The sequence below is a fragment of the Onychomys torridus genome, chromosome 23, assembly GCF_903995425.1.
Source record: "Onychomys torridus chromosome 23, mOncTor1.1, whole genome shotgun sequence".
NCBI classification, from domain to species: Eukaryota; Metazoa; Chordata; class Mammalia; order Rodentia; family Cricetidae; genus Onychomys; species Onychomys torridus.
Window position 1 is genome coordinate 39120651 of NC_050465.1, and position 576716 is coordinate 39697366.

A 576716-nucleotide genomic window follows, 5' to 3' on the forward strand; every position below is an offset into this window, starting at 1 on the left:
ACCAAGAGTAGACAATACCCAACAATCTTCAGAACATTTTATGAAGGAAAGATGGAGACTCAGGCTTGGATGATCTCCCCAAACAAGAACTGTGTTATTTTAAACAGGTGAGTTTCGCTTGTGTTTAAATCCAAGTGAAAAGGAAACAGAGAAGTAACTGAGAGGAGGTAACATTAGTTTCACATAAAGACACCCCTGGAAAGGGAGTCTTGTAATGAGAAGGAGGCAGGGAGGGAGAAGGGGAGAATGGCTGGAGATGTACCCATGTGAGTTTGATAGTGTATAGTTACCAGGAAAAATGAATTTCGTTTTTCTGTGGTGAAGCATGCCACCCTGTGTGCTTAAGCAGTAAGAAAGGTAGGGGATGAAGAAGTTAAGGGAAAGGAAGGTTTGAAACAGGTAGCTGACAGGAAAGGAGAGAGAATGGGAGAGATGAGAGGGCCCGTCTCACCCACGGTGGGGGAAGTGTCTCAATTAGTGAAGGCCGCCATCCCTAAGGGCTCTGAGCCTCTTTCTGAAGAGCTCATCACACAGACTTTGAATTCAGAGAGACAAACGCATGTTGCAATGGCTGGTACCAGAGCAGGACGATGGGGAAGAGCATGAGTCTGATGAGGGAGGACCAGGGGAGTCTCAGAACCCAAAGTCAGTAGAGGGAGAAAGGAGCCTCGGTAAGGATGACGATGTGGGAGAAAATACTTCTCAAAGGACAAAGAATAAGCGTCAAGCGCTGACCGTGACTGCAGAAGTGTAGCACATCCCTATTTGGTCCTGGAAGGAGGCATCCGAGGGAAAGACTTTGGCTTTGGAAAGTCAAATGTGAATAGTAAAAAGCAGAGCCGGAGGCACACTGAGCAAGTCTTCAGGAAATGAAACATGCGGTCTCAGAGGATGCAAGAAGGCGGCAGTTGGTAAGAACTGGTACTAGAAAATGGGTGTGCAGCTAAGCAAAACAGGGGCACATGAGTGCAAAGCCAAAAAGCAGTAACCAGGAGGCAAAACAGTTTAGAAAGACGTATTGCCTGCAAAGGGCATGCATGGAAACACTAGAACCATCTTGAAAGCAACACGTCCCTGAACAAAGGAGACTTGGGGATCTTATTTATGATCTGCATATTTATAGAGGTAGGCACTTCGGGGGTGCACACATTCCTAAGCTCATTCGGCTCAGTGGCATAAAAATGATGAATAGCATGCTTCTGGGCATTCTCAGTTCCATTTTAAAAAATCATTTATCTTTAGTATATATTAATTGTACAAAATAATGAGTTTCGTTACAACATTTTTATATATGTATACCTTGAAGGGAGCAGGCAAAAACACCTGAGCCTAAGTCTTGCCATTTTGACTTCAGACTCCATCTTACCTGCAGGGTGAAATATAGTTCAGGTTCCCAAGCCCCGGGGGAGCTGAGAACTTTCCAATGGCTGATCAACCCCCTTCCCTAAACCACAGAAATAGTTAGAAATAGTCATTATGCATCTTTAGTTTGCTAGAAACATTATTGCTGTTCCTAACAACAGAAGGAAGAAATGAATCTGATTGGTTGGACTGAAAGGCTTGCATTGTATGTCGGTTGACAATGATGGAACACACAAGAAAGCCCCTAACGCTTGATTTCTCATTGCTGAAAATTAGAACTGTAAGTTGGCAACAAAGTTTGTGCATTTTGATTATATACCAGCTTCTGCCGCTGCTCGGGCCTGTCAGGAGACACAAGGCTCCCGAGTCCTTGTCCTGCAGCCCTGACTGATCAGCGCCCCACTTGTGTGGTGAATTATTAAAATCTTTGGAACCCCTAAACATTGTCTCTCTCTTTCCTCATGGTAACAAGTGAGGTGTAACAACATGTACTTTAATTGTATTTTACCCACAATTCCTCGACTTTCTTCTTCCTGCCAAATGTTCCTTCTAATTTTATGGAATTTTTTTTCTTTTAAATCTAGATTTCACATGACAGAAAATGGTGGCAGACCAGCCCCCACTTTTATGAACTAGGGTACTCTTGAGTAGGGAGAAGTGGGAAATAGTAGACAGAAGGGGGGAACCTAGATGAGGAGAGGAAAGGCAGAAACACAGGGTAGCCTGGGTCCTCATCCATCGGCCCAGAACTGTATTCCAAAGGGCTTTTTATAGCAATGCCAAGGGGCGGGCCAAAGACCTCCCCCTTGCTAGACACAGCCAAGTGTAGACCCTTCCAAGCACCTGGTACTCAGGCCTGTGGTCCAATCATCCTCTTATGCAGCCCTGCTGAGTACAGCCACTAGGAGACCTCAGTGGGCTCCAACAGAAAACACGACATTTGTGTTTCTGAGTCGTGTTCACTTTACTTGACGTGGTGATCTCCAGTAGCATCTTTTTGCTTTGTTTTGTTTTGTTTTTTGCAAATGACCCAAGTTCATTCTTCTTTGTGGCTAAATAATACCCCATGTATCACATTTTCTTCATCCACTCATCTATTGTACCTCGGTTGATTTTCACAGCTTGGCTAGTGTGAACAGTGCCTTGGTAAGCACCAATGTACAAGTACCTGTATGTATGCTGAGTATGGTTCCCTTGGCTATGCACCCAGTAGTCATATGGATGGATCATGTGGCTCCCATTCTGCCTTCAAGGTCTTCTCTCTCTCTCCTCTCTCTCCTTTCTTTTTAACCTAATGCTAATTTTCACAGCAACTATAATTTAAATTTCTACCAACACTACACAACGATTCTACATCCTTGCCAGCATTTTTTTTTCTTTTGAGTTGGGTCTCACTGTGTAGTCCTAGCTGGTCTGGAATTTGTTTTGTACACCAGGCTGTCGGCCTAGTCACAGAGCTCCACCTGCCTCTAATTCCCAAGTGCTGGGATTAAAAGCATGTACCACCACACTCAGCCAGTCAAACATTTCAATGAGCCAAGTTTACTGTCATAACCTTGCAAGTGACCCACGGTGGCTCAGTCACCCTGCCTATGTCTTGGATGTTTCTCTGGAGTCATAGTCAAAACAAAAATAGAAAATAAAAACCTGACAACTCCCAAGTGTGTTCACATGTGAGTTCGGCTCTAACGCTACCTGCCTCACTTAGCTGCGAACGTATAAAGCGGCAGATCCCAAATCTGGAGAGTGGAAGCAGGGATTTCAGGAAGAGACAAGTGTCACCAAGGCCTGGAGGAAGGAGGAGGGTCTGAGAATGAGTTGGAAGCCCAACAGCTGTTGCTCTGTGCTCCGGAGGCCCAGGGAGTTCTGGCAAGTCAGTCGCGTGTAGCAATTTGAGTCACCCCTATAGAAATATTAAAAACATTTAGAAGGTAAGAATAGAAGAAGAGAAAAAAAAAATGACTGTGAGGCCTTTTCCAGACAACGAGCAGGAGAAAGGAAGGTGTGGCCGACAGCTGACAAGGCCTTCTCCAAGAAGTTCCCAGCAACAGAGGGTTCTTGCTAGAAGCCCAAGCTCAACCAGACAACTTCATGAAGGCTCACAGCCCGCCTGAGTAGACCAGGGGGCATCTAGGGATTAACAGCAGCCAGGCTAGACAGAGGAGAGCTGGGGATCGCCAGCCATTGGCCGTCCGCAATTCCCCATCAACAAGCATCCTTCCGCGCTATGCTTTCTTCCCATAGTTGTTACAGCAGATGTCACACTACGGTGACTCTCGGCATGGCTTCTGCAGCCCTCCATTCGGATTTCCTCCCCGGGCAACTTCTCATTTGCAGAGCCCTGTTTCTAAATCTGTCTTCAGCAAGACACCCTGCCAAAATTCTGGAAAGAAAACCATTTTATGAAATTCGACAAAGGCAGTGTTTTGTATGCCTGCCAGTTGACCTGCACTCTGTCAAGCAGAAGGAACGTGGCACACGGGCGGGGCTGGGTTCCCACAGTAATTTTCTTCATTGTCTGGGATGCCACAGAGTACAGACACCAAAGAAGTAAAGTAATTCCTTCTCCTGGCCTTTCAGCTAAGACCAGCTCAAAATTCTGACAGGCATCAGCGTATTTCTTAAAGTGAATTTTAGAACAGGGGGGTTGTTGCGCTGCTCGGTCTGTCAAGCAATGGGGAGGCATTATTTCACTCCTGCATCCACTCCATTAGCTACTTGGAGCCTCACTCAGGTAGAGTTATCTGCATACTTTCGATTTACTAATCTATAAATGTGGAAGTGCATTTTAGGTAAAGTCAGCTCACAGCTAACTCACTAGGGAAGACTAAATGGAGAACAGAAATGGACTTCATATTTCAGCTCCTCTAGCATTGTTTTTGGTTGGATTGGTATGGTCCTGTGCTCTCTTCATACTTCAGGATGGTGTTTTTGTTTGTTTGTTTTGTTGTTTTGTTTTGTTGGTAAGATGATTTTTATTGACTATGAACCAAATGCTTGCTTGAAGATTGTATACCCCAATTTGTGCTGATTCTAGAATCGTTTTTATAAGAGGACTCTTTTAGCCTTTGGACTATATTGTCTTAATCCTAGCACTTGGGAGGCAGATGCTGGAGAATCAGGAGTTCAATCAACCCTAACTATGTGGAGATTTGGCCAGAGGTGGGGAGGGAGGGGGATGCTTAGGCCAGATGAGATCGTGTCTCAAATAAAACAAACAAACAAACAAGAGACTGTGAGATGGTTCACCAGGTAAAGGAGCTTGCCACCAAGCCTGATGACCTGAGTTCAATCCCCAGGTCCCACGTGGTGAAAAGAGAGAACTTAATCCCCAATGTTGTCCTCTGACCTCCACACACACAAGCTGTGGCACATGCACACACAGTATCATCAGGAAAGGTAAAAACAAATCGTATCATCTAAATTCGAACCACTGAGTTCTGGGGTGCACAACGTCCTTTGCTACTTTATTTCGTACCTCTTGTTTTGAAACTGTGGACGTGTGGGAGGAAACAGTGAACGTGGTGTTTATCTTCCTTTGAGGGCATAGAACTGTACACTGAAATGGGGCATGGTCCACGCAGAGGCAGGGAGGCCGACCTCCTGGAGAAGTGGGGGAGGAGCAATGGTGACTGAAGGCGGTCCGGATGGCAGTCGGTAGGAAAAGGAGGAGACAAGCCAGGGATTGCTCTGGGGGAGGAACCCAGGGGACTGGCTGATGTGCTAGGTACAAGGTCCAATGTCAGTTAGGGTTTGTTGGTGATTCGTCTCTTGGTCTAACCATTTGGGAGATGGAGAGGGCATGGTGTGGAAAGAGAAAGGAATGAATCATTTGATGTTAAATATGTTGGAGTTTAAAATGCTAATTTTGATGACCAAGAAAGATGTCCTGGCAGGGAAAGAAGCCATTCAACTCTGAGTGTTACCAGCCAGAGTGTTGATTGGACGTTCATCCACAGATGGTCACTAAAGCCATGGAGACTGATGATGCCATCAAGTAAGAGGGAGGAAGGGGTGGAGGAGGGGAAAGGAGAGAGAGAGAAAGCAGGGGGAGAGAAATTGTGTTTATATTTTTGGCTCCCTGAATATCAAGTTCAGTGGGATTTACAATCTTGACATCTCCCACACAGCGTGTTTTGTTGTTACTGTTTCATTTTGTTGCTGAGATGATCTTATCACGGAGGGGAAGAAGGACAAGAGGGAGTCTGAGGACAGACTCTGGGCTCTTGTTTTCTCTTTCAGGAGACTTTAAAAATCTCATATTTTTCAACTCTTTCCCGAAGTTATGCAAGTACAAAGTCAAAGCTAGAACTGATAGATTAGATAGAAAAGAACCCTACGAAATGAGGTCGGCAATTCATGCGTGTGGTATTTGTTCAGGAAAACATTGAAATATATGTGGACCAGTTCCTAGGAAAACAAACAGAGACATTGCTTTTTTTTTTTTACCACACTTGACCTTCTACTAATCACAACCAGACGAACGCGAGTGCCTGCGTTATTTTCTTTCAACACTAGAGGGAGATATATGCACTCGCAAATCGGGAAGAGAACTTTTGGACAGACCTTCACTTTCAACATGGAACTTTTAATGTGGATTATTTAAAATTCTGATCACTTTGCAGTCACCAGGAAACACAGACATGTCTTAAGACTGGAGCAAATGACACACGTTTAGAAAGTAAACTGATTTCTTTGTCAGACCAGGATTTTTATGAATAGGTTGCTTCGTATTTGGGTGATTATATGCTGTATTTTCAGGCCTGACCTTAAGTCATTTTCCTCTCAAGCAATATGAAGCAGAGAGAACATAAACTAGCCAGTTTTTGTTTGGATACATCAGTTGTTCCTCCCAGGGAACTCAGGGGATTTTTCACTTTGTAATTTAAATAGTTAAAAGCTTCTAGAGACTGGTGTCTGCGGATGCCAAATCACCATACTTCACCGCATTCTTGCCTGTCAGGTGGCTTAAAGGTCATTGGCACAAAGATCATTCTGGGCTTTTATTTGCCCAATAAAATGCTTTTCAACTCTGCCTGGTAATCACATAGATATGTAATGTTTTTGTGATTGCTTGGGGCAACTAAAAAACTTTCTCTTTATTTGTTTTGGTAATCTTTCCAAAGAACGTTCTGCAGATGTTCTATTTTTTGTTCCTGATCAAAGGTTGAGTGTGATCCCAGCCAGGCATTCTCAGCCTGCCAAGTGCTTTGTTTGACCTTGTAAGTAATTTTATAAATTAATTCTATAAATCTTCCATCCCATAAGTTCCAACACTAAGATGTTTCTGGTAAGTGAAGATGGTGGTATCCTTTCTACCTCCAAGGCAGGAGAACAGAGTCCATTTTCTGGAATCAGGGCTGGTATTCATCCAGCCTTAGTCTCTATTGGTTGGTGAATGTTAGCAAGTGACTTTGAACCTCTCCATGACTATTTTGGTGTCTCTGATGTGGGATGGCATTCCTTCAGAATTGTGGGGATTGATTCACACAATGTATAAAATGCACCCTGCTCTGGGGCTGAGCAGGCTTTCCAGGTCCCCTGTTCTCCTATGCTTTCCATCTGAAATGCTATCTCAGAGGCCTCTATAGAGCATATGTTTTGTATGTTATGTGCTCTGAAGTTATGTCAAGTGCTGGTGTTAAATACAGAATGTGGCCTGGGTCCCATTTGTAAGACATGGTCAGAATTGTATTGCCCTGGGCTCCATTCCATTCACGAAGATGATGGGCTCACCAAGACCCCAGACGGTGCACAGTCAACCTCTCCTCAATATGGGCTGGGGAGGAGGGAAACAGGGGCGAGGCGACTGAAATTCAGGTGAAGAGAGGGGCTGTTTCTGACAGGAACTTACTTGTACAGATGTCCTGTCTCCAGAACGTCCCGTTTTCCACTCCCTGCTAGCTCAATTCACCTCTAACACTCCTAACATCTCCCAGGTCAATCGTCTGGGAATGCATGTTTTAAATTCCTACTTAGTCACTTCATTTATATGTCTCACCAGCCATAAAGGAAATCATGTCCTATCTTGCAGTATTTCGCTTAACACATTTTACTGCGTCCAGTATGAAGTAGCCACTGAATACACACTTTCCATACCAGTTTTCCCTGTTATGGGGTGTTTGACAATAAAACCTGTTGGAGTAAGCATAGATACAGTTGGAATATTCTTTTTGTTGGTAGCTTCTAAAAATTACCTGTTTCCTTCAAATTATAGATTCTTGAGAAGAAAGGGCCGAAAGGCATGAAATGGCAGGCTTCTGTGTGCTGGTACCCATGCCAGGGGTGGGAAAAGAGCCAGAAGAGGACACACCAGAAAAGCAGATGCAGAAAAGAATATGGAAGCAGACTCCTTCTGGTCTGCTTGTATTGAATGACGGATGACTTTCCTAGCTGCACCATACATGCTTAAGTATCAGCCTCTAAATCCATACATAGACCCCTTTGCTTATCCCAGGTCTCCAAAGGGGTGGTCTTTACCCAAACCCTTCCTTAGCATGCTACCTTTGAACCCCTCTAGGACTGACTCCCATCTCCATAGTCTATACAAACTGCCTCCGTGTCATTAGTGACCTGGAGCCACGCTTTAGATTTTCTTAACTGCTCTTCAGAATGTGTTTCTGCTGTTCCTGGTCTCGGGTGACTATTTTACCTTGTTCCCTCAACTCTCTGACACTTCCTTTCCTGTTGCTTCTTCCGTCCCTGGACATTCCCTGACACTCCCCAAAGTCCTTGCCGCCAGCCTCTCTCCCTCCCTCGTCTTCCCACAGAAGGCTCACCTACCACTGAAGCTCCTTTTACCACCCCCAGCCCCCTCCCCACCCCACCCCACCCCGTGCTATGACCCCAGATGCTGTGCTCTCTCAGCTTTGAACACCAGTCTCTGGTGCCCAAGTGTCTTCACGATCACCCCCTCTCATTGCCTCACTCTTCAAAACTGTAGGTCCAAAATGGTCGTTTTCCTCGTTGCCTTTGGTATTTTACTTACGGCCCCCACCAGTTTGCTAAGAGCAGTATCTTGAGATCACCTTTGTTTTCTCTGTCTTAGAATCCCAACCCAGCACTAGTTTCTCTTAAAATTCTTTGACGGCAATGTCACACAGACCACCCCTTCCTGCTAAATTCTGCTGGGTGATGAGCACCTAGGTAATTGTATGAGTCCTCAATGTCTTTCCCTGTCCCTGGTCTACACAATATCTGACTTTAAAAGCAGAAAATTCCAATATAATCAATCCAGAAGACTATCCTTCAGCTCCTTCCTCCTTACAAACCCAGCCATTTCTCTCACAAGCCTTTTCTCAAAGCAAACTCTGCACTGATCATCATGGACTCTCTAGCCAGACGGAGAGCTCCGCCTGTGGACAGATGACGTCTCCACTATACATTTTTTTTTTTTTTTTTTTTTTTTGGTATAGCTTGGTACTATACTTACTTCAGGGATGCTCCATCAATTGAGCTTCCCGTTCAAACAGCCAACCATAATGGTTTGGTGTTGTTGTTTTTTTTAATAAGAATTTTCACAGGAGAATCTTCTCGTTTACTAACTGTTATAGTTTGCATGAATGCTAATCTCTTTTCCATATGTATTTGGATATATACGTAAGTATATTTATAATTTCAACTTTTACTTATTCTCTAGGTCCAAGTTAAAAGATTATCTCTTCAGGTCTTTCCTGACCATTCTAGGCATTTGTGCCTGCCGGATTTACCAGATGTACTTTCACATATCTAATTGAATGAATAAACTATCCCAGTTCTATATTTTGAAGAATAATGACTTCAATAGCCTTCTCAGACCCAAAGGACATACATATAAATTAATAGAAGGCAGTCTGTTTCTAGATTGAGTCATTAGCATTATTAGTATAAGTAATAGATAAAAGTGAACTCTCAGTGGCGTTTTATTTCCAGTGGAGTTAAGAAATAGCTTATGTTTATGAAATACTTACTACCTTGTCCTTATAAAATGAACATCTTTTTATAACTTCTGATTTTCTACTGTAATTGTGGATAAGTGCCAATATGCATCGGTCAGAATTATAAATTGGAGACTACAGTGAATCTTTGTAAATGTCAGCTAAGGACCTCAGCTAATTATCATAAATCTGTGGTTTTGCTCATTATATTTATAAATGTTACCACACTGATACTGGTATCATTATTGGAAAGTAAGGTAGAAAATATTAAGACAGTCTATGGGAACTCTGCATTTACCATTGTAATTATTCTGTAAACCTAAAGTCAGCAGGAACAAACAATAATTAAAGAATATCAATTAAGAGTAATAACATGCAGGGGCTTTGGATGATAATGTGTCCATGCAGGTTCATGAATTGTCATAAATATGTCTCTCCGGCGCGCTGGGGAGAGGGTAGCAGGGGGAGGAGGGATGTCTACCATGCAGGAGGCTGGCCATTCGTGTTTAAGGAGAGCAATGGAAGGCACACATGAGAAGTCTTTATCTTCTGCTCGGTTTTCCTGTGAACTTAAAACTGCTCCAAATAGTAAAGTCGTGAATATCTCAAAGCCATTTAAAAACTCTATACTGTCACATGTCTAGGGAAGAAAATAAAAATCACCCTCAAGGCCCACTGCATTACCACTGCCAAATTTTTAGTTTCCTTCCAGCCTGATGCTCATCTGTCCACCTGTCTGTCAATGGACATCATGGTCATTGGCAGAGCATAGCTTGTTTATATGTAATGTAAATACATTTGGGTTCTTGATCTTCCATTCTCAAAATGTTTAGATTGAGTTCTATGGAAAGTTTTCTGACTTCTCCTGTGGCAGTTTCATTGTGCTGAAGTATTATTATTTTTATTGTGCTAACATTTCTTTCTTGAGTACATTACATCATTAGCCAAGAGTGGTTTTAAATATAAAGCAGAGATTCATGATAGATATAATATTTTTATATCTGAAGCATCATTTTCACACCATATGACATTTTCTTGGCTTCCTGGTTGTGTTCACTTATACCAAATTCTTCATAATGGAGGCAGGTTAGAAAAAACACCATGCAAAGCTGGGCCTCATATCTCAGGAATTTGATCCAGCTATTTAGGAGGTTGAGGTAGGTAGATTTCAAGTTTAAGGCTTGCTTGGTTATAGAATGAGTTCAAAGCCAACCTGGGCAACTTAGTGAGACCCTGTCTCAAACTAAAAAAGTGAAAAATCGTTTGGGAAATTAGATCACTGGTAGAGTACTTGCTTCTATAAGAAACCCTGGATTCAATCCTTACTGCCAGAAGGGGAATAAGGAAGATGGAGGGGAGAAAGGAGGGGAGGAGGAAGAAGGTACCACCTTGGAGGATGTCTGCACAGCATCAAAGAGAGCTTCTAAATTAGTACATGCAGATTTAAACTGAGCCAGGTGATGGGCCGAAGTCTCCATGATTCTGGCCTGCATTGCTACTGAGAAGTCATACATCTTTCTCACCATCTCTCATCTATGTGAAACGAGAGGGTTTGATATGAGTTTGTATACATCATCTTTTTTCATAGGGATCAGTTTTCTTGGGTTATATCCGTCATGCAATATGAAAGCTATTGTGAATGGGATGTGTCAAGGATCTCTTTCTCTGTATGTTTGTTGGTGGTGTATAGAAAAGCTATTGGTTTGTGTAAGTTGATTCTGCATCCTGCCATAGTGCTCAAATACTTTTGTTCATTGTTTCTAGAATTCTGATAGAATTTTGGGGATCTTTAATGAACAATATCGAGTCATCTGCAAACAGGGATTTTTTTTTTCACTTCTTCTCCTGTCTGTCTATATTTCTTTAATTTCCTTGTCTTGCCTTATAGCTCCAGCTAGCACTTCCAGGACGGCGTTGAGAAGGAATGGGGATAGCAGACAGCCCTCACTCATTCCTGACTTCGGTCGGATTGCTTCAGGCTTTTTTTCCATTAAGGATATTGTTGGCTGTGGGTTTCTTATACATACCTTTCTGTTATACTGAGGTGTGTTCCCTCTAACTCTCTATTCCCTAGGACTTTTATCATGAAGGCATGTAGGAATTTGTCAAAACCTTTTTTTTTTTTCATCTATTGAGATGGTCATGTGATTTTGAAAGCATTTGACTGGTATTTCCTTAAAGCCTTATCTGTTCCTACTATTTAAGGTAGTGTGACTGCTTATGTTTCACAGGTCACCAAGGTTCTATTTGCTTTTTATTTCTCTTGTGAGTCATAGTCTCACTGGCTTAGAACTGAAATCCTCTCACCTCAAGCTCTTCAGTGTAGGCAGTTCAAATGTGCAGCACTATGCCTGGATCTGTGTGTGTGTGAGTGTGTGTGTGTGTGTGTGTGTGTGTGTGTGTGTGTGTGTGTGTGTGTGCCGTCTGTGTTCTCATCTTTGCTGTTGTTTTATTTCATCCTTCGGTTTCCATAGTTCCTGTGAGCCAACTTTCTCATCTCTCTTCTGCAGCGCTAAGCTTGCCTTGTAGTGTTTCATTCTCTGTGGTTTATTCTTCAGTCATGGAACTTCTGTTTTATTCTTCCCAAAGCAGTCAGTCCATTTCTCTGTTAAGGTTCTCCGTTCCTTGCCCTGTGCATTTCTTCCAGTTGGCTGGCCCTTCATTGCATTCTTTATAATGAAACTGTGATTATAACTCTACAGCTTTCCCAGGGCCTGAGTCATCCTTGCAAATTATTGTTTTACCCGTGCAGAGAGACCATGGGAATCCCCAAATTTATAGGCAGTTAGTCAGAAGCACACATGACTGTCAGAGGGCGATTTTGTGAGGCGGACCAGTTTGTAGAGCCTATGCTAACCCTGGGTAGTTAGTGTCGGATCTGTGGAAAGAAATGTAAACATAAACTCACATGGTGTACCCCCAGTGGGTGACTGGTGAACCAAGCCTCAGGAGGTCTTGTGAAGGCCAGGAGCCCCAGGATAGCTGCTTCCCTAACTTTAGGAAGACTCATCCATTTTTCTTATTGCCCTATCATGTGAAAAGTTAAAATTTGGGGGTGATTTTATTGAGACAATCTTCACTTAAAGAGGTAACTGTGTTGTCTTCACTTATACAGTCTTCATTTAAGTAGACTCAATATTTTGAAAATGCATATATCTGTAACTGCTGGTGATCTATTCTTTTCTCCATGCCCTGAATTAATTGAACTGTTATGATATAAGACTCTTGGGTCAAGGTATCTAAATTTCCTTCTTGTGGGATTAATCACAGTCAGATTATTTGTCTTCAAATATAATTTTTTCAGTAATAAAATTTGTATTTCTGTTTCCAGTGTACCAACAGGTTCAGGATCCAAGCAGGGAAGAACTATTTGATTTATTGACCTCCCAATGTGCCACCGCATAAAATTTCCAAAGTGACTCAAAATTGACAGATGAGTCAAATAAAACTTAAATGTGTTTGTTAGTCATTTTTTTCTTTACTGCAACTTAATACTTAAGTCTGGGTAATTTATAAAGAAAATGTATTTGTTTCTTACAAATCTGAATGCAAGAGATCTGGTGAAGGCCTTCCTGATGCATCAAAATGTAGCACAGGGCTTCACAAGGTGAGCCTCAGATAACCACAGATGCCATCACAGGACCCTAATCATCATCAGTCCTAATTATCAATCATAGGTTCTATGTCAAAATGCCAACAACATGTGAATTTTAGGATTAAGTTTCCAACCAATTAACTTTTGGAGTACACATTCAACCTTAACACCAGGTTCTCCAGTGATGTGCAAACATTTCAACTGTCCCCTCCCCTTCCATCAGTTTAATATCTCCTTGAAAATCTCTGATCGCTGACCATACCCAGTCTGAGCCACCTAATTTATATTCTGGGACTACAGACAGCATGACCAGTGTCAGATGAGCCCTGGAGCAGACAGTTCACTGCTCCCCCAGATCTCCTCTTCTTCCTGTACTGTCCATGCAACATCCTCATTTCTTAGAGGATTTTAGTGGTAGCTCTGCCCCAGTGAACAGAAATTAGAGTTGGTGAGGTTCCAGCCTATGTGGTTTCCTATTTTTCAATCCTAGTTCACTAGGAACTCCTTCTAGAAAGCATCACATCATGAATTGCTCTGGAGCGGACACTGTATTAGTCACTCCTCTTTAGCTGTGATCAAACACCGTGACCAAGGCAACTTACAGAAGGAAGAGTTTGTTTGGACCTCCAGTTGCAAACGGATGAGAGACCCTCATGGCAGGGAAGGGGTAGACAGGGCAGTTGGTATAGCAAGCTGAGAGCTCACAGCTTGAACCACAAGCGGGCCCTCACTAGGAATGTGGCAAGTCCTTAAATTGTCAAAGCCCACCTCCAGTGACATACCTCTTCCAACAAGGCCACACCTCCTAAGCCTCCCAAACAGTGCCACCAGCTGGGAGCCAAGTATTCAAATTCTAGAGCCTGTGGGGGACATCCTTGTTCAAACCACCACAGGCGCCTTTCAGGAAACTTTCATAGGAAAGTACCTGAAGCTACAGGCTGTTACTGAACACCATCCCCTCTGTAAAGGGAATTGCCAACTACAAAGTAAAGGAGAGAATTTCTATCACCATCACCCACCCACCCCAGACACACACATACACACACACACACACACACACACACACACACACACACACACACATACACACACACCCCAGACACACACACATACACACACACACACACACACACACCCCAGACACACACACACACACCCCAGACACACACATACACACACACACACCCCAGACACACACATACACACACACCCACCCCAGACACACACACACACACACACACACACACACACCCCAGACACACACACACACACACACACACACACACACACACACACACCCCAGACACACACACACCCCAGACACACACACACACACCCCAGACACACACACACATACACACACACACCCCAGACACACACGCATACACACACACACACCCCAGACACACACACATACACACACATACACACACACACACACACACCATTCCTCTGCTAGCACCACTGTATCCCCTACTTCCACAAGAACAAAATGCCTTTCTATGAAGCAACAACAAACATTTTATTTTTGTCATGAAATCCTGTGATTGTCTTTGGGATTTTCAGTGATAATGTTACACCAAATGTACTTACATAAGGCATGGTGCCTAGCCAAAGATATCGAGAAGGCCTGTGCAAAAGCATTTCTTGTTGGGTCAGCTTTTATTAAATCATCCCCAGGAGCTGATATTTGGGAGAATAAAATATTATTGGTAAAGAAAAGCATGTAAAACTTCCAAAAGCAAAAGTATGTGTAACCAAAGAAAGGATAACATTTCAAGGCCTGTCCAGCAAAGCAGCTGTGAGATGATTTGCTGAAAAATTCCTCTAGAACATAATGGGAGCTGCTGCTACAAAGAAAATATTTTCCCTTCAAGTGCATGGTATTAAAGTTCAATATGCTATGTACTCAAAACACCTCCCTGTTAAGGTCTAAGATCTTTCATAACAACCTCCTCCTTAGAGACTTGACTCTTGTTCCATCTTCTCAAGAGTCCCAGCACCACTGGGGGAAGGGCGGGGTTCATGAAGTGAGCCTCAACTCCAGGGACTCACTCCTTTCATGCAGCATCCAGCATCAATAACCTGGGATCCAAGCTCATTCCTCAGGCACACAAGTGACTCACAATAGAGGATGCAAATCTGATAGCATTTCGCTTTCAACCAGAGAAATTATCTTACAGTCAGGGGAGGGGGTTTACAGGACACTTGGACTGCTTGGAACACCTGGCCCTAGAGGGCCAGCATGCCAGCAGGTGGCATTCGGGATCGGTAGGGATCAGTGAGAACACTGAAGCAGGCAGCACACAGCATGGGGCACTAGTCTACATCTATGGTAGATGGTACAATTGGTACCAAATCGACCAAAAAACGCTTAACTGTCCCCCATACTGTCCCATGTAGCTTGCTCCTTGGCTCTCCTAACCCCCAAGAACACTTCTTAGGAGGAGTAGAATCCTCCTGGACATTATACAATGTTCTATTTACAGACACAATGCCCGTTGGTTCACACTACAAGTCCTTCTGTACAAAGAACACCATTGCACTTTCTGGGGACAATTATTCCAGAAACTTCGGTCCACATGGGAAGTAGAAGAGCCATGAAGAAGGCACAGTGTCACAACAGAAGTCATAACAAGTAGTGTTCCCCATCACTTGGAATATGCCAACGACCTTCGGGCACTATAGCAGGAGAGCCCTCTTGAGCAGCCAGCTTTGTATCTGGCTATTGATTCCTGGTGAGGAAGCTGCACTCCACTTAGGTTAGAAAGTTTGTTTTCACATGTGCATCCATCTGACCAAAACTCCAAGCTAAATAATCCTGCTTTTCTTAAGCCGGGAAATTCTCTAACCACAGTGGACGGAGCGGGCTATTCAATAGCTATGAAATAAATACTTGTCAAGTGTGCTGACTTTGTAGGACCCTCTCTAGGACAGGGAAGCTGGAGGCTGAGGCTCAGGAGGCTGCTTTGCAGGGCAAGTCTGAGCCCCTGTGTGGGTGACTCAGCTCTGCTGTGCTTGGGGAAGATAAATTGTCACATGCTTTACCCTGAGTGAAATAGGTTACTTGCGGTGGGGGTGTAAAGGGAAACTTGTTTTTAGATTCCGGTGAGTATGAAAGGGCTCTATCTGAGAAGATACACATTGGGTCTGCAATGGGAACTTTTCCTTCCTCATGATAAAAGATTATCTTCAAAGTTATGAACTCCTACTCCCCAGACCCTTTGAGCCGGGCAGATAAGAAGTGGAATTCCATTGACCCTGCTGCTTTGCTCAGCACAGCCTCAGCATGCCACCCCAGCCGCCCCAGCTGCCCCAGCCCCAAGTCCCAGCTAGGGAGCAGCTCTGAAGTCTGTTACAGCAAGAAGTGGTCAGAGGCTTTGAGGACAACTGGGCACACAGCTGGCTTACCTCATAAAGCGAGCTAAACATCTTGCATTCTGCAGGTAGGCATGGCCTAGAGAGGGCAAGGTTCCCAGGCTCCCTGTCCTCTCTCTTCACTAACATACCCTTCTTGGCTTTGTTCAGGGCTCAGACCTGACAGAGTCAGACTTGGCCATTTCCCCCTTTGCCAGGAAATGGTAAAGGGCTCAAGCCAATAAACACACTGCTGAGGGGCTTTGCAAATAGAGCCTTTCTTCCCTAAAAGGAAACTTCACTTGACCGAGTTACTTGATTAACTTGTCCCCCCAGCCCTCCCTCTGGACTTCCTGTTGGAAAGGTGATAAATTCTGCTGTCCAAGCCCTCTTGGATATAGTAAAGGCACAACTAAATGCACCCTAGCCAGGCCCAGCTGGAGAAGCTTGCCTTTTTTCTGAAAGTACTAAAATCCACGGACTTTCGATTTATTTATAAGTGGGCAAAGTGAGCACTCACAGTTGAATTTGCCCTTCTACAGAATGAGTGTCTACCAGTGGCAATAATTTCAAAGTAATACCCTCATTATCATATACAGTTTAAAACCTTAAAATAGCACACAGCAAAGACTCAGTGGAGTTGTCAAGTGCTGTTATTGAGATGACAGGCAAGGCTCCTCATTCTGGAGTAAATTAGAAGGCCCATGACAGTCAGATTGCTTCTTCTACCATGTAAGAGCACAGCAAGAAGGGCCCATCTATGGCAAGGAGCCTCAGCCACAGGAATCAGCTGGCATCTTGATGTTGTACGTCCTAGCCTCCTGAGCTGGAGGCAGTCAATTTCTGCAAGGTATTTTTGGATTGCAGTTCAAACAGACTAAAACAGTCCATAGCCAGGGAATATAGTCAGTTTCTAAAATCTGACAAGGGGAAAAAAAAAATGAGATTCTTCCCTGAGCCTCTAGAAAGAACACAGGCCTTTGGAAAAATGAGTTTAGGCTTCTGACCAGCAGAACGGTATGAGAATAAATGTGTAGCGTTGCGAGACCCACATCTGTGGCCATCCTTTGCAGCTGCAGAGGAAAACATTCCACCTAGATAGCCAGGGGTGATGCTACCTTGGATATTTCTGCTCTAAGGAACAGAAGCCACAACTCCAAATGGCTTAAATATGCTCTATTGTCTCATGCATGAAAAGAGAGTGAGCATCGGAGTCAGCATGCTCCAGGTTAGCCACCTTGACAGACTGACTGTGAGGTCCAGAGCTCACACCTGTCTCAGCCTCAAGGCCACATTGCTCTGCTCCTGGTTGGGTTGGTTTATTTCAGTTCCAAGCATTTGATGCTTACACAGTATTGCCCAAAGCGTGGAAGAGACAGCTAGCTGCATCATGTATTCCTTTCACAGCAGAGGGACTATGTCCTCAGAAGCACAGCGCCATCCTTACACCAGCTGCTAGAGAAGGAAGGACTCAAGCTTGGCTCACTGGCCCCATGGAAGGGCTTGGCGACCCCTTTCCAGGTTTCTGTAAGAAAGGACAGGGAGAGACGACTGTGTGTGTGGCTTAGCAGTGAGAACAGTGTCTGCTCTCTCTCAAGGATCCTTGGAGCATCAGCTTTCTGACTGACAGAGCTGTATCTCCAATGCCCATTAACAACATGATCAATTATTATTAAAATACCTTAAATTTATGGCCTTCTATTGGTGAAATTATTAAGGCAACTCCACGTAGTTAAAAGGGATGTTTATTTTGTGGGGTAACTCACAAGTGAAGGGATAGGTAACAGGGTCTGGGAAAGGTATGGCGCAGTCGGGTGGTGTTCTTTGGCGAACTCTGCTCGGTCTACCTCCAGTGTCCAGGGTCCAGGAACCAAGAGAGCGGGCACATCCAGATCTCGGGTCTTCTGGGTCCTCTCTCAGCCCCACCTTGTAGGTGTGACCATTACCGAAGCCTCAATGGGGGTTGGAACTTCCAGATCAAAGCTGGAATGGCTACCCACTACAGCCTTCAGCTGTATAAGGCAACAGGAATGAATGTTTGTATCTTAGCAATATGTCTAATCAATATATTACTAATTAATAATAGATTAATGGCATAATTACAATATATTCTAATTTTGCCATGCTATGTATTATATGTGTGCTAACAAATGCTATTCTATATGTTATATAATAATAACACATATAAGTGTGTTAACATTACTCTTTACACTAATTGAGATATTGGGAATTAATAACGTGTTGGACACTCATACACACACTGTGTGTGCATGATGGACCTAAGAAGGACAAGACACATGAAATGTGAGGGACGATCACTTCCATGACAGAGGTGTGGAATCAGAGTCAACTGGGGATGAACAACAGACAGAGGGCAGTTGTCTGCAATGTTCCTCTTCTTGGTCTTGGCCATGTCACCAACTGTGTCATCTTGAGTCTCGACTGTCAGCTTCACACTTCTCCAGCAGGCATGGATGGCATTGCCCGCACCACGCGCCTGATCCACTTTCCGGTGTTCATTCTGTAACTGGACGGTGAATAAGTGTGATAAAACAGACACCTATGGACCAGTGACAAAAATGCACCACAAGCCAAGAATTACGATCCGTCCCACCTTCTCTGTTGCTAAAACATGAGATGAGTGCCCTTGCTTCATACGCTTCCACGATTTCTAAATTTCAGTGAGTAACACTACATTTTTCAAATATAAACATGAGAAATTTATCTAGAACCCCATAGATTAGAGAAAAATCAATAGATATAAATATGAGTCCAAAGAGACCAAAAGCTATGGTTTAATTAACACTGAGATTCAAACAATGGGTAGTTTTATTATCTAGGCTTGACTTCATGCTTTCAGTCCTAATAATTCAGATCCCTCTCTGAGAATCTGATCAAACTGGGTCCTATAACCACTTCAAAGCACTGTGTTTTATATTATTATTGCTAACATCAATTTCATTTAAATAAAATTAGATTTGCTTTGTATCAGGTCTTAGGCTTCCTATTTTCTATCCGTGGCCAGATTTAATGTTCACACTAAATATACGGCCGTTTCCAATGTCATTACAGTTTGACAGATGAGGAAATTGGAGCACTAAGGGCGATGATGCCTTGTCTAAAGTCACTTTCCCCAGTAAATGATTGGGTAGCACAGACTGAGAGGTATCTGGGCCTTAGAACCACGTGTGAGGGTGTTTAGCCTCATAGTTTCCCAAGGGGGCGTCTGGAGATGGCTAGAGATAGATGCAGAGATGCCCAGGGAGGGAAGAGTCCAGTGGTTGGAGCTGCTTAGGTTCCTATCCTGTCTTCCACCCCTTGAGCTTTGTGACTTGGACCCTGGAGTTCCATTCTTGTGGCCACGAACCTGGAAGGACAGAGATGCTGTACAGTAATTAGATTGCCACCTGTAGGCACTTGGAGCAATGTCTGGTGTGTGGCTACCCCGTGGTGCCAGCTGTTGTAATTCTAGCATGAATTTTCATGACCTTATTCTCTCTGCCCCTCTCTTTTCTCACTCCACCACATCCTCCTCATTGGACAGTCAATAGGTTGCTCTGGATTATTTGGGAAATGAAACAAGATACAAACAAATATAGAATGGACAATAATCTTTATAGTATTACTTGAAACATTTTCGTGTTATGGATAGCTAGTCAAATGCACAGAGCTGATGTCCCTTTGTAGTTGAAGGAACATATGTCTAGGAACGTGGGAAGTATGTGGTCTTCACTGTTAGCTGTCTCCAGTAAGCGTCAGCTCTATCAGTCCCAGGCTCTGCTCTGACAGGTAGAGATGACAATGGTGTCATTGCCCCCTCAGTTTTCTATCCTGGCATTCTTCAGGTGGCTCTGTTCTGACATCACATGGCACACATGTGTACTTAGTGGGTACGCACTCTGTGCTAAGCTCAGTTGGAGGCATACAAAGTTGAACATACGAAGTCCCCCATAGGAGTGAATACAGTCCTATACCAGTAGATGTATATTGTGCAGAGTCAGTGTGGGTGGGGGTGGGGGTGGTGTGACCACGTGCATACATGTGCAAGTACTCACGCATGCACTTGTGAAGATGTACACACAGAGAGAGACAGCTATCTCAACTGCAAATGATAGCTTTCAAACTTTGAAAAACCCACCAACCTCAAATGGAAAATAACCAGTGTTAATCTTAAACATGCTGGAACAGATCCACCACCACCCCCCTTTTTTTTGGACTGGGACATATACATATTTCCACTAGATTTTTTAACTGCATTTGTCTGTACCATAAAAGTTTGGTTTGTGTTTATTTTAGCTCGTTGAAAATTTCACATACCTCACTCTAGCTTTTCAGCCCAGAATATTCCTCCTAAACAGTATTTGGCAGAAATTTTCTCACTTTCATGTTTGATTATTAAGTTAGATAGAAAATAAAGATATTACTGTTCTTTCATGCCATTTTCCATAAATAGAAATTTTGATGATTGTCAAAGACAAGATGGGGCACCAGTCTCCTCGGAGAACAGAATGTGGGTCTCTGATTCAATTACAGATGGAACTGAATTTGATAGTTCAAAACTATCTGCCAATAATAGCTTTGTAGCCACAGGTCACATGACTACTAAGTGCTAAGATTTGACGTCACATGAGAAAGAGGCCTACCGTGGGTCATATTCTACATCTGCTACCCAGTTCTTCACACGTTCATCCAATGACCAGGATGTGTCTGTCCACAGCAGAAAAGCCTACACACTGTTGAAGACTATGCTTCAGTGACAGCAAACACCAGACAGTCTAGTTCCAAAGGCCTTAGTCTTTGCCTCTAAATAAAGAAAAAGAATCCAGGAAAAAAAAAAAATCTAAAACTCGTTTTTCAATCTGTCATTGGGGTTTAGTATTACTTAGACTGAGCCAAAATTATTTTAAAATCTTATTTCTCAATATGAAATAAAAAGAGAAAGAGATAAGGCACACAGCTGACCGAAGGGTAAACAGCAAAAACAAAGTTCTCTTTTTCTATAAAACTTAAAATAAAAATGGGAACTCAGCTGATGGGCCTTAAAATATCATAATTTTTTTTCTAAAAGGAAAAAACAATTTACACATTCTTTAACCTTGACATTCTCCTTTCAAAACATTATCTTAAGGAAATAATTGTGAACATATGAAAATAATCACTTTTTTTTTTTTTGAGCTGAGAATAGAACGCAGGGCCTTGCGCTTGCCAGGCAAGCGCTATACCACTGAGCTAAATCCCCAACCCAAAACCAATCACCGTTGAGGATAATAGCTACCTTGTCTCCAACAAAGAATCTTTTAAAAATGAAATGTCCAAAAGTGAGAGAACTAGTTAAATAAAAGATGAGCTACCCACAAAATGCCAGGTAATTGTATTATTGAAAATAATGTTATGTTAGGACATTTTGGGACAAGAATAACTGTGGTGATACTATATTTGTAAAATGTGATTTTATTTGTATATTAATAAAGTTGCCTTGGGGTCAGAGCAAGCCATAGCAGAGGCTGGGCGGTGGTGGTGGTGCACGCCTTTAATCCCAGCACTTGGGAGGCAGAGCCAGGCGGATCTCTGTGTGTTCAAGGATGCAGCCAGCATGGCGACACACGCCTTTAATCTCAACACCAACCATAGAAGACCTGGAGGTCTGTACAGACAGGCAGTGATGAGGAGGTCATGTGGCTGGGTTTACAACCAATGAGAAAGCAGAACAGAAAGTCTATATAAAAGACAGGACATACAGAAGTAGGTCTCTTACAGAGAGGAAGGACAGCAGAAGCAGTGAAGGGTAAGGCTCTCAGCTATTGCTCTGACCTCTTGGTTTTTAACTCTGCTACTGGCTCTGTGTTTCTTATTTAACAAGACGGTTACATCTACAAATAACCTTGTGATGTGATAACTAAAACTGCATGGATCCCTTATAGAGGTTTAAATAGAGTTTATCTTTTTTGCACTTTCTATGGTCAGTGCATTTTCTGCTTTAAGTAAAACGATAAAATGTAATAGAATGCTTTCAAAAAGAGATTTGTAAAACATTATGTTTCTTAATAAAAATTCGTAAGTGCTGTTAAATAGATATGAAAATTCACCTTATAACCTGTTAATAATATAATATTTCTGTTAAAAGTACAATCTATTAGTTTTTATCCATGTGATTAAAACAACAAATGCAATATTTATTGAAAGCTCTGAGAGCTCAGGCTTCCACCTCTTCTCTTTAGATGGTTTTATGGTACATGAGTAGGGGTCACATGGTGGGAGACAGATAAAATTTTAAGCTTGCTCCATGGGAAGCAGGTGGGGACAAGGGAGGTGATGGGTGAGCGAGTCACTAAGAGCAATACAGCAGAAGCAGCACTGACACTCACGGCGGCCCTCAGCACATCCCTTCCCTGCTCCACACTGGCTGTTACTGTGAACTCAATATTTTGTCTCTCTCAAAATTCACGGGCTGAAGCCTCCAGTGATGGTATTTGGAGTTGGGGCCTTTGCAGGTAATAAAGATGGAACACCCATGGATATTATTGGTGCCATTAGAAGATGAGTCAGGATGAGAAAGATATCTGGTTCTCTGCACCATGTAAGGTTACAATATGAAGACACCGGTCTGAAAATCAGGAACTCATTTGGCTTTGATCTTGGACATTCAGCATCCAGAACTGAGGAAAGTAATTTTTTTGGTGTTTAAACTACTCACCTTGTAGCATTTTGTAAATAAATTTGCCACTTTATTAGCCAGAGTCCACCAAGGGTTGGGCATCAGGAATAGAATGCCATGATGCTTTTCTTCTCCTTAAAAAGGATGCATAGTTTTTAAAGGTTGGGTGAAAATCTCTGCCTAAATTTGTAAACATTGCTGAAGCCCGGAGATGAATTATCTCAACACAAGGGATGGCCGGGCAGACTCTTTGCAAGGAGCACAGGAACAGTCCCCCTCCGTGTGGTAAATAATCCATGGCTAGAGCAATGACCACCCAAAGAAATAATGAAGGGAAATTTACTTAAAAGGGAAAACATCAGAACCAGGTCACTCTGGAGAACAGATAGTCATAAAGAACTACTTGCACGATCTCTCCACAAAATTCCTTGGCCTTAAACAAAGCAGAAAAAAAGATTTGTCTGCCTCCTTAAAAAATGCAAAAGTTCATGTTTCAGAGTTTAAAAATATATAATTTAGGAAAGGGTAACTACAGACAATACTTTCTGCTAAGAACAAAAACCAAAGTGAAGAAATATTTATGGACGTTCCCATAATTCATGTGAAGGCTTTGTAACATCAACATCCAACAGGAAATGAAAGGCCTTTGGGAGACTGGAGGACAACAGTAACCTCTCTCCTACCCACACCTCTGTGAACTGCAAAGAAAGTCCTTATTTTTAGTAAGATGGCTATCACAATTGCAAACAGCACTTCTGGACGTGTGTCCACAGCCCTGTGCCAGCATCTTTGTGGTGATGTGCAGCCAAACCCACCAGAACATTCTGTATTTCAGAAGTGGCTTTGTCTCAGAATACATTCACGTGGAGAGCAGGGGAGGACTACAGTGCCTAAGGACCACTCCAGTTCAGAACAAGGGAAATCGGGGAGAAGTCTCAAAGAGTCTTCTGCAGGGAAATCTTCTTTAGCTCCAAGTGAATTCCTCTGCAATTAGTGGTTTCTCTTGAAACGACAGCAGTTGCCAGAACTCTGGCCAGAGATCCGCTGCTTGTCTGCTTCATGGGAATATCTTCAGCCTCAGAGAAAAATGCTGTGGGGAATTTTATAGCATACAAAAAATTTTTTTTCAGAGATCTATGTACCTCTTTTTCAAAGACACATGAAGCAATACACAATGAGAAAACAAAATGGTCTTTGATCAGAATTCCCCAGATCTTGGAATATATAAAGAGTGTACTAATTCCACAAAAGTATTGTTTCTTAACAAGGAAATATAGCTCAGTTTCCCAAGCTACCCTCCAAGAAGCAACTTCAACAGAGAAAAACAGTCCAAGATAAATGGCTATGGAACACTAGACGGTAAATGATTCTAATTTCCCAGCTTTACTAAAAATGGTATAATACAGTGTCACAAAATACCATCTCAGACTTCCAATACCATTACAGATCTTTAAAGATAATCTCTTATTTTAATTTTACAATTTTTATGCTACCACTGAGACAATCCCCCCCCCCTTTAGTAAAATGCCTGATTATAAAAGAAATGCATGTTCACCATAGATAATTGTAAAGTCTGGAAATAATATAACCTAGATTCCACCGTGCAGAATCCAGGTTCTCGGTCTGAAGTGATGCACTGGGCTCTTCTGTGTTCTGGTCTGGATATGAAATGCCCCCATGGGCTCGTCTACTGCAGGCTTGGTCTCATGGTGGAACAGGGTTCTCCAGGCATGATGGCTATGGCCCTCTTTAACACCAGCAGTGGGATTATTGCTCGAAACCTGGACATAGCTGGGCCAATTAGGTCCCAGCAGAGAGTAGTAGAGGGGTTTCTGAGACCCTGCTCCTCCCACCAGCATACAGGCAATAACAGTTACTGGGAGATGGGGCTCAAGTGGCCACACTCCTCCCTGAGGAGATATCGGTGGTTAGTGGTCACTGGGAGACATTTTCTTCAGTGGGATAGCCTCCTGTATATTTCTCTGGCTCCTAGAAAGAACTCCACACCCATTGCACCTGAAAGAAACCCCAGTTGAAATCACTGCTTCACCAACCTAGACTTGGACACTATTGTTTCTTTGGTCTGGGTTGGTACTCTCTCTGGAGTAAAAAGATATTTGTCTCTCTAGGAGAAGGTCACATGATAGTCCCTAAATGTGGGGCTTTAGGAAATGCATCAAGCCACCAGAGTTCTGTCTTCAGTAAATTAGTCCACTGTCAGATTCAGGACTCAAGGGTGCTATGGGATGGTCTTTCTGTACACGAGGTGAATATGTGTTGCTATGATTGGTTAATAAAGAAGCTGCTCTGGCCTATGGTGAGCCAGGTTACAGCTAGGCGGGAAATCCAAGAGGGAGACAAGAAGAAGAAAGACAGAGGTGGGAGAGGCCAGCCCGCTGCCCAAGGGGCAACATGCCAGCAGACCGGTAACACCACAGCCATGTGGCAAAACATAGATTAATAGAAATGGGTTAATTATGATGACAGAAAGAAACTTAAGCCATTGGCCATACAGTTTGTAATTAATATAAGCTTCTGAGTGGTTATTTTATAAGCAGCTGCAGGACCACAGGGCTGGATGGGACCAGAGAAGCTTCTGGCTACATTCATTATTGGGAGGTAGTGGTGTCAGGAAGTGGGGCCTCCCTGGAGGAAGTAGGTCACTAGGAGGTGTGCATTTGAGTGCCACATCCAGTCCCCAGACTCATCCTGTTCCCTCTTTCTGCTTTTGGACACCACGAGGGGAGCCAATGTTCTGCCACATTCTTGTTGCCGTGACATTCCTTCCATCTTGCCTCAGACCTCAAGCAACACCGCCAGCTGCCCCCGCCCCATTTAAACCGTCTGCCAAGGATTTGTCACAGAAACAGAAAATCAGATCAGAGTCAGCTTTCTGCTGCTGTAGAAAATCTGTGCGACGATCCACTTACAAATTGGGAAGGTACATCTGGGCTTCTAATTCAGAGGTTCAGTGTATGGCCACCGGTCCCCGTGCCTTGGGTCTATGGTGACATGTTGCAAGAAGGCATGTTTACCTCATGACTGCAAGAAGTGGTAGGAAGTGAGGAAGGGGCCAGACCCCAGCGCCCCCTTGCAGGAAGTGTCCCCTGTGACCTAACATCATTCCACTAAGGGTTCTGCCACCTCCTGAGGGTGAATACAGGCTGGTAAGCAAGCCTCCAACAGAGGCCTGTGGAACATTTCCTTTTCATACCTTGCTGCATGTGCTTCTAGATGTAGTTGAGACTATAGTGTCCATATGGGGCTTAACCCAAGGTTAAAGAGATCGTGCGCAGTGTTCATTCTGAAGACGGTAGTACTTTAATGCAAGAATATGTCAGAATCTTCTGAAGGGTTTCTCTATTTTGTGTATTTCCACATTTTTAAGATGCTTTATTTTCGCAAGTAATGAGCAGCTTTCCCTGATAAAACACAAGCAGCATCGTACCTGAAATGTACTAGTTTATGTTGTGGGATATTTTGATGGCCCTCTGACACTATGGAGATCAGCAATGAAGTTTGCTTTGAATCAGAGGGCAGAACTAGTTACTGGCTGACCAAAATTAGCCATAGAGGTTTTGAAGGACCAAGAACCTGCAGAGAGAAAGAGGAAGAAGTAGTGAGAGGTTTAGAAAGATTCCTGGCCCTTTTGGATGGAGGAAGGAGAGAGAGGAGGTCACTGGTTGCTTTACCGATTCTCTGATCATTCAGGTTCTTACCCCGGTATTTGAAGCCTGAGTTTTTATTGATAAAGAATAATTAAATAAACGCTTCAACTAGCATGTAACTCAGGGCAGGAGTTCACAGGGCAGCTGCTCACTGCTGGCTTTGAAGCCTCCAGAATCCCCGCCGCCACTTTGGCTGGCTTTCCCTCCCTCCGGTCAGGACCTCAGAGAGTCTGGGGTTTTCCTGTTGCAGCCTCTCTACAGCAGACTCCAGCTGCTGCCCAACCCCAGCCCCAAATGCCACAGGCATCTGGGTCCCAAACGCTGCCCGAGTTAGCCACCCACCACCAGAGTTTGCTGCCCAGTGCCAGCTAGCTCTGTCACTCAGGTGGTCCCATGCCCTCAGTTCCCGGCACCAGCTTCTTCCGCACATCCCTGAGTCCACTTTTCAGACGGCTTGCTCCTCCCCCCATGGGTTGCGGGCTTCTCCTGGACCTCTTCCTCAGATGGCTGCCACATCAGGCCAGCCTTCTTGACACTGCTCTGGCTTTTACTGCGGCTGCCACTGCCACACACTCTCAGCCCCCAGCTACAGGTGAGCAGCTGCAGCTGTCCTTGGCCAGGCTGTGTACCACCTGTGTTCTCTGACCAGCCACTCGGTGCAATGACAGCCAGCCTCACCCTCCGCTGTGTCATCAGCAGTTCTGGGGAGACACCTGGGGATTCTTAAAGGGGGAAATTAGGTTTTTTAAAACAATAGTTTTTACCCACAATAAGAATGGGGAACAATATTACCATGCAGGGAGTTAGGTCTCGGTATGGTTCCACAACAGATGGTTTGAAAATGGAAAAATTAAACTGAGGGATGATCAGTTTATCTGGGATTGGCATAATGTCGCTTATAATCATTGTCAGTTTGATAATTCATGTTTTATCCTTTAAAAAGTTATTTGGTATTGGTGCCAAATAAGAAAAATTGACTGATAAGATACAATCCTTAGAAAGACCTACTAATGAAATTAAGAAAAATATTCACACAGAGATAGAGGAGTTTAGAGCAGAACCTACATCACCTTTGTGTTATGAAACTGAAGAGGAGCAGCCCAAGATGATCAGAAAACAAACCTTAATTTATCTAGTTACCATTCAAGAATGACTGCCAGATGATCAGCATCCCATGGCTATTCAGAAGTTAATTGGAATTCTGTAGAAATGTTAGATTTGAAGAGATTTAAGGAAGCAGTAGTTTCATATGGTATGAATTCTCCTTTTGTGAAACAGATGTTAAATTCATGGGCAAGTCAGAACAGGATTATTCCACAAGACTGGAAAGATTTAGCTACAGAAATATTGGAAGCTGGCCCTCAATTACAATGGAAAACAGTGGAGAGAGGAAGCTAGGGTAACCAAACAATGAAGCAGGGTTAGAGGTGTTGAAATACCCCAAAAATTAACTCTTGCAGAAGGTCAATATGCTGATTTGCAAAGACAGATTTCATTGGATGATCACACATTGGCCCTATGCTGTATAGCAGCTTTGAATGCTTGGGACAGGGTTGAAGAATCAGGAAAGAGGACTGAGTCATTTACTAAGATTGTACAAGGCCCAAAAGAAACCTTCACTGACTTTTTACAAAGATTGACTTCAGCTGTAAATAGAATTATATCTGATCCTGACATTAGACAAATATTAATTGAATCTTTGGCTTTTGAAAATGCTAATTCAGAATGCAAAGGGGTGATTAGGCCTTTAAAGGCAAGCACCCATAGATCCAAAATATGGCTGATATTACATCTCACACTTATGATGATTCTTGGATAAGAGAAGTGATTTCTAAAAATTTTAAGAAAAATCAAAAGGTTAGACATTTTCATTGCAGTAAACCAGGTCATCTAAAAAGGGATTGTAAGCAAGGAACTCCTAGAAACAATGTTTAGTCTACAGATGATCCAAACAGAAGGCCTCATCCTTCTGGAATATGCAGAAAGTATAGCAAAGACCAGAACAAAACTAATGAATGCAGATCAATAAGAGACAGGCAAGGTAACCCTTTGCCATTGGGAAACACTTTAAGGAGCCTCTCACAGGCCTCCATGTCAAATTTGGTATAATTATTCCCTGTCAGCATTGGGAAAAACTTATCCATAGAACAATTAAAAGACTTAATGCCTATTGTGAAAAACCATACTGCTCTGGATGACAGAACAGCTTCAGCAGAAAATGTGAAATTTTCAGGAGAGACCATAAAACAAGTATTTTGGCAAACTTCTAAAAATGATCAAAGATCAAAGCCAAAAATACAAATAAATGGCATTGTGGTTGAAGGTTCATTAGACATAGGTGCAGATATAACAAGAATTTCACCAAAATCTTGGCATCTGGAATGACCTCTTCAGGAGGTAAATATTCAGCTCTTAGGAAGTGGAACTTTATCTCAGGTAAAACAAAGTGAAAGATGGGTCAAGTGCATATGACCAGAAGGACAGGTAGGGAAATTGAAGCCATATGTGGCTAACATAACAATGAATTTATGGGGACATGATTTGTAACAGCAATGGAATACCTAGATTAACATTCCTCCAATCTCAGAAACAAACCATAAAATAAAGTATGCTTCTGAGAGAAATATTTAAAGGTATTACCAAGAACAGTCACAGGCCATTCAGGTTGTACAAAGCACAATAGCTGCTGATCTTTCAAAGGTATCAATAGCCCTACTTTTAAAATCGTTAAATAACAAACCCATATGGGTGGAACAATGGCCTTTGACATCAGAGAAATTACAGGCATTAGAACAGCTGATATAGAAGCAGCTAAATGCTCAACTTATTGAAGAATTGACTAATCCTTGGAATTCTTCTATATTTGTCATTAAAAAGAAATCTGGAAAATGGAGAATGATAGCAGATCTAAGAGCTACTAATGAAATGATCCAGACAATGGGAACCTGGACTTCCCTTGCCTTTATTACCAAAAGGATGATCTATTATAGTGACTGATTTAAAAGACTGCTTTTTTTTTTTTACTATACCTTTACAAGAATAGGATAGAGAAAAATTTGCCTTCACAGTACCTACTTATAATAATTTCCAGCCTGTTAAAAGGTACCATTGGAAAGTTCTTCCACAAGGAAAGTTAAACAGCTCCACCTTTTGTCAATATTTTGTACAACAACCATTAGAACTAATTTGTAAACAATTTCCTCCAAGTACAATTTTATCATTAAATGGATGATATCTTACTAACTGATTCAGACTCAGATACATTGAAAAAAATGTTTGAGGTGTTATAGAAAATTTTGCCTTCTTAGGGATTACAAATTGCTCCTGAAAAAAATACAAATAAGAGATTCTATTAATTACCTAGGACATAAGATAGGTTTACAAAAAATTCAACCACAGAAAGTACAAATCAGGATAGATCAATTATGAACTCTTAATTGTTTCCAAAAATTGCTGGGAGATATTAACTGACTATGGCCCACATTTGGATTTACAACTCAAGAAGTAAGTAATTTATTTGAAATCTTACAAGGTGATAAAGGCTTAAATAGTCCAAGAAAATTATCAACTGAGGCTGAGAGAGAATTGGCTTTGGTAGAAAAGAAATTACAGGATGCAGATGTGGATTGTTTAGATCCAGAGCTTGACTGTATTCTAGTTATTTTACCTTCTACACATTCTCCCACAGGAATTCTTATGCAGAGAGAATACAAAATTTTAGAATGGATATTTTTGCCACACAAAGTAAAAAATTAAAGACCTATGCAGAAAAGTATTCTGAATAAATTCTGTAAGGAAAAGTAAGACTGTCAATCAGCAGGAATAGATCCAGCAGAAATTGTGGTACCTTTCATGTTGAAAGTGCCTCATTATACACAGAAAATGACCATTGATAAAGAGCTTGCAGTAATTTTTTTTGAGAGATTAGTAACAAACATCCCAAAAGCAAGAGACTTCAGTTTATAAAGAGAATTAATTGGATCCTTCCTCATATTGTACCAGGAACACCAATCTCTGGAACCCCTACATTCTATTCTGGTGTAAATAAATAAGGAAAGGCAGATTATAAGTCAGGAAATTTAAATAAAGTGTCTCAAAGCCCTTATGACACTGTTCAAAAGTCAGAATTATATGCTATTCTCATGGTATTGTTAGATTTTCCTAAACCTCTTAATATAACTAACTCTCAATATGCAAAATGTGTTGTTTTACATATTAAAGCCACTAAACTTATTCCAGATGATTTGGAATTAACTTTGTTATTTATTTAATTACAAGAAATAACCAGAAATAGAAATCATCCCTTGTATATAACACATATCAGGTCATATGGGTCTGCCAGACCCTCTAGTGCAAGGTAATGATGAAATTGATCAGCTATTGGTAGGAAATGTGCTAGAAGCCTCAGAATTTCATAAGAAACACATGTCAATAGCAAAGGTTTAAAAAACAATTTTTCTATCACTTGCCAACAAGCCAAGGCGTTTATAAGGAAATGTCCTACTTGTTCTTTGTACAACCAAACTCTACTACCTGAAGGAAGTAATCCAAAGCGTACTTAAAGAAATTGCAAAAGGGTATGTTTCATTTTGTAGAGTTTGGAAAATTAAAGTAGGTCCACAATACTATAGATACCTATTTAAGATTTCAATGGACAACTGCTTTAAGTTCTGAAAAGGCTGACTCTGCAATTACACATTTATTAGAAGTTCATGGGAATACATGAACAATTAAGGACTGACAATGCTCCAGCATGTGTTTCTAGTAAAATGAAACAGGTTTTTTGCATATCACAATATAAAGTATATTACAAGTATACCACACAATCATACAGGACAGGAAGTTATAGAAAGATCTAATTGTACTTTAAAAGATATGCTTAATAAACAGAAAGGGGTAGTAAAGACTCCCAGAGGTAGATTACACTATACTCTATAAACTTTAAATTTTTTGAATGCTAATGAGAAAGGAACAACAGCTGTGGAGAGACATTGGATAATAGAAAAAAAAACCTACAGAATTAAATCAGCCTATATATTTTAAGGATGTGCTGACCTCAGAATGGGAACCATATATGTCACATTGGGGAAGAGGTTTTGCTTTTGTTTCCACAGGAGAAAAAAAGCTATGGATACCATCAAAACTGATAGATTTGAACAGGAGAAACATCTTGATTAGGAGAGGTGAGAGTTCATCAAACAGCATGGCCATTCACTCTAAACTAACTTATGAGACTAACAAATGCCTTTCATTTGGTCAGATGTAACCTGCCAAAAAGGGAAATTCCCCAAAGTTGGGGTTGGGGCAAGGTTTTGCTTTTGTCTTTCTAGGAGAATAAGAGTCCAACTAAGGAATCTGAAGATGACTGGACAAATGAGACATCTGAAGAAGGAAGACTCATCCAGAGAAAATGCCCAAAGAAAAAGAGTAAACTGACCTAATGGTATAGCACACTTCCAATAGGATAAAGTTTCACAAATATTCCAAAATTGCTTGTTTCTGTTCTTCTCTACAGACATATAAGGCAAATTGTCTTTTTGTAGTCCCAATTCAATTAAAAATTTGGAATTGGCCAGGTGGTGGTGGCACATGCCTTTAATCCCAGCACTCAGGAGGCAGAGGCAGGAGGATCTCTGTGAGTTCAAGGCCAGCCTGGTCTACAAATCGAGTTCCAGGAAAGGCGCAAAGCTACACAAAGAAACCCTGTCTCAAAAAAAACAAAAGAAAAAAAGAAAAAAAAATTGGAATTGAAGCATGGCTCTCTCCGTCTCTAAACCCCAGTGTGTTTGTTAAAGGAAAATCCAAGATCTGCATCTTGTGTCAGAAGAGCCACCTGGTATGGAACAGAAGAAAAGTAAAAATTAAGGGACAGTTCATTTGTCACTAATTTTATAATCCTTTGGTTTTATTTTGACTCTTTAAAACTATTTGTAAGGTAAACATATCTCAAAATATATAAGATTTATAAATACATATATTTAAAATTTATATCATGACATTAATGGTCATATAGAGTACTAACTAATACTAGAAATAGGCTTCATCTAGCTTCCTGAACATGATTTTGGACTTGAGTCTGAATCAGGTAACTAGGAATTAAGCTTGTATAGCCCACATATAAATGCTGCATATGACATTTAAAATGGTTAAGTTTTCTGCAGTAAATCATGACTGTTCCTAACAGCTACCTTTGAAATCTACAAAAGGATAATGAGGCCCCACAATGACAATTCCATCTTGATTGTGGCAATGTGTTGTGGGATGTTCTGTATGTCAAATGTGTTGATCTGATTGGTTGACATAAATAAAGTGCTGATTGGCAAGTAGCCAGGCAGGGAGGATAGGGTAGGCAGGACAAGGAGGAGGAGAATTCTGGGAAGTGAAGGCTGGGGTAGAGAAACACTGCCAGCCACCACCATGACAAGAAAGAGATAAGGTACTGGTAAGCCACAAGCTACGTGGCAAAATATAGATTAATAGAAATGGGCTAAATATAAGAGTAAGAGCTAGACAATGGTAGGCCTGAGCTAATGGCCAAGCAGTTTAAATAATATAATGTGTCTGTGTGTTTATTTTACAAATGGGTTGTTGGGCTAACAGGGCTTGATGGCACCTGGAGAGAAGCTCTCCAACTACAAATGGCGCCCAAAGTGGGATTCCAAACCCACGACCCTGAGATTAAGTAAAAACAGCTTCCTAGTTGTCTCTTTCAAGTTAGTGGCAGCCTGCCTGTTTGAGCTACTATGGCGGGTTCCTGGCATGTGCGTCTGACCTACAGTGTGGCAGGAATGAGGAGTCTACAAGCGGCACTTTATTCTGCTACATGGTGGATTTAGCCTTTGCTAGTTTAAAAAAAAAAAAAAAAGGCTTCTGGGCTATGCACTGCTTTGACAGAACTACTTCTGATAGTTGATGGTACACATGGCTCCAGACCCAGAGCTGGAGGTAAACTGTACCACCACCACTTTGGAAAGCTGAGGTGGGTGGAGCCAGCAGCCACAGCGGAGTTTCAGTCTTACAAAGATGGATATTACACAGAGAATCTGGTTTATGTTGTCTTTGGGGTTTTTAACTACAAAAAAGGTTTGATCGTAAAAGCTGTTGAGTTAAATAAATATGTAAATTTTAAAGGTACCTTGACTTCAAAATTTGGATATAAGGATATGTTGCTTTGGAAAAGAGTCTCTGCTTTTGTTTCCACAGAAAGCCAGAGGCTATGGATTTGTTCCAGATTAAGATACATCAGGTTTGATCAGCCAAGACCACCTGAAAGGTCTCTGATGACACAATGGCCCAGATGATCCAAAATCCAGAATGGTTTCAAGGCAACTGGCTCAGAGGTTTACCCTCACAGACTACTCCATAATCTTAAAATTTTCTTTATGTCCCCATAAGATACAGCGCCCCCCTCCAGCAGAAATTGTAAGAGAAACTATGCCCAATTTCCCAAAATTATCAAGCTGGCTTTGGAGATGGAATTGGCTCACTCTTTCTCTAAACCCAGGCATATTGCTAAAACAAAAGGTTAAGAGATTTTTGTGTCCCAAATCAAGAGTCCTCTGATGTGAGACAAAAAAAAAAAAAAAAAAAAAAACCAAACCAATATTTTTATTTAAAGCAGATTGATTATAAATGTGATCTCTTTCTAAAGAAGAAAAGGGGATATGATAGATATAATAGTATGAAAGGGTAGATTAAGGAACTTACTTCTAAAGAGCAACAACTTGTTTAAAATGTTTTACATTGGTATAGATTTTAGTCTATTGATACAAACTTAAAGTTAATTTTGTTATACTGTGTGTATATTTCTACTCTTGTTTAAGGTATTATGTTTGTATAGCTCATTTTAAATTGAAATGGATCATTAAAAATAGATTAATAATTAGTCATCTATGATAATCATACTCGTAGCCATGTTAGTTAAGTCTTCTAGGTATACACAGAGATATTTCAGATAGATAGGTAATCTTCAAATACTTCAAAGACCTACAGAATATGGCATTTAAAATATTTTTAAAATTTAGACTTTCTGGACAGTGAGACATGTCTGCTCCTGGCAACACCAATTTACTTCAGAGAGGAGGATGGGCATTGGAGACACTTCATATGGAGTTTATCTTCACCTTGGCAAAAATAGCCATTTGGACAAGAAACTGTTCTTGCCTGGACTGCTTGATCAACTGGACATGCAGGACCCATAGAAAGGTGACCACTGAACTTTGCTTGACAAAATGGTCCTTCAGGTTCCTGCTTTGCAGAGGAAACTGCCAGACATTCTACAGGACACTGAGAGAAGTGATCGAGAGACTCTAGCCCTGTGGGCTGAAGACAGATGCCCCAACTTTACAAAGGAACATTAGGTGACTGTTCAGGCTGCCAGCTGTCTCTGTCTACCCTACAAGACTCCCAAAAGCTGCTTGCATCCTTCTCCCAGTTCTCAGGTAATAATATATCCTTCTGAGGTCTTTGATGTGGTTGAAGACTAGATAGTTACAATTTCCTCAGTTATGATACAAGATAAGTTAGATATAAAACCTTAGACTCACCAATATAAGATAGATAGGATATCTTCTTTAATATTGTAACTGTAATTCTTGCTTGATAATTGTTTTGTTATCTGAAAATTTACTATATAAAAGTTAAAATCTTGCTTTTTGAAAAAAAGAAAAGGGGAAGTGCTGTGGGATGTTCTGTATGTCAAATGTGTTGATCTGATTGGGTGAAATACATAAAGTGCTGATTGGCCAGTTGCCAGGCAGGAAGCATAGGGTAGGCAGGACAAGGAGGAGGGGAATGCTGGAAAGTGAAGGCTGGGGGCAGATACTGCCAGCCGCCACCATGACAAGAAAAAGATAAGGTACTGGTAAGCCATGAGCTATGTGGCAAAATATAGATTAATAGAATGGGCTAAATATAAGAGTAAGAGCTAGACAATGGTAGTCCTGAGCTAATGGTCAAGCAGTTTAAATAATATAATGTGTCTGTGTGTTTATTTTACAAATGGGTTGTTGGACTAACAGGGCTTGGTGGCACCTGGAGAGAAGCTCTCCAACTACAGTAATGCTACTAAGCTAACATCACCAAAATCAGCTAAGATGGTTCAGCCTCATAGGCAACTCTAGCCAGGACTTCAGGTGAGTACTTCACTTTCCCATCACACGGAGACTGGACAACAGCTAGCTTCCCCAGGACTTGATCATTATCTTAATTTTCTCAGGGTCCCTTAAAGATACCCTTGCCACCAGACAACAGGAAGTAATTTTAAGGACACAAAGCCCACATTCCACATTTTTCAAGAGGTGGTGTGGGTGGTTCTTGGTTGTCTGGGTGGATTTTGGATGTTTATCATCATTTGGAGGGGTTGTTTGCAAATTGTTCCTGGTCATAGTAAGGGAGGAAACTAAACAAGGGAGGTTAGGATCTCTTTCTAAAACTAAAAAGAGGGGATACAGGAATGATAGGATAAAAGGGTAGACTACTGAATCTACCTTAAACTAAAAAAAACCTATTAATTTCAAGTATTTAACATGGGTATGTATTTTTGTGTATTGATGCAAATTTAAATTTAAGGTTATTTTTATTATACAGTATAATGCTCTACTCTTGTTTAAAGTACTTTTTGTGTATTGATACAAATTTAAGGTTACTTATGTTATACTGTATATATGTTTCTACTCTTAAAGTATTGTACCTATGCAGCTCATTTAACAATGTAATGTAAATATCCAGTCCTTGAAAGTATTATTACCAACTATTTAGAATAATTTAGGAAATACAGGTTAGTAGTTAGTCATCTAACAATCAAGTTTGTGACCATGTTAGATATGTTTTCAAGATTAGACAGAGATATATTTTAGATAGATACACTTCAGAGACCTATAGAATATGGCATTTAAGATGCTTTAGTAACATAAGGCTTTTCATGACAGTGAGACACATCTGCTCCTGGCAGCACCAATCTACTTCAAAGAAGATGATGGCTGTCGAAGAATCTCCATATGGAGTTTGTTTTCTTTATGGCATAGTTAGCAACTGGGCAAGAAACTGCCCTTGCCTCAACTGCTGACAGTATGCTGTCCAAATTGGACACAAAAGAATGTGACTGTTCAACTATGCCAAGACAAGGTAAGACAGTCCTTTAAAATTTTTGCTTTGGTGAATCTCTGTGAGTTTGAGGCCAGCCTGGTTTACAAAGAAATTTCCAGAACAGGCTCCACAAGCTACACAGAGAAACATTGTCTTGAAAAAAATAAACAAAAAAAAGAAGAAAAAAAAAAATAAAATTTCTTCTTCATAGAAAAGTCTGTCTGATAGTTTAGGCCTGTAGGCTGAAGATGGATGCCCCGGTGTTGTAGAGGAACCTTGGGTGACTCTCAAGGTAGCCAACTGTTTATATCTTTTCTATACTTTTGGAAGTTGTTTGCTCTACACTTGCTGTTTACTCAGGTAATAATCTATCCTTCTTGGGTCTCTGATGGAATTGAAGACAAGATAGTTATAGTTACAGTTTTCTGTGTTACCTAATTCAGAAAAGAAACTCACAAAAAAGTATAAAGTGGATAAGGTTGAGAGACATAAAAGCTTAAACTGTTTATCTAAGAAAATGTTTTGAGGTCTAAAAAGATAGTTTTTGGTTGGTAATACAAGTTAGACTATAAAGTGAATTAGGTACAAAACTTTAGACTCACCAAGATAGGATAGATAATGGAGTATTTTCTCTGAATCTGCCAAATGCAAATGGACTGGACATTGTGAGTTTAATTCTTACCTGATAGTTGTTCTTGTTGTATATAGTTCTACTATCTTAGAATTTAAACCTTCCCTTTTTATGTAGACAAAAAGGGGGAAATGTGGGATATTTTGCTCACACTCTGACACTTCTGAGACTGCCAATAAAGTTTGCTTTGAATCAGAGGGTGTAGCTAGCTACTAGCTGGCCAAAATTAGCCATAGAGGTTTTGGAGGACTGAGGACATATAGAGAAACACAGGAAGTAGTAGGGAGGGGCTTAGAAAGATTATTGGCCCTTTTTGATTAAGAAGAGAGAGGGAGTAAAGGTCTCACTAGTTATTTTTCTTCTTTGATCATTTGGGTTCTTGCCCCAATATCTGACTCCTGAGTCTTTATTGATAAAGAATAATTAGGTAAACACTTCAAGCTTACATATATATATATGTATGTATACATACATTGTTCTTTGTGTCCAAATCAGATTATCTTCATTTATATAATATTTATTTTCCTTGATGAAGGTCCCAAAAATTGTATATAGAAAGGAAAACTGTTCCATTTTAAATTTTACAAAAATATTTGAAGTCATTTCTCCAAAGAATATATACAAATGTCAAGAAGCACATGAAAAAAAGGCTCAAGATCATAAGCCATCATAAAAAGACACATAAAAGCTATGCAGAGATGTTACTGTCTCCCACTAGGGGATACACACACACACACACACACACACACACACACACACACACACACACACTCACACACCACATATACATACCACAGACTGTCACAAAGGCAGAGAAGAATGTTAAATCTTTAGGCTTACTGGTAGTGTGGATGCCAACCAGAACACAATGTGTTAGTTGGTTACCATTAATACCTATCACTTCTTCTTCTATGTATATGACCAAAAAAAAAAAAATGAGATCATATATTCCCACAAAAACTTGTCCGTAAATGTCACTGATTATCAGGATTTATTTTTAGCCAAAATGTAGAAATGAGTCAAACATCTAACAACTAATGATAAACAAAATGATATATCTGTATATAGAGAGAATATTATTTAGCAAGAAAAAGGAAAGCAAATACTGATTTATGATATAAGATTTATAAATTTTAAAATGCTAAGTGTAAGAAGCCAGTCACAGAAGACCATTCTAGGATTCCATTTACATGAAGTGTCCAGGATGTGCTGCTCCACTGTGACAGAAGATAGATTAGTGGTTCTCACAGGATGAGGAGGTTTATAGGAAATGTGTTTGTTAGCAAATGCTGGATTTCTCATTGAGGACGATGTAATGTTCTGGAATTATTGGCATTACATAAACCAGTAAATAAAAATATTGACATAAACTTTAATTATTTAAGTGGATCAATTTAAAATGTGTGAATTATACCTCCATAAAACTGTCATTTTGGGCTGAGAAGATAGTGAAGTACCTTCAGGAAGCATCAGTGAGGACCTGAGTCAGATTCCCAGCAACCACATCCAGCTCCAATATGGCAGCCAGTTACCCCAGCTCTGGGCTGGATCTTGAACTTCACTGGCCAGTCAATCTGACCAAATCTCCAACTGCAAGTTCAGGGAGAGACTTTGTCTCATAAAATAAGGTGGAGGGCTCAGGGATGGCTTGTACAGTCCAGATTCCTCAGGGCCCACATATGCACTGAGTGGGTGTGGTGGCCTGCCGGTAATTCCATTACAGGAAGGTGAGGCAGTATTCCCTTAGCAAGCAAGCCAGTCAGACTAGCTGCTGTGGGCTAGCTCTGGATTAAGTTGAGAGACTCCACCTCAATGAATGAGGTGGACAATGACCTGATGTCAGTCTCAGGCACTTACATTTACAGGCTCATTTTCATACATGTACATACACATGAATATGTGCATGTAACATAAACAAACATAAGGTAAAAGGTCTATAAGTAGTACATTATGCAAAGCATAGGCCCATTTTCTGTGCAATAACAGGCATACCATATTCTAGAAATATTTCTACTACTGCCATAGTAATTAGCAATATTACTAACACTGCCATTTCCAGGTAGGTTTTCAGATTGTGGACTCATAAATGCCTAGCATCTGGGCAATGGGTGTACACTGAGGCAAGCTAGAGAACCATTGTCAGAAATTTAATTCACTGGCTTTTACTGTAAGTTCAAAGCTAATACAGAGCACCCCCTATTTAGAGAAAAGAACGAGGTTTTATCTACATTCAAAGGTTAGGTGTATTATAACAAATTGGATAATAATTCTACAAGTTTGATCATTTGCTAATTTTCTTTCCCCAGGGAGAGACATAAAGAACATCTTCCCTTCCTCCTAAGGCTCCAAAGACAAACTGAGGCACATTTCTACCTAAATTCACTCCAGGGAACCAGTGAGTTTATTGGGATTCCTTACACTGTGAGGGGATGTAAATGACCGAAACAAACCAGCGGGCACAGCTGAACTCCACAAGATAGTAGTTGTTTGGTCCAGAGGATAGTTCTGTACGACGCTCGTGTGTACAAAGTTGTTCCCATTGCTAGCCTTTCTGAGAGAAAAAAAATAAATCTTCTGTCAGCTTGATGTAGTTGGCACTTCTTGTCGCTTGTATTTTGACAGTTCATACACGGTGCCTGTTTGTGCAGTGACGTGACAGAAATGGGGGAGGGGGTTGGAGAGTGAATGAAGGGTAAGACTGTGAACAAGCATGAGAGATGGCAAACGTTTCTGTGGCCATTTTTGGGGAAAGCTCGCCTGCTTCTGGGGATAGTTTACGCTTAGTCACTTCCACCTTTAGATGCGCATGTCCAAGTTAGTCTACCAAGGGATTTTCACAGCAAAGAAAGAACTGGATACTAGGACTTACATGGACAGGGAAGGCCCCATGGATAGCAGCAGAGACACTTTGTGTGCCAGCAGCCCTTAAATGTCAGGATGCACCCACCTACCACCCACGAATTAGCTTTTCCTCTCTGGAGAACTGTGGAAGCTGTTTTGCACTTCGCCCTGGCTTCCTTCTGCTTTAATCTGAGCTCATAGCCTTGTTCTCTGGCGGTGACAGGCGACACCTGTGTTTATGCTTTCGTGATCACCAAGCCATCTTTTTTAAAAAACCAGCATTCCAACAACACAAGGCAAACTGAACCATCTTGTTGATAACCTGCTCCTCCATCCTCGGTCTCTGTGTTACCAAATTGGCAACCGTGCAAATTCACTTAAAATGAAACCCTGGACAAGGTCCTTATAAGACACGTTTCCCCCATGGGGCACACCCAAATAATCAGGAGACTCTATCAGTTCACTCTCTCAGGTTTTGTTGGAGTCCCCCCATTTATCTCGGCCCCACCCCCATCCTCTTGCCTGGATATGTGGAACCATGTTCCTAGATGGCATCTCTTAGATCTAATCCTTGTCAGCCCATCCTCCCTACCACACCCAAATGAAGATCCCTTGAAACATGAAATATGATTATGTCACACTCAACCTTAAAACTCTTTGAAGAGGAGCTCATGGCCCTGAGGGAAAGGCTAAGCTTGTTAACCCGATCCCCGCCCACACGGCTCTGCTCCCCTCTCACCTCTTTCTGGAGACTCTCAATTGGTTGGATGAGTCAGGCATTTCTTGCCTGGGAGCAAATGCTCATCACCCTTCCTGGAGTGGGTCTGCCAGTGAGAACTATGCTTATCAGCTATTTCTCAGACGTGGAGACTAAAGAAGACCGACACTGACCTATTTCTGAGTCAAGTATAGCAAGTAGTAAACGGGTACAAGTCCTCAGTGCAACAGCTCTTTGTGTACAGTGTCAACGGCACAGTACGGTGAACTCTTTACCTCTCTGTGTAGCACTTACCACATTGGGTACTGCAACAGACACTGCCATTAGTATACTATACTATACCTTTCATTGACTTGGTGATGTATTTTCAGGTGACCATGCAAAAATCAAAATCTTAATCCATTTTCAAAGAATGATCAGGTTCCAGTCACTTTCTCTAGTTTTCAAATTGTCCCTGGGAAATTCAGTTCCATTTTGGTGTGATAGAAAGGGCAAAGACTACATGAGAGATGTCTTTTCAAAAGTCACTGAGTGGAAGACTTCCAAGGCAGACAGGAGGAGAAGTGGGGAGGGAGCACGGCAGCAAGGCAGGGCTTAGAAGCCAGGGGACCTGAACACAGGTCCCAGCACATGCTAATTAGAGAACTTTGCCAGGGTGCCTAACTGTCTGGGACCTGCTTCCCCGCCCGCCCACCTGCAGGCACACAGGGGTCACGGCATTTGATTTGCCGGCTCATCACGAAAATACATGAAACAGCATGAATAAAAGCCAAATATCGAAAAAACAAACAAATAGAAAAGGGCTAACTGTCATCAGGACTCCCGGAAGGTCCTTCAACACACTCCACTCTTTCATCTTTGTGTGTCACATATCTCCGGACACAGATCTATCCACAGGCGGTACTTTCTACATAGACATACAAACACCCATTCAGTAACGACCCATTCTGTGGCAAGTTCAAAATGAGGCTGACTCCTTAGATCCAATATTGTGGGGTTGTTTGTCATGTTTGTTCAGGAATACTGGAGCCAAGCCAAAGTAATTAAATCCCTAACAAATTTAGTCATCGAGAAGTCCCAGCCATTGGCCAGTGGAATCATTCAACTTCTGGGATGAAAGGAGACAGCTTCATTTACAGTGTTACATGCTTAATCATTAGTGTGCGATGAATTAGGACCAGAATGGATCCAAGGAGCAGACAGCTGCTGGCTGCTGTTCTGTAAGAGACAGGAGCCGTTGATGTTCACACAGGTTTCAGCAGCCGAAAAGGTCTCTCCAGAAATGGCCAGGCCCTTTCTCTCCCTTTAAACTTGTTTTCAATGGTCTTTAGTCTGTGATTACTTAAATATTCATTTACTTCAGAGGCCTTTTTGTGCACATCTCCGTTTAAAACCTAATCACGTTCCAATTAAATCGGGCTAACAACTGATTTCAAAGGGAGAAATAAACTATCATATTTCACCCGTAAAATTTGACTTGGAGCAAGGCAATTTAAACAGTTTATTCAGTTAGGTAAATTATGAAACCTGGGTATAAAATAACCTGGGTTTCAAAGGTGAAACCACAGAAAATCAAGAGGCCCAATCGGCGTATGCGTGATTATTGGTTTACAGAGCAAAGGGTCGGGTTATTCATTACAGTACAGAATCTGTGGTCTTGTTTGTTCCGTGAGTCTGTCTTACAATTCCACCAATATATTTTGGATGCATTTGGTTGTCATTCCACATACCTGAGCTAATTGTCCACTTGCAACTGTGTGATTGGTGACCCTGTTTCATTTTACAATCTGGCTAGAAATATCAGGATAATTAGCATCTATCTTTCCTTTGGTCTTTCAAAGGGGTATTATAATCACTAAATTTAAATTCCAGTGGTGAACCACGGAGGGTGGAATCCTCTGAACTAATTATAAAATAATCCCCCCCTTTTTTGCTTATTCTAAGGGTGGACTACAATATAGGTTGGCCTAGGCCTACACATGGGGGGTTATTCATTTTATTCTGGCTATGATTATGCGTCTTGTCTCCATTGGAGGTGTTTTTGAAGCTTTTTTTTTTTTTTTTTTTTTTTAAGTAATGCATACTAAAGGGAAGGAGTTCTGTACTTCATCAAGTTGGAAGATTGATTTACTTCCTACTAAGAAAACCTTATGTATTTCCATATAAGAAGATAGAAATGTATGGACATAAGGATGTACACATATGTAAGAAAACCATAGAGGAAAAGGTTGGAGGTTTTCTGTTGTCAGAAACTGTGCTTGCCAAGAACACAGATATAAAAAGACCTTAACTTTGGGTTATAGGGAATACCACAAAGAAGTGCAGTTCTGGCGGTGGAGAGGCAATGGAAGTGAAAGTTTTGGAAGCCCAGGCATGGCCAAGCTGAGTCTTGAGCAAACTCCACCACAATGGCCTTCCACATAGGAACCTTCTGTGGCTTACCGAGGGGGAGTGAGAACCCAGCGCACATCGTTTGCGCCGGAATCTGCTCCTGATTCCTAACACGGGCACGTGAAGCTCACAGAGCTACAGAGAGCGGTTGAAAGTAGTGTTTCTCAGGAGGTCAAGGGCCTGCCCTCACATTCTTTTCCTACACTGTAGTTTCAGTGGCTCTCCTGAGGCTCACGTGTTTAGACACTCGGGTCTCAAGCTAGTAGCAGTTCTGGAAGGCTGTGGTAAGAAGTGAGGGTGGTCTTTGAGGGCTCTCAGCCTGTCCACGCTTCCTGTCCGACCTCTGCTTTCTAACCATGGCTGAAATACGCCAGGCTGGTTCATCCCCCTGTCACCATACCCCCGCCACCTAGATGAACTGTAAAGCCCAAACAGACTCTTTCTCTCTTACATTGCTTGTCTGGTATTCTGTCATGGCAACAAGAGAAATAACTGATGGACACACGGAAATGATTTGGCTCTTTCAAAACAATTTGACTCCCACCCCTGGATAAGCTAGATTTGAATACCACTGAACCACATTGCTTTGCCATTGAGTGCTATGTTCCGTGTTAAGTGCCCATGGATAATATCCAAAGAGATGTTAACTATGTCAAAGTAATTATGGAAACACGGTGTACATTAGATGTCTGACTGGCTTTTCTCAATAGACCAAAAACCACCCAATGGATTCATCTTCCATTCCAAAAGAGCTGGCATAGTGCCAATAGTAGAGGCAAAGGAGAAAGGGCTTGACGATGGCTGACAGGGCAGCTAAATGATAGTGTTTGGAACAATGTTTACCATTAACGACTTGCATTGTGGTCTTATGTTGGTGGCTTCTGTGTTGTTAGACATGTTGCATGAATCTTTTCTTCTTTTTTCTATAATACCGAAGTTCCATTCATGAGGCCTTTCCACACTAAAGGAAATGCACAATATGACTCATTGACACTTCTTAGATCAATGTTCTCTTTTTTTTTAATGCCTTGTATTCCTCAATCAAAAAAGTACAGCTACACCACATAACCCTTTGGGGCCCGCTTTAGCCCTGGAAGCTCCCAATAGACCACTGTCTACAAAGTCTTGAGCTTTTTCTCAACTTAAATTAGGGAACCAGACAAGGTCTCACTCTAAAATGCAAATATCTCTCACTTCTTTTCCCACATTTAAAAATCCTTTCCCTCCACATTTGCTCAGATATTTGCAAATAAAAGTTCCAGTGGAAGACATTGGTGACCTTCCCTCTAGAATGCAGAAGTAATAATATGAAAGGGAAAAATACTGTTAGAAGTCATAAATTTGCACTATGAAGATCGCATAGCCACACTCTATACAATAAGCCATTGCATCACAGACTAAGATGTTCAGTATTTATGATAGACCATAAATTCTACCTATTTGATAACACCGCTCAAGAATTCTTGGGCCCTTCTTCTGTTGGTTTGTCTTGTCCAACTTAGATGTGATAGTATTTGTTTTATATCATACTTTTAAAAAATGAATGAAAAATAAAATGAATAATGAATCCATGAGAACCTACCCAGTAAGGTAAAGGTTAACAACTGAACTGTCTGTCTCTTACACCTGTTGGGAGAGGGAAAATGAATTTTCTCTAATAGAGTGACCAATGGTACATCAGTCATTCCAGGACAGGCCTCATGTTCAGGAATAGTGGACCAACATATAATGGACTCCACAGTTTGTTTCTTTCTTTGTTTGTGTGTGTGTGTGTGTGTGTGTGTGTGTGTGTGTGTGTGTGTGTGTGTGTGTGATTTTATTTGGTTACAGTTTGGTGGGTTTTTTGTTTTCTTTTTGGGTGTGATTTTATTTTGTTTTCCTGGTTTTGGGGGATTTGTTGTTCTGTTTTTGTTTTTTTGAGAAAGAACAAAGCTGTGTGGGTAGGAAGGGGAAGAGAGTTTAGAAGGACTTGAGAGAGGGGAAGAATATGTTCAAAATACATTTAAACCTAAAACTGTCTGAAATAATAAAATAGATTTTTAAAAAGAATCCTTCTGTTGCCCACATTTTGCTGACCTTTCACCCTTCAGGTTACATCATGCTCTAACTTCTCTATTCTGTTTCTATCTCTGGAAAACATTGTTCTAGCAAGCCTGACCCCTCTATTTGTGATCATGGTTGTGGGTATTGTGTTCCCTGAAATATTGTGTGTTCCCTGAAATAAACATATCTGGGGTCAGAGAACAGACAGCTACTAGAACAAAGCCAAAAACGGTGGCTAGAAAATGGGTCAGAGCAAGCCATACAGAAGTTGGGAGGTGGTGGTACAGGCCTTTAATCCCAGCACTTGGGAGGCAGAGCCAGGTGGATCTCTGAGTTCAAAGCCCACTTTAGAAACAGCTAAGCATGGTGACCTGCGCTTTTAATCCCAGAAAGCCAACCTTTAATCCCAGGGAGTGGGGTCAGAAAGAGAAAGGTATATAAGACGTGAGGACCAGGAACTAAGTGAGTAAAGCATGTAGTTAGTTAAGCATTTAGTTAGTTAAGCGTTCAGGCTTTGGAGCAACACAGTTCAGCTGAGGTTCATGTGGAGGACTCAGAAGCTTCCAGCCTGAGGAAACAGGATCACCTGAGGAACTAGCAAGGTGAGATAGCTGTGGCCTGTTCTGTGTCTCTTATCTTCCAGCATTTACCCCAATAACTAGCCTCGGGTTTGATTTTATTAATAAGAACCTTTAAGATTCATACTATACATGGTGTCACTATTTTTGCTGGCATGTTTTCATCACAAAAAACTTACAATCCCAAATATTTGCTGCTTACAGCAAATAGACTCCCCTCGCCCATAAATATTCCTTAAGCCCTCTCCATCCTCGTAGCCTTGGTTAAATACTTCCAACTTTTACTCTCCTCCAGATTTCTCAGGAAAATAACCTACACCACTACATTCTCCCTCTCTAATTCCTTGTAAACTTTCCCTTGTATTGAAATTGTTAGGTCCAATGGTTGGTTGTTCATCTTCTTCCTAGAGTCCACTTGTTGGACAAAATCAACACAGATGAGTCATTTTGTTCCTTGGCTGCTGACATGACTATGCCCTTTCATAAAATTATATTTACGTCGTGTGTGTGTGTGTGTGTGTGTGTGTGTGTGTGTGTGTGTGTGTGTGTGTGCTGTGTGAGTTTATGTGCACCATGTGTATCTGCAGAAGCCGGAGGGCATTGGATCACCTAAAACTGGAGTTGGAGGCCACTGTGAGAAACCTGATGTGGGTTCTGGCTCTCTGCAAGAGCAGGAACCGCTCTTAACTGCTGAGTCATCTCTTCAGCCCCAACTCTGTCTCTTTTTGGCCTCTTCTCTCATCTGTTAGAGCCAGAAGACTAAGTAAAATACCATTGCACTGAACATCTAGATTGGGATTGACTAAATGCTCTTCTGTCTATCTTAATACAGTTTTATTGGAAACATAGTTCACATTGTTGATAGCTGCCTATGTACGTACTACTGATAGCTTAGTAGTTATAGTAGAAACTGTATCCCTGCCGGGCGGTGGTGACACACACCTTTAATCCCAGCACTCGGGAGGCAGAGCCAGCTGGATCTCTGTGAGTTCAAGGCCAGCCTGGGTTCCAGGAAAGTGAGTTCCAGGAAGGGCACAAAGCTACACAGAGAAACCCTGTCTCGAAAAACCAAAAAAGAAAAGAAAAGAAACTGTATCCCTTATGAAACCTGCAATATTTAATAACTGGCCTGTAAAAGATTTTTAAAATTTCTACTTGAGTGAACTTGTGAGTGTGTCTATGTGCTAGAATGCAGACTCATGTGTAGGTGCCCAGGGAGGTCAGAAGACAGTGTTGGGAGTCTGAATGGTAAACATCAAGAGGTGATTACAGGATGCAGTAGGGAGACATGAATTATAAGTTAATGGCTAATTGAAAGGGGTGCAATAAGGAAATACAAAAATAGAAACGATTCCTAGAGATTCCAGTTGTGATATGTGGGTAACCAAGGAAGGACACAGCCAAGGACCTAAAATGTGGAGGGGATACTGAGTGGGAGAAGATAATGATTTTGTTTAGATACATGTCATATTGGAGAATGCCTAGACTACACCCAACAGAAATGATACGCATGATTTAAGGCTCAGGAGGAAAAATCTGAGCTAAAAAGAAAAGTTTGGAACTGCTTATGTTCCAGGACAAGACAATGAAGCCTGTAATTTCAAAGTATCCCCATACAGAAATTTCTTCTTACCACAGATTGAATTGCCAGGTTTCACACACCATTTCTCAGCACAGTTTATCGTTTATCATGTACAGTTGAACTCATTATTCATCTACTTGCTTAAATTTGTTTCTCCAGAAGCAACAGTCCTGGTGCTTCGTGAGCAATTACAGAATCAAAGGAAAACCAAGCCGAGTTCGCATCCTGGAGGCTCCCTGCTCTGATTGGCCTGATAGACTTCCTCTAGCACCAGGCTCCTGGGCCGTTGCCCATGTTGCCCTGGCATCGACGCCCCTGTGCCAGGACAGACTGGCTTGCGAGTCCTTTCGTGCACTTTAAATAAAACTGTCTTTACTCTGATTTGGCTGGAAACTTCCTGAGAAAGCTGGTCTTATTTTTTTCAGTGCTGACAAATCAACCTTAAAGGTTTCGCTTCTGTTGTTTTGTTCTTTGCGGGGTTGGGATGGGGTGGGGCTGCGTTTTTGTTTTTTGTTTGTTTGTTTGTTTTGGTGGTGCTAAGAATTGAACCCCACATTTTACATGTCTGAAGCTCTTTTGAGTGAAGATGATAAGTGTGGATAGATTTCCAATGATGCTTTGAAATTAATGTCATTTTGATTTCTTTTTATCAAGATGACAGCCCCATGACAGGTTTTCTTTTGGGGGGGGGGAAGTTATAACTAAAACATTGTTAAAGCATTTCCCACCAAACTAGGCCTTCTCCCTTTCTGCAAGGCAGGTCTTTCCAAGGGAAGCAGAGGCCTTCTTTCTCTTGTGCCCACATAATCTTGGTCACCTGCTGCTTTTTGTTTAGAACAGTTCACGTAAGGAATGGTCTCCTAGAGAAGGCTCTGAGTCTAAAATTGCCAGAAACATAATTTGTGGCTTCTGCCTTGATCTTGTTTTGACAATTTCTCAAAGAAAAATGCACCTGTCGGAACTTGTTCTCAGCTGAGGTAACTTCATACTGTTGATAGCATCCTTTCACAGACCGTTTAGTATCTTAAAAAGCACAGACTTTCACCGATTTCAGTTTAAAGGGATGATGTTCCCGGCTGTGTACCTGGTCCTAGAGAACTTCGATGTGGCTTGTAAAGAGAATTAGTGTTAGACAAGCAAGATTCAGGAGTTCACACTCGCAGCCATGTGTACAGCATTAATGTTAGGCACAGGTTTTTGTTTTGGCTTTTATGAGACAGGGTCTCACTGTGTGGTCCATCTAGTATGGGACTCACTATGGACCAGGCTGTTTTTGAATGTGCAGAAGACCCTTCCTGCCTCTGTCTCTCCAGTGCTGGCATTACAGGCATAAACTACTATTTCCAGCCAGTTCAAAGCTAATGAACCAGCAATATAGATCAGATAATACAGTCTTTAAACAGAGATACACATAAGTGAGGTTGTATATAGATTGGCTGCCAAAGAAAAATATTATAAACAGAAGTTACAGAAACACACCCTTGCATTTCCTGGGGAGCAAAGCTTCAGAACTCAGCAAGGGTGGAAACTTTACACAGAATGTAACTGTTAACCTCATGAATCATGGGGTCCACGCTACCTCAGTCACAGATGTAGACCTCCAACGCTTACCTTTCATGCATTGGGTACTGCACTATCATGCACTGATATCTTATAGTGTATTATTACTAGGGGACAGGCCTGTTTGTTTTTAAATTTGTATGGCTTTTTCAGTGGACAGGACCAAATAAACACAGCTATACTGGGCAGAGAGCTCAAGGATGCCCATGTCAAAGCAAGGCCTTCTGGGATGGCTTTGAGAACAGCAGGTTTTCAAATGCTTTCAACATAAGGCTAATGTAAACAAAAACAGATAAATAAAAGTACTTTTCAATTCTTAGCAACAAGGACCATTAAGCTGACAATAAGCAGCCTTTTGAGTTTTTAATCTAGAATATTCATAACATTTGTTACGTATGCTGGTTCAATGAAAGGATAGCTGGGTAATCAATTTTATGTGAGCTTTACAATATTACTCAAATAACTTTGTAGATTTATAAATTGGTAATGACACCCCCTGCCCCCTGCTGTGGGATGTCCTGTATGCTGTAAATATGTGTTGCTATGATTGATTGGTAAATAAAACCCTGATTGGCCAGTAGCCAGGCAAGAAGTATAGGTGGGACTAGCAGAGAGGATAATTGGGGGAACAGGAAGGCAGAGTCGGAGAGAAGCAGCCAGCCACCGTGTGAAGCATGTTGTAAGACACCAGTAAGCCACAAGTCACGTGACAAGGTATAGATGTATGGAAATGGGTTAATTTAAGATATAAGAACAGATAGCAAGAAGCCTGCCATGGTCATTCAGTTTATAAGTAATATAAGAGTCTGAGTGATTATTTTATAACTGGGCTGCAGGACTGCGGGGGCTTGGTGGACCAGGAGAGAAACTCTCCAGCAACACCCCTCCCCATTGGAAGTCAGATAATTTTAACATAATTTGAAATTTAAGTATAATTGCTTACAAAACAATACGGATATGATTCTAAGTTGGGTATCGAACCCAAATTTCAGGCTAGCGGAAGCACAATTCTAAAGTACCAACCTGGCAAATGCCGTGTAGGTTAAACTACAGCCCGTGGACACCTGTAATCCACTCCGAATGAAGGGGCAGTGCCACAGTGACACTGTCACCTGAAGCCTGCTTCAGCTGATCTTGTCCACAGGAAAAGCGCTGACTCCAAGACATTCACCTTCTCTCCTTACTGACTGCAGAGCTGGTCGAGGATGGTTCTAGTTCCACTGTTAACTCGGTAAACTCAGTGGGGAAATAATTAAGATGACAAATCGTTGCCTTCTATGCGCCACCTCTTCCAAAATCCTACCTGCCCAGACCCACCCAAAATGGCAACTTGAGTCTTATGGACGTCACACGTCAACAGCTATCTTCAGGTGTGTGAGACGGGAACGCTGGTTCTCGGGGGCTCTCCAGATTCCTACTCAAGGAATGAGATACACCGTCTATTCTTGATAGACTTGTTCTTCAGTCTTGCAGGGAGAAGCTTAAGAATTAAGGCGCTTTCAAATAAAATTCTCCCAAAAGACATTGATTTCCAGATTTCAACATTTGAAATCTTTAATTTCACCTTGATGGAAAGACCGTTTTTTATATTCTGTGTACAACCAGTAGCTACTGTTTTACAATAGACAACGTCTCAGGAAAAGGTGCTGGAGTTTACAACTTGGTATCCATTAAGGAGAACAAACAAACTATCTCAGGATTCCTCCGAGAAAGAAAGACAATAAAAAGTGATTTTTAACAAGTGGTTTAAAATTAAAATTTCAAATGTTTACTTTTGGGGTCTGGCATAATACTTTTTAAAGTTTTACAATAAAATACCACCTTTGGGGAAAGTAATCACAACCTCCCCTAAATTTACACCAACTAATGACTTTACCTGAATTAACACTGGTGGAAAATACACAAGCAATCACTAATTTATCAACAACTCCTCAGTTAAACACACAAGAGTTAAATGTCTTCAGTGTTTAGCTTACTGGGCCAATAGACGACTTCCTACAGAATGCATCGTTTATTATCCGTAAGAGTGGGCTCCTTTGGCACCTGAGTTGAGCACAATACACAAGCACAGAATGTCTAACGTGAGGTTGCTTAAAGGCTCTATTGTATCTATCTGTACATATATACATACACCTGTACACACATACATATATGCTCACACATATACAAAGGACAACTTTTCCTTTAAAAATGACAAAGATAAAAGAGTGCAATGTTTAGTCAAACAAACACCCGATGCTCATTGAAAATAGTGAAAAGTTATCTAAAGAATTCAGAATTTATTAACAATTTCAAAAATTTACAGGTTGTTAGACTAAACCCACTTCAAGTGGAAATACACAGGCTTTTTTTTTAGTTTTCTTTTTTTTTTGGAGGGAATGGAGTTTAATAGAGTAGAATATTCATTTGACCAGTTATCTTAACACGACATTATTATAGACCTTTTAATGGACACAAATGTGAAATCACCAGAACATTCCCCAAGCCTCTTCCCATCAGGACTGAACGTAATTACTGACCACTGACTCAACACTAGACTCTCATTTGTGTTCTTTCCAGAAGAACACCACACATACATACACTACACACACACACACACACACACACACACGGACCCTGAAGATACCAAGCCTCCACACTCATGAAGAATTTGACATAAGAACTCCAGAAGTGTCTAAGCCATCATGTTTTATGTTACCTACTAAGGACTCTGGTGTTAACAGGTCTACCAATGCTCTGGTACTTGCGTGGATGACTTTAAATGACAGGCTTGCATTCTCAGACTTAGAGATACCCAACACTAAGTAAGCTGCCTGGACTTAGCATTTCCCTTTATGAATATGTCTAACTGACTGAAATTAGAACACATTTGGTTTTATCCAATTCTCCTTTACTCTAGTAATTCTAGAGGATGAGAAGGACCTCTTTTATTTGCATACCATGTGCATCCATCTTCCAGACCTTATTAGATCTGATGTATGAATGTGAAAATACATCTGAGTTGGGAAATGATGCCATGCTTTGATTTAATGTACAGAGAAACAGCTTGGGTCAGCCTTGCTTCCTCTCTGCTCTGGTTGACAGGACCTCTCACAGAACATATTGCACACAAAGGAAATCTTACATAGTTTCAAGTTATTGGTAACTGGGCAGCATTTTTCAATTGTGTCTCTGGAGTATTAATAATAATAATATCTCAGTACACAATGTAATTTATACTTGGCATTGTTTCCCCAAACAAATTTTGTCAACAGAGTCATGGCATAGGGTTCACTTTAGGGAGAACCTACTATATTCCAATGTTTTCATTTTGTTCAATCTTCACTAACCATAATATAACCCATGTTTTTCTTGATATGTAAAACATTTTATAAGTTCAACTGCACTTGAATTCTTTCAGTTGCATGTGAAGTCATGTGCACAATATACAATTTTGTCATATATTTAAATATTTTCTCTAAAACAATTTCAGGACAGAAAATGATATGCTGGTAAATAGACCTAGCATTTAAACTGTTCCCCAAGTTCTTCTAAGCAAAAGTGCATTTGTAATATAAACGTATCATATATAAGGCTAAAAACACAATCTCACACCAGAGAAGATTTCAAATTTCCAAGTCAGTCCAGATGAGTCACAGAAAAGTGCTAACACATCAAATCTGGAACAAGTTCATGGGGGCTGGGCAAGGAGTCATCAAAGCGAAATCTTTTAGAAACCATGCTGCTGTCCTCAGGGATATTCTCCTTGTCCTCCCGGTCTCCACAGCTCCCATTACAGGAGGACTTGGGGGTCTTGTCTTCGGAGGACCTGAAGGGATGATCCTGAATGTGAGAGGACCCTGAAGTTTCCTCAGGGTGAACCAAGCTTCCCAAGTCCCACTGCTGGAGCCAAGAATGAGAAAGGCAGGATTCTGCTGTTGGTCTTCTCCTTGGCAGAAAGCAGAAAAGGAAGGGTGAGCACTTGAGGCAAGCTGAGGACATCTTCCAACTATGTCTTAAAATGAACACAGGGAGCCCGTACTGTAAAGTCCAGACAGTAGAATAGACACAGCTAACTTTTATTAACTGCTTAGGCATATGCCAGGGCTATTTCACATGCTTTAATATATTACTGAAAGATCACAAGAATCTTAAGAAATAGGACCATTATCGCCATAACAGATCAACGAAGGAGATTTGCATTCGAGGCAAATGTTCCCAAGCTCTCAGAGTCACATATTACAGTTTGGATTCTGAATGCCAAAAGGCCCCGTGTTAAAGACTTGGCCACCAGCTTGTGACATTTTTGGAAGGTAGTGGAACCTTTAGGAAACAGAACTTGTTGAAGGCAGTTAGCACTGAGGATGACCCTGGAGATCACGTGACCTGCCTTCCTCATACCGGCCACCTGCCAACTCAGCACAGCCCCAAACAACAGAGACAAGGGGCCCACACTGAGAGGTCCTGAGTGAAGCCTCGCCTCCTTGTAGCTGAAGGTCTGTGTTACCTTGTTATGGTAATGGAAACCTGCCTGACGGTCAAGAGGAGCCTGGGTCTACAGTTGTACGTTCAAGTATCTTTCCAAGGAAGTGAAAACCACTTTATTGTAATGAGCTCACGAATAAAAATCTCAGGCAGCTAGATTAAGTAGTCACTCAAACAAGCACTTGCCCAGGCACAAACTGTGTGTCTCAGTGACCTTCTCCATAGTTAAGAGAGCATTCTGAAGCCACGGAGCGTCACTTAAGGTTTTACATTTTCATTGTCAATTACATTTGTATGCACTATCCACCACACACACACACACACACACACAGAGAGAGAGAGAGAGAGAGAGAGAGAGAAATTGTGGCAGAGTTGAAACTAGAAAAACAACTGGCCTGATATGCTCTTCCATGACTCATATGTCCTCTGGCCTGCATTCCGTCCTTCCTCATCACTTAAGGTCAGCCTGCCTTGGTCTCCTTTTGAAATGTTATACTATACCTACCTACACTTGGCACTGTTTACATCTATACATGCCTTGATTATAGTCTAAGATCCACAAATCCTCATTTAACATTACTTTCCAAGTCCATCCATTTTCCTGCAAATTTCATGATTTTTCTTTATTACTGATAGATAATATTTCATTTTATATATGTACCACATTTTCATTATCCATTCATCTACTGATGACCATCTAGACTGATCTATTTCCTTGCTATCATAAATAAAGCACCAATAATCCTGGGTGTACAAATAGCTCTATGGAAGAATATGGCGTTCCTCTGGGTCTATGTCCAGGTGTGAAATAGTTGAGTCATATAATAATTTATTTTGAATTTTAGAGAACCTACAAATTACTTTGCATAATGACCGTATTAATTTGCAATCTCACAAGCAATGAACAGGATTCCTCTTTCCCCACATCCTTTCCAACATAAGCTATCAGATTTCTTGATGATAGCCACTGTGACTGAGTGAGGTGCTAGTTCAAAGCAGGTAATACAACTTAAGTATCTTTCTACATCAGAATTGACAGGTATTTTTATTTATTTTTCACTCTTCCATTCCGGCATACCACAATCTGTTTAACCAGACCCCTACTGGTGCTTCCAAAATCTTGATGTTATAAACAATGGTCTGATGAACACTGAGGAAATGCTTTCTAGAAACTTGGTTGATTATGTCCAGAGCAAGAATTTGTTTTTTTGTATTTTGAAGCATGGTTTTAGGTGTCCTCTCAATTACCTCTAACATGCACTAATACCAGTATCTTCTGGAAGATTATGGAAAACAATTAAGCTTTTATAGTATTCAGGAAGTGCTTTCTGAACTTAGACCTTTCTTCTTTAATCTTGGTTATACATACTAGTTTTCAGTGTTGGGGTTCAATCCCAGGGCCTCATACAAATGAGGGAAACTCTACCGTTTAGCTATACCCTCAGGTTATGAATTCATATTTGTGTAAGAGAATACAAAAAATAGCTGTTCCTATAAATCTCTTCTTAGAGAAAACATTAGTCAATGACTATGATTGCTTGCCATTGACTACAGAATTGCACTTAATTTTTAAAAATCCATTACAACACAATAAACTCTTGCTTTATTTTCTAAGGAACACTGTGGTAGTTTGGGGGAGAAAAAATGGTCCCAGCTGCCATGTTCCCCACTATGATGATAACAGACTAAACCTCTGAAACTATAAGCCACCACCTTAATCACACATTTTTCTTTATAAGAGTTGGCATGGTCACGGTGTCTCTTTAAGCAATAGAAATCCTAACTAAGATAATCATTTTTTTTTTTCTGAAGTCAAACTGGTCAGTTCAACTGAAATATATATGTGAATGTGCCAGTAAACAAAATGCTTAAATACTGTATATTTCAATTACACTTGAAAACACAGAATAGGGAGAATTGGACAAAGGTGATGGAAATGGCTTTGCATTTCCTCCTGGCCTCCACACCTGATGTCTGCTCATGAAGAGATTCCTTTCACATATGAAGGTGCTCCTGTTCATGATAGCCGAAAGGAAAACTGGAGTGCAGATGCCTTCAGCCTGACCTACGCTGAACAGTAAATGTGTCCGAGAACGAGATGAAAATCTAGTCAAGCTTGAAGGCTGCCCAAGCAAATGAATGTTAGTGAAATTATCAAATCCCTTCAATTTGGAAAGCCTCTGGAAGAACTATGAATCAAGAATTTATTTTCTGCATTAGTTTATGCTTTTAAAAATAGTAACTGCTAAATCTTGAAAAGATTCTTCAATGATGTTTACTCAATACTTTGAGTCTTAAAATTGCTTAAGACTTAAAATTCTACTATTCAAAAGAAGGGGAAACACCTATAAACTCAAAGGTTAAATAGGATCATTTGGTAGATATTCCTGGTCTTTTTTTTGTGTGTGTGTAGTCTTTATGTGCTCATTACAGAGTCTTTAGACTATAGGCCAAGACTACTTAAGAAAACAAAAATGGCTTGTAAATAGAAACCACAATATTACTCTTTATATGAAATAAGTGTTCATGTCCAAAATATACCTAGAAAGAGTTGTTTGGGTTCAAATTATTCCAGTAAAACATTCAGAACCCAGTGTTTTGCTGTTGTTGTTCTTGTTTTTTTTTTTTTTTTTTCTTCTTCTTGCCAATAAAGAAACTGAGTCCTCCAGGAGATTAATTCCCATTAACAGAAGTCTGGAAAGTGAGACCTCTGGCCCCCCAGGACACAAGCCAGCCTTCTTGAAGAAGCGCTGGGCCTCTCCTTGCCTTGAAACTGCCAATAATTAAGCGTCTGTAGTTAGCATGAAGTCCTTTCTTCAGCAAATCCCATGATGCACTGCATTTTCAGCATATGCCAGGGTGAAAGATACTCTGTGGCCCAGGGCTTTCTTTTTTTAAGCAATCAAAATTTGAACATTCTTATATATAAAATGAACCCTCACATGAGCAGATATCTAATCCTTTAAGATTTGGCAATCAGTGGGGCTGGAGAGATGGCTCAAAGGTTAATTAAGTTGACTGCTCTTCCAGAGGTCCTGAGTTCAATTCCCAGCAACCATATGGTGGCTCACAACCATCTGTAATAAGATCTGGTGCCCTCTACTGGCCTGCAAGCATATATGAAGACAGAATGTTGTATACATAAAAATAAATAAATCTTAAAAAAAAAAAAAAAGATTTGGCAATCAGTAATTTGTGTCTGTTTAACTACAAATCATTCACATTCAAGTCCCATCATAGTAAGCCAAGGATTAGCAGCTGGTTGAGAAAATATTAACTCAAAAAAAATCTCACCTTTATTTTAAATGTCCTGGTGTGTGATTTTTTTACTTAGAGTTACATACTAGCTATTTAATTCTCTTTCATATCAATTCTCTATCTACTTTCCAGAAATCTGAACAGATGTGGAATACTTTCCTGTAACTTGAGAATTACCTGTCTTGTGACTTTATCTTTATTTTACTAGTGTTTCTCACTTTGCAGACGGTTCTGCAGTAACAATTCCATGCGTGCACACAACAGCTTTTATTCCTGAGAGCTCTGACCCGCTCTCTTCCCCAGAACCCATCCACTCTCTTAGTAGTTCCCTCAACTTGCACGTCACCCACCAGGGTTTTCAGACAATGGGGTAAAACGTTTATTACTTGCATTTTTGTGTGTAGCATGTATCTTCTTAGTAGATACAGTTATTTGCTTTGTAACAGCGTTTAATTAATGTCATTACTTACTCTGGATTCTTTACTAGAAGGCTCTGGATGAAGTCTGTGGCCAGTTGTGAAACGGATGAGAAAGTTTCTTCTGAATAATCTACATTAACTTGAGAAATATTCAGGTATGTTTCTTGATTATCTTCTCCTACAAACGGCGATGTATGAGTTAACAACATATATGCTATTATGCCAATATTCCTGAAAAACAAATAAGTGAGAAGGAAACATAAAATGTACATTAACTTAATATTTATAAACCATACAATTAATAGTCTACAAGTTCCTGTCCTCAAAACTGGCACAGACTAAAAAAAAATAAAAAAAAAAAGACCTAAATTGATTCTAGAGATTACTGTACGATAACAACTAAAATAGTTAGGTTACTTTTATTTGCCTCACAAAGAGAACAGGGAGTCCACACATATAACATCAACATCATCCATTGAAAATATCATTTCATCTACAGTCTATACAGCCTTCAGTGTAGACACGTGTTGGGTTCATAAAACAGCTGTATTTGTAAAAGTCTACCCAATGGCACAATAACCATCCGAGTGATGTAACCAGGACTTTGTGCAAACAGCCTGACAGACGGGCAAAGCACAAGGCTGGATGAGCACACTTTTCAAAGCTGTCAATATGCTAAGGTCAAGGCTGGCCGGGAGCTAGAACAAGGCAGCACAGCATGCTTTACTCAGGCACTAGTCACCCGGTCTTTTGTAGCCTTGCGAACCCATTAGTTTGGAAGAACCTGGAGAATAGGGCTGAAGTCTGCGCCTGGCCTAGGAAGTGAGTCGGTTTGCTGTCACGAGAAGTTCCAGTGCCGATCCTGGTGCTGCTCTCTGGGGGTCTGAGATATCTGCAAACCTCACAACTCCGTAGAGGTGAACCCTAGAAACTGAGCTCCTGTGTGTATCTGACCTCTTTCTGCCCAGCAACTGCCGCGCCTTACCCTTCTAGACTCGCATAGCTAGGCAGAGCATCATGTCTAGCTATGGCTGATGCATCATCCCGCTGCTTGAGCGTTTTACTTGACTACAGACTGTGTGTCACTGACTGAGGCTGCCTCACTCTTACTCAACTGAGGTGACTGGAGAGAAGGAGTTGCTATTTCTATGCCTCTGCCTCAAGAGCTTACTGAAAAAGGCAGGTAAAAGTCTTCAATGATATCTTTTGAATAAAATCTTTGAAAGAAAGCCTTATTTTTACTATTAATTTTTTAAAAAAAGCTACATATCTATTATCCAATTCTGAAAGATGCAATTTAAATCATCTATAGACTCTTACCACATATCTGTTGCTGTGGTGATAGGATCATAGTTGAGGATTTCTGGAGCTGAAAGAGAAAGTTAAGACTCAACATACGCAAACGTTAAAACACAATAATCACCTTGCATTAAATTACAATTTGATTTGGTTATGGAGGGCAGAGTAGTAGAATGCCAATAGGGATTTAGTGGGGTTTTAATTACATTGAGATTATACACTAAGCATCTCTAATATTGTGAATATGGTATCAAGAGGGGGGCAGAGGGCCAAGGCACTCCTGTGCTCCTGGCTAGCAGCTGAGCATGCAGGAGAGCCAGTGTATTAAAGCTGACCTCAGAAAAGCCATCATTATGAAGAAATGACCTGGCAAGAGCCACAATCTTTATAACGGCAGTTTTACTGCTTTGTTATTAATTTATATCATTTTGTTAGCCTCAGGTAAGCTTATCTTTTCAGGGTAAAGAGGATCATGTTCTTACAATGAGGCTTCTTACAAATGCTAAGATTTTCAAGCAGATTAAATGTTCTTAAATTATCAAAACCTAACTTCCTAAGCAATTTTCGGCTGTCTCTTTCCTTGTCCTTCCCAAAATGCGAAATAAATTCTCTATACTTCCTAAACTTTACAGTGAATTTCCAATTAGTAAAGTCCCATGTAGTATTTATAAGTGAAAATTGACTGTTTCTCAATATGGTTTTATCATCTTTTCAAAAAGAAATTTCTCAACTCTGACATTTTCATGAATGATACCTCTGAAACACACATGCTGTCTGTCAGCCTCACCAACCCCCTATGACCTCCCTGCATACCTCTGTGAGCTATGCTATCACTGGTTACAGCTATGTGTTCTAGGACACGATGGCCCATGTTAGCATCCGACAGGTCACAGTTTTCATCTCTGGGAGATAACTACCTAAGCTCATGGGGCCTGCTCTGTTTAGCTTTATCTTTTCAATGGAGATGTCCATTTGGACAGTAACAGAAAGTAAAAATGTTACTGTTATCTCAAAACATTCCCACATCTTAAGAATCTTTTGCAGGCATAGTCAAATCTGTTGACTTAGCCTAGCACCCCCAGATTACGTGGTCATCTTCTCTGACATCCCTTCCCCCACATGCTCCCTTTACTGCCTTATGAACAACTCTTACACTTGAAGACAATGAATGGCCCCTGCAAAACCAAAGGCTGCCCTGTGCACAGCTCTGGGGCGGGGCAGAGGGAGGCAGCAGCAGTCACAGCCAGGCTCAGAGGCTCTGGACCACTCGCTTCCTTCTGTCCTGCCCATCTGCTACTGACTTCCCTTCTCTGCTCTTCCCCCTACACACAGGCAGTACAGACACGCACTGTACTTCTACACTTAGCCAATGTCCTGTGAGCTGTTCCTAATGCCTAATATAGTCCTTTACTCACCATAACTCATTTAATGAGTCATAGCCGAATATGAATGCATTAAACTTTTTGAATCAATTGAATCCTGGTATTGTGTAATCTAAAAATATGTGAGCATTTTTGTTTGTTCTTGGTGCTAAGCACACATGAGTTACATCTCTGTCACAAAAATACAGTTTTAAAGAGGTACATTTAAATTACAAAATGGTATAAAAAATAAAATGGATTTCTTACCTAAGTATTCAGGTGTTCCCATGATTTCCCGAAGCTCACATGCATTCCCAATTTTTCGAGACATTCCAAAATCTACAATTTTTATGTCCCCAAGCGGGTATATACTGCTCAATAGTATATTCTGTGGCTAAACAGAGCACATAAAAAGGGATAAGCAACAGACAATAAAAGGGTGCTTGTCCTAGATTGAAGGTAAAGTGAGTTGCTTAACTCTTACACATTTCTGAGAATACATCCAACATCCACTGAACTGCCAATTAGAAGGAGTACTATTTAATAATGAAGACATTAAAAAGGCAGTCAAGAAGGATTTTCAGTTTGTAAGATGCTGGGTTGATTATGAGATACGGAATATATAGTAATAAAGACAAGAGCAGCAAATTCTGCCCACAAAAAGTTCAAGTGGCAAAAATACACGCATGCACACACACGCACACGTGCATACAAACACATGAAGTCCTGGCAGTAGAGAAGATGCTCAGGCCGAGTCTTACAGGAAAAGAAGGAATCTGTCAATTAGAAAGGTGCTCTGTGGGACAGCAGGGTGACATGCACATCATGTCCAGAGTAGAAAGTGCTTCTATACAGTGTGAAGATGGTTCCAGATGAGCTGGCCTGACAGTCCCAAGGTTTATAGCTGAGACAGTAAGATGTGTGTGTCCTCCACTGTCTCCTAGAGCCACATGACTGGACTTTATCATTGCAGGTGTAGCGACTACGACAACGTGCCCCATCAGAACCATTAAAAATGCAGATGCCTTGCTCCCAAAGTCTGTGCAAAATACTAACAGTCCTTCTCTTGGGGACTTGTTACAGGCAACAAGCAAACTCTGCTGTCAGCTTCATGGCTATGGTGTTAAAGCCACCTTGACGTCCAGTGCTCTGCCATGCTGTGTGACACAGTCTGCCTTCCTCAGGACAAAGACCAGACAGGTGCTGATCGGCACTTACTCTGCTGCCTTCCTCAGCCATGTGAATACAGGAGAGATGGTGGGGAGGCCAGACGGCAGGAACTTCCTCCCCAGGGAAACAAACGCACATGCAGGTTTTCTTTTGTGTTGATTTGGTTTTCAAGAGACAGAGTGAATAGCTGGGCAGTGTACATGTTAAAGTACTTACAGAACTTTCAAAACGGTATTGAACTCACAGGGGAAAAAGATTTAGAAATAGAGAGAGGCCTGGGCTATGACAGGCAGTGATTTTGGAATTATATTATGAAAGTGGCAGAGGAACCCTAAGGCTCATGCAGGTAAACTGCACAGACAGAGCGGAATCCATCCTTTAACAAATATGAAACAGGGTACTTCAGTCTTTAAGGCCTGTAAGCAGCTGTGGGGGAAAGACAAGGAATACCACCACCAAAGACCCTGGTTCTGGGGACTGCGGTGGGGACGCTGACTAATCCACACAACAGAGGACATAATGTCTCAGAGAAAGATGAGCGAGGTATGAAGCGGAGGGACGGGGAACAGTAAGAGGGTACCAGACAGCGATCTGAATCAATCACCTCAAGGGAGGGGGTGCCAGGCAAGGTCTGAGATGTGCCTCTTCCAGCAGGATGGATTACATAAGGGGATGGATTTTAAGTGGTTTAATTCAAGCCTACCACGAGTGCAGCCCTCTCCTGTCTGCAGCCAATACAAAGTAAAACCCAATGCAGCCCTACACAGACAGGCAGAGCACCACAGGTCTAGAGAACCATGATTTCTACCAATACCAGCCTGACGCTGAACTACCAAGAACAGAGAAGGAACACTAATGTTAGCTTAAATCACATTACCATACCTTTAGATCAAGGTGAACAATGTTATTCTGATGTAGATAATAAACTCCTTCAAGAATTTGTTTAATGAGTCTGATAACATCATTTTCAGATACCATTTCAGCCAACTCAGGTAAACACAGGTTGAAAATTTCTCCACCTGCAGCACTGAAAGAAAATTCAAATACAACTATTAAAAATCATTTATCTAAAAATAACCTTTAAATATTGTAGCCCCAGTAAGTAAATGTCCATATAAACATCCATGTGTGTATACCATCTGGGTGGCTACCAAGACTAAGAAACATGTTATATGTAGGATATGGTGGTCTCAAACCTAAGTTCCAAGTTGAAAGTACCAAGCACCAATGCTTTACACTGTAGCTGTAAGCTGCCACTGATTAATCTGTACACAGCATGCCAAGGAAAACCATGAGAAGTTGCTGCTGACACTTGGTTTATGACAACACAGAAACAAATATCTGCTGGTAAGGAACATGTCTGAAGGTGCCAATGACGTAAACTCCACTTCAATCCTACCCCACTCACCCAAACCCGAAAATTCACAAGAAACTAAATTTATTGTCTGACTCCAATTATCATGATAAAGGCAATGTAAGTACCAGGAATTTTACATTACTATTGCATTTATATTAGTAAACTACAAAATCAGGTATGGGAAGGCAATATAGGGAAACTGCAATCTGGAAAAAGGAAATCACTTTATCCTCATGAAGATTTAGGATACTGGCCACTTCTTTCAACACTTTCCCAAGGTCTCTTGAGGAAGGAAGGAGTAGGAATCCGTGGTACAGGCTGGCAACACACATCCACCCTCCCTTTTTAGTTACACTATTTACTGAACTAAAAATCCCACTCAAAAACGGAGAGGGCTAACTCCATTCCTGCAATGGCACCAAAATAAGATGAACAATTATAATCCCACAAATACAACTCTAAGAAGGTAAAACAATAAAGAGACGACACATTAAGCTTTCAGAAACTTGTTTGCTAGGCACTTTACAAGGAACAGAAAATACCATCAACTGAGAAAATCACAGAAAGCAAGACACAGGTCAGCAGGGTGTTCATGGAGGTACCACAGAACTCAAGACTGAAGATTCTGGCTGCTGCTACATTAGCTAGCACACCAGACTTTAAAATGGTCTTCTACAATGACATATTTAATTGACAGAACTTTGTAAGTATATGCCATAGTCAATTTTAGTTTACTGAAAATTCAGCACTATTAAAAGCTTCATATGCCCATTTAGGAAACATGTTCCCTTCATTAGTTTTTGAAGATATTCTCCTTCATTACATGCATATGCTTTTTTTTAAAAAGCACTTAGTTTGAGCAAAGTCTTTACTTCATGGAGTGGGGGATGTAGTGTCTCATCTATTTTTAAAATCCCAATTTATAAAAAGATGTGATAATACTACCTTCTAGAAGAGTAGCATTTATTATTTATTCAAACAGCCAAAAAAGGTCTAAAACAGTCATTGATACATTATAACTTGAATGATATACTTTCATGTGGGCTATGTATTTTGATAAAAATAAAAAGCTCTAAAACTCTCTTCAAAGTGACAAGGTAACTACAAGAACTTCTGTTTAATTTACAAAAGTAAACAATTTGGTTTAAAAAAGGTTTGGACTGAGGTAAACAGCAAAATACAAAAACAAAACAGAACTATCAGAACTCTTAGCTACATTAAATGCTAAAGAAAGTATTACATGTATTTATCAAGTTAGCAGATGCAGTAATTCAAAAAAGTACTTTATCACATGATCCTGGGGGATTATTCAGGCATGGTCTATATAGTTAGACATGCATTTATTCTTTGAGCCAGCAATCAGCTTCTGGGAATTTATCCTGAAGCTCCAGGCCACAAATAACAGCACTTACGTATGACAAGCTGAATAAGATGCTAAGTCATACAGTGGAGTCCTTTGGAAATGAGCCATATATGGGGCTGGGGACATGGCGCCGTGATACAGTACGTGCTTACAATGAATGAGGTCCTGGATTCAACCCCTATCAGTACACACACATGTACACAAGTGCCAAACATTTTTACATGTCTGAGTTTTAAACCGTGCAAACATTTTTTTAATAGTTAGAAGGATTTTTAAGAAAGAGTTTTAACAGTATGTGCAATGTAAAAACATACTCCATTAAAGAGAACTGAGTTTTTGTCCTTCCCAGCAGGTATTAATTGCAAGTAGATTCTCGGTTAGGAGTGGACTTTGTGTTCACATCCCCTTCTCAGTCTAGGGATTTTGTCTGGTTTGAACCTTTTGCATGCAGCCATGCAAAACTCTGTGAGTTCACATGTGCACCAATCCTATTGTTTCTGGAAGATGTTGTGTGCATGGAGTCATCCACCTCTTGAACTTACACCTGCTTGTATTTCTTAAATAGAACAGAATAAAGGGAAAGAAGAAAAAAAAAAAGAGTTTAAAAAAAATGAAATCCCGGGCTGGAGAGATGGCTCAATGGTTATGAGCACCGACTGCTCTTCCAGAGGTCCTGAGTTCAATTCCCAGCAACCACATGGTGGCTCTCAACCATCTGTAATGAGATCTGCTGCCCTCTTCTGGCCTGCAGGGACACATGCAGGCAGAATACTGTATACATAATAAATAAATAAATCTTTAAAAAAAAAATGAAATCCCAACACTGAATATAAGCAGGAGCAAATGTACCTAACCTAACTGTAACTCTGACTCTGAATATATGCCATAGTGGGCAATACTTTAGTTTAAAGAATGGCAAAAAAAAAAAAAAAAAAAAAGGCAAGGGGGTGGGAAATCTAGCCACTCGCTGCTGGGTGTGGTATTAGCCGGTTTACACTGAGCTGCTAGGCAGCGCCCCACTGGAAACCAGAGCTCATGTGGACTGACTCAGTTCAGCTGGGAAGAGCAAGGAGAAGCAGTGAGCAGAACCAGGAAGCCCTCAAACACTAACTGGATCACATCAGAAGGACAGGATGGAGATTTAAAGCTTACTTGACAAACTTTAGTCTTTGATAAATTTGGCATGAAGGAAAATAACAAAAGAAACTGATTAAGGCTCACTAATTTGATCAAATTGGTTGTTTTTAATTAATGCTACTTAACAGTTTCACAAAACCGCTGACTACACAGGGCCAGTAATAAGGAGAGAGGGAAAAGAAACACCTTATCACAAGAATGCAGCTTAGCAAATGGAGAGCGAGCCATGGAACTAGAAAGAACTGTGTCCCGACCTCCACTGGAACTGCTAATTCAAGCAGCATGTCAGTGGGCACTGGAATCTGGGAGGAAGGTCTGTCAAAGAGAAGGGTATTTGCTAGGTCATCACTTAGATTAGTGGGTAGCTGCAAAGGGAGGCTTTATAATGAGTGGGAGATCCGCAGACCACCCTACTCATCTTCACACTTAACAAAACTAGTAACAAAACCAGCTGCTGTTAACGCCACCTGATGTGACTGACATATTAAGAGACACCTGTTGTCACCCACACTACTGTCCTTGCCAAACATGTTACCATCTGGTGACGTGGATACAGACAGACAAACCTAGAAAAAGTGACATTTCCTGTGACAAATGATACACATTCACCACTCCCAAGAGTCAATGTCACAAACATAGAAGGATCAAAGAGACTTCACAAGTAAACATAACCGCCTGAGTCTTGACTGGAACCTGAACTGGAAAAAAAATAGTCCTTATACAGCATTTTGGAGGCAGCCAACAACATCTCAATGTGGGCTATGAAAGGCTTCCCTTAGAGCATGCTGGCTTTCTTATGTCTGATGCTCAGTTGGTTACACAGAAAACTGCCGTATTCTTCAGAACTCCTGCGGTATGCAAAAGAGAAAGAATGTGTGCAGTCTTCAAGCCACCCCAAAAGTGATGGACACAGTTAAGCCCTGATCCTAGAATAAATCTTAGTCTTAGCCACTCTAGAGATCAAAAATGCCAATCTACTCAAACACTTGCTGCAAGCTAGTTCTATTTCAGCCAGAGGCAGTGAGCTCCCCGACAGTCTACTAGCTAGTTCTATTTCAGCTAGAGGTAGTGAGCTCCCCAACAGTCTACTAACTAGTTCTATTTCAGCCAGAGGCAGTGAGCTCCCCGACAGTCTACTAGCTAGTTCTATTTCAGCCAGAGGCAGTGAGCTCCCCGACAGTCTACTAGCTAGTTCTATTTCAGCCAGAGGCAGTGAGCTCCCCGACAGTCTACTAGCTAGTTCTATTTCAGCCAGAGGCAGTGAGCTCCCCAACAGTCTACTAACTAGTTCTATTTCAGCCAGAGGCAGTGAGCTCCCCAACAGTCTACTAACTAGTTCTATTTCAGCCAGAGGCAGTGAGCTCCCCAACAGTCTACTAACTCATTGGGCAGGGTTCCCGGATCCATTTAAAGATTGTAAACACGAACTATGCATAAAACACGTCATGTTTCTGAGGAATTCTGTTGTAGCTTCACATGAACTCCAAACAGGATTTTACTAACACAGTCAATGTTCTGTGCGTATTCACCCCACACACCGAGAGCTCGTTAACTGGTTTGATGTTAGCCCCCTTTCCCTTAGCTCACAGGAAGGAACTGTTGAGAGGAAAAGCAGCCAAGGAGTCTTTGACAGTGATCATACAATCTATGAAAAATGAAATGTCACAGTACCCAGTCTTTCCGCTATTCTAACTCGCTCTGAAGGTTCTCTAGCAGACTTTCATATGGTGTCCTGTTCTGGGAAACATATACCCGACTCACTGTTCAGTAAACTCCACGTCAGTTCAGCCTTTTACAATCAGCACTTTCATACAAATTAATTTTAGCTAAGTCTATTTCCTGGCACAAAACAATTGATTTTCAAAAACTATATTAAAAAATCTCTACTTCCTTACAATATAAATACTAAAACCAAACCCTTGGGTGCTGGGGAGGTGACTCGGCATGTGACAAGCTTGCCATACAAGCATGAGGACCAAGTTCTGACCACCAGGCAGATGTGGTAGCCCACCTGCAGGCCTAATGCGAGGGAGGAGGCATGGGTGTCTAAGGAGCCAGCAGGCCAGGCAGACTAGTTCAGTGAAAGGCCTCGCCTTGATATAGAAGGTGGAGATCAACCGAGGAAGATATCTAAACTCTATCTCTGGTCCCCACATGCTTGTGTGGCTACACACACACACACACACACACACACACACATACATTATACACACTCTAAATACACATAGCTGTGCAAATAAAATAAATAGCACAAATACACTTTTACATTCAAAGGGAAACCATGTACAATGGCAGGTAAAAAGAATCGCTACAGTTTGTAGCATTATTTTCTCTTTACCCATCTCTTTCCAATGTTGTTCATCTTCCAAACTTGTAACTGTATTTACCAGATGTTAATCTGGGGGTTAGCAGGCCACGGCCATCTTAGCCCAATACACCGCACCAATTACCAAGCATTATGGTGTTTTCAATGTTTCACTGACAAGAGATATTTTTGTCTCTTTTGGCCACAGTTCCTGACATTCTTTTCACATTGTACGTACTACAAATGTCTCAATGGTGCTGGAGACACATCACTCTGTAAGCTTCTGCTTGAGTCATTTCCTTGGACATCTTTTATTAAAATAGGTTTTACTAAAACATAAAAATGGCTTCAATTTTATTTGTCATTAGATTATTTCCTAGAAGAAAACCTCAATTTATGTACTATTAATATGGAATTAAATTCTTGCAACTACATTCCCAAATTAGTTTGCTGTCTTTTGTTTAATACCTGCTGTTAATTAGTTTTGGTATGTAAGTATAAAGCTATTGTCAAAAATGTACAATTATAAATTAATATTCACCAACAGGCATCTTTATAAATTTTGTCACACTGTTATCATGACCTGACATGTCATGCCATAGTCTACCAATGAAACACCTTAAATGTATGAGAAAGCACATACTTACTATTCTAACACCAAAATGATTTCCGTTGCATTTTCGTAGACCTCATGTAGATTGATCACGTGGGGACAGGCCCTGGCCAGTTCCAGCACAGCTATCTCATGCAGAATCTCTGCCCGGCAATCCTGGCCTCTTCGCCTCTTTTTCAGAAATTTTGCAGCATACTCTTGGCCAGTAGATTTTGATATACATTGTCTAACCACAGCAAATTTTCCTCTAGAGAGAAAGAAAAGGGCAGTTTCATGCCTTCAACTTAAAGTGAATTCTTTCACATATCTGTGCCATTAAGAACTATTTTTCTCTATAAACTGAATCAAATAACATGTTCTTTGATAAAGCCTGTAATACTACCACATAAATGTAGAAGATTATCACAGCAGGATAATCAATTCACTTTTACGATCAGTATGACACATTTCCAGTGTACCTGGTAATTTCTTTTGCCAACCAACTCTATGCTTCTAATAGACACCTATGGGATATGGAGCCTATAGTGAGTATTCAAATGCATTTTATGATCAGCCAAGAACATTCAGGGTTATCGACAGTTTCGCCTAAGCACACCCAGGAATGTCATGTTAATCATTCTAGGATAGTGCAAATGCTTTTATCTCACTAACAGAAATACTTAACATCCTACCCAAACTTAAAGCACAAAGATTATTCCTCCTGGTATATGCAGGTACTATAGATTTACAAAAATGCAAAGCTATTTTCAAGCAAGGATTATTTTAAGAACTAATAGAGGCTATTGATTTGCATGCCCCCCAAAAATGCATACATGCCCTTAAATAGTAAGGTTTACATTTAATTCCAGAGGGCTTTTCGATTGAAACCTATCATAAACCTTCTAGGCTTTCCTTTAAAAGATCCCAATTGAATAACCTCCATGCTAAGAATAAATCACCTGATACCAACAGGTACAAATCCATCTCCAGAAAGTGTGGTATTTTAACTCCATTGCATCAAGTACTCTCAGAAATATACTTCTAACCATGGTCAGCTGAGAGCAGGGGCCAACATTTAACCTGCATGGTGCTTACAGTGTGTGTGTGGGGGGGGGGGGGGCGGGTAGGAGGATAAAGTGCTTGACCGGATTTTATTTCCTACTCCCAAGAACCAAAATGAGAGATTCCTCTTCAGTGCTTCCCAATTACCTCAAAATCAATGTCAATAACCTAAAATCTATAGCTAATAATTAAAAATAAAGTACACAAGCTCTAATCTGAAGACTACCTTTATTAAGACATACTGCAACTAAATAAGGCTACATGTACAAACCTGATCCTTTATTGTTAAGTGCCAAGAATTAAACCATGGAATATGAATTTCTAGCTTTCTTGTCTCACAACTATGGAATAATCTCTCCCCTTAAAATGGCTTTGTTTCTCTATTAAGTTTAACATTTACCGATTACTGAGATACAGAAGCAAAACCTTGTGTAAAACAGAAAGGGAATTTGGGGTTTTGGAAAAAAACCTCACCTTGTGAAGTTTAGAAACAAACCAGGAAGCCAAGGAAGCAAGCACACCGTTTACAGGGGTGATGCCTTCACTACACCTAGTCACGTGACGGTGGCTAGGCACCGGAATCGCTTCAGAAACAACCCATTTTCCTTACTGCTTCTGGCCTTCCTGAGGCTTTCTTCAACTACTCTCTTCCTTACCCACAAGCAAGGACACAGTTGACCCAATGTCATGGGTAAAGGTTCATCTGACATATTCACTGCTAAGGAAAAGCTCTTTGAGGACAGGAAACATCTCTGACCTAATTAAGCAAGTCTATAAAAATCTATATTCTGCAAACTAACACACAACAGCACCTAAAATGCTTCTGAATAAGCGTCAGAGTTTGTGTATCTACTATAATACTACACATTATGCTATGTTTTTAAATCCACATACGATTTTTTTTTTTTTTTTTTTTTTTTTTTGTTTGGAGACAGAGTTTCTCTGTGTAGCTCTGGCTGCCCTGGAACTTAACTCTGTAGACCAGGCTGGCCGCAACTCAGAGCCTGTCTCTGCCTCCTGAGTGCTGGGATTAAAGTTGTGTACCACCGCCATCTGGCCCACATTTGCATTTTTAAAAATTTGACATCTTGGTAAAGTTATATCCATATATTAACACATAATTACACATGCATATATTTATATATACTGTGCAACAAGATACATAATTTTAGCATAATGATTAGAGGTTTTAAGGAGAAAATTAAGTATCTATTTTACATTCTAAGAGGCTAGTTGTAGTTTAGAAGAATAACAACAGTCCTGAATATATAATGTTCCTGCAGCAAATTTAAAAGAGATAGTCAAGAAAACTTAAAACTTTAATCATAAGAGTAGTCAATGCACATCCTCAAAGGGCAAAGCTGGCTAGATTTCCCAGCAGTGAAAGGTCTAGCTGTTACCCTCTGCATTCTAAAACACAATAAAGTAAGAAGGGATGGGGAGGGTAAGCCACAAAGGAAGCTGACGTTTATTTCTGAATCTGCCCTACCCTTCTAACCACAAGGCCCAAGAAACTCAGCCTCAGCTGGGGGAGGGGTGGAAAAACCTACCCAACATGTGAAAAACAGGAACAGTGCAGTTTTTTGAGAATGGTGAAAAATGAACTTAGATTTACTTTATATGGTTTCCTTTGTATTGCTAAAGGGAAAGACATTCTCAAACGCTGACATTTTAAAATTAAATTTTAAAACCCAGCTGATAAAGAAAGATAACTTTGTAGTTCTCCACATGCTAGAATTATGTTTATATATCACAAAGTATACAAGCCTCCCAGAGAAACAGGCTCAGAACCCCCACCTCACTTCTTAAGGCTCACACACTAAGACAGGTTACAAGTTTGAAGGGATTTTAAAGTTCATGGAAGATTAAAAAAATATGATTTTTAATTGCCAAGGTTGAAAATTAAATGCCCCAATATCTACCATGTGAATCATTAGCCCCAAGCAATTCAAAGATGCAGTTTAAATCTCTTCCATGAAGACATCTGATGCTGGGACATTAGCAATCTAACTTTGTTTGAATCAGATCCTACCATGAGCTTTTGCTTTAAAATGTTTAAAAGCAAACTAACTCCAGTTCATGATGGTTCCTTATGATGTCCCCTCTGTAAGACCATTTCAAGCTAACAGTAGGCCTACTCAAGTTCTCTACAAAGTTAAAGGAAAAAAGCTCTCATTAGCTACTATACACCTATTATTTTGCAAAGTTAACCTAATAAAGTTACTCATCCAAATAGTAACCTAGAAAAGTAGGTAAGAATGCTTCTTGCTGTACAGACTAACAAGTCATCATCTAGGATCTGTTAGAGCAATTTCCAGATGTCTTGCAACACAAGGTAACTTGCATACACTCAGTCTATCTTCTCAACTAAAGAGAAAGAACACATAACCACAAAGGTCACACAAACTCTGACCCAGAACAAGGGCAGCTCAAGCAACTCTGGGCTCAGGCAGAACAGCACCATGCTGAGTGAAGACACAGACCGGGCGGGCGGGCACACCTACTGATACAAAGAGAGGGATGGAAGAAAGGAGGATAGAGAGGAACAAGTACAGGAGGCAGACAGGCAGCTGATGGCATGCTGGGTTTCTGCAATAGTCTGCTTACAATCCCAAAAGTAAGCCATTAACAATGCTGTCTGTACTACCAGGCTTCTCATTTTAACTGAAACGGTCAGAAGCAGAAAGTGGTCCAGAAGAGGGTAAACGGTACCAAGGCAGGCTTTCTGGATACTGGATCATATGATAAGCACTTAAGGGAACTAGTGATGTTCAGCTTTGTTTAAATATCTGGAAGACTACTACCTAAGTATATATTACATGCAGCTACAAAAAGAAAACCTTGTCCATCAAGTAGAGATCAGCAGAAAGCAAAACATTCTATGTCTATGAGATGGATTCACCTTTATGTTATAAAAGGGCTGCATGAAACATCTGAAAACGTGGAAAGGCCACGGCTTGTCTCTACTAAACATAAAAGACACAAGCAAAGGACTGGCTTTCACAGTCAGCCAGTCTGAGATTCCACACTGAGATTTTCAGGTGAGAATTAATCATACTGTTGTATTGTCCATCCACCGATAAAAAGAAACTTTCTGAACCACTGTAGCATTAAGCCAAAACATTGACCTCCACACGCAAAACACATAAAGATATATATATATATATATATATATATATATATATATATATCCACATACACACACACACACACACACACACACACACACACACACACACACACAAAACCACTGTCTTCTAACCCTTGACAATCACATTTAATCTAAACCTAAGAAGACACACAACAGATAAATAACTTGGCATAGCTTTTCTAATTCTCATACATATTAAAAGTACTGTAGTACTAAATGTCAACGGCACCCTTGGCCATAAGAAATGTATATTTCGCCGGGTGCTGGTGGTGGCTCACGCCTTTAATCCCAGCACTCGGGAGGCAGAGCCAGGCGGATCTCTGTGAGTTCGAGGCCAGCCTGGGCTACCAAGTGAGTTCCAGGAAAGGTGCAAAGCTACACAGAGAAACCCTGTCTCGAAAAGCAAAAAATAAAAGAAATGTATATTTGGTTAAGCCAGGGCAGAATTTATATAAGCTTCTATTTATAGAATACCAATTCTTTATGATATAATTGTGATATCAGACGTGAGTTAAAGATTCTTCATTTAGGAAAGTATGTGTGTGTAGAATGGAGAAGCACCCTTCTATTTCTCCTCTAGACAAACACAGTAGCTAGAAATTGAAACAAATGTACTAAAGCCAAAACATGTAACAGTACACTAAGCACTTGACAAATATTAAGTAACTTAATCCTTAAGAAATCTAAATAAACTAAACACAATTATCCTCCTCTCTTCTTCGGACACCTGCACCAAGAGTAATTTAACGGAAGTCACACAGAGAGCCAATGGCAGGGCCCAGATGGGGACTGGCACCTAAGCTGCCCCTTTCCATTCACAGATGCAGAAAGAAGAAATGAGATCGGAAGCTGGTGGGATGTGTTACGTGAATCCTCCACAGATTTGATTTTTCTAGCTAAGAAAGCAGAGATGGCGGCTTTTCTTTCTGATCACTGAGAATGGTTCCAAGTGAGTTTTAGAGCAGAAATAAAACAGCACACATATCGACGTCTCCTTACCGCCCCAGTTCTTTGGATGTAAGTGTATAGAAATTATTAAAATTCTCCATCTTCATTGGCGTTTGAGGAGTTGTAGTTATCAAGCCTGAGATACTCCGGCAATCGAATCTTCTCCGGGACATGTTTGATGCCCGCCAGGTCTGCTTCTCTGGGCACGCACTTCTGTTACCTGATTAAGGAGAGACAGGAAGAGAGAGGGTGGAACTTAATGTAACTAAGAAAGAGAGACATTATCTCGGGCAGGATGTGCGGTACATCACACAACTCCAAATATAGTATTAAGATAGAAGAAGGCAGACAGTTCTGGTTTCAGGAGCTTACGCTGGTCACAGGGAAAAAACACCAGAAGCAGAAACTGGTACCCCTCCTCTATGGCACCTCAACAAAGCTACTGACTTCATCTCAAAACGGAATTACTGTAAAAATAGTAAGAAATCATTGTTGTAAAAATGGAACGAGGTGATCATTTTTATGATTGTGAACTATCATCCTTTAACGCTACATTTTCACACACCTGTGTAAGTTAGCCTAGCAATGTAACGACTTTGTTTTAACTTCACATGGCCAACAAACTTGGCGGCAAACTCACATTTTGTGAATTATATTACAGCCCTCTGAAATACAAGAAATAGAACTTGTTCATGGTTTGGCCACTTTCCAAAACGAAATCTAGAAACTACCCTAGACCTTAAGAGTTCTTTGGCAGAGACTAATGCTGGCGATGCCATGCATGAAAACTCAGCCGTTTTCCTGGGTCAGTGACGATCATAAATAAATTACCAACTCAGAGTTCAAATCCATATCTGAAGCTCATACTATCTGCAACTTCTGGTACTTTATGTAACCAGTTTTAATATGAAATTGCTATTTCATATTAACTAATATTAAAACTGTATTAAGTTTTACTATCAAACTACTATTTCATATTAACTGAATTCATATAATTATGGTAGACTCTCTGCCACATCTGCCGAAAAAAAGATCAAGAATTATTCTGCTATCATTCGCCTGCAATAGCCCTCTAGACTGTTCCCACTGCCACATGCCCCTCCTCACTTCCTGCTGGAGAGCAACTGTTGTTTCCCTTCATTCAAATGCAGACTACTATCTTCTACCTAGCAAACAGGCAGTGCAATTTTCTGTTCCATTTGCAAATCTGTAAATTGTTTCTCTGTAACCTTTGGTCCTGCAGAAAAACACTTCTCTAAGTAGTTGGAGGCACATCTCCAGGAGTCTAAGAGTGCCCAGTGCTGACAAATGAGTTCCATTCACTCTTCATTAGCTGAGGCCGTAGTCTTTTAACTTCCCTACTGTACCAGTCTGGTTCCTGTGACTAAATCACAAGTCCACTGGACTGTTAATAAAGACAAGGCGCTTACTTTGGCTTACAGTTCTGGAAGTACAAGGCCAAGGAGCCTCAAATGATAGTGGCCTTCTTGCTGGAGAGTCCAGAGAAATCACAAAGCATCACAGAGCAAGAGACAGGAGTGTGTGCACAGGTCTCTTTCCCTCCTTTATAAAGACACTAGGATGCTTCATCACCACGGGGTACTAACCTAAGGACCTTATCTAATCCTAATCACTTCCCAGTGGCTCTAACCACAGACTTCAAGTCCTCACCCTCTTAACACCTCACAATGGCTGGGTGTGGTGGTGTGCACACCTATAATCCCAGCACTCAGAAGCTAAAAGAGTTTGAAGGCTTAAGGCAGGCAGGATTGCTAAGAACTGAGGCCAGCCTGAAGTATACAGTGAGTATGAAGTCTGCCAGGACTACACAACGAAACCTTTTCTTAAGAGGAGAAAAGAAAGGACCTTACAATGGTAATTCAACATGAGTTTAGAAGACAAAATATATTCAAACCCTAACAGCTACCATTAAAGGCCAAACGACACCTTCCTCGTATTTGTTAGTGAAATATTAACCCCCAGTACCTGACACTGAAAGCGTCTTCAGATAAGGCTTTAAGGTGGTGACAAGTTAAAAGAGACAATTAAGACAGGCCCTAACCCACTAGGACTGCTGTCCCTACAAGAAAAAAGAAACAAAAGCACAGAGACAAGTGGCAACACGGGCAGAAAATGGCCCAAGTGGACAGCTAGCTGTCTGGTTTTTGTTTGTTTTTAAGGGTCTCACTATGCAGGTCAGCCTAGAACACTCGGTGTAATCCAGGCTCACCTTGACTAGTTATAATCCTATCTCTCCAATGCTGGGATTATAGGCCTTTGCATGGCATCTGGTGCTCAGTTATCTTCTCCATACCTCCTTATTTCTGAAGAAGTTCAGTTTCACTGGTCACATTTTATTGTCTGAAAAATCAATGCAGGTATCAATTTCGACATTTAGTCAGTTAGGGTAAGGCTTTTCTGTATTGCCTTTAGATTTTAGAATTTTGCACACTTAAAAGTGCATGTTTATGATTACACTTATTCTCAACTCTACAAATATAAGAGGCAGGTCTCATCACTGATACAACTGGGCTATCTTCCAACACTTCTCACCAATCAATCAGAGAGACAAGTTTATGAGTTTTCATTTTTCTTTCATATAGATTTTAGATTCGAGGATGTTTGCCTTTTATAGAAGCTAAAACTAATAAACATTTTATGAATAAGCATTTTCTATGCTCAATTTTCAAGAGGCAATATGATCCTTTTAGGGCAACAAAGATTTATGTTCAATTAAGCATGATTTGTAAGTTTTAAAACACTGCAAAAACCTGGTGAATTCATAAAGTCTGAAATCCACATATTAGTACACTCAACAAAGTTGTACTTTCAAAGATTACTTTTTATCTCACTAAGCATGAAAGTAAAGGCATAAAGGTTCATAAATAGTATGATAAATCAGTGCAAGTGCCATTGTTAGTAAGGTTTTTCAAGGCCTCAAAATTTTCTTTGCATTTACACATAGCTGATAGAATTCATTATCCAAATCATAGGTTAGATCTCATGCAGAGACCCTGTACAACTTCAAGCTATATACTAAATAAAAACCAGTATACTGTTTAACATTACATAGAAAAATACTTGGAGTTTTTGACCAAACTTAGTTTTAACTCTTACATAATGAGTATGTAAGTAACTTTGAAATATATGTTTTTCTCAGGAACATTTAGGAAGACAGAATAAGAACTGGGGGACAAGGAGAATTATGGGAAATGCTGTCCTTTAGGCAAGAGATGGTTTTGCACGTATCAACTCAGAGCTGCTATGGTTACCTGCACAAGATTAAGCCATTAAAAATTCCAGCATGGAGGGGAGAGGGGAGATACTCCCATGGTCCATCCCTGCTGAGGAGCTACTACTAATTGATGACTATTAGAAGAGAGCGTGCCACTTTTCTTTAGGAGTGTGGCCACTGATAGATTCCCCATGCTGATGACCTCATATCCATGCACATATGGGAAGCACTAACTGGACTCTGTAAGATTAAACAAATCAAGGATGTGAAGTTAGAGGGAGATGTGATGGAGTTCTAAGAGAAGATGGAGGTGGGGAGTGGGCATAGATATGAGTAAGATACACTGTATACATGTGTGAAATTTTCAAAGAATAATTCTACACACACACACAGAAAGAGAGAGAGAGAGAGAGAGAAGAGAGAGAGAGAGAGAGAGAGAGAGAGAGAGAGAGAGAGAGAGAGAAAGCTCAATACTGGGACCCTTCAAGAGCCCAAAATGTGACATCCTAGTATACTAATGAAAATTAAGTTTGGCCTGTTATATATGAGGAGGAAAGGAACTTAGTTTTCTTTTTCTTTTTTTAATAACAGGAAGTGAAATGCATAATGATAGTCTAAGCCAGATCTTACTGATCAGCCCAATTAAATAAAGGACTTTCCTAACTGGTCTTTGGCATGCATTAACTTCATACCCTAATGAATTCTCTAACACGCACATGAACTGATGGCCATTATAACGGATGAATACACCACAGGTACTTGCCTGACAACAGATGTAGCCCAAAACAGTGTTGGGCAACTGTAGTTTTCCAAATACAGTTACACAGGTGGGTTTTGATGCTATGACCCATTTCATTATGGCTGTGTATCTCCCAGGACACAAGCTTTGCCTCAGAAGAAGACATTTCAGGAGACCAGATCATAGGCACATCTATGGATTGCTAATACCTGCACTGGAAGCTGTTCAAGGATGCACACAGCTTTCTTGTCTGCCTCCTTGTGCTTACTAACTCCACTTAGAAGAGTTGTCAGTCTGGGTGTTCTCCTATAATGGAGCACCAATGTCATCTCTGTCTACCAAAGTCTCCACAAACGGGGTGCCCGCCATGTAATACACATGAGGGCTCCCAACCAGTTCTGTCTCTCCTTGTATGTCCTAAAATTATCACCAATATCTCACTTTTAATAAACAATCCAAAGATCTTCTCTTCTACAATTCATAGACTTATAGCCAATTCTAAACGAGACTATAACATCTGAAGTTCACAAATTACATATATTTTACTCAATCTGAAATCATTTAGTATTTTATCAGTCTATATCAATAAAAATATCTAAGGGACTTAGTAAATTTGTGTTTCTAAACAATTATAGACACAGTACCAGAAGGCATAAATGCATGACGGAAGATACATGACGGAAGTAAGATTTCAACCGTACACTAGTATGGCGTCCTACCCTTTGCAGTTTCTTCATTAACTCCCATTACAATAATTACAGTAAGAACTCAGATATGAGTCAATGAAGGAAGAGAGGGAAGCGTTAGGTCTGATCTGTGCCTTGGCTGAACTGAATGGAGAGAGCAAGCATGATGAACACTAAACGTCCTTTGAGACCCAGTTGCACTGAAAAGTTACTCACTGCAATATTCCTTTCAAGGGTGTCAAAGGACCAGAGCTTATGAATGTAGAAATTGCAGAACACAATACTGAAAGCATTTAGAAATAAGTTGCCTGCTTTGATTCCTTTATTAGCCCTAGGAACTATAACTTAACATCCTTGGTAGCATGACACCCAATGACCCTGAAAGTTCAGTATACCCATGTTCCATTGCCTGTCATAATTCAATCTCCTATTTTATCTCCACTCTGCTTTACTTCTCTGCCTGAAACATCCTTTCTGCCTTTCCTTAAATGGCTACTTCTCACACATGCCCTGCCCAGCAAGCTTGCCTAAAACCCACAGGCTGACTTAAATGCTTCAAACAGGAGGACTCTTGACATACTCCTTTACTTGAAAATTTAATGTTAGATTGCAATCATATTTTGTGTCTAAAGGACACTTGAGCTAAGCAACTCAAGCATGATGTCCCAGAAGGAATTAAAAAATGTTTGAATAAAGGTCTATAAAAAATAAAACATAGCAAAATGATTTTTTAGGTACATCTAAAGGGATTAGCTGAACTGAGATTCATCTTGAAATTGCAGTATCAAAGCTTTCAACACAGTCTCTGCTTAGTTCAGCAGTTGGCTAAATAAGAAATATTTAAAATTGTTCTTACAGAATTTCAGTTCAAAACAAGGTAGTCACGTGATCCAGAAATGTGAAAAAAATTATTTTTATCATCTATTGTAATGCAAGATTGAAAAACCATTTAGTCTGTACTTACTAATTGTTTCAGTAATATACCACAGACACTTACATGACAATAGATGACCACTTGTTTTCATGTCAGAATCTATGTTAGCTCAGAACATGTTCCTTGAAAGCCACACACCTGTCCTATCCAAAGACTGACACATCAACACCTTCATGAACTAAAAGTGAATAAACATGTCAGGGATGCAACTTCTCTCTTCTACATGGGGCATCAATGAGACCAAATTGCGTCTATGAAAAGATAAACTGAAGATTTACTTATCTAGCATCCATAAAAAAAGAACTTTCTGCTCTGTTGAGGAGGAACCTGTTTCAGTGGCTGGGGACTAGAAAAGAGCACTGGCGTTAACAGATGATGATTTACACGTGGTATGGATTGTACCGACAGTGTTGTACTGTTATGTTTGTCTTTAAATACTCAACAGCAAGCATAATTCAGTAATTTAATCCCCTGAAAATCACAACAGGAAGCCAACTGACTCTAGTCCAACCACTGGGGTATAGTTTACACCAGGGTTACAGTTCCAGGCAAGGAACCCTAGCCTGACCTGGGCCAAGACAGTAATGCCTGCAGCTACCTTTTCCCACCTTCAGAAAAGAATAAGTCCTGAAACTGTGAAGTCGGATGAGAAGATGTTGACAAACGGAAATAATGGTGGGCCAACAATCACTCAGAGGTCATCACTCATCAGATGGAAAATTGGGTTTCTGTTGTAAAATAAATTACCATACCATTTACTAACAGTGCCACCAAAGTACTGTTTGTTCAGTAACTATTTCAATGTAAAATGAATCTAATCCTTAAAGGATTAAAAAGACTTGCCACTTCAGCATTAAAATTTCTCAGTTCTTAAGTATGTCCTCTTTTGGACTAGCTGGAAAGAGCAAGGGGATCGATCAATCAAAACACACTAATTATAAATATTTGAGGACTCATTTACATGTACAGAATAACTAAGTATTAATTAAATGCTTGAGAAAGGGATAAATGGTAATTTAATGAAGTATGCGCTCAAAATTGCAACTTTTATCACAAGAAAATCATATAAAAATATAACTTGTAACTTAATTGAAAAGAGTATTTCTCTGCTTTGAACCCAGTACCAAAACAAACAAACAAACAAACAAACAAACAAACAAAAAAGACCAAAAAACCCACCAATCTTTTTCTAGTAGTCTGGTACAGAAAATATAAACTATGTATGGTTGCATATATAGCCCTTTATGTAGAATGCCAACTTTACATGCATGAAGCCATAGGTTCAATCCCCAACACTGCCATATAAATAGACAATCAAAACTGAGCTGGTGTGGTGTGTAAGCCTTTAATCCCAGCACTTAGGAGGCAAAGCCTGCCAGTTCTACTGAGTGATACTGTCTCAAAAAGCAAAACTCCTTCACAACTGGTCAGTAAGGCTTGGGGTAAAGCTTGGGGTACGGCTCAGCAACAGAGCCAGTGTCAAGATGCAGGAAGCAGGAACTTTAGACACCAGAAATACACACTATAACGTATCATATTTTAGGAAAATTTAAGGGTAAAATGAAAAAAATTGTAATTGATTTCCTTGATCTGTAAGTTTTACAATGAGTCTCTAAAACTGTGATATTTTGACACAGAAATCCTCCTTTATAGCTATCAATTTGCTACAAAACAAAGTGGTGAAAGATGTTTATATGTTCATTTAATACCAGTAAGTTGTTCATTGTTAGTGCAAACTTTTTTTTTCCTTGGAGACAGGGTTTCTCTGTGTGGCCCTAGCTATCCTGGAACTAGCTCTGTAGATCAGGCTGACCTCGAACTCACAGAGATAGGCCACCACTGCCTGGCTGTCAGTACAAACTTAAAAATGAAATTAATTAAAAATATCTGCCATTAAATGCCAGCATTTTTAATAGATGTTATTCACATTGATTAATGAAGTCTCTACTAAAACACCACATCCACCTTAACCAAATTGTAATTTCCTTTTTTCTTAATTTTTTATTACATGCAAGTGGAGAGGTCAGTGAGAGTAGGTTCTCTCTTTCTACCGTGTAGGTCCTGGAAAATCAGGAGTTGGGTTGGTGACAAGCACCTTTCCGGCAGAGCCTTCTCCCCGACCTAGAACTGTAATATATTACTTAAAAGTCCAAGAGAAACTGTCACCATTCTATCCACACACACACACACACAAAAGATTTTCAAATTATTACAGAAATGTTATATTTCTAATTTAAACACACTGTCATGTAAACAAATGCACTTTAATAGTAAACCTTCATTTTAGAAAATTATCTAAAATGTGTGTGTACCTCAAAAAAAAAAATGAACAATTCCTTGAACTATTAAAACTTAAAAAAAAACAAAACTAAATATCAGAAAAGGATTGGGAAAGAAGACAGGTCTAAAACTTGGTCACTAGCTTTTTGAAATATACACAATTTTAAGGCAACGTGATTTTCATTTTTTATGAAATTGTTGAAAACCATGTCTGGGCATCTCCCCCCGTCAAGACTATATAGGTACAACGCAGTACCATGAGAAAGTGAGTTTATATCTCTCTGTAATAAAACTGTGCTCCTTGGTTCAAAATTCCATGTTCCGTACGCCTCCACTTGCGGCAGACCTTGCCGCCCAAGGCACCATCTCTCTCCCTTAGACCTGAAAACTTTAAGAAGTCCACCCGGTACCAAACCTGCCAGCAAGGTTCGGCGTTATCGGGACCACGGAGGTAAACATGACGTCAGCCCAACCCTCCACGGTGGCGAACGTCCTCCCCAGCCCTACCTACGGTTTGAGTAGGATTGAAAGTCACTAGGCTTTCGGACGTCTTTCTTAATTCCAAATTGCAAAGCCGAAGCCAGCGCGCCTCCGGTCCCAACCCGAGCCGCACAGATTCCTAGCCACGGGCCGGGGAAAAGTTTCCTACAACTTAGCCCCACTCCTCTCTCTCCCGAGAGGGGAGCCAACCCAGGCGCTTTTTCCCACGCTAAGGCCGGGCCGGGATAAAGGTCCAAACCGCGGCCACGATGTGGCTCTCCAGTCTTGGGGACGGGTCACGGGAGCACAGAGGGCTCCCCACGCCGGGGCTGACAGCGGCCCACGCGATGGCCCGCCAAGTTTCCCCGGGACGGCGGGCTGGGCGCGACCGCTCGCCGGGACGGTGCAGGCGTCCGCGTCCACCGCACGCCAGCCCGCCCGGGAGCCACACGCCACGCGTGCAGGCGATCGGGCCAGGCCACGCTCCGGGACGCCGGCCCCCCGGGCTCCCCGCCGCGTCCCCGCGCCCCGCACCCCCGACGCCGGCGGACCGCTCGGCCGCCGCAGGCTCTGCCCTCCGACGGGGCCGCGGCTACACAGGCTCACCTCGCTCGCTACACGCTTCCCCCCACAGCGGCTGGTCGCCGTCAGCCAGGCCCCTGGGGTGAGGCGACTCCCGGCGGCGACCGCACAGACGCCGACCGACCGACCGACCCGACCCGACCCGACCCGACCGACCGGCGGACGCTTCTTACAGTTGAGGTTTGAAAAGTGCAGCCGCGTCTGGGGCGCAGGACTTCGACAGACTCCGCCTTCTCGGGCCGAGGAGCCAATCGCAGCGCGCGCGGAGGGTGGGGTCGTCACGTGGGGGGCGGGCCGGGGCGCCGGCCGGCCGCGCGTGCTGGGGGGGCGGAGCCGCAGCGGGGGTGGGGGGAGTGGGCGGGGCCTGGCGGGGCGTCTGGTGCCCGAAGCCTTGGCTGCTGGCAGTCTAGGGCTGGAGAGGGGGCGGGGCCTCAGCGAGGGAGTGGGCGGGGCCTGGGCGGGGCGCCTGGTGCTGGAAGGCTTGGATGCTAGCAGTCTAGGACTGGAGACGGGGCGGGATGGGGCCCAGCGGGACATTTCCCTCCTACAGGGTCCCCGGAGGTGTGAGTATTGGGACTCCAGAGAGGAAAGAAGCTAGAGACGTCCCTGCTGTTTGCCTCTGGGACGACCGATGTCGGTGTTTTAAGTCTTCCTCGTCCTCTTCCTTACCTTACAGAGATTCCAGTTTGCTACCGGTTCCGGACTAGTTCTTGGAATCGCATAACACGACTCAGGGATTTACAGATCCTGGTATCTACTGCTGAGTGTCCTGAGACACTGGCTCAAGGCACTGTAGGAGAGTCCGAAGACGAACTAATTGCTAGTTTACTAAGCTAAGGGAAAGGATGACTAGCTCAACACGCACTGCTAACTTTATTTTTTATTACTTTTTTTTGGCGATGTTAGATTCCATAAAACCCACCAGAGCCTTTCTTATGCTAAGCAAGGGCTCCACCACTGAGTTCCATCCCCAGTTCCCAGGATCAGTTACCTCTTGAAGAGTTAAAAATATTGAAAGTTCTGTGCTAGACACAGTGGGTTTACGTATGTATAAGATCCTGGGTTACTTATGTGTAGTATATACACGTAGAATCTAAGATTGGTGGAAAAGTATAGTTTTAGTAGGTGTGAAAAACTATTGGGGAAAGATACTGTGAGTGGAATCCTCTTGCTTTTAAAAGATCTTAGCAACATTTTTAAGGGGAGCTGTTCTTTCTCTGTCACATTTAACCAAGATTTCCCCAAGCCATCCTTTGCTTTTCCAAACAGTGTACATGCTAAGATACATGCATTTAAAGCATCACAGCCATTTCATAAAGTCTGTCCGTGGTTACTGAGACAGTCCTCGGTATAACACACTGTCTCTGAGCTTTGTCAACTTGAGAAATTGCATCTTTCCAGGGAAGACTAACGTTAGGTTGGAAACAAAGCCACACACTGCAATAGATTTGTCAGGCGTCCACAAACCAATGGGACCGTTTCCATATTTTCTTCAGGAAACACCAGCTGCCTCCCAAAGTCTCAGCATGGAGCCAGTACCCTCTTGGGGTTCCTTGTAGTTTTTGGTGTATACATGTATCTAACTGTACCCTTTTAATTTCAACAATTTGGGGGCTGCCAACTTTGGTGTGTGGAGGGGTGTGTTTGTGTGTTTATGTGGAGTTGTGTACATCTGTGCACGTGCATGTGAAGGCCAGGGGTCTCTTCATTGGCTCTCTACCTTATTTTTCAGACAGTCTCTCCTTGAACCTGTAGTTCACCAAGTCAGCTAGGCCAGTCGTGAGCTCTGTCTCTACTTCCCCAGCTCTGGGATCACAGGAGACAGGTTCAGGCACCATGGTGTCCAGCTTTTTTCACATGGGGATCTGCGCTGAGGTCCTTGTGGTGCCAGAGGAGGCTGCAGGTGCTGCTGCCCCCCACACCTGGAGCTGGAGTTAGATATGGTGAGCTACCCCATGTGGGTACTGGAAGCTGAACTCTGGCGCTCTACAAGTGCTCTTAACCACTGAGTCATTTCTCCACCACCACCATCCGCTTGTCACGAGCTTGTAAGCAGCCTTCTTCCATTCTATTTAGTTTCGAACTGTCCATGGGTTGCCTTCTCCAGCGATCAGAACTCTTCACTGAGTTGGGCTCTGTGCTTCCTGCGTAGGTCACCCTGTGTTCACTGGTGCATGGATGTGACCTGTGTTACTTTCATGCTCCTGTCCCAGAGTCATGTCTGTTGTGCTAAAAATACCCCGACAACTGCCCTCTGCAACTTACGGAATAAAGAGGTGTATTTCCCTTACAATCCCAGATACAGCTCATCGTTGTGGGGAAGTCAGGGCAGGAAACTTCAAACAGCTAGTTACCTCACATTCACTATCAAGAGCAGAAGGAAACCAGAGCACATTTGGCCTGGTTGCTTGTGCTCAGCTCCATTTCTCTACTGTTAAGCAGTTTAGGAGCCATTGCCTAGGGAATAGTGCTGCCCACACTGTTCTGGTCTCCCCACACCAGTTAATTTAATTAAGATAATCCCACAGGCTCATCCACTGGCCAATCCAGTGTAGACAATTAACTTCTCAGGGGATTCTAGGTCAAATTAACAAACCTAACCATTACAGTTCCATAACCCTGTACCTGATGCTGGGCTTACGCTCTTCCACAGACATTCAGCTACATTTGCTTGGTGTCTGCTACTGTGAATCAAGTAACAAGGAGTATCTTATTCTAAGGAGAACACTGTAACCACCTGTGGCCTCTCAAGAAAATCGGGGATGCAGTGCACTTGAGTAGTGTGATGAACATTCTGTTGTCATTGCTTCTGCCCTGTTTATTGAGCTGATACCCTGGAACACCTCTAACCAGGCATGGTGGTGGTTCTAGACTGAATGGATTCTCCCAATTCATTTGCACCTTATATGAGCATTAAAATAGGGCTGGATTTGAAGATGTGACCTTTAAATGGGCAATTAAAGTAAGACGAGATCATACAAGATGACCTTAATACAGTATGACTGGTATCCTGATTAGAAGAGATTCACTCACAGCATAGACCTAGGGACAGTCATGTAAAGACACTATAAGAAGGTAGCCATCCGTGACCCAGTGGAGCCCCCTCAGAAGACCCTCAATCTGACACGTTGACCCAAGGCTGCAGACTGTGGGAAGGCCAGCTTCTGGTGTTTAAGCTATTCACTTTGGTATCTGCCAGGGCAGCCCTTACACATCAATACAGTTGTCTTCCCTGGCTACTACGGCTTCGGACTCACGTGCTGACTAGGAGCAGGTGGTCCTTCCTGTTTACTCCAGTTAATCGTGCCCATGTCCAGAATGTTCATTTATCTGCTTTGATCATGCCACTGTGTCCACCATAAGAGGAAAAGTGACCTTCCCCAGTCCAGCGAGGCCAACCATCACATATTGACCAGAGAAAGTAATTCTCCCTGATCTCACGTTTAATACCTACAGAGGGAGAGGAGGCTAGTGTTCTACATAGAGAAGGCTGCCAACTCCAACTTCTGCCACATCCTCTTTAAAAGAATACCCAGAATGCCTATCATATATATTATATATTAAGGGCCTAGAGTTCTATCCATGTGGCAAGAGGAAAAATAAATAAATAAAACAAAACAAAAAAAACACTCTTAACTGTTGTCTTAATTGGATTTTCTATTGCTGTGATAAAACATCATGACCAGAAGCAACTTGGGGAGGAAAGGGTTTATTTCATCTTACTTACACTTCCATATCATAGTCCATTATGGAAGGAAGTTGGGGCAGGAAACAAGGTAGGAACCCACAGGCAGGGGCTGATGGAGAAGCCATTGAGGAATGCTTCTTATTGGCCTGCTCTCTTATGGCTTGCTCAGCTTGCTCTCTTATAGCATCCAGGACCCCTGCCCAGGGGTGGGACCACCCAAGGTGAGCTGAGCCCTCCACATCAATCATCAACCAAGGAAATGTACCATAGGCCAGTCTGGTGGAAGCATTTTCTCCACTGAGGTTCCCTCTTCCAGAATGACTCTACTGATTCTTGTGTCAAAAGGACATGGAACTAGCCAGCACATCTATCCACAGCCAAATAGTCTGGACATTTATGGCCAGACTGAAGGCAGCCAGACAAATGAGGAGTCAACCACTTCTCTAGAGGTGTGGCATAAACTTCCGCCCCACAGAGGATCTCAGGGTGGATGGAGATCAGGCCTCCAAACACATACTCTGAGGGCACGGATGTCACTTTCAGATGTCAGGTGAAGACATCAGAGCGCTTTTAATCCATGGTACCTACGCGCATCATGTATGTGAAAGCCCCTTGAACCACAGATACTGATCCAGATCTCCCGACTCTCCTAGACTCTGTTAGCAAAAGTAACTGGGGCAAGTCTTTCTGGTGAAGAACAGTGACTCAGGATGAGTCAGGTGGCTTCCTCAAACGTCGACACAATTCATGACGGAGTGGGGCCATTATGCCAATCCAACCACCCACTACAGTTTACAGGGGAGGGCTTACAGAGCCATGGGAGAGAAATACCACGCACATTAGTCATTCTGAGTGTTCCAATCGCCATATTTAAAAAAATAAGCTCAGTCGATTTTGATACTCCATTTTTTTTAACCTTATTATAGCTAAAGTATTGACATTTCAACATGGAATGAATTATTGAGATATTTCTCTTCCTTTTTATAGGCATTTTACATTCAATAGCACTTTCCAGTTCAACCATTAAGTATGCCATGGAATAGAACAGATTCACATGTATAAGTTATTTTGAGTATATTAATTTTTAAAATAAATGACCACAGTTTCCACTTCTTACTTAAATTTAAGAAAGAGAAATAAAACGAAAGTTCAGCCACACTAGCCACATTTCAAGCGCTGTACAGGCACATGTTGGTGGCTGCTTTACTCCCTAGGTCTACAAAGCTGGAGATTAACTTTTAGTGGCTCTAAATCTTACCTCGTCTAATTCAGTGCTAGAGCTAATACAAGCATTCAATAAGTCACAGTAGCAGAAAAAATTTGGATTTCAGATATCATTAAGTTCAACAGCCCGATTTCCTTGGTATAGAAAGAAAAAAATAAAATGGGCCAAGAGAGGTATGGGCTTGAAAAGGATCACAAACCCAAACTCATCATTAGTGCATATCTGAACTCATTCGTAAGAAATGTTTTTGTTTCTTTTTATTTATGTTGCATTTTGCAATGCTGAAGCTCGTACGCACTATATCATCAAGCTGTCTAGCCTGGGCCCGATGCCTCCTGCTTCTTAATCTCCAGATATTTTGTTATTATTATGTCACATATACACTTCAGGAGAAAAAAAAAACACATCAAATTTGTTTGGACAATTGATCAAATGCTGTGAACAAAGGAAAGCAATGTCTGTCCTAAATGCATTGGTCCCCCGCTCACACTGTAGCTTGAGGCCTGGGTGGCTGGACCTTGCAGCGCCCCTACCTCAGCCTGTCTGTCACCGTTTCCTCTTCTGGGAGTCACCTGACTTGCACATGCATCCCACCCACCCCCAGAGCATCCGGCCACATTTTTCTCTCTGCAGCCATCATTTCCCAGCTGTGGGCCACACTTTGTTTAAGGCTGTGCTTCAGAGACTCCTTCTATTTGCAAACCAAAGTACTCAGTACTTAGCAGCAGAGCAGTAAGAGAGCTGCACCCCAGCCTCAAACACCTGGGACCCTGTGAAGAGGGTGAGGAAGAGAAAGGATGTAGACATGACATGGTTCAGGGGGTGGTGTCATCTGCCAGTACCTTGTGTGACTTTGGAAAGTCTTCGATTTTCTTGTTATGAAAAATGGAAATACCATCACTGGGCAGTGGTGGCGCACGTCTTTAATCCCAGCACTTGGGAGGCAAAGACAGGCGGATCTCTGTGAGTTCAAAGCCAGCCTGGTCTACAAAGTGAGATCCAGGAAAGGCTCAAAGCTACACAAGAAACCCTGTCTCGGAAAAAAAGAAAAAAGAGGAAATAAAAGGAACAGTTACCTCTGTAAGATTTAAATGTGATAATGAGTACAAAACAATGCCAGACAAGATTAAACACGGTTCGCATCACCTGATATAGTTTCCAAAGGTCTGAAGGCATGTTGCAGAGAAGGGCCATATTTGCCTGGTCATTACTGCTCATGTGACGGTCAGATGCTGGAGAAGAAGAAGATGTAGCAGAAGTACGCATCTAATGGCCATGAGAGATCACTAGTGGGAAGAACACACCGTGAAGGAAGTGCCGGAAGGGGAGGGGCGAAGGAGAGGCTTGCTTTCAGTGTTTGCCTGGCTCATGAACCACATTTACAATGAAGCTTTACACTCAGTAGATGGTGAAGTGGGGTGGGGAGCTATGTGAGATAAAGGGATTAGACACTAGGATTTCAGGGACGCAGATAGGAGTGGATCAAAGCACTAAAAGCAGGTGGAGACAGTTAGCAATTTGATTTGAGACGCTAGACCATCCGTCCTACCAGCCCTCCCCAGCAGGTCTCCTTCAGTTTCACTTTCCTAAGAGGCTTCCTCTACTAATGCATGTGTTGGAGCGTAGAGTGGGAAAGAAATACCGAAGCTTCCTTCACTGTGTTTTCATACAACAGGCAGTAGCGGGTAGAGCTGGGGCCGAGCTACCTCTTAACCAACTTCCTCTTTCGGCGAGATCTCTGTCTCATCTGGTTTAAGGCAATGTCACAAGCAATGAGAAAGGCACTCCTCTGCTCACTGAGTCCTTAGTGCCATTGTCGTGGTGTCTCCGGCATGATGAATATCCAAATCTTCTTCAATGGTGCGTTCTACTCTGGGACACAGACAGCAGCAGCAGCTCATAACGTTATTTTTATAGAAAGAGAAATAAGTCCAGACATGTTCAGCAGCCCTTTAAAGGTCACAGTTTACGGGAAAGGTGTTCTCTAATTTACAAGTTGGGAAACCTTGAGCAAGAGAGAAAATATCTGTGCCTCTATATTTTCATCTGTGAAATGGAGATAATAATATACTTGCCCCACAGTGTAAATAACAACTCACAAATAGTGAGGCTGCCAATTTGAAATGTATAGCCTGTATTAATTCAGTGAACCGCTCAGACAATCTCATGAATTAAAGTGCTATTCTTTTCCTTCTGTGAACTTGAATATTCTGTCCGACCCACATAATTGAAGTAGTAATACACGAATCCAGGATTCAAACCCATCTCCACTGCACAGCCTTTTCCTATGGGTATCGGCTAACTGGAGCTACTTACTAACACAGAAGTTCCTCGGGTGTTTAACTCTCCTTAGTGCTGAGAGTGTAGCTGGTGGTGTGATGGTGGTCTAATAGGTGTAAGACCCCAGGTTCAGTCTCCACCACTACAAATAAATAATTCACAAGTATCCCTGGAGTTCCTGCTCTTCTCATACTTCGGCTTCCTCAAATTGCTTCATCACTAAAATAAGGTTGCAACGAAATAAAAATGCAAGAAATAGAGGTTAGAATATTCCCCGTGGCAGTGAGTCAGACACATCTGCATGAATTCATGGTTATCTTCATGTAGATAGATGTTCACCTCTACAAATGCTCATTGATATGCGCAGGCTTATAGTGTGCACATACCTCTCCTTGGGCTGTCTGCTAACATGCCTAAAAATAACACGCCCAAGAAGCAATTCAGGTCTTGGCTTCTAATTCCACTCTCCAGTAAGAAAGAGACAAAGCTCCTTATGGACGTGGCTGGTTCTCTAGAGGACAATGGTGAACAGAGGGGCCCAAGTTAGCAGGTAGTCAAGGAAAGAAGTGTAGACAGACAAGTGCGGTCACACAAAGTGGGGTGTGTTCAAGGATGTGTCCACAAGCTGAGTGAAAGTGCTCTGAGTGGCCAAGACTGAGGAATGTTGAGCAACACATCCAAGTATGAGATATATATTTGTGGGTTGATATTAACTTAAATGAATAAGTGAATCAATAAATGGGGGGGGGGAGCAATATCTTCCAGGCAGAAGGTAGAATGTAACTTGTCACTCTAGCTATGATCTATCTGTCCATGACTTCCTTCCAGACATTCATGATGGAAGAGAGAAGACAGTGCAGGATTACCAGTGGAGAGAAGTGGTAACAGCCCTTCAAGCCGGTAAGTACCAAAGTCAAGAACCCTGTGTAGTCATGGTGATAATCTGTGTCCCTTACTACAATATGAGAACGAGCCTTTGCCTCTGGAGCTTTCCACCTTCAATGTTGTAGCCCTGACTGGTGAGCATTCTGTAACATACCTGAATGATGATCCTCAGAACAGTTAAAGGCGTCAAAAATAAAGGACATCTGAAAAACAGTCACAGGGAAGGAGAGTCTGGGTAGCTGTGAGGACTTAATTGAATATGATATCTCGCATGGGATCCTGGAGTGGGAAAATGAGATTGGGAAGAACAAGAGAATCTGAATAAACAATATGCTATAGCTAATAACCACAAGTTTGTATTAATGCACTAGATGTGAAAAGTAAACCCTGCAATAGGGGAAATTGGTCACAAGCACACAGGACCTCTATCCTACATTTGCAATAATTCTAGAAATCTATATCTTTTTAAATGGCTTGTTTAAAATAACCTGTCTGCCATTTCTTAAGACCTCCAAATAGGAGAACTGCAGTTTCAGGAATTAAAGATGGAAGTAACCAATCTCCAAGACTGACAGAGAGTAAAAAAAAAAAAAAAAGCCAATAAAATAACCAATAGTCCAGCTCTTGGTTTTGTTATCTGTTCAAAACACGATCATTTTAATAACTTGGTGGAGACTCAATCCTGTCCACCTCTGTGCAAAAAAAATATATGATGGGAATGAAGAAAGATACCCCAAGAGCTGTGTGCTCTGTTTGATAGGTCTCATCTAATTTCAGTCACAGAGTGCATCTTCCATCTAACTGCTTTAGAACTATGAAGAGACACCAAGACCTTTTCAGAGACACCACTGTCAAAATTGCTTTCAGACAAAGATTCTAACGTGTTGATCTTTTTCCATTATTTGTCATCCTTAGTGAGCACTGGTAGATATATATAAAACAAAACCCTTTGAGGTCCTCAGTCATTTTTGAGAATATAAAGTCTGAGAATCAAACGGATGGAACACCTTTGTTCTAATTACAGTGTTCTGTCAGGGGGAATGGTTCTCACTGTGGATCACCTTGTATACTTAACCAGTCCTGTGGTTAGAGAATTCCTCACCCACCCAGTCTGAAGGAACGTGGTAGTGAAACTACTAAGTCGTAGAGAGCATCCCAGCCTCCCCTGCGGCTTAGGCAGAGCCACGTACCAGCCGCCCGTGCTCATCTGAACTTTGGATCCGGAGCTTCTCCAGTAGGGCTATGACCAACGCTGAGAGTGGCAGAAGTATCCGCTCGGGGAGCAAAGGTTCCGGCAGCAGCATCTGTGTCCACTGGGAGTGGCACCCACGGTACTAGCTGCAGCGTGGAGTCCCTGTGTCTGGGAGTGGCAGAATCTGTACTGACGTCTGCAAGCAGGACTTTGGATATTGTTCATAGCTAATTCATCCTGACCCCGGCTCTCCTGTTCAGATACCCCATGCTAATATTAAAATTTCACTCATCCAGAGATGCTCCATTGTTGTGACTAAGAACTCTGACTAATCCTACAAACAACTGTCATTACAGATAGATCTCCATCCCATTTACATCAGTCAGCCTTTCTGCAATCCCATCAATAAATGATTAATTTAAAAAAGAGAAAACAAAATAAACACCCTTTAGCCCTTTGTCAGCCCTCAAAGCAAGCAAACAAACAAACAAAAAAACCCAAAAACCAAAAAACTGCTTAAGTGAATTAAAGCGTTTACATTTTCAGAGTTGAAAACAAAAATGCTGGTGCTCTTCTCCCTCTACTCCAGCAGTGAACTTTTACCCAGACTTTGGACCCATGACCTAACTCTCAACCTGTAGACTGTAAGATTTGCTTTGTTACTTCCCAGCTATGCAGTCTCTACATACGAGCAAGAGGCTCTGAGGAGAGCAGCTGGTGACGCCATGCCATGTGCTTAGTTCCTCAGAAATCATCTCAAGTACCTCCAGTCTTTCTGAGCCAATCAAAACAGAAATGTCTGAGAGCGTCTCACTTTATAGAGTGCTTAAGAGCACCACGAGGACCATACTAGGTTTCCAATGTAGCGAATTATCCCGAAAGGATGCAGGACCTGGCTCCCATTAGGTTTCTTTCTTGTTATTTAATGTGATGTATACAATATAATACCACTCCATTTGAGCTGCTTGGGCCTGGGATGGTTCTGCTTTCTATAATTTTTCAAGTATATTTTAAAGTTGCTTTTTTTTTTAATTCAAATTATCTTCCTGCTAGACATCAAGAGTGAATGGTGTGCAGGCTGATTAGGTCCTTCAGATCTTTCCATGTCGTCCTAATTCAAATTGTTAGGGGTTTAAATTATTTTTGACTGGAAACAGCATCCTCTTTTGGAACTAGAAATACTGCTTGAAACTGAAATACTACTGAAGATTAAAGATTCTTTGAAGTCTTGAAATAATTCAGAAAAAACATAACTAGGAAAGCAAACATTGCTTTTATTTGTTTATTTTTTCATTTTGTGCACTTTGATTGTTGGGTTTGAGGTGGTGGTGGTGGGGTCCCTGTGTTGTCAGAAGACAGGCTTGGGTCCTAGACACAACATAACATAACTTGAGGCCAGGTTGACATATTGAAAAACAGGCTTTTATAATGACCAGTGATAACCTGCTTCCTGCAAATTTAAATTATGGGTGCATCTTACTAAACAGGAGAGCTTTGAGCGCTCTGCGGCTTCTTATCTCGATGTACTTGAAGCTGCGCAGACACAAAATCATTTGTCTTCACCTCTTCCTGTCTCTCACCCAGGATGTCTGCCTTTCTTCTCTTCCTACTAAGAATAGGGAACAGCAAAAAATATTTTTGATCTGTTCCCATTACTTTTGTGAGCGTTGTTCAGTTTGACCTAGGCAACATCACATACGTCTTTTCAGTTATGTAAATTATCAGACTAGGCCTATTTTATTTAGCATTTAATTATCTCACTCTTCTAACCCTTGGGTTCTCAGCGCTATTAACCAGCCCTTAAGAAGGTTGCTCTAGCAAAGTAAAAATAGGCAGTTCCTCTGAGACACTCCCCATTACTTATTGACCTATAAAAATCCCCATTGAGTAGCTGAGCCCTGAGCAGGTGGTGTAGGAGCTTCTAGGCCAGCCATGCATGCTGGATGTGGAACAGGGTATATCAGTATTAATAGCCATGTTTTAGAGTGACTAGACAGCCTCCACGGGCAGGGTTTTAGCTGCACCTCAGTAACCCTAGGATGACTGTAAGTAAGGCTAACATTATCCCATTCCACAGATGAGGAAAGGAACGGGAGAAGGGAGCTGCCCATCGGCCAGGGCTCAGGCTAGAGCTGAAGATCACAGGCCCTCTGGGGCGACACCCAAGGGAGCGCTACACAGGGGTAAAGCTGATGGGCTGCTTCTCTGGCCCACTCTCAGCCTGTTCTGAGTCACAACAGGAGGTCCTGTGACACATCAGCCACGGGCAGAGCCGGGGGTGGGGGGGGGGGGGGAGGAAATCATAATTTGTCAGCAGATGGCAAGCAAGGGGAAAATGTGTGGCTGTCTCACATGCGGCTGTGTGTAGAACCAGAATCCTGAGACTTGGCCTCTTAGTGATCACATACTCTCCACCGGCTAGGCTAAGCTTACACCCCCTCTCCTGTCCTAGATTGCCTGAGAGTTTGTGCATGAGGTTTGGTAGGTCAGGAATGATCTATCTTTGAACTAATCAACAGCCAAGGGAGTCTAGTTATTCTTAAGAATCAGCATTTCCAAAATAAGACTAGATAAATAAAAATACAAAGGAATACAACTTCTGTAATAAATTGATAAAAGTTTGCCATATTTTCTGCCATTTAATGAATTCTTGGAGCATAGATTTAAAGCAGTTTCATTTAGGGAAATTCAGGCTCACTAACCGGCCTGGGGCCACAGAGGCAGTCAATGGAGACAGATTTTTCAGTTCAGGCTACCAATCTCACGTCCTTAGTTCTTCACAGTACACACTAAGTGTAGATTAAGTGTTCTCATCATGTCCTAGCTCCATTATGTAAGAGCCTGGTATTACTGTAGGGAAACCTACTTAACTGGCTGTCTGGTCGAAGGAAACAGGATGGATGTTACAGTGCTCAGTCTTCATGAGAAGATGCTCCTGGAGGAGACTCTGCCTTTCATGTGTGCTCTGTAATTATTTTGGATGTTTATGGGACCACAATGATAGGATGCAGCAGCAGCTTCCCCTCTGATCTCTGATCTTCCCCTTCTGTTCCCATCCCAAGTGTGGCATCCCCTGAGAAGTTTGTTTTTTTTGTTTTTTTTTTTTTCCAGTGCTGCTCCCTTTTCTTTATAGCACTTTAAAAAAAAAAAATCACAATTAGTAATCACATGTACAGTTCATTATTGTTTGTCATCCCTTGGAGAATGTAAACTCCCCAAAGGGAGTCCCACATAAGCATATGTCTACTCAACTCAGCAGTTTCCCAAGCACACCCCATGGTATCCAAAATAAAACAGCAACTCAGTAAATGTTCATTAGATGCATGGATGGGTGGGTGGGTGGTTCTGTGGATGGATGCATGGGTGGTTGTGTGGATGGATGGATGGATGGATGGATGGATGGATGGATGGATGGATGGATGGATGGATGGGTGGGTAGATGGATGGATGGATGGGTGGGTGGGTGGGTGGATGGATGGGTGGATGGATGGATGGGTGGATGGATGGATGGATGGATGGATGGATGGATGGATGGATGGATGGATGGATGGGTGGATGGATGGATGGATGGGTGGTTGTGTGGATGGATGGATGGATGGATGGATGGATGGATGGATGGATGGATGGGTGGATGGATGGATGGATGGGTGGTTGTGTGGATGGATGGATGGATGGATGGATGGATGGATGGATGGATGGATGGGTGGATGAATGGATGGATGGATGAGCAGATCATTTCCTGAAGTTCCCAAAGGGATCTGAGGAAGTAGGTTGTTTGATCATATAATTAGGGCAGGATGAATCACATTATAGATCAGAGAAAGTCAATCATGTGTCCCCCAAAACAGAGATGAATTCTGATAATCTCCCAGTGACAAAACGCAGGCACTGTAAGAATAGTCTGTTGGGAAAGAGAGTGATGAGGGGCAGCATCTACAACGGATTTCCCAAGCACAAAGCAATGTCATACCTATGCTCGGCCTTAACACAAAGAGCAGGGGAGGAGAAAAGAATTATTCCTGTTTTACAAATAAAAATGTGAGACATGGGTTGGTGCAGTTGTCTGAGGTTATATAACAAATGACAGAGGTGCTGGGGAGATGATGGCTTAGCCTGGCTAATGTGCTTAAGAACCAGGACCTGAGTTTGATCCCCAGAAATCTCCACGCCCCCCCCCGACCAAAATAAAGACCAGTATAATGACATGCACTTATAATCCCAGTGTTTGGGAGGTATATAATTCCAGTGCTTTGAGAGGCAAACTGATCCTGGGCTCACTGGCCAACCAGCTGAGTCTATTTGGCAAGTCCTAGGTTAGTGATAGATACTATCTCCAAAAAGATGAGCAGCACCTGAGGAACATTACTCAAATTACCTTCTGGTCTCCACATGCAAACATACATATATGCATATGTACCCCAACACATACATGCACCTGAACACAACACACACACACACACACACACACACACACACACACACACACACACACACACACACACAGTGACAGCACCAGAATATGTTAGTAGACATGTCAGATATCAAAGGCCATGCTTTTTTTAAAAAAAATAAAAATCACTTATTCTTTTTTACTAAATATAAAATGTGTTTATATTTTAAGTATATAGTTGATAAAATTTAAAGATGGATAAACCCCTTAATCATCACCCAGACTAAGAAATAAGACATTTTGGACCTTCTTCTCTTGTGTTCTTCCCAGTCAGTATCCTCCAGGCAGCCACTGTTTTGACTTCAGTCACCACAGGCTCTTGTTTTAGACTCTACATCAATGGGATTGGACTGTATCCCTGCTTTTGATGTTGAACTCTGTGAAATTCACCCATACTCTTGTGGTAATTGATTCTCTTTCATCTCTATTATAGTTCAGTTTAATCACTGAATCATGTTCAATTTATTCTACTGTGGATGGACATTTTATTATTTCTAGTCTTACTAATAAATTTATTATAGACATTCTTCAGCATTTCTTTTGGTGACAGTATGTACAAAGGACTCATTTCTGCTCTGTATAGTGAGATTGCTGGTCAGAGCTCTACATATGTCTGCATGTAGACCAAACTGCCAGTTTGTGAAGTGGTTACATGAGCTCACACTCTTCTTAGCAGTGCAGAGAATGCTCACTGTTCCACATCCTTGCCAACTGCCAACGTCTTTACTTCTCTTCACTGTAGTCACATGGAGGTAGGCCCTGGGGTTATAGACCTACACTTTGGTGTCTTAGCAGATATCACGATCCCTCATTCCTATGCTTCATATATATGTGTGTGTGTGTGTGTGTGTGTGTGTGTGTGCAGTTTGAATGTAATTGGCCCCCATAATCTCATAGGGAGTAGCACTTTTAGGAGGTGTGGCTTGTTGGAGTAGGTGTGGCCTTGTTGTCACTGCAGGGGTGGCCTTTGTGGTTTCCTATGCTCAAGCTACCACCTAGTGTGTCAGTCAACTTCCTGTTACCTGCAAGATGTAGCACTCTCAGCTCCAGCACTACATCTGCCTGCACACCATGCTCTCCATCATGAAGATAATGGACTGAACCTCTGAAACTATAAATGAGCCACCCCAATTAAATTTTTCTTTGTAATAGTTGCCATGGTCATGGTGTCTCTTCACAGCAATAAAAACCCTATTATATATATACTCATCACAAATGGGTGCAAGCACACAAAACTTAGCACTTATCTAAGCCTTTGGTAGCTTCAGGAATGCCATGTGCTAGGCCATCATGGATGAAGGCAGTCTTCATTACCTCTTGAAAAACACTATTAATGTCATTACACCTCTAACAGCAATGTCTTCCTTGGCCATGGAGGTGGATTACTTGTGAGGCAGGATCCTGAACATAACTGAGCCTCTGCCTCCAGCGACAGCAAGGAATACAATCTAACTTATTCTTTGATAGTTTTTACATGTATATAATACATCCGGGCCCCACTCACCATTCCACCAAGCCCCTTGTTCCTCCTAACAGAGCATGCAAGGACCACAGCTGGTTAAGATGGTGACATTAATGGCATTTCTCCCCCAGCTGTCTGCATTGTGCCTTCGAGTACCATGCAAGCTAAAGAGCAGGGTAGAAGAGTCCAGCTCAACTCCAGTTTGCTTTCTCTGCATCTTGAAGCCAAAGAATTTGGTGTCTCCTGCATACATGCATCATAGTTTTGGGTGTTAAATGTATCTGTTAACTTGGATGTCTGGACAGTCACAACAGCTAGAAAGGAGCCATAGGTGAGGGGAAGAGGGCTTCAGGGGGTTGGAAACAGTAGAGCTCAGATAACATGAAGGTGGAGGAGGGAATACTGGGGGTGGTAAAGGTTTAAACAGGGTTGGGGAAAGAGAGATGAAAGAAAACAGGAAAGATTAACCCAAACCAAGGATACTTGAAGAAGCCTTTGGAAGCCTAGGGCTTTGTTAGTTAACTAAGATGTAGACTTAAAAAGAAGAGTTTGAGTGGAGGCACCCTGTATGAGTGGATGACGTTGCCACGAGAAGCCATGGATTATTAAATGAAAACCCTAGTTCTCGGTATAAGCAACCACTCTATGAGCTGCTGGCCAAGGATGTCCCGGAGGCTCCCCAAACAATATGGGCTACTGCCATTGCCCCTAGTTGCTCACCAGAATTAGGTAGTAAAACCACACTGCATTTGGTTTCATTAGATTCCTTTCTGTTTACTTTAAAAGATGTCCTCTACTAGATTTAGTCAAATTCTAGAAAAACTGACTTGGAAATTGGGACAAAAATGTCGAGTTAGAAAAGGCAGATCTTCATGGCCTCAACTTCAGAGTTTAAGTTTGAGTAGGCACACCAGTGGGGAGTTGGAGGTTGACTATGCCATGACAGTGTTCAAAGATGTGAACTTGTCAACTGAATGCCAGCGAAGTATAAATTAATACTCTAAGAATTTTGTGTAGTGAGGTGGCACTTTATAGCATTGTTATAAATCATGAAAGAAATGCATGCTGCTCCGAAGATCCTCTGGAACGTCACTAGCATTTCCCAAGTGAAAATATAGTGTCTGAACATCTTTGAGAAGACCTATTTATGTGGATTTTTAAATGGTCCAGGAAACAAAGTGAATGAAACATGTTTCAGCAAGCATGGCTTTATCAGGAGTTTTCATTCTGGTTTGTTCTTATGGTTCCAAAGTTTTATTCGACTGACAAAAACAATATTAAGGAAATTTCTTCAGAAAAAGGGAAGTCATGAATAGGTAAATACTCACCAATAAGGAAAAGAAAGTATGAGGAAAAAAAAAAAAAACTTTACTCCTTCTCCAAGAGTTGAAATGCTTTCTGGCTTAAAGATGAAAAACAAAACAAAAATAAAAATAAAAACCAAACAACCAGCCAACCAAACAAGTAACTCTACAGCAGTATGAAATACCTGGGAAGGTAGAGAGTGGCTGTTATACAGTCACTGGTTCAGTGGGTTGAGTTTTACATTAAGAAAACATAACAAGAGTAGGTAAGTGTATCATGACAGAAACATGGTGAAGTCAAAAGGCACAGCAGAAATGCTACAACCCAGAAAAGAAGTCGGCGGCACGAATGCCATGCTTCTCTCGTGTTTCAGTAGCAGTGCTAAGTTATAACGGTGGAATCTTCTGTTTTCAACTGCTTTCACGTCATACATGAAGGTGGTCCCCAACCTAGAATAGCAAATAAAGAGCTTAATGATACCTCAAGATTCATAACGTCTTGACAAGGACCCTCTTACATGAACTGACACAAGTTGATTTTTCAGAAAGATACAAATGTCATTTTCAAATACAAACTCCAGTGACTGCCTGCTGGCCTCCATACCATCCTGGCTACTAATTGATGACCTTCACACCATATATTCACTCTTCTCCTTTCCTCTTCTTCTCCTGTTAACTACCGTGTCCTAGCAGCATTTTCTTTACGTAGACATTGATGTCACCTATAAGTCAAGTATAAAGGACTAATTTATTAGATCAAGGGTTCCAGACTCTTGACCCATAAGGCAAACTCAACTTGTGAACACGGTGGGTTTGATCCACCCAATAGATCAAGCAATTAGGAACTGCCATACCAACCTTTGAATTTCTGAGTTTCTCTTTATAAATCAATGGATTTTCAATGTTGGGCCAGAATTACACATGGCTAGGATCTGCTGGAACAAGATATTTGGAAGCCCCATTGGTCTGTTTCTCATGTTCAGCCCAGTTTTCCTACCTGCTTTTCCCAGACATGAATACATGACCCTCAGATTAAGTTGATATGGGTAATAGTAGTGGAGGTGGTATACATACGATTATGAATTAAAGATTCAACATGACCTAACAAATAGACTCAACTCATATGAATGAAAATCCTATGATTTGTATTGATTCATTCCTCTAACATCCATCAACACACCATTGAGAGTAAAATATTCTTGTAAAGATAAACAAATTAGATTATAAATACAATGAAAGGAGAAATTAACATATTTGCAGAACTATATGTTAATCCCAAGTAGTTTATCCCTATTTCTGTTCTCCTGAGATTATTCTTCCCCCAAACTATGACAGAAAAGTCATTCATTTTTTAAAAGAAGATTTATTTTTGATTAAGTGATTTCATGATGTAACATGGTTTTAAACAAAAATAGAGATCAGTATGAAAATAAAACAAATTGTACACATTAAAATATCTTTCTGTCAAAGCATTTCATAATCATAAAAAATACAACACAAGAGTTGGGGGCTCAGGTGAGGATAAGAATACAGACTTTCCAGAAAATGAACAGCTGGTCCACAATTCAGTCCTAAGCTTCATGTACTGCCACTCATGAACCATTTCTAGGGTGGCTACCAACAACCTTTGTTGTGTGCCTTTAAAAAATGTAGATGCAAGGTAAAATGATGGCTATATAATCTTAATTCTAATATCAAATACCTCCCATCTCTATTAAAAGTTACACTGAATAAATACAAAGCTTAAATCCACTCAACAAAAGCAGAAATGTAACTATTCACTGTGGTCTACAGTGCAGTGGACATAATGAGTGCAGTTGGTGAAGAGTAAAGGCTTAAAAAATACACCACCTGTGCTCTCCTGAAATCTTAGAAATAAAACATTTTTACAGAGCCTTAATATTTAAAAAGTGAGCATTATTATAAAATTAGATTAATACTTTCAGTAAGAGGCAAGAGAGATGCATGTATTTTTATTCATTTATTTTGGAATGCCTGCATCCCTGTTATAAAAACATGTAATCTTATGCACTTTCCAATGTGCTAACAGCCCCCATATTTTACTTATGATATTACACAGAGAAAAATAAGCTCTAATTATATATCTTAGGGCATTAAGATCCTAACAGAACATTCTGTTCTGTGTGTTTCCTGGTTCACCCTTCCAAGGTGTTTCTTGAACATTACCCATCCCTTTTTTTTACAGAAGGTGATAATTACCAGAATTTATTAATGATTTCTTACCCACACCAGTAATAGCTGATTCAGTTTGAATCATACAACATACCTATCAACACTCCTCAGGGTTGTAATATCTTAAAAGGAAATTGGATTTGAAGATATCACCTGCCCAAGGCCACCAGACATAAAAATCATCTACAGCTAGAGCCATCCTGTTCTGTTGAGCTATTCAATCATGAAATCTGAATAAAGTACCTTGAACATCAAAACCGAAGCAAATGTATCTGCTGTCTTGATTAACTTCTTCAACAGGAAACACTCATTAGGTCTCCTTTTGCAATTCAGTAACCTCACACTTAGGATGTTGCTTCCCAGATTAATAGGGAATGTTTAAATCAACATTAGATAGCTGGTTTGAGAATGAGAACGTCTCAAGAGTTACATTAACGTATGCTGTAAAAACAAATTAAGCATAATTAAATAAAAGCACTTTTTCTTTCACAGATAGCATCTGATAGTATTAACAATAACTTTCCAGTTAAAACAAAACTGTAATAATTTAATGCGAACTGTTGAACTTCCTGATAAAGCTATGGTTAGCCTTAATACTTTGGGGCTAAATGACATTTTGCAATACAGGAAATACTAGCCTACTGAAATCATACAACAAGGGTATTTCCCACCAGGTAGATGGCCAATCAGTGCCTTCACTAAACATGAAAGCATTGTTCTCAAAACTCAGAAACCAAAATGGAACACACCCCTACCCCCACTAGCATGCTCTGAGTCTGATGATGTGTGTACCATTGTGTCATTGTTCCCATGGCTATTCTATGATCTTAAATGTGCCTTCATTCCTAACCTTGATCGCTCCAATAGAGCCAAACACATTCATTATATCCGTTATGCCAGTTCCTTGGAATGCAGTTGTTACTCCTGAATCTTGACAGCAGTTAGAAGTAGGGCACCAGGGTGGTACAGCTATCAGCCCTCTCTTCTCTGCTGTCTCTGGCATTCCTTTGCTTCTGTGCTAGACAAACTATCTGGAAATGCAACAGAACTAACTACAAAGCCAATGAATTCTTCTGATCAGAATTTGCTGCCAAGGGATATTCCCATTCATTTAAAGTCAAGTCACATGGAAGTAGGATGGCTGATTGAGGATGCCACTCATCAACAGCTGACCTGAATCTCAACTGTCGCTGGGGGGATTAGGCTGCATCCTTCAACTGCACCTTGCTTCTCATGTGGGGTTATTGATGCCTTTTAAAGATAAAATGGCCTCATTGCCCACCCCTGGAATTTCCTGAAAGAAACTAAATTGAATAAAATTCGAGACTCTTCATTGTAAGTTACATTCCTTATTAGAAGTAGCTTTATGCAAAAAAAAAAAAAAAAAAAAAAAAAAGTAGAAAAAAGTCATTTGAACCAATATCAGGAAGACAGGAACAAAAACAGAACTTTGGGTGGTCCCTTCCTCCAAGTCACCGGGATTCAGCAGCCAGGCCTCTGAAGACTCGGGTTTATCAAAAATTAGTAATGGAAGCCAGGCCTCGGGTTGGTGCCTTTTCTCTTGCTTCTCCATCATCCCAAGGAAGCCAAACTCCCGTGCTGTGCAAAGCCACCACACACAATCAGATTTGTTCCTCCCACAGGCAGAAAATGTAAACACTGCATCTGCCAAGAGCCTTTTCCACAAACACACTCCTTTCTCCGAGGTCTTTGCAGGAGTACCACATTTGAAGTGTGTTTAAGAAAGCGAGAGTTTGGGAAAGTCGAGTACATGAGTACAAACATTAACCTTCCTATTTCTTGAGATGAAACCAGGATCGTAACAACAAAGTCTGAAGACCCATTTCACCAGTGACTCACTCACAAAGCCAGCCGGATCCCCGGGGGAGTGGGGTAGAAGGTGAGAGGGGGGGGAGCTTGCTATTTCTCCCTAACCAAGTACTGGGTACATGGTTGATAGGTATGTTGTATGATTCAAACTGAATCAAAAGAGAATGCACTTGCAGGCACTGTGCAAACTTATCTACAGTCACCCTTTAGGGCCTTTTCATCATGGTGGCTGTGAACAGACCTTAGTCATGAAGACTAGAGTTTAATCTAATGAGAATGTCTGGAGGAGCTGAACTTTGATTCTGCAAACTGTATCCCTTCTCTAGTTCAATTGTGTCTTTTTGACCATTAAGGTATAAATACAACATATAATAGAAAACTGTGACATCCATTCATTTTGTGCACAAGAAAAATGTTGTGATCCTGAATGTAGTTTGGGCTTAGGGACTGCAATATTTTACACTGAAAATGGGACGTATGTGTAGCGCAGGGACTGGAGGAAATATTCAGACTTCATTTTGGCATTTCTTGGATCATTTGAAGATCCTTGACTTGCTGCTTCACAGCTCAGCCCCCACCTACAGATTTTAAATCCTCATTGTATGAATGCACTTTGGGTCTCAAGACTTACCAGCATTGATATTCTATGACACCCTGGTAGTTACCAAGAGAAATAGCACATATACGATGATGTCTTTTACCTACACAGTTTCACATACATGAAGCTGTAACCAAGCCTCTGGAGCGGAATAGGATAGTCTCTCTTCATTAACTGTAGAACTTTGTCTTTTATTTACAATTGTTTTGGAAACTTGATGCCCCCTCTAGCAGACTATGAGCATCTTTCTGAAGGCCAGATTCAGAATCTTGTAGCTCCATCATTAAATGCAGTGACCAGCAGTGAGAGAATGCCAACAGTATGCCTGTGCTCTGAAAGATGGGGTATCATACATACATGGGGTATCGAAATTGTCTTTTACATGGTGAGTAGCATTACTTATAAATCGCTTAAAACAAAACCAAAGAGCCAAGTTATTGGGGTTCACAGTCCAGAAGAACATATTTATGAATATTTCTAATTGGGGAGTATAATAACATCTAATTTATTCTGTGGAAGTGTTGTTTAACTTTTATAGAGCTATTATTGTGTGATTTTTGTTTTACCCATGAAGAATAACAGATAGGTTATCTGGTTTTCTGATATGCTAGCTACAATTTTGATAATTCCCAATTCTCAGAACAGTGCCAACTAGACTAAATTGTACTACTTTAAGAATGCCCGAATACATTCAAAATGGTTATTCGAGAAGTTGGCTGCCTTAGTGTCAACAACAATAGCATTACTAACATTAATTAGAAATAAAGAGGTGCAATTTGTTTCATATATCTTCTGCTAGCAATGTGGCATACTGTGGGCGGCAAAGCTTCTTAAACCAAATGAACATTAACACGGTCTATCAATGTATTTCTGAAAGAAAGGCAGCTTTCTCTTGACAAGCCCTGTGACAGCCATTAGGACTGCTCAGATGCATCCAAGTGTGATTCTAAAGGTATGTTAATGTGCTGTTTTCCTTATGATGAAAAAACACAAACAAGGGAAAAGAAGTTTGCAAAAATTAAATATATACTTGTATTCATGGCAAATAAGTACAAACTAATAATTCCAGTCAAAAAGTTTTAGTCATTCTGTTTTTTTTCTGGACCAATTATGGTATACAAATAAATATTCTATATATCTTTTCCAGGTTTCTATAATTTTTTTTCCTCCTGGAACATTTCCCCACATCCAGTACTTATCTTTAACACAGTAACACAACATGAGGTGCCATTCCTGTTGAGGGTCCCAACAGTAAACACAGATTAACTAGTAGGAGAGTAACTGTTCTTACAAAACACCTCTGCAGACTGTGCACGGAACCCCATGAAATGTAAAGTCACCCCCATCCCACAACAGAAAGTCCATGACACTTACAAACAAGATTCTCAAAGCAATGTTCAGGTAATGCCTGTAACCCCGCCCCCGACTGGCAAACTGAATGTTAACCCAATGGCTTCCCACCCTCAATTCCACTTTGCTGGATTGCATGTCTGATCAGTTATGTCACAAATCAAGAAACAAACAATGCCATGGGACAGTCCCCAAAGCAATTAAAATGAAGGAAATCCTTCCATCAAATTAAGAAGTCTTGTCAGGGATGTCATGCAGTTTCTGAGAGACCATAGAAAAATGTTTTCTTGATATTAATAAGAAACAGTATGCATCAGTGAAAATGCAGGCTTAGAAATATAGTACTGAGAGTTTCAGTTCATGGCATCTTCACCGATGAGGGGAAGTGGAATTCTTATTACCAAGAGAGCTGATCTCTCCGGCACTGCTGAAGGCTCCCTAACCAAGCTGGGTGTTCGATGATGCTGTACAAATAAAAAGCAGTGGGGCAATACGAAATATCTGTAATAAATACCATCCTGTAAAGTATTTGATGGATGGAAGAGAATCTAATGCATTTTAAATAAATGCATATCATACTATCACATATTGTGAGTCTTAAAAAGTTATTACTTAGATGCACAGTCCTTGCAGCTGTTGACATGGCACTGTGAAGGAAGTCTGATTTAGAAGCTACTCTACTGTACCCATCAAGTGATGAGCTGCTGTTAGCCATACTGTAGTGTCCCTTCGACTTTGGTACGTTCAGTGCAAAATATTCTGGGGGAATTGTTTTAACCTTTCTAAAAATAAAAGGCCCTTTAGTTCCCTTGAGCGTGCTTAAAAGGATACATACTAGCAAGATGCCCAAGTAAGCATGGAACATGAAATGGAGAGGTGGTACATACAACATGGTAGGTAGGTAGGTCCTTATATACATTTTCAAGAACAGAAATAGAATGAACCTATAAAAAAAATAAACAGAACTCACTGTGTACATTTTCCTGATATGCTGTGATTAACTGCTAGTTATTTTAAAGTTGTTTCCATGCATTATAAAGCATAAAATCTGTCATTAGTTAATTCGTTGAGTAACAGTTTTGTCTTCAGCCAGAATTACACACATACCACTTGCATATACATTGTTACAGACCACCTTATTGCAAATCTTTAACGTTGCCTCATACTGACTTGGTCTCATTTTCACTCTTGTCCGGTGAATGTTGAAACCTATAGTGCGCACCATGCAGGCACTCGTAAGCAAGAAATGAACGTTCTGCTATAACGTAGGGCTTAAACAAAGGTACTTTCAGGAAATACATATGTTTTTATGATATTCTCTCACTTGCACTAATTTAGAGATTGGGTCAAGTGCTGCCAGTTTGGCATGAAGTATGTTTACAGGAGAGTTTCAAGATTCTCCCAAGGCCCTAACAGTCACCATGGAGTTGATCATGTGCAGGTTCCCCTTTATCTTGAAACACAACAAATGGGAAAGGTTTGGCAGTCAGGAACTGTTGACTGAAAGACTGTTGGGTTGTTCCATGGGCACCGAGCTCACCCCAATCCTTGCCAGAGGACTCAACAGCCAGTCCCCTCCCCCCCCACACGAACGAGCATGTGTCCCTGAAGAGCAGCACTCAGTTTGTTCTAATGGAACCCGAGGCTTGGGATTTCCAATGCTCTGTCACTCTTCTGAAGGCCGGCTTCTGAAACTGCCTGTCCATGAAGAGCTGAGCATCACGCACATTCCCAGGTCACTCAAGGCCAAAGGTACTGGTCTCTTCAACGGCTGTCAAGAGCTTCTCATAGAGCATGGAAAAGGAAGGGTATGGAGGAAGATCCAGGCGGTTAAAACAAGTGTGGGCTCTGTAAACAGAAGAAGCAGGATGTAGTTTAGGAGTGGGTTAGGAAAATGAAAATGCAAGTTCATGTACACATGCGTGTGTGACAGTGAGTGTGCATGTGTGTGTGTGTGTGTGTGTGTGTGTGTACCCACAAGTGTGCTTTTCTCTTTCATATTCAAACTTATTTGTTACCATTTTCACAGTTGTTTTTGGAAAAGTGAAGGCTATTTCAACTTAAAAACTCAGCGTTGCATTTTTCTTAAGACGAGTAGGACGCATACAAATTTTCTTTACATGTCACCCTGCAGAATATTATTTGCTGAGCTGTATGAGAATGAAAAAAGCCAAGTTCAGCCTATTTTCTTCCTCTCTGTGCAAAGACAGGAATACAGGCCTTGTAAAGTGATTCCCTTCCTCACTGCCAGTCGCCTGGCTGCCCCTCCCAGAGTCTGCAGCTCTGCAGTTTTGCATTTTCTTGGGCAGCGAGAACAGCAACTGTGTCTGAAGCCCAGACTGCAGCCCTGAGTTTGGGGAAAGTCCCTGGCTGGGCCTGTCTGTGGAAGTCAGTAGACACTGGGACTGCTTTGAATTCCACGCTATAATCTGCCTTCTCCCCGCTCACAATGCAGAGAAATGCCCATTAAATCACAGTTCTGTGCAGCATTCTTTTTTAGAAATACCTGCTCTTGTGCCAAGATGGGGGGCAGGGGGCTGTTTTCCTGTTATTTGCACCTGACTTACAATAAAAAGTCTCCAAATAGTACATCTTATCAGGGGCCAGATCTGCACTTTTGACACAGGATAGGAAGTGTCCTGTTCTGAATGCACAACAGTTTGTTTGCTGGGGCTAAGTAGTTTAGACTTAAGGAAAAAAAAAAAAAAAGGCCCTGAAGTAACATGAAATTCGAGAAGCCATGATTATTAGTCAGATATCTGTATAAAAGCAATGTGCAAATTTTCTCGTTATAAGTCATTTTTGACTTGAGATAAATGTGACTACATTTTTTTCTATTCCTATAGAAACAGAAAATTCCTATAGGTAATACAACATGGGGGTGGGGTGGGGAGATTAAAGCCTTGGGATTGGAGAGATTTGGGTCTGAGTTCCACTTCTACCTCCCATACCAGCTGTGTGATTTGGGGTATCTTATCACAATTCTGAGACTCAAATTTCTTACCTGTTAAAAGGGGGTTAATATAATAAGGCAATGTATCTCAGAAGGGTGTGAGGATTCATGGAAATAACAGAAACACACTTTGTAGAATGGCTGGCCCATAGTGTTTGACTATATAAACAATAGCAGTGTTGTTAGACACATTTCCTTGTCACCAAGAGGACTTTATGCTGATTGCCTTCAATACACTGCCCAAAGATAACAATGACCCATGGAAAAGGTGACATAATAAAGAGATAATAAAGCAGGTGTATGTTCAGAAACAGGAATGTGAGAAGCTCTGTTAAAATAACACTGGAATATTAAGGCTCAGATTTTCCAATCCTGATACCTCAAACTCTTGGACCACTGGTGGAAACCACCTCATCAATCTTCGCAGGCAAACTAAAACAAAACAAAAAATCCCACCAAACATCCTAGAAATGTATTTATCAGAATTCTGCTATATCCTTATAATGGATCCCAGACCTAGACCCCAAGGCAAAGGTTTTACTAATGCGCCAAAACAGAGTCCTGGGGATGGCTTAAAACCTATCTGGTGTGAAACTCTGAAATAAAAAATATAACTGGGCTGGGCGGTGGTGGCCCATGCCTTTAATCTCATCACTTGGGAGGCAGTGGACCTCTGTGAGTTTGAGGCAGGCCTGGTCTACAGAGCAGGTTGCAGGATAGTCAGAGCTGTTAGGCAGAGAAACTCTGTCTCAAAAAACCAATAAGAAAATAATAATAAAAATTTAAAATTTATATATATGACTGGTTTCATTTTTGTTCTAGGGAAGGTAAGGGATAAGTATAGAAGTGAAAGACATTTTGCAGAGAATACCATGTCAGGCTTTGTGCGACAACCAGGGAATATTTATTACTCCCTTTGACTGAAATACAATAGACACTTCACCATTTTAAACATCATTTCTTTGTTAACAAGCATACTTCCTCTTTGCATTCACTGTTTTGTGGTCCTCACCTTTTCCTCTGCCTATCTTGCCTTTTGAATGCTTTTATTGGGGTAAAATTGACCGCTATGGCTGTTTTAAAGACTCAGGTTTGTGGCGTTAAGTGCATTCACATGGTGTGATGGCTACAATTGATTGACAACCAGAAAGGAGACTGGGGCCTGTATGTCACAGAGGAGATTACCAAGATCAGATGGGCCTCTGGGCGTGTCGAGGAGGGCTCATCTAGATTGAATTAAGAGAGGAGAAAGGCCCACCCTCACTAGGGGAGACATCGTGCTCAGGTCCGAATCTTGAACTGAGTAAAAAGGAGGAGGTGAACGTTCTGCTCCCTGACAGTGGATACAGTATGATCAGCCACCTCAAGCTACTGCCACCAGGACAGATGTGTCCCTTGAACTGTGAGCTAAGACCAGCTTCCCCTCCCTTAAGCTGCATTTGTCGGGGCATTTTCGAACAGCAGCAGAAATGGGAACTAAGACACACAGATCAGCAACCAGCGCCAGAACGTTTACGTATCGGCAACTGAAACTATATCCACCAAACAGTAAATCCGTCCTGTTTGTCACCCTCCTGTGTCCCTGGACTCACTGTTCTGTTTTCTGTCTTTTTTTGTTTGTTTGTTTGTTTGTTTTTTGTTTTTCGAGACAGGGTTTCTCTGGAGCTTTGGAGCCTGTCCTGGAACTCAGTCTGTATCCCAGGCTGGCTTCAAACTCAGAGATCCGCCTGCCTCTGCCTCCCAAGTGCTGGGATTAAAGGCGTGCGCCACCACCACCCCATGATTTTTTACTACTCTGTGTACTTTATGTAGGAATCTTAAAGGTTTATGTTGTAACCATGGCTCAGAATTTCCTTCATTCTTCATACTGATTAATAACTCCACTATGTGTAAATACCATGATTTGTTGTGATCTCTTCATCCAATGATTGACACAGTTGTTTCCACCTCTGGCTATTAAAAATACTGCTGCTATGAACACACACACAAACACACATACACACACAATGTATAATCTCTGCTTTCAGTCTTCGGGGGAGAGATCCAGAAGTAGAATTATGGGAACCTGATGTATTTAATATCTGAAGCAGTCACTAGTGCTCCATAATGGTCTCATAGTTTCCATTCACACCAGTGGTTTCCAGGAGTTGTAATCACTGGATATCTTTGCCAGCGTTCATTTTCTACATCTGATTTATTGTCTTAGTTGGGGCTCCCATTGCTACGCGGAAACACCATGACCAAAGCAAGTCGGGGAGGAAAGGGTTATTTGGCTTACACTTCCACATCACTGTACATTACTGGAGGAAGCCAGGACAGGAACTCAAGCAGGGCAGGAACCTGGAGGCAGGAGCTGATGCAGAGGCCATGGAGGGGTGCTGCTTACTGGCTTACTCATCATGCCGTGCTCAGCTTGCTTTCTTTAGAACCCAGGACCACCAGGCCAGGGATGGCACCACATAAAATGGATGGGGCCCTCCCCCATCAATCACTAATTAAGATAATGCCCTACAGGCTTGTCTACAACTCCATCTTATAGAGGCATTTTCTTAATTGAGGTTCCCTCCTTTTAGACGACTTTAGCTTATGTCAAGTGTACCTAAAACTAAAATTCATCACTTTTATATTTCTTAATCTTTTTATTTATTTATTTAATTTTTGCTTTTATTGGTTCTTCGTGAATTTCACATCATGCATTCCAATCCTACTTACCTCTCTGTCCCCCCTTGCATTCGCCCTTACAACTTCATCCCCCCAACAAAAAAAAAATCAAATTTAAAAGAAAAACTAAAAGCAAAAACCAACCAAATAAACAACCAACCAACCAAACAAACAAACAAACAAAATAGAAGAGTCTTGTCCTGGAAGCCCTAGTGTGGCCTGTGGAATCATACAGCTTACCCTTTACTCCATTCTTCTTTATTGCAAATGTTCACTGACATTAATCTTGAGATTGTCATCCTAATGGGTATGAACTCATTCATTTTTCTGAAGGGTTCTTATTGATTTGTCTAAATGTGGCATAATAAAAATGGACTCTCTTGTAGGATTTGAAGAAGCAAGCTACCATGAAGCCTGCAGCCTAGAGGAATGAACGTCACAATAACCTAAAGGAGCTTGGAAGCACACCCTTCCCTGGCTGAGTCTTCGGGTGAGAAAGATACCCCAATTCCAGCACTGTGAGGCTGAGGAGATTTCACTAAGCCATGCCTGAATCCTTGCACCAAGAACACAGAGGCAATAAGTGGGCATGCTTTAAACCACCAAGTTTGCAAGGTTTGTTTTGCAGCGACCAGAAACTAGTAACAAGCGTCAAGGTCATCAAACATACAAGGAAAAGTATGGAATGTGATAATGATTTAATATGGTATAATCACGTATCCAGGGCCAATGCTGAAGCAAGGCAGAACAGGAATTGTGCATGTCTCTTTCAGTTCCTGTGGTATCTTTACTATTGTATCTTATCCAGGAATTTCCACAAGCCTGTATACTATTTTCAATTTTCAATACAAAGGACTGAACAATTGTGTGTGTGTGTGTGTGTGTGTGTGTGTGTGTGTGTGTGTGTGTGTGCAAGAGAGAGGGGGGAGGGAGAAGGGAAGGGAGAGGGAGAGAGAGAAACTGACTGACTTCCGGTAGATTGGGACTTATATAGTTCAGGCAGGTCCTGAACTCGAGGCAAACTTCCTATCTTTGTCTTGCAAGTAAGCTCCCACTTCATCTAGAAATAATGTTTTTTTTTTTTTTTGCTTCTGATGAGACATAATCACCATTACTGCTCCATAATGTAATGTCATCATTGCTTCTCAAGTTACAGGTGGTTGTACAACATGTAGCTATCATAACCTAACTTTTCTTCTGAATAAACAGATCCTCTGGAGAATGTCCCACCAGACTAGAGACAGCCTATATTCTGGAGGGGGAAGCAATGTGGAAAGATTAAATGTTTTTCCTAAGGTCGAAGCTAAGAAAGTGGCCTAACAAAAAAATAGTCTCCTCAAGGAAGTCCAACATCCAACTGAAATCAGGGTGACTTTATTGTTCACTGGCTTCATTCTTTACTTCTGTTGGTACCATGAAGCCCGACTGTGGGCTGTGAGTTCTCAGAACTCTGCATGAATTTTGCACTATAGTTACAAATGTGTGAGGAAAGGGATCAGAGGTGGAGAAAGCTTCAGGGAATTTTTAAGGAGCTAGTCAGTGACAGTATGCAGTATCTCTGGGGACAATGATCAAGTTTGGGTCAATCCAGAAGATCCTGGGAGATACCAGGGGATTTTTTTAGTGACCAAAATATCAAGCTGAATCTCAGGCTTACAGAGAACAGAGGTATTCTGTGGGGGCACTTTGGAGTGACTCAGAATTACCCAAGGAGTTATTTACAACAGAGAGTTTGGGTTTTGTCCCTGAGATTCTTAGTCAGATGGTTTGGAGGGGGTCCTGGTGATCTGCATTTTAAGATCCACTACAAATGAGTCTGATGTAGGTGGTCTCCACCACTGGAGAGACATCACACCAATTAGAAATACAATACCTAAACTGGATATCCACACTGGCATTCTGTGTGCTTGCAAATATTTCAAAACTGCATACAAACAAGCCAACATTGCTAATGAGGAAATTGAGGAAGAGTGTGGTTAAATAAATTGCCCAATATTTACCATCAGCTTGTTGTATGACCCAAGTACAAGAAAGAAAGAAAGAAAGAAAGAAAGAAAGAAAAATGCAAACAAACAAACAAAAATCCTGTGAGGCTTTTCATACTCCCCCCCCCCCCCACCCCAAAGCCCATTCCATGTCCTAAAAAAGCTAGTAGAAAATACCAGGAGGGCCTCGGGACTGTTGATATTGGCAGCAAATGCGCACTCAGCTTTTCAGTCTCAGTAGGAGAATGTTTTTTCAAATCTTCCAAAGCCAGCCACCCTGAAGCCATAATGAGTTTACCTCACTTCAATCCACGCAGCCAGAACACTCAAGGAGAGCAAATCCTCCCCACTTTCCAGGCTGCCCCCACCAAGAGTCCTCCCCCACCCCGCCCCACCCCAGGACCTATAGTCTGACTTAATGGATGTCTTGTAGCTTTCTGGATTTTTCTAATATTAAACACAGGGGCCCAGGCTAGCCTTCTTTTGTGCTTCCTATGGTCAGTCAGTTTCCTAAACCCAGCGAGCATCAGTTATCTTTGCACAAGCCATTTAGCTGATTAAGGTATCTCTGTCTGTGTTGAATGTACTTACTCCGTCACTTATTTTGCACCCAAAAGTGACTTTTTTGTTCAAGCACCCAAAATGCTAGACAAAGAAGAAATTAAGATCAAAATTTTTAAAATGAGAGAGAGAGAGAGAGAGAGAGAGAGAGAGAGAGAGAGGAGGGAGGGAGGAAGGGAGAAAGAGAGGAAGAGGAAACCATGAATCTTGTTTTAAGTAACAGGTGTAATACAAAAATAAAATGTGTGGGCATCAAATAAATCCTTTTGTGTTCTTTGTAAGTTAGAATTGCCAACACTCTCATCTTAGACTCACAGAGATGTCTCGCCCTTCAGATCTCAGTTTTCTTATTCCTAGTCATACTTTTTCATCCAGAAATTCACCGATCAGAAACAAATACTTAAAACACCCTGGAGAGCTCCACAAGGATCTTAAGAGGCATCATTTTGCAACATCACAATTTCTTTGGCAATGCCATGTTCTCAAACTGACTTATCAAGTCCAAATCTTACCTATTTGCAAGTGTGTTGCAGACATGCTCCAAGGGCAGTGGGTGCGCTCACAATTCTATCAGCTGTTGTGTCTGGAGGAGACAATTCTTGGCTTCTTTGGCGTATTCAGGGTTCTGGTATTGCCTCAGACACCCCTCTCCCCTATTTCTGGCTTTTCAAGGTTCCAATTCAGGGACCAATGGGTGTCCAAGAAGAATCTAATCCATTCACTTCTAGAATCTCACTAATTGAAAAATACCCACATTGCTTTCCCCTGTGAGGTGAGGGTCCCATATCATGAACGTTTGCCCTGTGCTGTGCATGCTGTGCTTTGATGATCAAAACTTAAATCTTCCATTTGTCTGACACCTTCCTTATTCCTTCACTTGCCAAACAAATGCTCACTGAATGGATACTGCATGTCAAGCACTGAGCTGTTCAGGTAGACAAGGAAGAAAGGTCTGGTCTCTGTCCTGAAAGAATTTACATGCACAGCAAACTGAAGTCTAAGGGTCAAGCAGTTTACACTCTGTACTGGGGAATCTGCCTGGAGCAAGTGGCTCTGAGACCCAGCATGCCTTTGGCTCTCTGTGATAAACCCTGAGTCCCAGATCTGGACTGCATTTTTTTCTGAAGACTGAGACACCTTTGTCTAATTAATCCAAAAGATTCCTATGGGTTATCCATGGTTCAGCAGACAGTGATCCTACAATGAGGTATAAGTCTGTTCAGCAAAGTTGGAGAAGGTTTTGTAGAGGATACTGTCTATGCCCAGACTGGGAGGATTTGTAGGTGTGCAGGGCTTTTCTGGATCAACAAGAAGGATGTTTCCCAACAGACGGGCTGGAAGCCTGGGAGAGAAAGCATTGTGTCACCGAGAAACCAGAGAGGTGCAAGTGCCAGGGCCACGGCTGGACAAGGCCAGAAAGGGAGGATGGGCCGGAGGGATGCTGGTATGTTTCTGCAAAAGCCGTTTCCATTTATTCCATGGGTGAAAGGAAACAGTGGTTGGGTGTGCAAGGAGATGGCGGAGGTGCCATTAAACAAGACAGGAAATATAGATAGACTCTGGATAAGTACAGAAGGTGAACCATGGCTGTAATCATCTTGAAAAATTAAAAACTATCAATCATGCAGAGAGACAGGATTCCGTACAGGTACCTAGTGCCAGTGTTCTTAGCCCGGGTAGCATTATTAGCACAAATAAAGGTATAATTTGCCATAACTTATTATTTTTAATTCTTTAAAAATGTTAATAATTTCTCTAGTATTCTTATTAATATCTGCTTGGGCCAGGAAGTTCAGAATAGAAATTCTTGCTGACACTAAAGTCATAAATATCTATTTAACCTACTGAACACTTGACTAGATGTTCAATAAATATGAACTAGTGGGGAGGAGATCTATGGAATTTATTACTCCAGCTACCTGTTTTTCATATTATTTGTTGGACAAAAATGCTAATTATTTGTTCATGCAAAGACTACCACGTTTCTCCTTAAGTTTTAAGACCACATGGACAGAGATCAATGTATATGTCACATAAGAACTTACTCAAAGCAAGTAGTAGAGAATTACTGTTACCTAAGTCTCATTCCAGAGTGTCATGAGGTCACCTTGGTGGAGATGCCTGAGCTATGAGCACAGTGTGGAATACTACTACAGCAGGAACTCCTGTCCTGCAGATAACTAGCCTCAAACTATACATTCCAAGCAAGTTTCTTCTTCACATACACCCACCGAGTGCTGTGTTAGCCTTCACTTGGTGTGTAGAACCTCATTTAGACTTTAAAGCTTTATAATGTGAGCGCTAGTAGCAGCCCTCGGCTTTACAGATGAGCATAAAGTCAAGTCTATAAACATTCCACAAATAACACGCCTTGAGTGTCAGGTACTCAGCTCACCGCTAAAACCAAAGCCATATTAAATTCAAACAAAGTCCTTGTCCTCACAGGGTGATATTCTAGAGGTGGGACCAGTTGTAAGCATGCTAACAAGTAAACTTGGTAAATGGATTAGGGGAAGTCATCTGACCTAAGTTTTGCCAGAGTGAGTGACAGGCTCGCTGAGGGAAGACTTCAGACTGGCCTTTCTGATGGGGTCCCCATCTCAGCCGAAGTCTCAGGGATAAGAAAGAACCAGCAGAAAGGAGAGCCGGGCCACAGACCCACAGTCTTGAACGAAACTGGGTCATGATGTTTGAGGCCAGTGGCTGAGGTCAGAGCTGGGGGTGGGGAGGCAACGCGATGACCAGGTCTCCCACCCTCAAGTACTTGGGAAGGAGTCTGAATTTTATTTAGGCAACTGAAGGATATAAGTAGGGGAGAGAGATGGTCTTAAGAAATAGGATGGATAAACTTCAGGGTAGACGGACAGAAGGAGTCTGGCTGGCTGACTGTGCAGTGATCCAGGTGAGAGTTGAGTGTGTCATGGAGTAGGCTGGTGATAAGAGACCCAGTTTGTGCTCTTGAAGCCAAAGGACAGGAATGACATTTCCTTTAAGAGCTGTGTTGTCGGCTGCCCACCAATATACTTAGAGAATGATTTATGAAACAGCCCTCAAGGCCTGTTGGTTACTTTGACTTGGATTATGTCATCCTTTACTGCAGGCAACAAGGGAAATTCTTCCTTTAAAATATGCAAATTTCTTAAGTGTTTTACTTTTTACCTGGGTCCATTTTTGGATTACGCTCCCTCTCCCCCACCATTTTAAGACAGGGACTTTGAAGCTGGTCTTGAACATTCAACACTTCTGGCTGTGTTTTCTGGAATTGCAGAAAGGCACCACTTAGCCTGACTTCACAATCTACCTCCCAAAGTAAAGACCAACCCAAAAGATCTATCACATTTACATGTGTTGATATGTTGATAAGTTGATGAAATAAGAATAAGGTAAAATCGTTGAGTGTGCTGTCATACAGAACTGAGTGGGAGGCCAGTGGGGATCGGTGTTAAAGAGGGTCACTGCCCTAGAGATTCAACTATGAGAACCTATCCCAAGTCCTTCTCACATTCACAGCCACCCCCGACACCAGCAGCTGGACGCTTCAAGACAGATACACAAAAGAAGTGGTGCTAAAGGGTGTTTCCAGGGCTCATCCTTGCTTGATTAATTTTTTTAATTGAGCAAAGTGGCATTTTATTTCAGGACTCCTCAGCTGTTTACCTGTTTACTAGCTGACAGTTTGCCTTTAGAGCAGACAGCCCTCTTTCACTGGAGGAGGAAAAACTGCATTATTGATGACACTGCAGAGCAGTATTTAAAGACATACAAAGAGGTTCATAATTAATGGTGTGACACACAAAAAGCAGCTTGCAAACAGGCTCTGCAGTGCAATTTTTGTCTTCAAATGAGTGTGCATGCATGCACGCATGTGGGCATCTGAAGGATGATAGAAGCACGTTCTCCAGACCGTTAACAGAACCTACCTCACTGCTGGACTGTCGGCTGATATTTATGTGCAGACTTTACACACACTTAATTTTTAAAAATTTAAGTATTTTTCTTGGCATGTTTGCAAAAATCTTCTTTTTATAACAAGAATAAAGAGTAAAATTTTACAGTGAGAAAAAGGTTCTCATTAAGAGAGACAGAGAGAGGGCAAAAAACCATTATATTAGTTCCAGGTCTATTCCATTGGGTATGGTAGTGTGTGCCTAGGATGCCAGCACCTGTGAAGAGTGAGGCTAAGGCAGGACATCACAAGTTCAAGGTTAACCTGAGCTCAAAGATCACAAAATAATAGTCCTATTCTTCAGTTGTGTAAAATTTGCTTCCTTGTGACACTTACTTCATAGTGAGCGCTTACATTTAATTTCCTAACTTTTGGGTTGACATCTTATTCTTAATAGTCTCCCAATACAACTAAGTTCCCAAGTTAATATTTCTCCTTTGTCAAACCCCACCCTTCCACGGTGACTATAGTTTCTAACTCTTCTCCAACTCCATTGGCAAAAACCTCAGATGAACTTAGGAGCTCTGTATCCAGATGGCAGACAGGACTGCCCTGTACTCTGCAGGCTGGCATGGGAACAGTCCATTTTTTTTTTTTTTTTTTTTTTTTGGACCGTTAAGAGGAAATGCCATAAAGTAAGTGTACTCTTTACTCATAAAATCCATCAGAGCTCCAGGGGGCAGGAAGTCTTCTACAGAGATGCAAATGCGGAGCTAGGCCAACCACCAACCACAAAGCAGAGGAAGTGCAATCATGTGTTCAGGCTGCTGGTCTCCATGGAGACACCATTGAGTAAGGCTCAAGTCTCTATCATTATTTGTCAGCTAAATCAGCTGGTAACTTATTACTATAGAAGTCGGGGCAAAGTCATGGATACAACTTGTTCTGGCTTCAGAGGCGAGCATACGTACTTTAACACATTTCTTGGGGCCCATTGTGATGAGGGATACTACAAAACGAGAGTAAGAAACCAGAGGGTAAGAGTCACGCTTGCTTGCTTAGAAGCCTGAAAGACCGAACTGTCTGGGTGGAAAGACGGAGAGGCTCTCTGCCGTCACTCTGGCCTGCAATGACACCTCTCCAACTCTGCAGGTTATAGACTCTTGGGTGAGGATGATGCCAGACTCGGTACAGGGGACTTTAAAAAGACACATTTACTTTTACATTTACTTTTAGTAAGGAGGACCTCTGTCTGTTCCGTCTAGTTTATATGTACTGTACCACAACTTAAACATCAGACACCGAATCTCTTAGAGGGAAAAGGAGACACCGGAGCTGACCGGCTCGAGACAGACCCAACTCCTCAGCTCTGCGGCTCACAGGAAATGGCAGGACAATGGCTTAGTGCATGTGTCTTGGCCTTAGAACTAGAAAATAATGTCTTTGAGTTGGAACCGACTTGACATATCTTTTGACACCCCAGTGAGGCCTCAAGTCTCATAAAGGGCGATGGCCGGGTTGTCAGTGGAGAAGTTACTATTGGCAAAACTACACTGTCATGCACTGAAGTTGTTTGTCTGAGGTTTTTGCTTAAACTTGGTGTGTGTGTGTGTGTGTGTGTGTGTGTGTGTGTGTGTGTGTGTGAGAAAGAGAGGGAGGAGGAGAGGGAGAGAGGGGGAGGGGGGAGAAAGAGGGGGAGAGAGAGAGAGAGAAAGTATGAATTTCACCTGAGTAGTACAGTAGCTATAGAGGTTAAGGATTAAAGGCTTAAAAAGAAACAAGAAAGCATACATTCCCTAAGGACTTTCCAATACATTGTCTCACTCAAGGGTTAGGAATAATCTCTGAGCCGGGCATTGTTATTTCTACTCTATGGAGATGGATAATAACACCTTTATTTGTGCTACGTCATAATCAGGGTAGACCCAGGTGCTGCACAGGAAGAATGGCCATGACTATTACCCAACAGTGTGTTTCAGTGTTTCTGAGGAACATCTCCATCTACAATGAGTCAGCATGAGAACTTTCTGGAACTACCAGGGGGAAGTAGACATGCCACTGCAGACAACCCCCAAGACTCGACAGCAGTCTTTTGGTGTCACCTCTCACTCAAGTAACCCAACACGGCACCCCCTCCAGATGTACAGAGATAAGCCAACTGAACCCTGAAACTCAGACAGCAGTGGTTCTGAAGATGCCAGAGTTTGATGGTAACAACGTGGACCTGGACCTGGGATTTCTAACTTCCAGCCTTCTGCTGGTTCCAATGTCACTGCCTAATTGCAGATGGTGTCAAGAGACATTGCAGCCGCAAATGCTGGGCCAATGAAAAAAGTGTCTTATGTAAATGACCTCAGTGATTCCTCAGTACAAGGGAGAGGAGGGAAGCAGCCATAACCAAACTATCTTTCTCTGCTCAACAGGTTTCAGGTGATTGTGAACAGCAGCTATACCTATCATTGCACTCAATTCCATAAACTGTAGCGGCTTCACGGAAATCGATTCAATAGAAATATGGCGTACAGTTAATTGGAATTCTCCTGCTTCTTTTATGCTAATTCTTAAGTTTCTCAGATGAGTGAAAAACCTCATTAAGACAGGATAAATCTGTTTCTAAGATACAAATAAGCATTAAGGGGAGGGGGAAACCTCACTACCCAGGCACAAGTAAAATATAGTCAAACAAGCTAGTTCTTTAAGTAATGAAAGTCACAGTCATCCAGCTTAGTGCATCAAATATAGAAGATACTAATTAAGTCTGTGCTGCAGAATTCCCAGGCGCAGCTTGCAATATGCACAGGTGGGGTAAGGCACTTTGGCAAGCCCCTGGGTTGCCTCCATTTAACCTCATACATGCCTTTCTGCACAGGTGTTACCTGCTGGCCTTGTATATTTATCGCTAGCAGCTGCAAAGCGATGCTTTTCCACCTTCATGAGATGGGTGACCAAGTTGAGAGTCGGCTGCAGCGTACTCACAAGGAACGACAACACGGATACCATATGCTAGAGAGGTCGAGTATATCCACAAGACTGAATCCTCTTCGCCCACAGCAGTGTTGCTAGGAAGTCATTCTCCACAGTTATCAACATATCCTTAACACTAGAGTTTTGTGCTGGCTAGTGTAGATCAACTTGACCCAAGCTAGAGTCATTTTAGAAGTCAACTGAGGAAAGGCCCTGACCATGTTGCCTATCGGCAAGACTATGGTACTTTTTTTTTTTTTTAATTGATGATTGATATGGAGGGCCCAGTCCACTGTGGGTGGTGCCACACCTGGGTTGGTGGTCTTGGGTGCTATAAGAAAGCAGGATGAGCAAGCCATGGGAAGCAAGACTGTAAGCAACACCCCTCCATGGACTCTGCATCAGCTCCTGCCTTGAGTTTCTGTCCTGGATTCCCTAGGGTGATAGACTATAAGTTGTAAGATGAAATAAATCCTTTCCTCCCCAGTGTGCTTTTGGTCATGACGGTTTTGTTGTTGCTTGTTTTTTTAAATTCATTTTCAAGTATTTTTTTGATATTATAATATAATCACATCATGCCCCCCACTTCATTCTTTCCCCTCCAAATCCCCCATGTCCTCTTCCTTGCTCTCTTTCAAATTTATGGCCTCTTTGCCTGTGTGTGTGTGTGTGTGTGTGTGTGTGTGTGTGTGTGTGTGATGTGTGTGTATTCCTAAAAACATGAATACAACTTTCTCAGTCTATCTAATGTTACTGGTACGCATGTTTCCATGGCTGACCATTTGGTACTGGATAACCAATTGGTGTGCTCTTCCTTGGGGATGATAGTTTCTTCCACTCTCAGAATTTCTTAGCTGCTTATAGTTTATTATCTAGGGTTGTGGCCTCCTGAAACTTCCTCCATCCATGTTATAATGTCTACTGGTATACAGAAGCACTGTATTCCAAGTCCTAGAAGACCATGTTGGCCAACTAAAACTAATACACCTAGCAAAACTGCCTGTCACTGTTGAAGGAGAAAGAAAAACTTTCCACAATAAAAATAGCCTAAAAAATTGTATATCCAACAAACCAAACTTAAAGAAATTATAGCTAGTGGTCATGGTGTTTCATCACAGCAACAGAAATCCTAACAAAGACAAGCTTCTACTGACTTGGAATCAAGCCACAAGTATGATGACAGATGTTGCCTTGTTAAACCTGGCAAATCTGCCTTTGTTGTGTTTTGAACTTTGATACACAGATGAATGTATTTTACACATGACCAAACAGGGTACCTTGTCTCTCCCGACTCTGTTAAAGAAGGTAATCAGAGAGAATTTCATCTTTCAAACTTTCCAGTTTTCCAGTCTTCACATAAAACAGTGATTGATCCATAAACCGATATATTCATTCATATAAATAAGACTACTATAAAATATAAATTAAGCTGAAGTTTCCCTGCACTGTGTTGGGAATAAAGAATGTTATTTTCTACTTTACCTGGGAAGAGCGGTGATTTTTCCCCATTTCTCCACACAGAACCTTCTTGGGCCATTACTCCCTCGGAGAGAAGCAAATCCTTCATAGGGAATGCTGGATGTGCCTGTAACGAACTATCAACCACAGAAACAGAAGGAAAGGTGAAGCCAGAGACCTCATCCAGGACAGGAACTTCATTACTGCTAGGTAGCACTCCCAAGAGGGGGCACAAGTAGGGAACTTCAGAAGTCACTGTTTCATCAACATGGGACAACTAAAACAGATTCTGACAATCACTCAGCCTCACTGAGAAAGTGAGTTAGATAGGGAAATAGGAAGTAAAGCATTCATAGAAAATTAAGCATTCTGTGCAGTTGACCTGCTCAGATGTTTCAACCAGGTATATTTCCCATGACAGATGAACGAAATGGGTCTATTCATTAACCTAAACCCACTTAGCATCAGCCTGCCATCAATTTGGCATGAATTTTTGGATTCTGTGGCCTGCAAATCTGAGTTCCAGACCCTTAATCCAAAAGCACTAAGTCCAGGCCGACATGTAAGGCCCTGTCTTAGTGTCCAAGGGGCTTCCTCGTGTCTAATAATTTAGTGGCACCTTACCAGCATTGCCCCAGACGGAGAAATTTCATAATGTCACAAAACACAGCGACTTCTCCTCTAAAATATCCTTGGTTCTACAAAGTATGTCAGTCAAATGAAGGAAAAGGAGTATTTTAACTAACAGGGTCCTTTCTCACAGACTGAACATCTCTTTTTCTGATATGGATGCTGAATGAAGGGGGCCACTGGCGGTCACTACAAGGACCCAATTGTCCTGAGGGAATATGCCATTCCCCAGTTTTTCAGACTAGCCCTGGCACTTCCCCACAACCCTCAAGAAGTGCTCTGACTCGGCTGGTGATGCAGTACGTGGGCATGCAGTCAGAAAGGTATAGAAATATCATAGCCAGATAAACAAGGTTGGCATTTCTGAAGAATATTTAGCAATTACTAAAAAAAAATATATATACATACTTCCAACAATATAGTACTGTGTTACAAACTGATGGGCTAATGGCATCTTACCTGCAACAACCTCAGTCGCTGTTCATTGTTAAATCGTTCTACAGCAGCCCAGAACCACCGAATCACGATGTGATTGTCATGGTACCCTACAAACCACCACGAAAGCTCATGTTACTTTGATTCTTCTATCTTAAACTACCAAGAAATTAAAAAAAATAAAAATAAAAAAACAAACCACCACTCTCTACACAGACTGACATCTTTAAATGTTGTTTATAATTGGAGATGAAGGAACAACATTGTAAATATGATTATATGGGTATCAAAAGTTCAACAAGACAGCACAAGTGGAACCAATAGCTCTGTTTTCTTTTATAGTGAAAAGAACAACCAATAAGTTACTTTTTAGCTCCATCGTTTCTGAAAAATGCAATTGTTATGATGAGAAATGCTTAACTCTTTTATTAATTTCCATAAGAAACTATTTTGCCAAGCACTATACTAAGCTTGGGGGTCTGATGACAAAACAGACCCTCGCAGGACTTTCTGATGAGAGACACATTAGTCACACAATTTATACAAAGAAAGAAGAATGGAAATGTTTTTGAAGCTGCCTATATCAACCCCAAATGCTTCCCTAAAAGCTACCTATACTATTCATAATTCATAATACAACCAAGTAATTGAGACTGGGCGTGTAGCTCAATGACAAAGTACTTGCCTAGCAAGGGCAAGGCCTTGGGTTCAGTCCCCAGTAACACAAAAAGAATTAAAATAGAAATAAAACCAAATTATTTTCACACTATTTATTAACAAATAGGAAAGAGACCTTTAATTTTTTTCAACTAATTATCACAGTTTTACTTTTATTCTATACATTAGAAGAATTAATGAAATGTCAAAATTAAATGTCAGTATTATCTCACATAAAATGCCAATATTATCTCATGGTCTGGGTTAAAGCAGGGGTTATGGGTTTCTAACTTCTCAGTAAAGATAGTTATGCTCAAAGAGAAGGAATTCATAAGCAATCAATGATTCAAGTCAATTGATAGTCATATTTTACGAAAACTACTTTATTCAATTCTGTGCTGTGCTCCCAAAATGAAGGTGAGTAGAAATTAATTTGAATGTATCCTCATGGCCCCATAATTGTCAAACTGACCAGGAAATCTCCTTTTTTGCCTGCCATTTCATCAAGAGTACCTACTCCCCTTAAAGAAGAAAGAGTCTGAGTGAAGGGTAAACAGCATTAGATCAGGCATGGTGACCAGGTGTAATCTTGGTAGAGACTTGGTTAGTGGGCAAAAGATCAGTGCATTAGCTGTGTGAGGCACTAAAGTTTCCTGTCCTTATGAACCAACACTTCTCTGCTTCGCCTTTACTGTTTGTGCTGAGCCTGTTTTGAAAGAAAAATGACTGTCTCATCATGTCATCCACAGACAGCTGCTGGAGGAACAGATGGTAGATGACAGCCTAACTTCTTTTTATGTGGTGCCAACTAGCCGCACTGGGCAAAGATGGCAGCTTAGGATCTCGTCCTTTATCTGGACTCTTCTAAGGTCTCATTCGGGAAGATTTACCACTAAAATAGGTCCTTGATTTACTCACATGTAGTGAATAAAAATCTTAGACTGTGTAAATACAAAAATGAGTAATCCGATGACTGCCTTACTATTAGAATCCCCTGGAGTATGGGACAAGGGAATAATATTTACCACAAAATTTAAGTTAAGTGCCATATCAGAGAAATTATACTTTAATAAGTAAAAATATTTCAGCTAATAAAGCTTTGTATAATAACCAACATCATATATGGATGCTATATGTGTCCAGCCAGAGAAATTTGCTGCACAGTTTGACTTCGGAAACAGCAATGATGGAGACCTCACTTTAACATGGCCTTTCAGAGAAAACAGTAACACCACAACACGTCCCAGGAAATGCATACTTTCTTTGCTTGAAATTATTCGACAAAACGCTGGGCTGTTCTTAGGTTTCAGCTTTTTAATAAGAAACAAACCCAATCACGTTGGTCCAGATGACTAAATGTGTACTGATCTACAAAGAGCCACTTCCAAAGAGTCCCACTCAAAATGAGTTTACAACGGTTCCCGTTTCAGCCAAACTCAATGTTCCGGCTGAGAAGGGCCTTGCAGCTGGACATGCTGAATTCTGAGAACCCTGTCTTGTTCCTGGTGGAGTTTTAACTGTGACTTATAACTGAGAGATAGCTCAAGGAACTGAAGCAAGCCTATGAGGATTAGGCAGCCCAAAGGGTGTGGTATGTGGAGGTGTAGAACGTAGATCAGTCAGGTGGGGTTTGACCAGCTGGATATAAGCTCCCCATGCCTCACCAACAACGTCATCCGATAATTAATTGGTGTTCTCAGGATCACATTTCTTCACCAGCAATTAGGAGTTATGACATCCTCCGATGGGGTGTAAACAGGCCTTCCCCTTTTTTGACTAATGAAGTCACTAGGTACGGAAGGGACTGGCCTTGCCCAAGCTCTCAAGGAAAACAGCAGCAGACCAGTGATTAAAACAAGTGCCTTTGTCCACTATGTGCTCAGCCCTGTGCTTGAACCAGGCACCCCCAGTAACTTACATCTAGACATTTATAAACCCAGCCTCACCGCCTCTATATTCAGTGTTGTTCCTCCAGTCATTGAGGTCTATTTCAGCTGTGCCAGCGATGACCAGCTCCAGTTCCCGTGCGTCGAAGACAGACACTAGCCTGGCATCGACTACCTGTGGAAGAGAAGTGGTACAGGCTTAGGAGCCTAGAGTGATGCCAGCCACAAGGACACCTCATCAGACATGCAGGACACTGGGAATTTCAAGAGTACTGTGGTTATGCTCAGCGCTAGTATGTGAATCTTGCCATAGTCTCTACAGATGGAAGAAGGTATGTTTCTCGTTGAAAGCTGGTAGGCTTAGCCTCTAGAATTTTTGTGTTGGTTGATCACCATATACCACTGAACATGCTAGGTCTCCTGTGGTCTCAGAAGCTAAGCAAGGCAGGGTCTGGTGAGTACTAGGATAGCAGGGTTTTGCTTCACAACTGAGTATTGATTAATCCAGTTGTTTGTTGTTTTTCTTTTGAAAGAGATCCAGTGATCTCACAGAGAAAGTTACATGGGATATATGTGATCAGTTCTGGCATGTATACACAATCATTGCACATATCAAGTATGAGATTTGATTATGCATACCTGAGTATGAGTAAGAATCATAACTTCCATGTTATCAGTAGTCATTAAACCATTAAAATGGTACACCTAGAATCAGTAAACCATTCATTTCAGTGATCTCTAATAACATGCACAGGAAGCTTTCAAATGTGTGCTTTGGAGGTATATGGGAAGAGATTTGATTTGAAAGTTTGAATTACAGGAACAAGAGCAGACACAGTGAGAGAGAAGAGAAAAATGTTCTATACATGAAGCCCAGCAGAGCAGACAGGCAGCCCAGCTGTGGACTGCAGACATCTGCCATGATGCCTTACCTCATAGAAACCTCGGACTAGGCTCTCCGTCTGCTGCACCACACCCCTCTCGATCCTCCACTTCACCATCCTCTCTATGTACTCCTTCTTGTTCTTCTCTGTGACCGGAATATTGGCTCCCCCTGGTTTTAACTCTCGTTCGGTGATCTGCCATTAGAAAGCAAAAGAGCTGATCAGCAAACAGTACACTTGATGCTAACTGCTACCCATGAGCTGAGGTCAGGTGTCTGGCCCTTATCTGCCTCAGGAGTACCCCACAGCAGCGAGAAGCATCTAAGACAGTGGTTCTCAACCTTCTTGATGCTACGACCTTTTAATATAGTTCTTCATATTGTGGTGACCCCAACCATAAAATGATTTCATTGCTACTTCATAACTAATTTTGCAACTGTTATGAATTATAATGTTAAATATTAGATGTGCAGATGGTCTTAGGTGACCCGAAAGGTCACAACCCACAGAGGTTGAGAACCGCTGATCTAAGGTTTAGAATCAACTACACCTGATGAGCCAGTATAAAAGATATACTTAAGGAAAATAGAAACACACCTTAGTAAATCTTAAATTGAGAGCTCATTTTTCAAAGCATGTAAACTGCAGGAAACTCAGGAGAATCCCAATTAGTGAGAACTAATACACAGCTCCTGACTGAAATCTTTTGGTCTTCCCTTCTATCAAATTTAAAATAAAACCAGTGTGGTCTCTGCTTTCACACATTCTCCATGTTTCAAAGCAACCAATTACAGTTTTTTAAATCTAAATGGATCTTAATTAATTGTATATTATAATTAAATAATTTAATATTCAACTCAGGGATAGCAGAGACTTCCAAATGAATTCTGTATAAGATACATTCTCATGTCTCTAGATATGCTCATTTCTCATATCCATTTGAGTTGGAACTAAAAAGACTATTGATAACATGTAAATGCTTCTCACAATCTATAAATGAGAACATCTTAAACTGTAGTTGGCATGAGAGTAATCTCTGTACTCAAGCTTACTACAATTTAGTAGTCCTGGGTTCAATCATGTAACAAGCCCCAAATAGACTAGCATTTGATCTTAGTCACAGAATTAACTTTTCACCAGCCAACGGCCTTCAGTTAGCATGGAACAGACCTGTCCAAAAACTTCTTCGTTCACAGTGAACGTGAGGTCCAGGATGTCATGGATGTCATTGTCTTTCATCCACTGAAGGCTTTGGTGGAACTCCTCATCAAGGTACTCTAGATCGCTCAGGTCGCAGAGGCTAGGATGGCAGACAGAAGCAAACACACAGGCCTCGTTATCAGCACACTCCAGAATCACGGGGAAGGAACAAGACCCATTCCACAGGCCGTGGTACTTGGAATAGTCACAAGTTTGGCCGTTACACTACTGAAGAAGTGAGACAGAATTGTGGCTATACATTTTTAAATCCTGGGTACATGAAATGCCACAGGAACCGCTTACCCATCTTCTCCCTCAAAAATAAAGCCAGGAGGTACAAAGAATGGCTGCCATATACATGGTCATCCACAACCAGTGCCAGATCTGTACCTGGATCAGGCTGAAAACTTGCACCAAAATTCTCTTTCGCTGTCTTATCCTATTAAAATTTACTGTACTCCCAATTTGAATTGTTTTATTGATTTGTTTTTCACTTGTCTTTTTACAAAGACTGGATGCTGTAACGGATGTCCATCCATTTCCCCTTTTCTTGGGGTTCTTACTCTACCACTATAAAACTAGCCAAAGAGTTCTTCCATGACCACCCACTCTCCTATACTTCACTCCCCTGATGACGTGTTCTCTTCGCGGTGACAAGAGCTACCTGAGCTAGAGTTACTCTTGTACGCCCTGGTATAAGGTGGCAGTCATTAATCTGTTTTGTAATTTCTTGCCTTTTAGCTCAATTTCAAGGGTTGTCTCATTCGGTTTATTTTAGGTATCTACTAGGTATCGAATGTATGCCACACATATTAATAACTGCTTGGTGGACTTGTTGCTCTGGGGAGGAAGTGGTCTTGTTGGGGAGACCGGCACACCACAGATAAGCTAACATAAAGTGTGAGTAACAGCAGAGTAGGCAGTGCTAACATGCACAGCTAAAAATGCATGCTACTTCAATTAATAATCAAATAAGACTGGACAGGGCAATCCATGCCACAGCTCCAACACTTGGAAGGCTTGGGTAAGGACTGCAAGTCTGAGCCCAGCCTGGGCTAGAGAGTAAAACTCTGTCTCAAAAAGAAAGAAAAAAGAAGAAAAGGAAGTACCAAGACCGTGAAAGACGCTTAGATGAGATGGGGCCTGTATTACATTTTTCAGGATGAAGAAAATCTAGAGATAGAAAGGGAATGGGCTAGAGGAAAGGGGGGATGAAGGAGAGAATAACAGAAACAAACCCAAAGGCACAGAGTGCAGAATACTCCAAGCACATGGAACATAAGACACTCTCAGTAGCCCAAGAATGAGGACAGAAAAATAGTTGAGAGCAAGCCTTGAGGGCTACTCTAAGGATCACAGGGATTCGGGTTCAAGACACGGAACGGTGTAACCAGGGAGGGAGATGAGTTACAAATAGTTCTTCTGGAAGAAGAGACGGTTGAAAATGGGATGGGAAGCAGTTAACATACTTCAGTGATGTAGTCAGAGTAAGAGAGATGTGCTGATGAGGGCAAGGCTCTTAAGAGAGCAGAGGCAGGAACACAGAAACCAGGAGACGGTCATGCTGCAAAGGAGTAGAGAGGAGCGTGATCTAAAATGGGGGCAGCAAATGAACCCACGCCACAGGCCAACTCTGAAGGGCGCTCCTACCTCAACCATGCTGCCCTCACTGATCAACAATTTTCAGTGAAATGAACTGAAAAGATTGCTGAGGTCACATGATTTTGGTGGAAAAAGTACGCCACGGGATGCGGACAGAGGCAGGAAAGGATGCAGTGAAGGTTAACAGTGTCAACTAAAAGTCAACTGAAATACAAAATCGCCAAGGAGACCGCCTCTCGGTATGCCTGTGGGGAAATTTTCTAGATTAACTTAATGGTAGTGGGAGACCCACCTAAATGTGTGCAGAACCAACCTTTCCATGGGCTGGGGTCCAAGACTGAATAAGAAGAAGGAACCGAGCTGAGCACTCTCTCTGCTTCCTAACTGAGGATGAAATGTGACCAGCTGCCCTGCCGGGAAGGCCAGCATTCCTCAAATTGTAAGTTAAAACGAACCTTCTCTAAGTTGCTCTGGCCAAGGATTTTGTCACAGCACAGAGAACACAACTCAAAAACCTGTACTGTGCATCTGCTATACTTGTTTAAGGGTTCCTTCTGATGTCTAATCATAATAACCAAGAACATGTGTAGCATTAACTTCCGGTGGACACTTCAAGGCCCATAATGAGTTCCACTTTAACTATGCAAACTTGGGATCCCCCTGAAACACCCAAGAAAGCAATGTTCAGAGGACTGTTCACATGAGCCTGCATCTCAAGAAAGCAAGGTGGGGGGCTGGATTCCGTGGTGCTTAGGAGAAGAAGCAAGTAGAGAAAATTCCTCTGTCAGAGGGAAGCTGGGGCATGGGATGGAAGCTTCTGGAACCCAAGGTAAAGGGCACATCTGAGGAAAGGCCCACAGAGGACTGGGAAGAGGGAGAACACAGTGTCACGAGTGTCAGGGTAGGAAAGACCCAGGATAAACTGGAGGGTGTCAGAAAGAACTTTTAGTTTCTGATTGCCTCTGCTACCCCAGAGTTGAATATTAGTATCAGAAGTAGCAAAATGATTTAAGAAGGTAGGAATAAGAAGCATTTATCTTTAGTGCATGAGCTGGCTGTTTGGAACCTGGGGCTTACACAGGGACACTTTGCTCAGCCTGGAAGGAGGGGACAGGACCTGCCTGTACTGAATCCACCAGGTTTAAATGAATCCCCAGGGGAGTCTTGGCCCTGGAGGACATGGGAATGGAGGACAGGGGAACCCATGGCTGATGTGTAAAATTAAAACACAAATATAATAAAAAGGGAGGGAAGTGCAAATAATGTGCCCAATGTTGGCAAAAATAATAAATAAATTAGAGTGTAAAAAAAAAAGAAGCACTTATCTGGAGGGAGAGGAGCCAGAACCAACACACGTGGAGGGTGTGACTTAGGGGTCAATGTAAGCAGTGGGTACAGCTGTCAGTAAACCTAATGGAACTATGAGAAGACAACGGGAAGATGGTCCTTGTCACTCAGGAGGAAAGTCTTCCTAGTGAGCACACTGAAGTCTCATTCTGTTGGTTTTCATTTGAGGTCAGGACTTCTTCACTTTAGGGAACAAGAGGTCTATGGACTTGATGGGAGGATGTGCCAGACAGCTCCCGGCCATGACCAGTACTTCAGAACTTTGCAATTTAAGTCTCCATGTCTAGCTTCCTCCCCCTACACTTGTCTTCTGCTTGGTCTTCTAAGGGACCGCAGACTGAATAGGGGTGGTTTTGCTCTTCATTGTTACAATAATTGCTTTCTTTCCTTGTGACAGAAACAAAGAAAAAGTTCTACGGATGCTAATTTTTCATGTGCCCCATACACTGTTATTTTGATATAGGAAGGTCTCAAGAGAAGTATGGCACTGTCTATGCCTAACAAAGAAACCAAAAATAAAACCAAAATTAAACAAAAGAAAATGAACCTGTGAGCAAGAACAAGCTGTTGAAAGTGCTTAAGGCAAAATGCAGCACGCACTTCATAAAGGGGTGCAGGCTATGAGTCACCAAGACTAACCCACAACTAGTCTATTAATAATCAGCAATGATGCCGCAAGAATCTCAGGGCTGTGTCTGAAGTACAGTTGTTTTAAAGAAACATGTGTTGCCGCAGATGAGAACCAACTCTTCAGGGAGGGGAAACAAAAACCTAAGATTTGGTGGGTAATCAGAAATAAAGGGTTAGAAGCTAATAACTGTTTGAAATTGTATTTATTTTCAAAATCTAAACTGCTATTCACTCAGCAACTGATTTGTGGTAGTGTGCAGATAAACAGGGTCCTTGACAAAAAGCTCTTCAGGAAAGGACTTTTGAGCTTTACATGCTGACGATGCTAGCATAGACATTTGCTTACATTCTGAGAAGAGCCTTATAGAAGGGTCGCGTGAAGAAGGCGTCCAATAAATACTGGTGTATTAGTGCAAGCCCGAGGATCCTCCCACTGAACCGGAACCTGTGAAGGAGACACACAAGGCAGCTGAACACTACTGAGCAGCATCTTGAGTGCTGTGTTTACTTCCTAGAATGAACTTCAACTCTATGTTTGTCCAAGACTACCTGCCTACCAGCTTTATGAGAGGTTCTGGGCAATGTAGAGTATGTCTTCATTAGCCAGTGTTTACTTGTAGAGGAAATCTGTTCCTCTAATATTTAGGGACATCTTATCCTTACTCCATGTTAGCAATGTCACCCTGTATCACCCCGCATGCGACAGTATGAATTCCCCACAGCCTTTCGGTGAAATTTCCCCAGATCATCCCAAGAGGTCCTGATAAAGACTAAGAAGGTTGAGAAAATGTCATCTTCAGTTTGTGTGCTTGGATATTGGTTGATTTCTCTCATGCAAACTTTTCATGATGAAAAGCCCTTATGCAGACTGAGGAGCTTCCCATCCCTCCCTGTTCTCTCTAGCCTCACTCCTGATGGTAAACACCATCACACACAAAGTATTCATACATTCATTTGGGGGGCTTTCCCCATGAGACATTCTGTTCTCCAAAATGAAATGCTATTCTGAATCAACTTGGAAACTTTATTTTTCAGATCTGTTCAGACTGGGGTTTCTGCCTGAGGTACACAATTGTCTTCTCCATCACAAGTTTCCTGGTTTCCAGATCTTCAGAGTCTGATGCCTACCACAGTACTGTGGCTCTGTAATTTTAGTCAGGAAGGCTTTTTGATGTCAGTGGCCAGCAGCTTGGTCCCACTCTATTTCCACTCATGTTAGCACAGCTGTTCACAGCCAGAGTTAGGAGGCCGCCAAAGTTGTGACTAAACAAGAAGTTAATTTGAGGAGCAAGTCCTCAGAGTTAATGCTTTTCACCATCAATAGCTGCATGACTCCAAGAACCTTTCCCACTTAGGTCCTTTCTCTGTTACTATCAGTGAAAAAACAACCGGGAACAAGTTAATAGGAGTTATGTAAATATTTAAAGTCTACAAATGCAGGGATTTGAAAAAGATGTAAGGACATTTGGAAAGAGTGTAATTGGGGATTTTTCAGAATAAGTGCCTCCAGATGGAGATCTTGAGATTGTTTGCCTTGGTTTAGTGTGATCAATTAAGAAAAAGGCAATCTCTGCTTTCCAACGTTAAGTGGCTGAAACGTGCTGGTGTATGAGAGGGTGCTGCACTGACTTCCTATTCCTGCACTTGAGTTGCCTGGGGACCCCCTACACACACACACACACACACACACACACACACACACACACACACTCATGTATACACACACATGCACACACACTCATGTTCACATATACACACTCACACACACACACTCATGCACACACTCTCATACACACACACTCATGTACACACACACTCATGCAAACACACACTCATGCATACACACTCATGCACACACACTCATGCACAATCACTCTCTCTCTCTCTCTCTCTCTCTCACACACACACACACACATACTCACTCTCACACACTCTCTCTCTGATAAATATGAACAGGCCTCAGCCAGGGCCCCAGCCAGCTGTCCCAGCTCCCCTCACCCAAAGCCAGATTTCCCCAGGCTGTTAGTGAAGCTGCTTGGCCTCTACCAGATGGACCTGGGCAGTGGTTCTCAACCTGTGGGGTTTACAATCTCTTTGGGGTTGTATATTAGAGACTTACATCATGATTCATAAAATTACAGTTATAAAGTAGCAAAGACATAATGTTATAGTTGGGGTCCCCACAGCATGAGAAACTGTGTTTAAGGGCCACAGCACTAGAGGGGTTGAGCACCACTGGACTTGGGTCTTGCTAAGAATTGAATCACCCGTAACATTTCTCCAATTCAAAAGTTTTTTAATTAATTAAGTTTTGACAACAAAAATAAAATCCAAATGAGGTGTATGACTGATAATACAATTTTTAACCAAGAGGGGAAAATGTTTAAAGAAATGTGGCTTCCTTTTTTTTGGGGGGGAGGGCTACCACAGGGGAGGATAACTGTCACAGGAACAAAGTCCTTACCATTCGTGGTGATTGTCTACAAAAGCAGACATAGGACTTATTTGTACTGTGTATGTATCGTTGGCTGAATATTCAAATAAGCCATAATAGGGGTTAAAGAGCTCTCTGGATACCAGGAAGAAGAACTCTCTGGAAGGCCCACTGTAATCCAACCTGTAAAACAACAACAAAAATCCACATGCAGAATAATCAGCTTTTACTTTTTCTAGGTATTGGGTATATTTTCTTCTGTGTTTAACTTTCTAAAGAATACTTATTACCGTGATAGTCTGCACATCAGGGCTATCCAAACAAAAGTGAAAAAAGTTCTTATCTCCGTATTCTTGACCCAAAATAACAAACTAGACATTTATACAGCTCATACCCAAAGCTCCAGCTACCCATGAGACATGTAAATTATATTCAGTGCACTCATGATTTATACAAACACACACAAATATACATTTCTTAAATGTCCAATGCAAGGTCACAGGGAAAGGCGTGTCATGGGAATGTTTCATTCATACAAAGGAAAGCAGTTACATCTACTTAAAGGAAATGCAGGCCTCAGGGATTTCTGGAAATTTTCTGAATGGGGGAAGAAAAAAAGGTCCCTTAGGGAGATCAGAGGCCAAAAAAGAAAAAAAAAAAAGGAATGAGGATACAGCGAAAGTATAAATTATAAACACCGTGGAAACCTAGAGACAAGGAAAAAGAAGGCGCAGTAAGCTCTCTACAGGAGGTACTGGGGGGCAGGCTGGAACTCCAGCCCCAAACTCCCCTGCCGATCCCACCTGACTTGCAATAGCTTCAGGGTCAGAGGGAAGAGGATCTAAAGACAGTGAAGGGTTTGAGAAATAACCAGAGGCCAACGATGCCCAAGTGGGATGAGCGCAGTAAAGAGAAGTTTGAAATACAAGGCCCCTTGAGATGCTAAATTTAAAATGAATACACTGTATCAGCCCTTTTATAAAAAGTCCACACATAGCCATGGGAGTGAGGTGGGCAGCCAGCTTTATGCTGTTTGCTTTATCCTTCCCACCACCTCTACCTCTTCCAGATCTGTTATTTGGGTATGTGTGTGGTGTGTGTGTGTGTGGTGTGTGTGTGTGTGTGTGTGTGTGTGTGTGTGGCGTGTAGTGTGTATGCAGAAGCCAGTGTGTGTGTGTGTGTGTGTGTGTGTGTGTGTGTGTGTGTGTGTATCTGTGTCTATGTGTGTGTATGTGTGTGTAGTATGCATGCAGAGGCCAGATATCAAGTCTTCAGGTGACACCTATCTTCTTAAGACAAGCTCTCTTCCTAACCTGGAGCTCACCAAACAGGGTAGGATAAGTGACCAGTGAACTTCAAGGATCCACCTGTCTCTGCCTCCTCAGGAGTGTCTCTGCACTCCCAGGAGTGCTAAAATTATAAGTGTGAGCTAACAGGCCTGGACCAATTTTAAAATGGTGAGTTCTTGTGGTAATATATCGTGTACCCTAATAAACTTGCCTGAGGATCAGAGGGCAGAACCAGCCACTAGATTAGACATAGAAGCCAGGCAGTGGTGGCACACACCTTACATCCTATCACTCAGGAGGCAGAGAGCTGTCTGAATCTCTGTGAGTTCAAGGCCACACGGGGCTACAAGAGATTGATCCAGTCTAGGAGAGAAACAGAGCCAGGCATGGTAGCACACACCTTTAATCCCAGCACTTGAGATCTCATGCCTTTGCTTGGGAAGCACACATGACTTTAATCCCAGGAAGTAATATAGCAGGGCAGAGAAAGGTATATAAGGCATGAGGAAACAGGAACTCACTCTCTTTAGGCTGAGGATTTCGTAGAGGTAAGAAGTAGTGGCTGGCTGTTCTACTTCTCTGATCTTTCAGCTTTTACCCCAATATCAGGCTCCAGGTTTTTTTTTTATTAAAAGACCATCTAAGATTTGAACAAGTTCTGGGTATTGAACTCAAGCCCTCATGTTACTTACTGACTGAGGTATCTTTCCAGCCCCTTTAGTCCTGTCTCACTCTGTAGCCCTGGCTGGGCTGGAACTAACTATGTAGACCTCAAACTCCAAACTTGCAAAAAACCCACCTACTTTGGCCTCTGAATGCTGGGAACAAAGGCATACAGTGCCTCACCTGGCTTCCACTATTGACTTTTTTTTCTTTAAATGAAAGTGGAGTCATCTGGGCCTTTTCCAGTGATGGAATTTTATGACCTAGAAAATAATCCTGTTATAGGCAGAAGCTCTGGAAAAATAAAAATGTAAACAAAATAAAAATGACCTTTTTATGTAGTGATAGTGTAACTGAATTTGTATAGTGTGGACTTCAACAATTCACATATTACTTTCCCACTTTTGTTATATCTATCGATACCATTATTTACTTAATATCTATTTTCAATAAACCAACTTGGATTTTTTTTCACTGCACACTGTCTTACATAACATTTTTGAAATTTCCAAGTGCTAGTTCAACTTCTTCCTAATATACATGAAAAGAATCGTAAGTAGCGCAGTTAAAGCTGTCCAGCACGGCATGGGTAAAGACTGTAGGCGCCTCAATTCATACCCACAGTGCACCTGTGGGAAACCTACCAGGCAGAAAGGGGCAGGTGCTTGTGACTCTAGGTAGCCCTGTCATTATAACTGCTGATAAGGAAGTCAACTTGTAGCTCCAGGAGAGGCTAGGAAGGCCATCCTCAGGCCTCTCTGGGGCCATTCAGAGGTACCCAGAAGCTCAGACTACCCTCATCATGCAGCCTCTTTGTGGCTTCCTCTTCCTCTCCTAGCTCTGGCTTCGGAGGCCAGCAGCAGCAGCAGCAGCAGCAGCAGCAGCAGCAGACGACACCTTCCACTTGGACGGTCTTTGACACAACCTTCCAACAAAGACTGAAATGCCAGGTCCAGTCTACACATTCATCTAGGTCTTGAAGGGAAATGATTTCCAACAAGCCACTCCTGGTAGGACTCCATCTTTGGATGCCTTGGTCTCTGGTATCTGTTCCTTCTCTACTCCTAGGCAGGTCACCTCCTTTAGCCTTTTCTCACTACACAGGCGGGGATTCCCTAGTCTCCTGGAACTGACCCCAACCCTAAGGTGTGGCGAAGGAGCTAAGTCAGTCTGGACACTTTGCTTCGCTAAAGCAGGTTGAAGTTACCCCACCTCCTGGGAACGCCACTTCTTTTACACTGGTCTCAGCTGAGGAGTTGCCTCCATCAGTTTGGCCTGTGGGCATGTCTAGGTGGTAGTTTCTCGGCCACTGATTGATGTGGAAAGGCCAAGCCCACTGTAGACAATGCCACCTGTGGACGGGTGGTCCAGGTTGTGTATGATAGGTGACTGGGAGATTTCAAGCAAACTAGTCAGCAGCATTCCTCTACAATTTCTGCTTCAATCTCTTGCCTAGAGTTTCTGCCCTGGTCTCCTTGGATGACAGACCATAATTTATAGGATGAAATAAATCATTTCCTCCCCAAGTTGCTTTTGACCATGGTATTTATCACAGCAACAGAAATAAAAGCTAGGACACCAATTGTCCAAGATATCATGGGAGTAATTTTGTTAAATTACCTCATTTTTTCCAGAGAAGACTGAGGCCAGGTCTTGAACCCTAAACAAGTGTCCTAATTTCATTTTAATGTTATCCGATATGTCCTGCCCTTCAGTAAATTTTAACCGTCCATCAAGATGAGAACAACATTGCTCACAGAACAGGGCTTGGTAAACTGTGTCCTGAGGGCACACCCGCTGAAGCCCAGGTTATATAAATAAAGCTATACTGAAATGCACCGGGCTGGCTTGTGTGTAGCCTGTTACTGTGCCCTGATAAAATGTTCAGGTGTGTACGTGCCACGGAGAATGCACGATGGGCAAAGTCTAAAGGTGTTTACTATCAGTCTCTGTATAGAAATGTTTTGCTGTTGTTACAAAAACAGGGAGGAGGGAAATGCTTTCTTAAAACATCTGGCTTACTATAAACCTTTAGTGAGACTCCTCCAAGGAGCCATAAATACTCTCTGACTTACTGTGATCACTCCACTGCTGGGCTTTTTACTTTGTAGAGGCCCACAGGATCCCAGGGTCACAGGGAGCTGAAATAATAGGCAAACTGAGAAAGTGAGCCAGCTTTCTTGGGGATGGCTGGTATAAGCAAACTTGGCTCTACTGTGGATTTTCCATTAAAAATTACAGGGTGGTCCCTAAGATTTCACTTTGATTATTTCAATAATACTGCACTTACCAGAGCATATTCTAAGGACCCATGTGTATTTGCCTCCCCTGTAGATAAATTTAGACTTTGACCACACTTGGAGCAGGTGATTTTGTCATACTCCTTGTGCTGGATAGTTTTACGTCAACTTGACGCAAGCTAAAGGCATCTGAGCGGAGGCAACCTCAATTAAGAAAAGGCTTCCATAAGATCAGGCTGTAGGCAAGCCTGTAGGGCATTTTCCTAATTAGTGATTGATAGGGGAGGGCCCAGCCCTTGTGGGTGGTGCCAGTTCTGGGCTGGTGGTTCTGAGTTCTACAAGAAAGCAGGCTGAGCAAGCCAGTAAGCAGCATCCCTCTACGGCCTCTGCATCAGCTCCTGCCTCCAGGTTCCTGCTCTGCTTGAGTTCCTGTCTTGATTTCTGTGATGATGAACTGTGATGTGGAATTGGAAGCCAGATAAACCTTTTCCTCCCCAACTTGCTCTTTGGCCGTGGTGTTTCACCACTGCAATGGAAGCCCTAATTAAGACTCCCCTTTTGGCAGATTGATATTTAGGAGGAGCTAAATACATAGAGCTCCCCGATGCTCTCAAGAAAAGAAGCATCTCTTATGTTGTTATTTGGCATTTGCCAGTGTGAATGAACGTGAGCCAGTTTGCTATGGGGTGGTGGTACATTAATTCAGTGCCTTGAGCAAACTGTGCCAATCCCTAAGAAATGACTCAATCTGAAATGATTGTCACACAAGTGAATTGGCTTAGAAAGTTCACAGTGTAATATCTTCTAACGTGGTCAAGTTTGTTAAGACAACAATGACCTTACTGATTGGTTCCTCTTGTGGCTGAAGACAAACATCTTCTCTGAGGAGTTAAGCTGGAAAGCAAAACTCACTCCGAAGAGAAGAAAACAAACATCCTCTTTAGAAGGAAATGTACATTTAACTAGGAAACATTTTATCTTCCTTTTTTTTTTTTTCCAACTCTTGAAACATGAATAGAGTCACTCCAAAGTCAAGCTAGTCATTCTCCTTTAATTTGGTTTTAACTCCAAATGCAGAACTGCATATTTAGGAGTATGTCGTGGGCTGCAATTTTCTATCTAGGTCTAGCAAATTCAATGAAACATGTCACAGCAGGGCATGTGGGCACGCAGCTCCTATAACACTTCTCCCATATAAATAGTTAATGTGACTCATATCACAGGGATCGTTTGTTAAATTCCTGTTTGGCCAGTTAGGTCGGTTCCACAGCTAAAGGCTTGGCAAGGAAATACAGAAACTCTGGACAACGGGTGTGTAGCCACACAACAGCTGCATCTGAGGGCATTTCTGAGTAAGCCCAGATGTCGGTAGGGTGGCCATGGTGTCCCCAGCACTGCCTGCTGACAAAGCACTTTATCCATCATCACATTGCTGGCCTGGCCCACTACATGAGTTATTAGCAGCATTTGACATGCATTAAAATAGTTAATTTTATTCTCCTAAAAATAACCAAATCAAAAATACTTGACCAATGGAAACAGATGAGAGAATGTGATGATAGCCTCAGGATGTCACACTATCTTTTCCCATAAGTTTGTCCAAGCACACACGGCCTAGGAGCCTTCTGATTCAGCCACAGGCATTTAGAGCACAGAAGCATTCACTCTGGAGCCACTTAACAAGGACTGGAGCTGAGGAAGGAAGTCTCATAAGATACAGCTGCACTTGGTGGTACCACGCCAGAGTGTGGCTACATGGCATCCATCTTTGGCAGGCTAGGATGATTCCAATGATGTGGATCTCTCTCTGAAGAGAGAAAGCAGCAACCCAAGTTCAAAGGAAGCCCTACAGCTTCACAGCTCGGCCTCCAGTTTGGTTATAGGGTGAGGGCATGGGTTAATTAATAAGCAGTGAGCAAGGGACTATTTCACGTCATCCCCAACCCCTGGTTATTTTTATGTCCCTATCTCCGGGGAATACAGAAAGATCCTACTCACGGTCCCCAAAGAAAACTATTTGCATACGCCCCTTCCTAGTCGAAGTGTGGCTGGCGAGACTGATGACTGATGTCATCTTGACAGCACTTTGCACATAATGAATTCATTCTTTCTTAAATAAAGGTGCCCTTTACAGAGCTGCCAAAAAGAAAAAAAAAAAAAGAGGCGGAACAATCCCAGAGTCAACATCATCTCTGTCTAGGACATTATTTCTTTAGTTTGGAGGCACTAGGAATTAGGGAATAGCCTGGATGCCTTGTCAGAATCTACCTGAGTTCTGATACCACATGAGCTTTGGATGCTAGGATAATTAACAAAAACAACACACCAAAGAAGAATATATAGCATCTCCAATGCTTTCCTCCATCCCTAGGCTACCAGCTCTTTGGAGGCTGAGGTCACTAGCTTGAAAGTTCACAGCCAATCTGAGCAACATAACAAGATCATGTGTCAAAAAAAGACTTGTCACAAAATTAACTCTACTTACTCTACTGACCATAAGTGATGGCAGAGGTCCATACTGGAAATAACCCCAGAGAAGTCAGCCGTCTAACAAGGCAACAAGAAAACTCAAAAAGGAAACATCAGCTAGATCTTTCCAAATCCTGAGCAAATGTTTTCATTTGCTAAACCTATTATTTTAGAATTATAAGAAAAGACAGGGTAAAAAGCTCTTGCATAGCCTTTATGAATACCTCTTATCAGTAGAGAACATTCCTCATCAATACATCAGATGGGAACCCTAAAGAAGGCCTCTAGCCTCATCTGACCTACCCCAGCTAGCCAGGCAGCTGGTCAGCACCCTCCCATCATCCTCTCTGCTAATAACCCTTGGAGGCAATGGTCGCCTAAGTTGTTTTTCAGGAACTTGGAGCTATGTTTGTCTGCCTCAAGTGGACCTCACCAGCGTGACTTATTTGACGTTTTTAGATCACGCTGATGGTGTGATTTTCCTCAGCGTGAGGCCCATGAAGAGGATGACTACGCATGAAGTGGACCCTATTTTCACTCAATGTTTCCCTACTTCATTGAGTGAAACACTTCAGGCCACCCTGTCTCTTTACTAAGACCTCTAATCCTACCCCTGGGCAGGGGTATCTGTGATTCAGGGCTCTAGTCCCTTAGGAATCACCTCTTTCACAAAACTTGGTTCATGACTGGCACATTAACGAGCCATGACTGATGTATAACTCTTAACAAAGTCCATTCTCTTTACCCTGCTCTCTCTACAATCTCATCCAGGAAGTGGCATTCATTCAGGCATCACATCTCTTCCTGACTGTAGCATTCTCTCAGACTCTTCTGTTTTGTTTTGTTTTGTTTTGTTTTTTTCAATGTCCTCAATGATTTTCGAGATTACTGGTGAGAGGTTCTTACAATATGTTGTAAGAACTGGGAACTGTCCCATGTTTTTCCTGTAGCAAGACTGTGATTATGGATTTGGGTAAAGTGTCGTTCTCACATGTAGGACACACTGTCCACATGACTTAGGACTGAGACGATGTTTGCCAGGTTTCAACAAAACTAACCCACTCCTCTACCCCATGTTCTTTCTGAATTACTTATGGGAAAGTCACTAGGCAACCCACACTTAGGAAATTCTCCTCAGTTATTTGGAGAGATTTTCCTTTCTCCTACCTATTCCCTCATTTGAGCATGAATTCATTCACTCGGAGTTACAATTCAATATCCCTTTATTCATTCATTTTGTAGCTGGGGTTATTCCCACTTTGGTCAGTGGGGACTCTGCTGGCTCCTGCGCCCTGTGGCTCTGGGCTGCTGACCAACTTCCCCACTTTGTGTAAGGTACTAGGAGACACTTCAGGCTCCATCTTGGATAGACTTCTTGTCTCAAGCCTAGAGTCAACATTTTCTTCAAGGAACCTTGGCACTGAAGAAAAACTAAGAACTAAAATCCAAACTACAGACACATTTGTTTTTAAATGCCAAATAGTAAACTCAAACCCAAAGAACTTAGAACGATAAATAATTTGACAGCATTAAATCTGGAGAAACAGACAAGTTCCATTTCTAAAATTCAATGGAAAACTGTGGACATGTTTTATAATCTAGAAAGAAATATGCTTTCATGTGATAGACATTCTTTGAGAAGTTTTTTTTTTTTAAACTTTCATGTAGTTTTGAGGTTTCTGTGTTTTTCAGCAAGAGAACTGTTTTCATTTTCCAAAGCCAGCAGATGTCTTCTCAGTACCCTATATCTTATGTCCTATCTAAAGGATACTTACATGAGAGAGCCTGAGTCCAGAAACTCAGTATCAATAACCCATGCATAGAGGAGGAGAGTAAGGGACTGTTTCTGGTAACCGAGACCCCTCCCCAAACATACTCTGTTTCCCCTTTGGTGTCATGGGACATAGACATGTGACAGGGGCAGGAAGCACTTGATTACCAGTGGTCATCAAACAAAGAGGAATCTAGCTCTGCTTGGAACTAATACCATCAGTTCAGAATTCGGCAGACCACTTCAGGATGACAACCATCATCTGTTCTGTTCAAACGTGCCCACTAGTGCTTCTGAAGTGTATGTCTGATACCTCAACAAACTCTGGCCCAAGCCAGAAGTACTGATGTACATCTGTAGACCCAGCTACCAGCTCTTTGGAGGCTGAGGTCACTAGCTTGAAAGTTTACAGCCAATCTGAGCAACATAGCAAGATCATGTGTCCAAAAAAAAAAAAAAAAAGTTTGTGGTTTAACAATAAAAGGAGGCAGCTGGAGTTCTGGGAGAAGAAAACATTCTCATCCAAACCAGACTCATCCTGTAAGGAAATAACTGACATCCCTGGCATACCTGTGAAGAGGCCAACAACACTTGCTTCGTTTTCAACCGTGCACCTGCAGCTTTAAGCAGGTGAACACAAGTTCCGAGTCTATTTACATGTGGACATTAGTCATGAGAAGTCTTAGGTACACTGAAGCCCAAACTTCATGTGTTCAGTTACTATCTGGAATGTTAAAATGCATTCCAAGGGGGGAAAAAAAACCCCAGGACCCAGACAGACTAAAGATAGGGGTGTTTCTTAAATCCTGCTATGGTCCACGGGTGTCAGTAGTGGGCTTGGGTCTTGATTTTGTTCTTCTCTGGTTCCGTGGACAGGTAAGTCACACTGTGCTTTCAACCTCCATCCATCTGCCACACACTGGGTGGGCCAAGTTGGTTGGCTATCACTACGATGGCTCCTTAACCTTCTCCACTGCTGGCTAAGACTCAGAGGGGTGTTCTTAAAGTGACCCAAACTACTGGGCTTGGTAGCACAGGCCTGGAACCCCAGTGACAAGGGAGTGGAGACAGGAGAACTGCAGTTTTCAAGATCTCTCTCACTGGGCTATGGACTAAGTTCAAGGCCAGCTTGAGCATTTTGTTAAGACCCTCTCTCAAAATAAAAACTAGAAGAGGACTGGGGATTAGAACTCAGAGTACTGATGGAGCATCTATGCATGGCCCAGAGTTCCTCAGCACTGCTTAATAAACAAATATCCAAGCCAACAGTGTCCAACAGAACACAACCAGAGTTTGGATGACTGTGTGGCATTTTTAAAAAAATTGATCATCTATTTATTTTATATCCCGGCAGCAGCCTCTTCCCCCGACTCGATTCTCTGATTCTCTTTTCCCAGTTCCTCCTTCCCACTCCCCCCATCTCCCCCCCCCCCCAATCTCCTCCTCTTCCGTCTCCATCCAGGAAAGGGCAGATCTCCCATGAGTATCAATAAAACATGGCATATCAAATTGCAGTTCAGTAAGACTAAGCACCTCCCCATGTATTAAGGCTAGGCATGGCCTTTTTAATTGTGTTGTAGCTACAAGCTACAAAGCAAGCCCTGAGTCCTGAGATAGGAAGGAGGAGGGGCCTATGAGGGATGCTAGCTATCAGTCCGAGGCTATGCTAGGTCTACCTGGGGTGCTGCAGACTCAGTGTGGGAGTCCCAGCCCTTCGTGTCCCAACCCTTATCTAGATGAGCACACTCATGGAGGAGTCATGTTGCAAGGTTTGTTTACAGTAGGTGGTTATATTGGGAGGTATGCTGCCCTCCCAAAGGAAGAGAACTGGAGGCGGGGAACAGGAGCAGAGACATTGGCGTGGCTGCTGTGGGCACCTCTGGGCAGAGCAGCAGGATCTGTGATTTTGAACTAGGGCTTATTGAACAGGTGACACACATTCTACTCAGAGCGCCAGGGTGGAAACCAAGATGTAAACTGCAGTTCCTTGTTCCTGTCCCCGCAAAGCTCCAGTGTTTTTCCTTTCAAAAGATGGATAGATGTAGAATAAAGCAACCACACTGGCCGTCTCATTGAAAGAATGAATTATAGGTAACAGTTATTTTAATTAAAAAAAAATTATGTCAAATGATTTAAAAACCAGAGGAAGCAACAACAACAACAAAAAGGCAAAATGTTGAAGTGTCTGAGCACACTTCCTGCCAGAAGGACTTCCTGTTCTGGGAACCACAGATGCGGAGAAACATCCGCTCTGTAGCCACAGCCTGTGTTGCACAGACCACTTCTCTGTTCCACTTACCCTTCTTCCCCGACGAAGGTGACATACAGTTTATTCCTCTGCAGGTCTTTTCTGGAGTAGCCCATAATCTGATTGAAAGCATCTTCCAGCAAGTGGTCCCTTCGGATAATTAACCTGTCCCCAGAGAGACAATGTGAAAAGTGCATTAAGAGATGATTTCCAGTTCCTTATCTTTCTCGACATTGAATGCCTGTTTACCACAATTAACTAGGTGAGGAGTGAAGTTGCTTAATGTCATTGCTGTCTGCACTGGAATACACGTCTGTCTCTAACGCTTTAACAGCAAGAGCAAACATTACACAAGAGAATCATGGGTAAATCCCTGGCCTGTAAAAAACCCAGGAGTCCTTTCTGAGTAGCCAAGACATTTATCCCGGAAAGAAAGGAGGTCATAACACACACACACACACACACACACACACACACACACACACACACAGAGACAGAGAACTAAAGAAAGAACCACACTATAAAGTAATCCTTTAAGGCTGGAGTGCACCTAAGCAAGGAATTCAATTATTGAATGTTCAGTGAGACGAAGGAGGGTTCATATGTGTGTGTGCTTGCATGAGTGTGTGTGTGTGTGTGTGTGTGTGTGTGTGTGTCCTACAAAGCAAGAGAGTTTACAATCAATTGTACTTAATTTAAATTTTAAGTTAAGTGAATCTTGACTCGTCTACTGTGATGACGACAAAGTCATCTTCTACCCGTGTCTACTCACTCTTTTTTTTTTTTTTTTTGTGGAGCTGAGGATCGAACCCAGGGCCTTGTGCTTGCTAGGCAAGCAGTCTACCACTGAGCTAAATCCCCAACCCTCCACTCACTCTTAATGTCAATAGTAATTACAGGGAGCCAGAACTTGGGAAGATCTTGGTAATTCCAGTATGAGAAAAGCACAGCTCAGAGAGATATGGAATTGGGGTTGGGCTGATGTGTTTGGAGGTCCAGGAAAGTGGAATTGACTGTGCCTGGGGCAGTAAGCATGGAGGCTGTCCTCCCTTGGGCACTCAGGGCACAGGGTGACTTGCTTGTTTGTTTTTGTTTTGTTTTGTTTTCGACACAGGGTTTCTCTGTGTAGTTTTGGTGCCAGTCCTGGATCTCACTTTGTAGACCAGGCTGTCCTCGAACTCACAGAGATCCGCCTGGCTCTGCCTCCCGAGTGCTGGGATTAAAGGCGTGTGCCACCACCGCCCCCGGCTTTGTTTGTGGTTTTACACAATCCTAGCTTGATTGAAAAACCATAAGCTTACTATTGCTTAATTTCTGAACATTTTACATCATTACAGTATAATTTATAAACTCTGAAATGATAATGCCCATTAAAATAAAGACAGCTTCCTACCCATTCGCCATCTATAAATATGGTTTGTGTCATGTCTACTTACTTTAATTTCCCTGGGCCCTGTCCATATCCTTTAGTTTCCAACTTCCTGTAAAAGTTCCTTAGTTTGGCTTCAAAATCTCTCTTGTAAGGGGCCGGCGCCCGGGCATTGGCACGCTGAGTACCTGCAGCAACCACAAAAGAACAATCTGGATCCGTGCCCTGTGCCAGCATCATCACAACACCATGAAAGACCAGCACAAGGTTAGCAAAGGAAACTGAGGCACTGCTTTCAGCTTCTGCATCTCACACACACACACACACACACACACACACACACACACACACACACACACACGCACACCCAAAGATGAAGGCCTGAACGTAGCTTAAGGAAAGTCTTATGAGAGACTCTTTATTTGCCACTTTTTGACAGAGAATGAAGAGCCTGTTTAAACTGCCCAATATGCTCACGTGTTTCTCAGATATGTTCCCCTTTCCATCCAAACCAGAGTGAGTAAAAGGGTTATTCATGTCTAAGGACAACTATTCAGGACGGAATATCTCTGTTTGCTGTTGAAACAGCATCATGGACATTGTAAAGGAAGTCATAGGAAGCCCCATGAAGATGTTCTTACATGTGCATTACATTTAAGAATGATTTTAGAGATACAATTACATTTATTTCACATTGTAGAATAAAGTGATTATTCTAAAAACAGAACTCAAGCGTAGTTGTGAGAGGAAATTATATCTTGGAGTTGCACAAAGAATAAGCAGTACCAATATTTACTGCATTCTCATACGAGGCTCTGCTGATGCCCCATAGGAGGCCTTGCCTTCTTGTAGGAGGGAATCGGGGATGGGTTGGGGAGGGGAGGCTGGAGGGACCGGAGGAGGGAAGAGGAGGACCTGTGATTGGTATGTAAAATGAATAAAAAAGTTTTCTTAATAAAAAAAATATTTACTGCATTCTCAATGTGTCAAGTACTGCCAATAGCTATAGATTAAAAGTATGCCATTTATTACTAATAAAGTGTTATTTATAAGGTATAAATATGACATGGCTTCTTCCTCTTTCCACAGAAAAATCCATGTGTCACAGGTGATTAGGTAGCATGCTGGGATGTCAGGCTAGACACAGGACAAAGGCAGAAACTAAATTATAGTCTTGTCCTTACACAGCATGCGAGTTGCATGAGATTGCTTTTCCTTCTTTTTTTTCTGGGTGTGTGTGTCTGTTATACATGTGGGATTTGTTGTTATTTGTTTTGTTGAGACAGGAGCTTGCTAGTTACCCTAGACTGGCCTTGGATTTTCCAGCCTCCTACCGTGGCCTCACAGTGCGTCAATTACAGGCTTGAGCCATCCTGCCTAGCAAAAATTTCCTTAACAAATGAGTTAGCTAGGATGGTTATGTACTGCTAATCTTGTGTTATAGTCAACAATGGATGCCCTAGTTGAGGATGCAGAAATAAAACATAGCAAATAATTAAGTCTTAAACTGGAATGGATACAAACTGTAGAACAGAAGAGATAAAAACTATAGCCCTGGGGCTATACCCAGCCTCACAGTCTACTGTTTGCCCCCTACATTAAAAAAAAGGGGGGGAGGGGCTAGATTAGTTGCATTTAAAAATTATTATGAGATTTCAAGTTAAAAAAACAAACAAACATGTTTTTCTCTTGAAAGTTAGAAGGAATCTTACAAATGGCATTAACCTCCTAGAGGAGGCAGGTGGATGCTTCCGAGGACTCCACTCCCACACATCCACTCAGTGACACAGGCTGGGTGCCTGACCTCCTTTGAGATCAGTGGTATAGAAGATAACAGTAATGTCACAGAAAAGTAATGTGTGTGCGGACAAGAACTCAGGGAGGAGCTTAGGTAGAGCCTAAAGTGGTTAATTGCCAAGTCCATAGGATGCAGAATCACCATGGAAACAAGCCTCTGGGCATGTCTGGGATGGGATTTCTAGTTCTGGGTAACTGAGGTAGGAGGACCCACCCTAAATGTTAGGGGCACCATTCCAGGGGGGAGTGAATAAAAAGAAGAGGGCTTGGTACCTGAAATCCATCTCTCTGCTCTTTGACTGAGGACGCAACACAAACAGCCACCTGCTGCCATGTCTTCCCTGACACAATGGACTGGATGCCCCTTGAACTTTAAGCTCAAACAAACCTTCCCTCTCTCAAGTTACTTTCTGTCCCTTATTTGGTCACAACAATGAGAAAATTAAATAACACTAAACTTGTAAATAGAATAGAGTCTAAATTTCATACTGGCTCAGAGAAGCAAGAACTAGACTAAATATTGAATGTGTTTCAACAGATGCTGAAGATGCCCCATAACCGAGAGCGTGGTGGGCATGCTGGAGAGACAAGGGCTGGAGCCGATCAGAAGAGGTTTAAAAATCCTGATGCTTGGGAATGGGGAGGGGAACACCTTCCCAGAATATTGAGGAAAGGAAAGGGAATAATGCTAAAGTGGTATTTGATTAGAGAAATTCTCAGCAGAGGGTGTAGGGCAAATTAAGGGTGGGAAAGAGGAAGAAGGGCGGAAGGGCGGAGAAGCAGTTAGGAGTTTATACTGCAATTGAGGCCTGAAGGGATAAGAACTTAGTCAGGAGTGTGGTGACTCAGAGAGGAACACCAAGCATGCGAAACACAAATTAGCAGAACAGCAAGGGGGAGGAATGGGAGGCTTGGATGATAACAGCGTTTCTTAATAATAATGATAGCTTTTGTTTGATAAGCACCTGCTATACATTAGGGATAATGCACTTTCCATAGGGGGAGTCTTGAGAAATCCTCACAGAGTCTATGAAGTGGCTATTAAAGGTTTTCATCATCACTTTGCTACTGAAGGAAATGAGGAAGCAGCTTCCTGTCCAAATCCTATGTGAGGGACAGGAATTTGGGATTTGACAAGGTCTATTGGAGGCTAAAAGCAGTGCAGGGAATGATGTTAGTAGCCAGGGACACAGGAAGCTGTGTAAATATTGAGTTGGACCTGACAGTCAGGGTTACTCTACGGACACTGGACAGGAGAGCTCCGGAGTTTGCATGAGAGATCAGTTAATTCCTGTGGATGAAATGTTAGTGTGTATATGACACTCTGAAGTGTCTATGTCATAAGAAGCTCTCTGTGTGTTGGCTGTTAATGTTATGTGCATACATACTCAACACATAGGCAAACATGTTGGAGCTTCTGGGATGGATATTCTTCACAAGACTGGATCCTGACCAGTAATCTGGAGGCTTGTCGAAGAGCTAAGAGTTAAGTCATGAAGAAAACAAATGCATTCACCCTCACAAAATCCAGGAAACAAAAGAGAATCCCAAGCAGGGGTTCTCAATCCTGAGTGCATATTAGAATCTCTTAGGAAACTTTAAAAAAAAAATTCCAAAGTTCAGGCCACACCCCAAGCCATTACATCGGAATCTGTGGGGGTAGGTACCAGGCCTCAGTGTTTTCCACAGCTCTCCAGATGATTCCAAAATACAGCCAAGCTGAAGAATCACTTCCAGGAAGCAAGCTCGACTGCAATCAGTGAGAGCCGGGGGCAGCAGCGAATAGCTAACACAGGCGGGACACTGGCTGCCTGTGCGCTTGAAGAGGTCATAGTACCACAAAGTGACATGAAGCACAGGGCTGCCACTGGATGGACGAAGGCCAAGACAGTGCACTCGGCCATTCAGGAGACCCAAGAAAGCTGGGAGAGGCTCTACGCTAGTGACCCAAGCAGCCCAGAAAGTAGCCATGATGAGCCGGCATCAATGGGAGTCACGGATGGAAAACAGAATGATTAAAGACTGAAAGGAAACTCTATAAAGACTCAAAAGGAAACGCCATTCTTTTAGCGGATTACTTTAAGAAGCAGCTTATACGCTAAGACTATATGTAGGAAATCCCATGATGCACTTGGTCATTCTCAATACAGACAAATGAAAAATTAGCCCTTTAGCCCTGCTTCCATTTACACTCTAGGGACTTAAGGATGGAGAGTCTGCTAACAGAAGTGATTCAAGGCAAACAATCTTTTGCTAATAGTTCTGTTATAAAAGGCAATCTCACATACTTCACTTAAAATCACAGTAAACAGTGCTGTTAGCCTTTGCCAGATTCGGTATTTGTTTTTAAGTCTCACGCAGCCTGGGCTGGTTTCAAACTCACTCTCTAACCAGGTATAGCTTGAACTCCTGATTTTCCTCCCTCCAACCTCTCAAAGTGCTGGGATTATAGGCAAGTGCCATCCACCACACATGGCTCAGAGCCTGTATTTAAGAAACGTATTAAGGCAGATAGGGAACACACACGTGAAGTGAGTGGGAATTTTTTAGAGAGGTCTGAAGGAAGGTTTGAAAAGTTAATAGTAGAGTATTGATTCTCGTGTGAGCCAGGGGATGAGACAGGCAGTTCGGGAAAGACCTATGTGAGGAACCCAGCAGGAAGCGACTGCAGGACAGGGTCGGATGTGTGACCCGGGTAAGGACGGGATCCTGAGTGGACATGCAACTGAGTCTAAGTGGTAGGACTTCATTCTTCAGTCCAGGAAGGCATTGATGGGTCTTCAACAAGATCAGTCTGGAAAGAGCTATGTAATTGCAGAGGTTAATCTGGCTTTAATATGGATACCAGACTCAGGGAGCCAAGTTATCCTATGTCAGAAACAGACTAAAGCTTCATGGGAATTGCTTCTGAATAGAATTCTATTCTGAATGAATAGAATTCTGACCATCTATAGTTTTGAACAAGTATTATCCTTATTAATTCTGAGGGATTAATTTTGTTTTGGGAAAGGATAGTGTTATTAGAGTAATTTTAAAAAACTATAGAAATTTTTACTACTATGTTGTTTAACACAACTTACAAAACTGTTTATGGTTAAAATAGAAGCATTTTAAGAAGTATGAGGGAGAGGTCTTGTTATATAGCCCAGGTTGGCCTAGAACTTGAAAAACAAGAAATCTGCCTGCCTCTGCCTTCCTAGGTCTGGGGTTATAGGTATGAGCAGCCATATCCCAAACCAGCTGTCACATAACTAATACAAGTCAGGTTCAACTGCCAAGAGCTTCCAGGGGAAGAATGAGGTTATTTTGGTTCTAGAAACCAAAAAATGTTCTTGGAAGACTGAGCTGATAGAAATGTATGGGAACCACAACCGAAGCTGAGGGCCCTTTCTCTCAGAGATCTTGTCACAGTCTTTCCGAAGGGAACTGCATGGGAAAAGGTCGGTTGCTTCTAGAAAGTGCCCAAGTGGAGAATGGACTTCATGCATGGCTAGTGCCATGTTAAGTATTTGCAGGAATATTTATTTAGTGGCGGCTATTTTGTAAACAGTTATTCTTTGTCACTGCTCGGTCGATCTTAGGAACTTTCCTACGACCTGTATGTTTTCAATACACTGTAACAACACCGCATAATTACACACTATAAAATTCTATCTGACCAAGTATCTCAGGTGACACTAGAAACATTTTGTCACCCACTTCTGGAGAAGTCGGTACTTTCCGCTTCTGGGTCCTGGAATCCAGTTGTCTTTATACTCTGCTCTGAACGGAGTTGGACCTTGACTGCACAGCTCCAGGCCTCTGTCCTAGTACAGTTTAGAGGCCCACCTCTTCCCTGGTGCCCCTCTTTCCTTCTTTCCTTCTTTCTAAGATTTATTTATTTATTATGTATACAGAAGAGGGCGCCAGATCTCATTACAGGTGGTTGTGAGCCACCATGTGGTTGCTGGGAATTGAACTCAGGACCTCTGGAAGAGCAATCAGTGCTCTTAACCTCTGAGCCATCTCTACAGCCCCTCCTGATGCCCTTTCGATTTACACACACACACATACACTTTCCCCTCAATCCCTGTGACAAGCTTTGTTGGCAGGCTATCTTTGGATCACCAGACCCCAAAGAACAACATGGGGACTTTTTTTTTTCTAGGGTTTCTCTGTGTAGTTTTGCGCCTTTCCTGGAACTCGCTTTGTAGACCAGGCTGGCCTTGAACTCACAGAGATCCACCTGGCTCTGCTTCCCTAGTGCTGGGATTAAAGATGTGTGCCACCACTGCCCGGCTGACATGGGGACTTTTTATTAATTATGAAAACATGGCCTTTAGCTTAGGCTTGTCCCCAACTGGCCTTTATATGTAATTAACCTGTTTCTATTAATCAACAATCTGCCATCTGGCTTTTTACCTTTTTTGCAGTATGGCATGTCCAACATGTTTGTCTGCTGGTGAATTCCATGCCTTGATTACTCCTCCTCTTCCTGTCTCTCCCTGGAAATCCCACCTAACCTCTCCTGCCTAGCTACTGGCCATTCAGCTTTTTATTAGGACAACCACACCAACACATCTTCACAGAGTACAAATATTCCATAACAATCCCCCATTGCTAACAATGAAAAAGCCAATGAACATTGCAATCATGTCTAGACAGCCTCATCTTCTGGAGCATAGTACAATACTGTTAGGAGGGAACACCCTGGAGACAGCTTGGACAAAGCACAGATGTGCCCAGATGTGCACGCCCTCATAGCTATCTCCTATTTTCCAAGAGCAGCAAAAGTTCTAGGTCTACGGATGTTCATATACATGCTACTTATTATTTATTTATTTATTTTTTTACTGTTCATTTTCTTTGGTCCTGGCGATTAAATGAGGGGTCCTGTGTATGTGCCAGGCAAGCAATCTATCATCTAGCTGTACACTCAGCCTACTTTTTTTACTTTTATTTTGACAGGGTCTCACTAAGTTGCCCAGGCTAGCCTTGACTCACTTCAGAGCCCAGGTAGGCCTTTAACTTGCCACCTCTCTGTCTTTGCCTCTCAAGTGGCTGGGATTACAGGTCTGGGCCATCGGGCTTGGCTCAAACCATTTACTGAAAACAAATTGGAAACTGTAGTTTTTCAGACTTGGCCAAGAAGTTAACTTATTAAAAGGGGAACACTGAAGGGTATGTCAATAACAGACACCCCATCCTGGCAGTACTGGGATGAGGACAAGGAAGATTAATAACAAAAAACAAAATGTCTACACTAACTGGACTCAGGGGGTTATTAATGAAAAAATAATAAGGAGAGGACATGAAGCTCAGAGGGAGGTGGGTAAGGTCCTGGGGTGGCCAGAAGATAGTACTAGTGGGGTAGATTTGATCAATATATGTTATACAAACGTATGGAACTTCCAAAGAATAAAAGTGATTAAAAGTTAATAGCTATATCATAACCATACTGAGCAGAGGGGGAAAGAGATGAGGAGGGCTGGGAGGAAGAGAGAGACATGTCTCTAAGAGGAGGAGGTAACATACGTGGCCAGTAACATTCAAGTCTTTGTGGGAGGAAAAGATCCTTTTGGGGAAAATGAACCCCTCTCATGGTCCATTCCATTGAGACAACCCTGATGAAGACCCAGGAGGCTCCTCAGTGCAGTGAGTCCATCCAGTGACCTCATGCTGCTTGTACCCCAGTGGTCACCACAGCTGTGAACCACACTCAGACCCAATGACCCCACCCCAACCCCATACACCATGCAGCACCTCAATGTGCCACAAATACGAAAACAAGGAGAAAAATAATATGCATGAAGAATTTCAATAAATGGGCTGTTAAGCAAATTCTCATGCCATTGACACCATAGTTTTAGTCCCCTGGAAAATGCATACAAGAAATTATATCTCCAATATATTAGACAAATTAGGTGTCGTTGCATTTAAATTCCTAGAGATATGCCCCTAGGTAAACTCCTTGGTTTCCTCCTTGGCATAGTAAACCATATGGTGTTCGCAGGGATCCTTTCCTTCGGACACGGCTGAGGTTGGATTGGCAATATAACGGCCCTAGAAAAATAAACCTCCACATTCCCAAATTTTGACGAGTTTTAGGTGAACACTCTCACAGCTGCAGAAAGCAGTGAGTCAAAGTTTCCAAAGCGCCCTTCCTCTTGAAAAGACATGTAAATGTGCTTGGAATGAGGAAAAATATGGGAAGATTACCGGGTTCCTAGGCATTCAGAGTGAGGATCATTAAAATGTATCATTGTCATAATTTTCACAATATCATTCCCAAACCACTAAAACGAGTGAATTCTAGTCACCAGAAAGGGACCAGACCACTTAAAAAATTATTTTTGAAATGTTGATTTGACGCAGCCAGCAAAGGGTCTGGTAGAAGCAGAAGCCATTTTCTGAAAAGTAGATTCCTCCACAGGGAAAATGAGTCTAGTGAGGCCTGACTCTTCTCACGTAGAGTCACTTATGGCTGCTTCCACTACTATCAGGTATCCCAATCTCATCATCAAACCAAACCCGCTGGGATGGGGCCAAGAATATGGAGATGATTTCTTTTCCCTGCAAATTAAAACCACCACAAACACTGCTAGCAATTTAGATATGGCTGGATTACACATGTCATTGGAAAATGTTTTAACTCTGAGTTCCCAGAACACACTGCCATGACTTATTTGTATGCATCTGTGACACTAAATGAAGATGTGCACTCTGTCACCATTTAGAAATGTTTGCACAGGATGAAAGAACACTTAGGCAGACTTCCAGAGCATGCTCCTACAGGGGTTCGGAAGACAGAATCTGGTGGTCTACAATTTTTCTCAGGGAGGAAGAACCTTGGAAAAGAACTAGAAAAAAAGGGCTGTGGCTGGCATGAGCCGAATTCCACATGGCTCTACTTGTTTAATCATAAGAAAGTGAGACAAAAAGACAGTCCACAAAAAGCCTTAGCAGGCACCCTACTTAAGACAAAGACCTCTCCAAATGATTCAATGCCTAACACAGCCAAGCTCACAAGTCACGAAGAAATGGACTCATGCATGCCAGTAATGAATGGCTCACAGAGGGGTAAAGTGTACTTCTGTATTCCCAGAAAGAAAGAAAAAGAGAATACATTAATGTTTACTGGATATTTGCAATGCAAGGGACCCCCCCATCGCCGTTGTTAAAGCAAAACAAAACCAACCACAAGAGGTGAGGTGATTATTACTACATCCATTTATTTTAAAAAAGGACAAATTTCTGCCAAGAGATAAATTGTCCAAAGTCTCTCCATTGGTTAAAGAACTTGTGGAGGCCAGCTGTGAATTCTGATGTCCCCAACACCTTCAAACTTACTGGAAGTGTCCTACACTGATTTCCTTTCATGTCTCATCCACGTGTGTGTCTCTCCCTAACCACTCCGATGCTGACCTGTGCGTGTGTGACCTGTGCTTGTGCCTAGGGTATACCACCTTCTCAAAGGCTGGACGGCAGGCAGTTCCTGTCTCAATCAGCACCACCCTGAGACTCGAGTGCACACACCTTCCCTGGCGGAGAGTCCCTTCCTTCAGTTTTCTGCTTCTGATGACTGTCCAACTTTTTTTTTTTTGTGACAACTATACTTTATAAAAAGAGCATTCTACACTGGTGATATTCACTGAGCATCACGTACCATGTTGCACCTGGCACAATCCAATATATCACCCACTAGTTTATAGCCTGCTTTGGCAATGATAATTTATAACTTGGAGTTTCACATTTCATGGTCTCTCTCGGGACTTCATTCTTTCTGAATCCTCTGAGCATTTGGCTGTATTAACCACACCTCCCTGGAAATGGACTCCCCTGGAAACATTTTCCTAAGTCTACTTGTAAAAAATCCACTCTGCCTTTTACCCACTCCTCCACCTTAGCACAAGCCTTAGATACTAGAGTTCTCTGTGTGAACATGCTGTTTTAGCCCCTCAATACTTCTCGAATCTATACTCTAGACTGCAGTTCTCATGACACTGAATTCCTAGCTGTCAATCTGTATGGTCCAATGGTCCTTGGTATCTCCTAACTATATTTCCCACTTGTCTTTGGGTATCTCATATTGAGAGCCCCCAATGTCTCAATAAAACATGTAATAAGTCAAAACTCATTTTACATTTCTCTACAAATTAAAGCCTCTTCCTTTCTTGGCAAGTGGTGCCAACATCTGCAGGGCATTGTGGGCAAAAAGACCTTCTAATCTGTCTTGGCTTTTCCTTACCTGGATCAGTCCTAACGTCTCAGCATGTTACATGTCCCATCCATTTTGCCATCAAACTGATCTTCAGACAACGGGCTATCACCAGCATCTTACTTTTTGTAAAGTTTCAGACATTTCTCCAAAAGCCAATTTTCTAGGCATGGTTAGCAGAGCCAAATGCTAAAGATACATCCAAAGACAGGCCATTGGGTTGAAATTCATGAAGTTATTAATGACCTTTACCAAAGCAGGGTCTGTACTGAGTGGGTCACAAAGAAAGAACTCAATGTGGCCTCCGTTTCCAACCTGAATCTTGAGAACCACCTTCCATTTCTGTTCTTTCTCCTCAGTATTCCCACTGGCTGTGGTTAGTACATGCTACCTACCCCTTTTAGCCAGAATGTCCTTCTGTCTTTGGTCCATGTGGGGAACTTCTAGTTCTTCTGATTTTTGTTTGGCTGTTTGGTCTCCCCCCCCCCACCCCACCTAGTGCTGGGAACCAATCCCAGAGCGAAGCAGTACATTATCACCCAATGAAATTTCCAGCCCTGCCTGGTTCCCTCATACCTGTTATCTTAATCCTCCCTAACACCCGTTCCCACGCCCACATGTTCCCAGATGTCTCAGCATTACAGCACTGACCACTGAGCACCAGAGTCACTGCTGACTCACCACCTCGGCCCGAACCCTTCCAGAGCAGAGACAATGTTATTCATCTTTAAACCACATGGTCTAGTTCAGTGCTTGGATCATAGTTGGATGCTCAATAAATCTGTGTTACACAGACAAATTAATGGAGCCTTTCCTGTTTGCGGTGTTCAATTAGACTGCAGCTTTATTACCACAGCAACATGTGAGAACACGTGCTACACATTACAGAGTGTGGAAGCTTCCAGCGACACATCTCAAGTCTGGGTTTCTACCAGAATAGTTTCAAATTCTATAAACATCTGAACAACACCCACTATAATAAAGATGTAGTTGACATTCTGCCAACATCATGGCTACCTTCCCTAAAAATTCACTTCGACAAAGCTCTGCTTACACCATTTACTCACCCAGCCATTCACTACCCCTCAATTCATGTCTATCTCTTCCAAAAGAATTCAGATAAGTTTTCACTCATCAGCACGTTTCATCTGCCCATTCATTTCCCTCGTACCATCTCATACAACATGGGGAAGATACCCAAGTCCATTATACTAAATAATTTAAATTCTATATCATTTCTTGAGAGTGGAGACATTGTTTTTATTGTCTATCAAAACTGTACCCTCAACCAAACTTTTTAAATTAAAAGAGCTCACCTAGTATTTTGTGCCGAATACTTTCCAAGAAACATTAGACACTAGACGGCAAAATTCAAAGTAAATTCTATAGCAGGATGCATTATACTGTTGCAGAATACGTGTGTACACTGTGAAGATGAATCTTTGTCAAGTCACTTTCTGTGATACTGAGAACTGAACCCTGGGTCTCATGCATGCCAGATGGGCACTCTACCACTGAGCCATACCCCCAGATTTTGCCAAGTCACCTTCTGATTGGTTTAATAAAGAGCTGAAGGGCCAATAGCTAGGCAGGAGAGAGGATAAGCAGGAATTCTGGGGAGAGAGAGAACTCTGGGAAGAAGAATGGTGAGTCACCAGCCAGACTTGGAGCAAGTAGGACTTGCTGTACTGAGGAAAAATAAAAGCCACATGGCAGAACATAGATTAATAGAAGCAGATTGATTAATTTGAATTAGAAGAGCTAGTTGGGGGCAAGCCTAAGCTAAAGGCAAAACTTCCATAATTAATAATAAGTCTCCTCGTCATTATTTGCAGGCTGGTGTTCCAAGAAAGTCTGATGAGAGTGCTTATTACATTATACTAACATTCAACCTCCTATTTATTATCTTTCAGGAAACATGTTACTTAAAAAAGTAGCAAATACCATACAATATGTACCTGTAGACAGAGCACTCCCGGCTTGTGCTTGTAGAGAATCCCACGTACAGTGGACAGACAGACAGACTCACCTGGTGAGTTCTGGGGAGATGACACTGGGGAACTTCGTGGGGACTGACAGTAGCTGGGGTGGAGTAAGGCATGTGGAGGCACATATGACATTATCTCTTCCTCAAATAAGCTAGGAAAAGACACAAAATAGAATATACACATTAGCCCAAGAGGCCGAGAAAACAGCTTCCACAGTGAGGAGGAGGAGGAGGAGGGGGAGGAAGAGGAGGAAGAAGCATCCTGTGAAGCCTCTTGTTTTCGCCTCCATGATGATTTAACAGGTAGTTTCCTTCCTCAGCTTCAGACTTGGAAACATCCATGTACAGGTAAAACATAATTTTGCTGTATGCATTTTTAATGTTCTCTGTAAGTAGTTATTATGCTTGAGTTTTACCAACCTCCCTCAATCAACAGTATTGTAGTCTGATATCTGTGTGAATACATTAGGATCTAGGATATTCCTTTTGCTGGCTGTATATCAGGCCATTCTATGAACATATTAGTTTATTTACTCCCCCCTTTAATATTTACCCTTTCCCCATGTGGTATTTGAGTATAATTTCCCTCCATAAACTCATAGGGAGAGGCACTAGGAGGTGTGACTTTGTTGAAGTAGGTGTGGTCTTGTTGGAGGAAGTGTGTCACTGTGGAAGCAGGCTTTGAAGTCTCCTATGCTCAAGATACTGCCCAGTATCTCAGACCACTTCCTGTTGCCTGCAGATCAAAATGTATTCTACTCCAGCATCATGTCTGGCTGCATGCCACCATGTTACAGCATGGTAATGGACTAAACCTCTGAACATGTAAGCCACCCCAATGAAATGTTTTTCCTTCATAAGAGTTGCTGTGGTCATGGTGTCTCTTCACAGCAATAGAAACCCTAAGACATCCCAACTGTCTGCTTTTATCATCCATGGCACTATGGATGTCCTCTAGATGGAATTTTCTGTATGTGTGAGTTTCTTCTTCTGAACATAATATACACACAAATGAAGAGTTGCTCAGTAAAAGCACATACCAACCCACCCCAATCCACCCCACCCCAACCCCCACAGAAAGCCCTGCAGTTCAACTAGAATTGTGTCTAGTTACATATCTACACATAGGATGGTATTTGACCAAATATTCACCCTGACATTTTGTATGCGGTTAAGACATCTTCAAAAAGCACACACACTCACCTTGGTGGACTTCAGCGTTTACAAAAGATGAGGGAATAAACTAAATCGCCATCACACAACGGTAAAAGTTAAGGGCAATGTAATTTTATTTTAAGTGCAGACAAAAGGTCATCTACCTTAAAAAAAAAAAAACTAACTAATATTTGAATTCAGTTCTTCTTATATTTTAATTTTTTATGAATATTACTCTAATATAAACCTGTGTGTATATTTACATCTAACAGGTACATGGATTTCTCACTATCTGCTTTCTAAGAGGATGACATTTTTCTAAGTGTTTAATCTGCAAAGAATATGAAAATATATTTGAAATATGACAAAATTGGGGATGGAGTGATGGCGGCTCACTGTTAAGAGTACTTGCTGTTCTTACAGTGGACCTGTACGCAGTTCCCTGTACCAACATGGTGGCTCACAACCCTCTATGACTCTGGTACCAGGGGTTCTGACTCCCTGGCCTCTGCAGGCACTGCACACACACAATGTGTATACACACATGCCAGCAAAACACCCAGGCATGTAAACACAGATACATAATTCTTAAAAATATAAAACCATCTTTAGCCTTTGTAATCATACCAGATGTTGCCAATTTGTGCACCAGAGAAGTTGTCTCAGAAGAAACTTCAGTCTCCCCAAACCAGACAGGAGGAGAGCGTCTCAGCCCTATGAGGCATCATCAGACTTCTTAGGTGTTAGGATTCTGCCACCACTCCAGCTGCAGGACCGACTGCACATGCGCAGTAGTTCAGGAGCTAAGCAAGAGGTCTGTGTCTTACATCATCCATGTGCTGCGTGATTGTGCAAGTGCACAGTCATGCAATCAGCGCATGTGTGGTGTAGCTCTGTAAGCCTACCTGTGCATGTGCATGGGAATCCTTAAAAAGCCAGACACAGACTCCTCCTCTCTCTGTTCTCTCTCTCTCTCTCTCTCTCTCTCTCTCTCTCTCTCTCTCTCTCTCTCTCTCTCTCTCCCCTCTCTGCACGTGCTTCTTCCCCAGGCCTGGTTCTTTTGTCCCTCCCCGGCCCCAATAAAGCTCTAATACTGGGTTTTGTCGTGGCTCATGACCTTTTCTCCAGGTAACCGGTACCGCTTATCATTTCATTAGGTTCTAAAATGGTGGCTCATTGTACAAAACTGCACCTTAAGGTCACCAGCATCTTCCCACACATGCATTAACCAAATCCTCCTCAGTTCCTGTGAGAGGCCATCCATTTCCTTCACCCAGTTTTTGTTTCTCTTCTTTTAAAATAATTGAAAGTCACTCTTCACCTGCTCACTATCTGTTGTCAAAATCACCCCTTCAGCTTGCTGCATTTCATGCCTTTACTTGTGGCATTTTTTGTTATACAACTTTAAAATGTTTTCCTATGTCCTAATTCATTAACTATTTCCTATGTGACTCCTGAAAAAGGTACATTTTAATGAAATCAGTTATTGAAAGAATATAGGAAATGAATAATCAATAACAAAGTTAACGTCATTTAATTTTTATGTTTTATAATAGTAATAGAAAAATACCTTTAAATGGGTTTGATTCGATTTGAATACTATCTCAAAGCTACACAGTCTCACACTGTGGCTTACTGACAAGTATATCTGTACCACAGCTGATTCTCCTCTCTAAGAAATACAACCCCAAAGAGATATAGATTCACCCAGTAAGTATGCAGCAAGTATACCTTTTAAATGTATAAAAAACTAAGAATGTGACCAAAAAAAAAGTCCCACATTTCCAGTAAGTAGTAAACACTATTTATTAGGTAAATACAGTAGTATATTGTACCACTGTGTACTATTAATAAGTATATTTGATAACTCAAATGAAATGATGGTCTAGAATTGACTGCGTAACACGTCATAAATATAGAATTATTATGTTTGAGTAAAGTCTTCAACTTCTTCCAAGGCCCTTTAGTTTCAGTGAACATGCTAATTTCCCCAAGCAAAAGACGATGTAGCCTTGCTCATTATTTGTGAGATTTTTAAACACTTCCATATTCAACCATGTAGCATATAAGAAATTCATGTAGATGATGGCCTTTGACAAAGTACAAACATTTTTAGCTACAATTAACTAAAACATTTAAGACTATACCATCTAAAGATTATTTCATTAGAGACAGATGGAGAATGAGACGGTTGGCCATGGTCACACCATTTTGAAAAGCTTTTGGTTTGGTGTCACTGAGACCACAGTAATCCGAATTCCAGACATAGTTTCTTAATCCCTGCCTCTGCCCCCTGCAGACCCCCTGTTAATGGCTGGTCACTCTGTTTATCCGTCACTTGACATTCTTTTACCGACTACTCACCCTTCTTCTTCACTCCTAGTAATGGCTGATTTCAGGCCAAAGGGACACTTTTCAACCTCCCTTCACTTCCCCTTCTGCCCTGTAACTAGCCCAGTGTGTGCGCATATGGGGGTTCTCCTTCTTAGGGATTCCCCTCTAGAGGGCTTTTTTCTCCCAAATAAAAGCCTGTATTGTCTTAAGTTGCTTCTTTCCTTGTCTGCCTTTCCTGCTACTGACCTTTTCAGAGATGTCTGGTTTTTGTGTTTTGGTAATTTATTTTTATAACAAAAGTATACACTTGGACAGAAACACCATATTCTGGCATTCACAGACCAATCTACACTATTTTCAGAACTGGTTCTGTATACCTCAGTTCAAAGGGTCGCCTGATAGATTGAGAAGTGACACCCTGTCCCCAAGGGTCTTCAGAGCTAAGGGAAGAGAAACAGTTTTGGGGAGTGACTGCACCTTTGAGATCTTGTTTCTTCCACAACAAAGGACTAGCAAGAAATATGGCCACAAACACTAGGAGAGAGAGGCTCAGAGTCAGGGTCAAAAGAAAAAGAAAAAACAAAACAAAACCCACAACGCCTTGCGGCCTTTGGCACTCAGGGATAAAGAACTCTGCCTGAGCGGCCAGCTGTCACTGTTGCCTTTGATCCTAGGGAGGTCTCCAGGGCAGTTTCCCAGCCAGTGGGTCCTTCGAAGCATTATTGTAGTTGTGATTTGCCTATGCTTGAGGGATGATCTCAAACATGAGAAAGTTGTGTGAAAACTTTACAATTGCCCTGCCAAAGAACTCTAAAATTTAAAACCAAACCCAATTTAACCGCCGCGAAAGAAAATGCAATGGGTCAGTGCCATGAAACTCCATCCAATTGGCAGGACCATTAACCAAACTTCAACCTTTTCGTTTCCCACACCGAAACTCTCAGAACCACAAAGTAAGTAAGCTACACTAAAATCTAGCAAAAGGAGACAAAGCACATTTTTAAGGAAAAAAAAAAAAAAGTGGAAAGAAAATGTAGACATGACCTCTGCTCTGTGCTGAGGGGCGAGCCGCATAGATTTATATGGCTACCTTCTGTCCCACTCATGGACATTTGATTGATTTGTCTTTATAACCTCACCCTTTCCTGGTGGTTTAAGAGCCTGACTAAGCAAGTCTCAGGGTTACTAGATGTAATATGAAATGAATTATTATGAAATCTGCATCCTAAATCTTCAATGTGACAATTTCCTTAAGGCTTTGAGGCGAAGGAGGCCATTTTTAGGGTATCAACACGGGTATATTATTTTCTAAAATGTTCCACAGTATCTGACAGCAGAAGATTTCTACCTGAAGTTCTAGAGTTCCATACCTCAGCAACATGACAAGGTCTGCATCACTTGAAAGCCGCACCAATCCAGGGGTCCCTTCAGTTCGGATAAATTGTATCTTCTCCCTGTTTAGTTAAGGAAACAGTGCAAATGTATGTATCAGGCTTTGAAATGTAACTTATTAGACAACCACACTTTCTATCTTGGCCAAAGCATTTTGGGCACCTATTACATGGCACTGTGTTATGGAACCTTAGGAATACAAATCCCCAACAGACACTGTCCTTGCTTTTGAGAAGAAATTTATGGGGCTGGAATGAGGTTAGTAGAGTGCTTGCCTAACACACAGAAGGTCCTGAATTCATCCCTAGTACTACAAGAAAAACGAACAAAAACAATAAAACAAAACATATAATGAAAGGAGCCAGTGGGCAGCAACAACTTCTAATATTGGGAGAAGATAGTTATTGTACTGCTTTGAACACTCTGCTGCCTAAGTGTCTTTATAGATAGACAGTACTGCTCCCAGCCAGTAAAACCAGTCCCCTTGCTCGGTTAAGGCCACCTGTGAGTTTGAATCTAGCAACAGTTTTAGAGGGTGGTTCCCTGTTCTTCAAAAAGCCACCCCCAGATTTGTCTTCTGCCATTGCGAAGGTGTTGTGTAGGAATATCCACCTACTTTCCTGGAAAATGAACTTGTAAGTTATGTGTGGTGAGCTCTTTCATACTTGAAAACAGACAGTACCCCTGCTTGTAAAGAACATGGCTATGCTAAATAATGAAAAACAGAAACATCCTTAGTTATTAAGACTTGTAAAGCAGATTGTGTGTATAATGTGCAAATGTAAACAGACCTCACACACCAGATACAATGCTGTTAGTGGGTGCGTGGATCAGTGGTGGCGTGCTTGGCTGGCACATACAAGGCCTTGGGCTGGACCCCTAATACAATATGTGTACACACACACACACATACACACACACACACACACACACACACACAGCCATGATACGTTATTTCTGCTATTATCCATTATGTGATGACACCTTTGGTGTACACATTACATTTTTCTTGTTCTTTTTCTCATCTATGTCATGTTATTTCAGAGCACACCACAGTCATGTATAAGGGGAAATAAAAGTATAAGCTATGGCACTGGAACCATTTCATTTGGTCGAACACGGAAGCCACTCTGAGTGCTGAGGATAAGGCATTCTGAGAACTGTAGCAAAAACAGGATGCCATCTCTGGATACTCGTTAGACTTAGTTCTTATGGGTCAAGTGCCGTGTTGCTCTATTTGGTATTTTCACTGCATCTTAGGCTCCTAAGATCCGAGTCGCCTTGTTAAGATTCTCTACAGAGTTGAAAGCCATGGGGAGGAAGCTAGGGTTAAACTGTCCAGGTGAAAATTCCCCAAACACATAGAAACTGGCTTGCCTCTAGCCACACAGCTTAGAGGGCTAGGGGACAGGGTGCAGCCCCTGGTTTCCTCTGGATAGGTCTATTTCACATTTATTAGTACAGGAAGCACCCTACTTTTACTGTCTTTAGAAACTTTTCTCTTCTGTCCTTTATAGTCAGCAAGAGACTATGAAGATATGAGACTTGGACATTTCTTTTTAAGAAATATGCTTATGATGCCCGGTTCCCTGCAAAGTCACTCCACCTTGAAAATCAGAACCAGGAAGGGCAGGATCCCAAGAGTGTGAGCATCACATTTGGAGGCACATGATGGTAATCGGGGGCCCATTCATTCTCCAGTGAATTCTTTTATAAGAGATCTAAGAATGAGCCTTTAAAAATCTAAATTAGAAAAAAAATATTATCTTGTAGAAAAAATGAACAATTCCTTAACCTAAGAAGTCAAGTCCTGCGTAAGGGTGGATAAAGATATGCTTTGATCGTGAAGCTATCTCTAACAAACATATGCTTTATCTCTTCAGTCCATCATCACAAAGAAGCAAAAACAAAGACCGGCTGGCCCTCTCCCCAACTGTGTTCACTGGAACCGGACAAAGCGATGATGCCGGACAGATGCTACATTCTAGGCCGCACCACGGCCTGCAGACATCCTGTGAATAAGAAGAACACCATACCGCTCATCTGAGTCACAAGGAAGTCACAGTGAAGGGAAGAAAGGAGGCTGGCATCGGAGGCAGGATGTCAGGAGAGAAACTGCTCATCACTTTCTACATACTAACCACTAGGCAATGAAAACAACTGGTTTTGATTTTTCAGATGAGAACATACTGAGGCAGGCTGAGACTAGTTTTCTACCAGGCCAGTATATTTGTCACAGTGACAAGCTATGGGTCATGCTTCCAGGAGAAAGCACTAGAGCACACCATCTGGTATCTACCGAATTAAGTCAGTCAGTCAGTCAGTCTGTATGTCAGTCAGTCTCTCTCTCTCTCTCTCTCTCTCTCTCTCTCTCTCTCTCTCTCTCTCTCTCTCTCTCTCTCCTTACTTTGTTTTTTTCAAGACAGATTTTCTCTGTGTAGCCCTGGTTGTCCTGGAACTCATTCTGTAGACCAGGCTGACCTCAAATTTAGTCACATGGTGATAAACAGTCATGATAGTCATCTACAGTATCCAAAAGATGCTTCTATCATTTTCATGGTTTTAATCACCAAAAGGAGAAGACTCTGCCTCCTGGGTGCTGGGATTAAAGGTAAGAGCCAGCATTCCCTGCTCTTTAGTACTTTCTTATACTAACAGTCATACATCTTTTCTTCAAGTATTTCTCAAGCACTCAGTTTGTGCTGGGCACAGTCTTCCACAGACTTGGAATTCAATAAAGAAAATCACAAAATCGCCTGACCAGGAGCTTATGGTGCTATAGAAAACCAAAGGCAATTCCCAGTATTATATAAAACCATGTCAAGTGCTCTGTTCATCTAACTGAACTGTCTTAGGCCTTAACTGGAGTCTTTTCTAAAACCTTTTCATGTGAAAACAAAAAATAAGCCTAGTTTATTGATAATTAAGAGAATGGACTAAGGGAGAGGAAGAAAAAAATTCAACAGAGTTTCAGAAATGGCACATACTTCTCAAGAATGAAGAAGGAAATGCACCTTGGTTATCAATGATTTGCCCAATATCCTATAGACCAGTGTTCCTCAAACTGCTACCTTCATCTACTAGAAATCTACAGACACAGCCCCAAATTCTGCAGCAAGTTTTAAGCAAGTCTTCTCCTTTTGGTGATCAAAACTATGAAGATAAGAGAAACATATTTTGGATACTGTAGATGACAGGCAAGACTGTTTACCACCATGTGACTTCACGTCCCATGATGTACAGTTGCAAGACAAGCGCTTAGCAATTAGACACGGACTCTTCAAGTGTTAGTGAGCAGGGCTGTCTGCCCTGACTCCACCAGGGCCTTGGTGTCAAGTATGACAACAGTAGTTTTCTGTTCACACATGATTCTCTTACCGATTGGAAAGACAGAACTTCTCTATTGCACCATTAATTTCTATCATGAAAATGATCAAGGGAAGCTAAGGAATATGAGTTGCCACAGGCTAAAGAGAAAATGAAGAGATGGACTTAGAAAAGATATTATACAGGTGTGCTAAATAATGCATGGACGATGGCATGTCTTACATGTCTTAGTCTATGGAAAGCTTTGCAGTATCCTGCAAATCGAAAAGTGGTGGAATTCACACACCTTCCCTAACATTTTCACTATGATATTTGGGGGTATTCTAAATAAACTGGTGGGCTAAACCAATGAGCCAGTAAATACGAGTAAGTTTTCTGTTGTGGAGGGAAGATAGTGGCTGGGACAGTGCCAAGAATGCATGTCACAGACCATCAGAGGCCGAAGCAGAGGACTGAGTCAAACACTGGAGAAACACAAGACAAGTGTCTCTTTCTAATGGCAATAGTCTCAACATCAATTATTTGACTCCTGATTAAAAAACAAAACAAAGCAACAACAACAAAAACTCAGGCACAGTTAATTCTATTGCCTATCAGCACTCTGGCAATGGTAAATCTAGAATCTGTGTGTATCAGTTGAACATGTGATAATCCTCTACCCTTGGACAATATATTAAGTGGATACTGGAAGCAGGGATATGGGACAGGGGCTTACCCACCCTCTCCACCCATCACCCTGGTATTTCAGTACCTCCAGAAATAGCACACCTTTCAGAGGACTTACAAAAAGAGAGTTAATTTACATCATATTAATTTTATTAGTTTTAACTTAATTTATACATCTCTTGGTTTATGGTTCATAAAAATTATAATCATAGGAAGTTGATATGCATTTTATATTTAAACATATTTAAGTTTCTTCAGAATAAAAATGGCTGCAATCAACGTGACTGACCTAATACTTCTTTTCCTTTTAGAAAATGAGGTTTTGACTCATATGAATTTCCATAAAGCTACTTAGTATTTGGAATTCATGTAGTTTGACTATAACTAGAGGATTCTGAATATTACTTTAATATATTTATCCAAATTTATTCTGTTAATAAATTGAATTGAATAGAATTGAAATGATTCTAAAAAGGACAAAAACCAAGCCAAACCAAAAAACCCTTTTGCCCCACAGCAGCACACAAGCTTTTAATCCCAGCACTCGGGAGGCAGAGGCAGGCGGATCTAGTCCAGCCTGGTCTACAGAGTGAATTCCAGGACATCCAGGACTACAGAGAAAAACTCTTTTCTCAAAAAAAGCCAAACAACAACAAAGAAAAAAGAAAGAAAGAAAAGATCTTATTCAATCGTAGTGGTTTACAATGAAGATTATAAATTCCTTTTGAGACATGAGTTTTCTGAGGGCAAAGGTCCTTCCTCCTATATGCCTCTGCCCACACGATTCACGATGTTTTACACACACACACACACACACACACACACACACACACACACACACACACACACACACACGGGAGAGCTCAGTAAAAGACCAGGCACCCAGTCCGTCAGCTAAGGCCAAAATAACAGACTCCTAACACCTACACTCCATACTGGCAATAAAGAATATAGAATATTGCTACCGCTTCCTGCTCTGGCAGGAAAACAAACACAATCAGGGGGCTGGCTTCAGATTGGAGACTAAATTGGCATCCAGCTAGCACAGCACAGTGAAGAGGCAGGTATGGGGGGATTAAAGGGAAAATGCTAGACTGCATGAACGACAGGGGCAGGGAAAAGTTGCCTGTTTGTGCTGCCTCTCACACTCATTAGTCACCACTTCCTCCCAGGGCACAGATTTGCCTCCAGAGAGTGACTCTCTCGCAAAAACGGAGGTCATTTGAGGACAACCAGCAATGTCTTAAGACGGGAATTCCCACAGAAAACATTCTTGTTGAAACCAACCCTCTCTCTGGTCTCGCAGTTAAAGAAGGGTCCGTGTTGAGGAAGGGTCAGTGCAGACTCTGCACATTTGAGTTCCTGCAAAGCACTCAGTAACACAGTTGCAAATACATGTGCTTTTAAATCTGCCTGAGGTGGTGTTAGAAGGGTGCATGGAGTTCCCTAGTGGTACCTAGCCAAGAAAGGAAAATTAGCGGTGGACATTGATGGCTATCACAGCCACAGGACAGTCTGTCTGCCTTGACAGATGACCCACAATAGAAAGGTTCATTTTTTTTCCTACTCGCCACTCTGTAGGTTGTAGGTTTAGAATGTGACCCTTCTGGACACAGAATGACATGAGTTAGCCACATGTTGAGGATATCTATCTTACAGATGGATATAAATCATCTATAGGCCAAGGACTAAGACTTGCTTAAGTGTGTTTCTTCATCTTAAAACAAGCATTTTTAGAATGCAAATACTTAGCTTTGAGCTTATTATATTGTAGGCCCTCCAAAGATTTTTAAACTTGCAAGCCTGTTATCAGATGGGCCGCATAGATATTTATGCTTTTTTTTTTTTTCAACAGAAGGCTTTGTTGGAGAGAGAGTCAAGCTAGGTTTCTGGAGATCTACTCTTTTCTGTGCTGATATTGGCAATCCATTCAAATCATATTGCTTGTTCATTCCACAGATTTGTATTGAGGCTTTCCATGAGGAGGCTTTTCTATGAGGCTTTTCTACTGATTAGACACTGACCTCTCCATAAAGTCAGAATGATGCTATGAGTATCAAACAGTTCACACAAAGGGTTTATGTTTCTCACAATTCAAAGGTGACAGGAATCATGCATCCAATGAAACACGATGCACTAGTGTCCTTTGTCTCTATGGTCCCTCCCTCCCTCCCTTCCTTATAATGCAAGGACCAATATAACAATGCTAATGCCTTCAAAAATATTTATTTCTAGTTTTAATTACATGTATGTGTATGTGAGTGCCAATGTCCATGGAGGCCAGGGACATTCGAACCCCTTGAGCTGGAATTACAGGTAGTTATGAGCCACCAGATATAGGTGTTGGGAATCAAACTCAGGTCTTCTGAAAGAGTAGCAAGTGCTCTTAAAATAGAATCATTTCTCTAGCCCCACAGCTTTTTATTTGGATTTCTGTTACCTATGGTTAACCATAGCTCAAAAACACTAAATGAAAAGTTCCCGGATATAAACAAATTAATGTTTTAAATAACTTTTATTATAGCATATTGTTATACTTGTCCTACTTATTTTGGAATTGTTACATTCTTGCTGTGCCAAATTTCTAAGTCAAATTTTATTACAAGTATATATCGTGGTATATAGAGAGTTCTTTTCCATGGGGATAATCAGGCAAACACTGGGTTCTTAGAACTTCGTCTCTATAGATGATAAGAAACTTCAGAACAACCAAACAATTTTGGACTCTGGAAAAGGAGTTTAACTATTACGTGCCAAAACAATCTACTTAGAATACATCTTTCCAAAGGCATTTCATAGCTTGAACTCTAAGCCCATGATTCTAAAGAATCAATACCTATGAATACCAGCATGTATGATGAATTTTGTATTTCTATGAATTATAGTATTTTGTTATGCATTTGATAAGTAGTATTTTAATTGAGAATATATTCATAAATTGAAACTATAACTCCCTGTACTTTGGCTTTCAAATAAACATATCCTCAAAATGCAAAAACGAGACACAGGTATATGTCAAAAAGCCTACTGCACACATAAGTTAGCACATATATTCAAATAAGATGTGAACAGCAACTATTTCATGAAACTTTAGCCCTCAGAAATCTCTTCTGGATTTTATTCATCTCTCTTTCTCTCTCTCTCTCTCTCTCTCTCTCTCTCTCTCTCTCTCAGGTTGATTTCATTGTATGTATATAAAAGACTTTAAAGAGAGGAATTGGTGAAAATCACACCAGCAAGCCATCCTTCACAGAAGTTAATCATGACCTAAGAGGCCCTAACTGTAGTTCAATTACATGCACAGAATTACATGGTTGCATTAATAAGTAGGATGAGGCTCAAAGCTAGTGGAGACTGGGAGGCAGAGGGAGGTAGGTTGTGGCAGGAGCAGGCCTCAGGACCAGCAGGTGCAAAGAATACTGATGAATGCTGAGGTTAATATTTCCAACTCAGTTTTTGTTGTTTGTTTCGTTTTGTTTTTCTTTTTCAAATAGGGTTTCTCTGTGTAACAGCTCTGGCTGTCCTGGAACTCACTCTGTCTGGCCTTGAACCCAGAGATCCTCCTGCCTCTGCCTCCTGGCTGCTGGGATTAAAGGTGTGACAGCTGAGGCTAATATTTTCAGCTCAGTTTTATGTGGAAAAAATCCATTTGCAATCAAGCTGGATGAGAAGTAGGTTAACAATTGTGAACACTAGGATTGGTTTTACTTAAACTAGCTCTTGGAAACTTTTGATTTTTAAATTCTATAAATTCTAAAATTTTCTGTAGTTTCAAGGCAAATGTAATTTTAAAATATAATCACAGCCAAATTAAACTACAAACAAAACAAAACAAAACAAAACAAAACAAAACAAAACAAAAAACCCCTGCATGTTTCTCCAAAAAAAAAAAAGATAGAAAGGAACAGAAAAGGTCCACAGTTGTGTTTCAATCTTGGGTCGTGAGCTGAGGCACAGGCCTGTTTTGCTTCTTGGGGCTCAGAATTTCTTGGGACTTCCACGTCATTTCTTTATTAGTAACTTAAAATACAAAATGGATATATTTACATAAAATGAAAGAAAATATCACAGACCATTCTCATGGCAATGGACTCTCTATAAGAAGCCTGTGTGCAAGGAATAGTCAGTCTGCAGCCTGGTGCTTCCTGGGAAAACAGGTAGGGATGAGAGTTCCTGGCTGGGCCTAATAACCACCAAAGAGGGAAGTTCATGATCCTTGTTCATAACAGAGTAGTATACAAATGCCAGAACTAAAAAAAGTATGGAATTTTTATGTGTTATATTCACTCAAAGTATTATAAAAGGGTGTTTTGAATGAAGATATTTATATTTTGATGCTATCTTTGAGTTTTTCATTTCAGCTCTTATCTTCACATCATACACTAGGTATCTTGGTATGATTATTACCTTCCAATGCAAAGGAGTAGTACAATTTAACAGTCCAATAGGGGCACTTTCCCTCAGACAGAAGTGGTAGCAAATTTGGATGTTCATATTTTAAAAAAAAATCTTATTTTTAATTATGCATGTGTGAGCTCAATTTCCCAAAAAGTCAGAAGAGGCCATCAGATACCCTGGAGCTGGAGTTATAGGTGGTTGTAAGCCACCCAACATGGGTGCTGGAAACCAAACCTGGGTCCTCTGAGAGAGCAGTACACAGTCTTAATGAACGAGTCATACCCCCCCACTTGGCACATTCTTTTTTTTTTTTTTTGAGCTGAGGATCGAACCCAGGGCCTTGCACTTGCTAGGCAAGCGCTCTCCCACTGAGCTAAATCCCCAACCTGACGTTCATTTTTTAACTGGAGAAATAAACCCCTTCCAGGACTAAGGATTTGCAGTGACAAATGGGCACCATTCTAACCCTCTGATAGGTTAGAGAGAACCAAAGTCATCCTGGACATGGACAACCACAGGCATTCTACATGAAAGGAGAAAAATGGAGCCTCCAGGGAAACTGGATCTCAATAAAGCCGAATCGATTGCTTGCTCTGCTCTGACTTAGGAAGAATCACAAGCACCACAAGGAAAACACAAAGAGAAACCCGCTTCACTCTCCCAGTGGTGTCCCTTATCAAGGGACAAGGAAGGCTTGTGCTTCTCCCCAGTGGCTGTGCTATCAATAGGGAAGAATGCATGGGAATCTGTATTGGTGTTGGTCATTCCTGGCCAGGCAGGAACACAGAGTGTAAAGACACCTGTGAGCACAAATTACCCACGGGGTCCTGTGGTGATAGTGTGTTCCCCAAAATATTGTGCACCCTAATAAACTTATCTGGGGTCAGAGAACAGACAGCCACTAGATATAAAGGCCAAAAAATTGTGGCACACACTCCTTTAATCCTAGCATTCCAGAGGCAGAGATCCACCTGGATCTCTTTGAGTTCAAGGCCACACTGGAAACAGCCAGGCATGGTAACAAGAGCCTTTAATCCCAGGCAGTGATGGCAAAAAGCAGAAAGGTGTATATAAGGTGTGAGGACCAGGAACTGGAGCTGGTTAAGCTTTTAGGCTTTTAGCAGCAGTTCAGCTGAGATCCATTTGGATGACGACTCAAAGGCTTCCAGTCTGAGGAAACAGGATCAGCTGAGGAACTGGCGAGATGAGGTGGCTGTGGCTTGTTCTGCTTCTCTGATCTCCCAGCGTTCACCCCAATACCTGGCTCCAGGTTTTATTTTCATTAATAAGAACTTTAAGATTCATGCTACAGGGTCCATTCCATATGTCTGTTAGGTCTGGGAGTTCAAGTCTTTGTTTTCAAGATGGTGCTATTGGGAAATGCTGTAGACTTCCAGAAGATGTTTTGAGGCAGGTTCTTAAGTCATCAGGATTGTCCCAATGGGGACTGAGAGACCCTGGCTCCTAAATCCTGCTTTCAACTCCCAGCTGTAAGGTGAGCATTTAGCTTTTTGCCGTTCCCATCTGGTGGCACCTACCCCCTAGTAGGACCAAAGACAACAGGTCCACCAGATCAAGGACTAGAACACTACAACTACAGCAAGCTTCTTTTCTTTATACATCAATTATCTCGGGTATCTTGTTATGACAGCTAACACAGTGTTGTATCAAAAATATCACTTAAATCTGAGATTAAAAGCCCCAACTTTGGTGGGAATGTTCCTGACGATACAGTTTTTAACCATAGGAGACAGAATGTTCTCTCGGATATGCGGACTTCTCCTTTAGGGTGTTATGATAAGCACACAAAGGCACGAGTGACACACAGTGGGTGGGGGAACAGCATTATCTCATGGATTTAAGTTCCTGCTTCTTCACTGGGCTGTCATGCTTGCTGATGCTTCCCGTGGCCACAATCTGCAGAGTCTCAACTCACAAACAGATGGAAACATCTCAAACATTATGAAGTAACTTTTCTGTAAGAGATTTCCATGGGAGATCTAGGCAGAATTATGGTTAACTGGGGACCCTGAAGGCCTCTGAAAAGGCTAAAATCTTCAGCCTCCTTAAGAGTAAAAAAGCAGAAAGAAATAAAAAAGCTGGATGCTATCACCTCAGCCTCCCACCATCCCTCTAGTAAGTTCGTTACCATTCTTCTAAGTCATTACAGACTTGTGGTAAGTCAGATGCCCTGTTCAGGTAGATTAAATCATTCAGCTCCCCCAAGGTGGAGATTTAAAGATATGCTAATTACCTTAAATAATAACCTAGAGTGCAGAGGAAAAGCACACAACTTCTTAAATATTCACGTTCTTAGTCTGTTTTGTGGGGGATGGGATGCATGTCTCTCTCTCTCTCACCCCCTCTCCCTCTTTCCCTCTTCCTCTCTGTGAGTGTGTGTAGGAAGTAAAAATGACAGGAAATGGAGTTGTCTTTACCTCATGATTAACAAGAGAGGAGGAATTTGTTTTGCTTTGAGGAGGTCCAGGATCTCTATGATCCTTAATTAGAATTGCAGGTTAAACTCACTTCCGCAACCTTATTACTCTCTAGGGGACCAAGGATTGCCGAGGGGATGCCCTAAGGAAGAAACATTCAAAATCGGTGTTTGTTTCATTTTCGTCATTTTTTGGGTGAGGAACAACAGCATGTTTATGTGAAGACACCATCGTGAGCTCACTCTGTGGAGCCAGGATTCTCACACAGGCATCATTTGCAGGCCAGACTTAAAATTTTGCCTAGTTTCTAGTCTTTGGAATGTGTGTGTGTTGGGGGTGAGGCCCAGCACTTTGCATTTTCTAAAGCTCTTACATTACTTGGGTGAACACAAGGTAGATAAGTTTTGAGAACCACTGCTATACACTAGGATGACATCATTAGCAAATGCATTTCTACCATTAAAGGTACTGTGTAAATCAAGTGGGCACTGAGTTATGTAAGGTTTCCCTTTTGCTACCGCTGGTGACGCACAGCACCCTGAAACTGGGAAACCCCGTCCTGTATCAGGATCTAAGAGCCACCATAGATCTGAAAGCTTTCAGAGGCTGAGAGTTTTAAAAGAAAGCCCCTGCTTGACAACCCACAAAGCAGCTGGGCTGGCAGGGAAGAGGAGCACATATTTAGGGAGACGAAGCATGACATCGGAGGAGGATTCACACAGAGAAATCAGATTCTCTCCTTGGGTTCCACCGTGTTTTCCTTAAGGAAAAATGGACCGTCAAGTCTGGAACTTGATAAATCTCAACTCAACTGAAGACCACTCTTGTTGATTCAAGCTGTACTTAAAATATCTGTCATTTTTTGCAAGCTGCGATGAATTCTTGGCCGTGTGCATTCGATTCCTTTTGCTATTTCTTCTGTAAGGAAGATTCTAGTTTATTTAGCCAGTCTGACCCAAGGCCTGTACTTAGCAGAGAAACTGGGACTACAACACTGTGTGTTGATGACAGACCATCTCCATCTATCTTTGTAAATGCCAGAAAGAAATCAATTCCCAGATGACTGGTGATGCCACTAAGATTTTACTTTGGTGCTGATGTCCCTTGGAACAAATCCCAACACCCTGGTTACCTGAGTGAGTGGTTTCTAGTAAGATCAGGTTGACGCTCTTGGAGAATTTCAAAGATGTTGGGTTGACGCAAAAATGCAACGATTTTGTCATTGTAGGCTGAAAACAAAAACAAAAACAATAATTCTTTAAAAAAAAATCTACTACTACTTCTATGATGATATAAATTCAGACTTTAAAAACTATGTTTTATGGCTAACGTTCATTTCACCCAAGTCCTCAGGTTGGAGCTGTTCTGCCCCTGGGGCCATAGATGCTTACATACCAATTCTGTCTAAGGTGTTACATGATTCTCGGACTTACAACTGCTACATGCTACCTGCTATTCTTTTTCGCCAGTTGCCAGCCAGAGGCAGGGCTCCTGTGGGAAGGCTCCCCCTTCACCAAGACCTGTCAGCAGACCCTGCAATCTACATGCCCTGCCCCCATTCCCATCTGCCCAACCGAGACTCCTCCCCACCCCCACTTCCTGAGGCTTGGAAACCAACCCCCAGCTCTGTTCAGACCTAGAGAGAGTGAGAGAGGTCTCATTGGACAAAGAGCTGTCATTGGACCAAGAGTAACCTCAGCAGACAGGGAATCTGCCAGCCCTGATTAGACCAAGAGTGGCTTTCTGAGAAGTAGAATCTGCCACCTCTCATTGGACCAAGAAAGGTTTCCTAAAACTTAGAATCTGTCAGCTCTGACTGGACCAAGAGCCCTGATAAGACCAAAAATGGATTGGTGAGTCAAAGAATCAACTAGCTTGGGTCGACCCAAGAGCAGCTCCCTGAGACACAGAATCTGCCTGCTCCAATTAGACCAAGAGCTATTCTTTTTTATTTCATCTGATGAGCCATATTTACTTTAAAATGACAAGATTAGTTCACTAACAAGATTCTAGATATTCATAATTTTAAAGTTCCCTGAAAGCTAGGCAAGGTGGTACAGGCCTATAATTCCAGCACTTGGGAGACTGAAGAAGGAGGACTGAGTTCGAGGCCTACCTGGGCTACATTGTAGACTCTGTCTCAAAATCCAAGCCAAACCCAAACTACCACCACCACCACCAAAATGCCAACAGCAGACAACCTCATAGAAATGACAACCATAAGAAGTGGGGAACCATCTTCTGGCTGAATAGGAGCTAGCCAGAGAGATAAAGAGGTAGAGCTAGAGATCCCCCCAGTAATAGTCACCAGTAACAGTGACAGCTACAGCCATGGTGCTAATGACAAGCCATTCTCTAACTCTACATGAAAATAAATGCCAAATGCGAACAGCTCCACACCAAACACACTGTCTAAACAACTGCAACACAAATCACCAACTCCAGGTAAGACGCATATTTTTAAACAATATACAACCTACTTAATATGGCTATGGACATGTCAAACTTGCTCATTAAAATTTATTAGGGGTTCCATTATTACCTCTGCTGTCAGGAAAATGAATCCATATACTTAAGATTATTCTGCTTAGTTATATTACTAATAATCAGAAATAGGTAATAAATATAATTCAGAGAACCAAGGTTAGAGTGTCTGAATTTACAAAATAACAGAGAACCCAGGTAGCTGCATCAGAAACACCATATTGTCTACACACATATTTTAGTTAAATGTTTTAAGGCTTTTAAATGATATCTGTTAAGACAGAATTCTAATGTCAATACCAGGGATCCCTAAAGGAACATTTCATGACATGTGAACTGAAGACACTTTTGTAATGGAATTGTTTTTATATTCCACCCAAAATCAGAGATGAGATACTTCTTATGCAATAATTTTATAGCTCTTGAAAGTTCTGTATGAAGTATTTATTAACACATTACATATTAATAATGAGTGACATTACAAATGTAGACAGACATCAACCCTAGATATCTGGTGGTTGTGAATTTCTTTAGGTCATGAGTATTATACCGTATTTTGTGACAAAGGGATTATTTTTGTGTGTTTGTTCTAGGGTAGAGTGCCAATGCACCCCTATCACCACCACCACAAATGATGTGGTCAAGTTTCCCACATTTTGGGAAATCACGGGGCCAGCTCATCTGGAGTACAATGGGGGTGTCTTGCCCTGGGAAAACCATTTTCACGATCACGGTATCTCCCCTGCCAGGGAATTATCTTTGTTTTTGATGCAGAAACAAAGAGAAAGCTGTTCTGTTTTAAGGTCGGGAGGGGGTCCGTCTGCCTGGCAGCAGATTGTCTATTCTGCATGCCTCAGGGGCTCCCGATTGGAGACGGTGAACATACTTCAGCTTTATCATTTTAACAACAGCTCAACATGGTTTTCAGTCCTGTAAGCCCACATCCACTTATCTCAGCCTACTCTTCTGGAGGCTTCGCTGCTTTCTATTTGTTATAAAAGCCCTCAAGAATGTGGTTAGTGCATGAGGCTACCACAGATTCACATGGCACTTAAATTCTATCTCAGGATGCGATATATTCTAATTATATGTTTGTTCAAATGCTTAATTTACAATGATTGCATACTATCTCATTAGTTGTTCTTACCTTCAGCAACCCAATACACGCTAAGTAGGAATACGGGATTTTATAAGGCAGAAGCAGAGACTCAAGAGACTGGGGTTTTGCGGTAAGTTTCTTAAGGATGATGCAGTAGTTTTCTGATACTGGGTAAAGAGTGGGAGGCTGGTGGGAGGCACACGTGAGCGTAACATGCACTCTACACAATAACACAGTGGCACGGATAAAGATGTGTGGTAAGAGTTAACATACCGACTGGAACCATGTCCTGGTACTGTGGCCTACTGACTGCATTGAATGTACTGGACGGTCTGGGAAGAACTGGTGGTCCTGCACGCCGGGAGTCTTCTCCTGCCTGCAAAGGCAATCAACATTTATGTCTGCGCCAAGAGCCACAGGGCTTCGCGTTGGCATCTTGAAACCACATTGTTCAAAAACACTTATGGCAAATAACAGTTGACCAGAGCAGGTGCCAGCAACAGGGCTGACACCAGATCTTTGAAAGGTCTGCTCTTTAGGCCTGATGCTGGTGAGGGACACAGGCCTGTCCTTGACAGAAGCCGGGGGGGGGGGTGGGGGACGAGCCATGCGTGGCTCAGTAGTTCAATCTGCTTGTAATTACCAAGTCTCAGAAGCAAAACCGTAGACTTGCTGCTCAGGATCATATGTACGGACGGATAGAACCCCAACTGCCATAATGCAGTCAAAGGGAAGAGCTGGGTGATACAACTCATTTTGGGGCTGTGCCAGGATATTCCTTCTTTTACTTAGGCAGGTAGATGAGGGAATTCCCTGCCTCAGCAGAGGAGGAGCTGAGCAGCAGCAATCTTCCTGTGGGGCTGTGCATTAGGACATTATCTCCTCAGAAGCAATTTTATATGCCCATTAGAGGACCTGGTGTAACAGCTCTTTCTGGTTTGAGCCTCCCACACCAGAAAGCTAACAGTAGCAGGTGTGCAAGATCTAAAAATGGTTTCCCTCGCCTGAATTATTCATTGTACCTCTCACAGGTTTAGAAACCCCTACAAATAGATAACCAAAACCACTCATCTGTGTCCTCCACGAAGCCTTCCCTTCTCTTCAAGCTGAGCTTAAATATCATCTTCTCCTCTGAGCTCCCACGGTGCTTGGTGCATATTTCAAAACTAGTTGTTATTACTAATAGTTTTACTATTTGTTTCCTCTGGCTCAACAGAGCTGGAAACAATAAACAAGAAAGCCCATATTATTATCTAGAAGAGTTACTGAAATATAGCTTTCTTTCTCAGCTTCTGAAGAAATGTAATGTTATATAGTATTGTGGGTGGTGGTGAGGGTGCCATGGTGTACATGTGGAGGGCAGAGGCTAAGTCTGAGGAGTGAGTTCTCTCTTTCCATTCTTCCATGGGTTCCAGGGATCAAAGTCAGGTCTCCAACCTGTGCAGCAGGAGTTTTTTATACTCTCTGCTCCAGCAGCCTCATGGGCCCTTTAAAAGTTTATCAAGGGGTTTCCACTCTTACCTTCGTTCCTTTAAAAGATAGTTTTAAATTTTCTCTCCACATTAAGAATGTGGGAAGTAAGTGCTAGTTATTTGTATTCTTCACAATCTCAACCACAATGTGTCTGTACCAAAGCAGGTGCTTGTTTCCACAGCAGAGACACCAGCAGTTCTACTGATTGCAGACATTGCTGACTGCAGCTGAGACGGTGGCCATGAAGACCCACATCACCAGAAGTTTCTCAGCCTGCTTCGTCTGGGTTATTGGCTTCACGGAACACAGCTAGCCACTCTGAGAAGATTCAGTTATTATCTACCCATCTTCAGGCAGAGGACTCAGTGTTTCAGACACCAGTCTATGTAATTTCCCTCCTGTCAATAGGGTGCCGTGTGTCAACACTTCCAAGAACAGCCAAAGGTCTTGAAGACTTTCCTTCTTAAAAACCAGACCGCAAGACAGTGCTCAGTTCCTCCAAGAAATACAGGTAATGCCTCAAGCTGTAATGCTTCCAAAGTGCTGCCTCACAAAGAATATTCTTTGAGAAAGATTGGACAATAATGTGGCGGCCTGCTGGGCTACTCTCCGTTTCACTGTTCTGTTCCCATCAACAGGAAGAGGGGTTCATTAAGTGGCTAACAAACTCTTGGGGGGACTCTCTTCCACTCCTAGACCATGAAAAGTAACTAAAAGTTCTGGGGCAGAGGCACCAAAAGAGAACGCAAGCACAGCTAGAAAGCTCTTGCTTTTCCCAGAAACATCATCCTGACTAGACAGCACAGCCAACCTCAGCCTGTCATGTCACCGTAAAAGGTTAAAGTGCACTGTGCGTGTGATAAAGCCGGGCAGAGCCCTAATGATGCCACACATCCACGCAAGGTCCAAGGGTGAGAGTTCGGTTGTATTTGGTAAGATGAATGCAGTAAGTACCCTCCAGTTCCCTACTAATGGTTTACAGGACAGCATGATAAAGATTTATTGGCTGCTCATAAAACATAAATATTTTCATGCATACCTCACCCTGCATTAGACTTATATATTATTTTTATATGAGCTTCTCATGTAGACTCTTCTATAAACAGTGAGCACATGATGCATTAAAGCATTATGAACAGCATGAGGGGAAATTCCACGGGTGGAATTTTGATGAACTGAATCCAATTATTTATTGCATTCATAATTTTTCTTATAATAAAGCCTTCAGAATATCTGACCTACAATATAACATTAGAAATATGATACGCATTTAGAAATGGCAGGCAGGAAAAGGAATCTTAATTCCATTTGTCTAAGGGAATTTTTAGAAATTATATACACCAAACCACAGTATGCACTGAAAGCATAAACTTATATTAAGGAGAAGAAATTTCAACCATAAACAGTCCTTCCATGCATTGAGGTTGTTGAAAAAAAACTGAAACAAGAAGGGACCTCTGTGTGTTTGGGGCGAGGGTACTGGGGAGCCCTCGTGTGGTTACCACAGACCACTGCACACTGGCAAAGTAGAACGCGGTGGAGTCCAGTCGGTCCTAGTTCAGACCATTTTCTCTGTGCAGCCGGCACATAAATCACTTCTGTCAAATACATTCTAATTTTAGACAATGCCAGCGAGGATTCCACAGCCCTACAGATTTGCCCTTGGATGGATATCTTAATGGCATCCAGTAAACCTCATTTAAGAAATTCTTCCCTGCAGTTAACACAATTTTAGTCCACTAAAAGTTCATTCATTGTTTTCTTCCGAGACTGTCCTTGGGTGTGCAAAGGGAGTATTGTCTTCTATGAGCATTTGGCATTACCACTTCCCTCTGAGTTAAATACGAAACTCTTCTTCAGTCTTTCATCATATACCCCAACTATTAAATTTGCAATTTAGCCTAGAGATGTTTTTAGAGAAACCTTCTCAACATTCCAAAAACGTCCTAGGCCTCTAAATGATACACTTAAACTAAACCAAATTAAACCAAAATAAAAACAGTAAACAAAAGCAACAAACAGTCCGGGCGTTGGTGGCGCACGCCTGTAATCCCAGCACTTGGGAGGCAGAGACAGGTGGGTCTCTGTGAGTTCGAGGCCAGCCTGGTCTACAGAGCTAGTCCAGGAGAGGCTCCAAAGCTACAGAGAAACCCTGTCTCGAAAAACAAAAACAAAAACAAAAACAAAAAACAACAAACAAACAGGCAACACAGTTTCACAAAGCACCGTATCCGTGTCCTAGCAGCTACTGTCAATCAATTGGTCAGTCCCTAAAAGCCGTAACTCACCTCCCCGGCACTGTGGCTGCGCTGCCTGGTCAGGTGTTGCCGATGAACCAGCGCGCTCGTGGGTCTACTGCTCTGGAGCGGGAGCCGAGGGTCAATGAAAGTGGTGGTTCGGGAGTTGTGGTCGACGAAAAATGCCTAGGATACAATCCACTGCATCAGAGGAGTAGTCAGCACACACACACACACACACACACACACACACACACACACACACACACACACGACATACATGTCTCAGGAGACCTAGAGCACCGCACAGTCAGGAAGCTACCCACTTTGGAGTAATCATCTTAATTTCATTTTCTCACAATTTCCAATCCTTGGAAGAATTCCTTGATATCCACCAGGAAAGGGTGGAGTGGAGAAAGGCACATTTAGCTGGGATCCAGAATGAAGAAAGCAGGACAGAACATTGAGATAGTCATCAAAGATGTGGCCCTACAGGGGCCATGGGGTGGCCATTTGGAGCGGGGTGTGGTGGCACATGCCTGTAATCCCAGCACTCTGACATCCAGCAAAGGCATCCTAAGAGGAGGCTACCCTGGTTTACATGGGGAGTCCTGTTTCAGAACACAACAACGCTCATAACGATGAGTAAAAGGGGCATTTGGACCCTTTTAACTGGTGCTCATAGGCCCCTCCCACACCTGGTTATTATAAAATTCTAATCATCCAAAACGCCACCATCAATGACTTCCTCCTTCTTCCTTTTCCAACGCAGTCAGCTACTAGTCTCTTCCTGTTTTCCCAGAGTCTAGTTCTCCCTGTCCCCACCCCACCAGCCCGAGAATGACCCCACTATTTCAGGGCCTCATTTGACATTAAGTACCAAAGCAGCAGTTTCCTGCCTCCTAAACACATTTATTCCTCAAACCTTTTGGAAGACTCTTCCTTCTCAGCACTTTGATGACACAACCACTCTAAAACAAAGTTCCTAATGGCTACCCACTGTCTTTGGTCATCCTAAAACTTTGAACAGTTTTCACAGTTCCTAAAAAAAAAAGAAAAAAAAAATCCAAGTATTTGATTTCTTACCTTCTTTACTAAACAAAGCTGAAAAATGACAGAACAAGAATGCTTCCAATCCCTTCTCACACAATGGGATTTCTAAGTTCCCACATTGAGTTTGTCTTCCTCATCCTAAGAGACAAAGCATCCTTTTTCTCAATGACTGAAAAGTACACGGGTGACAGAGCTCCATAGCCTTGTATTGACAGGCTCTGGCCTCACGTTTCATGCCAGCCTTCATTTTATTTTGGTTTCTAATATACCTGTTCATCATTCCTGACATTATTCAAAATGTCATGAAGCAGCAATCGTTTCTACAAATAAGCATGTTTAACTCTTGCCTTTAAAAAAGCAGATATTATCAAGTCTCTTTTTGGTAGAAATTAGCATCAAGATTTTACTACAAACATTATAATATAAACCAGGTTACTTAAGGGAAATTATGAAAAGTGCTAAAATAGTATTGCCTAATTATCTAGTACCTTAGGAATGCTTTCAAGAGCTGGGTGGTGATCAGAGACACCATGATGCACTCGTAATTACAAGCACAAATGGGTGTCTGCATGTAGGTCAACGCTGCTTTGCATATAATGTCAGAACCTAATTTGATGTTAACAGGCTTGTTTAAAACCCATTCTCTAAAGAATTATGTAAATGCCTGCAGGGAAGGGACTATTTCTTACTCACCCTGTCTTCCTCAATAGCTGACCTGCTGAATAAATAACAAAGTGCTCCCAACCGATTCCCCACCAAAGAATGAAAAGACAGCTCCAACTTAACTAGCCAAGAATTAAAATCTATGAAAACCACAAAAATAGTTAAAGATAGAAAAAATAAAAAGAAATGGAAGGGGACACGAAACATAAGGTCTGGGAAACAAAAGAAGAACTAAATAGGAGAAAAAGTTTTGAAACTCAAGTTATAGATATGAATAAACTCTCAGACTAAAACATTCAAAGCAGGGGGCAAAGTACTCATCGAACACTTGGGACCCTGAAAGGACATGTCCACTCCTGAGCTCCACCCCGCCATTCACTACTCATGCCATTTTGGGCAAACTGCCTCCAATTTTTAAGGCTCCAGTTCTTCTTCTTCTTTCTTTCTTTTTTTTTTTTTTTTAATTAAATTATGACATTACATCTATAGTTTAAAAAAGCTGATGAGAAGGTTCATGCACATTTTAAAACACAATTTCTATGGCATTTCAAAATGAGTTACTGCTATTATCATGAAAAATAGTTTTCCATTCTAAGTCTTTTCCTTAAACATGACATAGCTTCTCACTTCAGTCCACGCACAGGGACCCCACAGAAACAGTGAAAGCCATCCTCCCTGGCCCCTGGCATCTGAGGGCTCCCGACTAAGTGGAATATCCACCTGAAGGAAGCCTATTTGTTAGGGACATAGGTGGGTCCTTTGGCTTATCCTCTATCCTGTCCCCTAAAGTAAGGATGTAACAGCCAACCCACGAAAACAATGGGAATGGATAAGCCAAAGACGGAAAGGATGGGGGAGGGGGAATACACCCTCTCAAGCAAACTCTGTGTAGGTGTTCTATCTCAGTCCACACAAGCCAACCCCAGCTGGTCACCTCAAAATACCCACCGCAAAGCAAGCATGCCCTCTCTAAACTTCAAACTGGAGCCACCATCTCAGCAAGGGATTTTTCATTAATTGATAAATAATGACATCTGTTATTGGTCACTATGAACACAATTGTGTCACAGTAGTAGATTTCAGTGACACACCTGGGAACTTACAAAGCTGGGACTTGAACCCGTAGCCTACCTAATCCCCCCTCTCTCCTTCTATGCTACTTTCTGCCTACCATAATATCCTACTTTTTGGGTCCTTCCTGCTTCAATCACACGTCATACCAAACTTGCTTTTGGAAAAGCACTTACATAGGCCTTGAACTGGGCTGAGAATCACAGCCACTCACTCACAGCACTTGGCTCCTCTACTGCTGCAAGCTGAAAAGATGGCTACTGACTCAGCAGCATTGTCCACAGGACCTGATCAACTCTCACCACTAACACGTTGGAGGCATGGCCGTGGGCAGGGAGTGAGTGCTGTGCGTACATCACAAGGGGTTCTGCCTCAGAGTCAATGGAATGTGTATACTGTTTACACATGCTTTTCCAGTCTCAAGCACTTGAGAGGAAAGGTCTTGAAAATCTCCATCAGTACCGCAGATCTAGGGCACAAACAGGAAACAGCACCCAGGAGCAATTACTCTGCATGTGTTTTGGCTTTGCTTAGGGTGCCCTGTGTAACCTTGGATGGGTTTCTTTAGCATTTTGCTTTATATGTGTAAAGGGGAGTGACTCAGGTCACGGTCAAGTTGTGAAAAATGTAGGCTATTTTAAAGTAAGATGGGCCTGGGTTTCATCTGCAGCACTACCGCGAGTAAGAAAACAGATGAAGAATGGAAAATCATCATGCACCTTGTAGGCTAGCTCGTTCCACCGGTGACACACATCAATTATATCGGGAAAGTGGATCACTTTCCACAGGGAATGCTAACTAGTTCAAGTGAGCAGAGAAGCTGACCTGGTCCTTTTTTCAATTCTGGGTCACTTTCATGTCACAACTTTTGAATAGCCTTCAATGACTTACGAGAGTCTATCTAGATTGTAATTGTCTGAAATCTCATTTAAAAAGCAATCATCTGAAGTAAGTCCTTTTCCAATTAGCTGCTCGCAGAGCATTTTCTAAACCACCATTCCCTACTGTTAGGTTTCATTAAGGAAATTCACTCAGGCTTTCCAGTGCAGGGCCAACTAAGAGAACAACACAAAAAAACTGAGAGGAATGCAAATCCACAAGCTCCAATCTCATTTTAAAAACATCTACCCTTGCACAGCTCCAGGGCACAGGCAGAGTCAAGAAATATGGGGTGCTTGGAGCCAAGTGGTATTTTAGCGAGGCCAAACAAAATACATTTCTTTCTTTACACAATTCTCTTTTTCTTTTCTTTTCTTTCTTTCTTTTTTTTTTCAAAGAAAAAACTTGTATTATTTTAAGCAAAGGAAAAGCCATCAGTATTTATGAAGAAATACCAACCTCAGGCTCAACAAGTCTAAGCTAAAGCAGCTTGGAATTGTTTCCAGTTAATATTTTGCCAAACCAGGAATCTGTAAGAAAGGACTTGTATGTAAACAAAGCAAAAGGCAGAGCTGCCGCCCCAGCCCCCACCCCACTACAGACAGACAGGCGGCCCCATCTATCACTTTCCATCCTCTTATTTACTAACACACCACTGTGGAGGACTAAAATGGAGTTATCCAAATCAACACATTTTCCATGGAAAACAGAGGCATTGCTGTTGACTCTGAAAATAGTTTGTTTTTAAAATCCCAATGCCAGTTACGAGGCGAACTTAAAAAGAAAGGGAAAATCCACCTCCTGACTTAGGTGATTCCTTCCAGAGTCTAAAACCTTAGCATTTTACTCAGAAACACCCACGAAGCCCAAGTTTGTTCCCTCCTTCACTCAAAACGTCACACAGCCCTAGAAAGACGACACTCTTATTTTTTCATCAACATTCTATATCTACTAATTTGTGGGTTTTTTTTTTCAACAGAAAGGTATTATGAACCTATATTAACTATATAAAATAATGGGTATCTTTTACCACTTAACAATTTGGCAAGAGGTCCTTAAAAGCGGTGAACTACCTTTACATCCAGCCTTTTATTCCATCTCTTGGGCTGCCAAATAGCTTGAGATGATTAGTTTGGCCATTTCACAAATGACCTTACTTGTGGAAAAACAACTGAAGAGACGTCCCACAAAAGTAACAAGTTTCGTCAAATAAATAAAACAAAATAAAGAAAAATATAATAAAACAACCACCCTATAATTTTGCAAAGAGGAGCTTATATTCTGAATGGATGTTTTTAGAATTCATGTGAGAGTTCCAAATAGCAAGTTGCCTTTTACCCACTGAGCTGAATAAAGCCCGACCCAGTAAATAATGACCACCAGTTTGATGGAGGATGGAGTTGATCCTGGGACGCCTGATACCACTCTACAGTTTGGTTACCTCTCTGGCCAAGCAAACATCCTCAAGCCTTTAGTAACTTCCAGCAGGCCAATGTTTATTTTGTTCTCAAATTCACCCTCCACACCTCAACTGCAACACTGGCAATCACTTGAGGTGGCTGTTTAGATCACTGTGACACCCAAACTCCCAATGTCACTCTCAAAGTCACAGCTCCCAGAGGTGCAGACTTGGATATAGAAACGGGTTTCCAATCAGCTGGGAGTTATGGGTGGGGGGGGAATCACAACAAACTGCATGAAAGATTTTTGTTGCTGTTGTTGTTTGTTTGTACTTACGAAAACCACTATAACTTTATGTTTTTACTTTAAAAACCAGCCGTGTTTACTTGGGGATTTCTGCTTTGTGCCTTCTCTTCAGATTTTTCTTTCCCATCAATTCCTGTTTTCTCCCTTAATAGCCTTTTTTTGTTTGTTTTGTTTTGTTTTGTTTTTCCAGACAGGGTTTCTCCATGTAGTTTTGGTGCCTGTCCTGGAACTTATGCTGTAGACCATACTGGCCTTGAACTCACAGAGTTCCACTTGCCTCTGCCTCTCAAATGCTGGAAATAAAGGCGTGTGCCGCCACCGCCCGGCTCTTTATAGCCTCTTTTAATCAGTTGAAATACCATCTTCACTATGACAACATTCAATGTATCAGCAGGCTTCTCTAGACTGGATCTTTGTGTGTGTGTGTGTGTGTGTGTGTGTGTGTGTGTGTGTGTGTGTGTGAGTGAGAGAGAGAGAGAGAGAGAGAGAGAGAGAGAGAGAGAGAGAGAAGGCACGTATGTGAAGATCATATAGGAGTTGGGTATCTTATTCCATCATGTGGATCCCAGAGATTGAATAGGTCATCAATCAGGCTTGGCAGCAGACACCTTTACTCCGAGCCTGCCACCTGCCTGCCACACATCTGTAGCCATCTACAGCAGTGGACTCAGGGTTAAATGTCTGGAGGAGGTGCATTTGGCTCCCTCACTCCAAAGCCCACCACCATTCTGTGCAACTGAATGTACCTGACTTACGCTCTAGTTCAAAACTACTTGGGTTTCAAGAATATTTTTAAAAGCCTGCTTTAATGAGCAAGGTTGATGCCACCAGAGTAAGAAGACACCAATTCCACAAGAGGAGAAGAGACACCAAATAGAGAAAAGGGGAATACTCTGGGTTACTCTGCAGACTTGAGACAGAAGCAAACATTCCAGGCCAGACTGTCCTGAAGTGACCAAGAACATCACACATAACCCAAAACAAACCGATGAGAACAGACCCTGCTGTGAAAGGCCATTCCAAGGGACCACCACAGTAAAGGAAAACAGAGGTCCTCAGAAGAAAGGAATGAGACGCTGATGTTAAGCCTACAGGGCCTTCTGTAATTCACCGAGCACTCACTGACCAAGTAAGGACATGTTCATGAGTAAATCATCGTTTTCACAAATCCCAAATATATCAGTCTCTTCACTTACACTGTACTGAGATTCCCTGCTCTGCCCAGATCTGCACCGGGTTCGAGGGGGGACAGGAACCAGCTGCAGCCACCAGTTCATTTGCAGATGTCTGTGTGTTTCCTATCATGGCTGCCCCCAAATGAAATAACTTCCAAAGGCTTATGAACATACAGACATGAGGTTCTATGCTGAAACTTGACTAATTATCAAATGCTGGATGAGTTGTAAGCCTTACCATCATCTAACCATGAGTGGGGTTTGGTGCTAACCACAGCTCTTAAAGCAGGCAGCATGGGTACAAATGCTCACATTAAAGAGAAGGCAGGCTCACTGAGGTCATGCCAAGAAGCTATGGATCCAAGAATCTTTCCACTTCAACATAATTTTCTCAAATCCATCAAATTAACCACTGCAAACCCAAAACAAAGCAAAATAAAACACATAGAGAAAAAAATCTAAGGCATTTAAAATCAGTTGCTCTCCCTACAAAGTTACATTTTTGATTTCCAGCTGCTATTGCCATGAGCTCTCATTAATTACTAAACTCAGCCAAGAACCAGAGATATTTTAAGTCGGTCACATTTTAATACTATTTGATGAATATTTCTTCTCACATAAATAATAAAACTTTTATCAGCACTGCTACTCAGATTTCAAATTACCCTTGATTTTAATATCCCTGAGTGTGCCAAAAAGTTTAAAACTATTATTACAAGGATCAAGAAAAAAGTGTTTTAATAATAATTCTTTTTTCTTTGTTTGTGATTCCTTCAAAATGAGATCTTTGCACTGGGAACCACGGCACATTCTTAGAGACCCAGCACTTGGGAGCCTAAAGAAGGAAGACCCCAAAGTCAAGGCCTAACTGGAATAAGGGTGAGTTCAAGGTCAGCTTGATCAACTTTTTGAGACCTTGTCTGAAAAATTAGAAGAAGAACTAGAAGTAGACACAGGCACTCAGTCACCGAGTGTTTGCCCGACATGTTTAATGGCCAGAGTGTGGGTTAGGGGGAGAATATGTTTATGTGCTAGGGGGAAATCCTGCGTCCTAAATTCAACAGATACATACAGAAATTGATCACAGAGTCTTGAAAGGTCAATTGTGTATAAAACTCAACCTGGATAAATTGTCAGCTTCAAAGCTAGGGAATTCAAATCATTACAGAAATAACAGAATGAAGTACGACTAAAACAAATACCATAATGGAATTTTGAACAAGAGACCTCTCCAGATGAAATCAAGATCAGGAAGAAAAGCATGAGCACTCTAGTTTATCTGTGCTCTCCCCACACCCCACCTGCACTTTCCAGAAGTGATGGCATGGGAAACAGTATCTTTGGAAGGGTATTAGGCAATGAGAGTGGGGGCAATGATCCCTCATGAATGGAATCAGTACTTGTTCAAAGAAGCCCCCAGAGAGCTACCTGTGACTTTTGCCACTTAGAAGAATGCAGGCCCTCCCTGGACACATAAGACCTGCCAGTACCTTGACCCTGAGCATCTCAGCCTCCAGAACTGTGAGGAATAACTTTCTATTGTGTGTAAACCAGGCATTCTATATTTTAATTAAAATACTTTTTTAAGAAAAGACATAATTGATATTAAATCTGTTTAGAACCATGTAACCTAACCTCAGAGGGCAAGGAAGCAGAAACCTATACAACCTAAGAGCTTTAAAGTGTAAATTTTCACCACATTTTATTTATTCATTGATACCCATTTGGCTAATTTCTAACTTCTGGATTATAAGTAATACAGCTATGAACATTCAAATACATGATTTTATGTTGAGTGCATATTTCTCTTGGGTGTATACACAGAACTGTCAGATTACATGACAGCTACTTGCTTAATATTTTCAGAAACTCCCAGGCTACTTTCAAAGTTGATGGATCATTTTATGTGTCTACTAGCAGTATCTGAGGGATCCAACTTCTCTATGTTCTCCCCACACCAAGGGCAAAATTTAATGTGATATTCTTACTCTTTGATTATTAACCTTTAAAATTATTTATTGACTTGTTTATTTTACTTTATGTATATGAGTGTTTTTGCCTGCATGTATATGTATATGCACCATGCATTAGTTTGGTGCCTGAGGAGGTAAGAAGGGAGTGTTGGGTTCCCCTGGAACTGGGGCTATGGTGTTGCAAACTCCCATATGGGTGCTGGGAACGAAACACAGGTCTTCTGCAAGAGCAAGTGCTCTTTACCACTGAGACATCCCTCCAGCCCTGTTCATCTTAAATGAACGTGTTATGCTAGTCCCTCCTTCTGTGTGACTTTAAAATCATTTTTACCTTATAACTCTCAAAGCCAACTGGATCTATGTTCCTGTGAAATCTCACAGTCATCTGATTAAAAATTATCCACCCAAAAAGGAAAATCTCTTCCAAAATTAAAAACATCTAAAGCACACATCATGAACATGTAATGTAAGCAATCCAAGACAAGCTATGAATTAATTAAAAGAGCTCAGGTGAAAGGCTGGAGAGATGGCTCAGAGGTGAAGAGCACTGGCTGCTCTTCCAGAGGACCCAGGTTCAATTCCCAGCACCCACGTGGTAGCTCACAACCCTCAACAACTCCAATCCCAGGGGATCCAAGGCCCTCTTCTCACCTCTAAGGACAGTAGTTCATGCACATGGTGTAGCGATACTTGAGGCAAAATAACCATACACATAAAATACAAAATAAAGGGGGAATTGATGGGGCCAATAGAAAGAGCTCTAGCTAGTAAGAGAGCAGGTGGAGGGGTGGGCATAGGGAGAGAGCATGGAAGCTTCTTGTGTCATTCAAAGTGAAGATGATTGTAGGAAACCACAGGTGATGTTTCATTCATTCACTTTTGGGAAGCTTCTCTGTGCGTGCACTGGGATTCAGGCGAGTGACCCAGACATAAATAGAAGACACCTCATGAGAACTTCTGCCAGGGGAGCTAGGAAGGACACGTTAATAACTGTGTCGTGAGGCAGATGAGGCCTCCCCCTGGCAAGTCCTTGCTGTTGGCATAATAATTCACCTGCTCACCAGTGAGTCTGAGGGAGGGGGACATCGCACACCCAAGCCTATTGCCCACTAACTGTTACATTTTGTTGTGAGACATTATCTTGCTTTGTATCCTAGGCTTGTCTTGAACTTACCACGTAGCCCAGGCTGGCCTCTAATTCATGCCAATCCTGCTCAGCATAGCCAGTGAGGAGATTGCTGTCACTTGGCCCTAATGATGGGCTCCTGGTCAGTCTAAGTAGCTGCTGAGCATCCTTTCAATCGACTGAAGTTGTCTTAGCTACAGCAATCCCACATCCACCCTGGTGTCCCTGCTTTTGTCTTCCTGGTCACCTGGCAAGTCTCACTGTCATGATTCTGACTCACTGCCATTTAACCTGTGGTCCAGGGACATAACCACAAATCCAACCTCTTCATCTCCTCTCAACTCATGCTTCACACTACTAAACTCTTGTTTGGAAGCGAGAGACTTAATAGACATCCCTGTAGAAATCAAGTCAGTAGTTTAATGAGGCCGTGAGTTCTTCCTCGCATTAAAACCAATGCCTCGATAGCAGCTGCTGTGATGGCCAGGGGCTCTCTGATAAGATTTCCGGGAGCTGAATTTGAGAAGAGGAAAGGTTTCCGTGGCATTAGCTGGGTCACTTCAGGGAATGCAGCATGTACTACACACTTGACGTGTTCCATCTGCCTTGAACGCTCTTCCCCTGTATAGTTCACCTCATGTCCTTCATCCTTCCCTCTCTATCACCAGGACTTCCCCAACCACCTATTAAAACACCACCCATTCCCACCTTTCCACAGACTCTGCCCTCTGCTTCAGTCTACACTGTGGTATCAATCACCTCTCGGCACACAGTGTATTTATCTGCCTCCTGCCTGTCTCTTTTCTTCGGCCGGCATTCCTCTAAAGTGAAAGGCTTATCGGCTTTGTACAGGTGCCCAGCAAGAGCTGGCTTTGCAGAAATGACTCTGATGGTTATGCACTTTAAATAGCATGCCATTTTAATCCTCCTTTTTACATGTTATACACCAATACGTCATATAGACAGAGAAACTGAGGTTGGTTATGCAAAATTTAGAAACTATAACGTCACAGTCAAGAGCAGGGGTCATGGATCCAGTCTGGGTCAGAGCATAGCTCAGCCATAGCATGACTTGGTGACGTAGGGCAGGTTGCTGAGCCGTTTTGGCTATAGAATTCCTTACCTTTGAGGGGTGATACTAACAATGGTGCTTCACTGTGATGTGAGAAGCCTCTATTCATATGTCAAGACCTTAAACAGTCCATGGTTCACAGAGGTCGTCAAGCAAAGGTCCAATAGAAATAAAGCGTTCACTAGGGAATACCTTCTAACAAAACCAACCTTCTCATTCTGACTTCTCACTCATGTACAACTTCCTGATTAAAACTGGGCTTTCTGGTTCGCCGTCTACACAGGAAGCGAAGATGTCATTCATCCATCTGGTCTTTATGTGCTTCTTCTCATCATGAACTAGGGAGTTGTTCAAGGCACAAACAGGCCAGGGTTCTAAACTATCACTGAGGCTCAGACTTGGCCAGTGTCTTGCACAATGGCTCAGTGATCCCTAATACCCTCTCTAAACAATACGACCACTTCCTATTCTCCTGTCTATGACAAGTTACACAGAAGAATGTCCAGGGAAACATGGCTTCCACCAAACCCAGGCCTCTTGGCGCCATAGGCTACATCCAAATTATGGCATCTGGAGCCTGTAGCAACAAGCTGCCTGTGCAGGTTTGTGTTGAACGAGGAAATGGAATGTTTGCCCTCACCACAAAGGTAGAGGGAAGCCCCAAGAGCAGCCACAGCCACTCAGCCGCTCTCTAGGGTAGTTCCCTCAGGTTACCTTGCCCTGATGATCATGTTTCATCTCCCAGCCCCTCGGGAGCTCCAGCTGTTTGTTCGCAAACATGTTGAGGAATCCCACGAGGTCCCTGTTATGCTGATAGCGTTCAAAGTGGTGGGTGTCCCGCCGGACTTTGGTGATCATGTGCTTCAGACACGTGTTGTTTGTAAACATGCGGTAGGCACTCTAGAGGAAAGAAGGAAGAGCAGTTGTTAGGCTGCCTGTGCACACAAGGCATGGGAGAGACCAGGTCTTCTCTCAGTATGTATGTATACAGGCTTCTATGTAATTCCAGACCCACGTAGGGCATCAGCCGCAGGAGCAAAGTGACTTGAGGACACAGAAACTGTAGAAAGTGAGGCCCTCTCCATGGCTGGTTTCTAGCTTTCCTGCTTCTTCTTCTCCCCCACCCTCCCCACTTCGGTTTCCCAAGACAGGGTTTCTCTGCATAGCCCTGGCAGTCCTGGAACTCACTCTGTATAGACCAGGCTGGGCTCAAACTCAGAGATCCACCTGCCTCTGCCTCCTGCGTGCTGGGATTAAAGGCATGCGCCACCACCGCCCGACCTGGTTTCTAGCTTTCTAAAGAACAAGCAAGCTGTGGCATTTCTTTCCACACCGGACATTAGGTCCCAGGGTTAGTTTAAGCAAAACACACAATCACAAGTATGTGATGTTGGGGCTAAATATACCACCTGACAGTTAACCCCAACAGTCTGTTCTTCCTCCAGCTTTTGACCAGGTAGGTCACTGGCTCAGAGGGTCAGACAGTGTAGAAGCACAGAGTTAAGGGCCTAGCTGTAGGTAAAATGCTTGCCATATGTTCGAACATCAGAAACACACACACTAACAAGGTGAGTTACTCACACCGCCAACCATGTCTGTGGAGACCACAGGAGGCAGGGACACTCATCTCAACCCCCGCACCTGCCATGGCTGGGTGGGGGCAGATGCTCAGGGAACCGGAGTGTAGTTAGAACAGCTTGGAGACCATACCTCACCATTCTGTCTTGTTTTGGTATCCCCAACCCCACCCCCGTCCATATACATAGCGGCATTTATTAAAATGCAAGTTTAATAAAGTACCATTCTACCACCACCAAAAAAAAAAAAAAAGAGGATTATCTTGTCATAAAGACTACTGTTTAAACTCATCATCAAAGATGGCAAAAACTGCTTGTGTCACAGACTGCCCACACCTCAGGTAATGAACAAATAAATGTATGAGCTAATACGTGTGCTAAGCAGCAAAAGGGGATCTAGGCCCATGAATCACTAGGAAGATGATATCCAGGAAATTGACTAGGCTATGAATGATCCATCCTGGAATCCTATTCCTCACTGATACAGTGAAAGGGCTTCCAATCCTCCTTATTCTCAGCATCCCAGAGGTACTTGGATTGACTGGGTCTGGAGGTCTTTGGGCTTTTCTTAATGAGCTTTGTTATTTCTTAGTCAGCCCAAAGTAACTCCCATAGACATCAAGTACCTGGAAACAGTGTCAACTCAACAACCATTTCCCATCTGTGCTGGGTCAGTGCTATGTGGTTATTAATACCAAAGATGAATACAAGTGACGGCAGTCTCTCCAGGGCCCCTCAGAGTGGTCACATCCAGCCCACACATTGATGGCTCATGGCGAAGCCCTAGGGAGCTCTCTTCCCTTTGGTGCAGCAAAGCCCAGGAAGTGGGAACTCTCCAGCCTGGCTTGTGAGTGTGTTGGGATCTGGAGAATTCTAATAATCAGACTTGGAATGAGAATACACCTTTGTTAGCTTAAGTCACTGGCATCTGATAGTTCCTGGGCTTAGGGTGTAACAAAAAAATGTTCTTATCAGCTCCTTGTCATAGACAGTTTTTGCTTTGCATTTAAAATATTTTTCCCTATCAAAACACATAGAAGGGAAGGAGGGAGGGAGGATGATCAGCCATAATGAACCAATCTCAGATCTTAGTTCCTTAAATTGGACTCTTAAACATGCTGAGGTATTTCAACCTGCCAGTCTAAATGAGAATTGGTTCTGATGGCTGGAGGTTTCGTGTGGTCCAGAACCTCAGGACCACAGAACAGGCAGATGTTCAGGGAATATGAGAGCATGGGGAAAACGACACCATGAAAACAGAGGGACTCACAAAATAAGGTGGAGGTTGCCAGCGAGAAACTTGGACTAGCTAACAGTTTATCCTGTGGTGAGCCCAACGTGAAGGTTTCACTGCCATCAGCAGGCACATGCTTCCTGCACTGGCTCCATGCTCCTCATGTTTCCACACAGCCGTGGCCTGGTGCCTGAGACCACACCAGTCTGTGTGGTGATGACAAAGAGCTTTCAAGACATACTGGGTAACAAGTCTCTCTGGGGACAAACTATTGCATGATGACTGTGTTGAATAGATGCACTGGCCATTGTTCTAAATGGGTGTAGCCAAGCAGACAGGACGCAGTGGTTCCTAATACAGAGCACCAAACCCGTTCCTCCCTTCTGTCAAGAGAGGCAGCAGAACTCCAGCAGAGCAGGACATGGCAGTTAGGGTCAGGAACCTTCCCAGTGGATGGACAGCTCCTTAAGCGTGGGAATCTTACCTGGGTCTTATAATTAATTATGCCCTTTATCTTCCTCCTCCCCACTCAGTGAGACATGGAATACTGTGCCAGGTTTGACTGATCTTGGAAAAAGCATCTATCAAAGTAAATTAAGCGCAAGAAGTCTTCTTTTCTCAGTAGTAAGCAGTAAACAACCTTTAGAACCATAGCCTTTAGAAGCCTGAAAATCATGCACATGGGTGTCGAGGGCTAAAGATAATACTTCTCCAGATAGCTACATTCTCATGAAGTATTTTCGAACAAGCATCTATGTAAGCATATAATACGTACACGGTAGTGAGTATATCTGTATCCATGTATGATGCATGGTGAGCTACAGATACACATAAAGTTTAAAGAGATTATTTGTTCTCCAGCTTGCACAGAATTCTGTTGTCACAGTTACAGAGACAAAGACTCTTCATCCCATTTGCCCCAATTTGCTCAGCTGTGAGGAGTAATAAGCAGTCTCTTGATTTTTTTCAAAACATGCTAAGATCCAAAACCAGGAGAATAAAGGATGTAAAATTGCTTTGAAGAAGTAAAGGTCATTATAGAATACAGGATATATGTAATTAAAAGACTATCTGGGGAGGCGGGGTTACCCCAATCTAGCTATGTCAGAACCGACAAATATAGTAGTAAAACTGTTTTCTACTTGTAGCCTTTGAAGCTTGTGGGCCAGCAGCCCACTTTCTATTAACCAAAGGGTCTCATAACCTATCATTAACTATGTGCTCAGTTCTGCCTGTGCGAAACCCTGAGGAAACAGACCTAAGCAGTCAAAAACAGGAAGATGGTCCATCACAGGGAAAGGAGTGGGAAGAGAGGGACTGTAGACAGAAGATCAGGTTGGAAGAACAGAGGTCACATGGGTGGGGAACACACTAGAACAAACCGGCAGACTTAGCAGAACTAAGACTAAGGCCCGTCCAGCGAAGAGACACTCAGCAGGTGACCTCAGGCTGGATGAGTGCATTGTAGTGGAGGGGGACATTGGTAAGGCCATGCTTCATTTCCCCAATGGGGGTTAGTGATTTCAGCCAGGTAAGTGGATCGGATTCCTTGCCCAAAACAACAACAGCAAGCTAGAAAAGAGTGAATGTGGCCCATTTCATGCCACAACCTCACGGCACTACGCAGGATGAGCCCCCCCGGGATCTGGATGTGGACTCCAATGTGGTTAAGCGAGCAGGTAAATGTCAATGGGAGATGAAGCGCCTTTACATGGGATCTGACCAACAGACCCTTTGGGTTTCCCTTGATGGGCAGTAACACCCTGGTTAGCTCTTTCTTTTGTAGTCTCAGACTGCCTTTCGCAGCCTCCCTCTTCCATGTCGCCCACCTTCCTAGTAAGAAATCAATTCTCAGTGGCTGAGTCAATGGCATCCTTAGCAGAATTTTGTTAAGTTTGGAGCTTAAATGTGTCTTCCTTGGCTAAGTGTTTGAGGTTTGAGAAGAGGAAAAATATTGAAAGGGGTTAAAGGCAATGCCTTGGTCTGTTTGGCAGCAAAACACGAAACACTCAGTTCTTAGCAATCAAGTGCAAGTGCCAAGCTAATCCCTGATTGATTGACGTTGAAGTTTGTCTTTAGAGTTGTGATGGCCAAAGCTCCTCGATTGCTGGTTCTAATTTCACCCAATTCTGTCAATTTCAAAAGTACCACTAAATACTCTACTAATGCATAACACATTTTGTTCAGAAATTCTTCATCAAGACTAGGTATTCCAAATTTAGATTTGGAAAACAACATCCCTGACTCGATAGCAAATGCCTCTCGTGTTCATGGGGCAAATATCAGTGATGTTGTTCATGACTCACTAAACAAAAATTATTATTAGCAAAAGCAAGAAATACTGGTTCCATAATAGGCCAGCTAGCATATGGAAATAATTCTGTATGCTACAGTCGGCATTAGTACTATCATTAACTAATTTGATTTTAAATAATTTTAAATTGTTTTCACCTACCTAAAGAATAACATGGAGGGAAACTTATATTTATTAGCAGAAATACCTATCAGCTCATCTACTATGCAACAGTAGTAACTCTTGATTTTTAAGAGTATGTTTAAGACATTATTAATAAACTTCAAATTAATATTTTTTTCAGTAAGTACTAAGGAATTTAGATAATTGAATGAATGCATGTCTAAAGCTTATTAAAAGTCAGGGTAGTAATTCTTAGCTTTGAAAATATCATTTGGTTACATATAATTAAATGTACTTATATCTAACATAAGTGAGACAAACACAAGCATCTCAACTCCAAAAGACTGGGTGCTGGTAACTAAATCTTGGATTAGTTTGCAGACAGTTTTGAAGAGATCTGATCCCATCCAGCAGAGGGCAGTAAAATCTACCTGAAAGTTACCATGGCTAGAAAGAGAAGTGGGAAAACATGTCAGTTTTTTCAGGGATGGCAACTGTATGCCCGTTCATGTTTTTCTTCCCAGCACATGTGCTTGTGTGATCTCTGCTACATGGGGTTTGTTTCTCATGCTCATCTTTCAACACGAACTCATTTCTTCAAATTGTTTTAATAAAAAAGAACGAGGGGAATTTCAACACTTCTTTGGAATGCTGCATATTTACAATAACATAAATAAGGATTTACTAAAACACCTATAAGCTAAGAGAAGTCAATCAAAAACTAAGAAAATAAAATGTGAATTAAAACTTCAAGAAAGTTTACTTTAAAATATTTTCTACTAATCTCCAAATAAGAAAAAAATATACATATCTCTGCACAAAGGTTATTCCTATTCATCCATAGCTCAAGACCGTAATAAGAAAAACACTAGCTACTTCAATTTACACCAACTATAAGTCAGAAAATAAGATTTCCTAACCTACAGAATTTAAATTTTGTAGACATGCACATCTTTTTAACCAGTAATGAATATAGTTGGGGCAGTAAAAAAAAAAAAAAAAAAAGTGAAGCCTTTAGAGAAGAATTTTTGTTGTTGTTGTTGTGTTTTTTGTTTTTTTTGAGACATGGTTTCTCTGTGTAGCTTTGCGCCTTTTTCCTGGAACTCACTTGGTAGCCCAGGCTGGCCTCGAACTCACAGAGATCTGCCTGGCTCTGCCTCCCCAGTGCTGGGATTAAAGGCATGCGCCACCACCTCGAAGAATATTTTTAACTCCAGCGGGGCTTTCCAGAGAAAGGAATTGTAAAATCACACCAAAGTACAGAACAGAGAAAGTCACACCACCTGAAGAAAAGAGAATGTGAAGGAAAGCCTGGGCAGAAGCTGCTCCAGCCAATGCCCAGTGCTTATAGGCCACAGCTGTGAGCAAGGCAGTGAAGTCATGTTTACCAATTACTTAAAGGACCACACAGATTCCTAGGACTCACTGCCACCCTGCTAGAGCAGAACCTGCAAGGAATCAATCATTTGCATTTATCTGAAAAAGCCTATCAAGTTAAAAACCACAGCTTTAAACCACAGCTCATCAACGGGGTAATGGTACCACAGAGATGAGGAGCTTATAGCAAAGACCAGCCCAGACAGAGAAGTCAGAAGCCCCACTTGGTGATATCTCTCGTAGTCTGAACTCAGTGTGGGATGGCATTCACACTGTAGAAAATGGTAAATGAAAACCAGGCCTTGATTCACTGTTTTGTGACATGTCCAGACTATGGGCCGACAGTCTGACTACAACAAACAAGGTATTATTAAAGCCATCCAGGCACATGTTGTCCTAAAATGTTTACTCTCTGGCCCTTCACAGAGAAAGTTTTGTAGACCAGAGAACTCGCTAGAGACAATAACATGCTAATATCCCACATCAAAGTAAGCTGTTGCATCAGGAACAGCTCCTGTATGTATTACCTGGCAGGGGTCTGGGTCCAGCTCTCCTTTGTCAACACAAAGCCATTCCTGTCCCTGTACACTAATAGGAGTATACATTAATAGGAGTGGAAAAAAAAATCACCAAAATTTTTTTTTTCTCTCAAGACAGGGTTTCTCTGGAGCTAGCTCTGCAGACCAGTCTGGCCTTGAACTCACAGAGATGGACTGTCTCTGCTTCCTGAGTGCTGGGATTAAAGGCGTGTGCCACTACCACCCAGCTAACAAACACCTTCTTCTTACTGTTACTTGTAAAGCATATACTATAATTCCTTTATATTGACATTTTTTTTTTCAAGACAGGGTTTCTCTATGTAGCTTTGAAGCCTATCCTCTAACTTGCTCTGTAGACCAGGCTGGCCTCAAACTCACAGAGATCCGCCTGCCTCTGCCTCCCGAGGTGCTGGGATTAAAGGCTTGTGCCACCACCACCCGGCTATACTGACAAATTTACTTTAAAAAAAATACACGGATACACATACACACATGAATACATACCACAGGAGCTTAAGTAACCCAGGTTGGCTTCCGCTTGATTGGGAGTCAAGGATGACCTTGAACTTGGGATCCTCTGCTTGCCTCTACCTCCCACTGGGGTTAGTTACAGACATACAACACACTTAGTTCAACTGGGTTGGGACCCAGGGCTCGGGCAGACCAAGCAAGCACTCAACCAACTGAGCTGTGTCTCTAGCCCTGGAAGCCTTTTTCTTGTACGTATTCCAAATGGTTAGTTTCCTCTCCAAAATACAGCACATAGCGATCTACTTGTCTTAATTTCTAGTGAGATGCACTAGGCCAAGCCACCCCTAGGTCAAATCACAGGGCCTTTTCACTTGTCTCCCTAACACCAATTGTGCCTCCTAAGACTCATTCAAGAATGAACTCTCAGAAACCCAATTCACTCTCACGAAAGCAACACATTTAGACCAAAGTACATACAAAGTCTAAATTCATTTCCAGATCATGTAAGCACTGTTAATATTCAGTATTCCCGTGCAGCTCTCCAAACTTAACTATATAACACATCCCACTTCTTCCTGCCCCCACGGCATTGCTTTGCTTAGTAAAGATGCTTTACTGCCCCTTGACATTTTTTGGCAGTGTGAATGTGGCTGGCTCCCTTGGAATGCCTATTGGTTACCCAAGTCTCCCGAAGTCAAAGTTGGTTGTTCCCTGTACCCAACCCTGTCATACCACATGATCAAAAATTTCTTTTTATTCATTATTCTCTTATCTATATCTGTCTGTCTTGTTTACCACCAAGTCTAGATTGTTCTAGGGAAATCACAGGGATTTGATAAACAGAATGAATAAACAAACGAGTACAAGCTTGAGTTATCTGATTTTTCTCTACAGCACGAGAGCTTTTGTGTCTTGTGACAATTCTAAATGTTAGTCTATTCCTCTTTGTAGAAAAGTTTGTGATCTCCTAGAATCATGTCACGCACAGGGTTAGGTTCAAGTTTGACTTCCTAGCTTCAAGCCTGATTTCCCTGTGTCCCTTTCTCTCTACACACCAGCACTACACTACTGTACTGCTAGCCCAGCTTCAGTGATCAACTATACCGTGACCATGACAGTCTCGAGGATCTTACTTTACAGACTCTGCTCCTTCTATTTAGACTTCTCTTGATGTCTGTGTTTGTGGGTCAAATTCCTATTTGGCTTTCAGAATCCTTTGCATTTCCATCTATAAACCCTTTTCTGTGCATTCCCATCTACCTGACCTCTTCCCCGTGCATTCCCATCTCTGACCCCTTCCCCGTGCATTCCCATCTATCTGACCCCTTCCCCATACATTCCCATCTATATGACTCCTTCCCCATGCATTCCCATCTATGACCCCTTCCCTGAGCATTCCCATCTACATGATCCCTTCCCTGTGCATTCCCATCTATCTGACCCCTTCCCCATACATTCCCATCTATCTGACCCCTTCCCCATACATTCCCCATCTATCTGACCCCTTCCCCATACATTCCCATCTATCTGACCCCTTCCCCATACATTCCCATCTATCTGACCCCTTTCCCATACATTCCCATCTATCTGACCCCTTCCCCATACATTCCCATCTATCTGACCCCTTCCCCATACATTCCCATCTATCTGACCCCTTCCCCATACATTCCCATCTATCTGACCCCTTCCCCATACATTCCCATCTATCTGACCCCTTCCCCATACATTCCCATCTATCTGACCCCTTTCCTGTGCATTCCCAGTGGGGTTACACACTCAATGTTCCTGTGCATCCCTTCTGCATAATCGTCAAAACACTGCAATGTGTTTTCAAGGCTGAGATTCCAAGACCCATGGGTGCTGGCATCTATATGTTCCTAGGACTTAGCTCAGTGCCTAGTATATAACAAGGAATTAATAGAAAGTTGGCAAATGTGCAAAAGCCTAAGCCCTCATGCAAGATGTGAAGACAAATACCATGCTATTTATGCTCTTCTTCCACCCAAGTCATTTTTATTCTAAGATAAACCTGTAAACTGGGACATATGATGAGTAAATCAGGTAGATGCACATACTGACGAAGTTAGACAGAAACACAAGAATATCAGTAAACAGGTGCACAGTAACTACCTCACAGACACCTCCAGGTACCAGAACTATGCCGGGGTCTACTTTCCCCTTTGGTCTAGTCTGATTTTCCTAAGATGTTTAGTTTGTTTTTCCACACTCAGTATTTCCCCCCCCCCCTTTCTAACTTTCCCGTTATTGTAGTGACTAATGTGAGATCATTACTATTCAGGGCCATCCTCAGTGTCCAATCTTCCGTTTCTAACCCACCAAATCTTGCCAACTTTCTGCTGCTTCCTCTCCTGCTGGGGCCTTCCCTAGTTGAGGCTTCTCTCAAGTCTTGTCCTGATGAATGGATTCTACCTAGCTGAACTTATAGGCAATATATCCTTTATTTATTTAGATCACTCCATATACAATTATGACAGCCTTTCTCCAATTAACATCTTCAGCAAAGCTGTTCTCTCAACACCCAGAAACTTGTGCAATGATCCTCCTGGTATGGTTGATTGTGCGCCCTTCCCCCGCCCCGATGCATTCACTGAAACCTAATCACCAATATGATGACATCAGGAGGTAGCTCGGCAGTGGATAAGGCGTAATGAGGATCCTGCTGAGTGGGATCAGTACCTCCTAAAAGCAGAACCGAAGGCAGCCCTCACATCCTCTCAGGAAGGTACAACCCACGAAAAAACATCGCCTGACTCCAGATCAGCCAAAATGATCCTGGACTTCTCTGCCCCCAAGATTGCAGAAAATGAATGGACTCTTGCTATTATTATAAGCCAGTCAAGTCAGCTCTAAAGGTTTTTGCTTTGGTTTGTTTGGTGTTGGATGTCTGTTACATATAGTAGGCAGTTTATATGGGCTTAGTGGTTGAAGTCGCAAGTCACTTAACACAGAGTTTGGAAGACACCAAGCGCTCAGGAAATACTCTGGCGAAGCCTGTGGTCATTACATGCGTGAGGATCATTTTCTTCAGCCTGGATTTTTGCTACTCACAGGGTTAGAATGCAGCACAGTGAAGAACTCTGGGCTGATGAGGAACTTCACAGGAGGCGACTGTAACAGCAGCGTGAGCCTGGATCTGGAGGTAGAGTGAGGCAGGACGTTCTCCCGGCGGAAATCTAATCAGACAGACCAAAGGCTTTCAGAACTAAACAAGTCAAATGGAACTTATATCATGTGCTATGATTCCAACTCCCTGAAACTACATTCTTTTATTTGCCAAAAAAAAAAAAAAAATGCATGCCTAAACCTGACTGTTCTTAATGACACTACAATGATACTGGATATCATTTCTAGTTGTTATCAATGTCACAAAGCATCCACAGTTTTTTGTTTTGTTTTTTTTAAGAAATGGCCAGGCTCTTGTTCCACATTGACCCAGGTTCTGAAGCTGTGGTGATTTTCAATCTATTTGGTTTTGTGATACTTTTCTCAGAACCCGTAAAAGGTGAAGTATTAGGAAAGACTTCTGTCAGATTATTTCTTCCTTTCTTTATAAGTTGTCTTATCAGATCTACAGAAGTGAAAGAATTCTCTTAAAGAAGAGCCCAATTCTTAGAAATCCGTGTTCTTTTTCTGTGTCTCTGAGGTTGCAGGCAAAGGCCTCTCTTACCTGCGCTGGCTTGGTGGAAGTCGGCTTCCTCCCCTGCCCCGTCCACAGCACTGGCATTTTCCTCGGGCCTCTGGCTAGTCATGGTTCTGCGGATGCTCTGATAACTGAAAGCAGGGGTCTGCAGTTACATTCCAGCTGGCGGACGCTGCCCGAGAGCCCAGAAGTTCCAGGCTCCCATCCTCCACCTCACAGAGCTACCTGTTGCTTTAAGTAAATGACAATGCATCGAAGCTATTTATAGACCATTTTCCTGACAAATTAATAAGACTTAAAACTGTGTCCCTTAGCCAAAGAACTATAATAAAAGAAAAAAAAAAAAACAAACAGCTTTCTGTTCCACAGCAATTAGTGTTTTGGTGAAGAATGGCTGCTGTGGAAGGTTAGGTGGATAAAGCTGCATCGCAAGGGAAGATTCTAGAGGTCAGAAGTCCAGCTTCAGAGCCTACATGTGTAAACATGCCTTACTAAAACTCAGTGTGTGATAGGAATCATTAAGATTAATTTCTCAGCAGCTTCCCAGAATGCAAGTGTGTATCTATGTTTATATTTCATTTTCTTTCTCCCAAGAGAAGTCCAATGGAGTTTACGACACCTACGGCCCAGTGATGGGACATCAAAGTTAAAAGAAGCAGCCAAGTTTCCTGTCCTCCCCGTCCGTCTGTGTAAGAACCCAACCACAACAGAGAGCAGGAACCGTAGGAGGTGTGTGCTCACCGCCGGTTCAGCTGCTCCATTTGCTGTATGGAATTAGATCTCTGCAGGACCTGTGGGGCAGGGGGAGCTGTCGGCCGCTGCCACGTCGTGGTTCTGTTTACGTGATCCACGTAGAAGATCCTGCCGTGGCTGTCGATGCGTGCCTCCCAGTCTAAAGAGCAGGAAGGCACCAAGAGGGGTGAGCGGAGGAGCTGGGCCGGCAAGGTGGTTCATTAAGTTCAGCACAAGTTCTCGCTCCTTCACACACTATAATTTGTGGCTAATAACACATACCTCACAGCGTAGTCCAGCATGCCTCCCCAATCCACTTGGGAAACTGCTGTTACTAGCTATTAAGTCTCCGCAGAATGCATGAGATCAGACTCTTAAAGAATTTCTAAAGGTAAAGAACCTTTTCATGTTGCCTACCATCATCATCCTTTACACATAAGCATCCGCTTTAAAAGTACATGTAGGGTGGTATCATAGTATTTTTGATAGTTTCACACCAAAAATGGTATTGGTGTTTTTCACCCAAATTTCCTCTTTCTCTGTTTTTCTTTGCACCTTTCCCGTCTCACAGCTTAGCAGACATTTCCGTGTGCATTTATGCACAATAGTGATAAATGTAGGTATTAAATGGACAGTAGCTAGCCGGACACACACTTCACAGTAATCAGCCAGCATCATTATCTATACATATCAGTCTGCTCTCTCCTGGAGAGAAACATATTTTTTAGAACAAGGACAACTTCTCGTGCGTTCAGTAAAATTGGAGGACAGTCTAGTCTTCAGAACCAGGTGTCTTGCTCCTATGACTAGGTGGCCCCTTCTTATTTAAGCTAATGGAACATGGTCTGATCTTTTCAAAAGATAAATTTTCAGAATTTATTACCGTTGGGAGGAGGCCTTTATATTCGAAACATGAAAACATCAGAGACCCATTCTTTGTTCAGAAAAAAAACCCCAGATATTTCTGAGTAAATTAATTTAAAAATTAACAAACACTTTTCTCCTGAGAAGTTGAATTGGCTCAACTTTTCCAGGTTATCACAAAACTCATCACTGACTCCCTGGATCTGGTGCAGGAGCCCACGAAGAAGGCATGAGCTTTCCTCACAGAGGGAATGGAACAAGTACCCTGATCTAGTCCTTATGGTTGCAAAGCCCTGCACCGTAGGCCCAGCCTGCTCTAGACCACACTATCGATTCAGCTGTGGGTGGACAGGCATCTTATACTGACCGGGGCACTGCCAAATAACAACTGCCAAGAGAAAGGAAATTGAGTAGCGATAAAGCACCATAGCCTCTCAACGAACACTACTTACTTCCAAGGGGAGGGGGTAGAGTGAAGCCCCTATACAACTGGATTCTTTGGGTGCAGCTACAATTTCATCAACAGGGCATTCTGGAAGACTTCATCTCACGCTCGGTGTGCCTCATGGACACATGGTAAGCATGTCTGAGAAGCATTTTCCAAAACCCTTTGCTCTGCCCTACAGTTCTGTTTTCTTCCACACACGCTTGTCTATCTTGGACATCTCAAGATCTCAGGTCTCCTGTCTCATGCGTATCTTGTTAGAGCTGGGAAAATCTACCCTCTGACAGCATGCCAAGCCAAATTCACATGAAAACAACTAGCAGTGTTGTCCACAAGACTGTTTATAGTAGCTCTCAGTAGAAAGAAAAAATACAGAATAGGTCAATTAGAGATTGAAAAAAGAACAGAAAGCTAAGTAGAGGAGTCAGAAAAAAAAATGTGGCCAAGCTTCCAAGATACGGCTGTTACTAAAAGCTGGCTCTGGACTTCTGGCAGCTGAAGCAGAAAGAAAACACATTGCTGCATGCTTTCCACTTCCTGACAAAAGCAAGCTTCAAAAAAACCCCAACCTTCAGAGATGGAATTGTTTCCTTGGAAATAACTACATAAAGATCAACCTAACTAGATGTGTAGGCAGCCTGTTTAACAGCTTATGGGAATAGTAAAATGGAGACATCTGGAGGAAGGATCCCCCAATACAGTTACCACTGTGCCTTGTACAAACCATACAATAAGAGAACAAGTAATTTTAAATGATACAGTTCTACAAAAAGTAATGATCCTTTTATTTACCTTCCAACAAAGACCAGGGACAACCCTAAATTGCCATTCATTAAAGACATTTTTTTTTTAAAATGTACAATTGGAAGAAAAAGAAACCAGACCCACAAATTTGCTCTCTAAGAATATAGAAACTGGATTACTTTGAAGGCTCTTCTTAAAAATAGCAGATCAGAGCCACAACATTGCTGACTTCAAGTGAGTGTTTGGCATTGGGATGGGAAAGACTGCTAATGCTTTTGGCATTCTTCCCACCCAAGTGGTCAATATCTGTAGGGTGATTCACTACCATCATCACCAGCATAGTTATTCTGAAGGGTATAACCTCTTGTGTGTCTTTCTATTGGATCTGATTTGGTCTTCACATAAGAATGCATGTGAATACTCACTGTACACCACCATGGTTTCTTTTAGAGGGGTGCAATTAGACAGGGATGGGCAGAGCTAGAAGGCAAGGCCTGGACCCTTCCTGTCTTCCACCACAGTGTAACATAAAGTGAACCGTCAGGATGGAAGGAGACGGAGAACAATGGCCGCAGTGGGTCTCAGGCATTAGAACATTAAACTGGGATAAGAGGTATGGTTTCCATGTGTGGTTTGTTACATCCTTGCTGGAAGTCCTTCACAGAGCTACCATGTCTCCAGGGATCACCATTTTATTTTTTTATTTTAATACAGAGGTTTTGTGCCACTTGTATAAAGTACAAAATATGTGATCTGGGCAATCAGGACAGCAAGGTAGGAAATTGGTGGCTGAGGACACAAAAAGATTTTCTAAGGTACAGGTTGAATAGTGTGTCCTGCTCAAAAGATTGTAGGCTGAACTTACTCTTTGGTGTTGTACTTATTCCGATAAAAAGTATTAAAAGTTCAAGTAGCTGCATACTTTCCTTGTTCCTCGGGGGTTTTTGTTTTGTTGTTATTGTTGTTGTTTGTTTTTAAAACATAGTCTCACTATGTGGCCCTGGATAGCCTGGAACTCACTATGTAGACCAGGCTGGACTTAAACCCACAGAGATCTGGTTGCCTCTCCCACCTGAGTGTTGAGACTAAAAGTGGCCTTCTGTAGTCTTTGATTTTTAAGAAGTATCTTTTGAAATTAAATGTATCTTCTTTTCCATGAAAGTCAATCTTAAACTCCAAGGACCGAATCCCTAAAAATTTTGAGAGTAATTATAGTTTTCAGAGTCAGTGACTGGTTTTAGGTCTTTGATTTAAAGGATGCTTTAACCATGAAAGGGAAAAATCGCAAAAAGTCAATGCTTCTCACTGTGTTCTTCCAATCCTGCCTATCTATACCCACTATGTAAGTAACATCACCCTGACAGGGAGGCAGCTACTGGGAGCTACTGTCCCTGCCCCTGACTATTCATCCAGCATCTGTTCCTAGGGAAAAACTATCCTGGGGGCCAGGGGAGGAGGGCGGCAGATCTGCATCAATTCCACACTGCCTCCTGTGTGGCCATGAGTTAAGCCACAGTTACCCCAGAGCCGATTTGAAGAGAAAGGAAGCCATTTTTCTGAGTGGCTATGTTAGCCAGCCTGTCTTCCCTTTGATCTTGAGGCTAAAAAGACCAAGAGGGTCAACCTGATAATGCACTGGGTGGCCTCAATCCTGAAGCTCCTCTATGTGCCAGCACCACTGATCACTCATGACAAGATACAGCATGTTTTAAGACCCCAGGTTTCTCCCAAGTGTCGTGTGCACTCCAAGGCCCAGAGTTTTCCTATTTCCTACGATTGGTAGAGCACCTCTCGGCCAGTGATTGGAGGCCCTCACATCTCAGATCATGCTCATGGGCCAAAGCAGGAGTAAGTCCCTGAGAACCAACTGGTAGGTCATTATGACAGATAAGTAACGAACAGAGTTCAAGTCTGTGCCTGGATCCAGGGACAGGAGAGGGGCTGGAAGCAGCCGCAAACACCTCCTTTAAATTAAATAGTTCAGACAGATGTTCAAAAACTGTCACCAGGCCATGCAGCCTACCATGTGACCAGCCACAGCGATTAGCTGATAATGTCTGAGCGAGTCCCTACTGGATTTTTATTTTATTACAAGTACTACTACTACACTACTACTATTATTATTTTGGTTTTTCAAGACAGGGTTTCTCTGTGTAGGCCTGGCTGTCCTGGAACTCACTCTGCAGACCAGGCTGGCCTCCAACTCTGAGATCTGCCTGCCTCTGCCTCCCAAGTATTAAAGGTGTGCATGACCTTCGCCCAGCTCTAATTGGCTTTTTAACTCTTTGAAGAGCAGTGTAAGTTTTTTTTGTTGTTGTTTTGTTTGTTGGTTTTTTTGTTTTTTTCGAGACAGGGTTTCTCTGTGTAGCTTTGTGCCTTTCCTGGATCTTGCTTTGTAGACCAGGCTGGCCTCAAACTCACAGAGATCTGGGAAGAAAGGTGTGTGCCACCACCGCTCAGCCGAAGAGCAGTGTAAGTTTGCTAGGTACTTTTTTCTCAGCATCTGGTAGGAAACAAATACAAGAGAAGAAGAAGAGTCAACCTTGAGAAGCATCCAGACCCAAAGTGCACTGGTTCCATGGCTTGTTCTTCCAGGATGGGGACAGCAAGGTTCATGCAGAGCAAAGGCTGCTGCTCATCTAGACACAAGCACTGAACAGGGCCCATCTATCTGGGTCAATTCAAGGTGGCTCACACAGTCACTGTAACTCCTCTCATAAGATAAGGATGTCCCCAGATGGGGTCCTGCTGTATAAGCCTCTCCCACAAGAAGAGAAAGGTGTACCTCCCCAGGTCTGACCTCAAAACACAATATAATGAGGTTGCAGCAAATCCCAGAACTTTCTACTGTGTCCAGAGTGTTTCTGGCACCTAATAAACAGCATGCCACCATAAAAGTCTGTGGTGATATTTTGTTGTGTGCTCTAACAAATCAAGCTTGCCTGAAGATCAGAGGGCAAAGCCAGCCACTACTTAGCCATAGAGGCCAGACAGTGGTGGCACACACCTTTAATTCCAGCACTTGGCATCTGTGTCTTTGCTCCCAATACTTGGGAGGCACACACCTTTAATCCCAGCACTAGGGAGGTTGAAACAGGAAGTGACATGGCTGGGCAGAGAAAGGAATATAAGGCGGGAGGAGACAGGAGCTAGGTCTCTTTCAGGCTGAGGCGTTGGTGAGGTAAGAGGTGGTGGCTGGCTGCTCTGCTTCTCTGAGCTTTTGGCATTTACCCTGATATCTGGCTCCGGGTTTTTATTGAGACCAATTAGGATTCATGCTACAAAAGCTACCTTAGTGCCTGTACAGACAAAAGGTCAGCTTTACATTCACCTCTCCACACAGCTTGCTTCTCTTCTAACCTGGGATTAGACTACTAGATCTGGGGGAAAGGAATGTCTCTGATTCAGCTTTTCCTAGTATGGGACCATAAACAAGTCCTTGGATTTGTCAGGGTTTCATGCGCACAGGACAAGAATCACCCTGTCGGATATCTATGCCTCCTTTGATAAACTACAGATAAGACTTCCTTAATCTATCTTTCAAAATTATTATAACTCAGAAAAATTAAGGAGAGTATGTGCCTTATAAAGTATAAGGATGCAAAGCACGGCATAATTCTGAGTTATTATAAAAACAGTACTTCTTAAAGTACAACTGTCAGCTGGGCTGTCGTGGCGCACTCCTTTAATCCCAGCACTTGGGAGGCAGAGGCAGGTGGATCTCTGTGAGTTCGAGGCCAGCCTGGGCTACAGAGTGAGTTGTAGGAAAGCCAGGGCTACACAGAGAAACCCTGTTTTGAAAAAAAAAAAAAAAAAAAGAGGGAGAGAAACTGTCAACCTCAACACAGGGCCCTTAGCGGAGCCACAGATTTAAGTCAGAGACACAGCCAGAAGTAGCAGAAAAAGGCCAGGTCAGGAGGGGATAGTCAGCCAGGCAAACAGTCAAGTAACCAAACAGAGTGTTACAAAGATGAGCCATGGGAATGAGTACACAGCTGAGCAGCCATCAGGTGTGGAGACCCAGCCTTGCCCGTCAGCAGAGTCTGCAAACTTCCAAGCTGATTGTTACTGTGACACGTGTGTACCTCTCATTTTTATAAAGACATACTTTAAGAGCTGAGCTTTTGAAATGAAAAGACCTGGTTACCTATTCTTTCTGAAATGTCATTTGCTGAGTGTGTGCGGAGACGTGTCTCTCTGAAGGCACACTGGAAGTTTAGATGGGACAAATCTTGGTTGTGTCAAGGCTGTCCTACCGTCTTCAGATGTTTGACATCCCTGTCCCCTCCTCCTGAAGTCCAGCACCACACTGTTGTGAGGGAAGGCAGTTCGTGGACTCTGGGGTGGCTGGCACTCGGCACCGCTACCAAAACAACTGAACAGGAATAGGCCTTAAGATTCATCTGTATGCCATCACTCATTAAACAAGGCATACTGCTGGATCACTTTTACTCTTTGGGATTATCATCAAATGCTGTAAAATGCCAACTGTTTGCCAAGAAAAAATTATCCATATAGTTCTATTATCAGTGTTTAAACAAGGGCATTGAGATATCATAAATTGAGATGCTAGTTTCAGCAAGAAAGCGTCTATTAAAAATGTAAGCTCTAGATCAAAATTATGTCCAAAAAATACTAGAGTAACCTGATGTGACTGGAGGGAGCTTATTACCAGGACACTCATGCAATGCTATGCTTCCTTTTCCAATGCCCAGGAACTCCTGGACTGATCCACGTGCACAAACAACCTCTGCCACAACTCTCTTCTGCTGTTCCCAATCCACTTTGCTCCAATTATACCAAAATATCCCCCAAGAGCAGTATTTGATTTTTATCCAAATGTATCAAAAATGGAGGGATCTGTGTCCAGCAGAATTCCAGGAGGACCAGGCCAGTTATTTACAAACTACAACAGTAGCATTCAGCTCTCTCCAAACCTCACCAGTGAGTATGTCAGAATCAGAACTGCTTGCTGCTTTCTCTTTACAACCCATTATTTAAAGTACATGAAGGCCCCCACGTGACAGAACAGGTGTGAAGAGAGCCGAGAAGAGGGTGAGGAAAGAGGAAAACAGTACATCACCGGGCCTCTCTCCAGCTGCTTCTCCAGCAGTGCACTACGGAGCCCCATCTCAGCCACCACCGTGAACTGCTCTCCACATACTGCTGTCAGGGACTCCAGACATTTAAATAGACTTCATCTTCCATGCTGATTACGAGTGGGTTAGTGTCGCTTAGGCCGTGAACCATTTCCCCCACACCCCTAGTCCTCAAGCATCTATTCAAGTGCTCTGTGTCTTCTGGGAGTAAAAGAATGAAACACCCTTTAAATCTTCAAATAGCGGTTATATCCTCCCCCCAAAATGTAGGCTAATTTCTGAAATTAATAATATGTCCTGTGTATCCTAAGGAAAAAACTAAGATCCCTGTGCTTAACAGTTTAAACTGATGGAAGAGACAAAAAGCCAGTCCATTAAAGGGTGAGGTTCTTCTAACTCTTAGACTTTCTACTCCCTAAATGAAAGTCATGCTCCCGTGAAGAATAATTTAAAAGATTAAAAAATTTTCAGAGTCATGACATTTACACCAGGGGCAGAACAGTGTTTGCTCTTCCTAGCTGCCCTTTCATTCAGAATAGTACCAGAGAGGAGTGACCATGCAGAGCATCCCAGATTACAGCTACTTGGTCATCTCCCAGACACGTTCTTCTCCAGGACCCATGGAAACGAGCTGCCTGTTACCCCGTGCACCGCCAGTAGGGCAAGCCTTTGGCTAACAGCTGCTCACTTGGTGGGAGAGCCTCGTCCACCCTCTGGTACCGGCTGACGTCTTGCCGCACTGAAGGTAGCGACCGCAACGGCTGGTGGCCATTGGCTTGGGAACCTAGGATTAAAGGTAAAAAGTTAACCCAAGTTACTCGGGTATTGCTTCCCCTTTTGTGTCAAAACAGGTGTCTCTCTCTATGCACACATGTGCACGCACGTGTACACACACACACACACACACACACTCACTAACTCACAAGAAAACACACATCTAGGATAGATGTACTGGGATTACATATGTAATCCCAGGATTTAGCAGATTGACAAAGGAGAATAGAGAGCTTTAGGCTAGCCTGGGCCATACAGGGAGACCCTGTCTGAATAAAAAGCAAGCAAAGAAATCAAACATCAACCGTAGGCAGGGATGTCTTATATACTCTCTTTTTTTCTCATTTCCCACATGGATTAGGAGCACAGAAGAGGTGACCCTGGAGAAATGTCCCAGCAGGCATCTTTCATTGCCCCTCACTGCCTCTAACTTGCTCCGGCACTTTAGGGTCACAAAGTGACCACAGGTTAACGAAAAGCAAAAGAGGGGTCAGAGGGAAAGAAAATGATAACTTAGGTAGAAAAATAAATCACACAATAAGAAAACAATTCCTAGGGCTGGGATGGACCTCAGTCACATAGCACTTGCCTAGCGTGTCAGCTCAAGGCTCTAGCATCAATCCCCACTCCAGAAGAAAAGGAGTAATTCCTATTTGAGCCTTGTACTATTTAGGCACGTAAAACTGCCCTTTCTCTTCTCATAGCTTTTTTCTAGAACATTAGGAATAAACATTCCTGGGAGCCACGTTCACCGAGATTCGGGACACATTTTGGTCTGAATCTGCAACGTGAACTTCTTTCCTCCTGTTCTCCGTCTTCACACATTAGGACCCTCGCCTAACACAACCGACATCTCTTGGACAAAGTTTTCATGCAAAGCCCACACCAACTGTCTGTCCCGGAGCTTTAAGAAAGAGGTGCTCCTGAGAACCCCTACCTATTACAAAAAGGTTGTGGTTGATTTTCGTATCTTAAGATTGAGGTCTGCTGTTTGTCAGGCCTCTTACGACAGCAACAGACGATCCAATGTTTTAAAAAGACTGAATTGGAACTCAGGTCTTTGGGCATAGAAACCACACCACCTTCCTTCCTAGCTCTGTGAATGGTAAACGATTAAGCTCTCGGGCTGGCCTCTCCAGATCTGGGCTGGTAGACCAGATGCACAAGAAGGGCATCTGTTTCCATCTCTTCCCCTTCCTAATCCTTTTGCTAATCAGTGAACTCCAGGTGAGGAACTCACCTCTCTCTTCACCGACACATGCAGGCTGCATTATAATTTACACGGAGGGAAACAGTAAGCCTTCTTTTTGAGCAGTTATGCTTAGGCCCAGAGTCATGCTGTCTTCTATAGCCTACCTCCAGTGGCGCCCTCCTCCTGGGCAGTGGCCCCTTCGCAGGCACCTTGGGTTTCCCCAGCATCCCCATCTTCCTGGGGCTGGCTCTCAGTGTCAGCAGCAGGAGCAGCAGCAGCTCCCTCCAGACTCCCCCTCCTCTGCCAGACCTCCCCCAGCTCCCCCTGCTCAGATGCAGCAGCAACGTCAGCCCCTGGCCCTTCCTCTTCCCTACTGGGCACCTGCACAGTAGGTAAGGAGCCTGGAGCGCAAATGGACTCCTGCGACCCCTCTGTAGGGCCCGACCCCTCTGTAGGGCCGCTGCTGGTGGGCTCAGCTGCACAGGCCCCATCTTCTTCTTCTTGGGAAGAAAATGCTGGGGTTTCTGGATATCGAGCACTCTCCAGAGATGAGCACCGTGTCTCCACCGAGGACAGCTGTGTGGTGACGCTGTCATTGCATGAGCTGTCAGCACCTTCCAGGTCACTCTCTCCCTCCGGCCTGGTGCTGGCCTCACTCACACTCTCTGTCCTGGCAGGGTCACTGGGTTCTGTCTCAGAGGACACCTGGGAAGGTTCAGATCCCTGGTCCAGGGACTCGGTCTCACTGGCAGCTCTGCGGCTCCCTCCAGATGTGTCAGAGGCTCCTGTGTCTGCGCCACTTGTGGGCTGATCGGCCTCTTGAGAGCCTGACAATTCGGTGCTGCCCTGGTCAGCACTGGGATGGGGCTCCAGGCTGGCTTCGTTGTCATCAGGGGCTGCACTTGAGGGCAAGGAGCTGTCTGCAACCTCTGGAAGGTTCTCTGGCCTCTCCTCTAAGGGAGCAGCTTCATGCACAGAGGCATCCTCATTTTCAACGGGGTTGTCGTCCTCTGGCTTGGTCTGAGATGCCAGGCTCCCAGCATCACTTCTGGATGCCCTGCTGAACATGATCAGGCCTCCTTCCTCCTCCAAGGAAGACGGGTAGCCGAGGTCTTGCTGGAACTCGTGGTCTTCTTCATCCGAGTCTATATGAAGCATCGCGTTGAGTCTTGTGTCAGTGGGAAAACTACTCCTCAGTTTGGGAGAGGCTCCCAGGGACCGCTCAGAGGGGGTGGCTGCCCCTGGCCTGGAGGGGCCATTGTGTTCAATAGCATCTAAGTAATCATTGAGTGAATCCTGGCGGCCTCTGGGAGGTGAGGTTCTTGAGGAAGTAGAGATTAGGTCCTCTGTGTCAATCTCCAGAGTAGAGCTAGTCCTGAAAGAGTGCTTGGGGGTCCCATCAGCAGCGCTGTCCTCAGACACTGGCCCGTTAGCGCAAACAGTGCCGTCATGATGGCTCCCCGGCATATCCTCGTCATCGGAAGGGCTGCCTAGGTCTCCGTTAACAGTGCTGACTCCAAGAATGGTGCTAACAGCTTCTGGAGATGCATCTGAGTGAGAAAGGGGCACTTGTGAGCAGGAGGAAGAAGATATAAAGATCGATTGTCCTGAAACTAACCAGTTTGCTGAGTTCCGTCATCCCGCATGACCCTGGGCATCATCACCAGCTGCTAAGGGTCACCACCCCTTGCTAAATGAGTATCCTGTGTAAAGCTTGGTGCAGGAGGTGTGGATGCAATCGCCTGCAAGAAACTTCAGCCTTGCTTCAGACACAAGCCTAGAACTTGGAGCAGTCTTGGCTAACCAGACTTTCCGAAGTGCTTTGAAAGCCATTTCATTTTTAGCCCCGGACACAGAACAATCCTGCTTAAATGCTAACTATCAACGGAGTAAATCTGACACGTGCTTATGTGTTTACACAGACACCTCACCTTCGTGGACAGAAGATGTGACTTCTACTTTAAACTGGAGGTAGCCACTCACGTGGTCAGCTGGGAGCCTTCTGCCGAGGTTATAGCTGAGCATTTGATCACTGTAGGAGGAGAAACGGCCCTTCATCCTGGTTGTACCCTCACCTTCTTCCCACAGGCCGCCACCCCACGCCCCACAGACCACCCTTGGAACTTTCAGAATTTTAAGTAAATACAGGCTCAGGCACAATATGACCCGATGTGTTATATGATCCATTTGCACAAGTGACCCAGGCACAAAAGAAAGTCTCGTTTGGGACACATTAAAGGAGAGAGAGAAAACACAAAACCGGGCCGCTCCCAGACGGCAGCCCCAACTGTGTGAGAAGGAGAGGGGGCTGACCTCCCCTCCCTCACCTACAAGGTAAGGAATGGGGCTGCTGGCTCTCATTCTTGGGAGCCTGGCCTACCACTGAGTCCCAGGGCCTAACAAGGTGTTCTGTAGTGAGGGAGAGGACCACACCCCATGTCTGGTGCTACAGGGGACCACAACTGGACTGCTCATTTTTTGGCCTGTCTCGGTGCTAGTCTTAGGCTGCTGGCTTTCCCAAAGATGGAATTATCCAGCTATTTCAAGTCCGCATCTATTTCCCAGATTCAAATGCAAGCAACTCTGAGTCACATGATTTACTAATTACAGAAAACCACCAAAAGGCTAATGAAATCACACCATTTCTGCTCTCACACTGCCCTCTACTGGCTGTTTTGGAAAGAGACGCGTCTGCACCACTGTACAGTACAGAGCCTCTGCTTAGCTTTGTAGCATCAACCTTACGTAGCTCTGTTTTGTGAACACACCCTTAAGTGTATATATAATCGCAATCTACCAATTGGTAATTCACCTGAATTCCTAGTCCAGCTCTTAGACGTTTCTAATTTGGGATGTCATGATTTTTGTCCTAGATTGATACTATCAGTGTTTTGCTTCCTCATATGGAGTGTTTACGGAGTGACAGGCACATGTTGCTGAGGACTCTAGGGATATATTGTTCTTTCCTCCCCTGGACACTTGGTAGGGAGCATCAACCCTGCTATCTAGAGGGAGCCATGAAGGCACAGCTAGGAAGCTCCTGGATGACAGACCTGAGATGAGACCTGTATTATCCTGCTGCAGACGCCCCTGGCAGGCATCCTCCACAGCACAAGCTCATCTGACACAGCCTGTGGTTCCAGGCTGGTTTTGGCGGAGCTTCTCACACTGCCATTTTACTTGTGGTATACCTGAACATGATGCAGCTGTCCATCCTCTCACTGGACTGGGAGTTGAAACATACCATTACACTGGGATGTTTGACAGAACTGCATGACAGCTATCGTCAGCATAAAAGCAGGGACGCCTCTTTCTGCTGCTCACCACCGCAGTCCTGGGTTCCCAGCATTTAGAGAGCACACACAGAAGTGCTTGCACACTCGTGTGTGTGCCCAGGAACAATTCCTGTGGCCCTGTCTCTACTTCCTGGTGTTTCTTCCGTCTCTTCTGACACTCAGTCCTCTAATAAAGCCACCATTTCCTTGTTACGAGAGACTGATGGCTCCCCACTTCTCCCCAAAAGTAATGATGTGGATGGAAGATTCCCAAAAGCAACGGTTACGGTGGAGAATGGGTGCTTTGTATGAGTCCTATGGAAAGGACTGTGCCCCACTGTTTCGGGGACTGTCTCATCTCCATTACTCAACATAGCTCTTGACATTTAGTAGGCACTGATTGTATACGTAATAACCAACTGCCAAATGAGAACCTCTATTTGGAAGAATTTTAACTTAGAAAAGTCCTCAGTTCATCTATTCCACATCAAAGATCCTCTGGGAAGAGTTTGCTACTGCACGGAGTGCCCGTCTGTGGGCTTGGTCCTCCCCCCGGGCTTGTCCAATCCTACTCCGACTCAAACTACCTCCTGCTGTGATATATCATTAGGAAGAATATGCTATACACTACTATTATAAAAAATGAACAATAAAGAATTTCCTCAGGTGCCTGAGGCATTTTCTACTGATCAGGGGAAGTGCTAAACATGGGACCATGGCATGTCTTTCAGGAAGAAGTCCAGCCTTGCCATGAACAATGTTACAGCTAAACAGATGCTTCAAAAATAGAGTAGGGAGTGTGGCTTATCCCATACAGCCATACCTTGGACATTTTCAACTATTTCAGATAGCCACAGTTCACCAAACATGTCAAGTAGATAGAAAAAAATAACCAGGTCAGAAATATTAACATATGCCAGTATCTGGTATGATGGCAAGGCTTTTAACCCACTCACAGAGAAACATCTTAGTTCTGATAGTTGACGAATGTCTTTTGGACTTTCTTCCACTAAACACGGGACTGGGTCTGTGCTCCCATGGGTGCCCAGCTCTTTAGAAGACCAACTCAAATAGTAGAGAGTTCATGGCAGTTTGAGTACTGACAATGATCTTTCTTGATCATTCTTGCTGTCAGTATACAAAACTGATACACATATATTACATGAATTGGATGATTATAATTAATATAAATCAAATGGGAAAGGTATTAGATTTATTGTAGCCAATCCTCACCATAATCTTTCACTGTTGATACATTTATCAGATAAACAAGCCTCTAGAATTTCGTATTATCTCTTTACTTTGTGTGGTCTGTCCAACCACAATGTTCCCATCTTCAAGTCAGGAGGATGAGAATTCATTAGAACCTATGAGTTTTCTGTTTGAAGGACCAGAGGGAATGTGTAATCTGGACAGTTATTTCAGATGAGGAAACTAAAACAAGAAAACTGTAGTGAAGGTGCAGGGTTGGCTTTCCACAGACAATTACAACTGGTACTCAAGATGTTTCCGAGAACAGAGGGTCTCGAGCAGAAGGACTGAGCTCAAACCTCAGCGCTACACCTGGCCTGCCAGCCTCAGATTCCTCATCTCTGAAATGGTTGATGTCATATCATCTACCTCTTGGAGTTACTGAGGCGGCATGGGCAAATCCATGTACTCGTCTAACTGCTGACAGAGTGTGAACTCAGCATCTCATGGGGTCACCCTCACTACTTCCGCAAGGATGGCACTCATACTAATTACTCTTGCTGTTCCCACTACTGTATATTCAAAAGGTTTTCCTGCACTGAAAAAAGACACACAAAATGTTCTCACTGCACTATCCCAGAGTACTTGTACTATTAAATTTGCTAGTACGTATGACATAAAAATACATTCAACATAACAATGGGTGAGGGTGTGTTGTTTTTCTTTACTCACAGCAGCTCACCGGAATGAAACAGTAAAACTAAGTCCCCAGATAAGTTTGTTTTTGTGCTTCAGGAATAAAGGTAGGCTCTGTGGATTGAATTCAGCAGGATAAGATGAAGGAAACATGATGCCCATGAAAGGGTATTATAGCAAGATTTCAACATGCCCCCAAATGAAGTGAACACTGTAAGATCTGTCACCGATTGCTACCTAGGTGAATCTTGGAAAGGGGATTGATACCACAAGAAAGTGTATCATTAAAACAGGGTATCTGGGTCCAGTACACTCTATTGAGCATAAGTGTACTTCTCATCATCATGACACACCCCAGGACTGCCAAGCACTGCGTCTGCTCCCTCAGCATCAACTGATCTCAAGGTCCCCCAAAGTGAGAGCTGGTTACCCGATGGCTTGCCGCTCCAGCAGCCTCTGCACCGGAATGGTTAGCTTCCCCAGGAAACGCTTGATGATAGGGCGGCTCTTGGCAAATTTGTCTTTAATTTCGATTTCTAAGACATCAGTTAAAAGTGCAAAGAAGGAGTATTTCTGAAACCAAACACACGAACCATGTTGGCTTAGAAGACAAATGGAACATTTTATCATTTTATCGACAGAAACTGCTATTCCTGAAACACTAATGACAAGCAGAGTCCACATTACCAGCCTCTGTCAATCCTGTACTCACATAAAAACTACTGAAATTCATGATTCTTAAAACAGAGGCTTAAAATCTGAATGACATCGGACATCTTTCCATCCAATGATCCACTTTCCTCTACTTTCTTGATTCAGCAGTCACAGGAGATACTACCAAATATTAAATTATGCATACAACACTTTACTGAAGTAGAAGGAAACATCAGTAACACCGATTCTGTTTTTATTTAAAAATTTGACCTTAGTAAATGATGGAGGCAGGAAGCAAGTGTGAATCATTGTACTTTAACTTGACGGTGTTCATGCAACTACAGCAATGTGAACAGAACTAGCCTGTTTGACATTTCGGCATCACTAGTTTATTTAGTATAATAATTAGAGTTCTCCAAAGGGCAGAGGAATTTGGCCTTCTGCTTAATGGAAAATAGTACTTGCTGAGAAGAAGGCGGCTCCATGTAAGCATCTGAGTAGGTAGTCACATTAATACTTGAAACTGAGTGTATTGATCACCACAGGTAGAGATGGTTAGATCATAGTCTCAGCTACCCCATCAGGTCAAGAAGTTTGTAAATGCACAGTGCTGGGCAGGCTGCTATGGAGTCAGTGTAGAGTGCTTGGCTAGCACATGTGGCAGCCCTGGCTTTGTGCTGGGCAGTGTAAAAAGACAGACAAGGAAGAGGAAAAGAGCGTTGTGATATTTGGTTTGCCGTCTAACAAATCAAGCTTGCCTGGAGATCAGAGGGCAGAGCTAGCCCCTTGTTAACCACAGAGGCCAGACAGTGGTAGCACACACCCTTAATCCCATCACTTAGGAGAAGGAAGCATGAAGATCAGGAGTTCAAGGCCACCCTGGGTTACACAAGATTGATCCAGTCTAAGAGAGAACCAGAGCCAGGCGGTGGAGGCACACACCTTTGATCCCAGCACTAGAGAAGTGGAGACAGGAAGTGATATGGTTGCGCAGAGAAAGGAATATAAGGCAGGAGGAGACAGGAACTCAGGCTCTTTCAGTCTGAAGATTCAGTAGAGGTAAGAACTCTAGCGGCTGGCTGCTCTGCTTCTCTGATCTTTCGGCTTTCACCCGCTAATATCTTACTCCAGGTTTTTATTATTAAGACTAATTAAGATTTGTGCTACAGAGTGGTAAGTTTTAGGCCTCCTGAAGGCCTCTCCACCATCGCAACAAACCAAATCAGACTGAATCAGGAAAAGCCCACGTTTAATGGGTAAAGCACTCTTGGGTGATTCCCCAGCTCCACAGAGAGGAGAAGGGGGATGAGACCCAGGAGTATGTTTTCTGGGATGGGGCTTGTACATTCCCTGTGGGAGTCATCCTGAGCCTCTCTGGGGGAGGAGCTGTGTTTGGCCGGCTCTGAAGGGGGCAGGTCCAGAGAAAGAGATTGGGAGGGGAGCCGAGGAAGTGGATCTTCCACCAGACTCCTTCCTCACAAAGAGCACCATGGTTTGGTTTGTTTTTGTATCGACTATGGGCTTTCTAGAACTCACACTGAAAAATATTTTGTATTTTCTAGGCTTCAAGACATAGTAGATAAGATGCTATGACTTTTGCCATTATGATATCATGTTGTTTTAGATCAGGTATAAAAAAACGCAGGCAATAGCCTGCTATTCAAAAAAACCACAGGGCTGTTCCAGGAACACGGCTTTCTGTGCTGGATGGTAGGATAGCGACGCTGTGAGGAACTCTATCCCAGAATCTGCCTTCACAGGGATGCCAACTTCCTGAATGGCTCACCCAGCAAAACTCTGAAAGTTTATAAAAACATTTGCTAAAGCCCATGGAGAGAAACTCCTTTAATTTGGACTGACTAGATGCTAGAGCAAAAGATAACAAACTTAAATATAAACCAGCCTTTCCCCTTTCAACTCAGGCTCTGCAGTGACTCTGCAAGGTAATATTTTAATTCTCCTGTTCTTGCGAAAACTTTCCTATATTTTGTTCCTCGTGAACTTTTTGCATTAATTTTCAGTTTTAAAAAATATTGAGATAGTTATTTTGATTACCAAGCCTTTAGCATACCGTTAAATTGTACCCTAGAAGTGACCACTTACTTCACCAGCCTTACCACATACCTGGCTCTAACAGGAGGAAAACAGCTCACATACAGTTTTGAGATAACAAAACTGGCCATCTTGCCCGCACCCACTAACAACCCAAGGCCGCACAGCGTTCAGAGAGAAAAGACAAACGTGCCTGTCAAGCAGAAGCCACGCCCGCCCTCTTCTTACCTCTCTGTGCCAAATGGGATTGGTGGTGTTGCTGATGATAGTGGACCTTCTCTCCTGGCCGTGGTGGGCACACATAGGGAAACTGCTCTTCTTCCCTGGCTGAATGGACATCTTAAGATAAGGGTCAGGATTGAAGAACATCCCTTTCTTGAGCCCAACTGCCCTGAGATCTTTAAAGAAAGAGAGAGAGGGGAGGAGAGGGGGCAGTGGGAGAGAAGAAAGGAAGTAGGTGGGGAAAGTACAGAAGAGAGGAGGAAGGATCCAGACATCCCAGTTAGCACAAGACTCGGGTGTTCTTAACTACTCCAACACTCTAACCAGAAAGGGGCCACTCACACAGAGCATTTAGTCACACTGTGTGCACACAGAGAATGATAAGCAGGTCATGGAAGTAATTCCAGCTGGGGGGATCTCCAAGGTGGCCAAATTAAAGCCAGCCCCTTTTCATTGCTTCAAGCCCCTACACCTGAACTCTTTCAGGCCATGTGCCTGTGGGTTCTCATCATCTTTTTCATGGTGCAGGTTGGTTGGTCAGCCAGAATGTAAGACAACCTCTGTATAGAATTCTCAATAATCAATCTCCACAAATATGTCCTTTCATAAGAAAGACCCACATACATAAAATTACATATATCTATACTATATATATGTATGCATGTATGCATGTATAAGTTTGAACCAAGTTTAACTTGAGATCAAAATTTAAAAGCACACATTCATTTGTATTAAGTCTTAAATGTCATACATATTTTATAAGGAGTCCAATATGTGAATGCAATTATTTTAAATATTTTTTCAGTTATTTTTCCATAACCTATAAAGTAATTTAAATATTCAGTGAATATAAATTATAGCTTACCTTATTTTTAAAATATGTTTTACATGAGATGAGCTGCTAAAAGTCTTAACTAAAATCTGCTCAGTGAGGAGACATTTAAATTGTCATGCTAACAGGTACACAAATATCTAGAAATAAAGCTGGCTTAGCTGGGTCCACAACGCCTTTCTGAGGCTGTTGTGGTATTACTTAAGGTAGGATTAATGGAACTCTGGAGCTAAACCATCTTGAAAGCTGTGGAAGAGACTGCATTTTTATATGATTCAGACCAATCTGGAGGTCTTGAATATTCCAGTTTAGAGAGTGATTATGCACAGAGAGACCCCTGCCTTGGCTAGATCAGCAGGGAAAGACATGCTGTATCATGGCTCCAAATTAGAAGAGGTCAATAGGGGTTACTTAGGCCTTGGGTTTTATGTATTCGCAGAGCTCACTCTCTGGGAAAGATGGCCTGGTCCATAAGAACTCATGGCCTAGATACATGTGATGAAAACAGGCCAGGGCTGTCTAATGACACACAGTCAGCAGTGGAAGAGATGGGGTAATATGTCAGCAAATATGGAGCCAGTCAACAGTAAGGCCTCCTGCTAGCAACGCTGCATGAGATGTAGATTGATTGCTGACCTAGAAATCAACAGGAGAGGGGAAGGATAAGGAGCGGATGAGTCACACTCTGAGAAGCTGCTGTCATTATCCCAGGATGCCACTGTTGACACTTCATAGACGGTGTTCATCGACTATGCAGTTATTATTAAATGCAGATTTTCTTTCTGCTGTTCACCAACTGCATGTTTTCTCTGTTGGTGTAAAGTAGCCTCAAGGAGAAATCGCAGCTCGCACACTTTTCTTTCCCTTCTTGAGTATTCCTGCCTAAGACTCAAGACCGATTGATAGCCTCTAGATATTAAGTTTACTTCCAAGCAGGGGATTTCCTTGAAGTAGATGCAGAGTAACGTGGATAGAAATAGCTGCTACAAGGCCTGAGAGAACCAATTCATTCACAGACAAGCACTCCTTTGAACATCAAAGCATTCCACCGGCAGATTACCGTCACTGTGATAAAGGATGTCAACCTGGGATAACCCTGACGCCAACTCTTCCACAGCCGAGACGCTGTAGAGATGAATGCATCTTCATTAATACAGGCGATAAACTGCCGGTTATCTGGAATCTGTTGACTGGGCTCCCTTTGCTCATCTCATCCCTGCTCTTGCTTCTCTTTCTTTTCTTTTGTTTCATTATTCACACACAGCCACATCGCGTGGCAGACCAAAGAAGAACTCCAAGCCACAAAGACACACATGCTAAATACCCTGGCTTCAGCCCCATTTGGATAAGAGTTAAAACATTAATCAAGACAGTTTTTGCTGAGGCTGAAGAGTTCAAGTCTCTGGGCCCTTCCATATCTGATAATCAGGTAGAGCACCTTGGCAGGCAGCCATCCCAATCTGTCAATCATCTTTTAGATAAACATGTTACCAACTGTCAGTCCACAATGACGTTAGTTGTTTTAGAATCAACCTTATAGAATCCACTCCCCTCCTATGATTTTACACATCTCTGTATACTGGGCAGATGTCTATCTAAAAGACAAACACATCTAAGGCAGCCAGCTTCCACGTGAACAGAAGTGGGATGTGACAAAAATATTTCAAGATGGATTCACTGATGTCCGCCAAGAGCTTGTTTCTCATTCTCAGGAAGATGGCCTGTGATTTTACTTTACAGATAGAAATCTTCCTACAGTGAGTCAACAGCATTGCCTCTGAAGTCAAAATCAATGTGTGACTGCCATGTTTAAAGGGATACACATCAACCAAACCCATAGTTTAACAGTGCTAAACTACGGAATCAACAGAGTACAGCAACCGTCATCGGGGGTGGCTAATGGCTCCCTATTGTCACCAGAGGCTTCAGTGTCCATAACTCCTGACAGCTTCCCAGGTCTAAGGCACAAGCTGTCAATCATCAACAGGAAGCAGTGTGAAGGCAAATGCTATCACAGACGATGGGGCTTTTTTTTTTAAAAAAAGGTTTTTTTTCGAGACAGGGTTTCTCTATGTCGTTTTGGTGACTGTTCTGGATCTCACTCTATAGAGCAGGCTGGCCTCGAACTCACAGAGATCCACTTGCCTCTGCCTCCTGAGTGCTGGGATTAAAGGTGTGCGCCACCATGGCCCAGCAACAATGGGGCTTTAAAGTATTGAAAAGTATTTAAAATCCCAAAGATCCCCAAACAAACTATATTTATTGGCCCAATCTGAACCATAAGCTACCAGATTACAACTTCTGAGATTCACCAGGAAGTGGAAGGAAGGAAGGGAAAGAGGCCCTCAAAGGAACAGCTACATAGGAAGTGAAAAGGACGACACAGAACTAAACAAAAAGGAGAATGTGGCCAGCAGTGAGTGGATGCGCACAGCCTGGGCTGACCATAGCCTGAGCTGACCACAGCCTGGGCTGACCTGACAGTCAGGGTTTGTGGCTGATACCAAGGATCAGCATTTAGATGCCGATGCTCAGTCACAGTATTTAAGCAGAGAAAACAGAATCTCAGTTAAATCTCATACCTTCTGATTTTAATTTAATTTAATTTAATTTTTTTTACAGAGCCAGGTAAACTTTAGGCTTTGTATAAACTATCATCCAGCTGTCTACTTGAAAACTCCGATTCAAGCACTGGCTGCCATAAAGCATTCTTGGTTTCATAACTGCCAAGGCATTCTTGCAAGGTCAAAGCCTTTCAAATATCTTTTGACAGTGCTGCAGTCGGATGGACATTCCCAGCACATAATAAGTTTCACCTTTTTATGCAGCTCAGTGTGCACATACACGCACATATATTCTTTTTGTTTAAAAAATGTCAATTTGTGTAAACTGATGTTTTATCAAAACATCTTCCCCTTGGTATTAAGTCCCAATGATTTTAATGCTAGTTTCAACTCAGTTGGCTTCTCAAACTGCAAGACAAAACTCATAGCCTGAGAATGGTGTTGTGACTGGATGGTTTACATGCAAGCAGGTGGGATGTTTTAACAGGACACCATTATCTTTTTACTTACTATATTTTTTTCATTTCATGATAACAGCTGTCTGCTTCATGTGCAATCCTCACAGAAAAAAGTATGCCTTTCATGTTTTTACTTCAGACCTTCACAATTTTTTCTTTCTCTAGCTGAAGTAAGCTCAAATTGTTTAAAAATCACCAAAGCTCCTTGGCAGAGTTATTTAGCAGTTTACACACACTTCCAGTAACCTTCCACACTCACACAGTCCTTCCATGAGGAAACTTGGTAAAAAGAGTACTTTCTAAACATAATAATCATCTAATTTTATCATGGTAAGAGATGTAATTGACTTTCCACAAGTATGATCAAAAGAACTCAAAATAACCTAGTTTCTAGGTCACATGTGACACTACAAAGAACCAACTGTGGCCTATATTGGCACTACGTGTCCTCAGACTGTAGACCACACTCAGACACTTACCTGACAATGTGAAGCTGACGAGTTTCCGAGAATGCAGACTTCCAGAAGCACCTCCTTCCATGCCTTCAGCTCCCATCTGAGAAGAAAAATGTGTGTGAAATTCCATATGGGAACCATGCTATGGAATGATCCAGGAACCCTCATCTGTTTGGACATACAGTGATTTTTATGTCAAAATGCATTGAAGTAAATGTCTTCAAAATTTCAAATCTTAGAACAGATATACAAATGTAGATTCCAAAATACAGAACCAAAGGTTCATATTTAAAGTTAATCTTTACTCCATTCAAAGAAAATATGAACTTTGAAATCTTTCTTAATATAATCAACCTACTTTGTTATATCTTCCCCCTTAGTATGAATACAGTTATTTATGGTATATATTCCTATAACTCCAGCAATCAGGAGGATGAGGCAGGCGAATCACCAGTTTGAAGCCAGCTGTCTTTGTCTGTCTATGTGTCTCTCTCTCTGGTGTGTGTTTGTATGTGTGGGCAACATTGATAGTAGCAGTTTTTCTGTTATATTTTAGACAGGGTCTTGTTATACAGCTCAGGATGGCCTGCTTCATTTAGAGAGAATCCCATCCCTTGAGACGAGATCACTTTTGATATCTGACCAAATTTCTCAACTGTCATCAGTGCCCTTTCCCCCACCCTGGTGATATCTACCATTCTGGCCTGTCTTCAGCAAGAATTCTAGGAGGTTGGTTTGTGATCACACCCTCCACCTTCTTAGTAATTCTCATCCATCTCTATACAGCCCCAACTGGCTTTAAACTCATGATCCTCTTGATTTTGCCTCTCAAGTGTTGGGATTATTAGAATCTACCACCATGCCTGGAGGGATATATTCATATTACCACTGAAACTAAACACTAAATTTCCTCATTATATAATAAGAAAGCCGGGCATAAATTCTCGATTTATGTTAGATTCATTAACATGTACCAAGTCACCCTCACTTATCTCATATCTCCGAGTATCCACATAGGTGTCCTACCTACATCCAGGCCTCTGCTGTATTGCAGTATGGGTACTTGGCTATTGGAGTTAGCAATTATAGGACCGTGTAATGCTATTGTACAATCATTTTTCCCTAAAAAACTTTTGAGTAAATTGTATCTTACACAAAACAGTAATTTATAGACACAAATAAAATTTAGATCTTTCTCTTAATTTGTATACAATTAGTACATAAGTTATGGTTTCTAAAGAGAAAGTTCTCCATGGTACTCTGAAAAAGAAGTGTACAGGGGACAGAACTGAAGCAGAGTAGATTCTGAATGCTTAGAAAATGGAAATCAAACACAAAACTTAATTCCGAATTTCATATTAAACCCTACCAAGGTTCTTTCCTTGACCAAACTTTAGACAAGCTCATGTGCACCCTCAGCTCAAGCAAGCCTCACCTTAGGTTTCTGTCTCTAGATTCATAGATTATAAAAATTCTCCTTCATCTAGAGAGAATCCTATCCTCACAATGACATCACTCTTGATAACAGACCAAATTCTTTATCCCTTACCAGGCTCCAGGTTTCACCTGATCACCCTGGCCTGCCTTCAGCAAATATTATGTTTAAGTTAGTTTATCAAGAGATACCACATCCTCTTAATAATTTTTTGCCCACTGACTGCCTCTTGGGTATACATTCTCATTTTCCTTTGTCATGTCTGGAATTGAGCCATTTCTACTTAGTGGTCTCTCTTCCCCAAGTGCACCAACGCGTGAACAAACTCTGCTTTTCTCTCTTGAACCTCCGTCTGGTGCTGGATGCCTTTGGTCTTTGACACCTCCTTGTGTCTGATGTACTCCCCATGGAAAACTCATACAGCATCACATGTGACCATCACTGAGTCAAGTCAAGTTCAATGTCAACTCTATTGTCTTCTCTCTACCTTCTGCACCTTGGACAAGATTATGTGACAATTAGACAAGATTGTGTGACAACAACTGCCTGATAATTTTGCATTAGGAACTTTCTTTATCCATCACACCTTTTTCTTTCCTTTTCTGTCCTCTCCCTCTCCTTCCTTCCTCCTCACTCTCCTCTGTGCGGGTGTGTGCACGTAAAGGCCAGAGAACACCCTCAGTCACTGTTTCAGGTGCTCTTCCCCTTTTCTTTGGAGACAAGGACTTTCATGAACTTAAAACTGACCAAGTAGGTTAAGGCTGGCTGGTCAGCAAGCCCTAGGGATCTGCCTGTCTTCACTTCCTGCAAGTCCTAGGGATCTGCCTGTCTTCACTTCCTCAGCAATGGGACTACAAGTATGTGCAATCACACCCAGCATTTTTTATGTGTTTCCTAAGGATCAATCTCAGGTCCCCACATAGGCAAGACAAGGGCTTTTCTGGTGGAATTATGTACCTCCCTGCCCCCTTAATCCCAATCTTTTGATGATCATAGAGCATTCACTCAACAAAAATGTGAGTTATTACAATGGATTTTATTCCCCTGACTCACAATTCCCAGATTCACAGGGGTGGAGGCAGCAGCAAACTGTCTAGACAGCAGATCTCTGTGACTGTTCATCCTGCTTTCAGTACACAGGACCCAGACTTTGACAGGTGATACAGACTTCTCCTGAGACAGAGAGTAGTACCCTACACTCCTCATGCACTAAGATCATGGGTCCTCCAAACAGGGCCTTGCCTTGAGTGGAATGCACTGTCTAATAAGTAAGACATGTCCATCCAGGAATAGAACATCTGTGTCTAACCAGACACTTGCTTGTGCTGAGTTATTTGTGGTTGAAAAGATTAACAGACTGCCTTCATTTAGAATTCTCTCCTTTCCTCTCCTCTCCTTCTCTCCCCTCTCTTTCTTTTGAGACCATTGTCTTACTATGTAGCCCAGGTTGACAATTCACAAATCTTGCTGTTTCAGCCTCCTCCTCAAGTGCTAAGATTACAGGCATATACCACCACACCTGGCTTATAAACTAATTAAAATATCTTCAGGAGCTACAGGAACCAAAGAAGACACCTCCAATTTTAATTTTAAAAACGTAGTTCGTGTGGTAAGACTCATTTAAAAACAATTATCAAAGAATTCATAGAAAAACAGTGCCACCTCTGGCAAAATGCTCAACTGAGATAACACTCAGAGAATACAACTTTATCTCACACTGCAGTAAGGCCACGGAAGGCCAACCATTATCATGGACTACAGGGCCATTCATTGTAATAAGCATGTCTGCAGCAGTGATTAGGGGGAAGTTTTAAATAGACTCACTCTGTAGATCCAGGAAAACCCAGAAGGACACTGTCAACCAAGTACTGAAACAACACAGGCCAGAGCCCGCCCCTGCAGCTGAAGGGTTTCCTGTTGCAAGGCTCTGACACACATCTCACGGTGAATTCTGACAAATGACAATGACGTCAACGTGTCAACACACACATGACGGAGGAGGCAGCAGTGTTCATCCTTGATTCAGCACAAAAGGGGATGTGGGAAAGATCACAGGATTAGCACAGCGGCTCATGTCCCGACCTGGGGAGACTCTCAGCTGTCTTCCTCAGGCCTATTCTTTGCATCTGGCATGGAATAGTCATACTGAGCAAGCATTGTGCTGTTACTTACAACAATTTAATGCATGCTGTATGGCCGGGGGACCACAGCATAGCACTGACCTCCCCAAAGGAGGTTAGACCCAAGAATACAGACCCAACTACTTCTAGATTGTTCAGAAATCTATGGACCACCACTTCCATTAATGAGTTTTTCAATCAAAACATTCTCTCTTGATTGTAGTGCTGTTGTCTACACAAAGCTCTGAAGTCATATTGAAGCACATTAGTTATTCCCAAACTCTGGCAGGGTGATCTCACTGGGAAGTCACCGCAATGCATTTACTGGGCAGTGGACTAGACCTTCCCACTGCCTTCAGTAAGAGCTAGGTTGTAGAACTGCTCAGGTCTAAATGACTCTGAACTCAGGAGTGTTGGCTTTACTTTTATTGTCTAATTTGACTAGACACAGCTTTATCTTCTGGGTGTGCAACTTTCCATTTTACAACATTAAAGAGAAGAAAGTCTAGTCCAGTGTTACACTGGCATGGCAGATTTCGTGGTCAACAGTTGTAAACCTTTTTTGTGACATCCTCAAAGTCTTATGTAGTCATGCAGGCTATTCTTTGTATATTCAATACAAGGTTTACTATCATAGAGACTCAAGTTCAATTTTCACTAGAGATCCTGAACATTTTTCACACGTTCCTCTCGTCTGTTATTTATTTTTCCCTCCTCACCCAAGCAGCATCATCCAGGCCGTCCTCAGTCAGAGTGTTCCTGGTCATGACAGGTCCTACTGCCACAAGCTATCACAGGTCTACTTCTCTCCTCATGCAAGGATCACTTAAGTGATCTGAACGATGCCACGCCCCCTCGCTACAGCGGTGACAGTGACAAATCTGCTCTTCTTACCATCTGATTCCCAGCAGGAGGCCGGGCACGTAGCAGACACACCCACTGGAAATACGTCAGAATAATGAATGAAAGGAAATGATTGACCGATTCGGGCACTGTCAAGAACAGCACACAGCGAGGCTGGACAATTCCAAAGTGTCATCTATGGAGATTACTTCCTGAATTGAGGGGATTTAACCTGACCCTCTGTCTATTTCCAAAATAGCAACCATCTATAATGCACGCACACACACACACACACACACACACACACACACACGCACGCACGCACGCACGCACGCATGCACACGCACACAGTGAAGATTCTATGTCATAAGAATTGAATTTTTTTCTAGATTTGTATAATTGTTTCACGTTTTCAAGAGAGTTTCTCTGTGTAACAACCCTGGCTGTCCTGGAACTCCCTTCGTAGACCAGGCTGGCCTCAAACTCACAAAGACCTGCCTGCCTCTGCCTCCCGAGTGCTGGGATTAAAGGTGTGAACCACAACAACTTGGCTACAATCTTACTTTTACTAATGACAAAAACCTACAAGGATTCACATGTTAGAGTCTGGGAATCTTCTTAAACCATCAGTCCAATTATGAGAACTTTAGATTGTTAAAGTTGATCTACTAAGAGAAAAAAAAAGTCAGAAAATTGTAAAAGCAATCCAAAGTAAAATGAACTACCATTCTAGAAATGGAGAATTTTTCTTTTCCAAGTAAATGGCTATCTTTCTTCACTTGAGGGCTTGATGAAGAAGTTGGCTCCCAGAGTGGACATATTTTGCCAAACAGTAGATTCCCACTCAGCACTCTGTGAGAGGTTTAAACTCAGACCTCTGAGGAAACTGCCCTTAGATGACTCCCATCACAGTCTCTTCAGGTAAAAGCTCCCTGAGGTAAATGGCAGGTCATTCTGACTATGACTTAACTGGGTTCCTTTCCCCCTTCACACACCCGAATTCATGTAAATCCATCCGAGATACAGTATCACCATTTCCTCCTAACCATGTGTAAAAGCCTTCATGACAGAACACTGTGGTTCACGATGTTCCCTTGAAGGGCTTCCACTGATTGGTATTGCAGATGCAGTCATGGTAGCCTTATAACACATTTCCGTTCCTAAAACAGTGCCCACACAGTTGTGTGTTTCCTTTTCATTGTTCCTCAGGACCCTGACAGGGCTGCCCAGGCAAAAATAGAACTCTTCATGGGCTTCAGGAGGAAGCCAGCAAAGCAGGGAACTCACCATCACAGCTGGATTCTTCACAGTAATACAGGGGGTTGTGGCCCGCAGGGCTCCACTAATGCCATGGTAGTACTTGAAACAGATTTTGATCTCCGCTGCAAAGCAATGGGAGAGAAAACAGTGAATCTGCTGAAGAAATGCCACATCCCTCGCAGGCAATCCTTTCTGTGGACAATCCCTTCTTTTTCAACCAGAATCCATTTTTACCAATTCCTGATGAATTCTGCTTATTTGGCTTTTCCCTATTGCCTCATTTTTCACAGGGTCTTAATATGCCAGCTAAGCTAGTCTGAAGCTCAGGATGGCCCTGAACTCTGAGACTTCTTACCTCAAGACTCTCAAGTGCTAGGGTTACAGATGTGCGCCACCATGCCCAGCTTTATCTGCTTTGTGGAAACTTCATAAGAACATCACAAATGTATGTGCATAAACAATATACTGAATATACTCTGTAGAGCAGAGATAAGAATGTGACCAGCTACACCTGCCATGTACTCGCAGTGCCAGGCAGTGCTATGCCGCATGCCTGTGTTGTCGTCTAACCTCGACTCCAGCTGCTCTGGGTGACAGGAGCTGTTCAGATTTTCTGTAAGTCAGCCATGCACTCTGCAGACTTTTAACCTCTTTAATATAAACAGACTGTAGCTACTACTAGAAGTATAAAAAGCAAATCAGTCTAACGAAGTATAGACTGGGTTGACTCTCCAGGAACCCACATAACTTTAAACTTCCAAATGACTTAAATGAACTACTAAAAAGGGACTAAATTTAGGAACGAGATCCATAGAGCTAAGCATATAGAAACTCATATGCCTTATGAATTGGTTCAAATAATTGAACTTGAGTAAAAGCAATGCATACACCAATTACAGCTTTTAGAAAGCAATTAGTTTCCAAAAGCATGAACTGAAAAGTGTTTCCACCTAAAACTAGGGTCACGATAGTTTCTCTGTTCACTGAGGCCTGAATCACCATGACTATTTCCCCCCAGGTGTCCTTCTATAGAGGCAATGGGGTTGGCAGGCCGGACAGGCCCCAGAGGGGCAGATCTGGTCTACAGAGGGAGCTCCTCTCAACCGAGTCACCGGGATTGGCTGTGGAATAATCTTCTTATACACTTTAAAGATTTGTCACTCAAATCAGTTTAATAAAATGCTGATTGGCCAGTAGCCGGGCAGGATGTCAGGTGGGAAAGCCAAACTGAGGATGATGGGAAGAAGGAGGACAGAGTGAGGGAGTCGCCAGCCAGACACAGAGGAAGCAAGATGAGAATGCCGTTTTGAGTAAAGGTGCCAAGCCATGTGGCTAAACATAGATAAGAATTATGAATTAAAGTATAAGATCTAGCTAGTAATAAGCCTGAGCTACCAGCTGAACATTTGTAAGTAGTATTAAACAGTCATTATTTGGGAAGAGGCTGCTGGGTATTTGGGAGTTGCAGGTGGGACAGACACTGCCGCTAACATATGGCGCTCCAATGTGATGCACGTACATCCACATATAGCCTGAAAAAACTTAAAAGGAAGGGTTCTAGATACACAGAAATGGAGCCAAGAGCAGCTTCATAGTTCACATCTCTCATGTGGACCACGATCAAGGGGATGTGGAATGCGAAACATGGCGGAATCCCACCATCTCACGCAAGCTACAATACAGAGTGCACAGCAGACTTAGGACTATTGCTCATACAGACAAAAGGGTCAAAGATTCACAGTAAAAAGATTCAGACAAACAAACAAGAACCTCTAAATGGGTCATAGCGTGTTTAAAAATATACATAGGCTTGAGGGAGACTAAAAAGTGTAGAAACATCAAAGATTTAAGAATAATAAGTAAAGTCCTTAAAAAGGTAATAGAGTAATGAAAACTATGATAAGTCACGTTAAGATGATATCCACAGAGCATCTGGATTCTATATTTTAATGTGTTGTCTTTGTATTTTTGACTATTAATGAATAAATATTAACTACTAAGAGACTTTGAATTATGGAAACTGCTATATTAAACCAACCTATACATTGAAAAGGTATCTTGACTCCAAACTTTAAATCAAAAGATATGTCACTTTGGGGGAGAAGCTGTGTTTTTAGTTCCATGGGAAATGAGAGGCTATGGACTCATTCTGAGTTAAGGAAAATCAAGTTTGATTGAAGAAGACCTCCTGAAATCCTGACTACAAACATGAAAAAATAAACCAAAAGTAACTTACAAGACATGTAACATATATTTTATCTGCTCAAACATAAAACAAAAAATCATCTTTAGCTGGTTTATATGTAATACACAGTTTATGTTTGTATTAATACAGATATGTATGTTACCTTTAAGAGCTTATATATTTTCAGAGCAAGGGGACCAGACACCAATAAAAATGATGGCCAAGATGATCTAGCATCCAGAACAGCTTCAATGCTCCTGATTGAGATGATCAAACCTCACAGAATACTACAGCCAAGACTTAACAATTATCCTAAATTTCCTCAGGGTCCCAAAAAGATTACCAGTGCTCCCAATCAACAGGAAGTAGTCTAGAAAACTATGCCCGCATTCCACCAAAATAGGTTATAGATGTTTGCCTTTGTTTAGGGGGTTGGTTATACATTGTTATTGGTCATAGTCAATTTCTTTCTAAAGAAGAAAGGGGATATGACATAGAAATGATGGGGAAAAGGGTAGATTATTATGATGACAAAGGGGTAGATTATTGAATGTACTTTAATCCAAAAAACAGCTGTTAATCTCAGTTAGTTATAGTTATAGTTTTCTCTAGTTATAAAAGATAAATTAGATACAAAACTTTAGACTGACCAAGATAAGAAAAATAATTAAGCATTTTCTCTAATTTTGCCAAATGCAAATAGATTAATGTTACAGTAATTCTTACTTAATAACTGTTTTTCTTTAATATAATCTTAGTATGTTAAAGTTAAAACCTTCCTTTTTAATTAGACAAAAAGGGGGAAATGCTGTGGAATAATCCTCTTATACACTTTCAAGATTTGTCACTCAAATTGGCTTAATAAAATGCTGATTGGCTGGTAACTGGGCAGGAAGTCAGGTGGGAAAGCCAAACTGAGGATGATGGGAAGGAGGAGGGCAGAGTGAGGGAGTCGCCAGCCAGACAGAGAAAGCAAGATGAGAATGTTGTTTTCAGAGAAGGTACCAAGCCACATGGCTAAACATAGATACAGATTATGGGTTAATTTAAATGTAAGAGCTAGTCAATAATAAGCCTGAGCTACTAGCTGAGTATTTGTAAGTAGTATTTGGGAGTTGCTGGTGGGACAGAAACTTTGCTTACAAGGATTGTTAAAATGGGGCTGTTCCATGTATTTTCCCAAGTACAGTAATTTACCATTGCCTTTCCTAACCATCCCAAACAGCATCCTGGGAAGTATCTGACTTTCTTACTTTAAGAGAATCATACAAGTAAAATTCTCTTCTGAGAATTTATATTGTCACACTCTTCCTGTCAATGACCAAATATTAAACCCAAAAAAGTTCCAAAGTATCAACTCCTTTTATATACATCCATTACCATCCAATAACTCATGATTTAGCACCACCAATCAAAAGATTTTACTATGCATCCAGCAATATATGTGGCCACCACTGTGCCAGAGAGTGCAAGGGACCCCAGGACCATCTTCTGGCCTAGCAGGCATTTTACAGTTTAGTTGCTGAGATGGCAATTCCAGGCATGGCAAATCACAAAAAAAGACTAAAGAGGAAAAGCACCAGGAGGAAGAACACGGGGAGCAGGGAGGAGATTAGGAAGGATGTGGTGGAGTCTCAGGACAAGCAGGTCCAGGGATGAGAGTCAGGACTAATGAGGAACTAGAAGGCAGGAGTGAGTGCCGGGTTTGCGGAACTGCAAGCCTGGCTCTGTGGTTGCTCTGCCTCACTCAGAACACTCCTACAGACGGCTTTCCTGAACCCTAACACAAATCTGGAGACATGTTTGAACTCCACCGATACAAGCAAAGCATATCCCCCTACTTGCTTTCTTCTGTGACAATATTCTGCAAAAGCAAGCCTAAGTCACATGCACAAGGGCGGTCAGAGCAGAGCAAAGCTCAGTGGCCTTTGAGAGGGGTTCAATGGGCATGAGCTCATCTGCACCACATTCTGAGTACTGGAGAGCCGGCATCTGTGTGAATCGGCCAGAGGGAGTACTCATGAATCACACAGTGGCCAGTAAGACCCTTCTTAATAAACATGGTGTGCTTTAGCAAGACATCTTCCCCTTACTCTCAGGTTAGAGGGTGCCACCTGCTCTTGAAGATTTTAGTAACCAGGCAACTGTGGTGGCTTGAAAGAAAATGGCCACAATAACAATAACATTCAGATATGATTCCATACATTCAACACACATGTACGTTACACAATTTTAAGATGGTATCAAGCTCACTGATTACTTACGTTCCATGAAGTAGGGTCCAGGCTCAATTCTCCATACGATCTGTCCCTTTTGGGTTCCAGTCACACCCCTGTTTTTAGAATCCCAGAAGTTGGCTGGAGAATTCTCATCTGGTAAAAAAAAAAAAAAAAAACAAAAAAAAAAAAAAAACCAAGGAAACACGTTTAGCTTAATTACAACCTGCCTTTTCTTAGCTCAAAGATCAACACAAGTTCTAAAGTCAGTAGAAAGAAGATAATAAAGAGGGCGGGCATCAGTGAACATTGTTTCTAATGGCCGCCTCCTGCACACTATCACCCCTGAGTTTCTACATTTGCATCTATTTGAGGAAACTGGAGGTATAACAGGAAAGGTGATGGCACCTTTGGGTCTGGCCAGGGTGCTGCCAAAAGATAATACTGCAATGCACAAAGGGTGGAGCTACTGAAGCGTCAGCACTGAGCTGATCTGTAAGAAGGGGCTGAGGTAAACTTCCGTCTACAAAATCTTTATCAAAAGTAGGAAAAGAACAAAACTGGGAGAATTCAACAGAACTCCAGGTGGGTGAACGAAGGACTGAAGGACATGGAGCTGAGCCGGGCGGCAGCGCAGCTTGGTGGGGGACACTGCTAAGAGGCTCCAGAAAGTCGGCTTGTCTCCCAGGACAAAGGTGGTGAAGCTTGAGCTAATCTAAGAACGGTAAGAGGCAGAACCAAGAGGGGCCCAGAGATCAGGCCAGTGGACAGCATTTCATCGCACCACACAGAACCTGCAACATTCAACTCATATTCTAGAGCAAAAGCCAACACGCTTGTGCTTAGGAGAAGCAGGGATGCTCTGACCGCATCTGGCTCTGCCCTGCCCTGACGACGGCCAGAAAGAGTGACAGGCCACAAGTTGTTCACAGTAGACCAGCTTGAAGCTTTGTGTTATGTCTGAAAATCATATAGTGACACAGGCTTCTCAGTTCACCTTGCACCCGCTATGTTTAAAAACATGAGAATGTACCTCTAAGAGTTGGGGGAAAAGAGACGGAATAAAGTAAAACTTGCAATAAAGATGGGAAGACAGAGAAACGATTGATTAAACAGAGGAATAGTCCTAAGTGGAAAGCAGTCCTCTTCTAAACTTGAAAGAAATAGGAAACTGGCCAGAATGGAGGGCTCAAGAGGACTGCTGTTGGTGTTTATGTGGGGCTAGGGTTCCGGGTTCTAGAAGCCACAACGCTCTGGGTGGGCCGGTCTTGGCATGTCATTTGACTTAATCACATTGTCAGTCAATGATTCTTTAGGATGGAAGGGCAGGAAAGACCACAGTTCCGAGAATCGGAAAGCATGTCCCATCTGGGACCTCACTTGCTCTCCTGGGCAGTCCATCAGCCAACCGACTCCATCACAAGACGTGACCCAGCTGTTTATGTAGCTGGAGCTCAGGCAGTCACTACCCTTGGGTTTAAATGGTGTATATGACGCCTGGGACAGGCTGCTTGCTGCCTGGTCACTCAACTTCTTTGCCAACTTAATTCCAATTTTGTTCAAGGCAACAGTTGTGCCTGGTTAAAAATACTCACATCTTCACCATCCTTTGCAGATAAAGAAAGCTGCCTGTGGCCTAGATCTGGCCAGTAAGATTGAAGCGAGAGCTTATTGGCGGGACCTTCAGGTAAGATTTTTCTGGTTTGGAGTGGGCGGGGAGGGGCTCAGCATCCTTTTGCTTGTTCCTCTACAATTCTCTTTGGTGAGAGCCACATATTAAGGAGGCAGAGCAAGGAACCAGAAACAGTTGTGACAGTTTGGAGAGTTCTGAAACCATCTGTGTTCAGGTTTCCTGCTACCTAGGAACAAGGGAGTTCCTATTTGGCTAAGACACCGTGGTTGTGTCTGTTAACTGCAGATGAACATTATTCCTGATGGGTATATTCGCCGTAAGACCCACTAATGAACTAGACTCATTATTACTGGCATGCCAAGGAATAATGGGCTTGCTTTGATGCTCTAGACTAGACAAGGGTAGTTACTCCACTTTTTTTTTTGAACAAGTTTAGATGGGGAGAGGAATTCCCTCTCTCTCTCTCTCTCTCTCTCTCTCTCTCTCTCTCTCTCTCTCTCTCTCTCTCTCTCTCTCCTTGAGACAGGGTTTCTCTGTGTACCCACTGTGGCTGTCCTGGAACTCATTCTGTAGCCCAGGCTGGCCCCAAACTCACGGAGATCCGCCTGCCTCTGCCTCCCCAGAGCTGGGATTATAGGTGGGTGCCACCACTGCCTGGGGAATTCTCAGATTTTCACGAATCGACTTTAACTCTTTCTCACTTGGAAAACACAGGAGGACAGGGAGGAGCAAGTGTCTGCCTGCTCCAAAAGCTTCTTTAGAGTAAGTAGGAAGCAGCTGAGAGTGGGGGCACATGCCTGCAATCCCAGCTCTGGGGAGGCTGAGGCAGGAGGATTGTAAACGTCACGTTAGCCCTGCTCTCGCACGGCCCTGTCTCAGAAGGACAGCAACAACATAAATGTCAACAGGAGAGTGGCAAAGCACGCCGTAACCCCTAGGACCCCGTGGCCAGCGCCCTTGACCCAGGAAGGGGCAGGGGGAGGGCAGACAGAGCATCAGTCTGGCTAAAAGCAGAGTGGGTGTGAGGATCAGGGTTGCTCCTACTGTAACACGCCCACGAGGAAGTTGTGCTTGTACAAGGGTGTCTGCACTTCTGGTCCCAGTGAGCTTTTCCTTCTCGACCAACCAATGAAACTGAACTAAGTGCACGCTGTGACCCACACACACCGTGATACACACACCGGGACACACACACACACACACACACACACACACACACACACACACTGGGACACACACATACACCCTGTGACACACACACACAGTGACACACATCATGACACACACACACCGTGACACACACACACAGTGACACACTGTGACACATACACTGTGACACACACACTGTGACACACACACTGTGACACACACACACACACACACACACACACACCGGGACACACACACACTGGGACACACACACACACCCTGTGACACACACACACCGTGATACACACACACACACACACACACACACCAGGACACACACACACACCCTGTGACACACACTGTGACACACACACACAGTGACACACATCATGACACACACACACCGTGACACACACACCGTGACACACACACAGTGACACACTGTGACACATACACTGTGACACACACACCATGACACACACACACACACTCACACACACACACCGTGATATACACACAACATGACAGACACACACCATGACACACACTGTGACACAAACACAATATGACACACACACACACACACACACTGTGACACACACACCCTGACACACAATGCCATGACACACACAACACCATGACACACACACACACACACACACACTGGGACATACACACACACTGGGACACACAACACCATGACATACATACACCGTGACACACACACTCTGTGACACACACACCGTGACACACACACTGTGTGACACACACACTGTGTGACACACACACACTGACACACACACACTGTGACACACACCCTGACACACAATGCCATGACACACACAACACCATGACACACACACACACACACTGTGACACACACACACTGTGACACACACACACTGTGACACACACACCATTACACACACACCATGACACACACACACTGACACACACACAGACTGACACACACCCTGACACACAATGCCATGACACACACACCATGACACATACACACCATGACACATACATATACTGTGACACACACACCCTGTGACACATACACACACCCTGTGACACACACACACTGTGACACACACACACACACTGTGACACACACACACACTGTGACACACACACACTGTGACACACACACACACTGTGACACACACACCCTGTGACACACACACACACCCTGTGACACACACACACTGTGACACACACACACACCCTGTGACACACACACACACTGACACACACACACACACACTGTGACACACACACACTGTGACACACACACACTGTGACACACACACACACACACACACACACACACACACACGCACACACGCACACACACTGACAGAGCCGACCCCTAAGGAGAGCGAGGATAGTAATGTAAGAGGGAATTCATCTCAAGGGTTGGGTCTCCAGGACCGGGGAATCCAGAGGCGTTACATCGTCTTTTACATGTCCTCAGACGGGGGCAGGGACGGAGAAGCAGTGTGGGCATCTCTCGACCCAGGCACATTCACTGAGAGGTAGAAACACAGTCTCAGGAGGAGGGAAGGAGGCAGAGTCGACTACGGGCATTCGATTCACCCACCAGGTCAAGGGGACCGGAAGAAATCATATCATCTCTGACTTTAATGGTTCATACTCCATAGAGAAAACAAGTACTTGAGAAATGCATATCATCTGTACGGCTAGGGGGATGTAAATTAAAAGTACATGGAGAGCCCGTCACACCCTATTCAAAAGGACTGTCGCCAGGAAAACAGACGCTGGTGAGGATGTGGGGGAGGGGTGTTGATGGGAACGTAAATACTCACAACCAGTAAGGAAATCCGTATGCAGGGTTCCTAAATATACCATATGATCTAGCTATACTACTTCTGAACATCTACTCACAAGAACCAGGTTTAGCTTACATTAAATATACCCCAGTGCTCATGGTAGCCAAAGTACCAGAGACAAGTTATGGCACTGGCCTAGGTGCCCATCAACAGATGAATGAATAAAAATAACGTGGTAGAGAGGCATCAAGAGTTTTATTAAGCCACAAAGAAGAATGAAATCATGTTGTTTACAGGGAATGGCCTCATGTTTTCTTCTCTTATATGGAGTGTGGGCGGGAAGGAAACAAACAAATACAGGATACTGTTAGGGATGTGGAGAAAAGATCGGACCCTTCAATCCCAGTGCTTAACACCGTATGTGAGCGCTCGGCTCACAAGAATGCACCCTTGCACGTAGGACGAGATACAGAGGAGAAAACTGTCGGTGAAGGGGCTGGTCCTTGGGGTTTTCCCTCACCATAGTTTGTCAAGTAGGAGATATACATGCTGTTCATACTGTGGTTACTGTACTCTGACATTTTCCCTAAAGAAATCACACTTCTCACAATCCATTCCTTCTTATTTTTTCTATTTAACTTATTTTTCAGGGCAGGTGATCTTGAAATCCGGGGCCTCATGCATGCCAGGTAAGCACTGACTCACTGAAATACCCACCCAGACCAAGTCGTTATACCCGACAAAACACAAGCCTTCTGTCATATAAAGATGTCCCCACCCCAAAAGAAGAACAGTAATCAACTATAAAGAATTCTAAATTCTCTACAAGTGCAATATGGAGGGGTTAAAAACCCAGTTTTCCCTATGATCAAGTGAAAAATACCTACTCATTAACGTCCATTACAAATTGTTCTGTTCACAGTTGGCCACTTTCCTTCCCCAGATCTCTTAAAGGCAATTCCAAATCTATCCACCATCCCTGTGTTCTTGTCTAGTTACCCTGTGACGCGTAGCACAGAGCCACGGTTGCCACAGCACCCAATGATGGAAGACAGGAGGCCTGATCACCCTGGACTTTTCAAGATTCTCTCTCTGGATCTTTCTATGTTCACGCATCCTGGTTTCCTTCTTGTTCAGGGTTCCACTCCCCTCACGGACAGTGTTGTTGATCCAATCCTCCCCAGTCCATCACCTTCTCTCACCTTAACCCTTGACCTCTCCCCATAGAGGGGCCTTCCTTCTCCTCATCCTGGACACATGTCCGCTTCCGTGAATCTGCCCTGCTCCTTGCCCTCTCTCTTCCATGTTCCAGTTCTCATCTCCTTCCCATTTGTCCTGCTGCCAGGAATAAAATTCCTGCTTTAGTCTAGGAGTGTATACTGCTTCTCTAGGAAGGAAACTACAGCACAGCCTAAAAAGACAAAGGACTAGAGATTTAATGAATTAACCTACTATGTAACTGTAAAGAATATTTTTAGCTCTATTCTCAAAATACCATGAAAATGCAAAAGCAGACACAGAGATGGGCGTGAAAAATATTTATAAAAGCTTCATTTTTTCCCATATATAAACTTTGGACATACAGAAAACCTACAATAAATTATCTTTTACCATAATGATATGTAGAAAATATGACCAGCCATATTAAATATTTTCAAGTATATTTCAGATTTTGAAATGTTTCTATATCTAATAAATATCTCTAAGATCCACCCCCGCTCCCCTGGGCCAGGTTCAAGAGATATAGTAAAAACAAACAAGCAAAACCTGTTTTGCTATAGTGCTAACCAACTCAGGGGAGTCAAAAATAGACACGAAATTTATGGAGAAAGATTCCCATGATAGTCTGTGTCAGATAAATGAAAAGCCATGTTTACAAATATTCCTTTGCTTCAAAATAATTCTATCTCCCCTCCATAGTTTGGAGGGGGAAATAGGAATATAAACATAAGATGATTTTCAATTTACCCCTTGAACACAAATTGAAAATGACTATGCCTCAATAGTGGGTCACAAAGAACCAGGCTCAGTTGTGGCTGCATTCAGGAATTGGACATTCAATCTAGTTAGAGATCTGAAGACAGCTACAATTTGAATAAAAACTGTTGGTCTGCGTCTGGGCAAGGCACACATCTTCAGCAGAGACTGCAGAGCTCTGCAGAACAGTCATGATTTACAGCACGTGGTAGAGGGTTACTACTGGATTCTCACCCTGACACTGAACACTCTATGATGGAGATCTAAAGCCCGCGGCAGAGGGGAGGGAGTTTTCACCTTTGAGTTTACCGAACAGATCATCAATCTTATCACATCTTTTGAGAAAGCACCAACAAACTTCCTCATGAATTGTAAAATCTGGCATTTTTTTTTTTTTTAAAATCCAGTCTCCCTACGTGCCCAATTTGTTACATCAAAATCTTCTCTGGATGGAAAAACAAAAACAAAAAACCAATATGTCAGGCATGCTAAGAGATCACAGGAGGTCCCAGGCCACCCACTGAAAATCCACCTACTAGGTAAGGATGGCCTTAGAGCTACTTGTGTGGACATTTTAGAGGCCAGAACAATAGTCTGAGAAAAATACACTAGAGATGGTATAAAGGGACAATGGTATATCATAAGACAAAACAGAAACAGAAAGGGAGTGGGGGAGGAGGGAAGAAGGGGCAGGCTAATTAAGAAGGGCCCTTGACAGGACTTGAAGCTCTGGCCTTAGAGACATCTGTGCATTAAAAGGGAATATGGAGGGGCTCTGGGATAAGAGCACTTCTAGAGAACCTGGTTTGGATTCCAAGCACCAACATAACAGTCCACAGCATCTACAACTCCAGTTCAGGGGGTCTAACACCCTCTTCTGATCTTTGCAAGAACCAGGCATGTACATGTTGTACATACCCACATGTAGGTAAAACACCCATATACAGAAGTGAAAATAATTCATTAATAATAATACAACAACAGGACTATGGAAGGATACCTGGTGGACAGCATTGTTTGCTGCTCCGGATGGGAGTCCTGGCATGGTGGAACAGAGTGGAATGCCCCTATAGGCTGCTGATGCCACCTGTCCGGGGAGATGCTTTATTGCTATTTCCTGTACAGGACATCATCCATAAGGGAGAGAGCACACAAAGAAAATAAAATGCTTCGCTAGATCCATGCTGGAAACAGAGCCAAGTCCTGACCACAGGCAACTAGAACATATACCACTCTGGACATTCAGGGCAGAGGCAAGAACTCTGCCAAGTACCTTCCTTTATGAAGTGTGCAATTTAAACTAGCCCATCAAATGATGACTTTGACAAGGGAGGATGTCACTGACAGATCAGTGAGAGGTTACTTCTGGACTCTTTTCAGCAAATGCATCCCAGGAATTTCAGCTGCGGCCGAGGATAGGAGAGAAAGTTAAGCAGGTGAGCAGCAGCTTATATGAGAATCCATTTCAAGCACAGATGTAATGTGGATGTGTTGAAGCTGTGTCTGCTCTGCTCAGCTCAGTTTCTGGAGATACCAAGTTTCCCATGAAGGTTTGAATCACCCTGCAAGACATGGCCACCCATTCCTCTCTAGTTATGGCTCTGGATTCATTTCCCTACCTTCCTTCATGTCCCCAATCCACTGGATATGCTGGCCTCCTGATGTCCTCTAAGGACTGGTCAGGACACACCAGTACACAGGGAGATCACGTGAGAAGTTTCAAACAAAGGCCATTGAAACATCCTAAACATGTGTTTTGTTCTCGTTGTTGTTGTTGTTATTGTTATTAATTTCTGCAGTGCTGGGGATCTAGCCAAAGCTTTTACATGCTAGACAAAGGCTCTACCATGAAGACATATCACTAGTTCCTTCTTAGTAAAGACTTTCAGAATATTTCTAAGAGAAGATTTACAAATTTTTCCAACTGCCTTCCTTTTTATGCAGGACGAATGAGAATTGAATATTTAGTAGCATTCTCGTGGATAGGACTGAACCCATGGCCGTGCACATGCTGGGCAAGAGCTAACCCTGAGCTACAGCTATCCACTTGTCTTTTTACCTTTTGTATTTGGGATAACAGGGTCTCACTGAGTTGTCCAGGCTGACCGCAAATTCACTCTACAGCCTAAGCAGCCTTGGACTTGTAATCCCTCCTTCAGCGTCCCCAAAAGCTGGGATTATAGCTCTGTGACACCAGGCTGGCAAAACTCAAATTCTTTGAAATGTTTCAAGTGCGACAGTGACTAAAGGTTTATGTATGTCAGCCAGGAAACCTGCATTTTACTTGGTTATTGTAAAAAATTATAACAAATAACACTGTGAAAGCAGAGTGGGTTATTTGCAATAGATTGTGTCGTCAGAAGTTTTCCTGTGTCCCGACCAGTCCCACAGCTGCTCAGACCCAAATACACACACAGAGGCTTATATTAATTGTGAACTGTATGGCCATGGCCTATGGCTCAAGCTTCTTGCTAGCTAGATCTAACTAAACTCAGCCCATTTCTGTTAATCTATATGCTGCCACGTGTTCCATGGCTTTACCTGTGTGCCATTACATGCTGCTCCCTGGACAGCAGGATGGCGTCTCCTCCACCTCTGCCTTTCCTCTTCCTATCTATCTGCTTGTATTTCCTGCCTGCTTCTAAGCTGCCTTGCCATAGGCCAATACAGCTTTATTTATCAACCAATCAGAGCAACATATATTCGCAACATACAGAAAGACATCCCACAGCAAGATTTTTTTTCTCATGAAATTAGATACAAAGAACCAGATGTTCTTTGTAAAATTCCTTACCACCCTCAAGAGCAGACTGCTGTCGAGACACACTTCCCTATCATAGAGTGTGGGACTATTTCCAGGTATATCACCTTTGTTCTTTGTATAACAAATGTAAAGTCAAGCTCTTCTGAAAAATCAAGTGTGGCTGGCAGTCAGTGACTTGGTAGACACTTTGTCACAACAGCTAACATTAGGTCCTTCCAGAGGATTCCTTGATAACGATGATTGAAGACCTCAGTCCTAATCTGTGTGCTGAGGTTGACAGGGGAGATAAGAGTTCCTGCTGCTAAAGAGTTTCCACCACAGAGAGTGGAGTAAATGACCTTTTTCTAGCCATCTTACAGATTCAGTAGACTCTCCATAAAATTCCAAGTCGAGAGAGCCAAAATTGGAGGTCTCCATCAGGTCCCACCCTTTGGAACACCTCTGAAGAAGGGTTGGAAGCATGGTAGGAGCCAGAGCAGTTGAGGACACCAGGAGCACACAGCCCACAAAATGAACTCAGCAGGGCTCACAGAGACTGAACCAACAATCACAGAGCCTGTGTGGGTCTGAGATAGGTCCTCTGCATATATGGTTGTTAGCTTGGTATTTTTGTGGGAGTGCTAATAGTGGATGCGGGGTTGTCCCTGACTCTTTTGCCTGCTCTTGGGACCCTTTCCCCCCTACTGTGTTGCCTCACCCAACTCTGATAGGAGGGTTTGAACCTAGTGTTATTGTATCTTGTTATGATGTATTCGATTGATTTCCCTGGGAGGCCTGCTGTTTTCTGAAGGGAAACAGAGGAGGAGGAACAGTGGCTCTGGGGGAGAGGAGAGGGAGGGAAAACTGGGAGGAGAGGAGGAGGAGAAACTGTGGTTGGGATGTATTGTATGAGAGAAAAAAAATTCCAATAGCACACTTCCCAGGACTAGAAAAATCAATGCTAACATTCATAGGGAGGAGGAAAAAAAAAAGATCACAAGCAACCAAAGCAATCCTAAGAAGAAACACCAGCACTAGAGGAATCACAATACTCGATTTTATATGACAGAGTAGACATTGCAGACAGACAGAGTAGATGACCTAGAAATGAACCAATGCAGCTATAGCCACAGCCACTTGGCTCCTGAGAAAAGTATCAGAAATAAACAGGGCAGAAAGAGCCCCCTCAGCAAATGGTGCTGCAACAACTGGACGTCTGCATGTAAGACACTGATGTTAGAACTGTATCTCTCACCCTGTAAAAAACAATCAATTCAAATGGATCAAAATCCTTAATATATGACAAGGAACTCTGGAACTCCTAGGGAGAGACACAGAAAGTATTTCAAGATATAAACCTGGGCCAAAACTTCCACAAAAAGACTCCTATAGGTCAGAAAATAATAGTAAGAATCTATAAATGGGATTTCATGAAGCTGAGAAGCTTCTGCACAGCCACAAATACAGTCAATAGGGTGAGGAGACAGGCTACAGAATGGGGGGGTTCTAGATAGAAGTATTGTCTAGAACATATGAAGAACTCTAAAAAATTAAATACCAAAAAATCATCCAACTCAAAAGTAGGAAAAAATTACAAATATCCCATACATTTTTTGGGGAAAAAAATTACACCGTCTTTAGTATCAGGGAAATGCAAGCCCAAACTACACTGAGCTCTATTTCACCCCAAACATCATGAAAAGCAAATACAACAAATGCTCACAAAGATGTGATGGGGAGGAAGGAGAGGAAATCCTCACCCACTGTAGGTAGAAATGTAAATCTGTCCATCCACTACGATCAGTATGAAAGTTCCTCAGAACCCACAAACAGAGCTACCACGGGGCTCAGCTGTCCCACTTCTGGGCATACACTTGAAGGACTCTAAGTAAACTATAGGGTAGTTGTGCTTTTCGTGCTTATCACTGCACTATTCACAGTACACAGAATCAGCTGGAGTGACCATCACTGAATGGATGGAATAAAAATACAGAATATCCATCATGAAGCTTTAGTCAGCTATGAAGAAAAATAGAATCATACCATTTTCAGTGAAATAGAACTAGAGATGTAAAATCAGTCGGACTCAAAAGGACAAATAATCATGTTTTCATCACATGCAGAGTCTATGGTGTGTGTGTGTGTGTGTGTGTGTGTGTGTGTGTGCGCCTGCCTGTGATAAAAATAGAAGAGGGCCAAAGCAGGAGGAAAAGGAGTCTAAATGAAGAGGGAGGCAGGCACACCGAGGGTAATTTATGAATGAAAATGAAGGGCAACGTGCATTTTCTCTTCTAAGGAGATTCCAACGTTTGGGTGTGGATGTGGAATGTCCTCCATGGACTCACAGATAGGAACAGTTGGCCCAGTAGGTGGCACTGTTTGCAGAGGTTGTGGAACCTTCAGGAAGCAGGGCTGGGAAGAAGTTGGCTGCCAGGGCAAAGCCTGGGAATTAGGGCATAACCATTTGCAGCCGATCTCTCCTCACTTCCTTGTCAGTACCATGTAACAAGCAAGTGCCACGCACTCACGCCGCTATAGACATGAGGCTGTCATGACACCATTCCTTCCCCATCATGATAGACGGAATACCCTGAACTACCACGTTGATGAGAAAAGTACTCACACATTAGACTTAGACAGTATATAATAAATACAATCAACTAAAACATTATAGATCAGTTAAATATACACATGCCTGACACTGTTTAATACATTTGCGCATGCGCACACACACACACACACACACACACACACACACACACACACACACACACACACACAAATGTAAAAGCAGGAGGAAGACAAAGATCATGTAAAGGAAGGAAACAGAGCAGCAGGAGGTAGAAAGGACAAGGGAGAATAATTCAGAGAGTCAATATATGTAAAACATAATGACATACGAGTACATACATCTCATAAGCCATGATTTTGTATACTAATGAAAACAGTAATTAAAAAATACAGAAAAAATACATTTTCTACAGGCTCTAATTTGGGGCAACGTAATAGTAGGTCAGAGATAGTTAAACAGTTTAAGCCTCAAAAAATAATAAAAGAAGTTATAGACAGAATAAAGAAAATGATGTGTGTTAAAGCATAATTCAACAAATATTTATTGAGTATCCACTATCTGCTGGGAAGTATTCATGGGGTAAAGATTCAGGTGGGATAAAAAGATGGAAAGGCTCTGTTTTTGTGGAGATTTTGTCCCGATGGGACAAGTGGTCATAATTAGCTACACAAATACATAATGTCAGGTGCCAGGCACAGTCCTAGCGTTTTAACTCTGTTGCCTCATTTAAATCACCAACAGTTCTCTGAGGTAACGTCAGAGATGTTAAGAAACATGTCTAAGATACGGACTACAGTACCCACATAGTAAGTCCAGGACCTTGCTCCAAAGATTATCTTCTTATATGCTGTGTGATATTTTGATCTTACTCTTATGTTTCCAACATTGTCAATTAAGTTTGCTTTGAATCAGAGGGTTGAGCTGGCTACTAGATGACCAAAATTAGCCATAGAAGTTTTGGAGGGCTGAGGAGAGATAGAGAGATACAGGAAGTAGTAGGGTGGGGCTTAGAGAGGGTCTCCGCCTCTTTTAGATCCAGGAACAAGAGAGAGAGCAAGTCACTGGTTGCTTCTCTACTGTTTCTCTGATCATTCAGGTTCTTATCTCAGTATCTGACTCCCGAGTTTTATTGATTTAAAAAATAATTAGATAAATGCTTCACTACATGCTACATGTCACTGTCGGTTCAGATCACAGCAAGCATCCAAACTGAGGATGCTGGAAAGTCACTTACTGGAAGTTTAAGCAGGGCACTGAAGTGATGATATGCATTAAAAATAAACAAATAACCCTGTCTGTTGTATGCAGAGCAACGTGTAGAAGGAACGAGGACAGTCCCCGATGCTTATAAACAGGCAAACACTAGCCACAAAGCAACCTATAGAGGTAAAGAGGACAGTCCCCAGTGTTTATGAACAAGCAAACACTAGTCCCACAGCCATAACATGGACATAGAGCTCTTCCTGTCATCCATCATCTGCAGAGAGCAGTGGAACATGTAAATATCCACCCTTCAAACAAAAGCTCTGACCCTTTAGTTCTGCAGCTCTGAAAGGTGGCTCACCCATCTCCCATCAGACCACCATCGTGTAATTTCATTCTTTAAGTCTACCACACACCCCACTCTTTATCCAAACAATTCCTCAAAGTCCAACTTTGCCCATGCTCAACCTTAGTCAAAACAGAAGCTCCTGCTCTCCATCACTTAGCAGAACTCTCAGACACCACTGGCACTGAGTCCAAATGGACTTTCTATGTGCCGAGAGATGTGTGCCTTCTGACATTAGGTGGCGAGCCCATGCTGCAGATGCCACCATGGGTACCAAACCCCTGGGCTGGCTGCAGCAGTGTGGTGTGTGCTCCAGCAGCTCAAAGTTTCGGCCTCATTTTTCCTTTCTATGGCACAGGCTCTGTTTCTTTAGTGTATAAAATACTAACAGTACCTGGCTTAGAAGGGTTGCAAGGAGACCATGAATAAACCATGCAAGCCAGGAACATCGTAAGAGTAAAACATGTGCACTTGTATAATTTTTTATCTACTTCAACCTTCTTTCAATGGGGGATGATTTTCATATGCAAAAGCACATTTCTTCAACCTCATTCCCCAAGTTTTCATGGTTTAGTTTTTTTTTTTTTTTTTTTTTTTTTGTGTGTGTGTGTGTGGTGTGGTGTGGTGTGGTGTGGTGTGTGTGTGGTGTGGTGTGGTGTGGTGTGTGTGTGTGTGTGTGTGTGTGTGTGTGTGTGTGGTGTGGTGTGGTGTGGTGTGGTGTGGTGTGTGTGTGGTATGGTGTGGTGTGGTGTGGTGTGGTGTGTGTGTGTGTGTGTGTGTGTGTGTGTGTGTGTATGTTCATGTATGTTTGGATACATGCATCTGGAAGCCAAAGCACAAGCTCAGATACCTCCCTCTGAAACAGAGACAAGGTCTCCCATTAGCCTGGAGCTCACTATTTGGGCTAGAATGGCTGGCTAGTGAGACCCAGAGGCTGTCCCATCTCTGTTGACTCAGCAAAGAATTACAAACACACCCCACCACACCCAGAACTTTCTTTTTCCTACAAGGTTTCTGGGATCAAACTCAGGTCCACATGTTTGGGAGACAAGCACTTTACCAACCAAGCTCTCTCTCCAGCTTCCCAGTTTTTCCTTTTAATTTCTCATAAATACACATAAATAAAAACGAAAGCATGCTTATTTTTGTTTCTGAAACTTCCTCTTTTTTAGTATGTGTATATCTTTAGCGCGGGAATACATGTGCACATGTGTGCTTGTCTGTGGGGGCCAGAGGTCAACACTGACTATCTTCAATCATTCCGTACCTTATTTTCTTGAGACAGAATCTATCGTTGAACCTGGAGCTCACCAATTGGTTGAGCTGTGCATTCCAGGAATCCTCGTCTCTGCCTCCCCAGCATTGGGGGCTACAGGCATGAGCTGCTGCACTCAACACCTTCTGGGGATCTGAACTCAAGTCCTCACACCTGCATGGCACGAACTTTCCTGATGGGGCCATTTCCCCAGCCCAAACCTCGGGTCTCTTGACCAACGCTTGCCACAAGGCTGCACATCCAAGACATGTACTTGGATGCCAATGTAGTCTACAGTGAGTGGGAACTGTCCTGAAGCACACAGCTTGGGAGACCTGACCAGTTCTGTAATGAAGTCGCTTAGTGCTTTATGAGTCTTAAATCTAGTTCTCTAAGAACCACATGCAGGTGCCCTCACCACCCCACACAAGGAAACCAGATTAATTTTTTCAGCAGCATGTATATAAAAAGTCACCAGCAATGAGAATGGGTTTTGATTGTACATCCTCCTTTCTTTAACTATTAAAAAAATACTTTCCAGAGCTGGGAGCATAAGTCAACTGGAAGGGCACTTGCCTAGCACATAAAACCCTAGGTTTGACCCTAGAACAATGTAAATTAGGCACAGTGTCAACATCTGTAAGCCAGGACCCAGGAGACAAAGGCAGGGGATCACAAGTTCAAAGTCATCCTTGGCTATAAAAGCAACTTCAAGGCCAGCCTGGGCTACATAAAATCCTGTTTCTCTCTGTGTGTCTCTGCCTCTATCTCCTTCGGTCCCTCAAAGATATCCCTCTTTTATTTTTAATTTCTAGATTATCATTACATCCATGGTCTGTAGGGCATTGTCTCCACATGCTTGTCCACTGACCCTTTCCTTGGAAAATCAATATGCTTTAATGCCTCATTCCCTGAAAGAAAAGCTTTAAATTTCATCAAAAATTACATCAAGGGGCACATTAAAAAAATCCTGAAACCTGTTTAGGTTCAGTCTCAGCCATTTCCAAAAGTATTCTTGGGGGGAGAAGCTGCACTTGCCACACGCAAGTAAAGCAGCCCACTCGAATTAGGGGGCTCTGGCATGCAATAGGGGGACTTCCTGTTTACTACAAAAGTTTCCTGTCTTAACCCTAGCACTGCTCTCCCGCACTGAGTTGTCAAGTGACTAACTGTAACAAAGACACCACACAGTTCACTACTAAGCACCCATTACCAACAGAGAGGACTACACTGAGGAACTTCTCAGAGCAGAAGGCAGAGAGAACAGAAATCAGGCAGGGGTGAGATCCATTCCACAGGATCTTCCTGTGCCTTACCTTTAACGGTCTCAGAGAGGGCCTCTCTGCCTTTTTGGAGTAGAATCCATCAGCTCAAACCAGGCAGAGGAAGCAGCAAGAAGAAATAAGTCACATTCTGCTTAAATCATGCACCTGGCCGGGCCACTTGGCAATGTCATCACACAGCAGCCAGAACCCAGGCCGCGGCAGGCAGGCCTGGAGTCCTCAGGTGGCTCTCGGAGCCTGCCAGGTCCACTTCACTAATGCCCCTGCCTCTCCCTGCTTCCTCGGATGTTCCAGAAATGGTACACTAGGCAGGACTAGCGGTGACCTCTACAGAACAGTCTTGTCCGGCTCAGAACAACAATGAGCCACCCTGGCCACACATCAAGTCTTGTTACTGCTCGGGCATCCTAAGTGAAAAAGCCGATCACATTATGTCCCTTCTGCTGAGGCACTTGTGGCCACTCCCTGGGAAGGGGACAGGATGCAATCGCCCCATCCTCCCTCAGCTTCCTTCCTTTGCTTTTCCATGGGAGAATTCCAGGGAATGAGTTATGTGCACACACACACACACACACACACACACACACACACACACACACACACACAGTAGGCTCTGGTCAAACAGACAGCCTGCTGTCCCACACAGAAGCCTGCCGTCTGACCGACTCAGAACAGAGAAGTGGCTATCTACAATCTCCAGCCCACCGCTCCCTTTTGTCAGCTTATGGCCCTCCCTGAGGCTTGCCAAACCAATCCAGATTGCAATCTGTAAACCTATCATCTCAAATTATTAAAAAGGACTGAAGCTTTTGCAAACATTATACAGCTTTAATAAAAATCTCCAAACAGTCATCAGTTCAGAAGTTATTTTCTGGCCTTACTTTCAATGAATAAATGGCTATGATAATCAATGTAGCTAGTACCAAGACTTCTATGCATTGTATATGAGTTAGCCAGAGAATAAAGTGACTCCTTATAACAAAGGCAATCTCACTGTTAGTTCACTCTCCTCCCTTCTTCTCTACTAACCTCTCTCTCCCCTCCCTAATTAAAGGCCCCCATTTCCTCTTTCAAATCAACCATACCCTGCTGTTCTCCTATTTCTCCCCTACCCATGGTCCATTTCTGCTTTCCTGGTTTCTGCAGTTACCCAGATTTTGTCAAATCTTCACATCTGAAGATTTGGAGCTAGGAACCTCAGATGCGAGAGAAAGTGTGACGTTTGCCTCTCTGGGACTGGGTTTCCACACTCAATATGACCTTCTATAGTTCATATATTACCTGAAAATTTCATGATTGCATTTTTCTTTACAGCTGAGTATTGTTCCATAGTGTATATGATTCACATTTGCATTATCTACTCCTCAACTGAAGGCCACTGGGTTTGTTTCCAGTTCCCAAACTATTGTGAACAGAACAGCAATGAACATGCCTGAGTGAGTGTCTGTGGAGCAGGATGTGGAGGCCTTCATGTGCTGAGGAGCGGTAGAGATGGGTCAAGTCGTTCCCCCCCCCCCCCCCCCCCGCCGTGTGTGTGTGTGTGTGTGTGTGTGTGTGTGTGTGTGTGTGTGTGTGTGTGTGTGTGTGTGTGTGTAGTCCCATCTGGGCTGACAATGCTCCCCCTCAAGAGCCATAGACTATTTAACAAAATACAAGCAAAAGGCATGATGAGCCCCGCTTTTGAGTCGTTGGTCAGGATTGTCCAAGAGACTCCCGAAACAGTACAAGCTTCTCTGTTATCCTCGTTTGCCTCCCAGAGGCTGAAGATTGTCCCTACTGCTGCAAATACCATGAACTTCAGACACAAGACCTGGAGATCTGAGATGGCCCTATCCTGAAAGCCCTCCCTGGGGACTAGTTTTTAGGATGTCAGAAGGCACCATGTAAGCATCCAAGGGAGGGGAGCAACCGACAGTCTGGCTCAGCTATGATGCCTGTGAACTAAAGCAATGATTAGTGTGGCACAATAGCCCAAACAGCGTCATAATGGCACATAGACCTTGGCAGTAACCAGCACCTCTCTATACAAGAGATACAAGAACCACTCAACAAGAAGGAAATCATGCCTGGTACTGGAAGCCTAGCCAATTATCCAAGTCTAGTCTTAGATAAAGGAGGAGAACCTAGGACAGCCACTTTACTGAAGCAGAGCAATTTCTAACTATACTCTAAATATATACCCTTATACTCACAGAAAAGTATAGATCTCACCCTTCATTAAAGAAGCACTTCCTTGCAACAGACAGAGACCGTCACAGAAAATCACAACCAATCAGAGTGCACAGAATAAATGACTATGTGTTGTCAAGCCCCAACTGATACAACACAACTCCCACACCTGATACAAACACAACACAACCCCACACCGAGGCCTCAGGAGTCATTGCAGAAGACGAGGAAGAAAGACGGCGGGAGCCAGAAGAACAGGAAGGTGCTGTGAGATTCCATCTCCAAGAAATCACTCACCAGCCTGGCTGCCTAAACAATACCCGAAGGAAGACGACACCGGTAGACATGCTAGTGGGGTTGGGTACAGCTCATGGAGCCCCAACTTTCGACAAAGAACTACGAGAAATGAAGGAAAGCTCGGAGCGGGAGAAAAGGCCTTCCCCAGAGCACATCAATTGGTTATCCAGTACCAAATGATCGGCCCTGAAGACATGCACACATGCAGACTAAGCAGATTGTACTTATACATTTCGGAATAAGTATACACATGTGTGACAATAATTAAAGAAGTGGAGACCATAAATTAGAGAGAGAGAGGAGGGAAGTGCATGGGAAAGGTAGTGGGGGGAGAGGGGGAAATTTCAAAAAACAAAAATCTACAGCTAGTACCCTTGTCTTATATTTGAAAGAGTCTGGGTAGAGGAATACCTAATTCAGACCCACTAGCATTTGAGGAACAGAGTGCGGTGAAGGCATTAGCCCACTTGTATCAGACTCTGCAATTATTAACTGCTTGTTGAATGCAATTTAAGACTGCAAAACCTTTCCCAACACATGCAGGAAAATGAGGTGAAATGTCCTTCTGTTCCTGGTGAGTTTCCTGTGGGGTGAGGCTGTAAGCTCCACCTTTGAGCTGGCAACTGCATTTCCTCATTGCTGTTCCCTTGATCCCAACACCCTCCACCTGGATGCTCTGATGGGCCAAAGAGCTTTGTGCTGGTTCTGACACTGGATAAACCACCAGCCGTAGTTGACAAACCCAGCAAGTCTGGGGACAAATCGCTGTGACTCTCCAGAGTGTCTGGGGAAACAACAGCAGTTGCACACAGAGTGCTTACTATGTGCCAGGAACACAAAGGCTTTGCTTTTAAAATGGTCTCTGGGACACACCTGCAATCCCAGCACCGAGGAGGCTGCGACACAGAGAGTTCAAGTTTGAGGCCAGCCTGACCTAGGCACTGGGACTCTTCATCAAAACAAAACAAGTAACAGGAACAAAGCAACCTTCTGAAGGGTGCTACCATGCCGCTCTAAGGATGAAGTCCACAGGAGGAAGGGATGCCTGTTACAGCAGCTCATCTGTGCTGTGACTTGAAATCAGATCTAAATAATACCCAAAGCCAAGTGCTGCTGCATCACTGTGCTCATCAAGCAATACTCCTGAAAACTTCAGCAACCTCACTAACTTGCCAATGGGTTCATAATGGCCTCAGTCACCCAGAGATCAGCAAAATAGGCTAATAGGAAATACTGATTCACTTCCGTTATTGGCATCAAAGGTGGCTACAGCCAATTAACAACAAACTTAGTAACAGAGTATCTCTGATTTTATTTCCACTAAAAAAAAAAAAAAAAAAAAAAAAAAGTTCAAAACCTTGAGCTCTTGGCTATTTTGTGGTGATGGACCGGCAGATTCGCTCTCGGTTACTGGGAGGCTCACAGAGACGGGTAAGGTCTCCCACGCCATGATCCCTGGCCTTCCAAATACATATGACACTTCAGCTGACTCACAGGTTCTGGTCCATCCATGTGTTACCAGCATCCAACAGGCTTTCTTGTACGGAGGGCCCTACTTGACCCTCACACTACTACTATGGCAATGGATTGGAAATTTACTACAGGCCAGAGGGGCGGCTCAGCAGTTAAGAGTGCATTTGGCTCGCGCAGAAGCGTCACATTTAGTCCCCTAGAACCCCGGTCAGGTGGTTCACAACTGTCTATAGTCCCAGCACCAGAGGATCTAGTGCTTCTGGCCTCTGAGGGCACTGGCGCTCAGGTACACAGACACACATGCATCCACACAATTAAAATATTTTTTTAAAATTTACTATCTACCTAACACTGCAAACAGAGCAGAAACTAAACTCCCAATGGACAATAAAGAACTTTAAAGTGTGGGGTGCAGGAAGACAGTAAATGTCGGGGCTCAGGTATCATGCCACCACCTGATCCTTCACAAAGAGGGAACTTTTCAATCATAGGTAATTCAGACACAGCCACTCTTCAATCACAGTAAACAACCGTACTGAGAAGGTGTATGCAGTATCAGGCCCAGAATCTTCCTATGTTACTTCTGATCCAGCCTACAATTGCGTAAGAAGAAAGCCAACAAAATCAACAATAGCATTAAAATGGGGAGGCTCCTTCGTGTGTCCACTGTGTGTCCATTGACTGTGATAAAGGGACTTCATGTGGTACTGGGCAGGGACAGATAGCGTGGTACAAATAGAGTCCCTCCCTTTGTGGAGCAGAGAAGTTAAATCTGTAATTACAGATTATAACAAAAGTACGTTCTATACTGGAAAAGAGGAGGCCTGAGAGCAAAGAGTGAGCTGCTGCACAGATGACCTGATCCACAGGCAGGAGGAAGCTCACTCCAGGAAGCAGTGAGAACTGAGCCCAAGGATGCAGCCAAGCAGCTGGCTTTGGAGGGGAGGAGAGAGAGGTGATTGGGGGAAGGGCCAGGCAGAGGCCCAGCCGTGCAAAGCAAGGCGGCACTTTCCAGGAATGCAGAGAGGATCAGGGTGACCAGAACACAGGGCGGGGTGGGGGGGGGGGCAAGAGCAGGAAGGGAGGGCAAGGTCCAGGAACTTGAAGTATCAGTGCACAGGGAGAGACAGAAGCCTACGGCTAAGGACAAAAGAATGAAAACTGCTCCCGCTCCCAGTGCCATGAGATCGCGTTCTGACACCTCAAATGATTAGTTTTAGAGTCCTTCGCATTCAAAACTATTGATTCGAAAGGACGCCTGTGGGAAGCACTGTGGTTTGTGGCCTTTGAATGGATTAATCTTAGAAAATTAAAGACGCCGTTTAACTAAAGTAGCTTATTCCCCAAAGCGCGCAGGATGCTTATTGGCAGCAAAGCAGGAGAAAGCAAAGACACAATCCTCAGATTACAATACAACTTGACAACCCAGTCCAGCAGCGTCTCCCCAGCGACTGTCATGCTGCCACCAAATGCAAAACAGCACCAAGGTTTGCACACCAGGACGGAACAACCCTTTTCCAGAAAAGCCTTTATGAATCTCCTTTGTGTTCACGAGCCCCCCATGCCAGAGTCTGACAGCATCAGTATACACGACTGGGGCGTCACCTCACAGGCGTGCCTCTGGTGCACTTTGGATTGGTGGCTTTCCCCTCTGCAGCCAAATGAACACTCACTTCTCCTCACTCTGTTGTCAGATTTCCAAATCTCCCAATGAAAGTACATATCTACATAAATCAGAAAGCTTATTTTAATTTTCCGAAAAGTGAGATCCCTGACTTTCAACAAAAATCAAAAATAGGATTTCAAATTTAAACCCAAGTTGATATACATATATGAAATGCATGGCTTATAAAATGTAGCTTAAAAAGTGGTAAGCAAACAAATCCAATAAAAAGAATGACCATTACCTATGAAGAATTCACCACAAGCACTGTAAGTATACAGAGACAACCCATTGCCTAACCCTTCAGGAACTCTCCAGACCACCACTTCAGTCCCTGACCTGAAGGGCAAAGAGACAGAGGTTGTCTGTACCGGGATTTTGACTAGCTGGACCTTTGTCTAGGTCTTATGCGGGTAACCACAACTGGTGTGAGGTTACGATTTGCAACAGCCACATCTGTCCAGAAGACAGTATTTCACCACACGCCTCTCATCCTTCAGCTTTTAAGTTCTTTCTGCCTTCTCTTCCTTGATGTTCTGATAGTGTTGGTGTTGGTGTTGGCGGAGTGTGTGTGTGTGTGTGTGTGTGTGTGTGTGTGTGTGTGTGTTGGGGGCAGGGAGTTAATACAGATGTCTAATTTAGGACTGAGTGCTCAATCTCTTATTATCAGCACTTTGGCCAGTTACACATCTCTCCACTGACGGCTAACAGTTGCAGAAAAAGAAGCTCCAACCTTGCTCAGAGACATCATGCTGTTTCTTATCACAAATATAATATTATTGTTATTATTGTAAGTCAGGATGGATACTGGCATAGATTTTAGGCATGTAAAAATCTGTAATTAAAATGAAACCAGTGGAGAATAATGCAAATCATTTTATTTGAATCTATTCCCTTGATCTACAAAATGGAATCCTCTCTTTTTCCAGTGATGCTTTACACATCCTTGAGACAGCAGTTAGCCTAGGAATGCATCCAAGAGGTATGCTGCTGGAAGCATGCAATGGGAGACCCCAAGATCTTTGCATTAATGAGCATTTTCAGAATTGGCATTAGAATTCTGAATAGTGTATGTATGAGTCAGAGTCAAACATACCTTGCAGATTTTTATGCCCTGAAAGAATGGTTTTCAAATTTGATTGCACATGCATTAAAGTCATCTGGGACTCTTGCACAATCAAAACAGGATAGGTATTAGGAATCTGTGTTTTCAAGAACAAGTCCAAGCAATTCTGATACAGGCAATCCTTGAACCATAGTTTAAAAGATTGATTGGTATTCTCAGTACTATCAAAGTTAGATGTAGATATATTCCTCAGAGTTCCTGCTTCTGGCCAGTGGCTGGCATAGAGGCCCTACAGTTTCTACTTTTGCTATGAGAATGTTGCCAAGAATAACTTTTTTCACTTCCAAGTTAAACATGGTGTTTATAAAAGGTGTAAGATGGAGACCCTGGAAGTATGAATCTTTCCACACAATGGGTAACGTCACAATAATAACTACATCCTAGTTGCCAAGACCTTTACCCATGGAGGACTGAAAACTAAGAGGTCCCCCAACACTATTATGTCTCCTATTGAGGAAAGAATAAGGTCAACCTTTACATACCCAAATTCTTTCCTCTAAGCTGTAAGCTTGTTAGCTTCCATACTAAATTTGCCATTACATTTCCTTAATGTTTGTTTAAAGTTCAATGTGAGACATTTTCTCCCTGAATTATATGACTGAGAACTCTCTGACAGATTGTGAGGATAGCTCTGGTTATTTTTCCAAAGCAGACACCTAAGCCAAATGATTAACCTTCCTAAATTTTGGTTCCTTGTCTGCACATGCGGGACAGCAACAACACAAAGCTCGTTCCATTCTGAAGGCGTATGGAGTGAAGCTAGCTGGAAGGAGCCAGGCAGAGAGCACACACTTGCTCTCTGGCTCCTCTCAGGTGTTAGTGTCCCTGTGATGCTCGGCAGGAAAGACTGAATCCTGGCTGGAAAATCTGAACGTTCTCACTATGACAAACACTTTAGGCTGACCAGTGGCAGCCCACCAGGAAAGCAGCCGGTTAGGGTGAGTGAGCTCCAGAGTAACCTCGATCCAGCTACCTCAGAGGGGGAGATCCTGCTCAAATTTTCATTGAAATGGAGGCAACCTCTTTGGAAGGGAAGAATGGCCTGTTTTCAACTAACTAAAGGAAACTGTGCTAATTTCTTTAGTTTATTATACATACTCTTTTTTCATAATCATTTTGGGAAAGGTTAAATATAGCAAATAAAACTGAAATCATAGGACATCTTTGTAAGAGGAGTTGGCATCCATCCAAGGTGCCTTTTCCTGGAACAAACCGTAACAACCTGGTTCACATCCGCCCTTCCCTGACAAGCTACATTTTAAGAGTCTGTATTCTCACTATAAAAGACTCTCATTGTGATCCGTGATTTTTACCTTCTAACCTGCTTCAAGGATTCTATATAAACATCTCAATCAAACATTTAAAAAACACAATTTTTTTTCTAATTTAAAATCTTCCTTCAGGAAAAAAAAATAAGAATACAAGAGGGGAAAAAAAGAAGTGCCAGGAAGGTATTGATTTCATTACACATGAAAAAACAAAAAAAAATCTGTTATGACTTAATAAACAAAGCCAGATGTACAAAAATGTTGAAATTATTCTTAAAACACTTCCTTTTATGGCTTTTCACATTGGCCTCCAAAACTCTGCTACTCGTTAAAACACACAAAATATTTTTAACACATGAGCTTAGAACAACTTAAAACACATATTGCCACTCACCAAAAAGGGCAGCTTCATTTAGTCACCACTGGCAGAGCTACAGCATGGAAGAAAATAACACGTTTGAAAATACTACATGAAAAATGGTTGAGAAACTTCCCATGTGGGTATTAACCCAAACCAGTGTTAACATCACAAATAAGAGCCAAGGGCCTGAGAAATGCCTCAGTTGTGGTGATACATTGTGTCCCCCAATATATTCTGCATCCTAATAAACCCTTATCTGGGGTCAGAGGACAGAACGCCACTAGATAGACATAGAGGCCAGAAAATGGTGGCACACACGCCTTCAATCCTATCACTTGGGAGGCAGAGATCCATCTAGATCTCTGTGAGTTCAAAGCCACACTGGAAACAGCCAGGCATGGTGCCATATGCCTTTAATCCCAGGAAGTGATGGCAGGAAGCAGAAAGGTATATAAGGTGTGAGGACCAAGAACTAGAGCCTGGTTAAGCTTTTAGGCTTTTAGCAGCAGTTCCACTGAGATCCATTTGGATGAGGACTCAGAGGTTTCCAGTCTGAGGAAACAGGATCAGCTGAAGAATTGGCAAGGTGAGGTAGTTGTCGCTGGTTCTGTCTCTCTGATCTTTCAGTGTTCACCCCATACCTGGCTCTGGGTTTGTGTTTATTAATAAGACCTTTTAAAATTCGTGCTACACTCAGTGGGTGAAGGACTGATCATCAGGACCTACATGACATAAGGAGATAACTGACTCCTCTGATGACCACACACATGGTATGTGGTTCATGTGCCTCCATATATCTACATGCACATATACAGAATAAATATAACTTTTTAAAGTTAAAAAAAATCAAAGAATAGGAAAGGTTGTCATCGAGCATCTTATGTACCTTTTGCTGGAGTGCAAATGTGCACCACAGAGTAACAACATGGAAACTCAGCTTGAGCCTAGTCAAGATCTTTGTGGTGATCTCCAACTTACAAGAAACACAGAAGACCATGGAAGAGGCTTAAAGACACTACCAGGGAACTAAACACAAGTCTAGAAAGTGTGGCATCTTAGAGGACAAACGAGAGACTTCTCAGCGTCACTGAGACAACGAATGGGCAAGAAGATGATAAAAATGCAGCACAAAATAACAGTTATGGAATTCCTTTGGTTTTTACAGTCCCAAACTAGGCAAATTTGGCCTAGAGTTTCAAAAGCCAACTCTTAGGAGCACTGTAAATGGAAGGGGAGGGAGGGAGGGAATTTCGGATGCTGAAAATACCCTAAGTCTTCATCTGATGGCAGTTACAGGGCTTGTGTGCTTGCTAAAATTCACAACACTGCACACTTTAGATGAGAGCATCAGGGGTGGAATTGCGACTTCAAGTTGGGATGTGAGTTTTCAGCTGCTGCTTCAGGCCATGCCTGTCTGCCTGCCACTGTGTTCCCCAACACGATGGTGATGAATTACTGTAATACCCCAGAACCGTAAGCTCCAAGTGAACCCTTCCTTCTCAAGGCTGTCTTGGTCATGGTGTTTTATCACAGTGATAGAAAATAGAAAAGTAAGGCAGCAGGGCTGTTTATACCAAGTGATCTATGAGCCGGATTAAATAAGAAAAGCCCCATGAGGGATTGGAGATGGGTGGTGGTTCAGAGTGCTTGCTGCTCCTGCAGGGGGCCTGAGTTCAGTGGCCAGCAGCCTTGTCTTGTGGCTCACCACCAACCACCTGTGACTCCAGCTCCTTTGGGTATTTACACTCATATACACATACCCAAATACACACACAATAAAACACAAAAATGAATCTTCTTTAATAGATAAAGAAGAGCCGGCCGAATGAGGCTTCTCCCTAGAGTAGCTGAACTCCTTGAAGGGGGGCTGCCTGCTAGGGATGAGGTTTTTCTGGCTGCTCTCAGCTCATTATGGCCTCTTTAGGGACAGCTCAGTACAGTCTTCATTGCCATTGTGGTTGTAAGGCTGTAGATTTACAGAGCTATGTGGAGCTGAGGAGAGAGATAAATTACGTCAACGTAGAGCATGGTAAAGCCGAAGCCTACTGTGTGAAAAGAAATTAGACCTGTGTCCTGAAAGCCTGCTGCTGATTTCCAGAGTTCTGGAAAAGGCAACTGGACAGTTTCTCCCAGCATTCTTATGGATGTTTAGAGGAGACTTTTAAGGTTCCTATGTCAACCATCCCATTAAGTCTGTCTCGTCAACGCCACCCACTATGGGTTGACTATGAAATTTCTCCCACAGGCTAATGTGTTGACACACTTGGTCCTCAGCTGGCTGCACTGCTCAGCAAGGTGCTGGACCCTTCAGAATCAGTGCCTGGCTGAAGGAAGTGCATCATGGGAAGGCTCTAAGGTTTCACAGTGGGCCCTGCTTCCTGTTGTTCTCGCCCTGTTCCCTGATTGCCAGGCTAGCCTCACATTCCCGATGCCATGCTGTCCCTGCCATGATGCAGCCCTTCTGGAAGTGCCAGCCAAAATAAATCCTCTGTCTCCTAAGTTGCTTTTTATTGGGGCACTCTATTACAACAGAAAATTAACTAATACATCACCTCTTGACAATTATATTGGTTTTTTTTCCCCTACGGGGCATCTCAGTCCTGTTAGCTGTTGTTTACAATAAGCAGTTGCTCAGAAGAGGATGCCCTCAAAGTCCTAAGTCCTTCCCAGTCACTGCTCTGTGACCACCAACTTCACTGAAAACCCTACCTGGCTCACTGATACCAAAGACTGTCAGCACAGAGCCATCCCACCAACTGACCATGGATGTTTTATGTCTACTACTTTGATGCATTGCCTTAGGTAGGTCATTATTGCTATGATGAAACACCATGACCAAAAGCAAGTTGGGGAGGAAAGGATTTGTTTGGCTCACACTTCCACATCATAGTCCATCACTAAAGGAAGTCAGGACAGGAACTCAAGCAGGGTTGGAATCTGAAGTCAGGAGCTGATGCAGAGGGGTGCTGCTTACTAGCTTGCTCAGCTTGCTTTCTTATAGAATCCAGAACCACCAGCCTAGGGATAGCATCACCCACAATGGGCTGGGCCCTACCCATTGATCACTAATTAAGAAAATGCCCCACAGGCTTGCCTACAACCCAATCTTATGGTGACATTTTCTTAACTGAGATTCCCTCTTATTAGATGACTTGAGCTTGTGACAAGTTGACATAAAATTATCCACTATAGCTAAAAAGCTAGAAATCAGTCAATAAAATAAAGCAAAACAAATTTTCATATAAATTTACCACTATTCAAGAGTCAATAGCAATGAAATTCCCAAGCTAGTCATTGGTTTCTCATGATGTCAGGGGTTATAAAGGAACAGGCTCAAACCTACTAAAGAGCCAGGAACTTTCTTTATATCATAATAAATAAAGGCAGAGGAGAAGTTCTGGAAAGTCAGGAAGCAAACACCTAGCTCCCACTAGGCTGGCAAGAGTTTCCCTGAATCCAGACCCATTGAGCTTAGAATGGTCAACTGAGGAACAACATTCCTAGGCAAGGCTCTCTGTGGACCAACTTATAAGTTTAGTGTCTTAGAAAGTTCCTAAACTGCTAAAAGGGTGCCATCTGATGTAGGGCATGGATGGCATTGAATACTTCATCAGCTTTAAGTAAAGTACAATTAAACATAACATTAAACAAAACAAAAGTCTGTTAGAAGTTAAGACCCAAAAGAGATTGCTGTGGGATGTTTTGCATGTTATGTGTGTCACTCTAATTAGGTAATAAATAAAACACTGATTGGCCAGTAGCCAGGCAGGAAGTATAGGTGGGACAAAGAGAAGAGAATTCAGGGAAGTGGAAGGCTGAGGCAGACAGACCTGCCAGCCGCCGCCATGACAAGCGAGATGTAAGGTACCGGTAAGCTACGAGCCACATAACAACTTATAGATTAATAGAAATGGATTAATTTAAGATAGAAGAAGTAGATAACAAGAAGCCTGCCATGGCCATACAGTTTCTAAGTAATATAAGTATCTGAGTGATTATTTTATATGTGGGTTGTGGGACTGCAAGGGCTTGGTGGGACTTGGAGAGAAGCTCTCCAGCTACAAGAGGTAAATGGATAAACCACAATATCCCCTATTATAGTGGTAGCAACCTTGATACACAACCTGGGATGAAACCTTTTTAACCTACGTGCTTAGGTATTTGGGGTAACATGAAGCCTTATGAAATCATAGGTGCACTTTGCATGCATGCATGTGTGTAATTTTTCTGTGAAGGCCCACATCACAGACTAATTATATGTGGATTAAGAACAGCTGTATCGACAGGTGGCTGTAGTGCAAGCCTTTAATCCCAGCACTCGGGAGGCAGAGCCAGGTGGATCTCTGTGAGTTCGAAGCCAGCCTGGTCTACAGAGCAAGATCCAGGACAGGCACCAAAACTCCACAGAGAAACCCTGTCTCAAAAACTCCCTAAAAAACAAAAAACAAAATAAAAAAAAAACACTTAGCAAACTGGGAAGAAAAAGCAGTTCTTCACTCTGATGTAGAGCACTCATGGGTAATATCACATGCAGTGGTGGGAGAATGGAACCTTCCAGCAGACACTATTTAAACAAACAAAGTGTCTGCATTCTCCACTTTTGCTCAGCATTATATTAAAAGTGCTACCCAGAGAATGAGAGAGAGAGAGAGAGAGAGAGAGAGAGAGAGAGAGAGAAAGTATGAATTTCACCTGAGTAGTACAGTAGCTACAGAGGTTAAGGATTAAAGGCTTAAAAAGAAACAAGAAAGCATACATTCCCTAAGGACTTTCCAATACATTATCTCACTCAAGGGTTAGGAATAATCTTTGAGCCAGGCATTGTTATTTCTACTCTATGGAGATGGATAATAACACCTTTATTTGTGCTACGTTATAATCAGGGTAGACCCAGGTGCTGCACAGGAAGAGAGGAGATAAATGCTACCCAACTGAAAAACTATCCCTATCCATGGCTGACAGATTTTATAGGTAAGAAACCTTACATTTAAACAAATGAAAATGAGAGCTAACAGATTCGTGGTTTAGAGCACTGGCTGCTCTTGCAGAGAGGACCTGGTTTCAATCCCCAGCACCAACATGGTGGCTCACAACCGTCCATAACTCTAGCTCCAGGCACCAGATACTCTGGGCCTCCATGGACACCAGGCAAGCACCTGGGTAGACATAAAAGTAAAAACTCATACATAGAAAATAAAACAAATCTAAAATAGTTCCACTAATAAATAAAAACTAAAACTTAATTTAAAAAATTCAAAGTAGGGGTTGGGGATTTAGCTCAGTGGTAGAGCGCTTGCCTAGCAAGCACAAGGCCCTGGGTTCGATCCTCAGCTCTGGCCAAAAAAAAAAAAAAAATCAAAGTATACACAGACACTAAATGAAGCTGGCCTACCATCCTGCTCCATGGTGAATGTGCTAAACCAGGATGGCTGACATCATCATACAGTACTATAACTGGCTTCTATGTTAGTAGGAATTGTATTAGAGATGGTAGCAAGAAACTGTTAGTCTTTTTCCTTTCCTTATTTTCCACGTTTTTCATGGAGTTTAACTTTCACCATCAGAGCTAAAACCGTCTCTGTCATAAGATGAAGACTCCAGTGATGCTATGAAGGAAGAACCACACTAGGGACATCAGTTGGAGGAGATCGTGGGTGCCCTAAGTCAGAGCAGAAGCAGTAGAGCGGTGAGCAGATAGTCAGAAAGGTGGATGGAGCAAGGGGCAGATGGGAATGATGAAGAAAACCATCAGAACGAGCCTGCTGAGTGCAGCTGCTGCCATCAGTAACATCAGAGGGAAGAGATGGGTTGGTTGAAGAAAGGAATGTAGGACCAGTTCAATCTGGAGTATAGCTGGGACTTCAAATGTAGGTGTTTGTTAAAGCCTTGGGGAAGGGATAAGACCGCAAGAGCACCAGGGTCAGAAGTGGAAGAAAATGGTCCAGGGGAAAAGCCCAAAGAATCTAATGCCTACATGGAAGAGACAGTGAAAGCCAAACCCACAGGCAGGCAGAGAGCACAGAATAAGAGTTCAGGGGCCCAAAGGATATATCTCTTCAAGAGAGAAGACATGAAATCAACAGTATCAGTTCTACTCAGTTCTACACAAAACCAAATGAAATGAGCACTTGGAATGCATGCATGAACTCATCACTCTCTGCTCTTGACTCTGCACGTGATATGACTTGCAACCTCAAGTTCCTGCCACCCGACTTTCCCTCCATGAGGGACTGTAACTGGGAACTATGAGCTAAATAAACCCTTCCGCCCTTAAGTTGCTTTTGCCCAGGTTATCTTATCATAGCACACAAAATTAAGTAACAATCCACATGAAGATTATTTATTAAAATATAACTCAACCAGGCTAAGAGAATGGCTATACCAGTTGTGTTTCATTTTCTTTCTTTTTTAAATTTTTGTTTATGTGCACTGGTGTTTTGTCTGCATTTATGTCTGTGTGAGGGTGTCAGATCCTGGAGTTACAGACAGTTGTGAGCTGCCATGTGGGTGCTGGGAGTTGAACCTGGGTCCTCTGGAGGAGCAGTCAGTGTTCTTTACCACTGAGCCATCTCTCCAGCTCCTGTTTCATTTTTTTAATTAGTTATTTCAAATTAGTCCAATGGAAACTAACCAGATAGGAAGCTTATGTATAAATATTTACTAAATATACTCTATTTCATTTAAAAGTGCATCATGTGATGTACAAATGTCAGGACAGTAAAAAACTGTGTATGCTCAACTTCTCACTAATACACACACACACACACACACACACACACACACACACACACACACACACACACATACATACATGAAGGAGCCACCTTCACCCCAACCCCAAAATTGTTTGAAAAAGATAAATTTGGGCTATAATTTCATAAAGAATTGGACTATGGAAAAGGTCAAATAACAAATGTATTTTGTCATTATTTATTGCATGCCTACTTTGTGCCACGAAGAAGTCCACACTGTTGAGATAAAAGAATGAGCTACATTAAAAAACAAACAAACACGAATTTCCTGTGTCTACAGAGTTTATATTATAGCAGAAAAAAGAAAGAGGAGGGAGAGATAGACAACGAGCAATGAGGACCGAGTCCTGTAAATCACACAGAGTATTAAGGAGAGGAGTGGAGGACTAGAGCTGGGGAGCAGAGAAGCCTCACAGAAACGTGGCTGTGTGGACTAAGACTGGAGTGAGTTCTAGCTACTGAGATGATTGCTGCCCAGGGCTTGCCAGTCCTGCCTGAGGAACAACAGGGACAGCCACAGGACAAGGACTTGGAGAGCAGTACAAAGAAATAGTACCTATCCCAGCTGGACAACACGGCAGCCACTGTGCAGTTTTGATTAGAATCTGTTGACGAAGAGAAATCTCCTCGGCCTCCGTGCCCTGAGTCCCCATTCAACAGAAGGAAGGCCCCACATCCAAGACCATCTCCTTCCCATGTAGTGGGTTCTTTTGTGTATTATTTTGTTTTAGGCAACTTAAATAGATTTATCACATGACAGAGAATAGTTTTCTGCTATGATCCCTAGATATGTGTCAATAGCCCTAAACAAATCTACAAAATTTTTTAAAAAATTGTACTAAATACAAGTGAAACAGACAACAAATGGAACTCTAATTAACATCATCCCTCTGCTCTTACCAGTGATGCTGGCTTGCTGGGACTTAGTTACCACGCTCCTAATGAAACTAGCTCCAAACACTGACAGCAGAGGTTAGAGTTCCTTGTGATATTATCACACGAGGCTGAGTGATAACTCGCGTTTTCTCTGTCAGATGTACCACCAGATCTTTGTTATCGGTCCTTTCTTGGGACAAAAATATCACTTACATATTAAAGCTATGCTAAGTCTTTCCCCATGAACCTCTGACAATTTTCTTGGTGGCAGGAATATTGAAGGAACACATACCAAAAAGATTTCAACCCTGCCAGTGGGTATGGGCTGAAATACTTTGCAGAGCACCGCATCTGAATGCCTGTGTTCTCCCAAGAATAGCTATGCTGAAACTGAATCCCCAATAAGGGGAGGGGCTCTCTAGGAGATGTGTCCGTCAGGAGAATGGAACTCTGGTCAAAGAGATTGATTTTCATATAAAAGGGGCCTGGGGGAGCTTGCTCATCTCTTTTTGTCCTTCCAGTCTTTTGGCACAAGGGTACAGAAGGTGCCACGGATGAGAACGCGCTTCACCGGATACCAAACCTGCTGGTACCTTGAATATGGACTTGCCACCCACAGCACTAGGAGGGATAAATTCCTGTTGCTCATAAAGTAGCTAAGCTACTTTGCTACAGTGACTCAAGCAAAACACAAAACTTTAAAACTTGTCAAAATTACTGCTCTGAGAAAATATTTTGTGGCTGAAGCCTTCAGTGCAGATAACGACAGATACAAATATAAACACAGAAATAATCTCCAGGAGTTGTGTTCTCATGGTGCCAGTTCAGCAGTAAGCCAGTGGTGGAGAAACATTTTTGAGGCTTGTGTGGTTACGTAGGAGAAGAATGTGGATGAGAGCGTTTGTCTGCCTTGCTGTGACTATGCGATTGTCATTAGTAACTTATTCACTGAAGAGGACACCTGTGAGTTTTATCAGCTTCAAGGTCATAATCCTAATATTAGACTTATTACCCTAAATATTAGCCTAAATAAGGCTTATCAACTTTTTTGCCCATAAACACCTCTTAAAATAAAATTTTGTTATGATTACACAAAAATATTTAATGAAGACTAATTTCTTGATTCTTTATATCTTTAAGGACATGATGAGATACTCTCTTTAATGTTTACTGCCTGCCATGCATTGTTTGCTGTTCTTTATAACTCCATTTAACTCAGAAAATAATCCTGCAAGTTAGAGATGCCCACAGGAAGCACACAGTTAGTTCCCAGCAGAGCCAGGACTCAGCCTTGACCTCTGACTTCTACACACATGTACAAATGCTACATTATGCTGCCCTAAATGCATTAGTGGGCCTTCAACCTACACCTTTTTCTTCCCTCTTAATATCTGCATAGCATTCAACTATACAGATGATTTCTTGATATATATAAGAATGGAAGTTTAAAAGAAAGGAAGGGGTTAATTTTTCTACACACCACAACCAAATATCATGATAGTTTCTTGAGTTTTTCAGAGTGAAAACAACCTGTACTGTTGGATGTGTGCAGTTCTCAGGTCCAGAAACATTGGTCCACATCTGCCTTTTCCTCATTATGATTTGCCTTTTGTTGACAAGAAAAACAAGCATTAGGAGCATGGCTCCTCACACTATGAGATACACTCTCTGACAAAGGAGCAGACTGCAAAACTGCAGGATAACCCTTAGAAGCATCCAGAAGTGAAGCACGGATGGACTGTGTTGGTAAATGATAGAATGTGGTTGATATGCGATCTGCTGTGGATTAGTCATCTGATGGACCATTCAGGACAAATTCTTCATCCATATCTGGTTTCTCTCTCCATCAGGCACAGCCATGGAACACTAATTGGAGAATATTTTGTGCATGAAATTAACTGTCACGCCTCGGAACTGTCTTGTTGCACACAGACAGATGAGCCAGCTAGTAGCCTTAAGAGAGTTATTTCCTCATTGCATCATCTTCTAAAGTACATTTTGAGAAACTCTAGTGTTTTGAGAAATTACTAGGAAAAAGAGGATCCTGGAAATACAAGAACAGAATGGAATGGGCAATCTGTGCCCTACTTAGAAGGTCATAACCTGCACTAGGAAATACCAAAGCTCTAGAAGCCTTCTGACTTGCATGGAGTCCTGAACTGATTGGCCTAGGGAAACTTTCTAACAGAACCACCTGGAAAATGTACCTGCAGAGGGTGAGTTGATGAACAGCCACTATGCTGGACCTGTCTCCTAGCTCTGAAGGATTCTCCGCCTAAGAACCATGGGGAAGAACCCAAAGGGTAGACCCAGAGGGCCAAGAATGAAAGCTTTACTGGGAGCTACATGGCATCCTCTGGTCTTCTCAGAAAACCACTTATCACGAGTTTCCTAAGGAGCAAGAAATCAGAAACGCTTCTGGATTAAAGGTTTCTGATAGCCATCCAATTCATGAACCTCTGGTCCCTGTGGACCACACAGATGCCAGCTCAGGAACTCTTTATCTCCCTAAACGGTGACTAAGCTGGGTCCTTCCAAGGATTACACTGCTCACGTGAAGCTCTGTAACTACTCAAGATACTTTCTGATTTTTCATGTTATCACTAGATATTTCAAGATCTTAAGTCTGTTAGAGTCAGGACTCGGAGTAATAATATTTAATATTTTCTCTGTGTCGGGTCCTGTGTGAAGAACCATCATAATACTAAGATACTGTATCACATTAGCTCATCATTTCCCCAACGACTCCATGAGGTAGATCTCATTACAGCATCTGTAATTTATTTATTTGTGCAGTAACTGTAACAACTATAGTAGCTTGCTCAAAGTCATAGAAGAATGGACAACTCAAAATTCGCAGCCTGGCCACTCATCTTTGGAGTCTGTACCCTTCACCTGCAGCTCTCTGAGTTAAAGATCCGAGAACCCTGCAAAGTTTTCAGGGTTGTTTCAAACGATGTCAGCTTCATCATCTAATTCTCAGGGGGCTATGATTTTAACGTTCTTTCTAGTGTTCCTTTTCAGTCCCCAAATCCTCACGTGGGTTCACAGCCGCCTCTTGATCACATCTGAACGTGAGCATGGAATGTCTCTGCACGGAATATTAAATGTCAGGAGACCCAGTCAGCTCTGTACCTTGCTTTTCTCACTCACAAAACCAAAATTGTACTAGTTCATAGCATGGTAGAGGGAGTTTAGCGAATCTGCTCTTAGCTTTCTGGGGGAAGTAGCCCACCTACAACTTTCTTATTGTTCAATAATGCAACATTTTTGTGTTGCATTTAAAGCCTGCTGGGGCAATACATTTGTGAATCTGAAAGCAACTACACACATGTCTATAAAACCTGTCATCACAGAAACAATATCTTAAGGTTTTACAAAAGATAAGAATGCCTTTATTTGTGGTAGGAATGGGTTCAGTACCAACTTAGTCACTGGTCTATTGCTGTGCAGAGACACCATGACCACAACCACTCTTACTAAGGAAAGGACTTAACTGGGGCTGGCTTACAGTTCAGAGGTTTAGCCTGTCGTCATGGTGGGAAGCATGGTGGCATGCAGGCAGACATGGAGCTGGAGACATAGTTGGGAGTTCTACACTGAGGTGAGAAGCTGTATTCTTCAGAAAGTCCTACTGGTATAGCATGCAATCAAGAATCCCATCAAACCATTTTTGATTGGGCTGTGTGGTAGTTTGAATGAGAATAGCCCCCATAAGTTCATATGTTTAAATACTTGGACCCTAATTGGTGCAACTGCTTGGGAAGGATTAGGAGGTGTGGCCTTGTTGGAGAAGGTGTGTCACTGTAGTAGGCTTCAAGGTTTCAAAAGCCCACACCATTCCAGTTGGCAGGCTCTTTCTCTGTCTCATGCTTGTTGATCACACAGAAGCTCCCAGCCTGATGTCATGCTCCTCAGCATGATAGTCATGGATTCTACTATCCCTGGGAACCGGGAGCCCCAAACTAAACGCTTTCTTTTACAAACTGTATTTTATCACAGCAACAGAAAAGTCTAAGACAGGTTGATACTACTGTCATTATAGATTTAATTCTTACAAATGTATATTTTACATTCTAGGAACTCACACTTAGAGGTCAAAGAGTTTATTAGGTATGATATCATAGTTCTACTCTTTCAAAGTTTAGATCCCCTGTCTTCTTTCTCATGATCTACTTAACTCTTGGAAACTACATAAAAAAGTATGAACTCTAGTCTCAAATAATATGTAATTCCTTAGAGCTACTACAACAAAGCCCCACAAATAGATTGGCTCAAAACAATAAAAACTTAGTTCCTCACAGTTCTGGGGACATCGAAGCAGAGACTAACACGGCAGCAGCCCTGGCTCCTTTTAAGACTCTAGGGAACAATCTTGCCTTGTCGGTTCCTTGATTCCTGGGTTACACACAGTCTGGGATGCCCCTTGGCTTGTGGCTGCACCGACTCTTATCTCTGCTGGTCATCAGGGGTCTCGCCTGCACCTCTCTGTTCATCCTCCCTTCTCTTAGACAGACAGACACTGGGTTTAAGGTTCACTCTAATCTATACTACGACCTCATCATCACTAACTCAATCTATAAAATCCTATTTCCAAATAAAGTTGTGTTTTTGAGGTTTGGGTAGGTAAGCACAAGGGACACATATGTGTATGTGTGCTCTCTCACACACACCCATACATACACACACAGACATGCACACATATTTTGGTTTTTCGAGACAGGGTTTTTCTGTGTAACAGCCCTGGCTGTCCTAGAACTTGCTCTGTAGAACAGGCTGGCCTCAAACTCATAGAGATCTGTCTGCCTCTGCTTCCCAAGTGCTAGAATTAAAGGTGTGCTCCACCATTGCCCAGCTAGATACAATTTTATTATATGCAAAAAAGTAACATTGATAATAAAACCAAGTGATATTTTTCTTCATCTCTTGCCCATTCTGAACACTGCTAACTGATCACACAACTCTTTCCAGAATAAAATTCCAGTCACACTGCACTTAGCATTCTAGATTTTTCTATTATTCACCTCACAGAAGCATACAAGAAGAAAGGCATTTGTGTGTGTGTGTGTGTGTGTGTGTGTGTGTGTGTGTGTGTGTGCTATGAGATGTCTAAGGGTCCTTCCAGCTACTTGAGTTTCAGTTTTATATTCACTGATTGAAATCTATGTGCAGAAGCATAAGGGAAATGCAATTTAATTGTTAACTACAAATATCTAAGTCAGAGAAGTCAAGAAGATTGTTTCTGCTTTGTCAGTAAAGTGTATTCCATCTTCTAAAAACACAAATTATAGTTTATGAACCTCAGAAGTTGAAGAAGGTAATGGGAAAAAAATGAGTCATTCTCCTTAAGAAAACATAAAATGTGAAAATGCCAAATGCCACCACTATGTTTCAGAAATATTGCTGGCAAGCATGACAGGAATACAGAAGCAATGCAAGTCAACAAAGAAACGAGTTTCTGAATCAGTGGAGAAAACAAGTGACACAAGAACATCACTCTGTGTTTGCAAACGGCATAACCAGATACAGCCAATAACAAGAGTGAAGCCTGAGAAAACTCATGTTCTATGTGCTTGATTAGCTAAGGCATGAAATAAACCTGTGGGATAAGGGGTAAATAACAGATGCCGAGACTCTTCAGTTTAGAACGAAGTTCTTCCCCCTTCTTTGTCTGAACTTTGGACTGGTTTTGTAGTTTTAACAAAACAACGAACTTCACCACCTCTAGACCACGAGAATTTAGACTGCCCGGCATACACAAGAGCATGGAGGACGGTAGTTCCTCCAGCACACTGACTCAGAAAAAGGAGACTAGTGCATTGGGAAACAACCAGGGGCAGAGCAGGACATAAATTCCAGTTGGCATAATGTCAACACCCAGGACACCACAGTCCCTCTTCTGAGGGAAATAAAAATAGGGTGGACAATGTTCACTTTCATATTGTTTCACATTCAACGTCAGGGTCTCTGAACATGCAGTACCAGAAAAACAAGATTATCCACAGGAAAGAGACGGAGCTGGTGCTCCTGGTCCACGTGGGACACTGCATCATGAACTGGTGACCTGAACAACAAGCACGTGTTTCCCAGAATTCTGAAAATGAAGTCCAAGATCTGAGAACCAGCACACCAGTGTCTAATGAGGGCCGCGCTCTCACAGACGGCACCGTCTCATCCTGAAGGTAGAAGGGGAAAGCAAGTCCCCTGAAATCTCTTCTATAAGGGCCCTATGTCATTCAGCAGAATGCTTGTCTGACTTAACCACCTTCCATCATACCAACACCACCACCTTGGGGGTTAGGACTTCAACTCAATAGAATAGTGCAATCACAAGAACACTCACACCAGAGCAGAAAATGCAGGCAGTCCACTAAGCCCTGATGAGGATCCACAATATATAAAGTACTCCTACAAATCAACAACCAAATAAATAAGTAAAAACCCACCATACCACCAGATTGAAAAATCAGCAAAGAATTTGAATAAACATTTCTTCAAAACTGACATATAAATAATTAACTAGCATATTAAAAGATGGTCAATGTTGTTAATCTTTAAAAACATGCAAATACAAAAATCACAATGATACCATAGCTAGTACATGCTAACTATGCAGAGCTCTGATCAAAGCTACCTCTCCAGTCATCCTTTCACTTTATAATTGGAGGCAGAGGCTTACTAAGTTGCCCAAGCTGGCTTTGAACTCACATTATAGCCAAACAGGCCTTGAACTTGAAATCCTACTACCTTATTCTCCAGAATATCGAGGATTATTGGACTGTATCACCAGGTCCCACTAGGATAGCTGTTATTTAAAAACAGAAAATAAATGTTGAGGAAAACATAGACACTGTAAACCTTGTGCTCCTGGGAATGAACAGTGGTACAGCTACTGAAGAAGGCTAACGATTACACAACAGATTAAATAAACATGTTTAATAACTGGGTGAAAACGTCATGCATTCTCCATAGATCTTTGCAAAAGCAATGGATATTCTCACAGGTATGAATGAATGTTTTCAGGATTGGTAGAGTGGATAGCAGTGAGACATCTAACAGCTATGGAGAAAGGAAAAGAAATACCCTATTATCCCTCCTTTCCAACCATCAAGATTCACTAAACTCTAAAGACCTGTAAGAATTTCTACTGAGTTACCTAAACATATGTTTATTATTTACAATACTCCATTTATCACCTAGTCATATCCACTACATGCAGCTAGGCCTCCTGGGATGTTCTATCCCCGAAACCTGGTCCTCAGAGAACAAAAGATTCATGCAGATTCAGCAGAGCAACAGCTCTGGGGGAAAGAGAACTTAGAGTTCGAAACTGAGCACAGTCGTTTACACCTGTAATCCAAGGATTTAGGAGGTTGAGGCAAGAAGATTGCCTTGAGTTTGAAGCCAACCTGAGCAACTTAGTGAGTTGCATAGGCTACACAGGGATATCCTGCTTCAAGGTAAAGAAGAAAAACGAAAGTTGAAATGGAAAGCAGGGTTCACAATGAATTTTTACAATCCAGTGTTATAGTATGTTACTCTAACACTAACCATACATAGGCTCCCCAAATCCACTTTTAACTATGAAACGTCAACTGCATGAGAGTTTCAACAGTCCTGGAGTTTCTCTCAGGCTACACGGCTCAAGTGGGGTAGAGTGTATCCCAGAAGCACAAAGATGTGTCCTATTTCCCATGCCCAAATCTACCAGAAATACAGACCACATTCTTGGAGGCTATTATTTTCCCCCAATGTTGGGAGAGGGTGATATTCCAAATAATAATAATTTAATTGATGTTTTTAAAACAGCATTACTACAAGAACATACATGTGCATTTCAAAGTTAAAGACTTCAAATAATTTGGACCTACTAGCAGATTCACTGGAGACAAACTATAGACCAACATTATGCATTTCCCATCTTTGAAGTCAGAAATGCTGGTGAAGACCTCTGTGCGGCACTATTCTAAGTAGTCTATGAAACTGGGAATGAAGTGCCACCCACAAGAACAGGTGCTGTCACTCAAGAGCTTCCTCTAAGTCAAGCACAGCACAAGACACTCTTCAGACACTCTTCATCCCTCTCTACAGTCCTGCTGGGTAACAGCACCACAGAAGAGAGGCCAAAGCTGTGAATCTTACCGAACCTGTTCAAGTTCAAGCAAGTAGCCATTGACAAAGCTGGGGCTAATTGGAGCCCATCTGAACATCACAAGTGTTCTTTCTAGCCCCAATCTACTTGGTAGAACAGACATACTAGGACTCTCAGGCCTAACAACTCATTTCAAATGGTCAGCAAATAGCCATAAGGTTTTGAACACAGTTGGAAGAGGAATAAAATTTTTGTCCTCTCTTTGAACGGCTCACACTGCTGCCCACCACTGCCAGGTCTACTGGCATTTTCTGCCAGGACAAAGTACACCGGGTATTGCCAAACCCAACTTTGAACACAAGAAAAGGTATTCTGGATTTAAATAATCACTTCTGGTCTCAGAGACGATCCCAACATAGAATTACATAACAAACAGAGTGACTAGTGTAGTTATGGAAAATGGTGGAAGCGTGGGGATTCTGTCTCGCTGGGAAGGAACAGGCTCCTTCTGCAGGATCTTCCTCAATATAAAGAATGTTGTCAAGTTTACAATAGTTCCCCCTACTCTCAGTACGACTAGAGTTTGGTGCATTAGTAACTAGCCTTAACTGTAGGGCTCTTGAGGCCTCTCTCAAAGAGGCAGCCTAATCCTACCTGCCAACATGGAGGAGTTGCATCACTCCTGTCATGTGCATCAGCAAGGAAATGGGGCAGACAGAGGAAGGAGTTTCATGTTGGGGAAGGGTAGGGTGTATGAGTAATGCCTGCATGCCTCTGGGACAGATAGTACTCTTTAGCTCTTGAGTGGAAAGATAAGCTTGTGTATTGTGTTAAGACCAAGCCCTCTGACTGCAACAGGATAGTCTAGAAATAGTTCAGAAGCACGGACACTCGAAACTCGTAAATGTGCTTTCAAGAGAAGGTTATTTTTATAAAGCAAATATGCACAGGAAATTTTGCTATTCTTCTTCTGCTCTGTAGTCTAAAGATCTGCATTGTCCTGACACAAAGACCTTCTTGGATTGAATCCCAGTCACAGCTAGCTAGTTTACCTAAAAATCATGAAAACTTCACTAAATATCATTTTGCCCCAAACATCATCTTCCTATACAGACTCTCCTTTACCCAACCCTGCTCGGGTTTTCAAGACCCAGTGGTGACTTTTTGCCTTCTCTTTGAACCACTAACTTGCATTCTCATAAAATGTAAAATACAAAGTTTAATTTTCATTTTTTATATTCAACTTGTATCTACTTAAAACTACAAAATTTATACTGCCACAAGGCATAACCTTATTCAACTTAGTTTACAAAACATGCCTTGGCTATTATTCACTTGTAATTCTTATTAGAGAAATGTCTCATCTATTTCATTTCATGCTTAAGGAAGGATTTACTAAATTGACATTTCTAAAGAGAGATTTAGCAGTATCCTTCAAATTAAATGCACATACTCTTTGCCTTAGCAATTTCATGCCTAGAAATTAAGTTTGTTTAGAAATATTAGCACAAGAGCTGTGTGTAATGGCATACTCCTGTAATCCCAGCACGTGAGAGGCAGAGGCAGAAAGACTGGAGTGGGATGTCAGGCTGGGCCACACAGCAATAGCAAACAAAGGATATGCTGGCATGAATGCCCAAAAACATGAGCACAGGTTGTTCAGGAGCATGTTGGCCATTCCCTTGTATCTGTAGAAGATATGTTCCAAGAGTCCCGGTGAACACCCGGAACTGCACATTACACCAGCTCTCCTTTATACTGTTTGATACACATGATAAAGCTTCATCTAGACTTAGGTACAGTAAGAGCTTCACAGGAATAACGACCAATAATAGAGCTATCACAACAAGGCAATAAAGGTCAAGCCAATGCAGTGCCTTCCCGTCACCACATGTTTCATGGTACTTATGCCTCTGCTCTTGAGGGAAGCAATGCCTGCCTCCTCTCTAGCACTCAAGGTCCTGAGCATCGCTACCTTTCACTTTGTGGCCAGAATGAAGTAAAATAAGGCGGCTGAACACAGGCACACAGAACTGCTGCAGTCACCTCTACAGCCCAGATGGCCACTGAGTGGCCAGCAGACGGGCAGCACACGCAGTATACACGGTGGACAAAGAGATTGTTCTCATCTAGCCTGACTCAGAGAGGAGGGGGACAAGATTTTGTCATTTAAAATCAATGTGTGATTTAAAATATATGATGAACTATTTGTTGGTGGGGGGTATTAAATGTTTTAATCCCAGTTTTACCTAAGTATCTAAAAATCAGAGAAAGCAAAAATCGTGACTAGAGCAGCTGGAGCTACAACTGTACTTACACTATCCAACGTTGGAGCCGACCCAATGATAAGGTCGTGGTTGAATAAACAATGGTATCTTCATGTTCAGTGCTTTGAAGATGTGAACAATAATGACCACTCAGATGGCTAGGTGACCAAGTGGAAACAAAAGGCATTTGGAGAAAAATGTGCAGTGTGATATACAATCTTTACAAGTACATTTTAAGTAAGCATCATGGCCAGAGTCCATCCCATCATCCCCGTGCTCAGGAGGCCGAGGGAAAACTATTCAAGGCCAGCCCAGGCTACAGAGGGAAAGTTCTATCTCAAAACCAAATAATAAAAAAGAGTATTTTTGTGGATGTGTCCACTATATAGAATTAATTGTTAACATCTCTTTACTCTTACAGAGAAAGGAAGATCAGTTGTATCATGACAAATTGTATATATATATATATATATATATATATATATATATATATAAAGTTCTCTTGTAACATTGTTTGGGTAAATTTTTTTTTAAACAACCTTATTTCTAAACACATGTATCAGGCATGCCTCTGACCAAATATTTCAAAATACCAGGCAAGTAAAATTATACCTTTCACAGAGATCTTGTATACCTATGCATTTAAAGATAAAACATGAATATTTTCCATTTCTGGGTGTGGAGATGGCTCTGTCAGGAAAATACTTCCCATGCAAGTATGAGGACCTGAATTCATTTTGATACTTTATTTGGTGACAGGTGGTGTGCTGGAAAGATATATTTAATAGATGTATTTTATGAAACATGATCACACTACTGAAGTGATGAAACATTAAAAATGTCTGCTTGTCAGATAAACTCCATACACAGAGATGAGATTAAAAAGATTTCTAGAGGGCAAAGGATGTATCTCAGTGATGGAGGGCTTGTCTGGCATGGGCAAGATCTGGTTCCAACTCTCAGCATCTCAAAGAGGAAAGGGGGAAAAAAGAGTCCCAGGGAAAGGTAGACTATCCTTAAAAATTCATCCCATATGAGAGAGACTTGGTAACTGCAAACCTTCGGATCTCGAAGATGCCATCTTTTTAAATGTCCTTATAAAGACATTTATACTCTGTAGCTCACTTCTGCAAAGTGTGACTTGATTACAAAGCCCTTCGCAACTTGCACGATTTATTTTAGGAGACTGAGTCACTTCCCTAAAGTTTTACAGCTATCTCTTGTCAGTGAAAACAACAACAACAACAACAAAAGCCCTGAAGCTCAAAAGCTCTCAAGGAAATGAACCAAAACATTCTGGAAAATTCACTCTCTGTGGGCAAGATAAGATAACCATGGCTATAAAAACCTGACAGCTTGAGGAAGTACACAGGGAAGAACGACCAAATGTAACAGGGCCTCGGGTCCTTTGAAGGCGGCAAGAGAACATATTTTTCTCCCAGCTTTAATTATGCAGTGGATTGTAGAGCAGATTCTTTTTTAAGGCTTTTACTCAGGTTTACACCAAGTATGTTGCCCTATTTCCTCATCTTAGCTGTTTTCTAAAGCACACAGACTTTCTTTACAAATCACGCCACACCATGCATTTCAGGCCTCACACTCACCTAAGCTCGACATTTTAGTAATATTCAATGCAAGCACTTAATGGCTACAGTCAGTTAACATTGTTATATTGATTTTCTCTAAATGCTATTAAGCTCCAAGGGAAAGACTGAATTCATATACTAAAGGGATGTTTTAGATCTGGGCTGTCTGACCCTGAAACATCCCTCTAGAAAATACCCATGCTGCAGAACCCTAACCTCCCCTGCTGTGACCCCAGCACTGTGGGTGGTACCTAGCATAGTAAGTACCCAATCATGCTGCGTAAAATATAAAACATGCCAGATGGAGAGATGGCTTAGCAGTTAAGAGCACTTGCTGCTCTTCCAGAGGGCTGGGGTTCAGTTCCCTGGATTGGGTTGCCTGTTGCAACCTGCATGCACCCGGATAATACCTTTTTATCTGCTGTGCACAGCTGATGGGAAACATGGCAGTGGATTTGGAGGTGGGGTGTGTGCCCCAACCAGTGCACTTTAATAATTAAATAGCATAACTCACTCCCCGACCCTTCTCATGATTACTTACTTGTCCAAAGCATCCATCACACTCTTTGTATCACATGGACTATATATAATAAAGAGGTTCTATCAAGTTTCTCTATCTCTTTATGGAAGAAAATTGTTATCATTTTCTAAACCCAATAAACCTTTCCTGACTTTCCCGATTTGGAGTCTTCTGATGCCACCCCAGTCAGCAGTAGGTATACTTCGACAATTATAGCACAGTTCTATACTTGAACCCCAAATCTCTCAGCCCTCCAGCCCCAGTATCCCTACTTCAGAAGACCTTCCTTCCCAAGACACACAGTCCATTTTTTACTTTATCAATTACAAGGCATCAAGAGGGGTGATCATCTTTAGGGTACTTGCAGCTCTGAAACACAGTACTCTCAGAAAGGTCATGATTTTAATAACAGTGTTCCAGTATCTTATCATTTCCAGTCTCTAAAACTGTTATACTTGGTGGGGAAGTGCCATACCCCACTGCTTACATCAGTAAAAGAAAACCATGGATGGATGAATGGATGGTTGGGAAATGTTTAGACCATTTCATTGGATCTTTGGTCCTGATGCAAGGCAGAAGCAAAGTCTTTATGGACACCAAATTCTGAGTTATACAACACAGCAGTTTTGAAATGCTTTAGAGACTAAGGAACCATCCTCCCTTGGAATCCCAAATCTACTTGTAGTGCATTCCTGATGAGCTGCTAGCCTGGCTCCAGAGAGTAGCACTTAGCCTGAATCCTTCCTTTGTTTAACCACCCTTTGTTTCTCTTGTCTTTTGTTTCTCTTATCACCCTATGTGAATCTTGCCTGAGAGTCAAGGATCAGAGTGTGCCTCAAGAATCAAAGGTCTATGCAAAACTTGGTTCAGGAAACCAGAAAACCCTGGTACCTGAGAAATCAAGTAATTTGCACTTGGCATTTGGTCTCTGGGAGCTCCTTTTAGGTTGCTTTGAAGGTAAGGAAATTAACTGGCTAAACAGTAATTAGAGAGAAATAAAAATCACCTAGGCAAAGGGATAATGCTTCAGTCCTTGGAGGCTGGACTCCCCTGCAGCCATAAAAGGCTAGATTCATTCTTAAGATGCCTCTGAGTCTTCATTCCACAGAGCCACAAGAATGCTCACACACCCGTGTCGTGCCACACAGTTACATCTACTACCATATTTTAATGCGAGAAAGTTACAGAAACGTGTTGAGAAATCAGAAGCCAGAGAATGCAGGTTCAGGTAATGGGAATGAATCAGTGAGCAAGACCTTCATTTAATCACACTATTTCATCTTCCATCACTTACCTACCTATTCACAAGACCATGGCCACCAACATGCTACCAACAAAGCCGAACGCAATGAGCAGGAGACTATAATCATGACAAGCTAGAACCTATTGCCAACCACGTCAAGGATTTTTGGAGCTGGTTACTTGTGACTTGAAATTTTATGTACAAAACCATGGGAGTTTTGTTTTGTTTTAAAGAATTCATCAATTTCTCAGGAACCCACCACAAAAGGAGGCTTGACTAGGAAGCTCTGGGGAAAACAGCTTAGGCTGTACCTTGAGAGAACATAGGCAACTTTCCCTACTTGAGATTTGGTCCTGAAGTTTCTACTTATTGGCCATGAAAATGGAGGCTTTCTATTTCTTGGTATGGCTTGGAATTCTCCTCACTCTACTTCCTAGACCACAGTTTGTGCTGTGTCAACCAGATGCTCTCAGCCCACCTATCATCCTCAAATCTGCTCACAGTTCTAACATTCTCAAGATCTCTTAGCTTTTGAGACACATCAAAGAAAGTTTCAGAATCCACCAGCTGACCCAACGGTTTCCTTTAGTCTAGAGACCCTACTTGTAAAAGACCACAAAGGAGCATGCTGTCTATTACATATAGCTATATGTAACCTGAGGCAGAGTTACCATCCATTAAGCAGAACTTCAGGAATGAAGCCAGGAATGCAAGATGCCACACTGCTAGAAGACAGAATCTCATGTCTTCGCCTGAGGTCAGTGCTGGTCCCAAGTCACCAACTTGAGTCAATTTTACATGAAATCCATTGTAAGCAAAACTGGGTATTGCTCACAAAAGTGGCACAATAATCACAAAAATATTTGCTTAGATCAGTTCTCTGGCTTGGAGTTCATTAGCCTGAGCCTGATCTGTGGACAGTAATTAACTTTTAATCAGATGGTTTTCCCAGAGAAACGAAGGACCCCTCAAAATAGTCTCCCCTGACTGGGCAGTGGGGATTCAGCCTGTCACAGAGGAGGGCAGTGGGGATTCAGCCTGTCATTGAGGAGGGCATTGGCCCCACACAAGGCTTGATCATGGATGAAAGGATACCCTACTCCTTCTCTACAACATTGTCTTTGTTGTCTTGAGATCTTGGTCTGGCTCAGACTTATCCTGAGGGTAAGAGCTCTCCCACCCCTTAGGATTGTAAGTTCATCATCTCCCTCTTCAGAGGAAAAAAGTGTGGGTATCACAATTGGGGAGAGAGCAATTAGTAAATGGCAACAGCACATCTGGTCACAGAAAACTAAGAGTGACAAGAAATTCAACATCACACAGTGGGGCCTATTTATCAGGGTTATCATAGGGAGCGAAATGTGACAAACGGACAAAGTGCCTTCAATGTACAATGGATTCTAGGAAATGATATGTACTTGATTTTGCTCCCAGAAATGAAATTCTAAGAGACCACAGCAGAAAGGGCTGGGGAGATGGGTCGGGGGTAAAGCGACCGCTGCGTAAGCGTGAGGACAAAGAGTTCCGAGCCTTAGCACCCATGTGACAAAGGGAGGCATGGCTTGTGTATTAGGAGATGGAGACAGGTGGATCCATGGGGCTTTCTAGTGTGGCTGTAGGTAGAGCAAGAGACCCTGCTCTCCAAAAACAAGTTGGAAGCTGGGGTGAGAGGAGACAGCTCACAGGGCAAGGACACTTGCCACCAAGCCTGGTGACCTGAGTTAAGTCCCCCGAATCTGTTCAATGAAAGGACAGACACAAAACCTCCAGACATTTGAGAGCATGGGCATGTACACGCGCGCGCGCGCGCGTGCGCGCGCGCACACACACACACACACACACACACACACACACACACACGTGTAATGATAGTAACAACAATAACGTGAAAAGTCGAGAAAAGAACGCAACATCAACCTCTAGCTTTCATATATACATATGCACCCATGTGTACACACACACGCACACACACGCACACACACGCACACATGCACACACGCACACACAGAGATTATAGGGAAAAGGGAAATATTATGTCATCAATCTGTTATATCTAATCAGATCATTGCTTAAATCATTCAGAACAATCTTAAAGCTCCTTAAGAAAAGGGTCCACACAGTCATGGAAATACTGTTCAGAACTAACTAGACTCTAAATATAGACACTAGAAGAACATTCAGGTGCATGTCCAATGGGAACAGAGGACCCGGAGTCTCAGTTCTCCATTAAATCCTATGACAGTCCATGGTGGCGTACACCTTTAATCCCAGCACTCAGGAGGCAGAGGCAGGCAGATCTCTGAGTTCAAGGCCAGCCTGGTCTACAGAGTGAGTTCCAGGACAGCCTGGGCTACATGGAGAAAGCCTTTCTCAACCACCCCCCTCAACCTAGAAAAAAATTCCTTATGGGTTTAACAAACCCTTACTGAGTTTGTATCAGAAAATCAGTTTCTGGGGATTCAAGCATGATTACAACAGGCCATCCTACATTCTTGGCAAGCGGGGAACTGGTCCACAAAAGAAGACACTACCACATGTTGAAGGCTGGATAACAACCCAACCAGAAGACAGACTAGGATAGCCCAGCTACAGCAGAAGCAGTGTGTAATTAAGGGCCAGATTCCGCTCAGAACTCAAGCAGGGCTCTTCAGTTTTAGGGGACAGTGCCACTTCTAAAGGAGACGACTCTCTCTGGGTCAGACATGCAATGGAAAATCAGAAAGCAAGAGATGTACAGAGCAGTCCTGCCTCCACCCAAAGACCTTGAGATGACTCAGGATGACACAGTCCAGAGATCTAGAGAACTGCACACAAAAGGAGCTCCAGCAGGAGGCACCCCAGCTGAGCAGCGGCTGGGAGAGGAGGAAGCATTTGGAAGCAGGGGGAGGGATGGCAGGCAGGGAAGGCCTTGAAGCCCAGCAGGAGGCACTTTTAATTTGAAACTTGGAATGCTTTGATGGAAGCTGAACTGGAAGAAGACAGCTATTCAACTCATTGTGACCTCAATGCCCAGAGGGCCATGGAGGACAGACTCATGTCATGGGAGTCCTCTTATGGAAAGGAAGTAACCTCAAAATAAGAAGAAAAGGGGAGGGGGCTGTTATTATGTTCCTAGTTTCTACAAACATTTATTTTCACTGTATGTGTATGTGCATGTACCTGAGTTTATCTATACCACATGTGTGCAGTGCCCATGAAGGCCAGAAGAGGGCATTAGATGCCCTGGAACTGGAGTTACAGGTGGCTGTGAGCTATCTGATGTGGGTGTAGGTCAAATTTAAGGGCAGCAAGTGCTCTTAAATGCAGAGCCACCTCACCAACCCTATGTTTCCAGTTTTTAAGCAGAAAAAAAAAAAGTGCTATCTTATGAGGTCTGTGAAAAAAAAAAAACCACAAGCTGAGTATTATGAGCAATAGAAATGTATTTTTGATAGCTCTAGAGGCTGGAAATATTGGTGTTGGGAGGGCTGCTCTCTTCTGAGGGCTCTGAGGAAGATTCTGTGAGTGGCCATCTCTCCTGCTTGTAAATGACACCTTTATGTGCACAAGGAAGGTTCAAGTAGATGAAGGCCTAACCTGATGGCCTCACTTCAGCTTGGTTACTCCCCACAAGAACTCCATCCTCAACTAAGGCCACATAGAACGAAAGGTGGGGGAGAGGTACAGTTCAACTCATTACTCACCAACTGCACAGCACGGTCAGGTTACCATCGAACTGTAAGGTCAGGATTGAGCCACGGGACACATCAGGACACAACACTTACAGATGTACTCAAGTTATAAGCTCCAGGTTTTACCCAGTATCACCTGTGCAGTCCCACAGAATCTTGGTACCACTGTCTATCTGAGACTTTTCAATATTTACCCTTTCTACATACACACACATCTATCTCAGTCTCACAGAAACCAGTATCCTTGACCAATAGAAGACAACCTTAAAAATAACGGTAGTATTATGAAATTCTAAAATGTTGCTTACATGTCATCTGAAATCCTCTCATCCATCTTAATTCAGTATAAAAAAAAAGAAGGCAGTAAGTACACTTGAAATACCCCTCTGACTTAGGACATAGTGAGACAGATGGCCAAAATTTGTCCCCATCTATCTACCTTGAGAATGACATAAAATAAGATTATTGAACAACTTCTCTAATATAAAAGCATTATAAAAATAGCCCCATGGAGAAACTGAAGGCAAAGACTTAACCCTTTGCTCCACAGTCTTTTCCACAACTTAATTTATAGTGCTCTGCATTCTCTAAGATTTTGCACAGTTGCTCAGCCCACCCCCTCAAGCTTCCCTGTACTTAGCCTGCCTGCCTTAGCGCTGGTCCCTACAAGGATGCCAATGTTATTCTTAAGGGAAAGTGACCTCATTTCAACCACTCTGAGCTTCATGCCTAGGACTGGGGCGGGGTCCTGCCCTTGGTGCTGGCTGGCCATGATCACTACTCCGTGGTTTCCCTTCATGTTCAGATGTCTCCACTAATAAAAAGTCATCCAAAAGCTCTGAGATGACCATCCCCCGGTTTTCTGTTCTTGGCTGCTTTTGAGTGGACTGCTTTGCTCTCCCATAAATAGTTCAAAGCGTGATGCCACATGAACGCTTCTTCAAAAGTGGTTCTCTCCAGGGGACTTGAGCACAGATGGTGGTCAGCTCAACTTAGAAGCAACGGAGCAGAAAAACAGTATACTTTCTCCAGCAGCACCTTTCTGTATCCCAGTTTACTCAGCTGTGGTTGGCTCAACTTCAACTCTGACTCCAAGCTGAATCCACACCCAGGCTCCATTCCCATCATGTCTCAATTTCCAGCTCAAAAAAAAAAAATCCATCCACGGAAAGTTCTACTGAGGATAGATAATATTTGCTTCCTGCTTCATTGATAATGTTAGGGGAAGCAACTGGCCAGTGTCACAGTGGAAAGCAGTGGCAAAGCCAAACCCTGTACCATCAGCCTCTACTCTGATGGGAAGTTTGAGAAACATATAATAAAGGAAAACCAAAGGCGTATAGCCCTCAAACTGAGGAAAACTGGTTTAACTATGACAGCTTGGAGAAGTTCATTAAAATCTTGATCTATTTATCCTGCCATAAAAGGGAGAGAATGATAACTACACTAAGTAGAAATTTGTTGTGTTCCATAGAATCTATCCCATCCCATTCTCAGCAATGTGGTGTATGGATCATCAATCCCACTGACTCCCTAGTAGACCCTGAAGGCTCAGAGGATAATGTACATATGTCATTTTCTTGGTCACAGCAACTGGTTCAGAGAAGGACTAGGCCTATTATTTTTTGTTATGTCACTGATTATCCAATCCATAAGACTGTTTTAAGGGTTAAATAATGCAAGTTACATAAATCATTTAGTTTAATACCCAAATAAAAAATATTTAAATTAAATATTTTCCAGTGACAGGAGACATTGATTGTACTAGAGGGCATGAAGCTGAGATTAGGTAGGCGATAATAAACACCTCAGCAATGAGAATTACAGAGATAGTACAGAGAAATAAACTCAGCTGAACACTTATATCATTCAGCAGCAGACTGGCTGATCAGATTAAAAAGTGGGGTAAGAATCGAAATATGGGCAAGGTTTCCAAGCTCAAGTGACTAAAATATCCATGTCTACTAATAAAATAGAGAAATGAAGAGCTGGCCTGTCAGGCCAATCAATTTATGTGGAACACATGGGTCTGAGGCGTGAGTAGGGCAGACAGAGGAAGTCTCCTGGGGGTGAGAGCTGGGATTCTGGCTGTCTGGAGGAAGAGCTAAAACGAAGTGTTAGCTGTTTGAGGCTTTTCATGGTGTAAATGCTCCCATGGCAGCTGACAGAGGGCACGAGCGAGGAGCTGGGTGGTCCGGGGGGATGTAGGGACGGATTCCCATGAGTGGGGAGAGTGTACTCCAGTCAACAGTGGTGAGAAATGAAACTTCCTGCTTGAACCGGCTCACACCAAGAGGGACAGAAAGGGCATGCAAGAAGACAGTGGGTTAAAGGGAAGGAAATCCACAGATCCCGAAGAGCTAAGGGACAGGAAATAAGGAAGTCTCAGGAGAGAGGGAAAAACTGACTGGCCAGGAAACAGGATCCAGGACAGTACCACAGAAAAGAGGCTCACCGGTGAGGGCAGGCAACAGGCTCCCAGGCCACGGGGTGGGGGCGGGGTTCCGGATGACTTCAGAGTGTGTGGTGGTTTGGCAAACAGTAAGAATGGGGGCTCTAACATACATATGTAAGAATTCTATTGACACATACATATGGACTTTCCATATATAAAATTATTTTTTTCATTATCTTTTTTTGTTTACTGAGATATTAAAGAAATTTTGTTGAAACAGTTCAGTTCTTGGATACTTTTGGGAACCGGTCACAAAACTGATTACTTCAGAAAATAGTAAATTAGGTCAGTTACAGGCTAAAGAAAGATGAACAGGTTTGCATTCTTATGCAAAGAAGTTTCTGTGTTGTATAAATCTTCATATTTATGTCTTTCTGTGCCTAGAGCTCATGGAAGCAGGCTCAGCCTGGCACATTCACAATCTAGGGAAGGACTAGGGATGTAGTCGAGTCAGCAAAGGGCTTGCCTTGCGAGTCTGAGGGCCTGAGCTAGACCCCAGGAGCCATGGGACAGAAAAGCGGGGTGCGGCATTGCATGCCTGAAATCCTAGTGCTCCAAGGGCAGGGGTGGGGGAATCCCTGGAGCTTGCTGGTTGCTAATTTAGCTGAATTAGCAAGCTTCATGTCCAGTGAAGACTCAAAACATAAGGTGGAGAGACTAAGAAACCTCACATCCACCATGGGCTAAGGGATGGACGGACGGACAGACAGACAGACACAAGAGGGAGACATACAGACACACAGACAGAGAGACAGACACAGAGAGACAGACAGGCAGACACACACACACACACACACACACACACACACACACACACACACGAGAAGTAGATAGACATACATACAGACAGACAGACAGACAGACAGACAGACACACACACACACACACACACACACACACACACACACACACACGAGAAGTAGACAGACATACAGACAGACAGAGAGACACAGAGAGACAGACACACACACACACACACACACACACACACACAGGGGGGGAGGGAGAGAGAGAGAGAGAGAGAGAGAGAGAGAGAGAGAGAATGAATCCTGAGGACTGGTACTATACTAAAAAGGAAATGTAGGGTATGTTACCCCTGGGTCTTTTTTGTTTTGTTGTAATGAATCTGGCCCCTGACCATACCCTAGCTTCTTCTCTGGAAGAAAGCCTGGCCTTAACTAGGCACTGAGGGATCCAGTCTTCCTAAAAGCTTTTCAAGAGAAAGTTTTGCTGTGCTAAAAATCACCTCCAGAGGTCCCCATGAGGGGCTCTGCCACTCTGAAGGATATTCTGAAGGTAGACAGTAGGATTTTTTTCTTCACTATTTTACTAAAAACAAAACAACAAAACAAACAAACAAAATGGGCGCATTCCTTATGGAGGTCTCAGTTTCATTTATAAAGTAAAGCCAGCAAGGAGGAGCAGAGAATCCAATTTTCCTTCTAAACCTAGAAACTCTAAGACTACATTTTAAAATAAACTTCAAGCCAGGAATAGTGCTATACGCGTGCGTGTGTAATTCCAGCACTCCAGGCAGGAAAGGGAGGATTGCCCTAAGTCCTGGCCCAACCTCTCTGCAGAGTAAACTCCAGGCCGGAGAGCCTGGGGAAGAGGGAGGGGAGGAAGTAAGAGAGAGAGAGGAAGGGAGGAGGGGGACAAGAGAGGCTCAAGAATCAAATTAAATAAACTTCAACAAAAATGATATACAATATTTAATGATGCCAAGTGAAAAAAACATGCAGTACTTCCTTATCAGCCTCCCACTTCCTTAAATAATACAGTTTCCTTTATTTGAGTGAAACTTCCTTAGCAGGAAGAATCCCACATAAACACAAAGGCTAAGTTACTGCGTAGCTTAGTAATTCCAATGTCCTGGAACAATATTAATATCAATTTTTGAGAAGAATTTTGCTAGTTTGGCAGTACTCCATTCAAGAAAGGAATTACATGGCATTCAGAGAGCTCCTCCACCTTGCCTAACATACGCTCCCCTGTTACCCTGCTCAAACCAACAGATCTAGTGGGTCACGTGCACATCACAGTTCACCGTGTTTATTGTCTTTACAAACCTCAGTGGTGATCACAGTTCTACTGTAGCCCAGCATGGCCTGTGCAAGGGTGTCTTAAGGCTCAACTTTACAAAACAGTGGTGTAAAATTAAAGGGAAAATGCGTGAGAGCCATGATTTCAATCAGAAAGAACATCTAAATTCCATGCTAATGTTATTTTATCTCCATCCTAGAATATTTGCAAATATCATTTGACATTTACTGATTATATAAACATAAGACTCCTTCAAGGAATGAATGAGCATGGAATGGGGAGACAACCTGGGTAACATTTCCAGAACAACTAAGTGGAAAGGAAAAAATCATCTCAATAAATGCAAAGAAAAATCTTGTTTTAGTAACGCCTACAACAAATATATTAGAGTATGTAATACACAAAAGCTTCTTTGAATTGCAGAACACATACAATACAACTTTTAAATCATACAAAATGTCTACAGAAGTCTATCATTTTGAATGCCTGGATAAGTTCTCTGCTAATCCAATTTTCAATATACTATTAAAAGAGGACTTGTGGCCTGCACCTGGAGGAGGATGTGAGTTTTCTGGGCTCCCAGCTGGACAATCCTGCTCACTAAATCCTAGCCCCCAGGGGCACATCTCATGCCTCTCCTCCACCCACCAAAGCTCCAGAGACCCAGCAACAGCCTATCCATACCCCTAAACATATTGCAATACATCAGAGCCATAGACCCCACCTGCACCTGGAGGAAGAATGACCCCCTAAGGCACAGGCCCCATCTGCACCAAGTGGAGGAAGAGGGCCCCCCTAAGGCACAGGCCCCACCTGCACCAAGTGGAGGAAGAGGGGCCCCCTAAGGCACAAGCTACACCAACACCAAGTGGAGGAAGATATGGGTAGACGTAAGTGTAAGAATATGTTCAACAACATAAAGATCAATCAGGCACCACCAGAAACTAGTGGTTCTACAACAGCAAGACCTGAACAACCCAGTACAGAAGAAGCAAAAGAAAACAACCTGAAAAACAACTTTATGAAAATAATAGAGGTCCTTAAAGAGGAAATGAAAAATTCCCTTAAAGAACTGGAGGAAAAGACAAAAAAAATTGTTAAGAAATCCCTTAAAGAAAGCCAAGAAAAAAGAATCAAACAGGTGAAGGAAACAGTTCAAGACTTGAAAATTGAAATAGAGGCAATAAAGAAAACACAAATCTAGGGAATTCTGGAAACAGAAAATCTGGGTAAACAATTAGGAACTACAGATGCAAGCATAACCAACAGAATATACAAGATGGAAGAGAGAATCTCAGACATTGAAGATACAATAGATTTATCAGTCAAAGAAAATGTTAAATCCAACAAATTTTTAACACAAAACATCTAGGAAATCTGATCTCCAAAATATATAAAGAACTCAAGAAACCGGACATCAAAATATCAAATAATCCAATAAAAAATGTGGTACAGAGCTAAACCGAGAATTTTCAACAGAAGAATCTCAGATGGCCAAAAGACATTTCAGGAATTGCTCAACATCCTTAGCCATCAGGGAAATGCAAATCAAAATGACTCTGAGATACCATCTTACACCTGTTAGAATGGCTAAGATCAAAAACACTGATGACAGCTTACGTTGGAGAGGATGTGGAGTAAGGGGAATACTCCTCCATTGTTGGTGGGAGTGCAAACTAGTACAGCCACTCTGGAAATCAGTATGCGGTTTATCAGAAATTCAGGAATCAACCTACCTCAAGACCGGGCAATACCACTATTGGGCATATACCCAAAAGATACTCAGTCATACCCCAAGGACACTTGCTCAACCATGTTCATTGCAGCATTATTTGTAATGACCAGAACCTAGAAACAACCTATATGCCCCTCAACCAAAGAATGAATAAGGAAAAATGTGGTACATTTACACAATGGAATATTAGTGGTAAAACAATGACATCATGAAATTCGTAGGCAAATGGATGGAACTAGGAAGAAGCATCCTGAGTGAGGTAACCCAGACCCAGAAAGACAAACATAGTATGCACTCACTCTTAAATGGATATTATAAATAAAGCAAAGGATAATCAGGCTACAACCACAACCCTAGAGAAGCTAGGTAAAAAGGAGGACCCTAAGAGGGACACACATGGAGGGGCCCAGGAATGGAAAATAGTTAAGATCTCCTGGGTAAACTGGGAGGGGGTAGAAGGGAAGGGATGGGGGATGGGAACAGGAGGGACTGAAATGGCCAAGTGGAGGGAGGAACAGAGAGGGAGAGCAATGAAAGAGGTATCTTGGTAGAGGGAACCATTAGGGGATGAAACCTTGGTGCTAGGGAAATCCCCAGGAATCCACAAGAATGACACCAGCTAAGACTTCTAGCACTAATGGAGAGGGTGCCTGAACTTACCTTCCCCTATAATCAGATTAGTGACTCCGCTATTTGTCATCATAGAACCTACATCCAGTAACTGATGAAAGCAGATGCAGTTATCCACAAGCAAGCCCTGGGCTGAGCTCCTAGACTTCAGTTGAAGCGAGGCAGGAGGGATCACAGGAGCAAGTGAGGTCAAGGTCATGATTCATGATTTGGAACACCACAGAGACAGCTGACCTAAGCTGGTGGGAGCTCATGGACTCAGCCCTGTCAGCTGGGGAACATGCATGGGACTGAACTAGACCCTCTGAATGTGGATGACAGTTACGTGGCTAAATCAGTTTGGGAAGCCCCTGGCAGTGGGACCAGGACTTATCCCATGAAATGGTTTTTTTGGAACACAATCCCTAGGGTGGGAAACATTGCTCAGCCTTGACACTGTGGGGAGGGGCTTGGTCCTGTCTCAACTTAGTATGCCAGACTTTGTTGACTCCCCAAGGGAGGTCATACCTTCTCTGAGGAGTGGATGGGGGTGGGATGGAGGGGAGGTGGGACATGAGAAAAGGGGATAGGGGGGAACTGGGTCTGGTATGTAAAATGGAAAAAAAAAACTTTTAAAATAAATAAATACAAATAAAAAAAAGGACTTGTCACACTGGATATCAATAAGATGCTGTGAGGTCTAACTCTGCTAAGGGCTAGTTTGTCTACACAATGATACTGTCATCGGTACTGCCCTGGGAATTCTTACTCACTCAAGCCCTGGACACCTTGCAAAAGCTGTGCCAAAATGTGATACTTTTACTTCCCAGCATTTATTCACTCAGTGACCACACCTAAATGCCTGTCTTAGTTGCATTTTTATAACCATGATAAAACACCGTGACCAAATCAATGTATTTTAAAAAAGCATTTAATTGGGCTTTCTGGTTTCAGGGTGTTGAAAGTCTATGACAGCAGACCAAAGGCACAGCGGCAGGAACAGCTGAGGGCAGAGCACACACTGAGAAGGGCAAGAGTTCTGAAACCTCAAAGCTCACCCCCAGTGACACACCTTCCCCAACCAACAAGGCCACACCTCCTAATCTATCCTCAATGGTTCTACCAACCGGAGATCAAGTATTCGAACTTATGAGCCTACAGGGCCATTCCCATTCAAACCACCACAATATCTTAGGCTTTGGAACAACCAAAGGATCAGACAGTCACACTGGTAGCAAACCAACCTACTACAGCAGAGAGACTGACTACTGGCCGAAGAGTCAAGCTCTTCACATTTCCCAGCCGCCTCCCCGGCAGCTAGACGGCATCATTCTAACCATGGCGAATGAGGGACTCTGGACAGAAGTGAAATGTGCAACCTTGGTGCCAAAGAACTGGAGAGCTAGACTAAGCTTCCTCTCCCAGCTGCTCCCCTAAAAGGCCATATGTTTGTGGGACCACAGTGACAGGACTGTGGAAGCTTTATAATCTAACATGGTGAAAAGAAAAAGAATGTAGTGAGCCTGAGTCCCTGGAGACGGTATGAGTCAAGCCTCGGCCACATGGAGGCCCTGGGCACAGGACAGTACTGAAGCACAGGCTTCTGTGTGTTCAGCCTCTGAGGACTCAGGGCTAGTTAATTACTAAAGCATAATCATATTTACCTTGAATAATACAAGCAGGTTATAAACGGTGATTTAGATAAGCTGGTTTTTTTTTAACTGCATAGTCAATGCTTTTCCCCTAATATCATTTTTAAAATTTTAAGATATGAATTAAAACAACTTTTCTTTGGTATTAATCACAGAAAAACATCAAAAGTGCATAAGAATGAGTACTCAACTATATTTAGTTGCTATTCTAGAAACTAGACACCTATATTTTAATTCTCTGTTTGATTTTATTGAATTTAGATTAATTCAGCTTTCATATCATCATGGAAAGTGTATTGATTTAGAGCCTACATTATACTGAATTTTAAATATTCTAAAATTGCTATTTTTTTTTGAGACAGAGTCTATGTAGACCTGACTGGTCTGGAACTTGTTATGTAGCTGAGCATGGCCTTGAACTCCTCACAGAGGTCTGCCTGCCTCTGCCTTCCCAGTGCTGGGACTAAAGTCACGTGCCACCACACCTGTTGAGCATTCACATTTAAATGCCGGTATTATTTCTAGAGCAAGGTTTCAAATAAACAGATTTTGTCGTCTGTAAATAAATGTGGCCCAGTATACTACTTTATCTACAAACCCCTTCCTGTGGGTTCATTCTACAACCTGTGTTGGAGCTTTAGGCCACTGGTAAAATTATTTTATATTTTCATTATCATTCATAGTAACCAAAACAATGACAGTTGACAATCAGTAAGCCCAGGCACCTCACTGACCAACATGGAATCTCATCTCATTCTCTTGCTGTGGGTACTTTGCTTAGCCACTTTTAACAAAAGAGGAACCTGACATTTAAAAGGTTAAATAACTTGTTCTAGATCATTCAGCTCCCTATTCCTTGCAGTTACAGATCTATCTGCTTGTCAACGCTTCTCAGCCACTGATAACTTGTTCTAGATCATTCAGCTCCCTATTCCTTGCAGTTACAGATCTATCTGCTTGTCAACGCTTCTCAGCCACTGATAACCTTAGCGTGTCCCAAAGTGTACTGTTTGTCATATTCCTCATATGTCATAGGCAAAGGCCATTTCTTAACAGATAATGCATGTTAGATAGAAACATATCTAACACAGAAAACCTCTCCCTAACACCCCTGCTTAGAGCAAGCCTGCTAGAAATTAATCCTATATTTCTGCTGTGTGTGTGTGTGTGTGTGTGTGTATACTGTGTGTACACTGTGTGTCACATTCATGTGTGAGTGCAGGCATGCATTACCACAGCTCATATGTGGAGGTCAAAGGACAAACTCAGCTTCTCTCTGTCTACCTTGTTGGAGACAGGATCTCTTTGTCATTTTTCTGCTGCATTCATCAGGCTAGCTGGCCCAAGGACTTCTGGGGATTCTCCCATCTCTTCCTCCCACCTCCCATCCAGGAGCTCTGGGAACACAGAATGGGTGCTGTGTGTCTCTCTATGGGTGGGGGATCCTCACTCAGATCTTCACTCCTGCACAGCGAATACTGTTGTCCACTGGGACATCTCTCCACCTCACAGGCTCTCTCTTTTTCAATCAAGCGGGTTATGGCACTAAACGGGATGTTTTCCAAGTTCATCCATATCACTACAAAAGAAAGAGCAGCTAATAGTATTCCATTGTCTGTGGGTACCATATTTTCTATGCCTTTAGCAGATAATGGACATGGTCTTAGTTAGGGTTACAATTGCTGTAAAATGACACCATGACCATGGCAACTGTTATAAAAGAAAACATTTACTTAGGTGGCTTACAGTTCCAGAGGTTTAGTCCATTAACATCATGGTGGGGAGCATGAAATCATGCAGGCAGACATGGTGCTAAAGAAGTAGCTGAGAGGTTGACATCTGGATATGCAGGCAGCAAGGAAGAGAGAAACACTGGACCTGGCTTGGATTTTTGAAACCTCAAAGCTCATCCCCAGTGACACATTTCCTCCAACAAGGCCACACCTCCTATCTTTGTCAAGTAATGCCACTCACTCCCTGATAACTAAGCATTCAAATACATGAACCATTCTTATTCCAACAACCACAGGCACGTAAGTGATTTATTTACATTTACTAGTTACTGTGAATAATGCAATGAGCACAGATGTTAGATGTCTCTTGAACAAACAAACTGCATCTTCTCTGGCTATTCCAGAAGTGCTGTTTCAGGATCACAGGTTAGCTGTATTTCTGGTTTTCAAGGTCATCCTCCTGTTTCCAGTAGTGGCCATGTTAGTTTGTACTCACTCCCACTGTGTGCAAACATGCCTTCTGCTCCATCTCCTCATTAGCATTCTTTAGATAGCTGTTGTCCCTCCAGCGGGAGCCCAGCTAACAGGTGTGAGGTGATACTGTCATTGCGACTTGAGCTTTCCTGATGACTGGTGTTGTATTAAAGCACTTTTTCATATATTTGTTAGCCACCTAAAGGCCTTCTTTAGATAAACATCCTTCCAGATCTCTGGTTGATCATATGACTAAAATGTTGACAGAATTGCTAATAAGCCAACTTTGCAAAACATCAAGAAGATAGTGAGAAAATAACTAATGAGCAATGCTCAACCGAATTTCCATGGACAGAAAGAAAATGAAAACTGGTGTACAGACACTCGAGTGGCCTTGATGACCTTGAACAAGCTGCAGGACACTACCATGCCAGGCTTTATTTGTTAATAAGACATTTCCTTAGGATCTTAAAGCTAAGTAAATGATCTCAGAGTTGGCTCACTATTATAATCTTACTTCATTTAGTACCCAAGGGCAAAGAAATATGAACAGTGTCATGATACACGAACCAACCACAATACTTGTTGGAGACTAACAGTCAAAATACAGATGTTCTAGCATCCATCCTTGACTATATAATCAATACATAGGCATCACTTCAAACAGTCTGGAAAAATAGTGATCAATGACTTATTCCTGATTGATATTGACAGAAGAAATGTGAGCCATATACAAAATGCACATCGTGTCTTAGTTCAGGTGATTTTTCTCATTCACACCAAAGTGTTTCTTAATGAAGGCTCACTGACTCACAGATCAGTACCAGGACAGACCAGCATGTTGGGCAGTGTCAGTTCAGAGCACAGTACATAGCTTTAAATATTCATAATGCCCATTTTCCTAGTGTGTAAGGTTCCTAAAGTTGCCCACAGATGAGAAATGACAAATCAGGCCTTTTGAAGCACTTTTTCTTTTGAATACCCATGGGGGTGTGTGTGGGAATACTCCATAAGACCAAAGTCAAAGGGAATTAGATAGTGAGGTTGAACCCAATTTAAAGTTTCAGCTTCTTCTTTAAAGTTGGATTTTGTGAGGAACCTATCAGTGCTGCTGTAATTTGGATGTGAAACGTCCCTGTACCCCTCCCATACCAATGCAGGCTCATGTGCTGGACACGTGGTCACTAACTAGTGGTGCTCTTTGGGAAGATTGTCCCTTTACAATGTCCAGCACTATTGGAGGAAGTGGGTCACTGGGGCGGGCCTTGAGGTTTCAGAGGGCAGCGCTACTTCCTGCTCACTCTCTACTTTCCAATTGTATGTTATATGACCATCACCTACCATGCTGGAATGTGTCCCCCGGAACTGTAAGCTGGAATAGCCTCCTCCTCTTAGAAGTGGCTTTTTATCAGGCATTTTTGTCATGGCAGAAGGCAGCTCACCCAGTACCTGTCCTTTGAGTACCCTGTCCTTGCATGATCTTTGTGCCTTTTATTTCATGAGATCAGGAGAACTCCGTGAGTAATACGATCAAATTTGTGAGGGATCAATTCTAATTTTGTATAACAACAGTAAATCACAAACTCGGTGAGTTCTGAAAACCATCTGCAGGGAAATCGTGTCTAAAAATCTCAGGGTCCATGTGAGATTTGCTGGAAAGAAAGTACAGTGTGGCTTTGAGTGCTGTATTCATTCTCAAAGTTTCTGAAAATAGTGTTTTGATATTTTCAACTTTTTCTTCCTTTGTATTTCCAATAGAACCTATTTACTAACTAACATGCCTCTAAGAGGTTTATTGTTCTGATCCAGGGGTATATGTTTTCCCTTCAGATTAATACTCCTAAAGGTCATCTAGAGTAAGTTGTACAATGCCAAACACTATTAAAAACAAACAAAACAAAACAAAGCCTCACACTTTGGTAGAAAGTGTAAGCCAAAAGAAACATAATCAAAATGTAGTCTGTGCCAATAAGCCACACGTCACCAGCTAAATGTTCCACTAAATTCCTTCCCCTTTGGGACTTATTTCTATAGAGACCATCTCTCTGCTCCATAAATAAAACCAGAAGTTGCTAGGAGACAGTCTAGCTTCTCAAGACACAACTGTAGGGGTGCAATGGTTTCATACCCAGCAGTAGAGAAAGCTAAAGCTATTCCTGACATACATGATATTGTTATGAAATCCAGGTTCTCAGAATATCTATTTCCCAGTCCTAAGAAGAACATGTGACCAGAACCTGGTGCAGTGGCACATACCTGTAATCTCAGCCTCTAAGGAGGCTCAGGCAGAAGATAGCATAAGCTTAAGAGTTCCAGGACAGCCTGGGCACCCAGCCAAGATCCTGTCTCCCCCCGCAACCCCAAGAAACAACAAAAGTTGATTATGCATTTTCCTGTTCATCTGTAACAGCATTAAATTTGTGATTTAACCTGCAGTGCATCTTTTCCCACACTAGCCTTGTGTTTCTGCTTTTCTCTTCACTTGTTCCAAATGTATCATTTCTCTACCTTCGTTTAACAGGACCAATAAATTCTTATGAAGGCTAATTACTGAAAACTTCTTCCCACCACATTATTAGTCCTATTGATCTTCTGAAATTTTCTGCATGCCTTACAGTTGTTATTCTCAATTGGTAGGGGTTGGGGAATGGTGTGTACATGCACACACACTTGCATCATCTATGAGTGTGCATGTAGAGGCTAGAGGTTGATATTGCATGTCTTCCTTATATTTTGAGAGAGACTGTCACTGAACCTGAGGCTCTCTCATTTGGCTAAAGTGCCTGGACAGAAATCCACTAGGAACAGCCTGCCTCTGCCCTCAGGGCTGGGATTAAAGATGTACACACCTCCTTGCTGGGATTAGGTCCTTGCCCATCCATTATCCCCAGCTTTGTTGTATTTAATATTAAAGTGGTCCTAAGCATTACACAAAGTAGTGATATACTGAAGCAACAATCTTCATCCTTCCTTGGAATGCAGTTGTTGAGAAACCCACCTGAGTTCTTATTCATCTATCTAGTGGTGTTTTCAGCTGAGGGAGGGATAGCTACAAATACACATAAACCTTACTACTGATGATGTAGACAAAGAGAGGGTGTTTCTTCTACATATAACACAGACTTTGGAGTGCCATCCCAAGCTTTATCATTCTGTTCTACAATCCTTAGCTTTTTATCTTCTGGATTGCTATGTCAAGGTTCATCATGGACAGAGAAGCTCAAAACATCACATGCTTTCCCAAGAGCCTCAACAAAAGAAAAAAGAGGAGGTTAAGAAACTATACTTTCAGATGAAACCACTAAAGACCCCAGACAGCAAACACAATCCTGGGCAAAAACACAACACTGGAGGGATTACCATTCTAGGTCATTAAAGATGTTATAGAGCCATAGTAATCAAAAACAGCACAGCGCTAGCACACACAAGTAGACATGTAAGCCAATGAAACAAAATCAAAGACCCAAACATAACTTCAGCCACTTAACATGTGACAGAGGTGCCGAAAACATGGTAGAGAAAAGAAAGATTCTTCAACAAATAGTGCCTAGAAGCTGGATGTCCACATGCAGAGGCATGAACTTAGACTAGACTCCATCGCTTTGTATAAAACTAACTCCAAATGGATCAAAACCTTAATGTGAACCTGAAACACCAAAATGGATAGAGAAAAACATAGCTGCACCCTACATGACAAAGGTGTAGGGAAGGACTTCCTGAACAGGACTCTATTTACCAAAGAATTAAGGCCAACAGTTGATAAGTGGGACTTTATAAAACTGTAAAGTTTCTGCACAGCTAAAGAAACAATCAACTAGGTAAAAAGGAAACCCACAGAATGGGAGAGACTCTTTGGCTATACATCTAATGGAGGATTAAAAATTCAAAATATACGAAGAACACACACACACACACACACACACACACACACACACACACACACACACACACACAAAGAGGAAAAACAAATAGGCCGGGACCTGAACAGAGAGTTCTCAAATGAAGAAAAAAAAAATGGCTAAGAAGTATCTCAGAAAATGTTCATAGTCCCTAGCAATTAAAGAAACAAAAGTCAAAATGTCTTTGAGACTTCATTTTACCCCACTCAGAATGGCAAATACCAACAAAACAGTTGACAAAAATGATGGAGAGATTGAGGTGAGAGAGAACTCTCATTTGCTGATGGTGGGATTGCAAACTCACACAGACACCATGGAAACCAGTGTGGAGAATTCTCAAAAAGCTAAAAATAAATCTTCCCTGTGACCTAGCTGTACTGCTCCTTCATCATATGCCCAAAGGATTGGCCACTCCACAGATATTTGCTCAGTTATCATCAGTGAGTGATGCTCTAGTCACAATTGCTAGGAAATGGAAACAACATAAACATCCTTCAGCAGATAGTTAGATAGGATTCATTAAACACTATTTAGCTGTAAAGAAAAATGAAACCATGAACTTTGCAGGTAAGTGGATAAAACAGGAAAAAATCATATTGAGTGATGTTACCCAGAAAGACAGACATCACATGTTCTCACTCATCTGAGGCTCCTATCTCCAAATCTTCAGATGTGAGCACATGTCCTGGAGTAACTACAGAAAGCAGACAAGTTAAAAGGGATCACTGCCAGGGAAGGGGCGGGAGTGACAGGAATAGCAGGCTACAAATGATCTGATTACAAAATGGGGGGAAGGGAGGGTCTCTAATTAGGGAGGAGGAGAGAGAGAAATACAAAAGGGGGGAAGAGAGTAAAATAACAATAGGAGGTCTGAAAAAGTCACAAGGAATCATACTAACTATCGACTTAAAATAAGTTTATAATACACATGTCTGTGTATAAATACACACATATAGTTTAAATGAAATTTTCGCTATCTCCAAGAGCCAAAGACCATTTAACAAAAGCCCCAACAGTAAACATGAAAAGACTTCTTTTGAGTCCTTGGCCAGTGTGGTAGTCTGAATATAATTGGCCCCCATAAGCTCTTAGGAAGTGACACTTTAGGAGGTGTGGCCTTGTTGGAGGAAGTGTGTCACTGTGGAGGTGGGCTTTGAGGTCTCCTTTGCTCAAGCTTCCTTCACTCAGTGTGACACTCAGTCCACTTCCTGCTGCCTGTGGGTCAAGAGGTAGGACTCTCAGCTCTTTCTCCAGCACCATGTCTGCCTGCAGACTACCATGTCTCACCACAACAATGGACTAAACCTCTGAAAATGTAAGCAGCCCCAATGACATGTTTACCTTTATAATGGTTACAGTGGTCATGGTGTCTCCTCACAGCAACAGAAACCCTACCTAAGACAGTCAGGGTTGTCCAAGAGGCTCCTAGAATATTACAGACTGTTGCTATTTCCCTTGGTAGCCCCCTCCCAGAGGTGGAAGGTAAGTCCCTATTGCAGAAGATCCCCTGCACTGTAGACACAGGGCCCAGAGGTTGTCTGAGCTGGAACTAACCTGAAAGCCTCTTCCCTGAGGGCTAGCTTTCAGGTTATCAGAAGGCACCATGTAAACTTCCAAATGAGGGGAGCAACCAACAGTCCTACCCAGCCATACTGTGCATGGATCACGCCAATGGCCAGCATGGCAAGATAATTGTAAAATGAAATAGTGGGCATGCACACCTTGGCTGTAACCAACAGCTGTTTAATTGGACGTGAGGCCCACTGCACAAGAGGGAAACCACACCTCTACTGAAAACCTAGCCAACTACTCAGGACGGTTAAAATCACGGATAACAGAGGTGAAACTATAACCACCAAATCACTAAACCAGCATAATGCCCAACTACATTCTAAATATTTGTCCTTACACCCACAGATGTCCTCACCCCTCACCAAGGAGACTTCTCTGTGCAATAGACAGGAACTATCAGAGAAAACCACAACCAACCTACACCACAGGATACATCTCCAAACCAACTCCCTGCCCAAGGCTCAAGGTACATGACAGAAGAGGGGACCAAAAGGTGGGAAGAGCCAGGGGATCAGGGAGTTTGAGATTGTGTCTCCTGGTAACACCAGAAGCTACACCCACAAAGTCTCACCAACATGGCTACCCAATCATGAGCTGAACAAGGACAACGATAGACACAGGGAAGCCCACCAGGCCTCAACCCTACAGAAAGAACCACAAGCAACTAAAGAATGCTGGGAATGGGAGAAAAAGCCTCTCTGAGGAGGAGCACATCCATTGGTTACCCAATACCAAATGGTCAGCCCTGAAAACATACACACAAGTAATATTAAACAAACTGAACAGGTTATGTAGGAAACAGTAGGATATGGCTACCACCAGTTAATGCCTCCTACCCCTTTTCCACAAGGGATGCCAATGCTTGCCTATTCTCCCCCTGAAGTAAGGGGGAAAGAACACCTTCCATCCCTGGAGAGAAATGGCTACCTCTTCTTAAAGCCAGGTCTCTGTCCACGTCCACTCAGTTTGAGGATCCAGGTAAATGAAATCACACATCCCCTACTTTCAAATACAGCATCAGCCCTGTAACTCCAGAAATAAATCACATTGAATCCTACAGACCTGGCGCCCATACCTTTTAAGACCATTTACTGTGGAAGATCTCCCAAGATTAACAGCGTGTGCAAGAATACCAAATATCTCAGTCTACTTACTTGGCATTTCAATGCACATCCTAGGTTGTGTCAGCCCCATCCCTGGAGAGGTTTGAGATGATTGCTTCTTGCTACTCTGTCCTGCCAAGCGATCTGAATGAAAATTCTAGAAGTTAAAAGTCAACTAGCTGAAAATTTAAAATCCACCAAGCAGGACTGCCAACAGAATACAGAAAAAAGATAATCAACTTGAGGATAGATAAATAGAGCCTGTGTGGTGGCCCACTCGATAATCTCAGTGAAAGGGGCAGGAATTCAAAGTCATCCTCAGCTCTGCAGCAATTCCAAGCTACCCTGGGACACATGAGACCCTGTTTCCAATGTGTGTGTGTGTGTGTGTGTGTGTGTGTGTGTGTGTGTGTGTGTATGCAGGAGGAAGACAGATAAGAATAAATTGTGAAATGTGAATATCATGGAGGAAATAAATCAATGAAAAATGGATCAAAACCAGAACAATGTGAACTAATATAATATAGGTCTCAGGAAAAAGTAAGACTAGTTAGAAAAACGCATTTTCAGAAAAAAACTGGCAAAGAGGTTTCCCAGATTCATCAAAAGCATTAACATAAACTCCATATATTCCAACCATGAGATCCAAAATGAAAATCACACCTGGATATGTCACCGTCACACTGATGGAAACCAAAATAAAGAGCAAATATAAAGTGGCCAGGGCTGGGCTGGGGGCGGGGAGTGTGTTGCACACAGCCACTCCAAAGCAGCGCTGATTTATGTGAGGAAGATACAGAAGCTTCTTGGAGAAGAGTTAACCCTTCAAAGGAGTTCCTTCCCATTTCTGCTTTCCTAGCTCGAGCCATGGGTTAATTCAAGACATGTAACTCGGACACACACTCCTTCCTCTAAATGGTAAAACACAAGAACACTGGAACCTTGTGGCTTTGGTCACCTGGCTTTGATTCATTAGTTCTTCCTGACTAGACAGAAGAACGTAACAGTTTGAGTAGTGTAACAAAAAGAAAGAATGAGAAAATATTAAATAATGCAAGTTAATATCGGCACAATTCTAGCATCTTACAGACTATTAGACACAAATATAAAAATTAATGTTACACGAGAAAGTAAACATTAATTATTTTTCCAAAGGAACATCATATAAAACATTTTAAATCACCATATTCTATTTTGCAATGTCATAGGAAGACTTTTTTGTTATAAAATCTAAAATGAAAAAAAAAGAAAATATTTATAAGACAAGTAGACACTGAAGTTTTTATGGAGCCCAAAGGGAGACTGGCATTCCACAAAATCTACAAGCTGTTTTATGGTCATCACAATATGAACAAGAACTTTAAACTGTATGCCTTCCTCGCTTTGGCTATATAGTTAAATACACCAAGGAAAATTTACAACTTAAGACTTTTGCCATCATCCCTGTGGTTATCATAAGAGGGGGAAAATGAAAGATACTAACTCATTGAAATGTTTGTTACTTTAGATCTTTTTTCTATCCAGCATGATTAATCAGTCCCAAAAGAATGCAAGTTTCAGTGGATTTAACATTCCAACAAAACTTTAGCAAGGATGTAGGCTTGCCTTAAACTAAGTTTCTCAAAGTGCCATGACTGATACTGGGGACCAGACGACTCTTAGGACAGATGGAGCTCTCCTGTACATGCAGTCCTGTGGAGCAGCACCCTCTTAGCTTCATCTCTTTACAGAGAGGACATCAAAATGCAGCAGTCCAAACTGTGTCCACACACTTCCCAGTGTCCTCCAGGGGGCAAGGTCGGCCCTGCCTAAGAAGCCCTAGCTACATGGACTGTCAACATGTTACTTCTCTATGTTTATTCATTAAACAACAATCAAAAGGATGCTTGACTAACATTGAAAGCAATGTCAGATGTCAACTGTAAAGCAATTTCCTTCATTTGGAGACAAAAGCTTCCAACTTTGAGTAATGTGAGATTTTATTATTGTTTTAGATTTAAAATTTATGTATGCTAATTGGCAGGGTTTGTTTTTATTCAAATAATACCTACTTTTATTTTCTGTGATGTTCCATTCATCACTCATTCACCTATGAATAACAGATCTGGATATGGCTAAACAAAGCTGGGACTATTTTATCCAAACAAGTAGATATACTTCCCAGTCATAAAAAGATAGCCAGACTCTAGACTGTACTAAGAGAAAGTCAACCTTTAGAGAACACACTGTTTTCATATCAATTTAACAGTGTTCACAGCTGTTAATAACCTCCCTCTTTCCGAGACATGAGTATGTCTCAAGGGCAGTGAGAAACTGTAAAGAGAATGCTGTGGAGCTTGCAGAGTTTGACATTTAATTTGGTAGAAATAGAACCAAACGATGCCTATAAGTAAAGACAGTTGCTTTTCTCAAGTAAGAAAGCAAGCTCCCAGAATCTGCTTTGTCTATTTGTGTCTAAAGAACCTTTTTTCTTTTTATGCCAGGAGAAAACACAGTGTTTCAACTTCAGAGTGAAAATTTAGGGTGAGCCACACATAAGTCTTTGCTTTGACTCACCTATGTGATAGAGTCCAATCCAGTCGCTGGGGTCTACCTCTTCCTTAATGTCCCAGAAGATAATGAGGTTTTGGGCTTGCCCCAGGGTGTATTCATACATGCTGGCAGTCAGGCTGGAACGGCTCTCGGAAGTCACCAGGTCCGTGTCGCTGTTGGCTCGCTGCAGGGCCATGTTCTCGGGCATGGAGCTCTGGGCTGCAAGGCTCTGGAGGTTCTCTGGGCTCAGTGTGTACCGCATCTGTGGATTTCGACGCCGCACGAAAAGCAGATGCTCCCGGGCGGAGCTAGCCATCCTGTCTGCCTCTCTGAGGTTGGTTTCCTACAATGCTGCAGGAGACAGACAAGCATAAGATATCAGTGCTAGAAGGTGAGGAATTAGGATTAAGCATCCCGGACATGAAGCCTGAAGGAGGGTTTATCAATGCCCCAGCATGTAATAATCTGCTGTGGAAATAAGCAACGCCATCCTACTGTCCCCGATGATACCACAAATAACTCCTACAAACAGAGGTCGCAAGGTGGCCAAGCCATCACACACCTGTGGCCCCCAGTTTCTTTAGGCATAGCTTCTCCATGAAATCGAGGAAGAAGGATTTTTCCAGCATCCCTTTTAGATCTATGCATCCATACATATTCCAGCATCCTCTTTCCCTTTTTTATCCCACATGTGTTATTTATCTCCCTCTAAAACCAAATGTCCAACCAGTGAGATATATGCTAAATACAGCTGATATATGCTACTGGCGTTCACTGTTTCAGCTTCCCTGCTATGAGGAATGCAGCTCCCTGAAGTCATTTCAGGAGCTTGAACAAATGTCACCTGTGCACTTAAACACACAGAGAAGGGGGCATCGTATGCAGAATGGCAACACCCTGGAAGTAGCTCTTCATGTTCCTCTAAGATCTGACTTGCCCTGTGACCACTGTCTAGTAAGTTTCACCACACAGTGATTTTCATACTTTGTCGTGATTTAATTCCCAAGATCTACAATGGCGTCAGAAGGACAGCAGGTGGGACCCACTGTTAACTTATCCTAGAGACCCTGTGACATGACTATGATCTCCAGTCTCTCTTCTGAGCCTGCTTCTTGTCACCTTGAAGTTCCTGGTGGTGCAAGCCTTTCCCATCGTCTGGATCATGATGAGTGTCTTCCTTCAGCTCCCATCTGGTCTCCAACAAGGAACGGACTTCCCTGTTGGGCCTTGCCTCCAGCCTCACTTGCTCCCTGGGAGTCTCCTCCTACAGGGCTGCTGGCTGCTTATGAGCCCCCAGATAAGGTTATCTGTCCTTTAGCCCATGAGGTTCTGCCTCCTAGTACTGACCCACCCTGCCTGAGGATTCACTTTACATCACCCAGGTCCTACTGGCTTTATATAGAGTGAATCTGCTCTTGTATGCCCCTTTCCAAACAATCATCCACTTGTACATTTCCTGGCTTTAACATTTATTCTGTACCACCTGTCCTTATTGGAATCTTTAATATATCTCATTTAAAGCTAACCTATTGACTCCTAAAAAGTTAGCATGAGATTCTACTTAAAAGCATACCAGCTATGCTCCAGTGCCATACTGTACCACAGCTACCAACTTTGGACACTGAGTCTGGGGGCAGAGAAATGAGGGCTCCCTAACTTCTCCCCTGTCCCCGTCCATTTCATACTTTTGGGGAAATGCCTGTTCTGATTTGCTTTCTATTACAATGATAAATACTATGACAGAAAGCAACTAGGGAGGGAAGGGTTGGTTTCAGCCTGCAGGTTTCAGTCCGTCATCCAAGGGAATCCGGGAGGTGGAGGCAGAAACTGAATCAATCAGGGACCGGGGAGAAATGCTGGCTTCTAGCTTGCTCCCTGGCTCATGTCAAACTATATTTTCTATACAGCCCATGCCCACCTGGCTAGGGATGATGCTGCCCACAGTGCGCTCAGGTAACGACCAAGACAATGCCCCACAGACATGCCCAAAGGCCAGTTTGACGGAAGCAATTTTTCAATTGCGGTTCCTGTCCTAGCTAGTTTTATGTCAACTTGATGCAAGCTAGAGTCATCTGAAAGGAGGGAGTATCAATTGAGAAAACACCTCCAAAAGATCCAGATGTAAGGCATTTTCTTAATTAGTGGTTGATGTGGGAGAGCCCAGCCCATTGTGGGTGGTGCTGTCCTTGGGCTGGTGGTCCTAGATTCTATAAGAAAGCAGGCTGAGCAAGCCACGAAGAGCAAATCAGTAAGCAGAAGCCCTTCATGGCCTCTGTATCAGTTCCTGCCTACAGGTTCCAAGCCTGCTTGAGTTCCTGTCCTGACTTCCTCCAGTGATGGACTAGGACATAGAAATGTAAGGGAAATAAACCCTTTCCTCCCGAATTTGATTTTGGTCATGGTGTTTCTTCACTGCAATAGAAGTCCTAATGAAGACAGTTCTCTCTTCCCAGAGGTTGACAATCAAGACTAGCCATCCCAGTGCTCATGTCTCCATTAATACAGCTATTGTACTTGCAAATATATTCAAGTAATGTCCGCCATGAAGTGGATTGCATGGTTTTAGCACTACTCCTCGAGTCAAAATAACTTGGCAGAAAGATGGCTCAGCAGATAAATAAATAAATACAAAGTAACTTGGGTTGGTGGGCAAGAAACTGTATGTGAGAAGGACAAAAATAAAGACAGACAAGCTGGTTTCTCCAGATGAATGGCATTAAGTTCCCATGCTTGGTCACATGAACACTTCTGTTTTGCTTGGTTTATGCAGGAACCCCGACTTTATTATATTCCTCAGGACTATTAACAGTATCTGACCTATGAAGCCTAAAACCCAGGTCAACATCTCACCACTTCCATTTCAGTGGATTTCCAGAAGCCATTATTTCTTTATAAACTCTCGAGTCAAGTGCCACATCAGCTCCAGCAAGAACTATAAATAATTAACTCCTAACACATTGCAGGCAAACAGCAAATGCATGCTGTAAATAATAAAACTATTTTCCTGAAAGAAATAGGCCAGAGCCTTCAAAGCTTAAAAACACACCAGACCACAACTGACAATTATTCTGCTCTAGAAACGAATGAAAAGACACAGACACACAACTGAATTGTGTTTTATCACAGACTATATTTAAACAGAGAAGTAGGTTAGCATTGTGCATTAGGGACTGAGGTCCAAAGCCATGTACTTGGGTTTTGGTCATGTCTCTACTATTCACCCCCTCTGAAATCTCTGACATTCTGTTTGCCTACTGTCATTGATCTCTATCCCCATAACTCTGGAGAAAACTAAATTAACTATTGTAGAAAAACAAATTGAAAACAATGGCTAGCATAAACTAAGTGTTCAATTAAGTTTAGCCCCTAATATGATCACATTACTGCATTCTAGTTTAATTTCACCAAACAGAACTGGTTTGCACCTTCCCATGATTCTCCACGCTCTTATCCCCAAGCCCTGTCTATTACTGGGAGAGCAGGCTGTCAATATCATAGCTACCCGAATGACAGGACCAATCAGAAACAGAGCAGCCCTGTAGTACAGAGAAACTCAACGATCAAGAAACCTGCCTATGGCTCCTGCCCTAGCCAAGCCCTGTTCTCCAGCGCTCAAGCCAGCAATAAAGGCTGAGACTTGACTTTCTCACCCACAGAAAATGCAAAGTAAGCACCTTCCAGTTGGAAGGTGTCAAGGATGCCAAGAACAAAAGACAAGTGTCCCACTCATGGAACCAAGAAAAGACATAAAATAAAAAATCAAAACCTGAACACATCATATATGATATATCTTAGTAGAAAAGTTAAAACAGCTCATTATGTGAATTTACCATCTTAATGGAATAGGGTAACATGTATGAAGCATGTGATACTATGTGCCTAGTATCAGGCCAGAGAGAATGCTAAACAATAAGAACCTAAGGTTTTGGTTGCCACCCCCCCCCCCCCAGATCATCTCCTTTCCTCCAGCATATGGTATGGCTCTCACCTTCTAGGAGCTTGAGTTTTTTTTGAGAAGACCAAAAGCTCATATATGAAAGAATTCAGTATGCTACCAATATCACTTCACACACGCACAATCTGTCCCAATAAATGTGTAAAAAAGACAACAAACGCTGTGAAGCATCAGCATGGTGGCCACCTTGGATTTGTCATGGTTTGTATGTTTTCCAAAGTACCATGATAGCCGCAATCCAAAGGGAGATCCCGAAATACTGTGAATTCAGCATGAGAGCACCATCATCATCATCTTTTCTGAGATAAGAAAATCGACCCGGAAGGCAAAAGGTTGACTGAAAGAGACAGAAAATATCTGAGGTGGACCTTAGATGAAAAGTATGAAGAACATTCTGGTTGGAGGCATGGAGATGGAGGCGCTACCAAGGAAAAGGACAGGGGAAGGAAGGAAAACAGGCTCCACAGACCATGAAGCTGAAGAGAAAGCTACAAAGGAATTCAAGTGGAAGTCTCTGGAGTGGGCGGGACAGGCTGGTGCTCTCGGCTGACACCTTGAACCCAAGCTTGGCACAGGGCACACTGACGTTCCTGGAGACTGACTCCCAGGGCCCAGACACAAAAAAAGAGGGGACACTGGAGGTCCAAGAGGGGTGATTCTCAGAAGACAGAAATGCCATGGCTAAGGTAAAAGAACCTAGGAACTCAGAAGCGTGGTGGCCTTGGGGACAACACTTTTAATAGGCTAGTAAACGTAATTTCTAAGAGCCAGATTGTTGAGGAAGAAGGCTAGGGTGAGAAATGGGGTGACAAGTCCTTCCCCTGAATGAGCAGCACACAGTAAAGAGAGGGCAGGGAGAGAGCAGTGTGGATGACTACAGAGCCGGGCCAGTCTGCTTGTGACTCGGGATGACGGGAGTTTCACGTGTTTGTAGTACTGGCACGAAAACAAAAAACTCAGGATGTATTAGTTGCCTGAATAAAAACCGAAAGAAAAGTACATAATGAAGAGGATATGTAGGAAAGAAGAAACATACAATGAGCAAGATAGCTAAATAAAATAAAAAGTAAAAAACACAGGTTAGAGCACACAAGACAGGTGAAGGAGTATAAACCAGCACTGCCTGTCAGAAATATAATGCAATCCACATGTGTAATTTTATATTTTCTAGAAACTGCATTAAAAACATAAAACAAGAAGAAATGTTAACAATCTATTGTAACTCAATATATACAATCTGTTATTTCAGCATTAACATAAACCATTACGAGTGAGACATTCTGTTCTTTCTTCCCCCTCTGCCCCCACCAGGCTTTTGTCTTACTGAAAACATGGGATGAGTTAACTACATCCCGAGCACTCAATGGGTGCACGTGGGTTAGGGGCTCCTGAGGGGCCCACACAGAGTAGACCTAAATGATGAAGGTGCTTGTATTGCGCAACACAGCTCTCCTCCTTGCCGCTGACTGCCAGCAGCCTCCACAGCCGAGATGAAAGCATTACTGAGCTGGCTGACATAACCCTGGAGTAGGCATGGATTCCTTAATCTGCCCAAGGTCCTTTTTGGTGCATCTTGGCATGAAGACACCTTTTCAGTCAGATCTCTAGTTGGGGATCATACTCTCCTGTTCGATGAGAGCTTCCAGTCTGTGGAGAAGGTTTTCCCAGAGGAGACTAGAAGACAGGGATGCTGGCAAGTCTCAGAGGTCCCTATGCTGTCCTCCAGCTCCAACTTCAAGGCTTGCAGTCTTCAAATAAAGAATGCCCACTGGTGCGTGTGACGGAGAAGCCAACAAAGCAGGGAAACGATGGTGGTTATCCGTGCATTTAACAAAAATTAATAGAGTACTTCCTCCTTCTAAGTGGCTTACCAATATATCACTTATAAATAACCCAGTGAGATATAAGACATATAGAGAACACAGGTGAACTGTGAGTACCACACTCATAAACCAACGGCAGTATAAACGTCACGCTGCTTCAATATATTCATTCATTACATGGAGTCAAGGGCTGTAAAGGTTAAATGGATTGGAAGTGTGCGAGTATATCTCAAGGAAGCAGCTAGTGCTGGAGCTTTATTCAGCCACAAAAAGTGAGATGTCATCAGAGAGAAAGTGAATAGAGGTGGAGATCAGAAGGTGGAGATCATCCTATTGAGGTAAACAAACCAGAAAGATGAATATCACATGGTTTCTTTCCTGTGTGGAATATTCTACATATTTAGAAAAACACATGAGGTGGAAGTGGGACTATCTAGGAAGAGGACACACATGACAGGAAGAGGAGGAGAAGGTAGAGAGGGGTAAATAAGATCAAAGTGTATTAGACACATGTATGGAAACGTCATAAGGAAACCCATTTTTTTTGTTGCTTCTGTTGGAGATGGTTTTGCTTTTGGTTTGGTTTTGGTTCTTTGAAACAGGATCTCATGTAGCCCAGGTTACAATGGAGCTCAAACAGTAGGTATGCCTGGGCTCAAACTCCTAATTCTTCTGCTCTGTCTCCTGAGTTCTAGGATTACAATTGTGTGCCACATGCCCAGCATTCCAGCTAGTCAGTTTTTACAGTTAGGATACACTAATCAGAAAATCTAAGGTAGCTGGTGGTACAGGCCTGTATGTAATTCCAACCACCTAGGAGTCTGAGACAGGAAGATTGTGAATTCAAGACCGGGCTAACTCCTTATACCCACAGGTAAGTGTGGTTTTCACCTCTCTCTCAAGGAAACTTCTCTTTGCAACAGACAGAGACCAGGTTGTGGAGCCTTGTCCCAAATGTTCCATCTCTAATACATATCCTGCTCCTCTGGCTTGGAAATCATTGAGGAGGAGAGGGTAGGAAGACTGTAAGAGGCACAGCAATCAGGAAGGGGAGAAGTGATGTAATCATATTATAATGTCAAAAAGTTACATACAAAAAAAGACCAGCCTACGCTACACAGTAATACCTTGTCTCAAAAACAAAAGTCATGTATCTTTCGATTCCCACAAGTTCTGCCTAGTTCAGGATGGCCTCGGAGAGCAGAAGACAGTAGGCACCCCCTGCCTCCTCCTCCTCTTCCCCATGTCTCCTGGCCTCCAGCATGCCAAAAACAGCCATGAGCTTCCAGTGGCCTAGAGTCGCACTTGGGAAGAATGGGCTGTAGTAACACGGAAAGGAAACATAAATCAGGATTCTTTTTTTTTTTTAATGAACACAAAGGACCTGCAATCTAAGTGACAGCAGAATCCCAGGAACATTGATAAGACTGAAGAAAACGGCAGCCTTTTGGGTGCATTTATGGGAGATACACACAAGTACGTTCCTCTTACAAGTGAGCCACGACTGCCAGAAATTATAGAAGGAGGGATAAAACAAAGACCAACATGAAACTTCCTGTCTAATAATAACCTGAGCATTAATTAAAATAGACTGTGCCAATGTGTCCTGCAGAGCTCAGCGGGGCTTGAAAATCTTCCTTGTGATGCTTTATTCTCACAGTTACATCAGTTTTAAAAGAAATAACACAGGAGTGTTTGCATTACCATGAGGAACTGTTTACAAAACCGCTTGAAAACTTATTTCTCCCATACAGAAAATGGAATGTATTTTTTAGAGTTCATGTTTCTGTAAAATAAATAAATAACACCAGGGTACATACAGAAATACTTTGTAACCAGGTGTGGTGGTGCACACCTTTAAACCCAGCAATGGAGAGGCAGAGGCAGTCGGCTCTCTGTGAGTTCAAGGCCAGCCTGGTCTACAAATTGAGTTCTAGGACAGCTAGGGCTGTAATACAGAGAAACCCTGTCTGGAAAAACCAACCCCCATCTCCACTCCACCCCTAAAAGGAGGCAAAAACAAAAAACTTTGCAAAGTTACATAAAAATGGGGGAAAAATAAATCCCAAACATTCTCAATTTTCAAGTTGCAATTCTAATTGATGAGAATTTTATTCAATGCAGTGCCCACGCAGAAGACCCTCCGTGCTGCTGAAGCACAGGCAACATCAGAGTTAGCTCTCTGGAACCCAACAATTCTTGACCATTTCTCTGTCTCATCTCTATGTCTTCTATAAGAATTAAAGTCTTCTTCCAAAAGTTATAGTTGTGAAATACTTTGGAAGAGGCAGCAAGGGAGCCTGCATACTGTCTCTCATCTTACACTGGTCCTTCAAAGTATCCAGCCCCCTGTACTGACTATCCTGCGGCCGTACATCCCAGTTCCAACAGTTAGAATCTGCCACAATCCATCACATGAGCAATACATATCAAAGACAAACAATGAGGTTCAGTCTTTGTTCCTTACAATGTTGACTTTAAAATGATCAGGATGCAAGTGGGCACAGAGCTCATTTGTGTTGGGAAGGCAGGTTTGTCTGCCTGGGTTTCAGAGTGGAGGGGGGGGGGTGCTCTGTGATGCAGCCCAGGCTAGCTTTAACACAGCAGCCAGAGGGAACCATTCAAATAAAAGTCAGCTCATGTTGCTCTCTATGCTAGATCCTCCAAGGGCTGCCCCAACTCTCACAGAGAAAGGGCCAAGCACAGGCTAAGTTTCAATGGCTGAGATTACCGACCAATGTTTATCATCGTCACATAAATTAATAAAAGATATATTAAAGCTGAAAAACAAAGAGACGGGACCAGGGAGACGGCTCAGTGAATAAGTCTGTTAGCTGCACAGTCACGTTAAATCCCTAATGTCCATATAAAGAGGCAAGTGTGGTCCTGCACGTGCCTGTAATGCTATGCTGTGAGTTAGAGACAGGAAGGTGACTGAAGCTGTCTGGGACCTGTCTAGTTCTAGGTTCAGTGAGAAGCCATGTCTCAAGACACTAAAGGGGCAAAGGGACATTAACAGGGCATTTGAAATCAGTCTTCACACAGCTGCACATACACATGCAACTATACCATACATGCACACATATACACATACACATACACCATAAATACACATATATTTGAAATAAAAGGATAGAATGAAATAAAATAATAAGGAACAATCAGGTTAGGGGTTGAAAGCAAACATAAGTCACAAATGTGGAGTGCCAAGCCTGCCAGATTGTCTGGAAGACAGTTATCTGACTGCTGCAAAGGGCAGTGAGTGCCCTGTTTCAGCTCCAGAGACACAACAAATGAGAAGAACACCACTCTCTATGGAGGCGAGACTTATCTTAAAAACAATGGAGGACTCTTAGCCAGGTGTAACGGCACATGTAACCCCAATACTGTGGAGTCGGAAGCAGGAAGATGGGGAACTCCAGAGCAGACTGGGCCACATGGTGAGATTGTCTCAAAAGGAGAGGGAAGGAGGGAGGGAAGGAGGAAGGGAGGGAGGGAAGGGAGAGAGGGAGGGAGGGAGGGAGGGAGGAAGGGAGAATATAAGAGGAGAAAGTGGTAGGGAGGGGAGAGAAGGAGGGAGATTTCTCCATCCTACACAGAGTCACTTGGAAGAATGAAAAAATTAAATGAAAAATCAATACACAATGTGTGAGTAGTGAGAAGCCAGTTCTATTCAGTAATGTGATCCTGTTTATTGATGCCAAATTTAAATTTTAATGCAAGTACTAGGATTTAAAAATCACCACTACTTTTCCCAAAAAGACCACTTAGATAACATAATTGTTTTCACATAATTTTTATTTTTAAACTCCTTTTATCTCTGTCCTCATTGTTCAGACTCATTATCTTTGTAGGGGGTAGAAAATGAAAGCCAAATGTAGCACAAAACACTGGAGGGCTTTCAAATTAATTCTCATTCAACTGCTTTGTCCAAGCGGCCACAAGTCCATCCTGACCGTCACTTTGCAGAAAGCCAGCTGTCCTCACTGTACTCTGACTATGAAGGGACAATGAGCCAGCAATCCCAGCACTTGGGAGGCTGAGGCAGATAGGATAACATGAGTTCAAGGCCAGCCTGTGCTACAAAATGAGTGCCAGGCCAGATGGCGATATACAGGAAGACCCTGTCTCAGAAAACCAAAAAGACACTGAATGAACTGCTGAAATGTTGGAATTCTCAAGTCAGAAAGCAACCATGAAGAACTCCGTGGACCCCAGGCAAAACCACTACGTCCAGAGGACCTGGGAAGACTAGAGCAATTTACAATTGAAGAGTAAATAATAATCTGAAGATCACGGAATTAAAAAGGAGTAGAGAAAGATAGAATCCTGTGGGATGACATATCCCTAAAAGGCTTGAGGGCCAGCTGGCCCAAACAAGATACTTTCTGAGAGCCAACCTGGGTCTACCTAAGGGTCTTAGCAACAGCAGCTGAGACATGATCTGAGATGACCTGGACCAATGAGAGGCAGCCATGTCACACCAGCAGATGCATATTCATCAGACCTCCCCCCAGGGTGGGGTGGAGGGTATATAAGGCTTGCCTCTTCCTGAATAAACTGAGCTGGTTGTTTTGACATTCTCCCAGAGTCTGTGTCATTGACTCTGTGCCTACTTGGCCCCCTCCCCAAAGGGAACAACAGCACTGGACCCTGCCACAGAATCCTGGTATAGCGTCTGAATGAAAAATTCCTTTGTAATTCTGATGAAAGTCAGAAATCTTGCAAGAAACTAATTCTTCCAAACCTCTAAAAATTGGACGTTTTACTTATTATTTGTTCCTTCTAACAATGAGCTTACATTTAGGATTATAATCTAGGTTTCATTGTAAGATAAAATAAACAAATACACACCATTTGAACTTTCATTTACAAGGATCAAACCCTTTTTCTCCTAGTCATTATGAAATTTGGCTCTCTGGTATAGAGTCTCTTTAAGAACTAGCTTGATGACGTCTGCCTGGACCCATGCTGCTCTCACCTCACTCTCCCATTATTGCCACAAGGATTTTCTAATCCCAGGTTTAATTTCCAGATGAGGATATCAAAGCAGAGGGTGACTTGGCCAAGACCAGTGCTTGAGTCATTAAAGTTCCCCAAGGTCTGCAGCTCTGGGTGGTTTCTGTAGGCCTAGGATTTGATGAGTCTGTTTTCTCTTGCTATAACAAAACACCCATGACCTGGTAGTTCATTGATAATAGTGTATCAGGCAGGTGGTTCTGGATGTGGGGAAGTCCAGGAGAACAGTGCAGGCATCTGGTAAGGCCTCCTTGGCTGTACTATAGCAGGGCAGAAAGCATCACCAACTGAGATAATCAAACTTGGGTCTCTGCCTTCTGAAGCCACTAACAGCATCACTAGGACCCAATCCTCCTTACTTCCCCAAAGCCTCATCTCTAAACAGAACCAGCAATGAACTTAAGTGTTAAGTTTCTAAAACATAATTTGGGGGTTACACATTCAAGCCAGAGTATTGTGGTGCCCAGGTTAACACAAAATTTGGAAAGAAAAACACAACGTACTACTTACAAACTTTAGTCAACACCTTAAATCTCAAGCCCAATCTACTTACAGAAAGCCCACAACCCACTCATTTGCTCTGCTCCATCTCCACACATCCTTATGTTCTGCAGAAACAGAAAGACTAATTATTGATTCCTTGTGAGCCACAGATTTATTCTGTTAACTTTATATGCCTGTGAGGCTACTGAGTGGCATTGACTTATCTACCACAGGACAGCCTCCCTGGACCTGTCCACTCACTGATTTCAGGCATAATTGATGGGCTTAAAGGAAGCTCTACTGATGGTGCTCTTTGGCTGGCCTTGAAAAGTCATAATGGTTTTACCCCTTCCCTTTCAAACACCTCACTTTAAAATAATGACACATTAAATAGAAGCAAACTAGATACATGGACATTTTGTTACACCAAATTATTGAGGCCAACGCTTCTCTGAAAAGGAAAAAAAAAGTTTTCAGAAAACCTTCTTGAGTCATTATAGATGCTAGCCAGGAAAAGGACTTGGTTCAGGGACCAAGTTACCACAACTATTAGCATCTGAACAAAGCAGCAGCTGGACCAGAGTGAATAGCAATTTCTTATGATGAAAAACTGAAAAATAAGACATATGGTGTTTACATTGGCAAGGTGGGATTGTGTAAAACAGAAAAAGCTTTTTTGGGATAGGTGGGCAGTTCACAGGTGAACTGGACTGGTTGGGGTGGACGGGACGTTTATATATAACAGGACACCAAGGTCCTGACCCTGGGTTATGATGGGATTAAGTAATGCTTTCAATATACAATTAGAAATGTAAAATAGTTTCTGTTGGCTTCACTCACAGCTCAACAGTGATTACCTTCCCTAATTTCTGCAGGACAGCAGTATGGATTGAACCTGGGGCTTCCACATGCTAGGAAAGTGTGCTACAACTGAGCTAAATCTCCTGCCTTTTTTTTTTTTTTTTTTTAAATTTTGAGATAAAGTCTCACCAAGTCACTCAGATGGGTCCTAGATTTACTCTGTAGCCCAAGCAGACCATGACCTTTCCATCTTTTTGACTCAGCTTTCTGTGTAGCTGGGATTATAGGCCTACATCATCCAACCTAGATAAATACCCTTGGTCAAGGTCTTCTTTCTAGCCTCCAGTCCTTGTCCTTAGGTTTAGTAAATTTCTGGTTTTCTTTTTATCACTTTATACACAGAGAGCCTATGTGGTGGTCTGAATAGGAATGGTCCCCATAGGCTCATATATTTAAATGATTAGTTACCAGGGGTAGAACTATTAGATAGGATTAGAAGAATTAGAAGGTGTGGCCTTGTTGGAGGAAGTGTGTCACTGGGGGTGGACTCTGAGGTTTCAAAAGCCCATGCCAGACCTAGTCTCACTCTCTCTGCTTGCAAATCAGGATGTAGCTCCCAACTGCTTCTCCAGCACCACACCTGCCAGGCCTGTCACCATGCTCCCCACGGTGATGATAATGAACTAAGCCTCTGAAACTGCAAATAAGCCCCCAATGAAATGCTTTCTCTTAAAAGAGTTGCCTTGGTCATGGTGTTTAGTCACAGCAATAGAATAGTTGGTACCAGGGAGTGGTATGTATTTCTGCGACGGACATGACCATGCTGTTTGTTGGAGAAATAGACAAGACTTTAGGACTTTGGACTAGAAAAGCTGTTGGACGCTTTAAGCAGGGGTTAAATGGGTCATCCCAGCAGGAACATGGAAGACTGCGCTGAGGGTGATTTGAACTGTTGGGGCCCAGATCGAGACGTTTCAGAGGGGGAAGATATTAGTAGAGAACATTCTTCTGATATTTTGGCAAAGAATGCAGCTGCTTTTTGCCCTTGTCCTAAAAATTTGTCTGGGGCTAAAGAGTTGTGAATTAATGGTGCTGACAGAGAAGATTTCAAGATTGACTGTGTTCTGTGGTTATTAGTAATTACTCTTATATAGCTCTATAAAGAAAAGGAGCGTGTGGGGGTAAGAAGAAATACAAAAGGTACCATCTTAGAAAGGAGTAGCAGGAAGTGTAATAGAGCTAAGTCCGGTGTTCAAGAGGATAAAATGTTTAAAGAAAAGCTTGATGCTAAATAGAACAAAGGGAGTGGTGACCTCAGGGCAAGACCACACACAGTTAAGCTTCCAACTTGGGAAAGGAAATTAAAGTAAAGCTTAAGTAATGAAGGGAACCATCAAAAAGAGAGAGCTGGTGCAAATGTAATTCAAAGAGGGGCCCAAGTTCCTGGTCCATCAAGCAGCAGAACTTGGAGCTTTGGTTACATGGTTCTGGCTTCAGAATCAAAGATATAAAAAAGAGATTATAGAATCTCCCTCCATCGCTAAGGAAAGGTGATGAGGCTATGTGTGTGTCAGGGGTATCCCTGTATGGAGACTCAGAGAGGCCATTGTGTGAAGCTGTGAAGGTGAGGCCTGGATTGTGTTGGAGACACCAAAATACTGGAGAAGTCAGAGTTGGGAATACCAGTCAAGGAAAGCCACAGGCAGGGTGCAGAACCAGCCCAAGAGAGAGAAGTGTGCTGCAATCACCAAAGCTGAAAGAACCTGGAGATCTGAAGAGTGTTTTGACATCAGAGATGGAGAAGGCAGGGTTTGAAGTCTGCCCAGCTCATTTTTGGTCTTCCTTTGGTCCGTGATTTCCTCACTCTGCCTTTTTAATTTTTTTTTTTTTTTGCCCCTTTAGAATGGTAATGTATATTCTATGCCACTGTATATGGAAGTGTGTGATCTGCTTTTACATTCTGATTTTGCAGGGGATTATAGTTAAAAGATTGCCATGTTCTAGAGACTTTGAACTTTGAACTTTGAAATCATATTGAGACTGTGATAGATGATGGAGACTTTTGAAGTTAGACTGAATGCATTTTGCACTATTATAAGACTATGGAGGTCAGGGAGTGGAATGTGGGGGTTTGGATAAGAAGGGTCTCTGTAGGCCCATATATTTAAATGCTTAGTTACCAGGGAAAACAGTTGATAGGTCTAGAAAGATTAGGACATGGTAGCTTTTTGGAGGAAGTGTGTCACTAGGGGTGGGCTCTGAGGTTTCAAAAGACCATGCCAGATCTAGCCTCACTTTCTCTGTCCGCAGATCAAGATGTAGCTGATGCAGCTCTCAACTACTTTTCCAGCACCATGTCTATCTACCATGCCTGCTGCCGTGCTCTCTCCACCATAATGATTACTGGCAGTCAGGCATACCTGGCCTGCCCCTTGGGGACCCAGCAGGATGCACTTACTAACATTCAGGCAAATACTTAAGACAGCCCAGGGTCTTACAGTCGGTCTATATTTCCTAGGTAGCTGTGTAGTCTCTATGCACATGTGCTAAATCCCCTTATTAAAAGCAAACCCTTCCCTATCTCTCTCTTTCTCCCACAGCTTCTCTGCCCCCAGGGGCCGTATCAGCACCCCCATCTCTTCCTCCTTCCTGTCTCTTCTTCCTCTCCCTCTCTCTTCTCTCTCTCTCCCCCACAGCTTCTTCTGCCACATCCCCTTTCTCTTCTCCCTCTCTCCCCCCCCCCCACAATAAAACCCTCCAGGTAAGTTCTGTCATGTGGCATGACTTTCTGGGGCCCCTTGGCTCCAACTCACCAAGGTTGCCTTCTGCTGCTTACAAATTATAACAATGACAATGGACTAAACATCTGAAACTGTAAACAAGCCCCCAATTAAATGCTTTCTCATACAAGAGTTGCCACGGCCATGGTGCCTTTTCACATCAATAAAATACTGACTAAGACAGCCAATCACAGAGTGAGAAGCTAAAGTCTGTCTCTCATGTCAGGAGGGATGGAGTAGCATTGACCTTCAAAACATGTTGCTCAGTCAGAGAGGAGCAGAGAAGAAAAACTAGGGGGAAATTGTGGGCTGAAATTAAGTATGAGGAGCATGTTTCCCTGGGAATTAGGCTGAGGACAAACAAAAAAAAATCAAATAAGCAATTATCACTAACTATACATGACAACAGACAATATGCTAAACTACCACAATCAGGCCACCAACCCACGTGTACTGACCATTATACTGATCAAATCGTTATGGAATGTGGCATCACATTTCCAACATCATGTAGTTTGCTAGGATTTCCAAAATACCTACCAGAATATTTGATTGAACAGAAGAGTTTTAATACAGTGTGCTATTTAACACAGAACAATATTTCAATGTTTTGTGATTATAGCACCCTGATCTTGGGAATTAGCAAGTGGGGGCTTAATTTGTACTGATATCTTTCATATGCAGAAATAATAATAATAATCTTTTGTTGTTCAAAGATCTCTGTCACCCAAGCTTGGAAGTTTCTGTAGGAAATAATTAACAACTCTCATCCTCAACACCATAGAAATTTAGGTTGTCAGACTAGAGTGATGTTAAAATATGTCAGGTAAGTAATTAACCTCCCAAAAGGACTTTCAAAGACTACAGCCAAATAAACCAAGTTTTAAGGCAATGTGTCAAATCTCTGACAGAAAACAAACTCTCCAGACATGTTGGTACCAGCAGACTCCAAATCCAGGGTGAGCTGTGTACAGTGATGGAAGGTCCGCACGAGGAATTTCAATCAAGATCTACAGGAAATCCCCAGAGGAGCATTCTAATGGACAACATCCCTGATTGTTGATAACACTTGTTGACTTAAAGTGCATTGAAATATCATCTGCTTTCATATTCAGTGATAGCTTATATTTCATTTAACAGAGTTCTATTTTTATATAAATTAAATCACAGCAGAGTAACATTTAGATTAGGCGCGGAGGCCAACTGGAGTGTAGCCCTGCAGTTCAGAGAAACCCCGCCCTGTGACAGCACATCCCAGTTTCTGGGGTCGTTTCTGAGGAGGAAATAATAAACCCTGTGAGTCCAAACTTTAAAAACTCTATTGTGACAGGGAACTTTTTCCAACTCCATATACGACTATTTCACGTTCCCAAGTCATAAACGACATGAAAACGCGCCAACCTAAATTTATTATGAAGATTGGTGAAATGGGGGAAAGAGACACCTTTGTAGGATGCCTTGCCAGTTTTAAAAATAACACATGCACGCTGTAAAGAATAAGATGAAAGATTAAAAAAAGAAATGAAAACTCCTTCAGGCCAGCCCCTAGACATGACAACTCACAGCATTTTGGTCTATAAATAGATGCACAGCTATTTATGTGTAGATGAGCTCATACTACAAAGCTAACTCGCTTTAGCGCTTGCTATTTTTTATACAAGTGTAATGCATACACTCACATTAAACAGTATACCATACTACCCTTTAAAACAGTCATGATATGGGACAGCAAATTTAACTCCCTCAAGATGGTTAGTGTAAATACAACCTTATACTTTCATTTTGGCTTTTACTGAAGGAAAAAGTTTTGAGTGGAGATGGGGTGGTGTTGGAATGGGGTAGGTTAAGTAAAAATTAAGGATGTATGGAAAGGCCTTATAGAAACTCACTGCTTTTAAACTTAATTAAATTTTTTTAAAGGTTTGGACAGAGGTACTTTGTATGGAAAATGGGGCTTCACCTAGAAGACATGGGCTATTAAATGAAAATTTTTAATGCCATGCATGGGATATCTCCCTACAAATTATCAGGCAGGGAAGCTGTAGCCCTACACAAACACACACACACACACACACACACACACACACACACACACACACACCAAACAACAAAAACAAACAACAAAGAAAACCAGGCTAATGCCATTGCCATGGTCAGGGCCTTCTCACCATGGCTGGATGATGAGACCCTACTGATGAAACAGAACACACTTTGGCTACAGACCATATAGAAACCAAGCTAGAACAGACTGAAAACTTCCTCCCTTCTGGCTAGCTTCAATAGTTTCAGACGGCCAACAGAGAAGGAAAGTCATCAACAGACTTGACCAACACTGGTCCTGCATACTGCAGTACCAACCTCAGGTGTCCACTGGTGCAGTAGTGGCCTGACCAGTATGAGGGTAACCAACCATTTCCTGATGGGATGTAAGGCCTGTTCCACAGGAAAGAATTTATATCTGGTACTGTAAATCTTAACAAAAGCCCAAGGGCAGCCCATAGATAGGCCTTAGGAGGAAACATTGCTGTTTCACTAAATGGACATGTTGTCCAACTGCTTTCTAAATATTTATGGTTTTACCCATAGATGCATGCCACTCTTGACATTGGTCATAAAAGCTTCTTTTTGCAGTTGCAAGTAGTTAACGCAGAGACTTATAACTGTTCAGAGTGCTGAGAATAAGTATCTGTTGAGTGCTCAGTTCTAAACAGGACATTTATATCCACTAACACCTTCTACAAGGCTCAGGGAACGTTCCACATCGTAGGAGGCGGGATTAAGAGCTGGAGGATGGGGAAGAAGGCTGTGAACGCTGTTTCTGCACAAGACATGGCCCGCTGCACTCAGGTATTCACACCAGCTATGTGTTCACACTCAGGTGTTCACCCTAGCACACGATTAGACGAGTCAATGTTCTACCATGAAAGGAGGCTCCATCCTTAGCTGAGAAGCTATTAGCAGCTACTGGCCACTGGAGGTGTGACCACTGTTAGGTTGCTTATGTTCTGGCGGGTGGTCCCATACCCATGAGCATGTGGGCAACACTAAATAGGCTTTTTAAAAAAAAAAAAAAAGAAAGAAAGAAGGAGGAAGACATGAAGTAAGAGAGGGAAGCATTCTTGGGGGGAATCTAAGAGAAGTATTTAAGACAGAGGTGATTGAGATACATTGTATATATAAGGCATTGCCAGAGAATAAATGAAAATATTAAAAATAGTTTTTAAAAACAAAGAAGAATTGGAATCACCAACTCCTGGCTAGGGATAAGTGTCACTGGAATCACTGCTAGGGAGGAGGCATAGACCATGCACAATGTGGAACTATTTTCTCCATAATGCCATTAACAATGCAGGGTGTTCTCCCAGGGTTGGGGACAGTGTTGTAGCCACACTGTGGTTCTAGAAGTAGCATTCCATGACCAGCTTCACATCCCAGTTTTGCTGTAACTCAGCTCCATTATCTTGCTCAGCTGCTCAGAGCATTGCCCCTGCCTGGACAGGTCATTATCAGAATTAAACGAGCTGACACTGCATACACTAAGCTCTCAATACACTTCACTCTTTTCAGACCAGATGGTGTCTACCAAACAGCTAAAAAATTAGAGGAAGTTAATCTGTAATTTTCTTTGATTCTTACTGGAAATGACTATAGAGTGTTGTGATTAATTTCTTATTAACTATCTTCATTTTCAAGCCTCATCACATCTATTAGTCAATCATCATTTACAAATAAAGGTGATTACTAAATCTTTTTTATTTATTTTTCTTTGATAATTGCATTAAACTTCTAAAATAATAGAGACTAAAGCACTGGTCATAAAAATCCTCATGCATTTATATGATAAAAAAATACTAAATGTTTCAAGTTATAAAACTGCAAAATGTTATAACATATTTTTTCTGTATGTTTTCTTATAAAGTTTCTTTAGCTACAAACTGTATTATTTCTAAATTAGGGCATTTTTAGGGGGAGTTACGAATATTTTAAGTTAAAATAATCTTTATTAACCAAATTTAATATATACTTTCAATAAAAACCATAGCAAATTTTCCTAGCAACAAAAACAGTCTCTCTTTGAAAACTGAAAATAGCTTTACTGTGTGTCTCTTGCTGGTCCTGAGCATACAATTCTCTTGCCTCTGCCTCCCAAGTGCTGGGATGATAGGTATGTGCCACCATACCACACTTAAGCTATTGCAATTTTTAAACACTAAGCATGCCAAAGATTGCCAGGCGGTGGTGGCACATGCCTTTAATCCCAGCACTTGGGAGGTAGAGGCAGATAGGTCTCTGTGAGTTCAAGGCCAGCCTGGGCTATAGAGGGTCTGCAGTCAGAGCTGCAACGCAAAGAAATCCTGTCTCAAAAAGAACGCCAAAGATGGTCGTGGATTTTCTCTGCCCATGATCTTGGCCTATAAGGCCCAAAGGAGGCGATGCGTCTTGCCATCTTATGTGACCTTTTAAAAGCTAAAGGAGAGGGATCACAAGGGCCCTCCTTCCTGGTTCCTGCTTCCTGGCATGATCGGACTGCCAGGTGGATTCGCTCCCAGTCAGAACAGAGGACGATTTCAGCTGTCTACTTGGTTCTGTATTCATGAGTGTATTTCCTCAATTTATATCCTAATAAATCCCTATTACCCATTAAATAGACTCACGTGGTTGACCATAACAAAAGATTAACATTTTTAACATTTAAAATATACTACTCAAATTAACTCGCAAGGCAAAACAAAGCCAAAAGATAATGATGGATGATGTCTAACAACTGGCAATCAATTATTTTTTTCAACATATATTATAAATAAGAAAAAAATACCATTTACAACCAAAAATACTGAGCTCTTTATTTATAAAGAGCTATACTTAGGTGCCCAGCCTCCAATACTGAGGACTGGCCCCAGAGCCCCAGCATCCCAGCCTCAACTGAATATGCATCACACCATATCTCCAGCACTGGTGGTCTTAGTAAGCTGGCCAAACTGGCTTCAAACTGGCCAAACTAGCCTCCTGAACAGCTAGGATTATGGTCCAGTACTTTATGTTCCTCGGTTTTCATCCTGAAGTAGAAATGTATGTTTCAGAAGGCCCCATTTCCCACAACGCACAGCCTGTCTTTCCATCCCTGAGAAGGAGCATGAATTTTTACACATAAAAGGCTTCAGGAAGAATCACACTTCCAATTTCTAATTACAAAAATCAAGGTATTAAAGTCACAAAATATTTAAATATTGTTTTATTAAACAACTGCATTAAAACTCTATGCTAAACCAAATATTCTGGATCTTCTATAAATCCTAACAAAATACACAAAAGAAGGTCATACATCTAAGGGAAAAACTGTAAATTGTGAGGGACCAGCCCTCACATTTATTTACCCCAGGGACTCTTGAGGAATGAGGAATAAAAGACTTAGACATAAAGAGGGGAGAGACACAGAAACACAGGATAGACTTGGCAGGGCCTGGACAGTCTCTGCCCTAGGGTGTTTAAAGGAATGCCAAGGGGTGGAGCAGAAGACCTCCTCCCCCAGCACAGCCAAGTGCAGACCATCGCAGACACCTGCACTCAGGCCCGTGGTCCAGTCATCCTCTCTATGCGGACCTGCTGGGTAAAGACACTAGGAACCCAAATGGGCTCCAACAGTAAATCAAAATGAAAACATATTTACTAATCCATTCAAGTGAGCCAGATCCTATGCTATGAGCTTACATAATCACCGCCTATCATCCATCAGCTTACCTTCCTCCCATAAGAAAACAGCCGCAACATGGACTTGCCTTTGTCTTGGGCACACAGTCTTCCAGAAGCACTTTCAATAAGCGGATTGCAAATGGCACTCTGGGAGTCAGAAGTGACCATCTGTCTTCTGCAGAAAGGTGGGGGAAGCTGCAGAGTAGTGGTTCTGACCTCTCTAATGTTGTGACCCTTTAATATACCTCATGTTGTGGTGACCCCCTAACCATAAAATTATTTCACTGCTACTTCGTAGCTATAATTTTGCTACTGTTATGAATCCTAATGTAAACATCTGATATGCAGGATATCTGATATGTGACCCCCGTGAAAGGGTCATCGAACCTTCAAAGGGGTCGTGACCCACAGGTTGAGAAACGCTGCATTAGGGCCTCAGTTTCTCAAGCTGGGCTAATAAAAGACTGCCCAGGGACCACTGCAGTCTGTAATGGAGGTAACCATATCCCAGCGTGCATGAAAGCAGGCAAGGGACAATGACTCCCAAGTGTGACCGGCCACTCTTCCTTACTCCTCCACTCTTCTTCACTGTTCTCATGGGGCACATCCTTTGAACAAGACAGAGCAGGGCTAAGAAGCACTGGACTTAATCATCTGTAGATTGTCCAGAATGTCAAATGAAGAAAATCCTATCAGCTAAGACATAACAAGAAAACCAGTCCTCAGAATAGTCTCAATGCTTTTGAACAAAGATGGTGGGCATGTAAGCAGCCCGGCTTCCTCTGCTCCCCAGTGCCCTAATGTATCTACTGTGCATATGGATACATAGTTGGAGGAGCCAAGAGATTCTCTGGTAATAGGCTTATTGATCCATGTAGATTGATTTCTAGAATTCACATTCCTGGTCCAAGCTCTAAGCAAAGAAAAAAAAATACCTGCATTAAGCCTAACAAATTAAAAATATTCAAAAAAGGCACTCATAGTGTCCACTTTGTATACAATATGAAATTAAGATATAAAACTCTGGACTTGCTCAGCTGGCACGCCTCAGAGAGACACTGATGTACCCACCTCTGATGCTGTAAAACTCTAAGCGCATCAAGTCATAGTGGTACCCTATCAGTTCAGTTTTACACAGAAATTCAGGATGAAGGCCCTGCAGACAGCCTGGCCAAACCCACATGTTTCCGAATAACACTACCTGATGCTATCGGTGCTGGATGACTAGACGGCTTTATCTAAGGTCACACAGCTTATAAAAACGGATCTGGAGTGTTTGGCTGCAATTAATCCTGGTGTATGCAGTAACCAAATGGTATCTTCCTTAATGGTCACTTGTGATCTCACTGAGTCCTATGGGGAAAGAAAGGGTATTTCACCTCTTCTCATAAATAAAGAGGAAAAGCAATAGGAATTATAACTACATGCATTACACAGTCAAACATAATTGTTAGTATGATTTTCTGAAGGCTGTTATTTATTTAATTTTTTTCTGTTTATATGTCTCTGTGTGTGTGTGTGTGTGTGTGTGTGTGTGTGTGTGAAAGAAAGAGAGAGAGAACATGCACATGAGCGAGAGCTGCCTTCCTGCTTGGAATGTTTGGGAAAAGGTTGAAAACGATCCAGAGAAAGTTTGTCATGCAAGTCAGGCTGCACGCCACCCACTACCAACCCTTTCCCTGCAATAAAAGAAAATAAAAACTGCAACTGCAAAGAGAGAATTTAATAGAAACAGAAGTTCAGTACCATGTGCAGGGCTTTTTCAAAATACTAATGTAGCCTGGCACCGGTCTGCATTCTGACTAAAGTGGTAGCGATTGTGGAGAGAGCGCTATTTCCAACACTGTTTTAAACCCGCTTATATAATACTCGATTTTCTGTCATAAAGTGAAACTATTCCTGAGATAATGGACTGAACCCCCTCATCCCGTTGTGCTGTGAGCTCCGCCGTTCAGACTTCTTCACCCAGAGACACTTCTGGTGGGGATCTGTGATGTGCTTCCCCTCCGCTGAAAGTCCAGAGGGGCAGCCATCCTCTGGGCTTCATTCTGACCCAGGAAACAAAAATAGGGTGGAGCAGAAAGGTCACAAAAGGAACTACAGTTTCTTGTGCTGCTTCCCTTTCCTCCTCCTCCTCCTCCTCCTCCTCCTCTTCCCCTTCCTCCTCCCCTTCCTCCTATAAAACAAAGCCCCTTTCTTTTACTTTCAAACCCTTGTATAAGTTTTTCCAAATGTATTTTCCAATATTTCTGAAGCGGGTCCATGTGAATTACTTCCCACTTTGGGGCCCACTATCAACTCAACTGCTTCCAATTTCATTCTGCGCCTTTCAACATGAAATGCAAGGAACATGGCGGTTAGAGGCACAGGCTGACAGTGTCAGCCGCTGTCGCCGCCTAGCCACAGCTCCCACTGGAGAGGCCTTCCCTGTCTGTACCCCAGAATTCCCATCTGTGAAACAGTAAAGGTAGAATAGGATGGGGGTGGAAATTAGTGGAGGGCTAAACCCCACAGGAATGCTAGGAGATAGACTTCTAATGTAGGCACCCTGTGTTTTTGTCTCCTTCACCAATCATGAAGACTACCAAAGCCAAAGCAGGGCCTCAGGCCTCTCAAGGTATCAAATGACAAGGCTTTGTGACTAAGCTTGGACATTCCATCCTCTTTCTACTACAAAACCAATCAAGAAGGAGAAGCCGCCAAAAGAAATCTTGAAGTATAATGTCCACTGTTTTAAAACAAGATGCAAAACGTAATGCTATAATTATCCCGTTGGCAATGCTAAGTCCTGTGAGAATTCAGGGAAGAAAAAAGGTTCCTGTCATGATTTGTCATGCACATTTTAGGAAAAAGAATGACCCTCACATAGGATGCAGCAGCATCCTTGTAAAGCACTTGCCGGATAGGGGCTGCGTGTATTTGCCTATATCCTCAAGTACTCCAGGGAAGGTGGCTTGATGGCCCTCTCAATAGAAAATGAACACCCCAGAACAGATGTAGGAGGAGGCAGGTTTTATTTCTTACTAACAAAGTAAAGAATTTGGCAATAAATTTTTTTAAGCAGATGGATTGGAATATTTTGGGAAATGCTAAAGGGTTGATTTTGAATTGCTTTTTAGAAGCTCAAGTTATAAAAAAGGAATTTTGGCTAATGCAATCACCTTCCAAATTCAGCAGTGTTTACTAAAGGCAGCAGCCATCACTTTAACTTTGATTTAGAACAATCTATGAAGCAGTAGTTAGTCTTAACTAGGAATTAAGGTTCAAATATTTAAAATAAAACTGGACTGAATGTCTACACACACACACACACACACACACACACACACAACAAGAGGAATCACTAAAAAATAAACATGTGCCCAAGACCAGATGAGCCACACCCTATCATGATTTTTGGGTCGTTCTCAAGGTGAAAAAACCATTACTTCTGGCTTTGAACATAATCTTTCTTTAGGGAATCTATTTTATTGTTTACACTGTCCTTGGTAAAAAAATTAATAAACTTTCTCTACAAGACTCCCTAAGACTCCTAGACAAACTCCTGCCCTTTCTGTTGACTACTGATCCAAAACAACAGGACTGAAAATGAAAGTTTGGGATTTTTTATTTTCTTCAACCTTTCTCTAAAGCAGGTTTTCTTGGACTGCCAGCCCCCAAATTATGCCATGGAGACTTACTATTGGTTATGAATGCTCGGCCCTATCTTATGCTTGTCCCACTAGCTCTTATAACTTATTTTAACCTGTTTCTCTCCATCTACATTTTGCCCTGGGGCTTTTTACCTTTCATTCTGTATGTCCTACTTTCCTGCTTCCTCCATGTCTGTCTGTCTGGCCCCAGGCATCTCCCTCCACCCCCCACCCCTCTCTCTTGGTCTCACATTTAGATTCTTACTCCTACTTATTCTCTCTGCCCACCAGCCCACCCATCCCAATACTGCCTAGTTATTGGCCGTTCAGCTTTTTATTAGACGAATCAGGTACCTTAGGCAGGCAAGGTAAAATAAATGTAACACATCTTTACATAGTTAAACAAAGGAAGCATAAGTAAATGTAACACACCTTTACAAAGTTAAACAAAAATTCTGTTCCACAATATTTCTCTTTCCCACCAGATACACAATGGAGCAATGGAGTCATTGTTTTTTCTTTGGCTCTTTCCTTAGATCAATCATCTAGCTGATACTTATTGATACATCTGTTCCACACTCTCCTTCAAAGAAATTTGCTTCCATGTGCTGTCCAAATATACAGCTATCAATCTTTGTTCAAACCTAATCCCATAACCTCTTAATTGGCTCACTAACATAGTATCTTGTAAAAATATATTTTAGAAACCACAAAACTAGTTTTAGCAGCAATTGTCTCCTCTACGATATGCCAAAAATACACCAATTGATCAATTACAAGTGGCCCTCCTACTCTCTAATGTTGATAATGCAGGAAATCAGGATAACGAAATCTGTAAATGAGCCATAAAGTGGTCTACTGGGGCTGGCTCAGACTGGCTCAGGAGCCATCTTTTCCTAGCCTTCAGACAGCCTAACTTGGCAGCTTGAAATAAGCTCCCAAGAAAGGCTTTGCACTTGTGTGGCTTTCCTCCAAATGGTCCCATTTCCAAAAAGTTATCCAAGATGCTGATTTGGGGGCACTCTGAAGGTAACTACACTTTACCATTTACGTTAAGAGAGTGCTGCTCCTAAGAAGTGGGACTTGTAAGGAGATAGTATAGTCCCTAGCTCTCTGGGAACACTGGAAGTACTCAGAGGGATACAGGAACTATATTGAGAGGCGTGCTGATGAGGGTGACGGACAGCAGGACTCTGAATCACAGGAGAGAGTCCAGAGAGGAAAAGGTTTGAAGTAAATGGTCATTGGTGGTGATGGATTCCGTCAGCCACAGAGGGTGCAAATTGCCCTCCCTGGTGGAGAAAATGAAGGAAGAGAAAAAACGGGCAGGAGAGCAAGATGAGCTGAAAATGGACTTAGGGATAGGACAGGGCTATGGAGAGGTAGGGGGAGCGTCCAGAATTCTGTGAAAAGAGGAATGATGCATTTTACAAATATTATTTTTAATACTGCTCAACTCATTGTTTTCCTGCTATTAAACTTACAATCTCCAACGAGCCCAAGCCCCTTAGTCTGCAGACTTGCTGGACTAGGATTCATAGCTTTGTCAAGGGTGCTGCTGGGTCATCTGGACACTAACTGCACACCTCTGACTAAGACATAAGCACTCTCCATTCCTGCTTTGACGCTGAGCTGCTTAGGCGTTCACAAAGTAATGGTTTAGGATTCATTTCAGCCTAAATTTTATCTTGAGTAATGTGATGGCTTGGTTGGTGGTTTTGGTTGTCAATTTGACTATATCTGGAACTAACTAAAACCTAAGTGACTGAGTATACCTGTGAGGTTTTTTTTTTTTTTTCCTTAATTAAACCATTCGAGGTATGAAGACACATTTTTAGTCCAAATCTTTTGAGGTGGAATGATATACGTTTAATTCAGATCTCTTGAAGATAAACCTTTAATCTGGGCCACACCTACTGCTGGCAGCCTATCTAAAGGACTTGGAAGGTAGAAGCTTGCTCTCTTTGGCTGCTTGCTTTTACACTCACTAATAAGTCTATCCCTTCACTAACATTAGAGCCACCTTCTTTAGGATTATGGTATGCAGCAAAAAACAACTGAGACATCTAGCCTCATGGATTGAGCAATTACTGGATTCTTGAACCTTCCGTTGGTAGACACCCACTTTTGGACTAGCTGGGCCATAGCTGTAAGCTATTCTTCTAATAAATACCCTATCTATATCTCTATATCTGTATCTATATCATAAATATATATATATATATATATATATATATATATATATATATAGATATAAATTTATTCTATCAGTTCTTTTCCTCTAGAGAATCCTGACTAATACAGGTAGGTTGTAAATTATTGTAATCACACTGGAATTAGTATTACACCTCAAAAAGAACCATTCAGGCACAATCAATCAATAATTTTGTGTGTGTGTGTGTGATATCAGTGGTGTCCAAAGACAAGGGCAATGGCCTTTAGAGAATACTGGAGAACCAGGTATGGTGGTTGATATCTATAATCTCAGCACTTAGGAGGCAGAGGCAGGAAGATTGCCTGGAGTTCTAGTCCAGCCTGGGATACAGTATGAGACCTCGTCTCTGGACAATTAAAAAAAGAAAAATTCAGTTCTCTCTCTCTCTCGTTCTCTCTCTCTCTCTCTCTCTCTCTCTCTCTCTCCCTTTCTTCCAAACTGGGGATGAAAACTAAGCCCTCACAAGGGCTAGGAAAACACTATACCACTTATCTACTCCTTCAGTCCCATATACAACAGAAAGATGTGTGAATTAACTTACTTGGTATGCATATACCACTTAAAAGTAAATTTTGTAGTTCTGAGGATTCGTAGCTGATTGATGATTTCTTTTCTCCTCTGGTAGAATGCGTGGCACCTTCCGGCACTATGAAAGCCAGCAGCAGGGATAATTCTTCCCTGTCAGTATCAGCTTGATTTCTCCATGGTCTCTGACTCATGCATGTGAGCTACCATAATGATCAGCCGCGCAAGACATGTCTGCTGGTGCAACGCTGGCACAAAGATTGTGGGAGTAACCAACCACTCCCTGATTGGATTTAAGGAAGGCCTGCTCCCCAAGATGAAGCCCATATCTAACACCATTATCAGACTAAGAACCTATGGCTATAAATATCACAGGTCCTACTATTCTGCTAAATGTACATAGTAGTAAACCAATTCCTAATTACTTATACCCACAATTAACGCATCACTCAACTGTTTTCAGTAAATGGTGATCAACCCAGAGACCCACAACTAGACAAGGCACAGAAAAGACTGCTGAATATTCATCCTTAAATGTAATATACACACTGCACCCCTTTCTCCAAAGGGCCATGAGGCCATGTAGAAAAGGGAGAAGAGACAATGTGAGAGGTAGAGGAGGTAGATGGCTACACGGAAGCTGTGTCTTCTTGACCCAGTATGGCAGCTATGCACACAAACTCACAGTAGCTGTGACAACATGCACAGGACTGGTGTAAGCCCAGCCCAGTCCCAGCATGGTGAGGGGATCTGGGCATAAAGCACTAGCCATAGAGGAGAAGTGGTTTTTTGTTTTTTGTTTTTTTTTTTAACCATCGTTAGCTGCTGGGAGTGGAGGGAGGGGGTCAGCTTTCTCTAAGAGTGTATCCCCTGACAAACCAGCCATGTTTGAACAGAAAGCCACACATCCAAGAAATTGCGTAGCACGTGCTGGCCTTCAAGGACAGAAAATAAGATGCAAAGCTGGATGGAAAGGGAAAAAAGGGAGATGGATGTGGCAAAACTTTGAGTGGGGAGGGTGAATACGATCAAAGCATGCTGTAGTTCTCAAGGAACTAAAAAGAAAGTCTTTATTGATAGGAGGCAAAGTTAAAGAAATGAAGAAAATTGTTCACTCAAGTTTCCTGTACCAAAGTCAAGTGTGGAATTGCAAGTAACCCAGGAGTCCGAGGCAAGACCAAGAGCAGAAAGCCAGGCTGGGATACAGAGTGAGACCCTATCTTGAAATACAACCAAACAACCCACAAATAAGAATAGACAGGGAAAATACGTCCTTTGAAACATCCATGCAGAAACAGGGTACAGTCTAGGAACTGAGTGCCACTCTTTAATGCAAGTGCAAAATTAACATTCTCCAGCTTAGCATAGTCTGCTTCCAGCTATTGATATTCATTTTGGAACAGACAGGACATATTTAGAAATGGCACATCCCCAGAAAATGTGGGTGGGAGTGTAGGATTTTTGCCTAATACAATGTGGCTAGAATTTTTTTTTTTAAGTCAGAAAAGAAATCTGTTTCCCAAATCATTTAGGCTAGAATACAGCCCTCTATTAAACAACTATATGAAGTAGAGTAGCATCAGCTTATTACAAAGAGCTGCTCACAGAAGCTGTACTTTAAGACACAGCCTTCTGTGGCCCAGTGGTACAGCCTCTGTGGAGCATGCTTGAGCCTGACGCTTGATCCCTAGGACAGGAAACAGAAACAAACAAAAAGCCCAAACAACGAAAACACCAAATATAGCCAGCACACTAGTGAGAGTGGTTACTGCCGATTATATTCACAGCAAAAAGAGTAGACTTTCATCAAATGCTTTATAAAGCATCATAAAACGTATCATTGGTGGAAAATAAGTATTTAAACAGGCCTATTGATAAAAATGGGATGCCTTTTATTAACAATATGCAGCAATATAAGAAGTGCACATCCAGCAGCTACCATAAAGGCTTGCATGCTAGCAGAAGCAGAAGGAAAAAAAAACAGTGGGTAGATATTACAAATGTCATCAAGTAATCAATTAAAGGAAATTCATGTCTTTATTAGGATACTGTACATTTTACTTTAATGATAATGTTTTCTAATTAGATTTAAAAGCACTTTTCAAAAAATATATATATCCTTCAGATGCGATTGCTGTGCAAGCCTGAGGACCTGAATTCACGGCCTCGGGACTCATGCAAAAGCCAGGAAACACTGCAAGCCTTCTAAGCACGGGGCTGGAGGGCAGAGACAGGCAGATCGCAGGAGCCCTCTGCCCAGCCTGAAAGTGAGGCTCAGGTCAGTGAGAGACCTGATCTCAAGGGAAGAAGGTAGAAAGCAACAGAGGAAGGCACCCAATATCTTCCTCTGGCTATTCAGAAACACACACGCATGTACCCCCCTCTGTGCATGTGTGCCCCAGTATAAAACACACACACACACACACACACACACACACACACACACACACACACACTACTTCAGAAATATTCGCTATCTCAGAACAGTTTCAAGTGGAAATCAGGAGTGGAGAAGAAAGAAAGGAAAGGAAGATGGGAAGAGAGAGAGATGAAGACATAGAGAAAGATCAGGAGGTAAAAGGAGAAAAGGGAAGAGGGTCACGTCCTGAGGTTCTCAGGTAGGTCTCAGAGCTGGATCAGACCTCGGCACATCTTGATTTGCCTTCATCTTTCACGGATGCTGCTCTCTCCATGGTCCTCCCTTTCTGAAAGGGTCTCACCTTAGTGATGGCAGCACATGCCTTAGCAGCTGCAGCTCCCATCTTCCTGGCCTTCAATACAGTGAGAAGATCTTCTCTGTCTACGGAAACGCTTTAAGGTGTCCGGGATGCCAACTCGTCGGTTCTAACTGGCTCTTGTGGATTAGTGCCACATACAAGTGCATCACTGTGCCTGAGAGGACCAAGGACGCTCCTGATGGGGACTGAACAGGGTCACATCCCCCTCACCCCAGGCCCAGGAGGAAGAGCAGCGTCAAAAGACCAGGTGGGTGCCGCTACCAAAGAAAGGGACTAGACAGCCCTCAGCAGATCTAGGGCTCTTCTTTTGCGGTCTTTGTCTCCAATCCAGTCACAAACTTCCACCATTCCAGAACCCTTCAATCCCCAACATGTCTGTTCAGCACGGGACTTCCCAGTGTATTTCTCTAATACGGGAAAATGGCATGTGGTGAAGGGAGTGGCCTGAGGGTCAGAAGGTCCAGGTCCTCAGTCTGTCTCTGTCACGTGAGCAAGTTGCACAACCTTTCTATGCCTCAGTTTCCCCACCACAGCTAAAGACAGGTGACAGTAGCAGATACAAGTTGCTGGAACAACAACAAAAAAAAATCGACACATGCAAAACTGCCTACAATAATGCCTAACACAGTTATCTATCAATAAGAGGTATTGATAGCCAACGTTTAGCATGGTCATGTTTGCTTCATCCGGAACCTCTAGGTGTGACCTCACACATCTACAGTCTCAATATTCAGGAGTTAGAGACAGGAGAGTTTGAGACCAACCTGGGCTACCATGAGACATTGTCTCAAAAAAAAAAAAAAATCTGTAATTTATAAGATATCACCTAAGAAAATAGATAACGTAAGTACTGAGTCACAGAGTCACACATAATGGGAGCACTTTCTCTAAGATTATCCTTCCGAATTTACAGACTTCTCACCAATACAGAAAGGAGGCAGTTTTGTTATCTCCTTACCAAACTGGGTAGTGATGTTTAATCTTTTTTTCAGAATCACCATAAAAAAATTCAGTTAATAACTATTAACGATATCTTGAGGCTAAGGAGTTGCCTCAGTGAATAAAGCACTTACTGTGCAAATATGAGGACCCCAGTTCCACCCCCAGAACCCAGGTTAAAAAGTCAGGTGTGACTGCAGAGGCCTGTAATTCCAGCACTGAGGAATCAAAGACTGGGGACCCTAGTGCTCGCTGGCCATCCAGACTAGCCTAATCTTGGAATTCCAAGCCAAGTGAGAGGTCTTGTCTCAGAAGAAGGAAGAGGAGGAGGAGGAGGAGGAGGAGGAGGAGGAGGAGGAGGAGGAGGCATCAACATCATCTATTATCTTATTTAGTTATTGATAAACCCAGAAAACAATTGTAGAGCCTAGGATACACAAACAGTGAAACTTAGAACTACTAAGAGATTGAGGTTTTTTTTCCCCCCTTAAAATATATATAAAATCATAATATATCCTTAACTCATTAAAAGTAAAGCAAATGTGTGAACACAGGGGAGAAGCCTGTCGTACAGAGTGTGTAGGTAAACGCTGTCATCAAAACTTTGCCAGCAGTAGCACAATGACATTTTTTGGGGGGTCACTCAATTCATCAAAATGTTACTGAAAAAGAAAAAAAAAAACAATATGAAGGTGTCTTTTTTTGTTAAAGGTAAAAATCAATAGAACATTTATATGAGGGGGAAATAAACAGAAAGCTTTATTCTTTGGAAATGCAAACCTGTGACAGGAGAAAAACTCTAAAAAGTGCACAAGGCATTTACTCTCCAGCCCCTTCACAGGTTACAGGAACCGGAACAGCACCATAATTGGAAAGGAGTCTTTGCTACTCATTGCCTTCCCATCAGTTCTTTTCAAATGCCCTTGCCTAGACTCCTGAATGGACGCTTCCTACCCTTAAAGTGAAATCAGAAAAGAGAATTCTTTGTTCCTACTATGTGTCTGATGGATGGGAGCAGGTACAGCGCACCCAGCTCTCTGGAACTCAGCACCTCACAGAGGGCACAGTCCCTACTCAGGAAACAAGTGCCCAGTGAGGCTTGGGTTCCAGCAAGGAAGGTGCAGAAACAACAGGAAATTTAAAAGCAGAAACTAGCAACGGGGAATGGTTTGGGGCAAAAAGAGAGGACTTGACCCAGGCTCTGAAGAGCAGAAAGATTTAGACAGGAAAATGGAGAGGAAGAAAACACCACCATGGTATCTCTGCTCAGCGCACAGTGGTTCTAGGGAGGCAAACACATTTCTGCTGACTCGTCTCCTGGTGCTGCATGCAATATTACTACTTTCTCTACTGTTCAGTAGCATCAAAGGCAGCTTTCATACTTCCAGGAGCCTTGCAGCGGCTGTTTGTCTGTAGTTCTTTAGCATGTGTTCAAATACCCTGCTACATTAGTAAACTACATGTTTACTAAATGGACAGAAGAGGTAGTTGGGGAGAACTGTTCTTAGCATTATTCACTTTACCTTTATTCTCAATAGCTCCCTTCCTAATAGTCAAGACATTTCCTAAAGATGGGTATCAGGGCCAAAACACAGAAGAGCCAGAGGAAATGATAATTCTTAACAGATGCACCAATCCGTCCCTGCAGTTGAGGATAGAGCAGGCTGAGACACGCAAGGCAGTCTTGCACCCATATCGTCAATCCAGGTCAATCCAGGGGCAGTCCTGCCCTGCTTTGTAACTCCACGTGGAAAGTCATCAACAGCACCTGTAGAAACAGCCCGCAGCCAAGACCCAGGCAAAGACAGCCTCTAGGATACGGAGGAGGGCCAACTTCCGGCAACCCTGATGATGACTGGCATCAGGAGCACTGACTACAGCCTCTGCTAGCAAAGGCAGCACAACCAATGCCATGGCCAAAGAGGGGTGCGTCTCTGAGAGGAGGCCACGGGACAACAGAGGCCCTCACCAGAGGCACGAAGTCACCCCTCCTTTTCTTACATGCAAAGGATGAAGAGACAGAGGTGCAGAGACTGAGCCCAGACAAGGAGAGAATGAGACCCTGAACCCGGAGCTTTTCTCAGCATCCCTCTGTCTGTCTGTCTGTCTGTCTGTCTGTCTCTGTCTATCTCTGTCTCTCTCTGTCTCTCTCTCTTTCTCTCTGCTGGCTGTCTTCCCCCTTCCCCAATAGGAAACTTCATATCCAAAAGCAGAAAGAACCTACAGTCCTTGGTGTAACATTTCTGATCCATTTACAGACATAACCATACACAAGGGCAAGAAGGCATGCTTGCATTAAGGTTGCACGCTCCTTGTCTGCCAAGAGGCGATATGGAGGCTGACTATCCTCACTGAGGAGTTCTCACTCTCTGAACCGGAAGTGCGACTGACATTTGGGCCCAACAGGTCTTTCTTGTGTAGGATGTATGGAGTAATACAGGGCGACGCCCACTAAATCCCAGCAGCAACTCCCAGTTACACTTAAAGTCACCCAACTGCTTCTCCCTGAGACTCAATGGGTCCCTAAGTTGTGTGGTGCTTTGTTACTCCAGTAGCAACTAGAACAGACCAATACAATTGCAGTGAGGTCTACCATAATGGTCCTAGAAGTTAATATTCCCTTGTAGATGGGGGAAGACAAGATCAAGAGGCCCTCATCTAAGATTCCAGCTATGGTTCCTCCAGTCCATCCCTCAGGTGCAAGCAATCTTGGGAAATGTTGAGTGGATAGTAAGTAGAAGGCTAATTGAAGGCAGAACTCCATGGTGCAGCTTCCATGAGGTTTCCATCCATGGAGGAGTGAAACTCTGCAGTGATGTGGCTGTTTGAGGGTCACGTGTGTTCCTGTGTATATCCCCTCACCCCATGTTCTTTAAGAAAGTCCAGTAAACTCACAGGTCTCATCAAACTGGACTTTGGTGAGGTGTATGTAGGGGTGCTACTGGTGTCCACCTGGGGTGAACAGGCATTTGCTTCTGTCTCCCCAGGAAAAATCATGCAACACTATGAGCCACAGCTACTAGCTCTGTTCTCCATGGCTGCGTCACTAACCAGTGTTGCACCAAGCCCATTATGTCTGGACAACACGGAATTCGGCATCCCTTTTAGATGACTTGTAAAGCAACTGGAACATGCCCCCACTAAGAGTTCAGGCCCTCTTCCTTCTCTCACTCATTGCAGGGTCCCAGCCCCCAACTCAACATCCCCTGCCATGCCTGCCAGAACACCAGACAGGCTGCCTGCAGACCACCACTCTCTCTGTTCCCCAGACCCATCCCCTCAAGCTTCTCCATATCACTACAACAGAACACAGCAGCTGCAGCCTCCCTTCCCTACTGCCCACATCTCCTGCAGATCACAGAGACCATGCCCTTCTGACCTCCCCACCATCCCCTAGTCGACTTGTCCCTGCATCCCAGTCTCCAACACCAGCAGGCATCCCCTGTGAACATGTCAGCCCAGCAGGCCAGTTAAACAGTTGACACACAGCCACCATACTCTCTAAAAACCCAGAAAGGAAACAGAAACCAAAGAACGAAACACTCACCCAACAGAGACAAACCCAGAAATCAGCACCTAGACCTATAATCACCATAGACCAAGATGCCTGGACACCAGTGTAAGAACATAATCAACGACAACCAGGGCAATGTGGCACCACTGGAGGTCAGCTATCCCACCATAGCAGGCCCTAAATATTCCAATATGATAGAGGTCTTAAAGAGAAAAATCAATAAATCCCCTAAAGAAATTCAAGAAAACACAAACAATTGGAGGCAATAAATAAGTCTCTTAGAAAAAGCCAAGAGAAAATAATCAAAGGAAACAGATACAACTATTCAAGACCTGAAAATAGGAATAAAAGCAATAAAGAAATCCCAAACTGAGGGAATTCTGGAAATGAAAAATTTAGGAATTCAAACAGAAACTGCAGATGCAGGTTTCAGCAACAGAATAGAACAGATGGAAGAGAGATGTTCGGGCACTGAAGATACAATGGAAGAAATAAATACATCAGTCAAAGAAAATGTGAAATCTGAAAAATTCCTGACACAAAACATTCAGGAAATCTGGGACACTATGAAAAAAACAAGCCCAAGAATAATAGGAATAGAGGAAGGAGAAGAATTCCAGCTCAAAAACCCAGAAAATATATTGAGCAAAATCATAGAAGAAAACTTTCCTAACCTAAAATAGGACATGCTTATAAAGGTACAAGAAACTTACAGAACACCAAATAGATTAGACCAGAAAAGAAAACCCCACCACCACATAATAATAATCAAAACACTAAACATACAGAACAAAGGAAGCATGTTCAAAGCTGCAAGGGGAAAGGGCCAAGTCACATATGAAGGCAGACCTATTAGAATCTCACCTGACTTCTCAACAGAGACTCTAAAAGCCAGAAGGGCCTGAACAGAAGTGCTGCAGAATCTAAAAGATTACAGATGCCGACCCAGACTGCTATACCCAGTAAAACTTTCAATCACTTTAGATGGAGAAAGTAAGATATTCCATCATTAAAAAAAAAAATCTATCTTCAAATCCAACTCTATATAAGGAGCTAGAAAGAAAACTCAAACCCAAGGAGGTTAACTATGCCTGTAAAAACACACAAAATAATCTCACATCAGCAAAAACAAAAGAATAGAAACACAAACACACACACACACACACACACACACACACACACACACACACGATCATCACGTTAGATTCAGAAAAGGCCTTTGACAAAATCCAACATCTCTTCATGATAAAAGTCCTAGAAAGATTGGGGATGCAAGGATATACCTAAACATAATAAAGGGAATATATAGCAGGCATATAGCCAACATCAAATTAAATGGAGAGAATCTCAAAGAAATTCCATTAAAATCAGGAAGAAGACAAAATCGTCCACTCTCCCCCCTATCTATTCAATACAGTACTTAGAGCTTAGATAGAACAGTAAGACCACAAATGGAGACCAAGGGTATACAAATGGGAAAGGAAGAAATCACAGTATCATTACTTGCAGATATGATACTATACATATGATAGTGACCCAAAAAATTTCACCAGGGAACTCCTACAGTTGATAAACACTTTCATGGAAGTGGCCGGACACTAGATTAACTCAAAAAATCTGTAGCCCTCTTATATACAAATGACAAATGGACTGAGAAATAAATCTGGGAAACACCTTTCACAATAGTCACAGATAATATAAAATATCTTGGGGTAACTCTAATCAAGCAAGTCAAATACTTGTATGACAAAAACTTCAAGTCTTTGAAGAAAGAAATTGAAGAAGATATCAGAAAATAGAAAGATCTCCAATGTTCATGGATGGGTAGGATTAACATAGTAAAACTAGCTAGTCTACCAAAAGCAATCTACAGATTCAATGCTATCCCCATTAAAATTCCAACACAATTCTTTACAGAGCTTGAAAGAACAAATCTCAACTTCATATGGAAAAATAAAAAACTAAGGACAGCTAAAACAATCCTGAACAATAAAATAATTGCTGGAGGTCTCATCATCCCTGATTTCAGGTTATACTACAAAGCTATAGGAATAAAAACCACATGGTGTTGACATAAAAATAGAGATTAATCAACAGAATTGAAGACGCAGACATAAGTGCACAGACTTACAAGCTATAGGAATAAAAACCACACGATACTGACATAAAGACAGAGGTTAATCAACGGCTTTGGCCTATAGGCTGGATAGGACCAAGGACTTTCTTGCTTCTTGCCAAGGACAAGAATGGAGATGCTTTTTGAGTCCCTGCCTGAACTGACTGATCCATTTCTATCCCCATCCTCATCATTATTTGCACACTACCTAAGCCTCTAATTCATGAACATCCTGCTGCATACCAAGAAACTTACCTAGCATTTCAGGCCCTTCATAACTTGACCAGTATCACCATCACTCCTGGAAAAACACCTATTCTCCATACTATATATTTCCCCAACCAGTGCCCATTTCAGCCATACTTTCTCCATCCCTCCCAACAGCACGTTGGCCTCTCTTTCCACGTTTCCAGTCAAATCACACCAGTTCAGGGATCCTTTACATGAGATCATCAACCTCCTCTAGGTAACATTTATTTCTCTCCTTACACACACAGTACTTTACACTTCCTTGGGTTAGCTTCTCCTCTTTTTTAATTTTTGAGATATGTTTCATTATAGATCCCATGCTGACTCGGAATTTATTACACTCCTGACTTCAGTCCCTATGTTCTAGGACTGCTGTGGTGGTATTGTGTTCCCCAAAATATTGTGCATGCTATAATAAACTTATCTGGGGTCAGAGAACAGAACAGTCACAATATTAAACATAGAGGATAGGCAGTGGTAGAACACTCCTTTAATCCTGGCATTCCAGAGGCAGAGATCTACCTGGATCTCTGTGTATTCAGGGATACAGCCAAGCATGGTGACTCACACCTTTAATCCCAGAAAGTGAGACTTTAATCCCAGGGAGTGATGGTAGAAAACAGAAAGGTTTATAAGGCGTGAGGACCAGAAACTAGAAGCATTTGGCCCGTTAAGCTTTTAGGCTCTGAGCAGCACAGTTCAACTGAGATCCATTTGGATGAGGACACAGAGGCTTCCAGTCTGAGGAAACAGGATCAGCTGAGGAACTGGTGAGGTGAGATGGCTGTGGCTTGTTCTGCTTCTCTGAACTTCCAGCATTCACCCCACTACCTGGCCCAAGGTTTGTTATATTACTAAGACTTTTTAAGATTCGTGCTACAGACTACAAGTATGTACTACCAGAGCCACCAGCCACATTTTATAATTTCTCACTATAACATACTTGTTTTGTAGTTACTTATCTGTTTTAACTAAAAGCTGTTGAGTTGGGGTCATACATCCTAGAGATAAACCTGTTTTCTGTTTGGCAATCCCCCAAGGCTTCCAGAGTACAACAGAGGATCACAGCCACATCTATGTAGCATGCTCTCCTAGTCTTCTCTATGCACATCTGCAGGTCCAGACAGTGCTCAGTCTGTGTGATGGCTGTCTTGGTTGTCAACTTGACTACGTCTGGAATTAACTGAAACCAAAGGGATGGGTAAACCTGCGAGAGAGATTTTTCTTCATTGAATCATTTGAAGTGGAAAGACACATCCAAAATCCAATCTTTGGAGGTGGGAAGATGCACCTTAAACCTGGGCCACATCTTCTGGTGGTAGCAATATAAAGGACATGGAAGAAGAACTCTTGTTTTTTGCCTGCTAGCCCAACTCACACCTGCAAATCCATTCTTTCATTGGTATTAGAGCCTACTTCTTTGGGATTATGGTGTGGACTGAAGACCAGCTAAGACATCCAGCCTCAGGGACTGAACAAGCATCAGATTCTTGACTTTCCATCAGGAAACAGCCATTGTTAGTCAGACCATGCCCTGCATGCCACTCTAATGGACCATATACATAATCATTCTGTCAGTTCTGTTGCTCTAGAGAATTCTGACTAACAAATACAGTCTTTCTCAGTTACAGTTCAGCCCTGGCTTTTCTTCTGCTGACTAGAGAGGATACAAAGGTGGATGGGATGCAGGACACAGAACTGAAAAGCAGAAAACCAACATCTGAACAGATCTGCCTGACACCTGCACCCCACCAGTCAAAAGCCCAGATCCATCCCAGACTTCTCAGGGACATGAGGCAAAAATACCATCACGCTGCGTAAGCAAGTTTGGGAGTCCTCACAGCCACAGAAGCCCACCAGAGATGCCTGCCATACCTTTGCCAGTCTTTCCATGCCTGCTTAGCCCCACTGGGTCACTGTACATTAAATGTGCATGCATATGCATCCATGCACAGCACTGATCAAGGGCTTTACTCAACGAACATTTTTTCACGTGAGTTGGGGAATAAATATTTTATCTGGAAGGAAACAAAGGGTTTAATTTTAACCTTCTTACTTGCAGTCAGTAGACAATGACAAGCATTAGCAAGCTTCAAGAAGGCTTTAAATTTGTAATTAAACTCTTTTTGTGAAAACTCATCCTTGCTTTCAAGATTGCTTAAGTACTTGTGGCATATGGGAAAGCAGGTGTTTGGCAGCGAATGTCTTTTATTTTTTTAGATCTTTTAAGACCACAAATGTGTTTCTCGTTCTAAAACTAGGTAGGATAGCACCGTTCTTGCTTGGCTTCCCCAGCCCTTTCAAGTGCACATTAATGACACTGTATGAAGCAGCCACAGGCTTATTCAGTGCTGAAAAAGAGATGCATTCAGGCTTGCTCCGTTCTAGGTCCAAGTGAACACACTGCTTATGTATGCCCAAAGTGCAAATGCTTTGGGAAACAATGAGCAGAGGTTCCCTGCCATACAGCAGTGCTGGCAACCCACAGTGGAAACCAGTGGAAGACGCTTTCTCTCTGGAGATCCACAGGGATTGCTCATTCTACAATTAACTGACCATACCCTGTGTCCTTAGGCTTATGAGCTGGAAATCCTGCCATGTGGCTTCTCCAAAAAAAACCAAAAAGTGTGTGATAATAATAAATATGGCCTCAGTAAATTAGTGGAGGATCGTGAGGTGTGACCTGGGCCTGGTTCCCCATGACATAACATTCAATATATAGAAAGAGTACTTAACTGCTTCACAGATTTTCTATCAGAGCTAAGCTATTTTTCTTATACCTTCCAAATACCACATACTTTAAGTCAACAAATTTCAGCTTTTCCTTCAAAATGTGCATCCAAAGTGACTGATCCCAAGCCTAGGCTGCCTAGGACACCTGGCTCCTGCAGAGCATCACTTGGCAGGCCACCGCTTACATACTCCCCTTCCCTTGTCCACTACTAGCCTCCAGGTGCAAATTCACGCATGCTTCTTCCTGTCCCTCATCACCCCTGTGGACTTGAAGGTACCATCCCAGGAGTCTCTCAAATAGGGTTCTAGTTCTTCTTCTAGGCTCAGCCTCCTCCGCGCAAAACCTCTCTCCATTCCTGCATTCACCCTCTAGTGTGCGCCAAAGGATACAGGAACCGCCCCTTCCAACTCTATCTTGGGAAGCAACAAGCTCGTTCTTCTTCTGCTGAAGGCTTGTGCTGTCTGTTCTGGGATGCGACACACAAAATCCATCCTTTGCTGCTGTCCATGGCCTACAGGCTATCAGAGCATCTTCTGAGTCTGAAAGTCCCCACCTTGTCCTGCATTTGGAGTCCTTTGTCTATCAGACTGGCTGACACCTCTGTTATTCCTCTAGATGGTGGCCTCCACACTAAAGAATTACAAACATCCTTGCTGAGTAAGGAAGGAAAGTCTAACATTGGGTGGTTCTGGAAAACGTTGTGTATAACTCATAGAGAACTGCGTGAAAGGGGGTAATACTATCTATCAAACCTGCTCCCCTGAAACCAGAAATTCTAACTACCCCTGACCTCAGCAACAGTCCTGGGCTCTTGGTCATACTTCTGCTACTAATTAATTACCTAAGATTCCAGGTGACTGACTTTACCTCTCCAAGCCTAATTTCTCTACCAGAAACACCAAGTGATATAAGTATACAGTCTCTAGAGACCCTAATAACTCTAGAAAAATGATTTTAAACATAAAAGATAACGCCACCAGCCAGGCATGATGGATTATATTTATAATACCAGTACTTGAGGGGTTGTTGCAAAAAGACTGAGTTCAAAGCCAGCCTGGGCTACATGATGAGAGAGTCTCAAAAGAACAGAAAATTAAACATGTTTTAAATAAATAAAACTGCTGAGGACACACTGCAGCTGGCAGAGCTCCTGACTAGCAAACATGAAGCCCAAGTCCAGTTCCCAGCACCACATGACCCTGGGCATGATGGTATGTGCCTATAATCTCAGCACTTGGCAGACAGAGATGGGACGGTCACAGATTCAAGACATAGGTTAGAGGCTAGCCTGGTTTACATGACACCCTGTCTAAAAAAATAAAAGTAATAAAATAAAGCCACTAGATTCCATCTTGTATATACTATAGCAAGACTCAGTCACTGAAACTCTTCTTAAAGTAATCATTATTCAAAAACATTTATTGACTATGGAGGATGTTAAAAGAACCAACACGACTATAAATTCTAATATTATTATAATAAAAATTTGAGTTGCCATACAGACATTTGAATGGCAGGTGTAAGCATCATAGGTATTATTAGCTAACATCTAGTAAAATAACAGTAATAATTTTAAGATCAATAATTTGTTATCCAAATCCAGTCCATGTTGGGAGACGAAGTATGGCCTTAATTCTATCGCGATAATTTGTGTGTGACTGGCAACCCAACATCTACTGAGTCAGCCCCTCTAATTAGGAACTCTGCCACCAACAGTACTTTGGTCAGGCTTCAGAGACCGTGACTTGCTACAGTGAGGTGGCCTCGGCTGAACTGATCACCCTTTCAGGTCTTCTCCTCTGTTCCCTGAAATGTAGGTGTAAATAAGAACTATTTTCATCGGAGGTCGGCTTACCTACATCTTGGAATGCAGCCAAGGATAAAACATACAACCATAGGCAGAAATGTTTCCAGGAACTGGAAAAGGAGTAGATTCAGTGTTTGTCAATAAAATCACAGCCCATTAGTAAGAAGGACCTCATCACAGCATCCTTCCCAGTGGGACCTGTTGGAAATCTACATTTCTACCGGGACTGGGAATTCCATGACGATGAACCACAGAGCTAGGGCATATGAAGACGAGATGTGCCGAGTGCCCCAGCAAAAATCTGCCTCAGAAAGGTCAGAGGGTACTTTCAGGAGAAAAAAATCAAGCTACAACTGTCACTAGCCCTCCTGACAGGCTACAGCAGTACTACTTGGGAATTGAAGGATGGCTGCACATAGGAAAACGTCATTCTGATGACAGAAATCAAGCCACAGTTAGCGTCCCTCCGCATCACACAACTGCAAGACAGATTGGAGAGGAAACCTGGATACTCTGGCTCAAGAGCCATCTCTACTAAAGAAAGACTTCAACTTGTGGAGTCACTGCCTCTCTCTGGCTCTCAAGTTCCCTTAGTTCTGCAACAAGAAGATGAAACCAGCAACCTCTGAAATCCTTTATCAACCCAGCATGTGTGAATCTGTGACATTCAGTCAAATGCTGAGGTTGGCACAAACCCTGGGAAGCCATTTACCCTTCCTATTTAGAACAGCTCTTCCTCTCTCGGTTTCACGCCGACCCCTTTAATGTGGTTGGAATCTACCTCTGTAGGCACTGTTTTTATGAATTCACGTACTGTGAGTAAAGAGGTCAGAGTCAACAGTTAAAATCCGATTCCTCTTGGGCCTGCTGACTATCTGTTCAGCCAGGAGCAGTACAGGTCATCGCAGCTATAGCCTGCTGCCTTGTGTCATAGGTGAAATTTTGCTGGCACACAGTCCCATGTACTTGTTCAGACACTGAGTGTGGTTGCTTTCTCCGTCTATAACAGGGACAGCACAGGCAGCAAATGCCACCATGTTTATTACCTACAGCTGGATCCTAGCTCTTTAGAGATGCATGGCACGCCAGCATTGGTCTGATCTTCACAGGTCCCTTGGGGAAGGGGACACCATGAAGGGAAAAGGACAACATTCACTGAGGATCTGCTACATGCGAGGCACCATGCCAACTCTTACATATCGTGTGGTGAGGAGGTCCACTAAACCACGAACTTCTGTAGGATGGAAAGCTCCCTTTATCATCCTGATTCCTAGGAAACTTCTTCATACACACACAGCAGACTTTTGTTGAACCTGTCTTATTTAGAACTCACAGTAACCTATAAAGAAACTTAAGTGTCAGTGAATTGGGCAAGATATGGTATCAGCCCCGATACTTGAGAGTGGCTGAACCCAGTCAGTAGTCTTCCTGGGAAATGAGTCACTGTCACCATAGCCTGATAACACACACCTGGATGCTGTTGGCTTCCCAAACTCCTCTTTCACATGACAGTTCAACACAAGGCCATGCAAAACTACCCATGCCATTGTTAAGCACCAGGTATTATTCCATCCACTCTGTAGCCGTAGACACCTTTCATTTCCACAACCCATGAGCACTGGCTATTCCTGTATTAAGCATCATAAAAGCTTCAAACCTAAGCCCAAAGGTTCAAACATCTTAAAGTCTGGCACAGCGAGCAAGGGTAGTGCCTGGAAGATTCCAGAGCACTAGGCTTCTGTACCACCTCCATTCTATCCTAGCTCCTTCCCAGAACTCTCCTCAAGATGCATGCCTTCCATAAAGGCTGGACAATGTGGTGTGTGTGCCTATCACCCCAGCATGTAGGAGGCCAAGGCAGGAAGATCAGGAGTTCAAGGCCATCCTGGCTACATAGCGAGTTGCAGTCCTGCCTAAGGTATAAGTTAAGATTTGTAAACAAACACAAAAAAACTAAACAAACAAACAAAAAGACTTAACAATGAGAACAAAGACTCCTCCATCTCTTCATCTGCTATTAAATTAAAATACTAAAGGCCAATCATTGTAGATAGACTGTTTTTTATCCTTTTTATATTTCATAATCCCTTAAGGTAAAGACCATTTTCAAAGAGGTTTAAGCCTAGCGATTTAAGTAACTATAAAACAACTCATTCTGATCTACTCCTCTATGAACTTTACAAAACAAAACAACAACAAAAAATGTGGCTTTCATTAGTTTATGCTTTTAGGTATAAGAAAGGATGGGGCTGGGAGGTGTATGTAGAGGTCTGGCATGCACAAGTCCCTGGGTTCAACCCCCATCTCTCTCTCTCTCTCTCTCTCTCTCTCTCTCTCTCTCTCTCTCTCTCTCTCTCTCTCTCTCTCACACACACACACACACACACACACACACACACACACACACACATCTCTAAAGCAAGCTTTGTTTTGGCTGAGCATTCAGGTTATATGCTAATATTTAGAGAGGGGAAATGGGCTGTATCATAGGTTAGTAAGCCTATTTGTGTTAAATATACTTATTTACTATAAAATAAAATTTGCCGGGTTGGGGATTTAGCTCAGTGGTAGAGTGCTTGCCTAGCAAGCGCAAGGCCCTGGGTTCAATCCTCAGCTCAAAAAAATAAATAAAATAAAATAAAATTTGCCTATTGTTTGTGTTTTTCTTTGTTGTGCTATTTTGTTTGTGTCTGACAAATAAAGCTTGCCTGAAGGTCAGAGGGTGGAGCTAGCCACCAGTTAACCATAGAAGTCCAGAGGCCTGTACCTACAGCAGATCGGAAGTGAGATGGTTGTCAGGAGAGAGGAAGTGATGAGGCAAGGCGGAGACAGGAGCTCGGCCTTTTTCAGTCTGAGGAGTCAGGAGGTAAGAGGTAACTATGGCTGCTCCTTTGCTTCTCTGATCTTTCAGCCTTTACCCCGATATCTGACTCTGAGTTTTTATTAAGACTAATTAGGATCGTGCTACACTTATTTTCTCCAGCTAAATCTTATCTTGACGACTTAGGAACCATTAGTGTTACAGTGTCCAGCCCCAATTGAGTGCAGTGATTACACATAGAATTTCACTCAAATTACACCCAGCCATTGTTTTCCTTACAGACACTTACACAGCAGGGAAAAACAGACTATGGAACCAAACACCGGAAGACAGAAGCTCGGTGCCAAACCTATCGGTCAGAAACTATGTGCAACTGACCATGCCAGTCTCTACAAGCACCTACGTTCCCGTCACAAATACTTCTTCATGCTCACCTTTGAATGTCCTAGGTATTTAACAATTTAGCGCCTTCCCTCTGGTGGGTGGGGGTAGGAGTGGTATGGTGTGTGTGTGTGTGTGTGTGTGTGTGTGTGTGTGTGTGTGTGTGTGTGTGTGTGTGTGTGGCAGTGATAAAATTCCCTGATAAAGGCTATTAAAGAGAGAAAGGGTTTACCTGACTCAGTTCAAGGGAAGTCAAGGATGTTGAAGCAGCTTACCATGTAAGGGACAAGGGACCATCCACAGTGGAAAGATTAATTCCCACATCAATTAACAATTAATTGGCATAGGCATGCCCAGAGGCTAACCTTAATCTGGATAATTCCTCACAGGTGTGCCTAAAGGTCTACATGCTACAGCCATTGACAATTAACACTAACCACATACATATATAACCACAAGTTGATTAAGGACAGATTTGTCTTATCCTTTAAGTTATTGCAGAATAAAGTGTGTAAGCAGTTTATTTATATCAATGGCTTCATTTTTATGACTCATATTAAATATTTTCATATTGCTACAAGAGCAAATATGCTTGCATGCTTGCTATTGTGGAGTATAGAGATGACCTTACAAGCACTAAGCTAATTTTGCTTTGTTTTTTAAATACACAGCTTCAAGTGTGCAACATTGTTATTTTGCAAATTCTCCATAAGTCTCAATTTGAGTTTACAAGGTTTCTTTTATAACCTTCATAGTTTAATGAACCTATTTTGATCTTAATCTAAAAATATATTGATCATGTGTGATGGTTAATTTTATGTTAGTATTTCTGGAAGTGTCTATGGTTGTGTTTCTGGGAGAGACAGACTGGCATTGGAATCGGTGGATTGGAATCAAGAAGATCCTCCCTCACCAATATGAGTGGGCATCGCCCAATCTGCTTGTGTCTCAAATAGAACCAGCAGGCATGGGGTGTATTTTCACTCTGGCTCCTTGACTCGGGCAGCCATCTGTTCTTGCCCTTAGACATGGCCACACACCCACCCCACACCATGTTCTAAGGCCTTTGGTCTTACTTGGATAGGGGGACCAGCCCCCACTTTTACGACCAGGGAGAAGTGGGAAATACTTAGAAAGAAAGAGAGATTTAGATGACGAGAGGAAAGACAGAAACACAGGACAGCCTCGGGAGGGCCTGGGTCAAAACCCACCAGCCCAGAAAAGGGCTTTTTATAACAATGCCAAGGGGCAATGAAAAAAGACTTCTCCCTTGCTAGATACAACCAAGTGTAGACCCCTCCAAACATCTGCTACCCAGGCCTGTGGCCCAATCATCCTCTTAGGCAGTCCTGCTGGGTACAGCCACTAGGAGACCTCGGTGGGCTCCAACACATGGAATCTTCTCACTGCTTTCCTGGGTTTACAGCTTATAGATAGAGAGCAATTACACTTTCTAGCTTCCAGAATATTGTGAGCCAACACCTTGAATGAAATCTATTTTTATGTATCAATACCTATATATTGGCTTTGTTTTGCTGAACACCTGGCTTATCATACCTAAACTATTCCTGACAACCTAGCTATTGGACAGTGCTTAGAAAGCAATTTACAGAGTGACTTCTCTTGGTGACCCAAAAGCATCTGTGCAGGTGCCAACACCTCATTTAATCATTTAGTCACATAGCAAGGACCCATCTATGATTGGAGGTACGAGTCCAGGAACATGTGAATTCCATCCTGCATCATGGAGTCTACTGACCAGCCTATCAGCAGCTGGAGATGTGCCCTGCACACACCAGAGAACAGCCAAGCCAGTCTTTGGGGCTAATGACACTAGATTTGGGAGAATACATTGACTATTATGCAAAGTGATATATGACATGGACATTTTTAAAGGAGAGAGGGAATAATCACAACAAATTCAAAGTTAGCTTCCATTTCTGAAACTGAAACCGAAGCCTCAGCACCCACATCCTAAGTTCTGGGGTTACCATTCTTAGACATCACACCAGGATGAGAACCCTTAAATAAAAACAAGGAAGGTAGTCAGAAGAAAGTGAGGAAGGGAAAAAGGTACAAAGAAATAATGGCATGTATGTTGAACCTGAATGGAGGCAAGAAGTAGTCTCTGAAGCAAGATGTCTCGTCCTTAAAGCTACACAGGGGCCGTCCGTGGGAGCGCATCTCTTCATCCAACAGCATCCTTATCCGATCGCTGTTGGCAAGGCTCAGTAATACCTTTCCAGGAAGATGACTGCTTAGCTATGTCAACAATCTTACTAAGAAAATTTCACACCATGCATGGTGGTGCATGCCTGTAATCCCAGCTTTGAGGAGGTGGAGGCAAGGGAATATCAAGTTCAAGACCAGCCTGGGCTGCATATAAAACCAGGGGGAGGAGGGGGAAGGGGAGGATGGGAAAATGCCACAGTGCAGTTAGTCCATTGGGAAATCTGAAATAATACTCATCTTAAAAATGTTCACAACATACCATAGTATTTTCTCAGGGTTCCATAGCAAAGTGCCACAGGCAGGGTGGATGGCTTGAAAAACAAAATTCTGTCTTCCCAAAATTCTGAAGGCTAAAATTCCAAAATCAAGGAGTCAGCGTAGGGTTGGTTTGTGGTCTCCCTTGTTGGTATATAAATGGTTATCCCCTCCCTACTCTGTGTGTGTGTGTGTGTGTGTGTGTGTGTGAGAGAGAGAGAGAGAGAGAGAGAGAGAGAGACAGAGAGACAGAGAGACAGAGAGACAGAGAGACAGAGAGAGAGAGAGACAGAGAGAGAGATGGCCTAGAGAGATGGATTATGACCCTGCTCCGTGACTTCATTGTAGACCCTCTTTATAGACCCTCTTTCCAAATTTGTACCAAACTTTTTCTTTTGGGCCATGAACCAGCTCCCAAATCAAAACATGGAGACTGATTATTTGTTACGAATGATCAGCCTTATCTTATGCTCGTTTCTTGCTAGTTCTTATAACTTAACCTGTTTCTCTTCATCTACATTTTGTCTCAGGGCTTTTTACCTTTCTTTCTGTATGTCCTACTCTGTGTGTCTGTCTGTCTGGCAGCTGCCTGGCTGGCCCCAGGTGTATCCCTCTCCTTCTCCCTCCTCCTCCTCTCACTCTTCTTGAGCCTAGATTTCTTTTCCTATTTATTCTCTCTGCCTGCCAGTTCCTGCCTGTCCTTCTCCTGCCTACCTATTGGCCATTCAGCTTTTTTATTAGACCAATCAGGTGCCTATATGGCAGGCAAGGTAAAACAGAAATACATCTTTTCATAATTAAACAATGCAACACACCTTTACACAGTTAAAGTCATATTCTGCAGCATAAACAGATGTGACCCATCTTTACATAGTTAAATATTCCACAACACAAATGAACTCATTCCAAGACATTCTGGGTCTTAGGACACACACACAGAAATTGTGACAGCACATAAAATATACCCACTCTGTGATAGACAATAGAATGGATATAGGAATACTAACAAGACTCAAAACACTGGTGCTTTCTCATCTCACTGGCACACACTTTTCATTATGATCTTTCAAATGTTTGCCACACATAATAAGGCGACCTTCTTGGAAAAGAAGTGTGGGAAATAAGAAAGAAAGAAGAAGTGGAAGAAGGGATGACATAACTTTGTTCCATGTGTCTTGTCTACCAAATGACCAGCTTCATCCTGGTCACTGCCCACAGGTTCTCAGTCTCCACTAAAAACTCACTGGCTTCAGCAGCAACAGGTGCCATTGAATAGCACTAAATATGAACAATCTAGATTAACCCTAACTCTGGTTGAAAGGAAAGCTCGGGTTGGTTTTCCATACTTCAAATCAGTAAGATTGTGTTCTTTCCCCCCACTTAGGAAGTACATACATCCACATGGGCTTGCAACAACCTACTACCACATCCACGTTTCTGTGGTCTGAGAACACAACAACTTCCTACTACCACATCCAAGTTTCCATGCTCTGAGGACACATCCACAACTACCTACTACCACATCCATGTTTCTGTGGTCTGAGGACACATCCACAATTACCTACTACCACATCCATGTTTCTGTGGTCTGAGGACACATCCACAATTACCTACTACCACATCCATGTTTCTGTGGTCTGAGGACACATCCACAACTACCTACTACCACAGCCATGTTTCCATCCTCTAAAACACCACATCAATACCACCACCAGATGACCAGGTTATAGAGCTCACACTATGGCCTTACAACTATGTTGTAAATCCCACAACCCAATAATTGTGATTTTCCTTATTCTTTTTGTTTACCCATTTGGGTCCATAAGTTTATACATTATAGACTTAAAGGGGAAAAAATGATTTAAGTAGAAAAGCAGACCAGAACTTTAAGTTGATTTCATTAAAGCAATGACTTCATTATGTTTAATATGTGAATAACAATAACAACAAAGAAAACTAGTATCACATTTCTGGATAAAAAAATTAGCTGTATATATTAAATTATTTGCCATGAAAAATTGACCTAAGTCCATGAATAGGAATTTTCCCTAAAGACTTGCACAACAATTTGAGTGCTCATACTCATGATTTTATAACAGATCTAGAAGGAACCCTGACTCCCAACGGCACATGAAGAAATGACTTCAGATTATGTAATGATATGGCAAACCTTTAAGCTACAGTTATGCTCCAAGCTCGAAATGTCCCAAACTGCACTCCAAGGCCCCGCTGATTCTACTACACTGCATTTATTTCAGAGATTCATTTTGCATTTTGCTTGAACTCTTGATTTCAGAATTTAATCTCTGCTTGAGATGAATCCCCATAATCTGTCAAAATACCTGAGAATTATAAACGCCTGGTATTGACATTAAAATGAGTAACTCCAGGGTCACTGTGGAATTCCTCTAACTGAGAGCTATCAGGAGGCAGGGTGTGTGCAAAGCAGCCGCATGCAGGCTCCCTGGTTCCTCCCTTTCATCTACATCAGTGGTTCTGCAACTTTATGTGTCTCATGACTTACACATATAAATTCATCTAATGCCTTCTTCCACGATTGACTCACTTAATTCCCAGAGAGTGATCTAGACGGAATGATAGACAGATGATAGATATATAATAGATAATAGATAATGGTGAAGACAGATATCAAATAGATATCAGAGAGATATCAAATAGATATTAGAGGGCCAGGCTGTGGTGGCACATGCTTTTAACCCCAGCACTCGGGAGGCATAGCCAGGCAGATCTCTGTGAGTTTGAGGCCAGCCTGTTCTCCAAAGCGAGATCCAGAAAAGGCGCAAAGCCACACAGAGAAACCCTGTCTTGAAAAACAAAATACAGATATGATTGATAGATAGATAGATAGATAGATAGATAGATAGATACATACATACATACATACATACATACATACATACATACATAGATGGGTAGATACATAGATAGATAGATACATAGATAGATAGATACATAGATAGATAGATAGATAGATAGATAGATAGATAGATAGGTAGGTAGACAGACAGGCAGACAGATAGCCATATAGACAGACAGATAGACAGATAGATGAATGATAGAGATTGGATACTCAATATCCACTGGGCCAGCAGTGAGAGTCTAGGTAAATGTGTTAATGTCTGGTGCCTTTCTACAACAATTATATTGCCATCAGAGGAAATACTACCTTGAAAACTGGAAGGCAGATGTTTTCCCTTCCAATATACCTGAGCATATTACAAGAAAACCAGATTAAACATCATCTGTCACTTCCCACTAAGGAACCTGACTCGTGTTCTAAGGCAGGTGCTCAGCGTGCAGCCTGGACGAGGCCACATCTCAGAAGTGCTGTCCCTCATTGCAGCAGTACTCGGGGCTCTGGGTCTGGAGCCTCTCACCTCTCACCTTTCCTCCTCCGCCACCTCCGCCAGTCTAAGCAGCCCCACCCCTGTCCTTCACTAGTGTGCTGTCTCTATCAGCTTTTAAATGAAAACCTAGACGGCTAAATCTGTCAGCATTGTCCCTAAACTTAGAAATGCTACTAGATGAGGTCTACTGACACTCCCATGACCTCAGTTCATGTGCTTTTCATTTTCACTGTGCCTGGGACACTGTAGGGCTCATAAGTGGCAGCCCGTTGACCTTCCCAAGAACCCTAATGTAAGATCTAGTGTCTCTAGTGCAGGGTTGAGGCTCACACAGCCAGCCTATGGGAGGAAGAGTGAGCCCAGGACTGTTCCCTGCTGCCTCATCAAATGGTTGACCTCAGGAAAAATGAGGGGCTTTTGAAGGGAATGATCTGCCCAAATCCTCTTATCCAGGTAATAATCTGGTATGCTCACTAGATCTCAATTTTCATATAATCCTGGCAATCAAAACCACCTTCAAAGCTGTTTCAGTCACAAGATCACAGCCTTTGATAATAATAGATTAGTTTCTTCTTGAGCATTATAAAAGTTCTATTTTCTTTACAAAAGTAGAGACTGAACCAGTTTATACATCTCCTGCTTCTAAACTCAAGGCCTCTTACTGAATGTTCTTGTGGTTAAAAAAACATGCACTTGGAGGACAAGCAGCCTTAATTTGAGTCCCACTTTACAATCGATCAACTTGTAATTCCAGGCAAAAGCCTGTAACTGCTGAGACCCAGCTTTCTCACTGGACAAATGTTGGTAACTGTGGCCTTTTCATTGTGTCTTTGACAAAACAATGGTAGATACAAGAACACATGGAAAGCTCCTGAACACAGTGCTTGCCACTGAGTAACGCTAAATGTCTGTCACCTTCACCAGGTGTGCAGAGTAAGCTCATTATAAAATATTCTTCAATTATAAACCCCCCACAACTTAATTAAGAAGAAAAACGGTGAGCATCCTTCTGATATTAATGAAAACTACAAGATGAAGATGAAAAAAATGTAAGCAATGTTTAGCTTCAAAGATAATTTCTTTTCTCTTTGAAGTGAAAATGAGATATTAGGCTCTAGACAACCTGGTATATTTTCCAAAATGACCTAGTTTTCAAAACCCTTACCACCCTGTACTTTCACTGCATGATCTCCCAATTTCCAGCCCAGCATTGGGCGTGCTGTAACACTGAGGAAAAGCAAGCGGTCACTCCTGATGTCTCCTGCAGAAACTGTTATGAGATGAAGCATCCCCCAAAGCTTTCATGTTGACATCTTGAGTCCCAGGACAGCACTGCTTTAGCAACGCACAAACCCACTGATGGCTTCATAATTCAGCAGTACTGTTCGAGAGATGATTAAAATTAAGGTGTGTGGCCTCCCTGACTTAAGTAGGGAGGTACGCTGTGGGAAGATATACCTTATCTGTTTTTGCCCCCTCCCAGCCACCCCACCCCCACACCAGGAAGTGGGATGCTCTGATCACCCTGCAGCATGCCCTCTCCACCACGATTCTGTAACACTAAACAAAGTAATCATGAGCTCCATAAAACACCTAAAGCCACAAGCCACAATAAATCATCCCTCCGTTAAGTACTGTCCTCTGGCATTTTGTCACAGCAATGAAAAACTCTCACTCACTGGATTTTTGTGGGGATTAAGATAACCAGTGTAAAGTATCTTTTATTATTATTTTAAATAATCTCCTATTATTTTTTTAAAGCACACAATGTTTTCAAAGTACCAAGAAGCATTCAACGCATATCATTACTAGATTCACCAAGTATTTAATTTTTCCTTACAAATTGATCAGCCCAGGCCAATATTACTTGACTGTTTAAATCTAACAGTAGAAAGCAAAGATCATGACGTGGTTAAAGTTCTCTCAGGAACAAGTCTGCACACATCCTGGTTTGCATCATCACAAAGGCTCTGCATTATTAATACTGAAACAGCATCTAGAAGCTTTGCACGTCCCCGTCCCGAGCAGCCACTTGTCACCATTAAACTCACAAGTGATGAAGTGGTTCTTACTCGGTATCTGTAGGCTCAGAAGTACGAGTCATTCTTCCCAGCGTAAACAGAGCATGGGGAGTAAGGCGGTGGTCCTCATCTGGCTAGGCATAACAATTACATGGAGTGGGGTGTTGGAGACACAAGGGACTTCAGTCTCTCTAAAGACCAATTAAAACGGATTCTCTGGGGTTGGGCCCAGGTGTCTGCAGAGTTTTGACATGCCCAGGGTAACTCTAATGTACAGTACAGCCTGAGAATCACAGGTATTATACAAATGAGTGAAACAAAGAAAAAAAATCCTGGAAAGGAGAATGGGGCCACTTCATGGAAAGCAGTAGCTGTCCAATTCCAGAGGGTGTGACTTTTACTTTTATCACTTACATGTAAAAGTTCCCCCACGTGATCATGGTTTTGCACTCGGTCCCCAGGGGTTGATGCTGTCTTGGGATGTTGTACCACCATTAGGAGGTGGGGGCCGTGCTGGAGGCAGTGGGTAGCTGGGGAAGGGGCCTTGAGGTTTCCAGCCATGCCACTGCCTGGGGCCTCCAGTTTCCTGATTATTCTGGTGATGTAACCTACCATCACTGCTTTTTCTCCACCATGACATCTTTATAAACCCCGAGCCAAAACAAATCCTCTTTCTTTCCCTCAAGCTGTTTCCTGTCAGGTACTCTGGTCACAGCAACACCAACAGTAACTAACACATGTCATAATTAGCAAACAAAAAGCACACATGCTCGAGCGTTTGTTGCCTACAGAAGTCCTTTACTGTGTCACATATCAGAATGAACTAAACTCTAGCACATAGTACAGATTCTTAAGGAATTACAATGATCTTTAGAGATGAAGCAAGGGCCAGAGAGCAAGAACTCAACCTCCTATAAACGTCATACTCCCTTCCCATGTAAGGCCCTTGGGCCACTCTTGAGTTACGCCTACCTACACTGCATAGAGGACCACCAAAGAGGCAGAAGACAAGGGTTATCTCTGAGCATCAAAGCCCCACTAACTTCTTCACGGCAATTCTAGACTTTCTGCAACATGGATGACAGCAGATGGCACCTGATGTCAAAACAGAAGCAAGGAGCCAGCCTGTAAGCAACAGGCAGAACGCTTGCTTTTGTTCAGAAATGTGGGGCCAAGAGTAATGACATACAAATCTGAAAAAATCAACAAACCCAGCAACTACCCAGCAGCTGGCAAGCCCAGTACAAAGATCATTGTAACAGAAGGCCGTTGAGGCAACCCATTAGTTGTAATCTCATGGACCAGCAGGTATCACAGCATGGGCCCTGGGGTACCCAGAGACCCACACCCTTCTCTTCCTCACTAGGGATGACTAGTTATTCGTTCCTTGTTACATTAGTGTTGAGGAATGGGAGAAACAGTAAACACCAAACTCATCTGTTATTACAGAAAAATGAATGTGGGCAGCAACATTCCATGGGCTAAGGACCTTAGACAGAAAAATAAACAAACAAACTAATAAATAAATAGATAAATAAATAATAAATAAATAGATAAATAAATAAATAAATAAATAAGAAAGCAGGCAGACCACCCATGTTTCCCTTATCTTGGCTTCCTGACAGTCATATGAACTGCTGTGCCCTGCTACACCTTCCCTATCATGATGGACTCACACCTCTGAATTGGAGCCAACACAAACCTTTGCTTTCTTCAGTCTTCCTGTCAGGCATTTGGGTCCAACAACCTAAAGTAACTGACACAAACGTTAACAATGTGCACGTTGTTGGACAACACAACAATACTATACTCACTGGGCAATTACTTCTGATCCCTGGCAATCATCACTATTTTCTGTGTCTAAGAATTCTGACTACTTGAAAATAAAAGCATTAGCATTCAGAATGCGAAGGAATTTCTCTCTGCAGAGACAATGCCTTAAAAGAAAACTACAAGAAGACAGTCATAAGGGAGAGGGAAGATCAAGAGCCATATGTTGTCAGAACCAAATCAGCAACAAACACAAAAGAATAAGAGATGGTACATTCATGGAAATGCTATTTGTCTACAAAGGAAAGATCCCCAGCCCTGTGTGTGTGTGTGTGTGTGTGTGTGTACGTACACGTGTGTATGTATATGTGTGCATGTGTGTGTATGTGTATGTATATGTGTGTGTATGTGTGTATATGTGTGTGCATGTGTGTGTGTATGTGTGTGCATGTATATGTGTGTGCATGTATATGTGTGTGCATGTATATGTGTATTGAATATATGTGAGTGTATGTGTGTATATGTGTGTGTATGTATATATGTGTGTGTATGTGTGTGGCGTTCACCTGTATGTACCAGCTGTGTACATACGTGTGTTGTACAAGCAGATTTAGGAGAGGACCCGTGTGACAAGGCAGCTACACAGAACCCTGATGAAGTTCTGAGAAGTCGAGTGACGACAGGCTCCGAAGGGACAGTCGAGACCTTTAACAACTGAGAGATTTGCTAGATCTGCTCTCGCTGTGCTGAGTGCTGCTCTGGGTGTGTGTGCTGAGTGCTGCTCTGGGTGTGTGTGCTGAGTGCTGCTCTGGGTGTGTGTGCCGAGTGCTGCTCTGGGTGTGTGTGCCGAGTGCTGCTCTGGGTGTGTGTGCCGAGTGCTGCTCTGGGTGTGTGTGCCGAGTGCTGCTCTGGGTGTGTGTGCCGAGTGCTGCTCTGGGTGTGTGTGCTGAGTGCTGCTCTGGGTGTGTGTGCTGAGTGCTGAGTGCTGAGTGCTGCTCTGGGTGTGTGTGCCGAGTGCTGCTCTGGGTGTGTGTGCCGAGTGCTGCTCTGGGTGTGTGTGCTGAGTGCTGAGTGCTGCTCTGGGTGTGTGTGCCGAGTGCTGCTCTGGGTGTGTGTGCTGAGTGCTGAGTGCTGCTCTGAGTGTGTGTGCTGAGTGCTGCTCTGGGTGTGTGTGCTGAGTGCTGCTCTGGGTGTGTGTGCTGAGTGCTGAGTGCTGCTCTGGGTGTGTGTGCCGAGTGCTGCTCTGGGTGTGTGTGCTGAGTGCTGCTCTGGGTGTGTGTGCTGAGTGCTGCTCTGGGTGTGTGTGCTGAGGAGTGCTGCTCTGGGTGTGTGTGCCGAGTGCTGCTCTGGGTGTGTGTGCCGAGTGCTGCTCTGGGGGTGTGTGCTGAGTGCTGCTATGGGGGTGTGTGCTGAGTGCTGCTCTGGGTGTGTGTGCTGAGTGCTGCTCTGGGGGTGTGTGCTGAGTGCTGCTCTGGGTGTGTGTGCTGAGTGCTGCTCTGGGTGTGTGTGCTGAGTGCTGCTCTGGGGGTGTGTGCTGAGTGCTGCTCTGGGTGTGCTATGTGCTGCTCTGGGTGTGTGTGCTGAGGAGTGCTGCTCTGGGTGTGTGTGCTGAGGAGTGCTGCTCTGGGTGTGTGTGCTGAGTTGTTGTAGCATGAATCTTAAAGGTTCTTATTAATAAAAGCAAACCCGGGCCAGGTATTGGGGTGAATGCTGGATCAGAGAAGCAGAACAAGCCAATTCCTCAGCTGATCCTGTTTCCTCAGACTGGAAGCCTCTGAGTCCTCATCCAAATGGATCTCAGCTAAACTGCTACTCCAAAGCCTAAAAGCTTAACCAGCTCTAGTTCCTCGTCCTCATGCCTTAAATACCTTTCTGCTTCCTGCCATCACTTCCTGGGATTAAAGGTGTGTGTGTCACCATTTTCTGGCCTCTATGTCTAGTGGCTGTCCTGTTCTCTGATCCCAGATAAGTTTATTAGGGTGCACAATATTTTGGGGGAACACAATACCACCACAGAGTGCTGCCCTGGGTGTGCTGAGTGAGTTCTGTCTGTATTTTGGGTGGGTGGCAACACTGGAAACCGTCAGAATTCTAAGTCGAAAGTGAAGCACGTCTGACTCCGCATAGCATGAGGGTTGACGACACTAACAAGAGAAGTCCTCTTCACCAAGCAGGAAGCGCCACCAGGTCTCACAGGCAGAAAGGGAATGCTCACTAATGGAAGGACGAATACAGAACAACTTCCTACTTTCTGAAGAACAATGCCACAAAATAAAGAACAGGAGGAGGGAAAATGCTGGGTCTCCCTTTGAAGTATCTGGTGAAACCTTAAACGTAGAAGTTTCCAGAAAGGTGAGGCCTGGAGAGGAACTGATGGGAACATTACCCGGAGCTGACGTCCCGGACGGAAGAGGACGGGGTCAAGAACAGAAGAGGGGCTGTCTTAGTCTGTGCATTCTGCTCTCGCAGAACACCTGCAACTACGTAACTTACAGAGCAGGGCGTTCTTTCTCCTCATCTGATGACTAAGAGTTGAAGACGAAGGTGTGTGACTGACAGCTGCCGGGGACATGCTCTCTTTGCTCCCAAGGCGGCAGCTTTCTGCTGCTGCGCTCTCCCACAGCAGAGCAGAAGGCAAGAGAGAAAGGGGCCTAAGCCAGTTCCCTTCACGGCTCTTATGACATCATCTACAAATAGGGCCATCCTAAAGCTACACTTTGTCATACTCTCATGTGCTAATTAACTTAAAAAAAAAAAAGGCTTATACTATAGCAAAGATCACATAGAACAAACGAACTAAGGAAGACGTGCCTATAAACGTGAATTAAAAAAAAACTATGATAACAGGAAAATATGGAGATGACATTATTATAAAAGCCAGGGTTTAAAGAATAATTAAAATAAAAATGACAAGGCCAACACCAGTAGACATGTCACAGGGCCTCAGCCCTACACAAAGAACCAAGACACTAAAGGAACGCTGACCGCAGGAGAGGTAAGTCGTCCCCAGGGAAGAGCACACCAGCTGGTTATTACCAAAGGTCAGCCCTGGAAACATACATACAAGTAACACTACACAGAGTGGGTGGTTTATTTATGTATTAGGAAAACACATACTACAACAACAACAACAGTTAATCAAAAGAGAGGTCATGAATGAAAGACAGCAAGGAGGGTTATAATGGGAGGGTCTAGAAGGAAGAAAGGGGAGGGAAATGATATATTATTATCTTTAAAATTAATTGAAACAAAGGCTGGAGAGATGGCTCAGAGGTTAAGAGCACTGGCTACTCTTCTAGAGGTCCTGAGTTCAATTCCCAGCAACCTCATGGTGGCTCACAACCATCTGTAATGAGATCTGGTGCCCTCTTCTGGCCTGTAGGCATACATGCTGTGTATATAATAATAAATAAATAGATCTTTAAAAATGATCAAAGACATGGAATAAAAGGACAATCAGAAAAACAAGAAAGTGAGGTATGGGTGTGGCTCAGCAGACAGAGTTCTGGCCTAGCATGCATAAGGCCCTGAGTTTGAGCCTCTGGGTCACATCAGTTGGGTATGGTGATGCCTATCTGTAAATCCCAGGACTCAGGAAGTGAAAGCAAATAGTCATCCTTGGCTACAGGGATTCGTGAGACCCTATCTAAAATGAAATAGCAAGAAAGTCAAACAAACAGTATGAAGGGTACAGAGAAACATTCCAAACACAAGGAGACAGACCCTCAGAATGAGCTCTGAGGCCTCAGCAATATCAAGATAGTAAACATAATTTCCCCACTATTACATACAGACATAGTGTCAGAAGCATGCCATTCGTATGTATTCTGTAAAGGGCATGGAGGTACTGTAGATTCTTATTTGGGCTCCACAGAAAAATTCTTCCATTCTGAAATATTCTCTTTTAGGAGCAAATTGCAGCCCAGGCCCATGATCCAAGGGGAAAGTAGGAAGAGACAGACTTATGGAGAGGACAAGAAGCAGTTAAAGGTACAAGAGGGATCCCAGGAAAGTCCAGCAAGAGCCCCCCTGAGGATCCCAATGTCATTCTGCAGAATGAGTGAATGTTCTTGCTCTCCAGAGGCTCCCTGTTGAGCCTTAGGCCTGTTTCTGAACCTTAAGGTCGGCTGGTGGGCTGACAGAGCATCTCATTATATGAGAAAGCAAGCTTTGTGACTTCATTTGGTCACAGGCTGTAGATGAAGTCCTCCGGGCCGAGGGAAAAACAGTGCTTCTGGAAAACCCTCCAGGCCATGGCTTCTGCCAGCCAGCAGGACATGCATGAGTGTGCTCAACACAGAAATCAAGCAGTGGCAATGAGCATCCTGTGAACACTCATGGTGTGGGGACGGCCCCGTGAGGGCCAGCGATGGGAAAGACACACAGGATGAGGCACCCATGGTATGGGGACAGCCCCATGAGGGACAGAGATGGGAAAGAAGACACGCAGGATGAGGCACCCATGTGTATTACTGCAAACTCTATTTTTAGGAAGGCTTAATGACTAAAATGCTATTTAAACTTAGTAGGAAAGGCTAGAACAGAGCATCCAAGGGAACTGCTAAGCAAAGAGAGAATCATCTGAGTCCATCTCTTAGCTCCCTGACTCCCCACAGTAAGAGAAACGTAAGACCTTTCACTGACGTCAGAAAATTAGGACTACTATTACATCCTCACATAAAGATCTGAATAAAACTGGTATTATTGCTTGATGGGTACTAAAGTTCATGTCAACACACACACACACACACACACACACACACACACACACACACACACACGTCCACTGTTTATTTCTAGCAAATTTTAAACACAGCCAGACATTGCTCACTGGTGTCTCACCCAATCCACAGATAGTGAGACCTCAGCGTGGGCATGGGACTTCAGAGGAAAGGAAATCAGGCACACCATGCAAAAGAGCCACCAGGTAATGGCCCTACTGTGTATCTCACACAAAGCAATGCTTTGCCAGAGCATGTGACTTTGACAAGGCAGGGCACAAAGACTCATGAATTTACCATTTCAACAACTTAGCTTTGACCATGAGCTCATATAGCTCGATACTGTTATGAGATAAAATTTACAGATTACAGCCCATTTAACCAGGCAGTATTAAGGATCAGTACCAAAGACATCCACCAAGAATGCATCAGCTTAACGGGAGCCCTCCGGTTCCTTAGGGTATTTTACACTTAAATTAGCTGCCTAGGAAAATGAATACATCTTAAGTAATAATCATCGAGTCCGGTGGGATGGTATGTGCCTGAAACCCCAGCACAGGAGAGATAAGACATGGGGGAAAGGGGACTGCAAATTCTAGTCCAGCCTGGGGTACACAGAGAGATCCAGGCCTGGTGAGACAACACCATGACCAAAAGGCAACTTGGGGAGGAAAGGGTTTATTTCACTCACAGTTCCATAGGACAGTCATCACCAAAAGCAGTGAGGATAGAAAACGATGAGGAACCTGAGACAGGAGCTGATGCAGAGGCCACGGAGGGGTGCTGCTTGCTGGCTTGCTCTCCATGGCTTCTTGCTCAGTCTGCTTTCTTACAGAACCCAGGACCACCCGCCCAGGGATGGCCCCACCCACAATGGGCTGGGCCCTCCCACATCCATCGCTAATTAAGAAAATTCTCCACAGGCTTGGCTGCAACCCAGCCTTACGGTGGCATTTTCTCAACTGAGGCTCCTTTCTCTTAGAAGTCTGTGTCTAGTTGACATAAAAGCAACCAGCTCAACTGGCCCCTCGTCAACTTGACACATAACTATTGCACTGTTAGGCCACAAACCTTTCTTATCCATCCCTAAGATCACACATTGATATTGACATTACAACATAAAACATTTTACAAACTTAAAAAGTCCCAAAGTCTTTACAAATTTAATCTCTTTAAAAATCCAAAGTCTCTTTTAAAAATTCAGTCTCTCCACTGTGGGCTCTTGTAAAATCAAAAATAAGATACATACTTTCTTACTCAAGAGGGAAGAACCAGGGCACAGTCACAATCTGAATAAAGCATAAACAACCCCCTCTGGGATCCACTCATGATCTTTTAGGCTCCTCCAAAGGGCTTGGGTCACTTCTCTGGCTCCACCCTCTACAGCTCATCTCCAAAACTGCTGGGGTCCCTTGCTACAACTGGGCTGCACTTACACCAATAGCCTCTCCTGCACTCTCTTCGGGGACTCTCTCCATGCTGCACAGTGCCAAGCCTTGGCTGTTCACCATGGCCCCCCAACCATGCCTTCAAAACCAGTACTACCTGGGTGACTCTTAACATCACCAAGTTCGACTGCCAGCACAAGGTAAAACCTTGTGTAGCTTCTGGGAGCTGAGAGAACATTTCCCAGAATCTTTCACTTCAATGATGCTGGTTTCCTAGTAATCTCTGCTAATTTCTTAGCTCCAGCTAACCTACATCATTTGTCCCAGGAACATAAAGTGATGCTGGTCTCTTGTTAACCACAGCTGACTCTTCAGCCCCAGCTGACCAGAACTCCAGAATCTTAATTCAAAATGGCAAATTTTGAACCCTGAGAGAATCTTTAAACTTCCCTTGGAAACTTCACAAGCCAGGCCTCCATCTTCCGCACTGCTCTCAACATTTGTATCTTCCAAGCTCTCCCAGAACATCCCGTGGGGCTCTTAACACTCAGGGGCTCTTCTAGCCCAAAGTTCCAAAGTCCTTCCACAATCATCGCCAACGTGGTGACAGGTCTGCCACAGCAATACTATTCTCGTGCCAAACAGTCTTAGTTAGGGTCACCACTGCTGTGATGGTAAAACACCATGACCAAAGGGCAGCTTGGGGAGGAAAGGGTTTATCTGGCTTGCATTTCCATACTCTGGTCACTAAAAAAGCCAGGACAGGAACTCCAACAGGGGAAGAACCTGGAGGCAGGAGCTGATGCAGAGATCATGGAGGGGTGCTGTTTACAGGCTTGTTCCTCCTGGTTTGCTCAGCCTGCTTTCTTCTAGAACCCAGGACCACCAGTCCAGTGATGGCACCACCCACAATGGGCTGGACCCTCTCACATCAGTCACCAATTAAGAAAATGTCCTACATTCTTGACTGCAGCCCGAGCTTATGGAGGTATTTTCTTAATGGAGGGTTCCTTCTCTTGGAAACTTGAGTCAAGTTGACACAAAAGTAGGTCAGTCTATGGCACATTGTGTGTTACAGAATATTACTTTTAACTAGGCAAAGATATGTTACATTTGTTTATGCTGCGGAATATTATTTCAGCGATGTAAAGGTGTGTTACATTTGTTTGTGCTGCATTTTTTAATTATGTAAAGATGTGTTGCATTTGTTTTACCTTGCCTGCCTAAGGCACCTGATTGGTCTAATTAAGAGCTGAACGGCCAATAGCTAGGCAGGAGAGGGATAGGTGCCGTTGGTGGGCAGAGAGAATAAGTAGGAAGAGAAATCTAGGGAGGAAGGGAGGGAAGGAGAAAGAGGGAGAGAGAGAGAGGGAGGGAGGGAGGGAGGGAGGGAGGAGGAGAGAGAGGGAGAGAGAGAGAGGGAGAGAGAGAGAGAGAGAGAGGGAAGGAGGGAGAGGGAGAGAGAGGGAGAAAGAGAGAGAGAGAGAGGGAGGGAGGGGGAAAGAGGGGAAACAAGGGAGAAAGACAGAGACGCTCCCAGGGCTGGAAGCTGGGCAGCCACCAGCCACATATGAGAAGCAGTGAAAATAAGACACAAAAGGAAAGGTAAAAAGCCCTGAGGCAAAATATAGATGAAGAACAACAGGATAATTTAAGTTATAAAAGCTAGTGGGAAATGCATAAGATAAGGCTGAGCATTTATAATTAATAATAAGTCTCTGTGTCATGATTTGGGAGATGGTTCGTGGCCTGAAAGAAAATATCTCACAGACACACAAAAAAACAACTAACAAATAGCCACACTCCCATGCTCAGCCCATGTTGGAGTCACACCCAAATGCTAACCTGCTTAGTGAGTAACCCCAGACCCTTCACATCTCCACCCCCAATTCCAGGCCCACCTAGGGTCACATATGGGTGGACCAAGTGAATTGCCCATGAGCTTCAATGCTAGCCCTCCCTTCACAGCCAGGCTTACCCAGGAGTCACACTGGGTAAGCTGCTCATGACTCATGCTCTATGCCCCTCCATGTCCAGATGGAAGTTCCACTCATATGCTCCATCAATGAACACACATGAGTTAATAAATTTAATAAATCATATGGATTTAAAGACAATAATTACACAATCATTTCCATAGATGTAGAAAGGCCTTTGACAAAGCCTACATGCCTTCCAGATAGAAGTCCTAGAGAAAGGATTAGAGGGAATATACCTCCATACAAAAAAGGTTATATATGACAAATATACTCCAATATCATCCTAAAAGGAGAGAAACTCGAAGCAACCATATAAACATCTGGAATGAGGTGGGGCTATTCATTAACCAATCTACTCTGCTTCAACATGTTGCTTGAACGCCTAGCAATAGCAATAAGACAAAAGAAAATTAAAAAGATACAAATAAGAAAAGAAGTCATATTATCCCTACTTGCAGATGGCATGATTATACATGAGAGAGCCCCAAAATTCCACCAGACAACATCTAGAAATGACCAACGTTTTCAGCAAAGTAATAGGACACAAAATCAATGTAATAAAAACCATCGGCTTCCTATATATCAATACAGAGGGAGAAACACCTAGAAGGAGATCAAGCAACTTCCATTCACAAGAACCTCCAAAATACGTATCTAGGAATAAACCTAACCAATGAGGGGAAAGACATTTAAAAACTTTAAAGGTCTGAAGAAAGAGGTTGTGGAAGACACTGGAGGAGGGAAAGCTCTCCCATGCTCATGGATTGGTAGATTTAATATTGTAAAAATGACCTCGCTACCACAGAAACAAAGAATAAATCATCTTTGTTCCCCAAAAAGGAGCAAAGTGAAAGTAGCCCAGCAGGGCAATTCTTTCTGCACAAACGGTGCTGCAGAACCCAAACCACGCCAGCAACACCCTGGCGCCAACACGGTGGCTGCATCTCATCCTGTTGGTGGTAGCTCTCCTTCAAAGTCTGACATGATTGGCTCATTGGCACCAAGGGGAAAAGGAATGGGAAGGGTGAGGAAAGACGAGGCCTTGTTAGGTAAGATTAAAGAGAAAATAAATTTTCACACTATCAAAGGCAATTCACAGATTTAATACAATCCAAATCAAAATGCCAGTCAAACTCTTCACAGAAACAGGAAAACAAACATTAAAACGAACACCCTAAAATTCATAAGGAAGCAGAAAGACCTTGGAAAGCCAGAGCAACAGAAAGCAGAAAGAACCCTGCTAGAAGAGCTGCCATACCAGATTTCAAGTTCTATTAGAGATATAGTAATAAGAACAGTATGGTAGTGGCATAAAAGTGGACGTGAAGGTGAACAGAACCCAATAAAAGCCCTATATTTAAGCACATATAATAACAGACATTTGATATTTGACAAAGACGCCCCAACTACATAGCGAACAAAAGAAGGCAGCTTGAACAAATGGTGCTGGGAAAATTGAATGTCCACACGCAGAAGAATGAAATTAAGCCTGTATCTATCACACTGCAGAAAAATCAACTCCAAATGGATCAAAGACCTCAATGTCAAACCTGAAACTACTGGAACAAATAGGCACTAGCCTACAAGACATAGGTGCAGTAAAGGGAAGTTTCTGAATAGGACCCCGTTCACTGAGGAACACCACCAACAATTGCCAGTTATGGAGCCCATAAGACTGAAAACCACCTGCACAGCACAGGAAACAACCAACCACATGAAGAGGAATCCCAGAGCACGGGAGGGCCCTCTTCAGCAACTACATATTCTATGAGGCACTAATATTCAGAATATACAAAAAATCAAGAAAACCATTGGCCCAGTCCCCCCCAAAAAAAGATGGGCTATGGGCCTGAACAGAGTTTTCAAAAGAAGCACAGATTACTAAGAAATATCTTTTTAAAGTGTTTATCATCCTTAGCAATGAGGGAAATGTAAAACAAAATCACTTTAAGATTCCATCTAATTGTGGTCAGAATGACTAAGATCAACAACAAAGGCAGAGTTCAAGACCAGCCTGGCCTACAGAGTGAGTTCTAGGGCAGCCAGGACTACAAAGAGAAACCCTGCCTGTCTTAACATCCCCAACACTCCCCCAAAAATGAAAGAATTGGGGGAAAGGAGAATGCTCAATTTAGTGTTGGTGGGATTTCAAACTGGTGCAGCCATTATGAAAATCAATGTGGAAAATTTTCAAAAAGCTAAAGATAGATCTACTCCTATGGAAATCAATGTGGAGACTTTTCCAAAAGCTAAAAGTAACCACACTACTCTCCATTGACACTACTCCTTGACATAAAGCCAAAGGACCTGATAGCCTTCCCCTGGAGATACAAGCTCCACCCTGCTTGCCGTCACTCTCTCCAAAATATCTAGGAAATGAAAGAAGCCTAGAAGCCCATCAGTTAATGGATGGATGACAAAAATTCAGTAGACAGGCACCATTGAATTCTAGTCAGTTATACAGAAAAATGAACTCATGAAACTTAATGGATAAAACTGTAAAATATTACACTGGGTTAGGTTACAAAGACGGAGAAAGAAAAAATGCCACATACGCCTTTATATTTGAGTATACTGCCTAGAGTCACCACCGTAGGTTTTGTATGTATGTATATGTGTGTGTTTGTATAAATCAATAATAATTGTTGAAGAAGAGGTCATGAACTAAAGAGGGACGGGCATGAGAAGAGTTGGAGAGGGAGAAGAAAGGACGGAAATGATAAACATGGTAAACTCACACATGCAATCCTCAAAAAACAATTTTAGATATATATTAAAATTAATAAAACATGCATTTAAAATTAACGATTGAGTCTTAAAAATCACTGTTTTTGAAATCCCATTGGCTGTTTTTCCTTTCTCTTTTGGTTTCTTGAGATATAGAGTCTTTCTATAGCCCAGGCTACCCTCAAACTCTTCGATAATCTTCCTGCTAAGTCTTCAGAGTGTCATGGCGACAGGTGTGAGCATGGTGGCAAGCACTTGTAACCCCTGTCCTGGAGAGGCATAAAAGGGTCCCCAGGGCTAACTGACCTGCCAGCCTAGTCTGATGGGTGAGCACTGGTCTCAATGAGAGACCTTGCTACAAAAAACACAGTGGGGTGATAAGATGGCTCTGAATAGTGTTTGCCCCAAGCCTGAATACCAGAGCTCATCCCTGGGTCCCTTCTACATCTACATGGTAGAAGGGGAGAAGTGACTCCTGCAAGTTGTTTTCTGGGCTCCACATACACACCGTGACACACAATTAATAAATGTAGATGTAATTTTAAACAATTAACAAAAAGGTAAACAGCTCCTGAAGAATGGTATCAAAGCAACCCTGTTCATAAAGAAGTAATTTCAAAAGTGAAGGGTAAGATATTACCTTCAGGCTATGTTATACTAAAACTCACACATTCACTAAAACAAATGCAGGAGATTTGGAAGAACACAAACAAAAAAAAAAGAGCTGTCTTCTCTTCCAGTCATCTCAGACCTTTGACAAGGACACGGTCTCAAGAAACATGAAATTAGAGAAGCAGCAAGTCCCTGACATGGGTTTGCTTTGCTGAGCAGAGGCAGCATGAGGCTGTAATTAGGAGGCCTCCAGGAGGGCACACACACACTTTGCGAAGTGTGCTTGTTTTTATGCTATGGGCAACCGTCAGAAGGTTTTCCGAGGACTGAAGGAGACAGCAGTTCCCACCCTATCATAACACACCTACGGTTTTCTGTAACAAATACTGCTTTTCTCCTAAGGTCTTCAAAGCTAGTTATTTCCAGAGACATTGTTGTGATTCCATGCTGTGTTAGAGAGACATAGCTAAATTCAAAAGGCACTAATGAGTGACCATAAGAAAAACAATCTGAAGAAACTACAGCACAAATCCACACCGAAATGACAGTCTAGGTAGGCTAATGTCCTCCAAATCCTGCCCTCAATACCATTTAAAACTTCAAAAACCAGCCAGGCCCCGAGTGGGAAGGGGCTGAACTCCGAGCTGATTCAAAGGCTTTTCTCAGAGTCTCTAACCACTGCAGCTTACAGAGCGAGTCTTGTTAATGAGAAAATAAGCCAGAGACCCTAAGGAACATGCCATAGAAAAAGATGATGAAAAAGACCCACTACCCTTTTGTCTTCTATGCCTTGGAGATACTCAGCCATCCACAGTGAAGAATGCCAAGAGGTAGCAGAGCCGAGAAGCCAAAGGAAACACAGTTGTTGATCCGACGACCAAGCAACTTGCAGTTTACACTTCAGGGGAGCAGATAACTTTCAAAGCCAATGCTGTGTGATCGTTTGTCCAGTTTACGCCCCACTACAACCATGACATTGGAAGAGATGTCAGCAGCCCTGCCTTGCCCACACTTGGCCCTCAAAACAAAGGTGGTGAGCAAATCTGCAAGCCACTTGGGTGAAACTAGATAAAGTACGGATGAAGTATTAGACTGTTCAGTAGATCACCTTCGGTCACAGGCCAAAGGTCCCAGGGCAAAGGGAAGAGGGTAACGGGCCAGATAAAGCACGGTTCTCTTTCCAAAGTGCTCAAGTTAGAGTAAGGATACTTTCGGATGCTGAGGATTTCCGATACACAACTGACTATACGGAATCCAGAAGTTTCAGACTGCACAACTTAAGACAACATCTTCTATTACCAAAGCACCCTCTTGGAAAATTCGGGGAAACTTCTAAGGAGACTGACGTCAGGCGTAGGAAGAAAAGGGCTGTCGCTTCTTTTACTGTTCTTGGCATCTTTAATCTTGCACTACACACCTTTGAAGCAGACAGAGAACCCGCTACCTTGACAGAAAAATTTCATTAAAAAATCTGAATAGACTTATTTTTACTGACGAAACAACAAAGGCTTTTCAAGTCTGAGGTGCGAACAAGCAGAGATGTAACAGTAACAAAGAACTTGAGCTCAAAAACAAAACAGACAAAAGCCTTGCTTTCAAATTACCAGGAGAAAGAATAATGGCGGCTTTTAAGTGGCGGGGGCGGGTGGGCAGAACAATGGTGACTCCATTAAAGCCAGTACATTGAGGGTATTTCAGAAGACCAAGCCTGAATTAGATCAGAATTAGATAACAAAATAGACAGAAATTCAGACATGTCTCTGGCCACGGAGGGGATATTAAGAGAAGTACTACTGAACTTCACCCTTCTCAATCCAGAGTAAAATAGGGATGTTGGAGTATTGGATATTGTCCATTTCTTTCTTAAAAAACATACACCCTCCTCCCTGCAAGAGCGGGGCAATGCAACCTTCATAGGAAGCATGGACGTTCTACTGTGAGTAGACTAATTCACCAAAGAGTGATGAAAACTGATCAACTTTCCCAGATATTTTAAATAGACTATGCTTCTCTTGTCTGTCAAAGGCTTACCTGACCATAATGGAAGCTAGAAACAGGACAAACATTTCCCAGGTGCTCTGAATGCTTTGGAAAAGCAAATTGGGGTTAGAGGTGAGTGAGACTGTAGTTAGATGTCTGCAGCAGCCCCCTGCTAGCTCTTAAAGTTGAGAGGAGAAGGATCCTAGCTATTGCCATTGGCCACTGGATTCCCAAGATAAGCGTGGATTGACAGAGCATTCAACGGTTATCTTTTCAGCACTGGGCCACAAAGACATGTTGTTCATAGTCCAAGGGAAGAGGTAGCCACGTAAACAGGTCTACTAGCATTCAGCTCTAAGTCTGAAGTGAGATGGAAACACAGGGGCATGACTAATCCCCTCCAGTGGTTCATAATGCTCCCAAAAATCAACCTGGAGGATAAGCAGAAATTAGCCAGGTAGAGAGATATTTATTTATTTATTTATTTATTTATTTATTTATTTATTTATTTATTTATAAAAGGAATTCCAATCATGCAACCAGAGGAGTATGATAGCAGAACATATTTAGGAAAATGGTTCTGTGTCGCAGAAAGGATACAAGTTGGAATCCAGGTCATAAAGGGGACACATAGCTGGGGTTGAGGAGGCACTGAAACAGAGTCACATATAGATAAGATTAGGTTTTCATGGGGACGCAAAACCTGAAGGCAATTGCAACAGCCCCGAGGAACTGAAAAGATGGTACAGACTCAAGAGACCGTTTAAAATGCACACAATGTTCAGTACTTAGAATTGAACTCAACGGGAGGAATTGGCCCCAGAAACACAGGTGTAGAAAGATTTTCAGACTTCACAGGTCAATACAGTAGCTAGTATGCCCTTGGCAGAAGTAGTGCACACAGAGGAAGGGTGGGTACCACATCCAGCAGGCCTTGGTCCTGGAAACCTGACTGGGATGGCAGGAGAATGAAGAAAGGCCATAAAGGGAAGACACACAGAGATGATACCCACAGGGAAGCTGCGATCTGGTGGGCCGTGAGTATGTGGATGGAGTGGGCAATGGGGGGACTGGATGGTGGACAGCTAGTCTCCACAGGAAGGCTCCAGGTGAGCAATCTCAGTCTGTAAACATCCTGGAGGAGGAAGCTGCCATTGCCAGTTTTTGCACACACTGGTAAATCACTTGTAAACACTTGTAACTGCACACACTGACAACGTTTGCATTCCGACTGGAGGAAGGCTCTGCCATCCTTCTGAGCCTGACTTGGAGGGAAGGCTTAGCCAGTCTCCCCTGAGTCTGAGATGTTTTCCATGCCAATAATACATGTTCACTCAGGACTCCATCTGCTCTTTGTACATCCACTCAAGGCTTCCTTGGCTCCCCACAGGTGTGTCTGCCATTGGGGAAGCTACAGTCACGATGCATTTGGAAGCTTGACGCAAATATACAAGTGGGTATATGAAATTCTGAACTTCCATCCTATTGCAACTTTCCAGTGTTACAGTAAACACAAATGTGGAAACTCAAATAAAGGTTAAGATGTTAGCATCGAAACAGTAAGGTTGCAGCTGAAGAGATGCCTCAGGGGTTAAAAGCATTCACTGCTCTTCCAGAGAGCTGGAAGATTCCTAGCAGCCACCTGATGACTGACATGCATCTACAATTCCAGTTCCATGAAACCTGACACCTCCTCCTGACCTCTGGGGGCAGTAGGCACACAAATGGTACACAGACATACCATCCATGCAGACGAATTATCTACAGACATAGAAATTAAATTAAGTTTTTAAAAAGCCAGGTTAGAAGCAATGAGGAGGGTAAACAGAAGAGCTTGCATGGGGAGGATCTCGGAGGAGTTGGGGAGAGGGAAAGCATTCATCAGAATATATTGTGTGAAAAAATCTATTTTTAGTAAAATGAAAAAAAAATGAAGATAATAGTAATTAAAAGATAAAAGAGCTTGCTACCCGAGATGGGCAAGCTGACCAGGTAAGAGAAAGGGTAGAGCTAATTAACATGTGACTGTAACTCAAGTTGCCTCAGATCCTAACTGTAGGGTCTGTGGCAGAGATGGGGGCGGGGCTTCCTTCTCGCTTTCTCTACTTAGGGTCTAAAGGGCCTGGATTCTCTAACACTCACCTGATAAATACTCATAAATATTCATATAGCTTCTTTAAAACCCACAGCACAGAACCCCCTAGGCTGCAACTCACCTTGGGGTAAAAGCCCAGGCCAGTCTCTCCTTGGGGTGTTTGCTTGCTTAACCTCACTAACTAAACTGCTGCTTTGCTAATTAAACTTGCTCACACTGTTGGTCTGTGGACTGGATTCATTCTTGCAAGGAGACAAGAACCAATGAACTTTTATACACATGCCATGCCAGGGATCTTCAACATGCAGATCTGGTTTAGGAGATCCCATGCAGAACTGTCTTTAGGTGACCGGTACCATGATTCATGTTTATTGATCTGACAGATCATTGCTTGTACCTATATTCCATGCACCCAGTCTACTGGGGATTTAAATGAGGTTCTTCACATGGTAAAAGAGATCCAGACTTGGTGTCAGGACCTTCAGATTACAAACCATTGCTGCAGCAAGCTTTTTCGTTGACTGCCAGCTTTATTAATTGTGAAAGCTTGGCCTATAGCTTAGGCATGTTCCTAACCAGCTCTTAGAATTTAAATTAACCCATTTCTATTAATCTACATTTTACCATGTGGCTTTTTAACCTTTTTTCATTCTATATGTCTGACTGTCTCTGTGTCTCATTGGCATCCCCTCGATTATCTCCTCCTACTTCCTCTCTCTGCCTAGAAACCCCACCTATACCTCCTGCCTAACTATTGGCCATCTGGCTCTTGATCAAACCAATCATAGGAATGTTATCTTCACACAGTGTAGAAATATCCCATAACACCTTGCTCTGGATCTGCACTGGGGTCTCCCCTGAAATCACTGAGCCTCCCTTCCCACGGTGAGCAGATTAGATGAGCTAGTTCTTCCACCAGAATGCTGGGACTGTTCAACAAGATAACAATAAGGAGGCCAGAGCGTGGCACCAGACACACAGCAGGTGATCAATAAAATCACCTTTTTTTGATGAATTTTTTTTTATCCTTTTATGATCGTCTACTGTGTGTCTGTGGTGGTGCAGAAGGCCTTGAATCCCAGCACCTGGGAGGCAGGACCAGAAGGACCTCTGAGTTTGAGGCCAGCCTGGTCTACCAGTGAGTTCCAGGACAGCCAGGGCTACACAGAGAAACCCTGTCTTGAAAAAATACAAAAATAAATCAGTAAATAAATATAAATAAATAAAAGAACAACATTCACCATTTTTTTTTCCTTTTGGTTTTTTTTTTGAGACAGGTTCTCTCTGCATTAATGCTGGCTGTCTTAGAACTCACTACATAGACCAGGCTGACCTTGAACTCACAGAGATCAGCATGCCCAGTGCTAGGATTAAAGGCCACCATGCCTGGTCCAACATACACCACTCTTATTCTGAGTTTGTGAGCTGGTGGAGAAGAAGATGTGCTGTGGAAGGTAAAGGATGCTTCTAAAAAGATAAAAAGAGTGATAAAGTGATGTGCAAGGAGAGAGGAAAACAGGGAGGGAGGACCTGAGGAAAGACGGAAGGAAACCCTTCTCTACACACTCACTGCACATGGCTAGGATTTACATGTCCATTAACAGAACCCAAAGTGCCTCCCACGTGACACGAAAGGGCAGGAGAGCCAAGGCCCACATGTCTAGTGAGAGAACCTGGCCTTACATTAAAACACGAACATTCGCTCACATCGTGAACTCACATGAGAGTAACAGCAGCTTCCAGTGTCCTCTAGGATTTTATGGTACAGTACACAAGATCCTCAGCACAGGACACCGGGCAGCTAGCATGGAATTTAGCAGAAATACGGGAGATAGGGACTATCAAGGTGACCACAGCATATACTTTACAGAGCCAAGGGCATAAAGAAAAAAAAAAAAAAGCACTGTTGGGATTTTTCTAAGCAAATTTTGAATTTTGTTCTACAGGGCTGCTGCTACTGAAGGCTGTAGAGTGGGAAGGACAATGCATGCCCATTATCCTCTCCAATACCAGACTTTCTATTTACAATATGAGGAATTCTAATTACAGAATGATCTGTTTCACACCCAATGCTTGGCAGCATGCAAGCTTTCAGTAACTATGCATAAAAGCAGAAAATACTAATTATAAACATGTTTTTTTTTTCTTTTAAGCTAGCTGAAAATCCTGTTCTGATGCCTGAATGTAACGTACTTTAACTTTACTTGTTGAATGTTAGTATGTGTAGTATGATTAAGAAAGTATAGAAACCTCTTCAGCGTAGCCGCCTGAGATGCTAGCACATTATGTGAAGCAGGACACACAGAAAATATATTAACACATTTATTGGCTTTGCTTTTTGTGGGGAGGGACCCTCACTGTGTAGCCCAAACTGATCTTGAACTTGGAACCCTGTGTCAGCCTCCTAGATGACTCCTAGGTCAGGCATATACCACTGTGTCCACCTGATTTCACTTTTGTTTTCCTACTTACAGCCATGAAATTCTGGTATTAATATGAGGTATACGGAGAACAATTTATTTTCTTTTTCAAAGAAGATTGACTTTTATTTATTTGTAAGTGTCTGTTTGAGTGTATGTTACACACATATCATGCCCGCGGAACCGAGAAGAGGGTGCTGGACTGTGGAGATACAGTCACAGTTGTGAGCTGCCCAATGTGAGTGCTGGGGCATGAGCTCAGATCCTCCAGAAGAGCAGCAAGGGCTCTTAGCTGCTGAGCCATCCCCCCACCCCATACACACGCATTCTATATAAACAGTTTGGAACTTGGTGTCCGCAGGCTTTAAATCCTCAGATTCAATTAACTGCGGGTTGAAAATATTGTTCTAAAAATTATATATCTACTGAACTTTTTTGTCATCATTTCCTGAACAATACAGCATAACTATTTACATGGCCTTTATACTGTGCCAGGTGGTAAAACTAATCTAGAGATGATCTGATATACAAAGAATGTATGTATAGAACACATGCAAACACTACACTATTTATATAAGGGTTCTAAACATCTGCAGATTTGGGTATCTAATCTAACTTTGTAACCAATCCACCCCGGGTACTAAACAACAGCTACATAGTATGTGCATAGGATACCTGTATTTATATATGCACACTTACATACATAGTAGTTCTCATATGTTTATATTCTACCAGGGTGACTAATCTCAAGCATTTTTTATAACAATCACACATTGAGCTCATAATATTTTTAGTCTGTTTTCATCCAAATCTCAAGCCCTGTTTCCTTCATTATTTGCCACTAAACTCCCACCAGAGTTAAAAATAACCAAATTTCCAATTCAGATGTGCATGACACTTTTCTTCCAAGGGGCTCAAGTCGCTGTATAATTAGTCTCAAGTTGGTGAGGCCTGTGAGAAAGTAAGCAGGAGATACTACATGGCCTCAGTGGCCCATGGAAGAAGTTCAGTCCAGAAGAGTGACAGCATATGCAGGCTGTGATATCTGCCTGTTTGGGCAATGATGGCAGCTTATACTATTTGGATACCCTTGATAACAACTCAAAAGGAAGTTTCTCATGCCTGGCACTGCTTCTTCAATGGTAAATTGCTTTTCTCCACACTTCTATGCTCTATACTAGCATGAGCTATACACAGACCAGTAATTCCCTTCTCCAAACATCTACTGGGTACCCACAGCTTGACAGACACTCTGAAAAGCTGATTTCGAGAGGAGGAAAAATTGTTAGTACCTGTCTTTAGGAATTCTCAGTTAAGCGAAGAAGACAGGCACATCCCCAATCAATAGCACCGATCAATGAACACAAACCAGACTTGGGCTTTAAGATTCCCAAAGAGGGAGAAATGTGCGTATATTAAGAAACATCAAAGTTTACTCCCAAGTCCCAATTCTAGGAGCTGATCTATTGTTTTCCCCCAAAATAAGCATGCCAAAAATGTTCAAAGAAGTCCATGTACTATTTCCTGAGGTAACTTTAACCTCCTGGCTTCTTCTTTACTGAACTTTGGTTTGTACCATCACAATTCTTAAAGCAAACACAGCCTTTCGCCCAAGAAAGGCATCTGGACTATGATATTTAACTAGAACGCTACAGCTTACCAGTAAATGTTTACGAGTAAATATCAAGTTTACATTCAAATACTGAAGCTCTCGAGCTATCTATCTTTGTATCTCTGCTCTACTCAATGCTTGGCACAGCAGATGGGACATGAATGACTTCTGACTTGATTGGAGAATTACAAGCCAGTGTTAAGTGATAGCAATGTTCCTACCCACCAGGACCAACAAGAGCTACCGTTCCTATTAATAAGTCAAAGCTGCATAAACCTTAGAATTTGGGTTTTGTTTTTATTTATCAGTTTACTGTATTGTCTCAAACATTTTCAGCATGTCATTTAAAGAAAAAAAAAACATTTAAACATCACATGACTCCTTCTAATTTGTTTGCTCGTTCCTATTTGTTATGTAGTATAGAAAGGTCTTTGTTTCACTGGACCTTTGACAGTATTAACCACTTTTAACTTTTCTTTTTTGTCTTCTTTCCTTCCTCTCTTCCTTTGTTTGGAGACAGGTCTTACCACGCAGCCTTGGCTCACCTGGGGCTCATTAAGTAGACTAGGGTGACCTGAAGTTCACGGAGATCCACCTGCCTCTGCCTCCAGAGCACCAGGAATAAGCAAGTGAGCCACGACACCCAGTATTATTCTTAATGTTTCAAGCAAGATTTACTGCTTATCTTGATATCTTGATAACATAAATATTTACATCATAAATATAAAGAATGACCTTCGCATCTAACACTTACAAAGCAGGGAGACCCCTTAAAGGCTTGAGAATACAAGAGTAAATCAAATATTTAGATCAGGCTTACTTTGGAAAGGTGACGCCAGTTTTATTTTTAGAATCTACAAGCAGCTTCATACACTTTTCCCCTACTGCCAACCTCTCAAAGGCTAACTTAGGGTCTTCATCACTGAATTCTCACATTGAACTAAAGAGCATACCTGGGCTTGTTTTCTAACTGATGGGCTCAACAATACATTAAAATACCTGTATTTTTAAAGATATAAAATTAACTGAAAACATACACACTAAATACCTAAGTATTAATGCTGACCAAAATCTAACCGCGCCCCAAGGATCTCAAGCTCTTCAAGAAAGTTCTTTTCCTTAAGGGCTTTGCTTAACTTCATTGTTCTCAGTTGTTCTGAATTAAGGATCATGTCCCATGACTTTTCAGAAAAAGCTGGCTTTGTTTCAGTGGAGCTCCCTGTCTATTGAATCTCTCCTCTTTTTGTTTTCGTTGATATTGCTATTGGTGGTGGTAGCAGTACCTAAGGGGAGGTGGGCTAAATCCTCTACATCCCAGGCTAGTGATAATATATTTTTATCATCAAGTATTCTCAAAATGTCCACTCCAGGAAGAAAGAACTGACAATGCAAACCCTTTGCTCATAGTTAAAATTTCCAGATGACTATACAATTCCAACGGTAAAACTAAATGAATTAACGCACACGCAAATGCTCCTACCCTTAGCTCTCACCCTTAGCTCTCACATCACAGGTCCCACCAACGTGGAGTTGCACAGCCGGATGTGAGGGCTGCAAAAGATGTTGCAGCAGGGAAACTTTTCTGAATGTCCAGTGATCAAAAATTAATCTCAAATCAAGCAGGCGGCGAATCTGGACTGTTGGGGGCAGCGCTCGCCAGTTCCATCATACAGTTTCCCTGTAGCCTTGGGTCCGGACACACAGCATGTGTGCTCTGCACTGTGCATGCCCTCATGCTTGTAGCATCAACAAGTGTGGTCAGTGACACCATGGTTCAGATCTGAAAGCACTGTTTGTGTCAACCAACGGCAGTCTCTTCACTACGGACGGTGTTCTGCTCTTCTAGGAATGTAATGACTCAGTTCTGGAAAACAAAAACTTTAACTTCATTTTCCTGTCGTCATTCCTCAGCAAGAGTCAGATTGGTATAGTTCAACTTATTGTGAGATAATTAAGTGAATAGACCCCATTAATATGCAATTTACCTCTTGGCATCAATAAATGGGAAAGTCAAACGTACACCAAAGAATCTGGGGTCCTGCAATATGGCACAGCAAGTCAAAGAGCTTGCTGCCAAGCCTGCTGACCTAACGTCAACACCAAGCACACCCATGGTGGGAGGTGAGCACTGACTCTTGAGAGCTGTCCTCTGACCTGCACATAGGTGCTATGGGACGCTTGGACACGTGTGCAAATAAGTTTCTTCACAATTTATGAACAGTAAATGTTTGATTTCTGTGCTCACCTTACAAATCTGTATGCTCAGAGTCACACATAATTTCTCAGATGAAAAGGCATGATGAGTGAAAAATTTTTAAAAAGTCTTGATCTAAACAACACCAGAACTTTCTTGGGTTTTTAATGAAGACCTAACCCTTGGATATGACCTTTAAGGGGAGAAAAGGCCTAGATCTCACGCCCCATCACCTGACCTCAAGTCGATGTCTCTATCATATACATCTTTCCTGATCTGTAATCTTTCACTAACAAAGGATGTAAGCTCATAAACAACAGCTCACTAACAGAGTAAGTGGGAGATTTGGGAGTTTCAATGAGTAGTAGAAACCGAAGAACATTTTCTAGGTGCTTTCTTTTGTCAAAGATGTTTGAAAATGGTACAATTAGTGCACACCTGCAATGCTAGTACTCCTAGGAAGCTGAGACAGGAGAATCTCCATTTGGAGAATTGCCTGCTTGGGCTACACAGCAAGTTCTAGGTCAGCCTGAGCTATATAATGGGATTCTATCTCAAAATTAAACTAAGCTAAACTGAACAGTTACAACAAAAGCTGCATGATTAATTTCATTTTGCAAGTTAGCCTCTTATGAGGATAATCTAAGCTTTAAGGGAAACAGTCCATTTTCTGTTTTTCTAAACTCACTGAAATGTTCTTAGGGCAGTGCTTGGGAAGAACTTGCCTAGACCATACAGGATTTAAGGCAGTCCTTCACTACATCTCCATCCCTTGACCATGTTCCTGTTAACTCCTCCGGCTTCCCCTATGTCCCAAGTTTCCCACAAGTCAGTGACACTGACTTTGTAAGACTCTAGATTGCAGAAACCAAGGTCAAAGGCAACTTGGATGAACAGACACCAGGCCCCAGATGGGAGGCATGACTCCAACAGTGAGAACAGCCTTGTTTTCCTGCCCTAATTGGCTAGGTTAAATCATACTCCAAAATAAAGACTTTTCTCATCAAAACATAAAGGACAGAGGGGGAAAAAGAGAAAATAACAATAAAATTAAGCTGCCGACTTTACCATCATTAACAAGGTAAGTTCTTCTCAGATATTAATCACAGCACAGAACTTGTGTGTGTAATAGAAAGCACCGTGGCAGTCATGCAGAAACATATTTTAATGCCTCTTAAAAAACCACATATCAGAATGACAACACCAAATTACAGGTTATAAAAGACAACTAGTGTTCCGAAATCGTCATCTTCGCTATAAAACTCTTTCAAATATTGTAGTATGTCAGAGAGACAGTCAGTAGCAACGTACAATTACAGAAGTTGACAAAACAGAATTTTTTCTTTTTTTTTTTTTTTTAGGAACAAACTACCAATTCTCAAATTAACACTGTGAGCCTAACTTCTTCATGTGCTTCATATTAGGAGAGAATAGGGTTTCTTCTGCTTTTTATTTTAAAAACCAACTCTTTTTAAATGTCAAGGGAGCCAGGCATGGTTCAGCCCTGTTTTTGGCACACAGAACCTAAGGCAGAAGAATGGAAAGTTCAGGGTCAGCCTGGACAACCCTTACTTAAAATAAATAAATAAATAAGTTGATTAATTAATTAAAATGTAAACGACTCTCAATATCTTAACTCACAGGTCCTAGCCCATACCAAGCAACTCAGGCTTCTACTTACATGTTAGACTAGAGACCTCCTGGTCTGGAAACATAAACTGCATACTTCTCCCAAACATTTGATACAGTTTACTGCATAACCCCCCAGGTTAGAAACAACAGCATCTATAACAATTTTCTAAGCCTCCATCTCTAAACAGTTCCCCAAATGAACCAAGACCTCACACAAATCTTGCTGCAAATACTTCCATGACATGCACGGTCTCTCAAGTACATCATTCTAAGTGTCCTTCAGTAGAAAAGCCTTGGCTTCCTTCGACTCTGGCTTATTCGGTTTTATTTTTTAAATACTTTAAAAATTTCCAGTGCATATGTGGAAAAAAAAAAGCCATAACACTTGTCTCATTTTGTTTTGAAAAGTAGTTTCAATGGGCAATAAAAATCACAACAGCTTCTTGATAATGTATGTCTTACTTACCTGTCTCCTACTTTGTCTTACACATGTGTAGTGTGGAGTTTTGTTTGTTTGTTTCTTCCAATCTCATTAAACTGCATATCACTCCATAATGGGCATTTGTGGGGAAAATTAAAATTGGGAAATTACTATGGAGTTCCCATCCCTCAGAGAGAAAATACACCACTGATAAATGGCAACAAAAAACACACACCAAGTTTGTGTAACTGAGCAGGCCCTAATACTATCCCCCAAATTCAATGTTCAGAGGAGCCAAAAATTCCAGTCACTGGAGGGCACCCTGGAACAGCCGATTCTTTCAGCCCACGGTGCATCAATGCAGCCAGCGGCACTAGCAGGGCACTTCTCTGAGCAAGTCTTCCCTTCCACTCACCCATGATCTCACAACCCTTCCTCCATTCAACAATTACATGCCAGGCATTGTGCTAAGGAACAATAGTTCCTGGCAGAAGACGCATCTGACTGGGTGAGAGAAGCGTGCACTTCACCTGAGTTGGATCCTCCTAGGAACAGCAGGTGGGCCAGCATGAGAGCTGGCTACTATTCTCGGTAGGTCTACCTCTACCGTTTGCAAAGTTCAGAGCAAGAGTAAAAGTGAAGGCCTACATTCTAACTATTTCAAGGCTGTAAAGTGAACCAATAAACATTCCTATTTTTATATCTTGGGGCCAGAAGACAAGGTTAGAATGGATTACTACAGCCAGAATGTAGAGGTGCTAAAAACATCAGGTACTCTTGACTCTCTCCATTCTGAGTTCTACCCAACAGCACAAGGACACCCCCCCACCTAAATAACTTTGGGCTCATCAAGCTTATCTGTGCTCCCTGCAAATAACTGCCCGTTAGAAATCCCTTAGGCCTAAGAAAGTACACACTGCTTCCCAGGCTACCCACAGACAGAACCCCAGGAAGACACCCAAGCAAGCTATAGAAGCAGGCCTGGAGTTCCACATCAGGAAAATCCTTGTACCCAAAGTAGCTAGATGGTATTCTAGAAGGCAGGACATAGCTCTAGGTGAATGCATTCCCTTGGCCCTGTGGCCCAGTAAGTCCCTGTGACCCTGTGAGGACAGACAAGATTAAAGAGGCCAGAGAAAGGGAAAAGTTCCTGCCTCAACTCTAACCACCTCAGACAGTGTAGTGGTAGATCAAATGCCTTAGTGTCGGCCAAGCAATGGGTAGAAGGTAAGAAGAGGAACCAGGAACAAGAGAAGGAGACCTACTGTCCAACGCTAACACGTGACCCCTCACCAGACACCCTCATGTCTATCCCATCCAGACATCCCATTGGTCAATACCAGCAAAAGCTAGGAAAGAAGGAAGCCAGTGTTCTGGTAACAGGCGTGGTGGTCACAGCCCAGAAGAATCCAGAAGAGAAAAAGTAAAGGAAGCAAAGTGGAAGAGAACTGACATCCGTTAAGACTTACTCAGGGACAGCCCTGTAATCCCAGAAGGAAAACAACACAAACACAAAACACATAAGCAGCAGCATGTTACTTTTTTTTATTTTGTATGAACAGATATTTGTTTCTGAACATGCTTGCCATAGCCTTATATTTACCTGATTTATTCTTCAACTTTATTAATCATTATTATTAGCTGGTTTTATAAATATTTTGTTTTATTTTTAATTGGGGGGGGCAGTAATGTACCTACCATGGCCAGAAGAGGATGTCAGATACCCTGACATCCCTGAAAAGAGAGAACAGACTTTTGAAAGTTGCCTTCTGATCTCTGCATGCACTGTTACATGTACCCCACATACACATCATACACATGTACATCATGTACACACACATCATACACACATACACCTCACACACATATATGTCATACACACATACAACAACAACAATTACAATAAATTTGAAATAACTTTTAAAGTCATCATTTGCATGTGTGTGCCCGCACGCACACACTGAGTGTATGATGTGTGAGCACGGACACATGTATGCCACATTGTGCATGTGCAGGTCAGAAGACAATTTCTCGAGTCAGATCTCTATTTCTCCAGAGGCTGAACTCAGGTTCTCAGGCTCGTAAAACAAGTGTACTTGCCTGCGGAACCATCTCACCGCCCTACAAGTTATTTCTAAATAGCAAGACAGCTTTCAGAAAGAATATTCAAAACAGCAGTCAATGAAAGAGAAAACAAAGAAACTAGACAACTAGTCAAAAATACTATTTTGAAAAGACAAACGCAGGCAGATCTAGTTTTTAGTAAGAAGAAAAACACAAACAACATTGCAAACAAGAAAGGTGACATAATTGCTAACTCAGTATCACAATAATTGTAGAGAGCTCTACCAAGAAAGTACTGCATACAGATAATGCATGTATACATATGCATTGTGTTGCTGAGAATAATAATTTAAGGAAAACAGAGATGTTGAAGGTAAAGGACAAAGAAACAGGACTGCATTTCCAACATAACCAGTCAGAGAAAATAGAGACACCATAAGTCAGAAGGAAGAGGCTGACATGCGCTGAGCTTTGTCCAGTGATGAGGGGCACAAAGAGACAGCCTGACAAAATCTACCTCTAAGAAGAAGCAAAAGTTAAAAACAGTGCAATAAATTTGGAAGAGTTTAGAAAAGTATCTTTAAGATATGGAAATTCTCCCCCCCCAAAATCCAAATGGTTTCACAGATGAATTCCACCAATCCTTGGAAGAACATATTAACCCCACCCCACCCCATGGAAAGTCTGAAGGCCTGACGATCCCTGTATGGAAAGACTGAACATTTATGAGACACACAGTATCTGTCTTAGTTAGGTTTTGATTACTGTGAAAAGACACTATGACCATGGCAGCTCTTATATAGAAAACATTTAATTGGGACCAACTTACAGTTCAGAGGTTTCATCCATTATCATCACAGCAGGAAACAGAACAGCATGCAGGCAGACATGGTGCTGGAGAAGGAGCTGAGAGTTCTACGTCTGGATCCCCAGACAGCAGGATGTGACAGCCACACATGTATGGCTTGAGCATCTGAGACCCACCCTCAGTGACATACTTTCATCAACAAAGTCACACATACACCAACAAAGCCACACTCCATAAGAGTGCCACTCCCTATGGTGACCAATTTATTCAAACTACCACAGTATCTAAGCATCTTGTGGGGAAACCAATCAGACCAGGCTAAACAACGAGCTCTGTTTCCCAGGCTTATCCCCTTTGCCTAACATACCTGCTTTATTGACAGATGGTTTCCATGGCTCAGTCATTTGGGTATCAACTTCATGACTGCTAGCATCACCAGATACTCGTGTGTGTGTGTGTGTGTGTGTGTGTGTGTGTGTGTGTGTGTGTGCATGTGTGTCTATGTGTCAATGTCTCTGTGTGTATAAACATTATTTATGTTTACTTAAATTGACCACATTAAAGATAAATTTGCAGCTAGTACCTTCACAGCTAAACCACCTCTCAAGCACAAGAAGAGAAATTTAGATCACTATCATAACTGGAAAATCCATGCCACTTGCCAAGTGAAGCTAATTGCCTAACTAATATAATTTTGAAAATGTCTATTTGAATACTACCTCAGAGTAGCTCACATTCTGCAAGCATCTGCTGCTGGCACATGGATGAATTATTTGAGAAACATTTGACAGGCCAAGCTCAATGATGAGTCCAGGTGCAAATGACTTTTAAATACAATATTAGAAAATATTTCAAAGAACAATTTAGCATGACAAAATAGACCTTACTCCAGAAATAAAGGGAACATTGGAACAGCTAGAATTGTACTCCAGACATGAATGAAATAAACCCTTTCCTCTCCAAGTTGCTTTACGACAATGTGTTGCATCACAACAACAGAAACCACAGCTAATTCAATAGTGACAGGTAGAGAAAGCCTGACTCAGGAAACAGAGCACCCAGCTCCAAGTGGGTTTTAATCCAGAGCTACCGCTGGATTAACACAAGGTCCCCTAGAAAAAGCATGCACATTCTATTTCAAACAACCCACTCCAAACTGCACATAAACATTACACCTAACCAAAAGGTGGAAATTTGGAGAGAGGACAGCATGCTGTAGGTAGCATTTCTCCTACAGGAGGACCTTCACCCAATAAGGAAGGTCAACTCACTGTTTCTTCGGCCAGACCATCAGCAGATGGTTTACGACAGTCCACTGAAGAGTTTGTCCAGACCATCTTCTCCTGTGACACAGCCCCGCAGTTTTGATCCTGACAAGCACTGGAAACCAGATTTGTTATTTAAAACTGTCATGGGAAACTGTAATAGGTGAGTGTGTTTTAAATAGTGTTTGCTTGTGCTATTTCTACAATTTATGTATTGGGGGGAATATCTGGGCCACTTTACACAGGTATTTTTATCCCTGAGCAAGGGCTGTGAAAAAACACTGCTTTCTGAAACATGGAAGGAGGCATGCATGCACGACTTTACATTCTTCTGTTAACTCTCTTGACCTATTTTTACTAACCTGTTTTCTACCCCTTTAATACAACAGCACAGTGGAGAAAAGAACCATTAACGGCCTGCTTGTGTGCGCCCATCAATGTTTAAGTACATTGAAGACAAGCTGACTATTCCCACCCCGTGTCACAGCGAAAATATGAACCACTGAGCATTTTCTTCAAGATCACGATTTCAGAGCTGGCAAAAGAAAGCTACTGGATTCTCCCTGGAACTCATGGGCTGGGAAGACTGACTTTCAAAGTTCTTGGACTATAAAAAGCTCCAGTGTTCGCAGAGAGTTCTGTGTAGGGCGAGTAGGTGGGGGTATAATAAGAAAGAACAGTATTTTGGTCCTTTGGCAGATTTTATTCCTTCATCCCAGCCTCCCACTGAGATGGGTGAGGATGTGCAAACCATGCCAGAATGCCCCCAGCCTCCTGCTCCTGTACTTCTGCCGGCCACCCTCTGTCCCTGCAGCCTCCATGTAGGGGGTGGGGCTCTCCTTCCTCCCATCTTCTCTCTACCTTCTTCCTCAGTCCTGAAGGGGGCGCCAGTATTTCCAATAGGATTTCCTTTTATGAGTGTTTCACCTTGAACATTTCAAATAACCATAATTACTACCCTGTAAAGCATATTTCTACCAAACTCAAGACAAAAATAAATCATGGAATGCTTAAATAAGCCTCCAGCTCAAATGTATGAAAATAAAAATGGTTTAAACAAGACCGTGGTTTCTCTTTGAATAGACGACATTAATTGTTGTACTTCATAAAAAAAAAACCAACTTTCCATCCCTCAAAGCTAAAAACACTTTTTGTTTTCATAATTATTTCCCACAAATACAAGTATGATTATACATATATTTTAAAAACTTAACTATCTTTTTATTATGTGATCAAAAACCCTAAAGAGCTTCTGGACAAACATTTTTAACTATTGTGCAGCACTGGCTTTAATTAATAGTATGGAGCTAATTTAGGCCTAGCATGATCCTCTCAGAATTATACCCAAAAGTATTTCCTAGGGAAGACTTTTAGGGCTCCCCCCCCACTCTCTTTGGAAACCTTTAGACTTTGTATTTGATCAATGATCATGGGGAACAACAAATAAGTTATTCTTAGAATCATAAAATACCAAATTACTAACCACAAAACCACAAGAACTGCAGATATAATTAAATAAACAAGAAAACATCAATCAGCATTTTCATCCTTTTTTTTTTTAGAACCATTAAAATAGAAATCAACTGTGAATTAAGACTGAATGCTGCGTTGCTGTGCAGAGGTGCAAATTAATTCCACACTCAACCCTCAAGCCCTTGCACCAAGTCGGTCCATTCACCCCCCAGACATCAGGGCCTCCAGGACACCAGACTCAAAGGGAGGAGTTGAAAATTCAGGGAACAATGCAGCACTGAGCCATGCTCCAGCTCCTGTCCTGGGTTAAGCAAGTAAGTGCATACATGCATGTCAGTACAAACTAGGACAGGCATGACGGAAATGAAAGAATATTTCAGAACAAGGAAGACACCCAAAGGCAATAACCAGATTATTGCAATGTCAGCATCACATGAGAAAACTGTGTGATCTAAGGGCAGAGGACCCAGTCAAGGTTCAAGGTGGACAGAACAAAGAGGTTTCTAGAGATGCAGAAGAGAAATGGGGTGGAGGACCCAGGAAGGTAATGGTAAACCTCACTCAACACAAGCTGCAGCACCCGTGGTGATGGGTTATGAGATCCCTTGTAAGGAAACCTGAGGGATTCTCTTTTCCACAGTGTCCCTCCCAAACGCTAATCATTTACAAAATATTTTAATGCATGATTCTGTACCAGAAGTCACAAACTTTAGCACCCAGAGGGACCAGGCAGGTGAGGACATAATAAAGCTGTGTGCCAGCCCTGTGTGGGAGATGAGGACTATGGGACTTGGAAAACCATCCAGGAGTGCCTGCACCACATGGAGATGGAGGCCATGTAAAGCGAAGCACTAAGGTTTTTTGTTTGGTTGTCTTCAAGACAGTCAACAACGGGGTGGACAGAAGACTCCGCGGTGAAGAGCACACACTGCTCTTTCAAAGGACCCTAGTTCAGTTCCCTGCACCAACTCAAACAGCTCATAACCACCTATAAATCCAGCCCCAGGGTGATCTGACTTTTCTGGCCTCTGGGAACCTGCACTCACGTGTGCAGACATACGAAGACATGCAACATAGCAACATACACATTAAAAATAATGTTAAAAGTCTTTTTAAAAAAATAAAATATCTGGACCTTTTCCGTTTCATGTTGAACCCTCCAGGCTGTTAAGACTAGGTGAAGCAAAGAGCAAGCTTGAAGAGTATTCCTTTGCAAGCATCCTTCAATTTTTTTTTTGTTGTTGTTGTTGTTTGGTGTTTTTTGTTTGTTTGTTTGTTTGCTTTGTTGTTGAGACAGGGTTTCTCTGTGTAGCTTTGCGCCTTTCCTGAAACTCATTTGGTAGGCCAGGCTGGCCTCGAACTCATAGAAATCTGCCTGGCTCTGCCTCCCGAGTGCTGGGATTAAAGGCATGCGCCACCACTGCCCAGCTCAATATTTTATAATAGTTAGCAAGATACAAAGGACCACTCTCTACAAATAAGTCTTTCAACTGGTTTGGCTTTCAAGTATAGCACTCACAGAGAATTTCATACCAAGAAAATGAAACACTACAGGACAAGTCATCCACAATTGTGGATTTTTTTTTTAAATTTTACTTTACATTTACCCTAGGCATGATTAACTTCATAGAAATGATGGTATATTTTGAGGGGGTTATTTTCTGATTTTTTAAAATTTTATTTTATGTGTATGAGTGTTTTACCTGCATGTATGTATGTGCACTACATGCATGCCTGATGGCCAGGGAGGTCAGAAGAAGGCATAAAATCCCCAGGAGCTATAGTTAAAAATGGCTGTGAGCCACTATGGAGGTGCTGGGAACTGAACCCACATCCTGTGCAAGAGCATTAAGCACTTCCAACCACGGAGCCATCTCTCCAGCCTTGACGATGGTATGCTCTCTAACAATCTATATTTTGTACGTAAGTTTTACTGTCTTGAAACATACATCTACCATAATGGTGGTGGTAGTGATTAGTATTTCCTAGTGAGCCACAGAGAGTAGTCCCAAAGTATTTACAACATAGTGAACACATTCCAACTCCTTATTGTAGAGGAGCGCCCCTTGATTCCCATCGGTGAGAAAATACTCCCATAAACAACCAGAACACAATGCAAAACGGTACATAATTAAACAGTTAACTGCAGAAGGAAACAATGAGAAGCCTCAAATTCTGAGAGGCCTGGTATAAATGTGACGGATTTGGGTAGACCCAGAAGAGAGAGAGAAATGCCCTGTGTAGAGGGAGAGGGATGATCACTCATGTCAGGTCAACTCAGAGTGCTCTACAGAGCTTGCTATTGCTCGGGGAAGTCAAGGCAAGTATCCAGATGCCTTTCTAGCATTTTGAGACTGCTCTGACATCCTAGCTTGTGGCGTAAGTACTGTGACACTGAACAGGTCATAGACCAGCCAAGACCGTGTGCAACACATGGGGAGAGCACACGTGGCATGAACCGCCCACCAAAAAGGTGCAGCAGGAGCATTTAATAACATATCATGCTTAACTGACAACCACAGAGTCAGCCCAAATAAATATACTTATTTACATATATATGTAAAATCAAGAAATTATTTTTTCAAAAGACTTGAGATTGCTAAGAATAGATGGAAGATTAGCCTTGAGAACAACAGCTTCACATTGGATGAAGATTTAACATGAATATCCAGAACTTACTGAAATTCCTTCCACAGTCTCTTTGGCTTCTGCCATCCCCTCGGCATGGGTGGTATTTCTGTCATGGGTCACAGGGAAAAAACAAAAGCAAAGAGAAAACCTAAAACCCTGCTTCCTGGACATCATACTCTGTGAGAAGTATCACCATTAGTGTAACTTTCATTTTGCTTATAAGCAACACGTGAGTTCACCAAGTGTCCACATTCTGATGTGGGAAGTATGCATGCAAAGATAAAATAGAGGGGATTGCTATTCCACTAAAGACTACAGCTTTAAGTGTAATTCCAGATCAGCAAAACTATTAATGCAACAATAAGTCTCTACATTACTGTCTTTTCATATCCTTTTAAAGAACATGTAGAGATTTTCAATTGTGATTTTTTTAACTTTTCTTTTTCTTTTCATTTGGTCATAATATTGTTGGAATGTAACTTGTGCACTGATTCTAACATTAAAGGATTTGAGCTCACATTTTGTCTGATCTCTTACTTTCTCTTTTGTCTGATCTCTTACTTTCTCTTTCTACTAATTCATAGTAACAGCCCCCCCCCTTGTACTGAGAATTTAAATTTTAGAAAAGAAAACCCAATCCTCCATATATTATTTGAAAAATAGTCCTCTACCCTAGATTTAGAGAAACCCTCCCAGAGTTGTGCAATTATAGCTTTCCTTAGGATCATATTTCCCCTAATTCAAGATGTGTTGCTTGGTAACTGACTAAAGTTAAATATATTGTATCCAACAGGAATAAAGTCATAGAAATCTGTTCATCATAGGTAAGCCATGTATATACTTATAGTTAACTCTTCATGATTTACAACTGGGCAGCTATCACAATGAAATGGAGCCATGGACTAAATTCAGCCAAAGACACATTTATTACCCTACAGGCACCCAATGTTTCATAGCTTATGGAACTCCCAATTGTTCTTCAGTTACTTTCAACTACCAAATATGACAGGTAATAATGTCAACTTGGCACGATCTAGGAACACCAAAGAGCCTCTGGGCATGCCTGTGAAGGACTATGATTATCTTGATTAGGTCAGTCGAGGAGGGAAGAAGCACCTCACTGAGCAGAGCTTTTCCCTGGGCTGGATAAGAAGGAGCGATCAAGGTGAGCAGTCAGTGCTCATGCGCTGCTCCTCGACTGCAGATGCAGTGTGACAATGGGCCTCAGGTCCCTGCCTCTGCCTCCCATGTCATGATGGACTAAACTCTAAAACCGTAAGCCCAAATAAATACTTCCTCTCTCCCTTAAGTAGGTTTGGTCAGGGTATTTTATCATCGTAGCAGGAAGAGTAACTAAGACATCGCCTAACCTGAAGGACTAAGTCCTGGGACTTGCCAGGGTGTCCTGATGACATGCCAGGCCATTGATCTGGGGACAAGGCAACACTGGTGGCCTTGGCCTTCCATGTTTTATACACACAATCTGACACTCACTTCACAGATGGAAGTAATTTCCTAGTATCACTGAGGCTAATTAAATTCTCTGAGATAGGGGTCTACCAGAATATGTGAAGTTCTAGATATTCATGAGTCATACATTAATTCTTTATTGAGATACTTGGGATCCTAACTAAAGATGAACTATAGGTAATAATAAAAGGAAAAAGATAGAGGAGAACTAGGTAAGAAGCCCACAATTTTACCATAGCACTTTCAAACTAAATCATCAAACCCACAATGGAAAAAGTTGTATTCCAATTAATTCTGAAATAAACCCTCTGTTGAATGACATGCCATTAATACATTTTTCAACACCTGCTAACTTGTCCATTTTAACAAGAAAGCAGAGATTCGGCTGAGAGTCTTTGGAAACTCTCAGTTCCCAACTGAAGTGCATTCTATTGTTTTCTTTCCACTGTAACTAGACTATTACTTCTGCCTTCACTTAATCATGTAAGGACGGCACAGCATGGTCTTTTAAAAATAATTTCCTTAAGTGAAAATGAGCAAATAGAAAACACCATGTAATCAAAGAAGAATCAGCACTGAGATAAAGCGTAAGACAATTGTTCTGTCCTAAATTAGGACGCTTCTAACATTTCCAGCCATCTCCAGCCTGGCCTCCCCAAATCTCAGGGTATGGCAGTTCACCAGAGACTAGGGAGGAGACCGACTGCTGGGGGAAAGGCTCATAACTTCTTGCCATTACAACTCAAAGCACTGCCCAAGAATAAAAGCTCATGGGAGAGTCTCTCCACCAGGCAATCTCCTCCTTTTGATATCCTTTAGCAAATGTGTGATTTACAATTCAGGCTTACTTTAGTGTTTGTATTAATCAAATTTTCCCTAACCTGAAGTAGAAAGGGAGCTGGTGTACACATAAGGGATAAGATGAAGAAAGACTGAAATCCACTGCAGAAATACAATCCAGGACCCTGGGGCTTTTCGCCTTTTTCTGTTTTTAATTTCTCTGGATTACTTTTATAAGTCTCTCATAATCCAAAACAGTGTTAAGAAAAAGTTGAACTAGGGCTGTACTTCACTGCAGAGTGCTGACCTAGCATGTCCAAGGCCCTGGGTTTGATTCTCAGCTCTACCACAGGAGAAAACAGACATAATATTGAAAAGCCTCTGCAGAGACACCAGAGTCTAATATGATGGGAAATAATGAAATACTTGGGCCAAACTAACTAGAGCTAGGCACTCAAGGCATGTGGTATTCAAAGTTACTTACATCATCCCACAGGATGCAGGATCCTACGGTCCCCAACTCCTTGGTGACTTCTCTCTCCCTTCCTCCCTATCTCCCTCCCTCCCTCCCTCAGTAACCCACCCTCCCCTCCTCCAACAGCATCCTCTCTGCCTGCACTGCCCCAGGATATGGCATGTATGTACAACACCCAAGAACCAGAAAGTTCTCTGCTTCCTCAGGGCCAGCCCTCAGCTGACCACACAGAGGGGGCTGAGCCGCTGCCTGGAATGGTCTCACTGACAGCTATTTCCAGATAATACATTTTAAATGAATCATAGCTTCCATATGCCCATGGGCTTGATACCCATCATCTCTGTTCTTGGAACCTGTGGCCTTTTATCGCTCTATGGCCGCTACAAAGCAGGAAACAGGATGAGAAGGGGCCATGGGGCACATCTAACCTCCAACTCTCTCACCTGAACTGACTCCCCTCTGATACCCACTCTCCTTTCCACAGGCAAGGCCACTGTCACTCATTTCTGCTCCAAACGCACATCACCCACTCAACAATTATGGCAACCGACCAACAGACGGAGATAACAGCAATCAGCCTCCTCCTCAGAAGCAGATGCCCAGTGTGTCCATTCCTTTAATACGCTGAGGCAGACATTTCTAGAATTAATTCTGCTTGGGGCTACTGGAGGTCATCCCATGCCATCCCTGATGGCAAAAAGTATTTTACCAATCACTTAGAGAAAAGAGAAATGTGGGGTCATGATCTGCAACCATTTCCGAGGCTGTATTTGGTGCTTGGGGTGGTCATAGAAGTAATCAGGTTTAGGGGGAAGTAAGTGTTTAAGCCAAGAAAATGCTTGGCATGAATTATGTGAATTAAATATACTTACTTTACATTTTTCTGTATTTTTCAACTCTTTTTACAAATGAATTACCTTTTTTTGAGGCAAGGGCTCTCTTTGTAGCTCAGGCTGCCTTGTAATTTATTATATATAAGTAACCCAGACTAGCCTCAAACTCATAATCTTCTTGCCTCAAAAGCACTTCTTTTAATAAGATGGAAAATATCAAAAATTTATTATTTTAAAAAATACTCTTTCCTCTGGATTCTAAGCACAAGTTCTTAAACACAAATATGCCTTGTACACAGGTAGATATCAACACTGATTTCCTAGTTTTGACAATCACACTCCGTAGTAGCTTAACAACAGGTATACACAGGTAAGCAAATATATATTTAAAATGTCTATTATCCTTGAAACTTGTCTGTAAATTTCAAATCATTCTTTCTCCCAAGAAAATAATTCTAGAGAGCATGATAGTATGTGGCATGAGCCTGGAACCTCACACCAGTCTTGACTCTTCAGGGTCCTGTGTCAAGTCTGGCCCAGCGGGGTCCTGTCTGCCTGACCAAACATGGCCACAACACAGAGAGCACTTCGGAGGATAGAGAGCCCAGAGTTACTTCAGTTTCGAGACTGTTTTGCATTTGCTTGCTAACAAATAGCTTTGTGTGAAATGTCAGAGGTCTGAAACCTGCCTTTGTTATCAGCTGGTAAGGAAGTCACCCCTAACTATGGGAGGTTAGTGGTGGGAAAGGAACTGAAGAACCCCATAGGGGTCATGCAAAACCAAGATGGCATGTGTCAGTCTATAAACAGGCTTCCAACGTGACCTTTTCATGAGCGGCATCTATCAATGTCTCACAGTTAAGAAGGCAGCTAACATGAAAGGGGGAAAGCAAACCAGTTTAGAATAACTTTCAACCTATGCAGAAGGAAACAAAAGAGAAATAACTCACCATGCTTAAGACATAAATTATCCATAAGGTCAGAAACCAAATGCACTGTGCCCAGGAGGAGGGAGCTAGCTCAAGTGTGTGGCTTGGGGATTCTCAAACAGAGTATAGTTTGAAGCTAGGAAGAAGGCTCCCATCTCCTCCATCATGTTGCTCCTTTTTCTGCAAAATCCCAGTGGCAGAGAATCAGAGTGAACAGGGTTCCGAGCACAAAAAAAGCACCCATTCCTCTCCACAGTTGGGGCAGTAGAGATTATTGCTACATTTCACATGGGACGCTCCACCGTGGCCATGGGAACAACCGGCGTAAGTTCTGAGAGCTGGTGAGGAGTGATTCACAGCACCAGAGCCGGCTCACTGCGGAGCATTCCCCTCTGTGGAGCTCAGTTCCCCTTCGCTGCAAAAGGGACCTGAAGGAAAATGCACCACCAGCTGCTAATGCAAACCTGATTTTATTCATAAAACTTCTGAAAGGAAACAGGTTTCAAAAAAAAGATTTCCCTCAATGATGTTTTAGAAACATATGCATGAATCTGGCTAACTCACTTTGAACCTTTCATTACAATCCCAGGCACCATATTGGAGCTCACACTCTGGGCCTGAGGGATGTCAAGGTCATTGCAAATCTTGAGAAAACTTCCCTGGAGAGTCCAATTTTACCCCATGTTGAATAATTTAAAAACAGTATTTTATATTAAAGCAAAACATGTACTACACAGGGAATATTACATCTTCATGAAACTTTGTAAATAATACATTTCAGAGAAACTCTAAACTTGCAGAAAAAATTCAACCCCGGATGATGGAGTCCACTCCCAGGAGTGGTTCAGAATGGGGGAAAGCTATGGAAAGTTCTATTGAAGAAAACATTCACGAGGCACTTCTCACTCCTCAGTTCCAACATGCCCTTAACACAGTGGTTCTCAACCTTCCTAATGCTGCGGACCTTCAACACAGTTCCTCATGGTGTGTGTGCTGACCCCCAACCATAAAATTATGTCATTGCTACTTCATAACTGTAATTTTCCTACTGTTTATGATTCATAATGTAAATACCTGATATGCAACCCGAGAAAAGGGTTGTTCTATCCCAAAGAGCTTTCAACCCCCTAGGTTGAAAACTGCTTCTCTAATAGTACTGAATCATTTAGATCATTAACAGCCAGGTGCATCTTCAATATTGTCTTCCCCACACCATTTCCAGTTCCATAGCACCCCTACCACAGCGACGGCTACAACTTTTACCGACATGGCAGGACACTTGGTTTCAAATTTCTACAAAGGTGGAAAGTTGTTGGAGATGACCAACTTCACTTTGCCCAGTCAGCTGATCTCTAGAGTCCACCAGCAGCCTGGTGCGTCCTTAATGTTTGCATCCCTAACAATCTGAAGCCCAACATCTGCCAGCTCTGCTGACTTTTTCAACTTCTTTGCAGCCACAATTTTTCTAAGAGTAGCTGCCAAGATGGCTGTGGAGTACAAAAGATCAGTGAAAGATACTGTAAAATATAATAAATGTTTTTGAATGATTTTATGGAACATACTGAATGATTTTCATGCCCTGGTTGAGACTGCATAAATAGTCATGTAAATTAATGATCAAAGACTTGACAAATATCTGGTCTCCTCTTTGAGAATTTTGACATTTTAAAAACATGGAAGGAAGGGCCAGTGGTTCAGCAGGTGGAAGTGTTTGCTGCACAAGATTGGGAAATTGAATTTGATCTCCAAAACTCACATGGTAAAGGAGACCCAACTCCTGAAAATGACCCCAGACCTTTACACAAATAGCATTTATTTGCATGAACACACACACACACACACACCACCACCACCACCACCACAACAACAACAACAATAATAAAAGTTAAATTACACTAAAATGTGAAAATATGATAAAGATTCCTTACATTTTTGTTTATGCAGGCTGTGAATGATTAAGCTGTTTTGATCTTAAGCTTTGTGCTTCTTTTCTAGAAATTGAGTCCTGTTGTAGAATATTATTTTAAGATGTGCTACATTTGTTTATGCTGTGGAACATTCTTTAATGATGCAGAGATGTGTCTCATTCTTTTACGTTGCATTTGTTTAACTCTGTGAAGCTGAGTCACTTGGCCTGTCTAAAAGACCTGATGGTCTAATAAAGAGCTCGGCAGCCAATAGCCAGGCAGGAGAAAGAATAGGCAGAGTTGGCAGGCAGAGAGAATAAACACAAGGAGCAAGAGAGATGAAGGAGTGAGCAAAGAAGAGGCCAGCCACCCAGCCACCCAGTCACCCAGTCACCCAGTCACCCAGCCACCCAGCCACCCAGTCACCCAGCCACCCACGGAAGAAGAAGGAAAGAAAATATACACAGAACTAGAGAAAGGTAAAAACCCAGAGGCAAACGGTAGATGGGATGATTTAAGTTAAGAAAAGCTGGCAAGATACAAGCCATGCTAAGGCTGGGCATTCATAAGAAAGAATAAGCCTCTGTGTGTATTTTATTTGGGAGCTGGGTGGAGGGCCCCCAAAGAGCCAAAGAGTAAAGATTAAAAGAAACAACCAACTCCAGAGTCCCATGGCAGTCTCAAATGGCAAAGACTGAAGGCAATTATAACAGAAGGGCTAATCTAGACTCCTGTTTCTCTGTTTATCAGGAACTTCCTAAAATCAACACAGTCTGGGTTTTCAAATACATGTGTTTAATTGACTCAATCATATAAACGTATAGATATTGCCAAACAAGTAAGTAAACACTAAGCTAATACTAGTGCTTACAGTTTTGGAAATGCAGTGGGTACACTTAAAAATGACTTGTTGCCCAACGCAACCAAAAGTTAACAGATTTTCAAAATCAGTGCTGAATGGTTGTTGGCCAAAACATAGGAGCTAGAACCCTGATATCTTAGAATGATGACCCCAGGCTCCAGAACACGATGCTCCTTCAAAATGAGCAACAAAACAAAACATAAAAGAAGGCTTTTCTATTGTGCGAATCCACGGCTTTGTCAGAGCATCATTGTTCATTGTTCTCCCGACTCTTCATCAGTTACAGTCGCTCACGTGATCACGCCTGGTTCTTTTCCCCTTGAGAGACGGGGCCACATCCCTCTAATGCTCCACCTCCAGCACTCCACATTCACTCCAAGTCTCAGGCAAGCAGAAGTGACGGCAGTCAATTCTCCACAAATTCTGTGCCTTTCTCCCTCTCTCTTTTCTGTTTCAGGGAAATACCTCCCCAACTTTCAAGTGATACTTCATGTATCTGTGCAGGGAGTTGTGCTTACCCAGAAACGGAGGGGACAAAAGGGAAATGAACTAATGAGTGTGATTCTTCTGGCCATACTGCTCTTGAATGGTGTTCTCGGAAACAGACAGAACGAGGATGAGGGCTATAACCACTCACAGAAACCACACCACAGGGAACCAATGCTCCTGTACCTAATTAAACTGCAGCATTTACAGTAGTAGAACGCTCCAGTACTTTCTGAGCAGAACCGTCCAGCTGAGTTCTCAAAGGATCATTCTTCAAGGAACATTTCCCCCGTGATGTTAAAAGTGACCAGAAGTGTAGAACATCACAGACATCCATGGAAGAAATCTAGCTCTCCATCTTTAATTGTATTTACTTACAGCAACCCTAGTAAGAAAAGTGGAGACAAAGGAACAAAAAGGGAAGAGAGGAATGAGAAAAAAGAATTTCATTCGGCCTCATTTGTCATGGCTTAGTGAGCCTTCCTGTTTAGATTTCTTCTCAAAGATTATGTTAAGAAATAAAACCAGGTGGTGCACACCTTTAATCCCAGTACTCTGGAGGCAGAGGTAGGTGGATCTCTGTGAGTTCCAGGACAGCCTGATTTACAGAGCAGTTCCAGGACAGCCAGGGCTACACAGAGAAACCCTGTCTCAAAAAACCAAAAAACAAAACAAACAAAGAAAAAGAGAGAGAGAGAGAGAGAGAGAGAGAGAGAGAGAGAGAGAGAGAGAGAAGGAGGGAGGGAGGGAGGAAGGGAGGAAGGAAGGAAGGAAGGAAGGAAGGAAGGAAGGAAGGAAGAAAACCTCTTCAAAATGCATCTCCAGCCTTGAGAAGGCTTTCATCTCATACTACAAATATAATCAATGATAATCCTCTGAAAACGCTGTGTGAAGTAGATTTGCCTCTCAACAGGAGAACAGGGTGTAAACAGGATTTGGACTCTTCATTTACCATACATGATGACATCAGGAGCTTGAAGACTAGATTGATTGTCTGAGCAAGAATGACTACCAGTTTACACAGGCTTGAGTCTTCTTCATTTTCAACTAAGGGTTCTCGGCCTGTATCAACAGGTACGCCATCCTCCCTGGCAATGACTGTTGGTGCAAAGAGAAGATGGGAATTAATGAGTTCTGCATCAAATGCTTCATTAATATCTGAAGACAATCATGGCTTTGCCAAATGCACTGACAGGATAATTCAAGAGATAAGCTCTTGCAAGGAAACAGACTGACAGTGGGCTTTAAAAGAAACAGCAACAAAATAAACTCAAACATGCTTGGAGAATTTAAGATACACCTCTAAAGAAAATATACAACAAGTGTCAATGTCCTTTGCCTGGTATTTGTCCCTGCAGAAATGTAATTCAAATCTCTGGAAGAAGGTCCTCTAAAACCGTTTACTCAAATATTCTCAGCAAGCAAAATGAAACTTCTTTTGTATTTTAAATCAATATAAAATTACAGCAGGTTGTTTCCCATTTCTCAAATATTTGATATTCTTGAAAATCTCTAAGTCAGCATGATGTCAGTTTAGTTTTACTTTACCACAGCTTGATTAGGGCATTTTAGAAAAAAAAAAATAGTGAATTAAATTACCCTTATTTTCAAAACTAAGGAGACTTTAGAAGTCATAAAATTATGACCAGGATAGTACTTGGTCTTCTGTTGTGTATCAATATTTTATTTCATTCATACATGTGATTTTACTTTCTAAAACTTTGGTGTAAAAATGTAGCTTTATGTGCCCATAACATTGTAAATATTGTTTAAATACCTGCCATAAATAAAATACTAATATTTTATTATAAAAAAATCCATTCATGCCTGAGAGTGTACTTCAGTTATAAAAGTGTAGGTTTAGCATGCTTGAGAGCATATATTCAATCCCCACAAACATACATATACACATCTATACATATATATATATATATGTATATATATATATATATACACATACATACATACATACATACACACACATACATACATACAAATGATTCTAAGTGTTTAGAGGGAAAAATTGAGGAAAATTAATAGTCACTTTAGCTAGTTTTTTTAGGTCCAAAGTATAGAGGCCAACTGCACAGGCCTCAGCACCTACATAACCTGTATTTGTTATCCTATATAACCTATACATGTACCTCAGTCCTTCCTTCCTTCCCCTGGGAACACAAACCACTCATCTTTCTGTGCCCTTTTACCTCCTTCTTGATTTCTGTCTCACTTCTTTCTCTTCATGTTCTTGCTTTCCTCATCAATTTTCAGGCTGAGGAACAGAAAAGCTCCTATTCCCGAATCTCAGCAAAATCACACGCATCCTCATCCATGACCCCAGAAAAGGGTCTGTACAGGTGAAATTTCATTCCAGATTTTTCCATTAGCAATGCTTAATTAGGCAAGTAGATCTATGACTGTTACCTTAAGCTGCACGGACTGTTTTCTGGTTCATCTTATTTCACTCTAAAAGCTATGAGGGCAACGCTATCTTTGAGAACCTAAGGGCATGAAAAGGCTTTATTATTTGCATAAAGGCAAAGCCAGTATTAGCCTTGCTGGAAATAATGAATGTACAGAACTGGTCTCTGCATGACCATGAGCTACCTGGTACCCGATCTGTGACTCAGACCCTAGCTGTGGGCTGGGGTTGGTTGGTTTTTTAACCAGTGCTCCCACATTTACTGCTTTGCTATTTCCAGAAATCTGATTTCATTTGCTTTTACTGATCATGTGTCTGCTAAGAAGTCCCAGCACTGTGTCCTAAACTGAATGAGATCAGACAATTTGAAATTGGTGTGTGTAACCTTTGACATCTTTTATAATCAGCTATGTATAGTCTTATTTCAGAGATGTATTTCCTGGCCACAGGAAAGCATCAGTCTGGGGCAGTCTGGCGGTAAGTGAATTTTTAGTGGGTGTCAGGACCTCCTAGCCATGTGCTATGGGAAAAAAATTTTACCTTACTTCCCCTCTTAAATTATGCACTCTCCCTTGCCACATGGGCTAAGCACTTTCACTTTGGCCTTAATAAGCAGGCACACATTATTAGAACAACATACTGTGAGATCTCAGTTCTCTGAGCATGAGACAATTGAGGGGATGTGTTGTTTTCTCCCCTTTAAGTGATACACCTATGGCCTTGTAGGATCTTTTCAGCCTCACAATGAAGAGAGTGAAACAAAAGATAAATCTTCCTAGTCTTCCCTGCCTTGCTCCATCTCCCATAAATATCAGAAGAGAATGCGCATATTCTGGTGAATGTAGGCCAGCTGCTGTGACGCAGGAGGGAGATTTGGGGCTTGAGATATAAATTTTTCAAAGAGCTAAAAGTAGCTCTGAAGAACCCTCTTAACACAAGTGCCTCAGCCCTCTCCACTGTCAGACATGGAACCGTTTGCCTGTTCTAGCACAGGGGTGCAGGGATCAGCTCACCACCAGCCTGTGATAGTAGGATCAGATGCAATTCCGGTTCCCATATAGCTCCCCACATCTAGCCAGAGAAATTTAAAATGGTAAATATTAATTAACCAAGTAGAACCAGTCTCCAGGTCTGGCCCCTTCCTTCTGTACCAATTTGCCCAACACAATGATGAGGTAGAAAACAGGCCATCAGTATAATGGAAGAAAGACACCCCACTCCACTACCACAACAGATGACCCCTAAAAGGCCATGTTTAAAGCTTCCTTGGCTTTGCTTCTCACAGCATTACCAAAGGGGGGGCAATTTTCTCAGTTTGTAGAAATAGGGTGTTTTGTTTTGTTTTGTTTTTCCCAGAAAATCGGCAAAGGTTCTAACGGAAGAAATGCAAAGTCAAGGTCAATTCGGTCCTAGCCAGACTGGAGTTGACCATACTCACCATTGTGAGAAACACAGATTGCCCACACCAAGCTTATTTCTGGGGTGCTGCTTCCAACATAATGGGCAGGAAAGGATAAGATCCCAAACATGGATATTCAGAAATTTTACTCTGTACCCCAGTAAAGGCGCAGGCTCCACAAATCACTGTCATGTTTCTCATGAACCCACTAATGTAAAGAAAACTGAATTATAAGCCCACTGTGTATAAAGCCTACATGTGAGAGGGCTGTGTCCAGGTCCCCTATCCCCCTTGCTACATCCCTTTCTAGGTCCAATGTCTGTGGCACAGTCGATCATTCTGAATGTACAGGACAGTCATGGCCATTCTTCTCATCCCTCTCCATCAACCCAGACTTACCCCAGCGCCTTAGACTGCTGTGCTTGGAAGAATGGCAGCGGGAACATTAGGGAAGCGTAGACCTCAAGGACTGCCTACCACACATTGCGTGTATGCTGTTCCTTCACTGCTGTCTAGAAGGTCTGGAATTGTTCCTTTCGTTAAGAGACACTGCCTCATCAACCGAAGATCTGGGCTACATTACTCACTTCAAAAAGAAAATCCTAACTCCATAGGAGTATCTGTACTATGGAAGAGGAGAACCGGATCACTTTCTGGTCTAACACCTACCTCCAAAACTACTCCACGGGGGGACATAGGTATGATTTAGGCTTAGTATTTGCAGAGAGGTTTAGAACAATCTAAGAAAGTAATATGGGACTCTCAGAGCTATATGACCACCTGGAATCCAAGGTTTGGGAGGGATGGGGGGAGGAATACCTGTGTTTCTTAATGGCCAAAAGCAGAATGTAAGACACTCTGAATAAAGGGATTATTAATGGATCCTATGAGCATATAACTTGATCTAACCCAGATTCTCTTAGTAAATGCATAAGATCCTCTGCCTTTATCCAATCTGGAATCTGTTTGTTTCCTGGTACATGGCTTGCCACGAAGAACTACAATAGCATTTTGCCTGAGGAAACCCAGCAGGTTGCCACAGGTCCCCATGTAAGAGCTGGAAAGAGAGAGCTGGAAAGAGAGAGCCAGAAAGGCCAGCAATGCTGCTGAATTCTGCCTGTGCAGCACGAGTACCTGATACTCCATCCCCCTACGCCCAAAATTCTAAGCAAGAAGAGAAAAAATAAATATGGTTTTTCTTGGTAACCAATAGAATCTGCCTTTTTCTTCCTGGGCCTCACTCCCATGATTCACCACCAGTTCGAAGAGGGGAAAGAGATCATGCAACACATTCAAAAATACATACAGAAAATAATCTTCAGGGGACACATGATCGTACTTTCTAAACTAGGTCCTGAGTGCCACGGGGTCATCACACGCCAACATTGTTCTGCCTACACAAACTCAGTATTAGCCCTCCGAGCAAGGAGGCCCTTTGAGGCTGCATGACTGGCAGTGCTGGATAGAGGAGCAGCGTGGCAGTAGCAACTGAATGAGTCCCATGTGCCCAGGACACAGATCAGTCCTCAAAGGTGCCAAGGACATACGCCATTCACATCTCACACCTCCAGTAATGCATTTCAAGTATGGAGAACAGATGTTATGCTGGCCAAAACAAAACAAAACAAACAGGAATTTTGTTCAATTTTTCCCAAAATTATTCCCACTTTATGAAGATAAAAGAAAATTAATTCTTTGCTTCTTCTCCCTCTGTCAATGTTACAAGCATCCTATTTCCAAGAAACAATTCAGTTTAGAATCTGAAAGGGCACTGCGCCTGTGTCTGTGCATGTGTCCATGAGTCTCTGTACAGGAACAGGGAGCACAGAAAGGCTCTAGACAGACAGAAGGTAACAGAGCCAAGAGCAATTCGAACATCTCACTTGAAACCAGCTAGCAAGATCAAAGGGGTGTGTATTCTAATTGAAGCTGGAGAGCGGGAGGTGGCAAGCTCTTGGCCTGTCATGCACACCAAAGAGGCGCACACGCTTCATGAAAAGAGGTGGAAACCAGAGATGGTAGGAGTCAGGGCAGAGCACAAGCCATGGTGTGGTGAGGCCACCACCAGGTAGAAGAATAAGGAGTCTGGCACACTGGCATTCCAACTGATGCTCTATGGCATAGGTTGTTGCTCTGCACCCTCCCACCAACTTCCACAAGTGATGTGGACTGAATGTATGCCGGCTCTCTGCTAAGAAAAACAACTCAGGGAAATGATGGAGCCCAGTGACTATCAGATCTCAGGGTCTGTGTGCACATCTGGAGAGCTTGTTTAAAAATCAAGAAACCCCAAGAGATGCTGACCTTGGCAGACTCTGATGCAGACTGTTCTGGACCACACTTCCTTTGGCAAACACTGAATGCTGTAGGGGCAGCAGGAAGGATGACCTGCTAGCTAGAATGAACCACAGCCCTGACTCATCCATCCTGGCAACATAAAGGTACTTTACACACTCAGCAGTCCTCAGAGAGGTCTCAGCCTCACATCACACTTGGGAAAGACTAAGAGTCCTACTTGGATTGTTCTTGCATCTTGGTGGTTACCCTGCTGCTTAGACTTCACAAAGCTTAGACAGTAGACCTTCATTCCCAGCCTTGAATACTTAGGAAAAAGTTGCTAGTTTTCTTAACAACTTTTCGTTTTTAAAACTATACAGTGGTCACATGAGACGAGATATTCTGGCACCTTTGATTTGGCTTGCATAAGCTTTCCATCCAGGAACCTTCATTTCTTTCTTTTTAATGAAGGGCAAATGAAGGGCAAATCTAGTGAGCATAGACAATACAAGCCAAAGTGCAGGCTGCTCATCAGAGCTCACCAGACACAAAAGGTTAGTATTTACTCGGGAACTGGTCGTCTCCTCTATGACAAAACAACCCACCTCCACAGTAGTTCTCTTGGAGCTGAAGCACTCTTTGAAGGCAGGAAAATATAAAGGCTTTTCTAAATAGCCCTGAACAAAGAAATCAAGTTCTCCTAACTGTGAAAAGTGGTGGTATATAAATGAAGAGTCTCTTCCTTTTTTAACTTCCTGAAGTCAAGCACTATTGCCCAATAGCAACAGTAGCAGAAGTCCAGAAGCACACTACAGTCTTAAGCTAAAACTACAGATGGATTAGTAGAGCAGGCATGGTGGAACCTATCTGTAATCCCAGGATTCAGGAGGCTGAGGTAGGAGAATCCCTAGTTCAAAACCAACCTGAGCTACATACCAAGTGTAAAAGCCAGCCTGGGTTAAACAAAAAGACCTTGTCTTAAATAAGCCAAATGGGTTGGTAGCAAAACTCTGAACATGCCCAACTCTTCTGAAGAAGCTTAGCCCTTAGAGGACTAAGCTCTTAGCCATTGATGACATTAATCAGAATTTCACAGTCCAAGATAAGGAAGGAGGAACACTTGGACACAAAGAATCTAAACTTGAAACTTCACATGGCATCTTCTCTCATTGCCCATTTTTCTGTAACAAAGAAGAGAAATCAGTATGGAGAAGTGCAGTATGTACAATCACCAAATGTTGCCCATAGAATAAATACAGCAAGAGATGATTGGTCATCCCAGCTATGGAAGAGAATGTGGAGGCCACAAACATGGAAGGAAAAAGATTGGAAAGATAGTATTGTGGCAAGAGACTAAATACAAAACTACCCTCAGCTTGTCTATGCTCTTTAAGACCATCATAGTGAAAATTCTGTTGCCGTTCTTCTATAACCAAGCATGAACCCAACAGTCCACTTGTTCCATAAAACTGTAGGTGATGCCTGCTGGGCCCCCAAGAGCTGCCCTTTCAGCCACATGTACACCACTATTCCCACCAACAGAGTTGCGTGTACTTAGAACTGCTTATGTTAGCTCTGCCTGTTAGTTTAATTATAGAATTGAATCAGATAACTAGTATCATGTCACTAAATCATATATAATACTACACAGAAATTTGAGAGCAAAGAAAGAATAACTACAGCCAAAGAAACAAGCTGAGATTCTTCAGAAAGGTTTGGTAAAGGCAAGTATCTAAAATTCTTCCTATCAAAGTAAGAATGGCCATAAGATTTGAGGAAATATTAAAATTTTAAAATTCTATCTCAGGTTGCTTCCCAAGTCTTTAACAAGTAAATCCCTGGAGCTCAGGGGCCAGCCATCCTAGCCAGTCAATGCAGACCCTTTCCAAACCAAACAATATCAAAAGACTCTCTGAAATACTTTCTGCCTTTTCTAATGAAGAAACCATATTGGAAATCATGAAGAAGGCATTCTGGGTGTGGTGGCCACAGCGAGCCAGAGAACCACAGAAAACACAGGCAGGCAGAGAGCTCCTCAGTCCCACATCAGAAGCATAATGACTTTACACCTGAAACTCATGCACCACCTACTTACCATCTTCTGCTCTGATGAACTGATTAAATATCCCAAGAACAAAGCACTCAAAGGTTTAGTCACAGACTCTGAGAAAAGACTACACATCTTAAAAACAAAGCTTTTCTAAAAAACATAAAAACCTTTTCAGAGGACTGAATATCTTCAATCGTGTCCAAAAATTACCTGAGAAATAACGGAAGAAAAAAAGGTAGAATAAAAATATTTTATCTCTATGCCTTGTGAACACATAAAAACAGCAGACCACGTTGCAATTAAATTACATAAAGACAGACAAAGGCATAAATCAAAGGGGAAGCATGGAAAATACAAAAGATGCAACCATATCAGACAGAGAGAAAGGCAAAGCCAACCCTGAGCAGCCAGAATGAGTGACATGAAAGGGAAATGCAAGAAAATGAAGCAATATAACTAACACTAAAGACATTTTGGAAAAGTCATATGGAAACCTACTCTTATAGACACTTCCCAAAACACAGATAAAAAGATATGCTTAAAAAGAGTTAAAATGGAGTTACCCTATAATGGGGCAACAATGTCCTGTTGTGGAATATTACTTTAACTAAGCAACGATGCGCTACATTTCTTTATGTTGTGGACTATTACTTTAACTATGTAAAGGTGTGTAACATTTGTTTATGGTGGATTTGTTTAACTATGTAAGTTGTGTTGCATTTGCTTCACCTTGCCTGCCTAAGGCACCTGATTGGTCTAATAAAAAGCTGAACAGCCAATAGCTAGGTAGTAGAGGGACAGGTGGGGCTGGTGGGCAGAGAGAATAAGTAGGAGGAGGAATCTAGGTTCAAGAGAGTAGAGAAGGAGGGAGAAAGAGAAGGAGATGCCTGGAGCCAGCCAGACAGCTGTCAGATAGACAGACAAGGAAGAAGCAGAAAAGCAGGACATACAGAATGAAAGAAAGGTCAAAACCTCTGAGGCAAAATGTAGATGAAACAAGTGAGGTTAAGTTATGAGAGCTAGATAGAAATGAGCATAAGCCAAGGCCTAGCAATCATAGCTAATAAGAAGTCTCTGTGTCATGATTTGGGGGCTGGCAGTTCAAAAAATCCTGCTACACATACCACAGGGGAACAACTAAAAACCCCAAATGCCAGAAATGGATTACTGCTTTTGAAGCTGTTAGCCACTGAAGTTCCAGAGGTCACCCAAAGAGTAAAGGCTAATCACCAATGCTCTTGGTTACTCTCCAGGACTTGACAGTAAGACCCTACTCCTTAAAGCATTTCACACTTGACTCATACAGGATGGGGAAATCAAGCTGCTACTGATCTGGAAACTTTATCCCTACTGGCTACCTTCCATAGCGCTGGAAGGAGCTGTGCATGCTGCTGGAGGAGAAAAATAATCATCACCATTGCACAGCAGCGAATCCTGTAAGCTACAATGACTGACCTGGTAAGGCTCGCTGACAGGCACAACAGTGGCATGAGCATCATAGGAGCAACCAATAGCTTTTTGACTCCATTGAACCTCTACTTCACAAGGTAAAGCCCATACCTGGCACCATTAGTAGGCCAAGGACCCACGGTTAGACAGATCACAGGCTGGAGGGGAGAATCTACACTATTTTTCTAAATGGACACAGTATTAAAACAGGTCCTAATGACTTATCATTTTATCTATAGATTAGAGCATCTCTCAGCCCTCATCAGAGAAGCTTTTATTTACAGTAGGTGGTTATTAACAAAGACTCCCACAATGGCCCAAGGAACAGAAAATTTAAGAGACTGTAGAATCCTCAGTCATAAATGGAAGATATAAACGGCACCTCCTCCCAAGGCTCAGGAATCGGTTTTCATCAATGATGCAATAGTTGGTAGTTGACCACATTCCAGGTTAGGCCCCACACTCAAGAGTATTTGGGCTGTACAAACTGGAATTGATGGGGAAGAAAAGGGAGAAGGAGGGGAAGGGAGGAGAGGATGAAGAGAGGGAAGAGGGGGAGAAGGGGAAGGAAGAGAAAGAGCAGGAGAATGAGGGAGGAGACGATGGTAATTATCCTGGAAGTTGAGTGGGTAAGAAGGCAAGGATTCAAGGGTAGATGAGGGAGGAGTTAGGAGAGGGAGGAATAAATATGATCAAAATACATTGTACGAAATCCTCAAAAAGAAAATTTGGCAGAAGTTAAAATTTGTGTCATAAAAATACAACTGACATGGGAAACTTCATAACAGGATATTTAGGTAGTTTATTCCCATGTTAGAAAAAAAAGTAGTATACACTTTATACAGGGAGGGAAGATGAGAATCCATGCTGGAATTGGAGAGCTGTGCAAAGTCTCCTTAGGTCACAACTTAAAGCTGCAAGTCCCCGCACATCCTTTTCCCATGTATCCAGGTTGTTCTCTGGAGATACTGGTATCTACACTTGAACACTGGCGACACCCATGAAGGGGAACAGACTGACGACCAGCACTAGATTCAAAGGATTGAATACTGTACCAGGCTTTCTTTGGGCTGCCAATTAGCTCCCAAATCATGACATGGGGACTTATTATTAGTTATGAATGCTTGGCCTTAGCTTAGGCTTGTTTCTAGGTAGCTCTTATAACTTAAATTAACCTGTTTCTCTTTGTCTATGTTTTGTCTTGAGGCTTTTTTTTAACCTTAGAAAAATGTGTAAACATGCAAAAATGTACAACCTTTGAGACTGTCACATGTTGTGACCTACCAATGTGTGAGGCTGTGTACATAGTTATCCTGGGATGCATGCTGACCATAGGCCACAAGTTACACATGCCTGATAGACGATCTTTAGTGTCTACTGGCATTCAGGCAACGAAATAGCCCCACAATCCACATCTCAGGACTTTGCCAAGCAAAGTGGGTACAAAGACAAGTTCAGGCAAATGCAACAACAATTCTCAAAATTCAGATGGTAATATCCACATCCAACATCAGAAAAATTATCCATTTTCCTCAGGAGAATTGACACAGGTCCATTCAATCTAAGACAGAAAGTGTGCTCTTGCTCTTAAACCCTAACATAGGACCCTACAAGACAACTAGCCTCTAGCTTAGTCTCTCACAAAATCAGTTAGTGGGCTCATGTAGTTGGCCTTTGTCCCACCCCACCCCGCTCTGACCCTCTTACATAGCTTCAAAGGGTCAGAATAAAATGTTCATCCTGTGTAGATGGACAAATTTCTCCCACCCGCCTGTTTCCGAATAACCAGAGGCTTAATATTAATTACAAACTATTTGGCCTGTGGATCAGGCTTATTACTAGCTAGTTCTTATATCTTAATTAACCCATTTCTATTAATCTATGTATCACCACATAGCTGGTGGCTAACCAGTACTTTCACATCTTGCTTCTTGGGCAGCTCATTGGCATCTCCTCTGACTCTGCCCTTCTTCATCTCTATCTTCAATTTGAATGTACCACCTAATCTTATTCCGCCCTGCCATTGGCCAAAACAGCTTTATTTATCAACCAATGAGAGCAACACACACACACACACACACACACACACACACACACACACACACACACACATATATATATATATATATATATATATATATACAGAAAGACCATCTCACAGCAATCTTGTTACCTACCACAATTACACAGTAAGGCCCTACTGCTTAAGATGCAATTCACACTGGATGTTTGATATAGAGAAATTAATCTCAAATCAATGGGGAAACTTCCTCCCTGATAGCTGGCTTTCATAGTGCCTGAAGGATGTGGGAAAGAAAAGACAGCGATGCTCTGATGTAGTGCTAGACCCTGAAAGCTACAATACTGACATGCTGGACAAGATGAACCCATTTTTACAACAGTGGCAATGCTGTTATGAGGTAACTAATAGTTCTGATGGGAACTGAGCCTAGATCCACAGGAGGGGATTTCATGTCTGGGACTGTAATCCTGGTCAAAAGTTCATGGCATTGGAGACCACAGGCCCCAAAATAGAACCTTCTATTTTTATTTTGCTAGATGGCCACCCATTCATATTGCCTTGTAAATATGTATGCTTATCTCCATAGAACTGGTATGCTCTCAACTTTGGTTAGAGGAGCTTCTGTTACCAGGAAACAGTAGTCACTGGAGAGACTCATAACTGGTCAAAGAGACTGAACGCTCAGCCCTAAATGGCACATCAACATTAACCCCACCACCACCAAGGCTTGGGGAGCAGTGCTGTGGCAGAAGGTTGGAAAGAATGTGAGCCAGAGGATGGGAAGAAGTATAAAGAAACGATGCCTTTGGGCACAACATGACTAACACAACATGAACTCACGGCAGCTGTGCTTATCTGCACAGCACCAACACAAGACCAAGCTATCCAGAACTGGTAGGTGATCTCCAGACTAAGCCATCATCAGTGGACAGATGCTGGGGGCAGGAGGGGCAAGTGATTCTTGTTTGAGAATGTGGACACTGGTAGGTTTCCCATGCTCTGGTGGATGTTCCCTGACACCTGCACACATGGGCAGTGATAACTAGATTTAGTGGGTTATCAAAACAAAAACCATGACGTTGGAAGGAGGTATATTAGGGAGAAAAGGTGAAGGATGGAAGGGAAAATGGAGGTAGACATAGATATCGTATTTCATCATATATATGTATATATATTATATATATGAAAATTTAAAACCACTAATATTACTTAAATATTCTGTGAGCCGATAGACTTTTTGAGTTAAAAATGTTTGCTATCTGGGCTGGGCTGGAATGGTAAAGGTTCCATTGGCCCTTGAGCTAAGAAACATGAGTCTTGCCTTGTGAAGGGAAAGGGAGAGAGGAAACAGATCCCCCTTTCCTGTTTCAGCCTATGCCCCCAACTCCCACTTCAACATCTCACCTCTTCCCTCCGCTCTCACCGCTCCAGAAATCCTCAGCCCACACAGCACAAATGCAAAGTTACCTTGCGATTCCATGGGTACCGTTCCTGAGAAATGAATCTCATCGCAGCTTGTATTTGCACAGCATGCTGTGTAAAGGGAAAGATTATAGGACGACTTCTCCAACAGCAAGTCCCATCAGTAGTCCCTGGAGAGCACTGATATTAGCCACAAAGCGAGATGACAGGTCTGATCTGCCGTGGTAATCCACATCTTCTTGTCGTGCCCTTTTTAAAAATGGGCGTACCACACAGAGTGTGCGGTAGGGTGTGCGGGAGTGTAAAAGACAGAGCGAGGGAAAGCAAGATGGGACGACACGGGGTCTGATACCTAATGCCTTGCTTTGTTCAAGTCTCTACTTTTGTCTCAGCTTCAGGAGAGATGGAATCTGATTAGCTACCGTCTTCACAGTAAGACCAACTCATGCCGTGTAACTCGTAACGTATGGATGGATGTGGTGGTGTAATCACATACATGCACCAAAGGACACCTGTCACAGTGTAACTCATAACAACATATGGATGGATGTGGTGGTGTAGTCATACACATGCCCAGAGCACACCTGTCATAGTGTAGCTCATAACATATGGATGAATGTGGTGGTGTAGTCACACACATGCCCCAGAGGACACCTATCATAGTGTACCTCATAGCATATTGATGGATGCGGTGGTGATCACATGCCCCAGAGCACACCTGTCACAGTGTAACTAGCTTATTGATGGATGTGGTGGTGATCACATGCCCCAGAGGACGCCTGTCATTGCTGCCTCTCTGAGTGACTTTGCTTTTATTAGGATGCCAACACTTCACTTCTGGGAACTTCTCATTTAATTGTGAGAATATACACTTGGATAGCCTTGTGGACACATATCAGGACTGGCTAGCCCTGGAACCTGAATCCCCCAGTAGGACCAATAAACTGTAGGGTTCTGAATAGCTGGACTTTGTAGGGGGCCACCTGGAGGAGAGTGTATGATTCAAAGTGAAGCCTAACAGCTGAGCAGGATGAAGAGACAGAGAGACATTGCCTCACAGTGCCATTCATTCTATACATTGACTTGTGTACAAGTGCATATGCATGTGTGCACATTCCTGTGCATATGCACACATGTATGTTTCTGCTATGGCATGTGCAGGGAAGTCAGAGGACAACTTGCAGAAGTCAGCTCTCTCCTTTAACCACGGATCAAACTTAGGTTGTCAGGCTTGTGGCCAGTGCCTTGCCCACAGAGCCATCTTGCTGGCTCTGGAAGGTTTTTAGATGACATTTGTTTATCTATTTTTATTTATTTATTTATTTATTTATGCATGCATGCATGCATGCACACATGGGAGTGGGAGAGGGACGTAAGTGTGTGACGGTGTCCTTTAATGTCAAGGTCAAGTTGTGCCTGAAACCAAGTAGACTTAGAGCTTTCCCTTGTGAGAGCCAATGTACTCTCTTTGCTAAAACCACTTTTAGGTGAATTTCCACATCTTGCCAAAAAAAAAAAAAGAGGAACTATTCTATGTAGAATTTATAATATTGCATTAGTCTAAAGTAGCAACTGTATTGGTATCTATCCCCAGTAGCTGAGGCTCATCTTTTTGTGTGTGACACCTGACCGATCCCCCTTAGCACTGATACATTCTCTCCTAAGCCCTGTTTCTATATTCAGTTGGCCTATTGTGACTGTAGTTTTCTGTCTGTGCTCTATTACACAGCCACTTGAAAATGTGCCACTCAGAAGGCATCAGATTCCCTTGCTCCCAAGTTCTTAAGGGGATGCGTCGCTGGATCCCAAGCACTGAGGGTAATTGAAAACCTCTTAATAGATTATTGAATTCTATAGTGCCCAAGAGAACTCATAAATCCTCTGAATTAAATGCAATGAATCCCTTTTAGTAAATTCTAGCATTAAAAATCATTACTGTAGCAAAATGACACGCTCATTAGTTTCCAAGCATCTGGATAAGCTCATGCTGCTTTCAATGAAGGAGAACACGCAGCTCTCTACTAATTCTCTTGCTGCTGTGACCAGAATGGGTGACAACAGGCAACTTCAGAGGCGATGGAAGGAAGGTGGACCGATTTTGACTTACAGTTCAGGGGGATGCAGTCCAGGGTAGCTGAGCAGGCATGTAAAGGTACAGTGGTAGCCACGTGAGATGGCCAGTCACCTTGTGTCCACGATGTGGACACACAGAGAGAGTCATCCTGGTGCTCTGTCTGACTTCTCTTTTGTATTCAGTACAGCCCAGGAAACGGGGCTGCTCACACTTAGGGTAGATCTTTGCATCTCAGTTAACCCAATTTAGGAACACCCTCATAGAGACGCCCAGAAATTTACCTCCTAGATGGCTCTAGATCCCATCAAGGTGACAGTGTTAACCACATGACTCATGCTTTGACCTCGGGGTTCTGTAACCCCCATTTTCTTCAGGTACAAAGCGTTGCTCCTAAGACAGTCATAGAACAAGGCAAAAGTATGAATTTTGCTTTTTAGTTCCTATTACAGCTACTGGTTGTACAAATAAAGGCTTTATTATATTCCTCTTCTATTTCCTTGTAAGTACAAATCTTGTTTATGGTAGATTCATTGAGGACCACCACTAGAGGCACTTTCGAGCTCCTTGTCCTGATTAACTGGTTCCATAGACAGAAGCAGACCGTCATTGTCTCCTAAGCAGTAACATCATGTATTTATGTGTTTCCTTGACCAGGCTTTTTCCTTGGATGACTTGGTGTTGAGTATAGCAAGCATCTGGTAGATAGTCTATAAGCATTAGCTGCATGAATTAAGGTAACTAACACTAGTCAGAGTTCTACCTAACTATCTAGTCTGTGGCCCTTTGTTGCTGTGTGGTTTCAAGCATCAAGGAAAACATTGCAAGTTTTAGAAATGTGGTATCTGGGTCGGGCACAGAGATGCTGGCTTGTAATGCCCTTGAGAGGCTGGTGCAGGAGTGCTGTGAGCTGGGATACAGTCAGGGCTACATAGTGAGACCCTATCTCAATGAACCAAGAAGCAAGGCATTAGCATCCCTTCAAGAACAAAGAACACAGAAGTCATCTCTTGCACATAATGTTTTCGACCTTTGAAAATATATCTTGCAACTCTGATATAACTATCTGCCTCGGGGCTCAGTGTCTGACCTAAAATTGTGACCTCTAGACTAGGTGTGGGAAAGACCACCACCTTCCAGCTGGCCAACAAGAGAGCTGAGCTAGACCCCAGGAGGGAGAGGGGATAATGAAATGATTAGGTAACTCAGTTTAATACTTTCTTAGGTTATGTAAATGCAACATGTGCAAAAAGAGCTGTCAGACAGACAGGAGATGGGAGGGTGGTGGGGGGTGTAAAATTGAAACTCTAAAGCAGAAGAAGCCAGGAACGAATAAAGGTTGTGAGTCCTCAGAGAAGGGAGCCTACCGTACTGCAGACAAAGAACAGGACTTGACCAGAAATAGAAGCAAGGGTCAGAGAGGCTTATGTGGTCCCTCGCTCCCATTAAAAATATAGTGACTGGCCGGGTAATGCAGACTACATTAGGATACGATTTTGTTTTCAGCTCTTTACTTCTAGCAGGCAACTGTCAGTTATAAAACGTGGATATCAAGACTTGTGAAAGCCAAGTGCAGTGGCATACACCTATAACCACAGTGCTTGGGAGATGGAGGGAAGAGGATCAGGAACTCAAGCTCACCTTCTGTTACACAGTGAGTGTGAGGCCACCATGGACTACATGAGATCCTGTGAATTGCCTAGAAACCCATCAGGAGAGCCTAACCACTCCAGGAAGGGCTATAACCCCTACATTCAAAAGGCTTGATTCTGTACTCAGCTGGGATTGGCTTGCAAGATTTTGGATGTCAACTGTGACATCTCCTGAATCCTGTCTCTACAATGATGTCATAAGTCTCTCAATCAAATCGTTTAAGCAATCAAAGAACCCCTATCGACTCTACCTATTATCCAACTCACAAAACAAGTTGTAGATGTATTTTTATGCACTCTTACAAGGAAGATTTACCGTTAGGTGTGGGGCAGAATCATTGCTGTGTGATTTACGGTCTTCTTCATCGTTGCCATTGTTAGCCATGAGCATAAACTCAGGGCCACATTGACACAAACTAAAAAGTCAAGCACCTTGAATAAGGCTAGCTTAATAGTTCACACTTAATAGTGATGAGTAGATAGAGATTAGTCATCCAGGCTTCAAAGGCTTCCACTTCTAATACCACATCCTCATTTCCAGTCTCACCATAGCAGGAAGCAAGAGTAACGGAGGACAGACCCTTTCCCTTTGGCTGGATTTTATCATGTGATCATGACTAAATTCAAAAGAAATCAATCTCTATGCCTACAAGAGAGGTACAAAAGGAAAGAACTATGCTAACATATACCACCTAGGGGGGGGGGGGTCTTCTCTCCCAACACTTGAGGAAAGTTGAATAAAGTTATCTTCAGACCTTGGAATGATTTTCATTTGGTAAAGCAATTCATAGCTTAGATAACACCAAGGAGAAATAAACTACAACACTGTACATAAAACAGAGGGCTACAAAACAAGAAAAGAAGTCAAAAATAAAAACAATTAATAAAATAATTAAATCAGAGCTAGAGGGCCTGAGAATAAACCACAACCTGGCTCCTAATCTTCTTCAATCAATGTCATTAAGAATTCCCAAATCATATGAGGGAAGTAGCTGCCTGCTCCAATTTGAAGATTCCCCCAACCATGTCACTGTACCAAATCAAGATGCTGATTAAGAGATGAAGGAAGAACATCTCTCTCAGTCTTCCAGACCATTGCTTTATTATAGCTTCAGTGAAAACACTGACTTTTATTGTCTCACTGCTCTGGAGGCCAAGAAGCTCACAATCCCAGCAGCGTTGGGTCTTTCTGAGGGCTGCAAGGGGAACAGACCCTTTCTCCTTGACTTTCTTCATCCCTGGGCTTCTTCCTATCATCCCCTCTCAGAGCATCTTCTCTGTGCAGATTTCCCCTCTTTAATACCTACCCCAGTTATACTCAAGGAGGGCCCAACCCAGGGACTTCATTTTAACTTGTTTACCTCTAGAAAGACCCTATCTCTGAATAAAGCCACAATCTGATGCCTGGGGGTGGTGGGTAGGACACAACATGGAAACATTAAGGAGACATAATTCAGTCCAGCACAGAAATGTAGATGTCTTTAAATCCCAGACTGAAAAGTATGTACTCAATGTCATCAGTCATAACATTCCTTCTAAGGCTTTGTTTTTTTAATTAGAAAAACATCAAAGAAAATGCTCAAGACACAAATGCATAGCACAACAAATAATGAAATCACGAAGTGGGCATCTCTGTAACCACCAGCTGGGTCAAAAGAGCAGCCCTAGATCCCCTCGTCCCCTGCCTGGCCACACATCTTTCTTCCTCTGGGAAGGTCTCACTATCATCTTTTCAGAAGTGACCTCCTTTGCTTCCTTCAGAGCTCTGCCGTTTTTAAACACCTCCCTCATGATAAAGTTTGGTCTTGCCTCATTTTTAACTGTATGTGGGATGAGTTACATCATGATATTATCCACGGTCCCTTTTCACTCAAGACTGTGTATAATGTTTAAGAAAACAAATTTCAATGGTTTCAGAGACGACTCTATACACCTAGGCCAATGTACCTACAAAATCTCACTTCCCGATACCACAGTCTCACTCTTTCCCAGCATCCCCACTTCCTTCAGTGTCTACAGCAAAGTCTTCTCTACACACAGAACTCATTCTGACCTAAAGTTTAGTTTACAGTTTTCATCCCAGAAAAAAAAAAAATGTTTAATCATTGTGTAGACAAATTATAATCTGAGCTATTTTCTTCAGCACTGCCTCCACATTTTCCCACAGAACTGAAGATACTCACAGAGAACTCCCCATTTGCCAATTGACCTAATCTGTTTCAGACAACACAGCAGAGTCCTGGCTGAACTGGATCTCCCATGCCAGCAAGGTATATGAATAGTCAGAGAAAAGAACATAACACTTGTTTGAGGGGATAGGCATTTGACTGGTCTGACTGACAGGCTTCACTGGTGAGCAGGGTCCCTTAAAGGAAAGATAATAATTGAACCCACTGGCCTCTATTGACCCTAGAGGCTGGCCCAATTCTTGGTGGGTCTTCGATGGTCAAGGAAAATTGGCCCTTTGTCAATTCAGTTTGAGATTTTCTCAGTATTCTGACCATGCACATCCACCACCCTGAGGTGTTTCAGTCTGCATGGCCAGCTAGCAATCCACTAGGGTGATTAATCAAACTGTTAGGTGGAGACCTAGCCATGTAGAAGCCAGATTGGCCTACCTTTATACTAATATTCTAAATATAGACGCTAACTCCTGCTTAGAAGTCTCCACCCAGTCTTTATTTCCTGGTCCCAATGACCTGTTTCTTTTCTTTTTTTCAGGATAAAAAAAAGTTTGTTTCTTTCACATGCAATTCTTACTAAGATATTCATTAATGACCATCATTTTGAAGTAGCTCTCCTCCAAGTGAGACTCAGGGATCCAGTTCCCTTTGATCTGGTAGGAGCAGCATCACCCTGTGGCCTCCCAAAGGCTTCTGTGAGTGGCAAGGACAGCATGAACAGAGGACATGCTCTCAAAGCACAACTCAGATGATAGTTTCAAGAGTGATATCATTAGCCAGCACCTGCTGGCCAGTTTTAGTTTTTTCTTTGAGTTAAAAATTAAAAGCAGTTGCCTTCATGACTGAACCCTCGTATCAGGGAAAGGGAAGCAATCTTGAGCCCCAGGATATACATCAGCTGAGGTCCTCGGAGTGCCAGCTGAACAAACATGTTGGCGAACTTGGGATGGGAGCTACAACAGAAAATGGGAAGAATGTGTCTGTCTCCCCAAGTACTCAGCCAATGAGGAGCAAGGGGTGGAATTCACTCCGGCCATTTTTGCCGTTGTTTGGACTGGCACTGGTTCTGGAAAAGTCACAGTAAACTGCCTCAGTTTTGTGACTCAGAGTCTCTTGAATTTGTTGCCATGGAGGAAGGTCTGGTTTCTCACACCTAAGATAACATATTGACATACAGATGTGGATGGCAGCCGAAACAGGGGCAGTTTATTAGAAAAAGATGGACTTCCAAGAAAGGAGGTGGGCTAGGGTAAAGAGAAAGTTTAGTGCCTCCAGGGCAATGCAGTACAAAGGATGGAAGTTTGTCTTTTTGTTTTGTTTTGTTTGTTGTGCCACCTTGCACTGGCTTGAGGGGGTCTTTGCACAGGCTTGTGTTGGTTCATGTCCAGATCACAGGCTTTTCCTGGCATGCTCTATTTTATGTAATTCTAGACACGATTTCATGCACAGCATGTCTGTTAACATCTTGAATCTCCACCTAGCGATGTACATTTTGGTATGACAATGAACCAGAGTCACCTTCAGACACCCTGGAGTGCCCCTGTACCTGCACCACTAGTCCAGTTTTGCAGCCTTTGGGTAAAAGTTTGGACGCTTTACTGCTGTCTTATGTCTATGGCAGAAATAAAATATGAAGCATTTAAAACTGTCATTCAGCTCATTAGAAGTTCCTTTCAATTATTAACCTTCCTGGTTGTAACTAAAGTTCTTTTAGCATCTATTGGATTTGACTATATTCGATCTTAAGTTGTGAACAGACTGCCAAAGCAGAGGGTAAGAACTGGTTATTCTCAGTGATAAGTGTGCATCTTCCACCACGAGTTCTGGCACATTCCTGCAAAGGAATTTTGCCCTGGGGGGCGGGAGGGGTAGGTTCATGAATGCATACAGGACCTTAAGCATACCAGGCACACTTTCTACCCAGGTCACATTCTTAGTCTTATTTTTTTTTTTAATTCCTTTTTAAAGTTCCTTACTGTGTTAGCAATCAAATCCACGACCCTTTAATGCTGGACAAGGGTCTACCATTATCTTCCCAACTCCATTTTTCCATGTTCAGCCCTACCCTCCTGCCTCACCCCTACAAAATGAATCACAGTTGGGAGGGAGGGGTCCCATTGTCATTCGAGATACATAGATATGATCTGTGGTTGGTATGTAAAATGATTTTTAAAAAAAGACAAGAAAGCAACTTTTCTCCAATTAAAAAAATTACTATAGGTATGAAGTTTTCATTAAGTTCAATGAAACAGCTTTTCTTTTCAAAATTACCATTAACTGATACCTTCTTAAGACAAAATTTACCCTTGAGTCTAATTCTCAAAGCTGACCACTGCTAACATCTCAACATACATTCTTTTAGAATTTTCCTTTTTGTTCATGAACACAAAGGAAAATGGATGTAAAAATATATACCAAATAAAATAATGATATTAATACTATTTTGTGACTACCTTTATATCTTAAAAATATATATGTCAGTTCCATCCCTGGCAATGGGAACCACTAGGTTCCATCCTTGGCACTTAACCACACACATGAAACTCAAGCCCATTCCCTTTCCACAAGGTTTTTGTTAAACAGACAAATGGGCTGGGCTGGGCATATAGTTCAGTGCTAGCATGCTTGTCTAGCATTAAAAGGTCATGGATTCAATTGCTAACACAGAAAGGAACTTTAAAAAGAATTTTTAAAAACAGGATAAGGAGCACATACAGAGGCTCTCATTCCAATCCTCAGACTTAAAAAAAATACAAGAAATATTGCAGGGACAATATTGTGATGGTAAATTTGTTGCTCCAGCCTAATTTCTACCAACAGAGTAGAATTCCCTTGCAGGAATGTGTTATAACTCATGACAGAAGATGTAAACTTATCACTGAGAATAACTAGTTATTACCCCTTGCCTTGGCAATCTGTTGACAACTTAAGACCAGACACAGTCAAATCCAATAGATGCTTTAAAAAAAAACTTTAGTTACAACCAGGAAGGTTAATAATCGAAAGGAACTTCTAATGAGCTGAATGACAGTTTTAAATGCTTCATATTTTACTTATGCCATGGACACAAGACAATACTCAACTTTCTATTTGGGTGAAATCTGTTTGTCTTTTTCCCCAGTAATAATTTCATTGCCCTCAATGATAACTATGAAATTAAATGAAATCCAAAATGGCCATCCTGTCGGTCACAATAACCACGTAACTAGTTCCAAAGGCTGAGGAAGTTAGGGAATACTTTTAACTGTACCTCTGGTACAGACTAAAATAAAAGTCTCACAGTGAGCACAACTATATTAAATCATTTTATGACAAAGAAACAAAAACTTCTTATCCAAGGATCGGGACAAGGGACATTTAAATGAAAAATAGTAATTTTATACTATTTCTCAGAAACATTGTCTGAGACCTTAAAAAAAAAAAAAACAAGCTATTGTTAAAAAGTGGCAGACTCTGAAAAATAGTTACTTTCTTTACTCCACTCTAGGAAATCATCTCAGTTACTGTTGTACAGCTGTGAAGAGACGCCATGACCAAGGCAACTCATAGAAGCAAGCATTTAACTGGGGTTTTGCTTACAGTTTTAGAGGGTTAGTCCATGATCATCATGGTGGGGAGTGTGGTGGCAGATAGGCATGCATGGTGCAGGAGTACCACTAAGAGCTTACATTCTGGACCACAAGCAGCAGGCAGAGAGAGAGAGGAGAGAGGAGAGAGGAGAGAGGAGAGAGGAGAGAGGAGAGAGGGAGAGGGGGAGAGAGAGAGAGAGAGAGAGAGAGAGAGAGAGAGAGAGACTGACTCTGAGCCTGATAGGGGCTTTTAAAAGCTCAAAAGCTTGAGCAACACACCAACTCCAATAAGACCACACCTCCTAACCTTCCCAAACTGTTCTGCTACCTGTGGAACAAATGTTCAAGCATACAGCCTATGAGGGCTATCTGTGATGGCCACTCCCTTTTAAACCACCCCAGAGGAGGAAAGACTAGTATTTGTAGACCAGAACTAGCAGAAGTTGGCTTCTGTTTACTTGCTAAACGCTATTCCAGATGATAATTAAAAACACACAAATGTCTGGCTTTAATGTGCTTCCTTGTGCGTATATTTTCCCCTCATACACACGACACAAAGACAAACTTGCATCTCCGCAGTTTAAGTCGCCCAAACACAGCAAGTGGAAGCTTTGCTTAAATGTTTACGGAAACGTGATTATCGATCTCTTTTAAACTCAGATGTAATCATTCCTTGATTTGGAAGAGAGTTAAGATGAGTTGGAAAAAATTATACTAACTTTTGAGGAAAGAGAATGTTTAGCAGTTGTGTGTTATTTCCATGAGCCTGTGCCATCCAACTTCAGAATCCAAATCGTGCCTCAAATTTTCTTTCCAGGCCAGCAGTGACTTCACACCATATGCGGCCATTTTCATTCTTGATTTCTTTTCCTAGCAATTCTTGTTTTTGACTCAAGTTCTTTCCTAATGTTCTCCATCTCTCAACTTTCCTGACAGTCTCTGTCTCAGCCTCCTCTCCTAAGTTCCTTCAAACAGCACCCCAAGCCTAGGCTTCCTCTCCAGACAGGGAGCAAGCAATGTCTGCCTTTGAGAAGTCAGATGAAAGAAGCAATGGTTCAGCCCAGAACTTGACAAGGCATGGCCATGGTGTCATGAGACAACCAGGAGGGGAGATTTAAGCTATAATCAAACTCAAAAGATTTATAGCCATAGAAGCTGACCAACATTAGGTTTGGCCTGGGCACATTTATATTCTCTCAACAAAGTAACCCTCAGGCCCTTGGCTGCCTGGAAATCCTTGTGGATTTTCTTCAGGCAGATTTGTGTTCCCCTTTAATGACAACTCTCTGTTTCTTGTCTTCAGATTTCCCAAACAACCTCTAATCTGTCTCACTGGCAGGAAATGACCCAGTCTGCAGCTTCAGGGAAAACACTGATGCTCCATTAGCAGAGATGTCTGACTCTTGAGTGACAAGTAGAGTCCAGAAGGGCACAAAACAGCTCCTCTACTCTGCCTAGCATCACCTGCCAATGCCTACCACCAACATTCAAGAGGCAAATGAACATCCCCTACTCCCTCTTTTTTAAGAGTCCTTAAGTGTCTTAACTCCTGCACCAGAGTCCCAGGTTCCCTCTAGCCTTCCCCTGGGTCCAGCTAAGTCTCCACTCCTTGTCTTCACTAGGTTTTCCTTGAGTAAAAAGAGAACAGATCAGAATGGCGATAAAGGACAGAGAGTTGTCCTTCCCTGCAGAGGATCAAGAGAAAGAGGCTATCAGGCTAAGCCTCAAATTGCAAGGACTAGGACCCTATATCCTCAACTACAGTTCTTCCCAGTTGACTATCCCACCTCACTTTGTCTCTTACATCACCTGGTTAAGACCCCAGAAGGGAGATAGCCATGACCTAGACCCCAGAAATGCTGTGTGGCCAGGACCGCAAGGAAACAAACATTGTTCTTGCTCACAGGCTCTGGCCTCAGTACCACTTCTTCCTCAGAATCAATTTAGATCAGCTAGAAGCTAATGATTGCTTTTGCCAGCCATAAGAAAATGTTCTTCACACATTTCTTCTCCAGAAATATCACTCTGTGCAGAGTCTTCCTTACAGTGTGGATTACATGCAATAACTTAAAAGATGTCTTAGAATTCAAAGTATCAGTTAGTGGGAAAATATTGTGTCTCCAATTTCTCTGTAACCTGACAGGACAGAGGCTACTTCAAGTCTATTTATTCTCTCAGCAAACACAGATAAAGCACTAGGTGCTGCACTAAGTCTGGGCACACAGCGAAGAATAAATCAGAGATGCTACGGCTCACAGAGGAGCAGAAAACAAGGAAACAGAGCATCGTAAATGGTAATCCATGTTTCCATTACACCCGTCAGTAGAATTACATGTCCAGACACTACCAGGATCCCCAACAGGATGAGCAGTGACCACGGAAATGTCCTAGAAGACTGCAGCAAATTACTAGTGCAGGACACATTTGCCTTTCTACTTGCAAAACAGCTGTCTAGAGAAACCTTTAGGGCCTATGGCTCGCCAAACCAATAGAACTCTTAATAGAACTCCATACTGAACCGAAAGGATGCCTTACGTACTACGTAGGGTTTTTACTCAGAGACAGGCTATCACAGGGCAGGCTGGCCTCGAGCTAACAATCTTCTTGCCCCAGCCTCCCCAGTGCTGAGATACCAAGTATACAGCAACCTCTCCCGATGCACTGCGTAAGCTTTAGCATAAAAGGACATTGACTTGAATCATCAACATCCAGCACACACAAGCCTCAGAACATGTATAATGCAACAAAAGACTCCAACCAACACGGCAGACACCTCACTCAAACAACCCAGCCCCACCAGGCTGGGCACGGCAGCACATACCTACAAAGCTTGGGAGGTGGAGGAAGAAGGATCAGGATGTTGATGTCACCCTCAGCTACACACTGATTCCCAGACTAGTCTGTGGTACATGCAATCCCATCCCAACAAACAGAAATGGACGAGGGAGGGAGGGGAATCCAAAGTGACTCAGAAGACAGGAAGACGGTATCTCCAAGTTTTATTATGTGACTATAAAATGTTCTGTTTTTCTACTGCTGACTTATGGAGGCAAAATCTACATCATTCAATGATTTATGCTCGCTGTTTCATTATCTCATCGATGTCTTCAGAGTCCTGGAAAGTTGGCAAATGACTCAATGACCTATTTAAACTCTGAAGAAATATTTGCCAGCTATAGAATTTTTGAAGTGCCCAGAGCTAACTGAAAATACATGGATAGCAGTTGAGCTCTTCAAAAGATATGTCCCACCTTTCAGGATCTGGGTCCTAGACAACAGAGAAACAGTAACTGACAATGGTACTCTATGTCAATACTTTTTCTTTCTGGTACTAATTCTGTTTCATTTTCAATCAAATGTATGTCCCAGCATGCAATGGGACTAGGGCCACATTGGTCCACAAATAATAAGTTGGTCACTGGAAAATTTTAACCAAGAAAAATAATGAGCTATAGACCCATTACAGTATACAAAACTGTTGGCTAGGAAATGACTCTTAATGCCTTTGCACAGCACAGGAATAAATTCCCTCCCTAAAAATACAACCAAGATAAGAGATGAGAAAACCCTTGTTTTAGACAACAGATCCGTGACCAATAAAGACTGTGGTAAAACAGAGCTGATTCCAAGCTGCACACTGCGTCGGTCCTCTCTCAAAGGGTCTCAAAGGAGTTTGTAAAAAACCTACAGGGTAGTTGGGCGGTGTTGGTGCATGCCTTTAATCCCAGCACTCGGGAGGCAGAGGCAGGGGGATCTTTGTGAGTTCGAGGCCAGCCTGGTCTACAGAGCAAGATCCAGGACAGGCACCAAAAATACACAGAGAAACCCTGGGGGAAGGGGGAGAAAAGGAAAAAGAAAGTGGGCTGAGCAAGCCAGGGGAAGCAAGCCAGTAAGCAGCATCCCTCCATGGATTCTGCATCAGCTCCTGCCTCCAGGATCCTGCTCTGTTTGAGTTCCTGTCCTGACTTCCTTCAGTAATGAACAGCAATGCTGAAGTTACTATAAGCCAAATAAAAACCTCTTTCCTCCCCAACCTGCCTTTTGGTCATGGTGTTTCATCGCAGCAAGAGAAACCCTAACTAAGACACCCTCTCTCCCTCCCCCTCAGTGTCCCTCTCCCATCTTGCCTCTCCCCCAGATCCACCCTTTTTCCATCTCCCCTCAGAAAAGAGCAGACCTCCCAGAGGCAACAGCCAAACAGTGCATAACATGCTACAATAAGAGCAGACACACACCATCACATCAAGGCTGGACAAGGCAACCCAGTAGGAGGAAAAGTGTCCCATAAGAAGACAAAAGAGTGAGAGACAACCCCCTGCTCCCTGTTAGGAGTCTCACAAGAACACCAAGCTACTCAGCCATAACATATATGCAGAGAGGACCTAGGCCAGACCCCTACAGGTCCCTGATCTCTGTGAGCCCCCATGAGTCCCAGTCAATTGATTCTATATTCTCATGGTCCCTGACCCCTCTTGTTCCTCTGGTCCTTCCTTCTCCTCTGCAGGACTCCTGGAGCTCTGCCTCATGTCTGGCTCTGGGATTCTGTATCTGTTCTCATCAGTTGCTGGATGAAGTCTCTCTGGTCTCTGTGATGACAATTCTGCTAGGCTCTGGTCCCAGAACATTCTGCAGGGAGGGCATGGTGAAGGTCTAAGGTTATGTGGCTGGGTTGGTGTCCCAATCCCTCCACTTGAGGCCTTGCCTGGATACAGATGGCTTGTTCAGGCTCCTGGTCCCCCACCCACTACTAGGAATCATTGCTAGGGTTACTCTTGTAGATTCCATGGGGTTTTCCTGGCACTAGGTTTCTACCTCGTGCCTGAAGTGCTCCCCAATTCCAGTTGTTTCTCCCAGGATTTACTCTTCTCCCCACCTGATCCCTCCTGTTCCCATCCCTACCCTCCCCCAGTCCATCCATAAAATCTCTTCTATTTCTCCTTCCCAGGGAGATCCTTGGGTTCCACTTAAGCCTTCCGTGTTACCTAGCCTCCCCAGGTCTGTGGATTGTAGCATGGTTATCCTTTACTTTACAAGTAATATCCACTTATAAGTGAGTACACACATGTTTGTCTTTCTGGGTCTGGGTTAGCTACTCAGGATGCTTTTTCAAGTTCCATCCATTTGCCTACAAATTTCATGATGTCATTGCTTTTAACAGTTGAGTAGATGAACCACATTTTCTTTATCCATCCTTTGGTTGAGGGACATATAGGTTGTTTCCAATTTCTGGTTATTATGAATGATGCTGCTATGAACATAGTTGAACAAGTTTCCTTATGATAAGATAGAGCATCCTTTGGGTATATGCCCAGGAGTGGTATAGCTGGGTCTTGAGGTAAATAGATTCCCAGTTTGCTGGGAAACCACCATATTGATTTCCAAAGTGGCTGGACAAGTTTGCACTCCCACTGTCCCTTGTGTTACTGACCTTAGCCATTCTGACAGGTATAAGATGGAATCTTGTTTAAGGGCACTAATCTCACTGATGAGGATTCTACTCTCTGACCTAAAAACCTCTCAAAGGCCCCACCTAATATTGCCATGCTGAGAATAACAATATCAGTGTATGAATTTAGGGAACAGAATTAAGACCATAGCACACAGGTCCTATTAAAACATGTTGCTGGATAAAAGATAAAAGTTACACATAGAAATTTGGTCTATAGTGTGTACAGACAATGGAAAAAGTAAAGATTGCTCAATTCAATGTGCAGAAACTATGATTAACTAGTTGGAAATAAAATTCTTGGTCTCCATAAAAATAAACTCCAGTGGGAATACAGACTCTTATTGCTGGTTTGTGTGTTTCATTTGTTTCTTTATAAGGGTTTGGTTTTTGCTATTTTGTTGTTACTATTGTTGTTTGCTTCTTTGTTTCTCTTCCTTTTTGAGATAAGGTCTTTTGCTGAGAGCCAAGGCTGGCCTGGAACTCTCTAGCCTCTTGCCTCAGCTTCCCACATTACTTTTTAAAAAGAACACAAAATCAACATGCAATCTACTTTGAACATTCTACTAAAATACCATGAGTGGTTTCTCATTGCTTTTACAACACAAGATCAAACTCCACATATGATCTATATAATCCTACATGATCTGATGATCTTGAAAATTCTTCAGCCACAGTTGTGACATGATCCCATTTCTCTTTGGTCCCTGTGCTTCAGCCACATGGCCTGAGGTAGACTTTTAGATGCCCTCCTTTATTACCTGCCCACTTCGACTTAGCTACAATCTCTCTTCAAGGTCATTTCTATGCAAAGCTCTCTGGGACCCCCCCCCCACACACACACACACCAAACAGATCAGTTACCTACAGCAGCCACTTTTTATAACACCTCACCTTCAGAACATTTATCTGTGCAAGTGTCAAACAAATGATGGTCTATTCTTTCTTTTCATCTTAACTGAGGTGACATCAACAGATGGAAATTACACATACATAATATACTGACACATGGTTATTATAACCAAGCTAAATAACATACCTACCTCCTTGCATAAGTGCCTCTCTTGGTAGTCAGAATCCTTAAGACTTACTCTCTTAGGAAATGTCAAATATAGCCAGGTATGGTGGTAAACACCTGTAACACCAGCACTGGGGGTCTGAGATCATCTTCAACTATATAGGGTCTGAAACAAACTCAGACAAGAAATCCTCTCTCAGAAAACAATTATCAAAAAAGTTATACACATATGAAGTGTAAGGAGGCAGGCATAATGACACAGACTTATAATTCAAGCACTCACAAGGCTGAGGCAGGAGGATTACAGCAATCTCAAGACCAGCCTGGGGTACACAGTGAGCTCAAGGCTGGTGTGGGTTACATAGTGAGATCCTGTCCCAACAACAACAACAACAATAAATTCAAATAAAGTCGCTGTGTGCTATATTCAGTCTTCAGAACTTCTCCACTTATAAATAAAAATTCAACTACTGGACCACATTTCAACTCTCCTATCAGTGAGATCAAGCAGTATTTCTCCTCCTGTGTCTGGTTTATTTTACAATAACCTCATTTAGATAGACTATGTAATAGACTGTAGCTCCCAGGGTATTATTCTCTTTTTTTTGTCTCAGAATTGACTTAGCACCACCACAGAGGAAGAACTTAAGGAGGTTCTTTCAATTTAAAGTATGTGACTATGAAGTTGAATCAAAATAGATTGTATAACCCTAGAGCAGAGACAGCCATCTTAAGCATGGCACACAACCAAAACTATAAAGGAAAAAAAAAAAAAACAATAAAACTGACAAGGGAAAAAATGAATATCTAATTTCTATTAAGAATCTTAAATTGAAAACTAAAGAGAACATTTTCAGCATCCCTGATTAAGAGTTGATAGCCTCAAAAAATAAAAACTTTTCACAAATCAATACCTTCTCCCAAGATGTGCAAAGGTTATAGACAGCAGTCATAGAAAGACACAATTTCTAAATATGAAAAAGTTCAAAGCATTAGAAAAACCATTCAAAAATTAGAAAACAAAATTTTTCCTATCAAATTCATCATTTTTGAAACTCATATCAATCAATGTATGAAGGAATGAACTTCAAATGTACATTACAAACGGAAGTACAAGTTGGAAGAATTACCCTGAAAAGCACTTTCAAAGCACACACAAAAGTGTATCTGGTCTTCGACTGAACAATTCCTCTTCCAAGAACTTTGCTCAGGAGGGGAAATTTTCTTCACTGAACCCAGCAGTGGACCCTGTGTGCTACAACACCAACCTGTCAGGCAAGATACACCCACCGGTGCAGTAACAACTGTTACCAATGCTATCACCACAGGAGTAATAATGGCATGACTGTTGCAAGTGTTACCAACTGCTTTCTGATTGCTTCTGAGGCCAGCTCCACAGGATGGAATGCATGTCCAGTACCGTAAACCTGTCAAAAACCCATGGCTGAGGAGGCTACTGTTGTTTTGCTAAATGGACATGTTATCAAACTGCCTTCTAAATACTGACGTGTATACTCATAAATTAGTGTGAACCTTAACTTTGGTCAGAAAAGCTTCTTTTTAAAGTGGGCTGCAGTCCCTGCACAGACTCCTAACTGGTCAAAGTGCTCCGAACACTAGATTGCTGAGTGATCAGCTCTACACAAGACATCTATATCAACAACCTCATCCCCAGGCTCAGGGAGCATCGTGAAAGGGGGTATAAGAACCAGAAAGTGGTCAGGAGTACTGTGAAATGCTGTCTTCTGAACTTGGCATGGCTGTTGAATTTGTAAACTCTTGTGTTACCTGCATAAGACCTGCCCAAGAAGATCAAATCAGGCAACATTTCAGTATGGATGGGGAAGGAGCTCGTGACGCCTCACTTCTGAAGAGTTATTGGCAGTGAACAGCTACTTAGTGGGGAAGAGGTCATTTTTCTTGGAGGGTCTGGCTGCTGGCAGGTTGCTCAAACTCTAATGGGTGGCTCACACCATGTACATGAAGGCAGCATTGACTCAACACAATGAACTATTTTTTTAAAAAAAGATAAAAAGGATCATGGAGTGGGGTACATGATGAATGGGTCTGTGGGATTGTAGGAGGTGGGGGGGATGGTCATGACCAAGATACATTGTATAAATATACAAAATTGTCAATGAATACATTAAAATATTCCTTACAAGAAGAGAAAGGAAGTTCCTGGATTCTCCAAGTAGCACCTTCCCGAACGCTAACACCATGTTAGGAGACAAACACATAATTTCACTTTAATCAATGGTTCAAAAGGCACAGAAATATAGATGATGACCTGTTTTCAAGATTTTGCAGCTATAATTAAATATTCATGTTAAAATGTAGAAAAATTTGGAGTTTGTGGCACACCTTCCAGTGTTCCAGTGTAGGCAGGGTTCTGGACCTGAAGAGCCTGTAGAGAATGCTATACCAGTTCTGAATTGTAAAGAAAAGTGTTCTTTCCAGGCAATCACATGAGCACACTTTTTCAAACCAATAGCCCCATTCTAAACCCCATCTTTTAACTCCTGGAAGATTTTCATACATGTATATAATATATCCTGATCATATTTTTGGGGGGTGGAGAATGGAGAGGGGACAAGGTCTCACTATGTAGGTCTAGTTGGCCTAGAACTAGCTACATAGATCAGGCTGGCCTTGAACTCACAGAGAGTTGCACCATCATGCCTGGCAATCATATCCTTCTTAATGGAATACTTATGTTCAAATGTAGAAAGCACACCATGATTCTTCAAATACGATGGATGCACCAGGCCCATTTCATCGCTCATTATTGTTTTAAGCACACACTTTGTTTTTCCTGCCTCTTTCTGACAAGCTGGCATACCCTTTTTGCAAGATGGAATATTCTCAGCTGTGCAGGCATATAATCCCAGCTGGCTGTGAGCCAGCTGATGAGTTAGCCAGACTAAAAACACTGTGTTTGGAGGGCAGTGTCTGTTATCATGACAGTAACTAGAAAAGAGTTATTGGAACTATTATCCATACACAAAACCATAAGAAGTTACTTAACTCTCTACTCAACAGACAAGGGAAAACAGTAATTCTAACTATACTAAATGTACATAGCATGGGTTAAAATCAGAAGGAAGTTACTCTGCTTTGGAGACTTATTAGGCTCTTTTATAAAAATCACAACTATTTACTTATCATTCATTTGGAATGTGTGCATGCTATGGTGTAAATATGGGGGTCAGAGGACAACTTGAAGAAGTCAGTTCTCTCCTTTCACCACATGGTCCCAGAAACTGAACTCAGGTCATCAAGTTTGAAGCAAGCACCTGGCCTGTATTAGGCTCTTAATACACCATCTCATTACAGCCTCTTGATAACACTGGAAGATGTAACTCTGCTTTTCGAAGTATAGTACACTGAGCACAACTGAGTGCTAATAGATCACAAAACTAATAAGCGAGACAGTTACATTCTGCTAATTACAAACTCAGCACTCTTTTTATAGCACACTGCTATACATCATATCCCTCTGATAGAGCATCGCCCTGGAATCAGGCCCTCCGAACTAAACCAGAGGAACATACAGTTTTGCATTGTTTTCAAGCATTTTCCTGTGCAGCATGGAAACCAGCCCTGCAGGGTTACACCCCATCTGTCTTTTAGGAGGGAAGGAGGCCCTGTCCTTACTCCTCATCTCAAGCATAAGTAAGTTCCAAAAGGCCAGATTTACATCAAACCTCCATCAACCTCACTGATGGTAATGCTCTGTTAATACGAGGAATCAACAGTAAGAGTCCATCTGACAGCTTCTCACAGGGTCCCAGAACCTCAGCCCTAGCCCTGCAGTGTTGTCCTCGCCCAGAGGCCAAGGAGCCCCAACACAGACAGGACATGAAAACAGGCAGGGCCACAGCAGCTGCACCGGCTCCGACTCTCTAAGCTGAAGCAGAGTAGCAATGATAACCAGGTGGTATCACACACAAAGACACAGAAGCCAGGAATGGGGGAGCTGTGTTCCACATTCTAACCCAATGGCCACAAAAATCGCTGTTTGAAAACAGCACCCTTCGCATTTAGAAACATCTCCTGAAATCCTGGAGAGAGCCGTGTGAGAAAATCTGCACGCACATTTGGCATGAAGCCCGTGGCTGTTAGGCCTGAAGTCCTTTCACAAACAGGATGCCCTCAGTCCTTTACTTGGAATCTGCAAGTAAAGACTTTGCAGTATATGCCTGTATTCTCAACCAGTTAGCCTGAATGACTTGGACAGTCACATGAAAATTCTCCCCAACACATCTCAAACCTCTCCCTTATGAAAACCTCCTTGAGATTGGGCCACATTGTAGACTTTTGCTCACGGGTTTGGAGTGAGGCCAGATACTGCATTTCTAACAAACACCCACAGGATGGGGCAGGGGATGGAGGGGGGGGGACAATGACGATGATGTGGCCACAGTGACCACTCTTTTCCAGCCAAAATCACCTCCTCTGTTTGAGGTCACCATGTGCTTATGATCTCATATATCAGCATGAACCGTCCCCAAGAAATTGAGCTTTAAGAAGTTCCCTAAAGTATATTCAGGTATATTATTCATATATATTATATGTAACATATTTAATACAATATTTTATATTTTGCATATATATTATGGTCAATGATGAGATTTCTCTTTTATGGGAATAAAGAACGAGCTTTATTTAGAAAACTAAATTAGTTTTTCTCAGAATGGACTCTGAGACATTTTCTTTATAGTTCCACAAGAATGATGTCTCCCATAACAGAGCCATCCGATGACTTCTTCATCAGAGTGGTGCATTACCAGAGAACAGCATGCATGCAGGTTCAGGAGGGGAACAAGGTGTCTGGAATTGGCAATGGTCAGGAGGAGGAAAGTAAATTCTGAAAAGCCCAGAATTTGATGCCCTGCCCTCCAAATTTGAAAAATGGAGTAATCAGCTTGTGAGAACTTCAGACCCAGAAGAGGCATTTGGTGGACAGCCACGTGGCCTTGCTGAGAAGGAGGTAAGCCTAACGGTGCGTGTCTCTGGATAGGAACACAAGAGCAGAAAGTTATGACACTGCTGTGAACAGCATGTCCAGATTTCAGCAAGGCGTCTGTCTCTTGAAACACTTTTATGGTGTGGTCATTATGCGGCATGTATCTGAGGCAACCACACTGCAGAGATTTCAGGGTGCGCATCTTGTCGTGTCTAGAAGACATTATCTCAAAGCAGGTGCCTGGATCCCCTGGCTCTTGCAAACCTCCCACCCATTCTTCCAGGGGAAATTCCACAGGGCCCCATCCCGAGATGAAGAACTATGGCAGTCAGTGGATGCTAAGAGAGGGAGAACCAGTTTACTGCTGAGACAAGACCACCGGGAGATGATCCAATCCCAAGTGGCAAGCCCAAACACAAGGACAGATAAGCAACACTAAATGGGTTCAGTAAGGTGTGTGTGTGTGTGTGTGTGTGTGTGTGTGTGTGTGTGTGTGTGTGTGTGTGTGTGTGTGTGTAGCAATAATAATTATAGAAGAAGAGGTCATGAATCAAAAATGGAATGGGAGAAGGGGTTGAACAGGGAAGATGGAGAGGAAGGAATGGTATAAAAGACTATGAAATTCTCAAAAATACTCAGATTTATTTTTTAAGAGTTGTGGTGATATTTTATTTGTACACCCCAATAAACCTTATCTGGGGATCAGAGAACAGAGCCAGCTACCAAATTAGACATACAGGCCAGGTGTGGTGGCACACACCTTTAATCCTATCACTCGGGAGGCAGAGATCCATCTGGATCTCTGTGAGTTCAAGGCCACACTGGGAACAGAGCCAGGCATGGTGGCACACACCTTTAATCCCAGCACTTGAGATCTCAAGTCTTTGCTTGGGAAGCACACACACCTTTAATCCCAGGAAGTGATGGCAGGACACAGAAAGGTATGTAAGGCGTGAGGAAACAGGAACTCACACTGTGGAGGCTGAGGAGTCGACAAAATGAGGTTGGCTGTGGCTTGTTCCGTTTCTCTGATCTTTCAGCATTCACCCCAATACCTGGCTCCGGGTTTTTTATTAATAAGACCGTTTAGCAATTGTCAGACATGCCACACACTTAAAACTTCCTTGGTATCGACGATGTAAAAATGCAGCCTAACAAATAATGAGTTGAAAAGACTCACAAGTTGTTAAACAGAAGATCCAAAGAAAACAGACTGATGTGACAATTTCAGCCTACAATTAAGTCCCTTCACAGTCCATTCCCTTCTCCACTTCCACGGCGCCCTTCCAACTCCCATGACCATTAGGAAAAACACCAGAAATGGTAAATCCTACAGAGTCTCTCAGGGTAAGTAAAGTCACCCATACCTGAACTTTACAAGATCCAGTAGGGTGGCTTACGACTGCCACGGCAGAAGGAAGACACCTTGTCCACTAGGACACTGGATTCCTATTTCTTAAAAAGCTCAGGGACAGAAAAATCTAATTGCAGTTTCCTGGTGTGCGCTATTTGTTTAAGCTGAATTTACTGATGATGCTTAAACGAGAGACTGGAAATACAGAGGCAGAATGGATGAGGAGAAGCAATTGGGTCTTTCTGTTAAAATTTAGGTAAGACCAGGAACAAATGAGCACCAGGACTTACACTGTATCCCCAGGCAGTATGCAGTGGACACACCCAGGATTTACACTGTATCCCCAGGCAGTATGCAGTGGACACACCCAGGATTTACACTGTATCCCCAGGCAGTATGGAGTGGACACACCCAGGATTTACACTGTATCCCCAGGCAGTATGGAGTGGACACACCCAGGATTTACACTGTATCCCCAGGCAGTATGCAGTGGACACACCCAGGATTTACACTGTATCCCCAGGCAGTATGGAGTGGACACACCCAGGATTTACACTGTATCCCCAGGCAGTATAAAGTGGACACACCCAGGATTTACACTGTATCCCCAGGCAGTATGGAGTGGACACACCCAGGATTTATACTGTATCCTCAGGCAATATGGAGTAGGCACATCCAGGATTTACACTGTATTAACAGATAGTTTAGAGTGAGCACATCCAGGACTCACACCATATTCCCAGGCAGTATGGAGTGGGCACACCCAGGATTTACACTGTATCCCCCAGACAGTATGGAGTGGGCACATCCAGGATAGACACTGTATTAACAGGTAGTATAGGAACAGAGCAGAAGTGCATACAAGGATTGGTGCCCAGGACTTTCTTTCCATCTTAAGCGTCCACATCATTCAGCATCTCTGGACCACCAAGGGTCCTGAGAGGAAGCACTAGGTAGATTTTTGTTTTTGTTTTTGTTTTTGTTTTTTTCTGAATTACTGATCAAGTAAGACACAGCTCCAAGAGACACACCAAGCACTGGCTTCCTGATATTTACAATCTTTGATGAATCAAAAGTACACATGCATCAGTGAACTAAAAAATACGAGAACTTGTGTTAAGGTGTGGACAGGAAGGACTGTCCCAAAAGGCTCATGTGCTAGGAATTAGTCACCAGCTAGGAGTGCCATTTTGGGGACATACTGAGAACTTTAGGTGGCAGGTGACACATGAAAGAAGTGGGTCACTGGGGATTTACCCCGGGGTGTGGCCTCTCTGCCTTGTCCTTAGCTCTCTGTTTCCTCTCTCTGCTTCTTGGCTGCTGTGAGCAAACCTTTCACCAACACAAGCCTCAACTGCAGGAGTTCTGTCAGAATCAGTGGAGTCAGGGACCATGGGCTGCAGTCTCTGGAATGGTGAGTTCATAAGCTAAATGAGTTTCCTTCTGAGTTGTTTATGTCAGAGACTCACATCTCCATCTAATGACGACATAATGAAAACAATGTAGTTGGGTAAATGTCTGTTACTTTTATGTGCGCTATTTTTTTCTTACCTTAGCTTTTTTCTCCTTATATTGAGAATAGATTCTTTTCTCATACAATATATAGATCTCATACAAGACATAGATCTCTGTCAAGTCCTACTATGGTGGCCTTAGGCGGGAATCACCTGTGAGTGCAGAAAGTACCCAGGAAAGACCAAAGAAGCAGGAGGCTCACGTGCCCTCAAGCTCACTCCAAAGACTTCCACAAACCACATGGGCTTGTCTGTGGGAAACCTCAGGGTCACCACTCAACCTTACAGCCCTACTGCATGGTCACTTTCTGGTGGCATGCAGCAAATGTTATTACCTCCACTGTCTTCCTGCCAAACACTCTCCATTTACGTCAAAAACCAGGAAAAGTAAACAAACCTAAAATATTTACAACTGGTCTAGACTCCTCTCAAAGATTGTTGTAAAGCAAAATAATCTAGGGGTATAAAAGGGGCCAATGGGAAAGAGGAAGGGTCAGAGGAAAGGTGGTTGGGGTGGAATGTGTCCAGTGTACAATATATGCTTGTAGGAGATGTCCTTGTGTAACATAGCACCTTGTACAATAAATGTTGACAATAAAAATTAAAATAAAGTAAATTAAAAAGCAAAATAAAATATTTTAGAAGACATTAAGAGAAAAGACTATAAAATCGATACATAACCACTTAGTATATCTTGAATCCAAAATATGCTACAGGATCATTTTAACATAAAATATATGATGATAGTATTAAAGTATGGTTAATTGGATTAAGGTGCAACTACAGTAATATCAGGAATGGAAGGAGACTGTCTTTATTCTTGGAAAGTGTAAAAGTATTGGAGGTAGTGTTCCAAGATATCTACAATTTATGCTCTAAACATTCAGAAAATATACACACAGAGAGAAAGAATCAAAGGATGAACCATTAAGGCCTAGCTGGTCTACACGTGTGTTCATTTTCTTTTCTTCTAATTTTTCATAGAAGTTTTTCAAAATAAAAGCTTAGGGAGGAGAGAAAAGTTTTAGTTTAAAACACTCACGATATTTTTGCTTATTCCCTCTTTTTGTTTCCATCAACAGTTGTGCTCTGGGGGATCTGGATAGGGGAGTAAAAGTGGGTAAAAGCCCTTGTTGCCTACTCTGACAACCCAAGCTCCGTGCACACACGGTAAAGGAAAAAGGTGACTCATTTGACTGTCCTATGACCTCCACACAAGTGCCCATAGACACACACACACACACACACACACACACACACACACACAATACCCTGAACAATCAAATTAAATTTTTCATTAAAATGATTAAATATATCAATTAATATTTGTGTTCTTCAATTCCTGAGCCCTGCCAGTTCCTGGATCTAGTTTTAACCTCTCCTTGGAACTTGGTAGCAATTAGGGGAACTTCTACACTGTGCATTCAGCGGCCGATATTTATACAGATCATCATCAAATACATTTAAACATGAAGTTGGGCGTCAGGCAAAAGCCCAGCTGTGCAGTGAATGTCTTGCCTCGTCCAGACACTTCCAGGAGAAGGCAGGTGGTAATTTCTCCTTCCGTGCCTTGAGTTTTCGCCCTAATTCAGAGCTGACTTTGGGCCACTGCTGCCACTAAGTTCACAATGAAGTCCAACTGGACGACAAGGCTGGTGGCCGCCATCACCCTGACTTGGTCTCAAGTTTCAAGATTGCCGCACGGCAACCCAAAAGCCAGCCAGGAGCCATCCCAGAGGTCAAGGGGGAAGATACCAGAAGCTTTGGGCTAGTAAGAATTCAAACTAAACTTGGGGAATTTAATCTAAATTTGACGGTGATAAAGCAGATGGCATGCAGCTTCTCTTTCAGCATTTTGTCAAAAAAAAAAAAAAAAAAAAAAAGCAAACCAAGGAAAGGAAGGTGCTTAAGTAACAAGTAAAGCTTCAGGGATGCTAAATGTAGAAAATAAAATCCTGACTTCACATGTTTAGCCTAATGTGTTCTTATTTTTCTCTTATGTTCTTTTTCTTTAACTTGTGTTACATACTTACTTTGTAAGTGTGTGCACGTGTGTGTGCCTGGGGCAAGGGGCTCACACATCCCTACCAATGCCTGTGGAGATCAGAAGACAAGTTAGGGAATCAGTTCTCGCCTTCCATCGTGTGTGGATCCTGGGACAAAACTCACCTTGCCCGCTGGGCTGCAGGCAGCTTTCGCGTGCTGAGTGCGGCCGTTTGAATGAGATGTCTCCCAGATTCTTGGGCACTTGAGCATTTGGTGATGATGTTTGGGGAAGCTTAGACCATGTGGCCTTGCTCCTGGAGGAAGGGCTTCTCTGGGACAGGGCTTTAGGCTTAAAGGTTTCCCACTGCCCTATTTCGATCCTTCCTTCTTTTTTTTGGACAAAGTGTAATGACACAGGATGAAGAGGATGGCAGCCACCAGCCTCCCTCCGAAGTAAGTGGGACTTCATGGTGAACCTGGCGGGCCACGACACCACAGGCCTTGCCTGCAACATCAGGTTTTCTGGTGCTCCTTCTCTCCAAACCCAACATTGTATATTCCCTTCTGCTCCGTGTGCTCTTTTTCATTGGAGATCTGCACAAGGACCATTAATAATAACCACACCGCAGAGTCAGTATGATGCCACCTTGAAATTGCCTCAGCCAACGAAATGAATGCATTACTTTTTAAGTTAGCCTCAGATAATTCTTTGGAGGGGGGGGGTTGAGACAGGGTTTCTCTGTGTAGTTTTTGGTGACTGTCTTGGATCTCGCTCTATAGACCAGGCTGGCTTCGAACTCACAGAGATCTGCCTGCCTCTGCCTCCTGAGTGCTGAGATTAAAGGCGTGCGCCACCACTGCCCCAGGTAATTCTTAGTACTTGGGCAGAAGGCAGTGAGATTCTTTGCCAAAGTATCACAGGAATGGGCTCAAGCCCAAGCTGCTGTTAAGGTCCTTGCTTCCCTATGAAACCTCTTACGAGGAGCCTCTCAGGCCTGTTTTGCTTTTAGCTCTGTCTTCCAGGCTCCTAGGATTCAGCCTCACAGGCCTTTACAGAATTCAACTTTTTTTCTAGTCCAAAGTTCCAAAATATTCCAATTCCTCCAAACACCAACACGGTCAGATACTTGACAGCTGTGGTGGTTTGAATGTAATTGGCCCCCATAAGCTCATAAGGAGGGGCATTATTGGGAGGTCTGGCTTTGATGGAGTAAGTGCGTCACTGTGAGGGCCGGGCTTTGAAGTGTCTTTTGCTCAAGCTCCCCTCAGTGTGACACTGAGTTGACTTCTTGTTGCCTGCAAGATGAAGGCCTCCCAGTTATTCCTCCAGCACCACGTCTGCCTGCATGTCGCCATGCTCCCTGCATGATGACAATGGACTAAACCTCTGAAACTGTAAGCCACCACCTCAATTAAATGTTTTTCCTGTGTAAGAGTTGTCGTGGTCATGGTGAAACCCTAACTAAGACAACAACAATACCCAACACTGGTACCAGCTTCTGTCTTAGTTAGGATTCTGTTGCTGAGATAAAACACCAAGCCAAGGTAACTTATAGAAAAAAGAGTTTATTTGGGGCCTACAGCTCCAGAGGGAGAAGAGTCCACGACCATCACGGTGAGGAAGTATGGCAGCAGCAGGCAGCCATGGCAGAAGAAACAGCTGAGAACTCACATCCTGAATGTCAGACAACAAGCAGAGATGACCTAGGGATGGTGGGATGCTTTTAAAGCTCAAAGCCCACCCCCAGTAAACTACTTCCTCCAGCAAGTCCATAATTCCTAAGCCTCTCCAAACAGAGTTACCAACTTGGGGACAAGTATTCGAATGTTCAAGAATATGGGGAACATCTCATTCATTCAACATCCTGGCCCACCTGACTGTCCTTTCCTCATGTTCTTCTCATAGAGAAAGGGATTAGCAAACATAAAGACTTAAAGGTCATTTGCTGTGGGATAATGCCCCTGTACACTGGTTTAATAAAATGCTGATTGGTCGATAGCCAGGCAGGAAGTATGGGCAGGGTGAGCAGACAAGGAGAATTCTGGGAAGAGGAAGGGCAGAGTCAGGAGTCACCAGCCAGACTAAGAGGAAGCAAGATGACAAGGCAGAACTGAGAAAAGGTACCAAACCAACTGGCTAAACATAGATAAGAATTATGGGTTAATTTAAGTGTAAGAGCTAGTCAGTAATAAGCCTGAGCTAATGGCCAAGCAGTTATAATTAGTATTAAGCTTCTGAGTGATTATTCCATAAGTGGGTCACGGGACTGTGGGAGCCTGGTGGGATTATAGGAAAACTTCCAACTATAGTCATTTGTTGGGAAATTTTATTTTAAGGTGTGTTACTTTTGTTTATGTTGCATTTGATTAACTCTGTGAAGCTGTGTTCCTTACCTATCTAAAACACCTGCTGGTCTAATAAAGCTCTGAATAGTCAATACCGAGGCTGGAGAAAGGATAGGCGAGGGCTGGCAGGCAGAGAGAATATAGAGAAGGAGAAATCTGGGAGAAAAGAGGTAGGCAGAAAAGGAGGAGGACATCAGGGGCCAGCCACCCAGCTAAACAGCCAGCCATGGAGTAAGAGTAAGATTTACAGAAGTAAGGGAACAGGAAAAGCCCCAAGACCAAAGATAGATGGAATAATTTAAGGAAATCTGGCAAGAAACAGGCCATGCTCAGACTGGGTATTTATGATTAAGAGTAATCCTCCATGTAGTGATTTGCTTGGGAGCTGGGTGGCGAGCCCCCCAAAAGAGCCCCAAACAAACAACAGGTCATTTTGCCCATTTAAAAATAATGTTTGTCTATTTTAGTGTGAGTGTATTGTGTGTGTGTGTGTGTGTGTGTGTGTGTGTGTGTGTGAGAGAGAGAGAGAGAGAGAGAGAGAGAGAGAGAGAGAAAGCAAGAAAGAGAGAAAGCAGAAGAGAGGTGTGTGTGTGTAAGTACACACATGCCATTACATGTGTATGGAAATCAGAGAATAATTTTCTGAAGTTGGTTCTCTCCTTCCCCATTCACATGGTTCTGGTAACTGAACACAGGCCATCAAGCCTGTTCATCAGGGGCTTTACCTACTGAACCATCCCACAGGCCCATCTTGATGTTTTTTTAAACACATTTCCAATGGATACAGGATCTGCTTTAACCATATTAACATACAGTTTCATGAAACTAATGAAAACTCATGAATCCTAGTCCTGTTTCACCTTTATCTCCAAACAAAACACTGATTTCTTTTAAAAACAGCAAGGGGTTGGGCATGATGGTACATGTCTGCAATCTCAGTACACAGCAGGCTAAGGCAGAAATAACAGGAGTTCAAAATTAACTTTAACTACATGGGAAATTTCAGGCCAGTGAAGGCTAGAGAGAGACCCAGTCTCAAACAAACAATAAAAAAAGGGAAGGGATGGAGGGAGGGAGGAAGGAAGGAAGGGAGGAAGGAAGGAAGGAAGGAAGGAAAGGAATGATCTTTAACAGCTAAGAGACTAAAATTAATAAAGAAACCAAACCCCATAATGAAGTTATCCCTCTATTGAAGAAAATAATATGGTTCTAGAATATTTTGCTACTAATTTAAACGTTGGAGTTTGCTATGGGCAGCTCAACCAGTCACACGATGAAGCTACTTTCCCTACTGTGAGAGCTGAGCTGTTTGAAATATTAGCACACTCTCGCCAGTTCTGTGTATGTGGAGCTTCTGTTTTCCTTTAAGTTAGAAAACAGGTTCATAGTTTACACCCATCAGCCAAATGCAAAGAAGCAACCTTATGTTGACATGGGCATCTCAGAATTCTCAGTTCTGCAGCAAATCCATATGCTAAGAACATCTTGCCAAATAAAGGAATTGCTTCCAGCAATGACCCATTTTAAAATAGAAAAAAAACTAACTAAAAAATTTTTGTAAGTGAAATTAAATTACACTAATGGACTACTTACCCCAAAACCTACTTATGTTTTCTCTACATTTAAAAACCATTCTAAGAAATGGTGTGGAAGGCTGTTCCATTAATAACACCATTTGAAAACCTACATGCGATCATCCTATCATATCCATAGTCTCTGTGTGTTTAACTCAGCGACTTTTACTGCTTAAAATAGTCTAATTTCCTGAAGATAAGATTTAATTATAAGTTCTCTAAATATTAAAAACAAAAAGAGAAGTCACACATGTTCCTGGAAACAATACCAATTAAATTCATGGATTACCAAGAAAAAAAAAAAAAAAGGATCCTTACCATTAGAAAAATACCTTCATAATTAAAAGCCTACGCTGATCAAGGCTATTGTACTATATCAAATGTTATAAATAATTTCTATGTATCCCTTTCCTTCATTTCACCCTCAAGACACCATCCTAAACAGATGCAGTTATCATGACATTTTAGAAATGTAAGGTCCTGAGATGCTACATAAGTGTGGCAGATCATAAGACTTTAGTCTTGGCCCAAACTGAATCTCTCCTTTCCTAGTTACAAAGATTTAGCTAGCAGCAAGCAGACACGTGTGCCAGCTTTCATTCAGCCTAGAGGCATATTCAGACTAAGGCTCATGAGGAAGGCATGTGTGCAGTGTGGATGTGAGGCAGCCTCCACCACACAGGTGACATCATCACAGTCAGGAGGCAGAGCCACAGATGACCCCAGCGGTGGTTGGTCCCCAGGACTATCCACCCGACCCACCTGTCCACCTTGGCATAAAGAAGCCAGAAGTGCCAGAGAGACTAAACCAAGCAAGCCTCCCTCCATATTGAGTTATGAAGCTGTCCAGGACAGGACCTTAGCTCACCCGGTCACAGGAACTAGTACCGGAAGTGGGGTGAACTTCCGTGAGTAGGAAGTAGGAGGCACTGGCTGGGCAGTTGGCTTCCTGCTAACAAGACAGCAGACGCTGACAACTAGAAAGGGCCTGAAAATAGACCCTTGTTTGTCACCGTGAAACAGCTGACAAATCTGTCACGTGTCACCCAGAGGGTGGACAGTACCACAGAGCCTGCCGCACCAAAGAAAGCATTCAGAAAGTCCAGGAAGAAATCTCTGTGATTCTAAGTGTTCAATCAGAACTATCGAGCACTGATATGGATGAGGGACAAATCCTGGCCACAGTTAAGTTCTTTTTTTTTGTTTTGTTTTGTTTTGTTGTTTTTTGTGGGGTTTTTTTTTGTTTTTTGTTTTGTTTTATTTTGTTTTTGATTTTTCTAGACAGGGTTTCTCTGTGTAGCTTTGCGCCTTCCCTGGATCTCGCTTGGTAGACCAGGCTGGCCTCGAACTCACAGAGATCCACCTGCCTCTGCCTCCCAAGTGCTGGGATTAAAGGCGTGCGCCACCACCGCCCGGCAGTTATGTTCTTGTTCTTATACAAAAAAAAAAAAAAAAAAAAAAAAACCAATACTAGGATGTCTTAGTGAGTATGTTTCTAGATTATTCCCTTTCTCCAGAAAAGAGAATTAAACAAAAAGAAAAAGAAAAATACTAAAAAGATCCCATTTTGGAAACTGAGACATGAAATATTTTATGTCTTTAAAGCTGGGAAGAAAATTAACTGTGTTTTTTTTGTTGTTGTTCCATACTATAGATCCAAGCTAGGGTTTTGTATATGCTGGGTGCTGAGGTTTGAACAGGAAATGTCCTTTATGGGCCTCTGTACCGAACACTTCATCACTATAGATGGCATTATTTTAGGGTGTGGCAGGAGGTTTAGAGGTAGGGACTAACTGAAGGAAAGAATTTATGGGAACATGCCTTTGAAGACCCCGTCACTTCCTGTCCCTTGCTGCTTCCTGGCCATCATAAGGTGAAGAAGACACTTCTCTGTCAGATGCTCCTGACACCATAGTGTTTTTCCAAAGCACAAGGGACCAAGGAATCATGGTGTGAGCCCTCTGAAACCAGGAGCACAATGATCTTCAAGTATTCTGATCAACACTAACCAAGAGTAGCTAATGGACTATGGAGGCGCTCTCCTCCTGAGCTATACATCCTTCACATCACAGGTATCCAGAAAATCTCTTTTACTTTAATGCCATGCATATCTAAAAATAAAGTAATTGATAAAATGCATTTCAACCATGTTCCCTTCAGAAACACTGAACTGTTCTAATCACAGGTTTGGCATATTTTGCTATATCTGTCCTTTCTTATTATCATTTTTTTTTATTTCCAAATTTAGCTAAGAACCCATTAAAATTTCATTCAAGGTCAAGTTGTATGTGTGTTTCTCTTCAGAACCGGGGAAACATCAATAGGACACACATCCATCCCTACAGGAACACTCTCTTTGCTGTGGTAGTTATTTCTAGGCTCTCTGGTTACATAACACAATAGTGTCTGAAAGTTCATGCTGCCCACCTGTAAACCCAACACTGCCGTTTCCCTCCCTCCCTCCTATCCCAGAATGGAGGCTAGGAGTCTGAGTAAAAGTCAGCGGAAGAAAGCAAAGCTTCACAAAGCACTAAGGGAGGGTCTAAGAAATAACACAGAAATAAAAACTGTCACAAATGACAACTCCCCCAAAAATAAACACCAAAAATTCTCCAAGAAACACCTCCTATCAACTTCTCCCACGTTACTCATTTTATCGTTCCGTGCTCTTCAGCACATTTGTATTTTCCCCTTGAGGAGCATGTATTTTTATCATGCTATTCTTCCTTCTATGATGATAAAGGTTTTTAGGAAGTAAACCAATATCATTTCTGTCACTAAAGGGGCTTTATGTCCCAGCCTACCTGAGATCACTCCAATGGTGCCTGATGCTCCAATGCAATTATGGCTCTAAACTGTGTCCCAGGCTGTAAGAGAAATTATAATGGACACACTACCTCTTAGTAGCCATCTGTGTGACCTTAGCTTTGAACTTCTTTGGAATTTGGAAATTCTTTCACTGAGTGAAACCATCTATAATTTGTAAGTGTGATGACCCCAGGCAACACTTGAAAGTGCATGGAAAAGTGACAGTAAACATATCCCACACTAAAAAATAACACAAGAAATACTGACAGCGCTGGGGAGCCCAATCACAGAGTGCTTATGTAAGGACCATGAGGCCCTGGGTTCAAGACACAGCAAGCAGAGCTGGAACAAGCACCCTCCTGCTTGTTCACCAAGAGCAGATACGACACAGAGAGTCACGTCGCTGTTCAAAATCCTGGTTTCTTACCTAGGAAATAAAATAGAGCCTGAGGGGTGCTTATGGGCCTTTCCAAAATGAGAAATTCTTTCATAAAAACTTTAGTTCAGTTCCTCAGATCACCGTGTTCATTTATGTCGACTCTTTCAAACAAGCTGCTCGGACTCCAAAAACTTCCTGACTCCTCTGAGAACTATAAATGCAGCCGGCAAACTCACATGGGCAGACAGCTAAATGTTTAACATTGTTCAAGTTACTTGCCCTCTTTTTTAAAATAAGAAGACTTCAAATAAATGCTATTTCTGAGTTGTCTTGGAAAACGGGCATACCTTGCATTGTAGGGCAATAACCTGAAGCAGCAAGTGGTAGGTGTTTGTAAGCCCAACTTGAGAGCCTCTCACCCACTGCACCCCACAAATTTAGGTTACTTCCCTATATAATGCAGTCGTGCTATGCTTACATCCTGGAAATACAATGAGTGCATGGCACATTTCCATCTCCGTCCATGACTCCAGCAGCAACCCCTCCTGCAACACGGTTCCTGACGACCTACGAATTCATCAGTGAAATTTAAACTACAAAATGCTGTTCGCTGCTCATTCAAAAGAACTCCAATAACTTTTATCCTTATTCTCCTTATTTCATCAAAATAACACAGAGGCAGCAATTTATTGAACCGGGAATCAGAGGTCAAATTACATTTCGCTCTGTGATTTATTCATCTGCTGACCCCAGTGAACTTTATCACATAAAGTTTACCGGCAAAAGTGAGGTAATGTCTAATATCTGGAAACAACCAGAAGAGTGGCTAGTCACATCTCCTGAGAGATGTATTCTTCACAGAAGAATTGGTCAACAGCATTTACCAGCCTATTAAAAAAGAGTCAAGCTGGATGTTTCTGTAGATATTCCCATACAAAGATAAAAGTCAATCATATACTTACAACTATGGAAAGCCGAGTCTGAAATGCATACATGCAATCCCTGTACACAGAAATGTTACTCACAACAACTAAAGGTGGAGGCAGCCTGTGTTCCAAAATGGATGAATGGATAAAGAAAATGTACTAAACACACAGTGGAGGAGTATTCAGTCTTAAAAAAAAAATGAAGAGGAGGGGCTAGGAATGTAGCCTAGAGGAGAGTACGAGACTCCCACACACAAGGTTGTGGGTTCAACCTCTTGATCTACAACTTTAAAAACTGAAGACTGACATACATTGAAACAAACATTGAAAGGGATCATGCTAAATAAAATAAACTCATCACAAAATGGCAACTATTGTACACATACAGTAGTTATATGAACTACTGCTGTTAACCGAATTCACAGACACAGAAAACAGAACCGGGGAGGGAAACACACATGCCAGTCATCCTAGAACTTGGGTGGAAGAGGCAGGAGAATCAGAAATTCTAGATCATTACACCGTGAGTTCCAGGCCAGCCTAGGATACATGAGACTCTATCTCAGAAAGGGGAGTGAGGGACAGAGATAGCTCAGGCAGGAAAGTACTTGTCACATGAGCATGAGGATCTGAGTCACATCCCCAGCACCTTTGAAAAGAGCCACAAATGGTGGTGCAGTTTGTTATCTCGGTCCTGTGGAGGTAGGGAGAGGAAGATCCCCAGGCCCCAGGGCTCACTTGTTAGCCAGTAAGCTCTAAGCCAATAAGAAATCCTGTCTCGAAAGTCAAAGTGAAAGCCCCTCTGGTGCGCACACACACACACACACACACACACACACACACACACAACACACAAGCACACAACACTACAAAGAAAACAGAACCAAAGTTGTTAACAACTCAAAGAAGGGAAACTGGTATGTTTGTTTCAAGGGAACAGAGTTTCAGCTTCACCAGACGCAGAGTCCAGTGGCTGGTTCCACAGGATGGGAAACATTTTAACTTAGGGCACTGTACATTTAAAAACAGGTAAGACAGCCAGGAGTGGTGGCTCACACCTTGAATCTAAGTGTTTCAGAGGCAGAAGTAAGCAGATAACTGAATTTGAGGCCAGCCTGGTCTACAAAGCTAGTTCCAGGCCAGCCAAGGCTACATAGTGAGAGAAAAAAAAAAAAAGATAAGGTGGTAGCATTTATGCTATGTGTTGTGATACTCTGAATGTCGTGTCTTCCTGGAATTCTATACTGAAACTCTTCTCTCATTGTCCCACTGTGACAGCACTGATAACCTGAATTAGATCATAAGGGTAGAAACTTCAGGAATAGAATTATACGGTGAACCAGTTCCTTTTCAGCCAAAGACACTGCAGGAAAACATCTGTAACCAGGACCAAGTGCCCCCACCACCCCCTAACACCTGGCACCCTAACCTTGGGCTTCTAACATGGAGAATGATGAGAAGCGAACAGTTGCTGTTTAAGCCACTCAATCTATGTTACAGTAGCCAGAGCTAAGTCCTATGTGTTCATCACAAGTCACATTTCCTACTGAGCACAGACAGAGGCATGTCCCCATAGTCTCTGCTACTCGGAGGGCTGGGAGGGGCAGGTGGAAAGGGCTCCCTTGAGCAACATAACAAGACGCCATTCTCTAAGTCATCCATCTGCACATGGACTTTTTTTTTTTTTTAAATAGAGACCAGTGTAAGGAGCGAACAAGAAAAGAAAAACATGCAAAAGGTGTCAAAAAAGAAAAGTCCTTGCTTCAAAATCTAAAAAGGAAAAACATAGTCATGGCTACTTCAAAGTTTGGGCTGGGGAAGGATACTTCCGAAATAACGTAAGTACCTCCAGGCATGTGCTTCTCCATGACACCAGGAACACCTACCAAAAACCCTGCCCAAAGTTCTGCCATTCCACAGCTCAGGAAATGGAGAGCAGGAGGACATTTTCTTCAGGAAAGAAATGGCTGTGTCTTAGGACATTGCTGTATGACCTTTTATAATTCGTCTGTTTCCAGCATTCAGTCCACAATATCATGGCACCCTTGGAGCCAAGATGTAACAGCCATGGCAACTATGGAAGCCAGCACCCTGGCAAACTACTGGAGTCAGATCAGGCTGGCAGCTTCTCGGAGGCCGGGCATCCCAGGGAATCGCCAGTATTTGACCAGGCGGTTATCTGGGAAAGACCTATTCTCAAGACTTGTCTTTATTAAATGTGACTCAGGGACCACTCAAAGGGAAAGTACTTCCCATACACGTCTAACAACAGTAACTGAACCGCCTAACCCTGCGTGTCTGCAGCAGCCATGCCAGCTGAGGCAAACAGGAGGCAGGCAGAGGAAAACAAACAAACAAACAAAGATAGTTTTCTCTTCCAAGACCTGGCCTGTGGTGACTTGGGAAAATGGCTCACCAGTCTCTTGGTCCAGAAGATCCCACAAAATCACAGGAATCAAATGTTCAGATCTTGGGTTCACTTTAAGAACACTGGGGAAACTACCTGGGCCACCAAACTTACGCATGTGTGAAAAGTCCCCAAGCATCTGAAAGGGTCATTTTAAAGAATTACATGCCATTCTGGCAGGACAATTGTGGGGTTGGTAGGTGTGCCCTGTCTGGACCCGGGGGCTGGGGGACAGGGCACAGCATCAGGACACAGGAAAAGTGTTGAATGTTTGCATCACATACCTAAAAATGCCCAGTAATGCTGAACTGAGGGTTCGGATTTAAATTTTCTAGTCAGGAGCTATATCCAGGTGGAGAAAACAGCCCAGATGTTGCATGGGATTAGCCCATAAGCTGCCTCGCCACACTGAGATGAAACTCAGAGAAAAAGAGCAGGTTGTTCCTAAACCAGAAGACGAGACCGCACAAAAGAAAAAGAAAAAAAAAGAAGCTTACAGCATGGAGGCCAATTTAGCATAGAATAAACTCAATTAGAGGAAGGGAGGAAAGGAGGAAAAGAGGGAAGGAGGGAAGGAGGAGGAGGAGGGTAGAGACTGCATCATGGAAACAAGAGTAAAATCAGCTCTGTTTGCACAGACGGGATTATAGACACCACACAGACTTCCCGATAAGAACAAAAACGTAAAGTTCTTAGGAATGACTTGATTAACAAGATAAAGAACTTCCACACTGATAATCATAAAAATTAAAAGAGGAAAATGAAGATGACGAGTTTCAAAGACACGTCCCAATCACAGACGAGAGAACGAACATTGTTTAAATGTCCACACTTCCCAAGGACGTCTATAGATTCCGTACATCCCGAAAGACCGAAAGCATTTGTGCTTTTGTTTTTCTGCTTGTTTTTGAGACAAGGGCTCACTCTTTGTCCTAGGCAGCTTGGAAGTCACTGCTGTAGCCCCAGGTGATCTTAATCTTCTTCATCAGATTCCCACGTGCTCATACGCCGGCGGGCACCACCACGCCCAGCTCCCAGGAGCACTCTTCACAGAAAGAGAAAAGAATCCTAAAAGAATCCTAAAATTCAGACTGAACCACAGAAGCTCTTGAACAATCACAGCAGCACTGAACACAGAGAACAAACCAGAGGTACCACAATTCCTGAATTCAAAACACACTACAAAGCCACAGCAGTCAGACAGTATGGTTCCTTCGTAAGACAGACATCAAGACCAAACTAACCGAACAGGGAACCCAAGGTAAATACACAAGTGTATCGTCACCTTTGACAAATTGATGAAAACAATGTGGGCATGACAGCGTCGTCGATGAAGGGTGCTGGAAAAACTGGATGTTCCCACCCCGACCCTTCCCTCACATCACATCCAAAATTAACTCAAAGAAGATTCAAGACTTAATCTGGGAGAGAACTTCTGTAAGAAATCAGAGGAGAACCTCTCAGCACTGGTCTGGGAACGGCCTCTCAGACCCGACACCAAAGCACAACCCACAGTTACCGTGAGACGCATCAAAAAGCTTCTGTAATTAAGGGCGACAGAGCAGAAAGACAGCCATGGATTTGACAAAAGATTGATGCCCAAAATGCACAAAGTACTCAAACAACTAAATAGCAGAAGATACAACTCATCAAAACTGAAAGGCACCAAAAGAATTAAATAGATCATCTCTAAAAAAGACTGTGACCTCCAATCCATGAATAGGTACCTACACCTGCACACACACACACACACACACACACACACACACAATCAAAAACCCCATCCCTGGATATATATCCTAAAGAAATGAAATCAATATCTTGAAGCTATAACTACATTTCTGCATGGTTACCAAGCAGTTATTGCAACATTATTCTCAACAGCCAAAGTGTCCACCAGCGGATGAAGGGGAAAGGAAATATGCTCCATGTACATATATCCACAAATATATAATATTCTACTATATGTGTATATGTGTGGACATGTATGCCCCTTTACAAAAGAAGGAAAACTGGCTATTTCCAGCACCATGGATGAACCGGGAAGACACCATACTAAGTGAAACAAGCCAGACATAATGATAAGTACTGCAAAGCATCACTCATCTACAGAGTGATCTAAATGATCAGACTTGCAGGCTGGAGGCACGGGTCATCAGGAAGAGTCCTTGCTGCTCTTCTAGAGGACCCAAGTATGATTTCCAGCATCAATGATGGGCAGCTTACTATTGGTGAAATTATTAAGGCCACTCCACGTCATCAAAAGGGGGATTTATTTTGTGGGGTAACTCACAAATGAAGGGATAGGTAGGTTGTAGGGTCTGGGAAAGGTATGGTGCAGTCCGGCGGTGTTCTCTGGAGAACTCTGCTCGGTCTACCTCCAGCGTCCAGAGTCCCAGAACCAAAAGAGACCTCTCCTCTTGATCCTGGGTGTTCAGCATCCTCCCTCAGCCCCGCCTTGTGGGCATGACCATTACTGAAGCCTCAATGGGGGTTGGAACTTCCAGGCCAAGGCTGGGATGGTTACCCACTACAGCTTACAAATAAATGTCTGTAACTCTAGCTCAATGGAACCTCATGTTACTTTCTGGCCTCTGCAGGCACTCACATGCCTGTGGCATTACACACACACACACACACACACACACACACACACACACACACACAAATAAAAGTAAAACTTTGAGAATAAATTAAATGATCAGAGTGATAGAACAAACCTGAAAATGGTTGCCAGGAGTTGGGGGTGGGGGAATATAAGGAAATGGTGATCAAAGGATGCAACATTTCAGTCACACAAAGAACGTTCCAGAGATGCAGTTGACAGTGCAGCATCCCCAACTAGTAACACTACATTGTGGAAACTTGGAAAGAGCATGGATCCTAAATGGTCTCACCACACAAAAAAAGTAAGGATGTGAGCAATGAACATGTAACAAGCATTACTACAATGATGATTTCACAGCACACATATAGATCAAAACATTACACACTCTACATGCATGTGATTCTATTTGTAAACCATGCCTGAAAAAAACTGAAAAGGCTTATTCAAAAAATAAAATGAGCCGGGCGGTGGTGGCACACGCCTTTAATCCCAGCACTGGGAGGCAAAGCCAGGTGGATCTCTGTGAGTTCGAGGCCAGCCTGGGCTACAAAGCGAGTTCCAGAAAAGGCGCAAAGCTACACAGAGAAACCCTGTCTCTCAAAAACTAATAATAATAATAATAATAATAATAATAATAATAATAATATAAAATGAATGTAGAAATATAAGGAAAACCACTTAGGGCTGGAAATATAGATCAGCAGCTAAGAGGGGTTGTTGCTCTTTCAAAGGACCCAAGTTTGGTTTCCGGTACCCACGTAGGCAACTCACAACCATGTGACTCCAGCTCCAGGGGATCTACTTACACACACACACACACACAGAGAGAGAGAGAGAGAGAGAGAGAGAGAGAGAGAGAGAGAGAGAGAAAGGAGGAAGGGAGGAGAAGAGAGAGGAGGGGAGAGAGGGAGAGAGGAAAAGAAAGAGACATGAAGAATAATTGTTTAAAGTAAACCATCTGATTTGCTAAACTATTGAGATTACTCAGCTAAACATAAAATATATTTTATAATTACACAAGAAAGAAAATAACAAAATTTTCTCCAACAAAAGTGTGACTCATTGCCAGGCATGGAGGTACACATCTGTAATTTCAATGGACGGTAAGCAGAGGCTGGGGTATCCACATGTGGCTCCATCTGTGGCTGCACAGGTAGTTCAAGACCAACCTAGACTGCATGGAGAGACCCTCACTCTGAAGAGGAAGAGATATAACCCACCAATATTTCAAAATGCTTCATATTCTTGTTTCAAGATAGCAATTTTACTATGAATTATATTTCAATAAAGCTGTTAATTTTTTAAACTAGCAGAGAAAGTGAATTCCTATAGAAGAATTGTCAAGACAGAGAGTAAACTACTTTCTTATAATCAGTTCCACTCAACAGACACTCACTGAGCCAGACCATGCCAAATGCTAACCATAAAGGCTAATAACAGACTGCCCTTGCCTTTGGGGAGTTTAGTTGAAGAAGAAATTAATGAGTAGCAAAGCCCTAGATAAGGTTCCAACTCCTTCCTACAGATGCAGTGGCCAGCTCTGTAAGTCAGCAGTCACCTAGTGCCAACTATCAATGATGAGATAACCTAACTCAGTATCTCCTCAGCACAAGCAGGTGCAAGCCACAATCTGGGGCCATGACTGCCCGGCTGCAGTGTGCAACCATAACATGGCAATGCCTGCTTCTCCCCATGTCTCCATTTCTTTGCTTCTGCCTCGACCCCAAGCTTGGTTCCTTTACTTTTTAAGGCACCTCCACTGTTTTTATCAAAACACTACTAAGGTTCTCGAGGTGAGCTGTCAAAGCAAATGCAACTCCATTATTTTATATCTTTTTATCCCTTTCACTTAGTACCGATTCCTTCTGCTCACTAGGTCTAAAACACTGTTTGGTGCCTTGCACAGACTGAGCCAAGGATTGTCATCATCTGATACGTGCTGGTGAGTCTGAACTGAGTTGCAAACCAGATGTGGGCAGCACATGAATTTTCTTTGGCATGAACTACTCCAAAAGTATTTGAATTACTTATTGATGAGCTGCATTCAAGATGTCTTAGCATACATACATACATTTTTAGCTTCATTTCCAGAAATCTGGCACCAATGATGCAAGCCAAGTAATGACATCCCCACCCACTGTGATGAGTGTGCAGGTCTATGATCCACAGGTTTCCATGCACAACACGTCCAGCTGGATTCATTTGTCATTAGCTAATTTTGACGATAATGAAGTTTGAGAAATCCAAGGCCTGGAAGCTGTGCTCAAAGCCCAGAGGAAGGTCTCTCCCCTCACTGCTAGGTTTAGGCAGCAAATCCATAGTCCTCTACCCCTTCCAGCCTCTCCCAGTCTTTTGTACCATAGCTTCTCTAGCTTCCCGTGACACGGCTAACATCGGCCTATCATCTACAGTCATAAAGGACGCTATGGCATCTTTCAACCTCACAGCTCCTACACAAAGCAGAATAGTTCCAGGCTACAGAGCAGAAAAAGCACTGAGATCTCACCCACAGCCCAATGAACTCTTCCTCTAGAGATACTCTTCACTTTGAAATGAATGTTTCCCCTAAATTTCTGAATTCTGGTGAATTTTTTTAAATGCCTCCCCAAATTTATCAAGAAATTCAATAACAAAAAAAAAGTTCTGATTTTAAAATGGACAATGGATCTAAAAAGATGTTGCTCAAGAAGACATAAAAAATGTCCAATGGGACAGTGTAAATCAAAACTACAATGAGATCTCACTCATCCCCGAAAGAACGACTATGGTTAAAAGACTAAAGATAACAAGGCTTGTGGATCTATTAGAAAAATGGTAAGAGCCAGTGGGGACGGGTGACTCCAAGGAAACAGTGTCTTCCAGACATACAAGGTGACGCACATATAAACTCACGGAGACTGTGGCAGCATGCACAGGGTCAAGCCAGATGGAGTTCTTAGCACTGAGATGGGGAAGTGGACACACAGTCACACCCTTAACCAAAAAATTATTTGCAATGTATAGCTGCTAGGAGGAAAATTTTCCTCCAATGGAGTGTCACTAGGTATATCAACCACGCTCCAGGGCAGGGCCCATGCCCAGGAAGAGTTGGCCAACACAAAATGAATTCAATGATATTTTTTCTGAACTTTTTGTTTTGCTTGGGCATTTTTGATTTTTTTTCTTGTTTTGATTTTTGTTTTGGGTGTGTGTGTGTGTGTGTGTGTGTGTGTGTGTGTGTGTGTGTGTTTCAGAGACAGAGACAGAGAGAAAGAATATGAAGTTAGCCAGGTAAGCAAGTTAGAAGGATCTTGAAGGAGTTGAGAGAGGGAAGAACATAATTAAAATACATTGTATTTTTTTAAAAGACAACTGTTAAATATAACAAGTGCTGGTAAAAGTGTGTTTAAAAAAATTCCCCTTTCACATGAAAAGCCATATTTAAAAACTAGAAAGAGTTACCAATGATCCAGAAATTCTAATATTGTGTATACATCCAAATTCACCCCCAAGTTCATTGTACCACTATTGACAGGGCCGAGAAACAGAAACAAGTGTTCATGAACGGAGGAATGGGTAAAGAAAATGTGGTGCCTAACCAAGAATCACTTTGTAGCTACAGAAAGAATGAAATAGCATCACTGTGAAAACATATATGGAAATCATCCTGTGCAGTGAAATAAGCTAAGCCTAGAAAGAAAGGCAAGTACTGATCTTACTCACATGTAGACTCTAAAAGAGCTGACATCACAGGAATTGAGGGTAGGATGATAGTCATCAGATGCTGGGCAGGGGACAGGGAGAGATGGGGAGAGGTAAAGTGCACTTCAGCAAGAGTTAGGTCTGGGGTACTACTGAGCAGTGGGCTCACTACACATGACAGTAACATGTCTGCCGGAACTTGAGGGTAAAACCCTGTTACTAAAGACACCACACATTCAGTCACAGAACCTAGAGGGACTGGGCTGATGCCAACTGGGAAGTCTTCTTCCCAAGGACTGTCAGAAGGTACCGTGTAAGTGCTACAGAAGAAACATTATCAATAGCCCTACCTATCTATAAGCCCGTAAACTACAAGACCTGCCTAGAAAGATAACCTCAACAGTGTAATAGTGGCACCACGGCTGTCCAATTGGACTCAAGAACCACTCGATGGGAGGGAATTTCTGTCTGGTACTGTAAACCTAGCCAAGAACTCATGGCTAGAGACACCCTAGACTTGAAAGGAACACTCACTACTACTACTGTACTAAATTGACACACTTTCTAACCTTCTAAGTACTTACGCAAGCCGGGCGGCGGTGGCGCACGCCTTTAATCTCCGCACTCGGGAGGCAGAGCCAGGCAGATCTCTGTGAGTTCGAGACCAGCCTGGGCTACAGAGTGAGTTCTAGGAAAGGCTCAAAGCAACACAGAGAAACCCTATCTCAAAAAACCAAAATAAATAAACAAACAAATAAATAAATACTTGCGCTTATATTCACAGGTAACTAGCTTTCGCCTTCCCCCATCCAAGAGGTTTCTCTAAGCTGCAGATGAGAGCTATCACCGAGAACCACAACCGGACCAAATACAGACAAGTGACTGTGAAGTGTGTGGCCCCCAACCGGACACTTGTAACAGATTCCCTCCAGTGAAGGCTTGGAGACGTTGCAGAAGAAGTGCTTGGAAAGATTGCAAGAACCAGAGGACACAGAGGACAGCTGCAAGATGGCGCTTTCTGGATAGGACAGGGATGTTGCGCCCCTGAACTCTCAAGAATATGGTTGCCTGCACAAGACCTGTACACAACATGCACACCAGTTGTCATAACAACATAGGGGAAAGGCTGGCAAAACCCCACCCTAGTTAAACAGCTATAGCAGTCAGTAGCTGCTCAGGAGGGAGAGTTGGCTTCCTTTAGGCACGGTCTCCCTATTAGGTCACCTGAGCCTAAGTGCTTGGCTCTAAACCCATGTACCATACTGACAACATTCAGTAGTGTGGTTGGTTGGTTGGTTGTTTTTGCTCTTTTGGGGGCCTGTCACCCAGCTCCCAAATACATCACACATGGTTAATATTCTTAACCATAAACGTCCCGCCTTAGCTTGGCTTGTGTGTCAGCTTTTCTTAACTTTAAATCGTCCCGTCTACCTTTTTCCTGCGGGCTTTTTCCTTTTCTCACTTCTGTAATCTTACTTTAACTCTTCCTCTGTGGCTGGCTGTGCGGCTGGGTGGCTGGCCCCAGGAGTCCTCCTCCTTCTCTCACTCCTTATTCTTTTATCACTCCTCCCAGATTTCCCCTTCTCTTTCTTCTCTCTGCCTACCAGCCCTGCCTATTTCTCTCTCCTGACTTGCTATTGGCCGTTCAGCTCTTTATTAGACCATCAGGATGTTTTAGACAGGCACAGTAACACAGCTTCACAGAGTTAAACAAATGCAACATTAAAGAATGCAACAGAGCTTTGCATCGCTAAACAAATGTTCCACAGCCTAAACAAATGTAGCACATCTTAAAATAATATTCCACAACACAGTAGGGTGTACACACAGTGTGTGTGTGCATGTGTGTGGGTGTCTGTCTGTCTGTAATTATAGAAGAAGTCATGAATTTGGGAAGAGAATGTAGCAGGGGTCACAGGAAGAACTGGAAAGGAAGACAGGAGGTGTGGGAACGTTGTAAGTACAATGTATTCACATACAAAATTCTCAAAACATGACTTTTTAAAAACTTTCAAAAAGATCTATGTTTGAGGAAATAGGCATGTTTAACTTTACTGACCAAAACATGTTACCCCATGATATGTACAATTGTGTGTTTTATACAATTTACACATATATTTAATAAGTAAAGGAAAAATTCCATGTGTGCGAGGTGCAGATTCTAATGCAGCAGGTCTGGCAGAAAGCCTAAGAGTGATGCAGATGCTGCAAGCTGGGAGCCGCCGCCAACAGCAAGGTGTCAAGAGGTCGCTGATGGAAGGTTTCTGAGAGAAAGTTATGTAAATAACTTAGACCTCCAAGTCACATTCTGTCGATTTCAAAATACAAAAATGCTCACCTTTTAGCATTCCGTGCCAAGTTAACATCTCATTTACATAAATAGTTGCCTTTTTATAAAGATCCACAAAGAAGAAACAGATGGTTCCTTTAGCTTAGGCATTGACTATTGTATATTCTCTATGTGATCAATACTGGGCATTATACAGAGCACTGGCTAGACTTCCATATGTTCACAATGATTACAAATCTAGACAACAACAAGACTAATGAGTAACAACTCTCCAAAGCAGCAAAATGACTAAATCTTAATTGCTAGTAGATTAATGAAAATAATAGAGCCAAGAAGGAAAATATCAATATCAAAGAGGAATGTGACAAACTACACTCATTCCCCTCACAGGGATACTCACCTCACCCCCACCCTCCCAAAGAATAGACTTCTAAGTATGTCTTCAGGAAAGAGAGAAGGAATTTGTCCAGAATGCTGGGGGGGGGGGGGGGGGGGGGATGAGAACCATTAGTTTTCAATTGTGTATCAAAAGGCGATTGGAGGCATGAGAGTAAGTAGGACTGATGGACATTCTGGGTCTTTCCTGTGGCAGAAGTACTGAGCAAGACCTGAGTCTGGAGTGTTCATGAGATGGAAGGAGACCCACCAAAAGAATCCTGGGTAAAGCAGGCATGGGACTAATCTCTTGAGAACCTGGTGAGCACCCTTAACAAACCCTGGAGAGCATTTGCAGAAAGGCTACACAGGATGTCTCCAGGGTCCTTTCCAGCTTTCCCTCAACTGCCAGACAAAAACTTCCATTTTCCTCTAACATATCACTTTTACCTGAGTCACCCCAGTCACGCCCCTTCATATGGAAAGACTGTGGACGTGTGAAAGTCTATACAAGCAAACACAAAGAGACACCTGCTCGCTCCCTTGGACAGGCCCTGCCATCCTCTGCATCCCTGGTCCTCAGCTCTCACAGACCTTATTTTTGTTCTATCCTCAACCATCCTGATTCTTCTCCGAAACCTGTCAAAGCTCCCCTCCTCCCTCTCATGCAGTGAGTGATGAATACGACTTCAGGTTGATCCAGCCACTCCATCAAAGAGGTCTTGGTTGTGCGTTATATTCTACTAAAATGCTCCATGTCGTCACACGTGCATTATGAGTGCATGCTGCTTGTTCTTGTCTCTGCTGCCCATTTCACACATAGCACAGAGCCTAGCCCATAAAAGAGTTGCAACGTGTGTTCAATGAAGAAAAATAAATAGTTTTGGCCTAGCGCTAACTAATAATCATCCCTACAAAAAAGTCATTAGACCAAGGGCCATGACTCCATCTCTACTAAAGCCCAAGGAGGGAGGAGAAGAAATGCACCCTCCTAAGAGTCGGGGTTAAATATCAACGTGTGCATTACCTGTTGGCTGGAGCAGGTAAGCTGTGGGAAGCACACAATTTCCCTCCCGGAAGCTCTTTGCTGGCTTGCCCTGGATAGCACCTGGCAAACATGATAATACAGGGCTTGGGATATCTTTTCTAGCTTAAGGATGCCAACTCCAGGCTTAACGGAGGAAGCCGGGGAGGGAAATGATGAAGGAAAATGAAGGAAGAAAGAATGGAGGCACACACAGAGAAAATCTAGCACCACAGGAAGACCACTGGGAATCATTCATCACTCACATGCAGGTGAGGCCAAGAGCAACACAGACCACATCCTGAAATCCTTGGCACCAAGTCCATTTCTCTGAAGCAAAGCAGAAGGCAAAAGCCTAAGGAAGGTCCTGCTCATTGGTCACACACTGCCCAGTTTCTACGTGCCTCCCACCCACCTAGTAAGCTACCGCTTGGGTTCCTCCCACTACCACGGTTCTCCACATGCTATCCAGTATCAAGTGTCCTTTTCCAATCTGCTGGTCCCACGCTGTTTGTCTGAGTGCCTATTCTTCAGTGAATCACTGAAAACTATGGTGTACTACTTGAAAGACCATTCGTGCCTGAAAGTATTACTTCCCTGACCCTTCGGGGTCATGTGGACCTTCCACACTAGTAAAGAAATCCACGTGGAAGCTTGTGGTATGCTGTTTTAGTTAGCAATCCCCCGCTTTTCCCGCCCTTGCCATGGTTTACTGAGAGCAAAGTATGTTACTGAGATGAGCCACTGGATAGGATGGCAGTCAGTCGGCAGCAATATCATGATGAAGACTTTCTCAATACACACATACCTGACTCTGCAGATAAAATACCATGTAAGCATCTGGTAAGCCAGTGTACATCAGCACGGAGAAGTATCTATACTCACTGCCCCTCAGTTGGCTCAGTACAGCCTCAGTCCGGGGAGCACAATTTGGCTGTAACCACAATCTCCATGCTTAGTTTCAGCGTGTCCTCAGGATGAGAAAGTGCTGCATGGTCCTTGGGAACTGGTAGCACGAGGTTGGCTTCTAGCTATGATGTTCCCTCATAAAGCCTTCACATTCTTTGGTCAGCAAGATGGGTTAGAGGGTAAAGATGTAAAGATGCTTGACATGCAAACACGGCGACCTGTTTGCTCTCTGGGATGCACATAGAGGTGAAAGGAGAGAGCTCACACCACAGAGTTGTTCCCTGACCTCCACAGGTGCACCATGGGGCGAGTGCATACACACCACCACCACCACCACCACCACCACCACCACCACCACCACCACCACCACCATCACCACACCACCACCACCACCACCACACCACACACACACCACCACCACCACCACCACCACACCACCACCACCACCACCACCACCACACACCACCACCACCACACCCACCACCACCCACCACCACCACCACCACCACCACCACCACCACCACACCACCACACCACCACCACACCACCACCACACCACCACCACACCACCACCACCACCACACCACCACCACCACCACCACCACCACCACACCACCACCACCACCACCACCACCACACCACCACACCACCACCACACCACCACCACCACCACCACCACCACCACCACCACCACACCACCACCACCACACCACCACACCACCACCACACCACCACACCACCACCACCACCACATTCTTGTATGTATCTAAACCGGTGCTCTGCCAGTCCCCTCTGAAGCATCTTTTCTAATCTCATAAGTGGTGGCTAACCAGAATGAAAATCTCATCCATTGTAGAACAAGTTTTCAGCGGTAAGTCACAAAGCCTCACCAAGCACTCCTCAATGAACTAATGCCAAAAGCCGATTCATGCTCACGTGACACGCTGTTTCACCCAAGCACAAAGCGGAATGTCTGCTATCGTGAACTTGACGGCCCTCGCTCTTCCACACTCCAATCCAGTAATGTGGTCCAGCAGCCAACCGTAACATTCCACAAAGAAATCCTGTTCAAAACTTCTGGTTTCTAAGGAGAATGTCTGTCTTTAGCTCCCCAGCTGGTCTTCCAAGTGTCTCTTCAATAAGATGCCCATACTTGTTTTCAGCATAAGAGTCCTTTAGTAGACTAGCAGAGCTACCGTCTCTGACCTGCCCTTAGTAATATAACACATGGAACTGGTAAGAGAAGCATTATTATGGATTGTCCTGGAAAACCTCAATGGGGTGACAGAGAAGCCACTGTGCTTTGTTTGAAAACGATACAAGAACATCCATGGCTTCACGCCACTATTGGGCACAGTTTCATAACAGGCATTGATTAAGGATTTGCTCCCAACGGAGATCAGGAATGAATGGATGGTGAACCTACTAAAAAGTTGCTTTGTAGCTGGGCGGTGGTGGTGCACGCCTTTAATCCCAGCACTCGGGAGGCAGAGTCAGGCAGATCTCTGTGAGTCTGAGGCCAGCCTGGTCTACAGAGCGAGTTCCAGGACAGGCACCAAAACTACACAGAGAAACCCTGTCTTGAAAAAAAAAAAAGTTGTATTGTCATATTGCCATATGCACTGCACAGATTCCCTCGTTCTAATGCATAGATTCACATTTATATTTTGCATTGAGATCCATTTCCCTAAACATGCTGATGGCACACTGGACCACTGCACTTAAATCAATACAGGTTCAATACCACTTCATGGTACAGAACTTTCCACTTGAGGAATCACGTGGTACTCAAAAGACTTCAGATTTAGAGCATTTTGGATTTCAGAGTTCAAATTGGGTATGCTCAACCTGTTATTTTCATTGCTGTTGGTTACACTTCTGTCTGTGGACCATTTTTAAATGACTGGCTAAATTTTATGTAACAGAAATACAACTTAATAATAGTAATAGTAGGGGCTTGGAATGTAGTTCAATGGTACTTTGCTCCCCTAACATGCATGAAGTCCTGAGTTCAGTTTCAACCTACACACACACACATGCGCGCCGCGCACACACATACACGAAAGTGGGAGAGATAGAAATTGAAAAGCACACTTTAATAAGTAAAAACTAAACAAATAACATAGAATATATATTAAACATGAATGGACCATTAACAAAATATAGGTTATATATACTGATTGATAGTCTTCTTTATATTTTGAGTCTCACAAAAATATAATAGGGGACTGGAGAGATGGCTCTGCAGCAGTTAAGAGGCATGGTTGATCTTCCAGAGGACCTGGGTTCGATTCCAAGCACCCACACGGTGTCTCACAACCATCTATAACTCCAGTCTTATGGGATCTGATCCCCTTTTCTGGCCTCCATAGGCACAGCACACATGTGGTGCACAGACATACATGCTGGCAAGAGATTCATACATATGCAATTTTAAAAAATGTTAAAAAATATTTTTAAAGAAGATATAATAGAATGCCTGCTGAAATCATGACTCTCCTATCTCAAGGCCCTACACAAGCCCCACCACACCACGTTACTTCTCTGACCTCACTGCTGACCCCAATCCCCTCCTCCCAGGTATCTACGGAGCATCATACCAGTCTCCTTGTGGATCTCTGAACACTTCCAAATACAGATCACCCAACAGAACAAACGTTTGGACTGGCCCTTTCCTCGACCCACAATTCTCTCCATTTTGTAAATACGTAAGTATATATACTTCGTCATATTTCCATATGCACTACACAGATTCCCTCGTTCTAAAGCACAGAGATTCGCATGTATATTGGCACTGGTATCCACTCCCCTGAACATGCTGCCGGCACACTGGGACTTCCTTTCAAGTCTCTGTTTGGGGTCACTTCTCCACGCAGCACACTCGACCACGTTTGCCAGTCTGCCGTGCTACATCATTTTCTTTTTAATTTGAGTCCACATGGTTGGCATTCAATGTTTTATTCTCTGGTATACAGCCAGCACCAACACCAGACACTAACTCATAAAAACCCAGTTGAATGAGTAAGTGAACAAGTGGAATTCTTCCTTTTCCCCGATAACCATCAATCTGTGGATGGGTCTTTCTTTAAGACTTAAAACAGAACATTGTAGGCTATCGAATTTTTAAGCAAAAACATTATAGCAACAAATGGTGTTAAGACCAGACAAGATCAGAAATTGATTTAAAATTTGGAAAGACTAAATGCTGAGAATTAGTTTAAAAGCCAATCCATGGAAGAAATTAAATATGCAATTTTCTAATGACCACGGCTTCTTAGTGGTTTGTCTTATCCACACACTAGTCATAACTATAAATATTGTTAACATATGCAAGCACACACATAAACACACAAGTTGAACAAATCCAGAAGAAACTAAGGTGAATATTCTTTATATAAAAGCTAGGAGCCGGGCATTGGTGGTGCACACCTTAAATCCCAGCACTCGGGAGGCAGAGCCAGGCAGATCTCTGTGAGTTCGAGGCCAGCCTGGTCTACAAAGCGAGTTCCAGGAAAGCGCAAAGCTACACAGAGAAACCCTACCTCGAAAAAAAAAAAAGCTAGCAATCTGAAATCCAGGTGGAGACGTGTATGCACTTAGATGACCTCGAGTTCCAGGCCAACCAAAGCCACCTAAAATCCCAAAGTTGACCTTTTTTTTTTTTCAGATTTAGTTATTCTCTTTATACATACGTATGTACATGTGCTTGCCTGTGTTTGTGCACACCACATGTGTAAATTTGCCTATGGAAGCCAGAAGATGATGCAGTATCCCCTGTAACTGGTTGTGAGCCCCCTGATTGGGTGCTGGGGGCCAAACCTATAATCTGCAAGAACAGTAGGTACTCTTAACTGCTGAGCCATCTCTCCAGCTCCCCAAGTTCATGTCTTGGATCATAATTAGGATGGCCATACATGCTGGTTTCCCTGGTGTAATGTTTAATCTTGACTGTAAACTTACTTACTTGGATGTTAAAATCATCATGGAAATGAATCTCAGGTCACATCTGGAAGGGACTTTCTCAATGGGCTTAAGTGATATGGGAAAAACTCACTCTAAATATAGATAAACAATCCCCGTGGGCTGGGGTCCCAGACTGAATATAGAGAAAGCCAGATGAACAGAGTTATTCATTAGTTTCTGATTCCTGGCTGTGGATACAATGTAACCAACCACCTCAGAAATTCCATCTTCCCTGACATGATGGACTCTATTCCCTTTAACTATAAACATAATAAAGCCTTCCTTCTCTAAGTCAGATATTTGATCATAGCAACAAGCAATGTAACTTAGAAATCCGAGCTAGTTCAGTTGGTTAGCTTGATGCCCTTTCCAGTTAGTACCACATTCTACTCACAAACATGTCCTTGACTGGAAAAAAATTACTTAGTCATCATATTTATAAAGGCGATACATAAACTTTATTCTTAATTCAGATATGCTGACCAAGCTGTTATGGACTTTGGAGGACTGAGTGCTGAAAAGGAGACCACCATAAGTAACACCTCCTGGCTAGCACTACAAGTGAACTGTTAGAAAGACACATGTTCCAGCAAAAGTCATGGACTCGGGGGCCAAAAACTTCATATATACAAAGCCCAAACCCTCATCAGGTTACTTGCACAATGAAAATTTGCACAGGCCGTCTATTTTATTTTCTCATGTGTTCCCTGTGAAAAGCTGGGACCCAAATCCCACTGGAAACAGAACAGAGTACAGAAAACAAAAGCTCCCCTCTTATCCGAGGAAACTACAAGAATGTGGAGTCAAGACTATACAGAAGCATTTGTGTTCTGGACTCTCAGTAAATGTCCAAGAACCGTGTCTAACACTAGATGGTGGAACAGGCATTCATGTGTGCAAGCGCCACGTAAACACTCAATCTACAATCAAGGTTTGGAGCAACTGTCCTCCCACATGGCGGGAGTCATCCAATTTGAGTCAGCCTTAAATAAAGGCAAGAGGTAACTCGTTGTCTTGAAGACAGTAACAGGGCTTTGAACCACGACAGACTCTTCAGGACTTGGCACACCTTCTCTCCACATGCGAAAATGGGTCTCATTCTTTTATTTCCCCTATTACGTCTTTTTCTTTTGTATCTTCTTCAGGTTCAACTGTCTTATTTCCTTACTGAATATTTAAGAAGTAAAAGATTGACATTAAGCAAGCTCAAAACCTGGTGTCAGCTAAGCACAGTGGTACCCACCAACAATCCCAGTATTTGGGAGGCTAAAACAAGAGGACCTTGGATTCAAGGCCAAGCTAGGCTACATAATGAGACCCTGTCTCAAACAAAGGAAGGAAAGAAGAGAGAAGACAAGAAAAACGAGAAGGAAAGGAAAGCTGAGGGCAAGAGAGGGCTGGTGAATATCACCAAGACGCCTTCCTTTCCAGAGCGATCATATAATTTATCACCCGAACCAGGAAACTTTTAAAAGTGGGGGTAAGTTGGTAGTAACCAAATGGCCCCCATCGCAGGCCAACCAGAAGGTCTGGTTACCCTTCTAATCTCTCCTTCCTATCATTCACATCCTGGGGCAGCTTCCCGGGCCTGGAGAAGCGACCCTGCCCCTGCTGGAGCAACTAAACTTCACGCTGAGGCCTAGAAACAACAAAGTGTCTTAGGCTGCTAGTTCCTATCCAACACACCATGCTGAACTACCCCATCCCCACCACCACCTCCTCCACCCCCTCAAGCCCCCAACCTCCCACCTCCACTCCCCCACCACCTCCTCCCACCCAGGATTAAGCAGGTAGCAGTTCACTACTGAGCACTACAACAGGCCAGGTCCGGTGCAAGCCCAAGGCAGGAGCGTATTTTCTTTTAAAGGAACAATTCACAGCATGGATGGCCACCCATGAGGACACAGATATCGGGCACAGACTGAGAGGCGAGGATTTAAGATATCAGATGATTGCATTGATAACAGAGTACATTCAACACCAAGCAGGGCCAAAGTCATCCCTCCTGCAAAACATTCTCCAAGAAAGCAAGCCATTGTATCTGTCCTCAAATACAGTAACAACTTGGGTTTCTTTTTCATTTGCTGAGGTCAGTGTCAGTGGCAAAAAGATTCTGAAAAGGATAAGAATGAATGTTTTCCTCCTTAGAGCACACGGCCCAAGCTCTTCAGAGTCCAGCTCTTTATTTCAAGTCTCTTGTACAACTCAGCCAAACGCTATTTGATCATGAAGTTTAGTCTCGTGGCTGGTTAAAAAAAAAAAAAAAATCAATTTGCTAAAATATTTTCCCTCACATTCATAACAAACAAAAACCGGTGCTTGATCGAGCTGCAATCCAGAGCATGAAATCTACAAAAGCAGAAAGCCTACAGCTGGATTATCAAATGTTCAGAATGAGACTTCCGAGTTCCTCACTGACATCATAATGCTTCACAAAGACACACTGCCAAGGGGCACCCCAACCTATGATGGGTGTCACAGTGCAGCAAATGTCTAGGGACAGGTACATCCTTGTGGAGGTAAAATAATGCCCATAGTTGAGAGTTTGGGGGCAAAGGTGGAGGTCAGGAAACCACCTGCCAAGGAGATATAAAAGAAACCAATTCAAACGGATGCAGATGACACTAAAGTCCTTGCAGCTTGGAGACATTGTGAATCCAAGGCACCAAATACAGGCAGGACCAGGAGAAGTGGGACTATTTCCCCCAAGTTCAAAGGCATCCATCTGTGTTGCCGTAACTGTTTAAACTGCCTTACCTATGCCAATGTAGTAATAAAACAAACAATTCAATGATGAGTTTTTAGACATGGAAAAGAAAGAAATCATGTAGGTTGCTGGATAACAAATGTCCCCTTTAAGAGGTCAAAATTATGACTTTCTTGCCTTTGGCCTCACTCTGCTGCTTCTTGCAATAATACAGCAGACAATTTCTAAGTGTACAATGCCCCTTTCTGCCTGGCTCCTCCTGTCTGCTAGGGGCACCATCTGTCCCACGCTATATAAACAACCCCTGCAGGAATCTTCTGATGACCAAACGGATAAGCAACACCCAGATCTTGACACCATTAAAGACATCCCCCCTCAGATGAGGACACTGGCCCTCATAACTCCAGAGGCAAACTTCAGAACTAAGCTTGCTTTGTTTGTAAGTAAAGTGACTGACATTTTAAAGATAACCTCTTGGCACATAAAGCCATCTGTTGGGGGGAGGGAAAGAGAGAGACTGACTGACTCTCTAGGCAATAGAAGAAATGAGCCCTTCAGGGAATAGGAGAGTCAGTAAAAAGAAAATCATATTTACAAGGCAAACAAATGCACCAAATTTCGCAATTTCTAATAAAAAAAAACTACTGATTACTCAATTTTTCTACTAAATGACAAAGTACACACACACACACACACACACACACAACTATTCAAAAAAAAGAAACAAAAACAAGTTGTGCATTTTGGCAAAGACATACGTACAAGAATTCCGAGTTTGCATGACTCAAGAAGAGCAAAGCAGAAATCTTATCCACAAAGGCTAAAGGCCGCGGTGAAGTTTGCCTCTCGTTCACCTCTGTCCACACGATCACCGACGCTGTCCTTTTCCAAGTTTATTATTGACTGAACCCTTTTCTTTAACTCTATTCGCGAGCTCTCTGTGCTGACTCCAAAGACTCCCAACTCGAAAAGAAATAACTGTGCCAGTGACGGTGTCCCTAAAATTAATCATAATAAACGAAAAGCAGCTGAGCGCCGCTCACGGAGAAGAAGACCAGGCATAAGGAGCCAGACCTCTGCAGCTGTACGTCCTCCCAAACGTCTACGTCTAAATCTGCAGCCCGGGTTTCCTCCAGGCCCCAAGCTCCAGCAGAAGATGCTCACCACACATTCCAAAGAGAAAGCAAACGAAGCCTCCTCCTCCTCCTCCTTCTCCTCCTCTCCTTCCGAGTGATGCTCACAGGAGCCCCCAAGTCCCAGCTCCTGGGGAAATCACCGAATCAGCAGGCGCGTCCGGCGCCCGCTGCCGGTCCGCGGGCGCTTCGGGAGCAGAATGTCAAATGAATGACTGACCCGCTCCCGGGCGCGAGGGAGCCAGACAAAGCCGCCGCCCGCTAGCTACCGGCGGTGCGAGCGCGGGGCACGGGCCGCGCACTCACCTGGGCCGGCGGGCGGGCGGGCTGGCAGGCGGGCGGGCTGCGGGTGGGGACCCGGCCGAGGCGGGAGCGCGCCCCGCAGTCGCCGCGCGCGCGAGCCGCCCGTGCGCGCCGCGGAGGAAGGCGGCCGGCCGGCCAGGCAGGCGAGCGAGCTGGCAGCTCCCGGGCTGCGGCGGCCGCGGCTACGGAGCTTACCCGGCTCCCGGGGACCGGCGAGCGTCTCAGCGACCGTCCCCGGCTCGCCTTGGAGCCCGCATCCTCCCTGGCATGCCGCAACCCGACCCTCGGCGCTCCCGAGGCGGCTCCGTGCGCCGCCGCCCACCCGCGGTTACGCCGCGCGACCCGCCGATTGTGTCGAGTCAGCGGCGGCGGCGGCGGCGGGGACGCGCGGAGCCAAGTCTCCCCGCGCTCGGGGGGCCCCCGGGCGCCCGTTCCGCTCGCTCTCCAGGCGTCGCCCGCGAGCCGCCGCGCACCAGCCGCCCGCGTCCCCTCGCCGACGCCCGCCTCCCCCGCGTCGCCACGGGTCCCCGGCCGGCTTGCTCACCTCCACCCGCGCCGCCCTGTCCGCTCGATGCCCGGGCTGCATCTGCTCGCAGCGCGCTGGGGGCGCTGGACAAAGGGGGGGCCGCCTGCACGTCGGGGACCCCCCGGAGCTTGACTGAGCTGAGCCCGGGTGAAGCGGCCAGATTCCCGACCACGGGACCTCCCTCAGGACGGCGCTCCAGAGAGAGCTGGGCGGGTGCTGCTGCTGCTGCTGCTGCTGCTGCTGTTAGGCTGCGGAGCCAAGGACAGGAGCGTTCCTAGAGGCTTCGCGAAGGATGGAGGGGACCCGCTGAGGTCATGGAGACAAGTCTGTTTCTAAATTCTACCCGAAAGCTGAGTCGGCGGCGTCATGCCTCAGTTTCCCCACCTGTAAGGGCAAGACAGTAACACATAGATCTCACACACACACACACACAGGGTGGGGTCAAAATGAAAAATGTATTAAAATCGCACTTGGCTTAGGGAGGACACTAAAAACTCAGTTTTGCTATGTAGATTTTGGTGCTTTTCATGTATTTCTTCAGTGGCATCTTCTCTGAGTCAGTCTCATTTTAGAAAAAAAAAATAATTGTAATGCTGAAATATAAGACTGTGCCCCTGCAGCACTTACATGGTGCCTATATAGACATGGGAAAGAGCTACTTGAACTATATTTATGCAGGAAGGAAAACAATACTTCCTTACCCCGAGTAATGGATATGCATACTTTTTGAATGTCTGTGTTGAGTATTATGTATCTCCCCAACTCTCCTTTTCTAGTAACAGTGGTTCCTATCCGGTCCCTCACCCACAATGAGTCTTTGGTTCCTTGGATACTGGCAGACCCTAGACAAGCCAGCCATCATCTTCAAGAACGCAATGTTTGGCTATGGGGTGGACATTTTAGTTCAAAAAATCAGTGTGAAGCTTTCCTCGGATCTGTTCAGAAAATGTAAAGCTATTAAAACTAGTCTAACTAAACCTGGAAGACCTAAGCCGGGCGTCAAGGACCACTAGCGTTTGCCAAGAAGCCAAAGTAGGGAAGGAAAGGTTGAGATGAAGAAGAGGGTGTCTGGCCCGAGAAAGAGGCAAACGTGTCAAATCATCTCCCTTTTTATTTATGTTCTGTCACAGGTCACAAAAACAGCCCTGATGCCTTTGTCCCAAGATCTATCATCGCAGGCATCATTGATGGAATGCATGCTATCGAAGGTCCAATTCCAGTCTCTATTGACTGGACTCGGGGTCAGCCTTGTGTGTAACAGGAATCCGGTGGGATGCCATGAGCCAGTCTGCAGCTTAGACCCAGCAGCCTTGCACCTGAATCCTTAGCATCCCATATTGATTAACCATCCTCATAACCTGTCTTTTAACTAAAAAGTATGAAAATGAATAGCGGTAAAGTGGATGCCCTGGCTGGTTGTTGTGTTGTTGTTTGGGTTTTTTGTTGGTGGTGGTTTGGATGGGAGGTTGGGGGTGTTTTGGTTGATGTTGTTCTTAGAAAGCAGTCTGAACTGTCTAAAACTTCCAATATATCAACCACAGTGACTGGTGACAAAAACTTACTTTGCTATACATTTTTATAGCAAAAACATTCTAAAATCGTAAGACTCCAAAGCCTGACTGCCACCACTACTCAGTGTGGGTTGCCACTGATAAGGCCCCTGCCTAGGTCTCAGCTTTTTCTTGTCCCACTCATTCCAAGAAAATTCTTAACTAGTCAACTAACTTAACATTCAAAAATGTTCCTTTATAATTAATTTAAATACTTCTCGGGTTGGGGATTTAGCTCAGTGGTAGAGCGCTTGCCTAGCAAGCACAAGGCCCTGGGTTCAATCCTCAGCTAAAAAAAAAAAAAAAAAAAAAAAAAATTCTCGTACCTCACAAGACTCCAAGCATTTAACGGTCACTTTCTTGGGGTTCTTACGTTGCCCTTAACGTCACACATGTGACTGTCCTAAATCGTCCCTCAGTTATCCTTTGTTTCTGTGGATATGATGAAGTTCATGGGTGTTTATCCTGACCCCTTATCCAGAGCAAAACTCCAAAGACATATTTCAAGAAATTTAAACTGCAGAGACCTTCCAGGCCCATAGAGGTAGCCCTAGAGACATGTCCATGTGGTTTTATACATTTATAAAAGTTTCAAACATAAGATATTTTTGTCTCAAGACATACGTTGTGGAGTGAATGTTTAGGAGCCCCCAAAATTCAGAGGCTGGAAACTTAAACCCCAATATGGGGTGCTACTGGGGATCAGGCCTTTGGAAGGGTCTTAAGTCATGAGGGCACCTCCTAACGAGTGTGTTAGGGGAAATGCTGGGACAGAAACCCTGGAGAGTTCTTTTACCCTCTTCATATCCTACCAGAATGAAGAAAACGGTTTGCATCCTGAAGGGAGCCCAACCGTGCTAACACCCTGATCTTGAACTTCCTACCTTTAGAACAATGAATAATGAGTTTGTTGCATATAATCCGCCAGCCTGTGCAGCCTGTACTGATTCCAGATTTGTCTCTTTTCGTCCTGGCTTCTCCTTCATCATAATTCTCCTCGTGTCTGGCAGAACTGGAATAGTTTGAAAGCATTTCAAGGCTCTGACCGCTGGGAAGTCACGTTCCTTCAGTTCAGTAACTGGATATGGTCCCTGACGAATCCTCCACCTTCCTTCTTTACATCTCAAAGAAACTGCATACGCTTTCCAAGTTTGAAAAAAAAAAAAAAAAAAACAAATAAAAAATGCATGTGACATCCCCAGGAGTGGTTTTTGCACCGGAAAGAAACACCCAAACCAAAAATAGGGGGGAAAAATTGATCATATGCAAAGGAAACCCAGGAGTATAAACCAAAAGTGTAATGAAAAAAAAAATCACAGAAGCCTATTAGGAATTAAGTAAGTTTAAAATATTGTGAGGTCCTTAAATGTGTGATTTGAGAGCCATTTTAAATTCTAAATAAAATACTATTTTTGACCCTTCTCCTGTATTCACGATACCTTTTTTCTTGAAGATTACTCTGAATCATGAATTGTCCAGTTCCCACATAGCTGTTCCCAATTTCACCTGTGCCTGTTGCCTACTCATAGTACTCTGAGTGGAAATTAAATTAAAGAAATTAATAATTTAATAATATGGCCTTAGAGCATCCATTTCTGTAGCAGTTCATCTATCAGTTATAAGAAGAAAGTAATAAATAGTTGTAACTAGGGAATCAGGGGACCAAAAAAAATATCCATTTAAATGTCTGCATACATTTGTGTCATGAACACATGCTCATGCCTACAGGTTGTATGCAGGCATGCAGGTTGTATCATGGCACTGTGTGAAGATCAGAGGACAGCGCTGGGTTCGTTGTTGTTGTTGGTGGTGGTGGTGCTGCTGCTGGTGTTGGTGCTGGTGCTGGTGCTGGTGTTTAAAAGATTTGTGTGTATGTCTGTGTACCTTTGTGAGTTTGCATGCACCATGACCTTGCAGGTGCCATGAAGACAGAGGACACAGATTCCCTGGAACTAGAGTTACAGCTTCCTGATGTGGGTCCTGGATCCTGAACCCAGGTCCTCTGCAAGAGCAGTAATCTCTCTTAACCACGGAGCCATCTTTCCATCCCAACATATTGACAGTAGGTTTGGGGTTTGTGTGTGTGTGTGTGTTGTGTGTGTGTGTGTGTGTGTGTGTGTGTGTGTGTACCTGTGTGTTTGCTACTTTTTGAGAGAGGGTCTCACTTTACAGGCTTGGCTAGCCTGGAACTAACAACATGAACCAGGCCGGCCTGCCTCAAACTCCCAGAGGTCCATTGGCCTACACCATGTCCAGACAACCTCTGGTTTCTCTGCTTTCTATCTTATTTGAGACGAGGTCTGGCCTCCCCATACCTGAGGTAGGTGGCCCGGGATCTTCTGGGGATTCTTCTCTCTGTCTCCCATTTCCCAGTAGATCCAGAGGGACTACATACAGATGCTTCTGCATTTGTCCTGGCTGCTACGATTAACTTACGGGGCCACGATTCACAGGTGCCTGAACAAGGCTGTAGGTATGAGTGGTCTTGCTCCTACACTACAACCTCGGGTCACAATAACTTTCTGTTAGTCACTTAGTTAGGATTTTGAAACATGGTCTTATTTATCTCTCACCAGTCAACCTGGAACTCGTATTGATCCCCTACCTCTGCCTCCTGAGTGCTAAGATTATGCCTACGTACCACCACACCCACTAGTGCTATTTTAAAAGTACCTTCCCTGATCTGAAGACTGTTTTGCTTTCAATGTATTGTTTCTATAAGCTTCATTCATTTTATTCAAACAAGCGTTTCAGAGACCAGCTCAAAGACATGAGTGCGGCGCTGTAACACAGATTGCTGAAGTATCTTATTAATAATAATAATTTTAAAAAAGGAGCCAGATATTGGGGTGAAAACTGAAAGATCAGAGAAACAGAACAAGCCACAGCCAATCTCACCTCACTAATTCCTCAGCCAATCCTGTTTCCATGAATCCTCAGACTGAAAGCCTCTGAGTCCTCACCCCTGAGGGTCTCAGTCGAACTGCTGCTTAGTTCCTGTCTCCTCACACCTTATATACCGTTCTCCACCCAGCCATGTCACTTCCTGGGATTAAAGGAGTGTGTGCTTTCCAAGCAAAGACATGAGACCTCAAGTGCTGGGATTAAAGGCTCGTGCCACCATGCCTGACTCTGTTCCCAGTGTAGCCTTGAACTCACAGAGATCCAGGCAGATCTCTGCCTCCCAAGTGATAGGATTAAAGGCGTGTGCCACCACTGCCTGGCCTCTAGGTCTAATCTAGTGGCCGGCTCTGTCCTCTGGTGCCCAGCTAAGTTTTATTTGTTAGAGCACAAATCAAATATCACCACACGGTGTGGATAACTTTGTCCTTCCACCACAGAGGCATCATTGCTGTCAAGACTGCTGTGCCGGGCTACTTTTTGTAGAGCCCAATTCTAATTCAAACTTCCCATTTTGTTAATAAAACATTTGTTAATCTAAAAGAAAAGCCAAATTAGTCACATTAGTTCAAACGTTTAAAGAGATTTTTTTTAAGTTAATTCTCAATTCTTTCCATTTGAAAAATGCTCAGATTTCCATATTTCCTCCTGACTCCAAGCTAACAGAGGTGGCTGCTGAGATTATGTGGCAGCAGCTGTGTGGCTATCCCACACAGATGGTCTTGGTAATCTCCAGCAAACCTCCTCCATGGGGGATAGCCATCTGGGCTGCCTAAACTGAAGAAAGTCAGCGGGGTCCACCTCTGGACATTCAGCTGGGGCTTCCATCCTGAAGCCTGTGGCTGGTGAGATTCTGCCTTCGAGTTCCCAGCTTCAGGAGACTCAGCACTGTTCCGGGACAGTCCGGCTTCCACTCAATTGCCAGGGTTGCTACAGACTCCTCTACAATTCACTCCAATGTGCTGTGTTCACGTTCCACAGCCTAGCTCAGCAGATCTAAGCACAGGGGTTCCCATCATCTGGTTCTCAGCACTGTACTTCTGGGATTTGCCCTGAGGCAGCTGACCTCAGGGCAACCTGTGGCACCCCTGACTAATGTCTAAATAGAATCAACACAAGAATTCCTGCTTTAACATACCCAGCCATGACTCTGGGCCAAATTGAACAAAGGGCATCTACTTTGAGGACTGCATCCGTGGCTTTAAGGTCCTCTTCTGTTTCCGCCTGCCTTCTTTCTCTACCACCTGCTGTAACTGCCAGAGACGCTGTTCCTTTCCCCTCCTCCTTCTGTCTCCCTAGGATTTCCTCTGGCTAGCAGCAGAGCCTTTGGGTTTCCCAATGCTGTAGTGGGACTAATAGCTAAGGAAGTCTCAAAGGGACAAAACTAGAAGAGCTTCAAGAAATGCCATCCTTGTATTACTGGCAAAATATCTTTGAATTTCTCAATAAGTTCAATATATAATGTCCCATTTAAAGAACTAACTTCACAGCCAGGTAGTGGGGGTCCACACCTTTAATCCCAGCACTCGGGAGGCAGAGGAAAGAGGATCTCTGTGAGTTCAAGGCCAGCCTGGTCTACAGAGTGAGTTCCAGGACAACCAGGACTACACAGAGAAACCCTGTCTTGTGGGGGGGGGGGGGAGAGGAGGAGCAAGAAGAAGAAGGAGAGGGAGAACCAACTGGCTTCACTGTTAGTACAGCTTGGTGGGAGAGAAAACTGAGACTCAGACTAGCTACGTCCTTTTCCAGGACTATCACCGTGCCTCGGCCTCTTCTGTCTTAGTCACTGTTCTATTGCTAATAGAGACACCATGACCACGGCAACTCTTATGAAAGGAGACATTAAATTGGGGGCTTGCTTGAAGTTTCAGAGGTTTAGTCTATCATGAAGGCAGGGAGCATGGTGGGAATGTGGCGGGAACATGGCCCCATTCCTGGCCCTGGAGCAGCAACTGAGAGCTACATCCTGATCTGCAGGCCAAGACACTGGGACTGGTATGGATTTTTGAAAGCCCAAAGCCCTCCCCCAGTGACACACTTCCTCCAATTCCTAGTCCTTCTCAAACAGTGTCACCCCCCCCCCCCCCCCCCCCCCATGACTAAGGATTCAAATATCTGAACCTATTCTTCTCCAACCACCACATCTCCGATGTGCTTTGCATCATGGTAGATTATCTCTGTGTTAAAATAAGATAGTTATTAAATTGCTTTCTAGGTTGTACATCCTTAGGACACCCAACATCAACCCGCTTTCATTCAGACCACTCCCTCTTGCATTTGGTTACATAGTTTCCTTCTGCTGGGTTTGGTACCGCAGGTCTGGAGTCCCAGCCTGGAGAAGCTGAAGTAGGAGGACTGAATTCTGGGCTAGAATGGATTATGTAACAAGACCTTGTCTAAAATTTAAAAATAAATGTTTCCTCTTAGTCTCCAGAATTCTTGGTTTCAGCTTCTTTTTGCTACCCCTTTGTCCTGGCTAGTTCTATGTCAACTTGACACAATCTAGAGTCATTAGAGAGGAGGGAGCCTCAACTGAGAAAAGGACTCCCTAAGATCCAGCTGCTGGCTCTCACGCGATTGAGCCTGTATGATAATGAGTATTCAGAGGCGGGTAATGTCTGGGGGGCACTCACCAACCTAAGACAGAGCACCTGTGTGGCCTGGACAGGTGTCTCCATGACGGGTAAGGTGACCTGCTGACGTCCCACACAACCTAAGTCAGAAGCTCATTTTTTAGTAAAAGGGGGGACCTGTAGGGCCCTGGCCCCTGTTTTGGGTAACTGTTGTCTTGCTTGCTGACCTTGATCTTGATATCTTCCCTATGCTAATTCCCTGCCAGATTCCACCCTCCTGAATGCTTAAGGGAAGCTCCTTGTCTATGTATCCTGAATATTGGGTGTTAACAGCTTAGATGCAAGATTGTAAAACACCAGAAGCGAGCTTCTGCCCTCTGGGGTTCTCCCATTGTGCAGTAAGCCTGTATTTAAGACCTCCTCCCTTCTTAGATAAACAGCATTCAGCATTTGGCATTCAAAAAAAAAAGTGAAGAAAGAAAGAAATTAAAGACAGCGATATTCTAAAACAGGAAATGGTGATGGTGTCATGGGCCTATAAGGATGCTGGACTAAAGTCTATCAAATTGTGCAAACAGGAAAATTGTATGCTATGTGAATTATCTGTCAATAAAGATCCAGCATCTGGCAAAACTGTAGGGCAGTTTCTTAATTAGTGCTAAGTGGAGGAGGTATAGGCCATTGTGGGTGCCACCCCTGGGCTGGTGGTCCTGGGTCCTGGATCCTGATCTGCTTGAGTTCCTGTCCTGACTTCCTTTGATGATGAACTGTGATGTGGAAGTGTAAGCCAAACAAACCCTTTACTCCCCAAGGTGCTTTGGTCATGGTGTTTCATCTCAGTAACAGTGACCCTGAGACACCCTGATAGTATTTCCAGTCATATAGGAAGAGTTCCCACATTCTTGTTGACTGATTGGTTATATTTTCACAATTTCTGAAAATTAAAAGTAAAGGAAATTAAGATACGGAAAGTTAGCACCAAAGAAGAAAATACCTTTATTATATATCTAAAAAATACCATAAGTGATTTAGAAATGCAATATGTATACTATAATTTGTATATTTTCTTGTTGGTGGACAAATACTTCAGGAAAACCCAGTACAAACTTGGGTGAAAATTCTAGCCCAAGACATGATTCTGTTTATGGAGAAGGCTGTGGCTATAGCTTTGGGCCAAAGACAAGCTTCCCAGAAGCTCTGTTGTTATGGACAGTTGTGCCAAGAGGCTTGGGTTGTGTTTTAGTTCAAGGTCACACATAGGTGACACAGCAATTAACGTAAGAATTAAAGTGGAAGCGGACATAGAAAGTACATTGTGAAATTAAAAGCAAAAGTGAAATCTCATCAAATATGAGACATTTGATGATGGCGCCCTTTTAAGTGTTGCCCCTCACTTATGTCCAGGGCTAATGTGACACCCCATCAAACTTACCCTCTGACCCTGGTTTTCTCTGTACATTAAGCCAATCATCGGGATTCGGGTCTCAGCATTCTCTGCCCTGTGTCCAGGGAGGCTTATCTATGGGGAGGGGGAGAGCCTACAAGGTGGCTCCTTCAGTCACTGGCACTGGAGGTCAGAGTGTCCCTCACATCCATCCCTCCCTTATTCCCACCTCAAGAGTCCACCCTCTACTGCTCCAGCCCCTCATGGACTCTAGGGACATGCCTTCCCCTATCCCTCTTTGCTTATGTTTAACAGCAACTTTCCAGTAGCCCTTGTCTTCCTAACCCCACCCAAGCCTCGGTGGAGGACTTTTCATGACGTTCCCCACAGCATCCAAGCCCAGCCGATTTTCTACAGGATATCCTGATGTTTCCAGGATGTTCACACTTTGAGAAATGATAGTCACAGAGGTGCTTTTGGACTAGACAGCCTTTATAGTTCAGATCAATAGATTTCAAATCAATGGAACTTGAATCAATGGCCATCAGGTAACCAGAGCTCAAGCTTCATTGAGTTTTTTTTTATCTGTTTTGATACTGAATTATATGTCCACATTTCCACTTACAGGTCTATAAATGAAAAGAATTTTTGGTATTAGAACTTTTAGGTCATTAGTTCAAGGTTCTGCTGTCTGGTAGAAAATAAGATGGAAGATTGTACAGAACAGACGTTTGTTTCATATTATTGTGGTTATCACACTCAGAACTACAGACATTGGATATTTTAAGGACTTTTTTTGCATAATTTTCTTTCATGTTCTTCAGGTGTCTGTTTATGGTTTGTTTGGGTTTTTTGTTTTGTTTTGTTTTGTTTGTTTTGTTTTTGTTTTTGTTTTTTTGAGCTGAGGATGGAACCCAGGGCCTTGCGCTTGCTAGGCAAGCACTCTACCACCGAGCTAAATCCCCAACCCCTTGTTTTGTTTTTTTAATGTAGGAACAAAGAGGACTTAGATAGCTCAGTGGGTAAAGGCACTTGCCACCAAACTCAAGGACCTGAGTTCAATCCCCAGATCCTCCATGGCAAAGGGAGAAAAAAAGGCTCCTTCGAGTTGTTCTTTGACCTCCACATACACATGCTACACATGCAAAACCCACACACACATACACGCACACACACACACATACACACACACACACACACACACACACATACACACACACACATACACACACACACATACACACACACACATACACACACACACACACACACACACACACACACACACACACACACACACACACACATACACACACACACATACACACACACACACACACACACACACCTGATTAGTTACTTCAATAAATATAAAGGTTAGTACACAAATGATGAGAATAAGCAAATCACAACTCATCAACAGCACCAGTGATGGCTGCTAGCGAGAGGTGAATGGAAGACAACACATGCAAAGGACATATGCCGCAGCTTGGGATGCAGTTGGGAAGCCCTGGGTTGATTCCCAGCACCACACAAACCAGGCTTACTGACACACCTATAATTCCACCCTAAGGAGGAGCAGAAGTTCAAATCATCATTAGTTATAATACATCAGACACTGTCTCAAAAAAAGCATATGCTCTATGGTTCAACAAAAATTGTAAAGCCAATCAGTGTCATTTGGAAGTCAGAATAGAGGTTATTTTGGGTAGAGGTTATGGGTAGAACAGTGGTCATGAGGAAGCTTCCTGGAGACTAGTGATCTCTTCCTTAAGATGAGTGCTAGCCATGGAGGGGACCCATTTGTGAAAACTTGTTGGGGTATGTTTATAATAGGGTGTGGGTTTTTGTATTTATATTATACTCAGATAAAATGTTCTGAAAATTACAACACCAGCACCTGCTCCTGTTTTGAAGAATGATGTAGACCCACTAGCCAATCAATTACCATTCACCTTAGTTCACAAATAGGGTACCAGTCAACAATATCAAAAGCTTACATGATATTATCTCAAGCACAAAGATCCCACATCACAGCAGTTTCCCATCAGCATCTTATACTTGTTGGATGTTTTCCAGATGAAATACAACACTCTCAAATAATAGCACTCTGCTCCCATTCAAAGTAAATGCTGAGAAATCATTCCTTTCTTTAAAAAAAAAAAAGTTCCATTGATGTCTTTTAAACCCCATATCATTCTTGGTGCTTTAGAGCAGTGATTTGTAACTGGATATGTGCTTGTGTTTTGGAATTTCCTTCTGCACTTACCAAGTCAAAGCCTCACTATATGTGGAGTTTCTGCTGTGATTTCAATGTTTATACCTTCTCCATTAATATACTGAATCCTGATTCCCAGTGTGTTATATTAGAAGGCCAGTCTGTGGAGGCAATCAGAGCATGAGTGAAGAATCTTATAAAGACCAAAACTGGCCCTGAGAAGCTTGCTTACTTCTCTGCTTATCACCTGTGGAGGAGATAGTCCTTCACCAGATACCCACTCTGCTGGCATCTTCATCTTGGAGTTTTCAGCTTCCAGAAATGTGAAAACTGAATCTACGCTGTCTACCAGCTACCCAGTTTATGGTATTTTGTTATAGCAGTCCACAGCCTGAGAGTCTGCTGATATCTAGTCATCCAAATTCTGGGACCATGTCCACACTCTCTTTCACTTCTGTTTACATTGGCATGTGCACCAGTGGCATCTCAGCTTTAGTCACACTAGCCAAAATGTGCAAACAAGTCACCCCCTGAAACAATGAAACAGATAAACAAATGTGGGATACAAATGTGGTGAATATTATGTAGCCTTAAAAAGGATGGACACTGAAGACATTAGGCTACAATAAGGCAGAGACAACAGGACAAATAAGCGGTCCTTTGGGTAATCAGATTCAAGACAGGAAGTGGAATAGGGGTTGCCATCACTGCTGGAAAGAGGACACGGGAAGCCTGTTGGTGAACAGGAACTGCGTTTCAGATTGTAAAGGTAAAAAGATTCTGAAAATAAATGGCTGTACCTGTGTGAACGTGTGTTAACCGTACACTGAAAATGGTTGAGTTGGTAAAACCTTATGTTTTCTGAAGTCTTATTCATCTTTTTATATAAAATAAGCTAAAGATTCATGCTATTAAGTAAAGAACATAAAATCAAATTCAAAATCCTCCAAAGAAACACGATGCTAGTTGCCCCCAACATAGGACTAATGTTTCCTTTATTTCTGCATTTGGCGATGGAGTGTTCATTGAGTTCCTTATTGGCCCTTATTTACTGTGTCTGAAGAGAGACCATGAAACCAAGCTTTACGTGCTCACCCTGCGGGCCACAAGGGGTGCCTCAGCTGGTTGAGTCAAAGCCTCTTCCCTGTGAATGCCTGAGGAAGCTGAGTCCTACCTGGCAACAGTTGCCATGCCAGGGAGCCTTCCTTTAAACAGCACTCAGATGCATCACTAATGAGCGCTAAGGAAACCATGCAATAAAGAATTGGGGGTGTGTGACTTTTATTCATTTTGCCATAACTCTTTTAAAAGTAAATATTGTTTTTCTCCAAGTAGTATCATGTAATTGTTTCCAATGATGACTAAAGTTTATTAGTTTAAACATTGGATTGCTTTGGTTTCGTTTGTTTATAATAAATAAGATTTATGTCACTACCTAACTATCACATGAAACAGAAACACCATGTAGATTTCTTCTTTTAAGGAAGAATTCTAGTTATTATGATTTCTTCCATGGATAATCAACATACAAAAATTCCCCCAACATTTGATGTCAACATTACAAAATTAGAAAATTACAGTGTGATTAAGATTGTCCAAATATCCCCTTTGCGACCATTGTATTCATGACAATCAGGCTTTTAGTGCTAAGTTTTCTAATACAACTAAAAAGTCTCTGATCTGCTCTTTGCAATCCAATTGCAAATACATGTCCCCCTTTGGTAGCTGAAGCTGTTATTATTACATCTTGATACCCCTCTGCTACCACTACCCAGAGATTATCTTCCCTGGGAACTGGTGAGATGATACACTGTGTCCTTCACAGCTAATTAGAGTTCAAATTTAAAGCACATTAATGCAAGACAAGCCTCTTCTTAGGTGAACTATACTTTTAGGATTGGAAGGAAGTACTGGTGTTGGGCAGCCTGGGAAGCCGGCTGTCCCCAAGCCACAAGAAGTCTGAAGAACACAGGCCATTCTGGATATGTACTTCCTCCCACGGCATAAGAAACCAACCGGCCTATTTCCTTGGACAGAAAAGAATTCACCCAACATACTTCGTTAGTTTCTTATCACTATGGTAACTAAGTGCCACAGATTTAGTTACTTTAAAACAAAGGGGTTTTCTCTTCCAGTAGTGGCGGTCAAGTGTGAAGTCAGTTTCAATGAACTCAAGTGAGGATTCATCACGCCTGTTCTCTGTAGATGTTACCGGAGGATTAATTATTTATTATTCCCTTGTCCTTTCCAAACCTTCTAGAAGTTCACTATATTCTGTGGCTTGTGACTCTTCAAAGCTATTGGCTCCATCTACATCAGCAAAAAACCTTTCTGATATGTAGTGAAACATTCTCAGGCATCAGAGATTTGGTCAGTCATGAGATTATCTACTACAGTTAGCTACATCTCCAGAGAAAAATTACATTTATAAGATGGTACCAGACATAGTTATAACATTTTTACCATTTCTCAATGATGCCACTGAGTTATGAATCCACCAGTGGATTTATGCATGTGCTTGACCAGAGCCTTTGTGATTCAATCACCTCTCCCTGGATCTAGAAGCCTCGAAGAAATAAACCATTTTATATCCAAACCATCATGTGCACAAACCTGGTCAGAACCAGAGCAGCTTAAGAAGACCTTGTAGGCACTTCAGGAAAAGAGATTTTCCTCTTTATTCCTCTATACTTAAGGAAACTGGAGAAGAGGAAGGTGGTGTTGCTGTGGTCATCTTGCTTGCCTGATGATGAGCCCGAGGATTAAAGTCAGGGAGCCTACCCCTACCCTTGCTAAATATGCCACGTCATCACAAGTAATACAGATGCATATAATGTACTGTGACTCTCAACAAATAGTCTGAGCTACCGGTGCGGTAGCATTGCCAAACAAGCTTGTCAGTTTCAGTTAGGTGAGGGCAGTTTTGGCTTATAGTAACCTAGATGAGAACAGTGGCCTGCGTCCCAGACTTTATTCTGTCATATATAATAAATCCAGAGTTTGGAAGTTTAGGTTTGTGCCATGGTTTGCAAAGGCCAATTTTTGTTTCACTACTTTAGACACAGATTACACTCCTCAAGTACCTTACTCTCCTCCTCAGGTATCGTTACTAGGCTGTTACATCTGTTCCAAGGCAAAAGTGTTGTGGAATAATTGTACACTGTGTGAAGATGTGTTGCTGTGATTGGTCTAATAAGTAGCTGGATGGCCAGTAGCTAGGCAGGAGGTATAGGTGGGACTTTCAGGCAGAGAGAGAACTCTGGAGAAAAGAAAGACAGGGTTGCCAGCCAGATGCAGAGGAAGCAGGACATACAGGAGCCATGCAGCAGCACATAGATTAATAGAAATGGGTTAAGTTATAAGAGCTTGTTAGAAACAACCCTAAGCTAAGGTGGAGCTTTTATAATGAATAAGAAGTCTCTGTGTTATTATTTGTGAGCTGGCGGCAGACAACAAAACATGCTACACAGAAGGGTTTGAAGAAAAGGGGAAACAGATGTGTAGCTCAAACCATGTCTTGAAACCACTCCTCCCATGTCTTGTTAACCACTCTTAACAAATCATCGGCCGAGTTTTAACATGAGGATTGTAAAGATGGGTTGATGAGAACTGGAGTTTTGATTCTAGCACCCACATAAAAGTGAGACAATCTCAGCACCCCAGTGCTGGGTTGGGGATACAGACAAGTAGGTCCCTGGAACACACTAATCAGCCAGTCTAGCTTGTCAAAGCGTTCCAAGTTCCACGGGGGACCTTGTATCTGAAAGTAATGTGGACAGTGAGAGGAGAAGGTGCCTGATATTGACCTCTGATGTCCATGTTCACACACATATGTATACTTGCACTTATAAGCACACACATATAGTATATACATTTAAAAAAATGAAAATTTTGATAATATTTTTGTCCCTCTCCCAACTCCTCCCCACCTTCCAACCTAGTAAGGTAGGTTTTTAACTCCCAAACACAGTATATTTCATTTCATTTCTTAATATTTTAAAAATGCAGAAGACATTCATATGTCCATGACTGATATTAAATGAGCAATAATTACCTGCTATATGTGTTTTAGAGCTTGTCTTTTTGAATCATTAATTATTAGTCTCAAATTAAACAGTGTAGCTATAACTAACAAGCCTGAAGCTACTGCATATGTTAAAAAAAAAAATCCTCAAAGCACAAGTTAAATTCTCTCTCCAAGACTTTCTTTCTTCTTACCTGGTTCAAAAGTACACTAAGTTTTTAAAAATGGGGTATATATTTAAACGGAGAGTTCTCAACAAAAGAATCTCAAATGGCTGAGATATACTTAAGGATACAACATCCTTAGCTATCAGAGAAATGCAAATCAAAATGACTTCTGAGATACCATCTTACACCTGTCAGAATGGCTAAGATCAAAAAATGTTAATGACAGTCTATGCTGGAGAGGATGTGGAGCACTCCTCCATTGCTGGTGGGAGTGCAAACTTGTACAGAAATCAGTGTGGCGGTTTCTCAGAAAACTGGGAATCAATCTACCTCATGGCCCAGCTATACCACTCTTGGGCATATACCCAAAAAATGCTCAATCATACCACTTACTCAACTATGTTCATGGCAGCATTATTCATAATAGCCAGAACCTGGAAACAACCTAGAATCCCCTCAACCAAAGAATGGATAAAGAAAATGTGGTGCCTTTACACAATGGAGTATTACTCAATGGTTAAACAAACAAACACAAACAAACAAAAACCTAACCAAACCAAAAAAAAAAAAACAATGACATCATGAAATTTGCCTGCAAATGGAACTAAAAAAAAAAAAAAAAAAAAAAAAAACAATCATCCCGAGTGAGGTAACCCAGAAAGACAAACACGGTATGTACTCACTCATAAGTGGATATTAGATGTGAAGCAAAGGATAACCAGGCTCTAATCCACAGCCTCAGCAAAGTAACAAAGAGGACCCTAAGAGGGATGCATGAATTTCCCTGGGAAGGAGAAATAGTGGGTGAACTGGGGGTGGGAGCATGGGTGAAGGGGAGAGGTCTGGGAAAAGGGAACTTGAGGAATCTGGTTGGTCAGGTTGGGGGCAGGATGGAGGGGGACAGTAACGAGAGAGATATCTTGACAGAGGGGGCCATTTTACTTTAAGAAGAAATCTGGTGCCAGGGAAACTCCCAGGAATCCACAAGGATAACCCCAGCTAAGATCCTTAGTAAAAGTGGAGAAGGTGCCTGAACTGGTCTTCTCCTGTAATCAGATTGGTGACTACCCTAATTGTCATCATAGAACCTTCGTCCAGTAACGGATGGAAGCAGATGCAGAGATCCACAGCCAAGGACTGGGTTGAGGTCTGGGAGTTCAGTTGACAAAAGGAGGCGGGGATAAGAGCATGGGGGCTCAGGGTCATCACAAGGACCCATTTGAGACCTGCATAAGTTTCCTTCCAAAGTTCAAAGAAAAAAAAAAAAGTTCATGATTAGGGCACATGAGAAGACGAGGCCAAGGGTTTGACTTGCCTTTTGCTCATTAGGATAACATTGTCTAACACTGTCTCAAACCCTTGGCTGTACTGGATAGCAGCAGAATTGAGACTACTCAGTGAGCAGTTGGTTCTTGCTTTGCTCTTTCTTAGAAGTGAGTGTGTAGCAGTCTCCCCCTGTGTGGATTCGTTGTACTTGATCTTGTTAGGGTTCCTCATTTATTTAGGCGGATACAAGACATACTGTGGTTCAATCAAGAATGCTCCCAGGGGATCAAAACTCTACAGTACACTCAAGGGGGAGATCGAGGGCGGTCAAAAGAGGATAACAAAGGGATTGCTGTCCTGGAATGGGCATTTTCAAAGAACAATAGAATGGGAAGCCCTTTCCCTCTCAACTTGAAGAGTAAAGAGGAGGAGGTGACGTTTCTGAGCCTGCTGTGAGGGTATCTATAGAAGAGGGAGCTGACGGCCTCTAGAAGATATCGGTTGTGACCCAAATCAAGGTGTTTGAGAAAGCAAAGTCCAAGGCCTTTCCATAAGTCAAGCCAAGGCTGGAGAGCCTGTATGAAAATGTCCATAAGGAGTTTCCTGTGATACAGACAGGGAACGGTGAATAGAAAATGGATCTAAAAGACAAGGAGATAATGATCAAGGCAATAGTTGAGTTCATTCAGAATTACCTTATTGTTAAGAAAGCTTGGTTTTATAGGGATATATGAACTGTTTCCTACCTTAAATGAAAATGTCAAGTTATTAAATCAGTAGTTTTCTCTATGAACATTATAGTTGTTGGAGGGAGGAAAAAGGGGGGTGAGAGAGAGAGAGAGAGAGAGAGAGAGAGAGAGAGAGAGAGACCAGAGTTCGAAGACAGGTGTCTGTGTCTGTTCGCATTGATTCCTCTGGGATCTTAGCGCTAAAAATAGAAGGCTCTGCCTTCTGTCAACTGATCAACTTCAGGACTGCTGCCTTTGCAGCAACACCCGCCACCTTGCCCTAGCAAAGGACGGTGCTATGGCAGCAGAAACAATGCTATTGGTAATTACATATCTTGGTCTACTTCCTCTTTGTAATGGCTTTATAGAGATATAATTCAACCACTATACAATTCACTACTAAAAATGTGCAATTTTATGTTTTGTTTTATTTTAGTATATCCACAGCATCATGCAACCATCCCCACAATCAGTGTTGGACATTTCTATTATCCCAAAAAGAGATTCTATACCTTCAGCTATTACCCCAATACCCTTCTTATTCAACTTTTTGGATCACTGCTCTAACACTGTAAAAACTAACATTGCCACTTAATTTTTATAATTCACAAGTTATATGATTTATAATTTTCTTATAAATTCTGGCTTCTAAAACAACTAAAATGAATATACTGTTCTAATTTTAGTACATGCACTATAGGCACATTGCTTCTTTTTTATTTACCTTCCACAGAACTGCCCAAATCAATTTGCTAAACATGTCAATAACTACATATTCACTTCTTCCTCTTTTGAATTACTATTAGAAATAATCTGAGAGTCAGGCAGTGGTGGTGCACACCTTTAATCCCAGCACTCAGGAGGCAGGGGCAGGTGGATCTCTGAGTTCAAGGCCAGCCTGGTCTACAATCTGAGTTCCAGGACATCCATGGCTACACAAAGAAACCCTCTCTCGAAAAACAAAACAAAAAGAAGTATTCTGAGATTTTTAGTAACTTTGAGATATGTTTCATTATTTTTGTCTTTCAGTATTGTTTAAGGTAAGTAAAAAGTCATTTATAATGGAACAAACTGTTTAAAAGTTTACATGGTATTGAGAGGAGTCATAAACAGACCACAGAGTACTTTAGAAGTAGTTCTACTGTGTTGGAATTAATCAGGCAGGTCTTAGTGTGTTGCCTCTGTAACATGCCCCAGACCTTAGTACAACTGATACCATCATGGGAGAGCCATCCAGGCCTTGGAACCCAGCACGTAGGAAGACAACAATGACAACATGAGAACATAGACGTAATCCATCGAAGCCCATAATTCTCGGAAAGTCCCTAAATGTATCAACTTTCCTTTTCGGCTTCTGTGGTTCCACTTCCAGCTAACTATTCTTGCTAACTGAGGTGTGTCAACCCAGGATGTGATTTTTGTGCTTAAAAGCTCACTGTGAGAAAGGCTTGGCACTGTGTTTGGTCCTGAACACCAGTGGAGTCTCTGGAAGGCTAACAAAGACTTCCTATTGGCTTGAACCCATGTCTGAGTGGTCTTCTCTGGTGGATACCTCAAAACAACTCTAATTTTAATTCCTGTAAGAGCAATATACTGAAATAAATGAAACTCCAGAGGCAAGCAAACAAATAAAAAGATTAGAAAATAGATTAGACGATGGAAAGATAGAAGAGGGTCTTATTTTACCACAGAAACAAGAATGTTGGGAAACAACTTAACTATCTTCAAGTTTGGAGACATGACATGCTTTTTGTCTCCACTTCTGTAGACACCTACTTCCTCTCATGGTACACATTCACTCAGGACCATCTCATGAGTTTCTACCATTTGTAGATCTGTGTGAATAGCTCCAACCCTAAGCTTTCCTTCCGGTTCTAAACCCAAGTGTCTTCCTGGATGTTTTCATTTGGACATTGTACGACATTCAGCAGATACAAACTGAATTTGTCTTTTTTGGTTGTGCCAGATACACCCTCAGGAGGCTCCTGGACCCCAGAATCATGGTGTCCATGTCTTTATGTACCCTTCCCCTGAAGCATGAACAGGTCCTATGATTCTATGAATTGTATCTAAATGGTAAAACGCACACCTGCAAACGTGGTGGAACATCACCACGCTCACACTGAGCAATGTAAGAGCCCATGTTTCCAGCAGATTCACTTAGGCACTCCCCTGGATGTTTGTGATAAAGTCATATTGGTGAATTCCCATTGTGACGGCTGTTCTTGGTTGTCAACTTGACTACATCTGGAATTAGCTAAAATCCAAGTGGCTGGTTTCACCTGTGAGGGATTTTTTTTCTTAATGAAATCATTTGAGGTGGGGAGATCCACTTTTAATCCAGATCTTTTGAGTTGGGAAGATCCACCCATAATCTGGCCACGCCTTCTGCTGGAAGCCTGTGTAAGGACTTGGAAGAAGGAAGCTTGCTCTTCTCGCCTTCTAGCTCACTCTCACTGGCACTAGAGTCTCCTTCTTCAGGATTCTGGCCTATACTGAAGACCAGCTGAGGCATCCAACCTCATGATCTGAATAACTATTAGATTCTTGGACCTTCCATTGGTAGATCACAAAGGTTGGACTAGCTGGACCACAGCCTGTAAGCCTGTGTGTGTGTGTGTGTGTGTGTGTGTGTGTGTGTGTGTGTGTGTGTGTGTATATATGGGATTTATATATTAAAAGTTCTGTTTTTCTGGAGGACCCTAACTAATACACCCATTTAAGCACTTATCACAAAGCAGGTCTTATAATCCTAGAATCCACAGGACACATGTTCAGACATTTTTGTTACTTCATACTGGAAGTTATCCAAAGGAAACAGATTGAGCTTAGCAAAGTTCACCTGAGACTGAACTGCCACAGAATCCAGCATATTGGTGTTTACATACAGGTTTGAGGGGTAATAATTATTTTCTTTCCTTTATATAATTGGTTGCAACTTTGCTACTGTTGGGTGTGCAAGTCCTGTGTTGATATTGGATACTGTGCTCTAAGATGTCATGTTGACATTATAAAGGACATGGCTAGCTTCATAGTCCATCATCGTGAAAAATGAAAGATGACAAAATAGAAGATGGAATGTTGTTGCTGTTATTTTGGGCTTGGTATGTCACGGAATGCAATGTAATGAAGCTACTCATAGGGGGCAAAGGAAGTTAACATCTGCTGCAGACACATGGTCACTAGGGAGAAGAGTAGCCCTGGAGTAAACTATGGCCACAAAATGTTCACAGCTGGTAGCTACATGTCTGAATCACATCTACCTTGCCTTTCAGTCACACACTGTTATAGTGCAGAGCCTGAATGCAGATCTGCTTTGAGTTGAATTGTGCTTGATTCAGAGTATTGCATCCTAAAACTTCAGCAAAGAACATGGACCCAAACGGATAGGTAGTAATGGTGTCACATTCCAGAGAGGGCAGGAAGGACCAAAGCAAAACCTACACAAACAAAGGCACTAGGACCCTGCCAAGTGGAGATCAGCAAAGCCATTCAGGAATCCTTCACAGAAGTCTTTTTGGAAGCTAACCAACCAAGGATAGTGTTTGAAGCCAGATCAAAAGAAAATGAAACAATTAGGTTAGAGCATTCTTTATCTTACAAATCAAAGGAGATGACAGGGTTCTTTCTGTTAAAAATCCTTACCCATCACATCCTCCACATTCCAGAGAAGGACACTGAGCTCAGACTGTGAGACTCGGCAGTGTACATCACCAAGCTAGGAAGCTGACAGTCCTGTGCTCTTCCCTGAGAGCTTTCCCCAACCCAGTAGCTTTCAAGCTGGAGCCTTGAGAACCAGGATCAAATAAGATCTGTAGATACATTTCTAAAGAAATTTTATGTCCTTCTAATGTACTTGCACTTCCCCATCATTGCTGGATTGGGAATCTTTAAAACACAGAGGACTGAAAGACACAGATGTATAGTTGTACCTCCTCATTGATGCAGTGATGAGTACCAAAGACCCTCTGTGGATGCCTCAAACCATGGATGGCACTAAATCTTTTTTACACTAGTGTGGCAGACCAGCTGCCCCTTTTACAACCCAGGGTACTCTTGGGTAGAGAGAGGTAGGTAGAAAGTGATACCTAGATAGAGAGGAAAGATAGAAACACAGAACAGCCTCGGGAGGGCCTGGATCTGAACCCACCAGCCCTGAACTTTATTCCAAAGGGATTTTCTTCACAATGCCAAGGGGAAGAGCAAAGACCTCCCCCTTGCTAGATTAGCCAAGTGTAGACCCCTACAAACACCGAGTACTCAGGCCCGTGGTCCAATCATCCTCTTTATGCAGACCTGCTCGATAAAGCCACTAGGAAACCTCGGTGGGCTCCAACACACCAGGAGGTTTCCCTATGTATATACATGGTAAATGTTAACTTGTAAATTAGGGACAGTAAAACTAACAACAATGTCTCCTAATAAACTAGGATCATATGGCAATACTCTAATGTTACGTGAACATTCTATTGGAATATTTTATTCCAATATTTCTTGTCATTTAAAGGATGTACTTAATGGCTTCTCTTAGACTCATCCAAACTGCCAACATTGTTATTATTGTGCTTTGGGCCCATAATTAAATGAAACAGTGGTTACCTGTATATAAGCCCTGTGATGGTACGATTGTTGGTCTGATAAACGAGTTAACTGAAACACAAGCAGGTGGCACATAGGATGGATATGCTGGGCAGAGTGGCTCATGCCCAGTAAGGATGGAGGACTACCATGCGAAAACCTCTAAAACTATTTGGAATGGCAAACAATTTTTAAAATTTGGTTGGGACAACTAAATGCAATCTACATCCTAAAGAGAAAACAAAGTCCCCAGTCACAGTGTTTGTTAAAGTATTTATTGAAGAAACTATTTCCAAATCAGGACTGATAAAACATGAGGACTTCTTGGAAAGAAAAAAATCCACTCCCCACACAGCCTCTTCAGTAAGGAGGAGCACCACTTTTGGAAGATTGTCTGGACCTAACAGGGGAGGGAGAGGAGAGTGGAGACTTGGGATGATATAAAATGTGACATTAAAGACCACAAGCCGGAAGTCAAAAGCAAGCAAGTAAGTAGAGATACAAAGGCAATTGGAGTCTTGAAAATAAGCATTGAATTCCTTCCATTATTATAATTCTTTTTAAAATTTTCACTGTGTGTATGTATCACATGTGTGAGAGCAAGCATGCACCTGCCATGGCACTCACTTTCAGGTTCTCTCCTTTCATCACGAGATACAAAGACTGAACTCAAGTCATCAGCCATGTACTTTTTACTCACTGAGACATCTCTCATAGTCCCTGTTGCTCTTTACTTTGCACTAATTAATAACCATAAGCATTGATGCCCCTGAGTGAATCCACTATGATGTATCTTTTGTATATCCTGAACCCCTAAAAGTCCAAGAAGTAGTGACATTACTGTAGAGATTACTAAGGCATTATTTAGGATGCATTCGGTGCCTGGAAATCCAAATCTTTTAATTATCTGCAGTAGCTAAAAAGTTGTAGACAATATATGGCTGAGGGCTCTGAAAAATAACAAACCAATGTGTGGGGAATGGAGAGGAGTCACAGCTTGAGGAAGAACTGTACTGGCATGTTTATTTTTATTTAAAGGGGGTTGATTATAAATGCAATCTCTTTCTAATGAAGAAAAAGGGATAGTGAAATGAAAGGGTAGATTATTGAATCTACTTTTAAAGAGCAACTTGTTTAAAATATTTTACATTTTAGTTTATTGATACAAATTTAAAGTTTAATTTTGTTATACTGTATGTATATTTTTCTACTCTTGTTTTAAAGTATTATGTTTATGTAACTCATTAAAATTGTAATGTATAATTAAGAAATACAAATTGACAATTAGTCATCCATGATAATCAAACGTATAGTTAAACTGTTAGTTAAGTTTTCTAGATATATATAGATATAATTCAACTAGGTAGGTAATCTTCAAACACTTCAAAGACCTACAGAATATGGCATTTAAAATGTTTTAAGAACTTTGTCTTTCTGGACATCGAGACATGTCTGCTCCTAGCAACACCAATCTACTTCAGAGAAGATAATGGGCATTAAAGAAACTCATTATGGAGTTTGCTTTCTTTGTGGTAAAAGTTAGCCACTGGGTAAAAAAAAAAAAAAAAAAGTGCCTTTGTGTTGGCTGCTTGACAGTATGTTGTATAAAATGGACATGCAGGACCCATAGGAAGGTGGCCCCTGAACTTTGCAAGATGAGATAGTTCTTCAGGTTCCTGCTTTGCAGAAGAGACTGTCAAATATTCTACAGGACACAGGGAGGAGTGATTAAGAAACTCTAGACCTATAGGCTGAAGATAGATGCCCCAATGTTACAGAGGAACTTTGGATGACTGTCCAGGCAGGAAGCTGTATCTGTCTAGATTTTTGGAAGTTGCTTACAATGCATCCCTGTTTACTTAGGTAATATTGTACCCTTCTTAGGTCTTTGATGTAGTTGAAGACTAAATAGTTAACAATTATAATTTTCCTTGGTTACAATAAAAGATAAATTAGATATAAAACTTTAGACTCACAAATATAGGACAGATCAAATATTTTCTTTAATTTTGCCAAATAGACTAGATATTATAACTGTAATTCTTCCTTGATAACTATTTTGTTATATGTAATTTTACTATATTGAAATTAAAATCTTCATTTTTGATTAGACAGAAAAGGGGAAGTGCTGTGGCATGTCTTTCTGCACACTGTGAATATGTATTGCTCTGATTGGTTGATAAATGAAGCTGTATTGGCCTATGGCAAGGCAGCTTAGAGGCAGGAGGGAAATGCAGGAGAGATACAGGAAGAAGAAAGGCAGAGGTGGAGGAAACGCCATCCTGCCATCCAGGGAGCAGCATGTAATGGCACACAGGTAAAGCCACAGATCACATGGTGACATATAGATTAATAGAAATGGGCTGAGTTTAATTATAAGAGCTAGCTAGCAAGAAAATTGAGCCATAGGCCATGGCCATGCAATTTGTAATTGATATAAGCCTCTATGTGTTTACTTGGTCTGAGTGGCTGCAGGACCAAGCAGGACACAGGAAAACTTACAGCTACAACTTACAAGTAAAGATGTATGGACTAACTAAAGGGACTGTATGACTCACTGGGCCACACTACAGTTTCCACACCAAGATTTGTTGGTTTGGTTTGGTTTGGTTTTTGTTAGTTTGTTTTTGTTTTTTTTCTTTTAGATGTTGTTTTATTTTGAAGGGGAGGTAGCAAGGGCAGAGGGCAGATGCGAGGGGATGGGGAGATGAGTGGGTTCAAGATGCATGATGGGAAATCCACAATCAATAAAAAGTGTAAAAATTTATCTGGGGAAAAATCCAACTTAAATGAGGAAAGGCTCACAGCTTCAGAGTACAGTCCACCATGGCAGGAAGCCCTGGCAGTGGGAGCCTGAGGAAGCAGGTGCACAGGTGGGAAGAGTCCCAGGGGAGCAGGTGCACAGGCGGGAAGAGTCCCGGGGGAGCAGGTGCACAGGCAGAGAGAGTTCCGGGGGAGCAAGTGCACAGGCAGGGAGAGTCCTGGGGGAGCAGGTGCACAGGCGGGAAGAGTCCCAGGGGAGCAGGTGCACAGGCAGGGAGAGTCCTGGGGGAGCAGGTGCACAGGCAGGGAGAGTCCTGGGGGAGCAGGTGCACAGGCAGGGAGAGTCCTGGGGGAGCAGGTGCACAGGCGGGAAGAATCCTGGGGGAGCAGGTGCAGACACAGGAAGCAGAATACATTGAATGCTTGTGCTCTACTCACTTTCCTCTTTTTCTCCAGTCCAGGATCCTGACCCATGGAATTATCTCAATTAACTTAATCTAGATAATTCAAAGGCATGTCCAGAAGTAACCAGTCACAGATATGTCTAGAGTCTCATCTCCAAGTTGATCCCAGGGCCTGTTGAATTGACAGCGAGCCCTTCCCAGCACATCCCTCACACTGTCCCAGGCTCACTTCTGTGTGATGTGTACATGGGGTGAATGTAAAGCAGTGTAGCAAAGCTTTCTGACAACTGAAACATTAGAACCTTCTCACAGACTCTGAGATACAGCATTTGGTGTGAACCTACTTCCGGTTTATTGTTGAAACAAAATTGACCAGCATTTCTGAAATGACTTTAACAGGCTCCAAAGTCCCATCAAATAATATCCAAAATGCCCTAGATGAATTCAAAATTAGTCAACATACAAACCACCAGAAAAACGTGATCAGGTCTTAAGGCAAAAGGCACCCAACAGATGCAAAGTCTGGGATAACCCAGATGCAGAGGAAGACTTCTCTGTAAACAGCCAAGTGTGTAGATATAACCGTCTTGTCAAATAAGAAACACAGAACCAATTGCAGAGTTAAAAACCACGAGGTCAGAGCAAGAGCGGAAAACCTTACCCTTCACTGCTTCTGCTGTTCTTCCTCTCAGACAGAGAGCTACCTCTCTGTGTCCTATCTTTTTTTATAGACTTTCTGTTCTGTTTTCTCATTGGTTGTAAACCCAGCCACATGACTTCCTTGTCACTGCCTGTTTGTACAGACCTCCAGGTCTTCTATGGTTGGTATTAAGATTAAAGGCGAGTGTCTGCCATGCTGGCTGTGTCCTTGAACACACAGAGATCTACCTAGCTCTGCCTCCCAAGTGCTGGGATTAAAGGTGTGCACCACCACCACCCAGCTTTTGCTCTGGTTTGCTCTGACCTCAGGGCAACTTTATTAACATACAAATAAAATCACATTTCAATACAAATAAAATATCACTATACAAGTGGAAGGAATATTTTAGGGTATGTGGAACATATGTTCTCTGTCACAATGACTTAATTGTTACTGTAGTTCAAAATGTCATAGATTACATGTAAATAAACAATCATGGCTATCTTTTAATAAAATTCCATTTATGGAAAAAAATTTGAAATTCATGCATCACAAAATATTCGACTTTTTCCCAACTACTTTAACTGTGGGAAAACCCCCTCCTCACCTCCTTATTTTACAAGCTCTACAGAAACAGACAGCAGGCTGAATTTGGCTCATTGGCTTGACAGTTTCTAATCTGATTGCTGAAAACCCATAAGACAGCAATTATAGCCACACTCCTTGAAGTAAAGATAAACATTCTTGGATAGACTAGAATGATAGAAGTTATCAAACGAGAGAGAGAAACTACTGATAATAACAGGATGGAAATTCTGTGATGTGTTGTTGATGGTGTCTCATATAGCCCAGATGGCCAAAATCACTATGCAGCTGAGGAAGATTTAAACTCCTGATCCTCCTGGCCCTACCACCTCCCAGGTGCTCCGATTACCGGCATATGCCACCACACCTAAAGGCAAAGCAGAAAAATAGCGCTTCAATGCTAAGAAACCAGAAACGCATCAAACCCAGTAGGACTACTTTGCCTAGCCAACGTGTTTAGGGTTAGACTTCTGCCTGCCGTTGAGCCTGTGGGGAAAGAAGCAGGTTCATGTGTTTCTGCTAGTTTGGCTACTTGTCCCTGTGCTTTTTTCAATCATGGTCTAGATATCTCTTGCTCATATAATCCCTCCTCTCTCTCCCTGATTGGACTCCTGGGGCTCCATCTGACTCTAGCAGAAACACAAGAACTATGAACCAATAGCTGAGGAGCCCCCATGGAACTGGACCAGGCCCTCTGGATAAGTGAGACAGTTGATTAGCTTGATCTGTTTGGGAGGCCCCCAGGCAGTGGGACCGGGACCTGTCCTTGGTGCATGAGCTGGCTTTTTGGAACCTAGGGCCTATGCTGAGACACTTTGCTCAGCCTTGGTACAGGGAGGAGGGGATTGGACCTGCCTCCACTGGAATGTACCAGGCTGGGCAGAGTCCCCAGGGGAGACCTTGCCTTGGAGGAGGTGGGAATTGGGGGTGGATTGAGGGGGAAGGCTGCGGGGGTAGGAGGAGGGAAGGCAGGGGAATCCGGGGCTGATATGTAAAATTAAACTAATTATAAAATAAATTATTTATTAAAAAAAGAAGCAGGTCACTTGTGAAGCAGAATGAAGCTTTGAAGGGGCAGATCTTGAACCTAAACTTGTAGTTCTTACTTATTTTACCCTTATGTATGCTGGGGGAGAGACTGAGTCATGAACTACACAGTGCCTGGAGGATAAACACAGTATTGTCATTTTCTAGTATTTGTTATATTTTTTAATTAAAAAAAAAATTTATTGATTTTTACATACCATCCGCAGATTCCCCTCTCATCCCTCCTCACATCCTCCTCCCAGGTCCCCCCCCCCACTCATCTCGCCATCCCCTCCTTCCAAAGGGTAAGTTACTCCCCTGGGGGGACAGCTAAGTCGGGTACATTCAGCTGAGGCAGGACCAAGCCCCTTGCCCACTGCATCAGGGCTGAGCAAGGTATCCCACTATAGGCACTGCGCTCCAGAAAGCCAGCTCTTGCACCAGGGATAGATCCTGATTCCACTGCCAGGGCCTCCTCAAACAGACCCAGCTACACAAGTGTGTCTCTAGTATGCAGAGGCTCTAGTCTGGTGCCATGTAGGTTCCACAGCCATCGTCTAAAGTTGGTGAGTTCCCACGAGCTTGGTTCAGTTGTCTCTGCAGATTTCCCCATCATGATCTTCACCCCTCTTCCCTCCCTCCGACTGGTGTTGGAGCTCATCTGGGTTCCCTAGTGGCTTTGCCCAGCAGTTCTGCATAAAGAGGATGACTGGACCACAGGCCTGAGTATCGGGTGTTTGTAAGAGTCCACTGTATCTACCAAAGGGGAGGTCTTTGCTCCTCCCTTTGGCGTTGTAATAAAAAGACCTTTGGAATAAAGTTCAGGGCTGATGGGTTGAGACTCAGGTCCTCCCGAGGCTATCCCGTGTTTCTGTCTTTCCTCTCATCACCGAGGTATCTCTTTCTAGCCCATATTTCTCACTTCACCCTACGCAAGCGTACCCTGGGTCATAAAAGTGGCGGCTGGTCCATCAAAGACTGGACTCCCGGAGCTCGGCTTGGTGCTTGGCTGTGGATTTCTGCATCTGCTTTCATCAGTTACTGGATGAAGGCTCTATGATGACAGTTATGGTAGTCACCAATCTGATTACCGCAGTAGGCCAGTTCAGGCACCCTCACCACTGTTGCTAGCAGTCTAATCTGGGGTCGTCCTTGTGGATTCCTGGGAATTTCCCTAGCATCACGTTTCTCCCTTACCCCATAACGTCTCCCTCTATCAAGATATCTCTTTCATTGCTCTCCCACTCTGTCTCTCCCCCAGTTTGACCATCACATTCCTTCATGTTCTCAGTTCCCCTCCCCTTCCCTCTACTGCCCTCCCTTGTCTGCAGTTCACTCAGGAGATCTCATCTATTTCCCCTTCCCAGGGTGATTCATGCATCCCTCTTAGGGTCCTCCTTGTTAGCTAGCTTCTCTGGAGCTGTGGGTTGTAGTCTGGTTATCCTTTGCTTCACTTCTAGTATCCACTTATGAGTGAGTACATGCCATGTTTGTCTTTCTCAGTCTGCGTTACCTCACTCAGGATGATGTTTTCTAGTTCCATCTATTTGCCTGCAAATACCTTGATGTCATTGTCTTTCACAGCTGAAAAATACTCCATTGTGTATATGTACCACATTTTCTTTATCCATTTATCTAGGTTGTTTCTTGTTGTTTGAATCTTAGATGGTCTTTTAATTAAAAAAACCCAGAGCCAGATATCAGGGTGAAAGCTGAAAGATCAGAGAAGCAGAACAGCCAGCCATTAGTTCTTACCTCTACAAAATCCTCAGCCTAAAGACAGTGAGTTCCTATTTTCCTCAAGCCTTATATACCTTTCACTGCCCTGCCATATCACTTCCTGGGATTAAAGGCATGTGTGTTTCCCAAGCAAAGGCATGAGATCTCAAGTGTTGGGATTATAGGTGTGTGCCACCACTGCCTGACATCTATGTCTAATCTAGTGGCTGTCTCTGTCCTCTGATCCTCAGGCAAGTTTATTAGGGTACACAATATATCACCACAGTTTCTAGGGTCTGACTATTATGAATAATGCTGCTATGAACATAGTTGAGCAAGTATCCTTGTAGTATGATTGAGCATCCAAGGGTATATGCCTAAGAGTGGTATCATTGGATCCTGAGGTAAATTGTTTCCCAATTTTCTAAGAAAATGTCATACTTATTTCCAAAGTGGCTGTTCAAGTTTGCACTCCCACCAACAGTGGATGAGTGTTCTTCTTGCTCCATATCCTCTCCAACATAAACTGTCATCAGTGTTTAATCTTAGCCATTCTGACAGGTATAAGATGTTATCTCAGAGTTGGTTTTATTTGCATTTCTCTGATGGCTAAGGGTTGAGCAGTTCCTTAAATGTCTTTCGGCCATTTGAGATTCTTCTGTTGAGAATTCTCTGTTTAGATTTGTAGCCCATTCTTTAATTGGATTATCTGATATTTTGATGTCTAGTTTATTGAGTTCTAAATAATTTGGAGATCAGCCCTCTGTCGGTTGTGGGGTTGGTGAAGATCTTTTCTCATTCTGCAGGCTGTTGTTTTGTCTTATTGACTGTGTCCTTTGCTCTACAAACACTTCTCAGTTTCAGGAGGTTCCATTTGTTAATTGTTGTTCTCAGTGTCTCAGTTACTGGTGTTACATTTAAGAAGTGATCTCTGGTGCCAATGTGTTGTAGACTACTTCCTAGTTTCTCCTCTATCAGGTTCAGTGTAACTGGATTTATGTTGAGGTCTTTGATCCACTTGGATTTCATCCGCTTGGTTTTGTGCATGGCAGTACATACAGGTCTATTTGCAATCTTTACATGTTGACATCCAGTTATGCTAGCACCATTTGTTAAAGATGCTTTTTATTTTCCATTGTAAAGTTTTGTCTTCTTTGTAAAAAATCTGGTGTTCATACATGGGTAGATAAATTTCAGGGTCTTCAGTTTTATTCCATTGGCCCACATATCTGTTTTTATGCCAATACCAAGCTGTTTTTATTACTATAGCTCTATAGTAGAACTTGAAGTAAGGGATTGTGATGCCTCCAGAGGTTGCTTTATTGTAAAGGAGTGTTTTAGCTATCCTGGTTTTTGTTTTTCCATATGAAGTTGAGTATTGTTCTTTCAAGGTCTGTGAAAAAATATGTTGAGATTTTAATGGGGATTGCATTGAATCTATAGATTGATTTTGGTAAGATTGCCATTTTTATATTGTTGGTTCTACCTATCCATGAGCATGGGATATCTTTCCATTTCCTGATATCTTCTTCACTTTCTTGCTGCAAGGATTTAAAGTTTTTGTCATATAGGTCTTTCACTTATTTGGTTAGAGTTACCTCAAGGTATTTTATATTATTTGTGGCTATTGTAAAGGGTGATGTATCTCTAATTTTTTCTTCATCCCATTTAAAATTTGGATATAGGAGGGCTACTGATTTTTTTGAGTTAATCTTGTAACACCTTCAGCAATGTGGCGGGATGTTCAGGTCTTGCTGTAATAGAACCACTATGTTCTGGTGGTGTCATATTGCTCTTTGTGCTGCTGAATGTATTTTTGCACTGGTGTTTACCCATCTCTTCCTCCAATCAGTACAAACAGTGTCTGTGTCTCAGGGAACCACTCTTGGTCCAATCAGGCACTGGTGGTTTTTGTGTCTCAGAGAGCTAACTGGGGTCACGTGGGGATGGGTGGGTTTGGGGGACAGAGTGGGACTTGTAGATTGCAAGGTCCAATGTGGGGGGTGGGAAGCCTGCCACAGAAGTCTTGCCTGCTGGCCTGCAACTGGGGCTGCAATGGGTGGGGATCGGGGGGCATGGGTTGTTCCCCTGGGAGATGGGCGGGTTTGGGAGACAGAGTGGGGCTTGTAGATTACAGGGTCTGATGGGGAGTGGTGGTAGTCATGCCTGCCTGCAGAAGTCTTTCTTGCTGGTCTGCAACTGGGGCTGCAAAGGGTGGGAGTACAGGGCATGGGTTGTGGCCCTGGGCCTAAGGCCTAGAGGCTGGGTTGACCAGCTAGGAGAACAGTCATTCCTTATTTGTTTATATATATATATATGTGTGTGTGTGTGTGTGTGTGTGTGTGTGTATGTATGTATATATATATATATATACACATATATAGTTTATATATTGTTTATATATACATATATTATACGTATATAATATGTGTGTATAATATACATATATGTTTATATATGTATATATAAACTATATATAAACTGTATACATATATAAACTATATGTATGTGTGTGTGTATATATATATATATATATATATATATATATATATATATGTGTGTGTATGTATGTATATATGAGCTGAGGCTCGAACCCAGGGCCTTGTGCTTGCTAGGCAAGCGCTCTACCACTGAACTAAATCCCCAACCCCTATTTGTTATATTTTTAATGATTTATTTTTCCTTTGTTTCTTTGAGATTTTTAGATAATGACATTATTTTTCCCTTCCCTTTCATCCCTCTACACCCTCCCATATACCACACCTTGCTCCTTTCCAATTCATGGCCTCCTTTTTCATTAATTGTCATTACATGCATTTGTCTATATGCAGACACATATATATCCCTAATACATAAATCCCACCTGCTCAGTCTGTATGTTCCTTGTACGTATGTCTTCGGGGCTGACCATTTGGTATTGGATAATCAGTTGGTGTGCTCTTCCCTGGGGAGGACTGTTTCTTCCACTCTCAGCATCCTTAGTTACTGTAGTTCTTTGTGCAGAGTTGAGGCCTCATCAGTTTCCCCATCCAAGTTAACTTGTCCATTGTTGTTGTCCATGCAGTCATGTTGGTGAGACTTTATGGGTGTAGCTCCTGACATTTCTAGGAGACAGTCTCACAGTAAACTTCCTGTGCCTCTGGCTCTTACATTCTCTCTCCCTCTCTTTAATCCTGAGTCTTAGGTGTGGAAGTTGCCTTGTATCAGTGGGTTCTGTGCTCCACAACTCCTCATTTTGGTTGCTTGTGTTTTTCTGTGATGGTTTCCATCTGTTGCAAAGAGAGGTACCTCTGCCTTGTGGTGGTAGGGAGTGAGCAAGCAATGGATGGGGACTAGCAGGGTCCAAGTGACCTGAAGGAGGAAATGGGAAAAATGAGAGAGGAAGGCTCTAATTAGGGAGCGAGGAAGAAGATAAATACAGAAGGAGGGTAAAATAACTGTAAGGATGTCTGAAAAAGTAATAAGGAATCATATTATTAACTACCTAAAATACCTATAATACACATAAGTCAGTGTATAAACATAAATATATAGTTTAAATTAAAATTTCCCATCTGATCTGACAACACACCCTCCAAGAGCCATGACCGTTGAATTAAAAAACATACTAGGCATGAGGAGACTCTTTTAAGCTGTTGGTCAGGGTTGTCCAAGAGACCCTCAAGACCTTACAGATGAGTACTGTTGTCCTTGGTTAACCCCTAGAAGTGGAAGGTAATTCTCTATTGCTGAAGATTACACTTCAGATACAGAGACCATCTCCTATGCTGGACCTGACCTGAAAGCTTCCACTCTGGGGACTAGCCTTTATGATCCCGGAAGGCACCATGCACCTCCAAAGGAGGGAGGTATCCAACAAGCCTAGCCAGCTATGGTGCCTGTGAACCACAGCACACCAGCATGGCACAATCACCCGAAGGGAGCACAGAGAGTTTGGCAGTAACCAACAGCTCTTTAATTAGGCTTAAGACCTGGTCCACAAGAAGAAAATCATGCCTGCCCCTGGAAACCAGCCAGGGCTAGTGAAGTCACAGATCTTGGAGGAGAACTTACAACCACTACTTAATTACTAAACCATCCTAATCTCTAATTACAGTATAAATACTTGTCCTTATGCCTCACTTCTCATCAAGAAGCGTCTCTTTACATTGTTTGGTTTTTAAACTGTAGAAGTGGTATTCTACAGTTCCTGTCTTCAAATAACTACTATGTCAGGGTAAGTTATTAGCTTGCTAATAGCTTAAAGTAGACTTTACAGTTCTTCTCATATATAAAAGACACAGAGTCTGGATATAGATGATGTTTATAACATGTTAATCTCTATGATCATCGACATTATTTCCTTCAAGTTTGGTCTGTTGATTATACTTTCCCAATAACACAAAAGTACACCATGTATGAGGTGGCAGTTATTCCACAAATCCAGACCTGGGAGATACTGTCAACGGTCTATGTATTTATCTTTGCCCTGCCTATCTAAAATACATGTACTCAAAATTTTTTTAGATGAAGTAGATGATCATGTATGTCTTATCACTTATTCTTCCCTTCAACGATGTGTTGTGAACATTGTTTTTAGAACATCAGGCACTTCTTAAAGTGAATTATCATTAGCTAAACAGCTTCTTACTGATGTTTATGGTAGACTGAATTATTTATTCTAATTGTCACTCGCCTATAATATATCTTATATTCTTGCCATAGCTTATGTGTGTTCTAATTCATTATTCTGTGCTCTATGGCAATGAAAGTCTCATTAGATGTGATGCAAACAGATTTGAATTATGCTTTGTGAGTTTGCTTGTCTTATTGTTTTTCTATTGCTGCTAAGAGAACCACTGTTATGATTCTGCCATGTGTACGCAGTTTAGGAGCTAGACAAGGGGTCTTGCGTCTGATGTCATCAGTGTGCACTGGTGATTATGTGTGCGCGGCATGGTCACGCAATCAGTGCACAGGTGGTGTAGCTCTGTAAGCCTGCCTGCGCATGTTCATGGGAACCCTTGAAGAGCCGTGACTCAGACCCCCACCCTTTCTCTCTGTTCTGCTCTCTCTCCCCTTCTACCATCTTTCTCTCTGCTGTCTGCATGTGTGTCCCCACTCCCTCAGGCCTGGTTCTTCTGCCGCCCCCCTCCCCCCTTCCTCCTAATAAAGCTCTGATACTGGGTTATGTCATGACTGTGACCTTTCTGTGAAGTAACCAGAGCCGCCTCCAGCCCTGCTTATCATTCTTACAACCATGCCTCTTGAAAGTCACTCCCTGTTTCTGCCTGGACACATATATATATAACTTGTGTTATACGACAAAACTTTTCCAGTGGAGAAACAACACACGCATTACTCACCCCAGAGAGGGATCTCACAACAGACCAAAGTACAGATACCATCAAAGTCCAGTTTGGTAAACCAATGAGCTTTATTGGCATTGCTTCCATGAATATGGGTGAGCGGTTACTTACAGAGGAGAAATGACCCAAAGATAGCCTCATCACCAAAGCCCACCAGGCATGGGTGACAGCTACCAAAGCTGGGAACCTGGAGCACACTGCACAGCCTGCAGGCAGCTCAGCAGGCTGGAGAGTGTTCTGCCTGGGTGCCTCACTTGGTAGAAACCTCTCCCAGGCAGCTCTGCTGGTTTTGGCTTCTCCCAGGTCTAGTGTCAGTGTACTTTTTGTGCTTATCCTCTCTGAGAAAGATGCTCAGCTTTGTGGTGATATTCTGTGTATCCTAATAAATTTGCCTGAGGATCAGAGGACAGAGCCGGCCACTAGATTAGACATAGATGTCAGGCAGGGGTGCCACACACCTTTAATCTAAGCACTTGAGATCTCATGCCTTTGCTTGGGAAGCACACATGACTTTAATCCCAGGAAGTAATATGGCAGGGCAGAGAAAGGTATATAAGGCTTGAGGAAATAGGAACTCACTCTCTTTAGGCTGAGGATTTCATAGAGGTAAGAAGTAGTGGCTGGCTGTTCTGCTTCTCGGATATTTCAGCTTTCACCCTGATATCTGGCTCTGGGATTTTTTTTATTAAAAGACCATCTAAGATTCAAACAATGCAGTTTTTATTACTTACCCTGTCAGGGAAGGGCCTGAAGCTATTTTGCGTTTTTTACCTTTCTGCTTAAGGAGCTTGCCTGCAAGATGGAATGTTTCAATCTCAAAGAAATTTACACAACACAGAACAGGGATAGCCCATCCCAACCCACCTGTAGACATCATATAAGAATAAATGCTGTGCATGACACCATTAGAGTAATTTGCCAGTATTATTGTGAAAATTAATGCCACAGTCATTTAGATTGACTCCAGTTTTTTACTATTATAATCAATTGTTCAATTAGTCATCATCCTTTGGCACAAACTTTGCAATTTTCAATGAGACACATTCCTAGAAGTGTAATTAATTTTTGAAGCTTAAATAGACCATGTGGAGGGTGATAGAAGATATTATTATGTAGCAGGCATTATCTATAGCCAGACTTTGTGTCTTTTATATATGACAAGAACTATAAAAGTTTTAAGAGTTTACCCTATCTGCAAGCTAACAATGTATCCTGGCATGTTATATGGAGTCATGAAACACTTGTGTCAGGAACAGAAGGCTTTGTCTCCCGAAGGCAAAGCAACCAGTATGATCATTGACACTAGTCTTTCTGTCCCCAAGTACAGGAAGACACCACACATTAATTCAGGTAGATAATTACATATGTGGTGGATTGCATTTCAGGAATGGCTCCCTGAACCTAAAGAACACAAATCTTTTATAACAGGAAAACAAGACTGCCCTTTGCTGGAGAGGAAGGAACTACCTCCATTTTCCAAGGTTGTTCTCTATACAAATATACAGGAAAAAGGCATCCAGTGCCTTTTCCCACAAGTCTTTTAGACAAGGTTATTTGCCTATGGATAATTGCCTAAGGACTTGAATAATTTACTCAATTCTTTAAACATTACCTTTTTATTTAGCTAGTGCATATGGATATGTTTATCAGCACACTCATGCAATTTTTAGGCTCTTGTGGGGATCTGAGAACGATGTGCAAGAGTTGGATGTTTTCTTCTACTATGAGTCCCAGGGACTGAACTCCTGTCTTCAGGCTTGGCATCAAGCAACTTTAACAGGTGAAGCTCTCCTATTTAATCCTCTTTGTGTTGCAAATATGGCAACAGAGACAGGAAGTTCAGTCAGCTTACTGTGTCAGGCATCTATTTGGTGCTATCACCAAATGCCTGAGAAAAGAAGGAGAGGTCTGTTTTGATTCACAACCATAGATGTTTCAATTCATTGAGGTGGGGAGGGTGTAGCCAACCAGAGCAGTTCACGTTGTGGGGCAGGGAGGGAGACAAAAAAGAGAGGCTGTCTGCACCAGTGGGCGTTGTCTTATTCCATCAGAGCCCCTAGCCTATGTGGGTGGAGCCATGCACACTTGATGATGTCATGTCTTCCCCCTTAGTAAATGCCCTCTGGAAATGCCCCTAACAGATATTACAGACATGTACTCTACTAATCTCCTAGGCATTTTTCAATAGAATCCAAGATGAAAAATCAAGATTAATCATCACATCTACCCAAAATAATATGGCTAAAGACAGTAAAGCCTGGAATAGTCATTCACAATAAAAATGTGTTTATAGTCTGTAACACTGCAATTTTAGAATAAGGAATACAAGAATCTTTTTTTTTTCATTATGGTGTAAGAGAATATTCCACCTGAACTTATTCAAGTGTTCTTTTTATACAAGGGCAGTACTCTAGCTAGAGAGACTGTTTTCCATGAACAGTTGTTTTCAGCCAAGATACTTTCCAGGAAGAATATGTGGGGATTGAAAATGAAGCCAGCCAGGACCAGAGGTGAGTGCCTCAGTTATAGTCAGAGAGGCAACTGCGCCTGGGTTCCACCGATGGACACAGGCCACCCCTGGAGGACCTGACCAACTTGGCCCCAGTTCCCTGCCAATCGGCGGGCCCTGCGGGAAGGCTCCCCTTTTCCAAGACTGCAGGCAGACACTGCAGTCTCCACACCCTGCCCCCACACCCATCTGCTGAAGACCCCAGCCACTTCCTGAGGATCAGAGACCAGCCCCAAGCTTCCATCCTGCCCTGGAACTCCCATCTGGACCAGAGACCAGAGGAACTCCCATCTGGACCAAAGACCAGAGGAACTCCCATCTGGACAAGAGGAGCTCCCATCTGGACAAAATAAGGAGAGCCCAGGGACTTCCCAAGACTCAGAGTCCAGCCACCCAAATCCTATCCGGCCAGCACTCTCATCTGGACCAGCGCTCCCATCTGGCCCAGAGCTTCCATCTAGACCAGAGAGAGGCTCCCTAAATCTGTCAACTCTCTCTGGACCAAGTACACTGATAAGACCAAGAACGAACACAAGAGGAGATGGGCAGACGTCAAGGCAGAAGTACATACAACAAAATAAAGAGCAATATAGCATCACCAGAACCTAGCCCTTCTCCAACAGCTAGACCTGAACATCATGGAATGGAAGAAGAAGAAAACAACCTTATAAGTAACATCATGAAGAGGCTAGAGCCTTATATAGAAGAAATCAAAAATAAAGTAGAGGAACAGACAAACAAAAAATAGGAAAAACGCTATAAAAAAACTAGAGGAAAGGACAATTAAAGTAGAAGAAAACAATAAATCCTTGAATGAAAATCATGAAAAAGCAAGGGAGACAATCCAAGACCTGAAGAGGGAAGTAGAAAAAATGAAGAAGACACTAGCAGAAGGAATGTTGGAAATAGAAAATCTGAGTAAACAAACAGGAACTTCAGAGGCAAGTATAACCAACAGAATGCAAGAGATAGAAGAGAGGATCTCTGGTGTTGACGATATGTTAGAAGAAATAGATTCATCAGTCAAAGAAAACACTAAAACCAACAAAGTCATGACCCAAAATGTCCAAGAAATTTGGACATGAAAAGACCAAACCTACGAATAATAGGGATAGAGGAAGGAGAAGAAAACCAACTCAAAGGCACAGAAAATATATTTAACAAGATCATAGAAGAAAACTTTTCCAACTTAAAGAAGGGAATGCCTATGAAGATACAAGAAGCCTATAGAATACCAAACAGACTAGACCCCCCCAAAAAAGTCCCCTCGCCACATAATAATTAAACAACTAAATGTACAGAATAAAGAAAGAATATTAAGGGCAACAAAGGAAAAAGGCCAAGTGACTTATAAAGGCAAACCCATCAGAATAACACCCGATTTCTCAATGTAGACTTTGAAAGCAAGAAGGACCTTGACAGAAGAATGCAGACACTAAGAGACCATGGATGCCAGCCTAGACTAATATACCCAGCAAAACTTTCAATCATCATAGATGGAGTGAACAAGACCTTCCAAGACAAAACCAGATTTAAACAATACTTACCCACAAACCCAGCCCTACAAAAAGCACTAGAAGGAAAATTCCAACCTAAGGAAGGCAGATACACCCATGAAAACACGGGCAATAGATAACACCACAGCAGTAAACCCCAAAGAAGAGAAGTACACACACACTACCACCAAAAAATAAAAATCACAACAGGAACAAATAATCACTGGTCATTAATATCCCTTAATATCAATGGACTTAATTCACCTATAAAAAGACACAGACTAACAGAATGGATATGAAAATAGGACCCATCTTTCTGCTGCATACAAGAAACACACCTCAAATTCAAAGACAGACATCTCCTAAGAATAAAAGGCTGGGAAAAGACTTTCCAATCAAATGGTCTTAAGAAGCAAGCTGGTGTAGCCATCCTAATATCCAGCAAAATAGACTTCTAACTAAAATCAATCAAAAGAGATGATGAAGGACATTACATACTCATCGCAGGAAAGATCCACAAAGATGAAGTCTCAATTCTGAACATTTATGCCCCAAACACAAGGGCACCCACATATGTAAAAGAAACATTACTAAAACTTAAGTCACATATAAAACCCCACACATTAATAGTGGGAGACTTCAACACCCCACTTTCACCTCTGGACAGATCGTCCAAACTGAAACTTAACAGAGACATAATGGACTTAACTGATGTTATGGCTCAAATGGACTTAATCGATATCTACAGAACATTTCCACCCAAACAAAAAAGAATATACCTTCTCAGCACCCCATGGAACCTTCTCTAAATTCGACCACATACTTGGCCACAAAGCAAATCTCAACAGATACAAAACAATTGGAATAACCTCCTGTGTTCTACCAGAGCACCATGGTTTAAAGTTAGATTTCAACAACAGAAAAAAACTACAGAAATCCTACTGAATAATACTCAACTGAATCACCAATGGGTTAAGGAAGAAATAAAGAAATTAAAGACTTCCTAGAGATCAATGAATACGCCACATACCCAAACTTATGGGATACTATGAAAGCAGTGCTAAGAGGGAAATTCATAGCACTGAATGCCCACATAAAGAAGCTGGAGAAATCTCACGCTAGTGACTTGACAGCACACCTGAAAGCCCTTGAACAGGAAGAAGCAAAGTCTCCCAGGAGGAACAGATGCCAGGAAATTATCAACATGAGAGCTGAAATCAATAAAATAGAAATAAAGAGAACAATACAAAGGATTAATGAAACAAAGAGTTGGTTCTTTGAGAAGATCAACAAGATGGACAAGCCCTTATCCAAACTAACCAAGAGAGAGCATCCAAATTAATAAAATCAGAAATGAAAAGGGGGACATAACAACAGACAATGAGGAAATCCAGAGAATCATCAGGTCATACTTCAAAACCTCTACTCCACAAAACTGGAAAATCTAAAAGAAATGGATAATTTTCTGGATAAGTACCACATACCTAAGTTAAATCAAGACCAGATAAACCATTTAAATAGTCCAATAACCCCTAAGGAAATAGAATCAGTCATTAAAAGTCTCCCAACCAAAAAAAAAAAAAAAAAAAAGTCCTGGCCCTGATGGTTTCACTGCAGAATTCTACCAGATCTTCAAAGAAGACTTAATACCAATACTCTTTAAATTGTTCCACACAATAGAAGCAGAAGGTATATTACCAAACTCCTTCTATGAGGCTACAATTACCCTGAGTCCTAAACCAAACAAAGATGCAACAAAGAAAGAGAACTACAGACTGATCTCCCTCATGAACACTGATGCAAAAATACTCAATAAAATTCTGGCAAACAGACTCCAAGAACACATCAAAACAATTATCCACCATGATCAAGTAGGCTTCATCCCAGGGATGCAAGTGTGGTTCAACATACGAAAGTCTGTCAATGTAATACACCATATAAACAAACTCAAAGAAAAAAACCACATGATCATCTCACTAGATGCAGAAAAGGCATTTGACACAATCCAACACCCCTTCATGATAAAGGTCTTGGAGCGATCAGGAATACAGGGAACATACCTAAACATAATAAAGGAAATCTACAGCAAGCCAACAGCCAACATCAAATTAAATAGAGAGAAACTCAAAGCAATACCACTAAAATCAGGAACAAGGCAAGGCTGTCCCCTCTCTCCCAAACTTATTCAATATAGTACTTGAAGTTCTAGCCAGAGCTATAAGACAACATAAATAGAATAAGGGGATACAAATTGGAAAGGAAGAAGTCAAGCTCTCCCCATTTGCAGATGACATGTTAGTATACATGAGTGACCCCAAAAATTCAACCAAGGAACTGATACAGCTAATAAAAAACTTCAGCAACATTGCAGGATACAAGATCAACTCAAAAAAAAAAAAAAATCAGTAGCCCTTCTATATACAGTAGACAAACAGGCTGAGAAGGAAATCAGAGATACATCACCCTTTACAATAGCCACAAATGATATAAAATACTTTGGGGTTATTCTAACTAAGCATGTGAAGGACCTATATGACAAGAACTTTAAGTCCCTGAAAAAAGAAATTGAAGAAGATGTCAGAAAATGGAAAGATCTCCCATGCTCATGGATAGGCAGGATAAACATAGTAAAAATGGCGATCTTACCAAAAGCAATCTACAGATTCAATGCAATTCCCATCAAATTTCCAACACAATTCTTCACAGATCTGGAAAGAATAATACTCAACTTCATATGGAAAAACAAAAAATCCAGGATAGCCAAAAGAATCCTGTACAATAAAACAACCTCTGGAGGCATCACAGTCCCCAACCTCAAGCTCTACTATAGAGCTACAGTAATAAAAACAGCTTGGTACTGGCATAAAAACTGACATGTGGACCAATGGAATTGAATTGAAGACCCTGACATTAACCTGCACACCTATGAACATATAATTTTTGACAAAGAAGCCAAAAATGTACAATGGAAAAAAGAAAGCATCTTCAACAAATGGTGCTGGCATAACTGGGTGTCAATGTGTAGAAGGCTGCAAATAGATCCATATCTGTCACCATGCACAAAACTTAAATCCAAGTGGATCAAAGACCTCAACATAAATCCAGCTACTCTGAACCTGATAGTAGAGAAAGTAGGAAGTAGTCTTGAACGCATTGGCACCAGAGATCACTTTCTAAATATAACAACAGTAGCACAGACAATGAGAGAAACAATCAATCAATGGGACATGTTGAAACTGAGAAGCTTTTGTAGAGCAAAGGACACGGTCAACAAGACAAAGGGACAGCTTCCAGAATGGGAAAAGGTCTTCACCAACCCCACATCTGACAGAGGGCTGATATCCAGATTATATAAAGAACTCAAGAAATTAGACATCAAAATGCCCAACAGTCCAATTAAGAAATGGGCTATAGAACTAAACAGAATTCTCCACAGAGGAAGTTCAAATGGCTGAAAGACATTTAAGGAATTGCTCAACATCCCCAAATTATCCGGGAAATGCAAATCAAAACGACTCTGAGATACCACCTTACACCTGTCAGAATGGCTAAGATCAAAAGCACAGAAGACAGCTTATGCTGGAGAGGATGTGGAGCAAGGGAAACTCTCCTCCACTGCTGGTGGGAATGTAAGCTTGTACAGCCACTTTGGAAATCAATATGGCACTTCCTTAGAAAATTGGGAATCCATCTCCCCCAAGACCCAGCTATAGCACTCTTGGGCATATACCCAAGGAATGCTCAATCATACCACAAGGGCATTTGTTCAGCTATGTTCATATCAGCATTGTTTGTAATAGCCTGAACTTGGAAACTACCTAGATGCCCTCCAACTGAAGAATGGATAAAGAAAATGTGGTACATATACACAATGGAGTACTACTCAGCAGAGAAAAACAATGACATCAGGAGGTTTGCAGGCAAATGGATGGATCTAGAAAAAATCATCCTGAGTGAGGTAACCCAGACTCAGAAGGACAAACATGGTATGTACTCACTCATAGGAGGATACTAGATGTAAAACAAAGATGACTAGACTGCTACACAACTCCAGGGAGGCTACCTAGAAAACGGGACCCTAGGAAAGACCCAAGGATCACCCAATGACAGAGAAATGGATGAGATCTACATGAACAACCTGGACGACAGTGGGAGTAATGAAGGGCAAGATTTGAGGGAAAGAAAGCTTAGGGGAGCAGGAGATCCCAGCTGGATCAAGAACAGAAAGGGAGAATGAGGAATAACAGACCATGATAAATGAAGACCACATGAGAACAGGAATAGGCAGAGTGCTGGAGAGGTCCCCAGAAATCCACAATGATACATCCTCTGTAGACTGCTGGCAATGGTCGAGAGAAAGCCTGAACTGACCTAGTCTGGTGATTGGATGGCCAAACACCCTAATGGTCATGCTGGAACTCTCATCCAATAACTGATGGAAGTGGATGCAGAGATCCTCAGCCAGGCCCCAGGTGGAGCTCCAGGTGTCCAACTGTCGAGAAAGAGGAGGGTCTGCAAGAGCGTGAATTGTTGAATCCAAGATTGCAAAAAGCACAGGGACAAATAGCCAAACGAATGGAAGCACATTAATTATGAACCAAAGGCTGTGGAGCCCCCAGCTGGAGCAGGCCCTCTGGATAAGTGAGACAACTGAATAGCTTGATCTGCTTGGGAGGCACCCAGTCTGTGGGACCAGGATCTGTCCTTAGTGCATGAGCTGGCTGTTTGAAACCTTGGGCTTACACAGGGACACTTTGCTCAGTCTGGAAGGAGGTGACAGGACCTGCCTGTACTGAAGCCACCAGGTTTAAATGAATCCCCAGGGGTGCCTTGATCCTGGAGGACATGGGAATGGAGGGGAGGGGCTGGGGGGGGAAGGTGGGAGCAGGAGAGGGGAGGACAGGGTAACCCATGGCTAATGTATAAAATTTAAAACACATAATAATAAAGAAAAAAAAAGAAAATGAAACCAGCCAACTTTCAACCATTTCAAGAGACACCACAGACTTCAGAGATAATGTAGTAAACTAACAAAACATATTGACAATAAAATCAAATTTCTACATTGTTAGGACTTCTGTGCTCTTTGTTATAGGCAAAGAACAAATGAGGTAAATATGGATTTTTTTCATTTGCTGAGGGAAAGAGGAGAAACAATCCCACTTTTTAATATGTTATTAAAGGGTTTGCCATTTCGGTAATCTGTAATTCTTTCGTCAAACTCTCCAAGTCACATCTCCAATTCAATTTAAATATTTTAGGGATATATATATATATATATGCATATCATGTGCAAGGGATTATTAATGACATGACACTAAGGAACTATGTAAACTAAATAAGATCTAGAAATGAATCAGAGAAATTTCAAAATGAAAGAACAGATTCTAGCAGGGCAATGGTGGCACACACTTAGGAGGCAGAGGCAGGCAGATCTCTGTGAGTTCAAGGCCAGCCTGGTCTACAGAGTAAGTTTCAGAACAGTTAGAGCTATACAGAGAAACCCTGTCTTGAACAAACATGGAACAGATTCTAAGATAAATTAATTTATTTAAATCTTATGTCTGGGGAAAAATTATTTTAATTTTCAGTCTTTTCACCACATATAATGTTCTACATTTGTGATGAGACATTTTTATGTGACCCAGTCTGTCCTTAAATTTTCTGTGTAACTGAAGATGTCTGGGAACTCCTGTGTGGTAGTATTGTGTTCCCCAAAATATTGTGCACCCTAATAAACTTATCTGGGGTCAGAGAACAGAAAAGCCACAATATTAAGCATAGAGGTTAGGCGGTGGCACTCACACCTTTAATCCTAGCATTCCAGAGACAGAAATCCCTCTAGATCTCTGAGTTCAAGGCCACATTAGAAACAGTCAGGCAAGGTGACACTTGCTTTTAATCCCAGGGAGTGACGGCAAAAAGAGAAAGATATATAAGGCGTGAAGACCAGAAACTAGAAGCATTTGGCTGGTTAAGCATTCAGGCTTTCGAGCAGCAGTTCAGCTGAGAGCCATTGGGATGAGGAGACAGAAGTTTCCTATAGAATCAGCTGAGGAACTGGCGAGGTGAGGAAGCTGTGGCTTGCTCTGTCTCTCTGATCTTCTAGCATTCACCCCAATAACTGGGCCCTGGCTTTTTTTTAATAAGACCTGTTAAGATTCATGCTACACTCCTGACTGTCCTGCCTTAGCCTCCTGAGTGTTGAATGCATCACCACACACAATGGATGAGACACATTCTCATAGCATTGATCTGGAGCTGAATTAATCTTTTATTACTATAACAAGACATATTCTTTTAGGACTACTTTCCTGATTTCACTAGCTGCAATGAACTTATCAAATCAATTATTCAAGGTATATATAGATGCTGGTATAATTTCATGTGTTTTTGAGAGAGACATAGTTGGGTGTGCTGGCACATGCCTTTGATCCCAGCACTCAGGAAACAGAAGCAGGTGGACCTCTATGCGTTCAAGGATGGCCTGACCAACATAGAGCATTCCAGGCCAGCTGGAGTTATGTGGTGAGAGTATATCTCAAAAAAGCAAAAACAAAATAACCAAACAAACAAACAAAAATCCAAACAATCCAGAAAAAAATCATAAAATTGGCAAGAGTTGTATTATAACCTTCATTTTTATTCCATAAAGAAAATGTTTTAATTTTCATGAATAAACCAATGGTTTGATTGCAGATACTATATAAATTTGTTTAAGTATTGAATTCTAAACAACCACCTAGTAAAAATTATATCTCAACACATGTCCCATTGTTTGACATTATCGAGATATGAAAAATGGAAATCCTGCTACAGCCACCATGAAACTAGGGAAAAGGATTCAAGGAAAAGAACAGAGTTGTGAAGCATTTCAATGTAGCTTTTACTGAGTACCTCCACCCCTAGACTCTGCCTGCCACAGTTTATAAGACAACTAAGCAAAAGGGTTTACAGTATAATGTATGTTTACTGGTATACCCATTTATACCCATCTACTCATTTCCCTGTTCCCACATATTTTACAGGCAGAGAAACCATACATTTTGGTTCCCCCAAAAAGAGTTTCAGTTTATGTCTTTTTATTTATTTATTTATTTAGGAATTTCGAGACAGGGTTTCTCTGTGTAGCTTTGCGCCTTTCCTGGATCTCGCTTTGTAGACCAGGCTGGCCTCAAACTCTCAGACATCCACCTGGCTCTGCCTCCCGAGTGCTGGGATTAAAGGCATACGCCACCACCATCTGGCTTTTGTTTTTTGTTTTTTTAAATACAAAGTCAGGCAGTGGTGGTGCATACACACCTTTATTTATTTATTTATTTATTTATTTGTTTGTTTGTTTATTTGTTTATTTATTTATTTTATTTTTCCCCCACGGAGCTGAGGACTGAACCCAAGGCCTTGAGTTGCTAGGCATGCGCTCTACCAATGAGCTAAATCCCCAACCTCCAGTTTATGTCTTTTGCCTTGGTTCGATTATTTGGTGCGCCCAATTTTATTCTCAATGTTTAAATAATAAACATGAGAGGTAAAAATTGATGAACTAAAAAACAAAAACAACAGAGAAATATCAATAAAACCAAAGAAACCAAAGATTTTTTTTAAGATAAATCAATAAAACCTCCAGCAAGACTTACTAAAAAAAAGACAAAAATTACCAGTATTAGAATTAAAGAGGGGTTACCATAACAATTCCCCAGTAGCTAAAAGAATAATAAAGAAATACTACCCATAACTCTATCCTCCTAAACTCAACAATTTAGATAAAATAGCCCAATCTGTACTGCCAGCTCCCAAATAATGACACTGAGACTTATTATTAATTATGAAAGCTTGGCCTTAGTTTAGGTTTGTTCCACTAGCTCTTATAACTTAAATTAACCCATTTATTTTAATCTACGTTCTGTTGTGTGGCTCCTTACCTCATCTCTCCATATTGCTCATGCTGCTTTCTCTACATCTGACTGGCAACCCCCCTTTCTTCTTCCCTGAGACCTCTCTGTCCCCAGAAGTCCTGCCTAACCTCTAGGAAGAGGTTTTTATTATTAGCTATTGGCCCTTCAGCTCTTTATTAAACCAATCACAGTGACACACCCTCACACAGTGTAAAGGAATATTCTCTAACACCAATCCTTAAAAGATACAGACCACCTAACGTTACAAAACAAAAATGAAAAATTAAATGAATCACGTAGCTCTGTGCGTATTTAATACATTCAGATTGTAGTTTTCAACAATAAAAACATTCTAAGCCTATGTGCTTCACTAGAAAGTTCTGGAAGACCGATAGATCAGTTGATAGATCAGTTCTATCTTATCTCAAATCAGACGCTCTAAAAGGAAGAAACACATAGACAGCATCTCAGTAAAAGAAAAATAAACAGCAGCACAAACGTAGACACATACATCTTTAACCGACTCAGTGTAAGTGCCACAGCTCTGAGAGGAAAGGTATCCCGGCAGCAGGAAGCCAAGGAATACCACAAAGTCACACCACACAACAAACCTCACACAAGAGATTTATTGGGAGAGACAGAGAGGGTGGCTGCCTCTGCTGGGGCTGGAAGCAGCAGGGAACTGAGCTGAAGGCAGGCTTTATATAGGGTTATGGGGAGGGGGGCAGCATGGAGAATTCCACGGTGGCCTGGGATTGGCCTGATCTTGGGCTGTTTTTTTCTCTGTAGGGTGGAGCTTGGCTAGCTGTATCTGTAGGGGCTGGAAACGGCCATTAAAGCCATTAGAGTCTTGGGAGGGGGGGAAGGGGCAGTGTTGTGTGATATTTTGATCGTGTTCTGGTGGAGCTAGCCACTAGCCGACCAAAATTAACTGTAGAGGTTTTGAAAGAGTGAGGATGGATAGGACAGGAAGAAGTAAGGTGGGGTGAGGAGGGATCTGGAGCTCTGTTTGGAGGAAGGAATGGAAACGGTAGGTCGGGCTGGTGGCTGCTCTGCTTCTCTGATCTTTCAGGCTCCTACCTTGGTACCTGACTCCTGAATTTTTATTGATAAAGAATAATTAGAGTGGTGCTTCAGGGTGGGGTCTGCCAGTTGCAAGTCTTGAGAGGCTTACATTTCTCTCCTTTTCTGTTTACTATTGATATACAATCAGGAGTCAGGAAAGGGGTAAGATTATCATTAGACTACCTCCTGTTAAATAGGGGCTTTGAAGTCCTTGGGGCAAGCTTGATCTTCCTCATCGTGGTATAATTGGGAGTTGCTGGCCTCTGACTCCGTAGCTAGGGGCTGGTAATCCTGTAATAGTAACTGGTTAAAAGTCTGGTTAGAAATCTTTTGGATCTGTTGTGGAAAAAATCTAGACAAGAAGTTTATGAGGTAGGGTGTGACTAGTAGGATTAAGAAAAGGAGAAGGGGGGTTAAGAAGGGCAGCATCCAGTTCCATTTTGGACTATGGCCAGAAGCATCAAGCTGTTTATTACATTTTTGAAGATCTGTCTGGAGTTGTCAGATCTTATCTTTTACTGTACAAGATTGGTTAACATAGAAGCAACATTCCTCCCCGAGGAATAGAAAAAGACCACCTCTCTCTGCTGTTAGTGAATCTAATCCTCACCTATTTTGTAGCACTACTGGGGCCAGTGAGTCTGGCCCTGGAGGGTAAGGATGATTGAGCCACCCATTGGAGATCCTGGATGAACTTAGAGAAAATAACAGGGAAGTAGTCAATCCTTCCACTCCAGTGACGACACCAGCGGTTACACCCAGAACTGTGAGAAGGGGTAGGATCTGAACTTCTTGTTTTTCATGCCCTGCCCAATAAACCCTGTGATGGGAACTAGCAAGGATTCTTCATCAGGTACCACCCTTTGCTTTGGAAAAAAGAATACCAGGGCACAAGTCCCAGACCAGCCATCAGGTAGGCAGTGGTAAACTTGAGTGCCACAAAGAATTGAGGCATTGTGAATGTCAGGGCATAAGGAATGGATGGTAGTACTAAGGGTTAAGGAATTATTTCAGTCTGCAGAATCCAGTGTGCCCACAGAGTGTGTTCCTGAGGAGTTAAAGCAGTCTGTGATACAAACAGGAACAATGTGGGAGAGATAAGGGGTGGTAGTGATATTTGGCTTAGAGCAATTAACAAGCCATGAGGTGAGAGTCTAATAAGCCAATGGTGAGGCCACAAATAGTGGTTGTGAGTTTCATGGCAGAGGGGCACACAACTAACATTCTCCAAAGTGATCAGGCAAAGTGTTATTCAATGGCTGATATTTGGAGATTAAGGTCTGAAACAAGAGATGGTATGGCAGGGAGGTGAGGTCGATATTGTCTAAAAAGGTGATATTAGGGATGTAAAGACCTCTGAGGAGTTTTAGACCACTTCTTCTACAGTGTCTATATCTAGGGCTTGAGAGTGGAATATGTACCCTCTGTATTTTGATTGTGCCTGATGGGCAACTGTGATAAATGCTATAGTAGAGTTTACCAATGACCCCCATCTCCATGGGGTGCCATAGGTCCTTAATTAAGATGTCAAAGATCCCCATTCTGCATAAAAGGGAGAATACCTTCCTGAATATTCATCATGTCTCTTACAGGACCCATAAAGGAAGCTAGTTTGATCATACAGTTTGGCCCTAATGACAGGGACACTCTGGGAGAAGTAGAGTTTTAAAGGCAGGCTGACGGAGACTGTCCAGAAGGCAAGCTGTCTGGACTTTTTATCAGCATGTGCTCTAGCCCGGTCCCAGACTCACCTGGCTCCTCAGGAAAAAGGTTGTTGATGAGAACCTTATGAATTTCATGGAAAGCATGGTTGTAAGATCGGGTCATATACTGGAATTCGTTAATAAAGTTGGAGGAATTAGCAGGATGGGACTCCAATCTCCTTTCTATCTGACAGCATTCTCTCAGTGAGAAGGGAACATGAATCCTGGCCAAGCCACCCACCTAGGCCACCTCCACAAAGTGAGAACCATGGCTGGTTTTAGGTTAGGTAGGGGTGAAAGGACCAAGCAGACGCCATAACAGATTGTCAGTCTTCTCTCAGAGATCAGGCCTCAATTTCAGTTTCCTGAGACTTGAGCGAGCAGTTTCTGGGAGGGCCATGAACAAAATACATAGTCCTTGCAGTAGCTCCCTTTCTGCACACACTCTAAGTGCTCAAGGTTCAGCCAGTTGTCTACTGTCTGGGACCCCTCACCAACTTAGAGCTACGTGCATGGGTCAATGTGAACGTGCTAGGCCAGCCAGCCCCCATGGCAGCTCAAGGACAAAGCCTGGGACTTGTCCAGGCCTGCCCAAAAATGATAACTGTAACCCCCAACCAGTAAATTCAAAGATTACACATCCTCACCCAATCATATGATGCAAAGGCTTGTACCACCCTGCTTGCTGTTTTTCCCTTTTAAAACCCTTCACCCTGAGAGCTCAGGGCCTGCCTCCTCCATCCATGTTATCAATAAACCCCTTTGTGTTTTGCGTCGAGTATCGGCTCTGTGGTGGCCTTGCTCAGGGGTCTTGCAACGTGGGCACAACAGGGGGAGGTGAAGGGTGTCCTATGGTGGAGTGTGAGAATGAGTATCGGGAGGGCCAAGGCCTACCACTGGGCTGAAAGTCAGTGCCCGAGAGGGTTGATTTGGGCAGCCTATGGCTGAGGAGGGAGAAAGGGAGGCTGGAGAGGCTGGAGAGGGAGAGAAGGAACTGTGGGTTGAAGCCGATAAGGGGAGGCTCATTAGTGTGATAGAAAATCGTGGAGCACTCAGCTGGTTTGGGCTTCTTAGCTAGGAGGAAGTGTTCTTTCCTTGGTTGGCTTATACCATATAGTCACTTTTATCTGAGATGGGAGTAAAGACAAAGGCAAAATCCATCCTTTCCAACACTAGCAATGATAGCTGTCAGCCATGTGGCTGTCTCCATCCAGATGGGGAGACAGCAGCCAAGATGTATTTTGGCCGTGATAGTAGTCTGGGGCTAGGGCCTGGCCACTTATGCCTTAAGGGACTTATACTTAGTAAATCTAATCTAAGAATATATTAAAAGGAAAATAAGAATGACCAAGTAAGGCTTAGTGCAGGGATCGCAAGGATGGTTCTATTTTTGAAAAACTCATTAGTGTAATTGGACATATTTACCAGGATAAAGAAAAATAACGTAATTATTTTAGCAACATTCAGTAAGCTCATATGTCTTTCTATAATGATGATGATGATGATGATGATGATGATGATGATGATAACTCCTAGCAAATTAGGACTGTATTAGAATTGCTTCAATCTGATAAGGGACAACTATAAAACTCTTTCAGCTAGCCAGTTGTGACTTATAACTCCAATTACTTGGGAGGTTGAGACAGAAGGTTCATAAGTTCAAAGCCAGCCTGGGCAACTTACTGAGAACTGGTCCTAAATAACACTTACAAGAGGTTAGTAGTAGAGACTTCCTAGCAAGTAGAAGGCCTGGATTAGTGCCCTTCCAGCGATGAAGACAAAAGAACATTTCAACTAATATCAGAGTGAATGTGGGCAAGGCAAGGATACCCTTTAAAAATTGTTTTAAATAATGTTTTTTTTAATTCTTTGAGAATTTCATATTCTCAATTTTTGTTATTTCCTTTATCTTTTGAAATTGTATTTCCATCATCTCTCCCTTCCCTTCTCTCCCTCTAAACTGTCCCATGTACCTCTGCTTGCTTCCTTTCGAAATCACAGCTCCTCTCCTTATTAACTGCTGTTCCATGCATATATGGATTATGTACATAGGAAGATAACAAGAATGACAGACCCTTGGCCTAAATAACCAAAAGTAAGGAAGGGATGACCCAATCAGAATCAGAAACAAAGAGGGAAACATTATAACAGGCACCAGAGAAATTCAGAATACTGGAAGGAAATATTTTTAAACAATCTGCTCTCCATTAAGCTGGGAAACTGAAAGCTATGGTTGAATTGTTCGACTCAGCCAGACCACCAAATTTAAACCAAGAAGTCAACAAGCCAGACTCGCCACTTTGCCAGAGTCGGTCTCAAAATAGACATATGCATGGGAGAACGTGGGTCGGTTATATAAAAATATAATAGAAGCTTTTCACACAGTGGAACAGGGACTTGAATGTTTTTTGTGTTTTGATATCTGTGTGGGTCTGAAAACTGATTGATCCCTCATGAATAAATACATACTTTTTGTCATTATCTCCTGGGTAATATAGCATAACAATGATTTATAGACCTAACAGACCCATAACAAATGAGGAGATTGAAAGAGAAATAAAAAGCCTTCCTGCAAAAGAGTCCAGGGCCAGAAGGGCCTTTAACTGTTGCTTGTCTGCGTCCCAACCAAGATCCTAGCTGGCTCCTAGGGTAAGAAACACAGTCATTGCAACTGGGGGAGGATGACAAGAGAAAAAAATACAAATAAAAATTTATATTTGTAGATTATAGAATTCTTTATGCAGGGAATTCCCCAAAATAAAACAATTCCTGATACTGGTAAAGGAGTTTGGCAAAGCCCCACGGTAAAGGTTCAAAATATAAGTTGTTTTTCCATGTATTGGCAACAAATTGAGTTAGGAAAAAAGAAATGTTTTAAAAAAATAAAAGTTTACATACAAATCTAAGAAAAGAGAGAGGATCTTCATGCTGAAACAAACAAACACAAAAAAAACACTCATTTCATAACTCAGATAACCTCAAGGGAGAAAGGTATAGCATGCCCTCCAGAGCAAAAGTCAATGTTAAGATTAAATTCTCCATGTGACTCAGGCGGCCCCACCTGCCTGGAGCATCCACTGGCCCGCTGGTGCATGGTGGGTGAGTGAATGCCTTTATGATGAGCAAGTATGTGGTGGAGAGAATGAAAAGTAGGATGGTTCGTTAAGGGGCAGTTCTGAAAAAGCAAGGTGTGAGGAATGGGCCGACGTGGGTGGCCTGCTTGTCACCCGGGACCAGAGTGACATCTGAGTCAGGGCTTCCGCCTAGGCCCATCCATGTCTGGGTCTGTGGTCCTACCGCAGCCGGAGTCTGGTGTTGACATCCATGACACATCTTGCTACCAAGGCCATGGGGATGCTGGGAGCTGTGCCACTACCTGTGGCCATTTTGGTGTTTTAGGATGCTGCGGCAGCAGGGGCCATGTTGATCTGAGTGGCCTGTGCTGCCACCAGGGGACGGGATGACATTCGGGCCCAGGCTGCTGCCGGGGGAGCCATATCTGGGTCCGTGGGGCTACCGCAGTCAGGGTCTGGGTTGGTACCCATGGCTTCTGTTACCACTGAAGGCCATACAAAAACCTGGGAGTCTGGGTGATCACCTGAGGCCAGGTGGGGATCTGAGAGTCATGTTGCAGTCAGGGCCATACAAATCTGAGTGCCCTGTACTGTCACAAGGTGCCATGGTGATGTCTGGGCCGGGCTGCAACTGAGAGCTATGTCTGGGTCTGTGGTACTACCACAGCCAAGGTCTATTTTGATGTCTGTGACACCTAATACCATTGAAGGCCATGCCAATGCTGGGGGTCTAGGCCACCTCCTGTGACCATGTTGGTGTCCAAGGGCCAGGGTCATGCTGCTGCTGGAGACATGCAGATCTGTGTGACCTGAGCTGCCACCTGGGGCCAATATGACATCCAAGGCTGGGCTGCTGCTGAGGATCATGTTTGGGCCCGTGGTCCTATCACAGCTGGGGTCTGGGTTGATATCCATGGCCCATGGTGGACTCAGATGCTCTGGGTCTAGGCTGAAACCTGTGGCCAGGTTGGTGTCCGAGGGCCATATACTGCCCGGGCCATGCTGATCTGAGTGGCTTACACTGCCACCTGGGACCATGGTGTCATCTGGACCAGGGCTGCAGCTGAGGGGCATGTCTGGGTCTGTGGCCATACCACAGCCAGAGTCTGTGTTGATGACTGTGTCTCCTGATACCATCAAAGGCAATGTCAATGCCAGGGTTCTGGGCTGCCACATGGGGCCATGCCAATCTTAGTGGCCTGCATTGCCAACCTGGGGCCATGGTGACATGCAAGCATGAGCTGCTACAAAGGACTATGTCTGGGTCCATGGTCCTGCCACAGCCCGGTTGTGTTGATTTCTGTGGCCCACAGTATCACCAAAGGCCACAGAGATGCACTTGGACTGGAATCACAACCTGTGGCCATGGTGGTGCCTGGGCCAGGGCTGCTGCCATGGGCCATGTCTGGGTCTGTGGCCTGGCAGCAGTCAGGGTCATGGGTTGATGTCCATGGCCCCTCTTGCCACTGGGGTCTCAGCAGATGCCAGGGGTCTGAACAGCCACCTGAGACAATATAAGTGCCTGGGGACTTGCTGCTACTGGGGCCATACTGATCTGGGTGGCCTGTGCTGCCACTGGGGCCAGTGTTGAAGTCCAGGCCTGAAATGCTGCTGACACATGTCTGGGTCCATGTTTCTGCTGCAGCTTGGGGGCGGGGGGTGGTGGTCTGTGATGATGTCTATAGCCCATGTTACTGCGGGGGTAATAGAAATTATGTGTATTAAAATCCGAGGGCCATGCTGAGCCTTCCCCGCCCCTCACTGAGCCCCTGGCTCTGCCCCTCGCTGAACACTGCAGCAGGAGAATTATCCTCCCATTGAGGAGCTGACTCCTCACCCCCACCCCATGCACTTGGGAGAGATAGCCCCCATCCCTTACCACAGGTGTGGGAGAGCTGGCTCCGATGGCATGGACCTAGGAGAGCTGGCTCCACACCTGACTTGAGGAGGCGGTCCCAGACCTACATCCTGGGCCTTGGGTTGGCCCACCCTGACAACCACACCCTCTATGAGCTGCTGGAGAATGTGAAGGGACTGGTCCTGTGCAATAATAACCACAGGATCTCCACGACTTGGGGCAACAGCAGGATATCTAAGAGGAGTTTTGGTGAGGGCCAGTGATGATGGTGTACCAGAGGCCTTGAACCAGACCAAGGACTCATCACAATGAATATTTTGCAGTGGGGCTGATTGGACAAAAGGGCATATTGATATTGCGTGGCACACGGCAGCTCTGGATGCCACTAGGATGCATGAAGAGGTGCTGGAAAGATGGAGGAGTGAGGTGGTTTTGCTTGTTTGTTTGTTTTGTTTTTAATTAATTTGGAGGGAATGCTGCAGGGGTGAGGGGCAGATATGGAGGGACGGGAAGGTAAGTAGAATTGGGGTGCATGATGTGAAATTCCCAAAGAATCAAAAAAAATTATGTTTACAAAATGTGGGAGACAAGCTCCCCCATTTATGTCCAGGAAATTGTTGAGTAGGGAGAAGTGAGGAATATTTAGATAGAAAGAAATACCTAGACGATGAGAGAAAGACAGAAACACAGAATAGACTTGGGAGGACCTGGGTCAATACCCAATGGCCCAGAACTTTATTCAAAGGGGATTTTTATAACAATGCCAAGGGGCAAGGCAAAAGACATCCCCCTGCTAGATACAGCCAAGTGTAGAACCTTCCAAACACCTGGTACCCTGCCCGCCCATGGTCCAATCATCCTCTTATGCAGCCCTGCTGGTAAAGCAAGCTCAGCTCTCACTAGGAAACCTCTGTGGGCTCCAAAAAAAAAAAAAAAAAGATTAAGCTGTCCTCAATTTGATGTATAGACTTAACATAATCCCTGCCAAAGTTCTAGAGAATTTTTCTAGGTATCCACAAATTGATTCTCAAATTCCTTAGGGATGGTAAAGAAGCTAACACAGCCACATAAATTGGAAGAAAACAAAGTTAGAAGGACAATATAATTGGCCTTCTCCATCAATGGGTTCTACATCTACAAATTTAATCAATCGTGGGTGGGTAATACTTAGAAAAATAAATATATCTGGAATGAATATATACAGACCTTTTGTCATTATTTTCTGAATAATATAGCATAATAATGATTTACATAATGTTTAATTGCATGTGGTGTTACAAGCAGTCTATGGGAGAATGTGGACATGTTATCTGTAACAGGCACTTTGTATACTTTATAACAGGCACTTGAACATGGTGTTTTGTTATTTGTCAGGGTCTGAGGCCAAATTCCTTAGGAGTACTAGCAAAGTTCTTCACATGTATCCTGATTTCAAAATCAACTTTGTACCCACTAGCCAGAAACAGTATAGTTCTGGCTACAAGATGAACACATAGATCAGTGAATCAGAAGAAGCAGGAAATAGAGCATTCAGCCTTGTTCAACTGACTTTTTAAGGTGCAAGGAAATTCAACAGGGAAGGAATAATCTTTCCAGTAATGCTAAAATAACTGAATATCATATTGTGGTGATGTACTGTGTGCCCAATAAAGCTTGCCAGAGGATCAGAGGACAGAGCCAGCCACTAGATTAGACATAGAGGCCAGACAGTGGTGGCACACACCCTTGCTCCAATCACTCAGGAGGCAGAGGGCCATCTGGATCTCTGTGAGTTCAAGGCCACACTGGGAAAAGAGCCAAGCAGTTTTGGCACACACCATTAATCCCAGTACTAGGAAAGCACACACACCTTTAACCCCAGGAATGGATGGCATGAGGAAATAGGAACTAAAGCAGTTCAGCTGAGACCCATTTGGGTGAGGACTCAGAGGCTTTCTTTCAGTCTGAGGAAACAAGATCAGCTGAGGAGTTGGTGAGGTGAGGTTGGCTGTGACTTGCTTTGCTTCTCTGAACTTTCAGCTTTCACCCCAATATCTGGCTTTGGGTTTTTTGGGTTTTTTGTTTGTTTTTGTTTGTTTGTTTGTTTTTATTAAAAGACTGTCTAAGATTTGAACTGCATGATATGAAAACAAAACAAGAAAAAGACTTCACAATGCCACTGTTTTTATTCATTCAGAAATATTAGGCAGCTGGTGCATGTGCAGCAATTTAAACAACATTCCTGTACCTCTCTTTTTATTACATTAGTTGACTTTTCTGTGCATATGGGGAGGTCACACATGAAACACAGTGTGCGGAGGGATGTGATAGGACAACTTGCTGGAGTCAGTTCTGTCCATCCAGCATGTGGGGCCTAGGGTTGGAACTCAGGTCATCAGACTTGGCAGAAGACATCTTTGCTTGCTGAGCCATTTCATAGGCCTGTTTCTTCCTTTTAGTGACTATGTCAATATACTGAAACTAAAGGAGTGTAGTAGAATATTATTTTAAGGTGTGTTACTTTTGTTCATGTTGCATTTGTTTAACTCTGTGAAGCTGTGTCACTGTGCCTGTGTAAAACACCTGATGGTCTAATAAAGAACTGAACAGCCAACAGTGAGGCAGGAAAAAGGATAGGCAGGGCTGGCAGGCAGAGAGTATATAAAGAGAAAACTGGGAAAAGAGATCTAAGATCTAGGAGCCAGAGAAGGAGGAGGACTCCAGGAGCCAGCCACCAGCTACACAACCAGCCAACCATAGAGTAAGAAACAAAAAAAGGTATTTGGGAATAGAAAGGGAAAAGTCCAGAGGCAAAAAGTAGTCAGGATAAGTTAAGCTGGCTAGAAACTAAGCCAAGCTAAGGCCGGGCATTCATAATTAAGAATAAGCCTCCGTGAGTGATTTATTTGGGAGCTGGGTGGCAGGCCCCCCCCAAAAAAGAGTAAAATAACAACAGCAATAAGGGAGTACTTCAGTCTTGAAAAATGTAAAAAAAGCTGTAGCAATGTTGCCATAACTTGACTTGTAAGAACAAGATGAAAACCCACCTGACCACAAAACCTAATTGGTGGAGGGACAAAGCCCTCATAAGGACCACTTAACTGTTGGCCAGTTCAACTCAGAGGTCTATATTTGAAGCTTGGGGCTGATTTACTGGCTCATTAACTGTTGTGTGATATTTTTAATCCCAGCACTTGGGAGGAAAAGGCAGGAAGATCAGGAGTTCCACTCTTAAATTCTTATTTGACAGAGAATGGATAGGAGAAAGGAAGTGAAAAGCACTAAATTTATTCAGGTTCGCTCCCCAGCTACTGCTTAACAGGGAGACTGGAGGTGAATGTTCTCATTACACCAAAGCCTGAAGGTTTTCTGTGGAGTGCTACACGCGTCTATCATCTGTTAGTTCCATAGAAACTTTGTAGGCGATTGGAAGGAAAATCATATACACATTGAAAATTGTCAGCTTTTCTTGTTTTAATACAAATGCTTGAAAATGCCTTTTCACTTTTCATGTTTGAAGCTTTATTTCTTTCCATGGGCAAGTCCCAGTCTAATGAACGTGTCTTAACAGCTGTGGCTTGATGAGCAGACGTTCTTGCCGGCTCAGGAGGGCCCAGCCATCACAAGAATCAGAACAGCAGAATCAGTTCTGTCAAGACACCTGCTAAGTTAGATGAGACCATACCTTGGGTTTGACTAGGTTTATTAGAGAGCTGGTTTATCAGCCAGGAGGAAGAAGGGCTTTAATTGCCCTGTGGGTGGCACCAATTGTGTGGTCCTGTGCACCGAAACTCAAGTGAGGTTGAATACCACGTTCTTTCACTATAGAAGGTTTTTCATGGAGTGTAAACACTTTTACAACAAAACTGAGAAGTATCTTTTATTCTCTCTCCCTCTCCTCCGTCTCCCTTCCTTCCTCCCTCCCTCCTTCTCTCTCTTTTCATTTACCTGTCAACAGGGTGTCATAATTTATGCCGAAGAGACAGAATATTAGAGAATAGCTTCGCGTGGCTTACTGTCCACTTGATCATTATGAAAGAGGGTCAGGTTGGATTCCTTTTACAAGAACAGGCTGATTTTATTTTATTTTATTTTTCTATTTTTATTCTCCTTAGCAAAAAAAAAAACCTGTTAATTTCCCATCGTTCAGAAGTTATTTGATCCTTTGGTCCTCCTACCACTGCAAACACTTCATCCTGGACTCTTGCTTCCTGCAAGGTGAGCCGGGTTGTCTAGGCAAAGCGGGCACGGGGGAGAGGGCAGCAACTACGTTTCCCAGCATGCCCTGCTGGGAGCACAGTGGAGCATGGCGTCATCCGGATCACGTGGGGGCGCGTTTCCCGACGCTCTGAGGGATTCCCGCTAGGGTCCCTCCTTAAGCGGAGGGCCCTGCTGGGCCGGGAAAACTACAATTCCCAGCATGCCTTACCTCGGGTGCGCCTGCGTACAGGAGCAACCCGGCGGGCGAGCGGGTTGGTTTAAAGCGCTTTAGTCCCATGGAAACAGACCTGCTGGCTGCGGGACGGAACTACAGGCTGGTAGATGGATTAGGGGTGAGGGCTGGGTCCGGGTCGGTAAAGCGAGGTGGGTGGCGCAGGGGAGAGACCAGGCTGCCACCAGCCCCTTTCTCTCCCAGGCCGAGTCCAGTGCCACCCCCAGGCCTCAAGGGCCTTGGTTTACCGTGCTTCAGCACTCTGCCTGTCTGTGAAAACCACCTCAAGCTCTATTGGCTTTGGTTGAATCATAGCTGCAGGAGGGTGGTGGCCGGTCGCTGAGACCTCTCCATGAGCTGCCTTTCCCTTCCTGGCAAGGCCTTTTCAGCACTTAGGTTTGGTTTCCTTTTGCTTTTTTTTTCTTTTTGGTTTTTTGCGACAGGGTTTCTCTGTGTGGCTTGGAGCCTGCCCTGGATCTCACTCTAGCCCAGGCTGGCCTCGAACTTGCAGAGTGCTTAATGTTTGGTTTTCTACCACTGGTTTTCCTCCCTGGCTGGCTTCCTAGACTAGAGGAGTTTTCATTTGTACATTGTTTCCTGCCTGTGCTGGAATAGACCTTGTTAAATATTTATTGTCACGTTTGTTTGGCACCCACAGCAGCCAAGGCACTATGCTAGGCGCTATAAAACAAACTAACTAGCCCCCCCCCAAACAAAACAAAACAAAAAAAACACCAAAACCCTAAGGACTGTAATCCTGCTTGAAGACATGGTAATCAACATGGGACAACCGATTCTTGGTTTTTCATGGACTCCCCCAGTGATAGGGAGTGATAGGCAGGGGACAGAGGACAAAGGGCATTTCCAACCAGCTGCTTTCCAAGCATTCTTTGGTCCTAGTGTTTTGGCTTTTGGAGATAGAGTTTCTCTGTGTGGCCCTGGCTGTCCTGGAACTTGCTCTATAGACCAGCCTGGCCCCAAACTCAGAGATCCACCTGCTTCTGCCTCCTGAATGCTGGGATTAAAGGCATGTGTCCCTACTGACTGGTTCCAGGCACTATTTGGGACATAACACATATCTGTTAGTTTCCTCTAATAAAAATTGCATGCTTGTCGTCAGTCAGATCCTTTCTGATGCAGACAGCGGATGTCTCCCATGTTTGGAAACGCTTTGGAGACACGCATACAAATGTGTCAGTGCTGCAAATAACATGCTAACTCCTTTGCAATGACTCAGCCAATGGTTTGATGAAGACAGCAGGCGCTTGACCTGCACAGGCCAGGTTAAGACCTCCAGTGCTTAGGAGGAAATTGTATTTTGCAACCTGAAGAGAAGAACCTGCAGCCAGAAGGCAGAAAGAAACATACGAGACCTAAGGGGGGAGGAGTCTGGGGTGTATCACAGTAGGGTGCTTGCCAAGCGCATGTGGTGGTGTGTGCCTGTAATTCTAGCTTTGGGAGGCGGACACCTGAGGATGAGAAGCTCAAAGTCATCTTCAATACACAGTGGGTTTGAGGGCAGCTTGGGCTACACAAGACCCTACCTCTAAGCATAACTAACAAACTAAATAACTAAATAACTAACTAACTAAATAATAAATAGTAACTGTTCCTTAATGAAATATATTCATCTCTACCCACCTTAGCATAGCAGACCCTACCTGGTAAGTGTCCATGTTTTCTGAGGTCTCAGAAAGATTGCTTTTGTCTTTTGTAGTCTCCTTTCTCTCTTTTTCTAAAATTGACACCAGCCAAAAAAAATCTGCCCTTAACACTGTGGGCATTCTCACAGCCTCTGAAGAGGTCCTATCCCGTACCCTTCCTTCACAACTCGTCTTGCAAGCCCATGACTGAACTTGTCTTTTGTCTTTACTTTTGACTCAGAAGCTTAAAATAATAACGCAAGTGTACAGCATCTCAAGATACCGAGTATTGGACTCGATACTGAATAGACAGTTCAGCTGTTAAGAGCACTGGTGTTCTTCTGGAGGGCTTGAGTCCAATTCCTACACACCTACGTGGGTGATGGGTACAGGTCTGACTTCATCCTTCTGCATGTGGCTATCCAGTTATCCCAGCACCATTTGTTGAAGATGCTTTCTTTTCTCCAGTGTATGTTTTTGGCATCTTTGTAAAATATTAAGTGGCTGAAATTATGTGTACTCATGTTTGGTTCTTCTGTGTTTTTGTACCAGTACAATATTGTTTTTATTACTATAGCTGTGTAATAGATCTTAAGTTCTGGAAACATAATCTCTCCAGCGTTGTTCTTTTTGCTTAAGATTGTTTTGGTTCTCTGGGATCATTTGTGGTTCCATATGAGTTTTAGGATATTTTTTTTTCTATTTCTGTGAAGAATGAGATGGGGATTTTGATTGGGATTTTATTTAATCTGTAAATAGCTTTTGGTAAAATGGTCATCTTCACAACATTAATTCTGATCCACTAGAATAGGAAGTCTTTCTTCTGTAGAATATTATTTTAAGGTGTGTTACTTTTGTTTATGTTGCATTTGTTTAACTCTGTGAAGCTGTGTTTCTATCTCTGTCTAAAACACCTGATGGTGTAATAAAGAACTGAATGGCCAGTAGCAAGGCAGGAGAAAGGATAGGCAGGGCTGGCAGGCAGAGAGGATGTATAGAAGGAGAAATCTGGGAGAGGAGAGATCTAGGAGCGAGAGAAGGAGGAGGACTCCAGGGTCAACCACCCAGCTACACAACCAGCAATGGAGTGAGAAAGAAAGGTATACAGAGGCAAAAGACAGATAGGTTAATTTAAAGTTATGAAAAGCTGGCAAGAAACAAGCCAAGCTAAGGCTGAGCATTTATAATTAATAATAAGCCGCTGTGTGTGATTTATTTGGGAGCTGGGTGACAGGCCCCCAAAAGAGCAAATACAATAACACCTTCCATTTTTTAGTGCCTTTGTCTCTTTCTTCAGAGGTTTAAAGTGTAGAGGTCCTTCACTTTCTTAGTTAGGTTTATTCCTATGTTTTTTTTGTTTGTTTGTTTTTGTTTTTGTTTTTTTTTTTTAGTGTATTGTGAATGGGAATGTGTCCATGGTCTTCTCTGTATGTTGGTAGTATATAGAAAAGCTGTTCATTTGTGGAAGTTTATTCTGTGTCCTGCCATGTTTCTGAATTTATTTATTGTTTCTAGAAGTTTTCTGGTAGAAATTTTTGGGATCTCTGTAGTATTATATCATCTGCAAAAAGAGATAGTTTGAGTACTACTTTCCCTATTTGTTTTCATTTAATTGCTTTCTCTTGCCTGTTGCTCAAGCTGATACTTTGAGCACAATGTGGGGATAGTGGACATTGCTGTCTCATTCCTGACTTCAGTGTGATTTCTTCAAGATTTTCTCCATTTAGGATGATGTTGGCTGTGAGTTTCTTGCACGTAGCTTTTATTGTGTTGATGTGTGTGTGTGTGTGTGTGTGTGTGTGTTTTCTCTAGCCCTACATTCTCTAGAACATTTATCATGATAGCATTTTGGACTTTGTCAAAGGCTTTTTCTGCATCTATTGAGATCATATGATTTTTGTCTTTAAGTCCAGTGATGTGGTTTATTACATTTATTGACTTGTATATGTTGAACCATCCCTGCATAAAGCCAACTTGGTCATGATGTATAACCTTTTTGATGCATGTCCATATTCTGTTTACAGTATTTTATTGTATATTTTTGAGTCTATGTTCATCAGGGATATTAGTCTTTAGTCTGTCTTCCTTCTTTCCTCCCCTTCCTCCCTCTCTCCCTCCCTCCCTCCTTCCTACCTTCCTACCTTCTTCCCTCCCTCCTCCTCTTACTCTTCCTCCTCCTCCTTCATTTTTGCATCTTTACCTAGTTTGGTTAATAGAATGTTATTTGTACAAAGAGTGCTCCTTATGTTTCTATTTTTTAAAATAGTTTAAGGATTATGTCTGTAGTTTGAAGACTGTTCTTTGAATGTCTGTTAGAATTCTGCAGGAAATCTGAACTCTTTTTGGCTGGAAAACTTATTACTATTAGAATATCCTCATTTGTTATGGGTTTGTTTTGGTTGTTGACTTCTTAGCTTAATTTTGGTGGTTTGCCTGAATCTAGAAATTCATCTGTTTCTTTTGGCTTTCCCAGCTTAATGTAGTGCAGGTTTTAAAAATATTCCCTTACAATATTACAAATTTCTTGTTGTCATTTGTCATGCTTCCCTATTCATTTTTTATTTTGTCAATTTGGGTCCTGGCTCTCTCTTTTGGTTAGGTGGGCCAAGGGTCTGTCAATATTGTTTACCTTTTCAAAAGAACCAGTCTTAGATTAGATGATTCTTTGTATTTTTTGGTTTTTTGTTGTTTCTATTTCATTGATTTCTCTTCTGATTTTTATTATTTCTTGCATTGGCTGTGTCTGGATTTGGTTTGTTTTTCTTGTTTTTCTAACTTTTTGAGTTGCATCTTTAGTTACTTAGTTGTGCTCTTTCTGAGTTTTTTTTTAAATGTAGGCAGTTAGAGCTATGAATTTTTCTCATAGGATGGCTTTCATTATGTCCTAGAGGTTTTAGTGTCTTGTGTTTTTATTTTCATTTATTTACACTAAGTATCTCTTTCTTGATTTCTTCTTTTACCATTTCTTTATTCTTTAATGAGTTGTTTAATCCCTATGAGTTTGTATATTTACTAGAGATTTTTTTCTTTTTGCTGTCAATTTTAAATTTTATTGCATTATGATCAGATAGAACATAAGGAGTGATTTCATGTTTTTGAGTTTGTAAAGATCTGTTATTGTATCTCAGGATGTCATCTATTTTTAGTTCTGCTTCTATGTGCCACTGAGTAGAATGTGTAATCTTTGGTGTTTATGTAGAATATACTGTAGATAATAAGTCTATTTGCTATATGATACCAGTTAGTTCTCATGTTTCTGTTTATTTTTTGTCCAGATGACCCATCTATTTTAGAAAGTAGGACATTGAAATCACCTACTATTAAAAGGTCAAAGTTAATCTGTGTTTTTAAATCCAGAACTAGATTTTTTTTTAATGAAATTAGGCACCCTTGAGTTTGATGCATAATATGTTTAGTCTCCCCTTGATTAGAATGAAATGTCCCTTTTTATCTCATTTGATTGGTTTTAGTTTAAAGTCTATTTTATCAGATATTAGGATGGCAATGCTTGCCTCCTAGTATCCTTTGATTGGAGTACTTTTGTAAATCCTTTTACTCCAAAATAGAACCTATCTTTACGATGTGTTTCATGTAGGCAACAGATGGATTTATTTCTTGATCGATTCAGCCAGTTTATATCTTGTGATTAGAGAATTGAGGACATTAATATTTAAAGTTGTTATTGAAAAGTGTGTATGTGTGTTTGCTTTTTGTTTTTTTGAGACAGTGTTTCTCTGTGTAGCCCTGGCTGCCCTAGAACTCACTCTATAGACTAGGCTGCCCTTGAACTCAGAGTGTTGCTTGCCTCTACTTCCCAAGTGCTGAGATTAAAAGCATGTGTCAACCCCATCCAGCATTTGAAATGTGTGTGTTAATTGTGGTCACTGTATTGTTGATTTGGGGTGGTGGTTTTTTTTGTGGGTTTGGTGGTATTTTGTGTTTTAATAATTATAGTTTTGTATTCTTTGCACAGTCTCTTTGATGTGCATCTTCCACTCTCAGCCTGAAACAGTGCTTCCTATGTGTGCAGGCATTTGCTCTCTTCGAGTTCTTTCACTTATCTGTTTCTTTGTATCTTCTTTAAATTCCTCAAATTCTTTGATGAAATTGAAATTATGATTTCCTTTTAAGTTCTGTGTAGTTGGAGACCTTCTCTCCAGCACCCGCCAAGCCCTATTAGTCCATCAGCCCACTTATAAAATACTCACTCAGACACTTATATTATTTATAAACTGTACGGCCATGGCAGGCTTCTTGTTATCTACTTCTTCTATCTTAAATTAACCAATTTCTATTAATCTATATTTTGCCACGTGGCTTGTGGCTTACCAGTACCTTACATCTTTCTTGTCATGGCGGCAGCTGGGTGGAGAGACACCGCCAGCTGGCCGTGTCTCTCCACCCAGCCTTCCACTTCCCACAATTCTCCTCCTCCTTGTCCCGCCTACCCTATCCTTCCTGCCTGGCTACTGGCCAATCAGCACTTTATTTATTTTAACCAATCAGAGCAACACATTTGACATTCAGAACATCCCACAGCAGTTCTGTGTCCTGGAGTTCATCTAGGTAATTCTCATTGGCAGACATTTCTACTGGAGTGGTAGGTTTTGTAGAGAAGATACTGGCTTGATCTTTCCCATTGTCTGTATTCTTGTAAGGAGACCTGGGCATATGGATTGTTCTCTGTAATGCACCTTTGGCTGTCCTACCAGCCAGCTCCCAAATAATGACATGGAGACTTCTTGTTAATTATGAAAGCTTGGCCCATAGCTTAGGCTTGTTCCTAACTAGCTCTTATAACTTAAATTAACCCATTTATATTAATCTATGTTCTATCACATGGCATTACCTCTCTTCCATCTTGCACCTTTTGTTTCCTCTCCATGATTCCTGGCATCTCTTATGTGTCTAGATTCTCTTCCTCTTCCTTTCTCTCTCTGGAAAACCTGTCTATATGCTGTGGATGATTTGTTGGTAAATAAAACACTGATTGGCTAGTAGCCAGGTAGGAAGTATAGGCGGGACTAACAAAGAGGAGAATTGAGAGAACAGGAAGGAGGAGGGGAGACGGAGAGCGGCCGCAAGAACAAGGAAGATGTAAGGTACCAGTAAGCCACAAGCCATGTGGCAAAGTATAGATTAATGGAATTGGGCTGTATATAAGAGTAAGAGCTAGACAATGGTAGGCCTGAGCTAACGGCCAAGCAGTTTAAATAATATAAGTGTCTGTGTGTTTATTTTATAAGTGGGTTGTTGGACTAACAGGGCTTGGTAGGGGCTGGAGAGAAGGTCTCCTGCTACACCAATACCTCCTGCCTACCTATTGACCGTTCAGCTTTTTATTACACCAATCACAGCAAATACATCTTTACACAATATACAAATATCCCACAACATTTCTCCATTTTTGTCTAAATAAAAAGGAAAAGTTTTAACTCTAACATAGCAAAACTGTACACAATAAGAACAGTTAGGAATTACATCCACAATGTCCAGTCCATTTGTATTTGGCAAATTTAGAGAAAGATTATTCTCTAACCTATCTTAGTGAGTCCAAAGTTTTGTACCTAATTCACTTTCTATCCTACCTTGTATTACCGACCCAAAACTATCCTTTTAGACCTCAAAGCATTTTCTTAGATAAACAATTTAAGCTTTTATGTTTCTTTACCTTATATACTTTCTATCTCTCATGTAACTTTTTGTTTCTGAATTTGGTAACAAGGAAAATTGTAACTATGACTATCTTATCTTCAACTCTATCAGCAACCCAAGGAAGATATAATATTACCCAAGTAAACAGGAAGTGCAGAGCAAACAACTTCTAAAACTATAGAAATGACAAAGACAGCCACCCAAGATTCCTCTGCAATGTTGGGGGCATCCATCTTTGGCCTACAGACCTAGAATATCTGACTAACTTTTCTGTAAAGCAGGAATTTTGAAGAACTGTCCTACTTTGTCTTGGCAAAATTCAGCTGTCACCTTCTTTTGTGTCCTGCTTGTCCAATTTGGGCAGCATAATGTCAGTAATTGAGGCAAGGGCAATGCCCAATGACTAACTTTGTCATAAAGAAAGCAAACTCCATATGGAGGTTCTTCAATGCCCAGCATCCTTTTTTGAAGTAGATTGGTATGTACTGCCAGGAGCAGGTGAGTCTCAATGTGATGAAAAGCCTTGGCATTTCCCTGTCATGAAAAGTCTTATGCTATTAAAACATCTTAAATTCTCTAAAATATAGCTCTGTATGACCTTGAAAGCATACCTAGCATGAATATAAGTTTGATTGTTATAGATAACTAACTACTAACCTGTGTTTCTTAATTATCTTAAATGGTTTATAATATTAGCTTTCAAGGACTAGAACTTTACATTTTTAAATAAGTTGTATAGGTACAATGGCTTAAACAAGAGTAGAAATGCACACATATGTATTTTGTATATTATATATGTATATATATATATATATACACATATATAGTATAAAAATAACCCTAAATTTTATCAGTATACAGAAATCCATACCATTGTAAAACATTTGAGACTAGTGGTTGTTTAAAATAGATTCCCATCATTTATATATTATGTCCCCCTTTTTTTCTCTTCAGAGAGAGGTCCCTGATTCTAATTTTTATATTATTTTTCTGACCATTACCAATAACAAAAACTTGTAACCAACCCCTCTAAATGATGACAAACATCCATAAACCACCAAAGGACCGAAAACCACCCATCCCACCTCTTTGGAATGAGGGTATCATATTCTCTAGACTGATTCCTGTTGTCTGGCAATGGCATCTTTAGGAGACACTGAGAAAATTGGAATACTGGTCAAGTCCTGGAAAGATAGCTGTATTATTTTGTGTTTATCCAGCCAAGACTTTAGATAAGGTCTACACTTTGCTATCACACAGAATAGTTTGTGAGTTTGGACCATCTCATCCAGCAGCTTTGAAGTTGTTCTGTTTGCAGAATTTTGAGGAAACGATAACAGAGGCATTCTCAGAGGCTTCATTGATGTCTGGTTTTTTGTTTTGTTTTGTTTTGTTGTTTTTTCTGAAAACACAAACTTTTAAAGGTAACATATGTATCTGCATTAATACAAGTATGGAATGTGCAGTGTGCACAAGTCAGTTAAAGATTTTTTTTATTTTATGTTTGACCAGGTAAAAGGCATCTGTTAACTTTATAAGTTTGTTTGGACTGTATAACCAAACCTCTATCCATGCTATATGAAAGGATGTATGTAATAATAAGTCATGAAGACTCTGTAGCCAACAAGATTTGTCATGTCTCAGAGCTGTTCCCATAGTAGAAGAATCAGCATACATGTCACCTGTTCTGTAGTCTTTCTTGATTTCTGTTTTCATGTCTATATCCAAGATTTTCAGGTCTCCCCAATCAAATCTGATGTTCATTAATTTTGAAGAGAACCATAACCTTTTGTTTCCTGTGGAAACTAAGGCATAATCTCTCCCCCAATGTAACATATTTTCTGACTTCCATTTTGAAGTTAAGACATTCTTAAAATATATAGGTTGGTTTAATTAGCCATTTCCATAACCCAATGTCTATGAACAGCTATTGCTTTTATACTTTAACATTTAAAAACTACAAAGTCGCTGGGAGGTGGTGGCACACGCCTGTAATCCCAGCACTCAGGAGGCAGAGGCAGGTGGATCTCTGTGAGTTCGAGGCCAGCCTGGTCTACAGAGTGAGTTCCAGGAAAGGCGCAAAGCTACACAGAGAAACCCTGTCTCGAAAAACCAAAACAAACAAACAAACAAACAAACAAAACCCTACAAAGTCAAAAAAGCACCACACAGGATCCAGATGCCCTGTGTATTTCCCATCTTTATTCTTCTTACATTACTTTATCTTTTATTTAAAGAATTTATTATTTTTAATTATATATTTAATTTCTTCTATAACTGTACTGATTTTCTTTAACATCTAAGCACATTTTAAGCATACTCTACTGTTCAAAGGTGTTTTGGGTCTAGACCTGACTATCTGCACATCTGCAGCATTCTCTGAATACAAAACAAACCTTAAATGGCCATGTCAGGCTGGCACCACCCTCTCTTGGTTCCCTGAGAGCCTAGCCTCATGCTGGTGCATTTACCACCCAGCTCTGGGAAGCTGTTGTGTCCATGATACTGCAGGCATTTTACCTAGCACATCGGCTGCTCAAGTGCTCTGTTGTACAATAGGGAATCTTAAAAGATCCCCAGCTCTGTACACTGAGCCTACACAGGAGACCATTTTTCTCAGGCCCCATGTGGATATTTGAGCCTCCATGTTGGACACCATATGTAGTTTGTATGTCAGTCTAATGCCTGCACATGAATCTACTGATATTTTAGTTATTGTCTGCTGCCCCACAGCCCCTCATTCAGTGCCCCAAAGGCCACTCTCATGCCGCACTGTGGTGAGGCTTCTGGTCTCTCAGCCCTGGCTCTGCTGCAGCTGTGATATATAGATTTAAATTAAGTCTATCATTCTATTTATCAATAAGACTCAGAAGTCAAAGGCTAGGGTGAAAACTTGCTAGCTAGAGAGGCTGAGTAGCAACTGGCTAACCTTGTTTTTCTGTCAGAGACAGTGCAAGAGACACATTTCATTCCAGAACTAAGAGGAAGCTCAAACTCCAGTCCCTGCCCTTTCCTTCCTGTGTGCCTTCTCTATCCAAATTTATGACTTCTCTATGGGTAATTCCAGTCAGCTAGTGGCTCCACCCCCTAACTCAGGGTCTAACTATTGGGCAGTCTCAGGGGTGTCAGAGTGTGATCAAAATATTCCACAACAGTTCTGAGTTTATTATGGACAGAGAAGGTTGGGGAAGCAGAGTAGGTATGTGTGTGTGGAGGGGGCAGATTAGGTCTAGAGGTTGGAAATGGCTTGGGGTGTAATGAAGTCAGGTAGACAGGGGACTGGGGTTGGTATACAAGGATGTGTTTTCTGTTCCAAGCCTAGATCTGTCTAGTGAAAGGTTGGATATGATGTGTGAGATCCCTGTTTTGGGATCCTGGACCAAATGTTGCACCACGGTGTAACTAGGCTAGTGCACTGGTTGTGGGACCCAGGCTAAATGTGGTTGTTGGTCAAGTTAGGCTGGGGCAAAGGAGGTGAGACCCAGGGTAGACCCTGGAGGAAGGGAATGTGGGAAGTCTGGTACAGAGTCTAGTTTTATCGTGTGTGTGTGTGTGTGTGTGTGTGTGTGTGTGTGTGTGTGTGTGTGTGACAGAGAGAGAGAGAGAGAGAGAGAGAGAGAGAGAGAGAGAGAGATGATATAGATAATGTGACTAAACAGTATAGTTTAAGTTTTCCTAGTTTTCAGTTCCTAGCATAGGATTTTGAATAGATATCTACATATTGTGTATGTATTTACCACCCCCTTCACTCGATATTTTTTGTGATTTGGATATTACTGTAGTGCATTTTTTTTTACTGTGTATCGTATTCTTTTGCACAATCTTGAATGGTCATTTGAGTAATTATAGTTTAGAACTATTATAAGTGATGTTTCTCTCAACATGCTTATACAAACAGTCTGGTATGCATATGAAAAGTGAACGAGCAGTTTGTTGTTTCTAATAAAATCTTGTGCCAGTTTTTATTATTGCTATTGTCAAGCATCCACATTTAGGACTAAAGCAGCACTCATTCTGTGCTCCTTTGCAGAGACAATGACACATAGGTGTTCTAAAGGTATTATCTTTTAGCTGGGATGTTAGCAATTAAAGATAAATTCTTTGCTTTTAAGGTTCTATTTATTAGCCTGGCTACAGAGCTGTGACTCAGGGACTCAGACTGTGGGCGTGTGTATAGCATTTTGCTGCAGTGTTTGGGCTTATCAGATCCAGAGGATGGGATGAATGAGTAACTGCAATCAAAGTGAGAGCCTTTGACTTTAAGCTTCACTTCGGCAGGTACATGCATTGGATGCCAGTCTTATCTCACACTCCTTTAGCACCCCCCACCCCCACCCCACCCCGTTACTGAGGGTCTTCTTGCTGACTGCCAGGGCTGCCCTGTCATTGCTCAGCATCCCATGCCACAGCTGCTTCCAAGGGCTCTGAAACTTGACATTGATTTTTGTTTCCCCACGGTAGGGTGAGGCATATGTCATGGGGGTGGTTGTTGGGCAGGAGAGTTTTCAGATGCCCTATGGCCCGTCACTAATACATTCCTAAAACTAGGTTTGTTTCAGAGTGCACCCTTACAGTGGCTCCCTGGTCAGTGTCCACTCTCACATGTTCCTGTTCACCATATAACAAACTCTACCTACCTTCTACTCTGTGTTCTCCCTATCTCCTCTGAACTCTTTTGGTGACGCTCATAAGGACTGGGGAACTGAGGGGAGGCCTGAGGGGGATTCTGGTCTTGCAGTCTGTTGTTTTGTTTACCTCTTCCTTCTACAACCAGAACACCACAGTGTTGGTGATGCTTGTCACTGGGAATGCCGTGAGCAGGGACAGGAATTGAATCTTAGAACTGTGCTGTATTTGGAGTCAGCAATCAGAAGATAGAGGATTAAATCCCCCAAATCTGCTTTGCCTTCTCAGCTGCAGCTAGAACCCTTGGTAGGAAATGGAAAAAGAGCCAATAATTCTAACATTGAGTCTTCTGTGTGGCAAGTGGTAATCCTTGCCTCTGAGATAAACGCTTGCACAGACTTTCACATTTTGCTCGTTATTGTCCCTCTGAAATGAGATTTTCATACTTGGAGGCCACTGAGTCTCACTTCCTGAGCCCTCCAGCCCAGTAAAGGTATCCAAGCAGATTCCTTTCCACAAGTGTCCCTTACAGAGAATACAGAGTATCATTGTTGCTTCCCCATCCTTATCCCGGTTTTTCCCATTTTGGAATAGGAATATTTACTCTTTGCCATTCTATGTTTGAAGTGTGCAACTTGTTTTGAACTCACAGTTAAGAGGCTTTGGATGGGGACTTTTTAAAGTTACGCTGAATGGATTTTATACTGTAAAATGGTCACGATGGCTTAAAAGCAATGTTTTGGTGTCACATTGACAAGGAATGGAATTCTGAGAGTTAGTGTTACTAATTTAACAGAATCTAGAATAACCTAGAAGATGGCCATCTGAGCCATGTTCCTGGGTCATTTTCTCAATAAGACTGGGTGGCATGTTGGCGCCCACTAGGTTTCCTAGTGGCTGTACCCAGCAGGACTGCATAAGAGGTTGATTGGACCACGGTCCTGGGTACCAGGTGACCGTAACTAGCAAGGGGGAGGTCTTTTGCCCCACCCCTTGGCATTGTTATAAATAGACCTTTGGAATAAAGTTCTGGGCTGGTGGATAAGGATCCTGTGTTTGTGTTCTCTCTCTCTCTCTCTCTCTCTCTCTCTCTCTCTCTCTCTCTCCCTCTCCCTCTCCCTCTCCCTCTCCCTCTCCCTCTCCCTCTCCCTCTCCCTCTCCTTCCCTCCCCTTCCTCTCTCCCTCCCTCCCTCCCTCCTTCTCTCCTTCCCTCCCTCTCCCCCTAAGTCTCTTATCCCTCATTCCTCAAGAGTTCCTGGAGTAAATAAGTATGGGGGCTGGTCCCCTAAGTGGCACCATCCCTTGACCAGAGATTTGGAGTATAAAATGGAGAAAGAGAGTTTAATTGCTGGGTTTCTTCTCTGAGGTTATGGAAACAGTGTTGCCAGCTGTTTTGAGCTTCTGTCTTGACTTCCTTGCTACGGTGTACCTTGTACTGTGGAAGAAAGTGAACCCCTTTCCCTCCTAAGTTGTTGGCGCTCCAGTGTTTTATCATAGCGGGGAGAGCAGAGACTAGGATGCCTGTGAACCAGGTCTCTGTTTCTATGTAAGTACTGCATGGCCCGCTTAGCTACTTTTCAACTATTGTTACAGAGCACCAACAACTTAGAAAAGAAAGTATTTAATGTGGGACCCAGAATCCATGACTGTTGTGTTGGAGAGCATGATAGGCAGATAAGCAGGATCCTGGAGCAGTAGTCGAGAGCTCACAAATCCATCCACAAGCAGGAGACAGAGAAAGCTAACTGGGAAAGGTTTGTGACACCTCAAAGCCCACCCCAGTAACCCAATCATCCAACAAGGCCACACCTCCTAATCCTTCCCAAACAGTTCCACCAGCTGGGAACCAGGCACTCAAACTGATGAGCCTATGGGGCCATTCTCATTCAGACCTCCACAATGGCTGACTGCAGGAGAGCTTTGCAAACTTGGCCTCATATGAGAGAAAGAAATGATTAATTTGACATTAATACCTGTAAAGAGTTTTTGCTCATATTATGAAAATAAGGTTGCAAGATGTTTTTGAGCACTGCTGCTTCAGTGTAGACAAACAGTGAGCTAATAATTATATTTGCTTTATTTGTTGTGTACAGTGTATCCATTTGTGGTTTGTGTGCATTTGGAGGTCATAGGTCAGCCTCAGGTCACTTTGTTTTTTGAGGCAGGATCTCTCACTTGCCCGGGAATTTACCAATTAGATTAGGCTGGCTAGCCCGTATGCTCCAGGGAGTCTTGTCTCTGCTTCCCAGTGCTGTGCTCATATATACACAGCCACCATATCCAGCTTTTTCATGGGTTTTGGAGCTTGAATTCAGGTCAAGGAAGGAAATCAGAAAGCCTGCTATTGTAGACATTCTCACTCTCCGTTTCCTGGCCACTGTATTATGAGCTGCTTTGCTCTACAACAGCCTTCTCATGATGCTGGGATGAAGCCTCTTAGTTTGTGAGCCAAAGTAAGTCGTCCTTTTAAGTTTTTCTCAGTGATTTGTTGTAGCAACAAAAAGTCGAATCCATCACCGTAAGGGAGAAGGAGTTCTTGTAGCTCATATTCTCATAGTTTTGGGTCTGTGGTCACTTGCCCCATCACCGTGGTCCTGTAGCAAGGCAGAACACCATGCCAGGGTAGCAGAGCACCACCACTCTCTGGGAAGCAGTGGGAGAGATAAGTGGAAAAGAGGCAGGTGGTGCCCTTGACAGACACACGTCCAGTGTCTACTGCTGCCTCTAATGAGCTGTTGCCTCCTAATAGCTCATTCAGTGTAAGTTCATCAAAGATAGCCCTGTGATGGAGTTAGTCTCCTCAAGATCAACCTTCAATAAGTGGATCCACCAGGCTGGATACCAAGGCTTCAGCATCAGTTGTTTGGAGGACACTTAATAAACTATGCTGTTATAATGGGAATAAGTAGTAACAACAGAGAAAGCTCCCTCAGAAGTCTTAGGTCCCTAGTATGTGACCAGTAAAAGCAAATAGGGTAGACTAAAATGTGATAGCAAAGTACTTAACAATCTCAATAACTTACCACAGCTACATAGGTCTCCTGTTCACTCATTTAATGTCATGAGTGTTTCACTGTGGGACCCTGGCCCATGGAACAAATCTCCCTGAGATGTTGCTTATCTCATAAAGGAGAGTGAAAAAAAGATGTTGAATGAGAAGTTGGCTTTAAAGCTTCTCTTCATATTTGAGCAAAATAGGACACATATCTATTCCCTAGTAAATAAGACAGGACATATAATCCTCTCAAGAAAGGGCCAGTGACTGTTTCCAACAGTAAGGGAACCTCCCATGCTAATATTGTAACCTTGTGACCTTAGGTGCATATGGAAACTACAGTGTACCGACCAGTCCTGTCTCCAACCCACGTCAACCCAACAGCTTCTGAAACCTTCACAGTACTTCAGCAGAAGATGAGAACTGTTGAGGAGCAGACCAGTTCCCTGAGAGATGACCTACTAATGCTGGGCTGTGCTGACAAACGGTAACAGAAAGTTAACTAGATTGCTGCTGCAGTATAAAGAATTTTAATCTGATGCTTAGCAAAATGCCGATGAGGTAGATGATTCTGGAAAACACGTTTCCGTGTGAACTTTGACACAAACATATTTTTAGATAGAGTTGTCATTCTGTGATAGAGTGTGTCTTTGTTACTTCTCTGTTGTTGTAATAAAACACCTTGGCCAAGGCGACTTATAGAACAAATGGCTTACTTGGGGCTTACTGTTCCTCAGGGCTGTGAGTCCACGATGGTGGACTGGAGGTAGAGAGTGGCAGGCAGCTGGAGCAAGAGCTGGGAGCTCACTTCTGGAACAACCACCAGGAAACAGAGGAGATACTGGGAATGGCAGGAGCCGTTTGAAACCTCAGAGTCCACCCTCAGCGACACACTTCCTCCACCAAGTCCACAGCTCCTAGCCTCCCCACACAGGGCTATCATTCCCGAGTCTGGTATTCAAATGCCTGAAACTTAGGCTCATTCAGAGCACCACCAGATGTTAGTCAGATCTTTGTTGCTATTACAAAATACCCCTGAGGCCATCTTAAGGGAGGAAGGATCTGCTGTTGGCTCACCATTTCAGAAGTTTGAGTTCTTGGTGCTTAGCCCTGTCACTGTGGCAGAGAAGACTTGGCAGAGTAGACCTAGTACCTCCTGGCAGCAGAGACAATGGTGTTAGGAGAGTGGGAGAAGACAGATTTGCTTTAGCAGTCCCCAGCTCCTCATGGTGTCTTCAGTGTGAACTCATCTACAGTAACCCAGTTCTGTTACCTTTCCATGGGTGGGTCCATCAGCTGGGTACCTGTGCCTTTAACATTTGAGCCCATGAGGAGCACTGTATATACAAGCTGTAACATATAGCCACAAACACTATTTTAGATCTTATTTGGAAATCATTTAAAAGAAAAACTGAAATGATTCAGACCTTTAATTTGGTCTTCATTTTTTTTTCTCATATGTATTATAAATTAAAAGGCAGGCTTGAAATCCTTAACTATTTCATGCTTTAGAATGAGAAACTATTACAGAACTGTTTTTCCCCTGTAGTGCTAAAGAATTCTTTGTTGTTTTAAAGCCAGTTGGCATGTTAATAGTAAGGGTTATACGTGTTTATGCAGCCAATATAGAATTTACTGGTGTGATCTGTTTTAGAAAGGTCATAAGTATTTTCTGAGTGTCTCAAATTAAAACATAATAGTAGTGTAGTTGCTATTGTAGGGCACATAAATTACTTTTATCATTTAAAGATTAAATTTGGTATAAATGCTGAGTATTTTGATAAAACAATAAGAAATTGTATTATGTTTAAATATATTGCTTCTATGCTAACTTTAATTTCTAAGTTACCATTATAAAATTAATATTTACCATGTTTTTTGTGTCACATTTTGTGTTGATTGACATAAGAAGGTTTTCTTTATTAAATTTCAGAATAAAATAAACAACCAAAGGGCTGGAAAAATGGCTCAGACTAAACTGTTTGCCATTCAGTATGAGGGCCTGAGTTCAGATCCCAGCACCCACTCCCACATGCACATTCCCCATCCCATCCCTCTAAGGCCCCTCAAAGCTGGGCATATCAGTGTCTGCAGTCTGAGAATGTGGAGACAGGAGGATTGCTGGCCAGTCAGTCTAGCCTAATTGGTGAGTTACAATTTCAGTGAGAGACTCTGTTTCAAAAGCTAGGGTAGAGATTGAGGAAGTCACCAAGTGTCAACCCCTAGCCTGTGCACACATGCGTGGCCAGTTGGGGTCATAGATGAATGCTGCTGCATTTTGTGTGGCTGCTGGGGTTCTGACTCAGGACGTGGGTTTTTCTCTTACAAGGCAGCACTTGACTTGGGGAGCCATGTCGCCAGGCCCCTCTGGATTGTCTTCTACACACAATTGTCTTTGGCAGACAGGACAGATTAATTTCTTTTCTGAGTTCGGTGCCTTTTATTTTATTGTTCTTCTCCAACTCTCTGCTGAATACTTGTGGTGAAATTAGACATCTTAGTCTTTACTCCATACCTTAGAGGAAAGCCTTCAGCGTTGAGGAACATTCATTCTATGTGTTGTTTATTGGCAACTTTTTACGAAGAATGTTGGGTTTGTCAGTTTTTACCCTGCAATTATTGAAACAATCATATGGTTTTTTCTTGTCAGTGCTTTGCAACAGAAGAGGAATAGGGCAAGCCAGCTAGGAAGGTTGAGCTGTTAGATTTGTGTTCCAGTTCCTCTATTCCCAGGGTGAAGCTGAGAGCAGACATTTGTGTTGTCCGCTCCAGCTTGCGAGAGCGTCTGTGTCTGGAGTCTCTGCTCTCGTTTGCACTGCACCCCTGATCCTGGGAAACTGTTTGGAAGCAGCTCCCATGTCCACCTCTTTATTTTTGGTGGTCTAGGGACATTCAGAAATGCAGAACCCCATCGAGTCCCAGAGCTAGGTGTTAAAGACATAGAGTGGGGACACTCGGGCCTGGACTCATCTCAGCAAGGATCTGTAGAACTGTAGCTGTCACCACATGAGGCTGGGGAAGACCAGGTGCTGTGCTCCCTACAGGCAGTTGGAACTCTGTGGTTTGTTTGCCTCATGACTTCCTGTCTTAGTCAGGGTTTCTATGGCTGTGAAGAGACACCACAACCAGGGCAACTCTTAGAAAGGAGAACATTTAATTGGGACTGGCTTACAGTTTCAGAGGTTTGGTCCATTATCATCATGGCAGGGACACATGCAGTCAGGCAGGCAGGGTGCTGGAGAAGAGCTGAGAGCTCTACATGTTGATCCACAGGCAGTAGAGAATGAACTGACTCCCACAATGAGCATAGCTTGAGCTTCTGACACCTCAAAGCCCATCCCTACAGTGACACACTTCCTCTGGAAAGGCCCAACCTACTCCAATGAGTCCACACCTCCTAATAGTGTCAGTCCCTATGGGCCAAGTATTCAAACACATGAGTCTATGGGGGCCATTCCTATTCAAACCACCACATTCCACTCCCTGGCTCCCATAGGCTTGTAACCATAACATAATGGAAAATGCATTTAGTCCAACTCCAAAGGTCCCCATAGTCTATCACAGTCTCAACAATGTTCAAAGGCCCAAAGTTCAAAGTCTCTTCATGTAATCTCTTAACTGTAATCCCCTGTAAAATCAAAATTAAAAAAAAAAATCCAACAGATCACCTACTTCCAACATAGGATATACACTACTGTTCCAAAATGGAGGAAAGGGAGTATAGTGAAGAAATACTGGACCAAAGCAAGACCAAAAACCAGCTCAGAAAACTCCAAACTTTGCATCTCCATGCCTGATGTCAAAATGCTCTTCAGATCTCCAGCTCCTTTCAGCTTTGTTGACTGCAACACACTTCTTTCTCCTGGCCTGGTTCCACTTCCTTGACAGGTATCTCATGACTCTGGCATCTCCAACATCTTGGGTTTCCAAGGCAATCCAGGCTTTACCTTCACAGGTTCACACAATGGCCTCTCTAGGCCTCCATGCAGGGACACCCCAACACATGGCTGGCCTCAGCAGCTTTACTTAGTTGAGGAGGAAGATTCCATGACCCCTGTCTTCCCATGACCTTTCTTCTATCCTTGACTCTAACGCCAAGACCAGATGGCCGAAGCTGCCAAGTTTTACTGCCTTTACTGGGGTGGGAACATGGTCCCCTTGCTCAAATGACATCTTCATCAACCTTTTGTTTTTGATGGTTTCCTTCACTGCCTAAACTAGGCCTTGCTGGAACTTGCTCTGTAGACCTTCTGAGTACTGGGATTAAAGATGTGCACCACCACACTGGACCTAAGCTGTTCTTTATATTCCATTTCCTAGTCTATTTATCACCTTGAACACAGGACTTAGCTTCTTTCCACTTCCTGGTGACCCTTTTCTCCTTAGTCTGTGCAGTTTGTATTTTAACTTACTTAGCTTGCTTCTTTTCATTCTAAATCTTCATTAGCGTTAACATGTTAGTTATTAACCCACATGACAGTCTATTCTAGGCTGTTTTGAGATTTACTCTACTAATGAATTAATACAAATTTCTTCACTTTAGCCTCAGGCAGACTCTTCTGACAAGGGCAAAAGCAGCCACATTCTTCACCAAAATATCACACACAAGAATCTCTCTCTAGGCAACATACTAAACTTCTCTGAAACCTCTTGAGCCAGATCCCACAGTTCAAATCACCCTCAGCACCACTGTCTTCTGTGTTTCCACTACTATGGCCCATTAAGCCCTACAGTGTTTAACTGCTTTTCTAATCCAAGCTCCCAAAGTCTACATTCTTCCAAAGAAAAGTGTGGTCAGTCCTATCACAGCGATACCCCAGTCCATGGTACCAACTTCTGTCTTGGTTAGGGTTTCTATTGCTGTGAAGACACCCCATGACCATGGCAACTGTTATAAAAGGAAAACATTTAGTTGGTACTGGCTTACAGTTTCAGAGGTTTGGTTCATTATCATCATTGTGAGAAAACATGGCAGCATGCAGGCAGGCATGGTGCTGGAGAAGGAGCTGAGAGTTCTACATCTTGATCTTCAGGCAGTAGGGAGTGAACCTACTCCCACACTGGGCATAGCTTGAACATTTGAGACCTCAAAGTTGCCTCCAAAGTGACATACTTCCTCCAACAAGGCCATACCTCCTAATAGTGCCGCTCCCTATAGGCCAAGCATTCAAACATATGAGTCTATGAGGCCCATACCTGTGGTGGTATTGTGTTCCCCAAAATATTGTGCACCCTAATAAATTTATCTGGGGTCAGAGAACAGACAGCCACTAGATACAGAGCCAAAAATGGTGGCTAGAAAGTGGGTCAGAGCAAGCCATAGCAGAAGCTGGGCGGTGGTGGTGCACGCCTTTAATCCCAGCACTTGGGAGGCAGAGCTAGGTGGATCTCTGTGTGTTCAAGGATACAGCCAGCATGGAGACACACCTTTAATCCCAGGGAGTGACAGCAGAAAGAGAAAGATATATAAGGCGTGAAGACCAGAAACTAGCAGCATTTGGCTGGTTAAGCATTTGGCTGGTTAAGCTTTTATGCTTTGGAGCAGCAGTTCAGCTGAGATTCATTTGGATGAGGACTCAGAAGTTTCCAGTCTGAGGAAACAGGATCAGCTGAGGAACTGGTGAGGTGAGGAAGCTGTGGCTTGTTCTGCTTCTCTGATCTTCCAGCATTCACCCCAATAACTGGCCTCAGGTTTGATTTTATTAATAAGAACTTTTAAGATTCCTGCTACACATACCTATTCAAACCACCACACTTCCCCATGCAAGGTAGCCAGGATCCAGGTCACTAAAGCATGTGCAGAGAAATCCCTTCAATGTAGAAAGCAGGAGCTGTGTTTTCTAGCCCCTGGTCTGCATCGACCTATAGGAGTATATGCTCTGGAAGTGCTTGCACTCCTGTTTACAACAGCCTGTTGGTGGTGTGATCTACAAAGACTCAAATGTCCCTCCCTGTCCACTGAGAGAGCTGGGAGAACTCGAATGCCCTGTGAAGAAGGACATTCGGCAATGAACTAGTTTCTCCTTAGGTACACTGGTAGTTGTAGGATAAGCTGGAGAGAGGGCTTGGGAAGTGCTGAGCTCCTTCTTAGGCTCCAGAGCCCCAATTGTTGGTCTTCTTAACTCACTTGTCAGCAGCAGTAGGAGAGGACACTGGCACACTCCTTTTAGGATCTTCTTCCTAGGCAATCAAGTCCTTGGCAGTGTGCATATTTCTAGAACTGTCATTTTGTTCTGTGGTCTAGAGGCATGTGTACTCTTAATCCCTTTGTTCATATGGCCAAGATAATTCAGGGGCCAAAGCTTTGGGAATGTAAGAGTTAGGGTGATATAGCCCACCTGCTTCTGTCCTTCTATCCTTAGGGAAAATTGGGAGTCAGAGATTTTGTTCTACTTGTTGAGTGCATGCCTTGGGTAGGGGTTGGATCTAACTGTGCCTCAGCCTTTTCTGAGCATCCAGTGTGGATATGTGGAAGAGTCTCATCTTATTCTTGACACTCTCTTAGAACTGGTCTGTGTTTAGTGCTCATTTCATGTGTTCTTGTCTGAAGAAGTCGGGAGCCTCAGGTTCTACCATGTTGATGTCACTGCCCTTCGAACTAGAGAGGCTGCATCGGCTCAAATGATTGTTTTCAGCACCATAGAAACTGCATGATGTAATGTTGTTTTGGGGTGCTTTTCCAGAGGTCATTTAGAAACTTCAAACTATTTCGGAGACCCTGCCAGCCAGAAAATCATTAGTCCTATCCCAAGTGAAGTAATTTGTCCAGAAAAACCAGGTATCTTATGGAAGAACTGTGAGTTTCTGGTAAATCGAATGTGCCGTTTGGAAAACCTCATCCAGTCCCTGAAGATGAGCATCGTCCGTCTGCAAACTGAGAAGGAGTCGGATCCACAGAAAACAGGTATGAAGGGAGAGGATGGCTGCAGAGAACTTGGTTCTGCAAGGGTGCTGGCCATCTCTGTGAGTCTGGACCCTTGCTCACTGTCTGCTCTGTCCTCTGGGCTGCACGTAGCTGTTTTGAAGCATCAGCTGAATGCCATCCAGGAGGAGCACTGCATGGACCTGCAGCTGCTGCGCCTGGAAGTGATGCATTTGCGCCAGCAGCTGAGAGATGTCAAGGAGGAGGATGACAAGGCACAGGATGAAGTGCAGAGACTGACTGCCACTCTGGAGATTGCCAACGAGACACAGGTTTGTGTTTAGTGTCCTCAAGTGTGGTTTCCCTGCTCCAGAGAGGCAGGGCTCCAGAAAACCGCGTTTCAAATGGGTGGTATGGCCCTGAAATTCTTGGCATTTGGAGTGTGTCTGCACTGATAACTTCCATCAGTGTGTGTTGTCAGTAAACCTCCTGCTGTGTATAAAAGATAGTGAGCATCTAAACTCTGTCCTCTTTCAGAGCTACATGGTAGTTGGGAGGTTAAGGCATAACATGACAAATTAAATAAGAAAAAGTCTAAGTAGAAAACACTGAGTGGACATTGCACAGCAAGACTGTACTCAGGCATGTTTGAGAGAAGGAGAATCTTGGCCAGTGTAGATCAGTCACCTTCAGACATGATACGCTTGATCTGAAGGCAAAGTGCTAAGGGCATCTCAGGGAACACATTCGCAGACAGCAAAGAGGACTGCTGTTTAGAAAGGGCACAAGCAGTGTTGTTCTGTCCCCATGGACCAGTCTAGTTTGATGAGAGTAATGGGGTTGAGGGAGGTCTCCTGTCCACAATCATCATGTGCTTGTCCTCCTCCATAACTAAGATTTTTCTGCTGGGTACCATTGGGTTACAATATCTAAACTCCAGCTTTACTGGAGTGAGAATTTGTGGGAAGTAAGCTGAGTACTAGCAAATTTCACATTGCAGAGCATCTAAAAATCAAGAATAGTTAACACTTTGGATAATCAGTGGGGAGTGATTAAGATTTTGATGTTCATGTAACGACAAGAGGGGAAACTAACTAGATATTACTATATACTGACTATGGGAGAGGAGACTAACTAGATGTGACTCTGTACTGACTATGGAGAGGAGATTGGTAGCAAAGAAACCAGTTTAGGTTCTTTTGCGGTGAGTTATGAGTCTGCATAGGTCAGAACTAGAATGGTGGCGTTTTGAAGGGAGAAGGGATATTTTATGAAAGATATTCTAGAATTGGGTACAGGGTAGAAACTGAAGGTAAAAAAAAAAAGAAAACCACAACTTGAGTCTTTATCTCTAGTATTATATCTACTTTATATCTAGTAATAATTGAAAAGTGAATTCCTAAGCATGAACAGCACTGAAACTGGTAGTGGTGGTGTATGTCTTCTTAAATACATCCCAGCACTTAAAACGCAGCTGTATCTCTATGAGTTCAAAGCCAGTTGATCTACATAGTGAGAAACTCTCTCTGTCTCTGTCTCTCTGTCTCTGGGTTAAGAGCACTGACTGCTCTTTCAGAGGACCCAGGTTTGATTCCCAGCACCCACATGGCAGTTCACAACTCTTGGTAACTCCAGTTCTAGGGGATCCAACACCCTCTTTTGGCCTCTGTGAGCACCAGACATGTACATGGTACACATATATACATGCAGGCCAAATCTTAGACACATAAAAATAAATCTTAAAAAAAAAAGTCCAATTGGCTGGGCAGTGGTGCTGCACGCTTTTAATCCCAACACTTGGGAGGCAGAGGCAGGCAGATCTCTGTGGGTTCGAGGCCAGCCTGGTCTCCAAAGCGAGTTCCAGGAAAGGTGCAAAGCTACACAGAGAAACTCTGTCTTAAAAAAAACAAAAAAACAAAACAAAACAAAAAAGTCCAATTGTGAGGACTGGAGTTTGGATCCCCTTGACCTACATGGATTCTAAAGCAGCAAGGCAGCCCTAACATTCAAAAGGCAAGAACAAGATCCCAGGAGCAAGCTGGCTAACCAGAATAGAGGATTCTAGGATGGCCGAGTTCAGGTGAGAGGCCCTTACTCAATGAGTAGTGCAGAGGGTAATCCATGGAGACACTCATTGTCATCTTTTGGCCTCCACATACATATGTACATGTGTGCACACACATATGTACCCATACATACACATGCATATGCATACATGTGCATACACATTTACCCATACATACATGTGCATATGCATACATGTGCATAAACACATTTACCCATACATACATACACATGCATATGCACATATTTATACACACATTTTATTTTTGCACACACATGCAAAGAATAAATAGCACTTATAAGCTGCTGGGGCAGGGGGTGGCGAGGAGACTGAATTTGACTGGATACACCCAGAGACAGTTTCTTCCTGTCATTTCAGGTTACTAGATCTTTCCTCCTTCTCTTTCTAGAAGAATGCAGCTGTTATTGAGAAGGAGCTGAAGACCACAAAGCGTAAAATGAACCTTAAAATTCAAGAGGTAAGAGAAGTTAGATGTTGAAGAGTGTTGGGATTGCAAGGGGAGATCAAGGAAGTGTAAAGTGAAAAGAATCTTTTGAAGAAGAAGCCATGTCCCTGTGTGAACACTTAAAACATACCACACAGAGCTGAAGCGCGTGTCTGCTCTCAGTTGCCTGAAGATGTTCTCGTGTGTGAAAACTGCCCTGAAACCGGAACAACAACAACAAAAACCCAACAAACCCCTCTGAGCCGGTCAGAACCAGCCACTAAGTATGGTGGCCCAGCGGCTGTTGTTAAGTAAAACCTTCACCTTTGTGTGGCATTTTAATATAAGTTATGTTAAGATGAAAACGCTACACTTCCTCTTTTACCTTGAAACCTTCCCGTCAGCTTAACTGTTCAGGATTCTAGGAGTGGCTACGAAAAGCAGGTGAATTAGTTGTGGGTCTCAGTGTTGGTTTCGTCTATGCAGAAGGAAGCTCCTCCGAGGCTTTAGAGATGCGCTGATCTGGGTATAAGATAAGTCACTGGACTGTTTCACTCTGTCCCGTAAGCAGTGTACAGGGTTCTTCACTATGACCTGACTAACCCCAGGTTCTCAGCCCCAGTGATGGCACCTCTACTCTCTGGTTTTGTGTGTCAACTATAACAAGCTGGAGTCATCAGAGGAAGGAGCCTCAGTGGAGGAAATGCCTCCATGAGATCCAGCTGTAAGGCATTTTCTCATTTAGTGATCAATGTGGGGAGGGGGAGGGGAGGAGAGGGGAGGAGAGGGGGAGGGCCCAGCCCCCAGCCCATTGTCGGTGGTTCAATCCCTGGGCTGTGGTCCTGGGTTCCATAAGAAAGCAGGCTGAACAAGCCATGTTGAACAGGCCAGTAAACAGCACCACTCCATGGCCTCTGCATCAGTTCCTGCCCTGTTTGAGTTCTGTCCTGACTTCCTTTGTTGATGAACAGCAATATGGAAATCTAAGATGAACAAACCCTTTCCTCCCCAACTTGCTTTTTAGTCATGGTGTTTCATCACAGTATTAGTAATCCTAACTAAAACAAGCCTATATTTTTATTTCATTGTATCAGTTCTGTTCTGTAGAGAACCCTGACTAATTTGGCCCTTTTTAGATATTTTTTAAATTTTCATTAACATTTTTTTTTTCATTTATTTTACATACCAACCACAGTTTCCCCTTCCTCCTCTCCTCTTGCCCTCCTTCCTCTCCTCTTGCCCTCCCCATCCACTCCTCTGTCTCCATTCAGAAAGGGGCAGGTCTCTCATGGCCTGGAACGGATAGGGATAGTGATGGAAGAGATGTCTTGATGGGGTGGGGCATTTCCGGGTTAGGGAGAAACCTGGTACCAGGGAAACCCCCAGGAATCCACAAGGATGACCCCGGCTAAGACTCCTAGCAGTAGTGGAGAGGGAGCCTGAACTGGCCGTCTACTGTGATCAGATTGGTGACTACCCTAATTGTCATCAGAGAGCCTTTTAGATATCTTAAACTTTAATAGTTTTTGGTTTATAGAAAAGTTATGCAGAAAGTATGTACCCACTCTCTAAACTCCCATTTTCCTAACATTATACTAGAGTAGTAGTTTAGCCACAATTTATGAAATGATACTGATGTCACTAAAGTCAATAGTTGACATTAGAATTCACTTTCTGTACTGTAGATTTCTATGAATTTTAACAAATACATCATGCCATGTACCTACCATTCCAGGATCAAGCACAAAGTTTCACTGCCCTAAAAATGCCTGTACTCTACACACGAACTTGCCCCTTCTGCTAGCCCCTTGGTAAGACTGATCTTTGCACTGTGGATATGGTTTGGGTATAGTTGAGATCATCCTTTTGGATTGTACATTTAAAGTTTCTTCATGTTTTCCCAAGGCAGATAGTTCATCCCTTTTCATTTTTGAATGGTAATGTATTACATGTAGCACTGTTTCCTCATCCATTCACCTATCAGAGAACACCCAGGCATCTTACAGATTTGTATGGACATAGATTTCCACTTATTGGCTTGCACTGCCATCCATGGCCATGGTGGTATTTGGGCCCAGGCTGCTTCTGAGGACCATGTCAGGGTCCATGGTCCTATAGAGGCTGGGATCTGTGATGATGACCATGGCCCTTGTTGCCACCAAGCCACACAGATGCCTGGGTTCCCGGTCACCACCTGTGGCCAAGTTGGATTCTGAGGGACATGTTGCTGCCAGGACCATGCCAACCTCAGTGGCCTGCCCCTCACCTGAGAGGAGTATCCCAGCATCCTGGATTGAACAACTCAGCTGCCACCCAGGCACACTTCCAGGGCTTAGAGTAGGTACACCCCAACATCTACTCCCTCTGTGACCTGCTGTAGTGTGTGTGAAGGCACTGATCCTGGGGACTCCTAACTGCAGAATCTCCATGACTAGGGGCAACAGCAGGACATTGGAGAAGAATGTCAGTGGGGGTCCAGTATTGATGGTGTACCAAAGTCAGAGGTTTTGAACCTGACCAACTCATCACACAATGAACATTTGCAAGTAAAGAGGTCAAGCTTGTCTTTATTCCTTAAGGCTGGATAACAGGATGTTTGCCCAAAGGTGTGGTTACCAGGTGTTTTGAGAACTAAGGAGGTGTTTGCACTTGTTTGTACTTTGAACCATGATGTCCTTGAGAGGGGGAGGTCTTTTGCCCCCCCCACTTGTTTTGGGTATAAAAAGACTGTGAGTAATAAACTCAGGGCAACTCTGATATTGACTCAAAGCCCTCCTGAACCTAGTCTGTGTCTCTATCTATTTCTTTTACATGTATGTCTCATCTCTGTTTTTCATCTATTATTTCTCAATCCTCACTCCTCTCTTCAAGACTGTTGGACAGGCTGAGTGGGTCCTAGCAGTAAAGCTGTTTGGACAAAAGGGTGAAATGCATGACACTCAGCAGTCCCAGTGCCACTAAGATGAATAAAGAGGCCATATTGTGAAATCCAAGAATCCAAAAGTCAATAAAAAAAATATTTCCACTCATTTGGGTAAATAACCTCAGAGTATAGTTGCTGGGTTGTAATGCAAGTCATATTTAGCTTTATTAGGAACTACCAACCCATCTTACAATCTAGTGAGACCATTTTGCATTTCTAACATTGAAGATAAGAATCTTTGTTGCTGTATATTCTCCTCAGTGTTTGGTGTCAGTGTCTTGAAGTTTTGACATTCTAATAGATGTGTAGTTTATCTTGTTCTAAGTTGAATGCCCCAATGATACATGATGGGAGAATTTTTTCGTATACTTGTTTTCTTATGTATATCTCTATTGGTGAAGTATATTTTAGATTTTCTCATAATTGAATCTTCTTAGTTTTGAGTTTGTTACTTTGTATATTTTGGGTCTGATTTGAAGATATCCTGTAAATGGACATTTCCAGTCCCAATTGCCTGTTCCCAAATAACAAACTCAGAGCCTTAATATTACTTATAAATACTTGGCCAATAGCTCAGGCTTGTTACTAAATAGTTCTTACAACTTAAATTAACTCATTTGTATTAATCTATGTATTGCCTCATGCTTCAAGGCTTTACCTGACCTCTGGTATGTTTTGCTTCCTGGGTGGCTGGAAGGAGTCTCCTCTCTCCTCCCTTTTCTTCTCATCATCCTTAGTTTGGTCACCCTACCTATACATCCTTTCAGGCCAATCAGCATTTTATTAAACCATTTTGAGTGACAAATCTTTACAGTGTACCAAGAGGATTATTCCACAGCATTTCTCCCTTTTTGTCTAATTAAAAAGAAAGGTCTTAACTATATACAACAAAAACAGTTATCAAGTAAATTACAGTTACAATATTCAATCTATTTGTATTTGGTAAATGTAGAGAAAATACTCTATTATCTATCTTATCTTTGTGAGTCCAAAGTTTTGTACCTCATTTGTCTTTTATTATAACTAAAGAAAAACTACAAGTATCTAGTCTCCAACTCTATCAAAGACTCCAGAAGGATGAAATGTTACCTAATGACAGGGATATCAGGCTGCCTGGATAGTTACCCAAAGTTTCTCTGTAACGTTGAGGCATCCAACTCTGTCCTACAGGCCTAGCGTATCTGACAGACTTTCCTGTGAAGGAGGGAGTTCTGAAGGACTGTCCTGTCTTGTCTTGGCAGAGTTCAGCAGTCACCTTTCTTGTGTCCTGCTGGTCCAGTTTGGACAGTAACTGCCAGCAATTGAGGCAAGGTCAGTCTCTTTGCCTACATGGTTAGCTTTTGCCATAAAGAAAACAAACTCCATATGGAGTTTCTTTGATGCCCATCATCCTCTTTGAAGTAATTAGTGCTTCCAGGAGCAGATGTGTCTTGTTGTTGAGCAAAGTCTAAGTTCTTAAAACATATTAAATGCCATATTCTATAGTTCTTCAAGTGTTTGAAGATTGCCCATTTATCTGAGATATAGTTCTGTATGACCTTGAAAACTTAACTAACATGACTATAAGTTTGCTATTATATCTCAAATATTATTAAAGACCAGCCTTAATAATCTTCTTCCCAGGGGCCCAGAAGAGAAGCTATGAGTGGCGAGAATTATTTTTGGGAAATGAATCTCAGTACACCAAATTCTTAGTCAGTCCACTTTGTTCCTCTGGGATAAGATCCTATCTACACAGCTACAGTTCTGTACTCAAGCCTAGCTCCTTTCTTGCCTGATTTCTCTCTACCTTTATCTGCTGTCCCCTCTAAGTTCTATCTTAATTCTTTCATCTTAGTTCTGCCCCATCTTGGTCCTTCTCATCTCATTCTTACTCATCTTGTTCTTCCCCATCTGGCTCTTCCTCATCTTCCATCTCATTCTTGTAGTTCTCCATCTAGTTTCCCAGTCAGGATCCTTTCAGGTCAAAATCCTAAAAGTCCTCCTTAAGTCTCTGAGGTTTACAGTTATAAACTCATGCAATAGCAATGCTCTAGCCAAAGCTTGGTCACCAGGCCTGAATTCTCACAGGGTCATAAAGGCAGACAAGAGTCTTCCTCAGGCAGTGACCATCAGGCTTTCTTTTATAACCCAAAAGGAGAGTGGTAAAGGAGGAGGTCAACTAAGGGCTAAAATTGGTTAATATATCAGAAAAATGTGCTCAAACTACATTCCTAGAGGTGGTTAGGTAAATGTTAGGAGTCCATAATGTTAGTATAAATACCACTGAGGCTGTATAAGAGAGGAGGGTCTGGGCTTAATTTACCTTAATTCAGAAGATCGTTTGACCTTGGATACTTGATAGGTATTTCAGATAAAATACATGGTTATGAGTTCTTGGAAGCATACATAGCATACAAGAAAATTATTGCAGCAATCAGCTAATATATATACTAAAGCTAAAATATCAAGACTTCTTAAGCCATGGCTTGACCTTTGGAAAAGTCCTTGACCTTCCCAAGTAGTGGCTTTTGTGATAATAGCTGAATTCCATTACATTTTCCTGCTGCTTGCAGCAATTACAGATGACTACTAATCTGTATTTCTTAATTATATATTACATTTTTAAATGACCTGCATAAATGTAATGCCCTAAACCAAAGTAGAAATATACATACAGTATAACAAAAATAACTTTAAATTTATACCAATAAACTAAAATTCATACCAATGTAAAATATGTAAGATTAAGTTGTTTCTTGGATTAAAGTAAATTCAAAAATCCACCCTTTTATCCTGTCATTTCTATATCCCCACTTTTTCTTTTCAGAACAAGATCCCTGAATGTAATCTCCTTTAACTTTTTTCCTGACCATTATCCATAACAGCTTGTAACCAACCTCCCTAAATGGTAACAAACATTCATAATTTATATTGGGGAATTGGGCATAGTTCTCTAGACTACTTCCTGATGATTGGGGGATACTATTAAGGGAAGGCTGAGAAAATTTAAGATTATGGTCAAGTCCTGACTGGAGAATTCTGTGAGGTTAGATCATTTCAGCCAGCATCCTTGAAGCTGTTCTGGATGCAGAACTTGGAGGAAACTGCAACAGAGGTGCTCTGAAATGTTGGATCATCTGGGCCATTCACTCCCATTGGAGATTTTTTAGGGGGTCTTCCTCAATCAGACCTGATTTTTCTTAACCCAGAATGAATCCAGAGCCTCTCATTTCCTGTGGAAGTAAAAGCATAACCTCTTTCCCAAAGTAACATATCTTTTTATTTACACTTTGAAGTCAAGATATTTTTAAAATATACAGGTTGGTTTAATCTATCAGCTTTTATAATCAAATGTCTCTCAGCAGTTATCATTTGTTCATTAACCATCAAAATTTAAAGGCAACATAATAATATACAGTATCTAGATTCTGTATTTTCCATCTTTACATGGCTTATTATATTTTTTATTACTCTATTTCTTTTTTAAGGACTTTCTTTGCCCTCTTTCTTTTCTCTCCCAAGCCTACGTGTATTTTTTAATACACTGTGACCCATTTAGAGGGTCTTTTTGTCTGAATCTGTCCTCATTGTGCATCTGTATCTTTTGCTGACCACACAAGTCTTTAAACTGCTAAGTAGAGTGGCTAGGACCAAAGCAGCTGCTTTGACGGCTAACTCTGCCCTGCTTGGTTCCCTGAGAGCCTAGTCTCATGGCAGAAGTACACTTGCCACCATCTCTGGGAGCCATGTTTACTGCCCAACTCTGGGAAGTTTCTGAGTCTATGCTGTCACTGAGCAGTGTGTCTCCCACTGCTCATAAACACCATTAAACTATTTGGAAGTAGAGCTTCTCAAAAGAGCCACCCATTTTTGCCCCTAGCATAGAGCCAGAAAGCTGACTTTTAAAGGAGCTGTGCCTCTGCTCAATGCCAGCAAACAGAGCCTACTGGAGAAAAGGCAGCTACCAAAGAAGCTGTGCTTGACTCTATTCTTGTGTGTCTAGAATCTTTTTTAAAGCTTTGTCAGGTTTTATGTGTAAATTCCGGCCACATGTTGGAACATCATATGTAAACAGATGTTTTCTATCCTGACCACCCAGACTCAAATAACCGACTCAGAAGCTGAATATGAATTATGAATGCTCAGCCAATAGCTCAGGCTTGTTACTGGCTAACTCTTACATTTTAAATTAACCCAGATTTCTTACTTATGCTCTGGCATGTGGAGGTACCTTTATTGCCATGGCATGTTCATCTCCTGTTGGAGATGTCTCTCTGCCTACCCTTCTTCCCATCGTCCTTAGTTTGGTTACCCCACCTATACTTCCTGCCTGGATACTAGCCAATCAGCATTTTATTAAACCAAATTGAGTGACAGATCTGTACAAGAGAATTATTCCACAGCAGTACTCTATAAAGATTTATGTGCTAACAGCTAGATCTCCAGTGGTCTTGGATGGTGGTCAGACCTTGGAGAGATGGGAGGCCTAGTGGAAAGTGCTGATTCTTTGAGGATAATCACCCTTGGAAGGGATTCATGTAGTTTTCATAGAACCCCAGTTAGTTCCTATGAAAGTGGAGCTCTTTTTGAAAGGAGTAAGTCTGGCCCATGAATGTGTGGCTTATCTTGCCTATGTGATATCACTATTGTGTTACTTCTGTCATGAAGCCTTCACCACAGCTGAACATATGTGGTTGTCCCAGTCTTGAACTTTAGCTTTTAAAACTTTGAGCTAGGGGCTGGAGAGATGCTCAGTGGTTACGAGCACTGGCTGCTCTTCCAGAAGTCCTGAGTTCAGTTCTCAGCAATGACATGGTGGCTCACAACCATCTATAGTGGAAGCTGATGCCCTCTTCTGGCATAAAGTCATACATGGAGATAGAGCACTCATATAAATCTTTAAAAAACAAACATCCCAGCACTCAGGAGGCAGAGGCAGGCGGATCTCTGTGAATTCGAGGCCAGCCTGGTCTACAAAGTAAGTTCCAGGAAAAGGCACAAAGCTACACAGAGAAACCCTGTCTTGAAAAACAAAAAAATAAATATAAAATAAAACAAAATAAAATAAAAACAGCAACAATAACAACAGAAAACTGTGAGCTAAATAAACCTCAAATTTTTATATATTATCTAGCCTCAGATATTTTGTTATAGTGACATTAAAGGACTAAGAAATTATATTAGTCCTCTATCAAAATGTGTCTTATTTTCTGCCAATCTACAGTTTCTTTTAATTTTCATAGCAATATCTTTCAGAGAGCAAAAACTCTTAATATTAATGAAGTCTAATTAAAAATGTCTTTCATAGATGGAAATTTTGGTGTTTTAATCTAAAAAGTCATCAACAAACCCAAGTCACTTAGGTATTTTCATGATGCTTGCTTATCCTAAATAACACTTGATGTACACTATCATTTCTACTGTCTTTTCCTATGTGCTGCTTGTAAGTTACTTGACCCCCAATTCGTAAAACAGATTTCACCCATAGAAAGATGAGGGTAACAAACTTGACTCCATTTTTCGGGAGGGACGAGCATGTCTCGCATACCTTGTAAACCGCTGTGATGGTTACATCTGTGTTAAGGTGGAGTGGTGTCCACGGTCTCCTTAGCCGCTGTGTCGTTCTTTAGCTAAGGAGACTGCTAGCCCAGGAGAAGCACTTCAGGGAATCTCTGGAGAAGTCTGCGTCATCCATGCTACTCAAGATACAAGAAATGGGATCAACAGTGGAGGCAGAGCGGAAGCAGGTAGGGATCTGCTGTCCTTGTTTGTTAGAGAAGCGAACCACAGAAGGGAGAGTTGGCACTCTTCCCTATGAGCTTACCAGTTGATTTATTTCCTCTGAATTATTGAGGTGCTTTTCCTTACTAACCTGTTAACATTCTTACTACAGTCTTTAAAATATAGTACAAAATAAGAAAGGCTTTGCTGTTTAATCCAACAGTCTTAATTCGTGAATGAGAAAGCCAAGCTCCAGAGAAGGGACTCTGTCTCAGGTTTTAAAGAGGTGAATTATGTTGGTACAGTACCCTCTTGTACTATGCAGTCTCTGCTCTGGGCACTGATTGTGGAAGTTGTTGCTTTAGCTAATGCTATATGTACCTGATCTGGTTAGAAAATAAAGACAAAAAGGAACTAACCCTTGAAGCAAATAAATAAAATAACCAGGAACATATTTATGTGTTTGCTTTCAGTTATTGTACTCATATTAACATATTTTTTCCTTCATTGTACTTATTTGAAGTATTATGCATTTAAGATACTTTAAGTTCACATTTTAGTATTTATTATTTTAGTGCATAATCTTTATCATTTTTACTGATGACTATACTTCACAACTGAATTATTAAAATGAATATTTTACTGAAGGAATTTACGAAAGATCCTATTTAAGTCAAAATTAGTTAAGCGTAAATAAAACTAAAGATGCAGTTCTTCTCTTGCTCCAACTAACCTCATGTGCTCAGTAGCCTCCTGTGGTTGGCAAATATTGTGTTTAGGTGTACATAGGATGCTCTGTTGGACAGCACTTTGAGTAAGAAACTGTGATCTGCTGAGATTTCAGCTGGGACGTACAGGCATGTCCCTTTCCTCTCAGTGACACTAAGGTTGAAAATTGCACCTTCCGTGTGTTCTATCAGGTCACGCATTGCCTTACAGAAATGGTTTTTCTTACATAATTTCAGGTGCACGCTTTGCAGCAGAGCTGCACTGCCCTACACAGCTCTATACAAACCACCCAGGAACTGCTGGCACAGGAGCAACGAAAGAATGGAGAGTTGGAGACGGCCACCTCGCAGCTCAACTCTGACCTGAGTATGCAAAAACTCCTAAGAGCACAGCTCTTTAGTTGGCCAGGGTTGGGGTACTTCCTACAGTACACAGTGAACAATTGCTGGGCTCCTTTATATATATATGGTACTGGAACCAAGGAAATATTGGTAATAAAATTCGATCTTAATTTTCTGTGTGTGTGGTTCGAGATTGGGTAGGACCTAACTTGTAGAAGGCAAACTCTTTCACAGAGCTTGTTCTGTGGCCTTCTTTGGGTTTGATTTGTTTGTGTGTGTGTTTGCTGAGATGGGGTCTCACTCAGTTGTTCAGGTTTGGATGTGTGATCTTATCTAAACTCTATACATCTACGTTTACAGGTCTATACCAGTAGGCCTGGCTGAGCCTCTTATTTATAAAGCATTCTCTTGAAGTTTTTCCCTTTCGTGACCACTCAAGTGTGTACAGTGAGAACATTTAGACACTGGATTTAAAAGCGCCCATGAACTGTTAGTAAGGAAACAAGGCCATTCTTACTTGCTGCAGCCAGATTCACCATATATGAATATGAGCCCACATTCACAGAGACTGGTGGTTGTAATGCCCCTGTAGGAGAATCAGAGCAATTCCCTCATTTCACAGGTTAGTCCTCAAAGGACAGAGCAGCGCGTGGAGAGTCTTGACCCCAAGCCTCGGTGTGTAGTCCTGCTGCTTCAGGCCCATCAGCCCTGGGCCCCTGCTGTTGCTAGTGTGCCACTGTAAGCAGCGTTCTGCGATCCCCATTGCAGAGACCATGAGAGTCCTCACATGAGTAACGGTTTGCATAGAGCTTTCTCAGAGACTGTGTCACTGAATGCTCAAAGCTGCCGACAGCCATTGCAAGTTCCAAAAGGAACAGAGGAAAAACTGGATCCTGTGTCCTCTCAGTGTAAGCCGAGGGTTTCCTCCAGTGTGCTGTCTCCAGGGAGATAGAAAGCACCAAGGGAAGAATAAACATGACAGATCATGTAGAGAAAAGAGTAAACCAATGTCTTTCTACAGTTGTTAGCCACTGTTCCCTCAGGGCTGCCGAGTGAGTGGTCCCTGTGTCAGGTTCTCCTTGGCAGTGCCCTGAGATAACCGTCTGTCTTCTGATTGGCCACCTACACACGACCTCATTCTCACTTTACAACAACTTCATTAGAAAGTAAGAAAATGTGCCCATTGCACACAGTAAAAAGATGTGGGGGCTGTGCTCAAGACCCACTGCACACAGAGTAGCCGGGGTTCAAGTGCAGATTGTTCCATGTATGAACTCTCTGGTCAGTCAGGTTTTCTGTTGCCTAGATTAACTTTTTTTTTTTTTTTTTTTGATTCTGTAAAGCATGTGTAGAAGACCAGTAGATGAAGATTAAACCAGATAGCATGAGGGAAAATAAGCCCACCTGAATCCCAACTGTTCTTATTGACTCTTTATGTACCGTTTTAGTCCTTCAAAGTATGAATAGTTATATGGCTAGGTTAAGACAAAGAAATGCCTTTAAATGTTTTCCTCGATGTATTAAAAATAGAAAAGCATATTAACAATTAATAATATATAACTTAAAATAATTGTTCTCTAGAGATAAACATTCTCCCTTTGTTCATACTTTGAGTATAACTTCAGAACAGATCACAACATTTATCTTTTTTCATTTTTCACACATTTTAAATTAGACTTAGTGAGTCATGGATTCACATCTTTAAAAACCAGTTTCTACAAGATGTATCCTAAGCAAAATATGAGTTTTTAACGTGTTTTGTAATTGCCTGGCTATAGAATTGAATTATAACAGCACTAATATAGCTCTGAATTTTGCTATAGAGTCCAAACATTAATTTCAAATGTATCTTTTTGTTACTGATAGTCAATGCCAAACTACTGCCCCATTTTCTTTCTTGCATGTGTGTGGCAAGTGCTTTAACATGGGGTCACCCTGAAATCACCCGCGAAAGCTCTAGACCACTACCCTGCTGTCAACTCAACACCTGTAGTGGGATGCCAGGCAGATACACCAAAACATGAGGAAAATGTCCAAGTCCGTGCATTCCTTTTGTTCTGTTTCCCAAGTCTGCCCCTTGCCACATGGTCCTTATGGAGCTGAAGAGTCCAGCCTTCACCCTGCTGTGCTTCTCTGCCCTCTGCGTGCTCTCGGGTCCCAAATGCCCTCTCTTCCTTTTTATCAGTCTGTTTTCCCTTTCCTTCTCATTGTCATTGCCAGGAGGAAAAGGGCTCTTACTGTTATATGTATATCCTTGATTGTATTAAATCTTGATTCGAGTAACTTAACAAAAATATTTTGATTATATCCTTTCCATAATAATCTTTGCATTGAATAAAATGTGACCTTATTTATCATTAAAAGTAACTGTGGACCAGGTTCTTTTAAAATTTAGTGTGCAATTAATTTTACCTCTTTAAAGATAAGTTTACCATGTAGCCCAGGCTGGCCCTGAACTCATGATTCCCCCTGCCTCAGTCTCTCAAATGCTGAGATTGTAGGCATGCTGTGTTGATAATTGTGTATTTTAGCATCAGGCCTATGAAAATATGATAAAATGCATGTGTTATTATTTCCATAAAACGTTGACTAAAGCCAATGAAGCTTCTGGGGAAAACTATGTGGTTTCCGTGTGCTATATAACCATCATCATTGTGGACTTTTTGCTTTTAGTTTCCAGAGATAACCTCATCTGCAAGTTGGTGGAAGAAAGTAAGGTATGTGTTCCTGTGGCGGGATACAGAGTGGCCTCCCTCTTTCCTCCATCACAGTCCTTCACGAGGCTAGGATATAGACTCTGATGCTTCAGAAAGCTTTCGGAGAAAGGCTTCATGTCAGTAGGTTGTATATTCATGTAGTACCGAACAGTAGGAACTAAGTAATCACCTTACGCAGGTTATTGTTTTGAAACAATAGAATAATGAGACTTCTGTGGACTTTGCCAGTTATGAATTACTTTCTAAAGCCAGGGTCATGAGATATAATAAATGGAATGTTGTAGTTGGTGGCTGCACAGCAATGTCAGTGCATCGAGCATGACTGAACTCACTCTTACAGCCGGGCAGAATGGGGAACTTCACCTACACTTGGGAGGAAACACCTCTCTGTCCTGTCACACTGGGAGCCAGTCTCTGCCCCCTGTAGGAGAGGTTTCTGCTGCCATTTCACTCTGGGCCGTGGGTGTGTCTCTTCCTGCTTCTGGGAAACTGGAGAAGTAGTTTTCTTAGTAGAGGAAGAAGCTACACTCTGTCCTTCCCTCCTCTACCAAGAAACTCTTAAGAAATCTCCAACCAGCTTCACTTCTCTCTCCCCCTCCCCAGTCTCAGAGAGACCTAGTTCTGTTCCTCAGAGAGCAGGTCCTTTCCTTCACCACCATCAGGTCCTTCTTGGTGAAAACATCCTGTAACTTTCAAAGGCATTTGAATCACAAATCCTTTGGAATCACAAATTTTTTCTTTTTTTTTTTTTGGTGGAGCTGAGGATCGAACCCTGGGCCTTGCGCTTGCTAGGCAAGCCCTCTACCACTGAGCTAAATCCCCAACCCAGGAATCACAAAATCTTAATGCTAATAAAAATGAGTATATGAGATAAGTATTTGTTCTTGGAGAGAACCTACTTGATATAAGAATGTGAGTGAGTAGTTATGGAATGGTTTTAGTCATGTTTTTCTAGTCAGAATCCTAATATGCAAGTTTTTAAAAATAAATCATAACTTTTAGAGCAATTTTACATTCACCCTCCACACAGAATATAAATATGTAGAATTCCTATGTACCCCTGCCTCTACATGTTTGGCCTCTCTACATATGTATAGCCTCCCTGGCTCTCAATATCTCCCACTGGAATAACAGAATTACTCTAGAAGAATCAACATTAGCATATCATTTTAATCAGGTCAGTAATATACACTAGGGTTCATTCTTGGAGGTTTGTTCATTCCTTGGATTTAGATAAATATGTAATGACATATTATCAAATATTGTCATATACGGAATGATTCACTTCCCTAAAGTTCTCTGTGCTCTGCACATTCATCCCTCTGTTCCCCAACCCTTGTTAACCATTGATCTGCCTTTCCCAGAGCATCATATGGTTAGGATTATATATGTAACATTTAAGATTGATTTCTTCAGTTTAATAAATATTTAAATTCCTTTGTATGTTTTTATGACTTGGTAGCTGATTTTTAGTGTTAAATAATATTACATTATCTGTATGTACCACAGTTTGCTAACATAACACAGACATTTTAAAACAAGGGGATATATGTATATAAACAGATACATATATGTATGTAACAATAGTTAATGAAAAAGGCCATATGTTTGAAAACAATGAAGGGTACATGGGTGGGTTTGGAGGGAGGAAAGGGGAAGGGGAAATGATGTAATTATAATCTCAAAATATAAAAGAAGTAATTTTAAGAAACAAAAGGTTGCCGGGCAGTGGTGGCTCACACCTTTAATCACAGAACTTGGGAGGCAGAGCCAGGGGGATCTCTGTGAGTTCGAGTGCAGCCTGGTCTAAAGAGTGAGTTCCAGGACAGGCACCAGAACTACACAGAGAAACCCTGTCTCTAAAAACCAAAAATTAAAAAAAAAAAAAGGAACAAAGGGTTATTTTTCAGTCGAGTATTTTTCCGTCTCGTGTGCTTTCTGATTGAATTGCATACTTCACGATCAGTTTCACTTGGGCAAGTAAACACTCTCCTAGTCTGTGAAACGGGGATTCGGATGCAGTCGTCTTAGTATTCTGCTGAAAAGTCAAAAACAAAAATAAAAATACCTGAGCCAGGGCAAGTTTGGCAGTTTTGAATTGAGCAAGGTTTTGAAGAACATTTTGATTGCTTTCACATTCAGCAAGTAAGAGCTGAGCTGGTGCTACCATGACGTGCCCACCCCTGAGGAAAACCGAGGAGCAAGGCTGCTGGACCACCACAGCTTTCGTGTGGTGAGAATTACAAACTGTCTTCTGACGACGGCTGCATCATTTTCAGTCCCAGCAGCAGCCAATGAGAGCACTCCGTATCCAAATCAGCTTTGAGTAAACCCTTTGGTGACCGAGAGATAGAGGGTGTTTGGAAGTTAAAGATGCTAAGACTTCACACGCACCTGCTTGCACACAGAGATGTGCATAATATCTGCCAGTGTCAAAAGGAGAACAAACCTTTTTTTCTTCAATAGACTACACAAATATCTTTGAAGGAGGAACATGAAGAAAACACACATTTGAAATCTGAAATGGTGTCCCTTCGAGAAGTATCACAAAAAGCACAGGTGAATCTTTGCTTTTCTCTCTCTTTTTCTTCCTCTGTTTCTTTTTTCCTTCTTAAGAGATCAGTTTGTTTCATTAAAGAACCAAGATTAATCTCGGTTATATAAATTCATGTAATCTCTTTCCTCTAGCTTTTTATTTCTGTAAGGTCAATGTCATCTGTTAATCGTTATCAAATTAACTACATTTTGGATTTCCCCACCAAATTCCTTTGACACTGTGGTACACAAGCCACAGGACTAAATCAGTCACAAGGGACACTTTGCTTTCTACTTTAGTGATTATATTAGTCCTTTTTTGTGATAAAGTACCTGACAGAGGCACTTTAGGGCGGAATTCATTGTGGCTCACAGTTTAAGGCGACTAGGTCAGGGCAGCAGGAGCTCAAGGTCCCATCGCATCTGCAGAGGGGAGTGAGAGATGTTTGTCCTCAGCTGGCTTCCCCTTTTTATCTAGTTGGGGACCTCAGCCCATGGAATGGTGTCACCCATATATAACGTGGGTCTCAATTTCATCTAGAAAATCTCCCACAGACATGTTTAGAGGTTTGTTTCCATTATAAAGCCATCAGGTTGACAACAAGATTAACCATGGGGATTTCCCTTCCCTTTCCCGGTGCCTTTCGAAGGAGCTCCATGGTGAGGCTACATACCAAACTGTTGTGGTGAGATCCGTGTCAAATAATGCAGTAGGAGCATAAGGAATAAATGCTCGTTAGAGTTGGGATTTAGGTATGATCACTTCCTAGAAGTACCCAAATTCACTTATACTTTATATTAATACAGGAATGTATATTGAAAACAGTAACTAAATACACAGGTGTGCTATCTCGCCGACCCAGGAAAGTGTGTGTCACTTAAACTAACTTTTCTGTTGGCACAATTTGGTTGCTACAGTGTTGGTGTCGCTGTGCTGTCGTGCTTATAGTGAAATGGATAAAATGAAACCAATGTCCTTTTATGAAACAGTCACTACTATTTCTGCACCGATAGTTAGCACTTGGTGAGGCCACTTCACATCTTAGGCACAAACCTTGCGTCACTAACCTCAGCACACTTACCAGTACGTTAAGGGCTAGAAACTGGCACTTGTGGTTTGAAGATGAGGAAGCTCGTACGCAGAAAGGTTTGCTATCTCCATATAGTGGCAGAGGAGTGTTTTGCTTTTTGTGGGGTTTTGTTGTTGTTGTTTTGTTTGGGTTTAGGTAATTTGGTTATGAACACATTAGGTATTTTTTCAAGATGTGCCCTTATCCTCAGTGAACTTTCTCACTGAGGCATACGACCCATATCCAGGTGTGGCAGCGCTCACCTGTGAGCCCCACTCTAAAGTCAGGAAGACTGGAAGGTCAAGGTCCTCCCCAGCTACTTAGAACGTGGGGTCAGCCAGTCTCCGAAGACAACAACATAAACCCCACCCAAGGATTTCTGGAGCCCAGAGCAAGGTTATAGCACAGTGTGGGGGCAAGTAATTTACATGCTTAAAACCCCCACGTCTAATCCAGAACCTGAAAAAATGTACAGTTTGATGTAAGAGAAACATTAACTGCTAGTATGATGCAGGGGTTTGTTTTGTTCTGAAGGATTAATCTTGAGAGATTAAAATCTGTATTTTGCTTTTGTAACTACTATCATTGCTGGTAAAAGAACATGGATATTTTGTGTTGTTGGGTAAGTAGTTCTCAATGTTGAAGATACAGTTTGGGGAATGAATTTTTTGTATTATTAGTTAGACACTGGCGCTGAGATTCCAGTCTTGAGAAGTCTTGCTCTGTTTGACTCAATTCAAAATTGTGAAATAAGTAAAGTGGCCAGCGCCTCGGGAGCTCCAGAAATACAATCAGTCAGTTGGCGTTGATCACTTCCTCTCTCCCTCTGTACCCCTTTCTGGTCACTTGGTATCAATCACTTCCTCTCCCTCCATATTGCACCCCCTTTCGGCTATGGCATCCAAACTCCCATTTCTAAAAATATTTTATTTGTTGGAAGTTTCAATCATTGGTACAAAGTACATGATCACACCCATCTACCACTACCTCCCGCAAATTCTCCTTGTGCTCCCACCCCATCTCCCTCCTAATTTAATGTCCTTTTTTTTTTTTTCATTATTACCATGAATCCAATTAGTGCTGTCCACATGAGCATAGGTGTGTGGCTAGCCCCGGGGTGTGGGCAACCTACCAGCAGCCACATCCACAGAGAGACTGACTGCCCTCCTCTGGTAGCCACCAACCTCCAGGAGCTCCTGCCTGGTCACTTGTGCAGGTTATGTATGGAAGAACACCACTGCTGAGGGTCGGGCAACATCCATGCGGTGTCCTGAAGTCAGCATCTTGCCTTTCCTCCTCATTTGCTGCCGGCCCTTAAATTCTTCCTTCCACACCTGCAGAGTTCTGTGAGCCGCGGGTGGTAGACGTTGGGTAGAGACCCACAGCAGAGCACCTGCAGTTACTTATGCTTGGTGCTTTAGGCTATAATTCTCTGTATTAACCACTATTTGCTGTAAAATAAACAAACAAACAAAAAAGCTTCCCTGACCAAGGTTGAGAGCAGCCCAAACCTGTGGGCATAAACATAAATATTTAGAATGTAGCTGACTGCATGAGCTTTTAACAGGTTTCCTCCTAGGGCGGGTTATTTCCCCAGTCAGGAGCTTTAAACCAAGCCAGAAATCCCTGGAACAGACATAGCCAGTTAGAAGACAGTTGGTTACTTCTGTAACAGTCAGGCCCCTGCTGCACTAGTGGGGCGTATTGTGCTAGCAGGTCAGTATTGTAGCACTAAAGATTCAGTGCTGGGAAGACCATTGGTATCTCTTCTTTCCTAGCTGGTTGCTTAGCACCTTCTGGCACTGTGAAAGCCAGCGAGCAGGGAGAGAGTTTCCTGCTTAGTTCAAGGTGGATTTCGCTCTGTCCTACATCCAAAGTGAGCAGTGTCTTTAGCTATAGGTTCTTACTGCTTAGTTACAGTGGGCAACCAAGAACAGAGGCAATAGCCTATGTTGTTTAGGTTATCTCTGGGGCTTCCATAATCAGTAACTCCTAGGGAGGTATTTGAAAGTAGTTTTTCAAGCTAATGAAATATTAATTGATGATATGTTAGCTAAATTAGGCTTAGTGGGTTACTGTGAAATCATTAAAAGTAATATATAAGTGAAGTAATTATTAGAAAGACTTATGACTTGCTGTATATGTTATCTTAGGTTTTGAATGACCAGCTTTCCAGAAAGTGTTCAGAGCTAAGCAGCATGCTTCAGATTGTTAAAATGGAAAATGCCAGGATTATTGCTGAACACCATGCTATTCTGCAGGTATTCTCTTGACTCTCAAACTTCTTTTATTTCCTTACTAATTTCTCCTTTTTTCTTCTTTTTAGAAAGACAGTCTCATTATCCAATGCTGGTCTCAAATTCAGTATGAGCTAAGAATGACCTTGACTTGTCATCCGACTATCTCTTCATCCAGAAAGCCAGAATTACAGGCTCAGGCAGCATTCCTTTAAGTTTGTATTTGATTGACAGTTTCAGTAGGCTCTTACTATGCAGCCCAACAGGCTGTCTCGAATTCACAATCCTTCTGCCTCAGCCTACAGAGTTCTGGGATTACAGGCTATTGTTATGACTCACTTGCTGTTTTTGATTAGTAGTTTCCTCCTTTTTGCAAAGGGGTGATTTGGCCTTACAGCTCCATGATTTTTAATGCTTTCTTCACAAATATCATGACTTTAGACAAAGTAATTATCTGTTCTAATATTTATATAATGATATATAGTTTTTTTATAAAAAAAAGTTTTGACTCACTTACTTTATGTGTATGAGTGTTTTGCTTGCATGTATGTATATGTGTATATGTACCATGTGCCTGCCTGGTGCCCACAGATTTGAGAAGTAGGCAAGTAGGCATTAGATCCCCTCACACTGGGAAACCAAACCTGGGTCCTCTTAATCACTTAGCCATCTCTATATCCCCTAATGATGGTGCACATTTAAAACTCACTCTCAAATACTTATTTTCCCCCAAACATCTGTGACTTTCCAGTTTGCTTACAGTATGCTAAGAATACCGTTGACTTCGACTCAGGTTAAGATTGCCTTTCACCAGGAATCTATCATTCTAATCAAAATGGAAAATTTTTAAAATTCTGGTTCTTGGATGCTAAGTAGTAGCTCACGTGTATTGTGTGAGTGAGTGAGTGAGTGTGAGTGAGTGAGTGTGAGTGAGTGTGTGTGTGTGTGTGTGTGTGTGTGTGTGTGGTGTTTTACTTGCTTTCTTTGCATGTACAAGTACGATATTAAGCATTTTACATATGTTACAGCTTCTAATTATAGCTGCTACATCTATTATCTTCATTTTTCCAATAAGAAATAAAACATAATTAAGTAATTATTAATGTGTACAAGGCTTGCAAAACTATTATGGATTGTAGGTAGAAGTGTTGCTAATAAAAAATGGTAAGCCAGAGGAAAAGTGCCAGTCCCATTAGTGCCACAGTGTGCTAGTGCAACACAAGATGGCCTCAGAGATATTCACACCAACTGCCCCACACAGCTTTCCCAATAGATTGCGACAGTTTGGAGGAGAAGATAGAGATGAAAAGGCCTTTTCATCTGATGTTTATATTGTTCCATATGTTAAAATAAGAAAAATTTTAAGATGCTAAAATAATGTAAATTTTATTTTTGAAAATATATTGAGATTTATAGTTTCACAAAATATTTTCAAGGCTGGTAAATAAGACGTCTTCATCTTTGTGTAGCAGAGCTATAAAATGACAGAACTGTAAGCAAAGAGAAGGCCGGGTCCTCAAACTATTGGCTTTATTTGTGAAGTGAAACAAGCTCAGAAGTGGGCATAGTGTCCTTGAACAGTGACGATGGATATTACCCCTCAAATGGCATCTCAGCTTTTATTCTTCTCTCAGGTGGAACAGAAAATGATAACAGAGACGTTTCAAGAGCAAAATTTACTGTTAGATGCTGCCCATGCCAGCATCACCGGTGAACTGCAAACTGTTCAGAATGATAAAACCCAACTCCAGATCCACCTGTAAGCCAGTGCTGTGGGCCTCTTTTGTTCTCGTGTGTGTGTGTGTGTGTGTGTGTGTGTGTGTGTGTGTGTGTGTGTGTGTGTGCATGTGCGCGCGTGCCCTTCCTGAAACTATCTGAGTTGACGTTCATGAGCCAACCACAGGGATGAGGAATCTGCCTGGGAACTAGTCTGTAGAACGTTATGGTAACTGGTCAGGGGACTTGATGACCCTCATCCTCTTCTTCCAGAGACCACTTAATCCTGGAGCACAGCCAGTGTGTCCAGAAAGCACAGGAAGCCGAAGAGAGGACAAGGGTACAAAAAGAACTTCTGGAGTCAACTATTGCCAGACTGCGGGCTGAACTGGAAGCCTCAATGCAAGAGAGGAAGTCTCTGCTGGAGAAGAATGAAAGATTTCAGCAGGAGGTGGGTAGGGACAGATTTCCCTCCTGGCGGAGGTGTACAATGTTGTTTCAAAGTTGGACTCTAGGGCAAAAGATGAGAACAGAAGTAAAGCTGTGTTTCAATCCTTTGAGTTGCCCACTAAAGAAATGTGTGTTCTTCAGCAGGTAAAGTAGTCTTTGCGAATAGTGCAGTGTGCTCTTCTGCAGCGTTAGTGTTGACTGGTAACTCCCCCTTCCTCCTGTTAGTTACAGGGTCAGATTTAAAAACCCGTTTCTCTAAAGGAAGCAGGAGAGGGAAAGTTAAGGACACAGCCTGTCTTCTAGTTGGGAGGAGAGCAGCAGGATCTGATATGCAGGTGTGTCAGTTGTAGGACACCCTGTTGACCACGTCTCTGAGAGGATGTGCTACCTCTGCCATGTAGGGATTCATTGACATGTGGATGTTGTCATCTGCTCTTGTAGAACCTGTGTGTTCTAAACATTCATCCATTTCTTTTTCCCACCTTGGCAGGTCAATAAAACAGAAAAAGAAGTAGCCAAAGGAAAATGCCATTTGGAAAAGGAATTAGCTAAAAGCAAGGTATTTCGGGTTTTATTTTTGATGTTTCATTCTATTTGGATCCTTCTGTATTGCTGCCTACTGTATCAGTGTATTTAATAAGTAGGTGATTACCCTGATTATCAAGATGGGGAGGGCACAGATCTAATGCTGCTTAAGGCCTTCCAGTGCTTTGTGAGGGAGTGGTGCTTGCTGAGCATATGGGGTTTGCCTCTGTAAGCCATCACTGCCTCTGGCCGGAAGTCCTCTGAGACTGAGTTAGCTAACGGGTCCAGAAAGATAAAGGGCTGATTGATGACACTGTTCAACATAAAAGCAAGCCTGGCTTTTATTTCATAAATACGTGTGCTTACATGCCACTTTATCTTTGAGTTATCCTTATGTTTTTTTCCTGTAGTTGATACATTTTATATTTGTACACCTTTGTGGAGTAGCTTATGGGTAAATTGATACATGAATGCAGTGTATAATAAATAAGGATCATGAGCACTTCCACATTCTCACGTTAGTAGTTTTTTTGTAGGTTGTATATTTCATACTCTAGACAGTTTGAAGACTGTCACAGGTCATATTAGCCAATGGTTACCCCACTGTGCTGTTGAAACCAGGATTAATCCCTCCCACCCCACACACCTGTGTTTTGTTATTTAACTTCTTTCCATTCCTGCTTCCCATTGCCTTTAATCTTTAATGATCACTATTCTAATCAGTTCTTCTAGATTGACTCTGGTTTTTATGAATGGGTGAAAACAAGTAATTTGTGTCTAGCTTATTTTAATTAACATTATGACTTTCATTGATATACTTACCTATCCTTATGATAGTTTTGTTTGGACACTGGGATGAATGAGCCTAATTTTTAAACAGTTCTGGTTGTTTTGAGTCTGTATGTTTCCATGTGAACTTTTAGGATTGGCTTTTCCAGTTTTGTAACACAGGACAACTGCCATTTTGATAGGCTGTGCACTAAGTCTGTACATTAGTTTGGGGAGCATTGCAGTTTTCATACAATATGTATATATCCACATGTGTGATTTTGTGATCTCTTTCTGTCTTTTCTTTGTCTTGTATAAGTTGACTGGAACTTGTGCTGTAGTCTTGCCTAGAAATGGTGAGGATAGGCATCCTTTTTCTATTATTTTGTCGTGTTGCTTAGTAAGCTGTGGGATTCTCATAAGTTTCCCTCATGAAAGTGAGGAAATTCCTTTCTATGCCTAGTTTTGCAGAAATCTTTGTTAGACTATTCTGAATCTTGTCAAATGTTTTATCTGGAGGTATTGAAATGACCATAGACATTGTATCCTTTATTTTACTACTATATATTATGTTCATTGATTTCAAATGCTTTAAAAAAACAACTTGGCATACATTCCTTAGATAAATTTTACCTGGTTATGTTATATGCACCTTTTGAATGTTGTTGGCCTGGTTTGTTGAGTTTTTAAAATTTTTATCCACAGGAGATAATTGTTCTATCATTTTATTTTTCTTGTGTTAAGTTTGGTTTTGGTGTCAAGATAATATTAACCTCTTAAAATGATTTGTAAATGTTTCTTCTCTTCATATTTTTGGCTAAGATTTTTGAGAGTCTCCTATCAGTTCCTCATCAGGTATTCTTGTCGTATTTACTAGTGGAGATATCTTGTCATAGACTTGGCACTGTGGGAAGTTTTTTGTTGTTTTTCTGTTTCCCTTTATTACTGACTCAGCCTCCCGTTGAAGGTCTCTTCCGAATTTCTGGCTCCTTTCTCTTTTCTCAGCCTTTGGGGTTTAAATTCTGCCTCTTTTGAATCAGTTTCAATACACTGGTTCTTTCTAGGAGTGTGTCCATTCAGTCTAGGGCGTCAACTTGTTGGCGTGCAATTGTTCTGAGTAGTCATATACATGTGTTTCTGTAAGATCAGAAGTAGTGGTCTCTAGTCCACTACTGTTTAGTAGTTTGTATCTTCTCTGGTTTTCCTTGGTTAGTCCAGCTGCCTACTTTTTGTTTCCTGTGATTTTCCTGTTCTTTATTTCATTTGTGTTCTTTTATTATTGTCTTCTGTTTGATTTATGCTGAACTTGTTCTTTGATTTCTAGTGCAAGATAAGCTTGGGTTATTGATTTAAGAAATATTCCTTTTGGGCTGGAGTGATGGATCAGCTGTTAAAGGCTAGGTTCACATCCAAGAGATACTCCTTTTTAAAATAGAGATGTTTACAGGAATAAAATTCCTTCTCTAAACTGGCTTCACTGCATACATAAGTTCAGTTGTGATGTTCTTTTGTTTTGTTCACCTCACAGAATTCCCTAAGTTCCCCTGAGATTTCTGTTTTTCTGAACCATTGGTTGTTTAGAAATGTGTTGATTTCCTAACATATATGGACTTCCCCAAATGGTTTTGCTTTATAATTTTAATGTCATTATATTTTGGATGGGAATATATACCTTACAGAGTTTTAGCCCTTTCTAATTTATTGATAGTTGCTTTATGACATATGGTATATGATATATCCTGGAGATTATTGTATGTGTACTTGAGAAAGGTCTATAGTCTTCTTTGGGGGGAATTTGTTCTTTTGGGACTTATTAGTTAATAGTGTTGCTTAAGTGTTCTATTTGCCCATGAATCTTTTGTCTTGTCCTATTTAATATTACATATGGGAGATTTGAAATCTCTGTCTATTGTTTACTTCTCTATTCAATTCTGGGGTTTTTTGTTTCATATATGCTTTGGGGTTCTCTTGTTACATGAACATATGACTATATGAATATTACATTTTGATGGCTAATACTATTTTCCATAGGTAGTGTCCTCCTTTATCTCACCAATGTTTATCTTAAAATTGTCTAATATTAGTGTAGCCACCTAAGCTCTTTTCAGATGGTTGTTTATATGACAGACACGACGTCCCCATCCCCTTGCCCTTTTCATGTGAATCTGAAGTCCATCTTTCAAAAATTGTTAGATCATTACACTTTTTCATTCTGCCTATCTCTGCTTTTTTAAAAAGTCTTTTACTTATTTTTATGTGTTGGTATTTTGTCTGCATGTATGTAAGTGTGCCACATGCAGGCAGTGCCGAAGAGACCAGAAAGAGGCTCAGATCCTTTGGAAGTGGAGTCACAGGTGCTTGTGAGCCAGCATGCAGGTGCAGGGAATCGAACTTAGGTTCTCTGGAAGAGCAGTCAGTGCTCTTAACTGCCGAGCCTTCTCTTCATCCCAGTATTTCTGCTATTTAAACATGATTAGTCCACTTACAGTCTACATAATTATTGTTGAGAACTAGTTTATATCAGCAGTTTCCTTTTTGCTTTTGTGTTTTGTTACTGCTTAATTATTGCCTTCTTTTGTTTTGTGAAGATTTCTATTGCATCGATTTAACTCCATTATTGCTTTCTTTATTATATTTTTTGGCTTGTAAGTAAGATAAAGTTACAAATTAAAAAAGCCATATGGGGCTTGGGAATATGGCTCAGTCATTAAGATCTTGCCCTTCCCTTGCAAAGGACCCAGGTTCAGTTCCAAATACCCACATGGTGGCTCAGAACCACCCATAACTCCAGTTCTTCTGTCCGCTATGGGCCCCAAACATGATGGGGTACACTTTACCCTTTATTTCTTATGTGAATTCCGGTTGTCATCCACTGCCCATTTGTTGCAGCCTGAAGAACTCCCTTTACTTTTCCACGTAGAGTATGTTTTCTAGCCCCAAATCTGCACACACACCAGAAGTGGGGACCTTGGTAAATTACTTTACATGTTTTAGTGAGATTTGAATGTGCCATCACCTCAGGGTTGTGTTTAAACCAGAAAAGTTTTTTGTGTGAATTACTACAATTTTTATTTATCTGGGAATACTTTGATATTTTTATTATTGTTGAGGGCTACTTTTGCTGGATTTAGAATTTTTAGCTGAGAATTTTTCTCTTGGAATTTTTAATACATTACACCTCCTCCTTCTGTCTTGAACCTGTGATGCTCAGTCAGCTGTCATCTTACTGGTTACACCTGGCACATGTAAGCCCTTTTATGGATGCTTTCAGGGCTTTCTGAATTTTGCTTTCAACATTTTGATGATTCAACGATGTACTACATTTTGAGGCATGCCTTCAAGTCTTACAGAGTGTTGAAATTTCTAACTTTCAGAGTGCACAGAGCCTCAGAGTCTGTCAAAGGTGGGCTTTGGAAGTCTTCTCACATCAGACCATACATACAACTCTGCCCATGTGCAAGACCCTATGCATATACCTGACTTTCTAGAGCTTCAGGAAGTTGTTGGTATTCTCCAAAGCTTCTAATGGTTACTTCATTCCCTATCTTTATCTTCTGGATTTTCTGGTTAGCCTCTTTTTTTTTTTTTTTTTTTTTTTTTGCTATTTCTTGACAATTATCTCAGGCAACTGCAAACTTAGCCAGTTACCTCTGATCACTTCTATATGTGTGTCCAGAGGAAAGCTTTTTGTACTGAGTAAATTCCAAGTCAGCCCAAATTAAGACAGTCTGGTTCACGAAGTTATCCAGAGAAGCACCAGACAGATTGTCCTGGCTAGTTATGTCAGCCTGTCACAACTAGTGCCATCTGAGGAGAGGGCGCCTCAGTTGAGAAAATGCCTCCAGTGAGATCAGGCTGTAGGCAAGCAAGCCAGTAGAGTATTTCCTAATTAGTGGTTGATGGGGGAGTCTCCAGCCCATCGTAGGTTGGGAAACCCTTGGATTGTTGGTCCTGGGTTCTGTAAGAAATCAAGCTGAGCAAGCCATGAGGAGGAAGCCAGTAAGCAGCACTCCTCTGCATCAGCTCCTGCCTCCAGGTTCCTGCCCTGTTTGAGTTTCTGTCCTGACTTCCTTTGATGGTAAACAAAGATGTAGAAGTGTAAGCAGAATAAATACTTTGCTCCCCGAGTTGCTTTTTGGTGTTTCGTCACAGCAGTAATAACGGGAACTAGGGCACGATCACATCACATTTGGGAATGGCACCTGGAGAGAGTAACAGCCATGTCTTTTGCCTTGGTGACTGCCAGACTTAGTTCCCGCTGCGCCGCAGTCTGATGGCTCTCAAAGCTCCTCTGCGCCGGAGAAAGGAAGATAAGAATAGAGCGAATAAAACAACCCAGATCTCACCGTTCCGGTTTCACCGATTCCTTTAATAAGCATTGCATGCATTCCCTTTGTTAACTCCAGAGTTCTGCCGTTCACCGGGGCTGTTTTTGCTTCCACGGGAAAGACTTTTTGAAGGTCCTTGCTTCTTCCACATCACCAATGTCACGTCTCAGGTCACATCTTTTTGATCAACTCCTCTTTTTCCTTTGGATTGTGTTGGTATTTTTGTTGAAAATTAGTTGGCCATAGATGTTTAGATCTCATTGTAGACTTCCTGTTATGTTTCATTGGTGATGTGTTTTCTTTTTGCAGCTTTGAAACTCTTGACTATTATTCTTATAATTAAATAGGATTCCTATTAGCTTTAGGACATTTTAATTAATATTTTTTATTTTTGTTTTTTTAAAGACTTATTTATTATGTATACAATGTTTTGCCTGCATGTATGCCTGCACACCAGAAGAGGGCACCAGATCTCATTACAGATGGTTGTGAGCCACCATGTGGTTGCTGGGAATTGAACTTGGGACCTTTGGAAGAGCAGCCAGTGCTTTTAACCTCTGAGTCATCTCTCCAGCCCTATTTTTTATTTTTGAAATTAAAATATAGTGACATCATTTCCCCCCTCCCTTTCTTACCTTCAGCCTCTCCCATAAACCCCTCCTTGCTCTCTCTCAAATGCATGGCCTTTTAAATTATTGTTACATGTATATGTAACAATGACTTAGATAACTATATGAATACAATCAGTCCATGTACTGTTACTTGTATGTATATCATTTCAGGGCTGACCACTGGCTATTGGAGAACCAGCTGGGGTGGGGGGCTCTTCCCTATGGAAGACTATTTCCCCACCTCCAGCTTTGCTCAGCTACAGTAGCTGTCGTGACACCGGAAGGTGCCATGCGCACTTCCAAGGGGAGAAGCAGGCAGAAGTTCTACCCGGCTACAACACCATGAACTACAACAGCAGCTAGATGGCATGGTAGCTTTAAGGGCACAGCAGAGGCATGCACATTCTGGTGGTAGCCACAGCTCTCACTGGATTTAAGGCCTGTGTGACAAGAGGGACATCATGCCTTACACTGGGAAGTTCCCCACCTGTGGGAATTTTGTAGGCGCAATTATATCAAGTAGAGGTGGTGGTTTCTCATAATTTTTATGTGAGTTTTTTTTTAAGTCCTAGATAAATGTTGAGTTTTAAAAATGTATATTTTTCTAACATGGTCATATGGTTTATCTAATATAGTCTATTGATGTGGTAAATTATCCTGGTAGTAAAAAGTACATACTACCAGGATAAACTTCACTTACATCTTATTTCCATTTTGTATATTCTGGGGTTAATTTTGACAATATTTTGTGGAAGATTTTTGCATCTGTACACACAAACTTAAATTGATAAACAAATACCAAATACTAGGAAGGGCATAACTACTAGTAAAGATGAATTACTTAGTTCTTCAATAACAACTAGATCAGTAACAGGTAGAGCATAAGAGCCAGAGGAGAGAGTCTAACAGAGACTGGCAGCATGCACAGGCCTGCACAGATTCAAGCTGGACAGGGTCCCAGCACTGAGGGGGCAAGTGGACATGGGCTCACACCCTTAACCAAGAAGCAATTAATTGTTAGCTTCTGGAAAAGGAAAAACTAGTTTTGTCCAAAGGTGTCTCCCTGGGTGCATTAACCACACTTCAGGATAGGGGCCCAGGCCCAGGAGTAGATGGTTGGCACAAAAAGAACTCAGTGGTATTTTTCTCGACTTTTGTCTCATTATACTTTATTGGGAACATTTTATTGTCTTATTGGTCTTCTGCTTGTCTACTTTTGCTTGTGTTTTTGTGGGACAGTTGTGTATTTCCTGGGTTTTGTTTTTTAGAGAGAAGGGGCATGGATTTGGGTGCATGGGGAGGTGGGGATGAGCTGGGAGAAGTTGGGGGAGGGGAAAAGCATGATCAGAATACAATGCATAAGAATTTTTCAATAAAAATGTTGAAATAAGATATAAATAACTTGTTTTAAATATCCTATAGCTATCAGACAGACTCATCAAAATCCCACTCTTCGAGAAGGGAAACATGTGCCTAGGCTACTTTCCAATTTCCAGTTCAACTGTTATTTTAAAATAAGATTTTTTTATTTAAAATAATTGTTTCCCCTTTTGTTTTCAAAGGTAGACATAAATGTATTGAACCAAACCCTACAGACTCTAACGGAAGAAAATGAGCGTCTGAGAGAGAAATTGGCTTCCCTTGAACACCACAGAGCCACTTGTGATTACCATGGGGTGGGTATAAAAAGGTCAGTCTATAGGAGGAAAGTAAGCCAGCTGTAAATGATGCTCACAAGTGATCTGCAATACTGACAAGCCCAAATGTACCTGATATATTCAAATACATCCTTTTCTGTAAATTATGAGGAAGAAACTTGTATTTTTTTTTTGCCTGTTCTTTCCCTCCATTGAGCAGTCCGTGATACATGTGATGTCTAAAAGCTGTTTGATAAGGTCTGTACATTACAAATGAGTGATGTTAGTTCTTACAGCATCTCCAAGTGAAGAGGGCTTAGAGGCCCTTCAAGGAAGCTAGTGCTTTTCCTGAGTACTGAATACCTAAGGTTGATGAATGCTGCTTTAGAGCATGTGGAGAAGTTCCTTGATTTCACAGGATACCCAATGTCCTTTTCAGTCTAAGGTGGTTTTCCAAACCCTGTCACAACCTGCTTATCACTTCAACTCTGAGAGTTACATGGACTAAATCTAAATCTTTCCACGTTTTCATGGCCTTTGAGCCAGACCGCCCTGCTATCAATTTGGCTTCTGCCTGAGATATTTAGTCACTCGGATCCTTGGCTTCTTAACCTATCACAATGAGGATAATAATACAATTGCTATAGAAGGTGTTGGGGGACTAAGTTAATACATGGAAAGCGTGGAGCAGGTAGTTTTAGCATTGTTTTAAATTCTTCGTTTCTGGGCTGTTGTGGCCAGTGGGAAGTCTGTAGTGCCTGTTGGGGAGAGGAAACCCGTTAGCTGCGACTCCTTGTGTGATCTCAGACCAGCCTTTTCTCGCTCCAAGATTAAATATCCAGTCATGCTCTGCGTGTTTGTCCAGACCTCTGCTTGGTCTGTCCACTTGTCTGGAAGAGCGTGTCTGCTGCCTGATTTCCTGAACCCACTGGCACTGCCAGGCCTGTGGCTTCTTCTGA

The 576716-nt window shown here is 42.5% G+C and overlaps 3 protein-coding genes and 1 non-coding gene across 9 annotated transcripts in view; 1 reads left to right on the top strand and 3 right to left on the bottom strand.

The window, feature by feature from the left end:
• Positions 1-51140: 51140 nt before the first annotated feature.
• Positions 51141-82005, bottom strand: Stk17b (serine/threonine kinase 17b). 3 transcript variants are annotated; one of them, XM_036173278.1, is made up of 8 exons: positions 81979-82005; positions 72921-73089; positions 67764-67976; positions 61837-61981; positions 60052-60178; positions 58445-58493; positions 57176-57355; positions 51141-52911 (listed from the first exon to the last, which is right to left on the bottom strand). In XM_036173278.1, exons 2-8 carry the CDS (start codon positions 73040-73042, stop codon positions 52629-52631), a joined length of 1119 nt encoding a protein of 372 aa, XP_036029171.1. In that variant the 5' UTR covers positions 73043-73089; positions 81979-82005; the 3' UTR covers positions 51141-52628. The 3 variants fall into 3 exon arrangements, with proteins under 3 accessions (XP_036029171.1, XP_036029169.1, XP_036029172.1); XM_036173276.1 differs by having other exon boundaries at positions 81830-81997; XM_036173279.1 differs by lacking the exon at positions 81979-82005 and adding an exon at positions 75100-75155.
• A 19887-nt stretch (positions 82006-101892) lies between these two features.
• Hecw2 (HECT, C2 and WW domain containing E3 ubiquitin protein ligase 2) lies at positions 101893-465490 on the bottom strand. Of its 4 annotated transcripts, XM_036173109.1 has the most exons (30): positions 464494-464927; positions 464092-464327; positions 302923-303249; positions 233819-233926; positions 229397-229491; positions 223736-223811; positions 219409-219578; positions 216905-217047; positions 213244-213344; positions 211477-212862; positions 210035-210130; positions 202204-202354; positions 201490-201593; positions 200871-200995; positions 190902-191087; positions 179520-179654; positions 176032-176134; positions 173308-173404; positions 161325-161408; positions 156508-156617; positions 144552-144672; positions 143167-143280; positions 132466-132618; positions 130348-130446; positions 126393-126522; positions 125271-125417; positions 124399-124513; positions 121820-121905; positions 120755-120867; positions 101893-106110 (listed from the first exon to the last, which is right to left on the bottom strand). In XM_036173109.1, the coding sequence occupies exons 3-30, from the start codon at positions 303212-303214 to the stop codon at positions 105999-106001; spliced, it is 4752 nt and encodes a 1583-aa protein (XP_036029002.1). In that variant the 5' UTR covers positions 303215-303249; positions 464092-464327; positions 464494-464927; the 3' UTR covers positions 101893-105998. The 4 variants fall into 4 exon arrangements, with proteins under 4 accessions (XP_036029002.1, XP_036029005.1, XP_036029003.1 ...); XM_036173112.1 differs by lacking the exons at positions 464092-464327; positions 464494-464927 and adding an exon at positions 465310-465490; XM_036173110.1 differs by lacking the exons at positions 464092-464327; positions 464494-464927 and adding an exon at positions 464961-465183.
• LOC118573515 lies at positions 175252-175416 on the bottom strand. The gene has a single exon (XR_004943629.1). It is a non-coding gene; the product is annotated as a U1 spliceosomal RNA (small nuclear RNA).
• A 57607-nt stretch (positions 465491-523097) lies between the features above and the next one.
• Ccdc150 (coiled-coil domain containing 150) overlaps positions 523098-576716 on the top strand; it is an 88549-nt gene continuing 34930 nt past the window's right edge. Inside the window, exons 1-14 of the mRNA XM_036173407.1 lie at positions 523098-523297; positions 538419-538582; positions 544779-544999; positions 545111-545289; positions 547432-547500; positions 556003-556119; positions 557059-557188; positions 559837-559880; positions 562347-562439; positions 565639-565746; positions 567357-567481; positions 567712-567889; positions 568379-568447; positions 575683-575796. Coding sequence (XP_036029300.1) covers positions 523241-523297; positions 538419-538582; positions 544779-544999; positions 545111-545289; positions 547432-547500; positions 556003-556119; positions 557059-557188; positions 559837-559880; positions 562347-562439; positions 565639-565746; positions 567357-567481; positions 567712-567889; positions 568379-568447; positions 575683-575796 — 1668 coding nt within the window. The 5' untranslated portion in view covers positions 523098-523240. The remainder of the gene's footprint in view (positions 523298-538418; positions 538583-544778; positions 545000-545110; positions 545290-547431; positions 547501-556002; positions 556120-557058; positions 557189-559836; positions 559881-562346; positions 562440-565638; positions 565747-567356; positions 567482-567711; positions 567890-568378; positions 568448-575682; positions 575797-576716) is intronic.

Bases quoted from the DNA above. Each gene is read 5' to 3' on its own strand.
- Stk17b (XM_036173278.1), bottom strand. From the start codon at position 73,042: ATGTCCCGGAGAAGATTCGATTGCCGGAGTATCTCAGGCTTGATAACT. The intron at 58,494-60,051 runs GTAAGAAATCCA...TTTCTCTTTCAG, and splicing joins GGGAACACCTGAATACTTAG to CTCCAGAAATCCTCAACTAT. The intron at 52,912-57,175 runs GTAAGTAATGAC...CTTTCTGCCAAG, and splicing joins CTTCTAGTAAAGAATCCAGA to GAGAAGACCAACAGCAGAAT.
- Hecw2 (XM_036173112.1), bottom strand. From the start codon at position 303,214: ATGGCTAGCTCCGCCCGGGAGCATCTGCTTTTCGTGCGGCGTCGAAAT. The intron at 219,579-223,735 runs GTAAGTGTCTGA...CTTTCTTTAAAG, and splicing joins CGTCAGCTTCACATTGTCAG to ATCTCAGGGCAGTTGGGCTC. The intron at 202,355-210,034 runs GTGAGCAGCTGT...CCTGCTCTTTAG, and splicing joins GGACGAGGCTCTCCCACCAA to ACTGGGAGGCACGCATCGAC.